Below are 507,405 nucleotides of genomic sequence, written 5' to 3'. Positions count from 1 at the left end.
GACATTTATCAGCTATCTACTTTGTGAATGGAATGTTTGTAAATGATGAAGCTGACATTGAGACTGACGCTTGAGTGTGGGGTAGTGGTGACAGCTGGCTAAATTAGGATCCGATTTGTACTTCCCCAGCCCTGGCCAATATAGAATTTAATGTACCATATTTTTCGCTCTATAAGACGCACCAGACCACAAGACGCACCTAGTTTTTGGAGGAGGAAAACAAGAAAAAAAATATTCTGAATCCCAGAAGCCAGAACAGCAAGAGGGATTGCTGCGCAGTGAAAGCAGCAATCCCTCTTGCTGTTCTGGCTTCTGGGATAGCTGCGCAGCCTGCATTCGCTCCATTAGATGCACACACATTTCCCCTTACTTTTTAGGAGGGAAAAAGTGAGTCTTATAGAGCAAAAAATACGGTAAATTGTGTGAACCTCCTTGGTGGTGATCTGCTGGTATTTGTCCACAGTGTGCAAAATTTCCATAATTGCCAGTTCTCCAAAACATAATTTTTAAAATGAATTGTGAGTCTCTTGATTCTAAGGAAACACAGCTTCATTCTTGACAGCAGGTACTTTCCAAACAGACACTTTATTTTGGAAATAATGACTATCATGGCATTAGTGTGAACAAAAGACAACAATTTAGCTATTTCTGCAGCTGTTATTCTGGAGGCCGTGTTGCACCTCTGTACTGGTTCACACAGAACAGAAGTATCTTCGCCACGAAGGAGGATCATGTTCAGTGAAGCCATGGATGCTTTAGCTGAGATTCCTGCATTGCAGGGGGGTTGGACTCGAGCAGGCATCCCCAAACTCAGCCCTCCAGATGTTTTGGGACCACAATTCCCATCATCCCTGACCACTGGTCCTGTTAGCTAGGGATGATGGGAGTTGTAGTCCCAAAACATCTGGAGGGCCAAGTTTGGGGATGCCTGGACTAGAGGACCCTCTGAGTCCCTTCCAGCTCGATGATTCTATATCCCAGAAAAGATCTGCTCTTCTGGCAAACAGAAATTGTTGGAAAGGCCTGAAGGGAGTTCGGTAACATTCTCATGAACAAGCAGTTCTGAAGTTAGGAAGGTATATGTTCTTCTTTTAATAAAAACCTGTATTTGTTTTCTCTCACTATTGTGTAGTTCATTCTAATTCCCTGTCCCAGTCTTCCCTAAGTTGCTGATCTTCTACTTTACAAGCTTCCAATAAACATTCCACATTTGGGAAGGCTGAAGCACTCAAAGCAGATGGGCCATCAAGAGATGACAACAGGTTGTAATTGAAAATACTGCCGTTCAGTACTCATTGGTAAATAGTATCCAGCCCACAATATGATCATACCTACAGTGACTGGCAGAGGAAGTGATAGTAACCTAAGGACAAGCATTGTTAGAAATCTGTTGTGTGTAGAATCAGTTGAGAATCAGTGCAGGTGCCAGAATGAAGGTGCTGTTCCCACTGACTTATCATCTTTAGGAATTGGATCATAATGTTTTACCCCGTAAGCCACTTAGCTACTCACCAGTAGCAGCACCAAATGCCAGTCAAACTCCTACTCAAGGTATGAGTGTTGTTCAACACTTACCTCTTTATTTTCTCCCTTTTCCAGGTGTCCCAGAAGGAATTAAAGACCTCCCTTCTGGAATAGCCCTCCCTTTGGAATCCAACTTGGCTTACATGAATGGCATCAGTTTTACCAAAGGCTGTTACATCGGCCAGGAGTTAACAGCTAGGACCCATCATATGGGTGTCATCCGTAAACGCCTTTTGCCCATACAGCTTTCCACTCCCATGTCTTCCGAGAGCATCCCTGAGGGAGCTGAAATTGTATTGGAATCAGGAAAGCCGGCCGGAAAGTACCGTGCCGGAGTAGATGAACTTGGAATGGCATTACTGCGGTTGGCTAACATAAACGAACCGCTGCATCTAAAAATATCAGGAGATTCGCACGTGAGAGTCACTGCCTCCATCCCAAAATGGTGGCCCAAGCCTGCCAATAAGTAGAGGAGCTTTGCGCTGTGGATCCTCTGCTTTGTGTCTTGAAGATGCCCAAAGAGCTTACTTACAGTTCATCCAGAATTATGGTGTTTCCTTTTCACGATGGATCAATTCATCTTACACCACATAATTCATTTCAGTGTGGCTTGTCAAGGAGTTCCAGGCCAGTTACACTCATTTTTTACATTGGTCAGCAGGGAAGACTAAAGTATGTTTGCATTGGCTTTGTTAGATTTCCTCTTAGGACTATATATTTTTTTTCTAAATTAGCCAAACAACCTTCACTTTTATCCATGCCTTCCTTCCAGAAAGGTTCAGTACAATACGTGAAAGTGGAACTGAGTTCTTAAAACCGCAGGCCACTTTTACAAAAAATAAAATAAAAAAGTTTCTATTAAGGTTTTTCATGTTACAAAGCAAACGGATAAACAGGGAACGTTGCTAAAACCTCGATTCACATGTTAGCCTCCTAAAGTAGGACCACATTTATAGAAGCTTCTGTCCACTTGTACTGGCTTCCTGTTGCAACAGTCAGCATACAGATTTGCACGTGGAGAGTGTATTTCAAAGCCGTGCCTTGCTCCAGCTTCAAGCAAGCTGAGTATCCCTGCCCTTGGTGGTGATTCACCCTCAGAACAGTCACAACTTCCTAGTCAAAAGAAAAAGAAATGATTGAAAAGCTCTTTGAGTTTCTCTCTCTTTCAGCAGCTGCTCTTGCTGCAGTTGGAAGAGGTATGAGATGGGGAAGTCGCTGATGGAGAAAAAACATGTGTGCAGTATGATTAATAGTGATTTATTATTTAATTAGAGTGATGAGAAGTGTGCTGTAGCTACGGAGAGATTTTTGTATGGTGCCGTTACTACTTTGGGCAACACTGGATTGTTTCCAATCATCAAACCTGGAGTAGACCTATTGAAGTGAATGGACATGATTCACTTGGGTCCATTAATCTCAGTGGGTATGCTATAAGCATAACTAATGTTGGATACAACCCAGTGTTTCTACAGAGCTGCACAGCTTTTGGGGTGTGATAAAAGTATTTACTATAATTTATCAATATAAAAAATGTAACAATGTACGACATAAGTTGGACGCGGGTGGCGCTATGGGTAAAACCTCAGCGCCTAGGACTTGCCGATCGCATGGTTGGCGGTTCGAATCCCCGCGGCGGGGTGCGCTCCCGTCGTTCGGTCCCAGCGCCTGCCAACCTAGCAGTTCGAAAGCACCCCCGGGTGCAAGTAGAGAAATAGGGACCGCTTACCAGCGGGAAGGTAAACGGCGTTCCGTGTGCTGCGCTGGCTCGTCAGATGCAGCTTGTCACGCTGGCCACGTGACCCGGAAGTGTCTGCGGACAGCGCTGGCTCCCGGCCTCTATGAGCGCACAACCCTAGAGTCTGGCAAGACTGGCCTGTACGGGCAGGGGTACCTTTACCTTTATGACATAAGGAATTATATTAATCTATGACATACGGAATAACTGTTGCCACCGTGAAAATCCTAACAGTGAAGCGCTGTGTAATTTTCTTCTACAAACATGTTTCTGTTTATCACTAGGGTTGCAAATACTTTTAAATTAGAATTTATTGACTGCTCGTTTATTCTCTGCAGCCCGTTGCTTCTGTTAATCAGAGGAAACAAAGGTCGCTTGAGGTTTAACTTTCCAGAACTCTAGTTGCAGCTCATAAAACCCTACCAAAATTGTGGATTTGCTTTTGAAAATAAGAAGTTCAAAGATGTTGAATCAGAATCCTATTGCATAATTTGCCTTTGTGGTTAGTTAGGAGGGGGAAAGGATTTAAACCACTTTAGAAAAAAAATCAATTTAAGATATAAAATTGCATAGAGACACTTCCACAACTTTTAATGCTTGTGCAATACCCTTCATGCACAAGTTAGGTGGTGGCGTGTTGTTCCATAGAGGCGCATGCAACCATGGAAACTTCAGGGGCGCTGGGAAAGAGTGTGTTCACCAGTTCTCACAAGAGCCAATGAATGTGACGTCACGTGCCAAGAAGCCTCCAGGTGACTGTAGCAGCTAGCATTTGATAGTTGCTGCAGCCTACGCTTATCTGGTAGCTTTTGGCTCTTGCTTGAAACAAGCATGATGGTATGTGAGTAGATGAGTTCAATAGGGCATAAATAGCCAAATACCTAGATTCTAATTTTAAGCCTCAGGCTGGCCTACAAGTTGTAGGTCACTTTTTCAAGGCATCTATTCATAATTCTCATTCAATAGATGGTGCTTGTTCTGCAATAAATAGGGCTGGTGCAACTTGCCTGCCAAGCCCCTGCCTTAGTCTCTGCCAATGAACCCTTCTTAGTTACATCTGTGACTATTTAGCCATCCTGTCTCCTTTCAGTATGCCATCTTAACAATGGTCATTGCATGTTCAATCCACATGTTATCATATTTGTTAACCTGAGAAAATAATGGCAGCTTCAATTGGAGAATCTGCTGGCATAGAATTTCCCCTTCACCACAAACTGATGGATGAGGCTGATCAGAGCATGGGAACTGGGTTACACTGTTCAATGAGCCAGCGCTTTTGGAAATATGACTCAGGTTTTTAAGCAGAATTATGCAATGTATGTCTGTAGGAATAAAGTTGCTCTTTAAAAGGGCCCAGTCTTAACAAATTGACAGGAACATCTGTGCAGAAAGCACTTCCATTCTGCTGTGAACTATTGCTATAAAATGTAAGTGGCAGTGAAAATAGTTGAGTCACATACTTGACTGTCAAGAGTCCCAAAATTCCTGTAGTAGGGGGTCATACTAGATATTATTTCCAACTTTACAATTCTTTGATTAAATGCTCTACATGTCAATTAATGCTGTCTGGTCTTTTGTAATTCAGCTTTTATGTTTAGCCTGCACTTCAGCTATGTAGACCGGTGGCTTTCAATCACTACACTGCCAGCTTTGTGTTTATTTACTGTATCTCTGCCAACCTACTCAGAGCAGTTAAAATAACAGCACTCGGTCCATATTGTACTTGAAACAGCTTCATCAAATAGTAGGTGTAGAAGCGGCAGTTTGCTTCACTTGCAACAGTCCCGGAAGTCAGAAAATCTGCCCTCTCAGGAACACTATAAGGGCAGCTCATACGGTGTAGCAAAAAAAATCTTGCACTTTTAAGAAACATGTTTATTGTGGCATGAGCTTTTTGTGAGCAAGAGGCCATGAAAGTTTGTGCCACTGTTGTAAGCCAAAAAGGACTTAGCTCCTGAGTTTATGCCAACCCAGAAGCTTGAGGAGTTGAGTCCAACGTTTATTGCAAAGCAATAGGTTACAGTTGAATCATTCCGCAAAACTGCAACCACGCCCAATGGTTTTTATAAAGTTTCAAACAAAGGATTCCAATTTTCACCAGTCATGTACATCATTACTTAATTTTATGTTTAATACACATGCGCAATAACCACTGGCAATTTTGCTGATTTGGTGTGGCTTCTCACCGTGATCTGTTACATTGTGTTAGTATGCATGTTGGGGACCTATGTTACGTGTAGCCATTTGCACCATGTAGCAATTTATGTTCCTGCTCTGAGCTGGATCTTTGTGATTCACATATTAGCTGTAAAATGGAACCCCGGGTTACAAACTCCTGGCGTTACAGACACTTCAGGTTACAGACTCCCCTGTAACCTGACACACGTGTGGTGGGTCCATGGAGCAAGCCTTTCTATTTGACTGAGGTGAGAGCAGAATGACAAATGGTCCTCTTCACCTTGGCCGAAGAGAATTAATGCAACTGGGGAAAGAACTTCTGGAATGGCAGCTGCAAATCAACACTCTGCAGGAGATTGCCACTCACTCGCTGGTCAAATCAGGCGGAGGAGATTATGTTGAAGCTAACGAGAAGGTCCATGTTATTGGGAAGGAACTGAAGCAGCTTCTGGAAAGAGTCTCAAGTGATTTAAAGGTCTCACATGGAATAATAATAATAATAATAATAATAATAAAATAATAATAGTAATTTATTATTTAAACCCCGCCCATCTGGCTGAGTTTCCCCAGCCACACTAGACGGCTCCCAATTGATTGTTAAAAACAATACAGCATTAAATATTAAAAACTTCCCTAAACAGGGCTGCCTTCAGATGTCTTTTAAAGAGAAGATAGCTGCTTATTTCCTTCACATCTGATGGGAGGGCATTCCCCAGGGTGGGTGCCACTACCGAGAAGGCCCTCTGTCTGGTTCCCTGCAACCTCATTTCTCGCAATGAGGGAACCGCCAGAAGGCCCTCGGCGCTGGATCTCAGTGTCTGGAAAGCCAGACACAAGTGAATTTCTGCAGGATGTGGACAAACTGGACACAGGAGGCTGTCCTCAGCGACCGGAGAAACCTTGCACATCTAAAAACAAGGCTGGTGGAAGGAACACCTTGGAGACAAAGTGGCATTGATATTAGAGGGCAAGACAGGAGTGGTGCCAGCCTAGCTGCTCCCAAGACCCGTGGCTTCCTGTCCCATGTACTGCGAATGGCGTTCCCTCTTCAGTTGCTCTTGCTTCTCTTCCTGCTTTTGGCCACCCTGCCTCCTTTTTTTGGAGGAAGATTACAGCTGTGCATACTGCAACAACTTTGCCCGGTCTTTCCACCCGGTGCTGCAATTTGTCAATGGGCCTCCTCTATACAAGAATGTTTTTAGCAGGTTCTGAAAAAAGCACAGTGAAGGCAACCGGCTTGATCTCAATAGGCAGGGAGTTTCAAAGTGTCGGCGCTGCCACACTAAACAACTTGAGTTATTACAAATGCTAGAAAGTTTAACTTTTTTTTAAAAAAAAGAAAAGGAATCTGGGGATTATGGTTCGTGAGGGAGTCTGCAAGCTCTGTGAACACCAATGATTATATTGTTTATATGTGTACAAATGTCTTACAAGTTGAATTCTTTAATTTTTCATTAATATCTCTGCTCTGCCCCACCCCACCCCCCAAAAATCCTTCAATGAGTGTTTTGACTTAAAAGTATCACATGCAAACAAGACTCGTGATACTTCAGTTTCCACCTAATTGCTACTTTTGGAAGTTTTCTTCCTCGCCATCCCTTTCTCCATCTTAACATCCCACAAAATGACAACAACCCTGGTAGTTTCCCTATTTCTTCTGTTTATTTCTTTTTCATTTTGATTTGGTTTCAATTTGAAATAGAAAGGGCAGGTATAAAATAAAAGAATTATAAAATAATAAGAGAATTATTATTATTTATTTATACCTCGCTCCCTCATCCCTGGGCATATATATATCCCTCATCAAGAGGGCATATATATATATAAATAAGAACCGCTAAAACTTTTTTTTTTTAAATTAAAAAACCCATCATTCAAAACAATTGAGCATTGATAGAAATAAGGCTATATACATATATAAAATCTATTAAAACCATTTGGATAGCTACAATAAAAAGACACTAGGGCACCAGCCCCCTCATTAAAAGCAGTTCCCGAAAAGCTTGTGGGAACGAAAAAAACGGAAAGGAAGGACTGTTACTGATGCGTATAAACTTATAAAATGATCTCTCTTCCCCCTCTACATTCCCGTTTCCCTCCCCCCCCCCACCGCGACCGAAATGGTTTCTCCCAACCCGCTCAGCTTTAGCCTAACGGCCGTTAACGACTTTTCAATCGCGTGCCGCGGGCGGGGGCAGCGGCGCGCGCGCGCAAGCCATTCGAAAAAGGCGCTTCGAACGTTCGCATTTCGCGGGGCGGAGCGCGCGCGCACAAATACCAGCCGCCTGGCCTGTTCCCGGAGGGGTGTCAAAGTGGGCGGAGTTGCTAGAGACGCACGCACGCACGCGGCCCCGCCCCCTCACCATTTATTTGCGTGAGCCGGCGGCTGCGGCGAAAGAGAAGAATTTGGCGGCAGGCCCCGCCCACTTCCTCCGTCCAACCAACCAGCGCCCGCCCCTGTTGCTGAGGCGGGAAGGAAAAGGAGGAGGAGGAGGAGATGGTGGCGGACGGCGCCCGTGCTCTGGCTGTTCCCCTCTCAGGAGGGATCCAGCGGCCAGAGGTGAGGCCCTGCGGGAGGCGCGGCGGGGAAGGGGAAGAGCGGCGACCCTATTTGCGCCCGTGACAGGGTCTAGGGGGGGACGAGGGGCGGGGAAGTCAGGGCCGGCCCACCCGTGAGGCGAGCGCCTCAGGCGGCATAATCCACAGGGGCAGCGGGTCCTAGGGTCGCTCTTCACTCCCTCCGCCTTCCCTGGCGGGTGGATGGGGGTGTCGTTTTGGTGCAGGCATAGGAAACCTTCAGCCCTGCAGGCAGTGATTCTCAGCCTGTGGGTCCCCAGATGTTGTTGGACTACAACTCCCATCATCCCTAGCCAGCATGACCAGTGGTCAGGGATGATGGGAGTTGTAGTCCAACAACATCTGGGGACCCGCAGGTTGAGAACTGCAGTCTCCAGATGTTTTGGCCTTCAGCTCACATGATCCCTAGCTAACAGGACCAACGGTCAGGGATGATGGGAATTGTAGTCTAAAACATCTGGAGGGCCGAAGGTTGCCTATGCCTGTTTTGGTGGTTCGACTCAGGGGCCAGCCCTGTTAATCACATATCCTTTTCTACTCCCCTCATCTATCTATCTATCTATTTGCTTGCTTCTATTTTTATACCACCTCTCCAAGGAGCTCCAGGGTGGTGTATGTGGCCCGCTCCCAATCTCATTTAACTCTGTCTACTAGCGATGCATGGGACGCGGGTGGCGCTGTGGGTTAAACCACAGAGCCTAGGGCTTGCCGATCGGAAGGTTGGCGGTTCAAATCCCCGCGACGACGTGAGCTCCCATTACTCGGTCCCTGCTGCTGCCAACCTAGCAGTTCGAAAGCACGTCAAAGTGCAAGTAGGTACCGCTCCGGCAGGAAGGTAAACAGCATTTCCATGAGCTGCTCTGGTTCGCCAGAAGCGGCTTAGTCATGCTGGCCACATGACCCAGAAGCTGTCTGCGGACAAACGCCGGCTCCCTCGGCCAGTAAAGCGAGATGAGCGCCTCAACCCCAGAGTCGGCCACTACTGGACCTAATGGTCAGGGGTCCCTTTACCTTTACCTCTACCTTACTAGCGATGCACAGCAAAGCATCTGGCCGCCAGCCTGATAAAAATATAAATCTGGCACAGTGAATAAATTGGCCTGTGTTTCAAACTACAGTCTTTGAGCAGGTGGTTTTGCGTTTAAATGAGCCATGGCCTTCCAATGACTTGTGGATTGCTAATCTCTCACACGGCGTACCTGTCATTCCAAAGGGTGGCTTTGTATTACTGCCTTCTCTCCTCCGAGAAAAGAAAGGAAAAGTAGGGGAGTGTCTTCATTGGGGCTGTATGAAGAAAGCAAAAGCAAGCGAGCTTTGTGTTCGTTAAAACTCTTTGTTTGAGTTATGAATGAGACGTTAAAAAGGAATAAAAGCTGTTGTTTGCCAGATGGGGAAAAAAATCCCAGAATGTAGTTTAGTAATAAGATGGAATGAGGGAACTGCTAATGCAGATTTAGCTGGGCTGGAGAACGCTTGGTGTATAAGATTATAGGACAGAAGCATAGCTGCTCTCCCTTTGAAAATGTGACAGTCAACAGTTAACTGGATTGTGTCTCTAGTTCTAGCTGGGCCACTCAGGTAACCCATGAGGCAGAAAACACAAAGTGAAATAAAGAACTGGTTTAGTACCCTCTAGCCACTAGATGACACTACCCAAATTCAGCTTCTGTTGATTTTTTATCTAATTCTACCACCTAAAATTAATCTCCTTCGGTAATACAGTGCATCAGCAACCACATTTGTTGTTCATTTTAACCTCTGCATTACATGGGACCTGTGGGCTAGAGAGAAATTTAAAAACCTACTTGTTTTATTATCTCAATAAAGGTATTATACAACTGTTACTTTTGATTTTGTTTTTTTATGGGACTAGCATGGGTGCAGCAATTTGAGTCTACTTCTAATAGGACAGACATGGTACTTCAGTTCCAAAGTAATTTTGACTTTTGGGCCAGCTGCCACAAGTCACTTTCAAGTCTTTCAGATTCCTAAGAATGTAGGAAACTGCCTTACACCATCATACCACTGGTTCCTCTAGGTACTAGCTCAGTATTGTACTGTACTGTATTGTTTCTTATGAATGTTAAAAGGATAGAAAACAGAAAAGAGCTCTTTTCACATAGAAACTACATTCTAGCCAGACATAGAGAACAGAATAGTTAATTTATGTCCCTTCCAAGTTCATTCTGTATGTACAATAGCTCGTGCAGGTTTCTAGGGAGTTACTGCAGTAATAGAGCCTTGTACTTTATAGCTATTTCACAATAGTCTGAAAACTACAATTCCCATAATACTTTCACATACTGGTATTCCAGTGACATCAGTCACAGCTGAGGCTGGCTGTAAAGGAAGAAGGCCAAAAACGTAAGCTCGGAGTTTCTCTTGTTTTTGCAAAGGCAGACAGAGCCTTTGGTATTTTGAAATCTTTGTGGGGAGGCATATCACTTCAGATCTGTCCAAATAGGAATTTATGTTTGGAAAATGCATTGTGGCTTTTTAGTGCCATCAGGCTTCCTGTGGGTTGGTTGTGTGCAGATTAAATGTGGTTCTTAGAGCATATGAGTACAGTACTTGACAATGCTGTTAGTTTTTCTTCTGAATCTGTGTCAGTGTTTAGACCCAGCCCTGCATTCTCCTTGCTTTGTTTATCCTGCTTCTCCAGTGGGTGGAGAAGAAACACAATAGCCTGGCAACAGTTTCTGTATCTGAGTAGTAACGGAGTTGTCATGTCTAAGCGTCACATAGCAGCACTAAGGGCAGTTGGACAAGGTGCGATGTAACACAGTATAGCTGTTAGATTGTATATTGCACCAGAGCTGAATGTATGTAAAGCCTGTGCCTGACTTTCTCTCTTGGGTTTGTGTTCATGAAAAGGGGTATATGCAAGAAGCAACTACTGTAATATAAACCCTGTGCAGGTTTGTTTGGACATTTAAGTGGGGTGGGGAATTTAATTTCTATCCCTTCCTACACTTTGAATTTGGGGAGGGAAGGTGTAAAATGTAAAAAGTAACTTCTGCAAAGTTGCATTTAAATAAGCTGAATTTGCTGTATGGTTAGAAAGATGGTGGTGTTGTCTCTAAACAGGGAGTTTTTGAGTTTCTTTACTCAAAATGCTGAAGAGATGAGAGATTAAATGTCAAGGGGTATGTTAACCAGATACTTGAAACCACTTTTGAGTGGGGAAGTGATGTGGATTTTCTGGAAAACTTTTAATGTGAAAAGTTTGCAATGCCCTAAATAGATTCGACTCTAAATTAGCATGTTTGACTATTTTTTATAAAATTAAAAATATACACTATGTCAGTTTTATATGTCTTATAATTTCTATTTTTTTCCCAAGTAGCTGCAAGTATTTGAACTGAAATTTTGATTTTGCTCCCTGCTCAAATAAACTGCACTTATGGCACAATCCTAGACATGTCTACTCAGAAGTAAGAACTGTTGAGTTCAATGGACCTTATTCTCAGGTATGTGTGTATAGGATTGCACCGTGAATGTTGCTTCATCTTCCCAAAATACTCAAATGAATTCAAAGCTTTTTTTGAAATTATTTTTAAAGGAATGCTTGTAGATATTTTAAGGCCATGATAACAACATATGTTCTAAGAAATTCCAAGAGAGAGAATTAAAACTGAAAACTGTTAACATACTAATTTTAACATGCCCAAATAATTTTGCATTTATATTTATTATATAGGCACCCATGGTTCCTGCATAATTTCAAAAGTGCCCAATTTGACTACCATTATATCCATCCATAAATCTTGTATTTGGAATCAGAAATTTTTCTGTCTGCCTCAGTGGAGTCTGAAGAGAAAGGTTGCAGTTTGCTAATACAGGAAAGTAATATAAGTTTTAAAACCTGGCCTGTGCATCCCCAATCTGTCTCTCTTACTCAGCAGCAGATACAGGCCCTTTTAGGCCATGTCAAGAGGCTTCCTGGTCAAAGAGATGGTGCTCCTATATAGATAATAGCAATATCTAGTTACCACCTAAGTATGGCCCTTAGAATAACAAAGTAATAATAATAATAATTTATCATTTCTACCCCGCCCATCTGGCTGGGTTTCCCCAGCCACTCTGGGCGGCTTCTAACAAAAGATTAAAAATACATTAACAAAGTTTTGTGTCAGAGGGTCCCCTTTTTTCACCTGGAGGGTAGAAGGACAAGAGCCAGAGTTGAGTGTGTGAGAACTGGGCTAGAAGCAGGCTACTGGCAGAAGCCAGAAAATGAGAGTCGTGTTTGATGTCTGCTTGATTCCAAGACTGTGACTATGGGAGAAGCAAGGTCTCCTGGGATGTTAATGCTGTGAGCCCCTGCATCGTAGACTCAGGTTGCAAGCCATACAGCCTAAAGACACCACAGTCTGCTGTTCCTCATTCCAGGTAAACCAAACCTTGGGTAGAAGCCTGGAAGCCCTGGAATCGCTTGGAGATTGGGGTGGTGCGGAACAATATATTCCGAGATTTGCATAAGGATGTTGTCACACTGCAGTTCGCTTAGCCATAGACAGCTGACATTGGGAACTGCAGCTCAATGATAGCTCACTCCCTCAAAAAAAAGAAAGAATAAAAGAAACCTTCAGCAGCAGAGGGTGAAGAGGAAAGAAGTGGCAAGTCAGGCAAGCTACTTCAGTGTAAATAGAGGGAATGGTGGTTTGGTGAGCTGTGATAGGAGGGGGCAGGGGGTGAGATGTAAGGGGAACAGGACTTGGTGAAGTTTAAGAGGTCGGTGGGTGGGTAGGTAGGTGTCAGTGAACAATGCAAGTAGAGGCATTGCCACTAGGAAAATATATAAATATGAAGCTAACAATATAATAAAAGAAGAGAGTTTAATTGAAGTAGATAAGTGATATAAATTTGAAGAAAGGAAGAAATTTGAAGAATTTCAAATTTGAAGAAAGGAGGGTAACCAAAATGGTCAAAGGCCTGGAAACGATGCCTTATGAGGAACGGCTAAGGGAGCTGGGCATGTTTAACCTGGAGAAGAGGAGGTTAAGGGGTGATAGGATAGCCATGCTCAAATATATAAAAGGATGTCACATAGAGGAGGGGAAAAGGTTGTTTTCTGCTGCTCCAGAGAAGCGGACACGGAGCAATGGATCCAAACTACAAGAAAGAAGATTCCACCTCAACATTAGGAAGAACTTCCTGACAGTATGAGCTGTTCGACAGTGGAATTTGCTGCCAAGGAGTGTGGTGGAGTCTCCTTCTTTGGAGGTCTTTAAGCAGAGGCTTGACAACCATATGTCAGGAGTGCTCTGATGGTGTTTCCTGCTTGGCAGGGGGTTGGACTCGATGACCCTTGTGGTCTCTTCCAACTCTATGATTCTGTGACTCTATTCTAAGAAGAAATAGATGGCTTACCATTGGCAAGGTACAAAGTTATGATGCAGAACTTTTCAGCACCACTTCAGCTGCATTGTGCTGCTGTACTGTATTGGGAAAATGAAGGTAGCCATATTGATTCTCTTGTGGGGCAAAAGGGAAATGGAGGGATTCGGTTTTAGTCCCCAAAAGACCACAAAGGGAAAGGGGTATAAGACATGTTGGCTCTGCACTTTGATTTGTAGCCTATGGAACTGCATTGTGTGTGTGTAAAAAGTACAAAGCCTGGGACAAGCTCCACACAGCCACGCATCGCTCATAATTTAGTTTTTAATCTGCTAGTCTGCAGACTTTAGTACAGCATTTCACAGATTGTTTTGGAATTCAAGGTGCACATTTAGCAGCAAGTATTTGTACCTGTCAAGGAATGTTTCTTACTGGGTTGGAAAGCAACTGAGCCTTAGAAAGGAGGACAATAGTATATTGAATGTTTTCTCATTTTTTTTTTGTTCAACTTTTGCAGATTTTTTCATCAAAATATTGGGGAGAATGCCACTTCACTTTTAATAATGTTTAGCTTTATTAAATGTTTTGCAAGCTACTATCAACTGTAATGCTGGATTATTTTTGAACAGGTGAGACCTGTGGTTAAGACTTCAAACCTCTGTCTGTTTGGAAATGCTACTCATTTTAGAAACAAGAATCTGCACACTGAAAATGAGGATATGGTTAAGCAAAGCACCACATTCAGTCATTATGAGCCACAGGTGAGTCCACAGCAAATAGAATTTTATTAGGAATCATTCGCCCTCCTGACAAATGCAGGGTGTGTTGTGTGTATGTGTGTAGCAGTTTGGAAATGAAGCAGGACTATCCCGGAAGAGTGTGGTAGTATAGACATGCTCAGATGACTTGCTAGGTATAAACGTATATAGGCTTGCAAATCAGCCTTGTGCTTATTTAGTTGCCTGGTCATTGTCGGCCACCAGGAATTCATGCAGGCAAGTAAACAGGTTGGTGGAAGAGGCACAGGCCATTATGTCCCTCTTCCTCCACCAGTCTGCTTTGTTTCCATGTCAGATCCCGAAGGAGCCAGCAGTGAAATGCAGTAGGCTGACTAAAGAGGAAATGATCATTCCCTCTGTCCTATGCCACTCACTGGGTGTGTTGGCCACTGAGGAAGTCAAATCATTCATGCCTAACATGGAAGCCAAGCAAGGAAACTCCTCAAGTATAGTGCTGGCAGCTAAACCTGAGCCCCCTAAAATTACTTAGTGTAGCAGAGGAAATGCCTTGCCCCTCCAGCACCCTCAGACCTAACTACAAGGCTACTGTTCTTGAACATCTGGAATTCTGAAGAGGAACATACTTCTTTAGGAGAATGAGGTAGGCTGCAACCTTTAGTTGCAGGCCCTATTTGTTAATTCTTAGGGTATATTTTTATTTTCACTCTAACTCAGGGGTGTGGGGTTGGATCCAGCTGGGGGGCCAGGTCTGGAACTGGCTCACTCTGCATTCCAGCTTGACAAGTGAGCAGGACCACTCACCTGTTATTCACTTGGTGTCATAGGATGGGTGTCTTATGACTTGGTTTCACTCACAGCAACTGAAAATGATGAATCAGGAATGCACCAAGTGCTTTCCTATTTATTTCCTTCAGCTTGAATCCATTGGTTTTTTGAGTTTGCCACCTTTTTCTGTCTTGGAGGCGGGGGCAGCAGAAAAAGGAAGACTTGGGAGTGAACTTAAAGTGTGCTCCTAATTCTATTGCAGTTTAGTGCCACAGGTTCACCAGTCTAGTGCCTGATGTCAGGTAATCAACAGGTGAGAGTGGGTTTTTTAAAAACCACGTTGGGGAAGCCTAATTAGGCCTGCAGCCTGGAGGTTCCCTTCTCGTGCCCAAATGCATTTTGAAGGCTCTCCCTGAACAGTAAGAAGTCATTCTTGGCAAAAATCAAGTAAATTTTACTTTGCTTCATTTTATGCAATTCAACATCTTGACTCTCCTGGATATTTTACATGAAGCATAAATGCAGTCCTGTTTACCAACTGGTTATTTATTGTAGTTTGCACAGAGTACTCTGTATTCTCTGACAATAGGGTAAGACAGGGTGGGGACAGCATTACATGTTCCCCCTTTTTAAGCATTTAAGTCACACTCTCTTGAACAATGGTAGCTTTGTAGAGAATGCAGTACTAATCTTAAATTTTGTCTTGGGAGGGAGGGCTGTGTTGACCTGACACCCTCCCTGTGCCCACTGGTGAATATAGTCTTCCTCTGGGTCTCATTTGTGCTCTATTACTTTCTTTCTGCTGTTGCTCAGAAGACTCCCATACGTGCAGTTAATAGCTCTGTAGGAACATACATGCTTTACCAAAATGTGGTGTGAGTGTTGATCAGTGAGTACACTTCTAAAGCAAGGCATTGCATGTCATAACTGCTAGTACTTGTACCTTTTCACTATGCTTCATTATTGTAAAACAGTAATGTGGAGGAGCCAGTGTGGTGTAGTGGTTAAGAGCAGTAGTTTCGTGATCTGGTGAACCGGGTTCGCGTCTCCACTCCTCCACATGCGGCTGCTGGGTGACCTTGGACTAGTCGCACTTCTTTGATGTATCTCAGCCCCACTCACCTCACAGAGTGTTTATTGTGGGGGAGGAAGGGAAAGGAGAATGTTAGCCGCTTTGAGACTCCTTCGGGTAGTGATAAAGCGGGATATCAAATCCAAACTCTTCTAATGACAAGAATAACTTTCTTTTGTTTCATTTTCTAATATCAAAAGGGAAGGCAAGAAAGCGAGCTTGTCTGGTTATTTGGCCTGTAAAAAGCTATTTCCCCTTAAAATGTCTCCCTCTCGAATCTCAACTCAGGTAAACCGCACTAAGCAAGAAATGGACACACAGCTCTTCTCTCCTTTGTTTGGAGGAATAACTAACACACCGTCCACTGTGGAGTCTCCCCAGTTTTACAGTAGCTGGTCAACATGTGCGGATGATGCCAATGCTATTGCCCCATTACATGGCTGCACCAAAAAAAGGTAGGAAGTGATTGCCACCTTGTGGTTCTTTCTAGAAATCTACAAATGGATTGATAGAGGCCTGATAGAGGCACTTGTCCTGTGCTTGTCCTGTGCCTAGAAAGCATTGATCTGAGCAGTTTCCCCTTGCCCTGCTCCTTTCCCAGGAAAATCTCAAATTGCTGTTTGCTCCAACTGAGCTTCTAAAAGTGGTTTTCCCCGAGGGAAAGGAGTGGGACAAGAAGTATGGATGAGCCCCGGGTACACCTTTACACTTCCCCTGCCTTCCTACGCTACTGGGTACACCTTTCAGCAAAGTTTTATATAGTACTCTTCCTTAACATTGCTTAATTGTTAGCGGTGAAGATATTGTTACAGAATAAAACATCTTTCTCCTGTAATGTATGGCCAACTTTGTTGCAGTTGTAATTCGGACAGTGCATGACAATACAGCTTAATGCAGTAAACAGAGTGACTTAGGAAACATCCTCTCCATTTTCAGAACTAATCCCTTATATTCAGACTTCTCCCCTTTTTGCAGTAGTTGCATGTCTCACAAGTTTGCTGTGAGCAATATTTTGATATAAGTGATACAGTGAAGTTACCTATTTCCATGTGCTGTTCTGATGAATCAAGGCTCCTTGCTTGATGTTTGTATCCCAGTTTTAATATTGCTTGGTGACATTGTTAAGATGTCATATTAAAGCAATTAGCAGGAGCTATATTGGCTTTTTGCCTAATGAAGTAATAAATTGGAGAGAAGCCAGGTTAAGAAGAGAGTTCATTTTAATTTTACTAGGTTGTGAGACTTCATAGTACACTGTGCACAATGCTCACTGTTGCTTCCTTTTCTGTCTTTTTTACTTACTGATCTGCTATCAAACTGGTGCTGAATTTACTTCACAATGTCTGACTTCGGCTTGTTTGCTTATGAAATGATTGCAAGCTCTCATTTGTTGATTTTGGTCTGGCTTTCTTTCGCTTCTTTCCATTTCTATGCATTTTCTAAAATCAAGATTACTCTATGGCTTGTTTGGCTTAAAATTTCTGCACATACCCTTTCTTCGTTCATGTCATTTGGGAGTGTGATTATGCTGGGATTAATATGTATAAGATTAAAAACAGAACAAGATTCTTTATTTGGTCATGTTGTTCTTTCCTGCTTTAAAAGTGGTGGGAAGATACAATGGAAGACAGTTAACTTGTCCTGTTTTAGTTGTCCTATTACCTCACTGCTACGCACAGTGTTTCTTATTTCCCATGCATTAGTGGCTCTCTAATCTTCCTGATAAGGCCAAGCGGGGTAATACTTGAGCTTTTTCATATTTGAGGTGCTTATTAATTTCAGTAAATATTGCTTCGCAGTTTCCCAAATGCTTTTATTAATTATTTATTCTGCTTACCTTATTTATTTTATGTTGCCTCCACCAAGGTTGAGGTGGCTTACGTAACTGTTCAGTAACATGAAAATATTGCTCTGAAAAAACCTCTAAAGGTACTTCATTTAGAAGGCTCATTCTTCTTAGATTCTTGGTACAGATGATACTCAAATATCTCTCTTTTCAGAACACAGGTAAATTTATCCTATTCTGGCAATGGCCCTGATATGTTTGGCTTAGTGACAAGCATCCTAGAGGAGCCAAACAAGCAAGAACCTGTTACAGGCTGGTAAGCTGATGACTATTTATTTTAAGGTCGCCTATAAGCTTCACAAAAACTGTTCTCTCCTTACCTTTGTTAACTCTTGATCCTAAGCACATTTAAGTCTTTAGCAGAAGGAATCCAAGGGCATATCAAAACTTTAGAGGCTTGTCCACACTTCTCCTTGTTCCGTGGATCCAAGAGGTTTTCCATTTGCCCTGTGCTTTCAGAGCATTTTTTCATTTGCCCTGACACTTCCCCTGGGAAAACCTGCAGTTTACCAATGAATCAGAACAAACACCAAGCTAAAGGAAAAACGATGGAAGTACATTTTGTTTCAACGATCAGCAACGGGTTTTCCTAGGGGAAAGTGGCTGGACAAGCAGAAGTGTGAACAAGCCCTAAGTTTGCACAATCAAAATGAATTTAAGGCTCTGTTGACGTAGCACAACCAATCCACTTTAAAAAGGCCAGACTTTTGCTGTTTATAAGGTGATGGGAAACTGGTTTGAAAAGTAGATTAATAGATGGTTAATGGGAAGACATGTAAACACCTTGCAAGCAAATCAGGATGAATACTCTTTGTCACATAGCCTCACAGACAAATCAGAACAAATGCTCAATGAAGCCCAGATGTAGTCTAAATTCTCTGTAAGTTGGGTGCGAGCAGATCAGGAGGCTGGCATCCATCTGTCTGAAGAGACCTCCCCTGGGCACAAGTCTGGGCACTGTGTATGGAGGTCCTGGGCTGCCCATATGATAAGACCCGTCCCCCTCTTGGCCTTGCTAAACAGGTTGTCTAGAGGAGTCCTTCAGAATATCAGATTGAATTCAGTAGCACTCAAGGATGCAAGTCAGAGCCTTATTCAGTCTAGACAATTGTAGGAAAAGAAGCAGGTTGGACTTGTTTAAATGGTTCTTTCTTTTGCTGTAGCAGTCTAAACTGGTAAATAAATACCTATCTCCACCAGCAGATGGCACTTAAAATGCCAACCACTTCAGAACTAGGAGTGAGATTCCTTCAGAGCTGAAAAAAAGAAAAAAAAGAATAATTTCACTGATCACATAGGGCAGCACTCTATGGCCTGCAATTAATACCCTGTAGAATAACTAATAACATTCCTCTAAAATCAGCCTATTTGGTCTGCTTCTAAGGGTCAGAGTTAGTTGTTAGCAACTACACACAACAGGGTTTAAAAAATGTAATATAAGGCACAGAGGGTAATTTTAATCAAACTAGCTTGTTGGGAGCGGAGATTTAACCCTTCCCTGTCCAGCCATGATTACAAAAATAATAATAATCTCCCCCTGGTTCTGCAGTTGGCCTTAGCTGGCAGGAAAGGTCTCCTAGGTAATCTAAGCATATATGCTCTGGAGGGTGGGACTCAAACCAAAGGCTTCAAGTTACAAGAAAGCAGATTCCGACTAAACATCAGCAAGAACTTTCTGACAGTAAGAGCTGTTTGACAGTGGAATGGTCTCCCTATGGAGGTTGTGGACACTCCTTCCTTGGAGGTTTTAAGCAGAGGTTGGGTGGCTATCTGTCATGGATGCTTTAGTTGGGATTCCTGCATTGCAGGGGGTTGGACTAGATGACCCTTTGGGTCTCTTCCAACTCTACAATTCTATATCAGGCTAAGATTGCTTCACCTCATCCTCCAGATCTTCTATATAGGTCAAGCTGTTCTGCTCTTTCACCATAATAAAACTCATAAGATGACATTCAGCTCAGCAAAAGAGTATATTAATCCTCACATTTTAAGGTTTTCAGCATAAATGGCATATTTTTCTGACTTTATGAAAACAAAGATTGTTAGAGGAGGCAAATGGGGTTCAGTCTCTGACACAGTGGCGTAGCGTGGGTTGTCAGCACCCGGGGCAAGGCAGGTAATTTGCGCCCCCTAACCCGTGGATTTGCGCCCCCTAACCTGTGGATTTGCGCCCCCTAACCCTAACCCCCAGATGTTGCGCCCGGTGCAGCCGGCCCCCCCTGCACCCCCCACGCTACGCCACTGCTCTGACATTTCCAGTTGAAAAGGGATCTCAACCAGTGGGCTGGAAAATACCTCTTGCCAGTTAAATGTAGATAATACAGTGGCAGGGTGGTTCATTGATTTGAATGTATAAAGCAGCTTCATCTGTTATGTTGTAGAAACAAAATGTCTTTAGCACTAAATTGTTGGTTTGTTACAGGAATTCTCTATCAAGATTATTTCCACCCGTGTGGTCATCAGACTTTGAAAAAACTGAAAACTTCTCAGGGCTTTTTCCTACAAAATGCTTGGAAAATGAAGATCCTACAAACTTTGTTGGTACTCAAAATATTTATGAAGAAAACTTGCAAAAGACATCATCTGTAGAATTACTAAAGAAAGAACTTGAAGATCTCCATGTTATAGGATCCTGGCTTGTGACTTCTGATCCTTGTAGTTGGTCACCTGATGAGATTTTGAAGAATGCAGATTCAGAAAACAAGGCTTTTAAGAGTAATGGAATCAATCACCAAGGTGGACTTGCCTATCAGAATGTACCCAATTATAACAAAAATCAGTTAAACAGTGGCAATGGGAAGAGCCATTCTGATTTTAGCACTTTCTCATCTCATACTAGAATAAAAGATAATACGAATACTCCTAAAGAACTCCAGAAAGCTGACCATGCAAGAGGCATGCTTGGGAAAAATGACACAGAAGGATCAAGCAAATATTTCACTCAATTGTCTAATTCTCCCGCTGATGGAATATGGGATCCAGTGATCCAGCAGAATATAAGATATACAGGTTTCCCAGCTGCTTATGACTCTCAACAGTTTAGTTGCTCATCTCCATACCTTCTCAGTCCACTTAATAAAGAGAATAGCTTTCCAGAAGGAAGGAATGCAAAATTGCAGGAAAACCACCCACAAAATAATCACAGTTGCATCACTACAGAGGGGAACTTTGGCAATACTGAATGTAAGATGTCCTTACATCATCAGAAAGCATCCTGTAATCACTTGCCTCCTAAGCCAGCACTACAGAATATGAATTCATCTTACAATGGATATACATGGCTGGATAGTAAGATACTAAATCCGGTGGCTACATCGTTTGCAACTTATGGGAAGCAAAAGCAAATGAGTTCTCAGTTGTCTTCAAGATGTTTAACTCAGTCTGGTGGATCTTCCACCAGTCAATCTATAGCCCAGCCTTCTTATTCACAGGTGGCCCCAATGTTGAACTCAAGAAAAGATGGGAAACATATATCTGCTAACATTCCTAACAGCTCAGGGTTTTCAAACTGCAATGAAAATAGGAAGCAACCGAACCCTATTGGACACACCCAGAAGGATTCCTTAGCTACTAGAGAGGGATACTGTGGTGAAATACCCACGAATGCTTCCTCCAGGTGGCTGTCACAAAAGCATTCTGTAAATGAGTCTGCGAAACACTATAGTTTTCATAAAAAGCAAAGCCAGTTCAGTACTGATGAGAGAACTAGGCAGAATGAGAGAAGACATAAAAATAATTGGATTCCACACCCAGGCTATGCAAGCCCAAATCAAACGCAGCCTGATATATTGAGAAGAGCAGAAGAACAGAACGGCAGCAATTTGTCTGATTTCATCAATCCTTCTTTCCTTCCTCTCTTCCCATTAATACCTGGTTATAAACATATGCCTAATTTTCCTCCATTTAATCCTCCCACATTTTCATCACCAGCTAATGTTTCGTTTTCCCCATTGCCATTTCCGTTGTCTGAACTTGCTGAGCTCCTTCACTATGAGGACCTACCCTATTTGAGTCCTTTCTTTAACGAACTCTTCTGTGGAGATTTGCCTGCACAATACTTTGCCTTTCCACCACCTCTTAACCACTATAGACCTCCAAAGCATCGCAGTGGAGCTGCAAATGAGCTTCATAGTCATCTAGAAGATTGTTATGAACAGTGGAGAGCACTAGAGAGGGAACGGAAAAAGGTAATGTAATCTCTAGCAAGGTGAAACCTAGGGGAAGTTAATAGTGACATTAGCTTTTATCTTAATAGCATTACTGGTAACATTGTGGAGAGGTAGGAAAACTTAAGACTGGGGACTATATCTAGCCTGACAAATCTTTCTCCAAGTTTGGATAACATAATCTGCATGGCTTCTTCGTTATCCTCAGTTTCCAGGAGGACTGGGCAAGACTGAAATTGCCAAGAATGATTCAGTTGCATAGTGCCTGTTGTTCGCTGCCTGAGTGTTTTTTGTCTGTAGGCTTTTGTGGGTTGACGGCAGGAAACTGGGGAGCATTTTTACTTTTTCTCTTGCCAGCTACAAACGGGTGGAGAGGATGGGAAAGACCAATAGAGAGGAACATATTCCATTAATTCTATTGCTTTCTCTTCAGGCAGAGGCAGATCTGGCCAGAAACTTCCCAGGGAAGCAGGTATCCAGCTCAAATAACGCTCCCTTCTCCCGGCTTCCTGACAAGCCTTCCCGAGTGGATCGTCTGATTGTGGACCAATTCCGAGAGCAGGCGAGAGTAAGCACATTCACCCAAGATCTGGTTGATGCTTTGCTTTGTCACGTTTTTGAGAAATTATGTTAGCCCAGTCTGAGGTGGGCAGCAGCCTTCCAGAGGAAGAAAAACTGTGATGGCCTTTAGAAGGGGTTGGAAAGACTCATCTTAAAAAGGAGTTTGGGGACTGTTGGGGTTCTGGTTAAAAGTGGCTGTTTTGTGTCTTGTGTCTTCCTTCAAGCTTAGGCAAGGTAGGATAGAAATATAAATGAATGTACAATACAAATGAGGATGGCTGGATGCTTGAACCCTGACGGGCCACTTCACTGTTTTCCTTGCTTCCTCTGCTTCCCCTGCCTGCCTTTCAGTAAATTCATAACATAGTTTTATGTTTCTCATGCTGCAATGAGGAGTGCCGCTTCTATTCATGGCTGAATTTCTTTTAACTGCTTCTCCTCCAAAATATTTTCAACTAAATTTAGATTAGCTGTGTTCTCACATTCAGCGTGAAGTGCCTAGCCGTTGTCACGTGATTTTGGCTATCTGATTGTTTTTAAGTATTAAAAACCCTAATGAAGTCTTTTTCTTTTTTAGGTACACACTTTAGTTGGGAAAATGGAACGGCTTTGTGGGAATCCTGTCCATGGTAACATATCTGCCACTTTGAGATGTCATTTGGAAGCCATCTGTGCTACCCGAGCAAAACGCAAGGATGAGATGGTTAACGCTGCTAATCATCAGAGGCAAGGAGTATCTCGTTACAACAATGAAAAAGGCAAGTAATTGCTTTGTGGCACCTGCAGAACGGACTTTTGTATTAATGTTACCATTCGGAGAGCAAAATCTTAATGCAGGTTTAGGTTAAATCTGCATTCTGAAGTGAAAAGCCTACTCTGTTTTATGTAATGATCACATTGTTACAGCAGGCATTAGGGGGCAGAGTCATAGTTCACTGGTGGAGCAGCTGTTTTGCATGCGGAAGATCCCAAGAGCAGTCCTCAGCATCTCCAGGTATGACTGGAAATGTCATCTGTCTGAAACCCTTGAGAGCTGCTGCCTGTCAGAGTAGACAGTACTAAGCTGCAACAGTGGCCTGGCTCTGTATAAGACTTTCTATGTACCTGTTATGTTAGGGTGGACATTTCCCCACCCATTCCACTGCCTCCTACAAGAGGCCTCAAAGCCCTGTGCCAGGTGGTTAGATCTAGGACAGGGGCCAGCAAACTTTTCCAGCAGGGGGCTGGTCCACTGTCCCTCAGACCTTGTGGTGGGGCCAGGCTATATTTTGGAAAAAACACACAAACGAATTCCTTTGCCCCACAAATAACCCAGAGATGCATTTTAAATAAAAGGACACATTCTACTCATGTAAAAACACGCTGATTCCCGGACCGTCCGCGGGCCAGATTTAGAAGGCAATTGGGCCAGATCCGGCCCCCGGGCCTTAGGTTGCCTACCCATGATCTAGGACAATTCCTTTTTAGGGTTAGTGGTAGGATCATAGAATTGTAGAGTTGGAAGGGACCCCAAGGGTCATCTAAGTCCAACTCGCTGCAAGCAGGAATACATTTTGTTGCAGTTCCTTCTTTTCTAATATAATTTGTTTCGTCTGATAATGTTGCAACTTCTTGCTTGTGGTGGTTGGCCAAAGAGAAAACATGTAACATCATGATAGAGTACAAGGAAAGTTGCTGAAGTGGCAACATTCCGCTTTGAGAGGCTGCTGCATGTTTACTGTTTAGTTGGTTGGGTGCAAAGTGTCTGGATTTATATTTTGTATTTGTAATGTATTTTAGTACAGCACTCATATCTGGACTTTCATCAGAGTCAACAAAAATCCTGAAGAAGGTCCTTCTAGAACTGAGACACAGATTACCACATAGCTCTTTGCTTTATGACATGTAAATGCCAATATTGTGATTAGACATGCCATATTTATTATCCCATAGTTCTTTGCTCTTCTTAAAATTATCAGGATGCATGAGAAAAGTAGGTTGCTCCAGAGAGGCATTTTGTTTTTGTTTACAAGAGATCCTGAGTAAAAACTTTTGACAGGTGTGTTCAAATAGCAAGTAGAAAACGGGTGGTTCATTCTGTTATAGAATTGTAAAACTTCAGTGTTATTTTATGTCCAAGCATTAAATATTCAAGGAAGACTCAGTAACTGAGGTCTCAATCCTGCTGATGTAAGTGTTGATGCTGGATGCAAAAGTAAAGCAGAGGGGAACTTCCGGCCCAAAGGCCTAATTAAACCTAAAAGGGGGTCTAATCCGGCCTGCAACTGTTTTTCCCAAAGCCCCGCTCAGGTATGAGGCAGCTAAAGGCAAGGCTGCAACCCCTGATTATTCATTGGCAAGTGGGGCTTGTAATTCACTGCTTTTTAAATTTGATGCCAAATTCAAACCTCACTGAGGTTGTTTCCATGCAGGAGCTTCCAATTGAAGCCAATCCCTGCTTGGATTGGCCAGGATTATTTTTTTGCAGCATAGTTTAGATTCAGCTGCCAGGATGAAAGGTTTCCTCAGCCCTGCAGCAGAATCTTGAAATGTTCATTTGTAGTGTTGCTTACAACACAGTCTCCTGCAGAAACCTGCGCCTTAAGTCCTATGCCCTAAATGCATGAAAATATCACTAACTGACTGTTTGTGCATCTATTTAATGATGTGATATGGATTTGGAAAGTCCTTAATGCATACTTTTGGCAGTGAAATACTTCACCGCACTCTTGTCGGCTAAATACATTCTTATTTAGACAAGCCTACCCGGGTGCTTAGGAAATTGAAGTAATTTTAATCTGTTTTAGCAGTACTGTTGCAATTCTTTCTTGATTTTCTTGTTTTATCTTTTTGTAAACCACTTTGAGGTTTGTTTGTTTGTTTTTTTACCATCAAGCAATATAAATTTTATGAAATCAAAATAAATTAAATATTCACATCCGAAGGCTGGTTCTTTGAAAACGTTAGCAAACTCTATATTACAGTATTGGGGAGAAAAATCCCTCTTGAAATTGTAAATGATGCTATGCTGGTTTTGTTACAGATGTCCTTGCTCTGGCGGTTGCCATTAAAGATTTGGCTTTCTTCACACGGAAAACACGTACAGCTTTATGGTGTGCTCTTCAGATGACCCTGTCGAAAACTTCAATGAACACACCAGCAAAAAAAGAAGAAGTGGAAAGGGCCTTGGAAGAGCTTTGTCCTGTCATTGGCAGCTTGCAAGTGAAGGACATCGTGGAGCATGAAGACAAAGAAAACAAGAGAAAACCACAAACTGCCTCCACAGGTCATACAGTGAATGCATCCAAGTGATTGCAGCAGTGTAGAAAATACGCCTGGCTGCCAGCAATTCTAGTGGATCTGCGCTGCGTTTCCACTGCTGAGATTCAAGCCTAGACAACATGCATTTCTGTAGTAGTGTTGCAGCAGTCTTAATATTGGTGGTATATGTCTAGGGCGTAAAATAGAAAGGGTCACCTTAAGTGGAGACAAGCAATAGTAGTTCATATTCTTGGCCACCAATCCAAAGCTGTAACTCAAGCCATTGGCTAGGAAACTAGCAAGTGGCAAAGCTAATTGTGATACCAATCAAACACACAGTGCCACTTCATTCCTCGGTTTTGTAATGCTAATATTTTAAGTGCCAAAGTCATCACTGAATACTGTTTGTTTCACACTGATAATTAATAATGCACATTTATTGTGGTATTGTCAGGAGCTGAGGAAGAAATTGCCAATGGTCTGGCTCACAGTAGTTACATTAAATCAGCAGCTCATGTTAGTTGCGTTAAATCTGGAAGGAGTGTTGGAAGGTGTATTAGCAACAAAGGTGTCAAGTTGCTCTAATCGAAACTTCAGCTTCTATAAGTGTGGTAGAACAACAGAATCTGTTGATTCTGAAAGAAAATCAAAAGGAGTTATAAATGTGTAGCATTAAGTATTGCATTATAGTGAGCATTAGCCAGTGAGATTAAATTGTTTAGATTTAGAAATGGAATATATCGATGCCTTAGTGGCTTAAAACTACTATTTAACTTGTTATGCACTTAATGAACATATGGCTATTAATGATTTGAGTATTTATTTTAATGGTTAATATATTATTTTTATTTTATTTTAATATATGTTTTGATCTATTGCAAGACCTAATAATCAGGCTTATGTTTGCTCAGGGTCTGTATGTGTGTGTGTATATATATAACCTATAAATATACACATTATATAATGTTTGTAGAGATGGGATGTTTGTAGGAATAGCTATATAAAACTAATCTGTACTAGGTTACCAAAGCTGGCTGGTTTATTTTTAGCATGAGGAAATTTTGTATGTTTAATCACCATCATTATTAGGCTTCATACTGTGTCTTGGACAATCAAATATATTATATGGCCATTGTGAATGTATAAGGCAAGAACTGGAACAGATGAGGCACCAGTCCAAAGGTTTCACTGTAATGTTGGGGACAGCTTCATACAAATAATGGGTTAAATTGGTCCCTGACAAATTGGGCGAGAGGAGACCCTAGTCCATATAGGAAGTGGTGTGTATGTTCCTGAGCTTCAGTGTGTGACAGGAATCTCTGGATTGGGCCGTTAATGTTTGGGTTCTTATCACTTAGGAGTATTAATGTTTTAACAATCTTGTAAAACGTGAGAATACCTCTTGTGTACTGATAAACAAGTAATGTGTGTGTGTGTTTTATACGTCCGTGGCAAATTCTGGAGAACAGTTGTCTCAGTTCAAAGAACCATTTTGGAAATGTGAGGGATGCTGGTAGAAGAAACCAAGTTTGAATGCTTGGAACGGATTTTACTTGCTTACTAAGTTGTTAAATTGGATACTGCTCCCGGAAGCATGACTAATGGATTTGTCATAAATGTACTTAATCTCTCTCCCCATAACCCAGGCCCAGCTTTGAGGCCTATTGTGTACAGGTAATGAAGAAGTTCTACCTCTGGCCTGTCTAGGTCAAACTCTGCCCCCTCCCAGCCATTTCCTGATTAGCTGAGAAGGGAGCAGAGACAGGCAGCACTAGGCAGCCACCTATAGCTGTGGTGACAATGTGTAGCACGACCTTCACCCAGTCTCCCTCCCACCAAATGCTGGCACAAAAGGAGCAGTAAAGTAGATAGGAATGTTTAGAGTAAATGTAATAATGAGTAAAAGGACTGTAAGGTGTGTGCAGCAGGAACTTGCAGATACCTCATTCTCTCCCTCTTCATTTTAAAAAAACAAAGGAATCATTGAAAGGCATAATAACCAGAGTGCCATTTTCTTCATTTGGTATTTTCAGCCTTTGTATTGGTTAATGCTGAGAAATTATGCTTTGTGCATTTTGCACTAAATGTCATGAGGTCATATATGCTTTGTGGATTAGAATTAGTCTACAGTGTGAGGAGTTGATCATATTTAACTCTTACCAATCGTACTGTGTTTAGAAACAGTGGTTTGGCAGTCTTTCCTTTTTTTCTGTTGACCAACTCATGGTACTTCTCCAGGACTGCTTTGTAGTAATGGGTGTATTAGGCACTCCGAGTTATTAATTTGTGAAAACTGTTTAAAACTGTGGTTATAATTGGTGGTTATAAGTAATGTGCCTTTCAAAGTCTTAAAAGATAAAATATAACTGTGTGCTCACTTTTTGTTGCAACCAAGCAATATATTTAAAGGGATTATAATAAGCTGCATTTGATAGCTGTAGTTTACAGTATGAATGTTTCATAATCAGTTCCCAGCATTGGTTTCCCTAGCTTTAGAATATATAAAACCTGCCTGTTTTAGTTATATTGCCTATGAAGGCATCCATTCTCATTTAATTTTCTTTTGTGCTGGCTTTTTTTTTTTAGTAGAAAACGGCTAAACATATGCCCACCAAAAGATAAAATTAAATGTAATGCATGTGAAGTGAATTTCAGTTTTCTGCTTTGGAACTGGGGGGGGGGGGGGAGTTCTATTGCACTTGCGTTGATTTGTGCAGGATGTTTTTCTAGCAGTATTAAGTTCAGCTGGCTGACGGTCACATGGTACTAATGCCACATAGGGCATGCACTTACATGAGTTGTAGAATCAAGACATGGGCTCTTCACATGGAGATACAGAACAGTTGCATTGCTTTTAATCCTGAACTTCGCCTATATACGTTAAGCTGGAAGATAAGGCATGCTCAGAACCAATGCAGTTCTTTCCCCCTCTGACTCACGTCAGTATGTGCCAATGCTCCAAACAAAGCACACTGTGGTGTCCCAGCTAACAGCTCCTGCTGAACTTGCCCTGTGAGCACTCTGATATCAGGTGTGTTAAATTATTATGCAGCTTAGATATGCAAAATTTAGAGGTTCCTAATCTAAAATGCGTCTAAGAGATTTGTCTGAAAGTGTGTGCATGTGTGTGTGTGTTGCAAACTTTTTGTGAAGATGAGTTCTATTGTTTTCGTATGCTGGGGTGTTGGAAACTGAGAAGAGTAGCAAAGACTGGAGGAACCTTATAGTAACCAGATGGCCATAAATCTAAATCTGAATCTAGTTTGCTTTATTATTTGGCATTTTGTTTATGTAGGGCTTGTTTATTTGTAGACAAAATGCTACTAGAATGTTGCAACATTTAGCCTTAGGATGAGATACAAAGTGAGTAGTGCATTAATGGCTTGGCTCCAGAGGAGCCCTTCTGCAAATTGAAGTTCGAGAGCAGGAAGGTGATTTCCTTCCATCCCCTCTGCTCCCACCCTAGCTGCTCCAAAGGATCGCCCAACTCTGCAGATCCTTTATAGCAGGAAAGTGTTTAATTCTGTAAACAGAAGACCACCAACCAATATCTAGATCCATTTCCCCCTTTTTTAAAAAAGCACCCTGATCTTCTGTTACCTAAAGCTACAGAATTCACCAGGCAAAGGTTGCTTTGCATGTACCCAGAAGCACTTGTGCTTTTCGTTCCTCCTTTTTGGAGCAACACTCTCAACGCCTTGTTGTGAACTAGTTTAAAAATTCACAGTCTCCCACGGGGCTGTCACGTGGCTGCTGCTTTGAACAAAGCTCTACCGAACATACTACTTTGCATTTTTCTCTGAACTTTGGCTATAATAATATCTACAGTGGACAAAACTTGCGGCCTATTAGACAACATTATTTTGGTTTTAATGGTTCTTATTGACCATTGTTTTAGTTACCTATTTTTATGTTTGATGGTGTTTGGTTTTCCTTTAATGTTTTGCACCAATAAATGCTAGAAACAGGATTATCTATAAAAAACAACAACAATGCACCTTTAGAATGAGGAAAACAGACTGCTTTCATTTAAGCCTAAATATTCTACTGTAGACACCTAGTCAGCCTGCAAATTTACAAGTTTTTGAGAATTGTGTGTGTGTGTGTGTGTGTGTGTGTGTGTTTTTACTCGCCTGTCTGGAAACCCAGCTTGAAATTGTACCCTGCATGGTTTTATGGGTCTTAATCACCAGCACATTTAAACTTTTGGTAAACATTTATATAAAATTACGAAAATGAATAGTTGTACTTGTAAGTGCTTTTACAACAGAATTTCGTAGCATCTTGTAAGTAATTTTAAAAGTCAATTTTTTTGTTCTAGGTTTCATTTTTTTAAAGAAAAATGTGGGTGTTTTTTTTTGTTTTGTTAAACTTAATAGCAATACTACAGTTTTGAGTGGAAAAAAGGTGTTAAGTTACTTATTCAGCTTATGGGTAGGTTTAGCTGGTTGGTGAGAAACGTTTAACAAAACTGCAACAATTAGTAATATATCTTGCCTGCTTTGCCAAATAAACTATAAATTATTGTACTTGTTGGCAAAATTGATAAGAAAAAGAGATGACTGTATACTGGGCAGGAGGTCATCTCAAAACAAGTGAGTACAGAATGTCTGTGGTTTGCAGAAACATGAGCCTTTTCTTTCAGATGAGACCATTTCCAGTGCATTTTGGAAGAGAAGCTTAAATTTGTTTTTATTATAATGTGAAGGCATACTATTTTACTATGCTGTTTAATACCTTGTGCATCTTCAGCCGATCTTGTTGAATGGTAAAAATGTGTACACATTGCTTACATAATTGAAAAAAAACTATTGTGATTTGATCGATTGGCTAGTTTGAACTGAAACATGTTGACAGAGAGGTCAGTTGCTGTAAGATATTTTACCGCTGGTCAGTTCAGGTGCTGATTCGTTGTATCTGGAAACAATTGTGGGTCTGAAACCTGCAAAAATCTCACTTCTACCTCTCTTGTAACTTTCTGGATGATGGTGACGATGGTGATGATGATGATTGTTCTACACTGACCTGTGGTATTACTTTAAGTGAAATGGGATGCCATGTAGCTATGGCTAAATCATCACTTGTGTGAAGTCACTTAACATGTGTTCACTTGTCCATTATATTAAGAAAATGGTATGCTTGTAGAAAGGCACAAAAAGTTGTGATGTCTTGAAAAAGGTTTGTTAAGAGTTTTGGTGAATCCTATCAAAATCATGGTGAGTGACCTGTTCTAGCATTGTTTTTATATATAATGTTAACTTGGTATGAGCTTGATTGCTACAAGTATTCAGTTCTATCTATGTTTCATTTTCTGCTGCTGGTTCCCATATAAGATATACTATTTTCTTTTTTTGTAATTTTCACTCAGTGCTTATTATGTGTGCTGGCTAACACTTAAACAATTAAAGTATTTAATATTTAAATGACTCTGGTTGTGTGATTTCAAGAAATCAGTGAAGAGAAATGACCCATGAGGAAGAAATAAGGGAAATCAAAGTGGGAAGAAGCCCTTAATATCCTACGTATGTGTGCTTAGAAGCAAGCCCTACTCTTCAGCGAGATAGGTTTAATGTTAAGTGTCTTTTGGACTGCAGCTGTATAGTTGCATCTAACTTCTTTGCTGATGGTAAGCCTTTTGCCGGCAGAAGAGGGAGGGAAGAGATTTTTGAGCATTCCCACTCTTCCATGTATCACCTCTAAATCTGCCACAGTCTTCTGGAAAAGATTTAGGGGGCTTTGAGGATTGCAAAGAAGAGAAATTACCAAAAGTTGCTTCCTTCTCCATTTGGCCAATTGAAGCCGAGTAACAGCGTTGGAGAGAACAGAGCCTGCATAGTAATTCTAATCATACCCTTGATTTTTGCCATAGAAGTAGCTGTTCAGTTTGTTAGGTAATGTTCCTTCTGAAGAAGCAGTGTGAAACCATCTACTGGAAAGTGGGAGACCTAGTCACAAACCCTAGACAACTATCTAAGGAGTCCCCTCCAGTTGTGATGGGAGAACAAGGGCTTCCTACCTTAATTCTCAATAGAGGTTTACCCAGATTAAGAGAATCTACAACCTGTTCTATTTCCCACTACTTGTAATATTCAACTGGTGCCTTATGCAAACACATGGACTTTTGATCCAGTAGGAGGCATCCAATCTTCAATAAGGAGACAATATTTTGCTTATCCCTCCCCATCTCACAGTGTCCCCTAAAAATCTCTTTGAGGGATTCTTGACCCCCCCATCTCTATTTGAGGGAGGAAATCAGTGGATATGTGGGTGTGATGGCCTGGGACTCGAGCTCGGACTCAGAGCCAGAGGAGTCTCAGTCTGCACCGGATCCTCTGCCTCAGGCGGCATCTGAACCATGTCTGGGGCCTGACTCTGAAGAGCCCCAGTCTGCACAGGTTCCCCTGCAACAAACCCCAGCTGGGCTGAGTCAGGGGCCTGAGCCTGCCCTGGCTCCAGATGCGGGGATGACCTGGTTGTCTTCAGCTGGGCCATGACTTACAGCTGCTCCACTACCGGTTGGGTCAAGGGAGGCTGAGGCGGCCCCTGGGTCTAGTAACCCACCGACATCTCCCGAGCTGCAGAGACAAAGGTCTGAGAGAAGGAGAGACCTGAGTACTCGCAGGAGGAGTGCTCACCGGGCGAGACAGGGAGGTGAGTCACCGGGGGAACAGGACCGGCCGCTACCCCGACAAAGATAAAAGGCTGTCAGACCCCGCCCAGGTGCAGGAGCAACATTGCTGTTTGCTGGAACCTGCCTGAGACCCTGTGCCTGACCTAGCCTGGTTTCCTGCCTTGGCCCTGTCGGACAGACTCTTTACGGAATCCTTGGATTTGGGACCGGACCTGGACAGTGTGGCTCGGGTTAACCCCCGGGCCCAGCACAGTGGGGTTCATCTGACCCCCACCTTCACAGCCTGAAAATTGTTTAATATTTCCCAATCTGGTTTTGTGAATGGTTTTAACTGCTGCTCTATCATAACGTTTACAAGAGAATTTTACCCCACAGGGTGCAATGATGGCCACCAACTTGGGTGGGCATTAGAAGAGGATTGGACAAATTCATAGAATCATAGAGTTGGAAGAGACCACAAGGGCCATTGAGTCCAACCCCCTGCCAAGCAGGAAACACCATCAGAGCACTCCTGACATATGGTTGTCAAGCCTCTGCTTAAAGACCTCCAAAGAAGGAGACTCCACCACACTCCTTGGCAGCAAATTCCATTGTCGAACAGCTCTTACTGTCAGGAAGTTCTTCCTAATGTTTAGGTGGAATCTTCTTTCTTGTAGTTTGGATCCATTGCTCCGTGTCCGCGTCTCTGGAGCAGCAGAAAACAACCTTTCTCCCTCCTCTATGTGACATCCTTTGATATATTTGATCATGGCTATCATATCACCCCTTCACCTCCTCTTCTCCAGGCTAAACATGCCCAGCTCCCTTAGCCGTTCCTCATAAGGCATCGTTTCCAGGCCTTTGACCATTTTGGTTGCCCTCCTCTGGACACGTTCCAGTTTGTCAGTGTCCTTCTTGAACTGTGGTGCCCAGAACTGGACATAGTACTCCAGGTGAGGTCTGACCAGAGCAGAATACAGTGGCACTATTACTTCCCTTGATGTAATAGAAGGGAAGTAATAGTGCCACTGTATTCACCTTCATGGAAGGTGAGGCTACCAATGGCTGCTAGTCATTGATACTTTTGCGGAAATTCCTGCCTTGCAGGGGGTTGGACTAGAGGACTCTATGAATCTATAATGGCTATGTTCTAGCTACTTGTGTCAGAGACAATATTCCTGGGATTCATAAGTGCATCCCAGCAGGGCTTTGCTTACGTTCTTAAGTGAGACCTGCAAAAGTACTCTTGCATTAGAGTTTGGGAGAGTGTCCACAATGCTTCATGTGGGGTTTTATGGAGCTCAGGCTGAGACCCTACCTGCCCATGGACTGTCTCGCCAGAGTGGTGAATGCTCTGGTTATCTCTCGCTTGGACTACTGCAACACACTCTACGTGGGGCTACCTTTGAAGGTGACCTGGAAACTACAACTAATCCAGAATGTGGCAGCTAGACTGGGGACTGGGAGCGGCTGCCAATACCATATAACACCAGTCCTAAAAGATAGTCACTGGCTCCCAGGACATGTCCGAGCACAATTCAAAGTGTTGGTGCTGACCTTTAGAGCCCTAAATGGCCTTGGCCCAGTGTACCTGAAGGAGTGTCTCCACCCTCATCCTTCAGCCCGGACCCTGAGGTCCAGCGCCAAGGGCCTTCTGGCGGTTCTCTCATTGTGAGAAGCCAAGTTACAGGGAACCAGGCAGAGGGCCTTCTTGGTAATGGCGCCCACCCTGTGGAATGCCTTCCCATCAGATGTCAAAGAAATAAACAACTATCTGACTTTTTAGAAGGCAGCCCTGTTTAGGGATGTTTTAATATTGGATGAATTATTGTATTTTAATCTTTTGTTGGAAGACGTCCAGAGTGGCTGGGAAAACCCAGCCAGCTGGGTGGGGTATAAATTTATTATTATTATTATTATTATTATTATTATTATTATTATTATTATTATTTATTATCATCATCTCTGTGGCTTCCAATATGACTTGCTTACCTGCCTTTAGAGGCAGCACAAGTTCCCATGCCCACTCAGTGGAATAAAGCAGAACTTTGTGTTGCCAGCTTTTGGAAACATGACCTCTGTGTTCTATACCGCTGGAGGCAGCAAGTCTGGAAGGCAGCAGCGTTTAAATGTTTGGCTTCCAGCTATGCATTCATCCTGGGCTAAGCAGCAGAAACCTGGCATATTGCCTTGGCCTTTATGAAGTCATTGCAGGTGTTTGACAAGGCTAGTCCTTTATAGCAGGAACATTTGCGTACCGGACCCATAATTATCAATCAATCAATCAATCAATCAATCAATCAATCAATCAATCGATTTTGCATACTGCCCTTCATCCCAGTTCGGTTCACAACAGAAACATAAAAAAATGAGAATATAGTATACAGCAAAAACAACCCTCTTCCCACAAACACATTTTTAAATCCGTAGAATGTTCATCAGCCAAATGCCTGGTCGAAGAGAACTCTTTGCTCCTTGTGCCTAAAGATATGTAATGAAGGCGCCAGGCGAGCCTCCACAGAGAGAACGTTCCACAAATGGGGAGCCACTGCAAAAAAGGCCTGTCATCATGTTTCTTGCAGAAGGGCACACAAGGAAGGGCCTCAGTTTATGACTGCAGGGTCCAGGTTTGTTCATATGGGGGGAAGTGTCCCTTGAAGTATTGTGGTCCTGAGCCATTTAGGGCTTTATAGGTCAAAACTAGCGTTTTGTATTGGTCCCAGAAACTAATTGACAGTGCAGTTGGACTAGGATCAATGTAATATGCTCAAACCGTCTTGCCGGCTGCTGAATTCTACACCAGCTGGTGTTTCCAAACCATCTGCAGAGGCAGTCCTACATATACCATGTTGCAGTAATCTAACATGGAGGTTACAGGTCATAGACGAAAGAATTCTTCTCCTTTCCTGCTGCTCCACTTGGCGCTGGAAGCCTCCGGGGGTACACAAGCTGTACAAACTCAATGAGGGATGGGGGAAGGCAAACACTGAAAGAAAATCTAATGTATTCTCTTCCGGTCTTCTGTTGTTGTTGTTGTTTAGTCGTTTAGTTGTGTCCAACTCTTCGTGACCCCATGGACCAGAGCACGCCAGGCACTCCTGTTTTCCACTGCCTCCCGCAGTTTGGTCAAACTCATGCTGGTAGCTTTGAGAACACTGTCCAGCCATCTCATCCTCTGTCATCCCCTTCTCCTTGTGCCCTCTATCTTTCCCAACATCAGGGTCTTTTCCAGGGAGTCTTCTCTTCTCATGAGGTGGCCAGAGTCTTGGAGCCTCAGCTTCAGGATCTGTCCTTCCAGTGAGCACTCAGGGCTGATTTCCTTCAGAATGGATGCGTTTGATCTTCTTGCAGTCCATGGGACTCTCAAGAGTCTCCATGTCTTCTCCAAGAGTCTCCAATTCTGTAGAGGTGGTAAAAGCTGGTTGCATCTTCTCTGCCTGAATGTTAATCCTTGTGCCATTTGTGTGACATGTTGTTGTTTAGTCATTTAGTCGTGTCCGACTCTTCGTGACCCCATGGACCAGAGCACGCCAGGCACTTCTGTCCTCCACTGCCTCCCACAGTTTGATCAAACTCATGCTGGTAGCTTCAAGAACACCATCCAACCATCTCATCCTCTGTCGTCCCCTTCTCCTTGTGCCCTCCATCTTTCCCAGCATCAGGGTCTTTTCCAGGGAGTCTTCTCTTCTCATGAGGTGGCCAAAGTATTGGAGCCTCAGCTTCAGGATCTGTCCTTCCAGTGAGTACTCAGGGCTTATTTCCTTCAGAATGGATAGGTGTGATCTTCTTGCAGTCCATGGGACTCTCAAGAGTCTCCTCCAGCACCATAATTCAAAAGCATCAATTCTTTGGCGATCAGCCTTCTTTATGGTCCAGCTCTCACTTCCATACATCACTACTGGGAAAACCATAGCCTTTACTATACGGACCTTTGTCTGCAAGGTGATGTCTCTACTTTTTAAGATGCTGTCTAGGTTTGTCATGCAAAGGGTGTGTGACATGCAAAGGGGCAATTCAGCTGACCTTGACAGGTTCAAGGGCGTTGTACTCCTGGAACTGCAGACATGAAGCTGAAAGTTGGAAGATGCAGGAGGCATAAAAGGTAGTGCATTCCTGTTGCTGGTGAGATGTCCTGTACACTGACAGACGAAGGGGACAAGGGAAGCGATCTGCCCCGGGTGCCATGCTTGGGTGTGTGTGTGTGACAAAATTCCCCATGGCGGATCGGCGTGGTGGCGCTCACCCCCAGCAAGCGGATTTTCATTATCGTAGTTAAAATCCGCCCGCTGATCGTTGTGCAGCGCTGGCCACTGGGGATGCCCCCCCCCAGCGGGCAGTGTTCACACCCCCTGGCAGGCAGCGCTCGCATCCCTGGCGCGCTGATCCTCCTGGAGGTGCCACTGCTGCCCACCGATCATGCAAATACGCCCAGGGCATGGCGCTGGCCGACGGGGATGCACCCTGCAGCAAGTGGTGTTTGCAAACCCCCCCCCCTGCAGTGGGTGGTGCTTGCATCCCTGGTGGCCAGCTCCATGCCCTGGGCGTATTGGCACGATTGGCAAGCGGTGCTGGCACCCAGTGGCGTAGCGTGGGGGGTGCAGGGGGGGCTGGCCGCACCGGGTGCAACATCTGGGGGGGGGGCGCTCGCACTCGCAGCTCTCTGCCCCTACCTGGCTCACTCACTCTCTCTCACTGCAGTGCTGGCTGTGCGAATCCGATCCGAGCCGCCGGGTCGCCGCCCACTGTGGAGGGGAGGGTGCCAGGCGTGCGGTGTGGTGCGGAGAGAGAGCAAGGGACTATCTGGGGGAGGGACAGTGCAGCGGGGGGGTGAGCAAATTACTTGCCTTGCCCCGGGTTAGGGGGCGCAAATTACTTGCCTTGCCCCGGGTGCTGACAACCCACGCTACGCCACTGCTGGCACCCCAGGAGGATTGGCGTGCCGCCGATTTCACCCCAGGAGAATCGCCCCTGGGTGCACATCATATCTGCCTTTCCGGGTGCCCCAGCAGTTTCCTCCACCACTGATCCCGTGGGCAAGGGCTTTTCTCCTCCATGCCCTTCTGCGAACATCCCAGAAACTTCTATCTGGCAGCAAACTGTTGGAAACAAGAAATGCAGAAAGATGGACCTTTTTCTGATCCAGCAGAGCCGAGCCCTAATCCAGTAACAGTGTGTGTCCCAGTATCTTCTAAGAGCGTGGACCACTGGCACTTTGAGCAACAACACAGGTTGTGTTGCTCCTGGATTTCCTTCCCTTTGTTTCAGCAAGTGATTTTTTTATTTTTTTTTGAAAACGTGGAAGCAGTATGCTTAAGCTACTGCGTTTCATTAGTGCAATAATGCATCTCGGTTGTTTGGCATATCTCTTTCTCCCTTGCAATAGAGAAGAGTGTCAGGAGGCCTAGCTGGAAAGCGAAGGTCAAAGTATCCAAAAAACCCCCGACTTGCTTCTACTAAAGCTTTTGGGCTCCCTATATCTGCGTGTGAAGAAGACAGGTGGTTGCTCCAGTGATTGACAGTATGGAAGGAGAAGGAAGTTTCTGATGGAGTCAAGAGCTATGTTCTGCCTGCCGTTCATGTAATGGAAGTGGTTCTGTGCAGGAAAATCCCATAAGAGAACAGCAAAACAATAGCTTTATTAGGACCATGAGAAGCATCACAAAGTAGCATGAAAGTTTCTCCCAGCTGGATTCCTAGGCCTTCACAGCAACAGTGCACAGCAGGTATGACATAAAACATCCGATTATATTTGCACAAGCAATTCCCCTTCTTTAGTTCCGCTTTTTGCTGAATGCTTGCCTTTTGTTGGGCTTTGCTAAGCAGGGAGCATCATGACGTCATGGATGAAAGACAAAGAGATCAAGGAAGGAAGCAGGCAGAGGCAACACCCTACTTCCAGGGCCAACTTTAAAGGTAAAGGGCCATTAGGTCCAGTCATGACCGACTCTGGGGTTGCGGCGCTCATCTCGCTTTATTGGCCAAGGGAGCCGGCGTACAGCTTCCAGGTCATGTAGCCAGCAGGATTAAGCCGCTTCTGGTGAACCAGAGCAGCACATGGAAATGCCATTTACCTTCCCGCTGGAGTGGTACCTATTTATCTACTTGCACTTTGTGCTTTCGAACTGTTACATTGGCAGGAGCTGGGACCGAACAACGGGAGCTCACCCTGTTTCAGGGATTCGAACTGCCAACCTTCCGATCAGCAAGTCCTAGGCTCTGTGGTTTAACCCACAGTGCCACCCGCGTCCCTTAGGGCCAACTTTACATATAATTTATTCGTTTTAGTATCCTAAAGAAAAACCTGTAAGCTGTAGGCAGTATGTCAAGGCAATGAATAAATAAATATTTGTGGTCTTTCCTAGTAAGGGGGGGGGGTTCCTGAAAGATTAATCTAAGGCTCCTGAGTGTACATTTCTAAATAAGTGCAGCGTGCCCATTGGATTGCCAGCACATTGGCCAAAATGAGAGGGATGTTTACTCACAGAAACCCTGTCCCCTGATGCTGGAAACCCTTTGATATCCTTACTGTGCTTTAAGGGATTTTTTATTTTATTTTAGTCATTGTGGTCATACATGTAATTATTTCATTTTTATCCATACGTCCTTGAAAGAGGTCAGATCAGAACACCTGCCCCCCCATTGTCTTCATTTTGGTAGAATGCACCCAGATGTTGCTGGAACACCAGCTGCCACAATTTTGTTTTTAAAATCTTTCCCATGTTTTTAACCTCTCCATGTCCATTTCTTGAAAGGTAAAAGGGCTTCACGAATCCTAGCTCAGGATGTCATCAGAGTTCCAGGAAAGGAGAGCACCCAGGAAGGCTGCAGAGTGCAGGCTGCCAGAGGGATGATTTATGAGCCAAAAACAGTGGCATCGTTCCGGAGACACTGTCCTTTTGAGGCTTTTGAGACATCTTCCACTGAAACGTTTGAAAAACTATTGAGAAATGTTACTTTTGGGACGTCTTCTGTTGATACTTTTGAAAGACTATTGTGAGACTGTCCTTAGACATCTGTTTTGAACACATGGCTTGACAGTCCTCGCTACCACTCTGTTATATTGTATATCATAGAATCATAGAGTTGGAAGAGACCACAAGGGCCATCGAGTCCAACCCCCTGCCAAGCAGGAAACACCATCAGAGCACTCCTGACATATGGTTGTCAAGCCTCTGCTTAAAGACCTCCAAAGAAGGAGACTCCACCACACTCCTTGGCAGCAAATTCCACTGTCAAACAGCTCTTACTGTCAGGAAGTTCTTCCTAATGTTTAGGTGGAATCTATATAAGAACTTTGATTGGCTTACTCCTATAATTTGAATGATAGCATTATTCTATTATATATTTTCTACTAACTATTAGCCTACGTGTTGTGTTTGTATTGTTGTGATTAAAAGTAAAGGCACCCCTGACCATTAGGTCCAGTCGCGGACGACTCTGGGGTTGCGCGTTCATCTCGCTCTATAGGCCGAGGGAGCCGGCGTTTGTCTGCAGACAGCTTCTGGGTCATGTGGCCAGCATGACTAAGCCACTACTGGCAAACCAGAACAGCACATGGAAATGCCGTTTACCTTCCCACCAAAGCGGTACCTATTTATCTACTTGCACTTTGACGTGCTTTCGAACTGCTGGTTGGCAGGAGCAGGGACCGAGCAACGGGAGCTCACCCCGTCACAGGGATTCAAACCACCGACCTTCTGATCTGCAAGTCCTAGGCTCTGTGGTTTAACCCACAGCACCACCCGCGTCCCTTACAGCCTATAGGAGTCCAAAAATAAGGTTCAGTCAATAATATTTAAATCCAGGAGCAGAAATGCCCCTTGGAACGACACCCCCAGCCTCCCTCTTTCTTCCCCTTCTGAAGTTGACGTAGGCAAGAAGCCTGATCAACTTTTGCCAACAGGCTTGTAACACTCCCTCGTCATATCCCAGTTTGACACCTGTCACTTGGCTCCGGGGAAAGCACTTGAGAAACAGCACTAGGTCCAGCCCCATGGACAGGGTTCATCTGCACGCAAGCTCTCTGGAGATGGGCTTTTCGGTCTGCCCCCGGTGGGTTTCCTAAAGCGATGCCCTTTCGTCTCTCCACCGCATGAAATTTAATCTCCCTGGTAAATGACACCCAAGGCTATTTTGGAAATCGGAGGCAGGGCAGGGAGAGGAGCAGGAACGTCAGCAATCCAACTTGACTGGAGGACGGCAGCCCAAGGGAGGGGCTGCTCACAGGCTAAACTCTAAGCGCTGTAGCTTCTGCTGTGGGACTAGGGGATCACCTTTAGCACGTCCCCAACCTCACTGGGGTTTCTGTTTTATTCTCACGCTGGGTGGGTGGGGGGGAACGACCCAAATTCTGTTGGTCTCCCCATGCCCGCTTGCACCTGCTTCACCCGCTTTGGGCAAACTCAGTAAAGATCTGCTCTCCCGATGAAAGTGGCTTACTGCTTCCAGGTTTAACAGGACTTCCAGGTAAGGACCTGAATTTCTGTTTGAATCTGGGTGGCCAGAAAAGCTGGCCAGGAACCACCTCTCTTTCTGTGTGCGTCTTGCGCCTATGTTATTTGTGGTTTTCTGTAGCACTGGGGCTAGCAGTACAGATGAAGGTCAAGACGTTAGAGGTATCCTCTAGGCTTAGTATGACTTGTGGCTGTGGTCTTCTGTGGTTTCGCCGGAACAGGAAAAAGATGGGTAGGAGGATTGAAGGAACAGGATATTTAATTTTTGATTTTGATTTTTTAAACCTGTGTGGGTTGCCAGTGTCTGCCCAAGAGAGGGAGATAATTCTTTTGGAGTGGACGTGCTTGAAGGAGTGATGTTGAAGGTTACCTCCCACCACCATTCTTGTTTTCATCCTAAGTACTAAGACTCACAAAAAAGTTTTGTGTTCGGTTAATTGTCTGACCTCTCCACTCTTCTTCTGCTAGTATTTAGCCTTGCCAGAGCCTCCTCCCATGCTCTCAGCTTGCATTTCTACAGATGGGCTTCTGAAAAAAGACGGGGAATGACAGCTGAGTCTATTTTAAGAGCAGTAGCTCAGTGACATGGAGTGTCTGTGATGGCAAACGATGCCTACTTTTTTTGCATTTATGCAGATCCATATAGAAGGTATGAGCTTTTTTCAATGGGACACACAGGAGGTATAGTGAATGTGACTTTTGCTAAAGCTGCACTCCTATGCCCACTTTCTGGGAAATAAGGCTGTTCGCACAACTATACATTTAAAGCACCCCCTCCAAAGAACCTTGGGAATATTACCCTTCTCAGGGCTGCAGTCCGGAGCACCCTTAACAAACTATAAGTCTCAGGTTTATTGGGTTGGGGGGGGGGGGAATTGAGCTTTAAATGAATGGTGTGTGCACAGTGTAAATGCCATATGATTGCACTGAAATCAAGATTTATTTATTGTCTTACTTTTGTTGGGAGACACACTGGGAGAGATAGATAGATAGATAGAGAAAGAGAGAGAGAGAGAGAGAGAGATAATTGCCTAATAGAGCGGTTGATAAAAAACCTTTTTTTAAAAAATGCCTGCTCTACAGGTCTTATATTACTACACTAGCGATTATATAGCTATATCTGAAATTTCATGCATATCAGTTAATATCTTGACCCTGCTCCACTGAATTGAAATTTCAGCCTTCAAGACAGGAAAAGCAAACAGCTATTTTCGTGGAGGAGGGTCAAGATATTAACTGATATGCATGGAATTTCAGATATAGCTATATAATCCCTAGTGTAGTAAAAGATAAGACCTTTGGAGCAGGCATTTTTTTTAAAAAAAGTTTTTTATGAACCGCCCTGCCGAACACCCTATGCTTTTCAGTGGACCAGGGTCAAGTTATTAACTGATATGCATTACACTTGGTCCCTAATCTCTGATGTGTGTGAATTGGCTGTAAGGTAGCAATGGCAAGAGACAGCTCCATTTTGCACATGCTCCAAGACGCTCTCATGTTCTCAGCCTGGCAGTTCTGATTGTGAAATAATCCCAGGTAACAAGTTAAATATGAAAGATTGATTCTAGAGGTGAATTGGCCAGTCTTTTGAATAGATAGACTGCTACAACCCTATTCCTCTGAAATACAGAATATGGTGTCTTGAAGGGGGCTGCTTTTAGCAACAGTATGAAATCGCCCCTTTCTTTAGCATATGAAACTATTTTGCACAGTTTCTGTGGATGAATCTTGGTGTTGCAAATATGTTCCTTGGCTTAGCTCTTGTAAATGCCAGGTGCTTGAATAAAATGATGTGTGTAGCTCTGCATACTTGGGAAGACTGTCTAGAGAAATAGAAGCTGAACAGCGAGGTTGCTTTGTAGCTAAGGAGTTACTTGCAGAGTATTTTTTTAAAAAAATGTATTTATTAAAAGTTTGATAGTTACAGAAGAGAAAAAAGAAAAAGAAAAAAGAACAATAAAAAATTTAACAAACAATACATAAAAAAACCAACATTACATCAAAACAACAAGAAAAACAAAAACATTTAAAAACACATCCAATATTTCCATATCTTTATCATTCATCGACCTCCTCACACCTCCCTTTTTTGTATTCTAGTTCAATTAGCTATTTCAGCAAATCCTTTCCATCTTTCTCAATTTTTGTTCTGGAGTTACTTGCAGAGTAGACCCACCACAGTGCATGTGTGTTTGAGGTTTGCAGGCAGAAAGAAGTAAGTGACAGAGAGAGGCCGGTAGCGTGTTTCTGAAGGGTAGGGCGTTGTAACATCAGAGGAGTAGCGCCGTTTGCTCAAGAGAGGAGAAGAGCTGACAGTGTTTTATATAAGGATTAGAGGAAGTCGAAAACTGATCAGGCGGTAGCATCTGTGCTTGCTGATGAGCAATCTGGGGCAGAAATGGCTGACTCAACTCAACTCTAGGCTTTTGGTATGAGGTCTGGCATGGGTGGCATGAGCATGCGGCCTAACTTTGGGGCACAAGGTCAACACTTGCCAGAATCGGGTGTCCCCATATTGATTAAGGGTGGTGTGGAACTCTATGTGCTGACAGCAAATATGTCTTCTGGTTAACAGTAATAAAGAGGTGGAGAGGGAAAATCATTATAAAGGACAGGCAGTGGCACGGAGCCCTTATGTTGGCCAAACTTGCCCCTCCAGCTGTTTTTTTAAAAAATGTATTTATTAAAAGTTTGATAGTTACAGAAGAGAAAAAAGAAAAAGAAAGAAAAAAGAACAATAAAAAATTTAACAAACAATACATAAAAAATAAAAACAGAAAAATTACATCAAAACAACAAGAAAAACAAAAACATTTAAAAACACATCCAATATTTCCATATCTTTATCATTCATTTACTTGTTTCATCGACCTCCTCACACCTCCCTTTTTTGTATTCTAGTTCAATTAGCTATTTCAGCAAATCCTTTCCATCTTTCTCAATTTTTGTTCTATACTTTATCTTAACACAATCTAACTTTATATTTTCCTCTTTAGCCCATTAACAATCAGTTTTTGCTTAATTCTTTATAACATTTCTGCTAAAACCATATAACTTCATTCCAGCATTCTTCTAACATTCATTAATTTTGCAGTATTTCTGTAAATATACTTTAATTTTTTTCCAATCTTCTTCCACCGACTCTTCTCCCTGGTCTCGGATTCTGCCAGTCATTTCCGCCAATTCCATGTAGTCCATCATCCAGCTGTTTTTGGACTACAACTCCCATCATCCCTAGCTAACAGGACCAGTGGTCAGGGATGATGGGAATTGTAGTCCCAAAACAGCTGGAGGGCCAGGTTTGGCCACCAGTGCCTTAACCCTTCCTTCCAGGCCTTCCCCCTGCACTTGACTTTTCTTCCTGGTGGGTGACACAGTCAGGAGGTCCCTGAAATGGAAAATTAATAAATTAATAGGTTCGTGCACTTGGTTGGAGTTTCTGCTTAAAACACACTCCTAAAGAAGGATAATTCCAAAATGCGTCGGGCCTCTATTTTAAGCCACCTGGAGTTTTCCTTCTCTTTTGCCCCATTAGTGGCACATTCCAGGTTTTCCTTGGGTTAAGCACATGGGTGGGTGTCTACAGGGTGCCACCCCCGTCTGAAGAATGAACCATAAATTCCAGATTTCCCAGCTTTCATTTTAAAAAGGGAATAGGTTTCTAACATCTGGAGAACGTGAAATAGAAGGGGAAATGAACAGATGCTATTCTCAATGAAACGAAACCAGGAGCTTTCCAATTCCACATACCCACAACCTACTTCACACATAATGTTAAACCATAGTTAAAAGCAAACTAGGGTTTAACGTGAGTGTGCAGTGTGCTAATCGTCTCCCCAACCCTCCCATTCTGGCTGGGAAATAAGCCAGAGTCCAGTTTACTGTAATACCTGAACCTTGACTCATGGTTTGCATCTTCCAAACAATCCATGAGCTGTAAGCCAAGAACAAACCATGGTTACTGTTTGTGGTTTTGGTCAACAAAATTGACTTGTTTCCCAGCAACATGGCGGCATCAGGAACTAGGGAGGAGTAGAGCAAGACGTTTTCAGCTGTGTACACAGAGGGATGTAGAAAATGGGAGTCCCCCAAAGATTAGAATTGGGACCCAGTTTTTCCTACTTCTGTGTCAATGCTCTATTCCTAGGGGTGAGCAGTGAGGTAGCCAAGTTTGCTGATTAAAAAATTGTTCAGGGTAGTTAAAGCAACTAGGAATTCCAAGGAGCGTCAAAAAATATCTCTCCAGATTGGGTGAATGGGCAGTAAAATGGCGAATGCCATTCAGTGCAAGCAAGTGTAAAATGATTCACACTGGGGCATTTTAAAAAAATAAATCTCACATATACACTTATGTGGGGAGGGTCTGAACTGTTGGTGAATGACCAGGAATGAGACTTTCTGGTTGTAATGAATAGTTTTATGAAGATGTTGGTCTAGTATGCAGCAGCTATGAAAAGTGCAAATTCCATGGGAGAGATAATTACGAAACACAAAACTGCCAATATCGCTATGTCATACAAATCATACAAATTCCACGCTTGGAATACTGTGTACAGTCCTGCCCACCTCACCCTCAGAAAAGGACATTATAGAGCTGGAAAGGGTTCAGAAAACAGCAAACCCAAATCATCAAGAGGTTGGAGTGACTCTGTTATTTTTTTTTAGTTTAGAGAAAAGGCAAATAACGGGGTGACATGATAGAAGTGGATAAAATGGTGTTTTTTGTGGAAATGTAGATAATATTGTAACAAAAAAGGACTTCTTCATGCAGAAGACAGTTTTTTTAAAAAATAATAATCTTTTTTACCAACCACCAAAACACAAACAGTGAAACACCCCCAGGCGGCTGATACATTGGGTATACAATATTCCAATATTCATTAATACACATATTCAATAATAACATATTCACATCAACCATATGTACACTTCTATATACTTTAACACTCCTCCTTCCACAAGGTTTATTTAACTTTTAACATTTTAATTGCCCCAAATTGTTCAAACCTACTCAAATAGTTCAATATCTTCTCAAAGCAATCCTCCTCTTTCTCACTGACCTTAAACCCTTTCATTCTGTGTATCTTCACAGTTAGGTGTTCTAAAATTATAATATTATTCAGTTTTTTCCTCCATTGGTTCACCCCTAGCTCTTCTGCATTTTCCCAATTACTCGCTATAACCTATCTGGCTGCAATTACCATCAGTTTTACCCATTTGCATTCCTCTTTTGTTTTTAACTCGGTACTACTCAGGGTAATAAGAACCATTAATTTAGTTGTTTCCACTGCAGAAGACAGTTAATCTGTGGTATTCGCTCTTACAAGATGGCTAGCAACTTAGATGATTTTTTGAAAAGGAGGATAAGGCTACTTGCTTCTCGACATGATTATTGCTTCTAGACACAATAGTTATGTTCTATCTCCACTGTTGGAGTCGGTACGCTTCCGTATACAAGTTGTGCAAAATCACAAGTGTGGAAAGTGCTGTTGCTCCCAGGACCTGCTTGAAGGCTTCTCATGGGCATCTTATTGGCCACTGTGAAAACAGGGTGCGGGCCTATTTCATAAAATTATTCTCCGCTTCATTGCAAAAAACCTCAGAGCGCTTTATAAATTAATAAAACAAAATCTATTGATGCACATAATAATAATAATAATAATAATAATAATAATAATAATAACAACAACAATAACAACAACTTTTATTTATATCCCGCCCTCCCCAGCCGAAGCCGGGCTCAGGGCAGCTAACAACAATAAAACAGTACAAAAGTACAGCACAAGCAGCACTCTAAAATCATTCATTATAAAATTAATTAATTCAAGCCACTGGCAACCATTGGGCCAGAGCTCCGCGAAGATTGCCGAGGGAGGGAGTCAGGCTGTGCCCTGGCCAAAGGCCTGGTGGAACAGCTCTGTCTTGCAGGCCCTGCGGAAAGATGTCAAGTCCCGCAGGGCCCTAGTCACTTGTGACAGAGCGTTCCACCAGATCGGGGCCACGGCCGAAAAAGCCCTGGCTCTGGTTGAGGCCAGCCTAACTTCTCTGTGGCCTGGGACCTTCAAGATGTTTTTATTTGAAGACATGGGTGCCTCAAACATTGATTTTTGCAACACTGTATTCTTACGTTGACACTGTGGATTCACAATAAAGCATAGTTTGTTTTAACTGTGGTTTACTGTGCAAACTGGGCTGTAATCCAGCAACTCCGAATAACACCACATGACTCTCATTGTAGGGCCTGAATTTATGAGAGAATGATGCTGACTCAAATCTGGTTTTTGTGCCGGCAAAACTAAACCACTAAAGGCAGCGAGTGACCTGTACTGCGTATTTCCTCCATGTTTTATCTTTGTGTCAGAAGTGGAACTGCAGTCATACCTCGGGTTACAGCTTCAGGTTGCAAGTTTTTGGGTTGCGCACCACGCCGAACCCGGATGTACAGGTTACTTCCGGGTTTCGGCGCTATTGCATGAGCAGAAACGCTAAATCGCGCTCTGCACATGCACAGAAGCACTGAATCATGACCCATGCGTGCCCAGACGCGGCACTGTGGGTTGCAAATATATATATATATAGTAGGTGACTGTCAGCCTTCTGAGGGCAGGCATTTTGAACAACGTTTTCTGGAATCGCCCCTGACAACCTGGCCCTTTGAAAAGGCATTATCCAGTGCTTTCAGATGCTGAATGTGAAATTAGTTTATTGATCCCAAGTGCTAGATCAGTTTGTAGTTTTTGAAAACCAATTTCTGAGGTAACTTTCTCTCACCCAGCCCCCTCCCCCCCCACCATGGCAGAAGAAGGCAGCTGCCCTCTTCAACGGAAGCTTTTCTGGGCCTCAAATTTGTGTGGGGTGTGGTGGGGGGCCATGGTTAGAGAAGGGACACTGGTACCTTGGTTTGCATACGTCTTGGTTTGTATACGTTTTGGATTACAAACACGTCAAACCGCGAAGTGTGTTTCCCGGTTTGCAACCTTTTTTTGGATTACAACCCATTTTGGGGGGATTACGAACAAATTTTTTTTTGGAGGCCCCATTGGCGAAGGTGCGCCTTAGGTTACAACCTGTTTTGGTTTACAAACAGACCTCCAGAATGGATTATGGTTGTAAACCAAGGTACCACTGTACCTCAGGTTACAGACGCTTCAGGCTGCGTTTTTTTGGGTTACGGACCCGCCGAAACCCGGAAGTACCGGAATGGGTTACTTCTGAGTTTTGGGGGTCGCGTATGCACAGAAGTGCTAAGTTGCACTTTGCGCATGCGCAGAAGCGCCAAATCACAACCTGTGCGTGTGCACACGCGCCGCTGTGGGTTGCGAACGCTGTGGGTTGTGAACGTGCATCCCGCACGGATCATATTTACAACCCGAGTGTCCACTGTATAGCTTTTTGAATTACACGAGATACAAACAAGCTGTGTGACGTGATGGGGGAAATTTCCACACAGTTGCCTCATGCCAGTGTGAGGTCAGAGTTACTGCGTGGGGCTACGGCCTTGGGAGGCCATGGTTCGAATTCACCACTCAGCCATGAATGTCTCTTGGGCCTGCCACTGCCTCTCTGCCTAACCGGCCTCTCAGGGTGGTTGTGAGGATAAAAATGGGGAGGGGAAGAACCACGGACACAAAATGAGCTCCATGTGTGGAGGGGTGGGGGGAAGGGTGTTAAATAAAAAAAAATAATAATAAAAAAAAATAGATAAAAATAAAAATAGCACCAATATTGGGACAAGTTCTGGAAGGACCTTTTACATTAAAATTTATCTGGGGATTTTTAGGTGAGAAAAAGTGTGAGAAAGGGAATGGGATACAGGTTTATAATATCATGCAAGGTGTGGAGATAAGAATTTCTCCTTCTTGATACTAATGAAACTGACTTGCCAGGAATTTCAGGTGAGACAAAAGTGAAATCTTCAAGATGCACATAATTCGTTTATGAAATATGCTGCTACAACACACAGTGCTGACCGCTGACTCAGGCCACATCCAGACTTCCTTTTGTGCTGTGCTTTCAGAGTATGGGCTTTGGTAATACTTTGTAATACGGTGCCCTGTGTGAGGCCAAAATTAGCCACCCCAAAAGGGATCTTCTCAGTTATGGATCTTCTCAATTTTGCACCCCTTCGGCTCGACGACCTGTGCAAGGGAACTGCCTGGACGGTCCCAAATCAGGCAGTGGTTCTTTCCAGGCCCAGGAGTGCACTTTAAAGCTCTGTCTCCAAGGCGTTTGTTTGTTTGTTTTGCCCTACTGTGTTTTGCTGCTGAAAAGGAGCAAACAGCAGTCGGTGGAAAACCCAATCCAAGAAAAATCCAGCTTTTCCCTACTAAAGCACCAGGACAAAACAGACAAACAAACAGCTGCAATGACAAAACCAAGCTTGGACATGGTGTTTTAAGGTCCAGACCTGTTCCTAGAAACATGCCAACAAAAGGGTGAGCCCTTAGTTGGCTTTTCAAACCCAGGTACTCTCAGGGACTTCTAGTGGTGATTTACCTATTTTAAAATATTTTAAATTAAATAAATCATCACTAGGAGCTGCTGATAACCACCCAGGGATATGGGGGTGTCCTAGACCTGAGCTGTTAAGGAACATGCAAATTAATACAAGAATCTTGAACATGGCATGGTAACTAATATATGATGGCTATATTCAAACTCTAGCTTCAGGAAAAGTATGCCTCTGAGCACCAGTTGCTGGGGGATACCAGAAATAATAATAATAATAATAATAATAATAATAATAATAATAATAATATTTTTATTTATATTCCGCCCTCCTCAGCCGAAGCCGGGCTCAGAGCGGCTAGCAACAATAAAACTAACACAGCATTCTAAAATCAATTCATTCTAAAACCAATTCAAAATCAAATTAATGGCAACCATTGCGCTAGAGTTCTGTGAGGATTACCAAAGGAGGGGGTCAGGCTGTGCCTTGGCCAAAGGCCTGGTGGAACAGCTCTGTCTTGCAGGCCCTGCAGAAAGATGTCAAGTCCCGCAGGGCCCTGGTCTCTTGGGACAGAGCGTTCCACCAGATCGGGGCCACAGCCGAAAAAGCCCTGGCTCTGGTTGAGGCCAGCCTAACCTCTCTGTGGCCTGGGACCTCCAAGGTGTTTTGGTTTGAAGACCATAAGGTCCTCTGTGGGTCATACCAGGAGAGGCGGTCCTGTAGGTACGAGGGTCCTAGGACCCAGAAGAGAGGACCACGATTCTCATGTCTTGCTTGTGAGGTTTTGGCCACTGTGGGTAACACCATGCTGAACTAGATGGACTTATGGCCCGATCCATTAGGGCTCCTCTTACGTTTTCCAGTTGCTAAGAATTTAACCATCTTATGGAGATACAAAAAGCTAGTAGCTGGGTTTTGTATCTCCAGCACCAGATAGCCTAAATAAAGGCATCGTTTCGCATTGTGATTCATGAACTGATATAACTGGGTTGAAATAATGAATGGATTTTCAGTCACATCATCAGAGACACATATTTGGACCCAATGATATCAGTTTCCCACTGAGTTAATCAACTGGTGCAAACTCCTGATTTGGGAGGGTTAGTCAGACTTTTGGGGTATGTACTTGCTTTATAGTCTATTTTTGGTGGTATGACTTGTCTCGGTCTTCTTGAGAGATGTGCATACAAGTGGCGTTTCTGCTTGTGGTTTTTCAGTGTGGGGATGAGGCTTTACCCTGCAATTTTAGTGGACTTGGTTGGGAAAATACAAAGAGCTGAATATATAAAGCACTGTGGTGCCCACTGGATGTTTTGTACTATAACTCCCATCAGCCTCAGCTAGGGATGGGCAGATTTTGGCAGTTTCTCAGTTTCCAATTTTTCTATTCTTAAGTTCATCCCATTTCTTGGTAGGGCCTTTTTGGTAGTGGCGCCTGCCCTGTGGAACGCCCTCCCTTCAGATGTGAAGGATATAAGCAGCTATCTTCTTTTTAAAAGACATCTGAAGGCAGCCCTGTTTAGGGAAGTTTTTAATATTTAATGCTGTATTGTTTTTAACACTCGATTGGGAGCCACCCAGAGTGGCTGGGGAAACTCAGCCAGATGGGCGGGGTATAAATTATTATTATTATTATTATTATTATTATTATTATTATTATTTATTTCTGCATCAATTTGAATTTTTTTAGAATTCCTCATGAATATTCACCAACATTTTAGTTCAAATTTTGCCGAATATATACACATTTTTGTATGCAGTTTCCCCTAGTGTAATGCATTTCTGTATGTTATTTTCACAAACAGGCACACTCCCACATTGTTGTGCACATCATTTGGTTGGAGAAGTGCGCTACAAAATTCAGAGATGTGAATTCCAAAGAAGAGCTGCGTTTTGGTTCAAGAAGTTTCAAGAAGTATGAATTTGGGATGTTCATATTAGAAAGTGAACTGAACCAAAATTCTCTCCCATTTCTAGCCCCTGTCAGCATGGCCAGTGGTCAGGGATGAGTGATAGTCCACAGCACTTGGAATAATAGAATAATAATAATAATAATTTATTATTTGTACCCCGCCCATCTGGCTGGGTTTCCCCAGCCACTCTGGGCGGCTTCCACAAAGACCAAAAATACACTAATATGTCATACATTAAAAACTTCCCTGAACAGGGCTGCCTTAAGATGTCTTCTGAATGTCAGGTAGTTGTTTATCTCTCTGACATCTGATGGGAGGGTGTTCCACAGGGTGGGTGCCACTACTGAGAAGGCCCTCTGCCTGGTTCCCTGTAGCTTTGCATCTCGCAATGAGGGAACTGCCAGAAGGCCCTCAGTGCTGGACCTCAGTGTCCAGGCAGAACGATGGGGGTGGAGACGCTCCTTCAGGTATACTGGGCCGAGGCCGTTTAGGGCTTTAAAGGTCAACACCAACACTCTGAATTGTGCTTGGAAATGTACTGGGATCCAATGTAGGTCTTTCAAGACAGGTGTTATGTGGTCTTGGCGGCCGCCCCCAGTCACCAGTCTAGCTGTCGCATTCTGGATTAGTTGGAGGACACCCCATTGCCTACCCCACCTTAAGAGATCGCCAGCCGATGGTCTGTAGGCAACACCTGAGCCAATCTTGTCTGGGCAGCTTCTGGATTGGTCATAACAGGACTGGTCATCATAACACATGCTGGCCTTGCAATGTCTTATCCTGCAGTTTTCATTTCAGTGGTCAATTTCCAACTGTATTAACAAAAAGTTATTTAAAAAATGATTTACCCCAAAAGAAATCCAGAGCATGCCCCCACTTGCTTAATAATAATATTATTATAATTTATTGCTTATACCTTGCCCATCTGCCTGGGTTGCCCCAGCCACTCTGGGCAGCTTCCAACAGAATATAAAAAACATAATGAAACATCAGACATTAAAAACTTCCCGATAGAGCTTTCTTCAGATGTCTTTGGAAAGTCATATAATTGTTTATCTCTTTGACATCTGATGGGAAGGCATTCCCCACAGGGTGGGTGCTGAGGAGGCCCTCTGCCAAGTTCACTGTAACTTCACTTCTCGCAGTGAGGGAACCGCCAGAACGCCCTTGGAGCTGAACACTGGGGGTGGAAATGCTCCTTCAGGTATACCTTATATGAGATTGATGAATGTTACCTATTTCAAATTGTGGTGAAATGGTCACTAGAATGAAGAGGGTAAATGTTTTAGCATTCAAATGTATATGTATAGGTAAAGGTAAAGGTAAAGGGACCCCTGACCATTAGGTCCAGTTGTGACTGACTCTGGGGTTGCGGCCCTCATCTCGCTTTATTGGCCGAGGGAGCCGGCGTACAGCTTCTGGGTCATGTGGCCAGCATGACTAAGCTGCTTCTGGCGAACCAGAGCAGCACATGGAAACACCGTTTACCTTTCCGCCAGAGTGGTACCTATTTATCTACTTGCACTTTGACGTGCTTTCGAACTGCTAGGTTGGCAGGAGCTGGGACTGAGCAATGGGAGCTCACCCCGTCACGGGGATTCGAACCCCTGACCTTCTGATAGTTGTCCTAGGCTCTGTGGCTTAACCCACAGCTCCACCCACGTCCCAATGTACCGTATTTTTTGCTCTATAAGACTCACTTTTTCCCTCCTAAAAAGTAAGGGGAAATGTGTGTGCGTCTTATGGAGCGAATGCAGGCTGCACAGCTATCCCAGAAGCCAGAACAGCAAGAGGGATTGCTGCTTTCACTGCTGTTCCGGCTTCTGAGATTCAGAATATTTTTTTTTCTTGTTTTTCTCCTCCAAAAACTAGGTGCGTCTTGTGGTGTGGTGCGTCTTATAGTTTTGTAATTCCGCTCAGATTCTTGTCAGATAGGCTTTGAATGTGTTCAGGCTTAACTGCCTGAAGCAATCAGGTGAGGATTCTCTGTAATGAAAGACCAACCTGAAGGTCAGACGCTGTGCTCTTCAAAGCTGGAAACATTATGGTCCAGAAATTCAGGCTTTTTGTGGCTGCTGTCAGACACTTTAATGCTATGGTGGGTTAAAAAACAACAACCTGGCATTGCTCTTACAGTTGCTTTCCCCCTCTTTTTTTTCTTTCCAGGCCATCAAGATGGATTTCAGCTCTTACAGTGGAGTCCCCAGGTTCCTGACCAGGCCTAAGGCCTTTGTGGTATCCATGGGGAAAGATGCCACACTCAGTTGCCAGATCATTGGAAATCCCATCCCGCTGGTCAGCTGGGAGAAGGATAAACTTCCTATCCAGACAGGGGGAAGATTTAAAATGGTGGAAGACGGCGACCTATATCGTTTAACCATTTATGACTTGAGTCTGGACGACAGCGGTCAGTATATCTGCAGGGCCAAGAACTCGATTGGGGAAGCTTTTGCCGCAGTTAGCATCAAAGTTGGGGAGCAGACCACTGTGACCGAATCGGCACCTTATTTCATCCAGAAGCCCACTTCTATCCGAGTCATCATGGGAGAAGACGCCATGTTCAAATGCATTGTCCAGGGTAGCCCACCCCTTTCGGTGAACTGGGAGAAAGACGGGAGGCACCTGGGCGGGCGGTCAGAGTCCAACCGCATCCAGATTGAGACCCAGGGGGAGAAAAATGCCCTCAAGATCCAAAGCACTCGGTTGGTGGACAGCGGGACGTACACTTGCCGTGCAGAGAACCCTCTTGGGGCCACCAGCGCAGCAGCTGCGTTGGTGGTGGACACGCCAGATTCTTACAGCCCAGGTGGCACAAGGCACGCTATAGACGCAGACAGCAGCAAGACCTCCCCTTTGCTCTCACACTTGCAAAAAAGGCGAGAAGAAATCAGGAAGACAGACCTAACCACTGCCGACTCTCTGATCTCCTCGGCATACACCTCCATGGAAGGGCGGTCGAAACTCGGTCTGAGCCTCTCCCTTGACTACGAGAGGGCCGCCAGTTTGACAGCAAAGAGCTTCCGGGGCGATGGTGGTTCTTACTACGGGGTGACGACGCGTACTTTCACCGTCACAGAGGGGAAACATGCCAAGATGAGCTGCTACGTGACGGGAGAACCCAAGCCAGAGATTGTTTGGAAGAAGGACGGCGAGGTCATCCTCGAAGGGCGGAGGCACATCATTTACGAGGATGAGCAGGAGAATTTTGTGCTGAAGATCCTCTTCTGCAAACAGGTTGACAACGGCCTCTACACATGCACAGCTTCCAACCTGGCAGGGCAAACATACAGCTCTGTGCTGGTCACAGTCAAAGGTGAGTAGCTGTGTTTCACAATGGCTTGGGCTAATGGCATGTCCCAGTTCCATTTATTGTTGTTTTTTTATTTTTAATTCATTTTTATTAAGTTTCCCATTTTAACAATCCAATCAAATCACATTGAATGTTCCAAATTATACAAGTACATATCAAATAGTCCAAATATTCTGCCTAAATTATAATTTTTTTGTTGGGACTTCCCATGCTTCAGGTTCGGGGGGAACGGGACTCTGATCATCTCATATCTCTGCTGCCTTGAATAGTCTTTCCAACAGTTCCTTTAAATCTTCTTGTTGTTAACCTTCCTTCTTTCATGGCCTCTGAGTTGTTTCCACAAGCGAGTTGAAATAAGCAATGATGTGTTTCTGTGTGGATTTTCTGTGTATGACTCTCCGCTGTTGTTGCAGTACCTCCTCACACGCTGGTGTTTATGCCGAATCAATCCAAAAGTCATTTAGCTGCTGGCAGACGCCATCTTCTCTCGTCCCCATTCCATTTGGGGTAAATTGGGGTGAGCTCCCATCGCTCGGTCCCTGCTCCTGCCAACCTAGCAGTTCGAAAGCACATCAAAGTGCAAGTAGATAAATAGGAGTGTTTATTTAAAACCTGCCAAGGAGTCCAGTTCACTTTGTTGTCTCTTTAAGTACTTTGTAAAAGGTTCCCATTCATCTTTAAAGTCACAGTTATCCTTGTCCTGTAGTTTATATGTCAGTTTTGCCAATTCTGCGTAGTCCATCAGTTTCTCTCGCCATAGTTCTTTAGTCGGGATTTCCTCATTCTTCCATCCTTGTTCTATTAAGACTCTTGCCGCCGTTGTCGCGTACATGAAGATATTTTCCAGCTTCCTTGGCAGGTCTTAACTCCATTGCCTTCTAAAGCCACCTTAGAATTGAGAGCGGGCATGGCTTAATAAGGCCTTCAGACCCAGTACATCTATCAATGGGACATTCCAGCAGTGAAGTGGTTTTACTGCTCATCTGCAAAGATTAAAGCATTAGGGTGCTGAAGGATCAAGGCATACAGTCGCAGTGGGTTTGCTCCTCTGAGAGCTGGCAAGCAAATGTCCGATACTTAAATCCAGCCTGTCGATGTCCATCAGGTATTGGGCAGGCAGTGACAGAAGGGCTGCAATGGCCTGGCAGCTGTTTGGCACCCTGTGAGCCACGAGCCGCAGGGCCTCCCTCGCCTTCCATGGCAACAGGTGTCTCCAGGCACAAACACAGCCCCAAAGAGCAGCAGCACTTGAAGCCGCCCCCTCACTAAGTGCACTCAGGCTGAGCTGAAAAACAGCACAGGAGGCCTCAACTGTCTTATGCTTCACCTCAGAAAGCACATCTAGATCCTCCAGGGTCCTCTGACAAGGACAGTGTGTCCTGTGGTCACATCCAAAACATGCACCCAAAAGGATAATAGGAACTATAGTTTTTATCCCTCACAGAGTTATAATTCCCAGAACCCTTAAAAACCTACAGTTCCCAGGATTTTTTGGGAGGGTGGAAATCAGATGCTTCAACTGCATGGCTGTAGATTTTCAGCAGGAACTGCTTGAGGGACCCAGTCTGGATGTGCTGGTCCCGTGGGTTAACCAAGTGGCGAGGTCCGAGTCCAGTCCGAGGTCAAGGGTGCGGTATGGAGGCTGTCCGTCAAAGCTGAAGTGGGGTCCAAGCCAAGGAGCCGGATGTAGTCAGGAACTCTGGCAGAAGAGCAGGACAGGGTGCATGCAGGAACAGGCTACCAACAATGTTGCTCCCGCAACCTGGGACTGGGGCTGGCAGGCTTTTATCTGCCCCGAGGCATAGGGCAGCCCCGATCCTCTGGTGACTCGCCTCTCCTGGCCTGGAGCGAGCACTCCTTCTGCGGGAACTTAGTTCCCTCCGCCTCTCTGCCCTGAGCCTCTGCAGCTCAGGAGAGGCTGGAGGGTTACCAGACCCAGAGGCAACCTCAACTTCCCCTGACAGGGCTGGGAGAGGAGCACCTGCAGGCAATGGGTCCTCCATCACCTCAAGAGCCAGAACAGACTCAGCTGGTGCCTGCACCTGAGGATCCAGCACAGGTGAGGACCCTTCAGGCTCAAGCCCCAGCCCCGGCTCAGCTGGTTCTGGAGGCGGGGAATCCTGTGCAGGCTGGGATTCCTCAGGTTCAGCATCCGAGTCCAAATCCCAACCCATCACACTGGATTTGGAGCATGTTTCAGATCAGAGCCCCACAGCTTCTTTTTTTCTTAGAAGTAAAACTGTCCAGTTTAAGGACACACTTTTTTTTTCCTTTTCAATATTTTATTAAGGATTTTCTTGTTTTACAGAAATAAGTGTAATGCCTCGTATTTTTTTCTCCATGTAATATTTTTACAAATCCGTTTCATTTGTTGAGGCATTAGGGGGAGAAGAAAAGAAAGAAAAAAGAAAGGGGGGGTGGAGAGAGGGAAGATGGGTGGGGGTGGGGTCGGGTGGCGGTGTTTCTATTATGTTTAATGTATGTAGAGTTTGGTGTCAGCGTTGCTTGTGTTGTTCACTTGTGTTCCTTTGGTGGTGAGAGAGGTTGGGGTTGGCCTAGGGTGTGATTGTTTGTTTGCTTGTGATTGGCTGTGGTGATCTTTGTTTTCGTGTGTGAGTGAGGTGGGTGGGTGTTTTGGATCAGGTTAGCCATATTGATTTGTATGCTGTTGGTGGATTATTGTCCTTGTCCTGTTGGGCTGTGTATGTGATAAAGGGGAGCCATACCGGGGTGAAGGCGGCTTCCTCTGTTTGTCCCCGTGTCAGTTTCAGTTTATTAGTTAAAGTCTGTGCAATGCCATGTGTAGTTTGCTCCTAAGAGATCCAGAGAGCTGAGTTTTAGCAAGGATGCCTGTGTCAAATTAGCCCAGGGGCAGTGTGCATGCGTTGCAGCTTCTTGTCAAGCGCTTTCCATTTGCAGTTGAAGAGTCTTGGGTAGCCAGGATGAAGAAGACTGCTGACTTTGGAGGGGTGCTGCCAGTCAGAGGACTGAACTGCAGGGATCCTTTGTGTCATTCCACATATAGGAACGCCCGGGAAGATCAAAAGCTGTCTTCTATTGAGTCAGAGCACCAGCACATCTAGCTTAGTATTGTCTACACTGACTGGCAGCACCTCTCCAGGGTTTCAGACAGGGGAGATTCCCAGCTCAACAACAACAACTTTATTTATACCCCGCCCATCTGGCTGGGTTTCCCCAGCCGCGGCTCCCAACAAAAGATTAAAATACAATAGTCTATTAAACTTTAAAAGCTTCCCATAACAGGGCTGCCTTCAGATGTCTTCTAAAAGTCTGGTAGTTGTTCTCTATGACATCTGGTGGGAGGGCGTTCCACAGGGCGGGTGCCACCACCAAGAAGGCCCTCTGCCTGGTTCCCTGTAACTTGTCTTCTCGCAGTGAGGGAACTGCCAGAAGGCTCTCGGAGCTGGACCTCAGTGTCCGGGCAGAACGATGGGGGTGGAGACACTCCTTCAGGTCTGCTGGACCTATCTGCAGAGGAGTGAACCTGGGACCTTTGCATGCGATGCAGATACTTTGCCACGTAAGACTCATCAAGATTTCATGTAGCACTGCGATTTCCACGCGCAGGTTCTGGATTTAAAGCCCCATGTCCAAGCATGTGGGGTTTTTTTGGTCCCGGTGCTCTCTCTGGGAAAACCACATTTTACTGCTGAATTGGAGCAAATAATAATAATAATAATAATAATAATAATAATAATAATAATTTATTATTTATACCCCGCCCATCTGGCTGGGTTTCCCCAGCCACTCTGGGCGGCTTCCAAAAGAATATTAAAATACTGTGATACATCAAACATTAAAAGCTTCCCTAAACAGGGCTGCCTTCAGATGGCAATCTACAGAAAACTCAACTGCCATTTGCTGTGATTCAGCAATAAAATGCACGTTTTCTTGGGAAAAGGGCTGAGACAAAAACAAAGCAAACCACTCAGACACAGGACTTTAAATCCCAGACCTGTGCCTAGGCACGTGGCACAAAAGGAAGCCTGGATGTGCCCTGAGCTTCTGTATATCCTAGGAACCCCTTTAAAATATTGTAGTACCCCAAAAAGCATATTTTAATGAAAACCACTAACCCACAACACACAAGTATAGGTCTACAAGTAATTGCGGCATGTCCCTTCAGCACTGTCACCGACCTTAAATATTTCCCCACATCTGAAGGTAACTTTCAAAGGCCTCAGCAGAAATAGGGGTGTTAATGGCAGAAGTTGGCCGTAGGTTGGAAAGGTTGGGGTCTTTCCGCTGGCAATGAAGTTTCCCTTCGGGTGAGAGAGAAATAAAATATCCTGCCTTTCATTTAGGATAGATCTCAGCAGCTGTGAGAAAGTGCAGTAAAGGGCTGACAGGACTGGCGTAACGAGCGTGGTTATTTTAGCAAAGATGAGAATGTGAAGCTCAAGTCAAAAACAGTGGCCATGTAACCTGGCTTCGTATTGCACAGCTTAGAAACCTGGAAAAAGTGTGTGCATAGGTCATGGGTAGGCAAACTAAGGCCTGGGGGCCGGATCCGACCCAATTGCCTTCTAAATCCGGCCTGCGGACGGTCCGGGAATCAGCGTGTTTTTACATGAGTAGAATGTGCCCTTTTATTTAAAATGCATCTCTGGGTTATTTGTGGGGCATAGGAATTCGTTCATCTCCCCCCCCCCCCATATAGTCTGGCCCCCCACAAGGTCTGAGGTCTGAGTGGACCGGTCCCCTGCTGAAAAAGTTTGCTGACCCCTGGCACAGGTTGTGAGGCTATCACAAACTTGAAAAATGGGGGTGTGGGAGTGACTCCTGCCAGTTTCAAATGCTGAAAATGTGTTCCAATAGCTTACAGAAGTCAGAGTAGTTTTAAAACATGTAATGTTTTGATGCCATTCCTTCAAATCAAACGCTCAGGTACTTTGGAAATGGAGAAGGTAGTGAGCTGTGAAATCACAAGTGGACTGTAAGTTAAATGAATAAGAATTGAAGGAATAATTGATTTGATCAAATGGATTTGCTCAGATGTGGATAATCAAACGTCGTGGTTTGATCATCACTAGCAACGCCATTTTATCTGTATGCCGCCTTTCCATAATTAAAACTATCCTCATGCCACCCAAGTCTGCTGTTGGGGGAAACATGAGACGTTTCTCCTCCTCAATTGCACCAGTGCTTTGCGCAGTTTATAAAGCACCATAAACCTGGCAAGAACTCAGTTCTCTATTTGATCCACCAGAATTTCACAAATATGATGTGGTTTCTGGCAGCCTGGAAGATTTTCCCTATCGTTGATCATCCAAAACTTAGTTTATGACCCACCATCCGATTAAAGAGTGCAACAACACTCAATAGCATTCCCCACAGTGCTTCCAAGAGATAAATTCTGCATGGATCCCTCCTGATGGCTGCTGTACAAGACTGGACTTTTGCCTAGAGTGTTTCTGTCCTTGTGCCGAGATCATTGTCAACAAACAGCATTGCTTGCTTTTATAATCTTAACCACGCAGAACATAATGCCATCTACCTCCAGAAACAGTTTTGACGTCACAGTCAAAGAGATTTACAAAGGAGGAGCTGTCATCGTCATGTGCTAGTTGGATTACATATGGGAGGTTATCGGGCAACTTTCCAGCACCACCATCATTCTGCAAGCCAGTATCCTTGGGCCTTCTCTACCAATTACATTTATATCGTCTGACTCTGCCTGTCAGTAATACAGCTCTATGGTCCTAGTGCCTTCACATGCCAACTAGCAGGAATATGCATTGTTAGATGTTGTTCATTGTGTAAGAGAACCAGTTGACACAAACCAGGTATTAAAAATGTGAAGAATTCAGTAGGGAAACATTTCAGCCTCTCCAGTTCAACAAAAAAAGTTTTTAAAGGGTGCCTCCACCATGAAGCCACTGCTGGAATCCATTAGCAAATCGAATACTGTGGGTTCTGGGAGTGCTTAGCTCTCCACTGGAAGAAATTGCCCCTACTTTATTTACTTGCTTGCTTCTAAGTTTTTTTCATATACTGCTTTCTGTCAAAAATGAGTCCAAAGCTGTTAACATAAAGTAAGCAACAATAAAAACAGAATCCATAAAATATGAAATGAACATATAACAAGAACAACAATAATCAGTAACAACTTAAGTTCCAGTACGAAAAGAGAGGCAAGCAAAATCAGAGTTGACCTCCAAGGGCTCTAGAAGACAGATGGGTTTCCACTTTGCAGCAAAACTCCACCAATGTTGTGGTCACTTAGGCCTCCAAGTGGAAGAAGACCCACAACTGGGGTGCCATCCAATTCCAAACCATAATAATATATATATTTTAACTGCAAGCCTGTAGAAAGCAAGACTTCCATCGGCAAAAGTTGCAAACTAATTTTCTCCCAGATGCGTGAGCTAGTTCAGTTTTGTATGATAAATTGATATGGTTTTGTTGGTTCTTACGGTAAAGTGTTTCGCCTCGATGAAGAAGGGGAAGTATCGGGGGGGGGGGGGGGAATCAGGGAGTCACAGAGCAGGCAAAGTATATTTCTAGGTGTACAAGCTACAGTAGATCTCTGAAAGAAAAACAACAGTATACTTTAGTGACAGGAATCCAGTGATGTGGAAGGGAAGGGATTTTGGCACCACTAGTGCAGCTGAGCCATGTTTGCAGGGCATGTATCTTAGGAGAACATATTTTTCCACATGCAAGGGCATTTTCTGTAGGAAAGCATTCAGGGATGCGATTTGCCAAGTGGTCCTGTTCCAGGATGACGGTACCACATGATCTGCTGGGGATGTGTAGACCAAGCCTTGATTTAGAATGCAGGGCATTCATCTCTGAAGTAACCGACTGTTTGAATACTCAAAGTATTCCAAACAGAGGGAAGAACAAAGGAATGTCATTTGTCATGCTGGCAGTACTGTGTGCTGTTCCAAACAGGTGTTCTTGTCATGCAGTTGGCAATGATTTGTAACCTTAACGCCCACTACCAACTCTCTTGGAGGGCATCAGGAGTGGCACAACTCACTTCTGACCTTTAAACATTCAGGAGGAGGAAATCGGGGTGTGGGGGTGGGAGAGAGAATAAAACCCAAAGAAGTGGAACTGCAAGTTGACACTGAGGCTGCATACACACAATACGTTTTACAGCAAAGCTACACTTTCCAGAACGGTTTACCAGTCTATCTCGCTTCTCAGGGAACTGTGGGAATTGTAGTTCTGTGAGGGTAACAGGGGTCTCCTAACAACCCTCAGGACCTTTAACAAACTTCAGTTCTCAGGATTCTTGGGGGAAACCATGACTGTTTAAAGTGGTACCATAATGCTTTAAATGCATAGTGCAGATGCAGCCTCAGTTGATTATCCGTATGAGTTTGCACTCTGCCTGTTCATCCACCATGACAACGTAGTGTGTGCATGCTCAGAGGATGACCTCCAAACCATCCTAAATATCTTCGCAGAAGCTTACGAAAAGCTTGGCCTGTAGCTCAACATCCAAAAAACCAAAGTGCTGCACCAACAAGTACAAAACAACCCCTCTGCAGCGCCACAAATCCAACTCAATGGTGTAATGTTGAAAAAGGGTCAACATTGATGCCGAAATCCAGCATCGCCTGAGCTCTGCGAGTGCGGCTTTCTCCCTATTGAAGTGCAGAGTGTTTGAGGACCAGGACATTCGCAGGGAAACCAAAATGCTTGTTTACAAAGCTATTGTACTACCAACCTTACTATATGCTTGTGAAACATGGACCACTTATAAACGCCATCTCCAGCTCCTTGAAAACGGTGTCTCCAAAAACTCTTACACATCACTTGGGAAGGCAGGCAAACTAATATCAGTGTACTGGATGAAGCAAAGATCACCAGTGTCAAAGCAATAATTCTTCAACATCAAATTCCAACTTTGTTGGACTGGTCATGTTGTGCGGATGCCTGATAATCGCCTCCCAAAACAACTACTCTATTCCGAACTTAAAAATGGAAAGCATAATGCTGGTGGTTAACAAAAGAGGTTTAAAGACTGTCTCAAGGCAAATTTCCAAAAATGTATTATAAACACAGACAACTGGCAAACACTGGCCTGCGAGCGCTCCAGTTGGAGAATAGCCTTGATCAAAGGTGTCATGGCCTTTGAAGACACTCGAACTCAGGACGCAAGGGAGAAACGTGCTAAGAGGAAGGCACGCTTGTCAAACCCTCACCATGATCAACTCCTGCCCGGGAACCAATGTCCCCACTGTGGAAGGACATGTGGATCCAGAATTGGCCTCCACAGTCACTTACGGACTCAATCTTACTCGGCTACGAGGGATCGCCAAAGAAGAAGGTGGTGGTGAGGAGTGGAAGATGCCTTTGCCTTCTTGCTCATTGGCTCTCTGCCTGGCAAACAAGCAGGTGGTAGCAATGATACTACAAGAAAGAAGATTCCACCTAAACATTAGGAAGAACTTCCTGACAGTAAGAGCTGTTCGACAGTGGAATTTGCTGCCAAGGAGTGTGGTGGAGTCTCCTTCTTTGGAGGTCTTTAAGCAGAAGCTTGACAACCATATGTCAGGAGTGCTCTGATGGTGTTTCCTGCTTGGCAGGGGGTTGGACTCAATGGCCCTTGTGATCTCTTCCAACTCTATGATTCTATGATTCTATATGGAAAAAGAGGAGCAGGAGGAGCTGGTGATAACTGGGAGGCAGTGTAGCACAGTGGTAGTAGAGTGCTGGATTAGGATGTGGTCTAAATCTCCACTTGGCCATGACGCTCGCTGGGTGACCTTGGGCTACTCACCAATTCTCAGCTTAACAGACCTCATAAGGTGGTTGTGAGAATAACATGGGAAGGGAGGGAGGGAAGAACCATCAACGCCCCGCAGGAAAGGTGGGATATCTATGTAACAATAATGAAATGAAAATAGTGTTGGTGAGGAGGCTGCCTTAACCAAATGCCATGTTTGTTGTGGTCCAGCACTAGCTTGTTAGGGACGCGGGTGGCGCTGTGGTATAAACCACAGAGCCTAGGGCTTCCTGATCAGAAGGTCGGTGGTTCGAATCCCCGTGACGGGGTGAGCTCCCGTTGCTCGGTCCCTGCACCTGCCCACCTAGCAGTTCGGAAGCATGTCAAAGTGCAAGTAGATAAATAGGTACCACTCCGGCGGGAAGGTAAACGGCGTTTCTGTGCGCTGCTCTGGTTTCGCCAGAAACAGCTTAGTCATGCTGGCCACATAATCAGGAAAAACTGTCTGCAGACAAACGCTGGCTCCCTCGGCCTATAGAGTGAGATGAGCGTGCAACCCCAGAGTCGTCCGCAACTGGACCTAATGGTCAGGGGTACCTTTATCTTTACCTTTACTAGCTTGTTGTACATTGGCATAACAGTTCTATAAAGACGCTGCATCAATTTACAGAATCAGGCTGTACGTTATAAACCAGGGGTGACGTTTCAGCCTGAGGGCCACACTCTCATCTGGACAAGCTTCTACAGGGGCTGCATCTCCCTGGTGGGCGGGCCCAGAAGCAAAAACGAATGGCGAAAGAAATACAAATCTTCCCTTTCTGCAATAGGCTGATATCTGCACACAATCTCACCACTCCTTACTCCATCTCGGCAAGCAAAAAGCATTTTTTTAAAATAAATTTGTTTATTGGAAATTTCAACACAATGGTTTTATCAAAAACACATCATCCACATTATTATTATTTCCCCCCTCTATTTTCCCCTCCCCCCCAAACAAAAAAACCCAACCTCCCACCCAACCCCCGGACTTCCCTCAGCTCCTTTCTCTGGTTTCTCAACACATATTTCTATCTGCATGTTATAAAATTGTAAAGATCCTCAAGTTGTCTATCTATATATTACAACAAACAGTTTGTGAATGGTTATTCAAAACCTGCCAAAGAGTCCAGTTCATTTTGTTGCTTCTTCAAATATTTCATAAAAGGTTCCCATCCATCTTTGAAGTGACAGTTATCCTTATCACATAGTTTGTGTGTCAGTTTTGCCAATTCCGCATAATCCATCAGTTTTTCTTGCCACAGTTCTTTCGTCGGGATTTCCTCATTCTTCAATGCTTGTGCTATTAAGACTCTTGCCGCCGTTGTCGCATACATAAAGATATTTTTTAGTTTCTTTGGCAGGTCTTTCCCCACTATCCCTAGTAAGAAAGCTTCAGGCTTTTTCACAAATGTTAAATGGAACATTTTCTTTAGCTCATTGTATATCATTTCCCAAAACATTTTGATTTTACTGCAGTCCCACCACATATGGTAAAAAGTCCCAAGCAAAATGCATTTTCAGTGTTCAGGGACACAGTCCAGCCAGGCAAAAACACTCAAAGACGACACAAAGCAGGGCTTGAACGTGGCAGGAGAGAGCGTGTGGCCTTGGGCGCATCCTAAGGGCCACATAGAGAGGCTTGAAGGGCCACCTTCAGCACCTGGGCCCAAGGTCTCCCTCCCCTGTTGTTAACTATTTCATCGTAGTGTATTCAGAGCAATCCTTTTTTTTTTTAATAAAAAATTATTAGATATTTTATACTTATAAAAGAAAGACAGTAAAAGAAAAACAATACACAAATTCAACAAACAATACATCAACAACAACAAAAAAAGAAAAAGAAAAAAATACAATACAACATAAGAAAAAAAATTCAAAAACACAAATCCAAATTTTTGTATCCAGATCTTTCCTTAGCTTATTTCCTCGACTTCCTCGCACCTCCCTTTTTTTGTATTCTGGTTCAAATTATCTGGTTCAACAAATCCTTTCCCTCTTCTTCAATTTAGTCTGTAATTTATCATAACACAAATTTCCCAATTTAACACATTAACACTTAATGTTCATATAATTCTTAATAACCCTTCTATTCAGAGCAATCCTTACCTGGCTCTGTTATGCTCTTGTGTTCCCATACTTACTGCTTCTTTTCCTTGTTCCCAAGAGCCGAGAATACCTTTCAAGATGAAACTTAGAGACCTGGAAGTTCGGGAGAAGGAATCTGCTTCCTTCCAGTGTGAGGTGCCTGTTTCCAGCACAGAAACCACCTGGTTCAAAGAGGAGACAAAACTCCAGCAGAGCCAAAAGTACAACATTGAGGAAGAAGGCACGTATCGGAAGCTTACAGTCCAGAACGTTACCATGGATGACGATGCTGTCTATATATGCGAAATGAAAGAGGGAAGCAGAACCATTGCAGAATTAAGTGTCCAAGGTAAGTGAAAATGAAGCACATGAAATGCTTTTTCCCTTAGGGTGCTTCCAATGCAGGCATCCCCAACCTTCGGCCCTCCAGATGTTTTGCCCTACAACTCCCATGATCCCTAGCTAACAGGACCAGTGGTCAGGGATGATGGGAATTGTAGTCCAAAACATCTGGAGGGCCGAAGGTTGGGTATGCCTGTTCTAATGCAAGTTGTGAATCTGGCAGCATTCATTCATGATTTGTTTAAATTTATATCCTGTCCTTTTTTAGTCTTCAATTTATATTCCCCAATTTTAAGATAGCTCTAAGCACTCTTGCACTCTCTGAATGAGCATAATGCGTTCAGCTCAGATATTATTATTCTGTCTTATTTCAGTACGTCTAATTCCAGAATCTAAAGAATAACCCCCATGCTATTCCAAACTATTATCTTGTGGCATCCTGCCTTTCATATTTGCTTTGCTGCTGATAATTTATTCAAATTCGTTTCGCATGATTTATCTAACAGACCCTTTTAAGAGTGAATATTGGTTTCTGCTATCGTGCATTGCCTTAACTGGTCTAGTGTTTGCAATCACATTTGATATCCCCTACAACGTGGGTGGCGCTGTGGTCTAAACCACAGAGCCTAGGGCTTGCTGATCTGAAGGTCGCTCGTTTGAATCCCCACAACTGGGTGAGCTCCCGTTGCTCGGTCCCTGCTCCTGCCAACCTAGCAGTTCGAAAGCACGTCAAAGTGCAAGTAGATAAATAGGTTCCGCTCCTGCGGGAAGGTAAATGGCGTTTCCGTGCGCTGCTCGGGTTTTTCAGAAGTGGCTTAGTCATGCTGGCCACATGACCCAGAAAAACTGTCTGTGGACAAACGCCGGCTCCCTCGGCCTATGGAACGAGATGAGCGCACAACCCCAGAGTCGTCTGCGACTGGACCTAATGGTCAGGGGTCCCTTTCCCTTTCCCTTTACGATCCCCACAGACACAACACTTTACAGAGAAATCTATTCACACACACTCAGATAAGAGCTATCAAGTGATGAATGCCCATGTCTGAATGAGCTTTTAGATGGATACCTTACTGCTTCTTAGTGGTAGACTGGGTTTGACAAAAATGGAAAACTGTGGTGACAAGAAGCTAGTGGTGCACCAATAAAGCTGCTAGCTCATTTGCAAAGTTAAGCAGGCTCCAGTGTGGTTTCAAATTGGATGGGGAGCCATGTGTTGAAATTCCTGCATTGCAGGGGGTTGGACTAGATGACCCTCGGGATCCGTTCCAGCCCTCACATTTCTATGGTTCTGTGATATTACGAACCCACAGTGCTGCAGTGGCAAAACTAGCTGTGTGTTGCTCCACTATCTCTCCTTTCACACCCTCAAGAATCCATGTTGTCACATTAAGTGCTTGCCGTGCCTCCTCCTCCTCCTCCTCCTCCTCCTCCTCCTCTTTGAAATGTGAAAACTTCCACCATCCTACATGCTGGGAGTGACTAGCCAAATGTTTCCAGGCCTTGCACTTGGAGAGAGAATACGAAGTGGATGCTGTGTGGGCGTAGGAAGGGATTTATGGCTCTTCTATGTCACACTGTTGCATGAGCAGCTGAGCAGGACCAGTAAAAGCCAGTTCCTGAAGTACAAAGCTGGTCATTTGTGGAGCACTAGGAGGGACGCGGGTGGCACTGTGGGTTAAACCACAGAGCCTAGGACTTGCCGATCAGAAGGTCAGTGGTTTGAATCCCCACAACGGGGTGAGTTCTCGTTGCTCTGTCCCTGCTCCTGCCAACCTAGCAGTTCGAAAGCACATCAAAGTGCAAGTAGATAAATAGGTACCACTCCGGCGGGAAGGTAAACAGCATTTCCATTCGCTGTTCTGGTTCTCCAGAAGCGGCTTAGTCATGCTGGCCACATGACCCGGAAGCTGTACGCCAGCTCCCTCGGCCAATAAAGCGAGATGAGCGCTGCAACCCCAGAGTTGGTCACGACTGGACCTAATGCTCAGGGGTCCCTTTACCTTTACCTAGGAGGGCAGCAGTGGTTGGCCTGGTAGCTCTTGGTTTGGCTTCTGCAGACAATGGGTGGAGAGTGCTCCAGTATGGGAGCCAAATGCAGCTCTAAATGGCCCTTGAGACTCTTTTGTATTTGTGCCTGGATTTGACTAGTTTTTCTGCTGATATAATTAATTGCCAATACTTTGTTACACCATGCTTCTAACGATAGATATTTGGAGTTCTTCCAACATTTTACAACTGTTAACCCACTGCAAACAAACAAGCAAGCAAGCAAGCAAGCAAGCAAGCAAGCAAACAAACGGAATTTTGACATATTGGCCAGGTGGAAACACAAGCAGCTTCCACTTCCATGCCCCTTGAAATTCTCAGACGTCCCTAGCTATGACTGCAGGTGGAGACTAACAAACATCTGTGCGTTGTTGCTGTGCCTTTTCTCAAATGATCTTTAGAGCATGGCACAGGGAGTGTTGAAGGCTGATCGCCGAAGAATTGATGCTTTTGAATTATGGTGCTGGAGGAGACACTTGAGAGTCCCATGGACTGCAAGAAGATCAAACCTCTCCATTCTGAAGGAAATCAGCCCTGAGTGCTCACTGGAAGGACAGATCCTGAAGCTGAGGCTCCAATACTTTGGCCACCTCATGAGAAGAGAAGACTCACTGGAAAAGACCCTGATGTTGGGAAAGATGGAGGGCACAAGGAGAAGGGGACGACAGAGGACAAGATGGTTGGACAGTGTTCTTGAAGCTACAAACATGAGTCTGACCAAACTGCGGGTGGCAGTGGAAGACAGGAGTGCCTGGCGTGCTCTGGTCCATGGGGTCATGAAGAGTCGGACACGACTGAACGACTAAACAACAACAACAACAACAACAACAACAGGGAGTGTTGATGAGAGTGTATAAGGGAGTGGGGCCTAGTCTAGTTGCGAAGCCTCCCAGGATACCTGCTGCACCTTCTTAAAGCTGCATTTGGTACCTCCTGAATCTGTAGGATGGGGTGTTTAGTTTATGGCACTCCAGATGTTTTTGCTTTACAGCCCCCATCATCTCAGACCGTTGCCTGTTCCCATGGGGGCCAGTGGGAGCTGGAGTCCAGCAGCACCTAGAGGGCTACAGATTCCCCACCCGTGATCTTAGGAGGGGCACCCCCCTCTTTCATGAGATGTAGGCTCTTCTAAACAGAGACGTCCTTCCATTTTGTGCATACAAGTAGGGAATGCCACATCTTAGATCAGGGATGGAGAACCTGTCGCTTTCTAGATGTTGCTTGGTTGCAATTCCCACCATCTCTGACCGGGGCCAATGGAAGTTGTAGCCCAGCAACAACTAAAGGGCCACAAGTTGGCTACCCTGGGTGCAAGATGCAGCTGAGGAAATGGAGGGATGAAGGGAGGCAGGGGGATGTTGGACAGAAATGCACAATCTGTCCTGCAAGCCCCAAGTTAATGCCAGTGGCTTGTTTGCTCCAGCCAAAGGTCAGGCAGGGTCTTCTAAAGCAATTTTTTGTAATGCTAGCCTTGATATTGATTGCACTATTTGCTGAGTATATTAAGAGCAGAGGGGTAATCCAGTGTACAGTTGCCTGCATAGTTTCTGTATCGCACCCAGCGTGCCTTAGCAAGCAACTGATAGGATGGTCGTTGCATTTCTACCCCCAGAGACTTCTTCGCAAACAAGAACAACATGGCCACTTTCGCAAACAGCTGCTACCTCTCTCCGCTGTAACAGACGTGGAGTTGGCTGGCTGCTTCATGCACCGGCCTGTACGGCAAGAACGGAACAGCTCCTTCTTCCAGCTGTTGCTTACAGAGAGTTTGCTCGGTTCTGGAGTGAGAGACAACCGCAGTACACACCTTCGTTAATTTATTTCATTTTCATCTCTCCCTTCCTCTAAAGGAAGGTGGGGGAACTTTTCTGAATCAAGGGCTGCATTCTGATCTAGGCAGCCTTCCAGGGGCCACATACCAGTGGTGGGTGAGGCCAGAGGCAAATGGGTGCAGAGGGACACATGAAAATTTAACTCTTGTACAGTAGGTTATTTTCTACACACAGAGAGAGATGTCCCTCCATGTCCTGCACCCTGACAAGCAAGAGGCATTGTTGTTGTTGTTGTTTAGTCATTTAGTTGTGTCCAACTCTTCGTGACCCCATGGACCAGAGCACGCCAGGCACTCCTGTCTTCCACTGCCTCCCGCAGTTTGGTCAAACTCATGCTGGTAGCTTCGAGAACACTGTCCAACCATCTCGTCCTCTGTTGCCCCCATCTCCTTGTGCCCTCCATCTTTCCCAACATCAGGGTGTTTTCCAGGGAGTCTTCTCTTCTCATGAGGTGGCCAAAGTATTGGAGCCTCAGCTTCAGGATCTGTCCTTCCAGTGAGCACTCAGGGCTGATTTCCTTAAGAATGGATTGGTTTGATCTTCTTGCAGTCCGTGGGACTCTCAAGAGTCTCCTCCAGCACCATAATTCAAAAGCATCCATTCTTTGGCAATCAGCCTTCTTTATGGTCCATTTAACGCAGGCACGGCCGGGGATCTCCCTCTTTGCCGCTTCCAGCTGCTCCAGGACCAATGCCTAAGCCAATACTGCTCATCACTTGTAACCAATAAAGTTGTGGCCATATTTAGCCCACTAACCTTAAATATCTGTGTCATGTGTCTTTATTTCCACTGGAGGGAGGAGGGAACTTGCCACACAATGGGGCTAGCTTTACAAGTGGGTGATTCGAGCGCAAATCAAGCCTAAGCCAATCCTATAGCCACTTACCTGGTGAGTAAGCCCCATTGAAATCAGTAGGACTTGCTTCTGAGTAGATGTGTAGAAAGTTTAAGAACTTTTAAAGAAAGCTCAATCATCACGGAGGCAGGTGAATCTCACCCATTACTAGAAATAAGGCCAAGCTTTCCAAAGCACCTTTGAAGTAGTACCTGATACCGTGAACTTAGTTTGTGTTTGTGAAACCTGTGTGTATGTGTGCGCATCTATGTATGAAACAAAGACACAAATATGTGTATAGTATTGGCGTTCTTGACATAAACTACATAGGACACACAGTTAACATTTTCCATATATAGATGAAACTCGAAAAATTAGAATATCGTGGGAAAGTTCCTTTATTTCCATAATTCAACTTGAAAGGTGAAACTAATATATGAGATAGACTCATGACATGCAAAGCGAGATATGTCAAGCCTTGATGTGTTATCATTGCGTTGATCATGGCGTACAGCTTATGAAAACCCCAAATTAACAATCTCAGAAAATTAGAATATTCAAGAAAATCAGCAAAACAAGGATTGGGCCTCTGAGAAGTAGAAGCATATCTCACTTTGCATGTCATGAGTCGATCTCATATATTAGTTTCACCTTTTAAGTTGAATTACTGAAATAAAGGAACTTTTCCACGATATTCTAATTTTTCGAGTTTCACCTGTATTTTAAATTGCAAATCCTCATATCAATGTGGTCTTGGTTATTCACTACATTTCTCTGAATTCCCTATGTGCTAACAAAATCTCCATCTGTCACTTCACTAGTAATAATACAAATAGTTATGTAGGATTCACCTCTGTAATTTATGTGCACAGGGTTTTAAATCTCTACGAATTAGAAAAAGTGATTTAAGCAATGTTATATCTTTTAGGTCCTCGTATTTAAATGTTCCGCTAATTTTTTAATTATTATTATTAAAAATAATTTCTTTAAAAATCTCCACCCCACCAAAGGGAATATTATCAAGAAACTGCCAAGGAAGACTGCAGTCAGCATAAATGACACGGCGATATTCTGCGTGGAGCTGGAAAACAAGTGCCAGAAATTCCGGTGGCTAAAGAACAAGGAAGAACTGAAGCCCAACAGCAGAATTGCCATCACTTCATCCGGCAAAGAGTACAGCTTGATAATCCGAGACTGTAAAATGGAGGACTCGGCAGAGATTGTGTTTGTGGCTGATGAGTGCAGAACGTCCACCCAGTTTACTGTGTCCGGTGAGCTGTTTTCTCTTCCTCTATGTGAAACCCACAGGGTATGGTTGCTCTGCAGCTTATGGTATAGGCCAGCACTAGGATGAGGAAAGTGGTACGCGGGTGGCGCTGTGGGTTAAACCACAGAGCCTAGAACTTGCCGATCAGAAGGCCGGCGGTTCGAATCCCCGCGATGTGAGCTCCTGTTGCTCGGTCCCTGCTCCTGCCAACCTAGCAGTTTGAAAGCACGTCAAAGTGCAAGTAGATAAATAGGTACCACTCTGGCGGGAAGGTCAACGGCGTTTCCATGCACTGCTCTGGTTCACCAGAAGCGGCTTAGTCATGCTGGCCACATGACCCGGAAGCTGTACGCCGGCTCCCTCGGCCAATAAAGTGAGATGAGCATTGCAACCCCAGAGTCGGTCACGACTGGACCTAATGGCCAGGGGTCCCTTTACCTTTACCTTTAGCTTTAAGTCTTAGGTTCCAGGGCTTCTCAAGGGACAAAGCTGGCCCTCTTGTGGAGGACTGGAACACAAGCAGATCGCCTGAAGAATAAAAGTTTCAGCCACCTGTTTGATGCAGCAGGGCGGAGCACTTCTCCACCAGTCCATTTGTTTAATATATTTGTGGAAAGAATATATAAAAATGCACTATGGAAAATTGTTTTCAAAACATGCATATTAGTCAAAACTGCATCCAAATATTTCTTATGAGAAATTTGTTGCTGAATTTTAATGAGGATTCTGAAAAAATGCAAATTGCTGTGATTCCTAAGCAAACCCAGAAGCTGTTGACACCCTAGTGACACGACAGTTGCATGTTGCTTCCCTCTCATGCTGAACAAAACGATCTTGCACCTGAGAATGCTCTTTCAGAGGAGGTGGGGATCTGACTAAATGTTACTAAGCTTAATGAGTCAAGGGTCAGTACCTAATATCTGATTTCAGTATGTAGCCAACCTACCGAACCTGAGCTGGATGCTAAACAGGCCGGCACTTTGCAGCTTTGGCCTTCCCATTAAACTTCAGGGGGGGATGACAGTATATCGTGTGACACTGATATATATATTTATGTAGATAGCTAAGGAAGGAGGGTGTACCAGGCCAAGGTTCCCTATTTTTATTCTGTGTCTTATGAAGTCTAATGGCTCTATTAGAAAAGTGCCTTGTTTGCTTCATGGAAAATCCTGGTGGTTCCATTTTAACATGCTTGTCACATTTAGGCAGTGCCGGATTTATGTACAGTGGCAGCATTTGTAACCCACGTCTGTGCACGTGCGGTTTGCGATTCAGTGCTTCTGCGCATGTGCAAAGCGCAATTTAGCACTTCTGCGCATGCGCGACTGCCAAAACCCAGAAGTAACCCGTTCCGGTACTTCCAGGTTTCGGCAGTCCGCAACCCGAAAAAAACGCAACCTGAAGTGGACTCAACATGAGGTATGACTGTATAAGCTAAACAAGCTATAGTTTCGGGCCCCACTCTCTTGGGCCCCCCCAAAAAAAAATTAAAGGAAGAAACAACTGGATGTACATTTCCAAAATATAAGATAAAAAACAAATAAAATAAAATCTACATACAGCAACAGTGTTTTGTGTTGTGTAGGCTCCTATGATGTAAGTCAGGGGCCCCGCCTGCTAGCCTGCTCCCTAAAATATCACTGGTTTGCTCATTTCTATGAGAGCCAGTGTGGTGTAGTGGTTAAGAGCGGTAGTCTCGTAATCTGGGGAACCGGGTTCGCATCTCCGCTCTTCCACATGCAACTGCTGGGTGACCTTGGGCTAGTCACACTTCTTTGAAGTCTCTCAGTCCCACTCACCTCACAGAATGTTTGTTGTGGGGGAGGAAGGGAAAGGAGAATGTTAGCCGCTTTGAGACTCCTTCAGGTAGTGATAAAGCGGGATATCAAATCCAAACTCTTCTTCTTCTTCTTCTTCTATTTAGGGTGCCTACATTCTGCATGCGCAAATGGCTTTAGATACCTATTAGGTCCATAAATTACCACCTATTCAACACAAAAAACAGTAACAATTTGTTGTTGGCAAAGGACACCTGGACATATAAAGGGGCCCATTACCTTCAGTAGCTTAGGACCTCATCAAACCTAAATCCGGCCCTGCATTTAGGTTTTAGCCATTTTTGGAGCCACTGCCCCACTCACCAGCCATGGCTCTGGCATTTGGTTGCGGATCCCATGTGCTAACATGGCTGTGTCAATCACAGTGGAACACAATGAGCTTAGTGTAATTTGGCTTTTTGTCAGCATCTGCAAGAAGGACCTTCCTTGTCGAAAGGCCAACTGTGCCGAAGTCTGCAATCACCGTATTAAACAACAGGGATGGCAGCAGAGAGAGGCTTGTGACAGGCGTACCCTCCAATGTGTTGACTCGGGAAACCAGTACACGTGTCTTCCCAGGCCTGTTCCTCATGACCTGTGCGATCTCGCAGAGCCCAGAAGTGATTGCTGCGATCTTGCACATTTTGGGCACCCTGCTGAGAGCAGGGAGCCCAAAACTGATTCAGCAGTAAAGATCAGGTTTCCTGGGGGGGAAAGCGGCTGGAAAAGTGGAAGTCTGGATTAGCTCTTAGGCTAAAAGGAAGCAAACTTAAAGCTGGGTGTATTAAAATAGCTGCAATGTATTGTAGGGTTTGTCCTCCCTGAAGCAAGGGTGAAGAAGGCTGTGGAATTTTGTGGTAGCTGGAGACAAGGACTGATGTCTGGCACAGCATGACGTTTAGCGCGTTGCCTCTGGCATTGATATGTCTGTATCCCTAAATGATCTGGTCTTGAATGATCTGCATTGGCTCCCAGTACGTTTCCGAGCCAGTGGCGTAGCGTGGGGGGTGCAGGGGGGGCCGGCCGCACCGGGCGCAGCATCTGGGGGTTAGGGTTAGGGTGCGCAAATCCACGGGTTAGGGGGCGCAAATTACTTGCCTTGCCCCGGGTGCTGACAACCCACGCTACACCACTGTTCCGAGCACAATTCAAAGTGTTGGTGTTGACCTTTAAAGCCCTAAATGGCCTCGGCCCAGGTATACCTGAAGGAGCGTCTCCACCCCCATCGTTCTGCCCAGACACTGAGGTCCAGAGCCGAGGGCCTTCTGGTGGTTCCCTCACTGCAAGAAGTGAGGTTACAGGGAACCAGGCAGAGGGCCTTCTCGGCAGTGCCGCCCGCCCTGTGGAACGCCCTCCCATCAGATGTCAAAGAGATAAACAACTACCTGACATTTAGAAGACATCTGAAGGCAGCACTGTTCAGGGAAGTTTTTAATGTGTGACATTTTAATGTATTTTTAATCTTTGTTGGAAGCCACCCAGAGTGGCTGGGGAAACCCAGCCAGATGGGCGGGGTACAAATAAATAATAATAATAATAATAATCCTGGCTTTTCAAACAGATCAACTTGTTTTTTCCTCTTTTTTCATACTACCCAGCTCCAAAGAAGCCTCCATCGCATCCACCAGTTGACCCAGTGGTGAAAAATAAAACAGAAACCTCAGTGATGCTATCCTGGTCCCCGCCTAAGATGGACCGCCCCATCACTATCGATGGATATGTAGTGGAGCGTAAGAAACTGACTGGATTCACTTGGCTGAGATGCCATGAATCCCCCGTTCCTGAAACCGAGTTCACTGTGAGCAACCTTGCTGAAGAGGCTGACTACCAATTCCGAGTGTCTGCGGTCAACAACTATGGCCAGAGCGGCTACCTTGACTTCCCAGGAACCCTGCACCTTGGTGAGTATGAAAAGAGGAGGTGCTTGCAGTCCTTGAGGTTGGGTGCATAGACCTGCTACATCTCATGAAATGAAGAAGCCATTGGAAGGTAGTGAGCTGGATGTGAGCTTTAGGGCATCAAAAGTGATTGTTGTAGTGGGTTGACTATGTGGGAATGTTCAGGGATGCAGGAGAGGATATATTGTTTGGTTATAGCCTTTCCAACTTTTGTAAACAAGTTCACAATTTAGCAGAGTAACATTCCCCTTTTTAAACTCACAGCGGATGCGTTTGCTCAGGCTCGCCAAAGCCTCTATAATAACTGTTCTGGTATTTCCCCCTAATTCCCTCATAAAAGATAAGACACGACAGTCTTCTATAAAAGTATAAAAAGAGTTTACTCACACATCATTCTGTTCACAATCGGATCCCAGAAGGCAGACTTAGCTTAGAAAAGTAACATACACCTGGAAACTATCCCATAAGGAGACAGTCCCATTGTGGTCTCTTGGCTGGAGGCCAAGAGAGCATCTTTGGCTAAGCAGATGTTGCTTCTTCAATGCATGTAGTCAGAGAGAGAGAGATGGCTGCCCTGCCCTGTGTTTTTGTCATTACCTGCACAGGTGAGGCCACACCCACCTCTAGTCATATGCAGAGGAAGTCTGTCCCAGCCCAGAAGGAAGCAGGAAGTTTACCTGCTGGCTGGACAAACATTCCACCCATGTGTAAACATGTTCACTCTAGGATGTTGTACTTGACTGCCCTTGTGTTTCACATCCCACAGACTATTCAGAGGTGAACCTAATATTCAGCAGTAACTTATTCAAGGTTTTTGGTATGATTTAGTAAGGTCCTGATATGAGTTAGGATTAACCTCCTCAGGCTGGTCTCGCAGGATCTCTGAGAAGTTGGTTAGGCTAAGAGCCACTGAGGAAGAACAAGTTAGATTGAGAGTATTGTGGAGGGTAGGAATGATGGAGGAATTTAATTTTTGTGAATCCTGCTTCTCACCTCCTGGGCTAATAGGTGGATTGAAATGTAATTATTCTTTAGAGTTTGCATTTCTCCTATTTTTGCAAGACAGTTCTCATCTCAAAAAATGTGAGCCAATAATAATTTCTCTGGTCATCCAGTGGCCCTGAAGCCCGTGAAGGGGGAATACCTTACCCGGTAGAGTTAAGGGAGAGAACCCCAGCAGAGATTTAAAACCAAAAATATGCAGCAAAGCACGGAAACACAGACTGGCAGATCTTTAAAATATGCCCTTCTAAGTTCCTCCCAAAGTTCCCCTCTTCCCCAGCATAGAAAAAGACCACACATTTGGTAAGTTAAAAAAATGGTTTACTTACAAACTCTTCAAAGGTCTGGTTCATGTGCTTTTTCATACATCAGTCAGAAAACACAGGCAGTAATACTTGGCTTAGTTACAGTGGTGAAAGTTCCTAAATTATTTTTGCAGGAACTCTAGATGAGCTTCTCATGTAGACTGATGTACAACAATAGAATTGATTACCTTCCTTCCAAGGTGAGGGGGAGTGACCTAGCTAAGCCTGGCAGGACACCTTACTCTATGGAATTAACCTCTTCATGCCTACTTAAGCATGTTGATTATATGAGACTGGTTATCTCACAAATGTACCGTATTGTTCGTTCTATAAGACGCACTAGACCACAATACACACCTAGTTTTGGGAGGAGGAAAACAAGAAAAAAAACCATTCTGAATCTCAGAGGCCAGAACAGCAAGTGGGATCGCTGCGCAGTGAAGGCAGCAATCCCTCTTGCGCAGCCTGCATTCGCTCCATAAGACGCACACACATTTCCCCTTACTTTTTAGGAGGGAAAAAGTGAGTCTTATAGAGCAAAAAATACCTGTTTTCTGAGTTGCATTACCTTTATTTTTTGCCTAGTAGTTGGTCATTTCAACTGCATTTTCTTCTTCTGTTCCACAGAACCAGTACTGGCTGTGAAAAGCCCTCTGAGAAATGTAGAAGTAGCGCCAGGCAGGGATGCAATCTTCACTGTTGACCTCACTAATACCTGTTCCGGCTCGTGGTATGTTAATGGCAACATCGTGCAGAACAGCGATAAGTACATCATTACAAGAACCAAAACGTCGCACAGCCTCACTGTCAAAAGGGTCACAAGTGTTTTCAAAGAAGCAGAGGTGAAATTTGTCGCCAATAATCTTGAAAGCACTGCCAAGATAAGTTTGAAAGGTATTTTTATATGCATATTTCTTAGGATTTTTTTTTATTTGCTGGGGAGAAGCAAAGAGCTGTGTTTCAAAGCTTGCAAGCTCTGCCTTAACCACCCAGATGTATGAGAAAGTGGAGACTCAGTTGTTCTCGCTAGTACATCTGGAAGAATAAAGGGGTCATCACTTGGGACCAAAAAGATCTTAATGTAGGCACCAGGCAAGCCTGACTGGGGAGGCCATTCCATTCCATTCCTTTGTGGCTTAGGACCCTCGTATCTACGGAACCACCTCTCCTGGTCTGCCCCGCAGAGGACCTTAAGGTCCATGAATAATCATAGTTTAGAGGTCCCGGGCCCTAAGGAAGTCAGATTATCCTCCACCAGGGCCAGGGCCTTCTCAGTGATGGCTCCGACCTGGTGGAATGCTCTGTCCCATGAGACCAGGGCACTGCAGGATTTAACTTCCTTCCACAGGGCCTGTAAGACAGAGCTATTCCACCTGGCTTTCACTTTGAACTTAGTCTGATCTTTTATTCCCCTTCCTTCCCTCACTCCCCTTTTTATGAAGATTACCCACTCTGGGATCCCACAGCTAATTCTCCCCTGGTCTCCTCGCTGGCTCAAATAGGACTAATTTAGCCAGCTAGCCCTAGTGATCATATAGCGTTTATTGGATGGCTTTCCAATAATGTTTATTGGATGGCAGGGGAGGGTTATTGTTTTTGTTTGTTACTATGGTATGCATTTTTGTGTTTTTATATTGTAAATCACTTTGTGATGCTTGGATGAAGAGAAGTATAATAATAATAATAATAATAATAATAATAAAATGGGATGTTTAAATATTATAGAATAACAGCAAAATATTTAAACAAGCCAATGTTTGTATATATAGAACTCATCAGTGAAGACTTGGAAGCCGCCCAGAGTGGCTGGGGGAACCCAGCCAGATGGGCGGGGTATAAATAATAAATTATTATTATTATTACTTGTTCTCTTAGCCCTTTTCAAACCATTGAATAATAAGATTATGTATTTGCCTGACTGGTCAACTTCTATGCATGGAATGGGGGGGGACACCATCTTGACTTTTGCCTCAGGCGTTAAAATGTCTTCAGCAGCAAAATGTCTCCTTGCAAGTCTCTTTCTGCCCTTTACATTGCTGCTGCTGTGGAATTTCTTTGAGTTCATTCCACATGTTCTCCCCGCACCCCATGAAAGCTCTAATGCCTTTATTACAATGTCAGCATTGTTTAAATCTTCAGATTTTGAATTTGTCTAGAATGCAAATTTCAAAGTCCAACCTTTCCCCCCTTTTTAAAAAAATGAAATTAAACCTCACTCTGCTTCAGATTTGGGGAAAAAAATCACCTGATTTTCCAGTTCATGCAAAATGTTGTTTCAGTTGTATACTCAATCCATTTGCGCCCTTTGCTGCCAACTCTGTTTTGCACCTCAACTTACTTTTCTAGACGAAGTGGCAAAGTTTGTCAATGAATCAACCCCCGGGATCAAGGTCAAGCTCTCAGAGAAGTTTGAGCTGGTGTGCGAGGTCTCATCAGAGAACGAGCCCGTCATATGGAAGAAGGGTAAAAAACCTATCAGGCTGGACCAGAGAGTGACATTTACCTCTCAAGGAGTTAACAGAAAGCTCATTGTCCACAATGCACTGAAAGAAGACGAAGGGATTTACACCTGTGAAACAAAGGATGACAAGTTAACATTCCACGTTGAGGTCGAAGGTGAGTAGGGGAATCTGATTGCTTCCTTTTCGCCATGACATAGCAATGTAGTCATCCTTCCTTCACAAAAATCTCGCTGCCAATATATTTCTGGTAGTTGAACAGCCACTTTTGTTATTCTAGTGTAACTGGTCACATGCGGAGGAAGTCCGTCCCCAGGAAGTTTACCTGCTTGCTGGACAGACATCCCTCCCCATGTTCTAACATGTACACTCTAGGAATGTTGTCATTGACTGCTCCTGTGTTTACATCCCACAAACCCCTTCTCAGGCAATACAACATTATACAAAACATAAACAACTTTATTCAACCACCCAGAGTCCCAGCTTGACACGTAGATTCTGGAAACTCTCTCTTGGTAGGGGTTTCGTCAGGATGTCAGCAGTCATCTCTTGGGTGCTGTAGTAGGATAGTTCCACAAGTCCATCCTGGATCATCTGGCGTATGTAGTGGTATTTAACCCCAATGTGTTTTGTTCTGGCCAGGAACTTCTCACTCTGCGTCAGCTTCAGGCAACTTTGATTGTCCTCCAGCAAGCTGACAACCAGTAAGGTGGCTGGTTGTTCAGGACTGAAAGCAGATGAATATGTTCAGGTATAGGGAATCCGACGGCAGAAGATCTAGGAGTGGCATGTCAATAGCTATGTTTTCAAGGGAGCTGGGTTGTGTAATAAACAAAAATCTGCCCTTCTTCCCTTATGGGGGACACAAGAGCCCTTATAAAGTCCTTTGTAGGTTATCCATCGGTCAGAGAAAATAACAGAGGCCAACCAGAGAATATTGAGAAGCAAAGCAGCTTGTAAGTTTGATCTTTATTGAGCTGTTGCAACAGGGTGCTCCCCTCACACGCAGGAGAAGGAGGAGGACCCAGAACAAAGGTGTTCCCGCCCTTATACAGTGATACCTCAGGTTACATACGCTTCAGGTTACATACGTTTCATGTTACAGACTCCGCTAACCCAGAAATAGTACCTCGGGTTAAGAACTTTGCTTCAGGATGAGAACAGAAATCGTGTTCCGGTGGCGTGGCAGCAGCGGGAGGCCCCATTAGCTAAAGTGGTGCTTCAGGTCAAGAACAGTTTCAGGTTAAGAACGGACCTCCGGAACGAATTAAATACTTAGGTACCACTGACATTTTAAATTGCCTGCCCTGGAGTCCAAGACCACCACTAGAAACATCATACATACATCACAGGAAGGGGTGTAGCTCAAGACCACCCCCCAGATACATCATACCTACATCACAGGAAAGGTCGGTCTACAACAGAAATCTGAGTGCGTTGTTTATCTCCTGTCTGGCAGGTTACCTGTTAATGATCACTTGATTGGATTACCTGGGGAGCCTAGCCAGTCTTTTGTAATGATAAATAATTAGTTCCTGAGCCACGTCACAGGCTCACCCTATTCATACACAGACATATGCTTAAGACAGGATTTGTGAACAAAAAGACAACGGGGAGGCTTTTCCATTTTCCTTCGACCTTGCAGAGAAATATTTGAGGGCAATTTGGGAGGGACAAAATGGTTTCAGGACTTTTTCTGTGGGGTTTCAGACATGTGGTTTATATATGCAGTTATGAACATTTATTATATACAGTGGTGCCCCGCAAGATGAATGCCTCGCAAGACAGAAAACCCACTAGATGAAAGGGTTTTCCGTTTTGGAGGTGCTTCGCAAAACGAATTTCCTATGGGCTTGCTTCGCAAGACGAAAATGTCTTGCGAGTTCCTGCGATTTTTTTCCGCTCCCCACCCCCTTTTTCTAAGGCACTAAGCTGCTAATAGCCTTTTAGCAGCTAATCCGCTAATCCCTTAAGCCTTTAATAGCCGTTAAACTGCTAATAGTGCTAATCCGCTAATCCGCTAATAGGGTTGCTTCGCAAGACGAAAAAACCGCTACACGAAGAGACTCGCGGAATGGATTCTTTTCGTCTTGCGAGGCACCACTGTATATATATAAGACCTTAATTTTTTTTATTTCAGTTGCATCGAAGCAGCTAGGCCATATTTCACCTTCACTTTATAGTCTACTTTGTAAATATAGGACTGATAGCAAGGAAACTTGTTGCAAGAGATATTCCACCCCCTCCCTCTGGAATACAATGTGTTATGTACTGAAGTTCTCACCCTGGGCCAGCAGGGGGATACTGTAGATAGTTTCCACTCAGGTCCACATATGCAAATAAGGGATTGAAAGTGACGTTCAGTGACTGGATAGTTACAGAAAGTTGTTTCAGTTGCGTTGTAGTGGAGCCCTATATAAGCAGGCTGGCTGAACCCTTCAGTTCAGTTCTGTTCTGGCCTGTGAATAAACAAGAGCTGTTTGAAGAATTGCTGTGTCGTCTGATATGTTCACCCACAACTTAACACAATGCACACGCACCTGGCTGGCCATAGCAGGAAACAGGATATAAGGCAACCTTTCCAGGGGCTGCATGTCAGTGGTGGACAGGGCCAAAGCAAAGCACGTTGCTCTGTAATTTGCTTCCTTGTCACTGCCGTCTTGGGCAGAGGGACTATTGGCCGTACATTCCTGAGGTCTGCTCCATGACCACCAAGAGCAGGGCGTCTAGCACTGCTGCTCCAATTCTTGAAATTCCCTCTCTTTGTATTTTAGGCAAGCACCCCTACAGTATTATCTTTTAGCTGGTTGCCTTTTTCTGTAGTGTGTTTCCCAGCCATGTGTTTGTGCAGCTGAAGTTGGTTCACTGTTTAATTTTTGTACTTTATTCTGTGTAGGTTATATTGAGTTTTAAGTTCTTAAGTTTTGTGTGTGTGTATGTGTTAGAAATCAGTAATTAATAAGCATGGACCAATGGTACCAAATAGTATGGGAAACAGCCCTACTAGAAAAATTAACCAATAAACTGAAACTGACACGGGGACAAACAGAAGAAGACGCCTTCACCCCGGTATGGCTCCCCTTTATCACATACACAGCCCAACAAGACAATGACAATAATCCACCAACAGCATACAAATCAATATGGCTAACCTGATCCAAAACACACACACACCTCACTCACACACGAAAACAAAGATCACCACAGCCAACCACATCCTAGGCCAACCCCAACCTCTCTCACTACCAAAGAAACACAAATGAACAGCAGGGAACCTGCACGAGCAACACTGACACCAAACCCTACATACATTAAGCAAAATAGAAACATCGCCCCCCATCTCCCCCCCTCCAATCTCTCAACAAATGAAACTGATTTGTAAAAATGTTACATGGAAAAAATACGAGAAACATTACACATACTTCAAAAAAAAAAAGAAAGAAATCAGTAATTAACTGCTGTGCTTTGGCATGTGTTTTATTTTCCCCACTGCAGAGCCTGTGCCTGTGTTTGCCAACAAGGAGAAGGTACAGAAAGAGATCAAGGTTACCTTTTTAGAGAATGCATCTCTTCTCTGCGAGGTATCCCAGGAAAACACAGAAGTGAGGTGGCTCAAGAATGGGAAGCAGATAATCTCCAGCAAGAAGTTCAAGATAGAAGCTGAAGGAAAGACCCGGCGGCTGATCGTGCAGCAGGTAGAAAAAGAGGATGTCGGTGATTACACCTGTGAGGCAGCTGGCCAAAAACTCACCTTCAAAGTTGTTGCAGAAGCTGCAAAAGGTTTGGATGTTTTCGTTTATATGGTACTAACTATATTTAGGACTGCCTTTTCTGCTCACCAAAGTCCACACCCCCCAACACACACTCTTATCTCCTGGGCTACCAACCATGAAAATTTGCACATCCCACATTCCTTGATGGTCTGCTGCTAATTTGAATGGAAATGGAGAGCAGGTAATGTTGAGGTATAATGTAGCAGCCACTGGAATGTCAGCCCAACTGACTGCCCTATTGGGCATCATTTTAGAAGGTTTTTTTTATATATCAATCAATCAATCAATCAATCAATCAATCAATCCAGAGACCCAACAAATCATTACAAAGCAATGCACAGTTCATACAGCCTACCTCCAGGTTAAACAAGCATTTTGTTCAGACTTAAAGATAGGGATCATTGGTTCTTGCAACCACCGATAAAAACTTCGACACTGCTAAGGTTCTAGCATTTGTCCGGTCTTCCAATAGGAACCTGACATAGTGAGCCTCTGATTTCCCCGGGGAAGGTACCAGAAAGGGTAATATCAGTTCAGCCCTGGCTTGCTCATATTTTGCACAGTGCAGCAAAATATGTTTTATGGATTTGATGTCTTGAGCACACGAGCAAGGTCTGTCCTGGTAGGGAACTTTTATATATATATAGTGAACAAGTCCTTAACACTGTATCCATGATTTGAAAAGGGGACTGTTGCCTACAAACAGAGTTTATAGATCCGACTGCTGTGTTGTGCTGCAACCTGAATTTTGTGTGTTAATACACAGGAGACTAGTGTTAGAGGAGAACTTGCCTTTTATGGGGTATATTAAAAGGGATTATAGGTTAATGGGGAAACCTTGATGTGCTGTAAATTGGGAGTTTAGAGTTACAGTCCTTGTCCTCTTTTCTCCCTCCCCTCGCCACAGTTGCAGAAGTTGAGGACGCATTTGTCAACAAGGAGAAGGTCCAGAAGGAGATCAAGGCTGCTGTTTCAGAGAACGCCTCCATCAGCTGTGAGGTAGCCCAAGCCAAGACAGAAGTGAAGTGGTTCAAGGATGGGAAGCAGATAACCTCCAGCAAGAAATTCAAGGTAGAAGCTGAAGGGAAGACCCGGAGGCTGATTGTGCAACAGGTGGAAAAAGAGGATGCTGGTGAATACACTTGTGAGGCTGCTGGTCAAAAGCTCACCTTCAAAGTCATTGCGACAGCTGCAAAAGGTTTGCCTTCTCTCCTTTTATACCTTACTGCTTTACATTTGGGGCTGCCTTTTCCACTGACCAAAGGCCAACCCCCCACCCATGACTTTCTCCTTTTACCTTGGCTGCCTATGTTGAAAAAAATTTGCATATCCTGCACTCCAAATTCTGCTAAATGAAATGGAATAGGAGAGAATCTCATGTTGGGCATTAGGTGGTAGTTCTTGGTACTCATCCTCTCTCTCTTGCTTGGGCATCACTTACCGTACTTGTCCAAAGGTGACTTACAAATTATTTTGGGAGGGTGTGGATATTGCTGCAGGCACAGAGTGGCTGAAACGGCAGATGGGTCTTCTGTGTGATATCCCTGCTGTTAGTGTTTTACTGAGTTCCCATACAAAATGAAAGAATTCCTATACAGTGGTACCTCGGGTTAAGTACTTAATTTGTTCCGGAGGTCCGTTCTTAACCTGAAACTGTTCTTAACCTGAAGCACCACTTTAGCTAATGGGGCCTCCTGCTGCCGGCACGCCGCCGGAGCACGATTTCTGTTCTCATCCTGAAGCAAAGTTCTTAAGCTGAAGCACTATTTCTGGGTTAGTGGAGTCTGTAACCTGAAGCGTCTGTAACCCCGGGGTACCACTGTATAGGAAAGAATTCCTAAGCTATAAAACGGAGCTTAGAGTTATTGATCTTTGCTTATTTTCTTCCACCTTGCCACAGTTGCAGAAGTTGAGGATGCATTTGTCAACAAGGAGAAAGTCCAGAAGGAGATCAAGGCTGTTGTTTCAGAGAACGCCTCCATCACCTGTGATGTGGCCCAGGCCAAGACAGAAGTGAGGTGGTTCAAGGATGGGAAGCTGATCACCTCCAGCAAGAAATTCAAGGTAGAAGCGGAAGGGAAGACCCGGAAGCTGATTGTGCAACAGGTAGAAAAAGAGGATGCTGGTGAATACACCTGTGAGGCTGCTGGCCAAAAGCTCACCTTCAAAGTCATTGCGACAGCTGCAAAAGGTTTGCAAGTTCCCCTTTATACCCCACTATATTACATTCCCATTCATAACTTTTTCCTTTCCCCTTTGCTGCTGCTGATGGAAAAAATTCACACCCTACACTCCATGTTCTATTTAATGAAATCATAGAATCAGAGTTGGAAGGGACCACAAGAATGATTTAGTTCAACCTCCAGCAATGCAAGAATCTTTCTCCCAATGTGGGTTTTGAACCTATGGCCCTGAGATTAACAGTCTCATGTTCTACCAACTGAGCTACCCCTCAGTGTTAAGGAATAGGAGAGTAATTCTTGGTATTCAGCCCCTCTGCCTTACCTGGGTATGACTTATTTGTTCCAAAGATGTATCATGCATAATTTTTGCAAGGTGTGAATACTACTGCAGGCCATCTTTTAATCAACAAATGAGCTGAAAAAGGAGATGGACCTTACATTTCGCAGTTTCGCTGCTGGTGTTTTGCTTCACACCTGTACAAAATGTGAGTATTCCTTGCACTTTAGGCAGGCGACCTGAACAGGCTGATTTCCTCTTTAACACAGATGGATTGTTCTGTGAGCGATGGATTTCTAATGTTAATGGGGAACCTTCAAGTGCCATAAAACGTAAGCTTAGAGTTACTGATCTTTGCTTGTGCTTTCCTCACCCTCAGTTGCAGAAGTTGAGGATGTGTTTATCAACAAAGAGAAGGTCCAGAAGGAGATCAAGGCTGCTGCTTCAGAGAACGCCTCCATCACCTGCGAGGTGGCCCAGGCCAAGACAGAAGTGAGGTGGTTCAAGGATGGGAAGCAGATTACCTCCAGCAAGAAATTCAAGGTTGAAGCTGAAGGCAAGACCCGGAGGCTGATTGTGCAGCAGGTGGAAAAAGAGGATGCTGGCGAGTACACCTGTGAGGCCGGAAACCAGAAACTGACATTCCGTATCACTGTGACAACTGCAAAAGGTTCGCATGTTTTCCTGTATACCCTGCTGATTTACGGTTGGGGCTGCCTTTTCCTATGACCAAAGGCTATCAAATCCCATCCACACAATTCCTTTCTCCCCAGCGGCCAATGCTCAAAGATTGCGTGTCCCAAAGTCCTAGATACTTGTGCCACTAAAGGGCAAATAGCTACAACATCTGTCCCAGAGTTTTCACATCTACACTTTCTTTTTTAAAAAAAGTGAGCATTGGTGTGTGTGTGAGAGAGAGAGGGAGAGGGAGAGGGGGAGAGAGACAGAGAGAGAGAAAGAGAGAGAGAATTGGCCCCTGCTGCTGCTGCTGTCCCTTATTGGAGTGGGACACCACTGACCTGCTTTCGGTTCCAAGAGCAAACATACATGGAACAGCTGGTATTGAGGAATTGGCAGTTTCACCCCATCACTTATTTGGGCATCACTTATTTGCTCTGAAGGTGGTATAACAATAACAATAACAATAACAATAAATACAGTGGACTTGGGTTGCGAACGTGATCTGTGCGGGAAGCACGTTTGCAACCCGCTGCATCCGCAACCTGCAGCGCCACGTCTGCGCACCTCCGGGTTGCAATTTGACGCTTCTGCGCATGCGCAAAGCGTGATTTAGCACTTTTGCACATGCGCAAGCGCCGAGACCCGAGAGTAACCCGTTCCGGTACTTCCGGGTCTGGCGCGGTGCGCGACCCGAAATCACGCAACCCAAAGCATCTGTAACCCGCGGTATGGCTGTAATAATAATAATAATAATAATAATAATAATAATAATAATTTTCATGTTCTAGGCTGAGGGTTTGAAAAATCCCAAATGCCTTAGATTTGATAGCCCCACTATTTAGAGCCTTCAAAGCAGCTGCCATACAAGTTCTATTATTTCTTCTGGCAGCAACCCAGGCCTCAAGAAACAGCCTGAGATCTTATGATGAAGGGCGGTATATAGATGGAATAAAAATGGGGATTTGTTCGCTATGAACACAGAAAGCTGGCTGCCCTACTGCTTGCTACAGCAGCCTGTGTTCTAATATGAATGTTGTGGATTAAGCTTCAAGAGTTTGACGCTGGAAGATCCATCTTCATGGATTAAATGATATGTGCATCTATTACCCTGAACAGATGTCACTGGAAGACCTTAAAGTGCCATAAAAAAGGAGTTTGAAGTTACCTATCTTTGCTTGTCCTCTTTTCTCTCCTTCAGCTGCAGAAACTGAGGACATGTTTGTCAACAAGGAGAAGGTCCAGAAGGAGATCAAGGCTGTTGTTTCGGAGAACGCCTCCATCACCTGCGAGGTGGCCCAAGCCAAGACAGAAGTGAAATGGTTCAAGGATGGGAAGCAGATCACCTCCAGCAAGAAATTCAAGGTAGAAGCTGAAGGCAAGACCCGGCGGCTGATTGTGCAGCATGTGGAGAAGAAGGATGCTGGCGAGTACACCTGTGAGGCCGGAAACCAGAAACTGGCCTTCAAAGTCACTGCAGCAGGTACTTCAATATAATATATTATACCCTACCATACTTGGGGCTGAAAGTGGCAACAGAGGATCTGTATTTTATGCCTGCTGTGTATACATTAAGGTAAGGGTACCCCTGACCATTAGGTCCAGTCGTGACCAACTTTGGGGTTGCGGCGCTCATCTCGCTCTATGGGCCAAGGGAGCCGGTGTTTGTCTGCAGACAGCTTCCGGGTCATGTGGCCAGCATGGCAAAGCCACTTCTGGCGAACCAGAGCAGCGCACGGAAACACTGTTTACCTTCCCACCGGAGCGGTACCTGTTTATCTACTTGCCCTTTGACGTGCTTTCGAACTGCCAGGTTGGCAGGAGCAGGGACCGAGCAACGGGAGCTCACCCCGTTGTGCGGATTCGAACCGCCGACCTTCTGATCAGCAAGTCCTAGGCTCTGTGGTTTAACCCACAGCGCAACCCGCATCCCGGGTATACATTAGTTCTCAGCTTAACTGATGATTTAAAATAGTGTTAAAGGAAAGTTTTGTTACTTACCCTGCATGCATCTGAAGTGACTCAAATCGATCAATTGGCATTTATTTGTTTACTTAACTAAGACTATTTATATACTGCTACATAGTAGTAAAATGTCTGAGCAGTTTACATGAAATCTTAAAAACATAAATAAAAAGTTTAAAATGATTAAAAGCATTGAAAAATAACTAAAATGAACCGTAAAAGAGATTAAAATGCATCAGCATCTACGTGTCCAGATAGTCTTGCTTATAATAAAATGTTTTAAGCATGCACTGCAAATGGCACAGCAAAGGCACCTGCCTGATGTCAGTGGGCGGGGAATTGCAGGGCGGGGAATTGCTTGTAAGCATAGGTCTTGGAGGGAAAGGCGCAAAATTCATTACATAGCTATGAAACATAACTCCCAATTCTCACATGAAGCATCTGGTTGCAGATGAGCTACAATCCCTACATATTACAAGGTTCAGCTGGTGGAAAAATACAGCTATTTCTGGATCAGGAAGCCTGAGAATTGTAATTCATGCACATTGGGACGCGGGTGGCACTGTGGGTTAAACCACAGAGCCTAGGACTTGCTGATCAGAAGGTCGTGGTTTGAATCCCCGCAATGGGGTGAGCTCCCCTTGCTCGGTCCCTGCTCCTGCCAACCTAGCAGTTCGAAAGCACGTCAAAGTGCAAGTAGATAAATAGGTACCGCTCCAGCGGGAAGGTCAACAGTGTTTCCATGCGCTGCTCTGGTTCGCCAGAAGCGGCTTAGTCAGGCTGGCCACATGACCCGGAAGCTTTCTGCGGACAAACGCTGGCTCCCTCGGCCTATAAAGCGAGATGAGCGTCACAACCCTAGAGTTGGCCACAACTGGACCTAATGGTCAGGGGTCCCTTTACCCTTTAACCTACACATTGGATTACTGCAACGTGCTCTATGTGGGGCTGCCCCTGAGGCTGCCCAGGAACCTTCAGGTAGTACAAAATTCAGTGGTTCAACTGCTCTCTGGGGCAGAATATTCACATTATATTTTGCCGCTGCTGAAATAATTTCCTTGTCTACTAATTAGCTACTGGACTGAGTTCAAGGTGCTGCTTCTGGTGTACAAAGCCCTATACAGCATGGGGCCAGGATATGGAGCATTTGCTGTATGGTTCCGTGGTACTCATTCTTCTATGAGCCAGATGTTAACCAGAAGTAATAAAGTCCCTTAAGAGGGGAAGTAGAGTTCTGAATCTTTGCTTGCCTTCTTTTTCTACCCTACCTCCAGATGCAAAAGCGGAGGATGTGTTTGTCAACAAGGAGAAGGTCCAGAAAGAGATCAAGGCTGTTGTTTCAGAGAACGCCTCCATCACCTGCGAGGTGGACCAGGCCAAGACAGAAGTGAAGTGGTTCAAAGACGGGAAGCAGATCACCTCCAGCAAGAAATTCAAGGTTGAAGCTGAAGGGAAGACCCGGAAGCTGATTGTGCAACAGGTGGAGAAGAAGGATGCTGGCGAGTACACCTGTGAGGCCGCTGGCCAAAAACTCACCTTCAAAGTCATTGCAGCAGGTACAGCGAGACCTGTTCCTGCCACATGGGTTCAAAAGGTTCAGCCTCCTCTTTCCCTTCTCACCCTTCACCTGTGTCCCCTCAGGCATATTAGCATTCAGCAAACTGTTGAACTCCAATCTTCCTTGGGTTGCTGTCTGTAGTGAGATCCTCGTGTCCTAAGCTTGGCACCCAGTCTGGCAGAACTGTGCGCTCTGCCCTAAATCTGCCTCTGTTCCAATGGCCAGCTCCAAACCTGATCCTCCCTCTAAAACTCTTAGCTCTGTATTGTCTAAGCTCCTTTCCCAAGTGCCACTATCTACCCTCCAGTGGCGTAGCGTGGGTTGTCAGCACCCGGGGCAAGGCAAGTAATTTGCGCCCCCTAACTCGGGGCAAGGCAAGTAATTTGCGCCCCCCCGCTGCACTGTCCCTCCCCCAGATAGTCCCTCGCTCTCTCTCCGCACCGCACCGCACGCCTGGCACCCCCCCTCCACAGTGGGCGGCGACCTGGCGGCTCGGATCGGATTCGCACAGCCAGCACTGCAGTGAGAGAGAGAGTGAGTGAGCCAGGTAGGGGTAGAGAGCTGCGAGTGCGAGCGCGCCCCCCCAGATGTTGCGCCCGGTGCGGCCGGCCCCCCTGCACCCCCCACGCTACGCCACTGCTACCTTCCAAAGGTGGATTCCCCCCTCTGGCGTTATCATGCCTCTTTTCCAGTGGAGGATGGTCCAATTAGGGCAAATGGGATGGTAGCCCACCAACGAACCCACCCAGCCTGCCTCCTTACAACCAGTCTAAGAGGTGACACTGCTTGTCATCTTCATTCTCACTCTAAGCACTGCCCTTATGGAACTCAGAAGGGAAGAGGATGGAGAAAAAAAACAACAGAATTATTTGGCTCCTCTGCTGATTTTGTTCTCTTTGTTAGTAGGAGGCCAGTCTAGGAAGACCCTGCTCCATTTTCTGTCATGTGTTTTTCTCTTTCTGACTCATCTATGAGCCAGATGTTAGTGGAGAGCCTTGGAGAGCCTTGAAAGGGGAGGTGGAGTTACTGTATGTTTCTTGCTCTCTTCTCCTCCCTCCCAGATGCAAAAGTGGAAGATGTGTTCGTCAACAAGGAGAAGGTCCAGAAAGAGATCAAGGCTGCTGTTTCGGAGAACGCCTCCATCACCTGCGAGGTGGACCAGGCCAAGACAGAAGTGAAGTGGTTCAAAGACGGGAAGCAGATCACCTCCAGCAAGAAATTCAAGGTAGAAGCTGAAGGCAAGACCCGGAGGCTGATTGTGCAGCAGGTGGAGAAGAAGGATGCTGGCGAGTACACCTGTGAGGCCTCTGGCCAAAAACTCACCTTCAAAGTCATTGCAACGGATGCAAAAGGTTTGCATGCTTCTCTTTATGCCCTATTACTTTATATTTGGGGCTGCCTATCCTGCTGACCAAAGGCGATTATTGTCCATTATTTTATTTTCTCTCTGGCCACCAATGCTGAAAAATCACAAGTCTCACACACCTTTATAATAATACTGCAAGTTCAAATGGAACATCCTGCATTAATCATGTATATCAGGGTTTGCCAATCTAGCACACCTTGTGTGTTATTTATTTTTTGTTTGTTTGTTTGTTTTGGAAATGTTAGACATTTCCTTCACTTGTGGAAAGGCTTTTCTTAATGTGGGTGGGTGATCAAGGATTCTCTCTCTCTCTCTCTCTCTCTCTCTCTCTCTCTCTCTCTCTCTCTTCAAAGTCATTGCAGCAGGTACAGTGATACTTTTTCCTGCCACGTGGGTTCAGAAGGTTCAGTCTCCTCTTTCCCTTCTCAGCCTTCACCTGTGTCTCCTCAGGCATATTAGCATTCAGCAAACTGTTGAACTCCAATCTTCCTTGGGTTGCTGTCTGTAGTGAGATCCTTGTGCCCTAGGCTTGGCACCCAGTGTTGCAGAGCCAGTGTGGTGTAGTGGTTAAGAGCAGTGGACTCGTAATCTGGTGAACCGGGTTTGATTCCCTGCTCCTCCACATGCAGCTGCTGGGTGACCTTGGGCCAGTCACACTTCTCTGAAGTCTCTCAGCCCCACTCACCTCACAAACTCTCTTCTCTGCCCTAAATCTGCCTCTGTTCCAATGGCCAGCTCCAAACCTGATCCTCCCTCTAATACTCTTAGCTCTGTATTACCTAAGCCCCTTTCTCAAGTGCCACTATCTACCCTCCAAAGGTGGATTCCCCCCTCTGGCAATATCATGTCTCTTTTCCAGTGGAAGATGATCCAATTAGGGCAAATGGGAGACATGCACTTTAGCAGAGAGAAGAGGAGAGATATACGTGTATGTGTAAGAAAGAGAGAGAGAGGTGTGTGTGCTCTGTTTGTATGTGATGTGTGAGTGTAAGAGAAAACAACCAAGACACACAGGGAGAGCAGGGGTTGTGTGTGGTTTGCTTATATGCAGTGCTTTTTTTCCGGGGGTACGCATACCCCTAAACATTTTGTGAATCTTTGTACAGTGGATCCAGTGTGGTGTAGTGGTTAAGAGCGGTGGACTCGTAATCTGGTGAACTGGGTTCGATTCCCTGTTCCTCCACATGCAGCTGCTGGGTGACCTTGGGCTAGTCACACTTCTCTGAAGTCTCTCAGCCCCACTCACCTCACAGAGTGTTTGTTGTGGGGGAGGAAGGGAAAGGAGAATGTTAGCCACATTGAGACTCCTTAAGGGGAGTGAAAGGGGGGGTATCAAGTCCAAACTCTTATTTTCTTCTTCTTCTCGGGTTGCGAACGTGATCCATGCGGGATGCACGTTCACAACCTGCAGCGTTCGCAAGCCGCGTCTGCGCACACGCTGGTTGCGATTTGGTGCTTCTGCGCATGTGCAAAGTGCAATTTAGTGTTTCTGCACATGTGCTACTGCCGAAACCCAGAACTAACCCGTTCTGGTACTTCCGGGTTTTGGCGGTCCGCAACCCGAAAAAATCGCAACCTGAAGCATCTGTAACCCGAGGTATGACTGTACTTTTGTCCATTTACTGTATTTATTTTTCCCAATTTGAACTATAAAATTGTGATTTTCTTGAGTCAAAATGAAAATACCCATATACATTTTTAATAGAAAAAAAGCAGTACTTTTATGTATGATCTCTGTGAGAGAGGGTGAGATGCACTTGGGCAGAGAGGGAGAAATAGATTGCGGCTGTGTATATGTGAAGTATATGAGTGTGTATATGACACAGTGAGAGTGAATGTGTGTGGCTACATTATACATTTCTCCTCATACTTGGAAATGCTCCTTCTTAGAGCTGTGTTTGTGTGTATCTATATTGTGTGATCTCCACCATAAGGACCAGCCAGGACATAGCCAACTTTCCACGGCAACCATTTTGTGACCGGTGCCAGCAGCACTTTCTCAAATTTCAAAATGTGCCAAGTAGTCCAAAAAGATTGGTGACCCCTGGATTCTATGACATGCGAATCTGTGGTCCTGATGAGATGTTAATGGAAAGCCTTAAAGTGCCATAAAAGGGGAGCTTGAAGTTATCTGTCTTTCCTTGTCCTCTTTTCTCCCTGCCCTCGCCACAGTTGCAGAAGTTGAGGATGCATTTGTCAACTCCAAATTCTGCTAACTGAAATGGAATAGGAGAGAAGCTCATGTTGGGCATGAAGTGGTAGCTCTTGATAGTGGTACCTTGGGTTACATACGCTTCAGGTTACATATGCTTCAGGTTACAGACTCTGCTAACCCAGAAATAGTGCTTCAGGTTAAGAACTTTGCTTCAAGATAAGAACAGAAATCATGCTCCGCCGGTGTGGCGGCAGCAGGAGGCCCCATTAGCTAAAGTGGTGCTTCAGGTTAAGAACAGTTTCAGGTTAAGAACGGACCTCCGGAACGAATTAAGTACTTAACCCGAGGTACCGCTGTACTCATCCTCTCTCTCTTGCTTGGGCATCACTTACCGTATTTTTTGCACCATAACACTCACTTTTTTCCTCCTAGAAAGTAAGGGGAAATGTCTGTGCGTGTTATGGAGCGAATGCCTACGGATGGCGGGGGGGATCTGCTGCAGTCGTGAGCAGAGGATCCATGGTTCCCCTTCCTTCCCTCCTCCGTGGTTCGCTTTGAAACAGCAAAGCGGGAGAAGAGCCGCTGAGTGGGGAGGAGAGAGTGACAGAGAGCCTGCTTGCTTTAAAGGAGCAAAGCGGGAGAGGAGAGGAGCCGCTTACACGGGTCACCCCAAATTCACCATCAGATCACATAGCATGTCCACGGCTACAGCCTGCACCAAAAAAATCACACACCCACTGTTGCCTGGGACCGCAGTGGTGCAAAAACGTGGTCACAAAGCATGGATCCACATGGATCCTCAGGATTTTTGCATTGGGCTACCCCAAATTCACCGTCAGATCACATGTCTGTGGCCACAGCATGAACCACAAAAATCATACATCCACTGTTTCGTTTAGAATATTTTTTTTCTTGTTTTCCTCCTCTAAAAACTATGTGCGTGTTATGGTCGGGTGCGTGTTATAGAGCGAAAAATACGGTACTTGTCCAAAGGTGACTTACAAATTATTTTGGGAGGGTGTGAATATTGCTGCAGGCACAGAGTGGCTGAAACGGCAGGTGGGTCTTCTGTGTGATATCTCTGCTGTTAGTGTTTTACTGAGTTCCCATACAAAATGAAAAAGAATTTCCAAGCTATAAAATGGAGCTTAGAGTTATTGATCTTTGCTTATCCTATTTCCCCCCACCCTCCACCTTGCCACAGTTGCAGAAGTTGAGGATGCATTTGTCAACAAGGAGAAAGTCCAGAAGGAGATCAAGGCTGTTGTTTCGGAGAACGCCTCCATCACCTGCGAGGTGGCCCAGGCCAAGACAGAAGTGAAGTGGTTCAAGAATGGGAAGCAGATCACCTCCAGCAAGAAATTCAAGGTAGAAGCTGAAGGCAAGACCCGGAAGCTGATTGTGCAACAGGTGGAGAAAGAGGATGCTGGCGAGTACACCTGTGAGGCCGGAAACCAGAAACTGGCCTTCAAACTTAATGTTCCAGGTGAGAATGAGAGATGGTCTTCCCAAGACAAGGACCCCTATTGGTGTATTGAGGGTGTATTCTACAACATGTCATTAATGCAATAATAGAACATTACTGGTAGATAACTATTGAAGCATCCACATACTATATAATTCGGTATTATTATTTCAGTTTATTAGCTGCTCTTCAAAATTAGATCTCAGGGCAGGTTACAGCAATTTAAAATTTGATATTAAAAATTGTTAAAACAAATGACAGCCATAGTAAAGGTAAAGGGACCCCTGACCATTAGGTCCTGTCGTGACCCACTCTGGGGTTGCGGTGCTCATCTCGCTTTATTGGCCGAGGGAGCCGTCGTACAGCTTCCAGGTCATGTGGCCAGCATGACTAAGCCGCTTCTGGCGAACCAGAGCAGCGCATAGAAACGCCGTTTACCTTGCCGCCAGAGCGGTACCCATTTATCTACTTGCACTTTGACGTGCTTTCGAACTGCTAGGTTGGCGACAGTCATAGTAATTAATGTTAACTTACCAGTTTGTCTGTGATGGTTCATCAGTGTTATTGCATTGATGCCTTCTGTAGGGGCACTCTTGCACTCTACTGCAACGAAAGAGGGACAAAAAATAAACCAGAAATAACATAAGTATTGGAGGTTTCATGAAGGGACTGGCAAATGAACTTTTAATGCCACCTCAAACTACAATTCCCAGAATTCTTTGTGGGAAGGCGACACTGTGATTTCTGCTACAGGCCTGCACAACCTATATTTACCTGTCTAACTGAAAACAGCCATTTGCAATGGCCTCTCAGAGCTCACAAAGTAGTTTGAAGTGGTAATGTTGGGCACCTCTAGACAACATGTTTATTGAGCATTGATCCTGGTTTGTTTTCAGGGAGGTTAGATGATACTGGCTTTTTAATGAGCATTCATTCTGATTTATCTGTGTGGAGGTTAGATGTCATTGCATCAAAGCAAGTGTTAATCCCACACTTTCCAGCTCATTTTATCATCATCATCATCATCATCATTTATTATTTATACCCCGCCCATCTGGCTGAGTATTCCCAGCCACTCTGGGCGGCTCCCAATCAAGCGTTAAAAACAATACAGCATTAAATATTAAAAACTTCCCTAAACAGGGCTGCCTTCAGATGTCTTTTAAAGATAGGGTAGCTGCTTATTTCCTTCACATCTGAAGGGAGGGTGTTCCACAGGGCGGGCGCCACTACCGAGAAGGCCCTCTGCCTGGTTCCCTGTAACCTCACTTCTCGCAATGAGGGAACCGCCAGAAGGCCCTTGGAGCTGGATCTCAGTGTCCGGGCAGAACGATGGGGGTGGAGATGCTCCTTCAGGTCTACTGGGCCAAGGCCGTTTAGGGCTTCAAAGGTCAGCACCAACACTTTGAATTGTGCTCGGAAACAAACTGGGAGCTAATGCAGATCTCTCAGGACCGGTGTTATGTGGTCCCGGCGAGAAATGTGGTCATTTCTCTTAGCACAAAAAGTTCAGTCTTTAATTGTAGTCCCTGAATTTGTTGGTATGTGATTGAATCCCACCCAAAACAGCAACAATCTGGCAGCTCCTGTTGACACTTATTCCTCGCCGACAGAAGCTCAGTTATTTTTCCTCTATGTTCCAGAGGTTGCAGATATATTTGTCAAAAAGGAGAAGGTGCAGAAGGAGATCAAGGCTACCCTGAAGGAGAGTGCTGCTTTGGTCTGTGAGGTGGCCACTTCCGATACCCAAGTGAAGTGGTACAAAGATGGGAAGCCCCTCAGTACTAGCAAAAAAATCAAGGTGGTCTCTGATGGCACCTCCCGGAAGCTGGTATTGGAGCAGGTGGAGAAGAATGATGCAGGGAACTACACATGTGAAGCTTCTGGCCAGAAACTGATTTTCAAGGTTGAAGCAGTAGGTAAGCTCCCTTTCCCTCTGCAGGAGGAAAAAACCAATAACAGGATGCAATCCTAAAGTGATACGATTGTTGGAATGGGGGAGAAATTTGGCTCAGTTCATCTCTAAAGGTGAACCTACCTAATTTATATTTCATTTGAGGTTCTCTAGAGCAGGGGTCAGCAAACTTTTTCAGCAGGGGGCCGGTCCACTGCCCTCAGACCTTGTGGGGGGCCAGACTATATTTTGAGGGGGGGGGGAATGAACAAATTCCTATGCCCCACAAATAACCCAGAGGTGCATTTTAAATAAAAGGACACATTCTACTCATGTAAAAACACACTGATTCCCGGACCATCTACGGGCTGGATTTAGAAGGTGATTAGGCAGGATGTGGCCCCCAGGCCTTAGTTTGCCTACCCATGTTCTAGAGCAGGGGTCAGCAAACTTTTTCAGCAGGGGGCCGGTCCACTGTCCCTCAGACCTTGTGGGGGGCCGGACTATATTTGGAGGGGGGGAGAATGAATTCTTATGCCCCACAAATAACCCAGAGATGCATTTTAAATAAAAGGACACATTCTATTTATGTAAAAACACCAGGTAGGCCCCATAAATAACCCAGAGATGCATTTTAAATAAAAGGACACATTCTACTCATGTAAAAACACGCTGATTCCCAGACCATCTGCGGGCTGGATTTAGAAGGCGATTAGGCTGGATCCGGCCCCCGGGCCTTAGTTTGCCTACCCATGCTTTAGAGTTTCAGAGAACCTGGAAGTTCTTATGCATGGCATTTACTGATTGCAGAGCCTGAGGCAAAATTCGAAAGGAAAGTTCCCCAAGAGAAGCCGATCGTTGTTCAGGAGGAAAAGAGCATCACCCTGTCAACTTCAGTGGTGCCTGAAGATGCCGAGGTCAAATGGCTCAAAGACGGAATTGAGATAAAAGCCAGCAAGAAGTATGAGATGAAAAAAGAGGGGGCCTCTAGGACCCTGACTGTGAAGGTGGCCGATGTCAAAGATACTGGTGTGTACACGTGTGAGACCAAGGGTGATAAGCAGCAGTTCCAGGTACAGGTCCAAGGTGAGGAACACACCTCAGTATTAGCCAGAAAAGATTTTGCCTTCCAGGGACCCAGTGCGTAGCGTGGGGGGTGCAGGGGGGGGCGGCCGCACCGTGCGCAACATCTGGGGGGCGCGCGCGCTCGCACTCGCAGCTCTCTGCCCCTACCTGGCTCACTCACTCTCTCTCACTGCAGTGCTGGCTGTGCGAATCCGATCTGAGCCGCCGGGTCGCCGCCCACTGTGGAGGGGAGGTGCCAGGCGTGCGGTGCGGTGCGGAGAGAGAGCGAGGGACTATCTGGGGGAGGGACAGTGCAGCGGGGTGTGTGTGTGTGTGTGTGTGTGTACAAATTACTTGCCTTGCCCCAGGTTAGGGGGCGCAAATTACTTGCCTTGCCCCGGGTGCTGACAACCCACGCTACGCCACTGCCAGGACCTAAATGCTATGCCTTACAAGCCGAACCCAACCTATTTAAATGTTCTGCAGTTTGCAAGCCCAGCTCAAGCTAAACTTGACGGCAATGAAAGCCAGGCTTGTTGTTCAGTCGTTTAGTCGTGTCCGACTCTTCGTGACCCCCTGGACCAGAGCACGCCAGGCACTCCTGTCTTCCACTGCCTTCTGCAGTTTGGTCAAACGCATGCTGGTAGCTTTGAGAACACTGTATTTTTCTTTACAGCACCGGACTTTCCTTTTGCTTCCAGGCATATCCGCAACTGAGTGACCTTTCGGCTTTGGCCCAGCTGCTTCATCAGCTCTGAGTCTACCCCAACCCAAAACCCACATCTCTTGCCCAATGAATCATGGCTGCTTTCACCATTTCATCCTCAGTTTCCCATTCCAGAATTAGTTTATGCATCTTAGAAATCAACTCCTTATTATCTTCTGAAGACTCCCTTTAAAAATCAGAGCTTTGCTCATTAAAAAACCCCCACTTCCTATATCTTTCTTAAATAGTTCACAGACTTGGTACCCAACCCCTCCTATTGCTTAGTGTGGACTTGCTGAGCTGTGGAACCTGATACTTTGAGAACTGCTTGTTAAGCATAACACGCAAGGGAAGATGCCAAAACTGAAGGAGTTGTTCCTAACTGATATATTAAATTCAATTTGTGTTGTTGTTGTTTACTCGTTCAGTCATGTCCGATTCTTCGTGACCCCCTGGACTAGAGCACGCCAGGCACTCCTGTCTTCCACTGCCTCCCGCAGTTTGGTCAAACTCATGCTGGTAGCTTTGAGAACACTGTCCAACCATCTCATCCTCTGTCGTCCCCTTCTCCTTGTGCCCTCCATCTTTCTCAACATCAGGGTCTTTTCCAGGGAGTCTTGGTGTTATGTACTGAGTTGAATAGGATCCAAACTGCAGCAGTCTGATTGGTCCTAGAACAATAGGATCCAAAAGGCAGCAGTCTGATTGGTCCTAGAACAATAGGATTCAGAATGCAGCAGTCTGATTGGTCCTAGAACAATGCAGCAGTATGATTGGTTGGCAGGAACCACCCAATCATGCTCCAGATAGAAGTGAATCCACAACCTGATTGGCTTACAGTAGAATTCTGGAATTAGCCAATCATGTGCAGCCCATTGTGTAAATAATGTATATAAAGCAGATACTTTGAGGGGACATTCATTCATTCCTCCTCACCACTATGAGCTGAATAAAGAGCATGAAATCACTTTGCGACTCTGAGTATATTTCACTTCTCTTCTCATGAGGTGGCCAAAGTCTTGGAGTCTCAGCTTCATGATCTGTCCTTCCAGTGAGCACTCAGGGCTGATTTCCTTCAGAATGGATAGGTTTGATCTTCTTGCAGTCCGTGGGACTCTCAAGAGTCTCCTCCAGCACCATAATTCAAAAGCATCAGCCTTCTTTATGGTCCAGCTCTCACTTCCATACATCACTACTGGGAAAACCATAGCTTGAACTATACGGACCTTTGTTGGCAAGGTGATGTCTCTGCTTACAAGGTGTTAAATACCATTGACATTAGGTTTTAAAATTGTTATCCTTTAGGCCTGCTGAAATTATATCAGAGTGGAAGTTGTTCCAAATCCAGTTCCATTGTTTCCTGGTTATTCCTTGACCCAAACCTCGCACCCATTTTCTCATACATGTATGTGTGCTGATGTACTTTCTGTTCCACTCAATTTAACTGCAGAAGTCCCAGTGAAGTTTGCAAAGAAGCTGGAACCCGTTAAAGCTGAGATCGGAGGGAACCTGACTCTGAGTTGTGAACTAAGCCAAGCTGGGGGCAAAGTTGTCTGGCGCAAGGATGGAGTGGAGCTCAAAGCAAGCAAGCGCTACCAGATGCGTGAGACAGGCGAAAAGCGTATGCTGGTCATAACTGGCCTCCGGGCAGAAGACAAGGGGGATTATTGCTGTGAAACCAAGGATGACAAGTGCAGCATTCATGTCAGCCCCACAGGTATAATAATAATAATAATAATAATAATAATAATAATAATAATAATAATATAATATATTATTTATACCCCACCCATCTGGCTGGGTTTCTCCAGCCACTCTGGGTGGCTTCCAACAGAATATTAAAATACAATAACCTATTAAACATTAAAAGCTTCCCTAAGCTGCCTTCAGATGTCTTCTAAAAGTCTGGTAGTAGTTCTTCTCTTTGACATCTGGTGGGAGGGCGTTCCACAGGGCGGGTGCCACTACCGAGAAGGCGCTCTTCCTGGTTCCCTGTAACATGGCTTCTCGCAGCGAGGGAACCGCCAGAAGGCCCTCAGGGCTGGATCTCAGTGTCCGGGCTGAACGATGGGGGTGGAGATGCTCCTTCAGGTATACTGGACCGAGGCTGTTTAGGGCTTTAAAGGTCAGCACCAATACTTTGAATTGTGCTCGGAAATGTATGGCTCTGGATTCAGGTCTTTGTGGTAGGAACATACATTCCAAGGTCCTGATCCAGAGATGGGCACCCAAAGGTCCATTGTCAGGGATGGGGGTCTGCTTAGCGTAGGGCTACCCAATGTGGTGGCCTCTAGAAGTTTTGGACTACAACTCCCATCAACCCTGGTTATTTGCTATGCTAGCTGAGGTTGATGGGGGTTGTAGTCCTAAACCATATGGAGGGCATTATGTTGGCTACCCCTTCGCTTGGGGGATGTTCTGAAAGCAAAGCTGTGTCTCTCACAGGGTTCTAGATCTGCACAGATCACCTACAAAGGAGCATGGCATTTCAATGTTGAAGAAGAAGCCTAGTAGGCAATGGTGCAAGAAGCATGTTATGGTCCTGCATGAGGACCATGTGTATGTTCAAGTATGGGAAGGCGTGGTCCAGAGCTACATGCCAGCTGAGCAAACACATGTTTTCCACCTCAAGTTGGCCAAGATAACATTAATAAGGGGTGCCTATTTAGGGGAACAGATGGGGAAAAGAGGTGAATGTTCAATGATGAAGGGCTGTAGCTCAGTGGTAGGGTGTTTGCTGTGCATGCAGAAGATCCCAGGTTCATTCCTTCTGTAGGCAGGATTAGGAAAGTCATGAGTCTGAAACCCTGAAGTCCTGCTGCTGTTCAGGATGCACAATGCCTAGCTAGATGGACCAGTGCACTGACCCCAGGATAAGGGGACGTCCAATGTGCCTTTATTATATATGCATAGCTGAATGCGCTGCATTATTATGACAATTAATCACCATCTCCTCTCCCAGTTCCTAGACTGGTGAAGTTTGTCAAAGGCCTCCACAACATAGTAGCTGAAGAAGGCAAAGAGGCAGTTTTCAAATGCGTTGTCTCCCCCAGCGACGCCGCTGTCACGTGGAGTCGGAATGGAACCAAAATCGAAGCCAGTAAAAAATATGTCATATCCCAGGAGGATTCAAACCATAGCCTCACCATCACTGACTTGACTCTGAAAGACTCCGCTGCAATCTCAGCAGAAGCGGAAGGAGTAGAGAGCAAAGCAACCCTCAAAGTGGAAGGTGAGAGGTGGAAAGTAGCAAAGAATGTCCACCACTGGGTGGATTTTGCAAGGCTGCAGCTAAGCATGCAGAAGATGGAGATAGAATGGACTTCTACTTTCTGTTTCTGGATGTAAAAGCGAACTGGGGGTGGGTGGGGAAGAGGGAAAACACTATTTGCAAGTGGAAATCGAGTACACCAGGAAAAGAAGTTCTAGCAAGCCCTTCCCCTGTGGTGCCAGTTTCCTAGTTGTAGGGAGGTTTTATGCAGGAGAAAAATTAAAAATAGCATTCCAGACCTGCAGTCTGAAATGCTACCGTCCATTCTGTCCCCTTTGATGATCTCCTTCTACCGGTCAACAATAGAAGGTGTCCTTTCATACTGCATCACGGTGCTGGTTTGACATCATCTGAAGTGCCTACAGAGGGTGGTGAATACAGCAGAAGATATTATGGGCTGTTCCGTGAATCCGCTGGATGAAATAGCGGAATAACGTTGCCTCAGGAGAGTGAGGAAAATTCTCAGGGATGATTCACACCCTGGCCGGCACTTTCTTGATCTCCTGCCCTCGGGCAGAAGATATAGAAGCAGGATTAGTCGCACCAACAGGGTAAAGAACAGCTTCTATCCATGGACTGTTAGGCTGCTGAATGAAAAGATAACAACAGGGCAACTGACTTTTGGGTTTGCTGGGTGTGTGTCAGTAGAATGTTGCATTTTTCATTTCCCTAGATAAACGTAACATTGAGTTGCTATATTTCAAACAGTGAAAATCAGGAAACAAACGTTGTTGAGTTTATTGGGGGCAGGGAGCAGCAACTCTTACATTATTTAGTAGGTAATATACAAAGGGGTTCATGTCAAAAGTTCCCCCGCCTTCTGCATAACTGTGCCTAAAAGGTAAAGGGACCCCTGACCGTTAGGTCCAGTCGCGGACGACTCTGGGGTTGTGGCGCTCATCTCGCTTTATTGGCCGAGGGAGCCGGTGTACAGCTTCTGGGACATGTGGCCAGCATGACTAAGCCGCTTCTGGCAAAGCAGAGCAGTGCACAGAAACACCGTTTACCTTCCCACCGGAGCAGTACCTATTTATCTACTTGCACTTTGACATGCTTTCGAACGGGTAGGTTGGCAGGAGCTGGGACTGAACAACGGGTGCTCACCCCGTCGCGGGGATTCGAACCGCTGACCTTCCGATTGGCAAGCCCTAGGCTCTGTGGTTTAGACCACAGCGCCACCCGCGTCCCACCATAACCGTGCCTAATTGTAGTCATTTCCAAAGCTCTCTCAACAATGTTGCATTTGTGTCTTTGTTGCCTGTAGAGACGCCAGTATCATTTGTGAAGAAACTGGAAGCCAAAATTGTTGAGGAGAAGGAGATGGTGACGCTGGAAGTAGAGCTATCAAAGCCAACCACAGAGGTGAAATGGATGAAGAACGGCAGCTTGCTCCATCCAGGTGACAACATGGAGATCAAGGCCGAAGGGACAAAGCACAGCCTGGTGATTAAGAGTGCCGCCTGTGGGGACCGTGGCTATTACTCCTGCGAGACTCTCCACGACAAGACCCAGGCAAAAATAGCTGTGGAAAGTGAGTCAAGGATGGTTGGATGTCTTCACTTGTGGGTGTATGCTTTTTTGCAAATACAGCGCTTACCTCCTCAAATGCAATGAGCACTGGAACAAAAAAACCAAGGAAGATTTTAAAATGAGACAGAAAAGCACCCAAGGCAGAGACACAAAAGATAACCTAGCCATGAGTCTGCCTGGGATTTGGTGGAAAAAAACCACAAAATCTGCAGCTCCACAGGCTCCTTCAGTATAAGGTGGTTCCTTAATTCATGGTAAAAGTAATCACATGACTAGGGATGGGAGAGAAATTCGATTCAGTTCACATTTAAAGGTAAACCTACCTACTTTTCTGAAACCAGGCCCAAACCGAAACACAGCTGTCGTTTGGGAAATTCACGCTTCTCTGGCTTTTACAGGATAACATGTGCATAAAAATGCATATATTGGTGAAAATATTTCAAAATCCGTTATATTAGGGGAAATTGCTTTGTAAAATGTGTACATTAGGGGAAATTGCACACAGACATGTGCCCACTGGGAGAAATTTGCATGACCTTAAAAAAAAAAAATCAATAAAATTGCAAACCAATGTAGAGAACTGAACTTAAGATTGGAAAAATGAGGAAAGGAAAGAGGCTGAAATTGACAGATTTGCAGATCCTTCCACATCACTGCATGGTCCACACCCTCCATATTTTCATTATGTGAGTTTGGTCATGTTAACTGTCCCACCAATCTCAGTGCGTGAGACTGGTTTCCTTAACAAAAAGCATTTTTTGCCTCTGTTTCCTTGCTGTACTGCAGGGCAAGCATTCACTTGGGCAGTGCTTGCGTGTGGAGTTGGTGCTTTTGCTAATCGCTTCCCCAGCAGCTCTTCCTCAAAATAACCTTAGTATGCCTACAAGCACATTCCCCAGTCCTGAGTGATGGAATATCCACTGACCCAGTCCAAAGGTCATCCCTATAACTGGTATGATGGAATTTTTGGGGCAGGGCGGGGGGAGTTGTCCTGCAAACTCTGAAGCTTAAAGGAGTAGAATATCAGAAAAGGGACCTTGAAGTAACAGGTGTACATTTGGTCAAAAGATTTCTAGACCTCTTCCACACATCACATGACATCATACCTGGTTCCCCAGTGAGTATACCTGTGTGATGCACATATTTTTTGCATTTACACGCTTGTGTTTTTTGGCCTAGTTGTAGCATCTTAGGTGTACATCTAACACATGTAAGTGTGTGAATCAGCCATTAAGCATTTGCAAGAGCTCTTACCTGGGTGTTGACTGTGTTTATTTGTGAGGATGACTTCCATCTGTGCCGTTTGTTATGTACCGTATTTTTCACTCTATAAGACGCACCAGACCACAAGACGCACCTAGTTTTTGGAGGAGGAAAACAAGAAAAAAAATATTCTGAATCTCAGAAGCCAGAAGAGCAAGAGGGATTGCTGCGCAGTGAAAGCAGCAATCCCTCTTGCTGTTCTGGCTTCTGGGATAGCTGTGCAGCCTGAATTCGCTCCATAAGATGCACACACATTTCCCCTTACCTTTTAGGAGGGGAAAAAGTGAGTCTTATAGAGCAAAAAATACGGTATATAATTGAATGCCTCAATACATGCTGCTCATCACTAATAATGTACCACCAGAAAGCCGCAACACCTGTGTCTACAGAAGTCCTATTGTAGTGCCCAATGAGAGTCAACAGCCTATGGGTGTAAGTCATGCTCACTTTTATAGAAGAGGGGGACACAGATTAGAAGTATTAGGTGTGGACAAGAATCTGGTTGATGTACCTTGAGCAAAAATGTGCATATTATTTTGGGTTGTTTTGAAAGCATTCATCGTACACATTTCGGAAGTTCAGAATTATGAAATGCCCCATTCCAATAGGTTTCCAGAATGTTAGGGATCCAAATATCAAATACCATAGGTAAAGGTAAAGGGACCCCTGACCATTAGATCCAGTCGTGACCGACTCTGGGGTTGCGGTGCTCATCTCGCTTTATTGGCCGAGGGAGCCGGCGTACAGCTTCCGGGTCATGTGGCCAGCATGACTAAGCCGCTTCTGACGAACCAGAGCAGTGCACGGAAACGCCGTTTACCCTCCCGCTGGAAGGGTGGCTATTTATCTACTTGCACTTTGACGTACTTTCGAACTGCTAGGTTGGCAGGAGCAGGGACCGAGCAATGGGAGCTCACCCTGTTGTGGGGATTCGAACCGCCAACCTTCTGATCGGCAAGTTCTAGGCTCTGTGGTTTAATCCACAGTGCCACCCACGTCCCTTATCAAATACCATAGACCCTAGATAAAAGACTTCTGAATACTTGGAAACAGAGACATAAGAAATTATGAAGTCTAGACTGTGAGAGGTTTCAAAATAAAAACCAACACTATACTATACTTTCTTTGCTTGCAGAGAAGCAAGGTGGGAATCTCCCATGGGAGGCCTGCTCAGTGATGTATTTAGCTTAATTATTAATCCAGGGTATTTTCCTAGAATGGTTAATCATGTATGCTTAGGTAAAAGACAGAATAATCTTTATTTTGTGCCGACAGTAAGAACATAAGCACACAAGAAAACTGGTGTGCTTAATGTTCTCCTGCCTACCCAGTCCAGCATTCTAGCAGTCAAATGCCTCTGGAAATTTTGAATCGGGGCCTGAAGGAGATCACTACCCCTTGTCTATTTCTTGCTAGTTGAATCCTTGGTGCAGTTTCCAGATGGGCACGCCACTTAAATGGGAAGAATGATAAGCCTGGGAATCTTCCTTTGGCCCAGACACATCTAATTCTTTGTGATGTTGCTTTGTTCCCAAGCGAGACCCATCAAACTGGTGAAAGGCCTTCAGCCAGTTGATACCCATGAAGGGCAGTCTGCTACATTCGAGGTGGAGCTGTCACACGAGAACGTGGAAGTTACCTGGATGAAGGACGGTGTGAGGCTGAAAGCCAAGGACAACTGCTGCATTAGTGTCCAGGGGAAGAAGCATTCGCTGACTCTTTCATCCCTTGAAATTGAGGACTCGGGTCTTGTTGCCTTCAAGGCTGAAAGTCTTCACACAACCGGCAGACTTAATGTGAAAGGTAGGCATTCAGATCTTGGATGTCTTTGTTGCGCAACTCTGTTCGTTGGGTGCATGAGACACATGTCCAAAGCACAAGGTCTACTGGCTCTATTGAGCATCAGTTCCATTCAAACGTTTTGCTGACCACAACGTGAACCGCCAAGAGAAGCACGCCGTAGGGGGTGCCTAGCAACCACAGGAGTCTCATCCCCAAGTCAGCCCAGAGGCTGCTGGCAAACCCTTTGTTACGTACTGAGCTTGGATCCTAGAACAATAGGCAGGTAGGATCCTAGAAAGCAGCAACCTGATTGATCAGCAGGAGCTGCCCAATCCGGCTCCAGGAGGAAGTGAATCAGCAACCTGATTGGCCTGCTGGAACAGCCCAATCAGGCTCCAGGAAGAAGTGAATCAGCAACCTGATTGGTCTGCAGGAGCAGCCCAATCAGGCTCCAGGAGGGGAATTGAATCAGCCAATCACACGGGACCCTTTGTGTAAATAATGTATATATAGCCAGAGGTTTTGGGGGGAAGCACTTACTCACAGTTTACCATGAGCTGAAATAAAGAGCATGAAATCAACACTCAGCTCTGAGTATATTTCACCCTTCCTCGTGATAGCTAGGTAACTGCAATACTGCAATACCTCAGGGACTGCCTCTTCCCATATGAATGGACCCGGAATCTGCAATCATAATCTGAGACCCTTCTTTGTGTGCCTCCTCCTCAAGAGTCCCAGAGGGTATCAACATGAGAACAGGCCTTTTCTGTGGTGGCTCCCCATTTGTGGAATGCTCTCTCCAGGGAGACTGGCCTAGTGCCTTCCTTACATATCTTTAGGTGCCAGATAAAAACATTTCTCTTCAACCAAGCATTTGGCTGATTAACATTCTTTTTTTTTAAAAAAAATAATATTTATTACTTTTTGAACAATTTAAACACTACAAAACAAAACAAAAAAAAAAAACAAAAAAAAGAGCAATACAATACAACACAAAACATTCTATTGGGTTTTAAAATGTGCTGGCAGGGGTTATTGGTTTGTGTTTGTTTCGCTATATATTTTCTATTTTTCTGTTGTGAACCACCCCGAGATTTTTGGATGAAGAGCGGTATACAAATTTTAATTAATTAATTAATTAATAAATAATAATAATAATAATAATAATAATAATCTGCCCTGGGATCCTTGGATGAAGGGCATTTTATTATTATTATTATTATTATTATTATTATTATTATTATTATTATTATTAATATGCCTGATTGTGGGGTGGAATGGTTCTCTTTCACAGGCATTATTATTATTATTATTATTATTATTATTATTATTATTATTATTATTTGCTACTACTACCATTGTTGTTTTTATTTTTGGCAGAACGTCCCGTGAAAATAATTAAACCTTTGCAAGACATTAATGCTCAGAACAAGGATGACGTAACCTTCGAATGTGAACTTTCCAGGCCTAATGCAGATGTCAAGTGGCGTAAGGTACTGAATTGACTGGCCATGTGACTTTTCCTACCTTAAGGAAATGGGGTCTGATGTGTCACATGGACTCTTCAGGGTGTTGTGTAGTATTTGTGTATACTTACAAATATGTAGCTTGAACATAGGTGCTTAGCACCCCAACAGATATCCAAAAATATTGCAAAGCTCCAACTCAGCTTTCTGACCCTCAGTCTTTCTCAGTTTGAGCTGCCTGGTTAAGCGTTTTTACACAGACAGCTTGATGACTTCAGACCCAGCCAAGGGATGGAGAAAAACACACTCACTTCTAAAACAGCTGCTAGCTTTGGGATTCAAGGACCCGCCACCTGCTTGGGGATAAGAAGACACATGGACACAGTATATTAGGTTAATGGGCTAAAAAAGGCCACAACTTTATTGATTACAGCATGTGAGAGGTATTGGCTTAGGCGCTGGATAAAACAACAGAGCATGACTCCACCCCCTCTGGAAGGGGTGAGTCTAACAAGGGTTAACCACCAGTGGGAGGAGCCTATTGATGCAAATACAACTGAAAGCTCCCCCTGATGTCACCGGGGGTTGTGCCATGGTCCTAGCCACCAGCAAGGGCATCGAATAGGATCCACGACCGCCAGATTCCTTTACCGGAATACCCATAAAGTGGAGGGGTAGGCGATGGCCACACCCTGCCCTCCAATACACAAACATATTTCAATGTCTAACCACCAATAACTAAAAGTTGTGACGATTTGCTGCGAGGTAGGTGAAAAACCAAGTGACCGGTGCCAATTTGCCAGTTGGATAAAAATTCCTACCAGGCCCCTTGGACAACCAAGGTGACCAACCACAGATCCATAGCAATGTCAAGAACCAAGCAGGGAACTAAAGGGAGGGTGTGTGTGTGATCTGACGAAAATCAGCAGCGGAATGAAAAGGAAGTGCTGCCACGGCCACATTTGAGTGGCAAAACCCTGCCCCAAGCCTCCACCTGATTGGTTGGCTACCTGGGGGCGTGGCGCGGCAGCCAGGCCAGCTCGGCAGGGACTGGAACGCCCCCTGCCAACGCGGGAAGCGGCTCCTGCTCACAACTCCTCCCCTCTGTAAGGAGGAGAGGCTTTGTCAAAGGCAGCCAATCTTCATGACATAGGGAGCAACTTAGCCAGAACAAATTACAAGTCCACGCATACCTGGTATGCTTCAAGCAACATACATAGATGGAAAACCCATCTGCAAAAAATGCAGAGCTGGGAATCACTGATTCATTAAGAGACCCCCAAAAGTCTTTCAGCTCAAGCTCACCATCCCATAACAGTAATAATCAGAGCAAGACTGGACATTCAGAAGCACTGAAACATTGCACTAAATTATATTACAAGAACCTCATTCCTCTTGGAAATGTATGACACAGTCTCTCCTCTTGCGTGTCGAGGTCCCCAAGACACCCCCAATAAAACACAGTTGACACAAGATTTTAGTTTTAAGGTTTTTGGCATAATTTTGGCCATAACTTTATTAAAATTACAAGCGATGTGAGTGGTTGCTTAGGCATTGGTTGCGACTATCTGACCCCGCACGGGGACAGACTGACATTCGCCCGCTTGCAAAGTCAGTAAAGGGAAAACATTTTGGGGGGAGAGACGGGACTAGGAACCATGCCTCACCTCTCCCCAAATGCTTCCAGGGGCTCTTGCCTGGCCCTAGCCCCTTGACAGGGGTTCGGACAAAAGTATGGCGAGCCCCTGGGTTCCTTTAATGGAAAACCCTTGCAGCAGCAGCATTTTGGAGGGGCAGGCACAGCCAATCCATGCCCCTCCACCACCCAACTCCTAAACCAATGCCTAACCGCAACCTTACAAGTTGTGACGATTTGCTACGCAGTAGGCGAAAACCAAACGGCACCAGCCAATCAGCCAAATGGACAAAATTCCTACCAGGCCCCTGCCCCAAAAGCAGAAAACCCCATGGCAGGCATAGCAAGGTCAATGCAACATCCCTAAAATTAGGGATGGTGGGATGGGTGATCCGATGTGCACAGTGAAAAGAGGAAGCTCAACGCTGCATGCAGGGTATTTAAAGGCTATGGCTGTCAATCACGAAATGGCAACATATAAATCTCCCCAGCAACAGCAAATTCAATGAAATGGTGGCTCATTCTCAAATCTGACATTGACTTTCTAGAGTCAGTGGCATCTTTCTTAGGAACACAATGGCAGTTATTAAATTCTGGCAAATCTCCAATGGGGCCTCAGGTGTGAATTATATCTTGTCCAAACAGAGTTTTGTGGATCTTGAATGAAAGTATTATAGTACCTTCAAACAGTGGAATACTTTCTTGTTCCATATTGATTTTGGTGAGACAAGAACACTGCAATTAAGAAGCTTGGTGAGTCTGTTAAAACCTGATTTGGACTTCTTCCTTTTAGGATGGAATCGAGCTTCGGCCAAATAAAAAAATTGCAGTCTTTGCACGAGGGACCACGAGAAGCCTCACAATTCACAAATGCGAATTTGAAGACAAAGGGAAATATATGTGCGATGCTGTTGATGACAAGAGCTCAGCTAACTTGGTGGTCCATGGTATGTTTCAGTGGGAAGAACAAAAATATTTGCCTAAAACGCTGCCCAGTCATCAGGCTGATTCACAGGTGTATTTATTAAGATTCCATCACTGCTGCATCAGGTGGTGCCTTGCATGTGAGAAGGAGGAGGGATAAATGTCACAGGTAGAATGTCTGTGTTGCTCAGTGGCCTGGCTTGCACTTCACAGTAAGCCAAACTGTGGCTTTGCTCATCCCCTGTTCCCTGTGTGGTGCAGCAACTAGTGGTGGTGTAGTGGTTAAGAGCAGTAGTCTCGTAATTTGGTGAACTGGGTTCGATTCCCTGCTCCTCCACATGCAGCTGCTGGGTGACCTTGGGTTAGTCACACTTCTTTGAAGTCTCTCAGCCTCATTCACCTCACAGAGTGTTTGTTGTGGGGGAGGAAGGGAAGGGAGAATGTTAGCCGCTTTGAGACTCCTTAGGGTAGTGATAAAGCGGGATATCACATCCAAACTCTTTTTCTTCTTCTTCTACGCCAAGATCTGGTTTAGTATGTAACTTAACCCCAGGATCATGGTTAAGGTCTCTCCTCCTTAAAGGTAAAGGTACCCCTGCCCGTACGGGCCAGTCTTGACAGACTCTAGAGTTGTGCGCCCATCTCACTCAAAGAGGCCGGGGGCCAGCGCTGTCCGAAGACACGTCCGGGTCATGTGGCCAGCGTGACAAGCTGCATCTGGCGAGCCAGAGCCGCACATGGAAACGCCGTTTACCTTCCCGCTAGTAAGCAGTCCCTATTTATCTACTTGCACCCGGGAGTGCTTTCGAACTGCTAGGTTGGCAGGCGCTGGGACCGAACAATGGGAGCGCACCCCGCCGCAGGGATTCGAACCGCCGACCTTTCGATCGGCAAGCCCTAGGTGCTGAGGCTTTAACCCACAGCGCCACCCGCGTCCCTCTCACCTCCTTAGGTCTGTCCTATTGTTGCTCATCAGTGGTACCACCACTGTGCTTGTAAGTACAGGATGTAGATGAAAGGCAAGGGAGCATCTTGGGGAAGGAGGAAAAAAACATCTCGCCAAAGGTCCATCTAGCCCCACATCTTGTTCTCACAGTAGCCACCTGGGTGCTTACAGAAAGTCCACCAGCAGGAGAGCCTGAAAACATGGTGCATTCTGTTCTATTAGTACCGATAGCTTCTGGGGTGTGTATATAATTAAAAGGCATGCTAAACAAGATTCTCAATTGAACTAATGCACACTATCATCAAGGGGGAGTAGAATGTGTATTGAAAGTGCTGATATCTACAGTTAGGCTGTGTAATTGCTCTGCAATTGCTCCATTAAGTATCGTTGGTATGTGATGAAACTTTCTGTACTTTTTTACTACCACTAAATGATAAACGGGACGCGGGTGGAGCTGTGGGTTAAACCACAGAGCCTAGGACTTGTCGATCAGAAGGTCGGCGGTTCAAATCCCTGCGATGGGGTGAGCTCCCATTGCTCGGTCCCTAGCAGTTTGAAAGCACGTCAAAGTGCAAGTAGATAAATAGGTACTGCTCCGGTGGGAAGGTAAACGGCGTTTCCGTGCCCTGCTCTGGTTCACCAGAAGCAGCTTAGTCATGCTGGCCACATGACTTGGAAGCCAGCTCCCTCAGCCAATAAAGCGAGATGAGTGCCGCAACCCCAGAGTCGGCCACGACTGGGCCTAATGGTCAGGAGTCCCTTTACCTTTACCTTTACTAAATGATAAACAAGCAAACAAATAAAATAAATGACATTTTAGCTCAGTTGGGGTGAACTGATTAGCCAGTCTAGAGGTCAAAGGGCCTCAAACCTTCCCTTTCACATCACCTTCCTACTCACAGCTAAAAGTCCACTTACCCCCTTTTAGGGGTGCAGGGGCATTGCACCCCTAAATACAGATAAGTTAGTTTCCATTAGAAATAATGAACGGGTGCGAGACTGACGGAAGCCCAAAGAACGAAAGAACAAAAAACACGAAAAAATGAAATATTTAAGAAATGTCAGTTTATTAGGAAAATGGATGACATGGAAGAGGTAATTTTTAAAAACATTTGTGTTTGATCTGTGAAGTATTAGTTTAATAATGAATGACTTAATGTCGTTTTATTTATGATTTTCTTTTTTCTTTATTAAGACTTAACTGTATCGGTGTATGATATTTATCTTTCTGTTTTTCATTTTTCTTTTCTTTTTCTCTTTTCTTTTTTTTGGTAACCTTTCTTAATTTCTTTTTTCTTTTTCAAGTTTGTAAGTTTTGATTTGTACACATTTGCAATAAAATTTAAAAAAGAAAGAAAGAAAGAGGAAGGACAGAGGAGCAGGCCAAAAGGAACATGTTTCAGTAGGAGCAAATATCTCCAGTAAAATACCTCTTTGTAACCCTTTAGCCCGAGATATCAAGATAGTGAAGCCACTGGAAGATGTGGAGGTGAGCGAGAAAGAGAGTGCTTCCTTCACCTGCGAGATTTCCCACGATGAGGTTGAAACCCAGTGGTTCAGCAACGAAAACAAGATCCGGGCCGGAGAGAACATCAGGTTGCGCCAGGACGGTAGGAAAGGGGACGGCTGATGAGTAGAAACATTGGATTTGTTTTCTTGTTGGAATGGCACGTGGGGGGAAGACCACTGGAAAGCGTGTCTGAACTGTTTAGGTCTCTTGCATAACTAAAGCTTGATGGCAGACCTTCAGATCACATGCATATCAGTTATACAGTGGACGTTCATGTTATGTACTGAAGTTCTCACCCTGGGCCAGCAGGGGGATACTGTAGATATTTTTCACTCAGGTCCACATATGCAAATAAGGGATTGAAAGTGACGTTCAGTGATTGGATAGTTACAGAAAGTGGTTACTGTTGCGTTCTAGTGGAGCTCTATGTAAGCAGGCTGGCTGAACCCTTCAGTTCTGTTCCGTTCTGGCCTGTGAATAAACGAGAGATGTTTATGTCGTCTGATATGTTCACCCACAACATAACAGTTCAGGTTGCAAATGTGATCCATGCAGGATGCATGTTCGCAACCCACAGTGGCGTGTCTGCACACGTGCGGGTTGCAATTCGGCGCTTCTGCACATGCATGACCCCTAAAACCCGTTCCGGTACTTCCGGGTTTCAGTGGGTCCGTAACCAGAAAAAATGGAACCTGAAGCGTCTGTAACCCGAGGTATGACTCTATACCAGTTTGAGTGTTGTGGCTTTCCCCAAATAATTATGGGAAGTGTTGTTTGACAAAGGTGCTAAGAATTCTCAGATGGATATATCTAGTCTACTTATATAGCTATAAACCCCATGATTCTCTGGGCTAAGGAAATGGATATTAGACCATGTCCTCTAGGGGTAAGGGGATTCTTGTGTTGTGGGATTTACTACTAAAAATGTGCTTTCTGTGTCTTCTTGGGTAGTACGAGAGGCTACAATGAGATTAAGGAGCAGGTGCCTAAGGTGTGGTACACTCAGCAGATCTCAAAACTGATGGCCCGTAACTGTGAGTTTGTGTCTCTGTTCACAGGGAAAAGCTACGCGCTAGTCTACAGAAGCGTGGAGATGGAGGATTCAGCAGAAATCAAATTTGTTGCTGAAAAAGCAGAATCCCGGGCAAAACTTAAAGTAAAAGGTAATTATGATGGCATTGTATTGCAGTGTGGCTTATTTGTTGTTCTTACTGTTTAGTCGTGTCCGACTCTTCATGACCCCATGGACCAGAGCAAGCCAGGCACTCCTGTCTTCCACTGCCTCCCGCAGTTTGGTCAAACTCATGCTGGTAGCTTCGAGAACACTGTCCCACCATCTCGTCCTCCATCGTCCCCTTTTCCTTGGGCCCTCCATCTTTCCCAACATCAGGGTCTTTTGCAGAGAGTCTTCTCTTCTCATGAGGTGGCCAAAGTATTGGAGCCTCAGCTTCAGGATCTGCCGTTCCAGTGAGCACTCAAGGCTGATTTCCTTAAGAATCGATAGGTTTGATCTTCTTGCAGTCCACGAGACTCTCAAGCATCTCCTCCAGCACCATAATTCAAAAGCATCAATTCTTTGGCAATCAGCCTTCTTTGTGGTCCAGCTCTCACTTCCATACAGCACTACTGGGAAAACCATAGCTTTAACTATACAAACCTTTGTTGGCAAGGTGATGTCTCTGCTTTTTAAGATGCTGTCTAGGTTTGTCATTGCTTTTCTCCCAAGAAGCAGGCATCTTTTGATTTCATGACTGCCGTCACCATCTGCAGTGATCATGGAGCCCAAGAAAGTAAAATCTCTCACTGCCTCCATTTCTTCCCCTTCTATTTGCCAGGAGGTGATGGGGCCACCTTAGTCTTTCTCAAAAACGCACCTTCAGTTTGGTTAATTTCCTAAAGAGCTCAGGACCACAATACCTAATGACCGCCTCTCCCCATATAAACCGACCCAGACCCTGTGATCATAATCTGAGGCCCTTCTTTGTGTGCCTCCTCCATGAGAGTTCGGGAAGGTGGCAACACGAGAACGGGGCCTTTTCTGCAGTGGCTCCCTGTTTGTAAAATGCTCTCCCCAGGGAGGCTTGTCTAGCACCTTCATTATACGTTTTTAGGCGCCAGGTGAAAGTGAATATCAAATGTTTTGAACTTCCTAAAGCACTATATCAATTCAAAGCAGTAGAACTAGTAATGATGTTTCTTTGTCGTCCTTTAGAACTGCCTGTAAGGTTTGTGAAACCTCTCCGCGTAAAGATTGCAATTGAGAAGCATCGGGGCTTTCTGGAGTGCCAAGTGTCTCGCCGGAATGCTGAGGTCAAGTGGTACAAGGATAACAAACTGATCCAACCTGGCCAGAAGTATGAGATTGTCAGCGATGGGCTCTACAGGAAGCTCATAATCAACGAGACAGAGTTTGCTGATGAAGGCATTTACACCTGCGATGCCATCGATGACAAAAGCAGTGCTCAGTTTTATGTGGAAGGTACTAACTTGTTCTCAGCTGGAATATGTGGAGGGAAGCCATGAAACTGAGTAGTCGTGCCATTTATCTAAATATCGCAAGATGGGTGGGTGGAATTCCCAAAGCCAAGAAGAGCATCATTTAGATTTCAGACTTGTTCCCGCCACCCCTACCCTTCTTTCCAGGCAAGGTGTTGTGGAAATGCAGGCAAAATATTTGCCCAGTTCTTTTTTTTTTAATTAATTAATTTTATTTTATTAACATATAAAACACATACATTTACATTTACACAATACACATACACACTACCTTATTTTCATAACATAAAACACACCTACATTACTCTATATAATACCTACCTATACTGTACATATCAACATACCTACACACCTACCCCACACGGACACCTGCCAAGTGATTTGACTTCCAGCCGTTCTTGTTATGCTATTTTGTTTTTCCAACCAGCTTAAATGCATTTCATTATTTCTTTAATCTCTTCTTCTGTCTTGACTTTACTCTCCTTTCACTCTAATCATTTTCTGGATTCATTCAATATCTGTCAGAAATTCTACCTTTTTCCACATAAATTTTGAGGTATTCCTTAAAGATAGCCTACTCCTTATTTACCTTTTGTACCATATCTCCTCTTATCCTCCCTGTCAGTTCGGCAATATGGAAGTATTCCATCATTTTAGATAGCCAGTCTGTTTTAGTTGGGACGCTGCTGCTTTTCCAATTTTTGGCAGTCAATAACCTTCCTGCCATAGTTGCATACATAAATATTGGTCTGCAGTTTTGGGTTCTACCTGCAGGCTACCAAATAGTCATTACAGAACTAGAGCCAGGTTCATCGCATTGCTGGTTCTGAACGGAGGTTGAAGCAGATTTGATGGTAAAAATGCTACTATCGCTGAACCTTACCCCAGAACATTAGGATAGCTTTACATGGCAGTTTCTCCTGCTGTTGATCCAGAATGTTAGTCACACAACTTGAAATCTAGGAACTGACATTACTTAAAAGGACTCCCCCATGCGGTAAGAGGCTTTGTACTTCTCTCTGCCACATACATGAATTGTGTTTTGGGTTCTACGCCCTTTTTTATGGAAGGAACTGAGCAGATTGAGTAAAGGAATCAGTCATAGAATAGAATAGAATCATAGAGTTGGAAGAGACCACAAGGGCCATCGAGTCCAACCCCCTGCCAAGCAGGAAACACCATCAGAGCACTCCTGACATATGGTTGTCAAGCCTCTGCTTAAAGACCTCCAAAGAAGGAGACTCCACCACACTCCTTGGCAGCAAATTCCACTGCCGAACAGCTCTTACTGTCAGGAAGTTCTTCCTAATGTTTAGGTGGAATCTTCTTTCTTGTAGTTTGGATCCATTGCTCCGTGTCCGCTTCTCTGGAGCAGCAGAAAACAACCTTTCTCCCTCCTCTATGTGACATCCTTTTATATATTTGAACATGGCTATCATATCACCCCTTAACCTCCTCTTCTCCAGGCTAAACATGCCCAGCTCCCTTAGCCCTTCCTCATAAGGCATCGTTTCCAGGCCTTTGACCATTTTGGTTGCCCTCCTCTGGACACGTTCCAGTTTGTCAGTGTCCTTCTTGAACTGTGGTGCCCAGAACTGGACACAGTACTCCAGGTGAGGTCTGACCAGAGCAGAATACAGTGGCACTATTACTTCCCTTGATCTAGCTTTTTTAGCTGCTGCGTCACACTGTTGGCTCATGTCAAGTTTGTGGTCAACCAAGACTCCTAGATCCTTTTCACATGTACTGCTCTCAAGCCAGGTGTCACCCATCTTGTATTTGTGCCTCTCATTTTTTTTGCCCAAGTGCAATACTTTACATTTCTCCCTGTTAAAGTTCATCTTGTTTGTTTTGGCCCAGTTCTCCAACCTGTCAAGGTTGTCCTGAAGTGTGATCCTGTCCTCTGGGGCGTTAGCCACCCCTCCCAGTTTGGTGTCATCTGCAAATTTGATCAGGAGGCCCTTGAGTCCATCATCCAAGTCGTTGATAAAGATATTGAATAAGTCCATCGGAGATCTGCATAATATCCTGTGGGAAAGTGCCCTTTCAACAAAATTCAAATCATCAGACATCTTGATTGCCCAACTTCCTAGCTACAGCAAAAAGCGTACCAATAAAGTGTCAGTATAACCCAAAAGATTCCAGAAGAACATAATCATAGTATATAAGAATTGTCCTTACAATCTAAGCCTGTGCACTTTTAATGGCAAAAGATGTGTTTAGAATTGCAACCCCACAAGAGAGCTGGGCTTGATGATTGGCACGGGGTTGCCACTGAAAATCACAGCTTTGGGTCAACTCCCCCCCCCCCACCTGCCCCAATATTTGCATGTATCATTGTGTTGCATAATTTGCTGCCACGGTCAGAGGTGGGGAAATAAAGTGAACCAACAAATAAAGTCTGCCCGCAATATGGATAAAGAACTTGTGGACTTCCAGCTGTTTCTGGACTACAGCTTCCATCAGCCCAGCCAGTATGGCCAATGGTCAGGGGTGATGGGATTTGTAGTCCAGCAACATTGACGTGGAGGCCACAGGCCTACAACACTCTGGGCCTACAACAATAGCAGGAAGAGGAGTCAGAACTTGGCTAGTTTTGCTCTTAGTGGATAAGCTGAAGGGTTTAAAAATATGCTACTGCATATTAATATTTATTTCCTGCTCCTCTTGTCCTAAGCTGGACCAAGGAGCCCAGCAATGTTCAAATCTCAACATTATGATGATTTTAAATAGCTGTTAATAAGCCACCACTACATGGTCTGCGTGGAGGCAGCAGGGCGGACATTTGACCTTTTTCTCTTTGGCTCCTCCTTGTCCTCAGAGCAATCCATCAATATTGTGAAGGAGCTGAGGGATGTGGAGGTCAGTGAGCCAGCGGAAGCCAGGTTTGAGTGCGAAATCTCCATTGAGTCTGTCAAGCCCCCTAAATGGTCTCTCCGTGGAGAACTCCTGCAGGCCAGCAAGGATGTTGTGATAGAACAGGAGAGGAGGCTCCACCGCCTGATCCTGAGGAAGACTGACGTAGAGATGACAGGCACCATTCAGTTTGCCATTGGCAAAGCAAAGTCCACAGCGAACTTGGTGGTGAAAGGTAAGTCGCTTCTTCCTCAGAACTTGAAACGGCAGCAGCAGCAGAAGGTCTGTTCAGGGTGGTTCTTGAGGAGAAGGCAGGGGGGCTTTTAGATGAGCAACATTCAGCGGTGCAAGGATGGCAAAGAGATTCAGAGGAGCCTCCTCTGCGAGGAAGGGACCCGCTCCATATTGATCATCCACGATACCTCAGTCAAGGATAGTATTGTGATGGCCTGGGACTCGGGTTCAAACTCAGAACCAGAGGAGTCTCGATCCGCACCGGATCCTCTGCCTCAGGAGGCATCTGAACTGAGTCTGGGGCCTGATTCTGAAGAGCCCCAGTCTGCACAGGTTCCCCTGCAACAAGCACCAGCTGGGCCAAGTCAAGGGCCTGAGCCTGCCCTTGCTCCAGATGCGGGGATGACCTCGTTGCCTCCAGCTGGGCCATCACTTACAGCTGCTCCACTACTGGTTGGGTTAGGGGAGGCTGAGGCAGCCTCTGGGTCTAGTAACCCACTGACGTCTCCCGAGCTGCAGAGACTCAGGTCTGAGAGAAGGAGAGACCTGAGTACTCGCAGGAGGAATGCTCGCCTTCGGGCAAGACAGGGAGGTGAGTTACTGGGGGATCAGGACCGGCCGTTACCCCGACAGAGATAAAAGGCTGTCGGACCCCGCCCCAGGTTGCAGGAGCAACATTACTCTTTGCCAGAACCTGCCTGTGATCCTGTGCCTGACCTTGCCTGGTTTCCTGCCTTGGCCCTGTTGGACTGACTCCTCATGGAATCCTTGGATTTGGGACCGGACCTGGACTGCGTTGTTTGGTTTAGCCCCCGGGCCCAGCACAAGTATGAGTCAACCTAGCAATACAATTCTATGGTTCTTTACCCCTTCATGCATTGATAAAGGTAAAGGAACCCTGGACGGTTAAGTCCAGTCAAAGGTGACTATGGGGTGCGGCGCTCATCTCACTTTCAGGCTGAGGGAGCCAGTGGTTGTCCTCAGACAGCTTTCTGGGTCATGTGGCCAGCAGAACTAAACCGCTTCTGGCTCAACGGGTGACCATGACGGAAACCAGAGCGCACAGAAACACCGTTTACCTTCCTGCCACAGCAGTACCTATCTACTTACACTGGCGTGCTTTCAAACTGCTAGGTTGGGACAGAGCAACGGAAGCTCACTCTGTTGCAGGGATTCGAACTGTTGACCTTCCAACTGGCAAGCCCAAGAGGCTCAGTGGTTTAGACCACAGCGCCACCAGTGTCCCTCCTTCATGCATTAACTAGCAGTTGTGCATAGTTCCCCTAGTTCTAATTCAATGCCACTCCCATAGTTTCTCCTAGATCTAATTCATTGCAACTTCTTCTTTGTCCATCATGACCCTCCTCGCTGCTTCTCTTTGTAGATCTTCAAGTGACTATTACCAGGCACCTAGAAGACAAGGTTGTCCAGGAAACCCACTCGGTTGTCCTTTCTTGTGAGTTCAAGCCTTCTCCAAAGGTTGTAGAATGGTACAAAGACCACACCCTCATCGAGCCCTCAGAGAGGTTTAAGCTCAAGAGGGATAAGAACACAGCAGAGCTAAAAATCCTGAAGTTGTCTGTTGGAGATTCTGGTGTTTACAAATGCAAAGCTGGGACTTCAGAGACCAAGGCCTCACTGACCATTCTGGGTACGTAGGTGAAACAATGAAGGGAAGGTGAGGGGAGTCCAGCCTTGCTTTATGTGCAGGGAAAGAAATTAGCAATTTTCTCATGTGTATACTTACTATTAGAAATTGGGTGAAATCCGATAAGTGAATAATTTTTATTGACATGTCTATATGCCGCATTAAGGCAGCAATAATGCATAGAAAAGGCACCATCCTCTGGTACCTTTGAAAGATGTCAATAAATGCCTCCCCAAATGCAAGGGAGACTGTTGCCTCTTTTTGCCCAGTTCCTGTTTGCCTTGACTCAGTGTGATGGCCTGGGACTTGGGCTCGGACTCGGAACCTCTGCCTCAGGCGGCATCTGAACCAAGTCTGGGGCCTGATTCTGAAGAGTCCCAGTCTGCACAGGTTCCCCTGCAACAAGCACCAGCTGGGCCCTGGCTCCAGATGCGGGGATTACCTCGTTGCCCTCAGCTGGGCCATCACTTACAGCTGCTCCTCTACTGGTTGGGTCAGGAGAGGCTGAGGTGGCCTCTGAGTCTAGTAACCCACCAACATCTCCCAAGCTGCAAAGGCTTAGGTCTGAGAGACGGAGAGACCTGAGTACTCGCAGGAGGAATGCTCGCCTTCGGGCGAGACAGGGAAGTGAGTCAGCGGGGGATCAGGACCAGCCATTACCCCGACAGAGATAAAAGGCTGTCGGACCCCGCCCCAGGTTGCGGGAGCAACATTGCTGTTTGCTGGAACCTGCCTGTGACCCTGTGCCTGACCTAGCCTGGTTTCCTGCCTTGACCCTGTCGGACTGACTCTTTGTGGAACCCTTGGATTTGGGACCGGACCTGGACCGCATTGCTCAGGTTAACCCCCGGGCCCAGCACACTCAGCCTCTCCTAAGTTGAAGCCACTCTGACACACCTCCATGTCAGCCCATCTGTCATATACCACAACCCCACAACAGCCATTTTGCTACTGGCACACATGGAATGTTCTCAAAAATCCAAGTGTGCCCACTGGCCCAAGAAGGTTGCTGCTACCTGCTCAGGTTGCAGGTTAGAAAGGGAATTTACAATGCAGAGTGTGTTGTGGCAACCTGTAATGTATTGGAGAATGGTGCATTCCTCAGGAGAATGGAATGAGCTTGCTTATTTGGAGTGTGGGGAGGAAGAAGCCATAAGACAGGGGAGGACATTTCTTAGGCAGCAGATGGAGAATCTGAGATGTTCAGAAAAATATTTTATTTGCTATCGTGGCCCTTTGGATTCTCTGAAAATGCTATGTGGGAAACTGCCTTTGCATATAGAATGGAGGCCGCAAGAAGTTTGCAACATGCTGTTTGCAGAGCTGGAGATGGTTCTGGTAAGTTAGCATCTTGTACTGTGGAACCTCATTGTGTGCCTAATCCTCAAACAGAACGCAAAGTGGAGATAACGAAGCATCTGGAAGATGTGGAAATTGAGGAGGAGAACTGTGCCTTCTTCTCCTGTGAGCTGTCTGAAGACATTGACGACGTGGAATGGTTCCTCAATGACACACACCTCTTCCCCAACAACTTCAACGAGATCAAGAAGGTGGGCACCTCTCACAGCCTGATGCTCAAACACGTCATGCCAGAAGATGCTGGCTCAGTGACTATCAAGGTTCAGAAGAAAGTCACCGAGAGTGCTCGGCTGAAGGTGAAAGGTGAGTTTCCTTTTTTCACCTAAGGGCCTTGGTCCTCGCTTGCCTTACAATCAAGCTGCTGTATGAATGCTGTATGAATGCTGCCTGGCCAGAGTGGTGCCTGCTCTGGTTACCTCCCGCTTGGACTACTGCAATGCGCTGTACGTGGGGCTACCTTTGAAGGTGACCTGGAAACTACAACTAATCCAGAATAGACCAGCTAGACTAGTTACTGGGAGCGGCCGCCGAGACCATATAACACCCGTCTTGAAAGACCTACATTGGCTCCCAGTACGTTTCCGAGCACAATTCAAAGTGTTGGTGCTGACCTTTCAAGCCCTAAATGGCCTCGGTCCAGTATATCTGAAGGAGCGTCTCCACCCCCATTGTTCTGCCCGGACACTGAGGTCCAGCGCTGAGGGCCTTCTGGCGGTTCCCTCATTGCGAGAAGCCAAGTTACAGGGAACCAGGCAGAGGGCCTTCTCAGTAGTGGCGCCCTCCCTGTGGAACGCCCTCCCACCAGATGTCAAAGAGAACAACAACTACCAGATTTTAGAAGACATCTGAAGGCAGCCCTGTTTAGGGAAGCTTTTAATGTTTGATGTATTACAGTATTTTAATATTCTTTTTGGAAGCTGCCCAGAGTGGCTGGGGAAGCCCAGCCAGATGGGCGGGGTATAAATAATAAATTATTATTATTATTATTATTATTATTATTATTATTATTATTATTTATTAATTTATTTTGTGAAATAAGTAACACCCAGAAAGTTGGATCTAAACTTTGCCGTTTCCTTTCCTTGTTGCACCGTTCTTCAGAGAAGCCTGCCGTCTTCATGAAGTCCCTGGATGATGTTGCTGCAGAGGAGCGCAGCACAGTCAGCCTGGAGTGCGAGGTCTCCAAGGCAAAAGTCAAGCCCATCTGGAAGAAGGAGGGTGTGGAACTCACCCCGAGCGACAAGTACGAGATGCTTCAGGCTGGGAAGACGCTGGGTCTCATTATCCATGACCTCGACAAGGCTGATGCCGGCTTGTATACATGCGACCTTGGTACAGAGGTGGCCAAGTCTAGAGTCAGCGTCCAAGGTAGGGGCTGCTGCATTATGAAGTCCGGAACTGTAGAGTTGCAAGGTGTAAACATGCACCCCACAAGCCAGACCACAAGCGGAGGGCCAAAACAAATGTGCGCCAGCTTTGTGTATCTTTTGCCATCTTTTCTTGTCCTTCCTAGGGTTCTAACATACCAGAATGTTACGGAAGACAATACAATGGTGCCTCAGGTTACATACGCTTCAGGTTACAGACTCCGCTAACCCAGAAATAGTGCTTCAGGTTAAGAACTTTGCTTCAGGATGAGAACAGAAATTGTGCTCCAGTGGCACGGCGGCAGCAGGAGGCCCCATTAGCTAAAGTGGTGTGTGGCGATCACACAGGGCCCCCGGACGTTTGACGGTCTATTGACCCTGTGCCACCACTGTGATTGCTTTCTTCGCTGTCACCAACCCGTTTCTCATGGGTAATCACGGAGTCCAGACAGTTGTTACCATTAACAAATAATCACGTTTATTTATAGGCACGAACAAGCTTATGGTTTCAGTTAATTTTCCTTGGCAGTTTCTTAATCTTAGCTCCTTTACTGTCCTGTGCATTCCTAACAACTTCAAACTGATTATTTCAACTACCTATCTGATGGTGTTTCCTGCTTGGCAGGGAGTTGGACTCGATGGCCCTTGTGGTCTCTTCCAACTCTATGATTCTATGATTTTATGATTCTATGACTCCACCTAACAATTCCTCTCACTCACCACACAACTCCACCAGCCCACACTTATCCTCCCTCTTCCTTCTTCAACTCCCACCTCTCAACTGACTTCCACACAGCCCCGACTCTCACTCTAACTCCTCCTTATCAGTTTCTCTCTGGCCAATCACATCACACTCATTTAACCCTTTCCTTATGACCCACCTAGGAGGCAAACGCCACATGGTGCTTCAGGTTAAGAACAGTTTCAGGTTAAGAACGGACCTCCGGAATGAATTAAGTATTTAACCCGAGGTACCACTGTACTCATGAACATGACATTTATTACAGTCAGAGACTAGCTTGAGAAACACAAATGGAGCTACAATCCCAATAGCAAAACAAACATTTAAAACAATATACAACAATGGATTTTAAGTTTAAAAGTGTGATAGGCATATAAACACATAAAAACTTTTAAAAAAGACCACCTTAGAGAAATGACCCAAAGACAATACTCTTTTTAAATAACAAATGCATTCAAATGCATCCAAACGAGCTTTTTTCTGTTCATACTTCCTCTGTGGAAATGCCCTGGGGATTCCTTAGTCATGTTCTCTGTTTGCACAGGGGTTCCCCTGATCTCACTCTGCATTGCACTTGCCTTGTGCAGGGAGCCAAAGCCTCTCTGATAACCCTTTTATCTCTGTTCTTAGAACTGAACATCGGTGTCACCAAACGCCTCAAAAACACGGAAGTCCTGGAAGGGGAGAGTTGTAGCTTTGAATGTGTTCTCTCCCACGAAAGCACTGAAGATTGCCGCTGGCTCATCAACGGAACCGAAGTGGGCCGCGAGGGACGGGTTAGAGCATTCAACAAAGGGAGGAAATACACTCTCAATATTAAAAAAGCAATGGCCACTGATGCTGGAGAGGTTGTTTTCTCGCTTGGTGACTTAAGCTCCAAAGCCACTCTAGTCGTGAAAGGTGCGTAGAGGAAATTTGGGTGTGCATCTTAAGCAGGAACATCTGTTTGGTACATGGACAGTCTCAACAGATTATAAAATGGCACTATTTAGTTTATTTATTTATGAAAATATATCCCCGCGACGGGGTGAGCTCCCGTTGCTTGGTCACTGCTCCTGCCAACCTAGCAGTTCAAAAGCACCTCAAAGTGCAAGTAGATAAATAGGTACCGCTCTGGCGGGAAGGTAAACGGTGTTTCTGTGCGCTACTCTGGTTTGCCAGAAGCGGCTTAGTCATGCTGGCCACATGACCCAGAAGATGTACGCCGGCTCCCTCGGCCAATAAAGCAAGATGAGCGCCGCAACCCCAGAGTCGGCCATGACCGGATCTAATGGTCAGGGGTCCCTTTACCTTTTATACCACTATTTGTTTTTGAAAAATCAGAGCGGTTTGCAACAACTATTCATAAAATCATACAACCATATAAGCATGTTAAAATCAGAAATCAGCTACCTGCTTTGGAAAGATTTATTCCTAATTGCATAAGCATGATGGGACAGAAACATTTTCAGCACATGTTTATAAGATGAAACAGAAGGTGCTGCTGGATCTCAGTTCTTTGTCTTGTTGCTCCTTTACTACAGAGTCCCTCCCCCCCAAAAAAAATTCTCCAACATAGTAAAAAAGATGATAAACCTGAGGGGTTATTTTTCTTCTTAATAGAAAGATTCTTTTGCTTCCTTTCCCTTTAGAAAAGCCAGCAGAATTTGTTCGTGAGCTGGAGGACAAGACCGCGCTGGTGGGGCAGGAGACTAGCTTGAGTTGTGACTTGTCCAAGTGGGACGGCAACATTAAGTGGCGCAAGGATGGCAAAGAGATTCGGAGGAGCCAAAAGTATGACCTACGCGAGGAGGGGACCCGTGTCATACTGATCATCCACGATGCCTCAGTCAAGGACAGTGGAGAATACACATGCGAGACCGAAATCTCTAAAACAAAAGCAACGCTTACTGTGGAAGGTGAGTCGTGGTGCCTTGCAAAGAGTAGATCCAATCAGCAATCGGAAAGGAAATTTTCTGAAATGCAGTTTGGTTCCACAACGGTTGGAGAGAAACTAGATTTAAATTTGCATTTAAAGGCAAACCCACCACTGTGGGTTAAACCACAGAGCCTAGGACTTGCCGATCAGAAAGTCTGCCGTTTGAATCCCCACGACGGGGTGAGCTCCCGTTGCTCAGTCCCTGCTCCTACCAACCTAGTAGTTTGAAAGCACATCAAAGTGCAAGTAGATAAATAGGTACCGCTCTGGCGGGAAGATAAATGGCGTTTCCGTGCACTGCTCTGGTTCGCCAGAAGCGGCTTAGTCATGCTGGCCACATGACCCGGAAGCTGTATGCCGGCTCCCTCGGCCAGTAAAGCGAGATGAGCACTGCAACCCCAGAATCGGCCACGACTGGGACTAATGGTCAGGGGTCCCTTTACCTTTCACCAAATCTGCAGTTTCTGAAACAATGTGCAATTCAAAGCACAACCACCAACAGTTTGCCAAATACGGGGGGGGGGGGGTATTCCATATTACAGAAATAAATAATCTAGACTTGAATATAAAAGCAGCAAGCAAAAAGGAAGTATAAAATAAGGCAGAAATGGTCCAGTTGCTGGCAATGACCTCACTGCGCTCCATCAGCCTGTTTTAAATACAATTCAGAAGAGAGGGGTCTCTAACCAGGCTAGATGATTAGGATTTTGCTCTCTTCTCTCTTTCATCATAATCTGGCTGAGTTTCCCCAGCCACTCTGGGTGGCTTCCAACAAAGATTAAAAACACGTTAAAATGTCACACATTAAAAACTTCCCTGAACAGGGCTGCCTTCAGATGTCTTCTAAAAGTCTGGTAGGTGTTCGTTTTGACATCTGATGGGAGGGTGTTCCACAGGGCGGGTGCCACCACTGAGAAGGCCCTCTGCCTGGTTCCCTGTAGCTTTGCTTCTCGCAGTGAGGGAACCGCCAGAAGGCCCTCGGCGCTGGACCTCAGTGTCCGGGCAGAATGATGTGAGTGGAGACGCACCTTCAGGTATACTGGGCTGAGGCCATTTAGGGCTTTAAAGGCCAACATCAACACTTTGAATTGTGCTCAGAAACGTACTGGGAGCCAATGTAGGTCTTTCAAGACCGGTGTTATGTGGTCTCGGTGGCCGCCCCCAGTCACCAGTCTAGCTGCCGCATTCTGGATTAGTTGTAGCTTCCAGGTCAGCTTCAAAGGTAGCCCCACATAGAGAACATTGCAGTAGTCCAAGCGAGAGATAACTAGAGCATGCACCACTCTGGCGAGACAGTCCGTGGGCAGGTTGGGTCTCAGCCTGTGTACCAGATGGAGCTGGTAGACATCTGCCCTGGACACAGAATTAACCTGCGCCTCCATGGACAGCTGTGAGTCCAAAATGACTCCCAGGCTGCGCACCTGGTCTTTCAGGGGCACAGTTACCCCATCCAGGACCAGGGAGTCTTCCACACCAGCCCACCCCCTGTCCCCCAAGAACAGTACTTCTGTCTTGTCAGGATTCAACCTCATTCCATTTATATCCTGCAAGTGTCAAGTGGTGGTGAACATTCTTCCCTGTCTATTGCGAGCCTTGTAAATTGCTCCAAGGTGGTGCTGTGTGTTTGGGTTGTGGCGTGTGAAACTTCATATAGCCACCATCCTTGAGCCATTGTTTCATTTATCTCTGTCGCTGTGTTTGATGTGAGTGCTCACTTAGGTATCCCTTTATTGCATTTCCTTTCAGAAGCAGGAAACTGCTTCATCAAAGACCTTACGGACCTGAAGCTGGAGGAAAATAAAAAAGCAGTTCTTACTTGCGAAACGAAGAAGCCGGCTTCTGCTGTGACCTGGAGGAAAGGGATTACGGACCTCAAGGCGAGCAAGAAATACGAGATCAGCCAGAAGGGGACAGTCCTGCAACTCACAGTGAACGACTTACAGGAGGACGACAGTGACATTTATACCTGTGACATTGGCGAGACCCAGTCGAGCGCAAAGGTGGTAGTGCAAGGTATGAACGTTGTGTGGTTTGTCTCATTAGTTATTGCCATGGGGGGGGGGGAATTCAGCCTGTAGTCCCAGCATTTAGATTTTGTCAAATAAATGGAAAAGGCCATAGTTGGGTGGTAGAGCACATGATGTGCATGCAAAAGATCCAAGGCCTAAACCTTGGTGTCTCCAGTGCAGCTGAGAAAGTCTCCTGCCTGAAACCCTGGGATAGCTCAGTCAGTAGAACATGAGACCCTTAATCTCAGGGTTGTGGGTTCAAGACCCATGTTGGGGGGCTGGACTAGATGACCCTCACAGTCCCTTCCGACTCTACAGTTCAGTGTTGCAAGTTACTGTCAGAAATTCTCGACAGATGAATGAATTCACTTGATATAAAGCAGCTTCCTGTGTTTTCTCCAGAGCGTGTAAGGAAACCAGAATACTGGAGCAGTTCTTACATTAATGTAATTTTGCCTAAGATGGTACAACAAATAGCCCAAGCCACTGTAGATCAGCCATTCCCAACCTCATGCCTTTCTGATGATGCTGGACTTCAACTCCCATCAGCCTCAGCGAGCATAGCCAGTGATCAGGGATGAGGGGAGTTGTAGTCCAACAACAAGAATTTATAATTTGTACAACATTTGTAGGGCACTATGTTGGAGGAAGGCTGTTGTAGATTGTAACCATGACTTGTCTAATTAAACTAGTCTCCTGCACGATGAAATCTGTATTGGCATATACTGTATTTACTACAACATGTAACTTTTTCATATTCTTTCCTTTATCAGCAATCATGGACGTGTATCTAAGTCTCTTTATATTACAGGCTTGTGATAAGTGAGAGGCACTTCTCTTTGAACTATGCCTTACAATGGAAACTTCTTGATGTTTTATTTTGTGCTCGTGTTCCTTTTTCCAGGCCAATAACCAAAGGCCTGGAACATGCATGTTTGATTTAAAGGTGTCTGCTATATGCAAGTGGTTGATCCCTACAACATAATATACGATGCACAATAGGTTTGGAATAAAGCTGAATCAGGTGACAATGGGTTGTATCGGGGGATGCTACTTTCAGATGCAGTTGTCACTCAAAGGATCTGCTGCTTTGAGGCATTTAATGAGGAAGCCACTCATGAAAAATGACCCAGGCATGACGACTGCAATAGAGGGTAAACTAGATGAAGGCAAGCACTAGATTCTTCTAATTTGTATGATGGTGGAAGCAAAAGGGTGAGGAAGTTTGCAGTTCAAAGCTCACCCCATTGGAGGTGAGATGCTTTTCACTTGGTGCTACAGCTCATTTCTGTCTGGATTTGATGTTGGATTCTGACCTGGAGACCAGCAGCTTGGACCACTCAAGCAAGCAAACTCAATTCTGCTCTGTGTCATACTAGCTACCCAAAAACTTCTTGGCTTCCCTGTATGGTCTCAACAGACCAATTTTAGGCTTTAGATTGGAGCAACGTCTGCATTACCTTGGAGCTTTCCAAGGTCCTGAAAAGAACATAAGAAGAGCCCTGCTGGGTCAGGCCAAAGGCCCATTTAGTCCAACATTCTGTTTCCCACAGTTGCCAACCAATTGCCTGTGCCTAACCCACAAGCAGGACATGAGCGCAACATCACTCTCTCCACCTGTGATTCCCAGCAGCTGCCATTCAGAAGCATACAGCCTCCATTCCAGCAATTGTTGTACTGGCCCAGAAAGTGCCTTTGGATGTTACTGTTACTTGCAAATATAAAGAAGGATCAGTGGTGGTGAGTGCCCATTGGAACTCATGGGCTGGAGCCAATGACAAGCAGAGCCAGGTAGTTTTAGTTTTTTCCCTATCCTTCTACCTCTTGAGTTCTACACAGTCAAAACAGAGACCAAGGGTGAAGAAACTGACGGGCAGTGCCTCCCTGAACTGGATGCAAGTAAGAAGGCAGACAGGCAAGAGCTGACTGAGAGCAGACTGGGATTGGTGGGGCAGTGTGCCATTCACCCTAGTGGACCAGCCTCTCCTCTTCAGGTGCATACTGTCTCCAACAGTGGAGGTAAAACATGACCATTGTGGGTAGTAGTTGTTATCCTCCAAGTTTATTATTGACCTGCCTCTGCAAATAATCTGTAAATTCTAAACCATTTTGGGAGGTGCATCTTTAACTTCCGGAATACCCTGTCAAGATTTGAAGACCCCTTCTCATGTATAAAACGGAAAGTGAGATATAGAAGGTGATACAAAGAAACGGGAGTCTCCCAGTGGTGCAGCAATAAAACTGCTAGCACATTTGCAAAGCTAAGAAGGGTCTGCTATGGTTTCAAATTGGATGGGGGACCACCTGTTGAGATTTCTGCATTGCAGGGAATTGGACTAGATGACCCTTAGGTACCTTCCAGGTCTACAATTCTATGATTCACTGTCAAGCCAAGAGAGCAAATATTCTCATTACAATGGAAATAAATGTTAGTTGTGTTGTATTAAGCACTCTGATTATCAATGCTAAGTTTGCAACTGGGTTGAAAATGATCTCAGACCAACAGACCAATTTTAGGCTTTAGATTGGAGCAACGTCTGCATTACCTTGGAGCTTTCCAAGGTCCTGAAAAGAACATAAGAAAAGAACATATAGTCTATTCTATGTGACTTCATCAGTGGACTTCATAGTTGAATATGAAATCAACTGAAGTGTTTCGCTTTGGACCAGAGAGCACTCCAGGTGTCAACAGGATCCAGAGTATTCTACTTGAAAGAAATTATTCTCCTTGAGTACGTAGAATGGATGCACTTTATCAGCTTATACAGATCTCTGCAGAATATAATCGGTAGCTCCATATGCCTGGAAAGAATTCACATGGTACAAAAGAAGGATTGTTGCTAATGTTGGTATACTTTTTTTAAAAAAGTTTTATTCAAGTTTGGGATTTTTACATACTATTATCTCCTTCCAATTTTAAATTTCCCATACAACCCCCCCCCCCCCCATATCCATATGCCAGGGGCATAGCAAATTTAGTTTACACCAAATGTCCTTTGTTCCAGTAGTTTTTTATCCACTTTATCCACTTATCGTGGTGGACTTGACCTTCCACGTTGTTTCCTGTGACATGACTGTGACAATGTCCGACTGAATAGGTTCAAACAAATAACTATTCCATGCCTCTACTGTCCATTTTCCTCTATCTTTCCAACCTAAAGCTGTCCTGTTGATATACTATGGATATCTGATCAACGTTAATTTCCACCTGTTCTGTTGTTTAAAGATCTTTTTCTGTTGTTCTGGGGCAAACTGAAAATTTGCTGAGAGACAGCAGCTTCTCCCACCCACACTCCCACCCACTACATATCCAGTTCTATTTGCTTGGAAACAGTTTTCCTCTAAACGAAGCTACAGAAGGATGTCAAGTTTCTAGAAATGGAAGATGGTAAACCGTGCTAGAATCATGATGAAATCATGTTGAGAAGGGTTCTCATAGAATTAATTCTCATAGAATTATAGAATAGAATTGCAGAGTTGGAAGGGACCATTAGGGTCATCTACTCCAACCCCCTGCAGTGCAGATTTTGCCCAACACGGGACTCAAACTCACAATCCAAGATTAAGAGCCTCTACCAACTGAGCTATTGCGGCAATCATCAATATTTCCTGTACTGGCAGCTATGGATGACTACATCTAAGAACTTGGACTAATAAAACCATAGAGGATGAAGAGGCCCATCTGTGTTCGTGTGACCTTTCTACAGGAAGTGTGGACTAGCAGGAAGGGAGAAAAATAGTCCTTTGGCTTGGATGCAAGTGTCTGCTTCAGAAGAGATGTCCCTCCTCAATAATCTTATGCTAGAAGGGAGTTTGAAATGTGATGTGAAATTACCAAATGGCAAATCCTACCTTTTTTTTTTTTTAAAAGAAAGATACATAACTCATAAGCTTCTTCCCAGTCCTTTGACTACAGATGTACTGCAACTCCACCTCACTGTCTACCAACAGAAACTATTTTTGAACTATCAGAGCATCTACATATTTGCTGTTGTCTATTACGCCAAAATCCACCTGTCTTTATTTTGCCAAAGTCCACATAGATACCTAGATGTGTATCTTATGTTATGTGCTATGTGTTAATTAGATATTACCTGCTTTGATCTTTACCATATGTTTAAATCAATGGGTGGGGAATGTAAACCTTACAGTTCAGGTGAACCTAATTGTATTATTCCCCCCCCTTTTTTAAAGCATTAAGTTATCAAGTTGGTAACTGTAATATTCTTAAGCTTTCCCCCTATGTGGAGCATAGGTGGTTAGAACAGTAGTTAAATGACATTTCCATCAGTTGAATTTTATTATTATTATTATTTGCTTCAAATTCCTTCTTGCAAAAGCTGTTGGGGAAGCAAAGAACCCACAACTTTTCTTAAGCCTCTCCTTCTGGCCCATGTTCACCATGTTCACACTGGAGCCAGTGTGGTGTAGTGGTTAAGAGCGGTAGTTTTGCAATCTGGTGAACCGGGTTCGATTCCCCGCTCCTCTGCATGCAGTTGCTGTGTGACGTTGGGCCACTCACACTTCTTTGAAGTCTCTCAGCCCCACTCACCTCACAGAGTGTTTGCTGTGGGGGAGGAAGCGAAAGGAGAATGTTAGCCGCTTTGAGACTCCTTCGGGTAGTGATAAAGCGGGATATCAAATCCAAACTCTTCTTCTTCTTCAATTCTGCATTTTAGCCCTTCCAGTTCTTTTCCAGCAAGAACTGCAGAACAGGGAAGCTGAGGAAGGAAGCAAGGTGCGGCTTACCTGTGAGCTTAACAAGGCAGACCTGCCGGTGCAGTGGATGAAGGGAAACCAAGTCCTGCAGGCCGGCGACAAGTATGAGCTGAAGCAGCGTGGCGCTGTGGCAGAGCTAGTGATCCGGGATGTAAAGAGTTCTGATGCTGGGGATTATACCTGCAGCGCTGGCGAGCTAAAGACCTCGGCTCGAGTGCAAGTGACGGGTAGGAAGAGCCACTAGTATCGCGGTGCTCAGTTATCTATGCCATAATTTAATAGGGGGCCTTCACAGAAATGCCATGCATGTGAAATTTGCTCACTGCAGTAGGTAAAGGGACCCCTGACCATTAGGTCCAGTCGTGGCCGACTCTGGGGTCATCTCGCTTTATTGGCACAGCTTCCGGGTCATGTGGCCAGCATGACTAAGCCGCTTCTGGAGAACCAGAGCAGCGCACGGAAACACCTTTTACCTTCCCACCACAGTGGTACCTATTTATCTACTAGCACTTTGACGTGCTTTCGAACTGCTAGGTTGGCAGGAGCAGGGACCGAGCAACAGGAGCTCACCCTGTCACGGGGATTCGAACCGCCAACCTTCTGATCGGCAAGTCCTAGGTTCTGTGGTTTAACCCACAGCGCCACCATGCAACCCGACCTCTCTGAGTGTGAGTTGTATGTTTTAGGCGACGTGCGTCTAACCATACCATTCTGCTTCCATCTGTCAGATGGTGGTGGTGGTTGCTCGTGAGTAACCAGGCAGGACTCTGACCTGGCTTTTAAAGGTTTTATTGTGCCAACTATTTACAGTGCAGATCTACAAAGTTCATGTCCATCTCAGTCACTTGCAGAATCCGGGAGTGGCCTCTTCCGGCTTCTCCCCCAACATAAGAACTTTGGCACCTCAAGCCTCCTCCTCCCCTCCTTGCGTTTCACCCCTCTGCGCAAGGTGGGCGACAGAAGTGGATTGTGTCCCTCCTGGCCAGCCTGGCTAGGTGAGGCGCTGGGACTCACAGCAGCATCCTCAAGCCCTTTCCTCACTTGGCTGGCCTCTTCCCTCTCTTCTCCACTGGAGTTGTGGCTTTTCCCAACGCTGGAAGAGGAACTGCTCCTCAGGAGTTTCGGAGGCTCTCTGTATCCCAGCGCCCCCCCCCCCGGCCTCCCTCCCCGTTCAATGGCAGCCCCCTGACATCATCACTCATGGTTGAATCTTTGGCCTATATTGTAGGGCTAAGCCTGTGTAAAGAAGTTCCATGTTTGTAAGATCCAAATTAACCATCTCTGCAGCGGACATATGGCAGTTGAAAGATGTGGTTGGGAATGCTTTCCAGATCGAGGGCCACATTTCCTCCTGGGCAGCCTTCCAGGGGCCACATGCCCATGGCGGGCAGGGCCAGAGGTGAAAGGGAGCAGAGCAACTGGTGCGAATTTTACCTCTGCACAGTAGGCGAGTTTCTACACCCACTTGCACACCTCTCTTCATCCTCCATCCAGAGAAACTGGAAGCATTCTCAGAGTCCAAGGACACATTCCAGCCAGGCAGAAACACCCAAAGAGGGTGCAAAATGGGCTTCTGAGGGGCATAACTAGGGAAAGGGTTTGTGGCTTGTGGAGAGTCCCAAGGGCCACATAGAGAGGCTTTGAGGGCCACATGTGGCCTCTTGGTCTGAGGTTCTCCACCACTGATCCAAAGTGATGGCTCTGATGATGAGGTATTTTTTTTGCCAGACTCCCAAGCAAGCCATTTCCTTTCTGAGCTGCTCCATGCTGTACCACTGCAGTTGGGTTAGGGGGCTCACAGGACAGAAAATGGCAAGTGGCGGGGAGATGGGTTGTAGCTAGACCTTCTCCCTGAAATGCTAGTTTTCTGTTGGCAGGGAGAACTAGGATTTAGACCAGGGGTAGTCAACCTGTTTATACCTACCGCCTACTATTTTTTTTAAATAAATATTTTATTAAGTTTTACATAAGAAATGAAATCACAAAAAATAAACAACAACAAAAACCAAGAAACATACAAGATTACACAACACAAAACAGCAAAAAGTATCAAAAAGAAGAAAAAAGAACAAAAATAAAAACAATTTTATCTTCATTATATTCCTTGCATTAACTTATTTCTCCGACTTCCCTAGACCTCCCTTCTCTGTATTCCAAATCATATATTCAGACAACAAATCCCTTCCCCCTGTCTTAATTATTTTTAATCTTAATTTTAGTATCTTAATATAACTTGATTTTCTTGTATCTTAAAATATTAGATCCTTTAATTTTTAAACTTTTTACTAATAACCTTTTACGTTTAATCTGATGTCTTCTAACATTCTATACCTACCGCCTACTAATGCATCTTTCTTGATGGTAAAATTTCCTTACCACCCACCAGTGCTCGATAGAAGGAGGATTCAGCTTGTGCCGTAGAACCTACTACCGCCCACCTAGAATCCTGAAACTCCCACTAGTGGGCAGTAGGGACCAGGTTGACAACCCCCGATTTAGACACTACCTCCCTGAAGCCAAAACCATTGACAAAATTTGAGTTTTCCATCTGTTCCTGCGTATTGGGGTGGGAGTGGGGTGGGAGTGGTCCTTGCTGCGTGTGGCTGTTACATGCAGTTCCGCCGCAGTGCTTAACTTTTGCCATTTCCCCTTCACCCTGGTTGTACATTTTAGCCTTGCCAGTTCTTTTTAAGCAAGAGCTTAAAGATGTGGAAAAGGAAGAAGGAGACACCGTAGCTTTGCGCTGCGTGCTCAACAAGCCGGACATATCTGTGGCCTGGAAGAAAGGAGCGACGGTCCTTCGGGCTAGTGACAAATATAAGATGAAGCTGGAGGGGTGTGTGGCTGAGCTGTTCATCCACAATTCAGAGCCAGAGGATGGTGGCAGATATACCTGTGATGCCGGAGATAAGCAGAGCACAGCTCAGGTCAAAATCCATGGTAGGGTAATGGGGATGCATCCATCTCATTATTGCATTTATTCCCATTTTATATGTATCTACTCTGAGTTTTAGCTTGCTTAGCAAATACGTGGTATACAATCCTACCAGCTTGATATTTTTAGGAAGTTCATTGGGGTTTTCCGTGCTGTGTTTATTACAGAGGGCGCCTCCAAATTGGGGAGTTTTTCTCCTAGGGTTTTTTTTGGTGCATGGGTCTATTCCGCAACATGTCCGTTGATGCAATAATAGTGATGGATTTATACTGGACTGTCCACTCTGGACTGTTCTGCAATGCATCTGCAGCGTTCCTGCATTATTGCTGCCTGCAGGGGGACTCTTGCACTACAAGATTGGGACAAAAAGCAAAATGCATGTCATTTGGGGGGTATGAAACGTTATAGGATTTCAGGAGGAAGTTGCAGGCAGCATGCCAGCCACAAAACGTTTGCAGGCGCAAAAAACATTGAAAATGGGATTGTGTATAACTTCCCCGATACCATCATGAGCACAATTCACCATGAATGCACAATAAAAAGCACATCTGGAGGAGCCTTTGCATGTTTGGAAGATTAGTATCCTGGCTTTTCTGTTGAGTGCGTGCTCTCAGGTAGGCTCCGCCCCTTTTAACTACGCAAAGTGCTCCGCCCCCCCCGCCACAGATAGGTTCATCAGAACTGAGGTTTGTCAGGAACCTCAAAGGGGTGTGATGTGGGGAGGCGGACCAGGAATTTCTGTCGTTGTCTCAGGGATCGGGGTGCCCTCTGGTTGATGGGAGAGTGGTCATTATTGAGCATTCATCCTGATTTGTTTGTGCGGAGATTAGATGACACCAGCTATTTAATGAGCAACCATTCCGAGTTGTTAGACAATGTTGCGTGAAAGGTGTTATCCCATACTTCCCCATAACTTTCCTTATGGTAAGAAAGTCCAGTCTTTGAGGGAGGTGATTTCTGTGTGTGTGCGAGACTGCCTAGTTAACTACAGCTGAACAACCTCGATTTGCCGGTATGTGGTGAATTCCACCTGGCAATAGCAATAGTCTGGAAGTGCCCTAAATCCTTATCATAATGAGCTAGGCAATTTTGTGATGACAGCCATAATAAGCTGAACTGCTTGGGAGTTTCAGTGGTTCATGGAGAGCCTGTGGGCCTAGGGAAAGAGGCGTAGACTAGACAAGGCCCAAGGGGAGCAGGGTTGGGACATGGAAGAGTTCAAAAGAATGATAGGAAGAAGAGTGTGCCAGAGTGGGGGATGAGTCTGAGAGGGGAATGAAAACAGGGGAAAGAAAGGTCAGAGAAGAGAGGCATAAATTCCCAGGGGCTGCAGAAAAGTTTAGATGTTTGATTTGAAACGACCATGTGAAATCTTGGGTTGGAGGCAGTGTCATGTATAACTGAATCAGATGCTAAAGCTGGCAAGTCACCCTCATGTGTGTGTGTATATACATTTGAAATCCCTTCATCCTCCAGCCATACCTACCCGCTTCAAAGAACCGCTAAAGAACACGGAAGCCACACAAGGTGGGATAGTTACTCTGCACTGTGAGCTGAACAAGTCTGCTCCAGTGGAGTGGATGAAGGGGGAGAAAGGTCTGAGGCCCAGCAGCAAATACAGAATGAAGAAAGAAGGAACTGTGGCTGAATTGACGATCCACGATCTGGACCTCAAGGATGCTGGGGATTACACATGTTCTGCTGCAGACCAAAAGACAACAGCTGTCTTAACAGTGAATGGTAAAAACACAACAAAGCTACCAGCCTTTTGGAGTGATTCTGCCATCTCCCCCAACCTGCTTAATTTATGTTTGTTACAAAGCTCTGTCTTCGGCTCTACTTTTCCTCCGTCTTGTCCTTCGCTGTCATGCCGGCATGCAGCCTCCCTGCTTTGCTCTTCTCCAGTTTCGCAGGTGTCGTAAGGTGTCGCTGTTGCATGCTTACGTGATTTGCAAAGTTCCTCTCGCAAATGACATGGCATGACGTGCACAAGGTATGAGATATACTGTGTGGTTCTGTCATCATTAAGAAAAGGTTGGCCGTTTCATATCTGAGTTATTATTTCAATTCTCTGGCCAGCCTCCTCTTAATGGGGCACCCCTTCATTCCTAAGGATAATCCCATTCGGAAGTTCTTTTCTGCCCCCCAAGTTGGAAATTGGCAGGATTTGCTGGAAGCATGTCCAGGATCGTTCCCCATAACTGGGGGGTGAATTGCACAATTCAGCAGCATGCCAGAGAGTGAGAGAGGCTCCCCATAACTTGTGGTTGTTGACACAGTATCTGTTCATTCTGCGTCCTTCAGCCTTGGCAGCACAGTTCAAAATGGGACTAAAGAATGAGGAAGCAACAGAGAGCGGAACAGCCACTCTGCATTGTGAGTTGACCAAGGCCGTTGACTCCGTTGAGTGGCTGAAGGATCAAAAGGTGCTGAAACCGAGTGAAAAATACAGAATGAGGCTAGAAGGTCGCTTTGCTGAGCTGACCATCCAAGATCTGGAACTGACGGATGCTGGAAGCTACACCTGCGTGTGTGGAGATCAGAAGACTACTGCAGCCGTGAAAGTGAATGGTAATGGACCTTATGCCCACAGTTAAAGCCTGCTAACAAACATGCTTAATCCAGCCGCTCTTGCAACATGTCTTTGTGGATCTCTTGCTGTTGGTCTTGCCAATGAGCTGAGGCGACAAAAGAGGGAGGTCCCTGGCCGCGTCAGTGTGATATCGTGCAAGCCACGCCCCCTAGGCCAACCGATTGGCTGGCCAGGGGATGACGCTGCCAGGGATCCCCTTAATCGCGCGGAGGCTGAGAGCCAGCCCCCGCATACGTGGAGAGGGCATGAAGCCAGCAACTCCACCTCCTCTCGAGTTTGGAAGTGGTTTTGTGGATCTCTTGCTGCTGGTCTCCCGGGGCTTCTTTTTCTTCCCTGTCCTCCCCCCCCCCCATATTTTGATACATAAAATAATGCAGTTATACCTCTCCCCGCAAAATGCCCCCGTGTTGCTGCTACATAGGGGTCTGGTGATGGTTGCGGCACAGCTAAACCTTTGTGTTGGTTGGTCTTGACGCCAGTTGCTTCCTAGCAACACGGACCTTCCCAGTGTGCTAAAGCATCAAAACCTCAGAGGTCCTCCAGTGATCTGACCCTTTCTCTCTACCCATATTGCATTCTTTAGCACTGCCTGTATTTTTCCAAGAAGAACTAAAAAGCAAGGAGGTTACAGAGGGCGAGACAACCACATTGCTCTGCACGCTGAGCAAGGCTGCCCCCGTGGAATGGCGGAAGGGGCAAAGGGCACTCAAACCAGGTGGCAAGTACGAAATTAAGCAGGAAGGTCCTTGTGCTGAGCTGGTGATCCATGACTTGGATGTAGCAGATTCTGGAGACTACACTTGCAAGTGCGGAGGACAGAAGACTACAGCTAGCTTGACAGTGAATGGTAAAGAAAAGAAATGTAGAGATATAACCTGTACCTTATATATAGTCAGACTTCTCTTGCGGTTTTTCTTCTGAAATTAAACCCAACAGTGCTCTTCCTAATCCACACATGTTACTTTCCTCCTCTTCCTCCTTAAAACACCCCTTTGGTGTGGATTCTGGAATTTCTTCCTCACAGCAGATGCATAGACCCTCTCAAGTGAATGTAACATTTACAGTTACAAATTTACACGCTCAGAAATGTTGAAAAGCTTCACTGGGTCTTCATCACACTTGGTTTACCTAAGAAAACAAGTCATGATGTTTTCACTCAGTCTTCATTCAGTGAGATCCAGAGAATTTCTGCATTGGTTGGAGCTGCGGGAGGAGGGCCTTTTGTTAAGACTTGTCACGAAGAATTGCTAGGGGGTATTAAATTCGTTCCCATCTCCAAATATGTTAATTGTTAAAGGCACAGTCAGACCTTAACTGGGAGTGGTGCCATTTTCAGTGTAGGATTAAGTGGAAGCTACTGGGATAGAATGGTGCAAGCAAAACCAAGGAGGCACTTTAGGTCAAGGCCACAAAAGGTTGAAGTTTATAATTCAATTCTGAAAGAATAGGCACCTCCAGGATGAGCGTAATTTAATGTGATGAAAAGACAAGCCCCAAGTAAATCACTACATTGACACCGGTAGCACACTTAAAATCGTTTGCTAAGAGGAGGGTAGTTCGCAGTCTCCAGGGTCTCAGTTTTGATGGACTCCTGTCCTGTTGTTACCTCCACCTTGCAGTCCTGCCGACACTTTTCACGAAAGCCTTGAAGGACGAAGAAGCTACGGAAGGCAAAGCCGCCACTCTGCGGTGCGAGCTGAACAAGGCCTCTGCCACCGTGGAGTGGAAGAAAGGACACAAGACCCTTAAGCAAGGCAGCAAGTACAAAATGAGGCAGGATGGCACCATTGCTGAGCTTATCATCCAAGGCCTGGAGCTAACAGATTCTGGGACTTACAGCTGTGTGTGTGGAGAGCAGCAGACTGTGGCATCTTTGGAAGTCAAGGGTAAAGAAAACAAGCTCGCAACCCACTCACCAACCTAGTTTCTACCTTTTCTACCCATTCTATTGTCAAAGGTGTTACCGTTATCCTTCTTGGCTTATTTTTGGAGTCTAGATCCACTCTTACGGGGCAGGACATTACATGACTGATAGAACTCAATATTTTCATAGGTGTGTGTGTGGGAGGGAGTCTTCTTAGATAGGTTGGAATCCAGATGTTTTGGGTGCTTCTTCTAAGGCCACAGCCCTTTTTAATTCCACATATACCTATCCATTCCTCTACTTCCTGTCTTTCTGAGGAAATGGATTTTCTAGGGAGGTTGAGACAGCCAATATTTCCCTGAATGGGTGATGCCTTTCGCTGCCTCTGAGTGGTGGGACTTCAGTGGTTGCATGCAGGGGTAAGGATCAATTTCTTTTTCTCCCTCCGCCGCTTACTTTTGCCCTCTGTTACCACCTTCTCAGCCCTCCCTGTGCTTTTCAAAGAAGGACTGAAGAACAGGGAAGCCGTGGAAGGCACCACCGCCACTCTGCGTTGTGCCATGACCAAAGCTGGTGTTGAGGTGAAGTGGAGAAAGGGGGCTGAGTCTCTCAAGCCAAGTGACAAGTACAGAATGAGGCAGGAAGGTGCTGCGGCTGAACTCTTGATTCGAGACCTGCAGGTGGAGGATACAGGAGATTATACCTGTGTTTGTGGAGACCAAAAGACAACGGCTGTCTTGACTGTTCACGGTAACCAAATGTTCCATGCTGCAACGGTGATGTCTCGGAATCTGCCTTCTCTCTGTAGATTTACTGACTTTGTGTTGCCTTTGTTTGTTGTTTCCTTCCTTTGTTCCTCTCAATCTGTCTGTTTCTCTGTCCGTTGCTTGTATTGTCTCCAGCATGAGTGTGGGCTCGTCCACACTTCTGCTTGTCCTCTGCCTAGAAAGCTCAGATCCCAGCGGTTTTCTGCTTGTCCCACTCCTTTACCAGGGAAAGCTTGCTCTTTAGTTCTCAATCGGAACAAACAGCAATCTGATGAAAACTTGAATGGCTGCCTGCTCTGATTGTGCACTGAAGAGTGGTTTTCCTGGGGGGAAGCATTGGGACGAGTGGAAGTGTGGATAAGCCCTGTGTCATAAATAGATCCTTAATGTTGCAGCCAGTGGTTTGCACTGAAATCCCAGTTGTAAAAATGTGTGTCTTCATTATCTGTCGGCAGCACTGGAGGTAGAATCTCTGCAGTTCTGGAGAACAGTGGGGTCTGTGTCAATAGAGCACTTTGAATGCTTCCTCCTACACACTTCTTGTTTACTGTGCGTCTGTCATTTATGTGTTGTTGTAAATTACCCTACAATAAGAAGCTATGATATAAGTACTGGAAATCGGGAGCCGTGCTGTTCTTCCACATCAACAAGTTCATTTTCTACGGCCTGAAACCATCTCTGGAAGATTTTTAACAGGACACTTCTTGAAAACTCAGTTACAACTGATTTTATAATATTATTTCATGCCACGCCAATCTCTATGTGGTATGAGATTCTAGGTGTTGCAAGCATACTTACCGGAGTCTGTGTTCCCTTTTGGGACAATGATATGTGGGTTTTTTAAATACATATATACAACGTGTGTCTGGATGGAGAGAGCGCAAAGCGTTCACATCCCAAGAGGGTCCTGTTCCTCCCATTGCTGCAGCCTCCGATTCCAAGAGACCCCAAACATCATGTATGACCTTCCCGCTCCCAACTCTGGGATTGTCTTTTGCGAATTACCCAGAGCTCAGGGTGGGGTCTCCCCCCTATATTTCTGGAAGAGAGTCTTCTGCCTCGTTGATGGATTTCTTGATGGGTTAATGACTCTGCCTTTGTTTCATAATGGCCCATCTCCAGGCATTTCCCTGGTCAAGAGAACAAGACCAGTCTGTATTTTTACACTGCTAAATCCATTGATTAAACATCAACAGTTATGAAAGCCAGGAATTATGAGGTTTGGTTAAATTCCAGCCCCCTTACTGAATCCAGATATTTTAGGGGAGTCTTGCCTCCCCACAAATTTCTAACAATATTCTATTTTGCTCATGGATGAGAAGCTAAAAGACGTGGTCCGTGGCAGTTGGACTATATTGCAAAAGGAATGCGACCTTTTCGATTGACTTGTAGGCAAGTAGTTGGAAATATATGGGGGGCGGGGAGAGAGAGAGAAAGTACTTTACCAAGTCACACAGAAGTGCACTATCCAAGTCCCCAAGCCAATGGCATTAATTTTAGCAGATATCGCTTCCAAGTGTTCTCACCACTGCAGCTGAAGAATCACAGTTTTGGTGTCCCGTCCCTCACACCAACTTCTGTTCATTCGTCTTTAAAACTCACTGTTTAGGCTTTTTGCTTCTATTTCTTATTTTCAATTCTGCTTATTGCATTCCTTTTTCATCCTTCCTTGCAAATTTTTTCCCATGGAAAATTCTAATGAGTTCATATTTTCCCCCATTTTAAGGGGCAGGTGAAATGTCTTTGATGTCTGGCAGTGTTTACTGTTTTTACCGTCCTTTTTGTTTGTTTGTTTGTTTGCTTGTTTTGTTTGCACAGTGTTCATATTTACATTTCATTTGTGTGTGTGTGTGTGTGTGTGTACATTTATGTCTCATTTGTGGGGATGGTGAATGCTACCCACAAACAAATTATTTGTGGTGCTTATCATCTGTCTGTAAGAGTTTGTGTTCTGAAGTTGGGTGAAATGAAATCATTACTTGTGATCTCATTTCAACAAATGATCAGTTCCACATTTCCATTTAGTTTCATGTCCAAAATGCTGTTGAAAAACCTGAAAGCTAGAAATGGCTGACATTTAAAATTCCCAGAACCTTTTCATTTTTATTTTTGCATATAATGAAACGGCATTGCTCTTTCAAAAGAGTTTTAAATGCTTTATACATGGTTCTGTTGTTGGTGGAAAGAAGCCATAATCTGCCATCAACAAAGCACTGCTCTATCAAAAGACCCTTCTAACGGAGGCAGGTGAACAGCTCAAGTGGTTCTTGGAATATCTGGGTCACATGACACACTCTCTATCAATATTACTCCCCTCAGCTGTGCCTGCACGTTTCCAAGAAGAACTTAAAAGCCAGGAAGCCACGGAAAGTGGGACGGCCACTCTGCGCTGTGAGCTGAGCAAGCCTGCCCTAGTGGAGTGGAGGAAGGGTGAGCGGCTGCTCAAACCGAGTGATAAACACAAAATCAAACAGAAGGATAATATTGCTGAGCTGATCATCCAAGACGTCACGGAGCAAGATGCTGGAGATTACTCTTGTGTGTGCGGAGATCAAAAAACATCTGCCTCTCTAACTGTGCATGGTAAATATTATACACATGTGGAATTGACAACATTCTACAAGATGTGTTTTATACCTAGATTCTCCTCAGACCATGTGAAATATAGTCCACCATTCTACACTGGGTTTCTGTTGATAGTGGTAATTATCCTGTTTCTTTTTCCCAAGTCACATTTTGTTGTTTCTCTAAGTGTACCAAAATTGATGCAAAAGCTCTAGCTATAATTTACTCTTAACGTTTGGGAGCAACTTAGTCACTGTTGAGGTTCCCATGGCCCAGACATCAGCAGCAACAAGATAAGGCAGGATATTTAACCATGCTCTGTGTATATATGGATAATAACATTTATTTAAGGAACTTGAATCGTTCCAACCATAGTCTCCTCCTATAGCTCACCGAGCTGTAGCATGGGGTGGTACGTAATCCATTTTTGGACGCAAGTCTCTGGTACACACTTTGTATGCTGGGAATGGTGGAGGGTGGGCGGCTGGAGAGGAGGTTTTCCTCAAAGCAGCTGCAGGTTCTCAATACCGCCCACTAGATCCTCAGCCCAGATGCTCTGTGGCCGGGTTTACGGGACGAGGTAAGTCAAACTTTGGTTACAGCTTGTGGTTACTGATGAGAAAGTTGGACCACAAGTCCCAGTTTGGATCACATGCTAAGCCTAGAACAGCGGTTCTCAACCTGTGGGTCCCCAGATGTTGTTGAACTACAACTCCCATCACTCCTAGCTAGCAAGGCCAGAGCTCAGGGATGATGGGAGTTGTAGTCCAACACCATCTGGGGACCCAGCAGTTGAGAACCGCTGGCCTAGAAAAAGGAGCAGAGAGGCTGCGGTCTCCTCTCTGGGTGCTCACGCATTTGTGTAGTCTTGCCTACCCAAGGTTTGGTTTAGTGCGCTGGGTGAATGCTGCCAACAGATGTGTGCATGGATGTTTGGTGGAGGTGGGAGTGGAGGAACTGGCTTCCTTCTGGCCTGTTTTGCTGTTACTGTGTAGATGTCGTACACAAAACTGGTAGAACGTTGCCTCAGGAGAGTGAGGAAAATTCTCAGGGATGATTCACACCCTTAGGCTGTTGGCTGCTGAATGAAAAGATAACAACAGGGCAACTGACTTTCGGATTTGGTGGGTGTGCGTCAGTAAACGAGGGGAATTAAGACTAAGAGAGCTGAGTGGGGGGTGCTCATGTAATCTCACTGTACAGTGGTGCCTCACAAGACGAAATTAATTCGTTCTGTGAGTTTTTTAGTTCTACGAGTTTTTTCGTCTTGCGAAGCACCGCTGTGTATTGACGGTTTCCCGTAGGAATGCATTGGCAGTTTTTTTAAAAAGGCGCAAGACGTTTCGTCTTGCAAAGCAAGCCCATAGGGAAATCCGTCTTGCGAAGCAACTCAGAAAACGAAAAACTCTTTCGTCTTGTGAGTTTTTCGTCTTCCGAGGCATTCGTCTTGCGAGGTACCACTGTATACAAGTTGTACAAGTGACAATAAAGTATTTAAATGTGAAGCTGGGACAGAGGTGGCTGCATTAGGAGCATTTAATTCCACATGGTTACCAAGCTAGCCAGAGCTTTCCAAGGAGGAGCATAAGGGGGCATATAGTATTGCGTGTGCTTTTCTCTGGGGCTTGGGGGGAAGAGGAATATAGAGGAAAGGAAAGGAGCCTACAGGCTAGATGATATGGAGCGACAGGCATTTTGCAGGGCTAGTGGGGGAGGCATAAAAGTGGCCCTCGTTGCTAAAAAACGTGAAGCAGCCCTGAGCCTGTTTTAGAAGATTGCACCGTGTTTTACAAATAATCATAGCAGACACAAGATAGCATAGACATTCATTTCCTTAACCTAATATTGACTTGTTAGTATGTTTAGGACCTGACTGTCCTCTATGCAGTTTCTGTCAGTTATCATTTGCAATACTGTTTCTTCTGACTGTCTTGGACAGTCTTCCCAAATTCTCGGAACTCCTTCTACTTACAGAAGCAGTTCACCTGGGTTGGTGAATTATGCCATGGAGACCATGCAAAACACAGAGGTGTACAGTGCAAGTCAACCCTGAGCCACAAGGCAGGGAACCCTCATGTTGCAGCTCATTGGTCAATTCTAGCAATATGAGCATGAGAAGTCCAAGGAGCGAGCAACTATCTGTCTTCAAGAACCATGGCCAAAAACTGGGGACAATTATAGGTTCTTCTTTCTTCTCAGTGGCATGGTGTACTTAAGGTTCCATGTACAAGTGTATCATTTGCCCTCCCTCATGCTGATACCTTCTTGGAAATCAGAAAAGCCATACTGTAAATACTAGGGTAAGTGGTGGATAAGAGGAATCTCCTGGAATCTCCCAACTGCTGTGAATTTTAATGTGCTCTTTGTGATCTCCAGCCCTGCCTCCACGCTTCAAAACAGAGCTGAGCAACCTGGAGGTTGTAGAATGCGGAACAGCTACTTTGCGGTGTGAGCTGACCAAGGCAGCGGCTCCAGTGGAGTGGAGGAAGGGCAATGAGGTGCTCAAGCCGAATGACAAATACGAAATGAAGCTAGAAGGTGCTGTGGCTCAGCTTGTCATCCACAGTTTGGAACTGGGAGATGCTGGAGATTACAGCTGCACCTTTGGTGACCAGAAGACCTTGGCTTCCTTGAGAGTGAATGGTACTATTAATGGTTCTATTTCCTGTTTGTGAAATGCAACATGAGTAACTGCAGGAAAAACAGGCATCCTTATCGGTCTGTCCTCCTGGACTCTCCGATGTAGCTAAAAGATCTAAAGAGGTTTACAACACTGATAGGCTGAGTATTATTGCTTGTATTTTGAGAGCCAGGGCAACAACCAAAACATGCAGAAACTGTCAGGAGTTCAGCCTACGCTCAAGTAGGACCCTGGCAGAGACACATGCCCAACTGGCATGTTCCCTCCCTCCTGGTCGATCGTTCGGGAGCTTCAAAAGCTTTCTTCTGCCCAAACATCACAGCCACTGATGCCAACAGACATCTGCACACTTAGGGATCCGCAGAGTTTGCACAGTTGCACAACAGACCTCAGCAATTCAGCATTTTGGCTAATCTAATTTTATTTACATTTAAACACACACGGAGCACAGCAACATGGCTCCCTCTCTCTCTAGCATCACACAGCAAAGAGAAAAAGAACAAAGGACAATAGTCCCACTTCACAGAACACAGTAACGCAAACATCCTGTCTCCGTCACTTCCCATTCTGTGGAGTCAAAACATATACTGTCATGTGAAAGACAACAATCCCATGACTGTAATCGTGGAACAGGAATTCTAACAGAAACCAGGGAAACAAGAGTGCTGTATTCTCAAGGATGTAGGTAATATAGAAGTACATAAAAGAGGCACACAGTAGGTTTGGGCTGAATGGACATCCAGCATAATGAAGGTTCTGCTGCATTGTCGCTTCTGCTATCCTCCATAGTTAATGTAACCAGGTGGCCATGGAGTAATCTTGGTAATATACAACTGATACTGATTTTACTGGTATGTTGATTCAATTGCTGGGAATTGCAGAGAATTGTGGAGGAGTGTCTTTAAACCTCCCAGACTCTCAATGTTATGTAAGAAACGTTTTTCAGATGTTGACATTCACTCAATATATTCATTCTAAACTTCTTAGCCCTCCCTGCCCTTTTCAAGAAAGGCTTGGAGGATCAAGAGGCCTTGGAAGATGGGACGGTTGCTTTCCAGTGTGAGCTGACGAAAGCATCACCAGTGGAGTGGAAGAGGAAGCATAAGTCACTCAAACCGAGTGACAAGTACAAAATGAGGCAGGAAGGTGCTGTCTCAGAGCTTGTGATAGTCAGCCTAGAACTTAAGGATGCTGGAGAGTATTCCTGTGTGTGCGGCAACCAGACAACAACTGCGGCTCTGACAGTGCACGGTAAATCAGCGTGTCCTAAATGTCCGGGAAGTCTGGAAAACCCTGGTCGTTCTTCCCTTCCGGTCCTCTGTGTGTGTTGACGTCGCATTCTCCTCTGTGATGTGTTTTGTCATATCTTCCTAACTCACTGGATATCCCAGTGCATGTTCCTGCACTGGTCACCCCCTTGGTCTATCTACTGTTTCCCCTCTATTCTAGAGTGGTGATTTTCAGACTCTGTTCTGGGGGGGACCTAGAACTCTTCAGAAGGCTGTTGAGGGTTCCTCAGTTAGAAGATCTGCAAAGGAAGATGAGCTTCCCTGATAGACAGCCTGCCCCACCACCAGCTGCAGGATAATTTTTACTCTTGGGTCTTTTCAGGTCTGTGTGTTCCTCTAGAACATTCCCCGTAACCTCTGCAATGAATAAGGATTCACTAGCAAACCAACAAGTAGACAAATAGATATAGAAAAGGTTCCCCAAAGTTAAAAAGTTTGAAAACCATAATTCTAGAGCATCCTTGCATTATTGCTCTCCTCGAAAGACCTCATGAATTCCCATTGCTTTGTTTTGACATGGAGTGTTCCGTCGTCTGGCTAATGCACATTAACGATATCTCTGTGGCATGTCCACTTCTGTGGTGTGTTGTGGTCTCACTTCAGCTGGAAAGGATACTGGCATGAACCTGCGTTAAACAGTAGCAGCTGTGGAGATCTGTTCATTTCACCCACACTGAGAGAACACAAGGTGGCTGAGAGTATTTGCTCCTTCCTTGTTCCTTAGCCTTGCCCATAGTTTTCAAAGAAGAACTAAAGTGTACGGAAGCTGTGGAAGGCGAGGTGGTCACCCTGCGCTGCAAGCTCAGCAAGCCTGCTTCCGTCGAATGGAAGAAGGGCAGCCAGTCACTGAAGCACGGTGAAAAATACACAATGAGGCAGAAGGATGTCATAGTGGAACTGCTGATTCATCACCTAGAAGAGGAAGATTCTGGCGATTATACCTGTGTGTGTGGAAACCAGCAAACCACAGCTGCCTTAGCAGTACATGGTAATGCCATATATTTTTAAAGAACCATAATGTTTTCCACCATCCCTTCACCCAATTTTTTTGGTATGTTGCTTGTCTTTGAAGAACACCCATTTTGGACTTCTCATGTCCATCGCAGTGGGCATCTGGGTAAGTGTGCTTTAACAGGCTCTACGTGTTGTATCCCTCAGTTCCACCAGCCCTCTTCAAAGAGCCCCTAAGGAATGTGAAAGTTACAGAAGAAGGAACAGCCACTCTGTGCTGTGAACTAACTAAGGCTGCTCCGGTGGAGTGGATGAAGGGGCAGCATTTACTCAAGGAAGGTGATAAGTACAAAATGAGACAGGAAGGCTCTGTTGTTAAGCTGCTGATTCAAGATCTGGAACTGACAGATGCTGCCGAATATACCTGCGTCTGTGGAGACCAGAAGACAGCAGCTTCCTTGACCGTGCATGGTAAAGAAGTTAAATGGGTGGTTACCTACCATCCCACTAACTGTACATTATCTGGAGTTGGATTTAACTTCCACATGTTTGTGTGCGCCATCCGTATCTATGTCATTTCTGTGACGTCGTCTCTGATTGTTGGGCATGGCCTGTCAACGTTTGTCTAGGAGCAATCGTCGTTGAAATAAGTTACATGTTCCCAATTCATTTTGATGGTGTTTCCTCAAGATAACATTCTCTGTCTTGTTAAATTTACCACTGGCTTCCCATAAATGGTGAAGACAGGAAGCTGTGTTTGCAATCACAACAAGTTGTTATCAGCTTCCTGCCTTTAAAGCCTTCCTATGTGTTTTGATTGTCGTTCGCTCATGTTGTGTGGTCCACAGTTCTCCTCCCAAGTGGTCACTTGTTGTTTTAAGTGCAATGATTTTGTTCTGTGACCCTCAGCCTTGCCTGCAAGGTTCAAACGCAACCTAAAGAACGTGGAAGCAGCGGAAGGTGGCGTGGCCACACTGCAGTGTCAGCTGACCAAGGTCGCACCCGTGGAATGGAAGAAGGATGGCCAAGTACTCCAAGCTAGTGAAAAGTGGATCATGAGACAAGACAGTGGCGCTGTAGAGCTGGAGATCCATCTGCTAGATCTTCAGGATATGGGAAACTATAGCTGTGTGTGTGGAGACCAACAAACTACAGCGTCTTTGACAGTCAATGGTAAACTATGGGTTGCGAATTAACTTCTCAGAAAATTTGCTAATTTCACCCTGAATAGCTGTGTCTGCCTTCCCTAACCTAGTGCCCTCCAGATGTTTCAGACTACAGCTCCCATCAGCGCTGGCTGGGGATGGTGGGAATTGTAGTCCGAAATATCTGAAAGACACAAGGCGTAAGACAGTGCCCACTCTAGTCTGCAGCATAGTGAGCATGCCCTTACAAGTGCCATGGACTTCCAAAACTTGATTCATAATGCATTTAGCACAGCTCACCACTGGTCCAAACTTTTGGAGATGTTCACGCGCTCTGCTTCTTTTGTGTCCCGTAGCTCTCCCTGCGTTTTTCAAGGAAGAGTTAAAGAGTGAGCAGGTTGCAGAAGAAGGCTCAGTAACACTGCGCTGCAGGTTGAGCAAAGATGCCCCAGTGGCGTGGAAGAAAGGGCACACCCTGCTGAATGCAGGTGGCAAGTACATCATGACGCAGCAAGGGGCTACTGCAGAGCTGACTATTGATCATGCAGAACTGCAGGATGCCGGAGATTATACCTGTGTATGCGGAGACCAGCAGACGACAGCTGCTTTAACTGTCCATGGTAAAAGCAAAAGGCCAACCTTGATTAGATGACTTCCTAGCATCACTTCTAAAACTTAAGTTTTGTGCAATACCTATCTCAACTCTCTAATATCCTTTTATAATTTTATTTTTATATTTTTAAATTATTTTGTCTTCCCCCTTCTCCCGCCACCAAGTAGGAATGGGACAAGACAAGATTTTCTCCTAGTTGTTCTGTACTTATAAAGTCCCTCTTACTTTGATCAGACCATTCTAAAACCAATAGACTGGGCAGGGAGTGGGGTGGATTCGTAGGAGTTTGAAACACCAATGTCTGTAGCAAGCCTGAATCCTGAATTAAAATTGCTCCTTGTTGCTGTCATTGTTGGTTTCTTTAATAGGGATTCTACTCTGAATTAAAATAAAAGTGTAAAATAATAATGGGAAGTTACTGTTGCATGTCTAATTTGCCTGGTTTTCCGTTTTCTTCTTCATTTGGTTCTCTTCTTCTCCTGTGGCCCGGAGTAGCCACCTGTATAAACGCCTAACAGTCCCGCTATCTGTTGCATCCTCAGCCTTACCTGCCTATTTCAAAGGTGAACTAAGGAACCAGGAAACCACCGAAGGCGAATCTGCTGTTCTTCGGTGTCAGCTGAGCAAAGCGGCACCAGTTGAGTGGAGGAAGGGGCAGCTGGTCCTCAGACAAAGTGAGAAATACACACTAAAGCAGGAAGGCGCCATTTCAGAGCTGCTGATCCACAGCCCTGATGAACAGGATGCAGGAGAATATACCTGTGTTTGTGGAGACCACCAGACCTCTGCGACCCTAAGAGTCAATGGTAAACAATGCTACTTGACAAACAACGGGCTTTTCACGCTGCCTTGTAATATCGCAATTTGGGAAGCAAACTCCACCCTCTCCTTCATCTCACTACTGTCCCTTTCCACATCTTTTCCCTTTGGAATACCATCCTCTGTCTCTGTTGAACTGGTGGTTGTGTATCTGCAAGAAGACCCCTTCATCATTACCATTTCCGCTTTTGATGTCCTTGCGTCAACTACTTTTGTGTTGCTGTCTTCCAATGGCTTCCATCCCTGTTTAAACTATGTGCATGTGTGTGTGTGTGTTCCACTGGTAATGCATAGAGCAGTTCTGGTTGTCTGTGTTCAGCTATTGTGCACCTTATGTGTATCACATGTCTCTGTTTGTTTATGTCTTATTGTTGAGCACCATAGAAGATTGATCACACATATGCCAAGCAAGCATTGTCTTCTGCAACCACCAAGCGAATGGGAATCAGGTGGAATTATGTTGCCCAAAGGAATCCATCATATGATGGGAAACCATTGTTGTCAAATCAAGGGCTGCTGCATAGATATACAGTGGTACCTTGGTTTAAGAACAGCTTAGTTTATGAACAACTTGGATTAAGAACGCTGCAAACCCAGAAGACGGCATTTTGGTTTGTGAACTTTGCCTTGGAAACAGAACATGTTCCGCTTCCTGTTGAGTGTGTTCCATTTGTAAATCAAGTCCCCCGCTGCTATGGGAAAGCACACCTTGGTTAAAGAACACTTTGGTTTAAGAACGGACTTCTGGAACGGATTACGTTCGTAAACCAAGGTACCACTGTAGTAGTAATTACAGATTGAATTTTGAATGTTATGAAGAAAAGCCTTTTTTCACACAAGAGCTGCACAGTCAGGAAGTCACAGAAGGCGGAAGACTCACTCTGGTACTTGAGTTGACAAAGGCTGATGGTTTGGTGGAGGAAAGAAAGGAGCATAGAGGTCTCAGACCCAGCAACAAGTGCTTCATTAAGCAGGGAGACCCATTTGTTTCTGATGTAGATTCCAAGAGTGTTGAAGAATATACTTGCAACCATGGAGACCAGAAGATGACAGTCTCCTTGACAGTCAACAGTAAAATTGCATTGTGCAAGTACTGTGGGATGAGTATTTTATTGCCCATTGATCTCTGAACTTGAACTTCATCATTCCATTGCAAGTTGTTCCTGAAATACATTGTGCATCCTTCTGTGTTCCTGTTCCTGGTCGTTCTGTTCTCTTGTCTCTGTGTTCCATTGCGTTTCGGTAGCATACATCCATGTCAGTGTCTCGTTTGTCGAAAAGGAGGGTGTAGAGATGACCTCCCACCATCCCAAAGTGCTGTCTCCCTTTCAAGGCCGTGTGCCAATGCCTGATGAAGCCATTTCCATTGAAAATCAACAGGCATTGGACCTGGACTTTGCATAGATTCCCCATTCCACTTTATATTACCTACAACCTTCCCTCCTCTCATATCACCCAGCTACTAGTGTTGGGTCATCATACATTTATAAATCTGTGTTCTGCAGCCCTCCCAGCACAGTTCAAAATGGAACTGAAGGATGTAAAAGCCACTGAAAATGAAACGGCCACACTGCGCTGTGAGCTCACCAAGGCCGCTCTGGTGGAGTGGATGAAGGAAGAAAAGAAACTAGCAGAAAGCAACAAGTACCGAATCAGGCAGGAAGAAACTGTCACGGAGCTGGCGATCCACGATTTAGACATGAAGGATGCTGGGCGCTACACTTGCACATGCGGAGACCAGAAGACCACTGCCGTCTTAACAGTTAACGGTAAAGTGTGTGAAATTGATCCAGCCAATGAATGTATCGATAGTCAAATTCTAGGATTATAAAGAAGTTTGGGATTATGGTAGGGCTGCAAAGTAAATATTTCAGTCTCATTCTGTGGGATGGTTTGCTCATGTATAAAGGTACAGTATTAAGTCCAGTTGCGGATGGCTCTGGGGTTGCGGCACTCATCTCGCTTTACTGGCCGAGGGAGCCGGCGTTTGTCCGCAGACAGCTTCTGGGTCATGTGGCCAGCATGACTAGGCCACTTCTGGCGAGCCAGAGCAGCGCACGGAAATGCCGTTTACCTTCCCGCCGGAGTGGTACCTATTTATCTACTTGCACTTTGACGTGCTTTTGAATTGCTAGGTGGGCAGGAGCTGGGACCGAACAATGGATGCTCACCCCGTCGCGGGGATTCAAACCACCGACCTTCAGATCGGCAAGCCCTAGGCTCTGTGGTTTAGACCACAGCGCCTCCCGCGTCCCTACTTGCTCATGTACACACATGACTTAACTGCTTTGCACTTGATTGATTTACAAGTGATAACTGGCAGCTGAATGTTTCAACTAGTGGTCAGCATTGTGCAGGAGAGGACACTGGGTGACTTGAAAGTTCAGCCTGCAAGGTTTCATCTGGGATGAGTTATTTGCCCATAAAAGTTGTTACTTAGATGTTGCAGTCATCAAGTAATGAACATTTGTGTACCTGCAGTGAACTAGGCCTATAGTAGTAGTGGAGTTGGTGGTAATAGTCTCAATAACTTATTAACACCATAAGACCAGTTTCTGGCAATTTATACTTTCTTTTTGGTACTTCCACAGAATTTTTAAACCATAAAGATTTAAGATGCCTTGTGTTGACATTCTGAAATTTGGAGTCTTGTACATTGTTAAGAATGGCATATTCTACTTATGTAAAAACACACTGATTCCTGGACCGTTCGCAGGCCGGAGTTAGAAGGCGATTGGGCTCATGGAACTTTGAAGTGTCAGGCATAGCTCTAATAGCTTTAGCCCAAACGTAGCAGAGTTTTCCTGCACAGCAAAGAAGCTAGTTGAGGTGGAAATGACTAGTCAGCTAGACTCAGAATAACTATTTACAGGATTTATTAAAAGGGAAAAGAAACCAGCAGAGTTTCTGCATACAAAACAAAGCAAAATAAATCCTTTCTTTCTCTCTCTCTCTTAACCATATACAGCACTCCTACTCCTAACACACCTAACCCAAACTGAGCTAGCATTCCTAGATAACAGAGTTGAGTGCTGGTCGTTAACCAATCAGAGTAAGTAGTTTCTAGGTCAAGCAGACCTTGGCTTTCTGCCAAGAGAAAATTGACACTGCCTTGAGTTAATTGTGTGAAGCCAGAATCTGTAAGTTTTCATGAGAATCAATTAACAGAAACTGAACATGGGCTGTATCCGGCCCCCATGCCTTAGGTTGCCTACCCATGTTCTAAAGCCTTCCCACCTCCTTCTCAAAGCTTGGGAAAGCACTAACTTGGCTTTGGGAAAGAAGCAGGAGGACTCTAGCACCCCACCAGAGCCTTCATGCCTTTATTCCAAAGTCCAGCGCCTCAGTTACTAGGCTTTGGGGAGGTTTGCGGGGGCATGTGACAAATGTTGCCAATAACCACCCAAAAACATGTTGTCCCATTCTGCCCTATAGTAAAACACCGCTAGGTGGAGGTGGGAGCTATTCACAGCCATGCAGTAAATATAGCTTATTGTTTTGGTCACCAGAGTCATTTGCATTCCGTTGCAGTGAATGCCACGTGTTTACTGTCTGAAACACTTATTATTATTGCTAGATAAAAGTCCTGATTGACTACTGTTCTTCCCACTGTCCCACCAGGCAAGTGGATACAAACGAAGTATAACACCTTAAAGCCATCCTAGCAAAGGCACACTTACTAGGGAAAAACCAGGTATTCACCATGGACATTGAAGACGCCCTTACATATGGTTAACGGTAACAGTTCCCCACATTGCAGCAAAATCTCTAGTGTTGTAAATGATGCTCTTCTCCATTGTTTCCACCAATTGTTTCTATCCTCCAAACAGCTTTTTCTTTTTTGGACAAAGAAGGAGCCTCCTCCAGGGTTTCGCCTTCCCAGAACGGTTCCCCGTCTTGCACCTATGAGCATTATGGCCCATGTTTTGTCTTCATCTTTTGTTGTTGGCTCCACAGCCCTCAAGCCTGAATTCAAGCAGCGGCTGAAGAATGAGAAAGGGGAAGAAGGTGGAACAGCCAGGCTGCGCTGCGAGGTGACGGTGGTTAAGGCGCCGGTGGAGTGGAGGAAAGACGGCGTGGTGCTTCATCCCGGTCCCAAATACGAAATGAAACAGGAAGGTGCCAAGCACGAGCTAGTTGTTCGCGATTTGGAAACCAAGGACAGTGGAGAGTATGCCTGCATCACTGGGGATCAAACCACATCGGCAAAGCTGGAAGTTAAAGGTAGGAGGCAGCATTCCTGGCAATTGTTGCCATTACAATTCAGCAGTCGAATCCTTTGAGACTGGGTAAGCTCCCGCTGCTCTGTCCCAGCTCCTGCCAACCTAATAATAATAATACAATTTTATTTATATCCCACCCTCCCCAGCCGAAGCTGGGCTCAGATCAGCTAACAACAATAAAAGTTATACAGTTTACATAAAACCACAAATTAATGGCATCCATTGGGCTAGCAGTTCGAAAGCATGCCAGTGCAAGTAGATAAATAGGTACTGCTCCAGCGGGAAGGTAAACAGTGTTTCTGTGTGCTCTGGCTTCCATCATGGTGCTCCGTTGTGCCAGAAGCAGTTTAGTCATGCTGGCTACATGACCCAGAAAGCTGTCTGTGGACAAACACTAGCTGCCTCTATGTGCAGTGCATGATTAAACTATGGAACTCACTCCCACTGGAAGCAGTGATGGGCACCAACCTAGATGCCTTTAAAAGAAGACTGGTCAAATTTGTGGGGTAGAGGACTATTGATAGCTAGGGACGTGGGTGGCGCTGTGGTCTAAACAACTGAGCCTCTTGGGCTTGCTGATTGGAAGGTTGGCTGTTCAAATCCCCATGACGGGGTAAGCTCCCGTTGCTTTGTCACAGCTCCTGCCAACCTAATAATAATAATAATAATAATAATAATAATAATAATAATAATAATACAATTTTATTTATATCCCACCCTCCCCAGCCGAAGCTGGGCTCAGATCGGCTAACAACAATAAAAGTTATACAGTTTACATAAAACCACAATCAATTCATTGAAATGCATTCTAAAATCAATTCATTCTAAAATCAAATTAATGGCATCCATTGGGCTAGCAGTTCGAAAGCACGCCAGTGCAAGTAGATAAATAGGTACAGTTGTGGCAGGAAGGTAAATGGTGTTTCTGTGTGCTCTGGTTTCTGTGCCAGAAGCAGTTTAGTCCTGCTGGCCACAGGACCCAGAAAGCTGTCTGCGGACAAACGCCGGCTCCCTCAACCTGAAAGCGAGATGAGCACCGCAACGCCATAGTCGCCTTTGACTGGACTTAACCGTCCAGGGGTCCTTTACCTTTACCTCCCTTATTTATGGATGCCGTATTTCAAGAGGTATAAATCCAGACACAAAAAGTTGTTTCGCTTCTTTAAGGGCAATTGTCTGATAGTCCCTCCGCCAGAGCCCAGGTCACCTGCACCAGAACCTGAACCAGAGTCCCCCCCCCAAACAAAAAAGATAAAAAAATAAAAACCCAAAATCCAGGACATTTTAAATTCCCCTTGGATGGACATATAGGACCCCCAAAAGAGGACATGTCTGGGAATTCACAGTGTGACGCGGCAGCTAAAAAAGCCAATGCAATTCTGGGCTGCATCAATAGGAGTATAGCATCTAGATCAAGGGAAGTAATAGTGCCACTGTATTCTGCTCTGGTCAGACCTCACCTGGAGTACTGTGCCCAGTTCTGGGCACCACAGTTCAAGAAGGACACTGACAAACTGGAACGTGTCCAGAGGAGGGCAACCAAAATGGTCAAAGGCCTGGAAACGATGCCTTAGGAGGAACGGCTAAGGGAGCTGGCCATGTTTAGCCTGGAGAAGAGGAGGTTAAGGGGTGATATGATAGCCATGTTCAAATATATAAAAGGATGTCACCTAGAGGAGGGAGAAAGGTTGTTTTCTGCTGCTCCAGAGAAGCGGACACGGAGCAATGGATCCAAACTACAAGAAAGAAGATTCCACCTAAACATTAGGAAGAACTTCCTGACAGTAAGAGCTGTTTGACAGTGGAATTTGCTGCCAAGGAGTGTGGTGGAGTCTCCTTCTTTGGAGGTCTTTAAGCAGAGGCTTGACAACCATATGTCAGGAGTGCTCTGATGTTGTTTCCTGCTTGGCAGGGGGTTGGACTCGATGGCCCTTGTGGTCTCTTCCAACTCTATGATTCTATGAATTCCTAGACATATGGTAACCCTATCTTTTTGTATGCCAAGAATGTATAACTCAACATGCACGGCCATTGCATTAGACACTGGATCCAGGGTAGGCTTTAGCTAGATCATGGTACGTTCCAATTTAATTTTCAAAAAACAGATGCAATGCAGGCAATTTAAAAAGTAAGAGAAATGGAAGCTTTATATTCTCCAGATGCTGTTTTCTGTGGCATAGTAGTAAATTCTGTGTTCCTTCTTGAATGGTAGAATATTCACAATTACCCCATGGGTTCTCACTCAACTGCTTAGATCTGTGGAAGTGGCACTGTTGCAGATGCCACCTGATACTTGTTCTGCCCTTCCGGAAAACCAGCTCTTTTAGTGTGGCAGCAGAAACCACACTTTGGAATTCCCTGCCTATTGACATTAGGCAACCACCTTTGATGTACTAACTTTGGCACCTGCTTACAACATTTTTTATTAAACAAGTTTTTATCTGTAAGATGCCTTGAGTCCCGTCAGGGTTATAAATAAAAAAAAAAAAAAAAATAATATCCAGACATGTACCGTATTTTTCGCCCCATAGGACGCACCGGCCCATATGACGCACCAAGGTTTTTTTTTGGGGGGGGGGGAATAAAGAAAAAAAATCCCCCCAGGCGCTTGTGGGGCTGGCAGCGGGGAGAAGTGCTCTTCTCCCCACCGCCCGCCTTCAGACCACATCGGGAGACAGCGGGATGGCGGTGTTCCGCCTCCCCGCTGTTCCCCGACCTTGTGGGGCTGGCGCTGGGGCGCTCCTGAAGCCTGGAGAGCGAGAGGGGTCGGTACGCACTGACCCCTCTCGCTCTCCAGGCTTCAGCGAAAGCCTGCATTCGCCCGATAGGATGCACACACATTTCCCCTTCATTTTTGGAGGGAAAAAAGTGCATCCTATAGGGCGAAAAATACGGTAGATTTTGACGCATTATAATCTTTTTTTTACTGCTAATTATTTTAAAGCATTTTAAATTGTTTTCAACTGCTTTTTCAATTGTTAATTTAAACATTTCTTGGAAAGCACTTAGAGGTTTTCCTACACTCAATCAATATCCTGTATCGATACAGTGGTACCTCGGGTTACAAACACCTCAGGTTACAAACACTTCGGGTTGCAGATTCCGCTAACCTGGAAGTAGTACCTCGAGTTAAGAACTTTACCTCAGGATGAGAACAGAAATCATATGGCGGTGGTGTGGCGGCAACGGGAGGCCCCATTAGCTAAAGTGGTACCTCAGGTTAAGAACGGTTTCAGGTTAAGGACGGACCTCCGGAACTAATTAAGTTTGTAACCAGAGGTACCACTGCATTGTTTAATAAAAGAAATATGCATGCCTGGCTTGTAGGATAGTTACAGAGAACAAAGCACTGGCTGGATCAAATTGTGATGGTCTAACCTATAAGAACTTTGTTCCCTCACTTTCCACCATTGCTGACACTTGCAGGACTTGACATCACCATCATTAGGGGGCTGAAGAACACGGAGGTCTTTGAGGATGAAGATGTGACCTTTGAGTGTAAGGTCTCCCACGACAATGCGAAGGATGTGGAGTGGAAGCTTCAGGACGCCTCTCTCCAGAGCAATGAGATGAACAAGATCTCCGTCGAAAAAGGCAGGGTCCACATATTGCAGCTGAAGAAGGTGACCCAGCAAGATTCAGGCACTGTCACCTTCCGGGTTGGACCATATACCTCCACAGCACAGCTCAAAGTGAAAGGTAATCCTACGAGGGGCATTGTGACAAAACTACTAGGCAAGCCAACTATGTTATATCTTGAGCCTGTCTTTGTGATTGGCAGAAGGGAGAAAATATATCTATATTTTTTAGCACAATCGGCTTCCGGTTACTGCTGTAAAATATTATGAGACAGGAAGTCATAATTCCACAAGACAGGCTGCATAAGACTAAGGAAAAAGAAACAGATCAGTACATGTGAAAGAAGTGCAAGAAAAATAATTTGTATTGTAATGAGCATTGCGATCACGCAAGGCTGAATGTATTTGTTGTGCAATAAGTTTAAATAAAAGGGATGCGGGTGGCGCAGTGGGTTAAACCACAGAGCCTAGGACTTGCTGATCAGAAGGTCGGCGGTTCGAATCCCCACCACAGGGTGAGCTCCCGTTGCTCGGTCCCTGCTCCTGCCAACCTAGCAGTTCGACAGCATGTCAAAGTGCAAGTAGATAAATAGGTACCGCTCTGGCGGGAAGGTAAACGGTGTTTCCGTGCACTGCTCTGGTTCGCCAGAAGCGGCTTAGTCCTGCTGGCCACATGACCCAGAAGCTGTACGCTGGCTCCCTCGGCCAATAAAGCGAGATGAGCGCCACAACCCCAGAATCGGCCACGACTGAACCTAATGGTCAGGGGTCCCTTTACCTTTACCTTAAGTTTAAATAAAACAGACTAAGAACAACATGAGGGACGCGGGTGGCGCTGTGGGTAAAAGCCTCAGCGCCTAGGGCTTGCCGATCGAAAGGTTGGCAGTTCGAATCCCTGCGGTGGGGTGCGCTCCCGTCGTTCGGTCCCAGCGCCTGCCAACCTAGCAGTTCGAAAGCACTCCCGGGTGCAAGTAGATAAATAGGGACCGCTTACTAGCGGGAAGGTAAACGGCGTTTCCGTGTGCGGCTCTGGCTCGCCAGAGCAGCGATGTCACGCTGGCCACGTGACCCGGAAGTGTCTGCGGACAGCGCTGGCCCCCGGCCTCTTGAGTGAGATGGGCGCACAACCCTAGAGTCTGTCAAGACTGGCCCGTACAGGCAGGGGTACCTTTACCTTTACCTTTAAGAAGAACATGAGATGATTTCTGAATCTGCAAAATTCATCACACGAGCCTGGAACCTGCTTTAAGGCACTAGGAGGCAACTGGGTCATATTTTCTGCTAGCCCCTCTATCAGTTTTCTAAAATACTATTCATATTTTGTTGTTTTAGCACCACTCCCCACATTTAAAGAGGAGCTGGCCAACAAAGAGTTGCAAGAGGACAGTACGGCCATCTTGAAATGCGAAGTCTCCCAGCCTGGCGTATCGGCGACATGGAAGAAGGGAGCCCAAGTGATTTCTCCAAGTTCCAAGTATGAAATTCAGCAAGAAGGAACAGTACTCACCTTAAAGATACACAATTTAAAACCAGAGGACTCTGGCAAATACACCTGTGACATTGGGAACCAGAAAACCACAGCAACCATCTCCGTTGAAGGTAGGGGTTTTATTAAGTCAACAGGTCCTAGGATCTGTACTGCAAATTATTCGTTCCTGATTGTCTTTCATTCTAGATTAAAGGCCTTAACTGGCCTTGGATGCTAGCTATTCTTCTTAACCGTTACCATTCAGGTTATCAGAGCCCTGCGCTGATGAGAACCTGTCAGCTATAAGCTTTATAAAGGTAAAGGTAAAGAGACCCCTGACCATTAGGTCCAGTCATGGCTGACTCTGGGGTTGTGGCGCTCATCTTGCTTTACTGGCTGAGGTAGCCGCATACAGCTTCCGGGTCATGGGGCCAGCATGACTAAGCCGCTTCTGGCGAACCAGAGCAGAGCACAGAAACGCTGTTTACCTTCCCGCCAGAGTGGTACCTATTTATCTACTTGCACTTTGACATGCTTTTGAACTGCTAGGTTGGCAGGAGCTGGGACCGCGCAATGGGAGCTCACCCCATCGTGGGGATTCGAACCGCCGACCTTCTGATCGGCAAGTCCTAGGCTCTGTGGTTTAACCCACAGCGCCCCCCGCATCCCTATAAGCTTTATAGTGTATGAATAACTATAAAAGGCTAGTCAATGTAGACACATCTACAAATACTAAACTACTAGTACATAGTTTCTGAGAAGCCTCCTCTTACCATTGCATCCTGCCCTTGTCATTTAGATCTATGGATGTAGCATAGCTTACCCTGAAGCAACATTGCACTGTGATTTAGGAGCCAGTGTGGTGTATTGGTTAGAGTGTTGGACTACGAACTGGGAGACTAGGGTTCAAATTCCCACCCAGCCATGAAGCTCACTGGGTGACCTTGGGCCAGTCACCATTTCTTAGCCTAACCTACATCACAGGGTTGCTGTGAGGATGAAATGGGGAGGTGGAGAAACAGGCATCCATCCTCTTGAGCTCACTGGAAGATAAGGATGGTTTTTGAAAAATGCTCTGAGTCGAGTGTGGATTTCATGCTCTTTATTCAGCTCATAGTAGTGAGGAATGGAAGATTTCCCGAACTGTCTGCTTTATATACATTATTTACACAATGGGCCGCACGTGATTGGCTCATTCCGGGATTCTCCTGTAGGCCAATCACGTCGCTGATTCACTTCCACCTGGAGTTGGATTGGGTGGCTCCTGCAGACCAATCAGACTGCTGCATTCTGAATCCTATTGTTCTAGGACCAATCAGACTGCTGCAATTTAGATCCTATTCAACTCAGAACATAACAGTCTTTATATTGCAATTTTATGTTGTGAACCACCCTGAGATCTGTGAATGATGGGTGTTATACAAATGCAAGAAATAATAATAATATTTCTATAGATGTAATAAAATAAACGAATGCGAGCATGTGCTTTGAGCAGCACCAAGTTCTATAGAATTCACTTCCTCTACAAGTGAAGGAAGGCCTATTCTTAGTTTTTGGGCATTTGCTGAAAACTTTTATCAAGAACATTATGCTCAAGAGCAATTGCCAGTCTGTCTCTCCTGATGATGGTCTGCATTACAAATGCCCAAATGACCATTTGCCTTCAACTCACAATCATCTCGTTCCTTCCATATGGCCCTCAGCTCTCCCAGCCCTTTTTGAAGCCCAGCTTGAGAGCCAGGAGGTCGAGGAAGGCTCAGTGGTCACCCTCCTTGCCAAGCTCTCCAAACCTGACGTGCCCGTGAAGTGGAGCAGAGGCTCAGTCCGACTGCGAGCCAGTGACAAGTACGAGATGAGGCAAAAAGGCTCCACTGTTGAGCTTCTTATTCACAATGCGCAGCCAGAGGACTCTGGGAACTACACCTGTGACTCTGGGGACCAGCAGACCACAGCATCAGTGCTTATCAAAGGTGAGGAGGAGTACATTTCCTTAAATTTTGCTGCTGCTGGGACTGGTCTGATTTCTTTCTGCAGGGCCTGTAAGACAGAGTTTTTCCGCCTGGCCTTTGGCTTGGAATCAACTTGATCCCCTTCCCCTCTTCCCTTTTTCCCTTCTCCTTCTGTGATGGAACTCCTATTTGGGGACTTTCCTGGCTTTTTTCAGGCCCACATAGGACCAGTCTGGATAGCTGGCCTTGATGAAGATTTGACGTTTTCATCCCCAAAAAGTTTTTGATTTGAGTTTCTACTGAAATGAGGCTGCATTTTAATGCTGTATTTTAATCTTGTTTTTAAGTTGTATTTTAATTGATTGTTTTATACAATTGGCTGGGGAGGGCAGGGTATAAATAAAAATTATTATTATTATTGGAATATCAATGAGCAGACCCTGGAGAGCATGTTATGCCCAAGTTAGCTTGACTGCATTGGCTCCTGGGCTCAGCACGAGGTGATGGTTATTTTCTTTCAAATCCTGAATAGCTTGGGCCACATGTGTACCCTGTCCACCAAAGGAGGAGGGAACGGGGTTGGCCGTTGTTGAGGGCAGCCAGTCCCTCTGCTATGGAATTCCCCACCCAGTGGGACTTGTTAGGCTATGCCTTTGCTTAGTGAACACTGGCAAGCTGTTTTAATAACCAAATAGGTAAAGGTACAGGGACCCCTGACCATTAGGTCCAGTCGCGGACGACTCTGGGGTTGCGGTGCTCATCTCGCTTTACTGGCTGAGGGAGCCGGCATACAGCTTCCGGGTCATGTGGCAAGCACGACTAAGCCGCTTCTGCTGAACCAGAGCAGTGCATAGAAACACCATTTACCTTCCCACCAGAGCGGTACCTATTTATCTACTTGCACTTTGACGTGCTTTCGAACAGCTAGGTTGGCAGGATCTGGGACTGAACAACGGGAGCTCACCCCATCACGGGGATTCGAACCGCTCACCTTTTGATCGGCAAGTCCTAGTCTCTGTTGCTTAACCCACAGCGCCACCCGCATCCCTAATAACCAGATACTTCCTCATAAAAGTGCAGGGTCTCCATCTGCTGGATACAACCCAACCAAACTCTTAAGCCATCTCTGTCCCACTGGCCCCAAGTGGGAGAGTTAAGTGCGGTGATATCATTGGAATTTAAGTTTAGCTTGGGCTGGTTAATTGCACCCCCATGTCCTTCTAGTTTTAAATATTTGGGTCTCTCTTTAAAATATTCTATACGTTTCTATGCATTTTTTCAATAAATGAAGAAGCAACTGATACATTAAAATATATTAGAGGTCTGCAGCCAATATTTTGGCTACTACATTCCAACACACACAGCCTGTGTCTCTACTGTCTCTTGTAACTCTGTCACTATTCCCCAACATTAATTAATGTTCAACGAACAAACTATGGGCTGGTGAATTCAGAAGCACCACTTCCACACATAAGGCAAAAAATTACCAAAGTGTTACGCAATCTACTCCCCTTGGCCTGGAACATTAAATATCCACATTGAAATCCCACCCCATTAATTTTCTCAAGATTATAATTTTTTGTGCAAAAACAATTTCATCTATATGTATAAAACAAAACAAAAAATGACACAGGTAACAAAGTTCAGCTGCCATAAATGTGTTACTTTTGAGGCACCTTTGGTTAATGTTATGAACCACCCTGCATCATTTTCTCTCCCTTTCCCATTTCTGTCCTTTTATAGCTTTGCCAGTACTTTTCGTTCACCTGCTTGAGAATCAGGAGGCGGTAGAGGGCGGCACAGTCACCTTGCGCTGCGAGATCTCGAAAGGTGGTGCACCTGTGAAGTGGAAAAAGGATAGGTCCCTCCTGAGGTCCACTGGCAAGCACACCATGAAGCAAGTAGGCACCGTGGTGGAGCTGATTGTTTCTGAGCTGACTGCCGATGATGCAGGAGTATACAGCTGTGACACGGGAGACCAGGAGACCACTGCTTCTCTGCTGGTGAACGGTAAGGCCTCAGACGTTCTTTTGGAGAATCATAGAATCGCTGGAAGGGATCTCAAGGGTCATCTAGTCCCAACCCTCTGCAATGCAGGAATCTCAGCTGAAGCGACCATGACAGGTGGCCATCCAACCCCTGCTTCAAAACCTCCAAGGAAGGAGAGTCCACCACCTTCTGAAGGAGTCCGTTCCACTCTCAAACAGTTCTTACTGTTAGAATTTCCTCCCTGATGTTTAATAACTTTCTTGTAACTTGAATCCATTGGTTTGAGTCCTACCCCTCCAGAGCAGGAGATAACAAGCTTGCTCCATCTTCCATGAGACAGCCCTTGAGACAGTTGAAGATGGCTCTCATATCTCCTCTTAGTCTCCTGAGAGATGATGACTTATTTGTCACTTGCTGACTTATTGGTTACTTGCTATGCAAAAAAAGCCTCTTAGCAGCTTAAAGGTAAAGTAAAGGGGCCCCTGACCATTAGGTCCAGTCGTGGCTGACTCTGGGGTTGCTCCGCTCATCTTGCTTTACTGGCCGAGGGAGCCGGCGTACAGCTTCTGGGTCATGTGGCCAGCATGACTAAGCCACTTTTGGCGAACCAGAGCAGCGCACGGAAACGCCGTTTACCTTCCCGCCAGAGCGGTACCTATTTATCTACTTGCACTTTGACGTGCTTTCGAACTGCTAGGTTGGCAGAGCAATGGGAGCTCACCCCGTTGTTGGGATTCAAAACGCCGGCCTTCTGATCGGCAAGTCCTAGGCTCTGTGGTTTAACCCACAAAGACACAGAGCGTAAGTAACATAAAATTGAAAAGGGAAAAGACGAACAAGGCACTATAACAAAATAGAGGTTGGGGAGAAGCTCAATTCATACACACACACACACACACACACTTTTATTGGGTTTTTTAACATATCATTTCCAATGATCATTTAACATAACTTCTTATCTTATACAATATTTTAGACTTCCGTCAACTACTTCTGAAGATTTTCCATTCTTTATCACTTGTTCTGCATTTCTTAATTTCTCTATTACTTTTAATTATCTTAACGAATAATTCTCATCACAATCTTTCTTGCAATATTTCAAATAGTCCTCCTTACAGAACTTCATGCAGTCCTACTAGCGTAATCTGTTTATTACAATTGCTTTTCAAATAGTTCAAATATTTACTCCAGTCTTCTAAGAATCTCTGTTCCCGCAGATTTTGAATCCTGCCTGTTAATTTATCTAATTCAGCATAATCCAGGGGAGAAGCTCAATTCAGTTCACATTTAAAGGCAGACTTAACTAATTCTCAATTTCCGAAACAATATGCGAACTGGAACACTTCATTCTTTAAAATGCATACTCTTAATTTGGCAATGCCGTTCCCCAGCCATGTAATTTGTTCAAAAATACATCTACTAGGGTCAAGCATGCTGAAAATAACATGCAAAATTTGATTACATTTGTGAAATGGCTTTGATACATGTAAAGCAGGCAAAATTGCATACAAAATGTATCTATTAGGAGAAATTCACATTAAAATGCTGCTTTATTTTCACAAGAACCTTTAAAAAAAGCACAAACTAATGAGGGGAACTGAACTTAAGATGGGTAATATTATGTATTCAGTGGTCAGTGCCTGGGTTTGAGTCTGGACTAAGGATTCTGAGCTTCTGAGCTTCTGTGTTCTGATTTGATACATGATGTCCAGTCACAGAATATTTCAGGATTTGGGCCTCTGCCATTGGCCCTTGAACTCTGAGTCGTGATTCGCAGCTTGGAAGTTTAGATAGCCAATCATGTTGGGAGTGGGAGTGGCCCAGGCTTTCAGGAATATATATAAGCAGTTGTTTCCCCCCTGTTTCCCAGTTATGTAGTTTAATAAATGTGCTTGCTGTGTCTTGCCTCACGGGAACCCACCTACTTTTCAGGAAAAATAAGAAAATGATAATGAAATAGACAGATTCACCCATTCCTATTGTTTCCATGGGTTCTTTTTTCAGTTTTAATGGCAAAGGGGTGCACTAAGCAGCCAAGTCGTGGTTACTGATCTGTTGCCTGCAGCTGATGAATATCAGAGACCACATTTAACAGGTGCTTGTGAATAGTGTAGCAAGAGATATGGAAAGAAAAAAGGAACTGGGGGAAAAAATATATCTTCCTGCTTTAATTTTAGAAGCGCCAGCCACCATAGTGGAGGCACTGAAAGATATCACCTTGTACGAAAACGAAGATGCCGTGTTCCAGTGCAAGGTCTCTCGGGAGAAGGCAAAGGACGTGGAATGGAGTCTGAGCGGGGTGCCTCTTCAGTCCAACGAAATGAACGAGATTGAGGTTCAAGGGAAAGTTCACACGCTCACCCTCCGGAAGGTGACGCTCGAAGACTCCGGCTCCGTCACTTTCAAAGTGGGACAGAATTCTTCTGAGGCCCAGCTCACCGTGCAACGTAAGTGAGCGAACTCTTTATAGGGGGATCTATGTTATTGACCCTCAAACTGGTCCACCATTTTTTTGCAAATGAGACCCAGCTCATTGAGCAGCACAAGTAAGCCAGTCCTTTAGAGGGAGAGCTCTCCCTTCTGTCAAAATAATCTGGATCCTACAATACCCAGTTGTGTCTGTCAGAAGAAACTTAGACCTGTTGATCGAAAAATGTGCTTGTCTACTCAAATCAGAGATCTCTGTATTCTAAGTGCAAACCCTGGGGTTCCTTTGAGGTGAATATTGGGGGTGAGAAGCAGCGATGCAAGGTCCCAGGACTACTGTGCTTAAGTGAGGCTACTATAATGATTTTATCTAATGAAACCTCTGTGGGTAGTGATGTTTTTTAAGAATTATTTTAATGATTATTATTTGTGTGTGTGTGTGTGTGTGTGTGTGTGTATTTGGTTGCATTGTTTTGTACATACCGTATTTTTCTGTGTATAAGACGATGCTTTTTGCTAAAAAAAAAGAAGGCAAAAATTGGGCTTTGTCTTATACATGGATAGTGAATGCAGAGGGGGGACGTGTGATTAATGGCAGCAGCAAGCAGGTGATTGGCAGTTGCGATTGGGCAGGTGATTGGTGGCTGCGGCAAGGCCTGCTGGCGATTGGCTGTGGCAATTGGGCAGGCGATTGGCGGCTATAACGAGGCAGGCAGGCAATTGGCGGCTGCAGGAAGTGGGCAGGTGGGCTCTTGGTGGCAGCGAGCGGGCAGACAATTGGCGGCTGCGGTGAGGTGTGCCATCGGCAGTGGCTGTGGCAAGCGATCAACAGTGGCAGGCAGGCGGGTGAGCGATTGGCGGAAGTGACCTCCCTCACCCCCCCCAAAAAAAGCTAAACAACTTATTTTCTTAATTTTGGGTTCAAAAAAATAGGGGTTATCTTATACATGGGGTGTGTTATACCCGGAAAAATGTTATTTTACAAATAGAGAGATTTGGGAAATAAAAATATTTATTTCCCACATCTCTCTATCTTAAAAATATGTACAAAACAATGCAACCAAGCAAAATAATCATTACAGTACTCACAGAGGATTTGTTAGATAAAAGGTTTTACAGCCAGGGAAGATGTCCTAATTAGATGTTGGACAGTTTGAGCCCTCTATTATTATTTTTTCCAGAAAAAAATATTTTTCTCCCCTGGGAATAGTGCAAAAGTAATTAATTTTTTATGCTTGCTGAACAATTAAGCAGCCCATCGGGGGATGAAGCTCTTCTCACTGTGTCACAGTTCTCTGAAATAATGGTATGTGATAACCCCTGGCGGGACATTCTCAGTAGTGGTACCCATACTTTAGAATGACCACCCTTATCAGGCACCATTGGTATCTATGGTAATGGAGTTTTGACACCAGGTAAAAGCATGATTATTCATCCAAGCATTTAACTAAAGTGGTACCTCTCGTTTCGCTGAAGTGGTTATATTAGTATCTTACAGGCTTAAGTTGCATTTAAACGAATATTGTTTTATTGTATTTGAATGCTGTTCCTCACTCTGAGGCTGCATTAACAATGAAACATGGGTTCAAATTGTGTTTGTTTGTGTGTACACACACACACACCTATGCATATACATACCATTCCAGCCAAGGCTTTGTTTTTCCCTATGTACAGCTGCTCCAGTAATCTTCATAAAGCAGCTGGAGAATATGGAAGTAGATGAGAACGCCACAGCTATCTTCCGCTGCGACCTTTCCAAACCCAATGTCCATGTGGAATGGAAGAAGGGTTCGTCCACAGTCCAGCCCAGCCAGAAGATTGAAATTAAAGTAGAAGGAACTGCCCACAGTTTGATCATCCGGACCGCGGTCCCTGAAGATTCAGGAGAATACAGCTGCAGCACAGCAGACAAGAAGACCACAGCTAGGTTAAAGGTTAAAGGTAAGAACCGCTCTTTGGAGTTTATGACTAACAGGCGTGGGGAACCTTTTTTTGCTCCATGGAGCAGTTCTTTATTAGGATTGCGCCAGATTTAACAGGTGGGTGGGACTGTCCACCTGTCAATCATCTGAGGACAAAATGGCATCTGGTGATTTAGTGCTCTGGAGTCCTGAAGCATCTCATTTCTGAAGCAGCTCACAGCAGTGTGGGGAAGAAGCCTTGATTTTTAAAGGGGGTTCAGTGAAAATCCTTTTGCCACCAGGAAGGGCCCTGAACTCCCTGAAAAAGCTAAGTTTTGTTACAGCAGTGACTACGGTAGAAAACCTTTCCTGATACCGGCATGGAGTGGCAAGTGAAGATGGTTGAATATGCGGAGTTGGCGAAAATGACTAATAAGATTAGACATCAAAAAGTAACAAAGTTTGAAGAGGAGTGGAATAAATTTGTTGTGTATATACGGAATAATTGTAGAAGTTTAAAAACTGTAGCAGGATTAACTTAAATCTTGTGATGTGGGTGGAGGGTAAATCAGAATCTGTAGGAGTAGCTGCTAATTTGTGAAAGCCAGAGCTGGGAAGGAAGGAAGTCTGAGCGCGACAAAGCGCAGTGTAAATAAGAAAACATTAAGATGCTGGATGTAAGAGTTTATGTTTAATTGGACTTTGTTTTTGGAAATTTGACTTATGTTCTTATTTGATTTTGCTTTTGAAAACTTAATAAAAGGTATTTTTAAACAGTACAAAAACAAAATAAAAACAAAACCTTTCCTGATCAGGGATAAGCCTGTATTGAATCTTGCCAGACTGAGCTGATGATGGCGACCTGAATTCCTCTGCATTGACTGTGTGTGCCAGTTCCCTATGGAGAACTGTTGCATGCAGCCAGCACAGGATTGAACCCCATATCCTGCCCATCAGCTGAGAATCTGGCCTCATGAACCAAACTGGAACCCCTGGCAGGCAGAAATTAACCCACGGGCGAGAGTTTGCCCACCTCTGCTTTAGTCTAACAGCATTAAAGTGTGAAGTTGTCCTCAGGTTGCTGGGAGAAATGAAAAAAATAATTGTGAAGTATATTGCACACAGGAAAGCACTACTGAAAATGATTGCAGTAACTTTTATGCCTGGACTCTGGGCTCACCAAACCCTTTATGATTTCCCTTGAAGTTCCTCAGATGTCTTGCCTGCAGACAAACCGCAAAATTCATAGCAAATTCTGCCTTGATCGCAATCTGGCTGCAACTGAGGAATGTTCAGGTCTCTCCCCGGAATTTTATTCTAATCTTACAACAATGATTTAGGCTTCTTCTGAAAGCCTGCAGGTGCTTGCCTGGGAAAGAGCTTCCAGACCGGCATAAAATTTCAGCTTAGACAATTTTTTGGGTGGCATCACTACTTTTGGAGGTTGCTCCAGACAGCTTTTCCCTTTAAGCTAGTACTTTACAGAGATGAGAGGAAAGAGGTCAACCGTTATGTTTTGTATTTTTGTGTACTAGGGCTTTAGGGAAGCTTTTAATGTTTAATAGGTTATTGTATTTTAATATTCTGTTGGAAGCCACCCAGAGTGGCTGGGGAAACCCAGCCAGATGGGCGGGGTATAAATAATAAATTGTTGTTGTTGTTGTTGTTGGGTGTTGAGAGCATTTGGCCCAAAGGTTCTTGACTCAGCACGCACCCCTTTTGTATCTCAAAATGCTAGTGAAATCGGGGCATTTATTTATCCATATACTGCATTTATATAGCTTGCCACGTGAGAGATGTTTTCTAGGCAGCCCCAAAAGCCATCACTTATATAAACTAAGAACAGCTATGGCAAATGCTATTAAAAACAGAAGGTAAAGGTAAAGGGACCCCTGACCATTAGGTCCAGTCGTGACCGACTCTGGGGTTGCGGCGCTCATCTCACTTTATTGGCTGAGGGAGCCGGCGTACAGCTTCCGGGTCATGTGGCCAGCATGACTAACCCGCTTCTGGCGAACCAGAGCAGCGCATGGAAACGCTGTTTACCGTCCTGCCGGAGCGGTACCTATTTATCTACTTGCACTTTGATGTGCTTTCGAACTGCTAGGTGGGCAGGAGCAGGGACCGAGCAACGGGAGCTCACCCCATTGCAGGATTCGAACCGCCAACCTTCTGATTGGCAAGTCCTAGGCTCTGTGGTTTAACCCACAGCGCCACCCGCGTCCCATTAAAAACAGAAACACATCAACAAATCATTTTTTTAAAAAATGAAATGCGACTGCTATTCCTATTCTGAGCCAGAAGGAGGCATGATTAAGAAAGATCATAATGACTCTCTCAGATAAGAGTTCTCTTGCCTTCCAGCTCTCCCTGTCCTTTTCAAACGTGGTCTCCAAAACAAAGAGGTTGAGACAGGGAACACAGTGTCCTTGCGCTGTGAGCTGTCCAAGCCTTTGGCCCCGGTGGCCTGGAAGAAAGGGAAAGTGGTGCTACAGTCCAGCGACAAGTATGAGCTCAGGCAGGAAGGGAACTTTGCAGAGCTCCTCATCTATGATGTGGAAGCTCAGGATGCTGGGGAATATACCTGCGATTCAGGAGACCAACAGACAACAGCCAGCGTGAAAGTCAAAGGTAGGAGAAGCTTGGGCTTGTTCCCAGTCCTTCTGCATGCTTGCCTTTGTGGCCTGGAGGGGTGTGCATTTTTTTATCAATAGTTCCACTCCAGAGATGTAACAAGTGTTTGTCTTGCATCACTACCATCATTGGTAGGATTGGTAGGAAAGCTACAGTGGGAGCGTATCCTGCAGGGAGCAGGCTACTGACTCACAGAAAAATGGTCAGAATAGTGCCTGTACATGTTGCCTCATATCCCAGGTTCTACAAATGCTAGAGAGAGAGAGGGAAAGAGAGAGAGAGAGAGGGACTGTGAGAAAAAGAACATACAAAATCTACAATGTAATATCAGGAAAAAACAAGCAGGAAAACTCTTGTAAAGGTAAAGGTAAAGGGACCCCTGACCATTAGGTCCAGTCATAACCGACTCTGGGATTGCAGCGCTCATCTCACTTTATTGGCCTAGAGAGCCAGTGTACAGCTGTACAGTGTACAGCTTCCGGGTCATGTGGCTTCTGGTGAACCAGAGCAGCACACGGAAATGCCGTTTACCTTCCCGCCAGAGTGGTACCTATTTATCTACTTGAACTTTGACGTGCTTTCGAACTGCTAGGTTGGCAGGAGCTGGGACTGAGCAACGGGAGCACACCCCATCGCGGGGATTTGAACCGCTGACCTTCTGATCAGCAAGTCCTAGGCTCTGTGGTTTAACCCACAGCGCCACCCGTGTAGTACTTATAAAGGTACTAACAACCAAAAGTGGGACAGCAGAAAGAAGAAAAAAAGTGAAAACTGGGACTCTGTGGGTTATGATTCATTGGGAGGGGGCTGGCAACTGTCCCCTTGCCCCCTCCTGGTGCCCCCTTCCGCTGCCGCCTACAGACCAATTCTGCCATGTCTGTGGCTAACGGTTGGTGTAACAATTTCATTTTCCATATGAATGAAACTCTGGAGAAACCTTTTAGTATACTCTGATTAAACCTCAGAACAACTGCCAGAAGCTAGATAATGGTTTGGCCACATGTACCTCATTCCTTACTTTCTTCTCCCAGTCTTAACAACCTGTGGGATCTTAGTATGGATTTTGAAATCAGTGGTAGCTGGGCAGTGCTCATAATCCTGTGGGCGCAACCAGAACTGGCCATGCCACACCCTGTTTTTAAATATATATCCATATACCTTTACCTATCTCATCTCTGACAGTGTTGCCATAGATGGCATCACTGCAAAAGCCCACAGAAGCTGGCGTGGGCATCTTGCCAGAGTTTCTTATGCTACATTAATTAAAACCATAATCTACACCCACAGATCTTTCCCAGTCCACTTGTGCGTCCAAGCCCTCCGTTTTGATAGACCACTGCCCTGATTCTCTCTTCCCTGCAGTTCTGCCAGTGCTCTTCAAAGAAGAATTGCAGAACGTGGAATCAGAAGCAGGTGGAAAGGCCGTCCTGCGCTGCGAGATCTCAAAACCTGACGCTCCTGTGGAGTGGAGGAAAGGAGCCATCGTCCTTCAGCCTAGTGCCAAGTATGAGATGCGGCAGAGAGGCACAAGCATTGAGCTGATCATTCACAATCTGGAGCCCGAAGATTGTGGCCCCTACACTTGTAGCACAGGAGACGAGCTGTCGACAGGCTCCGTTTATGTACAAGGTGCGTTCACCATAATACGGCTGGATTTTGTAACCCAAAACTTGCACGTACCATATGGCAGAGCAAAACCACACTGCTTCCAGAGCAGCACATTCACCCAACACCACAACATGTGGGCTGAGACACAGTATTGTAATTCTGTGCGTAAAGTGGTTTGGTGGTGCTTTGCTTAAATCTCTGAGTCTAGAATTTATTATTTATTATTTATTATTTATTATTTATTATTTATTATTTATTATTTATTATTTATTATTTATTATTTATTATTTATTATTTATTATTTATTATTTATTATTTATACCCCGCCCATCTGGCTGGGCTTCCCCTGCCACTCTGGGCAGCTTCCAACAGAGCATTAAAATACAGTGGTCTGTTAAACATTAAAAACTTCCCTAAAGAGGGCTGCCTTCAGATGTCTTCTAAAAAAGTCTGGTAGTTTTTCCTTCTCTTTGACATCTGGTGGGAGGGCATTCCACAGGGAGGGGGCCACTACCGAGCAGGCCCTCTGCCTGGTTCCCTGTAACTTGGCTTCTCGCAGGGAGGGAACTGCCAGAAGGCCCTCGGAGCTGGACCTCAGTGTCCGGGCTGAAAAATGGGGGTGGAGACACTCCTTCAGGTATACTGGGTCGAGGCCATTTAGGGCTTTAAAGGTCAGCACCAACCCTTTGAATTGTACTTGGAAACGTACTAGGAGCCAATGTAGGTCTTTCAGGACCGGTGTTATGTGGTCTCGGCGGCTGCTCCCAGTCACCAGTCTAGCTGCTGCATTCTGGACTAGTTGTAGTTTCCGGGTCACCTCCAAAGGTAGCCCCACGGAGAGCGTATTGCAGTAGTCCAAGCGAGAGATAACTAGAGCATGCACCACTCTGGCAAGACAGTCTGCAGGCAGGTAGGGTCTCAGCCTGCGTATCAGATGGAGCTGGTAGACAGCTGCCCAGGACACAGAATTGACCTGCGCCTCCATGGACAGCTGTGAGTCCAGAATGACTCCCAGGCTGTGCACCTGGTCCTTCAGGGGCACAGTTACCCCATTCAGGACCAGGGAGTCCTCCACACCTGCCCGCCTCCTGTACACCCAAATCAGTACTTCTGTCTTGTCAAGATTCAACCTAAATCTGTTAGCCGCCATCCATCCTCCAACTGACTCCAGACACTCACACAGGACCTTCACTGACTTCACTGGTTCTTATTTGAAAAAGAGGTAGAGCTGGTTCACACATGTATTCACATCACTTTTATCTCTTACTACCTGGCTGCTCAGCACTTGATGCCGTGTCCTAGCTTCCTTGACATGCATTAATGTGAGGTGCTATGAAAGTTCTCTCTACGGCACTCAATGTGTGAGATCTCATTCACACATGTAAGTTTCCATCACAATGCTTCGCTCGTTGAGTAACAAACCTGTATGTGTGAACGACACATGCATAGTCCCAGGTATATGAAAGCAGTAGTCACTGCCACTCTGTACTGGCAGAACATTTCAAGCATATATAAGCCAAATAAAAAGCCAGAGCTCTCCTTTTAGTTTACTACTAGGCATCATTTTATGCTTCATGATACAGGTGTGAATGGTCTCCTGGCAACTGGAGGTTGTGATTAGGAGGTTTTTGGGGGGGAGGGGAAAGGAGAAGGAACTATATAGCCTATTTGCTTCCTGCCATTTCCCCATTCAAAATCAACCCACCCCTGGTTGCTTTCTCACCTGAAGGAGAGAAGCTACAAGGTCACTGTGCCTTTTCCCCTGCAGGGAGAAAAGCTGCAGAGAAGTGTGATTTTGAGTGGGTAACAGTGGAAGGAGAAAGGGTTAAGTATTTCATGCACAGCATGAAATTAACAACTTCCCACAGCTACTTTTCAACTTGCTTCAAGAAACTGTTTATGCATCTCCCACAATTACCATCTGGTTTGGTTCCAAGGAACCGTCAAAAGGTTTTTTTTTACAAATGTACATTGGGATGAATAGTTGAACACTTATTCTCTTATCATTTGAAGAAGGTTTGTTGTGTATCTAAGACGTGCCTATCAAAGGCGACATCCAAGAGAGTTGGCACATCTGCCTAGTTTGCATAAAAAAGGTAAAGGTACCCCTGCCCGTAAGGGCCAGTCCTGTTGTGCTCCCATCTCACTTAAGAGGCCGGGGGCCAGCGCTGTCCGCAGACACTTCCGGGTCACGTGGCCAGCGTGACGAAGCTGCTCTGGCGAGCCAGCACCAGCGCAGCACACGGAAACGGCGTGTACCTTCCCGCTAGTAAGCGGTCCCTATTTATCTATTTGCACCCAGGGGTGCTTTCGAACTGCTAGGTTGGCAGGCGCTGGGACCGAGCAACGGGAGCGCACCCTGCTGCAGGGATTCGAACCGCCAACCTGACAATCGGCAAGTCCTAGGCGCTGAGGTTTTACCCACAGCGCCACCCGCGTCCCTCTGTCTAGTTTGCATATCAGGGTGCAATATTATGACAAAAAGTATCAATTGCTTGACTGTGTGAAAGCAAAATCCCATCTGTCTTGTTTAAGCTTGTTTAAGTTTGGGGCAGATTAGCTTCCTTATACCGTCATAGAATCAAAGAATTGTAGTATTGGAAGGGACCCCAAAGCTCATCTTGTCCACCCCCTGCAATGCAGGAATCTCAACTAAAGCTTCACTGACAGATGGACATCCAACCTCTGCTTAAAAACCTCCAAGGAAGAGTGTTAGAAAGTTAGTCAATGTGACAAGAGAACGATTCTATATTAAGAATCTGTGTTAACTGATCCCTACAATCTCATAGATGCCATAGTCCTATGAATGCATGCTCTGTATGGTGGATTCCCATATCTGTTTTGTCCTAACATGATGGAGCATCCAGCAAGTTGAATTTTCTTGAAGTTCTGGCGCAGGCTCATGGTATTTTGATGCCAACATTAGACCAAATTACAGCTCACCAACGTCTTGGTTGTAACTAGTTTCCAATCACAGCAGGTCGTTCTCAAAGACCACTATCCCATGGCAGCATCACAAGTGGGCATGGCAGGAGTTGCCATTTCGCCAGGATAAATGAGTTTCGATCATTGGCCTTGAGTGTGTCTCTGTGTAATTGTGAAATGTTCTTCGGTATCAATCTTGATTGCTAGGTTTGTAAGTCCCCCAATGATGTTTGTCTCTTAAGTGGTGGGTGTTGTCAGTTTCGTAAAAGCCGGTATGTTTACACATGTGTTCTCCCTTGGTATGCATTTTCTTACTTTGTTACGCAGAAGAGGAAGTGCAGATAGTTTCTGGTTTAAAGAACACGGACGTCTTTGCGGGCGAATCTGCCACTTTCACTTGCGAGCTCTCGCGCCCGGGCATGCAAAACGTACAGTGGTGGCTGGACGGATCTCCCCTCCAAAGCAGCCCCGTGAACGAAATCTCTGTGCAAGATGGGAAAGTGTATACTTTGACCCTAAAGGACCTGGGGCCCAATGATTCAGGAATTGTGACCTTCAGAGCGGGCCCCCTCCTATCCTCCGCTAAATTATTAATCAAAGGTATTTTGGCTTTGGATGCAGTTGCCCAGCGGGCCACCCCCACAAAACACGCTTCTTACGCTTCTGGCTTCAGGTGGCCCTTAACAACTTTCTGCAAAATGGCTACTGGAAGGCATGCATTAACCAGTAAGCACCATCTTACTAGCTTATCCGCCAGCCTCTTACAAGATGTTCCACTGCAGGTGTTCTTTCCAGTACTAGTTCATCATAAGGTCTAGCGTATATGCACATTCAGAGACACCAGAGGTTGCTCCAAAAGCCTTCCATGGGCCAGGAGAAAAGTATGAACTTCCTTTTAAGCTCCAAGTTGTTTGCAGACTCTCATAAGCATAGCGTAGACAGCTAGGCAGGAGGATACTGCTTGAAAAGGCAATTCAAATGTGAGATTTTCAGAGGTGATTGAATGCTGGCAGCGTACATATTGAATTAGAAATTTCCTTGCAAAAGACACATCCATATAACCAAAACAGGTGCAACATTGCTAACTGGGGCAAATGATCCTTAATAAGAATATACGAAACCCGCCCTATTGCTCTTACCAGCCCCAGTCTTGGAAACATGGGGAAATTCTTATTTTTGTGCCACTCTTCATATTAATATCCCAGGGTGGTTTACAATATATTCCACAGTGTGTCTCAGATGCCCCTGCTTTTAGGAACCGCTACTGGAAGTTACATGCACTTCTGAATTATAACTGTCAATGCTTCCCCTTTTTTAAGGGGAATTCCCTTATTCCGAATAGGATTCCTCACAAGAAAAGGGAAAAGTTGATAGCTGTGTTCTGAATGTGCATCCAGGTGCAGCTGCTGCTGCTGCCCTCCAGTTTATTTGGGGTGGAAATTTGGGGGGCTTGTTATAAGCGTTTGCATACATTTCCCCCTCTTGCTGAAATTGGAACTGGACAAAGGGTTATGGTTTCTAGTTCTAAATATTTCACTCCCATCAGTGGCATAGCGTGGGGGGTGCAGGGGGGGCCGGCCGCACCGGGCGCAACATCTGGGGGGGGGCGCGCTCGCACTCGCAGCTCTCTGCCCCTACCTGGCTCGCTCACTCTCTCTCACTGCAGTGCTGGCTGTGCGAATCCTATCCGAGCCGCCGGGTCGCCGCCCACTGTGGAGGGGAGGGTGCCAGGCGTGCGGTGCGGTGCAGAGAGAGAGCAAGGGACTATCTGGGGGAGGGACAGTGCAGCGGGGGGGGGGCAAATTACTTGCCTTGCCCCGGGTGCTGACAACCCACGCTATGCCACTGACTCCCATTGAGGTTTATGGCTGTAAACACTAGAAAAGTTGACACCTCTCTCTTGCACACGAATCACGTTGGTCCTTAAGGGTATGGCTGTCACCTGTAGGAAACATGCCATAGGTTGCAGAACTTGAGCAGTTGTGTGTCTCAGTTCAATAATCCCACTGGAATTCGTTCATAGTCAGAAATCACAAAGTGTTCCTGTGAAATCATAGGCAGCTTCCCAAGATATTTTCAGAGAATAATCAGCATGAACAAGTAGTAAAGTAATTCCCTTTATTATATCAACTTGTGTTGATGTAAGAGAACCCAGGCTTTCAAGTTACACTGCACTTCATTCATCAAGCAAAATGGGTAGAAAGGGATAGATCCAGGACAATACATGAAGAATCCAAGGGCGGCACCATGCTTCATTCACCAGGAAAATAAAGTACTAGTGAAATTCTAACCATGCTTACATTAATGCCCTTAACAGACACTTTCTTTATGTTTCAGCTGGTAGTGCTATCTCTGTGCCTTTTGCCTTTTCTCTTTATATCAGCCTGTCTTTTCTGTCCAGGCCAGATCTTCTCAGAAGATGTCAGGAGGATATTCCTTCCTTCTCATGCACTGTTTCCCAACAATAAGCAGGCTTGCATGTGCACAAAGGATGCTTATTTGGTGATGCACTGGTCCCTCTGTGGAACTCACAACATTACAATTCTAGTTTGGTTTTTGTGCATTGATGTAAGCTGTTGGATCTTAGTCCAAATCCCTGCACAATTCCAAGTCTAGCTCTAAGCGTGCAAGGAAATGGACAAGTCTTAAAATTAAAAACAAGGTCCAATCAATTAGTGCAGCCTGTGTCACCTCACCTCTTCCCTGAGGACCCCTGACTGTTTTTCACTCCAGCGTCACTTCTGAAACATTCTCACCCAGGACACAACTTGCCTCACTCTGGACTCAGTTTTTAGCCAATATTATGCCCCACAAAATTGTCTTGTAAGACATCATCAAAGGAGGTCTAATCTGACCAATGTGGCTGTTGCCACTTCAGGTCAATGCTGCTTCATTATTGCCAATCCCACACTATGTCAGCCCTTGACTACAGCAGACCCAATGATTGGGTGGGTGGGATTAAAGGTCTTGGTTTGGGCAGGTCTATAGATCAGAAAATGGGATGCGGGTGGCGCTGTGGTCCAAACCACAGAGCTTAGGGCTTGCTTATCAGAGGGTTGGCAGTTTGAATCACCAAGAGAGGGTGAGCTCCCGTTGTTCAGTCCCAGCTCCTGCCCACCTAGCAGTCTGAAAGCACATCAAGTGCAAGTAGATAAATAGGTACCACTCCAGCGGGAAGGTAAACGGCGTTTCCGTGCGCTGCTCTGGTTCGCCAGAAGTGGCTTAGTCATGCTGGCCACATGACCCAGAAGCTGTATGCCGGCTCCCTCGGCCTATAGAGTGAGATGAGCGCCGCAACCCCAGAGTCGTCTGCGACTGGACCTAATGGTCAGGGGTTCCTTTATAGATCAGAATGTGAGCCCACTTTCTAGTGACACACCCACAGAGATATAACTGTAATGTCCCAGGGACACGCAACACAACAGCTTCCCTAACAGCTAATCCACCTGCTTCTATACTGCTCGTTGCTGATGTCACCAGCAAACACAAAACTCATCAAACTAAGTGGTGCTTCTCATCCGCTTTCATGCATCTCACTCACACCGAGAGCACTGTGCTTAAACAAAATGAGCGCCCGTAAACGTTCCCCGAAGGATGCACTAATACATGTCCCTCCTGACGTGTCGGTTGACAGATCCAACCATTGAAGTGGTCAGTCCCATGCAGGACATTGCCGTGGACGAAGATGGCACAGCAGAATTCATCTGCCAGTATTCCAGGCCTGTGCAGGCCATTTGGATGAAGAACGAGCAGGCGGTTCATGCAGACGGCCAGCGAATTGTCATTGAGCAAGACTGGAATGTGGCCAAGCTGAAGATCAAGCCTGCTCTCCCGGGGGACACCGGCATCTATTCTTGTGAAGCTGGAGGCACTAAAGTGGTGGCTCTGCTTGATGTTCAAGGTGAGGTCTTCCACGATGGAAAGAAGACTATCGAGGGAGTGCAGGGAGCGTTCACAGCAGCAACTGACCATGAGCAGCGCTCCTTCTTTTGCCATGGCCTAGCGCTGTTTTCCAGCTGCAGCCTGGGGTGTCTGAACAGAGGCTGGATGACAACCTCTCAGGGGGTCTGTAGCTGTGATTCCTGCTTTGCTGGGGTTGAGCTGGGATCCCTTCCAACTCTACAGTTCTGTGATTCTGTGAGGAGCTGTTGACTCTTCCAGATTATAGAGCATGGGGGAAAGGACCCACTCCTTAAAAGAAATGGGGGGTGGGTGGGTGGGGTAGCTATAGGGCTGAACAAACCTTCCAGTTTTGGTTTCTCTCATTTTCACATTTTTCCAGTCCTTGAGTTCTCCAAAGTTTCGCATCAGCTTGCAATTTTTCATTATTAAACAAATCAGGCTTGATAGTGGAAATTTATCCCAACACACACATTTTTAATACAGTTTTCTGCAATGTGCACATTTTTGCAAGCAGTTTACCTTAATATAAGTTAGCTGAGTATATTTTTTTCACTATATACATTATAATGCTTATCCCCTCCCCCATAATGTACAGATTTTGACACACAATATTTGGCGGGAGAACTGCATCGCAAAATTTGGAGAAGCGCAAAATTTAAAGGATAGCTATATTTTGGTTCATGTGTTTTCCCCCAGGAAGCACATATTAGGTAGGTTTGCATGAAAACGGAAACCAAGCCAAATTTCCCTTCCATCCCTAGTTAGCAATTTTATGTGGCCTCTGGGACTGAGTCTTACCTGCTGCTGGGATGATGTGAAACATGGTCTTTGCAAAAGCTTTGAAACAATACCCCAGGGCACCTCTTTCCAACACTTTCCCAACATGCCTTTTTTCATTTCCACATACTGCCTTTAATTTAGGACTGCCTGTTCATGCAAAATCTAATGAAAGTCGTTTTGGATAATTAAAGGTCTGTTGTAATGTTATGGCTCTGGGTGTAAGCTGAGAGCTGAGGAGCCACCCTGCTATTTTAATTCTCACATCAGTTATGAACTTTGCTAGGGTGGGCTTAGGTACGTCCCTGCCTGAACTTAAACCTCCCCAACTGCAAAAGGGGGAAAGTAATACTTGCCTACCTTACAGGGTTGTTGTAAGGATAACTGAAAATAAAATAAATGTGAAATGCTTTGAGTACCCTAAAGTGTTTCATAAGTGCTAAATATAAATACTGCCTTTGATTATATTAGTCTACATTTACCCAGGGCTCAGACTTCTGATACTGTTGCTTAATACACTTATATTGCTCTTTGCTTAATCTTATTTGGTTGCTATTAGCAATGTGGTGGTATTATTATTATTATTATTCCAATTTTGTTTTTACAGTTGTTTAACTATGTTATTTCTATCGGGTGCCTGTTGATTGCTCTGAGCCTGTGAGAAAGTGGGCCATAACATTTTAAAAGTAAAATCAGTAAAAGTGAGGTGTCCATAATGACAAGAGAGGGGAAAATATATTTTGTGCTATTCTGTGCATTAACAGCTACTTGGAATTATGCAATCCACAATGGCGCAGTTCACATTACCCATGTATATTGCTTTTGCACATAATAGGATCAATTTGGGAAATCTCCGTATTGGGAGAAGGATTTTTATTGTCAGCTGCCACAGGTCAATGCATAAACTTTGGTGAGGGTTAGGAGGAGATATGGAATTGTTTCACATGTCTCATATTGCAAAAGGAAAACAAACAAACAGTACAGTGGTGCCTCGCAAGACGAAATTAATTCGTTCTGTGAGTTTTTTCGTCTTCTGAATTTTTCGTCTTGCGAAGCACGGTTTCCCACAGGAAATGCATTGACGGTTTCCCATAGGAATGCATTGACGGTTTTAAGAAAAAGGCGCAAGATGTTTTCGTCTTGCAAAGCAAGCCCATAGGGAAATTCGTCTTGCGAAGGAACTCAAAAAACAAAAAACTCTTTCGTCTTGCGAGTTTTTCGTCTTGCGAGGCATTCGTCTTGCGAGGTACCACTGTGTCTCGTTTATTTTGATGTTGTCATTTCGTCTTTCAATAGTCCTGCACTGAGATGGTTCACGAGCCGTTCACCATTGCCACCTATAGCAATGGCAGTGTGCAATCCTGACAGTTTCTGTCCCCTTTGAATTTCTGAACCCAAGTTTGCCCTGGACTGAATTAAGGAGGAGGCACCAGGAAGTCTGCAATCTTGCCAGCATAATGGAGAGATATTTTGACTGATTTTATGCAGTTTTGCAGGTTGCATGTACCACCAGTGCACCATTTTAAAAGTGTTTTCACGAGTTTTTATTGAACCACTACTGTTATATTTTCCCTTTTTTGTGATGGCTCTGTACTCTGACTTCTTGTTGTTGATGATGATATTATGGCTTATTGCTGACATTTTTAGTTTCTCTTGACTTTGCAGCTAATTCGCTTGTAACTTAAAATCAATAAAGCACATTTTTTAAAAAGCAGGAGGCACCATGAGCCTGGCAGCTGTGAAGCCACAGGCTCGGATGGCTTTGAAGAAGGATTAGATAAATTCCCAGAGGAGAAGGCTTTCAATGTCTATGAGTCATGATGGCTATATTCTGCTTGCCCAGAGATGGCGCATCCTGTTTAGCTGCTTCTGGCAAAACTGGACTCCATCCCTTCCTCCCTTGCTGCTGTGAGATCTTGCAAGATTCCAGTGACATCTCACAGGAAACCGCTGCCAATGCCATTTCTCTGCTGGTGGGCTGGGCTGTGGAGATGAGGCAGGTGGCATCTCTTGGGCTTCCTCTGTTTGAGGTGGGCGCCTCACCCTGCCTCATCAAAGCAGTATGCCTCTGTTATACCAGTTCCTGGAAGTGGAGAGTGCTGTTGCTGCGCTCAGGTCCTGCTTGTTGGCTTGCCATGGCCACCTGCTTGGCCACTGTGAGTACAGAATGCTTGACATAAGAAGAAGAAGAAGAGTTTGGATTTGATATCCCGCTTTATCACTACCCGAAGGAGTTTCAAAGCAGCTAACATACTCCTTTCCCATCCTCCCCCACAACAAACACTCTGTGAGGTGAGTGGGGCTGAGAGCTTCAGAGAAGTGTGACTAGCCCAAGGTCACCCAGCAGCTGCATGTGGAGGAGCAGGGACACGAACCCAGTTCACCAGATTATGAGTCCACTGCTCTTAACCACTACACCACACTGGCTCTAGAGACTGCTAGATGAGGCTAATGGCCCATCTAGTCCAGCATCCTGTTCTCACAGTGACCAACCAGATGCCTGTGGGGAAATCCTCAAGCAGCACATGAACATAACAGCAACTCTTCCTTCCTGTAGTCTCCAGCGACCGGCATTCAGAACCATTACTGCCTTCAGCTGTGTTAGCAGAGCAGAGCCACCATGAGTAGTAGCCATTGAGAGCCTTGTCATTCATGAATTTGTCTAATCTTCCTTTAAAGCCATCCAGGTTGATGGCTTCACAGCTGCCAGGCTCATGGTGTCTCTTCCTGGACTAGATGGTTCTTTGGCCTGATGCAGCTTCTTATGCTTTTCCTGAGTTGCACTGCCCTTATGTTGACATTACAGATCAGTTGATTATGTAACTCTTTGCTGGGTCATCAAACAGAACATTCCATCGTTTTAGAGCTCTTCAGCCACTGCACAATGACTGCTGTGTTTTAAATGAAGATTGTATTGAAAGTCTAAGTTAATGGCTCTCAAATTTCACCCACCATCGATTGACCAAATTGCTTGGGGGGGGGGCCCTCAGTGGACGAGTTTGTAAAGTTTTGTTGTTTGACAAATCAAAGCATATACATAACTCACATTTTAACATTTTTCCTTCGGTGCTAACATCTTTGCTGTTTATGAAAATCACAGGCTCGAGGTCAAAGCTTTGTTAGCTTCTTCAGTAATGGGAGAGATATAGATCACCTGTATAGAACTAGTAGACCACCTGTGGTCTGAAGACCACTGTTTAAGAACCTCTGACCTAAGGAATTGTATTCAACCAATATCTGATCTCCTATTTCGATTTTCTATGCAATGTTCAGATGTGTAAACTCAGTGATTAATTGTGAATTTATTTTTTTAAAAAACACCTTTCCAACAGCCAAGAACACCATCGTCCAGGGCTTAGAGAACGTTGATGCGATGGAAGGGGGTGAAGCTCTGTTTGAGTGCTACCTTTCAAAACCTGAGTGCTACAACTATAACTGGCTGATTGACGATGAGCCAGCCAAAACCTCTGAAAACATTGAGATGGTTTATTTTGAAAATGGTCTCCGGCACCTCCTTCTCCTGAAGAACCTCACGCCCCATGACAGCTGCCAAGTGACTTTCCAGACCGGTGACGTAGCTTCGTCTGCATTCCTAACTGTAAAAGGTAGTATCATACTATTGCACCATAACCACAAGCCTACTGACCCAGATAACATATCGTTGTTCCTTCCATTCTCTGTCATCCTCTGTCCTTTTTCTGAAAGTTACTAGACTCAGAGTAATGAACAAATGAGATGTATGCAACTGGACCCCATCTGGTAGTACCTTTTCAGTATGGGAGCTCCTATAGGACCACTCTTCCCTGTGCTCTGCAAGTAACGTTGGAGCCCTGGGTAGGGATGTACGAAGGCATCTTTTCACATCCTTCCCTGTATTTGTCCCATGCGGCTCCGCCTTAGTTCTGCTGCAGTTCACCTTCTGCCAAAAACTTGCTGTCTGCTGTGATGAAATGACATACATTATATCGTCATTATGTTATTCCATCCTGTTCTTTTGTTTTTCTTTCTAAATTTGTTTTTATTGAAAGATTTCCATGGTGCGTATAACATAGGTCTCTGTTTTCAATTAATAGAGTGCTTTCTACAGGTCAATTGCATTCGGTGTGAGACACTGCTGTCATAGGGATTGTGAGGTTGTGGGGAGAGAGAAGGGAGGTAATGATATTTCATACTTCTGCATAGTGTACATGCAGAGTTTTGTGTGAGTGTCAGGCAGATAGGTTGTTTGTTTGTTTGTTTCTGTTGGTGGTACAAGAGGTTGGAGAGCCCAGAGCACAGTTGGTTGCAGTGAGTTTTGGTTGTGCGTTTAAGGAGGAGGGGGTTGTTGGGTCAAGTTATCCCATGTTTTCTATGTTGTTGGGGGTGGGTGGGTTCATTTCAATGTAAAGAAGACACAATTCAAATGGGGCATAATCTATTGTGCATCATGTTGTTGTTTAGTCGTTTAGTCGTGCCCGAATCTTTGTGACCCCATGGACCAGAACACGCCAGGCACTCCTGTCCTCCACTGCCTCCCGCAGTTTGGTCAAACTCATGCTGGTAGCTTCGAGAACACTGTCCAACCATCTCATCCTCTGTTGTCCCCTTCTCCTTGTGCCCTCCATCTTTCCCAACATCAGGGTCTTTTCTAGGGAGTCTTCTCTTCTCACGAGGTAGCCAAAGTATTGGAGCCTCAGCTTCAGGATCTGTCCTTCCAGGGAGCACTCAGGGCTGATTTCCTTCAGAATGGATAGGTTTGATCTTCTTGCAGACCATGGGACTCTCAAGAGTCTCCTCCAGCACCAGAATTCAAATAATTGTGTATCATACACACACTGAAAGCACTAGCACCAGCAGTGAGTACCGATTGCATTCTCTGGATTGATTCCCCGCTTCCCATTTTCTTTGGAATGTAGAAGCATCTTGCAGAAGGAATCCCAGTTCTTCACACTGATGTCACTCATCCTAGAAACTGGTGTGAGAAGAAGCAATGTTATGGGCTCCAGCCACATAACCCTGTTTCCTTGAGCTAGAGTCTGGGAGCAGGAGCTGAGACAAAGTGTGCTGAGCCCAAGAGCTGAGCAAGTGATCTGGACACTAAGAAACTCAAAAGGGCAGGTCTTGGAAATCCCTGGACCTGCAGGATGTTGCTGGACAACAAACCCCATCATCCCTGATGACAATCACCCTGATGGTTGGGCTGCTGGGAATTGGAGTCACCAACATCTGAAGGTCACAGCTTTCCTACCCCTGCTGTGCACTTAACTCGCAACTTTCCCTTCCTTGCTTTGAAGGCATCGCTCATGCATTTCGTCATAATTTCAGGATGGCGTCTGGAATTCTTGGAGCCAATCACTGACACCACAGTTACTGCTGGGGACCAGGCAACCTTCACCTGTGTTTTAAGTGAAGCCGTTCCAGTCAACGAAGTTGCTTGGTATATTAATGATGTGGATATCCAAGCAGATGAAAACTGGAGGATCCAGGCAGAAGGAAACAGCTACAAACTCATACTGAAGAAAGCTCAACTGCATCACTCTGGAGAGGTGACCTTTGCTGCAAGGGATGCCATTGCGACAGCTAAGTTATCTGTCATAGGTAGGTTGGGAGAATCCAAGTTCCTGATGATTCTAGCTCTGATTTAGCATCATTAAGCTTTATTGTGGGGCCTCACAATAGTGCCACTCTTTCTATGCTTGGTGGAACGTCACATCAATGAGATTTTTAATCTTGTTGTCCTGAGTGTAACTTTCTGCATGATAAGTACTGCTGTAAATTCAGAACGTTCGCTGTTCTGATCATCCACCAAAGCACCACAGTGGCTCACGCGTTATATCGCTTTTCAAAAGATTTGTTCCGATTCCAACAAATCAGATTGAAAATTCGATTGTGCCTTGGTTTGCTGACATCCTAACAAAGCCAGAATTATATTTAGTAGAATAATGATGTTGATTTGTTTTTTAAAAAAACCACTTCTGGTGGTATTTTCTCTGGAGCATCATTAGACTTAACATGATGCTGCTGTTTGATTTGAAAAGTTCTCAAGCACTTGTGGCTGTTGAGGACTTGGTTTGCTGCCCCATGTTTGTGGTAAGATGCAGAGCATTTCTGAGATTCCCTGCTGAGCTGCAACCCCTGTAGAATGATGTTCTTCTGACTTAAGCCATGTTTTGGCATTGATCACCCAGCAGCATTCTGTAAAGGAGGTCTGGGCTAGCTTTTGTAGGGCTGGAGCATCTTGGATGTAGCTGTGACAATGTACCTATCATAAGCAGGCCTGGTGTTAACAATTGGCCAGGTCTAGGGCTCTAGGGACGCGGGTGGCGCTGTGGGTTAAACCACAGAGCCTAGGATTTGCCGATCAGAAGGTCAGCGGTTCGAATCCCTGCTCCTGCCAACCTAGCAGTTCGAAAGCACGTCAAAGTGCAAGTAGATAAATAGGGACCGCTCTGGCAGGAAGATAAACGGCGTTTCCGTTCGCTGCTCTGGTTCACCAGAAGCGGCTTAGCCATGCTGGCCACATGACCCAGAAGCTGTCTGCAGACAAACGCCGGCTCTCTTGGCCTATAGAGCGAGATGAGCGCGCAACCCCAGAGTCGGTCATGACTGGACCTAATGGTCAGGGGTCCCTTTAACTTTACCTTAGGGCTCTCATTGGTCTGACCTGCCTCCCACTCAGCACTGGGCAGGGGTACCAACTCGAAAAAAAATATATGTGGGGAGGCAGGTAAATCCCGCCTTGCATAATCGATCATGAGACATGGTGCGTGCGCACCATTTGAATGGCAATGCGCATCAACTTGGGCGGCGGGTGGTCCCATCAAATATTTTATTGGGTGTGTGCGAAGGGACCTCAGCCCCTAGCAGCTAGCTCTTACGGCCCCGGGACTGTCTTGAATGTGTTGCCATACTTCTAAGATGCAGCACTACTTTTATACATGCCTGGAACTCTGTTGTGCCTTCAGCCCTCCCTGACCCTCCTGAGGAACCGGAGATCATAAGTAAGACCAGCCACTCGGTCACCTTGTCCTGGTTCAAGCCGCTCAACAACGGGGGTGCTGACCTCATAGGCTACCGTGTCGAAATGAAAAGCCCAGGCAGTGACTGGCAGCCATGCGGCACCGGAGTTATCCCAAGCACAGAGTTTGTAGTGGACAATCTCACAGCAGGCAAGACGTACAGATTCCGCATTTCAGCTGTCAGCAAAGCGGGGGCTGGGAAGCCAGTGCATTTGCCTCAAAGCGTGCAGCTAGGTGAGAATTAGAGGACCCCTCTGCTGTCCCCAGAGTAGCTCTACAGCTCAGCATCTTGCATGGCATGTGAGCTTTGCCCGAAGGATCTTTTTACTTTTCAGCAATTTGTAGGCAAGCTCCACACTCAGGTTCTGCATTATGTAAATGTCGTGGGCAAGCCAGGCATTGAATTGAATTGGATTTGAAGGACGAGCCCTCTGCTCCCCACTCTACCATATTCTGGCTATAGCTTGTTACAGTCAAACCTCAGTTGTCAAACGTAATCCATTTCGGAAGCCCATTCAGCTTCCAAAACTTCTGACAACCAAGGCGCGGCATCTGATTGGTTGCAGGAGCTTCCTGCACTCAAGCAGAAGCTGCGTCAGATGTTCGGCTTCCAAAAAATGTTCGAAAACCAGAGCATTTACTTCTGGGTTTTCAGCGTTCAGGAGCTGAATCGTTCAAAAACTGAGCTGTTCGAGAGCGGAGGTTTGACTGTACTCCTGAAAATTCATGGTGGGGGGAAATACACACACACACACACACACACACACACACACACACACAATGTCTCACGTTCTAAGTTCATGCCCAATTTGAACTCATTTCTGTATTGTGGTCTCTATTGCCTCCCCATGCTTATGACTGTCCCATCTCCACAAGGCTGCATGTGTATTTTCCCTAACAAGAGCTACATGCAACATTTTGGCAGCAGTGTGCTAAAAGACTAACACACCACTGTGAAGTAAAAGCATGATCCTTCACAACTTAGTGGGGCTGTGACACTGTCTTCATATAACCAATTTCTGCAACATCTATTTATCTCTTCTAATGAAGACTTCAAAGATAAAATTGGTGATATGTTTTCATGGCTTTCTTGGCTACTTCTTCTTTTTATGGGGTTTTATAAACAAGGATCATAAGGATGATGAATGATACAAATAAATAGACCAAGTCTTCTCATGTCCTGTCAAGGAGATAAGCATGTAACTATACAACCTTTAGAAGACATCTGAAAGCAGCCCTGTATAGGGAAGGTTTTTTTAATGTTTAATGTTTTATGATGCTTTTATATATGTTGGGGGCTGCCCAGAGGTGGCTGGGGCAACCCTGTCAAATGGGCAGGGTACAAATAATAAAGGGACGCGGGTGGCGCTGTGGGTTAAACCACAGAGCCTACGACTTGCCAATCAGAAGGTCAGCGGTTCGGATCCCCGCAACAGGGTGAGCTCCTGTTGCTAGGTCCCTGCTCCTGCCAACCTAGCAGTTCGAAAGCACGTCAAAGTGCAAGTAGATAAATAGGTACCACTCTGGTGGGAAGGTAAACGGCATTTTCGTGCGCTGCTCTGGTTTGCCAGAAGTGGCTTAGTCATGCTGGCCACATGACCCGGAAGCTGTACACCGGCTCCCTTGGCCAATAAAGCGAGATGAGCGCTGCAACCCCAGAGTCAGCCACGACTGGACCTAATGGTCAGGCGTCCCTTTACCTTTACAAAGAATAAAATTATTAGTAGTAGTAGTACTAGTAGAAGTATATCATAAAAATAGAACAATAAATTTGCAGTATTATCTGCAACATATGGTTCATTGTTTGTGGTCATTGTACAAGTTCTTGAATGGGTTTAAACAAAAACAATAACAAAGGGGAGTTAGATTGGAGCAGATTTAATAGATAACATTCAACATTGCATAGCCAAACGCCTAATCAGAAACCCTTGTGGTGTGCTCAGATTAAGTATAAGTAATAGCCATTTCCCCCCTTATGTTACCAATGAAGCAATATAAGATGTTGGTATGTTGGTGAATATGGGATGTTGAAGTCCAAGGCTGCTTCTAAAACCCTACGGAAGTCAAGATTTCTGTAGGTTCCATATGGCGCACTTGTGAAACCGCTGCCATCATCACAGCTACTGCACCTTCTGCAAAGCAACGTTTGCATTTTAGTCCCTCTTTGATATACACTTCTGTGGGGTCAGAGATGAAGGATGCAGACCAGAGAGATTATTACAAACTGAAACATTCTGTTATATTTCCAGTCCCATGCTAAGACGCTGCACTGGTGGTCCATGTAAAACCTAGTCCTGGAAACAAGGGAACACTCAGACATTTGTCTCACTTTTTTGTGTGTGCTGGTTATCCCTTCTTCTTTGTCGCTTTGCTTGTTGAAGCACAAAAGGAGAATTGTATGACGTAAGCCCATTGGTCTTGATGTCTCCCATTCCAGAGCCGGCTGCAGTGACTGCAATCACTCGACCTTTGGCCGATAAGTCTGCCGTGGAAGGGGAGAAGACACGTTTAGAGTGCGAATTGTCCAAAGAAACCAAAGAGGTTGTTTGGCTCAAAGAAGGAAAACCAATCCAACCAGGCGGGAAGTACGAACTCATGTCAGAAGGCAAAAAACAGACCCTCATCATTCATGGCTTTAAAGCTGAAGATCAAGGATCGTATACCTGCATGGCCTCTCCTGACGTCAAAACATCTGCCAAACTTTCTGTCGAAGGTACATTTGCACCATCATTTTCACTGCTTTAGTAACCACCCCCGTCTAAAAGTGGTCTTGGAATTTATTCTGAAAACCATTTCAGTGTTCAGGGTTTTTTGTTGTTGTTGTTGTTGTTGTTGTTTAGTTGTTTAGTCGTGTCCGACTCTTCGTGACCCCATGGACCAGAGCACGCCAGGCACTCCTGTCTTCCACTGCCTCCCGCAGTTGGGTCAGACTCATGTTTGTAGCTTCGAGAACACTGTCCAACCATCTCGTCCTCTGTCGTCCCCTTCTCCTTCTGCCCTCCATCTTTCCCAACATCAGGGTCTTTTCCAGGGAGTCTTCTCTTCTCATGAGGTGGCCAAAGTATTGGAGCCTCAGCTTCAGGATCTGTCCTTCCAGTGAGCACTCAGGGCTGATTTCCTTCAGAATGGATAGGTTTGATCTTCTTGCAGTTCATGGGACTCTCAAGAGTCTCCTCCAGCACCATAGTTCAAAAGCATCCATTCTTCCGCGATCAGCCTTCTTTATGGTCCAGCTCTCACTTCCATGCATCACTACTGGGAAAACCATGTTTGTTTAAGGTAAAGGTAAAGGTACCCCTGCCCGTACGGGCCAGTCGTGTCTGACTCTGGGGTTGTGCGCCCATCTCACTTAAGAGGCCGGGGGCCAGCGCTGTCCGGAGACACTTCCGGGTCACGTGGCCAGCATGACAAGCTGCATCTGGCGAGCCAGCGCAGCACACGGAAACGCCGTTTACCTTCCCACTGGTATGTGTTCCCTATTTATCTACTTGCACCTGGGGGTGCTTTCGAACTCCTAGGTTGGCAGGTGCTGGGACCGAACGACAGGAGCGCACCCTGCCGCGGGGATCCGAACCGCCAACCTGACGATCGGCAAGTCCTAGGCGCTGAGGTTTTACCCACAGCGCCACCCACGTTCCATGTTATTGTTTCTCTTTGCTGACTTGGTTTCATCCAGGTGTTACGGACAATTCCTCCCATCTCCCAACACAGCTTCCTACTGTGCTGCATGATGTCAGATGTACTCCAAAATATTTGGAGGGCACCAGATTTGCAAAGACTGCTCTATCATAATGCTGTGTTAGCCTCTCGGATGTTACTTTGTGAATACAGTGGTACCTCGGGTTACATACGCTTCAGGTTACAGACTCCACTAACCCCGAAATAGTACCTCGGGTTAAGAACTTTGCTTCAGGATGAGAACAGAAATCGTGCTCCGGCGGCGCGGCAGCAGCAGAAGGCCCCATTATTTAAAGTGGTGCTTCAGGTTAAGAACAGTTTCAGGTTAAGAATGGACCTCTGGAATGAATTAAGTACTTAACCCGAGGTACCACTGTATGTCACTGAACACAAGGGAGGGCAATGTAGAGCAAAGGCAGCATAAACTTATTGGGTGAAGATTTTCTCAAAGAGTGCTGAAAAATAACTGTAAAAGGGGGTGTCAGGGAACTGCCATCGGAGCCAGAAGGAGAGGGAGGGCTCCAGAGGGATTCCGGAGAGCGTCCCGGGAGGGAGAGAAGCAGCACATCTTCTGGGGAAGGAAATCAGCGTAGCACCAGTGGAGAAGGGGGGCAGATGGGGGAATCGGCAAGGTGGCTCCAAGACTCCTCGCCGGGGACCAGCGGGGAGAGCATGGGTCCTCCGATGTCCACACCCTCCCTGCGCAGAAGGCTTCCGCGCAGGGAGAGTAGGCGGAGACTAGGCATCAAAGAACTTTTATGCTGGAAGAAGTTCAAGAAACGCCCACTAACGGATTCTGCCAGCAATTGAGACAGCCACGGGCGAGTGGCTGTCCAGACAGAAAGGGTTCACTCAGGCAACCCACCCAGGTGTGGAGCCGATTTACGCACGAGCAACCCCTAGAACCATTAAAGGGGGCATGTTTTGACACTATAGAAAATGTTCACAAATACTGAGTAGTTTCAGCTCAGCATAAAACCCCACCCCTTAATAAAGTTGTGTCAATGTGCATAGCTGTGGCGGAAAGTGAGGATGCACTTGCCTAAGCCGTTGCCGGGTTCTCTGCAACACCCCAGTGCCAACTCTGCTTTTGAAATTTATTTTATATTACTTATTGAAAGTGTTTCTAAACCAGACATCATCTAACACCAGAGCACTTATATCTATGTATAAATATATGGACATAATAAAATGTGCCCAAAGCATACTAAGGTGTGTGTCTGGCACATAATTGCATTATCCATGCTAGGGATGGAAGGATCTGCCGAAACAGAAAATTTCTTAATTTCTCATTTTTCAAGTCACAGCTCTCCATATTTTACAGTCATTTGCATTTTTTCCAGAGGAAAAAAATCCTCTTGGAAATTCATCAGCCTTTTAGTGTGAATTTCTCCTAATAAAGACATTTTTATATGCAGTTTTGACTAATGTACACACCTTTTGTAAGCAATTTCTCCTAATATATGCATTTTGGTAAACATTGTTTGGTTGGCAAACTGCATAGGGAAAGTGCAAATTTCTAAGGGTAGCCATGGCTGAGTCCACATATCGTTTCAGAAAGTGTGAATGCGATTCTGCTTCAAATGAGGCCTGAATCAAATTTCTTCCCCCATTCATGGTAATTTGATTCTTTCCTTTTTTTTATTCATTTGCAGTAAGCGATAGCAATAGAAAGAAAAATTGGTTTTGCTGAACTTATGGGTATGCATTGTCTCCCAAAATGTAATTTTTTGGAACTACTCCATCAACCTTCTAAGATGTTTACATGCTATATAATATGACATTATATAGCTCTCAAAGACGCAGGATTGTATCTTGATGTTAATCTGGTCGTCCTGGTGCTCCTTGGTGCAACCATGAAACTGTACTCTTCTGTTTCTCTTAGTGTCAACTGTGTCCATGTTAAAAGAGGCCACTGAGAAAACCCTCAAGCCTGAGGAGCTTGGCGAGATAGCAGACGACCAGATGCAACCCAGTTTACCACCTGAAGCTGCTCAGGAGGGTGACCTCCACCTCCTATGGGAGGCTCTTGCCAAAAAGCGCAGGATGAGTCGGGAGCCAACTCTGGATTCCATCAGCGAATTGCCAGAAGAGGATGACAAACGTCAGAAACAGAGGAAGGAAGAAGCTGAGATCATTCAGTACTACTCGGAGGAATACTCTACTTGTGATGAGTCGGCTAAAGCAGGAGAAGCAGACTTCTCTGTCACCAGTTCAGATGACGAGTCAAGGGCCGGGACTCCTTCCCTTATTAACTACCTCAAAAAGGCGAGCACGACCAGCGTTAGTGCTAAAGTCCAGACTGTCTCTGCAGTGAAAGTCTCTAAGCAGTGGGAGAAAGCAGGTCCTGAGCCAGCTGCTGTTGCTAAGCCTGTTGAACCAGAAGCTGTAGAAGGAGATCTGGACGACCCTTCGTTATCTCATGCAGCTGTGAAGATCCAGGCTGCTTTCAAAGGGTACAAAGTGCGGAAAGAGATCAAGCAGCAAGAATGCCCAGTGTTTGCCGAGACCTTCAAGGACTTCTTTGGAGAACCAGGAAGCACCCTCCACCTTGAGTGTGTGGCTCAAAGCAAAACCGACATGAAGGTCCGCTGGCTGAAAGACGGCGTCGAAGTTTTGGACGGGCGCCATTGCCACATAGACAATTACAGCGACGGGACTTGCTCCTTGATCGTCACTGGCCTCGAAATGAATGACGTCGGCAAGTATACCTGCGAGGTATCCAATAAGTTTGGCAAGGCCTCCCACAGCGCCAAGGTGACGGTGGGCGTCCCACCTCAAGCCCCCGTACGGAAACACAAGGCTGCCAAAAAGATCCCCGAGAGCGAGGAGAGCTCTTCTGGCAGCGAGTTGGACGATGCCTTCCGTAAAGCAGGAAGGAGGCTTCACAAGCTGTTCAAGTCAAAAATATCCACAGAGATTTCGGACGTGGACGAGGAACTCTTTGTTAGTGCTGACGAGGGAGAGATAGAGGTGGTTGACCACCAGACCTACCGTGAAGATGAGAGGTACATCTACATCAAGTTTGAAGTGATGGCTGAGGCGAAGACGGCTGCTAGCCGGTTTAGAGAAATGTTTGCTGCTATGGGTATTGCTGTTGAGATTGACATCCTAGATCAAGGCTCCAAGAAGATAGAGCTGCGTATTGGGAAAGCCACACCTCCTGCCCCAGGGCAACTGAGAACCCTGGTGAAAAGACCACCACCTCCTTTGCTTACATCTGACACTGGTAAGTGACGCATGCAGGTCAGGTCAGGTGGAGCCCAATTGACCAGCCTTTTTTCATCCACACCTGAAATCTCAGGGTGGTAGTCAACAAAGTTATACTCAAAGTAGACCCACTGAAATTATGTTAGGCCGATTAATTCCAATAGACCTACTCTGAGTAATGCTTAGTCAAATACCACCCATAGTATCAAAGATCTGTAAATCCTGACATAATCAGGCACCACCTGAAATGGTGATTTGAAGATGAATGAGATCAGAATTGTTTAATTCATTAACAGCTTGTTAATGTTTGCATTCTGCTATTCCTCAAAGGAGCTCAGAGCAATGTGCATTAAGTTCTCATTTGATTTCCCAAACTTGCTTAGCTACAGGGCTTGGAAATACATAAACCCACAGGCTCTGCTTTGCTTTTATTAAAATTTATAATATTAAACCTCTCTCCCAAGTATTGAACCCAAAGGATACTTCTGAAAATGCACTATATGCTCCACGTCTTGGAGAACCTGAGTGCAACAGTGGTGTCTCCCCCCCTGTGATTCCCATCGTCTGCTATGCAGTGGTATGCTGCCTCCAATAGTCTCTATGGATCCTCCATGATTTTCCCCCTAATCTTCTTTTACAGCCACCCAAGTTGGTGGCTATCATCATATCACCTTTTTGAAGTAGGTTAAGGTTAGAAGTTGCCCGTCTTTAACCCCAGAACCTTCCCCCAAAAGTAGAAGTCTAGTTACAGCAGAAGTGCTTATCTTGTCACACTTGTACCTGGGATTACAAGAAGACTGCAGTTTGAAATTAGCATGGCACCAAAGCCAAAAACCAAAAAAGGCACCATGCATAGAGCGAGGGGTGGAGGGAGCTACAGATACTTTAAAGGTAAAGGTAAAGGGATCCCTGACCATAAGGTCCAGTCGTGGCCGACTCTGGGGTTACGGCGCTCATCTCGCTTTATTGGCCGAGGGAGCCGGCGTACAGCTTCCGGGTCATGTGGCCAGCATGACTAAGCCGCTTCTGACGAACCAGAGCAGCGCACGGAAATGCCGTTTACCTTCCCGCCGGAGTGGTAGCTATTTATCTACTTGCACTTTGACATGCTTTCGAACTGCTAGGTTGGCAGGAGCAGGGACTGAGCAACGGGAGCTCACCCCGTTGTGGGGATTCGAACCACTGACTTTTTGATCAACAAGTCCTAGGCTCTGTGGTTTAACCCACAGCGCCACCCACGTCCCTACAGATACTTTATTGCCACATAAATATGTAGATTTCTGTTTTTGTAATTATCCTCAAAACAATTCCAGCTCCCATCTTCATAACTGAACTTCAAAACCAAGAAGTACAGGATGGATATCCAGTCAGTTTTGACTGTGTTGTTATCGGCAAGCCAACCCCCACCATCCGGTGGTTCAAGGATGGGAGGGTTATTGAAGAGGACGATCACTACATGATCAACGAGGACCAGGAAGGCTGCCACCAGCTGATCATTACTGCTGTGGTCCCTCTTGACATGGGTGTCTACCGCTGTCTGGCTGAAAACAGCATGGGCGTTTCTTCAACTAAAGCCGAGCTGAGAGTGGACTGTGAGTATTACCCTGAGACACAGAAATATTCAAGTTCAATAATGATGACCTGGAATAATAATAATAATTAATAATAATAATAATAATTTTATTTGTATCCCGCCCTCCCCGGCCAAAGCTGGGCTCAGAGCAGCTAACAACAGGTAAGAATAGCACAGTGTACATAAAATCACACAGTCAATTAATTAAAATACATTCTAAAATCAATTCAGAATCAAATTAATGGCAACCATTGGGTTAGAGTTCTATGCGGATTACAGAAGGAGAGAGGGGGTCAGACTGTGCCTTGGCCAAAGGTCTTGCAGGCCCTGCGGAAAGATGTCAAGTCCCTCAGGGCCCTAGTCTCTTGGGACAGAGCGTTCCACCATATTGGGGCCACGGCCGAAAAAGCCCTGGCAATGGTCAAGGCCAGCCTAACCTCCCTGTGGCCCAGGATCTCCAAGATGTTTTTATTTGAAGACCGTAAGGTCCTCCATGGGACATACCACGAGAGGCGGTCCCGTAGGTATGAGGGTCTTGGGCTGTATAGGGCTTTAAAGGTCAAAACCAGCACCTTAAACCTGACCCTGTACTCCACCGGGAGCCAGTGCATCTGGTATAGCGCAGGGTGAATGAGATCCCGCGGCGAGGACCCCTTAAGGAGTCTCGCTGCGGCATTCTGCACCCGCTGGAGTTTCTGGGTCAGTATCAAGGTCAGCTCCACGTAGGAAGTGTGAAATGCATCACAACCAGTGTGGCCTATCATACATGAGTAAGTGAATAGGGGGCTGTCAAATTCAAAGAGGATGGTGAGATCATTGTCATTTTAGAAATAGGCAAATGCTCATTGTGGGTGAATCCTAGTTTGCTAGGCATTCAGGGCACTCCACACACCACAAAATTTCTGTGTGAGAGGCATGAACAAGCTCCTGGTATGCAGATCATAGTAAACAACAAGTACTGGGAAGCCGCAGTCAATCACTGTTTTCCAGCTTAAATATAATCAGCAACCCCTCCCCACATAAAATTTTATGACAGAAACATAAAATCATAGAATTGTAAAGTTGGAAGGGGCCATAGAAGCAGAATTGTAGAGTTGGAAGGGACCCCAGTGTCCAACTTATGGCTACATACACACCCTGATTCCTACATGCAACTGCCTTCCAGTGGAGGATTTTAAAAACTTGTGGACAGCAAACATTTTCTCCCTGTGCTCTTGTGAGCCTCCCTAGAAGTTGGATCCTTACCCCTGTCTGCAATGTGTTGGAACAGTCCAAAAGGTCTTTTGAATAACACCTTCTGGGGCTCTCAGTAACTCCACTTGCACTTCTTCCGCTTTGCTGCGTAAGCAGCAGGGAGTACATTTTGAGAGTAAACCACTGATGCTGCCAGAGGACTGGTCCAAGATCCCAGCACAACCTCCTCTCTGCACAACTGCCTGACATGAAGCAACCCACAATGTTTCAATTTTTCCCTTTTTCATTTCTTAGTGACCAGTACAGACTATGATACAGCAGCAGATGCAACAGAAACTTCATCCTACTACAGTGCCAAAGGGTATCTCTCCAGGTAAGCGCCACCTGCACACTGGAAAACGTTACACTGTCATCACAATGTTGTTGTTGTTTAGTCGTGTCCGACTCTGCATGACCCCATGGACCAGAGCACGCCAGGCACTCCAGTCTTCCACTGCCTCCCGTAGTTTGGTCAAACTCATGCTGGTAGCTTCCAGAACACTGTCCAACCATCTTGTCCTCTGTCGTCCCCTTCTCCTTGTGCCTTCCATCTTTCCCAACATCAAGGTCTTTTCCAGGGAGTCTTCTCTTCTCATGAGGTGGCCAAAGTAGTGGATCTGTCCTTCCAGTTGAGAACTCAGGGCTGATTTCCTTAAGAATGGATAGGTTTGATCTTCTTGCAGTCCACGGGACTCTCCAGAGTCTCCTCCAGCACCAGAATTCAAAAGCATCCATTCTTTGGCGATCAGCCTTCTTTATGGTCCAGCTCTCACTTCCATACATCACTACTGGAAAAACCATAGCTTAAAGTATACGGACCTTTGTTGGCAAGGTGATGTCTCTGCTTTTTAAGATGCTGTCTAGGTTTGTCATTGCTTTTCTCCCAAGAAGCAGGCGTTTTTTAATTTTGTGGCTGCTGTCACCATCTGCAGTGATCATGGAGCCCAAGAAAGTAAAATCTCTCACTGCCTCCATTTCTTCCCCTTCTATTTGCCAGGAGGTGGTGGGCCCAGTGGCCATGACGTCTTCACAATATTAGTGTAAAAAGCCAATATTGGTATATAAAAGAGTTGGAAGGGGCCACGAGGGTTATTTAGCCCAACCCCCTGCAATGCAGGAATCTTTTGCCTGATGTGGGGCTTGAACCCACAACCCTGAAATTAAGAATTTAATGGTCTACTTACTGAGCTATCCAGCAGCTCATTGTAGTCACAGGAACCTTCTGTGTTGGCCACAGCTCATGGGAAGCTGTTTTTTCACCAGAGCTTTGGGTTGTATGTCAAATGTTTCATTTATTCCTCCCCGCCTGAACCAGCCGTGAACAAGAAGGGGTGGAATCTATGACTGAAGAGGAGCAGCTGCCACAGATTCTAGATGAACTTCACGACATCCATGTAGCTCCTGGAGCAGCTTTGGCCAAATTCCACCTGAAGGTGAAAGGTAACCAAAACGCCCCACCTCTGCTGTGTGTCAACTTTTGGCAGAACCCACTTACTTTTTCATAACACGTATCTACAATTTATGATGATTATTATTATATTTATTACCCACCCTTCACCAGCAGGTTGCAGTACATTTCTTCAGTACGTTCATATTCTAATTAATGACCCAGTGGGTGTCAGCTAGCTAAATAGATACTCTAGTACAAGGATTTCTGCTTGCACAACAAAATTTCTCCTTTCCATGCCTCCTGTGACCTTCACAATCTGCTCTGGAGAGTTGGGGGGGGGGGGCTCAGATCAGAAGGTGATTGGGGAGGCCTGACAAAAGAACAGTGGCAAAAGAAATTGATGGACTATGTGGAATTGGCAAAAGTAAAGGTAAAGGGACCCCTGACCATTAGGTCCAGTCGTGACCGACTCTGGGGTTGTGGCGCTCATCTCGCTTTATTGGCCGAGGGAGCCGGCGTACAGCTTCCGGGTCATGTGGCCGGCATGACTAAGCCGTTTCTGACGAACCAGAGCAGTGCATGGAAACGCCGTTTATCTTCCTGCCAGAGTGGTACCTATTTATCTACTTGCACTTTGACGTGCTTTCGAACTGCTAGGTTGGTAGGAGCAGGGACCGAGCAATGGGAGCTCACCCTGTCGCACGGGGATTTTGACGCACAAACTACATGACAAGGACAACTGTGACTTTAAAGAGGAATGGGAAGCATGAAGTGCTTAAAAAAGCAACAAAATAAGTTGGACTCCTTGGCAGGTTTTGAATAAACATGCACAATTTATTCGTTAACACAATAGATGGAAAAAATAGAAATTTTTACATTTTTATAACATGTAGAGAACAATATATGTAAATAAATCAGAAAGAGGAACTGAGGGAAGTTGTGTGGGGGAGGGGTATGTGGGAGGGGGGAGGGAAAAATGGTGGGGGAATACAATTGTTGAAATAATTTGTTATGTGAAAATAACCAATAAAAACTTTTTTAAAAAGAAGGTGCTGGGGGGGGGGAAGCTATTTTGCTTAACTTTCCGTTAGCAAATCTGTTTAGCTGAATAGCGCCTATTGTTACTACTCTTTCCTTGGAGGGGTACATGTGTGTTATAATAATAATAATGAATTTAATTTATATCCCGCCCTCAACAGCCGAAGCCGGGCTCAGGTTGGCTAACAACAATAAAATAGTGCAACATTCTAAAAACATTATAAAAATTAATTAAAATCAAATTGATGGCAACCATAAGCTAAAGTTCTGTAAAGATTGTTCAAAAGACCTAAGCATGGGGGCTAGGAAATTTAACCAATCTCTTCTCACTTTTCTTTTTGATATGCCTTATCTATTCCTACCTGTCTTTATTCTGCATAGGTTACCCACAGCCTCGCCTCTACTGGTTCAAAGATGGTCAGCCTCTGCATGCATCGGACCGACTCTTGAAGACAGACAAGAGGGAGTTTCACACCCTTGAAATTCTCAACGTTACAAAGCAGGACGCTGGTCAATATTCTGTATTTATTAGGAACTCGGCTGGTTCAGCGTATTCAGCGGCCAGGTTGCTTGTCAAAGGTTAGCCGTGTGATGCTGAAATGGTGGCTTATGTTGTGCCCAGAAGTGTGTGTGAGGCCTACCGCTCTCAACAAGAATAACAAAAGCATGGTATATTGCTTTTCCAGTACCAAGTGGCCTGCAAAACAAAATTTGAAATTAAAACAAGGGATAGCTAACTGGCAGAACAATTTCTCTGGCTCCTGGGCACCTTAATAAAAGTTATCAGGAGGTGCACCAAATATCTAGTTTTATTTTTGAGCTAGAAATTAGCAAAATGGTAGGATAGCATTTGTCTCCCATACCCCACTCACATTATTTTTTGATAATATTCTCCTTCTTAAATGCCATGGTTTCACTTTGTAGCCACATCTTCTTCCTACATACAGGTGAAACTCGAAAAATTAGAATATCGTGGAAAAGTTCATTTATTTCAGCAATTCAACTTGAAAGGTGAAACTAATATATGAGATAGACTCATGACATGAAAAGATAGATATGTCAAGCCTTTATTTGTTATAATTGTGATGATTATGGCATACAGCTGATGAAAACCCCAAATTAACAATCTTAGAAAATTAGCATATTAAATGAAATCAGCAAAACAAGGATTGCAAATAGAGCAATATTGGACCTCTGAGAAGCAGAAGCATGCTGATGTACTCAGTACTTGGTTTGGGCCCCTTTTGCATCAGTTACTGCCTCAGTGTGGCATGACATGGATGCTATCAGCCTGTGGCACTGCTGAGGTGTTATGGAAGACCAGGAAGCTTCAATAGCAGCCTTCAGCTCTTCTGCATTGCTCGGTCTCATGTCTCTCATATTTCTCTTGGCAATGCCCCATAGATTCTCTATGGGGTTCAGGTCAGGAGAGTTTGCTGGCCAATCAAGCACAATATTATAATTTTTCGAGTTTCACCTGTAATTTGGCTGTGTGTTGATGTCACGAAGATGAATGTAGACCCTAGCAGGCAAAGGCAATGAAAGTAGATTATGTAGACATTTTCTCAAGGCACACATTTAAAAAATCAGTGTGAAAAGGAAGTCTTTTTGATATGAAATGGCCACCCTCCCAAAAAATGTGAATAGCTTCAACACTACTCTAATTTTAATTGTTGTTTGGTAAAAAGCAGATCCACAATGTAATGGTTCTAGGGGTTGCTCGTGCGTAAGTTGCCGCCACTCCTGGCTAGGTTACCTGGTTGAACCCTGTCTGGACAGCCTCAAGTTTCGTGGCTGCCTCAGTCGCTGGCAGAATCCATCAGTGGGCGTTTCTTGAACCTTTTCCAGCATAAAAGCTGTTTGACGCCCAGTCTTCTCCTACTCTCCCTGCGCGGAAGTCTTCTGCGCAGGGAGGGTGTGGGCAGCGGAGTACCCGTACTCTCTCTGCTGGAGCCACCTCTCCGATTCCCCCATCTGCCCCCCTTCTCCACTGGTGTTACGCTGATTTCCTTCCCCAGCGGATGGGCTGCCTCTCTCCCTACTGGGACCCTCTCCGGCATCCCTCTGGAGCCTTCTCTCCGCCTCCAGCTCCGATGGCAGTTTCCTGACACACAATTTTCCTACAAGGGGATTCCCCCCACCCCAAAGAAGCTAAAATTTCCACATTTTATTGGACACCCTCTCTTTGGGTTTTGTAGGTAATGCAAATCTTTGTGTCCTGTTGTTTTGAACCCTTATTGGTAACTGGGACCATTTAAAGAATCTGACCACCTATGAAGTGCTTTGAATTTGTAGCAAAATGGACTCACGGATCTCTTTCTAAAGAAGAGAACAGCCTTACCACCCAAGAATTCAAAAGTTGGCCATGCCAACTTTAGAGCAGATGGACACGACCCATCAAATCGTTGGTGGGTTTGCTGGATGTCTAATGCGATGCCAAAAAAAGAAATGGGGATCTTTGTTAGACACGTTGATCACTTCCAGGCTAGGGCTGCCCTATTTCAAAAGGGAGATTAAACAATGTTGGTTATTTAACAAGCATTCATCCTGATTTGGTTGTGAAGAGGTTAGGTGATGTTGTGTCCAAACAAGTGTTGACCCCACACTTTCCAGTGCATTTTCCGGCCACTCCCCTGATCACAAAAAGGCCAATATTTTGCAGAAGCAGGCTTCTTGCACAGGACCTCTCAGCCAGCTACAAATGTGCAGTCTGGATTTGCTGGTATGTGATCGAATCCCACTCAAAATTAGCAACAGTATGAAAGCCCCTTTGGTGGAAATGGAGGCCTAGCACTTGCTATACCATTTTGGACGGCAGGTGTGGGCTCACGTGATCTGTCACCTGACGGTGCTGCTGTTCTTTCAATTTTGCAGGGCCTGGTGAGGAAGAAGAGAAACCCAGAAGAGGTGAGAAAAGAAACAAGAGGAGTTGGTGGGGACAAAGGTCTTGGCTGCCCTTTCAAAGCTGTGAACTCGAGAGCAGCCCCAGCTCTGTGGAGCTTAGTCCTACCTGACTATTGCCATGTCACATTTTTATGTTTTTCTCTGAACAACTTAATTTTCAGATGTTCATGAGCAGCTGGTGCCGCCAAGGTTCCTGGAACGATATACCAACAAAAAAGTGAGGGAAGGTGCCAGCATTACCCTTTCAGTGAAAGTTGAAGGTAAATGAACTTAGAGGCATTCTCGCTACTCCAACTGCCCCCCTCCATTATTGAATTTGCCTATCCTAAACGGCCTTGGTCCAGTATACCTGAAGGAGCGTCTCCACCCCCATTGTTCTGCCCGGACACTGAGGTCCAGCTCCGAGGGCCTTCTGGCGGTTCCCTCACTGCGAGAGGCCAAGTTACAGGGAACCAGGCAGAGGGCCTTCTCGGTAGTGGCGCCCGCCCTGTGGAACGCCCTCCCATCAGATGTCAAAGCGATAAACAACTACCTGACATTCAGAAGACATCTGAAGGCAGCCTTGTTCTGGGAAGTTTTTAATATGTGACATTTTAGTGTATTTTTCATCTTTGTTGGAAGCCGCCCAGAGTGGCTGGGGAAACCCAGTCAGATGGGCAGGGTACAAATAATAAATAAATAAATAAATAAATAAATAAATAAATTATTATTATTATTATTATTACTACTACTACTATCCAGGGGAGACAAAAGGCATGGTGGAGTCAATGCATGCTTTGCTTTCCATCATTCACAAAGAGAGGTCTTTGCCCCAAGGATCTTGCCTCTAAAGTTTGACACTGGGAAGAGGAAGGGAGGGAAAGGGGCAATGTTTTAGCAAGGAATTAATATGAGTAGTGCAAGAGCTGGACCATAAACAAGGCTGATCGCCGAAGAATCGATGCTTTTGAATTATGGGTGCTGGAGGAGACTCTTGAGAGTCCAATGGACGGCAAGAAGATCAAACCTATCCATTCTGAAGGAAATCAGCCCTGAGTGCTCACTGGAAGGACAGATCCTGAAGCTGAGGCTCCAAGACTTTGGCCACCTCATGAGAAGAGAAGACTCCCTGGAAAAGACCCTGATGTTGGGAAAGATGGAGGGCACAAGGAGAAGGGGACGACAGAGGATGAGATGGTTGGACAGTGTTCTCGAAGGTACCTGCATGAGTTTGACCAAACTGCGGGAGGCAGTGGAAGACAGGAGTGCCTGGCGTGCTCTGGTCCATGGGGTCACGAAAAGTCGGACACGACTGAACGACTAAACAACAACAACAAGACTACAAATTTAATAAATAATAATAATAATAATTTGTTGAGATGTTTATAGACCACCCTTTCATAAGAATACAGCACATAAAATTACAATAAGATAAAGAAAGAAAAATCAATAACAGCATCAGCCAAAACAGGAATAGAAACTGGCTGGTAAAAAGGATTTCATATTGCAAAGGTTTGTTTGAATAACACCGTTTTTAGGATATGTCTAAAAACACAGACTGTATGGGGGTGGCATAGCTCATTAGCATGCCAGAGTCTTGTTCATTGTCGGAATTAACAAGACTAATCACTTTACCAACTAAGAACAGCCATGCAACATGACCCACAGGGTTGAGATAGAACTGTCAATCTGACCATCTTTTCTCTGTTCTGGCCAGGTGAGGTTTCCAGAGTTGTGGATGAAGACTGGGGTGCTAAGCAAAGACTTTACGCAAATGGCGGGAAGGGAGGTTATCTGGGAGACCAGAATAAATGATACGCTAACAGCACCCTCATTTCCCCCCCTTTGTAGGATGTCCACCACCCTCAGTGACTTGGCTAAAGGAAGAGTACCACGGAGAAGACATCCTTTGGATCAAGCCGGACACCCCAGGCTATAAACTTGCCAGCTCCAACATGCATCATAGTCTCATCTTGCTGGATGTGAAGAAGGAGTTCAGTGGAAACTACACCTGTATTGCGTCCAATCAGGCTGGGCAGTCTATCTGTAGCTCCTCCTTAGAAGTTCTGGATGGTAAGCGCTTCACCAACTTCTCCTCTATTTCCACATTTATATGTGCTGGCTGTTTTATTAAAATTGGCTTCATGCTAGTTCATAGAATCATAGAATCATAGAGTTGGAAGAGACCACAAGGGCCATCGAGTCCAACCCCCTGCCAAGCAGGAAACACCATCAGAGCACTCCTGACATATGGTTGTCAAGCCTCTGCTTAAAGACCTCCAAAGAAGGAGACTCCACCACACTCCTTGGCAGCAAATTCCACTGTCGAACAGCTCTTACTGTCAGGAAGTTCTTCCTAATGTTTAGGTGGAATCTTCTTTCTTGTAGTTTGGATCCATTGCTCCGTGTCCGCTTCTCTGGAGCAGCAGAAAACAACCTTTCTCCCTCCTCAATGTGACATCCTTTTATATATTTGAACATGGCTATCATATCACCCCTTAACCTCCTCTTCTCCAGGCTAAACATGCCCAGCTCCCTTAGCCGTTCCTCATAAGGCATCGTTTCCAGGCCTTTGACCATTTTGGTTGCCCTCCTGTAGCTCCTCATAATCTCTGGGTTTCTGTGTGGTCACCAGTGGCCATGGAAATCCATCTTACATGTACAGAGCCTGTACACTCCACATCACCCCACAAATAAAAACAATACTGCTTTCCCCAACTTGTGAAAAAGTCACAGGATCTTGGAAGAAGGATAAAATCTGATGCAAATGAGCTTCTACTGAGGTTTCGAGTTCTCCCTTGCCACAAGCTGAACTGCTTTGATATCACAGCAGCCCAGAGTCCAGAGCTCTGCACCCAGTTTATCTGCAAATTTCTATGCATGTTAATGAGAAGGAAAGGTTAAGGAGTAAGGCCTACGCACATCTGGAGTGGAATCCCTAAGACGGTTGGCTGGCGCTTTGTACGCCTCCTTCCAGCAATTCCCACAGCCAAGCAGGTGCAGAATGTATTGCTCTGCTTTCCTTTGGACCACATCAGCCAGGCTGAATCTTGTCATCTGGGCGGCCCAGGACCTCCAGACACACTGGCCAGACTTGAGCACCAGGGAAGTCACTGCAGTGCTGCTAATGCAGTGTGTTGACTTCACCCCTGGAGGCTCTCTCCATTGTCTCTTGAGACAGATGCCACCAACAAGAAGTCAGGTCTGGTCCTGCTAGAGACACTGAACACAAAAGGCCTGGAAATAGGGGAGAACTACAGGCCACCCCAATGGAACGCAGGTGGCACTGTGGTCTAAACCACAGAGCCTAGGGCTGGCTGATCAGAAGGTTGGCAGTTCGAATCCCTGCAACGGGGTGAGCTCCTGTTGCACGGTCCCAGCTCCTGCCAACCTAGCAGTTCTAAAGCACATCAAGTGCAAGTAGATGAATAGGTATCACTCTGGAGGGAAGGTAAATGGCATTTCTGTGCGCTGCTCTGGTTCGCCAGAAGTGGCTTAGTCATGCTGGCCACATGACCCAGAAGCTGTCTGGACAAATGCTGGCTCCCTCTGCCTATAGATTGAGATGAGCACCGCAACCCCAGAGTCATCCGCAACTGGACCTAACAAACAGTCAGGGGTACCTTTTGTTGGGATACTGCCAGGGAGACAAAGTCCATGTTGACCTCCATGTCGTCTCCGGACGTCCATTGATCTCCCGTAGACACGCAGTATCAGCAATTAGCGACACAAGCTCTAGAAATAGCTTCCCACATTCTAGAGCTCTTGCACACTCTATCAGCAGAGTTCACACAGCAAAAGATGCACCCAGGAGAGCATTATTTAGAGGTTTATTCAGCGTTGATCAGAACAAAGAAAAACCATGACTGCCTGCTTGAGAGAGTTCCGGCAGTGAGTGAGAAACGAAAAGCAAAGACACAACAGAAACATCCTGTGAAAACAGGAAATACGCAGACTCTGTGACTCAAAGCCTGCTCCCTTTTAAGGTGGAACGGAAATATCCTAACACCTTTACCTTTACCTTACAGGCCACCCCGTCATTATAAGGCAAAATTGCTTTCAATTAAAATGGTGACATCTAACTTGAGCCAAGGCAGGGTAGTTGAATTCCAACATCTCCCTCACCCATATCCCCAACAAAGCTTGGGAAGGATGAAAAATATTCCCCAGCCTGAGACACGCCTACTGATAGGTTTGCTGTCCTTCTTTCCCTTGCAGTGAAAGAGGCCGAGGTTCTGACCCAGGAGCGTGTGATGGTGACAGAGGCCATCATGACATCACTTGGGTAAGTGGGAGGCTGTGTGCCTGGAGGTTTGGATGCTGCACGGGGAGACTAGAAAAAAACTGAACGCGTCTTAAAATTTTCAGACTGGAAACTCACCGGAGATCCTGTTCTCCTCACCTCATTCTTCCCTTTTTGTTTTTGTTGAGAGCCAGTGTGGTGTAGTGGTTAAGAGCGGTGGACTCGTAATCTGGGGAACCGGGTTCGATTCCCTGCTCCTCCACATGCAGCTGCTGGGTGACCTTGGGCCAGTCACACTTTTCTGAAGTCTCTCAGCCCCACTCACCTCACAGAGTGTTTGTTGTGAGGGAGGAGGGGAAAGGAGAATGTTAGCCGCTTTGAGACTCCTTAAAGGGAGTGAAAGGCAGGATATCAAATCCAAACTCTTCTTCTTGTTGCAGGTATGAAGAAAAAGAAAAGAAAGAACATGGGTAATGTCTGAAAGTTCTTGTTAACACGTAATGATATTGGTGATGTTTTGAACTTTATGTTATTCAGTTACTGAATTCCAATTTTGGTATCCTTTAAAATGCATTTCCCCCTGTAAAGATGGCCACACTCTGCATCTCCCTGCCTATTGAACTCACTGCACTCTTTTTGGCCCCTGCTAAAAACATTTTTTCTCCAGGGAAACCTTCCCAGAAATGTAAAGTATTGGTTTGCATTTTAATCTGTTTTCAGTTGATCACTGATTTTATAATTTTCTTGAATGTTTTAAGCAGATTTTTAAAAACCGTTTTCACTGATAATTTTATTGGTTTCTTTGTTTTGCAAACCATTCTGAGGGATTTTGTTTGGCGTGGGGGAGGGCAATCATGCGGTATATAAGTTTTATGAATTTTTAAATTTTATCACAGCTTGAGACCAGTGTACCTGAGATTGCCTGGCCTCTGTATGCTTCCTCGACCACTTCAATCTACGGAATTTGCAGTCTTAAAAGTATTATATGACATTTGCTCCATTTCTGTGAGGTGTTGAACTTTTAGTGTGGCTGCACTTATATTAATATTAGGCAGGCACCCTCATTCTAATGTTTCAAGCAACCGCTAAACAAGCCTGTCGGGAATTATAATCCATCTGTGCACAGTTACTTTAAAATTTGCTCATTTTATCTGTGTATCATTGATAATCATTCTAAATAGTTTTGATGTATGCTGCTTAGGGATTTTTTCCCCCAATTATTAAGCGCTTTATAAATTCTCATATATTTATGCCTTCCCTTTTCTCTTCCTTAGAGTCGGGGTTTCTGAAGGCAGAAAAGGTATGAAAAGTTTCGCCTGTGCTTTAACTTCAAAATGTTACTCATATAGATCAAAGTTTGTCTGTTCTGTATAACGTTCTCTAATATGAATTACATAGTTTAAAGCCGTAGTCTTTGATTTCTTGATCAAATAAATGTTGCCAGGTTCATGCAGTTCATGTTCAAATTAAATTCATTGCTTTATATCAGGGGTCAGCAAACTTTTTCAGCAGGGGGCCGGTCCACTGTCCCTCAGACCTTGTGCTGGGCCGGACTATATTTTGGAAAAAAATAATAATGAACAAATTCCTATGCCCCGCAAATAACCCAGAGATGCATTTTAAATAAAAGCACACATTCTACTCATGAAAAAACACACTGATTCCTGGACTATCTGCGGGCCGGATTTAGAAGGCGATTGGGCTGGATCCGGCCCCTGGGCTTTAGTTTGCCTACCCATGCTTTAAATCTGCAACTAGCTACCTTCCCATTCAACCAGGAATTGTATCTGTCAGGCAAGGCATCATGTCAGTTGTACTGGTGACACTTAGGGTAACAGATACTAAACTACTAAATGTGTATGCATCATGTCAACTATGGGAGGGTGTTCCTGCCTTTCAAATAGGGATTCTCATTTCAAAATAGCGCCCTGCTTGCAAGTACAGTGGTGCCCCGCAAGACGAATGCCTCGCAAGACGGAAAACCCGCTAGACGAAAGGGTTTTCCGTTTTGGAGGTGCTTCGCAAAACAAATTTGCTATGGGCTTGCTTCGCAAGACGAAAATGTATTGCGATTCCTGGGGTTTTTTTCCCCTCCCCCCTTTTTCCCAAGCCCCTAAGCCGCTGAACAGCTGTTCGCCAAGCCACTTAACAGCTGATCTAAGCCGCTTATCAGCTGATCTAAGCCGCTAATAGCCTTTTAGCAGCTAATCCGCTAATCCCTTAAGACTTTAATAGCCGCTAATAGCCTTTTAGCAGCTAATCCGCTAATCCCTTAAACCTTTAATAGCCGCTAATAGCCGCTAAACCGCTAATAGCGCTAATAGCGCTAATCCACTAATGGGCTTGCTTTGCAAGACGGAAAAAACCGCAAGACGAAGAGACTCGCGGAACGGATTCTTTTCGTCTTGCGAGGCACCACTGTATTTTGAAATGATTGCTTTGATTTATGCAATTTATGCACCTGTGCACCATTCATACCTTTTGCAAGGCTTTGTACATCTTGTATCCTGGCATCTATACTGAAGTACAGATGTCTCAGGAGAAATACGCCATGAAAGGTGGGAAGGGTGGTAAAAATGTTTTCATGCTGGGAGCGGCCGCCGAGACCATAGAACACTGGTCTTGAAAGACCTACACTGGCTCCCAGTACGTTTCCGAGCACAATTTAAAGTGTTGGTGCTGACCTTGAAAGCCCTAAAGGTCCAGTATACCTGAAGGAGCGTCTCCACCTCCATCGTTCTGCTGAGGTCCAGCTCCGAGGGCCTTGTGGTGGTTCCCTCACTGCGAGAAGCCAAGTTACAGGGAACCAGGCAGAGGGCCTTCTTGGCAGTGGCTCCTGCCCTGTGGAATGCCCTCCCATCAGATGTCAAAGAGAACAACAACTACCAGACTTTTAGAAGACATCTGAAGCAGCCCTGTTTAGGGAAGCTTTTAATGTTGAATAGGTTATTGTATTTTAGTGTTTTGTTGGAAGCTACCCAGAGTGGCTGGGAAAAGCCAGCCAGAGGGTGGGGTATAAATAGTAAATTATTATTATTATATTATTATTTATTTATTTTGTGTGTCTTTCCCCCGTATGTGTAATCCAGTGCTGGCCTTCTCACTTGTAATATGTTTATTGGCTGCTCATCTCTGTAGCAAGAGCTTGGGCTATTTTTCTCATGGTTTTGCATTAATAATAATAATAATTTATTTGTATGCCACCCATCTGACTGGGTTGCCCAAGCCACTCTGGACAGCTTCTGACAGAATATAAAAGCACAGTAAGACATTAAAAGCTTCCATAAACAGGGCTGCCTTCAGATGTCTTCTAAAAGTCAGATAGTTGTTTATTTCCTTGACATCTGATGGAAGGGCGTTCCACAGGGCGGGTGCCACTACCAAGAAGGCCCTCTGCCTGGTTCCCTGTAGCTTCACATCTCACAGTGAGAGAACCCCAGAAGGCCCTCAGAGCTGGTCCTTATTGTCCGGCCTGAACAATGCAGGTGGAGACACTTCTTCAGGTATACAGGGCTGAGGCTGTTTAGAGCTTTAAAGGTCAACACCAATGCTTTGAATTGTGCTCAAAAAAGTAGTGGGAACCAAAGTATATCCTTTATGACTGGTCCCAACAGCCATTCCCAGTCACCAGTCTAGCTGCCACATTCTGGATTAGTTGTACTTTCCGAGTCACCTTCAAAGGTAGCCCCACGTAGAGCGCATTGCAGTAGTCCAAGCGGGAGATAACCAGAGCATGCACCAGTCTGGCAACACCAGTGCACAGGCTGGTAGGATTTCAGCTGGTGTCCCAGATGTTGCTGGTAGACAGCTGCCCTGGACACAAAATTATGTCTATCATGAATTGTGTCTGTGTTTGCTTCGTTCCTTTATAGACTCTCTGGCATTCATTGCTAGGGTTCCCAGAAGTGAAAATCCGGAAAAAGTTATTGAACTTTTTTGGGGGGTGGGGGGTGGGGTGTGTGTTAAAGTTGTTGAGCCCTAGTCATAGCAGACACTACTGATCGAGATGGGTATAAACAGCTTCCTATGACTTCATGGCTTAACAGATTGAGGTTGAATCCTGACAAGACAGAAGTGCTGTTTTGGGGGACAGGGGGAGGGTGGGTGTGGGGGATTCCCTGGTCTTGAATGGGGTAACTGTGCCCCTGAAGGACCGGGTGCACAGCTTGGGAGTCATTTTGGACTCACAGCTGTCCATGGCGGCTCTACGTGGGGCTACCTTTGAAGGTGACTCAGAAACTGCAATTCATCCAGAATGCGGCAGCTAGACTGGTGACTGGGAGCGGCAGCCGGGACCACATAACACCGGTCCTGAGAGATCTGCATTGGCTCCCAGTACATTTCCGAGCACAATTCAAAGTGTTGGTGCTGACCTTTAAAGCCCTAAACGGCCTCAGTTCAGTATACCTGAAGGAGCATCTCCACCCCCATCGTTCAGCCCGGACACTGAGATCCAGCGACAAGGGCCTTCTGGCGGTTCCCTCATTGCGAGAAGTGAGGTTACAGGGAACCAGACAGAGGGCCTTCTCGGTAGTGGTGCCCACCCTGTGTTACGCCCTCCCATCAGATGTGAAGGAAATAAGCAGCTATCCTATCTTTAAAAGACATCTGAAGGCAGCCCTGTTCAGGGAAGTTTTTAATATCTAATGCTGTACTGTTTTTAACATTTGATTGGGAGCCGCCCAGAGTGGCTGGGGAAACTCAGCCAGATGGGTGGGGTATAAATAATAAATTATTATTATTATTATTATTATTATTATTATTATTATTATTATTAAGCACCTCACTCTTCTTTGACAGGGGAACATATTTCACTTGCTGAGGTTGGGACTGAGGAATTCCTCCAGAAACTGACATCGCAGATCACAGAAATGGTATCTGCAAAGATTAGTCAAGGTAACAGCTTGTCTGAGCATGTTGACAGTCCGTTTTCAGTCTAAGACAGAAGCATACATGCCAGACTAGCTCATGTTTATTGGTCACTATCAAAGGCGTCTCATTGGACCTTTTTCAGACAGTTCCCTACGCAAATTTCAAAATGCTAGTGTGGAAATCTCAGAGTTGGCGTTTAGGAAAGAGGAGGTTGTGACTAGTCACAACAATAATTAACAGTCACATCCAACATCAGCCAAATATTCAGACTGGAAGGTTTAGACTAGTCTTTATGTTGCTGTTTCTGGATTTGATTTCACTGTGGCTCGTTTGGGGTTTTTAATTGATTTAAAGGCATCTGATTGCTTTATAGTGCAAGTTCACTTAAGGACTTGGTTCTAAGTTAAGAAGTAGGGTATAAACTAAATGAATGAACAGAAGCATGCTATTTCACAAAACAAAGCAATTATTTGCTAGGAGTGTATTTTAATTGTTTATGTTTCCACTTCAGCCACACTTCAAGTACCTGGAGCCGACAGTGATGATGAATCAAAAACGCCGTCTGCATCCCCACGACACGGCAGGTCCAGGCCTTCCTCAACTGCTCAGGAGTCTTCCTCTGAATCAGATGAGGGGGATGCAAGGGGAGAGGTATAATATTTTGTTGTTGTTGTTTAGTCGTTTAGTCGTGTCCGACTCTTTGTGACCCCATGGACCAGAGCACGCCAGGCACTCCTGTCTTCCACTGCCTCCCGCAGTTGGGTCAGACTCATGCTTGTAGCTTCGAGAACACTGTCCAACCATCTCATCCTCTGCCGTCCCCTTCTCCTTGTGCCCTCCATCTTTCCCAACACCAGGGTCTTTTCCAGGGAGTCTTCTCTTCTCATGAGGTGGCCAAAGTCTTGGAGCCTCAGCTTCAGGATCTGTCCTTCCAGGGAGCACTCAGGGCTGATGCATGCCCAAGGAAGAGTGATTCAGCACAGAACATTCCATGAGTTCCCCAGAATATAAAAAGGCAACTACAGCATTGTATCTCAAACTAGCATAGCAATTGGTGTTGGGCCCAGAGAGTTGAGACCTTTTGACTGCTCCACAGGAATAATATAATGGCCCAACCCAATGCCTCCCCTCCCCACCCGTCCCAAATGAAGCCAGTTTGCCTTACAGGTGTAGATTCCTAGTACAGACTTTCTACCACCAGTTCATAAAGGTGTGTTCTTCATTCCTTGAGGTAATTTGGAAGACTGCTTTTGGGCTTGAGAAACTGGTTGGATGGAGCACGTTTGAGGTGAAAATTGATTCACAATAGAAAGAGCTCCTGATCACGAGATAGTAACTCTAGTATAAAATTTTAGGTGGTGTTGATCTGTGGCTGGAAGATAGATACCGTTTTGACTAGAAGTAAGCAGTCTATGGGCATTTGGACCACTATTGCTTTTGGTAACCCTCTCACACTGCCATGTATTTCATTCCAGTGTGGTGTAGTGGTTAAGAGCGGTAGACTCGTAATCTGGTGAACCGGGTTCGCGTCTCTGCTCCTCCACATGCAGCTGCTGGGTGACCTTGGGCCAGTCACGCTTCTCTGAAGTCTCTCAGCCCCACTCACCTCACAGAGTGTTTGTTGTGGGGGAGGAAGGGAAAGGAGAATGTTAGCCGCTTTGAGACTCCTGAAGGGGAGTGAAAGGCGGGATATCAAATCCAAACTCCTCTTCTTCTTCTAAAAGCAAATTTGGGATTAGCCAAATTACCATCTAGTGGAAGGGTTTGTATGAAATGTTCCTACTTATTTTTTACAGCATCCAGCGCTGCACATTGCTACAACAAGCAGAAACATTGATAAGTGGTCCACAAAGACCATCAGAAATTTTCAGTTGAGGGAAAAGGTTGGGAACCACTGATCTAGCCAGTGCTTGGCTGGGTGGGATTTAATCAAGGGCTGAGTCCAGTAGACCAAACTAATGCTCTCTGTAATTCTAGATGCAGCTAGAAGCAACTGGTTGTGGCAGTCAGTCTCTCTAATGTCACACCAGCACTGCACATTGATAGCACATGGCTTCTCCCCCAAAATCCTCGCACCTGTAGTTTGTAAAAGGTGCTGGGAACGGTAGCCCTGTGGAGGGCAAACTATAGTTCCCAGGACTCTTTGGCGGGGGGGGGGGAGCCATGTAGTATGGTGTGGATGTGATATGAATATCAAGTATGCTTTCTGCAAATTGGTGTCCTTTTCCTATAAAAATATATATACTGAAAACACCATCTTCCTACAGATTTTTGACATCTACATGGTTACAGCAGACTACCTGCCCATGGGTGCTGATCGTGAAACCATCAGCCTGAAGGAAGGACAATACGTGGAAGTCCTGGATTCGGCTCATCCTCTGAAATGGCTGGTGAGGACCAAGCCCACCAAGTCGAACCCATCCAGGCAAGGTTGGGTTTCTCCCGCCTATCTGGACAAGAGGTTAAAGGTGAGAATCCTCCATGTTTGGGTTCTCCAACATCAGATACCTTTTGTTTGAGATTTCCTCAGGGACACGCAGACAAGCCAAAGTTGTGTAAACAATTTATCTGACTGTATTGTACATTGCCCCAACCTCTTTGAGGAGGAAGGGTGATATGGTGTTGGACTATCGGAGGAAGAGAGGAGACCTAGCCCCGCTGTACATCGGGGAGGGCTGTGTGGAGAGAGTCTCTTCCTTTAAATTCCTAGTTTATCTCAGTGAAGACCTTACTTGGAAAATAAATAACAACCCAGGTGGTTAAGAAAGCCCAACAGAGACTCCATCTCCTCAGAGTATTGCGGAAGAACGATGTCAATCAACATTTGATGATCTCCTTCTACCGGTCAACAATAGAAAGTGTCCTTTCATACTGCGTCACGGTGTGGTACGCTGGTTTGACATCAAATGATAGGAAGTGCCTACAGAGGGTGGTGAATACAGCACAAGATATTATGGGCTGTCCTGTGAATCTGCTGGATGAAATAGCAGAAGAACGTTGCCTCAGGAGAATGAGGAAAATTCTCAGGGATGATTCACACCCTGGCCGGCACTTTCTTGATCTCCTGCCCTCGGGCAGAAGATATAGAAGCAGGTTTAGTCGCACCAACAGGGTAAAGAACAGCTTCTATCCATGGGCTGTTAGGCTGCTGAATGAAAAGATAACAACAGGGCAACTGACTTTCGGGTTTGGTGGGTGTGCGTCAGTAAACGAGGGGAATTAAGACTAAGAGAGCTGAGTGGGGGGTTCTCGTGTAATCTCACTGTGTACAAGTGACAATAAAGTATTTCAATTTCAATATATAAATATAATAAATAAAAGCAGTTCTAGCTTCTCCTTCATTCGAGATATCGGAGAAGCACATGGCCTGAAGTAACTCCACAAACGTGCTCCCAGTAGATGCAGAAATTACCAGATCTTAACTTTTATTCCCTTTATTATTTTTAGCTGTCTGCTGAGTGGGGCATTCCAGAAGTTCCAGAGTTCCATGGAGAATCAGTTTCAGAGGATGAATATAAAAAGAAGTTGAGGTGGGCACTTCATGAAGGTCCCTCCTGTAAGAGAGGTCCAATTTCGTTTTTCACTACGGGTGGGGTTATGTTATCTATGAACTCTCCACTTTTATTCTGAATTAAAAACCAGTTTTGGAGCCATTCCAGAGGGCTGAGTCCAACTAAGTTCTAACACCCATTGAAATGAATGGACCTCAACCAGTCGTGCCCATTAATTTCAGTGGGTTTACTCTGCCTAGTGCTGGCTACAACCCAGATTGTGCTCTCAATCCAGACTGGGGCACTACACCAGTTTCCTGCCAACTCCCCTTCCCAGATGTATTCCCAGATGCCCCCTTCCTGGGCTGCATCAATAGGAGTAGAGCATCTAGATCAAGGGAAGTAATAGTGCCACTGTATTCTGCTCTGGTCAGACCTCACCTGGAGTACTGTGTCCAGTTCTGGGCACCACAGTTCAAGAAGGACACTGACAAACTGGAACGTGTCCAGAGGAGGGCAACCAAAATGGTCAAAGGCCTGGAAACGATGCCTTATGAGGAACGGCTAAGGGAGCTGGGCATGTTTAGCCTGGAGAAGAGGAGGTTAAGGGGTGATATGATAGCCATGTTCAAATATATAAAAGGATGTCACCTAGAGGAGGGAGAAAGGTTGTTTTCTGCTGCTCCAGAGAAGCGGACATGGAGCAATGGATCCAAACTACAAGAAAGAAGATTCCACCTAAACATTAGGAAGAACTTCCTGACAGTAAGAGCTGTCCGACAGTGGAATTTGCTGCCAAGGAGTGTGGTGGAGTCTCCTTCTTTGGAGATCTTTAAGCAGAGGCTTGACAACCATATGTCAGGAGTGCTCTGATGGTGTTTCCTGCTTGGCAGGGGGTTGGACTCGATGGCCCTTGTGGTCTCTTCCAACTCTATGATTCTATGTTAGTTATAGTGGAAGGAACCATTTTATGGGCTGGACCTGGAACTACTTCTCTAATGTATTCACCTGTTTTCTCTTTCCACCAGCCTCATCATTCAGGACTTGCTGAACACTGAGGAGGAATTTGTCAAGGACCTAGAGTTCCTCCAGACACACCACATTCAGTTCACTGAGACCTGCCCTGTCGTCCCTGTGGCTCTTTCCAGTCAGAAGCTCATCATCTTCAGGAACATCACCGACATTACCCACTTCCATTCAATGTATGTATAACTGGGGGGACTGCATGGTCAGTGAGATAGAGGCCCAGCTACCAGCGAATGTCTGAACTGATAGGCCTTTTTCTAGAGGACCAGCCACTTTGGGAGGAGGCAATTTGGAGACTCAGGGAAATGCTACATACGATTCAAAAAACAAATCAATACAGTGATGGGACTCTTTCCTGCGAAACCCTCCAGCTTCCTTCTCTGTTTTTATTGCTCTGTGAAGACTTGGCTTTTTAAGGCAGGCTTCTGGTGGAGGCTGACTAGACTATGGATTGTTGCACACTTCTGCTTGTCCAGCTGTCTCCTCCTAGGAAAACTCGCTTTTTACTGCTGAATTGGAGCAAACGTCAATTGGGTTTTCTATGGATTGATGTTTGCTCTGATTCAGAGGTGAAGAGTGTTAAAGAGTGTGTTTTCTCTGGGGCAAGCAGCTGGACAAACAGAAAACCACTCGGGGTCCATGCTTTCCAGCCAAGCAAAGTGTTTTATCCATCGCTATGTTGGAGGGGAGGGACGTGGGTGGCGCTGTGGGTTAAACCACAGAGCCTAGGACTTGCCGATCAGAAGGTCGGCGGTTCGAATCCCCGCGACGGGGTGAGCTCCCGTTGCTCGGTCCCTGCTTCTGCCCACCTAGCAGTTCGAAAGCACGTCAAAGTGCAAGTAGATAAATAGGTACCACTCCGGCGGGAAGGTAAACGGTGTTTCTGTGCGCTGCTCTGGTTCGACAGAAGCGGCTTAGTCATGCTGACCCAGAAGCTGTACGCCGGCTCCCTCGGCCAATAAAGTGAGATGAGCGCCGCAACGCCAGAGTCGGTCACGACTGGACCTAATGGTCAGGGGTCCCTTTACCTTTACCTTATGTTGGAGGGAAGTGAAGGAAACTTTTGTGGCTCAGTGGAGTTGTGCTCAAGCGGGTTGCCAACTTGTATAAAATATGGGGGGGGGCAAGTAAGCCCCACCCTGTATAATTGATCACATGACACGGTGCACACACACGATTTAATGGCAATGACCATCAACCTTTTGGGTGGCCCCGGCCCCCTCACATATTTTATTGGGGGAGGGGGCAAAGGCCCCTCTGCCCATAGCAGTTGGCTCCTATGTGCTCAGGTCCTACTTGTAGGCATATGGTTGGCCACTGTGGGAACAGGATTCTGGACCACATGGACCTTTTGCCTGATCCACCAGCCATGTTTTTCTTACATTCTTGTGTACTGTTAGTTTAAGACTGGATTTTTATGAATATTTTAACTGTTGTTTCCATTTGCGGTTAGCTGCTTTGAGTTTGGAAATAAAAGCAGAATAATATTTTGTTAGGGAATAGATTCGCAGCTGTATTGTGCTTATGTCAGCACTGCTGTAAAAAAAACCAAACAAACTGTGTATTCTGTCGGTTGGGATGATTCCAACCAGAGTTTGGTTGTTATGGCCTTGGTCTTCTGCCTCTCATTACCCTTTCCCCCACAGGACATTCTTCCCAGAGCTCCAGAAATGTGACACTGATGATGACGTAGCTATGTGCTTCATCAAGAATGAGGGGGAATTTGACAGGTACATCCAGTACCTGGTGGGCCGTATACAGGCTGAATCTGTCGTTGTCAGCAAAACTGTTCAGGAGTTCTATAAGGTAAGTATTGCTGGCTACTATAATGCATGCCATTCCCACTGGGAAACACATTTGAGTATTTGATTGTATCGTCTTTTGAATATATAGGGATTAACTTCTGGGTGATGTTCTTGAGTAGTTCAGTAGACCTATTCAGTCCCACTCAGCTTCATGGCTGGGATAGCTGTCCCATGTCCAGTACCAATAAGTCCATTCACTGCACAACTCTATTATAACAGTATCGGTGGATTAATTTACCGTATTTTCCGCCCTATAGGATGCACCGGCCCATAGGACACACCTAGATTTTTTGGGGGGGGGGAATAAAGGGGAAAAATTTATTCCCCCCCACCAGCCTTCTAACCAAGTCGGGGGACAGCGGGATGGCTGTGTTCTGCCTCCCCGCTGTCCCCTGAGCTTGTGGGGCTGGCGGTGGGTCTCTCCAGGCTTCAGCGAAAGCCTGCATTCGCACCATAGGACGCACACACATTTTCCCATCATTTTTGGAGGGGGGAAAGTGTGTCCTATAGGGTGAAAAATATGCTAATTGTCAGGCAAGAGATTCTTCAAACCAGATTTAGGTTTGAGTACCTATCCATTCTGAAGGAAATCAGCCCTGAATGCTCACTGGAAGGACAGAATCTGAAGCTGAGGCTCCAATACTTTGGCCACCTCATGAGAAGAGAAGACTCCCTGGAAAAGACCCTGATGTTGAGAAAGATGGAGGGCACAAGGAGAAGGGGACGACAGAGGACAAGATGGTGGGACAGTGTTCTCGAAGCTACCAGGATGAGTTTGACCAAACTGCGGGAGGCAGTGGAAGACAGGAGTGCCTAGCGTGCTCTGGTCCATGGGGTCACGAAGAGTCGGACACGACTAAACAAACAAACAACACCACCACCACCACCACCACAACAACAACTAACCTTTGCATTGAAACCTGCCTGGATTCTTCACTTATGTCAAGCATGTCCAAAGTCCATTTTGGGGGCCTAATTTACCCCGCCGGTTGGTATAATCCGACTCCAGTTCATTTCCTGGGGTAAAATCCTAAAAAAAAACCTCAACAACTTTATTCGGCCCTTTAGTCGGCCCTCACGGCCCTTCACTTCATCAAATCTGGCCCTCTTTGAAAAAAGTTTGGACACCACTGACCCATGTGCACGCTCATTTTCACTCGCACATTATTGCAAAGGAGAGTGTTCTGCTTCCTAAAAACAAGCCCCTAAACTTGTTGTGTTTCTTTGTTCACACCAAAGGCCCTGTCAGATACATATTGCAATTGATCAGCACATTGGTACAGAAGCTTAACATTTCAAATCTTTCAGAATAGCAAAAAAAAAAAAAATACAGGGAGATGAAAGAACAAACTTGAATTCAAATTAGATATCTGTTTCTCTGCTGAAGCTTATACCTATTTAATCTTATTCATTTTCTCTCTCGCTCTCTGCCTGCCAGATATTTGCAAAGCAGCCAAAACTTTTAAATGGCGATATGAGTTCTGACAGCCTGAAAAATCTTGACCGTTGTTTTTTTCCTTGCGCAGCGATATATAGAGGGAACATATTCTGCGGACTCATCTCAGCCCCCAGTGCTTCCTCTGCAGCACTATCTAGAGAGACCGATAAACAGGATCCAGAAGTATCAAACTGTAATTAAGGTCAGGAGCATTTCCTTTTAATACTTGGTGTCATTGTTTCGGGTGGGTGTGGGTAGGCAAATATTTCTCTCTCTTAGCTTGACTTGACACCTGTTTATTATTTTGGTTTCACCGAGATTATTCATAATTTAGTCCTCGCCAGCTTGTTTCTGGTTCAGCATTGATCACAATCTAAGTCAGCTTACCAAATTCCTGAGGCCTGAACAACTCCCAGGGGCAAACCAGTAAGATTAATGAAACCTTACAAATTAGTCAGTGTCAGGTGTGCTTGCAGGAGCCAGGCCCTGTGACCAATAATGTTATGTACTGAAGTTCTCACCCTGGGCTAGCAGGGGGATACTGTAGATAGTTCAGGTCCACATATGCAAATAAGGGATCGAAAGTGACGTTCAGTGATTGGATAGTTACAGAAAGTTGTTACAGTTACATTGTACTGGAGCTCTATATAAGCAGGCTGGCTGAACCCTTCAGTTCAGTTCTGTCCTGGCCTGTGAATAAACAAGAGCTGTTTGAAGAATCGCTGCGTCGTCTGATATGTTCACCTACAACTTAACAAATAGGACTCTGCAGGACTGGGGCTTTCCTAAGTTTGTTCTGGAGAGGCAAGGCTCGGCCACACAGGTGAGGCCGATTGGTAACTCACAGCACCTGGTGGCAAGAGCTGGGAAGGGATATAAGGTCAGCATTCTCCCTTCGGCTCTTTGCCACAGCAACACGTTCCCTGCCTTGCTGCGTTTGACTCTTGATCCTTGGACCCTTGACTTTGTGACTCCTTGTTTCCTGACCCTCGGACCCTTGGCTTCTTGACTCCTGGCTGTCTGACCCTCGGACTCTTGGCTTTCTGGCTCCTGGCTTCTGGACTCCCGTTCCTGCTCCCACCCCGCCATCTTGCCCATGGTCCCAACGTCCCCAGCGGGGACTTTGATCGCCCATGAACCGGACCGTGACAGTTTGCTATGGCTGTGCCTTGCCTCTTCAGAACAAACCTAGGAAGGCCCCAGTCCTGCAGAATCCTATTGGTCACAGAGCCCACACACCTGACAGACAGATTAATGGAGGAAAAGGATATTGATGACTACTAGCCATGATGACTATGCTTTGCCTCCACAGTTGGAGACAGTAGTGGTTCTAAATACCAGTTGCTGGAAACCACAAGAGGGCAAAGTTTGTTCATGCTCAGAATCTGTTTCTGGGCTTCCCATAGGTTTCAGGTTGGTCACTGTGCAATCAGGATGCTGAATTATATGGACCATTGGCCTGATTAAGCAGGCTTGTCTTGCATTTTTATATATTTTTTTAAAAATAATATTTATTAGAGGTTTAATAGTTACAGAAAAAAGAAGAAAGAAACAATAAAAAGTTTAACAGAACAAAACAATACCTTACAATACATCAAAAATTAAAAAAAAACTAAAACAAAAAACAAAAAACAATACAGCAAAACAAGAAAAACAAAAACATTTAAAAACACGTCCAATATTTCCATATCTTTACCTTTCATTTACTTGTTTCATTGACCTCCTCACACCTCCCTTTTTTGTATTCTAGTTCAATTAGCTATTTCAGCAAATCCTTTCCATCTTTCTCAATTTTTTGTTCTATAATTTATTTTAACACAATCTAACCTTAAATTTTCCACTTTGGCCCATTAACAATCAGTTTTTGCTTAATTCTTTATTGCCTTACATTCTTATAGCATCACAAAGTGGCAAGCTTTCTCTTTGCCACAGGGAAAGCCAGCAAACAAATCTGCACCAGTCAGTTCATAAAATCATAGATTTGTAGAGTTGGAAAAGACCCTGAGGCTCACCTAGTCCAACTCGCTGCAATGGAGGAATTTGCAACTGTCCCATCTGGGGATTGAACCTGAAACCTTGGCATTATCAACACCACACTCTGACCTAGCAATTCCCAAACGTTTTGAGTCACAGAGCACTTTTCAGGAGAAAAATTTGCACGGAGCACTATTGTCAGCCATATGCCAAAGGCACAAGGTGGGAGGGAACACGGCATTTAATAAGCAATAGAAACTTTCCAGGTAATTCTGGAAAAGTGTCAAAGCTAACAATCAGATCAGAAAGAGTGGCAAACTTCTTACAGAGGAGACCAGGTTAGCGTGGTGCTGGTGAGTCTCTCTGTCTGTGTGCTTCAGTGATGTTCTTGATGTTTTGCGGGGTTCTGAGAAGGTGCTGGTGGGCAAAGATGAGGTGATGCATGACTTTGGTCTATAATACAGTGGTAAAGGTAAAGGTAAAGGGACCCCTGACACTTAGGTCCAGTCGTGGCCGACTCTGGAGTTGCGGCGCTCATCTCGCTTTATTGGCCGAGGGAGCTGGCATACAGCTTCTGGGTCATGTGGCCAGCAGGACTAAGCCGCTTCTGGCGAATCAGAAAAGCGCACGAAAACGCTGTTTACCTTCCCGCCGGAGTGGTACCTATTTATCTACTTGCACTTTGACACGCTTTTGAACTGCTAGGTTGGCAGGAGCAAGGACCGAGCAACGGGAGCTCACCCCATCGCAGGGATTCGAACCACCAACCTTCTGATTGGCAGGTCCTAGGCTCTGTGGTTTAACCCACAATGCCACCCACACCCTAATACAGTGGTACCCCGGGTTAAAAACTTAATTCGTTCTGGAGGTACATTCTTAACCTGAAACAGTTCTTAACCTGAGGTACCACTTTAGCTAATGGGGCCTCCCACTGCCACCGCTGCACAATTTCTGTTCTCATCCTGAAGCAAAGTTCTTAACCCAAGGTACTATTTCTGGGTTAGCGGAGTCTGTAACCTGAAGCGTCTGTAACCTGAGGCATCTGTAACCCAAGTTACCACTGTACTTGCTATCTACACTGCTGCACAGCATACTGCTGGAGATAAGTAATTTCTACCCAATATTTACCTATACACAATTCAAGGCCACACAAATTCACAATTTTGTATTTCCAAGTGTTCCACAGAGCACAGTTTGGGAACCAATTGCTCTGAACAATTGAGTTATCCCAGCAAACATCCATCAGAGAGGAGAGAAGCATGGGGCGTGCTCTTGAAAAAGTGCAAGTTATTTTTTCACATTCATTGGGATTTCCTAGAATTCTTTTTTCCAGTTAAATAAATAAGAACAGTGATTTGTTAGAAGATGTCTTTGTTGAAAGTATTCATAAATTGGTAAGACACAAATCATGCCAGCGGTGCAATTTTATGTATTTGCAGAAGCTAATTGCAGGAGCAATTTTATGTATTTGCAGGAGCTAATTCGAAACAAAGCAAGGAACAGTCAAAACTGTGCTCTGCTGGAGCAGGCGTATGCCATTGTGTCTGCCCTCAACAGACGAGCAGAAAACAACCTTCACGTGTCGCTCATTGAGAACTATCCAGGCACCCTAGAAATCCTAGGGGAGCCCATCCGACAGGTACTGATCTTGTCTAATAGATATCAGAGAGTTGTGTTTATTGTATATTTTGGCTCCTCACACTGAGATGCTGGATTTATATTAATTATTGCTCTAAGCACTTTGATTTGACAAGCCCATTGCTTTGTGAATCAACCCTGTTTCAAGCAATTATTTTTCAGTTATTTCCTAGATTATGTGAAAGTTCACATTTTTTTTCAATCCTGCTTGCTACTATTGCTTCCTCTATCAGCTGCTGCTTGGCACCATTCACCCTCCTCTTCTTATTGCTTCTGGTTTGATTAGTACAGAGGTTTTCAACCTTTTTGAGCCCACGGCTCCCTTGACCAACTACATTCTTTCTGTGGCACCCCTGGGGGCTCAGGAGCCCAGTTATGTCACCCCTTGCCTGCAGAGCTGGCAGCTTCTCACCCTTTTTCTAACACCCTCGTTGTGCTGGGCCTGGGGGTAACCCGTGAAACGCAGTCCAGGACTGGACTAGAATCCGAAGGTTCTGCTAGGAGTCAGTCCGACAGGGCCAAGGCAGGAAACCAGGCAAGGACAGGTACAGGATCTCAGGCAGGATCTAGCATACAGCAATGTTGTTCCCGCAACCTGGGGCGGGATCCGACAGCCTTTTATCTTTGTCAGGGTAACGGCCGGTCCTGATCCCCCGGCGACTCACCTCCCTGTTTCGCCCGAAGGCGAGCACTCCTCCTGCGAGTACTCAGGTCTCTCCTTCTCTCAGACCTGAGTCTCGGCAGCTCGGGAGATGTCAGTGGGTTACTAGACCCAGGGGCTGCCTCAGCCTCCCCTGACCCAACCGGTAGTGGAGCAGCTGTAAGTGATGGCCCAGCTGGAGGCAACGAGGTCATCCCCGCATCTGGAGCCAAGGCAGACTCAGGCCCCTGACTTGGACCCAGCTGATGCTTGTTGCAGAGGGACCTGTGCAGACTGGGACTCTTCAGGATCAGGCCCAGGACTTGGTTCAGATGATGCCTGAGGCAAAGGATCTGGTGCAGACTGAGTCTCCTCTGGTTCCGAGTCCCATGCCATCACACTTGTTGAGTGTTCTCTCAGCCTCCTCTCCTTTACTCTTTCCTTGGGAGTCCTTTGGGCATCCACTGCTACCACCCTTGGTCTTTGAGCCACCCAACCCCACCCCAGAGAGAGGTGCCTCCTCACACTGCCCGACAGGGGCCTGGGACTTGTCTGTCCATTCCCAACAGCAAGGGCTGGCTGGGGCTTCCTTGCCTGCTTGCTTGTTTACTTCGAGACTGTCTCATCTCCTAGCAACCAGCACCCCCTGACCAGCCCCAGAGGCACCATACATCTGTAGAGCTTGTAGCCAGGGCTGCTGCAATAAACAGCTGTGCAAGTCTTTGGGAGGCAGAGGTGCAAGAGGGCATCAGAAGAGAGAGGGAAGGACAGAGGCCAGTCTTACCCGTGGCACCCCTGACCACCATTCAAGGCACTCCAGCACACTGGTTGAAAAGCACTGGATTCATCTTATGGGCAATTCCAGCCAATCAGGGATCATATAGTGACCGCCATGACATCACAAATCTACATAGCCAATCAGTTCTGGTGATAGGAGGTAGTCACTGCGGGTAGGCAAAATCACCTGAAATTGAGGGCTTCTTGAAAATGTGACTTATGAAGTAATCACTCGAAAATTGCTGAAAGAAAACAATACTTTTGTAACAAAAAAAAATCCCCCCTCCTTTTTGGCTGAGCTCTGTTTTTTTTATAACATACACTTCATTATTTACCTAGTGCATTATATTTTTGAAATTAGCACAATTGATGGTGTGCTTCTAACACATGCATGCGCGTCAGTATGTATGTATTATTGTATCTATTTGTCACTACATTTTTTGGTCTCAAATTGACTTAAAATTAAATGTTCAAGTGTTATTCAGACACCTAATGATATAGACAGTGCATATATTTTCTGTCTATGCTCACACAGGAAAAATGTCTTGTGGAAGGTAATTCTGAGTATATAAGGGGAACCTCACATGTTCCTGATTGAATTTAAGACATAGAGCTTTTCATCTTTTTCAGACTGAGTTGGTTGCTACTTGTCTTGTGGCTTCTGCAAAAGGTGTGAGATCTAAATCCATACAATGAATAGAATAGTATCAAGGATGACAATGGGCTTTGCCTCTGCTGCAGAATGTAGGGGTAGGGTGGAGTTTTGGAGAACAAAACCGAAGCGCCAAAACAAAACATTATATGGAACACTAGAATTGCCCAGAGAAGGAGGGTTCTGGTCTGCAAAAGACCAACTTGGCTAAATTTTGCTTTTCGTTCCAGGGCCAGTTCATTGTCTGGGAAGGCGCTCCTGGAGCCAGAATGGCTTGGAAGGGTCACAAGAGACATGTCTTCCTCTTCAAGAATTATATCTTGGTTTGCAAGCCCAAACGAGACACCAAGACAGATACTTACAGCTACATCTTCAAGAATATGATGAAGGTTTGACCATTAGGTTCTTTATTTGACAACAAGATTTCCTCTTTCTTTCCCTTTACCTGCCCAGGTCCAGCTGTCTGCCAGGAAAAGATTGCATTGCTCTTTACAGTAGCATTGAATTTCAAATATCATAGTAGCAAGAAAGAAAAAAGCAAGAAGGAAAAAATGTAATAATAAGTTAAATTGTGCATTAAAATGCATATGTCAGTGAAAACAGCATACCAAAATGCCTTATTTGAGGAGAAATTGCTTTGCAAAGAAATGTATTTAGGCAAAATTGCAAACAAACATGTATACAGTGGTACCTCTGGTTACGAACTTAATTCGTTCCGGAGGTCCATTCTTAACCTGAAACCGTTCTTAACCTGAGGTACCACTTTAGCTAATGGGGCCTCCCACTGCCGCCACACGATTTCTGTTCTCATCCTGAGGTAAAGTTCTTACTTAACCCGAGGTCCTACTTCGGAGTTAGCGAAGTCTGTAACCTGAAGTGTTTGTAACTCGAGGTGTTTGTAACTCAAGGTACCACTGTATTAGGAGGAATTTGCAGTAAAATACTAATGGCTTTTTTGTGAAAATATCCCTCCCTTTCCCTCTCCTGATACAATCCTTCATAAAGAAAAAAGAAAAAAATCCCTCTACAGCAATAGTAAAAATTACAATAGTAAAAGAAAAAAAGATCTAATTCATGCAAACAGGGTTGTTTTTTTGCTCATTTGTTTTTACTATCATTTTACTATCATAAGGAGAGGGCCACTGCAAAAGAAGGAAGGGTCAAAACTCCACTTCTACATGCTGTGGTCTCAATCCTGATCACTTCCCTGACTTGATTTAATTTTAAAAACAAAACAAAACACAGTGACATTTCTTCAAACAATACTTTTAAACTAATGCACCTGTAGGTCCTTAGTGCATAGATTGAGCTTGAGGCCTCATAGATGATACTGTATTTTTCACTCTATAGGATGCACTTTTTCCGTTCCAAAAATTAAGGGGAAATGTGTGTGCAACCTTTGGAGCAAATGCATGCTCCTTGGCTTCAGCGATAGCAACGCAAAGCCTCCAAAGCGCAGAGGGAACACTCCCTCTGTGCTCCTTGGCTTGGTGTTGCTTTCGCTGAAGCCTGGAAAGCGAGAAGGGTCGGTGCGCACTGACCCCTCTCGCTCTCCAGACTTCAGGGATAGCCGCCTGAAGCCTTCGGAGCGCAGTGAGAGTTCCCGCTGCGTTCCGGAGGCTTCAGGTTCCTTTTGCTGAAGCCAGGAGAGTCTTGCTCTCCCGACTTCAACAAAAGGAACCCGAAGCCTGCAGAGCGCAGCGGGAACTCTCACTGCGCTCCGAAGGCTTCAGGGATCTTTGAGGCTGGTGGTGGGGAAAAGCAGCACTTCCCCCCACCGCCAGCCCCTCAAGCTCGGGGAGCGCTGAGCAGAGAGGGGGAGATTTTTTTTCCCTTGTTCTCCCCCTCTAAAGCAAGGTGCATCCTATGGTCAGCTGCGCCCTATAGAGCGGAAAATACGGTATATCTCTTTACGTTCTACAATAAATGAGAAGATATTTCACATAGCTTTTAACATCGCCCTCTGACTACCCAGCTACCAAACATAGACGTGAATGATCTTGTGGAAGGAGATGACCGGGCCTTTGAGATTTGGCATGAGCGGGAAGACTCAGTCCGCAAGTATCTGTTTCAAGCCAGGACCGTCATCATCAAGAACTCTTGGGTGAAGGAAATCTGTGGCATTCAGCAACGCATTAGCCTCCCTGTTTGGGGTAAGTACAGCTGACTGTGTCCCACATCTGCACTGGCTGATGTTCCCTGTGGTGATCACACCAGGGCCCCTGGACGTTTGACAGTCTATTGACCCTGTGCCGCCACTGCGATTGCTTTTTCTGCTGCCACCACCCCGTATCTCACAGGGACACCCGGAGTCCAGTCAGTTGTTAACAGAAACAAATACAGTGGTACCTCGCAAGACGAATGCCTCGCAAGACGAAAAACTCGCAAGACGAAAGAGTTTTTTGTTTTTTGAGTTGCTTCGCGAGACGGATTTCCCTATGGGCTTGCTTCGCAAGACGAAAACGTCTTGTGCCTTTTTCTTAAAACCATCAATGCATTCCTATGGGAAACCGTGCTTCGCAAGACGAAAAATTCACAAGACGAAAAAACTCGCAGAACAAATTAATTTCGTCTTGCGAGGCACCACTGTAATCAAGTTTATTTTTAAGTGCATGAACAAGCTTATGGTTTCAGTTAATTGTTCTTTTGTCAGTTTCTTAATCTTAGTTCCTAACAACTCCAAACTGATTATTCCAACTGTCTATATGACTCCACCTAACAATTCCTCTCACTCTCTCTCACAATACAACTCTACCAACCCACACCTAATCCTCCCTCTTCCTTCTTCAACTCCCAAACCTCAACTGACTTTCAAAACCTCCCACTCTAACTTTTATTCCCCCCTTGCATTCTCACTGGCCAATCACATCACACCCATTTTAACCCTTTCCTTATGACCCATCCTAGGAGGCAAACGCCACATTCCCCTTCTTCAGCTTTTCCTTATCCAGCTTTCCAGTGAGTAGCACTTATTTTAATTCTGTTCACTTTCAGATCCGCCAGAGTTTGAGGAAGAACTGGCTGACTGTACCGCTGAACTTGGTGAAACTGTCAAATTAGCCTGCAGAGTAACAGGCACACCCAAGCCAGGTGTCAGCTGGTATAAAGGTATAAGCAGTCTTAGCTTCCTGTAATGTAGGTCAAAATCGATCTCCAAATTTTATTTGGTTTAACCGTTCAGCAACAATGTTAAAGTGGTCAATGAATCAGTTTCCTAGCCTGGCTGAGACCCTACCTGCCTGCGGACTGTCTCGCCAGAGTGGTGCATGCTCTAGTTATCTCCCGCTTCGACTACTGCAATGCGCTCTACATGGGGCTACCTTTGAAGGTGACCGGAAACTACAACTTGTCCAGAATGCGGCAGCTAGACTGGTGACTCGGAGTGGCCGCCGGGACCACATAACACCAGTCCTGAGAGATCTGCATTGGCTCCCAGTACGTTTCCAAGCACAATTCAAAGTTGTAGTGCTGACCTTTAAAGCCCTAAATGGCCTCGGTCCTGTATACCTGAAGGAGCGTCTCCACCCCCCATTGTTCAGCCTGGACACTGAAATCCAGCGCAGAGGGCCTTCTGGCAGTTCTCTCATTGCGAGAAGTGAGGTTACAGAGAACCAGGCAGAGGGTCTTCTCGGTAGTGGCACCCGCCCTGTGGAACGCCCTCCCTTCAGATGTGAAGGAAATAAGCAGATATCTTCTCTTTAAAAGACATCTGAAGGCAGCCCTGTTTAGGGAAGTTTTTAATACTTGATGCTGTATTGTTTTTTATCATTTGATTGGAAGCAGCCCAGAGTGGCTGGGGAAACTCAGCCAGGTATAAATATTATTATTATTATTATTAATCCTAAATGCAGCAACTACGATTGCTGAAGGCCATTTTCTTTGCTTAATTTTGAAGATGGCAAACCTGTGGAGGTGGATCCCCATCACATCATCATCGAAGATCCTGACGGCTCCTGCACATTGATCCTTGACAACCTGACGGGTGTTGACTCGGGGCAATACATGTGCTTTGCTGCAAGCCCAGCTGGAAACGCCAGCACCCTGGGAAAGATCCTTGTCCAAGGTAAAAGTTCTTTCAGTGTCAAATAGGACTAAACGCCTGCTTGCTGAGCACCATGCACTGAACCACAGAGCAGCAGAGAGATGTTGTTGTGCTTACTTATTACCTTTACCTATGGATCTCCCATTGGTTTTGCTCTTTGGCCTGGTTTCCATGGCACATGAAAGCAAACCTTAGTCTTCGCAGGAAGGTGTGGGTTCCCAGAGTGGAGCTTACAGTTGCTTTGCTCCTGGCTGGTTCTTTTTTGCTCTTGTATCACTCTGTGCTAAGCCAAGTTTCATCTTAGCATGTTGTCCGAACCAGGGTGTGTGGTCTTTCCTCAGTAACCAGGGTTGTACCATGGATGAGCTGAGCTATGGACCAGAGCTTTTCATAGATAGATAGATAGATAGATAGACAGACAGACAGACAATGTCTTTTTTAAAATAATCTTTATTAATTTAAATTACACACATATACAAAGAATTTACAATCTCATACTACAAAAAGAAAATTAAGAAAAAAGAAAAGAAGAAAATGCAGAAAAAAGAAAAAGCAGATTTACATGCATAAAAAAAATAATCTTCCAAATTAATATTTAAATAAATACTTAAATAAAAAAAGACTTCTGACAAAACGAGTCTTCCAATCATTCTCAACACAGACAGTGTTCTTAACTGCAGTGTTCTTAACTACCGTATTTTTTTCTCTATAAGACTCACTTTTTCCCTCCCAAAAAGTAAGGGGAAATGTGTGTGCGTCTTATGGAGCGAATGCAGGCTGCGCAGCTATCCCAGAAGCCAGAACAGCAAGAGGGATTGCTGCTTTCACTGCGCAGCGATCCCTCTTGCTTTTCTGGCTTCTGAGATTCAGAATATTTTTTTTCTTGTTTTCCTCCTCCAAAAACTTGGTGCGTCTTGTGGTCTGGTGCGTCTTATAGAGCGAAAAATACGGTAATTTAAACCCACCTGTTCCTATCTCAGTATGTGCCTTTGGGATCAGATTTTCTGAGAAGCTGCCTTTTCCCTTATATCCTATCTTTCCTTTTTTTAAAAAAAACAACAACAACAACACACACCCTGTAATAAAAGGAACTGTTACTCAAGCCCATGTTTTTAGCATCATGGCACCAGTCTGCTAACATTATCTTCCCCTGGCAGGGAAGTTTTTGACATTTGAAAACCACGTTCTCCTGAATTTGGCAGCGGTGCTAACCCCGTTTACATGGGAGCAAGCCCTGCTGAGTTCATGGAGTTTACTTCTGAGTAGACATATTGCACTTTTAGTCTAAACCCGTGTAGCCATGGCTGCCTGTGATTGGCTAGGCTTCATGATGCAATTCGGGACATGCCTTCCATCATGTGGTTTCAGATTTCATCAGGTTTCTTTTTTCTTTCTAGTGCCTCCTCGGTTTGTAAACAAGGTTAAGCACGCATACTACGCTGATGGCGAAGATGCACAGTTTACATGCACCATTGAAGGAGCACCTTATCCACAGATAAGGTAAGGAAGGAAACCACATTCACTTCCTTCTCTGCAAGTGATGGTGTGATTTCCATTTCTGGCCTCTAATGAGCATGTGAGTTTTAGGAATTTTGGCTCCTACTTCCAATGGATTTCTCTGACACCTCTACTTCTGGTTGAGAGCTGTCATCCAATGTCTTATTATGGTCTACTAGCTCTCAATCTTTCTTTCCCCAACAGGTGGTATAAAGATGGAGATCTGTTGACAGACCCAAATAAACACCAAAGCTTTAGTGAACCCCGGAGTGGCGTAATAGTTCTTGTAATAAAAAATGCCTGTAAGGATGACGTGGGCTTTTATGAATGTGAGGTGAGCAGCTCATAGCTTTCTGAATTTGTTTGCATTGTTGTTGCGATGCAGGAATTTAATTTAGATGGCACGGGTAAAAATGATCTTCTGTAGACTTATTTGGGAGCGAGCCACATTGAAGTCAGTGGGATTTAGGGCCAAAATTAAAGATGCATTGGGAGTTGCATAATCTGATTTCTTTCATTTTTAAAAAAGTTAAGTCACCTGGGGGGGGGGGGGTTGGACGAGATTGCAGCACTACAGGATTTTGTTTGTTTGTTTTGTCCTCGCCACCCCCCATTCTATTATTCCCAATTAAAACGTGTGCTCTGTTGAGGAAAACATACAAGTCCCATACATCAAAATATAGGACAGAGAAAAGGAGTTTAAACCTCTTCTTCCAATTCCATGGTCCTAATCTATCCACCTCCAGGGACGGATTTTGGTAATATGGCGCCCTGACACACAGGAGTTAGTTTATCTTCTTTATCCAGAAATTCTCACGCATTCTAACTGATCTTGCACATTTTCCTTTAGCTGGTAAACAGATTAGGGACAGCAAAGAGCGGTGCTCAGCTTTACCACCAGAGTGCAGCAGCACTGGCTCAGGAGAGGAGGCCGGATCAAGCCATTACAATTGAAGGTATGGTTGGGTTTGTTTGCTTTTCAGCTCTGTGATAATGCCATTAAGTCCCTGTTGCCATGAAGTCATGCTCGGAAGTACTGAATGAATGTACTGTCTTGCCTCAGAAGTGGATATGTTCATATTACTCGCCCGAGTGCACAGATTTTCTTGATAGCATAACTGTTCTGTGTGAAGCATTTCACCTTCTTGTTGCTCTGCGCATTGAGCACAGAGGGCTGTTTGAGGTGGGAAGAGGGGAAAGTGACAGATTTAGATTAACATGGAAGAGCTCGGAATCTATGGTGTGTCAGCTGTGAAGGTAGATTGCTGTGTAAGAACCATTGAGGAAAGTCAACAGAGGTTAGAACAGGGTGGCCAAAGTAGCAGCCTCCAGAAGTTGCTGAACTACAGCTCCTATCAGCCTTAGCTAGCTTGACCAATGGTCAGAGATTATCGAAGCTGGAAGTCCACCAACATCTGGAGGAAATAGCTTTGGCTACGTCAAGATGAAATCATGTTACCTTGGCCCAGTACGTTGTCACTGACATCATTCTTATTAGCTACGTATGGTACATCCTAGAGAATCTTGCTCAATTTCTGTCGTACATGATTGAGACTTGTGACTCTCAACTCTGAGACTCCCCTGGATGTGCTGTTGTTGCTGCTGCTGCCTTTGACATATTCCTAAGGTGACGTACAACATACAATGCAAACAGCGAAAAGCCTGTTTAAAACCGGTGCGAAAAAATAACAGAAGGTGAAATTAAAAAGCAGTGCAAAGTGGCAGAGACCTGTTCATCCAGCTGGTAAAGCAGTAACGAAAACTCTTGCTCCACCAAACTCCTACACTCCAGAATACAAACTTGTCCTCAAGTGCAGTCAACATGCGCCAACTTATCAAATAAGGAATGACTGTAAAATCCATCCGTTAATGTGCCATGTTCCTTGTGAGAGGTTTGCCTCAGTTGCGTGTCGAGGTCCCCAGGTCCACCCCAAATAACTCACACATCACACAGAAATTTTTGTTTAAGATTTTTGGCATAATTTTGGCCACAACTTTATTAGAATACAAATTCTAATATTCTAATATTCTAAATTCTGGTTGCGTAGGCATTGGTTGCGATTATCTGCCCCCACCATGGGGGACAGAGTGACATTCCGCACGATGCGAAAGTCAGAATGGGGGAATACACTTGTGGGTTACGCGGAGCAGGGAACCTGCCGTCACCCGAAATGCAACCAGGAGCTCATTGCTATGGCCCGAGCCCCCTTGACAGAGTGGACAAGCAATAGTTAGCTCCCAATTCCTTTAACGGAATCCCTTGCAGCAGCAGCATTAGAGGGGCAGGCACAGCCAATCCATGCCCCTCAACCAACCAAACCATAAACCAATGCCTAACCGCAACCTTACAAGTTGTGATGATTTGCTACGCAGTAGGCAAAAACCAAATGGCCCCAGCCAATCAGCCAGATGGACAAAATTCCTACCAGGCCCCAGCTCCAAAGCAGACGACCCCATGACAGGCATAGCAAGGTCAAAGCGAACAACCCTATTCTAGGAAGGGAGGGGCGGGCAATCCGATGCATGGGCGAAAAGAGGAAGCCCTAGCCTCGTGCAAGGAGTTTTAGTATTTCTGGCTGTCAATCAATAAAAGGCAACATTAACTTCTTCCCAACAACAAGGGAAGCCCCAATCGCATCAGTGGCCAACGATCAATTAGCCCGCCCTCCAACTTTGGAGTGTCCTGGAGGCCCCCACCGCAACACGTGCTCTCCATGAAGGAGAACACGCTTTCTCATATCTCAAGTGAATTTCCAAAAGCCCACCCTGATTCATCTTCTGAGGCAAAATGGGAATTCCTGCCCTGCCCACTGTGCTTCACTTCTGCTGCTGCCACAATCTCATTCTTGCAGAATTCAGCAGGAGCCGGGATGCTCCTGCAAGTGTTGCCCCTTGCTTGGCTTCTGCACCCGAGTGTGGGGAAGATGAGTGGCAACACTGCGCACCAGAACACCTCTCGGTGGTGGAGGCAGTGGTCCACCCCATAAGACACCTCTGTAAAAAGGTAAAGGGACCCCTGACCATTAGGTCCAGTTGTGGCTGACTCTGGGGTTGCGGCGCTCATCTCGCTTTATTGGCCAAGGGAGCCGGCGTACAGCTTCCTGCTCATGTGGCCAGCATGACTACACCGCTTCTGGCGAACCAGGGCAGCGCACGGAAACGCCGTTTACCTTCCTGCTGGAGCGGTACCTGCTTATCTACTTGCACTTTGACGTGCTTTCAAACTGCTAGGTTGGCAGGAGCAGGGACAGAGCAACAGGAGCTCACTTGGTCGCGGGGATTCGAATTGCCGACCTTCTGATCGGCAAGTCCTAGGCTCTGTGGTTTAACCCACAGCACCACCCGCGTCCAAGATACCTCTGTATTATCCCCATATTACTGATTAGGCTCTCTCTGGAGGAGAATAGCTTGCCTAGGACCATCTCATGGCTGCAATAACATTTTACACTGGGGGCTAGGGCTCCATATCTGCAAGCTTAGTGGGCCTATGTAGTGAGAGCCACTGCTGAAGACCTGCAAGAACCTGCAAGTGAGGTTGAGAGCAGCATATGACCTCCGCTGACCTTCCAAAGAAGCCTCTTCTTCCTCTTGGGCCGCCACCACTATTACTAGCCGACTGGAGTGCTCAGAAACTCCTCTATACTCTCGGTGTGATTTCTCTCCAGCTTTCTCTGCCTCTTTCTCTTTCTCTGACTTCAGAATTCTCAACAGTTCTTTGCTCATTTGCCTGATTGGGCTGGCTTTCCACAGCAAATATTACAGGGCAGGGAATTAGTTGCAATGTCCCAATCCAGAACACGTTCCTGACCGGTCTCAGGACCCCACAGCACTTTTCTGAAAGCCAGCCGTCTGTATGGCTCCTATGGTGCCCCTGAATGTGCTATTTTACAGGAACACATTCTAGACCAGAGCTTCATGGCTGCCTTTTCTCCAAAATGTAGAATTTGTAGCCTGTTAAAAAGTACCTATGAACAGCAGATCTCCCCCCTTTCCATAGAAGAATGCCTTGCCATTTTGTGATTATTTTGTTTTTTAATCTTATTTTTAGTTGTATGATGTGTGCTTGCCAGCTCGCATCTGTCCTGATTTCAAAAACAGCAGCATGCAAGTCCCTCTGCAGCAAAGCTGCACCCACCCTCTGCATGCAATCTGTATATTGCATGATAACCTTTGGATCAGAACTTACAGGTCTACCCTGCAAAGGCTAAAGTACAGTCGCAACATGCTTTGACTGGTTGTCCGAATAAACTCTAGAAACATACTGTGGTTTTCACTTGGCAAGGAAACGTGCCTACTACGTTATTACAATGGAAAGCTTTGTTTTTGTCTCATCTCACTAGCTCTGTGGTTCTTCTTAGTACTGGTTATTCTTTAATTGGTTCTTCATAAGCGTATTGGCAGACGATGATCGTTAGATATATTTTGGCGGCTCTTTAAAGGAAGTTTGGTTAAGGGGATCACACTTTGTCTTGCCACACAGTTAATTTTGAACGCATTTTCCTGTGGTCTATCCAGAATTGCAGATACTGTTATAACATATGTGTCAGTCATTTATCTAGATGCAAGGATTGGAGCTTTTGGTTGCAATTCCTGATGGTTAATTTGTTGTTTTAGTGACCATGGTAGTGGTTGTTTTCAAAATACAAATGCATGAGGATCTGTTTAGATTTTCTGTTTAAAATAACAGGCTTTTGGAGTTTGACTATTTTAACAGTGCCGGTCTTCAAAGTTGTTGATTCATTGTAAATGGATAAATTAATTGAAAGATTGTTTCCTGGACAATCTTATCTTATCTTACTTTTTCAGCTATGACTATCCTTTAAAATATAAATTATTGTAAATTTCATATTATGCATATTGGAAAATGTTTTCTATCCCTCGGCTAATACCCAACAGTTGAATTAATTTGGAAGTTTATGCCTAAAAGTATATTATTTGTCACCTATTCAAAACAGAAATCACAATTCTTTTAGTTCTCTTGGCGGAACAAACTGGTGGAATGTACAATGGAGCTGTCATTTTGTTTCTCTAGGTCATCCAGAGGATATATAATAAAGTCTGTTTGAAAACAAACTTCTGTGCAGCTCAAAGAATTCTGAGAGTTTTATTTTTCTTCATACACATCCATTGTATTGCCCTACATTGTGTGAATTAGCTGGCTTAACATTTTAACAAGTAAAGCCTGTAATATAGATTCCGGGGGCTAGCCTTCACACCTAACAGCTCTTAATGCGCTTATCAGGATCTTCTGCTTTGCAAAGCTAAATGTTGCTGCAATATCACAACCAAACATTTGAAGGTAGTTCGGAAAACCCTAGAAGAGAATGTTGGCTTCTTGGTGTTAATTTCCTGTTTTTCTTTCTGAAAATAGGATTGGGTCAGTCATATTGAATGTCCAGGAGTAATGCTGGTACCATTTAATCACATTAAATGCAGATCAAGCTAGAGAGGGCCTGAATAATCCATTGTTGATTACATTGGTGGCCAAGATCATAGTTAAAGTTGCCACATGGGCTTTGTACCCAGTCATGCTCACCAACAGTTTCCCATCTTGCGGTATGTCTGCTGAATTCACAAACATGAAACACCAACGTGCTTAAATTTCACTTAATTCTGGTTGCTCATTTCTAACATCTGGAAGTTTGCCGAAAACTCTGTGCATAGCTGTTTATTGTCTTATGCTTTAAAAGCATACAACAAATTCCACCCCAAATCCCTGTCTTTGCAAAGACACGTACAAATGTCTTGAATTTGCCTCTTTGGCACACAGATCTGCCTGCACTCAGCAGTTCAGTGTTGTAAATGCCTATTATGGCAAGGTATGTACATGTGCTTTGCAAATACAGGAATGGGGTAACATGATAAATACCCTGAGTGGGTTATTTAAAACAAATTAAGAAACTTAATAACCCTACAGAGCTTACTAACTCATTAAATCCTTTGATGTGGTGTTTCTGCTTTGCTTAATTCCTGCTTCAAAGACATTGTACACATTTGTTTCTTAATAAAAAGCCAATATATAGACATAAGTAAGTTAAAAATTCACCTTTTTTAAAAAGAGAGAGAATGACATACCTCCATTTAGTTATGCATTTAAAACATATTCCCCTTTCTACCTTTTAGCTAAAATAAAAAGTGCTTTTGGTTTTGACAGACATTTTTAAAGTTCTGCTAGAGCAGTAAATTTTATTTTGGCCTGCATAGAGAGGATTTTGTGTGTGGAGGAAAGCCACCCTACCAATGAATACATTTTACCTGCAGAGAAAGAGATTCGTTTTGAGTTTCTGCTTAAAAAACCAACCTGCCCCCCCAGACCCCCCCCCATTGTCTTGGCCTTATTTTCTTATGCATTCCTCCTTTTCATTGAAAGACTTCTGCTTGTGATCTGTAACTCCCCCTGTGGGAATTCTGTGGTCTTAAAGGACCACTGACCATTAGGTCCAGTCGTGGCTGACTCTGGGGTTGTGGCACTCATCTCGCTTTATTGGCCGAGGGAGCCGGCGTACAGCTTCCCGGTCATGTGGCAAGCATGACTAAGCCACTTCTGACAAACCAGAGCGGCGCATGAAAACGCTGTTTACCTTCCCGCTGGAGCAGTACCTGTTTATCTACTTGCACTTTGACGTGCTTTTGAACTGCTAGGTGGGCAGGAGCAGGGACCGAGCAACAGGAGCTCACCCCGTCGTGGGGATTCAAACCGCCGACCTTCTGATCGGCAAGTCCTAGGCTCTGTGGTTTAACCCACAGCGCCACCCGCGTCCAATGTGAATGATTTGAGGAGCTCATCCTTCAGTAATAAAATTGCCCTCATCCTTTAAGCCAAGCAATAAGTTCCCTTTCTCTTATTCAAAATGAGAAGTTGTGTAAGGGTTTTAATCTTATTTCCTTGCCCCAATTCAAAATACAAAAAAAGAGAAGAAGACTCAGAACAATATGGGGAAAGATTCAAATTAAAATTACTTGTGCATGTTCTGAAGGCACATGATGCAGCAACCATGATGCAATTAAGGAGGTCTAGGTCTGGTCAGTGCCTGAATGGGGGCGCTTATGAGCCATGCCTATGCCACCTTGAGTTCCAGTGTGGAAGAAACATGGGTTATAAATGTGCTAAATAAACAAACCATCATACATTCACTGCCAACCAAAACTGTTGACTGGTTAAGGAGTTTTAGGTTGTGATCCACAAATCAGTTAAATCGCTGCACTTGCATATACATTGAATAAGGGCTTATGCACACTATACTTTTGTCCCGTTCTTCCCAGGAACAGGTCTGTCCTTTAAGCTCTGTGTCCCAAGTGCCATTTTTTTAATTTCCCAGAGCTTTCCCCAGAAAAACCTGCTCTTTAAATCAGAAGAGTAACAAATGGCAGTTCGGGTTTTCTGCGGATTGGTGTTTGCTCCAATTCAGTTTATAGAGCAGCTTTTCGAGGGGAAAGCTCTGGGGCAAAAAAAGAAAGAAAGAAAAGCACTCGGACATTGAATCGTAAAGTTGGAAGGGCCCACAAAGGGCATTTAGTCCAACCCCCTGCGATGCTGGAATCTTTCGCCCTATGTGGGGCTCTAACCCATGATTAAGAATCTCATGTGCTACTGACTGAGCTTTAAAGCACAGACTATGCCTGGAAAGCACGGAGGAAAGCTAAGTGTGGATAAGCCAAATTTAACCTGTAGCATTGTTCATCCTCCAATCTAAGACCAACCGCCTTGTCTCCTTGTGTTTCTTCCCATCCCCACCCCCACCCCATGCTTTGTCCACAGAAGGACCGACATTAGAAACAAGAAAACCACCAGCATGGGTTGTAGGAGTGGAGTGGGGTGGGGAATAGGAACTAGCAACTATATTTTGCATACCACGTTAGTTCACCTGATTGGAGTCTGGCTTACGCGTAGTGTATTGGGCTCCATAAATTGGCATGGCACACAAACAATGCACAGGATGTTGGCCCCACCGGTTTCCAATGAGTTAAGCCAGTTTTTCAAGTGTAAAGTGCGTTGCCAATTTAAGTGATTTGTGGATCTGGCTCTCAGAACCAGTAATGATTAGGGATACTAGAAATAACACTTGAAATAACCACAGAAATCAGTGATGGGATGGTGTATGTTGTTTTTGGTTTTTTCTTTTTACCTAAATTATTATTCTTTCCAATCAAGTTTTTTTCTCTCCTTGATTCACTTAACAAAGTTAATGTAATCTTTTCAGCTTTTTGCCTTTCTTTAACCCCATGCTGTTCATACTGTTTTCTTTGTAGTCACTGAGCAAGAGACTAAAGTACCCAAGAAAACCATCATCATGTAAGTGCTGATATTTTTTAACATTCATGTTGTGATGTGCTGCCTCTGCATGTCCCAATAACAAGCCTGTGTTTATTGGCCATGCAAGTGTGACTCCTTCCCATCCCATCAGATCTTGTGGTATTTTTGTGTTATGAGAAAAGGAAGCAATAGGTTTTATGGGTGAGCAAAACAAACCTGCAGCCCACCCCACATTGCAAGAGCCAACAGCAGTAGCGCAAAGGCATAGCTTTTGTCTAACTCTTCCTGCGATACGTTCCGTTTGCAAGTCAACTGGAGTTCCAGCAAGCCATTAGGAACATCAGGAATCCATCTTTGAACACTACGACTTCAAACAATGTGCTAAAGCGTACTAACATGCCATTTAACTTGCAATATTTCTTCCTCGTTCGCACCCTCCACTATTAAATCTACCAAAATAATTTTTGGGTTAGTTTGGGTTTTTCAAATGAAGGATTTAGTAAAATTTGGCATTGTAACCTGGTTTTCGTTCTTGGCACACAACTGCTTCATGTTGGTACAGTGGTGCCTCGCAAGACGAAATTAATTCGTTCTGCGGGTTTTTTCATCTTGTGAATTTTTCGTCTTGCGAAGCACGGTTTCCCATAGGAAATGCATTGATGGTTTCCCATAGGAATGCATTGACGGTTTTAAGAAAAAGGCACAAGACGTTTTCGTCATGCAAAGCAAGCCCATAGGGAAATTCGTCTTGCGAAGCAACTCAAAAAACAAAAAACTCTTTCGTCTTGCGAGTTTTTCATCTTGTGAGGCATTCGTCTTGCGAGGTACCACTGTACTGTACCAGAACTGGGCGACAGTGGAGATTCAGCACGATAGAAGGACTCGGGGGGACTTAACGTGTTTCCTAAATTCACCCTTCCGGTTACCTTTTCCACACCTGCCTATGCTAGCGGCTACATCAACATCATTTATAAATCTTGCTGCTGGTCGTGTGAAGGCCACACAGCCAGCACAGTGACATCCCCTAGCCATGTAGCCACTCAAGATTACCTACTTGGGAATGCCACAGAGGTCACTGTGAATTGCGATGAACGGGAGAAGGAGTGTGTTAGTCCATTGCTGAGGCCAGCGCTCTGCCTTGCTGCACTCTTGGAAGCTTCATTCCCTGCTAGCACACTATGGCAAAATGGGTAGCGCTGGCTCAGTTGCTTCATTACAAGCTTATATACCGTATTTTTCGCTCTATAAGATGCACCAGACCACAAGACGCACCTAGTTTTTGGAGGAGGAAAACAAGAAAAAAAATATTCTGAATCCCAGAAGCCAGAACAGCAAGAGGGATCGCTGTGCAGCGAAAGCAGCAATCCCTCTTGCTGTTCTGGTTTCTGGGATAGCTGAGCAGCCTGCATTCGCTCCATAAGATGCACGCACATTTCCCCTCACTTTGTAGGAGGGAAAAAGTGAGTCTTATAGAGCAAAAAGTACGGTATTCCCCTTAGAATTGTAGAATTGGAAGGCGCCCTGAGGATTGCCTAGTGCAACCCCCTGCGATGCAGAATATGCAGCTGTCCCATACAGAGATCAAACCTGCATCCTTGGTGTTATCAGCACCACACTCTAGCCAAGTGTGGAAAGAGCTTGGTGCCCCTTCATGCCCCGCATTGGTGAAAACAAAGGAATGTGCAGAAACTGAGTACAACAGACCCCTGATTGAGCAAAGCTTTGCTTCATGTTCTCTCTGGTACACAAAGATCCCATGAAGGAAAAGGGATCTCTTCTCTTTATCCCAACAGTTTCTGCTGATCAGACTGTGCTCTCAAATAATTCTAATCCAAGGTCTGAACATGCTAGTTGGAAAGGGTTGTTGAAACTCTTCCTTGTATTTAAATGCCATATAAAATACATCTTGCATATGCTTCAGTCTCCTGGACACAACACCCATCTCTTTTGTAATCCTTGGCTTTACTTTAATTTCTTGATGTTGTATTCTAACTGATTGATATTGTACAGTCTTGCTTGCTTGCCTGCACATACAAATGCAACCTTCTTAAGTAACATCAAAAACAATTAACTAAAAGGACACAGCGTTATTATAATACCTTGGAGTAATTTAAACCTCATGTTTGCTTTTGGAAGTAATACTATATGAGCAAAGATAATTATAAATGAAGCAACATTGCTATCAGCTGTTTATATTACATTCAGAGTACTTAACACTGTTTATTCTAGTGGGCCACTAGTACCTTAGGGTCACAATAAGTTAATTAAATATTTTTTCCCCCATTTTAAAACATGGGAGGAGTGAGGGGGTTGGAATAGCAACATTTTCAATATATCTGAGGAATGACAGTGTTTGAAATCCACTGTTTCTGTATAGTCAACTAAAACCTGATATGGATTGGGACATTTGTGTACCTTCAAGAAAAGTACAAAACCAGATTGACACTGGATAATGTTCTGGTTGACTAGAGATTCTGTTTCTGAATATGAGGTGGAATTGCAGGGTGTGCATGGCCACTTTCAAACAGTAGAACCCACACACCGCTGAAAAGCTCGCAAAACTAACACTGCTGTGCTTCCCTCACCTCTTCGGTGTTCGCATGCAACAAAGTGTGCCTCCTAAAAGGGTGGGATGCGGGCAGGGAGCATGTCGCTGCACACACAAACACAGTTTTCAAACTTTTCATCATCAGAGAGGAAACTATAACAACAGTGGTGAAGACCCCAAGGGTAAAGCGAAGACTATCTCCTGCCCGCCCATCCTCAGGGTATTCTCCTCGCTCTCCAAGATCGGAGTACTCGACCCCCGAGCCCATTTTTGTGACCAAGATTAGGCAGCCTGTCCACAGGCAAGACCCAGAGGTAATGCAAAGACCAGCCATTCCTACACTCTTTGTGACAGAGCCAGACGAGAGGCAAGGAGCAGCAGTCAGAGGTATCATTGTAGAAACCACTGTGGAGGAACAGAAGCCCAAATGGGTTGAAGTAGAGGAAATAATTGAGTTCAATGTGAAGAAGCCCAGCCAAACCACAAGGAAAAGGGGGGCATCTCCTGCAAGATCAGATAAAGATGACTCAGTGTCAGGCTATAGTCTGTCTGGCCCAAGACCCAGGCGTTCACCTGAAGATGACCCAAACACAAATAACTCAAACAACAAACTAGTGGAGCAGAACAAGCCTTCCCTGCCCCAAGATGCTGAAATGTCTGGAGATGATTGCAAAGAAGCAATAATCAGTGATGAAAATGAAACTTCTCGTGATAGGTTGGAAGGAAAGAGTTGCCCTCAAGAATCTGTTAGTAAGGCTGACTCATTGGCTACCCCATCTGTGATTACTTTTGTGGATGAACCACTTGAGGCAAGTGGAGTAGACAAGGATTATTGTCTGCATTCACACAGAGATCTAGAGTTTAAAGAGCATGCTACCAAGGATGAAACCTCAGGTCCCATGCAAGATGAAGGTCTTCCAGAGGAAAACGTTATAATTGATGAACCGGAAGCGGAGGAGGTGGATGACCTTAAAAAGCGAGATCTTAAAATCCTGACTCGTAATGGGAAAGCATTAACTTTGGAGGACCTTGAAGACTATGTTCCTCAGGAAGGGGAGACATACAGGTCCAGGAATCCTAACTCTGCAGAAGACAAACCTTGTGAAATAGCTGTGCTCCAGGCCGAAATCAACAAACCAACCATTGGGAAACCTGTCCTACTGAACGTAGGCAGGCCAGTGGCTTCGAAGCCAAGGCAGACCTATTTTAGCCAGTTTGAAGGGCATCACCCAGGAGAGGTCTTCATGTCAGCATCCAGAGTGGCCGGAATGCAGTCCAGGGGCCCATCGAATATTTCATTCCATGTCAGCGAGTCCTGCACAGCAGCAATGGCAACGCCACAACCACACGCCTCTGCCACGGGGGCCCCATTCAAGCCCACACCATCTTTCTGTACCGAAGTCCAGCTGTCCGCAGACAACGGACAATCCAGCTTCAAAACTGAGGTTTCCACAAGAACCCGCATCTATGGCGCAGTCGGAGAAACCGTTACACTGTGCATCAAGAAGGAAGACCCCTCCCAAAGTTGAGCGGAAGTGAACTCTATTTCTCTAGCTGTTATAAACCTCACTGTAAGCAACAGCCACAAGCAACACCAAGAACCTTAGCGAGAAAACTGTGATGGGAATAATAAAGAAGAAGCTAGAAGAAAACTGTTTCAAGTGAAATACCGCGCATTGCAATTAAATGTGGAGATTTTCTAGTCTTAAAGGGAACACTTCTGTCAGTTCAGTATATATAATGCAACCTTTGATTTGTGGTGTTTGTTTTTTTTAAAGCACACCATTCCATTGTGAAGCAATAAGGAGCAGGTAGTGTAGACCTAGGGCATAATTAGTGACAAGATCTAATTAAGTTTGCGTTTATGTTTTCAAATGTTAACACAGGGCTGCCAAACTCATACAGAAGGAAGTTTACACAATTGCTCTTTGGCAGCAACTAAAGGAAAGCTTTTCATCTAAGCGCGTTATAGGTTGCTGTTTGTATATGCCAGGCTCTCATGAAATAGCTGAGCTGACACTTTTAGTAAACAACGTAATGACCACAAACTGCTTCTGCACATTTAAGTGTGCTTTAAAAAATGATTTACATTCACTTTGTGTGTATGGACGACACAGATGCCACGCATGCCTTTCAGAATGTACAATTTATGTTCTTTTCTTCGTGGTGGAGTTTAATAGGTACAATTGACAAGACTGTCCAGCCTTGATTCTATAGAAATTCAGTGCTGTTTTTGACATTGAATTCAGAGGAAACAAGATTATATGTGATCAAAAAAACTAATTAAAGCGGCATTTGTTGTTAATCCAGTTTTATCTCAGTGACTAATGTGGTACTCACGGTCCTAATTTCGATTAAGCGCAAATCATAAGCCAATTTGAGCTGCTTGTGGCTTGTACCTTAATCTTCAACATTTCTACTGCCAGCATAAGTCCTCTGCAGTGCCAATATAGCATCATAAGTTTTTGGCAGAGCCGTGTACCCTCTCCAAAACTCCTGTATTGGATTGATAACTGTCATGAATGCATATATACTTTTCTTTTAACCTGTTACTACAGTAGATGCCTAAGATCTCAGGCTGTGCAATCTGCATTATTTAAGAAATAAATATATGCTGATGCATTGTAAGGAATCTTACTTTTGCAGCATTGCACCCACAATACTATTCAGTGAAAGGAATGGGCAGCTTGTTAACACAGGTAGTGCTAAACTAAACTTAAACATGTCAAATACTCTAAATGAATTTTCTCATGTGTGAATTCTGCATAAAGAATTCAATTTGCATCTAGAGATCATCCTTAATAATCAACATTGTTGTGGTTGCATTTACATTATTTTCATTTGCTCCTAATCAGAAGCCCAAAACTTTGTATTTGCAGTATTACAACGACTGCTATTCTAGTTGTACTAAATTCTCTTCATGTGGTAACCATAGCAAAAGCTTGAATGTGGTGGACCGCATCCCTTGTATTCCATATTTTGGGCTCGTTCAAATGAAGCTTTTCATCCACAAGAGCCATCCTTACTAACCTCAAACACACTCAACTGGACAAACGAAATGGGCACTCACAGATATTTTCAGTAGCAACTCCCTTGGACAAAGCAGCTGGGGAAAAATTGCTGGCTGCTGGCTAATTCTTGGGGGTACAGCACATCAAGAATGGTCTGAAATGACTTCTCAGTCCAACCATTTGTTCCATTTGTAACGGGGAACCCCAATGAATTTTTCTGTAAGGGTTGCTCATGAGTCATTACCTCACTCCCTTCCATTCCCATATCCTGCACCCCCAAATAGCCAAGAAGGAGCAAAGTTTGCAAACATTTTTAAAAAACCTTCGCATACAGGTGTGGTGCTATAGGGGATAGCAATATCCAACCTGCCTAGTTAGTGTGAACCAAGCTTGAGGATGAAACTAGTACGTTGGCTGTTGCTCTGAAACAGCCTTCCTCTTACCTGGTGGCCGCCAGATGTTTGGGTCTACAACTCCACCAGGGAAGCAACGGCTGCTTGAAAACATATTTGCAGAAGCCAAGCCTGTTGTATGAATATTAAGAAATAACAATACAGTTACAGATAAACTAAGACAGTTCAGCACATCTTAAAGATGTTGGGTTGACTTGTAGCCAACCAAGTTATCCTCAGAGTAGACCACAGAAATGGTCGTTATCTTCAATGGATCTACTTTGAGGAGGGCTAACAGTAGTTACTGCCCTTTTATTATTACTTTATACTGGAGAAATAATTTGGCCCATCACTTTGCTGCTTGAGATTCCCAAAACGGACACCCTACCAAATATTGCCAAGACAATCTCTGAACACAGCTTTAAAAAATAATCCACATAAATGTTCATCTCAAGAATGGCACTTGAACATTGCGGCTTCATTTAGTAGTTATAACTCCAGTTTTAATTTTTGTAAGCTGCATACAGTACCTGTGTACTACTGTAGAAGGTTAGACATTTCTCAGCGGTTTTCTTCGGTGAACCTCGTTCATGTTGTAACTTTCAGTTTTCACAACACCTCATTGGTTTATGCTGTATATAATTAAGGTACATGAATATGTCAGTGTCTATTGCACTATGCATTTTATGTTGGAAAGTTATAGACACTGCTAAAGATGAAAATACCTCTCTGCGCAAGATTATTTTATTATTAGGGCCAGGTTTTTGTTTTAGATACTACTTGTGGAAATCTAGAGAATTGTCATTAAGAAACAAGAGAAGTGTGCCTTTTGTAATCTTACATGCAGAAATTCTAGGAGTGTTATTTCTATAAAACGTGCAGAAATGCTAATCTTGCAGTTTTATTTTGCTGAGTAATGGTTTGCTAACTGAACAGTAGTTTTCTCCAGGGAATAACTGCATTTATTTTGACCCAACCCACTCCATCAGTTTACATTTTCTGTAAAAAAAAAAAAACCAAAAAGTAACTTGGCAGAATGATGCATCCTATCCACTATTTTAAAACATTTTTAAGATGATGGAGAGTCCTATATTTGTATTTTCAAGTATTTCCCTAGAAATTAAAAGAGCATTTGCTTGTACATGATTAACAGTTTTTTGGGGTTGACTGCATATTCCCATGGAAGGAAGGATATAAAGTAGAAACCAGTTTGAGAGATGAGACAAACCTCAGACATAATTAAAGTCATATTGTGCTGTTAGAGCCTCAGATCATTCATATCAATAAATGTCTAATATTAGCTGACATTCTGTTCACTCTCTTGTGTATTGCTTTCGTGTAGTTCCATCACACAATAGCTTTTCGGCGTTTCAGTTTTCTGGATTTTGCCTCCGACGGCAGGTGTGTTCTTACAGCTTGAATGGGGTACCTCTCTAAAACTCTTCTGCAAATAACTTGGTAAGGGTGGTAAGGAGAGAGAAGGGGCAGTAACAAGAGACAGGCTCTTGCAGGCTTGACGTCTAATGGGACTCAGTTATACAGCTGCAAATAAAATGTTTTCAATGTGTTGTAAAGTGCAATACACAAATGTGACACTAGATGGCACCAGGGAGCTATGCCAAATTCAATGTGTTTTTTCAAAACACTTTTTTAAAAAAGCATTTTATATGTGTCCACCATGGTCTCAACTCGAGACAGGTAATTTGGCTTGTGCTTAGATTAACTTGTTTACATTTAGGCCTGTAGAATCAGATCCAGGGGAGCTCCCTGCTGCTAGACAACCCTATTCCCCAAATTTATCCCTGCAATAGAGACCTCACGGTAGCAGACAGTGCCTGTAAAGAGGGTGATGGCTGCAAGCAGACAGAAGTGACAAGGTTCTCCCGTCTGATTGCTCTCTCTGAAGGGTGACCACAGTGCACAGCACCTGAGAATGATTGGAAGCTCCCAGAACAGGGAGACAAAATCTTCCAATATGGAATTTTTCAGCCTTGTGAGATTTGCGAGACATAATCTTGGAGATGCTGACACCAGGCATCGTCCAACATAGCTTGTCTTCAGTTTGACTCAGCAGTTAGCAGAAGAAGAGGCCACCCATCCTCTATGCCAGCCAGGATTACAGTGGTACCTCGGGTTACATACGCTTCAGGTTACATACGCTTCAGGTTACAGACTCTGCTTACCCAGAAATAGTACCTCGGGTTAAGAACTTTGCTTCAGGATGAGAACAGAAATTGTGCAGCAGCGGCGTGGCGGCAGCAGTAGGCCCCATTAGCTAAAGTGGTAATGGTAAATGTAAAAGGACCCCTGACTATTAGGTCCAGTCGTGGCCGATTCTGGGGTTGCGGCGCTCATCTCGCTTTATTGGCCGAGGGAGCCAGCGTACAGCTTCCGGGTCATGTGGCCAGCAGGACTAAGCCGCTTCTGGCGAACCAGAGCAGCGCACGAAACGCCGTTTACCTTCCCGCCGGAGCAGTACCTATTTATCTACTTGCACTTTGACGTGCTTTCAAACTGCTACCTCAGGTTAAAAACAGTTTCAGGTTAAGAATGGACCTCCGGAACGAATTAAGTACTTAACCCGAGGTACGACTATATAATGAACTGAGAGCAGGAAGGAATTTCCCATGCTGTTCCGATTGGCTGAGGGTGGGCATGTTTTTCACCTTCCTTAGGGAACGCGTGAACAATTCATAACTGGGGTACCTAATTGTAACATGGTGGATCATTACACTAAAAAGGTGTCGGTGGGAAGTAAGTGCACCATACGGTTATGCGCCACACTCAACACTCTTGGTTCTGGGACAGAGGTCTTCCCAGGCTTAGGAAGGTGCCTGCAATAGAAGGTGGAGTCTCCTTCTTTGGAGGTCTTTAAGCAGAGGCTTGACAACCATATGTCAGGAGTGCTCTGATGGTGTTTCCTGCTTGGCAGGGGGTTGGACTTGATGGCCCCTGTGGTCTCTTCCAACTCTATGATTCTATTCTATGATTCTATGATATTGGTGCAGCAGGTGGAGTAGAGAACGCCCAGCAGTTTTGGGGACCCTCCTGGAGATGCTGTTAGCTGAACTGTATTCTAAATCACAGGGTTTCACCATAGGTAGAAAGCACAATAACTGTGACCACAGCGGCATCGACAGCAAGGCAGATAAAAGTTGAGAGGGAATTCCCTTCCTCCCCACGCTCATATCTGACTGATTTCTTTTCTTTCTTTTGAAATTGTTTTTTCTTTGATTTTACAGAGATAAATTTCAAAAGGGATTCATTATTACCTGTACCCCTATCTTGGCAGTTGCAACTCTCTCTCCCATGCTTCTCAGTGTCAATGGACGTTTTATAAGTAGAGTGCAGCCTCAACATCCCACCTCCATAAGGACGACCTTGTGAAAGGTGCACTTGGTGGCAGTGAATTAAGCTCACTACAAAGTGGGTCCAAATTTTAGAAGGGTCTGTGTCTATTAGTTCACTGTTATGAGTGACTGGCACATCTCTGGGTATCATCTTGTGATCTGAATGACGTGAAGTGGGTTGACTTTGATGCTAACCCTTTTCTTTTCACACTGAAGAGAGAAAAGCTATAGGGGATGGCTTTGCTCTGATCAGAGCTGGAGGATTCTGTCGAGGCCTCACTCGAACATGCAGATAAGGAGGTCAAGGTGGCTCTGCAGAAAACCATGGACTCTGTGTCACCAGCAGCATTGCTTCCTCCAGTCACAAGAGGGAAAGCCAGCAAGTGGCCTTGGTTTGATGCCTTCAAGGCTACCCACTAGGCCTGCTCATGGTAGCTCACAAAGCCAACAATCAGTTCAAAGCTCTGCTAGCCACGTCGGGTCCCCCAGTCCTGAGCTGGGGTTGGAAGAAAACCAGAAGACCCCAAAGACCACCAAGCATGCTGCAGGCATTTCTGTGGTTAGAATGAAAAACGAAAGCAGAGATCAAATCATGAAAGGTTTTGTGCCTGGAATTGTGGTTAACTTGGTTCCACCTTTGATTTTGAATTAGTGAATCTGTACGGACACCAGCTCAAATGTGTCCACGTTATGTTTCATTAGTTCTGCCTGACAATACCTATTTTCAAGCCAGCTAGAGGCACTGTTGGTTGCAGAATACTAGGGACATCTCCCACCAATCCCAGCCAGCATGGACAATAGTCAAGGCTGAGGGAGTTGTAGTCCAACAATGTCTGAAGACATTCCCCACTCCTGCATCAAATCATTCATTCCTGAGAGAGACAGTGCTGCATCAGAGGCCGCTGTTTTGGGGGCCACATTTGGATTTTTTAGTGAGTGCCATCGGCACATACACCAATCACTTCTCTTCCCCTGGATCATCAACCACTCCCCAAGAGAGGCAGAAAGAGAAGCATGTACACACACACACACACACACACACACACTTTCCCAAGGGAACTGGGTAGAAGTTGGAATTAATCTGAGGCTTGATAAGCACAAAGAAGAAAGCGGAAGTGGAAAAGAGTGTCCACTCTTTCAACTTCCTCTTGCCACTCTATCATGACCAAGGCTACAGTGGAGGTCCTAAGGTTTTTCCGGGGTGTGATGGCAGTAACCCTTGCACTCGATTGTCTGTGGGTTCTATCTAGCAAAGTTGTAATACTGCTCATGGTCCAAATAAATCTTTCATAGATATACAGTGGTACCTCGGGTTACAGACGCTTCAGGTTACAGGCTCCGCTAACCCAGAAATAGTACCTCTGATTAAGAACTTTGCTTCAGGATGAGAACAGAAATCGTGCAGCGGCAGCAGGAGGCCCCATTAGCTAAAGTGGTACCTCAGGTTAAGAACAGTTTCAGGTTAAGAACGGACCTCCAGAATGAATTAAGTTCTTAACCTGAGATACCACTGTAATGAAATAGGATTTTGATTCTACAGCACTTTCTGAACTCAGCTTTCCACTGCAGTTCTTTGGATCTGTGATTTTGTTAAGATTTCACTTGCACTTAATAGGCGACTTTAAATAGTGCTCTGCCAATTTTTTGGAGGACAAAGGGATTACTTTTCATAAAACCACACTGAGGTGTGCTTTCCAAAGAAAACAATTTATGAATGAAGCATGAAGAGGTTAACGTACAATGCGTTCCTTTCATTCTTTAGCCTGTTAATAGCAGTTGCATCTAGCCTCTGTCATCATCTCCTAATTTTCTTAGTTCAAAGGGATGTTATAGGGACATTAGCAAGTTGCTCTCCGTTTCCTAAGCTAGGCACGAAGGCTGTGCACACACTACCAGTGTAAAACACAGCTATATTGTCCTTTTCCTCAATTTGGACTGACACTGGTTTGTGGAAAAACACACCAATACTCATTATTTCTCAAGAAGCAACAGGATGTACAGTGGTGCCCCGCAAGACGAAATTAATTCGTTCTGCGAGTTTTTTCGTTCTACGAGTTTTTCCGTCTTGCGAAGCACCAATGTGTATTGACGGTTTCCTATAGGAATGCATTGGTGGTTAAAAAAAAAAAGGTGCAAGACATTCCGTCTTGCGAAGCAAGCCCATAGGGAAATCCGTCTTGCAAAGCAACTCAGAAAACGGAAAACTCTTTCGTCTTGCGAGTTTTTCGTCTTCCGAGGCATCCGTCTTGCAGGGCACCACTGTACATGGATTGTGGCTAACGCCATGTGTGCACCGCTACCCAAACCAGCAGTGAAGGTTCTCTGGACGCAGAGTAAATGGGAGTGCATAGGCAGCAATAGACAGCATAGCTGCGCAAGAGAACCTTGTCAAGGGGCCAGTTCACACACAAGGGGAAATGTACTTGGTGTGTGTGCAGGGTGTTAGCAGGACTCGGCACTATAAAATACAAATAAAGCATGCATGTCTCAAAGGTAGTTGAGAACATGTGTTAAATGTGCCAAGAAGGTATGGGCTACAACCTAGCGCATTGCTCCAAGTTTTGGAGATGTGGATCCCCTTTTCACACTTCGTGGTATTTAGCTGCCAATGTTATAGAACTGTAGAGTTGGGAGTGTTGGGATGCACCCAAAGGAACGGGGGCAATTGGCAGGCCCCCAGCTGGCTCCAGCCCACCGGCCGGCAGCCGGGCGATCTCCGGTCCTTGGACCAGCATGTAAACTGCGACTTGAGCCTCAGAAACCTTCTGAGTCTGAGCACGCAAGCCAGCAGAGAAAACAGCTCTTCACAACAGAAGGGCAGAGAGAGGCTGTGTAAAGCATATTTACAGGCATTTTATTCAGCATCAGGACAGAGGGGGAAACATGTCTTCTCCCCTTCATGTCCAAGCAAGAAGGAGCATAAGCAAAAGCTCCAGCAAGCTGTACTGGAGAGTAAACAGACAACAATCCACACATCTGTTTTACGGTGGAACAGAACATCAATATCTCCAAATGTCATCTAGTTCAATCCCCTGCCATGCAGGAATTGCAGTTAAAGAATTCCTGAGAGATGGCCACCCAACCTCCATTTTAAAACCTCTGTTGGGAGAGCCCGTCACCCTCTGAGGGTATGACATATGGTATAGCAGCTAAACTGAATTCAGTGTATCTTGGTTAATCCAGTCATGCATGCTGTTCCTTACGAAAGGCATTGGAAACATTTTAAAAAGGCACTCACTCTCTGCCCCTAACCCATATCTATATAGCATTTGGAAGACATGGGCAGTAGACTGCTGGTGTGCAAATGCCAGGGCCAGCCCATTCATTAGGCAAGGTGAGACGACCACCTCAGGTGGCAGGAATGTGTCGCCTGCTGCCGACGCTGCAACTATGGCACACTCCTTGAATGCTGGATTTGCAGTTTCCTCAGTGCCCCCCCCCCCCATTCTTCCCTGGTTGGCGTCATTTTGTGGTTTGCCTCAGGTTCCAAAATGTATTGGGCAGCCCTGGCAAATGCTGAAATCATATAGGCTTGTGTGAATGTGCTTTTTTTCTTTCTTTCTTTTTGCAACACATCAGTGCTTGAAAATGGCCTAATGGTATTCTTGTCCAAACTTGCAACAGATAATTGCTTAATATACATAACGAAAAACAGGAGTAATACTTAATTTATTTATTGACAACTCCCAGGAGATGGCATTAAGATGCAGCTCCAATGATCATTACTCTGGATGTGTTGATTTAGTTGAGCATGAAGACCCCCTTTTATTTTTCTTTGAGGAAGTATCCAACATCCTTTTATCTCAGTTTTTGGAGAAATTGCATGGTCTCACTCTTCCCTTGCTCACATCCCTATAAACTCTCAAATACATTTCCATTATTATTTTTTAGACCTGCCCAGTTTCACAGCTCTGAAGCCCCTACCAAGCTACTGATCTGGCTGCTGGGCTCACTTTCAAGCTTCTATTCCCAGATATATCCCTCTGGGGTTAGAATTATTAGGGCAGTCAAAATCCATAAGCAACACGGGCAATTTGAAGTTGTGAACAACTGGAGAGGTGTGCTTTAAGACCCTTTGGAAAGTCACAGAGGATACTCAGATTTCAGCTTGAATAATTCACATTTGACCATGACCTGAGAGCTATGCTCCAGTCAACACACCTTGTGGAGATGGAATGGGGAACATTTCTCAGACTGTATCAGTTTGGGTGGCAAAATGTTCTGCTGATACTAAGAAGCGCTAGATCCCAGGCTGGGTGCTATATGATGCACTTGAGAGCCTGGTAAAATGTAATAGGTAGCAGTCTGGGTATCTTTCATATAAATTTTGCTACTGCTTTTTGGAAGAAGCCAATTTTTGCGTGTTCAGACCCAGAAACCTCCCCCCTAAATAAATTCACACTTGACTCAAATTTTGTTTTTGGTTTTTGGCAGAATTTAGGCCACAACTTTATTGATTACAGAAAGTGACTGGTTGCATAGGCTCTGGTTCGACTAGCTCCCTGCACCGTTGCAGAGCCAGTGTGGTGTAGTGGTTAGGAGCGGTAGTCACGTAATCTGGGTAACCGGGTTCGCGTCTCCGCTCCTCCACATGCAGCTGCTGGGTGACCTTGGGCCAGTCACAGTCTCTCAGCCCCACTCACCTCACAGAGTGTTTGTTGTGGGGGAGGAAGGGAAAGGAGATTGTTAGCCGCTTTGAGACTCCTTAAAGGGAGTGAAAGGCGGGATATCAAATCCAAACTCTTCTTCTTCTTCAGGTAGCGCTGACCCAGGGTTCCAGCATAGGTCAGCCAAGGGTGAACACCTGGATAAGCGGAAAGTCAGGAACAGGCTCTCTCCACCACCCAAATCTCCCCCTGGACTCAGGCACGGGCACAACCCCCTCTCTGGGGTTGACCAAACCATTGAGTCCCTGGATTCCTGTAATGGAATACCCTTCACATAGGAATGGCGAGAGCGTTCTCCTATCCCTATCACCTGAACCAGAGCCTATCCACAACCTTACAAGTTGTGACGATTTGCTATGCGGCAGGCAAAACCCAAATGGCAGCAGCCTATCAGCCAAGTGGGGGAAATTCCTGCCGTGCCCCTGTCCCAACGACAGACGACACACGGCGGCATAGCAAGGTCAATCGCAAAATTCCCTAAAATTAGGGAGAGGTGGGCGGGTGTTCCAAATGCATGCGCCGAAAGAGGAAGCTCTGGGTCACGTGCATGGGCATAAATAGGTCCCTCGAACCGTCTGGACTGTGTCCCATTGGCCACAGCTATGACCCAGCTACGAGGGACCTACCAATCAGGTGTTGTGGCTGACCAATCGTACCCACCCACAACACAGGGTGTTGGTTACCAGGTCTCACCGCAATACGTGCCCTCTTTAAGGGAGGACCCGATTTAACGTTTGTTTAACGAGAGCCAGTGTGGTGTAGTGGTTGAGAGCGGTAGTCTTGTAATCTGGGGAACCAGGTTCGCGTCTCCGCTCCTCCACATGCAGCTGCTGGGTGACCTTGGGCCAGTCACACTCCTCTGAAGTCTCTCAGCTTCACTCACCTCACAGAGTGTTTGTTGTGGGGGAGGAAGGGAAAGGAGAATGTTAGCCGCTTTGAGACTCCTTAAAGGGAGTGAAAGGCGGGATATCAAGTCCAAACTCTTCTTCTTCTTCTTCTTTAAAATAAATTTATTTAAAACATTTCTAGCCTATCTATTCATGGCTCGAGGGGGTAGACAGTACTGCTGCTGGTGGTCTCTTGTTTTTCCTCTGTCTCATCCCTGTATGCACAACCTAACCACCTACATTTTCACTGCTAGCCGAACAGCAGGAAGCTATTGGTAAAATTCCAGAGGAAAAGCCAAGCACCACTCAAAAGGACACAATTCTTCAAGGTGATGGGATTCAAGAACGGGCTGTTCCTATTACAAGGTAACTTCCTTGACCAATTCAGATACTGTACCACTGAAAGCCATGCAGGTAAAGTATCCTGCATTTCAGTTCCTCTTTTATATCTAGATGCTATACACATGAAAAATTATTGTGTTACTAATTTTCCTTCATCACTATTTCAAAATGCAGGCGGTACATCATATAGTTTAATTCACACCAGCATTAAAATTCCCTACCTGTGGAAAACCAGGTTTTCTGGGAGAACAGCTGTAGTCTAGTTTTCTTCCTAATATCCTAGTTGTCTATATATTGGGAGGGTTTTTTTTGGTGTGGGTATTGGTGTGAAGAGGAAATGGGTTACGTTAGCTTTTATATGTTCAGTCCCAAACCTGCATTCTGATGGGATTCAGTTCTTCGGAAGTCAATCCTACATGAGACTTAAAGGTTAAGTCCAGTTGTGGACGACTCTGGGGTTGCGGCACTCATCTCGCTTTATTGGCCAAGGGAGCCGGCGTACAGCTTCCAGATCATTCCAGATAGATTTCAGGAAACTTAATTGTGAGTGGAGAAATAGATCAGTCTAGAAACTGATGGAATTTCCAAGCCTTAATTTACAAGATTGCTTTCATTTCATTGGTGCTGGGCAAGTGGAGAATATACCAATAGTATGCGGAATAAACAGCAACATTGCGGCCTGCTTACGGTTTGTCGACTGTGTCTCAAAAACTCTTGTGTCCATTGTGACTTTCCTTCCTGCTTTAATGCTTCAGAACCCCTCAAATCATGGCTGGAGCAGAGTGGTCCAAGAGCGACGGGGCAGATGTCATCTTGGATGTACACAGGGAAGTTTATATTGAGACCACGGAGAGAACCTGCGTCTATAAAACAGCGGAGAAGAGCGCAGCAAGTAAGCCAACCTATTGCATGATCTTGCCTGGAGTCAAGACAAATCAGTTTTGTCAAAACTTTAGTGGGGCTTCAATTTTTAGATGGCATTTTGTCTTCGGAATCTGAAACGTTATTATGCCAAGTTTCTTCCTCCCAAACACAGCATTTGGGAGTTTTTGACTTTGGCCATCAAATCCTTAGGTCAATGGAGTGCTTTAACTCCCATTGTGTGTATGGAACGAAACAAGCTACGTTCAGAAAACAAAGAGCTTGAGACACTCTGGGTAAAGTTTGGGGCAAGCGCCCCCCCCCCCCCAGATTTGGCCAAGTCTCAATGGCCTTCCAGTGTCAACCTTGGATACAATTACCGTATTTTTCGCTCTATAAGATGCACCAGACCACAAGACGCACCTAGTTTTTGGAGGAGGAAAACAAGTAAAAAATATTCTGAATCTCAGAAGCCAGAACAGCAAGAGGGATCGCTGCGCAGCGAAAGCAGCAATCCCTCTTGCTGTTCTGGCTTCTGGGATAGCTGCGCAGCCTGCATTCGCTCCATAAGACGCACACACATTTCCCCTTACTTTTTAGGAGGGAAAAAGTGAGTCTTATAGAGCGAAAAATACGGTATCTCTCATTACTTTGATCACTGCCTGTGACTGTTCTGGCCAGCCTGTGAGCTCATGTGTGAGCCAGACATCAGTTCTAGGCTTTCCAGCTCCAAAATGATTGCTGCATCTTTTGACTCTTACACTTGAGAGGTACAAATCCCTTGTGAAATTGAGCATGTATACACTGGTACAGTGTGGGGGGAAATGGTGGGATGTGCAAGATTTGAAGAAGAATTAGAATCCTGAGGCAGTTGGAGCCTTCCTTCCACAATCCCTCAAGACACATAGTTTGAATACTTTCTATTGGAGAGTCCTTGTTAGATTTGTATTCCCTATTCCCCCTATTAAAGGTAAAGGGACCCCTGAGCATCAGGTCCATTCGTGGCCGACTCTAGGGTTGCGGTGCTCATCTCGCTTTACTGGCCGAGGGAGCCGGCGTACAGCTTCCAGGTCATGTGGCCAGCATGACTAAGCCGCTTCTGGCGAACCAGAGCAGTGCACGGAAATGCCGTTTACCTTCCCGCCGGAGTGGTACCTATTTATATACTTGCACTTTGACGTGCTTTCAAACTGCTAGGTTGGCAGGAGCAGGGACTGAGCAAAGGGAGCTCACCCTGCCGCGGGGATTCGAACCGCCGACCTTCTGATCGGCAAGTCCTAGGCTCTGTGGTTTAACCCACAGCACCACCCATGTCCCTTAACTAAAACTCATTAACTAAAACTTATTTAGGAACTGCTTATTTGATCTCATGGCGCCTGTGATTAAACAGTGCTTGGTTGCAATAAGGGTTTGGACAGGGGCTAGTAAGCTGAAACTTAAACCAGGTAATACTGAGATGCTATCGGTGGGAGGCTCCTCTCTCCAGCTGAGTGGTATGCAGTCGGCTGTAGATGGGGACCACACCTCCTCTGAAGGAGCTTGAGGCACAGGCAGTGTTGGTACTGTGGCGTGCCTTCCACCAACTTCGGCTGGTGGCCCAACTACAACCCTATCTGGACAGGGATCGCTTGGCTACAGTCATCTAAGCTCTGGTAACTTTTAGACTGGACTACTGCAATGTGCTTTATGTGGGGCCGCCATTGAAAATGGCACAGAAGCTTCAGTTAGTATAATGTGGCTGCCCGACTGTCGACTGTGCTTGAGGCAAACAGATCATACAACACCAATTCTCTTCCAGTTGCACAATCTACCAGTATGCTCTAGAAGGCATTGTAGAAGCTAAATGCACCTCTGCAGCCACCCAGAAGAGAGAAATGGCAATAGCTAGCAAGTGTAAGAAGAAGAGGTTTAGGGAGTGTAATGGTTCTAGGGGTTGCTCGTGCGTAAACTTGTCCCACCCTCTGGCTGGGTTACCATAGAGAACCTTTCCTGTCTGGGCAGCCATTCGCCCGTGACTGTCTCAATTGCTGGCAGAATCCGTCAGTGGGCGTTTCTTAAACTTCTTCCAGCAAAGAAGCTCTTTGACGCCACGTCTCCGCCTACTCTCCCTGCGCGGAAGCCTTCTGCGCAAGGAGGGCGTAGGCAGCGGAGGACCCTTCCTCTCCCCGCTGGTCCCCGGCAAGGAATCATGGGACCGCCTCGCCGATTCCCCCATCTGCCCCCCTTCTCCACTGGAGCTACGTTGATTCTCTTCCCCAGAAGACGGGCTGCCTCTCCCACTCCCGGGACGCTCTCTGGGATCCCTTTGGAGCTTGCTCTCTCCCTCGGACACTGATGGCAGTTCCCTGACAGGGAGTTATCTCTATGATCTATGAGCACGAATGTCCTGGAAGTCATCTTCCAAGAACTGTGCAAAATTTGGTCACAACTGCGATTTGTTTCTCATCCACTCTTGTTTCCAATATTATTCTTTTTTTAAGCAGCTGAAACCTAACACTTTTGTTTCATCAGGCCCACCGTACATGCAGGTGACAATTGAAGATGTGCAGGTTCGGTGTGGGGAGATGGCAAAGTTTCATGCTATTATTGAAGGAGACCCACAGCCAACCATTGCATGGTTTAAGGTAGGCAGCAGACGTTCCCAGACAGAGGTGTGAATAAAGGGAAAGGAGATTGAATAAATCTACAGAGTAGTAAAATGGGCATGGGATAAGAGATGAGTTCATATACAGTTTCCACTTTTGCATTTGTGGACAGAAAAATTATACTCCATGGATGTACTGAAAGCTTGAAGATACATTTCAGTGATGCATTGGGAATCACTAAGTAGCAGTTTCCCACTCTGCCAGAACCCTCACTGGATTCTGAAGTTCCATTTCGCCAGATGGATTTTCCAGAGTGGAGCTCAAAATGTTGAAATTCGTGATTCTTCTGGAGGTGTATTTTTAGAAATCAATCCTCAAAAAAAAAAAAAAAAAAAGAATTAAAAACATTTTTGAATAGGGTTGTCCAGGAGATCATCCTGGATGTAATGGATCGTGTACAATATTTTATATACCTAGGTAAAGGTAAAGGGACACCTGACCATTCAGTTCAGTCGTGACCAACTCTGGGGTTGCAGCGCTCATCTCGCTTTACTGGCCGAGGGAGCTGGCATACAGCTTCCAGGTCATGTGGCTAGCATGACTAAGTCACTTCTGGAGAACCAGAGCAGTGCACGGAAACACCGTTTACCTTCCCGCTGGAGCGGTACCTATTTATCTACTTGCACTTTGACATGCTTTCGAACTGCTAGGTTGGCAGGAGCAGGGACCGAGCAACGGGAGCTCACCCCGTCATGGGGATTCGAACCGCCGACCTTCTGATCAGCAAGTCCTAGGCTCTGTGGTTTAACTCACAGTGCCACCCATATCCCTATATACCTGGGTAGTCTTGGTTTAGTTTTATCTGCCTTCCTCAGTGGTCTTCATGTGCTATATTTCTCTCATCCTTCCAGGGTATTTCATTGTTGACAGACAGTGAAAGAGTCCATCAGCTCAGTGAAGGCACAAGATACTCTTTGATTCTGTACAACGCTAGAACTGAAGATGGTGGTGTCTACACTTGCATTGCTAAAAATACAGGAGGGGAGGTCTTATGCAAAGCTGAACTCGTGGTCCAAGAAGGTAACTATAGAAGTATGACGTGGTCCTTGCACTACTTACATTTGCCTTTCTCATTAGTTCTTACCTACTAATTATTGGCATGCAGTGTCTCAACAGACTTTGACCTAGCTCGCACTCAATTCTTCTGCCTCAAATTGCCTCCTCCAAAATGTCTTGCGACCATCTGAAATTTGGAGATAATCATGTTGTCCTATCTTATGGGATTATTTTTGCTTGTAGGGTTATTAAAAAAGATCTGATTGTTTAAGTGTTTTTGTTGTTTACAATCGACATAACTCCAAAGAAAGGTGGCCCTTTGTGATGACATCATAATCACTTTCCCACATATAAAATGCAATGCTTTGGATACCACCCCACATGAAAGTGATGGAATGTATGATGTGTGGAATGTGTTCAAAAAAGGAGAAGCATATTGACACATGATGCAAGAGTGTGATCGTGCGGAGGCCTGTTACTTTACATGCTCTTGTTGTTTGAATTGCTACAGATAAGAAAAGCCAAGAGGCAAAGAAACAGAGCAATAGAAGAAAGCTTCATTCTTTCTATGAGGTTAAGCAAGAAATAGGAAGGTAAAAACTATTTTTCACTTAATATTCCACTCGGGTCATAATTACAGTGGTGCCTCGCAAGACGAAATTAATTCGTTCCGCGAGTTTTTCGTTGAGCGAGTTTTTTCGTCTTGCGAAGCACCACTGCATTTAAACACTAACAACGGCGGGGAGGGGGGGAGAAGCAGGACAGCTGCCGCAGCCGGTACCTCAGACTCACCCGCGCGTTGTGGCCACCGCGCGACACGGCTGCTGGAGGGCGGCAGGGCTCAGGAGCGCGACTCGGCGGAACCGCCACCAGGGAGAGAGAGGCGCTGGCGGCAACGGCTCTCTGAGGGGAGCGCGCGAGGGGGTGGGCAGCGGCACGAGGCACTAACCGTCAGCCGGAAGGTGGGAGGGAGCTGGAGGAGCCGTCAGCAGGAAGGTGGGAGGGAGCCGGAGGAGTGGGGAAGTGAGTGTGCGTGCGTGCAGTGACCGTCGCCATGACAGGAGAGGCAGGGCCGTTTCGTCTAGCGAAGCAAGCCCTTAGGGAAATCCGTCTTTCGAAGCACCTCAGAAAACGAAAAACTCTTTCGTCTTGCGAGTTTTTCGTCTTCCGAGGCGTTCGTCTTGCGGGGTACCACTGTATGGTTTTGTGTGGGTGTCTGAGGCATGGGAAAGAACTCAATAGGAAAGTTGCTTCTGCCAGAGATTGGAGATTTGAATCAGCCTGTCTTGTTTTTTAAAAAATTTTCACAGGGGTTCCTTTGGATTGATTAAAAGAGTGGTTCACAAAGGCAATCGAGTGTCATGCGCAGCCAAATTTATCGCCCTGAGAAGCAAAACAAGGGATCAAGCCTACCAGGAGAGGGATATTCTAGCCACAGTGTCCCATGACAGGATCACCCAGCTGCTAGATCAGTTTGAAACACGGAAAACCTTGATTCTGATTTTGGAGCTGTATCCTTTTTTCCTTCCTTTCTGAATCCTGGAGGGGGAATGCATGTTAACTCTGCTTGCGGTTGTATAAGATGATGAAGGGAGCTGGTGTTCAGCACTGGTGCAGGCTTTGAGGACAGTGTAATGAACCTGAAAGTCAAACCAGGAATCAAAACAAAAAATGCACAGAATATTTGTGCCATTGCCAAATATGCTTTGGCATTGTTTACTTATTTTTTTGGCATTGTTAATTAATTACAGTAATTATTTTTAAGCAAGGCGCCTTAAAAACTAACACATTTATTATGGAAGAATCCTTTGCATCACATGTATGGTACTATAAGCACATGTGTTGGTGGCCACTGTGGTGTAGTGGTTAAGAGCGGTAGTCTTGTAATCTGGTGAACCAGGTTCGCGTCTCCGCTCCTCCACACGCAGCTGCTGGGTGACCTTGGGCCAGTCACACTTCTTTGAAGTCTCTCAGCCCCACTCACCTCACAGAGTGTTTGTTGTGGGGGAGGAAGGGAAAGGAGAATGTTAGCCGCTTTAAGACTCCTTCGGGTAGTGATAAAGTGGGATATCAAATCCAAACTCTTCTTCTTCTTCTTCTTCTTCTTCAAAAGGAAATGAAATGCAGGAAGAAGAGACAGTGGCGGTTATGTTATTTGCAGTGAACATTCACAAATAATGTGTAGCAGATAATGCAAACTTCCAGCATTGATATGTATTGTGGGTTTTTTTTTTTTAAAAAAACCCCACAACTATTCCAGTTCAAGCTAGAGATGACAGAACAGAACTCTGTGCTAAGTTGTGATTTTGAGGCTTCACATTACATTTCATACTCCCTCTGAAGAAAAAGAAGAAGAGTTTGGATTTGATATCCCGCTTTATCATTACCTGAAGGAGTCTCAAAGCGGCTAACATTCTCCTTTCCCTCCCTCCCCCACGATAAACACTCTGTGAGGTGAGTGGGGCTGAGAGACTTCAAAGAAGTGTGACTGGCCCAAGGTCACCCAGCAGCTGCAGGTGGAGGAGCGGAGACGCGAACCCGGTTCACCAGATTACGAGTCTACCGCTCTTAACCACTACACCACGCTGGCTCTGAGGTGTCTTTATTTGGGTAGGTGGCATTGTGGCCAGGCACCATCCTCCGTCACAATCCTGCAGTGGCTGGGTTGGGAGGCCTGGTCAGCACATACACGGTGCCACAGAAGAAAGCTGGGAGTCATATAATATTTCATATAACATACAACTTATGGAAGAACGAAAAAACACATCAGCCTCATAAACAGTAAAACAACCTTAGCAATACTCTAACAATAAACAATTTGGCTCCCAGTACATTTCCAAGCACAATTCAACGTGTTGGTGTTGACCTTTAAAGTCCTCAATGGCTTCGGCCTTCTATACCTGAAGGAGCGTCTCCACCCCCATCGTTCACCCCTGAGGTCCAGCTCCGAAGGCCTTCTGGTGGTTCCCTCACTGCAAGAAGTGAAACTACAGGGAACCAGGCAGAGGGCCTTCTCGGTAGTGGCGCCCGCCCTGTGGAATGCGCTCCCGTCAGATGTCAAAGAGATAAATAATTATATGACACCTTCCATAGACATCTGGAAGCAGTTCTGTACGCTTTTAATATATCACGTTCTGTTCTGTTGTTTTTGTTGCCGTGTTGCCGTTTATTCTGTTGGAAGCTGCTCAGCGTGGCTGGGGCACAAAAAATAAATAATTATGATTATAATTATGATTAATTCCCACCCACTAATTATTTCTAGAATTGTTCTGTTATCAGCTACACATTATTTGTAGGTTAATAACATAATAATTCCATTGACACCCCTCTCTCTCTCTCTCGCACACACACACACACACACACACACACAATTAAGTAAGTATATTTGTACTAGAAACTCAAGAGATGTTTGGGGCCAGAGAATAATTGATCAGTTGCTTTTTATTGCTCCATAACAAAAAGGATGTTGTGTTCCTTAGTGTGTTAGATGCTCCAATGAAGAACTTCTGGACCGGTTGTTCAGGAAGAATGTGGTGACTGAAGCAGAGGTGAAGCTCCTTCTTTGTGTTTCTTTTGGGAGGGATGTAGGGTTTTTAGTCAAGATACGATTGTCATATCCCACAACAGTTCTGAAATCAGAGATATACTTGTGGCATCTAGATAAACCCACTGATAACCTTATATTTTCTCCTCTCCCCCACTTACAGGTCAAGTTCTACTTCAGACAACTTTTAGAAGGGATTGAATATCTCCATAAGAACAAAGTGCTTCATTTGGATATTAAGGTAACGTTTAAAAAGAGCTGCATGTTCGGTTCGCTGCGTCATTTATGAATTGCTTAGGAGAATCTGGGAAGTTTTCTATGAAGCCAAGTTTGGTTATTGGTTTTTTTTACCTGTGTGGGGATTCTCTGCTCTGAGTATAGAGGTGAAACATGCTTCTACTTCTCAGAGGTCCAATATTGCTCTATTTGCAGTCCTTGTTTTGCTGATTTCATTTAATATTCTAATTTTCCGAGATTGTTAATTTGGGGTTTTCATCAGCTGTACGCTATAATATCACAATTATAACAAATAAAGGCTTGACATATCTCGCTTTGCATGTCATGAGTCTATCTCATATGTTAGTTTCACCTTTTAAGTTGAATTACTGAAATAAATGAACTTTTCCATGATATTCTAATTTTCCGAGTTTCACCTGTAGATTCCCACTGAAAAACAAGCACATTATAACATTTGGGTTTGATATTTTCCCAGAAGCTGCAAAGGCAGGATAAAGTCCCTGGGTTCTGCCAAGGGCCTGAAGGGTGGGCAGGGAGGAGAAGGGCTGTAGCTCAGTGAGAGGGCACCTGCTTTTCATGCAAAAGGTCTCAGATTCAAACCCTGGCATCTCCAGGGAGGGCTGCAGAAGAATGAAACTCTGGAGAGCGGCTGCCAATCCATGCAGCTGATTATCTGCTAGATGGACCAACGACCTGAGCATCAGTATAAGGCATACAGTGGATGCTTGGGTTGCAAATGTGATCCGTGCAGGATGCACATTCACAACCCGCAGCGGCACGTCTGCGCACGCACAGGTTGCAATTGGTTGAGAGCCAGTGTGGTGTAGTGGTTAAGAGCGGTAGTCTCGTAATCTGGTGAACCGGGTTCGCGTCTCCGCTCCTCCACATGCAGCTGCTGGGTGACCTTGGGCCAGTCACACTTCTCTGAAGTCTCTCAGCCCCACTCACCTCACAGAGTGTTTGTTGTGGGGGAGGAAGGGAAAGGAGAATGTTAGCCACTTTGAGACTCCTGAAGGGGAGTGAAAGGCAGGATATCAAATCCAAACTCTTCTTCTTCTTCTAATTCGGCACTTATATGCATGTGTGACCCCCAAAACCCAGAAGTAACCCGTTCCGGTACTTCCGGGTTTCGGTGGGTCCGTAACCTGAAAAAACGCAACCTGAAGCGTCTGTAACCCAAGGTATGACTGTATTCCCATGTTCCTATGAGTGAGAACCCAGGGGTTCAGGGCCTCTCCACCCCTTTCTTCCTTACATTCCTGAGGTTCAGCCAAGAGTTTCAGATTCCCTGGACTACACATCTCTAAGGCTCCCAATGAAACACACACAGAGCCTCACCCCATGCTAACTGAGATACCACTCATATGGCATATTTGGGGGGCTTATTCCTGGAGGCCTGCTGACACCTCAGAGTTCCTGGAGCTGGGCAGGGCCATTGGCTTATCTTAAGCAGGGTGGGACCCCACTCAGCTGAAGACTAGGGTCTGAACAGGAAGTCATTTGGGGTGCTCTTTCAAGTACGGGTTGATATTACAAGAGAGAGGATCCTTGCTTGTTTGACAGGCAGTGGCGTAGCGTGGGGGGTGCAGGGGGGCCGGCCGCAACATCTGGGGGGGGGCGCGCTCGCACTCGCAGCTCTCTGCCCCTACCTGGCTCACTCTCTCTCACTGCAGTGCTGGCTGTGCGAATCCGATCCGAGCCGCCGGGTCGCCGCCCACTGTGGAGGGGAGGGTGCCAGGCGTGCGGTGCGGTGCGGAGAGAGAGCGAGGGACTATCTGGGGGAGGGACAGTGCAGCAGGGGGGGGACGCAAATTACTTGCCTTGCCCCGGGTGCTGACAACCCACGCAACGCCACTGTTGACAGGTGGTATCTCCTAGACTCCTCTGCATAAAATACTCTTCTCTCTGCTTCAACAGCCTGCAAACATCTTGATGGTTTATGACGACAGAGATGACATTAAGATCTGTGACTTTGGATTCGCTCAAAAGATAAACCCAGCTGAGCCTCAGTACAGTAAATATGGGTCTCCGGAATTTGTCTCACCTGAAATTCTCTCCCAGTCACCCGTATCGACAGCATCCGACATCTGGTAAAATATATTTTCCCCTTGGGCTGTTTGTTTGCTTGCTTGCTTTTAAATGGAAATGTATGTAGGGCTCTAAGACAGTTGAAGAACAAACTGGAGGTAGTAGAATGACTAGCAGCCATTTAGCATTTTTATAGTGCTGTCAAATGTTCAGATTGCTGCACTTGCATTATCTAGTTGCATCTAGTTATCCCCCCTTCCCCAAAGAGGCTTGTGTGGATGAGGAGAACTGAACTTTCTCCCACCTCACACTCAAGCACCTCAGGCACTTTTTCTTCTAGCCTGGCTCCGGTACCAGGAGGGTGACTGAATGCACAGATTAAGGCCAAGGAACAGAGAGAGCGCAGCCCTCCTCACCTGTATATGCTCCTTTGATGTAAAAAAATTAGGTCCTGTCTCTTGCCTCATGGGGCAACTAAATGGCTGTTCTAGTTTATTGCTGGAATAAATATCAACAACCTCAGATATGCAGATGACATAACCTTGATGGCAGAAAGTGAGGAGGAATTAAAGAACCTTTTAATTAGTGTGAAAGAGGAGAGCGCAAAATATGGTCTGAAGCTCAACATCAAAAAAAGAAGATCATGGCACTGGTCCCATCACCTCCTGGCAAATAGAAGGGAAAGAAATGGAGGCAGTGAGAGATTTTACTTTCTTGGGCTCCATGATCACTGCAGATGGTGACAGCAGTCACAAAATTAAAAGACGCCTGCTTCTTGGGAGAAAAGCAATGACAAACCTTGACAGCATCTTAAAAAGCAGAGACATCACCTTGCCAACAAAGGCCTGTATAGTTTGAGCTATGGTTTTCCCAGTAGTGATGTATGGAAGTGAGAGCTGGACCATAAAGGCTGATCGCTGAAGAACGGATGCTTTTGAATTCTGGTGCTGGAGGAGACTCTTGAGAGTCCCATGGACTGCAAGAAGATCAAACCTCTCCATTCTGAAGGGAATCAGCCCTGAGTGCTCACTGGAAGGACAGATCCTGAAGCTGAGGCTCCAAGACTTTGGCCACCTCATGAGAAGAGAAGACTCCCTGGAAAAGACCCTGATGTTGGGAAAGATGGAGGGCACAAGGAGAAGGGGACGACCGAGGACGAGATAGTTAGACAGTGTTCTTGAAGCTACCAGCATGAGCTTGACCAAACTGCGGGAGGCAGTGGAAAACAGAAGTGCCTGGCGTGCTATGGTCCATGGGGTCACGAAGAGTCAGACACGACTAAACGACTAGACATGTCTGATTTGTAGCAACCAGGCTGATTGATTTGCCTGAATCTCCCAGTGCTTGGCTGTGCTGGTGGCAGGCAAGGAGGGTGGAGCTGTCTAAGGACCCTGGCTGTTATTGGGCAGATTGTAGGAGCGGGGCTCATTCTGCTTCTATATTTTGTTTCTGCTGGGTGAGGATGGTTTGTTAGAATAAGGCAACTTGGACAAGAGACAACACAGGAGGTAGGGCACAAGGGACGGACAAACTTTGAATCCCAAAGGGAAAGCGGCTGTCTGGCTTAGGTCAAGGGCATGGATTCTTCTGTATGACGGAGCAGGTTGCAGTTGGCCCCTGAAGAAGAAGAAGAGTTTGGATTTGATATCCCACTTTATCACTACCCTAAGGAGTCTCAAAGCGGCTAACATTCTCCTTTCCCTTCCTCCCCCACAACAAGCACTCTGTGAGGTGAGTGAGGTTGAGAAACTTCAGAGAAGTGTGACTGGCCCAAGGTCACCCAGCAGCTGCAAGTGGAGGAGCAGGGAATCGAACCCGGTTCACCAGATTACGAGTCCACCGCTCTTAACCACTACACCACACTGGCTCTCTTGGCTCTCTCTCCTGGCTACTAGGACTAGCACAGGGTGCTGTCAGTCTGTGAAGACTCCTTAGGGCTCCACTGAATGACAACCAGTCTCAGTGAAAGTTGTGCCTTGAGGGAGTCCAGAGTATTCCCTGAAAAAATCCTATGCCAGAAAGCATCCAACATTTGCCATGACTGTTGAAGTCGTTTCCTGAATCTGTTGCTATTTCAGTGACGTTTAAGTCTCCTTGCTTAAGTGTTCCATCACCTTCAGTACATGTTCCTAGCCAGCCAAGTATGGGGACTGAGGAGATGTGATGGGGCTTTGTAGACTGGGCCACATGCTGATGTCACTGAGGGCAAACAAAGCTAATCTAGATGGAGGACAAAGTTTCCTGTACAGTGGTACCTCAGGTTACAGACGCTTCAGGTTACAGATGCTTCAGTGTGATGTAGTGGTTAAGAGCAGTAGTCTCGTAATCTGGGGAACCGTGTTCGCGTCTCTGCTGCTCCACATGCAGCTGCTGGGTGACCTTGGGCTAGTCACACTTCTCTGAAGTCTCTCAGCCCCACTCACCTCACAGAGTGTTTGTTGTGGGGGAGGAAGGGAAAGGAGAATGTTAGCCGCTTTGAGACTCCTTCGGGTAGTGATAAAGAGGGATATCAGATCCAAACTACTCCTCCTCCTCCTCCTCTTCTTCTTCTTCTTCTTCTTCTTCTTCAGGTTACAGGTGCTTCAGGTTGCAGATTTCACTAACCCATAAATAGTACCTTAGGTTAAGAACTTTACCTCAGGATGAGAACAGAAATCATGCGGCGGCGGAGGGAGGCCCCATTAGCTAAAGTGGTACCTCAGGTTAAGAACAGTTTCAGGTTATGAATGGACCTCAAGAACGAATTAAGTTCTTAACCCGAGGTACCACTGTACTGGTCACCATGGTGATCCTGGCCAGTTAGGAAGTGAAGGGCAAGCAAAGCCTGTTCAGGGCAGTGTGTCGTAAGGTGCAGCCAGACTTGGAATATTGTGCCCATGTCTGGTTTCTGCATCCAGGAAACACGTGCAGAAGTGGGAAAATTGAAGAAAGAGGCAATCAGAGTGACTAGGGGGCTGGAGTCCACCCACCCTCCAAAATAAGAAAATAAGCAAAATAAGGTTTTCGCTGTGAAACCAGCCACCCATGTCAAGCAACACCGTTCTTAATATGCCAGCCTCATCTCAATAATATGATATTTGAATTCCTTAAAGGGCTTCTGTAGGGCTTGCCAAGCTGTTTCTGGATCTACATTACATTCATGGTTGTGTCCCAAATAATTGGCTCAACCCATGATTTGTTATCAAGAAAGTTCTAAGATCGTGACATAGCTGTTGTCAGGTCAACCATTAATGTGATTGCTGCAGGTTCAACCCAGATGGTCATTTAGATGATCACCACATTAACATAATGAAATTGTTGACACATATTTTATGCAAATGAAAATCTTTTGCTGATACACACCTTTCTCCCCCTTTCAGGCCTGTTGGTGTTATTTGCTATTTAAGGTAAGCACTTTAAATTAAAATAGCATTATATGCGGATACATCTTTGTCACTTTATGGTATAGAAAAACATGGTCTTATATCAGAATATAAAATAAATTGGCCAAAGTCAGAGCTTGTTACCATTAAATGATCTTCTTTATTAAAGGAATATAGAATTGAATTTTAGTATAAATTCATCTAGTAACCTAGTCAGGTGTCTTGGAATAAAACTGATGTCTGGACACAAGCAATATTGCAAAAATTAATTACTTCAAAACTAAACATACAATCTGGTATTGGAAGGTGGGTGAAAATTAAGTCATGATTAGTTGGAACTTAAAGCAGTGAAAATGACACTTTTGTTTCTATTTATTTTCTTTATTTATAAATAAGTAGTTGGGAATTGAAAAGCTAGCTAAAAATTCTGGATACTTTTATGCTGAAAATAAGTGACCCAGAACTGAATCCTATACTATGTGAGCAACATCATACTTGAATGGTTTATTGGTACCTAACCTGTGGTTATGTGGGTCATTCCATGTCAGTTCAACGCGGTCGTGTCACCCACCATCTTGGATTTTGATGAAACTTGGTGTACACCTTTCCCTTATGGTAGAAAGAAACCCCTACAGGTGTAGCCTCAATATCACCTGTAAGTTTTTCATTTTTTCTTCCATCAACGCCATACACTCGTTGGGAAAGAAGTATCTCCTGCCAGTTATTGTCTGTGGAAGTTGTACAATACCAAGCATATGAGGAAATGGTATTGCACAAGAATCATCACGGCTAGGCCAGCAGAAATCCTCGTCGTGTTATTGAGCTCTGTGTAAAATTTCCAAGAGATCTGATCATTGGTTATGGAGGGGAAAAAATGTACATAAGGCTGAGGATCTCAAGAGGGACAGAAACACAGATTTCATGAAGCTTTGAAGTGCTATAAAATTAAAACCGTTTGAGATAGAGGGGGGAAATTTAAGGAGTTTCTTTCAACCATAAGGGAAGGGTGTACACCAAGTTTCATCAAAATCCAAGATGGTGGGTGACAAAATCATTGTTTTTTTGTGTTGATTTGATGTGGAATGACCTGTGTCCTATCTGGCCACTGTGAACATAAATGAATTCTAAGGTCAATGAAGGTCCCAGAGCATTTCTAGTTCATCAAGGCAGTTTGATTTTTTAACCGCAAAGGGGATTAAATACAAGGGTGATACATACATACGTGTACAGATCTCTGGGTCAGGGCTGTACTGTTTCCCCTCCATTGTTATTACCCGTAAGGTGGGGATCTATGTTTAAAACGTCTACATTTCATTTCAAACAATTAGCTTGACATGCAAGTCTCCATTTGCTGGGGAAAATGACAGAGCAACCCTCCTAAATATTCAGAATGGAACAGTTTCGTGGGATATTCCTGATTTTGTGCATCTGAGCAAAGAAGCACAGGATTTTATCAGAGCGATACTGCAACCATCTCCAGAGTGAGTATTCTTTTTATTTTTAATTTTAATTCAAGGGTGTGTGTGTCAGTTCTCCAGCTCTTAGAATCATAGCCATTCAGGCACAACAAGTAGCTGCAGAGTAGCACAGTTTGGCTCACCAGCTGCCACAGTAGAACAATTCATCTAAGCAAACCAGGATTCTTGGCTGTTAATCATCATCATCATCATCATCATCATCATCATTTATTATTTATGCCCCACCCATCTGGCTGGGTTTCCCCAGCCACTCTGGGTTGCTTCCAACAAAACACTAAAATACAATAACCTATTAAACATTAAAAGCTTCCCTAAACAGGGCTGCCTTCAGATGTCTTCTAAAAGTTTGGTAGTTATTTTTTCTCTTCGACATCTGGTGGGAGGGCATTCCACAGGGCGGGGGCCACCACCGAGAAGGCCCTCTGCCTGGTTCCCTGTAACTTGGCTTCTCACAGTGAGGGAACCGCCAGAAGGCCCTCGGCGCTGGACCTCAGTGTCTGGGCTGAACGATGGAGGTGGAGACGCTCCTTCAGTTATACTGGACTGAGACTGTTTAGGGCTTTAAAGGTCAGCACCAACACTTTGAATTGTGCTTGGAAACCTATTGGGAGCCAATGTAGGTCTTTCAAGACCGGTGCTATGTGGTCTCGGCGGCTGCTCCCAGTCACCAGTCTAGCTGCCGCATTCTGGATTAGTTGTAGTTTCTGGCTCACCTTCACTATTGTTGGTAGACAGGACCATACCATGACACACAAGCTGAAACCTGTTTTTCTCTCTTCCCAGGGCAAGGCCTAGTGCTATGGCGTGTCTCTCCCACACATGGTTTATGGTAAGCCCTCATAAGTTCCCCATTCAATAGATGCACCCTTAACCATCAGTGCTAGTGTTTTCTGGCAAATGAAAGTCACTTTTCTGAAACACGTGATGCCAGATTCTTTGTAAATTGACATTTTAATGTTTATATTTATGTTAATTCATTCCTTCCCTCCCCTTTACAGCATAACCTCCCACTTGAAGAAGCTCACTTCATAGATACAAAGCAGCTCAAATTTTTTGTGTCCCGAAGCAAATGGCAGGTTAGTAGGCTCCAGCCCAGACACTGGACTGTGCTTCAACATGTTTTTGTTCCTTATTCAGTTTCTAGAGAATTGCAGAACCTGCAGTTCAGGAGATCTGTTTTTCTCTCTAACATACCGTAGATTTCGGCATATAAGACGACTTTTTAACCCCAAAAAAGAGGTTTAAAAGTTGGGGGGTCGTCTTATACGCCAGGTATGGCTGCATTGAGCAGCGGGCTCCGCTCCACTCCGCACCAGGAGGAAGCCGCCCAGCGAAGCCGGCTTAGCATCGCCAGGCAGCTTCGCCCTGGCGTGGAGCCCTCTGCCCACTGCTGCTGCCCAGCGAAGCTGCCGAAGTGTATAAGATGAACCCCCAAATTGGCACTTGCCAATTTGGGGGGGGGGGGTCGTCTTATACTCCCAGTTGCCTAATACGCCAGAATCTGTGGTATGTGTTTTCAACTGCCCATTTGTCATATTTACACATTACAGCTTTAGCAGTACATGTTAAAAAATGTTAGCTGCACACCTAAAAACACATTATTATTATTTTATATTCGTATTCCGCTCTTCATCCAGAGATCACAGGGTGGTTCACAACATAAAAAATATAAAATGAGAATACAAAATATGTAATAAAAACAAAACAAAAGCCCTCCTCCCACAAACACATTTAAAAGGACATAGAATGTTAATCAGTCAAAGGCTAGGTTAAAGAGAAACGTTTTCTCCTAGCGCCTAAATATATCTAATGAAGTTACCAGGTGAGCGTTCTAGGGGGAGAGCATTCCACAAACGGGGAGCCATCACAGAATATTATACGCAAAAGGAGCTCAACATGAGATTGCAAATAACAGACTTTCATTGCCATTGGGTTCACTATATAGTTTCCTTCTTTGCAAAAAAACAAACAAACACCAAACCCATTAAAACTGCTGCAGGCTAATGTGCACTGATCAGAAATTCTGTTTCCCAAGAAGCTCATCTGATCATCCATTAGAGCCTCTTGTTGTGCCTTAACTGGTTTTCTCCTCTCCGTTGCTTTAACCCCTTTGCCTTGTGTTTTATTCCACTGCTCAGCGTTCTCTTATGAGCTATAAATCTGTGCTGGTGATGAGACCCATCCCAGAAATCCTGGAGAAAACTCATAAGACCACCTCTCTTGGCATCTCCCGACACCTGTTGGATGAGAGCAGCTCATCAAGCACCAGTGGATCATCTTCTGACAATGAGATTTCGGCCTCCACAGGAAGAAGGCACTTCGGCCCTACGCCAGGACTTCACCTATCTGTGCTTGAGGGATCGGATTACCCAGAATACCAGGAGTCCATAGCAGAGGCTAAGAATTCTGAATCCTCGCTGCCACCGCTGCTTACAAGACCTAAACAGGCTTCAGCGAAGAGGCAGCAGGGTGATCAGACACGCCAAGAAAGTGAAGAATTAATGCCTCGGGGACCAACGTTTGACACAGCTTCTTCACAAGATAAAGCTGGTTTACTGGTACCCGGAGAAGGGGAAATTGAAAGCACCGAAGCAGGACGATCTCCTGGGTGCGTCCCAAGACATAGTGTCATAAAAAGTACTTTCTACAGCCAGCCTTCTGAGAGTCTTGCCGATGTGCCTTCATCACCAGGCAAAGAGCACAGGAAGCATTTAGAAAGAGCAAAAAGAACCTATAGGAAAGCCGGTTATTCAAAATCAGCTTTAAGTGGCCTCCGTGAACCCCTTCTAGAACAGTTTGAATTGGGAGAGGGAGGATTGTCTGGGGATGAAGAAACCGAGTGGGGCAGAGAAGGCGGAGCTGGCCCTCTGATGACCAAATCGGCCTCTTTTGACACTGCGCAGAAATCGCCGCGAGTTACTTTTCAAGTTTCCAGCAGAAGCCGGTCACTGGATGACTACAAGATGAGAGCCACAAGCTTTGCTGAGGAGCAATACATTGAGGAAGAAGAGAGCGACTTAATTCCCGAGGGCAGTGCTTTTGAGGCTTGCAGCGAAAAGGCCTCAGAAAAGACTTCTGCGAAGGAAGGCTCAAAGAAAATTGTGAAGGGCGAAGTGCCATTTGCACAACTTGGTGAGAGGCACAGCTTGTCTTTGTCTGCTCAGCAGCAAGAGAAGGCGTTGATTTCAACACCTGAAAAAGGAGAGGGTCTGCTTCGGAAACCAGAGCTACCTCTTGCGACAAAGTCGGGAACGTCTACCCTAGGAAGAGAAGACTTGGCTCTAACTGCTCAGCAGTCAGATTTAGCCCAAACAGGTGAAAGTGAGGAACGGCGATTACCTCAGACATTCAAAGCTCCTCTTTGCAAGGACACGGTTCCTCTTCTTCCAAAGGGAGAGAGCTCAGATTTGAGAGTCACTCTGCCAGAAACAGCCCCACTGATCTCCCAAGACAGCGGGAAGGGGAAAGGCCTCCCTGATAATACAATGCTGTCTTCTGTCCAGGGCAAAGAAGGACCTGCCGTTCTTCAGGGGGCATTTAAAAGTGGAGACCAGTTGCCTCAAGTTCCTTCTCTTCAGGGTCAGCAAATTCAACAAGTTGTTAAGACAAAGGGCAAAAGCCCAGGGGTCTTGCAGACTACGCCAGTGGTGGAAGGCTCTTTGGCTTTACATCAGAAGCCTTCAGAAGTTCTCCTGGAGAGTAAAAGCTCAAGTCTTCTGGGCCCACAGGCAGCTGTATCCGTCCCTGGAGGGAAAGAGCAGCAGATTTTGCCACAGAAACCATCAGCACCCAGCCAGGCGAAATCGGCTGCATTAAAGGGCAAAGGCACAGCTAGTTTAACTATTTCTCAAGCGAAAGCTGCCCCAGTTTCAAACGCTGAGCCGAAGCATTCATACCAAACACCTCCCATGCACAGTGAGATGAAAGTTCCTGTTCGAGAAGGTGATGTTCCTGCTGGCTTAGAGACTTTGCCTACTTCTATATCAGTCTCTCATGGAGAAAGCCAAAAGCCTCCTAAGTCCTTCATTCACAGCAAAGCAGTGCCTGCTATTGGTGAGATGAGAGAGCCTTCTCAACAAGCAGATACTGTCCAAGCATTGATCCATGAGGGGGAACACCACAAACATCTACAGCAGAGACATTTTGCCCCAGGAAAGAGAAAGCTTGATGCCTTTCCTGGAGAGAGGCAAATCTTAATGGCTTCACAAGGCAAAGCTATTCCAATTTCTCTCTCTGAACCGGAAAAACGAGAACTCGTTTATCGTACACAACTTGCTTCCAGCGAGGACGAGTCTGTTTTCCAGAAAGACCAAGGGCCATCTGTTTCTGGTTTCTCCCAAGCAAGAGCTGTGCCGTTTTCAGCCTCTGGGGGAGAAATCCCAGTTACTCAAAAGGAAACCCCATATTCCATTGGACAAGGAAGAACCAGAGGACATGTTCATCAGAAACCTGCTATTTATAGTGACACAGAGGCTGAAGTCCTGGAGTACTTAGTTGATGAGATGGTTTGCCTGTCAAAAGAGATGACTGCTTTAGCAGAGTCTGTTTCTGATCCAGAGGGATCCAGGAGACACATTTCTCCATCCAGGGAGGTGTTCTACCCAGGCTCACCTGGGCAAGCAGTAAGACCGGCCACCAGATACCTTGTTCGGAGAGGAAAAAGAGAAGGGGGCATTGGCTTAGCAGATCCCTCAGAAGCAGATATTATATATCCTGGAGAAGAAGAGTACTTCAGCGTGCTACCTTCCATGGGCAAGAAAGCCAGGATGTCTCCCCCTTTCGAAGGCATGGGTTATGTAGGCGCAGAAATGCCCATGGTATCTCATTTTGGTAGTTCTGGGTTTGGGGACAGATTCTCCTATTACTGTGACAGCCAAAGAAGTGACCAAATGTGCGAGATCCGCTTAGTACAGATTCAGGACCTCTCAGAGGACATGCCTCGTCCTGATAGCAAGACAGCAAAATTTGACATCTCTGAGGTAGAGCCTGCCTTTCTCAACCTGTATGAACTCTATGACATTGTGTACTTCCCATTTGAGTTCCTTAGCTTCAGAAAAGCCCCTGAGAATCTACCCAGCAAAAGACGTTTGCCTATGGGCGAAAAAGCAAAGTTGCTACCAGGATTGAAATCTCATGCACATCAGGATAAAAAAATATGTGCCAGGGATGATAACTTGAAAGGTGAGGCTGTACAGGAAGCTCCCAGAGATGAAGAGAAAACTCCACCTGAGTTGGACGTAGAGCCAAAAGAAGCCAAAGCACCCCGGCTAGGAAATAGGTCTGATTCAGAAGGCAACATACCATCTGGGTCTCAGCAAATCTATGGTCTCCTGGAAGACCCAGCCAAACAGCGGAGGAGCTCTTTACAAGACAAAGTGGGGCTCTTCAAGCCCTTTGTCAGATCTCAGTCCGTGGAGTTGGTGGAGCAAAGTCTAAAGAAGAAGGTAAAAGCATCCGTCACCCATCTCTCAAGAATGTTGACGAGAAAGTCATCTTCTGATCAGGAAAGCAGGGAAGGTAATAATTTTATATGTGTACTTGTTTCCTTTCTTAGGCTCAGGGTAAAGGAGGTCTGAAGACCCGGCTCAGTGGTAGGTGCCCATAAGAAGTTACCAGGTATCTGAGAACCTGCTATGGCAACCCTAAAATGTTGCTCTGAAGACCACCTTCACTAGACACTTAACTATATCCTACAAAGACCCAAACACACCTTGTGATTAAGCACAGTAACTGAAAGGCAGAGGCTGGACTAGGACAATTCCTTCTTCATCTTCACTCAAGCATGCAATTATGTACACCATTTTACATGGCTTTCCCAAAGGCTTAAGTGGCCCTATTGGGTTCATGGCATATGCCAATGATGTAGAATCACACAATAATAGAACTGTAGAGCTGAAAGGGATTCTCATCAAAGTCCGAGCACCTGCAATGCAGCTGAGCCATACAGGAATCAAACCTGCAACCTTGGTGTTATCAGACCATGTTCTAACCAACTGAGCTATCCAGGCTGCCCTAAAAATGTATATACAGTCATAATTCGGGTTACAGACGCTTCAGGTTGCGTTTTTTCAGGTTATGGACCGCTGAAACCCGGAAGTACTGGAACGGGTTACTTCCGGGTTATGGCGGTCATGCATGCACAGAAGCTCTGAATCGCAACCCGCGCATGCTCAGACGCGCCACTGCAGGTTGCGAACGCTGCAGGTTGCAAACGTGCATCCCGCACGGATCACGTTCTCAACCGGAGCGTCCACTGTATATATAAATATCTAGTTAAATCACTAATGCCTAAAGCGCCCATCACTTGATTGTCTTTACAGTGGTTCATTTCATTTTCAACAGGCTCAGAGGAGCGGAAGGGTGAGCTACAAGAAAGAACATCTTTGACAGAAGCTTCTGGAGGATTGAAAAAGAAAACAGGGTTCCCTTCATTCACTCTTCCAAGCCTCAAAACAAAGGAGAAAGGTACTATCACAGTGTTTGATTGTTTGTTTGTTGCATTAAAACTAGAACCTGGGGAAGCACAGCATGAAAACTGTAGAAACGTTGTACGATTGAAGCTTCTTTATTAAACTAAAAAGGTAAAAGGTAAAGGACCCCTGACAGTTAAGTCCAGTCACGGATGATTCTGGGGTTGTGGCGCTCATCTTGCTTTACTGGCTGAGGGAGCCGGCATTCATCTTCCGGGTCATGTGGCCAGCACGACTAAGCTGCTTCTGGCGCCACCAGAGCAGCGCACGGAAACGCCGTTTACCTTCCCACCGAAGTGGTACCTATTTATCTACTTGCACTTTGACATACTTTCGAACTGCTTAGGTTGGCAGGAGCTGGGATCGAGCCACGGGAGCTCACCCTGTCGCAAGCCCTAGGCTCAGTGGTTTAGACCACAGTGCCGCCCACGTCCCCTTTTATTAAATTAGTCATAGTACAAATTGCACCAACACAAAGGACCAGCTAGGATTGCAACCTGGAGATCTGGAAATGGGAGAGAATGCAGCTTACTCCTCTGGTTCTCTCTGTTGATTTAGAAATGTGTGCTAGAGAAGGTAAAACCCAACGCATTTCAGGTATCTGCTTCCTGTCTCACTGCTCTGTGTTCTCTAAAGCTCTCTTCCTTTTCAGCACCTTCTTTTGCGGAAGAGCTCACTGACCAGACCATTGCCTTGGGGCAATCTCTGACACTGTCCTGCCGGACATCTGCCCATTCATCACCCAACGTCGAATGGTTCAAAGGTGATGTAACCTCCACACCTGTCCACCTGCGATGAATCTGTAACAGGGATGGTTTGGGGGTAAAGCAAGGAGGGAACGGCAGGACCATTTCTCTATTTATTAGACCCTTTTCTTCAACAAATCCCTGCCCACACTTTAACATGTGCATTACATGTGCATGATCAGGGATGCTATGGTGGGGGAAAGAGAGTAGTGAATGAATGAGGTGGGAGGGGAAGCCAGAATTTCCCTACCTGAAATATGCACAATTAGGCAGGTGTTGGGTTGAAATAAACGACAGACGAGTGACAAGTGTCATACGGGAGGCATCTCTCGAGCATGTCTCAGAGAGTCCCTTTTATTGAATATTACAGCATTGCCACGTATGTGCTTGTTGCTAATTGGTTAACACAAATCATACGCAAGGGTTGCATATAAGCATTAATCATCAATAGATTAAAGGTTGGGAAAGGAACACAGAGTTGGACAGGTATGAACTAGTGATTGATATAGCAAACCTTAAAACGGCATAACTAATGTATTCATAGATGTGGTCAACCACGCATTAAGAACAGGAACAGGTCAGGATACATTCCAAGGTGGGTGAGCACAGAATGCTTCAGCTCAGAACGATTTGTCAAACTCATATGCAGAAGCAAAACTTCCCATCAGGCAGGCACCTTTGCTATATTGTTTTAGATACCTCCCGAACCTTTTGTTTTGGCACACCTACCCAGGCTTATAATATAATTACCTATATGTCTTTTAAAAATTTGCTAGTTTCTCTTTTTTTTTCATTCTTCTTCTCGATTTATTTTTATTAGTTTTTAATTTTAGTTTTATGCATATATTTGTTTTCGCTTAGTCTGAATCTTAGCCGTTATTAGCCTTCCAGTTTTGTACACCACTTGGAGAACTGCTTGATTGAGTAGCTTATAAATTTCCTATTTAAATAAATCTAGAGCCTATAAAAGGAAAGGCTGCTCAAAAGGATAGCTGTTTTGTTATCAAGTGGTTACAGGCACTGTCATCCATCCCAGCCAGGGGAAAGAAATCATCCTTTATTCTGAACCCAGGAACCAAGAGGGAATAGGAAGGATTCCCATTTCTTTTCAAACCTCATGGCTCCCAGGCCTACTCTAGAGGAGAGCCGCTCCCACCCTCCGCACCCTACATTCTAGGGCTGACGTAATGCCTCTACTCAAGATTCTTCACGTACATCTCTCTGTGATTTCATAAGAGGTTCATCTAACCTTGACCCATTCCTTTATATTTTTGTATTTCATTTCAACCTTCCAGATGGAGCAGCCATTCGTAGTACGGACAGGATCCTGATCTCCTCTACGCTCAAACACTTCCAGCTTTTAACAATATTAGCAGCCACATCCAATGATTTTGGCACTTATACATGTGTAGCCACCAACGCCCAGGGCACAGTTTCCACCTCCTGTGTAATAAGGAAAGCAGGTAAAGGAACAAATTATTTCCCCTTTGATCCTTTGAACTTGTAGCATAGCATTTCCCAATTATCTTTGGCAGGAAAGTCCTAGCACGGCTTTCTCTCTGACATGCCAACTTTCCATGTGCAGCAATATTTTTTGTGTAGGACAGCATTCAGAAATACAGTGGTACCTCAGATTAAGTACTTAATTCGTTCCGGAGGTCTGTTCTTAACCTGAAACTGTTCTAAACCTGAAGCACCACTTTAGCTAATGGGGCCTCCCGCTGCCGCCGCACCACCGGAGCACAATTTCTGTTCTTATCCTGAAGCAAAATTCTTAACCCCGAGGTACTATTTCTGGGTTAGCAGAGTGTGTAACCTGAAGCATATGTAACCTGAGGTACCACTGTAGAGCCTTTCTGCTTTCTCTGAATCAACACAGTCTATCAGGAATCATTCACAAAAGTCTTGTCCCATCTTGGAATGCAAGCTGGCATGACACCTCTAAAGCTCCGCTGTTCTCACTGGCCCCAGCCTCCCAGTAGTTCCAGTAAAACGAAATGGGAGGCTGAGCTACAAGCTATGACTGGAAGTCCATGTCTATACCTCCATAAACACCCTGAGAACTTTCAGGCAATTAGTATGACTCTTGCAGCAAGGAGAAAGAGGCAGCACATCAGATGGGCTTGAGCAATGTGTTTGTCAAGTCCTGGGGTGTTTGGGATTGTTACCTCCTAAATAGCTGACAAACAACAAGCACTGGCGTAAGATAGCCAAATTGGATTTACCACTAATTGGCATGCAATCAGCGCATCTAGATTCTGCAATAAAATTAGGAGCTGTGATCTGTGGATGAGGCAATCCAAGCATTATCAGCACCATATGATAGAAAATGGGGTTAGCTCTAATGAAAATTGCCCCCTCACTGAAAGCAGTAGTGGCACAGTAGGGTAGCTTCTGCTGTTGGGAGAAATTTCTTTCGGCAAATAGTAGTTGTAAGGGGTTTGTGGCATGGGGCATCAAACTCAGTTCCCTTCCTCTTGGCAGCTATTTATGCTTTAAACATCTATGATGTTGATGTTTGTGTATTAAATTGATATACTACCTGTCAGGGAACTGCCATCAGTGTCTGAGGGAGAGAGCAAGCTCCAAAGGGATCCCAGAGAGCGTCCTGGGAGTGGGAGAGGCAGCCCATCTTCTGGGGGAGAAAATCAGCGTAGCTCCAGTGGAGAAGGGGGGGAGATGGGGGAATCGGCGAGGCGATCCCATGACTCCTTGCCGGGGACCAGCGGGGAGAGAAGGGGTCCTCCGCTGCCCACGCCCTCCTTGCGCAGAAGGCTTCCGCGCAGGGAGAGTAGGAGGAGACTAGGCGTCAAAGAGCTTCTTTGCTGGAAGAAGTTTAAGAAACGCCCACTGACGGATTCTGCCAGCGATTGAGACGGTCACGGGTGAGTGGCTGCCTGGAGAGGAAAGGTTCACTCAGGCAACCCAGCCAGACGTTGGGACAAGCTTACGCACAAGCAACCCCTAGAACCATTACACTACCCTTCATCCGAATATCACAGGGTGCTTTACAGCATCAATCACAAGAGCTAAAGTATGGTCCAAAGTTTACACTGTGGATGGCTTCATTCTACCAGTCACAGACTTACATTTTGTCTTCCACTTTGACAGAGACACCTTCCAACCCACCGTCTCCTGATATTGTTGAGGTTCTTGAAGATGGAGTGGAGTTGGCCTGGAAGCCAGTGGAACTGAACACTCCCGTTACTTACTCCGTACTCTGCAAAAAAGATGGTAAATAAATGAGAACTCATTGTACAAACTGACCCTTCCAGCTATGATTCTAGGATTCAGCCTGGGGTTTCTGTAGGAAGGTATTTCCTGCATTGTCAGGGTGGCGATGTGGTCTAAACCACTGAGCCTAGGACTTGCCAATCATAAGGTTGGCGGTTCGAATCCCCGCGACGGGGTGAGCTCCCATTGTTTGGTCCCAGCTCCTGCCCACCTAGCAGTTCGAAAGCACGTCAAAGTGCAAGTAGATAAATAGGTACCGCTCCAGTGGGAAGGTAAACGGCGTTTCCGTGCTATACTCTGGTTTGCCAGAAGCGGCTTAGCCATGCTGGCCACATGACCCGGAAGCTGTCTGCGGACAAACACCGGCTCCCTTGGCCTATAGAGAGAGATGAGCGCTGCAACCGCAGAGTCGTCCGCAACTGGACCTAACGGTCAGGGGTACCTTTACCTTTACCATTACTAGAAACATTGCTGAGGCATCTCCCAGGCCCCACCGCAACTACAGAATCATAAAACAACCTGGAGCAGTCTAATCCACTGCCACAACACAGGTATCATAAGGTCAAGCCATAAAATAATACAATCTTAGAGTTGGCAGGGACCCAAGGGTCATCTAGTCCAACCCCCTGCAATGCAGGAATCTCAGCTAAAGCATCCATGACAGGTAGCCATCCAACCTCTGCCTTAAAATTCCAATGAAGAAACTATATGGAACTTGCCGAACTGACTGGGAGACTCCGGGACCAGAGAGAAGAGACAGTGGAAGAAGATTGGGAAAAGTTTAAAGAATATTTGAAAAAAAATATGTTAATATTTAAATCTTAGAATAGCTTTGGAAGTGGATATAGGCTGTAGGGTTAGAAGTAGAAGATAGTGTATTTTAAAATAGTATTGTATGTGAGGGATAAAATGTGAAGATTTTTATGGTAAAAGTAAGTGTGATAAAAAATTAAAAATTGTGATATATGTAAACTGCTAAAGATGAGGTAAAATGAAAATCAGATGGGGGGGACTTGGGGAAGTTCACCTAACAATGTTTAGAAAAAACAAGGATAAGACAAGAATTTGTTTGTATTCTCTGTTTGTGTTGTTTATTTGTCTTATAAAATGAATTAAAAATTTTGGGGGGAAAATAAAAATAAAATTCCAATGAAGGAGAGTCCATAACCGCCCAAGGGAGACGGTTCCACTGTTGAACAGCTCTTACCATCAGCTATATTTAGTCAGAATCTCCTTTCTTGTAACTTGAAGCCACTGGTTTGAGTCCTACCTTCCAGAGCTGGAGAAAACAAGCTTGCTCCATCTTCTCTTTAGATAAAAGCGAAACATGATAGAGCCAGCCTTGCCAATAGCTCCCCCACCCCCGTTCTACTAACAAATAGTAATTGAGGGTGAGGTGCTTGTTGCTTCAAATCCTATAAAATACTTTGCACAAGAGACTACAACAGGACAATCGAAAGTGAATGTGGTGCAATCATATTGCTCTGGATTCTCTGCAACGCTTCCCATAATGAAAGCTCTGCACTCCTGAGAAATCTGGATTTTACAGTTCTCTTCGGCAGAGAGGGGCTTTTAAAAACAATCCGGTTCCTTTCCCAATCTTGAGAAAGTATGAGGCTGCTTTCAAGGAAACAGCTTGAACTAACATAAAATTCATTTAAAAAAAATGAAATCCTATAGAGAGGGGAGAAGGATGCAGGACTGAATATTGTGCTTTTGAGAGTTCGCACACATCTCTTTAATAGTGCACCTGTCTAAAGTGATAGAAGACAGACTATTCATTTCTGCAATAGCTGGAAATATCCGTCCCTGTGCATCCTAATCCAAGCCCATCTGGTCAAAATATGACACTGTTACATGCAGCCCGCTGTATTTAAATACTAAACTTTATTCTTCTCTTTTGTTGGCCCAGACGGTGAATGGAAGACTCTGGCCAGTGACATCTCGGAGTGCTGCTACACTGCTGAGCATCTCCCTCGGGGTTTGGTGTTATCCTTCCGGTTTGCCTGCGTCAGCAAAAGTGGTGTAGGGCCGTATAGCAACCCAACTGCCAAAGTGAGAATTGGTGACACGGATCCAGCAGGTAACACTGAACAGAGTTCCTGTACTTTTCCTCTTCAGCAACATAAGCCTGGAAATGCCATTTATAGCCACATGAGCAGACAGGGTTCCTTAGTTTCCTCCGTCCTTCTCATTCAAGCTGGAATCCTTATCTTTGCATTTCTGCCTTTGCTCCTCCATGGAAAGAACTCTCCAAAACACCACGGGGGGGGGGGGTGAACAGGTCTCATGACTTATGCCATTTCACTGTAATCCAGGAGACTTAGCCATGCCTACAAACCCAACTGCATGTGCTAGGCCCAGGCCTTCTCTTCATGTTGTTGTTGTTGCTGCTGTCCCAGTTGCAGCTCCTTGTTCTCCATTGGAGGTCATAGAATCATAGAATCATAGAGTTGGAAGAGACCACAAGGGCCATCGAGTCCAACCCCCTGCCAAGCAGGAAACACCATCAGAGCACTCCTGACATATGGTTGTCAAGCCTCTGCTTAAAGACCTCCAAAGAAGGAGACTCCACCACACTCCTTGGCAGCAAATTCCACTGTCGAACAGCTCTTACTGTCAGGAAGTTCTTCTGAATGTATAGGTGGAATCTTCTTTCTTGTAGTTTGGATCCATTGCTCCGTGTCCGCTGCTCTGGAGCAGCAGAAAACAACCTTTCTCCCTCCTCTATGTGACATCCTTTTATATATTTGAACATGGCTATCATATCACCCCTTAACCTCCTCTTCTCCAGGCTAAACATGCCCAGCTCCCTTAGCCGTTCCTCATAAGGCATCGTTTCCAGGCCTTTGACCATTTTGGTTGCCCTCCTCTGGACACGTCTCAGCATCATCTTGTTTTCAGGAGCAGCTTCCTATGGGGCAGGCCGGACTAGGGAGAAAGTCCATTCACAATATGCAAAGGGGAACCCAGCTGTGCTTTGACGCACTTCTCTGAATTTTGCAAGTAATGTGTAGAAAAAGGCATTTAATAGGATTGAGTGGACATATAAATGCATAAATTAATGAAAATAACATGCAGAAATGCATTATTTTTTGAGGGGGGAATGCTTTGCAAAACAATGTATATCATGCAATTATATGCAAGAATGTATTAGAAGAATGTGTATTGGGAGAAATTTCCACTAAAATACTAGTGAATTTTCATCAGGACCTTTTATCTTGTTTAAAATCACAACCTATGTGGCAAAGTGAACCTAAAACTGGAAAAATGAGAAAATGAGAGAAAATGAAATGAACAGATTTGCCTATCCCTAGGAACACTTCCACAGGAACAGGCAACTTGCAATTTCTAAAGCATATTCAGGAACTCTTCCGGCAGTGCCTGAGAGCTCACTATTTTAAACATCATGCAGTGAGCTCTCGACCTTCATTCCCCATAGACCTTCTCAGGTGCTAAGATAGACAGAGGGGGCCTCTTGATAGTTCCACCTCCCTCAGAAGTTGGAGTGGTATGCCTTCTCCTATGTGGCAGCCCCTAAGTTGTGGGATTCCCTCCACACAGAGATGTGTGTGAGATCTTTGCTACACAGTTTTCGGAGAATGCTGAAGACGCTTCTCTTTACCCTGATCTTTTACACCTAAGATGCGTGTTTTCAGAGCCCACCCTATTCCCACCATTTGTTTTAACTGTTCTGGATTTTGAATAGGTGTAACCCACCCTGGGACCTGCTGGTGGTGGGTGCACAATAAATTCAATAAGAGTAATAGTGATGATTACAATTATATTATAATAGCAGCATAGGCCTCAGATCTGCCATTTGGCATGGCAGTTGCTGCTTTGGTGGGGGGGGGCACTTCTGCTGTTATTATTAGCATTATTAGATTTCTTACTCACCCTTTACCATAAGGTCCTAGGGTGGCTTAGATCAATAATATAAACATAGCATTGTTAGCCCAGGACGCATGGAAGCCTTTATAATTTCTTTAAAATAACTGCACATGAATGCTGTGCCAAGCTCCATCCCACAGTTTCACAGAACTCCTCCTTACCTCCTAGCCCCTCAAAAGAGGTCGTCATTTTTCTAAAACTTTTTGGTGACATTTTCAGGGGTGGTTTATGAGCGTTTGGAAGTTCACTTTAATAATCAGTGGTCATGGGGCGTTCTTCCTTTTTCACTTTGAAAAACAACAACCTTGCATTGCTTTCTGGCATCTCTGCAAGACACCTCTCCAGCTGGCAGCCTTCCTGGAATGCCCTGGGATGTCAGAACGTCCTTCCATGGTCATGAGATATTTGGGGAACAAACAACACCCTTGATTGTCTAGGTCTTAATTAACCGAAAGCAGCCTTGGAAACTTGCATTGCAGCAAATGCAATTTACCTCTTTCAACACCGATTGCGTGCTTTGGCGTTTTCCTACTTCTGTCTCTGCTTCCCCCATCCCACTCCCCACCCCCACCCCGCAGCATTCCAGTCTGTGGACCCAGAGGACAGCCAGATGACAGCTCCCGCTCAGCCAACCCACCAGACGTATGCCTTCCAGACGGAAATTAAAAGGTACAGATTTCCATTGGCTCACTGCTCCTTAGTAACCACTTACCGTATTTTTCGCTCCATTGGACGCACCGGACCATAGGAGGGGGAGAACGGGGGGGGGGGATTTCTTGTTCTCCCCCTCTAAAACAAGGTGCGTTCAAGGTACATTCACCAGAGCTTGTGGGGCTGGCGCTTCCCCCCACCGCCAGCCTCAAAGATCCCTGAAGCCTTTGGAGTGCAGCGTCCCGCTGCCCTGCAGAGGCTTTGCGCACAGCCATCCCCAAACCAGAACAGCGAGACGGAGCCCTCCGTCTCGCTGTTCTGGCTTGGGAACAGCCTTGCTAGCTTCTGCAGGCAGCGGGGTGAAGGCACCCCGCTGCCCTGGAGAGGCTGTGCGCACAGCCATCCCCAAGCTAGAGCAGCGAGACGGTGCTCCGTCTTCCTGTTCTGGCTTTGGGCTTAGCGGCGCAGCCTGCATTCGCTCTATAGGACGCACACACATTTCCCCTTAATTTTTGGAGGGGAAAATGTGTGTCCTATAGAATGAAAAATACGGTAGTCGAATTCCTCCAAGTTCTATATGTGGAGAAATTTAGCCTGCTAAGCAAGCTTTTTAAGAAAGAAAAATGGCGCTCTTGCCAGGCATGGCCCCCTCAGTGCGCATAGGTGTCAGTGAGGAATAATGTGGCCTTAAGAACTGCCCCTCTTTGCTCTCTAAAAGACCCCCCCCCCGCAGCAGCACCAAATCGCACTCCAGTTGTGGTTAAGGGCCTGAGGGACGCGGGTGGCACTGTGGGTTAAACCACAGAGCCTAGGACTTGCCAACCAGAAGGTCGGCGGTTCGAATCCCCGCGATGGGGTGAGCTCCCGTTGCTCGGTCCCTGCTCCTGCCAACCTAGCAGTTCGAAAGCATGTCAAGTGCAAGTAGATAAGAAGGTATCACTCTGGTGGGAAGGTAAACGGCATTTCTGCACGCTGCTTTGGTTCGCCAGACACAGCTTAGTCATGCTGGCCACATGACCCGGAAGCTGTATGCCGGCTCCCTCGGCCAATAAAGCGAGATGAGTGCTGTAACCCCAGAGTCGGTCACGACTGGACCTAATGGTCAGGGGTCCCTTTACCTTTACCTTTATAGTCAAGAAAGGCTGGTAACAAATTAAGCAAATAAGGGGATTTGCATTTCCCCCTATGTACAATGGTAATAGCTTGCCTGGATATGCAATGCTGCATATGTATCTGGACTGCTGATAGAGGGGAATGCAGACTGAGGAGGCATCAGAGCTGGAGAGGGGAGGAAATAGCCATACAACTTTCAACACCTCTTCTTCTTTTTTTAAGGGGGAGGGTAGAAGATAAGTCTGAGCTTGTGGTGTCAGACATTCCTAGGGTGTATTTGCCTGGCTTACAAATTAACAGCTGTGCCTGGTTTTTATCAGTAGGAAAGTGTGGTTGACACAACTCATTGACGACAACAGAAATTAGGCAACGAAATCAAGGATTCAACTTAGAAGCAGTGTGGGTTAGAGGGTAGAGTTTTTGTTGCTTGCAATTTCCTTCAAGGAAGGCCAGGTGAGTGACAGAGGGAAAGAATGCAGAGTCCCTTGCAGGGGGCTCTGTATCACATGATAATCAGCATCACATGACACCGCAAACAATATCTCCCGAGAAGGCTGCTGGGTCAGTTGCTCATGTGCTGACGTCTCACTTGCAGGCAACAGTTTGTGTCGACTATTGTGAGTCCTTTTTAGTGGCCCTGCAGCAGCAGCAGCTCTTCCCATTAGCCACTCCTAAGCATGGTTCGGTGCCATCCAGTAGGACAGTCTTCTCAAAGCATGGCAGAACGTGGGTGGGTGGGGTATCACCAGGTAAGGAATAACGTTCAGCTCAAACTTCTGTTCCGTTTCTTCCCCTTCTTTGCTGCTCCACCTCGGGACAGAGGCCGCTTCAGCATCATCAAACAGTGCAGAGAAAAGCTCAGTGGAAATGCTTTGGCTGCCAAGATCATTCCCTATAGGCAAGAGGACAAGGAAGATGTCCTCCAGGAGTATCAGATCCTGAGGAAGCTTCACCACACCAACATTGGGCAGCTGCAGGGGGCCTACGTCAGCCCACGCCACCTGGTGCTGATCACAGAACTTTGTGTTGGCCCTGAGCTTCTCAATGCTTTAGCTGGAAGGTAAGCCTGCTTGTCCAACAAACTAAATATGCATCAGCCACAAAAGCTGTGGAGGCCTCTTTTCTTCTTCTCCTCAGAATACAGTTTTCAGAGGTTCCATTGTAAAATTTCCATAGTCAACCCAGTGTGACTGTTCCAGATGAAGAAGACCAGTGTAGACCAGTAGTCTTTGACATTTTCTAAAGCAGGACCCACCTTTAAAACAAGAGGAAGTGGTAGTCACAGAAGAGGAGTTCTGTGCAATAACCCCTGGCTTTGGCTGGAAAACTACTTCCTTATTTTACATTACTTAAGTATAGTGTAGTTGTTTTTTACAAGATTGGTTACCAAAACCTGAAACCTGAAAATCCCCAGAAATCTGGCAGATCATATACATCTCTCTGTGTGTGTGTGTGTGTGTGTGTCTACACTACATGTGCATATTTATGCATTATACACACAGAGACACACACAGTAAGAAAGGTCTTAGAGATGTGGTTTTTAAAATAATCTCTGCTTTTTCTTTAGTGGTATGCTCACACTAACACCCATCCAACACTATCTAGAAAAAATGCCCTTTGAGTTTGCTTTCAGCAAGTATTTATGTGCATTCCTTGCTTAGCACCAACTGATTATAGTCTTATGGAGAATGAAGAACGTGTTGTTGTGTAACCAGGTTCTGTTTTGTAGGTCATCCTATTCAGAGGTGGAAGTCAGAGACTATCTGTGGCAGATTCTTAGTGCTGTTGAATACCTCCATGCTCAGAATATCCTGCACTTGGATCTGAGGTCTGAAAATATGATCATCACTGAACCAAACCTGCTCAAACTCCTGGATTTCGGCAACGCACAGTTCTATGAACCCGACAGAATCATTACCCTCGATGGGTGCACGGACTATGTAGAAACTATGGGTGAGTAATCAGTGATTTGTTATGTGCCTTTTCTTGGATCAAGGGTCTGAAAGGCCTGGTGATCATGGAGACAAATGAAAATGTCTTGTCTTGAGTTGGACAGTTGAGCCATGTAACCCAGTCTACTCTACTGTGGCACTCTAAAGCTTCAGATGGGCTTTCTTCAAAGTCCTGCTACCTAAGATTCTTTGACTAGAAAAGCAAGGGTTTTTGAGATGGGTCTTTCCACTTGCAGAGTTCGTGTTCCACCTATCGCTCCATTTTCCCCAAACTCAGAGCAAGATTACAGAGCCACTTATCGAAACTATTGTGTTGTCGGTTGTAGCCCCACATCGCAAATAGCTTAACTTCAGTATTGCACTTAGCTCAATGGCCCTAGCTCCAGTTCAGCCAGTTAGTCAGTTATTATAGATGGAATTTTCTCTCCTCACATTCTCTGTGGCAAAAGCCAGGGTTGTGGAGCCAGAAAGTCAAGAGCAACAAAGAACTGCTGCCCTAAAGAGGCAGGAGACACTTGCAGTAAGTGACAGCAATTCCACTCCTTGGAGCAGGGCGAAGAGCAGAGAGAAGGGAGAAGGAAAGACCATATGTTTCTATACAGTGCACAATGGCTGTTTATAGTTTTGGAGGAGGGAGCGTGTGCAATACATCAGCTTTTGTTTTGGTTTGCATATTGCTTCAGGTAGTGTGAATTGAGTAACTTTGCCTCCCCTTCCCACAACTGCATCACTAACCCCCTACTTCCTTATCCTCCTTTGCCCTGAAATTCTTGTCCTATATTTTATTTTCCCCTCCCCCTTTGGTCATCCACATTCCCCCTCTCCTCCCCTTGCTCATTTTATTGCCTCCCTTCTTTTGTTCACAAGTTAGATCTATTAATATAAATCTATGTTGCTTAAAAAGAACGAAGGAGATAGGTGCTTAATAGCTGAGTACTTCCAATTTATAGGGCTTTTTATTAAAAAAATAAATTAACTACAATAGGGATTAAAAAGACATACTTCCATCCATTCCAAATCCCAGTTTGTTAATTATCTTTATGGTTTTCTTTGCATAAGGTACACTGGATATTATTTTAGTGCAAATAAATTAACCGTAGCAAGGGTTAACCTTTGCTTGCTCTGTTTATTGGCTCCACCTAGATTCAGGATAAGTGGAGCAACTGTTTATAACCACTTGTTTTTTCTGCAAGAGCTGCCTTGTGCTTTTGTGTCACAGAGCTCCTAGAGATGGCTTTCTGGGTGATGGTCCTATGCACCATCCTGGCATGCATATTGGGGGGCCTCTATCTGGTGGGGGCGTTCCGCCAGAGGAGAGCCCAAGAGCCCCCTTTAGATAAAGGCCTCATTCCGTGGCTTGGACATGGATTGCACTTCCAGAAGGACGGCGTTGCCTTCTTGCAAAGGATGCAGAAGAAGCATGGGGATATCTTCACGCTACTGCTTGGGGGATACTATTTCACCTTTGTGATGGACCCCCTCTCCTATGGAGCTATTCTGAAGGAACCAGGAACCAAGCTGGATTTCTCTTTATATGTAACCCAAATTGTGGAGCAAGTGTTTGGGTTTCAGCATTCAGAAATGACTCATAAGGTACTAGATGCAGTCAACTCAAAGCACCTCAGGGGCGATGGGCTTATGGTGATGACCCAGGCCATGATGGACAGCTTGCATAGAGTGATGGGCCATAGCCTGAGTTCAGCTGGAGGGGAGAAGTCCTGGAAACAGGATGGATTGTTCCACTTCAGCTACAACATGATCTTTAAGGCCGGATATCTTGCTGTGTTTGGAAATACAACCAGCAAAGGTGAAAAGAACAAAGAAGATGCTGAGAGGAGTGACTTAGCTGACTCTGAAGATTTATTCGCAGAGTTTTGCAAATTTGATAATTTTTTCCCGGGGTTAGCATCTTCCACGCTGTCTCCCAGAGATAAAATGGAAGCAGAGTCTCTGAAGAGACACTTCTGGAACATCACATCTGTAAAGGAAGTATATAAGAAGGAAAATGTCAGTGGCTGGATAACTGACCTGCAAAAACACCTGGATGAGGCTGGGATGCCTGAATACATGCAGGGGCGGCTTTTTTTCACGTTGCTCTGGGCACTTCAAGCTAATTCTGGACCAGCTTCCTTCTGGCTTCTTGCCTACCTGATGAAAAATCCCAAGGCGATGGATGAGGTGAGGAAAGAGGTGGACAGAGTGGTGGGAGAATCTGGCCAGGAAGTGAGGGCAGGGGGTCCGGTGCTTAATATCACCAAGGAGATGTTAGACAAGACCCCCATATTGGACAGTGCTGTGGAAGAGACTCTGAGACTGGCAACAGCCCCAATGCTGATCAGGGCTGTGTTAGTGGATCTAGAACTCAAGATGAACGATGGGAGAAAATACCTTCTGCGCAAAGGAGACAGAGTTGCCCTTTTCCCCTTTGTGGCAGCACACATGGATCCAGAAATCCACCCAGATCCCCATGTTTTCAAATATGACCGGTTCCTCAGCCTAGACGGCACAAAAAAGAAATTCTATAAGAATGGGGAAAAGGTGAAATATTTCTCCATGCCTTGGGGTGCAGGGGCCATGTGCCCTGGGCGTTTCTTTGCTACCAATGAGCTAAAACTCCTTGCCTTCCTGATGCTGACATACTTTGATATGCAGCTGGTTAACGTAGAGGAGGAAATCCCTCCCGTAATCAAGAACCGCTGTGGGTTTGGTGTGATGCAGCCCACACACGATGTTCAGTTCAGGTACCGACTTCGCCACTGAAGGTAGAGGCAGAGGAAGGAACCTGCTATCACGTGCCTGCGAATCTTCAGGCTAAATTAAGTTTCTTAAAAAATCAATCGTATGTTTCTATTTGTGGGTCAAAACTTGTAGAAGAATGTGCTCTTTGCCCAATAAGTTTGGTAGATGCAAGTATCACTCAGTGGTGCATTTTATCTATCCATCTGTCCTGAATGCTTTAGTTGAGATTCCTGCATTGCTGTGGGTTGGACTAGATGACCTCGGGCTCCCTTCTGACTCTACCATTCTATGATTCTGTTATCTCACCCCTTTTTTAAACATTGTTAAGAAATAAAGTGGAGACAGATGGCCTTTCAACTTTTGGGGGCTCTTTTGTGGAATATTTGATGTGCATTAGATTGGAGTATTTGTCCTCTCTTTCCTGTGTGATGGTTGCCACAAACTCTCTCCCTGTCTTACGTGTTATAAATGTTGTTTCTCTAAGGCATAAAACTCATGCTTGCTACTAGGGACGGGGTTCACTGCCCTGCTCCTGGTCACATTTTCATCACATACCCTTGCCTATATCTGGTCTGTTGTTATCTACATTCTGTACAAAGAATGTCATGACCAGTCCAGTTTGTGAACATTTCATAATCATTTCCAATTCTCCTGGCTTTCTTGCGAAAGATGTTTATTCAATACATTTTGGTATTTTCAGTTTTGTTACTGTTGATCAATGCCCATCAACAAGTATCCATGTTCATGTCTCCAGGGATATTGCCATTTGTCTGTCTTGTGGCATCTTGAAAATAAGAAACCCAAATAATTGGTGGTAGATTGGGGAGAAAGAGAGTTAGTACTTTGCTTTACTTTTTGGCTCTTATTAAAGTTTACTCATTAATTGATCCTCAGTTGTGTTGTGGGTCCTGACTGGTTTTTGTTTATTGCTTTTGGTGATGCTGACTCTTTGTAGTAGTTGCTCAAAGGGTTTGTAAAGCTTGCTTTCTTAACTTATCCTTTGAAGGAAAATTCACTTTGACTGTAACTGCATGGATTAATACTATACTAGGAGAAGCCAACCTGAATATTATTGCAAAACATGTAAGAGCAGAATGAAAACAATTAATCATTTACTTACAGTAAGCATTTCTGTAACCAACATATTTGATGCACTCACATTTTTCCAAGAAAACACATTTCCTTTAAGAAAGTTGTTTTATTTCTTTAAAAATGCAATTTGTGCAATATAAACAAGAAGCCAGCATAGGCAGAACACCTTCCTCAAGCAGCCTCAGGGTAGTAACAACAAGGGAGGCAGGAGGCTGTCCCAGCAACAGCCCTGACTCAGACCAGCTTCTGATGTGGGGGAGGCTGCAAGCACTTCCTCAGTTACTGGGAAGTCATGACCAGGAGCATTACAGGATAGAGTTTGAGCAGCTCTCCCAACCACCACCATTTCATTTCCTCTGCTCACTCCAAGAAATCACAGAAACATCTCCTGATGTTTCAGGAGATTCAACATATCAGGGTAATAGAGCCTGTGCCAGAATCTTAAGGAAGAATCTGGCTGCTACGCTACTCTCATTATGGTTCCAAAGAAGTTGGGGAAATGGAGGATCTCATCCTGGATCTCAGGAGGGTCAATTGATAGCTGAACCAAAAGAAATTCAGAATGTAGACCTTGAAGAGCAACCTAGAAGGCCTCATGCCTGGGGAGTGCATTGCTTCCCTGGACCTGATCAATGCCTACCTCCACATACCAGTTTACCCATCTCATTGCAGATTTCTGCATTTTGCATACCAGGGCAGGAATCTCCAGTACAAATGCCTCACCTTGGATTGGTCCTCAGCCCCAGGACGTTCTTGAAGTTGCTGGTAGCTGTGGTGGACCATCTAAGGAAAAACATCTTGATCAGCTCAGACTCTCACCAACAGGCTGAGAGACCCTAGACAACACTGCTACCAAAGCATATAGATGGAAAGAAGGTGGAACCCAGTGGCAGGTCCTCGTGCAGAAGGCCACCAATCTCCTGTCTAGGGCAGAACGGTATCCAGAATCTCTATCAGTAGAGCATGTATCAGGCGCCTCCAATGTCTGAAAAGACATGTTCAGCCGCCAACAGGTCGCCCAAGCTAGTGTGGAGCTTTTTTCCACAGGTGTTCCAACAAATAGTGGGTCGCTGTGGTCTTCCAAGAGTAGACCTGTTCATCATCATCATCATCATCATCATTTATTAAAAACAATACAGCATTAAATATTAAAAATTTGCCTAAACAGGGCTGCCTTCAGATGTCTTTTAAAGATAGGATAGCTGCTTATTGCGTGGCAATACCCGCCCCCTCCCACAGTAGGAGTAAATAAAGACACCGGACAACAGAGTTTAAGTTAATGGGCGAAAATGGCCACAACTTTATTGATTACAGGTAAGAGAGGTATTGGCTTTAGGCATTGGCCCTAACAGTCTATCCGGTCTAACCGGGAAGGGTTAAGCACCAACAGGGGGAGCCCCCCAAGATGCACATCCCTAGGGCGCTCCCCAAGGGGTTACCGCTCGGGAGCGCGCTTTAGGCCCTAGCCTCTGTAGGTTTCGGACGAGGCAACGCCCCTCAGAGTCCTTTAACGAACTACGCTTCAAGATTTAGGGGAGGTGATGGCGCTCCTCCCCTCCAACTTCATTTGCATAACAATACCCCCTGCCAATGCCTACCGCCAAAACCGAGGAGTTGTGACGTTTTGCTACGAGGTAGGCGAAAAAACCAAGTGGCTTTTAAAATACAGCCAATTAGCCAAATGGAAAAACTCCTACCAGGCCCCTTGCGGTGACCAGCCAAAGCCCATAGCAAAGTCCGAGTGAGAACCCAGAGGGCGGGTGGGAGGGAAAAAACCGCAGCAGCTGTAAGGGAAGAAAGGGGCGAGCCAGGGCTGCCCTGACCTTAAATGCCCCCCGTTAACCCTGCCCACAAAGCCAGCCGATTGGCTGGCCCAGTGCCTAGTGAATAATAACCAGATTGGGGAATCCCGGAGTCCCGCGGGGCTGGAGCCAGCCCCGCAAGAATGTAGGCGGAGACGTGAGCCCGCAACCCCCCCCCTCCTGAAGTCAGGAGTGGCTTTTCCTTCACATCTGAAGGGAGGGCGTTCCACAGGGCAGGCGCCACTACCACCACTATTATTTATACCCCACCCATCTGGTTGGGTTTCCTCAGCCACTCTGGGCAGCTTCCAACACAATATTAAAATACAGTAATGCCTCAAACATTAAAAGCTTCTCTAAACAGGGCTGCCTTCAGATGTCATCTAAAAGTCTGGTAGTTGTTGTTCTCTTTGACATCTGGTGGGAGGGTGTTCCACAGGGTGGGTGCCACTACCGAGAAGGCCCTGCCTGGTTCCCTGTAACTTGGCTTCTTGCAGTGAGGGAACCACCAGAAGGCTCTCGGCACTGGACCTCAGTGTCCGGGTAGAACGATGGGGTGGAATCGCTCCTTCAGATATACTGGGCCGAAGCCGTTTAGGGCTTTAAAGGTCAGCACCAACATTTTGAATTGTGCTTGGAAACGTACTGGGAGCCAATGTAGGTCTTTCAAGACCGGTGTTATGTGGTCTCGGTGGCCACTCCCAGTCACCAGTCTAGCTGCCGCATTCTGGATTAGTTGTAGTCACCTTGAAAGTTGCCCGACAAAGAGCGCATTGCAGTAGTCCAAGCAGGAGATAACCAGAGCATGCACCACTCTGACGAGGCAGTCTGTGGGCAGATAGGGTCTCAGCCTGCGTAACAAATAGAGCTGGTAAACAGCTGCCCAGGACACAGAGCAGTTCACAAATTCAGAAGACCAAAAGGTGGAGCTCTTCTCCTGATTCAGGACTCAGGGAGTGCTGGACATGGATTCCCTGACCTCTGCCTGGCTGGGTACGGGGCTTCTATACACCTTTCCTCCCACTGCTCTAATTGAGACTTCTCAATAATCTCATCTGGTGCAAGTCTAACATCTCAGGGATTGTAGTGACTCCTTTCTTGCCGGGGGCAGGGGCTGGCTCACAAAACTCATGGCCTTATCAGTGGCAGACCCTTTGCGCCTACCCTCCAGGATAGACCCTGGTGTCACAGCGATTAGTCCACCACCCAGAGTCAGTTTGGCTACAACTCTATACCTGTTGTAGGGAGGGAGGGCCTAAGAGAATTAGGATGGTAATCTCTACCATCCTAGCTTCCTACAGACACTCCACTGGCACGCTGTATAAAAGCTGGTATTACCAGATGATAGCAGAGGGGAAGCCTCTTTGGAAAGCAGAGTCTATTCCACCAGAAGCACTGTTTGGGACCCAATCCCCTCTGGGTGGCATATGCATGGTAACCACCTGGTCCTCACCTTCCGGCTTTGAGAGGCATTCCAAGCTAGACACACCTCAGCCAAGGTCTCCTTTGGAAGCCGAGTGCTTCGACAGGTGGTGAACACCACTTAGGTAAGAGCCCGCATAGACACATCCTACACAGCAGTGGCGTAGCGTGGGGGGTGCAGGGGGGGCCGGCTGCACCTGGTGCAACATCTGGGGGTTAGGGTTAGGGGGCGCAAATCCAGGGGTTAGGGGGCGCAAATTACTTGCCTTGCCCCGGGTGCTGACAACCCACGCTACGCCACTGCTACACAGGATTCCCTTCCTCCACTACAGGAGATGCAAATGTTGGAACTTACTGTGATATGTTCCTTCTCTATAGGGAGGAAGGGCACCAGGCCCTCCCAAGTGACCGCAGTGCCGGGGAGGCCATCAGACTCAGACAGTTGAGCTTTCCCTGGGAGCATAAAGCACTCACACCAACAATGGCCAGGGATCTCCTGTCTCCCCTCCCCCATGTTTCCCTTTCCTCTTCTCTTACTCTTCAGCCCATACCAGGGTTTTCTTCTCTTCTTCACCTGTGCTACATTACATGGGTCATTACAGCTTTCATAGAATCATAGAGTTGGAAGAGACCACAAGGGCCATCGAGTCCAACCCCCTGCCAAGCAGGAAACACCATCAGAGCACTCCTGACATATGGTTGTCAAGCCTCTGCTTAAAGACCTCCAAAGAAGGAGACTCCACCACACTCCTTGGCAGCAAATTCCACTGTCGAACAGCTCTTACTGTCAGGAAGTTCTTCCTAATGTTTAGGTGGAATCTTCTTTCTTGTAGTTTGGATCCATTGCTCCGTGTCCGCTTCTCTGGAGCAGCAGAAAACAACCTTTCTCCCTCCTCTATGTGACATCGTTTTTGGGACTGAGGCCCAGGGACTGGCTGACCTAGAATGTTATGTTCTCACTGTGGGACCACTGATGTGCTGGGCCCGTGGGTAACCCGAGCAACACGGTCCAAGTCCGGTCCCAAATCCAAGGGTTCCGCAAGGAGTCAGTCCGACAGGGCCAAGGCAGGACATGAGGCAGGAAACCAGGCTAGGTCAGGCACAGGATCACAGGCAGGTTCTGGCAAACAGCAATGTTGCTCCCGCAACCTGGGGCGGGGTCCGACAGCCTTTTATCTCTGTCGGGGTAGCAGCCAGTCCTGATCCCCCAGCGACTTACCTCCCTGTCTCACCCAAAGGCAAGCACTCATCCTGCGAGTACTCAGGTCTCTCCTTCTCTCAGACCTTTGTCTCTGCAGCTCGGGAGACATCGGTGGGTTACTAGACCCAGAGGCTGCCTCAGCCTCTCCTGACCCAACTGGTAGTGGAGCAGCTGTAAGTGATGGCCCAGCTGAAGGCAACGAGGTAATCCCCACATCTGGAGACAGGGCAGGCTTAGGCCCCTAACTCGACCAAGCTGGTGTTTGTTGCAGGGGAGCCCGAGTCCCAGGCCATCACACTGAGTTCTTTTCCCTTAACAGGTTGTGCTCTTTTCTTTCCTTTTTCTGATAAGTTGTTTATTTTTTGGCTATTGGTTTACTAGCTAGTGAGGGGATCACTCTGTCCACTGGGTGTACCCTCTCAAAAGTTTGACTTCCTGCCAGTGGAGAGGTGGATGGCAACAGCCCACACAGGATCCTCTTCCTACAGAGGAGGAGCTTATCATGGTAAGTACCAGCGTTTGCATTTCTAAGGAAGCTTCCCTAATATGTACAAATGTGTCTTCTTAGCTTCAGAACTCCTGGCAGACAAAGGAGCTGTTCCACAGACAGACATCTGGGCTGTTGGAGTAACAGCTTTCATCATGTAAGTCTTTTCAAGTTTCGTTTTCTTGGGTGCGTGGCTGTTTGGGAAAGGGATGATTAACTTAAAAATCCACCAAAGCACAGCGGATCTGGAGAAAACATGCAAAGGAGGCTTGGAGCAGAAATTCACCAGGATACTGTTACTTCACACAATAATAGGTAAAGGTAAAGGGACCCCTGAGGGACGCGGGTGGCGCTGTGGGTAAAACCTCAGCACCTAGGACTTGCTGATCGCATAGTCAGCGGTTCGAATCCCCGCGGCGGGGTGAGCTCCCGTCGTTCGGTCCCAGCTCCTGCCCACCTAGCAGTTCGAAAGCACCCTTAAGTGCAAGTAGATAAATAGGTACCACTTTATAGCGGGAAGGTAAACAGCGTTTCCGTGTGCTGCCCTGGTGCCGGTTTGCCGGAGCAGTGATGTCACGCTGGCCACATGACCCGGAAGTGTCTGCGGACAGCGCTGGCTCCCGGCCTCTAGAGTGAGATGAGCGCACAACCCTAGAGTCTGTCAAGACTGGCCCGTATGGGCAGGGGTACCTTTACCTTTTTTTTTAAAGGGCCCCCTGACCATTAGGTCCAGTCGTGACCGACCCTGGGGTTGTGGCGCCGAAAAAGCCCTGGCTCTGGTTGAGGCCAGCCTAACCTCTCTGTGGCCCGGGACCTCCAAGATGTTTTTGTTTGAAGACCGTAAGCTCCTCTGTGGGACATACCAGGAGAGGTGGTCCCGTAGGTACGAGGGTCCTAGGCCGTATAGGGCTTTAAAGGTTAAAATGAGCACCTTAAACCTGATCCTGGACTCCACCAGGAGCCAGTGCAGTTGACAGCTATGTGCCTCTGCCTCTCATCTCCTGGCTGCTACAGCTTTCCCCAGCTCATGTATCCCTTCTTCCAAGTCAGTCTCCAAGTCCCCTTCTCTCTGTGCCCAGTCATCAGAATCCAATCACCACTCCTCAGTGTCTCCTGTATTGAGAATTGGCTCAGACTTCCTTTCTCATGCTGAGAGACATCACCTGATGTCAACAACCTTGCTGCTCTTGCTACTTCCTGGCAGCTGGTGGGAACTGAAATCCCAACATCCTGCCAGTCCCTGACAATACCTGAGGTGGGGCAGACGTGCTTATCTAAACCCAATTAGCCATAAGTTCTTCTGGTGCCTTAGAAATCTTGCTCTTCATAGCTCCCTACAGAGACTGGAGAGCCTCTTCTGTGAAATGGGAGTGAGAATCAGATGCTTGTAAAAAGTTGGGTGGAGATGAATAAAGATGGAAAAGTGCTTAACATGATAACAGAGCTTGGGGTGGTGGCTCCTTTCCTCACCTGCCCTAGAAGCATCATCTAGAGTAGCTGTAGGCAACTGCAAGTTTGTGGGCCAAACTGAAGATCATCAAACAACCAAAAAAATTGGCTGGGGTGGAGGCAAGCTGCCTGGTGGGCAGCTGCCAGGCAGTCAGGAGCCGGCCAAAGAAGAGAGAAATGGAGAGATAAAGAACAGAAATGGGTAGAAGAGGTACAGAAGTAAGTGAAAGGACCCCAGTGGATGGCAGGAGACAAAGGAGCAGTGGGATAGAGGAGGGAGAGGTGAAAGGAGCCCATAAGGCAAGTCAGAAGGAGGCATGAGCTGGACGGGAAGCAGAGAAAGGGCATGGATATTTAAGGCTGCATTGAGACAGAAGGAAAAAAGGGAAGAGAGGGAAAGAGACAGACTGGAGAAAGAGAGAGAACGCTGCCACTCCTTGGAATAGGAGGCAGGCTAGTCAAGCCCTGGTTGAGACTGGAGCTAGAAGAGAAGGCAAGTTACCGTCCGTTAAGAGTTTGGGTGTAATCTTCGACACCTCCCTTTCCATGGAGGCGCAGATTGCAGCTACAACAAAGGCGACATTTCTCCATCTCCGCCAAGCTAAGCAGTTGGCTCCTTACCTCTCTCACCCTGACCTAACCACTGTGATCCACGCGACGGTCACCTCCAGACTAGATTATTGTAACTCGCTCTACGTGGGGCTGCCCTTGAGACTGACCCAGAAACTCCAGCGGGTGCAGAATGCTGCAGCGAGACTCCTTACGGGGTCTTCGCTGCGAGATCACATTCACCCGGTGCTATACCAGCTGCACTGGCTCCCGGTGGAGTACAGGAACAGGTTTAAGGTGCTGGTTTTAACCTTTAAAGCCCTATACGGCCTAGGACCCTCGTACCTACGGGACTGCTTCTCCTGGTATGCCCCACAGAGGACCTTACGGTCTTCAAATAAAAACATCTTGAAGGTCCCAGGCCACAGAGAAGTTAGGCTGGCCTCAACTAGAGCCAGGGCTTTTTCGGCCGTGGCTCCGATCTGGTGGAACACTCTGTCACAAGAGACCAGGGCCCTGCGGGACTTGACACCTTTCCGCAGGGCCTGCAAGACAGAACTGTTCCACCAGGCCTTTGGCCAGGGCGCAGCCTGACTCTCTCCCTCGGCAATCTTCGCGGAGCTCTGGCCCAATGGTTGCCAGTGGCTTGAATTAATTAATTTATAATGAATGATTTTAGAGTGTTGTTTGTGCTGTACTTTTGTACTGTTTTATTGTTGTTAGCCGCCCTGAGCCCAGCTTCGGCTGGGGAGGGCGGGATATAAATAAAATTTATTATTATTATTATTATTATTATTATTATTATTATTATTATTATGTGAGGGGAGGCTGTGGCTTGGCCATGAGAGCATGATGGGGTCTGGGATGGCTATGATCCAAGCCCAGGCAGAGTGACAACTCCACTTCCTGGTGGTGGTGATGATGGGAGAGGACCAATAGAGGAGAAGGAATGGGAAGCCTTGGAGAAGCCCTTAGAGACTAAGAGGTGAGTGGGCTTGTGGGTGCTTCCACTTTTCCAAGCACCCTCCATGGAATTAGACCAAGGAGGAGATCTCTCCCAGAAGAACTTACTGTATTTTTTGCTCTATAAGACTCACTTTTCCCCTCCTAAAAAGTAAGGGGAAATGTGTGTACGTATTATGGAGCGAATGCAGGCTGCGCAGCTATCCCAGAAGCCAGAACAGCAAGAGGGATTGCTGCTTTCACTGCGCAGCGATCCCTCTTGCTGTTCTGGCTTCTGAGATTCAGAATATTTTTTTTCTTGTTTTCCTCCTCCAAAAACTAGGTGCGTCTTGTGGTCTGGTGCGTCTTATAGAGCGAAAAATACGGTACTTGATGGCAGGGGTCATCTGGACTGAGCACAAGTCTAGTTAATAAAGCATCTACGAAAGATATTTAAATCAGTATCTGTGTGCTTCCCTGGATCAATGTTGGAGACTGTGAGGTTTTTTTTATGTGCTGCTTTGCTTCTGCCCAAGGGCAAAAAGAACCATTTCTAATACTCTTCTCCTCTGTCCTCAGGCTGAGCGCTGAATACCCAATCAGCTCCGAGGCCGCCTGTGACTTTGGGAGGCTTGTGAAGAAAGAGAAAATCAAGTTCAACAAATGCTATGCGGGCCTTTCAGGAGGAGCCGTTTCGTTCCTACAAAGCACACTGTCCTCTAATCCGTGGTGCGAATGTCGCTCTTTATCTAAGGCAGACTTTCTCAAGAATTAGTTAATTATTATAGAGTGTGTGTGTGTCCCTCCACTGTATCTCACACAAAAAGAGAGCCTCGTTCAAGTGATCTCAGTTTAACTAATGAACCCCCAAAAACAGCTGTGCTAGGAGATCAGTAATAAAGAGGCAAGGGACAGGTTATGGGGTAAACTAGGTCTAGTTTATTAACCAATAGCTTAAGCACTTGAGAACACTGGAGTTTGAATCATCTAGTCCAACTTCCTGCAATGCAAGAATTCTGCCCACCGCCATCCCTGGGGGAGCTCGAACCATCAACCTTCTGGTTAACAGCCTGAAACACTGATCCACTGTGCCACAGGAGCCGCTTAAAGGTAAAGGTAAAGGTACCCCTGCCCGTACGGGCCAGTCTTGCCAGACTCTAGGGTTGTGCGCCCATCTCACTCAAGAGGCTGAGGGCCAGCGCTGTCCAGAGACACTTCCGGGTCACGTGGCCAGCGTGACAAAGCTGCATCTGGCGAGCCAGCGCAGCACACGGAAACGCCGTTTACCTTCCCACCAGTAAGCGGTCCCTATTTATCTACTTGCACCTGGGGGTGCTTTCGAACTGCTAGGTTGGCAGGCGCTGGGACCGAGCAACGGGAGCGCACCCCGCCGCGGGGATTTGAACCGCCGACCTTTCGATCGGCAAGCCCTAGGCGCTGAGGCTTTAACCCACAGCGCCACCCGCGTCCCAGGAGCCGCTTAGTAATTTATAAAACTTCCAAACTGTGTAATGGAAATTAGACAGTGTGTGAGTCTACCCTGTGGGAAGTCAAGCTAGCCTTGTGTGGTTGGAGTACAGTGGTACCTCGCACCGCCGGAGCACAATTTCTATTCTCATCCTGAAACAGAGTTCTTAACCCAAGGTACTATTTCTGGGTTAGTGGAGTCTGTAACCTGAAGCATCTGTAACCTGAAGCATCCATAACCCAAGGTACCACTGTATTGTGAGACAAGGCTACAACGCCCCACTCATTCATCCCCTATTTTGGGCAAGCAAAAACCTAGCGTCCCAAAAGAACGGTGGTAGGCACTGTCCTGTTCTCCAGCTACTTGGCTCTGATGAATTCTGTAGGTAGGTAAGAGCAGTTGTCACTTGTTTGTAGCACATCACTAGTTGGGTGCACTCACAGGCCAGCACACTTCCAATACATCACAACATCCTTCTGTCCATCCCACTCAACTGGCAGTACTTCTCTAATGCCTCAGGCAAGAGTCCACCCCCCCCCCAAGATCTACCTGAAATCCTTTTAAACGGAGAAGTGAGAGATTTGATTTCTCTTTCCCCACCCCCTTCTAATTGTGTTCTTCTGCTGAGCTGAGGCTGCTCCCCAGGCATGATGAAATAATCACTCTAATACTAAGCAGCGAAGGGATGCGGGTGGCGCTGTGGGTTAAACCACAGAGCCTAGGACTTGCCGATCAGAAGGCCGGCGGTTCGAATCCCCATGACAGGGTGAGTTCCTGTTGCTCGGTCCCTGCTCATGCCAACCTAGCAGTTCAAAAGCACGTCAAAGTACAAGTAGATAAATAGGTACCACTCCGGCGGGAAGGTAAACGGCGTTTCCATGCGCTGCTCTGGTTCGCCAGAAGTCCTTAGTCATGCTGGCCACATGACCCTGAAGCTGTACGCCGGCTCCCTCGGCCAATAAAGCGAGATGAGCGCCGCAACCCCAGAGTCGTCTGCGACGGGACCTAATGGTCAGGGGTCCCTTTACCTTTAATCAGTGGCGTAGCGTGGGTTGTCAGCACCCAGGGCAAGCAAGTAATTTGCCCCCCCCCCTGCTGCACTGTCCCTCCCCCAGATAGTCCCTCGCTCTCTCTCCACAACGCACCGCATGCCTGGCACCCTCCCCTCCACAGTGGGCGGCGACCCGGCGGCTCGGATCGGATTCGCACAGCCAGCACTGCAGTGAGAGAGAGTGAGTGAGCCAGGTAGGGGCAGAGAGCTGTGAGTGCGAGCACCCCCCCCCCCAGATGTTGCGCCCGGTGCGGCCAGCTCCCCCTGCACCCCCACGCTACGCCACTGCCTTTAATACTAAGCAGGGGTAAAGTATAGAGTCTATCCCATGACTGTGAGCAGGTGAGAAACGAGCAGAATTAGTTCCCTCCACTTGGAGATAGCAAAACAACTGATCCCAGGACCTGTTATTCTTTTTCTCTACTTAGGAGGCGGCCAACAGCATCTGAATGCCTTCAGTCTCCATGGCTGCAAGAAACAGGTTTGGATGAGAGGCATCAAGCAACAGTTACTTTCTCCACCACTAAACTGAGGAACTTTCTAGCTGAGCGGGAAAGAAAAAGGGCTCTACTCTGTTCCAAGTATGGCGTGATGACTGTGTAGTGAAACACTTTCAGAGAGAATCACTCTCAGACTTCCATCTTCCACATGATCCTACTCACACCTAGGAATGTTTTATTGTAATTTCTGGCTTCTGGACTGAAAAGGAATGGTCACAAGTAGGTGTGAAGTCAAAGGATTGCTGCTCACCTGCATATTTATGTATCCACAGTAATCATAATCTGTATTTTCATGAATGGATACCAAGTCGCGGGCCATGCATATCTCTCATTTATCCTGCAATATTGTTTATCTGAAGATGTCATTATGGAGTGGAACAATTGTGGTGGGAGGCAATAATAGTGGGTTAGATGAAACATTATGGGGAATTTCCTGTCTCTCCAGAACAGTTCAGTGTTGGAATCTATGACTAACTTCTGGAATCTCCTTCTTTGGTGATTGTGTACTTGTCAGTTTTGGATGCTCCCATCTGAAAATGTAAGAAAGGCCTTGAAAAATGTTTTCCAAGGTAACTCATGGGTTCCTCAGAACACAATTTTATAAACTCTCTGAGCTAAGCAGAACACTGGTGCTCAGCAGCTAAAGAAGAAGAAGAGAATGTCGCAAAACATACAATTGATTTGTCAACAGGAGTCTATAAATACGAGCAATCTGTGATCCTTCGATGCAACCAAGAACGTCCTTTGGGGCTTGGAGTAATGTTGGCCAGAATGACTGTCTAGCTAAGAAACTTGTTTTGACAGTTCAGGAAATGGATTTCTTGTTGAATATTATTATAATCTAAGCTGTAATCAAATCCCCCTCCCATTTTGCTGTGGAAGCTTGACTTCATACTGTGCTGCTTCAAACGTCATTCAAAACCTGTTGTTTTCAACTGATTGGGTTGTCAGTATTTATGGCCTTTCTAGTACTTTGTATAGCTCTCTAGGTGGCGCTGTGGGTTAAACCACAGAAGCCTAGGGCTTGCCAATCAGAAGGTCAGCAGTTCGAAGCCCCATGACGGGGTGAGATCCCATTGCTCGGTCCCTGCTCCTGCCAACCTAGCAGTTCGAAAGCACATCAAAAGTGCAAGTAGATAAATAGGTACCACTCCGGCGGGAAGGTAAACGGCGTTTCCGTGTGCTGCTCTGGTTCGCCAGAAGCGGCTTAGTCCTGCTGGCCACATGACCCGGAAGCTGTACGCCGGCTCCCTCGGCCAATAAAGCGAGATGAGCGCCGCAACCCCAGAGTTGGCCACGACTGGACCTAATGGTCAGAGGTCCCTTTACCTTTACCAAAACTCTCTGTTACAAGCTATCTGTGCTCTATTTCAGAGAAACACTATTTCAGTAAAGCAGAGCTTTCCAAACATTTCATGTTGTTGACACTTTTCAGACAAGCATCATTTCACGACACAGTTTTACTAGCAAACTGGAGGTTAAACTAACCCCTTTCCACCCCCTAGGAGGAGCGCTGGAAGTCTTCATGCGACACACCTGCAGCTGACACACTAACATGTTGCAACACACAGTTTGGAAAGCTCTGCAGTAATGGAACCATTAGCTTGTTCTCTGTGGTTAATTAACTTCAGATTTGGTGAGGGTGTAGCTAGTCCCTGAATGAACAAATATGCTGATCGTGACCAGATATGTGAGAGAAATGTGCTAGCCTGCAGGAATAATGGAACCTATCACTGAAACACAGGTGTTTATCTGCTGTGGGTACAATATAAAAAGATATGTTAATGCAGATCACCTTGTACTTTTCTAGGGATGCCCAGCAGGTCCGCAGAAGTAATTCTAGCACCCTATCAGCTATGAATCATTGCTTGATGATCCCATTAATTATAAGCAGCTGGAGAGTCAAAGATGTCACATAAGTGCATCATTTTCTCACGCAAAGAGTTTTGTCCATATATGAGAATATTTCATAGTCTTATCTGAGAGTGTATTTGAGGTCTTTTACCGTAGCACAAGTAGTGGGCTGCATGCAGTCTAGCAGTCCAGGATGACTTCCAAGCAAAGACATAAGTTTCTGTTATCTGGCTAAGTTGTTCCTTGTTTGGCACAACTGTAATCTCAGTTGCCATCCATATATTCCCTCTTTTGCTGTGCTAGCTAGACTTGATGTGGTATTTCTTCTGGAACAACCAAATTTATGCACTGCCTTGGAAACCTGTTGTTTCCAGCCCGTTTGACTGGCAATCTATATGCCTTATATTGTTGAAATTTTTGAATATGCCACTGGAACAAAGAAGCTGAATTATTTCTGACCTTTTGATTCCACACGCACATTCAAGAGGCCAAACCTAACTGTCCACGGGGTCCTTTACCTTTACCAAGGCTGTAAAAATGTGACTGGTTGTGAGCCAGACTGATTTTTAAACAGTTGTGAGCTGTTAGGTACTAGCAGAAATCCATGGACTCGGGTGAAAGAACTAGGCCTTAAGATAACAAACTAATAACTTTTCTTGAGCAAGTCACTTTGCCTTAATTTATTTAGAGGAACTTGAATCAAGCCAGCAAGAACAGACCACTGAGCTTTAAATTCTGAAGTGTTTAGCGCCAGTGGCGTAGCGTGGGTTGTCAGCACCCGGGGCAAGGCAAGTAATTTGCGCCCCCTAACACGTGGATTTGCGCCCCCTAACCCTTACCCCCAGATGTTGCACCTGGTGTGGCCGGCCCCCCCTGCACCCCCCACGCTATGCCACTGGTTAGTGCAGAGAGTCTGAATGTTGAGAATTCACGAAGAAAATTATTTCTGCTGTCAGAAGTTTTCTTCTGTAAAATAACCTACATGCAAGGTGAGCTGACTTAAGAGTTCACAGGGGGGAAAGGTCTTGGCTTGCGATCTGGATCCTTTTTTGAAGTTGTCATGGCTTTAATCGGTTTGAAGTTTTAGTTGATCTGTGGAGGTAAACATCATTTGAGGAGGAAGGTATTTTAATGTAGAGTTTGTATTTTAACTCTACTCGCAACATCTGGACTAACAGCATATTTTCTTATGTATATGATGTGAATGAAGTGACTTACCTTTTTTTTCCTATTTGCATGTATTTTGAGCACAACTAAAGATATTTATGAATATTGAGCTGCTTTGTTAAATAAATTATTTTAATAAAGATTTTATGCCAGAGTTGTTGGTGCTGACTATGTTATGATAGACTGAAAGGGTTTCTTAGGATCAAAATTAATGCACACAGTTGAACTAACCAGTTAGCAAATCACTTTGCATGACACAGCTCCTTTTATTACATGTCTAAGCAACCTGCCCAACACAGTTGCTTTAACTTTATCTTTATTGTTTCCTCATATTCCATTCATTTCCTGTAAGTATTTCTTTTCAATTTTAAAGGTTTCACATTCATGTAGAGACAAAGGTACAGACAAACAAAATAATAACAATCAAAATTACACAACATAGGAGCAGCACAGAGGTGGTATTTCCCATACAAGTTGAGAGCAGATGATGTGGGAAAAATAAAAGCAGTTAAAAGCATGCATTCTTAATTACGCTTAAGCATTTACACCTAAGAGTACTCATGACAATAGATATTCAAGATACTCAAGATATTGGAGCCAGAATCAAAGCTTGCCCCAAGGACATTGTCTTGCACAACAATAAATAAAAGAGATAAAGTTGATTGCAGATGCAAAGATGAATGTTGACACATACCTGGAACTCTTGCACCTTGCAAATAACGAGGCAAAGTCCTGTACGTGTTATGAAAGGTACATAGTGTACAAAATAGCTTGTGCCCTTATTTGGTGCAGGCCCATTCCGCTTGCTAATGTCAACTGCAGAGTGAAGCTACTGGGAAATGAGTTGCTTGGGATGACAGCAGTTTCCTCTATATTCCTATTTTAGGTCTCATCCAGACTTCCTTTTGTGCCGTGTTTCTGGGCTCAGTTCTGCACTCTAAAGCACCGTGTCTGAGCATTTCTCTCTCTCTCCCCCCCCCCCATGCTTTCCCCACAAAAACCTGCTCTTTGCTGCTGAACTGGAGCAAATGGCAATTCAATTCATTTCAAGCCTTTCTGAGGGAAAAGGCTGACATTGCATAGTACCATTAGATGGGAATAAGAAGAAGAATAGTTTAGGACCTAAATTGTGTGGTGGGAGGGAGCAGTAAAAGTTTTTTGCTTGTATGCTTTGTCTTTTGGATGAAATCTCCTGTAGCTGTGTGCTTACTAGGCAGGATGTGTGCTGTGTGCTGGGTAAGAAAAAGTGTCCGGGTGAAGCTTTTGAATTCTAAAGTTAGGACATTCCATGGGGTTCATAGTGCACAGAGCAAGGGAGGAATACAGTGCCTAGTTCTACACACACAAACACACACACCTCTCACTTCAGATCGGGGTTAGAGACAGAGGGCTTATCCACACTTTGTCTTGTCCTGCTGCTTTCCCTGGGGAAAGCCACTCTTTAGTGCTCAGTTGGAGCAAACGGCAATTGGGTTTTCTGCAGATTGACGTTTGTTCTGATTTACAGCCAAGGAGTGGGTTTTCCCTGGGAAATAAGTGGGATAATGGGGAAACAATTCAGACCCATGCTTTCTAGGCATGGGACAAATGGAATTGTGTACAAGCCCAAAGACAATGAGATACACCTGGCTTGCCAAAGGCCACCTAGTGAGTTCATAGCTGAGATGAGATTCTAACTGGGGTCCTCAACTTTCAGCGCTAAGGATTAAAAGTCCTTAACCAGAAGAAGGAGTTGCAGGTGAAAGTATCTTAGTGTGAGAATGATCAAGCACCCCACCGCCACCCGATACTACTTTTCTGCTAACCTTTAACTCCACTGCTTTGAAAGCAGCAGGCCTGAGCTTGGTGCCTTAGATAGATAAATGTGAGCACAGAATATTATCTTACATGCTATCAATTCTACCACACTTTAAAAAGTTATAAGGCTCCACTTCACTCCATAACAATGGGAAAATAAAGCTGTAGGATAAAATGACTTGTTAAATGATAATGGCTTCTACCAAACATTCTATGCAAGCGCTACATTCTCCCACGAGCTTTTACCCACATCCAGAAACATACATTTGATCTCTTTTTAAACTTATTTTGGCCTGAAGATTCACAGGCATGTGATAGCAGGTTGCTTCCTCTGCCTCCTACCTTCAGTGGCGAAGTCGATACCTGAACTGAACATCGTGTGTGGGCTGCATCACACCAAACCCATAGCGGTTCTTGATTACGGGAGGCATTTCTTCCTCCACGTTAACCAGCTGCATATCAAAGTATGTCAGCATCAGGAAAGCAAAGAGTTTCACCTCATTGGTAGCAAAGTATCGCCCAGGGCACATGGAAGTCCCTGCACCCCAAGGCATGATGAAATATTTCACCTTTTCCCCATTCTTATAGAATTCTTTTTTTCTGCCGTCTGGGCTGAGGAACCGGTCATATTTGAAAACATGGGGATCTGGGTGGATTTCTGGATCCATGTGTGCTGCCACAAAGGGGAAAAGGGCAACTCTGTCTCCTTTGCGCAGAAGGTATTTTCTCCCATCGTTCATCTTGAGTTCTAGATCCACTAACACAGCCCTGATCAGCATAGGGGCTGTTGCCAGTCTCAGAGTCTCTTCCACAGCACTGTCCAATATGGGGGTCTTGTCTAACATCTCCTTGGTGATATTAAGCACCGGACCCCCTGCCCTCACTTCCTGGCCAGATTCTCCCACCACTCTGTCCACCTCTTTCCTCACCTCATCCATCGCCTTGGGATTTTTCATCAGGTAGGCAAGAAGCCAGAAGGAAGCTGGGCCGGTATTACCTTGAGCTGCCCACAGGAGCATAAACAGAAATCTATCCCTCATGTATTCAGGCACCCCAGCCTCAGCCAGTTGCTCTTGCTGGTCAGTTACCCAACCACTGATGTTACTCCTCTCATATACATCCTTCACAGACATGAGTTTCCAGAATAGTCTCTTCAGAGACTCAGCCTCTTTTCTCTCTCCATGAGACAGCGTGGAAGAAGCAAAACCTGGGAAGAGTTTGTCATACTTGCGAAACTCTACAAACACATCTTCAGAGTGAGTTACGTCGTACCTCTCAGCATCTTCTTTGTTCTTTTCACCTTTGCTGGTTGTATTTCCAAACAGGGCTAGGTATCCAGCCCTAAAGACCATGTTGTAGCTGAAGTGGAACAACCCATCCTGTTTCCAGGACTTCTCCCCTCCAGCTGAACTCAGGCTATGGCCCATCACTCTGTGCAAGCTGTCCATCATGGCCTGGGTCATCACCACAAGCCCATTGCCCTTGAGGTGCTTCACGCTGGCGGTCTCTATTATCTTATGAGTGCTCATTTCTGGTTGAAAACCAAACACTTGCTCCACAAGTTGTGTTGCATATGCGTTGAAATCCAGCTTGCTTCTTGCTTCTTTCACAATAGCTCCATAGGAGAGGGGGTCCATCACAAAGGTGAAATAGTATCCTCCAAGCAGTACCGTGAAGATATCCCCATGCTTCTTCTGCATCCTTTGCAAGAAGGCAATGCCGTCCTTTCGGTAGCACAGTGCATGTCCAAGCCACGGAATGAGGCCTTTATCTAAAGGGGGCTCTTGGGCTCTCCTCTGGCGGAACGCCCCCACCAGATAGAGCCCCCCCAATATGCATGCCAGGGCGGCACATAGGACCATCACCCAGAAAGCCATCTCTCGGAGCTCTGTGACACAAAAGCACAAGCACAAGCTCTTGCAGAGAAAGCAAGTGGTTATAAAAAGTTGCTTCCCATATCATTAATCTAGGTGGAGCCAGTAAGCAGAGCAAGCAAAGGTTAACCCTTGCTAAGGTTAATTTATTTGCACTAAAATAATATCTGAACTAGAGCTTGTAAGTGTTTTTAATTCCAGTTGTGGTTTGTGTTTTTTGAATGTAGAGTGGAAGTACAGAGCTTTTAAATATTTCTTTGTTTTTAATCAATAGAAATGCAGATTTAACTCTGTAATAGATGGATCTGACTTTGGAACAAAAGGGGAAGCAACAAGGGGAGGAGGGGGAAATGTGGATGACTTTGCAGGATGGAATCAAACATAAGGTAAGAAGTTCACGGCAAAGGGAGATCTGGAAGTGACTGGTGGTGCTGTAAATAAAGGAGGGGGAAGCTAAGTTACCGTATTTTTCGCTCTATAAGACACACTTTTCCCCTCCTGAAAAGAAAGGGGAAATGTGTGTACATCTTATGGCGTGAATGAAGGTGGGAGGCTGCTCAGCTCTCCCTTTAAAGAGCCGCACACATGCTCTGCGCGCTCTTTAAAGGGAGCGTGCCTCTTGAGGGAGCCTTCATCCCACTGCCTGGGAGCGGCTGCACTCGGCTATCCCATAAGCCAGAACAGCAAGAGGCTTTCCCAGAAGCCGGAACAGCAAGAGGCTTTCCCAGAAGCCAGAACAGCAAGAGGCTTTCCCAGAAGCCAGATCCCTCTTGCTGTTCTGGCTTCTGGGGTTCGTCTTATGGTCTGGTGCATCTTATAGAGCGAAAACACGGTACTTAATTTGAAGGTCCTGAAGCTATATGTACACAGAAACAGCCATCCTTGGGAACTGGCATTTTTCCAAAGTTTCCAATGCAGGTTTTCTGGCAGCTAATGTGTAGGAAAAATGTGTACACTGGGGTAAGGTAAAGGTAAAGGTACCCCTGCCCGTACGGGCCAGTCTTGACAGACTCTAGGGTTGTGCGCCCATCTCACTCAAAGAGGCCAAGGGCCAGCGCTGTCCGAAGACACTTTCGGGTCACGTGGCCAGCGTGACATCGCTGCTCTGGCGAGCCAGAGCAGCACACGGAAACGCCGTTTACCTTCCCGCTGGTAAGCAGTCCCTATTTATCTACTTGCACCCGAGAGTGCTTTCGAACTGCTAGGTTGGCAGGCGCTGGGACCGAGCAACGGGAGCGCACCCCGCCGTGGGGATTCGAACCGCCGACCTTTCGATCGGCATATATTCGACCTTTCGATCGGCATATATTCACAAAAGTAACATACAAAAATGTGGTATGGTAGGGTGTCAGACTAGGATCTGCGAAACCAAGGTTCTCGTCTCCATTCAACAATGTGACATGGAGGAGAGATAACTACATATGTATGCCACTATGAGCTCCTGGGAGGAGAGGTGGCATCTAAATGTAAGAATGAGGGAGGGAGGGAGGGAGGGAGGGAGGGAGGGAGGGAGTGATACCAGGAGGAAAGTACTAGGGCAGGGGTAGGCCACCTAAGGCCCAGGGGCCGGATGTGGCCCAATAGTCTTCTCAATCCGGCCTGCGGAGGGTCCAGGAATCAGCGTGTTTTCACATGAGTAGAATGTGTCCTTTTATTTAAAATGCATTTCTGGGTTATTTGTTGGGCCTGCCTGGTGTTTTTACATGAGCAGAATGTGAGCTTTTATTTAAAATGCATCTCTGGGTTATTTTTGGGGCATAGGAATTTGTTCATTCCCCCCCCCCCCAAAAAAAAATAGTCCGGCCCACCACATGGTCTGAGGGACAGTGGACTGGCCCATGGCTGAAAAAGGTTGCTGACCCCTGTACTAGGGGGGATTTCTGCCACCAAATCCACCATGAATAAAATGGTTGTGCGCTGGTGCGCTGGTTCAGGGAAATGTAACAGGTAGCAACAGAAGGGTTGAAGCACTAATAGTTACCTGTTTGGTGTGGGGGTGGGAACAGGGACACATGAGTTAAGTAAGCACAATACCTCTAAACCAAGGGACGAGGGTGGCGCTGTGGATTAAACCACAGAGCCTAGGACTTGCCGATCAGAAGGTCAGCGGTTCAAATCCCCGCGACAGGGTGAGCTTCCGTTGCTCGGTCCCTGCTCCTGCCAACCTAGCTGTTCGAAAGCACGTCAAAGTGCAAGTAGATAAATAGGTACCGCTCTGGCGGGAAGGTAAACGGCGTTTCCGTACACTGCTCTGGTTCGCCAGAAGCAGCTTAGTCATGCTGGCCACATGACCCAGAAGCTGTACGCTGGCTCCCTTGGCCAATAAAGCGAGATGAGCACCGCAACCCCAGAGTCGGCCACGACTGGACCTAATGGTCAGGGGTCCCTTTACCTTTACCTTACTGCTGGTTAGCAAGCTTTTGAAGAAAAGCAAAAACTTGTACAATCAGTGGAGATGATTGCAGAACACAAAGCATGAGCAGCGCTCGTTCTATCATGTCTCTTTGAAATAAATATTTGGCTGTCTCTATACCTTGCCTCAAACAGGGGCAGAACGAGCCACAAAACTAGTTTCAATTGCAACAGCTCCCAGTGCCTTTTGGTTTTACTTTAATGGTACTGAGTGTGCCATTTTCCCCTCCTGAAAAGAAAGGGGAAATGTGTGTACATCTTATGGAGCGAATGAAGGTGGGAGGCTGCTCAGCTCTCCCTTTAAAGAGCCGCACACATGCTCTGCGCGCTCTTTTAAAGGGAGCGTGGCTCTTGAGGGAGCCTTCATCCCACTGCCTGGGAGCGGCTGCACTCGGCTATCCCATAAGCCAGAACAGCAAGAGGCTTTCCCAGAAGCCAGAACAGCAAGAGGCTTTCCCAGAAGCCAGATCCCTCTTGCTGTTCTGGCTTCTGGGGTTCAGAATATTTTTTTCCTCCTCCAAAAACTAGGTTCGTCTTATGGTCTGGTGCATCTTATACAGCGAAAAAACGGTACTTAATTTGAAGGTCCTGAAGCTATATGTACACAGAAACAGCCATCCTTGGGAACTGGCATTTTTCCAAAGTTTGCAATGCAGGTTTTCTGGCAGCTAATGTGTAGAAAAAATGGGTACACTGGGGTAGTGCGCATAAAAGTGCATATATTCACAAAAGTAACATACAAAAATGTGGTATGGTAGGGTGTCAGACTAGGATCTGGGAAACCAAGGTTCTAGTCTCCATTCAACAATGTGACATGGAGGAGAGATAACCACATATGTATGCCACTATGAGCTCCTGGGAGGAGAGGTGGCATCTAAATGTAAGAATGAGGGAGGGAGGGAGGGAGGGAGGGAGCGATACCAGGAGGAAAGTACTAGGGCAGGGGTAGGCAACCTAAGGCCCAGGGGCAGGATGTGGCCCAATAGTCTTCTCAATCCGGCCTGCGGAGGGTCCAGGAATCAGCGTGTTTTCACATGAGTAGAATGTGTCCTTTTATTTAAAATGCATTTCTGGGTTATTTGTTGGGCCCGCCTGGTGTTTTTACATGAGCAGAATGTGAGCTTTTATTTAAAATGCATCTCTGGGTTATTTTTGGGGCATAGGAATTTGTTCATCCCCCCCCCCCCAAAAAAAAAAATAGTCCGGCCCACCACATGGTCTGAGGGACAGTGAACTGGCCCACGGCTGAAAAAGGTTGCTGACCCCTGTACTAGGGGGAATTTCTGCCATCAATTCCACCATGAATAAAATGGTTGTGCGCTGGTGCGCTGGTTCAGGGAAATGTAATAGGTAGCAACAGAAGGGTTGAAGCACTAATAGTTACCTGTTTGGTGTGGGGGTGGGAACAGGGACACATGAGCTTAAGTAAGCACTATACCTCTAAAGCAAGGGATGTGGGTGGCGCTGTGGGTTAAATCACAGAGCCTAGGACTTGCCGATCAGAAGGTCAGTGGTTCAAACCCCCGCGATGGGGTGAGCTCCCGTTGCTCGGTCCCTGCTCCTGCCAACCTAGCAGTTCGAAAGCACGTCAAAGTGCAAGTAGATAAATAGGTACCGCTCTGGCGGGAAGGTAAACGGCGTTTCCGTGCACTGCTCTGGTTCGCCAGAAGCAGCTTAGTCATGCTGGCCACATGACCCAGAAGCTGTACGCTGGCTCCCTCTGCCAATAAAGCGAGATGAGCGCAGCAACCCCAGATTCATCCATGACTGGAAACATGGAGCATGGAAACAGCGTTTACCTTTCCTCTGGAGCGGTACCTATTTATCTACTTGCACAGGGACCGAGCAACGGGAGCTCACCCCGTCACGGGGATTCAAACCGCCGACCTTCTGATCAGCAAGTCCTAGGCTGGTTTAACCCACAGTGCTACCCGCATCCCTTATACCTTCCTGCAGTTAACTTCAGTAAGTCATGCCCTGCTAATAAAAACTATTCCTTGCAACAGGAGTATTAAGCAATCTGAGGAAAGCCGTTTGGGGAATAATTGAAAAACAATTTCAGATTACGAAAGTTTGCAGTCACTTCAGAAACTAAATCAATCAAACCTATTCCAATTAAACTGCACACTCAGTACCATTAAAGTAAAACCAAAAGGCACTGGGAGCTGTTCCAATTGAAAATAGTTTCGTGGCTCGTTCTGCCCCTGAGGGAGGCAAGGGATAGAGACAGCCAAATATTTATTTCAAAGAGACATGATAGAACGAGCGCTGCTCATGCTTTGTGTTCTGCAATCATCTCCACTGATTGTACAAGTTTTTGCTTTTCTTCAAAAGCTTGCTAACCAGCAGTAAGGTAAAGGTAAAGGGACCCCTGACCATTAGGTCCAGTCGTGGCCGACTCTGGGGTTGCGGCGCTCATCTCACTTTATTGGCCAAGGGTGCCGGTGTACAGCTTCCGGGTCATGTTGCCAGCATGACTAAGCTGCCTCTGGCGAACCAGAGCAGCACATAGAAACGCCATTTACCTTTCCGCCGGAGTGGTACCTATTTACCTACTTGCACTTTGACGTGCTTTTGAACTGCTAGGTTGGCAGGAGCAGGGACCGAGCAACGGGAGCTTAACCCTAGGGCCATAGGGTAGGGCAAGGCAGGTGGGAAAAGCCATTGCCTGGTGGCCAGCACAAAGGGTCCAGAGCTGGTTTCATTAGAAGCAATCACACCACTGCCTCTTTCAATGCAGCAGGGACCCTTTGCCAATGATGCATTAACAGCCTTCCTCTGCTAAATTTAACAAGCCAGGATGCACAGGGGTCGAGGTCAGGCAGCACCTTATCCACATCACGTGATTGCATACTGATCCCACAAAACATCCTCAGGAGGTCCTTCCCCAACAATGGGAGTCAGAAACCTCCGGACTGTTTGAGATAACTCCACCATCCAGCTTCTAGAGTGCCTTTTAGGGCTCCAGAGGTCCTTCGCCAACAATGGGCATCAGTAACCTCCGGGCTGAGATAACTCCGCCATCCAGCTTCTGGAGTGTCAAGGACTCGCAGGATGCTGATGGGTATGGACCAGGGGGAGGGGAGCTGGAGTCCGACTTGGGAGAGATGAGCAGTGGTTTGTGAGGACCTGTACTAGCCAGGAGGCAAGAATCAGAGGCAGGTGAAGATTCAGAGCTGGAGGAAGAGGCAGGCCAGGCAAGTGAAGGGCCGGGTGCTTCCCCACCCATTCCTGTACCACTGTCTACAAGAACCAGGAGACAACTGAAGCAGGAAGAGCAGGGGCAGCTTCCATGATAGCGTAGCCTCTGGCTACATGCATGCAGCCCATTGGGAGAAGGTGAAGAAACTGGAGGAAGGGGAAGGGTCCCATGTTGCAGACCTGGGAATAGGTGTCTGGATGCCTGATTGGTGGGCATGGGTCATCAGAGCTGCAGAAGTGACAATAAGGACTTAATTCTCAGCTGTGTGCATTCCTTGACTAGGAACAGCCCTTGTAAAATGAGTCTTTTCTGCTGCCCACACTGATCAGCACATTCCTACCAGCTTTCGGTTGGCTTCAGAGCAAGACTTGCGCCACCTACTCTCCAGCTTTCATCCAGTTTGTTTCATAGTTTGGAGCTCTTCAGAGAACAAAGAAGTTGCTCGGACTCAATGGCCTGTTTCATCTCACTGTTCTACAGGGAGATCAAGGTCATCAGCTGTCTCCACTGGAAAGTCCCCCAGAGCATTCAAGAACACCAGAGGAGGGCAACCAAAATGGTCAAAGGCCTGGAAACGATGCCTTATGAGGAACGGCTAAGGGAGCTGGGCATGTTTAGCCTGCAGAAGAGGAGGTTAAGGGGTGATATGATAGCCATGTTCAAATATATAAAAGGATGTCACATAGAGGAGGGAGAAAGGTTGTTTTCTGCTGCTCCAGAGAAGCGGACACGGAGCAATGGATCCAAACTACAAGAAAGAAGATTCCACCTAAACATTAGGAAGAACTTCCTGACAGTAAGAGCTGTTTGACAGTGGAATTTGCTGCCAAGGAGTGTGGTGGAGTCTCCTTCTTTGGAGGTCTTTAAGCAGAGGCTTGACAACCATATGTCAGGAGTGCTCTGATGGTGTTTCCTGCTTGGCAGGGGGTTGGACTCGATGGCCCTTGTGGTCTCTTCCAACTCTATGATTCTATGATTCTATGATTCTAACACATCAGGTTTCATCAGTTTCTGAGCACAGGTCATGTGATTTGGCCCATCACCTTTACTGGAAGAAACTGTATGCTATTCTATAGGATACCAAACAAGTGTCAACCAGTCTCTTGTTTATGTGGGTGCATCATGAGAACTTCAAAGCACGACAAGACGAAAGAACTGTGGGAAGCTAATGTCAATGATGCAATAAAAGGATTAAGAAGAAGAAAAACACTGATCTGAGAGAAGATCTTACTCAAGAAAATATAATCTCAGGAAGAAATTAATATTAGCTAGGGTGTGCAACTAACCTAGGAAAACGCTGAAACTGAGGGTAGTGGAGCAATTTAGGTTGGTACAGTGGTTCCTCTACAGTGGTACCTCAGGTTAAGTACTTAATTCGTTCCGGAGGTCCGTATTTAACCTGAAACTGTTCTTAACCTAAGGTACCACTTTAGCTAATGGGGCCTCCTGCTGCTGCCATGCCGCAGGAGCACAATTTCTGTTCTCATCCTGAAGCAAAGTTCTTAACCTGAAGCACTATTTCTGGGTTAGCGGAGTCTGTTTCCTGAAGCGTATGTAATCCAAAGCGTATGTAACCTGAGGTACCACTGTACTTAGGTTCACCTCCAGTTACGTATTCTTTGGGATACGTACGCGGCAAACCCAGAAGTATTTTTCCGGGTTTTGCCCCACATGCATGTGCAGAAGCACTCTACATACCGTGCACATGCACAGAAGAGCTAAACCATGCGAATGTGCAGAAGCAGCACCTCCAGTTGCGAATCCCTTGGGATCCGACCGGAGCTCCAGAACGGATCCCGTTCGCAAGTGGAGGTACCACTGTAATTTGTACTGCAAACTGAAATGTGGTTATCCTTCAAGATTCTATGAATTTTGGACTGCACTTCCCCAACTTAACAAGTTGTAAAAAAAAAAATGCTAATTACGGGGGGGCGGGGCAGGCAAATTTCATGGATAACAAGCAGCAGATATCATTATCACAATTACTATCATCATTACTACAGCAATGACTAAAGCAACTAGAGGTTGATTTTAACTATCTTGTTTATGTGTGTGAGTGCTGAAAATTTCAAGGCGCGACTAATGCAAAAGCAACAACAGTCAGACTAATATCAGAGCTGCAATATGAGTTAATGATAACCGTGAGATGTTTTGAGGCATCACCAGCTTCAAGAGGATCCGAAGTCTCTTGCAACACAAAATAACAACCCTTAGAAACACATTATTGTGGATTTCTGATTACGGGTTTCTAAGCTAATGAAATTCCAAAAGGAGAACTAGTTTTGCAGTTTCTACTCCCTCCCCAAAGGTGGATAAGGGAGGGAAACACCCGTTTGCCTCCTATTGTGCCCTCTTCTTGATCATTTGTGCAAAATCAATGCTCCCTGCAATAAATTGTTAAAATTGTTGAAATAGCTGCATTTAAAAGAGGCAGGTTTAACTAAAAGCATCCATGTATAGTGATGGGTGCGACGCAGGTGGCGCTGTGGGTTAAAGCCTCAGTGCCTAGGGCTTGCCGATCGAAAGGTCGGCGGTTCGAATCCCCGCGGCGGGGTGCGCTCCCGCTGTTCGGTCCCAGCGCCTGCCAACCTAGCAGTTCGAAAGCACCCCCAGGTGCAAGTAGATAAATAGGGACCGCTTACTGGCGGGAAGGTAAACGGCGTTTCCGTGTGCGGCTCTGGCTTACCAGAGCAGCGATGTCACGCTGGCCACGTGACCCGGAAGTGTCTTCGGACAGCGCTGGCCCTTGGCCTCTTTGAGTGAGATGGGCGCACAACCCTAGAGTCTGTCAAGACTGGCCCGTACGGGCAGGGGTACCTTTACCTTTATAGTGATGGGACCACATGGCACTTTTAAAAGCACTTTGAAATGGATGGTGTGATTATTAAAACACAGCACGGTTTTCTAAAAAACTAGTCGTGCCAGGTGAATCTCATTTCTTTTTTCTTTATTTTAGCTCTTCTTGTGATTCCTGTGGAAATTGTTCAGTTAGGTTGTGTATTTTTTAATGTTTTATTTAGTCTTTATGACTACCTTTGCTATGTTGCAGTTACATACAGTGGTGCCCCGCAAGACGAATGCCTCGCAAGATGGAAAACCCGCTAGACGAATGGGTTTTCTGTTTTGGAGGTTCTTCGCAGGACGAATTTCTCTATGGGCTTGCTTCGCAAGACGAAAATGCCTTGCGATTCCTGGGGTTTTTTTTTCGCTCCCCACCCCCTTTTTCTAAGGCACTAAACTACTAATAGCCTTTTAGCAGCTAATCCGCTAATCCCTTAAGCCTTTAATAGCCGCTAAACCGCTAATAGCGCTAATCCGCTAATGGGCTTGCTTCGCAAGACGACAAAACCGCTAGACGAAGAGACTCACGGAACGGATTCTTTTCGTCTTGCGAGGCACCACTGTATTTTCTATGTTATAAGACGCTTTCAGCATGGTTTGAACTGTGGAAAGGCGGCATACAAATAAAATTATGGAAGTATGTATGTATATGGGAGGATGCAGTCATGTGGGGATAGAATAAAGCTGCATAAATAATTCCTCATCAGTAAAGGTAAAGGGACCCCAGACCATTAGGTCCAGTTGTGGCCGAATCTGGGGTTGTGGCACTCATCTCGCTTTATTGGCTGAGGGAGCTGGCATACATGTGGCCAGCATGACTAAGCTGCTTCTGGAGAACCAGAGCAGCACACGGAAACGCCGTTTACCTTCCCACCGGAGTGGTGCCTATTTATCTACTTGCACTTTGATGTGCTTTCGAACTGCTAGATTGGCAGGAGCAGGGACCGAGCAATGGGAGCTCACCCCATGGCGGGGATTCGAACTGCCAACCTTTCGATCGGCAAGTCCTAGGCTCTGTGGTTTAACCCACAGCGCCACCCACGTTTACCTCATCAGTAAATGCAGCCAAAACCCATGGGATATGCTGCAATTATCTGAATGTTAGGACCCTACATTCCTGCCACCAGGGGCAAAAGAAGGTGTCGTGACACCTGGGACGGGCATCGCTATGTAGGGTGCATGTGCGGTATTGCTTTGTATGACGCATGCACCATACGTAGCGATGCTGCACATGCGCTGTATAGCGGTTTGCCATGCCACTGGCGCCGCTCCAGTGCCGTACGGACGGTGCCGCAATCCTCTTCTTGTGGCTGCAGCCGTGACTAGAGGACCCTCTACATGCGGCTGTGGCAGCGCGATGGCTGCTCACGTCGCCACGAGCCCCCACAGGGTGACTTCTTGTCACCTCCGCAGACATGGAACCTGGGGCACACCGTTCCCTTTCATTGCGACGCCACTGTCTGCCACAAGATGGGGTAGAAGGCTCAATCCATGTACAATGTGTGGCACAATTCTTCTCGGCCCTAACCTGTCCCTATTGCCAAGGGTACCTGCCAGCCAGGTTGAGCACGGGCCAAAGGTGCAGGAATTCAAAGGGCCCCCATCACCCTGGGTTTGACACTACTGCACAGCTGCACTCCCTTGCCTGGTGCCTTCACTATCTATCTTTAGACGCCAGACAAAAACAGGCCTCTATAGCCAGTCCTTTGGCCGATTGAACAATCTATACCCTTTAAAATGTTTTTGTGGGAGGGGTTGGGGGGGGTTCCATTGTTTTTGTTCTTATGATATGCATTTTGTGTTTCCATTTTGTTTTTTTATGCCATAAACTGCCCTGTGATCTTTGGATAAAGAGCAGTAGATAAATTTAATAAAAAAGGATGATGATGATATCTTGTAAGGTAAAAGTAAAGGGAGCCCTGACCATTAGGTCCAGTTGTGGCTGACTCTGGGGTTGCGGCGCTCATCTTGCTTTATTGGCCGAGGGAGCTGGCATACAGCTTCCGGGTCATGTGGCCAGCATGACTAAGACGCTTCTGGTGAACTAAAGCAGCACACAGAAATGCTGTTTACCTTCCTGCCGGAGTGGTACCTATTTACCTACTTGCACTTTGATGTGCTTTCGAACTGCTAGGTTGGCAGGAGCAGGGACTGAGCAACAGGAGCTCACCCCGTTGCGGGGATTCGAACCGCCGACCTTCTGATTGGCAAGTCCTAGGCTCTGTGGTTTAACCCACAGCGCCACCCGTGTCCCTGATGATATCTTGAGGGGTGGCTAAACCTATGCCCAGAAAATATGAAGTCACATCCAAGTGTCATTTTGGTCCACCACCTTGATTCAAAAGGGCCAAACATAAACAGAAACTGGTGCCCACATTGAGAACCCTCATGCCATTTGGCAACCATCTCACAAGAAGCATCTGAACACATCGAGAAGAAATGGACAAACCGCTTCCCAATATACTGTGTTTTTCGCTCTATAAGACACACTTTTTCCCTCCTAAAAAGTAAGGGGAAATGTGTGTGCGTCTTATGGAGCGAATGCAGGCTGCACAGCTATCCCAGAAGCCAGAACAGCAAGAGGGGTCACTGCGCAGCGATCCCTCTTGCTGTTCTGGCTTCTGGGATTCAGAATATTTTTTTTCTTGTATTCCTCCTCCAAAAACTAGGTGCGTCTTATGGTCTGGTGCATCTTATAGGGCAAGAAATACGATATATCTATATCTATCTATCTATATCTATCTATCATCTATCTATCTATCTATCTATCTATCTATCTATCTATCTATCATCTATCTATCTATCTATCTATCAATCTATCATCTATCTATCTATCTATCTATCTAATGTAGTAGATTTATTTATATCCCACTTTTGCTCAAGGTGGCATAGTTCTCCTCTTTCCTGTCACATCATCACAACAGTGCTGGGAGGTGGGTTAGACTGAGACACAGTGACTGGTCCAAGGCTACCCTGTGAACTTCTAGGCTATGTGGGCATTTGAGCCCTTGCCTCCCAAGTCCTAATCCACTTCATACCCTTCTACCTTAGTCCACACTCTTGAAAAAGAAGATGTAGAAGTGAACAAGCTGGGAGGTGGGCTGGAAGCTTATTAGGTACTTTGTTCAGAGACCTGCATAGCACCTTTAAGACTAATTTAGGCTTGCCAAAGTCAGGGAGTAAGCCGCATGGAATTCAGTGTGGCTTAATTCTAAGCAACATGTACGGTAGGTGTGCACAATTACTGCAGACAACCCACTTCTATCCATGTAAAATTAAGTCACAATGAGCATGTTTGTGTGTTGTCACTGATAGTGTAGCCTCAGGAGCCAAGAGTGCAGTCCTTAAAATGATGAAATATATCCTAGTAGAATTCAATCCTATACATGTCTACTCAGCATAGAATTGCAGATTATCCTACATGTATAGGACTGCAGAGGATTGTGGGTGGCCACAGAGCCTAGGGCATCCAGTGAAAACTATATAATGAAGATGTCAAGCATACTTCGTTGTACACCAAAGAAAATCGTCTGTGTTGCAAAGCAGAACACTCTGAACAACAACAAGCAACACGTCGGCTATTAATATACTGACCATATTTTTATAATACAGTCATACCTCTTGTTACGTTTGCTTCATGATACGTTTTTTCAGGTTGCGTCCTGCGACAACCCAGAAAGAGCTACTTTTGGGTTTTGCCGCTCGTGCATGCACAGATGCGCAAAATGATGTCACGCACATGCGCAGAAGCAACCTGCGTGTGCACAGACACACTGCTGCAGGTTGCGTTCTATTCATGTTGTGAACGGGCCTCCGGAACGGATCCCGTTCACAACCAGAGGTATCGCTGTACTATACTGTTTCAAAGTTCATACACAGAAAGCATATAATATGTGCATGGAGTCACAAATTAAGAATCAAATAAATGTTACATAAACAGGAATGGTAGGAGCAATAAATCACTATCCAAGATCACTACAATGGAGGCAAAATGCCTTCCCACAGTCAATATCCTGAGATGATGGGTGCTCCCAACAATGCAAAAGGGTGCTCTCAGTCCAGCAGCAAACAGAACAGTTCTTCCACGATAATGAACTGTTTCAATGATAATTATTCATCAGCAAATTAACTGTCCTCACAGGTACATCAAATAGCCATGGATCAGCGATCATTACTTTTAAGTTCTGTTTGGAAAAGCATACCTGTTTGGGCAGGGAACTCTGTAGCGTATGAGCTGCCACCCTCCCTCCACAAATATTCAAGGAAGGTGGAAGCAACCACAGAGCCTAGGGCTTGCCGATCGAAAGGTCAGCGGTTCGAATCCCCGTGACGGGGTGACCTCTCGTTGCTCGGTCCCTGCTCCTGCCCACCTAGCAGTTTGAAAGCACGTCAAAGTGCAAGTAGATAAATAGGTACCACTCTGGTGGGAAGGTAAACGGCGTTTCCGTGCGCTGCTCTGGTTCACCAGAAGTGGCTTAGTCATGCTGACCACATGACCCAGAAGCTGAACGCAATTTCTGTTCTCATCCTGAAGCAAAGTTCTTAACCTGAGGTACTATTTCTGGGTTAGCGGAGTCTGTAACCTGAAGCATCTGTAACCAGAGGTACCACTGTATTTCACTTTACAACCGCAGCCGATATCTGAACGCGATATCATGAGAAGGATGTGTAGCTCCAAACCCACAGCGGCTTCCATCTACTGGTGGGATTTCCTCTTCTGCATTGACCAGTTCCATGTCAAAGCAGGTGAGCATCAGGATCACAAACATCTTCAATTCACTAACAGCAAAGAATCGCCCAGGGCAAATAGACGGCCCTCCGCCAAAAGGCATAGTGTATTGTTTGAGCTTTTTCCCGTTCTTATAGAACTCTCTTTTGGTGCCATCTGGGTTCAAGAACCTGTCGTATTTGAATGTGTGAGGATCAGGGTGGATTTCTGGGTCCATATGCAGTCCAAGGAAAGGGAAAAGAAGAAGTTGGTCTCCTTTACGAAAAATATATTCCCTCCCATCAGACATTTTAAGATCTGTATCCTGCATCACACTTCTGAATAGGAATGGACTCACTTTCAAGCGCAGAGTTTCTTCTATTGTACTGTCCAGAAGAGGAGTCTTTATTGTTTCCAGGGACACATCGACGATGGGGCTCCCTGGATTCACTTCCTGGCCAGTCTCTCTCAGTACTCGGTCCACTTCTTCCCTCACTGCCTTCATTGCCTCTGGATACTTCAGGAGATGCAGAAGAACCCAGAAGGCAGCTGGACCAGTGTTGGCTTGAGATGCCCAGAGGAGGAGAAACATAAATTGTGTCCTCATCTTTTCGGTCATCCCAATCTCAGCCATTTGCTGATCTTGCACTGCTATCCACTTGCTGATATTATCCTTCTTGCATATCTTTTCTACTGACAGGTTGTCCCAGAAGAAGTTCCTCAGCCTTTCCGTGAGCTTTTTGCCCTGAGGGTCCAGGATCCCGAGGGCCATTTGGGGAAATAAGTGATCAAATTTCTGAAAATTCGCAAAGAACTCTCCACATTGTGTTAATGTGTTCTCCTTAGCGTTTTCCTTGTCTGGGTCAGTTCCAAACAAAGCCAGAAAAGCAGCCTGGAATATTGTTTTGTAACTAAAGTACAGGAGCTCATCCTGCCGCCATTGTCTCTTAGGCTCACCTGACTCCTGGCTGCGGAACATCACAGTCTTCAATTTCTCCATCATCACCTGATTTAGGACAGCCAGACCCTTACCTCTTAGATATTCCTTGCTTATTTTTTTCAAAATATGGTGGTGAGAATCAGTTGGTTGAAAAGCAAAAACATTTAAAACGATCATCGATCCAAACTTATCAAAATCCAATTTGTCAGGTGATTCTTTCAGGATTGGTTCATAGGAATCAGCATCCGCCAGAAAATGTATATAATTGCCGCCAACCAGCAGTGTGAAGATATCCCCATGTTTCTTCCGCATCACTTCCAATAATTCAGCAGGGTTTTTCTTGAATTTAATCGCATGTCCTAGCCATGGAATGAAGCCTTTGTCCAGCGGAGGTTCGTTGGGTCTCCTCTTGCGAAATGCTCCTACTGTGTAGAGCCAACCAAGTAGGATTGCCAAGAGGGATGATAACAAAGCACAAAGCGCACTCTCCCAGAAATTCATCCCTGGTGCTCTGGAAGAAACACTGTCAAGTTAAATGGAACAAGAGGCGTACTTATAAAGCAGTCAAGCAGATGCCAAATCAGGTTGTGCAACTAATTCCATTTCTGGGCTGTCAAAGGGAGTTGTCCTTTTCCTCCTACTTCAGCCAGTAATGACATTCCAGTATTCATGTTTCCCTCCTTCCTTATGTCCACTGCTCCCACTGTTTGAAAAACAAAAACCCTGAGCCACATTAGATATCACTGTGGAAAACTATACAGTGGTACCTCTGGTTGCGAACGGGATCCATTACGGAGGCCCGTTCGCAACCTGAAAAGAACACAACCCGCGTCTGCACACACACGGGTCACAATTTGCCGCTTCTGCGCATGCGTGTGATGTCATTTTCCGCATCTGCGCAAGCGCAAGCGGCAAAACGCGGAAGTAACCCTTTCCGGTACTTCCAGTTCACCGCGGGACGCAACCTGAAAATGCGCAACCTGAAGCAAACCTAACATGAGGTATGACTGTATGTTATTACATATTCTTGCCCAAATAGAGTAGTCTTGAATGTGGAGCAAATTCAATGGATGCTCATGGCAATGGTTCCAAGTTGCACACCACGCCTGGTGTAATGCCGCAAGAATTCTCCTCCTGAAAAAAGAGGGGGTGTTGGCAATGTTGTTGTTGATCCCTGGAATGTGACATGTTGAAAAAGTGATTCTAGCTTCCAAGCATTCCAAGCCAAAGTGCCTAACCCGGCACATCACTCATTCCAAGTGGAAAGATTACCTCTCAGCCTTCTTATTAATGCAGGGGCCCATTAACCAAGCCACAGTTTATCATTAAGGAGGTCCCAGCAAGCCTTGCAGTTGTTGGGTGCCCAGTAGTGGATGGCCTTTCATAAATAATGGCTGTACCATCACCTGGCCTGTAATACTACCCCTGGTAGTTTGGGCACTATTGTTAATAGTGAATATCTGTGGCTCTCCAGAATTTCAGATGGAATGTCTTCCCAGATCTCCCTTTCACAGGGGCGAAACTAGGCTTTATTTCACCCAAGTCAAAGACCCACTTTGGCAAAAACAAAAAAACCATGCGCATTTGCATACTTATACACATACAAGCTGGGAGCCTCAATAGCGCCCCCTGGAGGCTTCACCGGGGGGGACGACTGAGTCATAGGATGTCCCCATTCCAAAATTCTTAGATTACAATTACTGACCCCCACCTCAGCATCATAGCTGTCAACTGTCCCTTATTTGACAGGAAAGTCCCTTATCCCAGCGCCATGTCCCACTGCTGTCCCTTATTGATGGATGTCCCTTAAATGTCCCTTAAATTTCAAAGGAAGCAGCTCCTCTCCCTCCCTCCCTGCTGGCCCGGGAGGAGAGAGGCTCCAACTGTGTTGCTTGGCTGCGTTGCTCACCCAATAAGGAGTCTAAGAACGACTGGGGGGTGGAGCTTGCATGCCTTTTGCTGATCAAATCAGCTGCATTCCCTGGGGACTCACCTTTGCTCAGCGCTTCCCAGCGGACAGGTGACGGTGGTTTTCCTTGCTGCATCCCCTTTGCCGGGTTGCTGCACTGTGGGAACCACCGCTTGAGGCTTCGTTTGGCTGCTAGCTGGGCTTCCTGCCTTTGGCTTGGAGGGGCTCAGAAGTTGAACATACCTGTGTTCAGAAAATCCCTTATTTTGGCTGCTGATCCCTTATTTTCAAGGCTGCTGGTCCCTTATTTTCAAATCTGTAAGTTGACAGCTATGCTCAGCATTCCCTAACCATTTTAGGTCTCTTGTGATGCCAACATCATCCAACAAAATATTTATAGAGCTAAAATGCCTTTCCTGCTGAACCTGTAATTAACAATTGGGGCCAAGGTATAGACTAATGATACCTATTTCCTTTCTAGCATTTGACAGTTCAAATTCACATCCTCACCTTTGCTATTCAGTGATAGAGTACGCGCTTACTATTTTAAAGGTCCTTCCATTCTTGGCATCTCCTAGCACTCCAGGTAGGGTAGAGAAAATATCAGAAACTGAGCTCACTCACATCCCTACACATCCTTCACGCGTCTTGCTTCTTACTTTACATCTTGCTTGGCTTCAGCAGAAGAAAGCCCATTCCAATTTACCATATTTTTCGCTCCATAAGACGCACCTAGTTTTTAGAGGAGGAAAACAAGAAAAAAAATAATTCTGAACGAAACAGTGGATGTATGATTTTTGTGGTTCATGCTGTGGCCACAGACATGTGATTTGACGGTGAGTTTGGGGTAGCCCAATGCAAAAATCCAGAGGATCCATGTGGATCTGTGCTTTGTAACCATGTTTTTACACCATTGCGGCCCTAGGCAACAGTGGGTGGGTGATTTTTTGGGGTGCAGGCTGTAGCCATGGACATGCTATGTGATCTGATGGTGAATTTGAGGTGACGCAATGCAAAAAACCTGAGGATCCCTGTGGATCCGTGCTTTGTAACCACGTTTTTGCGCCATTGTCTCGCTCCCAATCACTTGCCGATCAGCGGCTTCGTTTCAACACCCACTTCCCTCTTTCAAAAAAAAAAAAAGCATGATCTGCTTTTTGCCCCTGGGCAATTTGGCTCCAGGGACCACCCATTAGCTCCATAAGATGCACAGACATTTCCCCTTACTTTTTAGGAAGAAAAAAGTGTGTCTTATGGAGCAAAAAATATGGCAGTCATTGAAAATGTGCACATATCTCTTTTGTGAGAGCCAGTGTGGTGTAGTGGTTAAGAGCGGTGGACTCGTAATCTGGTGAACCGGGTTCGATTCCCCGCTCCTCCACATGCAGCTGCTGGGTGACCTTGGGCTAGTCACACTTCTCTGAAGTCTCTCAGCCCCACTCACCTCACAGTGTGTTTGTTGTGGGGGAGGAAGGGAAAGGAGAATGTTAGCCGCTTTGAGACTCCTTGGGGTAGTGATAAAGCGGGATATCAAATCCAAACCTTCTCTCTCTCTCTCTCTCTCTTTCTCTCTTTGTGGCTTACCACTTACTCTGCCCCGTAACTCCAGGGAAACAAACACTTAATTTTCAAGCACTTTTTGTGTATATATAGTTTAAGAGAGTGGGTCATAGAAAAAAAAGATCTCCAGTTTCCCTGTTTCATTGTGGCTAATAACACTGAGCCAAGCAGAACAAAGCCTTTTGGTGCTTTGTGGCTCCCCCAGTCAATCACATTGTACTATGACTGGCTGACATGTTGATGAAGGCAAGTTCCTACTGGAAAGTCCCTGACTCTACAACACAAGAGAGAGCAAGCAGAGATCAAAGCCCAACAGAGAACAGACACCATCAGTGGCTAACCTTAGACACTAAGGTTAAGGCAGTCTGATCTTAGTGGAAGAAAAGCCACAAAACAAAGTTCCACTTGAGAAGACACACCACCTTCCCCAATTACTGGTGGTGGGCCAGAGCAACAGCTCTAGGCCAGGCAAAACTTGTCTCATGAGAGAATGATGGAAGGATAGCTTATTGGTTCCAGCTTGGGAAAGGGCTGAAAGGTCTATTTCTTCTTTGGCGACCCCTCGTAGCCGAGTAAGATTGCCTTCCATAAACATGGTTTTAACAATGAGTCCATAAGTGACTCTAGAGGCCAATTCTGGAACCACACGTCCTTCCACAGTGGGGATGTGTGTTTCCAGGCAGAAGTTGATCATGGTGTGGATTTGCCAAGCGTGCCTTCCTCTTAGCATGTTTCTCCATTGCGTCCTGAGTTTGAGTGTCTTCAAAGCCAATGACACCTTTGGTAAAGGCTGTTCTCCGGTTGGGGCAGGCAAGTGTACACATGGAGCTGTCACATATTGCCTCCACTGGACTTTTTAGAGATTCCAATGCCCTTTTCTCTAGGGAAGTAGGAGGAAAATTCATTGGGACATTGCTTAATCCTGTGGTGATTTGGTGGCAAATTTGGTGTGCCTAAAAACAGTACAAGACCAGGTTGCAAGTCAGAATACAGGAATACTAATTCTCCCAAGAAGGTCCATATAGTTAAAGCTATGGATTTCCCAGTAGTGATGTATGGAAGTGAGAGCTGGACCATAAAGAAGGCTGATCGCCGAAGATTGGATGCTTTTGAATTATGGTGCTGGAGGAGACTCTTGGGAGTCCCATGGACTGCAAGAAGATCAAACCTATCCATTCTGAAGGAAATCAGCCCTGAGTGCTCACTGGAAGGACAGATCCTGAAGCTGAGGCTCCAATACTTTGGCCACCTTATGAGAAGAGAAGACTCCCTGGAAAAGACCCTGATGTAGGAAATATGGAGGGCACAAGGAGAAGGGGAGGCTGAGATGGTTGGACAGTGTTCTCGAAGCTACCAGCATGAGTTTGACCAAACTGCGGGAGGCAGTGGAAGACAGGAGTACCTTGCATGCTCTGGTCCATGGGGTCACGAAGAGTCGGACACGACTAAACAACAACAGTTCTCCCAAGTAGATCTGCCACTTATTCTCTTTCAAAGCTATTGCCAGCTCAGTAGGTTGTGGACTTCAACTTTATTTGCCACCAAAATTGAAGTTCTGACAAAGTTAAGTCAGTACTTTTCCCCAGGGTGCTTCAGTGAAATTTTGCATCCTCAATCAGAGGAAGGAGTTTTGTTGATTCACACTCAGAGCTGATTTAACCACTAGGTGAGCTAGTTGGCTGCCTAGGGTGGCAAAGATTTAGAGTAATAAAATTCACAGGCACATGCCAAGTCTATTGCCTATTGTCACTCCATGATGCAGCACAATATATCATTATTTTTTTTAATGAGTTTCTTATGGGCGAGGAGTGTTAGGAGTGCGCACACACCCAACTGGTTCACACTGGTATTTGCTAACCCCAACATTTTGACAACAGATATTGTAGGAGGTTGTTCCAATTATTTTTAAGAGACTCTGAATAGGAACAGATGGTAATCTACAGAAAGCCCTGTTGCTCCAACTGAGTGCTAAAGAGAGGTTTTCTTCAAAGGAAAGCAGCGGGACAAGAAGTGGATAAGCCCAGAATTTCTAGCTCTCTCTTGCAGCTTATCCACACTTAACTTTACCTTATCCCTTTCCAGTTGGCACTTTAAAACTCCATGTTTGAGGGCCTGGTGACTTTCACCTGGCCTAATCTCTGAGGTAGCCATTCTGTTGACTTTAAAACAAAAACAGAGGTATTATAGCTGCGGCCATGCCCCCTGCATCTCTATTTTTGCAATAATGGCTCATGTCAAGCTTCCAAACCGAGGGGGGCAGGTAGAGTACCCCCTTCACCTTGCCAGCTTGTCGTCTTTTCAAGAATGTGGTGTAAGACGGAAGCCTATTCAGTGGGCTCCAGAACCTGTGTGAACCGGGGTTCAAGTCCTCACAAGGCCATGAAGCTCGCTGGGCGACCTTGGGCCAGTCCACTGTCTCTCAGCCCAGCCTACCTCACAGGGTTGCTGAGAGGATAAACTGGGGAGGGAGGAGAGACTTCGAGCTCAAAAGTCAAAAGCTAATAAGTAGAAATGTAGCCAGTGAATCGTTCCCATCTCCCTGGAAGAATGAGGCTGCAATCCTAGATACGTGACCTGAGAGTAAACCTCACTGCAGACATTGCAGATTATTGATAAAACGGACTGTTTCAAGAAGTGGCAGAAAGACATACCTAGATTTGTCTGGCAGGGCAAAAAGCCAAGAATAAAATTTAAAATATTAACAGATGTAAAGGAAAGAGGGGGCTTTGCCCTGCCGGATTTAAAACTCTATTATGAAGCAGCAGCTTTTTGCTGGCTGAAAGAATGGCTACTTCTTGAAAACACAGATATACTGGATTTAGAAGGATTTAACAATGCGTTTGGTTGGCATGCATACTTATGGTACGACAAGGTTAAAGTGCATAGAATGTTCAAAATTCATATTGTCAGGAAAGCATTGTTTAATGTGTGGATTAGATATAAGGATCTTTTGGAAAACAAAACTCCAAGGTGGTTGTCTCCAATGGAAGCGAAAGCTTTAAAAAAACTCAATATGGAGGCCAACTGGCCAAAGTATTGGGAGATTTTAGAACAAGATGGAGATAAATTGAAACTACAGAGTTTTGATAAATTAAAAAGCAATGTCCGAGATTGGCTCCATTACTATCAAATAATGGAGGCATTTAAAATGGATAGAAAAATTGGCTTCCAGGTGGAAAAATCAAAATTGGAAACAGAACTGTTAGAACCCAAAACAAAAATATTGTCAAGAATGTATAACTTGCTGCTGAAATGGAATACACAGGATGAGGAAGTGAAATCAGCAATGATTAAGTGGGCACAAGATGTTGGTCATAATATAATGTTTGCTGACTGGGAACGGTTATGGACCACTGGAATAAAGTTTACGGCAAGCAATGCCCTAAGAGGGAATATAATGAAAATGATTTACAGATGGTACATGACACCAGTCAAGCTAGCAAAAATTTATCATATGCCTGATAATAAATGTTGGAAATGTAAAGAATCTGAAGGCACTTTCTTTCACCTTTGGTGGACGTGCCCAAGGATTAAGTCCTTCTGGGAGATGATTTATAATGAATTGAAAAAAGTGTTTAAATACACATTTCGAAAGAACCCAGAAGCCTTCCTCCTGGGCATGGTTAACCAACAGGTTCAGGTGAAGGACAGGACATTTTTTATGTACGCCACAACAGCAGCAAGAATACTTATCGCACAGTATTGGAAGACGCAAGAACTACCCACGCTGGAAGAATGGCAAATGAAGGTTATTGACTATATGGAACTAGCAGAAATGACCGGCAGAATCAGAGACCAGGGAGAAGAGACGGTGAAGGAAGACTGGAGGAAGTTTAAAGACTATTTACAGAAGCATTATTAAGATAAAGAATGTTTGAGGACATCAGACTGAATTTAAATGAATATTAGCATAAAATTTAATGAGTAAGAAAGACTTTTTAAGACAAATGGAAATGTAATTATGTTAAGAGATTAAGATCAAGTTGAACTAAAGATATGCCAGAGGGAAAGAATTTACTGTCAGAATATAAGATCTAGAATACAGAGTGGGAAGGTCTGGGGAAGTCGCAGACCCAGGTTAATGTTAAATAATGCAAAGACACAATGATTGTTTTTTAATTTTTTTTAATTTTTTATTTTTATGTAAACTGTATTTTATATTGTTTGTATGTGCTGTTTTTATTTTCTGTTTTGTACTTGTTTGTTTGTATTGTTTGTTTATTGTTTATTGATTGTTAAAATAAAAATAAATTATATATATAAAAAAAAGAGAGTAAACCTCACTGAATTTAGTGGGGCTTACTTCTGAGTAAACGTGGGCAGGGGAAGAAAAGCTGTTTCAGACGAAACAGCTAAATAGAAGTCTAGTAGTCTTTCTGTCAGCTGCAGTTTAGGAAGATTTGGAACATGACATTGCTAAAATAATTAACAGATATTATTAGGCAGGGTGCAGAATGAAGGTATGAATTTCAGGATGAACTCTTAAATGTGTTTTTGTTTCTGAATGCCTTGTGCCACCTTAAGGAGCAAGAAAGGGTATGATAGCATAAGCAGTGGTGTTAATACCAGCTGGTCACAACAAGCATGGTCTCAAGTGACTGTGATTAATACTTAAGGCAGAGGTCAGCAATCTAAGGCCCAGGGGCTAGTTCCGGCCCATGAGCTTCCTGGAACCGGCCCAAGGCTGTTCTGTGGATCAGCGTGAAGATTCCTTGCTTTTTTTCCGCGGCGCCATTTCCCCCCCTTGCCATAGGGACCAATATCCGGGTCGGGAAAGTGCCAGAAATAGCATGGGCGCACACTATTTCCGGCGCTACACCGAGAAGTCTGCCAGGGAGTGGACCGGACCAGCCTCAAAAATTGTTGCTGACCTCTGACTTAAGGTAAAGGTAAAGGGACCCCTGACCATTAGGTCCAGTTGCGGCGCTCATCTCACTTTATTGGCCGAGGAAGCCGGCGTACAGCTTCTGGGTCATGTAGCCAGCATGACTAAGCTGCTTCTGGCGGACCAGAGCGGCGCATGGAAACAGCGTTTACCTTCCCGCTGGAGCGGTACCTATTTATCTACTTGCACTTTGACATGCTTTTGGACTGCTAGGTTGGCAGTAGCAGGGACCAAGCAACGGGAGCTCACCCCATCACGGGGATTCAAACCTCCGACCTTCTGATCGGCAAGCCCTAGGCTCTGTGGTTTAGACCACAGTGCCACCCGCGTAAACACGGTGGTACCTCGGTTTACAAACTCAATCCATTACGGAAGTCCGTTCTTAAACCAAGACCATTCTTAAACCGAGGTGCGCTTTCCCTAATGAGGCTTCCCGCCGCCAGTGCCCTCCCACCATTTGGATTCCGTTCTTAGACCAAGGTAAAGTTCACAAACCGGGACACTACTTTGGTTTTGCGGAGTTCGTAAACCGAATAGTTCTTAAACAGGGCTGTTCTTAAACCGAGGTACCACTGTAGTACTTAATGTGTTGCACTTAATGGCATCGCATTACTGGGGCTGCCCCTAGGTTTTAGGGTTGGGCCCTGAAACCTCGAGGTCTGAGATGCTCCTGCCTTGACAGCCCTAGTCAGTGGCAGTAGGTGGCAGTGTGTGTGTGAAATAGCAAATGCAAAATGTGAAGACTTTGCAAAGAGACTTAGGCATGTCTTTTGCCGTGCAGTAGCTAAAGACCAGGCACTCACTGAGAATTCACTGTATACAGTAGTTAATTTGCAGTACAGGCATCCCCCCCACTTATGCAAGGGTTGATTTCACAAGTAAAATTGTCTGAAGTGGGGAGCACCCTCTAAACACCCTTTAAACGCCCTCTCTGGGGCGCTCTCAAAAATATCAGAAAATATCCACAACTAGAATTGAAGCTCTGAGGCTGGCTGGAGACTGGAGGACCCTCAAGAAAGCGGTGGCAGCTGCACTACCCCGCACATCAGCTGCTAGCCGGGGAAGCTGAGCAGCGTAAACAAAGCCCTGCTGTGCCTCTGGTCCTCCACCCTTACCGATGTCCTTTTCAACGAGGGTTTCCTCGTGAGCCACGAGAGCTCTCTAGCTGTCTACCCCCATTTCCGGGTATGAATTGAATTATTTCCCATGCGTATATGTGTTCACACACAAGTCGATTGTGCATAAGTGGGGGGACACCTGTACAATTCTCTGCTTCAGAAGTAAGTCTCTTTAAGCTTAAAGGGGTTTACTCCAGGAGAGCTGGACCATAAAGAAGGCTGATCACCGAAGAATGGATGCTTTTGAATTCTGGTGCTGGAGGAGACTCTTGAGAGTCCCATGGACTGCAAGAAGATCAAACCTCTCCGTTCTGAAGGAAATCAGCCCTGAGTGCTCACTGGAAGGACAGATCCTGAAGTTGAGGCTCCAATACTTTGGCCACCTCATGAGAAGAGAAGACTCCCTGGAAAAGACCCTGATGTTAGGAAAGATGGAGGGCACAAGGAGAAGGGGAGGCTGAGATGGTTGGATAGTGTTCTCGAAGCTACCATCATGAGTTTGACCAAACTGTGGGAGGCAGTGGAAGACAGGAGTGCCTGGCGTGCTCTGGTCCATGGGGTCACGAAGAGTCGGACCCGACTAAACAACAACAAGTAGTGTCAGGAGAGAGGCTGCCCAGAGCACCGGGGAAAAACAGGAGAAGCATTGGGTTGCTGTTAGGCTAACACTAGCAGGAAGGGAGCCTTCCTGCATAGTGGGGTTTACGTTCAAAACTTTCTTCCAAACTCACGTTATTTCACCCTCTCTCCAAGTGTGCTGCTTTTACAGGATGAGGCACAACTGGCTAACTTTGGCATATTTTATATTTGGTATATTCTGCTTGGAAGGAAAGATACTTTAACTAAATAAGGCTTCCCTCCTACTAATAAAAAAATGGTGAGCTTTCAATAGCACCCACTCCATTTTCCATGTGTCCACACAGCCACTACTGGTCTGTTTGCCATCACCAGGCTGTTATTTATTAATACACACAGTGACCATGAGTAAACATACAAAAATGAATTGGCTAATATAAGCATAAAATAATCAAAAATATTACAGCTGCAGCAAGAAATACCTATAGACAGTGGCGTAGCGTGGGTTGTCAGCACCAGGGGCAAGGCAAGTAATTTGCGCCCCCTAACCCGTGGATTTTAGTAGGGGCAGAGAGCTGCGAGTGCGAGCGCCTCCCCCCCCCGATGTTGCGCCCGGTGCGGCCAGCCCCCCCTGCACCCCCCACGCTACGCCACTGCCTATAGACAGTGCTTTTAACACAAGAATGCTTTATCGTGTGTGTGAAACTCCACCTGTTTTTTAATTGCTTGTATATTTTCCTCACAGGAGTTCAAGGCTGTGTATATTGTTCCCCCCTCCCCTCTTTTTAGATAGATAGATAATTTATAACGGTCAGAGACCAGCTTATAAAACACACTTGGGGGTACAGTCGGAGAAGAAAAAGAAACAATTAAAACAATGTACAACAATAAATTTAAAAACAACTCTTTTTATCTTCACGACAGCCCTGTGAGGTTGTGAGCTAGGCTGATGGGAGTTCAGACACCAAAGTTGTGAAACTGCACACACGTGAGAGAACTTTTGCTTGCTTTTATTTATCAGAGTTGGCAGAGTTGTTTCGTTGAAAATATCAGGACTATTAAATGTAGCTAAAGCAAGGAGGGCTGCTTTTCTGGCTTGTGTGTGTGTGTGTTTCTTTTTCTTTGCAGAAGCCTGTAGTGCAATGGGTCTGGCTGTTAACTAGACGGTTGAGGGTGGTTCAAGCCCCCTCAGGGACAGCTGTGGGCAGGATTCTGCATTGCAGGGCATTGGCCTAGATCACCCTCAGGGTCCCTTACAGCTCTACAATTCTGTGATTCCATGAATGCCATCATATATTTGCATTTTGCTTTTCCACCCAATTGCTCAAGGTTGTGTACGGTGCCCTCTGCTGTCCCTTTTTATCTTTGCAGCACACCTATGGCTTAGGTAAAGTAAAGGTAAAGGGACCCCTGACTATTAGGTCCAGTCGTGGCCGACTCTGGGGTTGCGGCGCTCATCTCGCTTTATTGGCCGAGGGAACCGGCATACAGCTTCCGGGTCATGTGGCCAGCATGACTAAGCCGCTTCTGGTGAACCAGAGCAGCGCACGGAAACACCATTTACCTCCCCGCTGGAGCGGTACCTATTTATCTACTTCCGCTTTGACGTGCTTTTGAATTGATAGGTGGGCAGGAGCAGGGACCGAGCAAAGGGAGCTCACCCTGTCACAGGGATTTGAACCGCCGACCTTCTGATCACCAAGTCCTAGGCTCTGTGGTTTAACCCACAACGCCACCCGCATCCCTCTATGGATTAGGTAGGTTAAGTTAATTTATATACAGTGGTACCTCAGGTTACAGATGCTTCAGGTTACAGACTCTGCTAACCCAGAAATATTGCCTCGGGTTAAGAACTTTGCTTCAGGATGAGAACAGAAATCGTGCACCGGCGGTCCAGTGGCAGCAGCGGGAGGCCCCATTAGCTAAAGAGGTGCTTCAGGTTAAGAACAGTTTCAGGTTAAGAACAGACCTCCAGAACGAATTAAGTACTTAACCCGAGGTACCACTGTAAAGGAAAGAGTGACCATTAGGCAATCGAGGCCCCATTAGCTAAAGAGGTGCTTCAGGTTAAGAACAGTTTCAGGTTAAGAACAGACCTCCAGAACGAATTAAGTACTTAACCCGAGGTACCACTGTAAAGGAAAGAGTGACCATTAGCCAACCGAGGCCCCATTAGCTAAAGTGGTGCTTCAGGTTAAGAACAGTTTCAGGTTAAGAACGGACCTCCGGAATGAATTAAGTACTTAATCCGAGGTACCACTGTACATAAAGAGCAGTTGTTATTGCTAATTCATAGCAAGGTGAGGGGCCCAATTCACATACCAAGTTCAAAGGCTCTACACATGCAGCGTTGTTTTTTTTAAATATTTTTATTAGGAATTTCAACAAAACATTTTATCAAAAAACATATCCTTAATTCCCCCTTTTTTTCCTCCTCCCCCCGTCCCATAAAATACCCCCCCCCCAGACTTCCCTTAGCTCCTCTCCCTGGTTTATCAATAAATGTTATTCTCTGCATGTTACAAAATTGTATAGATCCTTAGTTTATCTGACTGGCTATTATCAATAGAAAGTTTGTGAGTCTTTATTCAAAACCTGCCAAGGAGTCCAGTTCATTTTGTTGTTTACACCTGCAGAGTTAATCAGCATGAATAGCAGGGCATCCACAGTAAATGATGATTCGATTTGCCTTTCTGCCAGTGGAGAGGCTCATAGAATCATAGAGTTGGAAGAGACCACAAGGGCCATCGAGTCCAACCCCCTGCCAAGCAGGAAACACCATCAGAGCACTCCTGACATATGGTTGTCAAGCCTCTGCTTAAAGACCTCCAAAGAAGGAGACTCCACCACACTCCTTGGCAGCAAATTCCACTGTCAAACAGCTCTTACTGTCAGGAAGTTCTTCCTAATGTTTAGGTGGAATCTTCTTTCTTGTAGTTTGGATCCATTGCTCCGTGTCCGCTTCTCTGGAGCAGCAGAAAACAACCTTTCTCCCTCCTCTATGTGACATCCTTTTATATATTTGAACATGGCTATCATATCACCCCTTAACCTCCTCTTCTCCAGGAGCTAAACAAGCTCCTTCGCTTGTTCCTGAGCTCCTCCAGCCAGTGGAGCTGGTGGTTAGGATTGCCACTGCCCCAGTTTCAGCTCTACTATCTGCAATATTTTAAAAGCCATACTATTTCCTTGTGCTTTTAATTAGAATTAATTCCTCAGCGTGCTCAGCTGCGGCTGGTATTGGCTACAGTCATCCTCACTGCAGCTTTAGCTAATTGACCAGGTGTCCTATTTTAGCACACTGAGGTAAGTTTAATCATACAAGTAATTGACTGTGCTATAACTGAACACAGGTCATGCGTAGGTTTTGCTCATCTTTGCATTGAAGCTGTGTCAGAAGATACTTACGGCATGATTCAACTATTATGGATGGTGGCATTTATTTTTATGGTGTTTAAAATAGCTATATGTACCAGAGTTATGTAGCCTAACTATTTTTAACTCAGTCAGTCAGTCAGTTTTATTGCAGATAGCCAAAGGCTGCCGCAATGTACACAGAATCATTCAACAATTAAAAGGAAATATACTGGATTGGTACAAAAAACTTAAAATGTTTACGTTATCAAGACATTACCTACTCTAAACAGAGCTATAAAAGTACCTTAATATACAAATTAAGACATTAAACAATAAAATTTATAAGCTAAAATTATCACATGGCCTCTAATATATTTTTTAAAAATGTTAATTAATACAGTGTGCAATTATATTCGGAGTTTGGTGATAAAGATAGAATATAGCTTGATGTAGATAGGGTCAAATAAATTCATCTCCTTTAGATGGTGGCTATCTTGGCTATATAATTTGCTCTAATTTTCCTATTTTTAACTAATTCCTCAGCATTTAAGTAAAGTTAAAGGTAAAGGACCCCTGGATGGTTATGTCCAATCAAAGGCGACTATGGGGTACGGCGCTCATCTCACTTTTCAGGCCAAGGTAGCCAGCATTGGTCCACAGATAGCTTTCCAGGTCATGTGGCCAGCATGACTAAACCGCTTCTGGCACAACGGGACACCTTGACAGAAACCAGAGCGCACAGAAATGCCATTTACCTCCCTGCTGCAGCAGTACCTCTTTATCTACTTGCAGTAGCGTGCTTTTGAACTGCTGGGTTGGCAGAAGCTGGGACAGAGCAATGGAAGCTCACCACCGTTGCATGGATTTGAACCGCCAACCTTTTGATCAGCAAGCCCGAAAGGCTCATTGGTTTAGACTACAGCGCCCCCTGCGTCCTCAGCAGTTATAACACTGAATCTCTTTCTGGGTTTGGCTACCTAAGTATACACAGATACACAGTGGCTACAACAGTTTAGCTGAAAGTGGGAAAAGAGGACCATGTACCCCCGGATAAGTTATTCAGCTGCTGATTAAATAGCACAATGCAAAATAGATTAAACATCACAACATATGAAGCAAGCTTGCCTTTTGAACTATATAAATTCATAACACAGTATTAAAAGCATGTAACTAAAAGATAAGGGAGGAAACTCTTGTTGAAGAAAGGAAAATAACCCAGTACCCAGAGTGGTGAAGAGACTAAAAGAAAGACAGCAAAACTAGAAAAATTGCACAGCAATTTTTTATATACATATAAAAAAGTTGGATTTTCGGAGCTTTAAAAATAGCAAACAGAAACTGAACAGGGCAATCACAATTCATGTAAGGAATGCTATATTCACAGTGTTTTGCCAATGTCTCATAAGAAAGTGTGTCAAAAAAGCACAGCCATTCCAAAGTAAACACCCAGTTCTATCGATGCTTCTGTTTGGCTCCAGTAAATCACACAAGATCTAAACACTCCATAAATGCAGGAAAATAAGTTTGCACAAATATCCTTAAGCATGTTCTTCTACAATTTAGTTAAGCTTCTCTCCTCATAGTAACGGGCTTATAGAAGCCCAGATCCTGGCTTTGTCAGCTCTCTCACCTATTCTTCCAGTGTACGCTGTGCTAATCAAACACAAGATGTCACAAACTCTTGTGCTCTCCCATAGCAGTTAGGAATATGCACAAGACAGGTGCTTTATACCTAAGCACGACTTCCCAAGGCAGCAGACAGTCGTGATCACTAATAAGGCGAGAGCATTGCAGGGCAAAATATGTTGCCTTAGAGCAGTGATGGCCAAACTTGGCCCTCCAGCTGTTTGGGGACTACAGTTCCCATCATCCCTGACCACTGGTCCTGTTAGATAGGGATGATGGCCGTTGTAGTACCAAAACAGCTGGAGGGCCAGGTTTGGCCATCACTGCCTTAGAGGCTTAGCAATCACAGGTGTGCATTGTAAAGCAGCGGTAAAGAATCTGGATCCCACTTGATGTTGTAGGACTCCAACTCCCATCATCCCTAACCGCTCACCATGCTAGCTGGGGCTCATGGGAGGGGCAGTCCAACAAGATCTGTAGTACCACAGGCCAGCTGCCCATGTTGCAAGGCAAAAACATGTACCGTATTTTTCGCGCCATAAGGCGCACCTGACCATAAGGCGCACCTACTTTTTTTTTGGGGGGGGGGGATTCAAGAAAAAAAATATGCGGCTCTTGGGGGCTTTTGAGGGAGGTGGGGGGAGTGAGGGAGCCTCACTCTGTCCCTTCCCCCACCTCCCGCAAAAGCCAGGGATAGCTGCGCGAAGCCTCCCCAGGGCAGTGGGATGAATACTCCCCACTGCCCTGCGGAGGCTTCAAAGGCTACCCCAGAGCTGCTCAGGAGCTTGTCGGGGCTGGTGGGGGAAGCCTGGGTTCCCCCCCCCCCAGCCCCAGGGACCACGCATTCGCTCCATAAGATGCACATACATTTCCCCTTAGATTTTAAGAGGAAAAAAGTATGTCTTATGAAGCGAAAAATACGGTAGTTTAGTTGTCTTAAAACAGTGAATATTAGAGTTTGAAACTTTTAAAGTGCTGGTATCAGGTACTGTGCTCGAGCTGTTGTGGACTACAACTTCCATTAGCCCTAGCCGGCATGGTCAATGGTAGGAGGTCAAGGTGTGTTGCAGTCTGGAGTTGGTCTACATTGGCTATCCCTGAGGGAGAGACTAAGAAATTAAACTAGAAATCAGGAAGTCACCTTTCCCCAGCTTTAAATCATGCCTCTGCCATGAATCTATAAATTGGCCTTAGACCACTACTTTCACAGCAGACAGCAGGCCCATGCAAAGCTTGTCTGTGGCCCAGGGCAGAAGTCTTGTTAGAATAAAGTTAAAAATTCAAACAAAAAAAGCCGATTCCTGGGCAAGTGTACCCGGCGGCCTACCACCCTCCATGGGCCTGGCTGACGGACTCCCAGGAATTCATGAATTGGTCAGGGATAGTTGACTGTGAGCCAACAAGAACCGCATTATTCTTTCTCTCCCTATTCTAGAAGCTGCACGTCACCCAACTTCACTTTATCTGATGAAAGAGGTTGTAACCTGTGGAAACCTATCCTACTTACCGGTAATTAGCTAGAGATGCCAATGTACATTTTCTCCTTTGCCAATACTAAATAACACAGACAGTCTCTATAATTATACTACTCCCTAGCGAAAGGACTTTTGGAAGATTAACCAGTTTAGTTTTCAGTTTGGGGTATACAATTGTTGCAAGCCAATGTATAAAAGTCAGGTTTAAGTTTAGGAGCGCAATCGATACCTAAACTGAATATCTTGAGACGGATGCACAATTCCAAACCCACAGCGGCTTCCATCTACTGGTGGGATGTCCTCTTCTGCATTGACCAGTTCCATGTCAAAGCAGGTGAGCATCAGGATCACAAACATCTTCAATTCACTAACAGCAAAGAATCGCCCGGGGCAAATAGACGGCCCTCCGCCAAAAGGCATAGTGTATTGTTTGAGCTTTTTCCCATTCTTATAGAACTCTCTTTTGGTGCCATCTGGGTTCAAGAACCTGTCGTATTTGAATGTGTGAGGATCAGGGTGGATTTCTGGGTCCATATGCAGTCCAAGGAAAGGGAAAAGAAGTAGATGGTCTCCTTTACGAAGGGTGTATTCTCTCCCATCAGACATTTTAAGATCTGTATCCTGCATCACACTTCTGAACAGGAAGGGATTCGCTTTCAAGCGCAGTGTTTCTTCTATTGTACTGTCCAGAAGAGGAGTCTTGATTGTTTCCAGGGACACATCGATGATGGGGCTCCCTGGATTCACTTCCTGGCCAGTCTCTCTCAGCACTCGGTCCACTTCTTCCCACACTGCCTTCATTGCTTCTGGATACTTCAGGAGATGCAGAAGAACCCAGAAGGCAGCTGGACCAGTGTTGGCTTGAGATGCCCAGAGGAGGAGAAACATAAATTGTGTCCTCATCTTTTCGGTCATCCCAATCTCAGCCATTTGCTGATCTTGCTCAGCTATCCAATTGCTGATGTTATCCTTCTGATAGATCTTTTCTACCGACAGTATGTCCCATAAGAATTTCCTCAATCTTTCTGTCTCCATTTTGCCCTGAGGGTCCAGAATACCAAAAACCATTTGGGGAAACAAGTGGTCAAATTTCTGAAAACTCCCAAAAAAATCTCCGCGTTGTGTTAGTTTATTCTCCTTAGCGTTTCTTTCGCTCTCAACATCTTTGTCTGGGTCAGTTCCAAACAAAGCCAAAAAGGCAGCCTGAAATATTGTGTTGTAGCTAAAGTGCAAAACCCCATCCTGCTTCCATTCTCTCTTATTCTCACCTGAATCCCAGGTATGAAGCATCACGGTCTTCAACTTCTCCATCATCACCTGGTTCAGGGCAGCTAGACTTTTGCCTCTCAGATACTTCTTGCTATTTTGCTGCACAATTTTGTGATGAGATTCGGATGCGTGGAACCTAAAAGCGTTAAAAACTATTTTCAGTCCAAACGTATCAAAATCCAGCTTGTCTTTCGACTTCTTTATTATATCCCGGTAAGTGCAAGGGTCCAGCACAAAATGTAAGTAATTGCCCCCAACCAGAACCGTGAAAATATCCCCGTGTTTCTTCTGCATGCATTCCAAAAATTCTACAGGTTTCTTCTTGAAATGCATCCCATGTCCTAGCCATGGAATGAAGCCTTTGTCCAGAGGAGGTTCCTTGGGTCTCCTCTTGCGAAATGCTCCTACTGCATAGAGCCCACCAAATAGAGTTGCTAGGAAGGAAGCGAAGAAGACACAAAGCGCAGTCTCCCAGGAATCCATAACTGGTGTTCAGAAGCCAAGCCGCTCAGCCAACCCAAAAAACCAATCCTCAGCTCTACTTATAATGCACCTGCTTGGCTGTCCTGCGTAAAACTGCCTCAGCTCATTTGAGTTGGCAAGCTCTCCTCACCATTATTACATCATTACAGCATTGCACTATTCACTCAGATTTATGTTCTGCTTGTTCACAAGCTGAAAAACCACTGAAGCACGTGAAGTGGAAATTATTACTGGAAGTATGTTACGACAGCTTGCTAGCTAGGGGAGTGAGATTCTGTTAACCGAATTATATGGTTACCAGCTCCCTGGGTCAGCAGCTGTGGTACAGAACCACTCAGCCTGTGATTCACTTTCAGTATTAGCCCAGTAGCATTGCAATTATGTTCCGTAGTACATTGTTCTAGGTTCTCCTAAATTCCTCAGTGCCAGATCCTCCTCGTATTTCTTAGGTTTAGCAAAGGTTAGAATTAATTGAGCTTTGACTAAACTATGCCAAACACAGAAAGCCCTTGATTCAGCTTTTGCTGATGAGTCAGGTCAGCTTGACTCATCAGCAAAAGATGAGAGCTGGACCATAAAGAAGGCTGATTGCCGAAGAATTGGTGCTTTTGAATTAGGGTGCTGGATGAGGCTCTTGAGAGTCCCATGGACTGCAAGAAGATCAAACCTCTCCATTCTGAAGGAAATCAGCCCTGAGTGCTCACTTGAAGGGCAGATCATGAAGCTGAGGCTCCAAGACTTTGGCCACCTCCTGAGAAGAGAAGACTCCCTGGAAAAGACCCTGATGCTGGGAAATATGGAGGGCACAAGGGGAAGGGGACGACAGAGGACGAGATGGTTAGACAGTGTTCTCGAAGCTACAAACATGAGTCTGACCAAACTGCGGGAGGCAGTGGAGGACAGAGGTGCCTGACGTGCTCTGGTCCATGGGGTCACGAAGAGTCAGACACGACTAAACGACTAAACAACAAGAACAACAACAGGTCAGCTTGGCAGAAGTAGCTGAGGTCATTGGAGGAACAGAAGGCCGATGATGGCTAGCCATTATTAGCCCATCAAGGAAGCCATTAAGAGGTACCAGCTATGGAGAGGGGCCAGACAAGAAGGGTTTAGGAATTCAGGTTGGAGATAGTTTTGCTGGGTTACTAGCAAGCCTGCTGCAACTATGGAAAGAGCTAGAGACCCTCTACTGTGTGTAATGCTGGTATTCTCCCACCCGACCCCCAATCCAAGCTCAGGTTGTATTAATGTGTAAATAAACCATATATCATAAAGACACCACTGACTCCACTGTGCCTTATTGTCCGACAGGAAGCACAGACCCCATGATCCTTGCACTTCTGTGGCTGGCGTGTAACAATGTAAATCAAGCCAGTGTGATTGAGATTTTACTTGTTCCTACTTGAAGAGATGTTAATTGCTTTCCTATCACATGTTCCTTCATGTTCTTATGAAGCAGCCACTTTACCCAACTACACTGGCTGCCAACAAAGCCTATTAAAAAAACCATCTAAAAAGCAGCACAGAGTAGCTGGGGAAACCCAGCCAGATGGGCGGGGTATAAGTTATAAATTATTTATTATTATTATTAGTTTCCAGGCCTGATTCAAAGGGTTGGTTTTGACTTAAAAGGTAAAGGTAAAGGACCCCTTGGAGGGACCCAGGTGGCGCTGTGGGTAAAAGCCTCAGCGCCTAGGGCTTGCCGATCGAAAGGTCGGCGGTTCAAATCCCCGCGGCGGGGTGCGCTCCCGTTGCTCGGTCCCAGCGCCTGCCAACCTAGCAGTTCGAAAGCACCCCTGGGTGCAAGTAGATAAATAGGGACCGCTTACTGGCAGGAAGGTAAACGGCGTTTCCGTGTGCTGCGCTGGCTCGCCAGATGCAGCTTTGTCACGCTGACCACGTGACCCGGAAGTGTCTCCGGACAACGCTGGCCCTTGGCCTCTTAAGTGAGATGGGCGCACAACCCTAGAGTCTGTCAAGACTGGCCCGTACGGGCAGGGGTACCTTTACCTTTTATAAAGGACCCCTGACAGTTAAGTCCAGTCGCGAACAACTCTGGGGTTGCGGCGCTCATCTCGCTTTACTGGCCGAGGGAGCCGACGTTTCTCCGCAGACAGTTTTTCTGGGTCATGTGGCCAGCATGGCTAAGCAGCTTTTGGCGAAACCAGAGCAGCACACGGAAATGCCGTTTACCTTCCCGCCAGAGCGGTACCTATTTATCTACTTGCACTTTGACGTGCTTTCAAACTACTAGGTTGGCAGGAGCTGGGACCGAACAATGGGAGCTCACCCCATTGCGGGGATTCCAACCGCCGCCCTTCCGATCGGCAAGCCCTAGGCTCTGTGGTTTAGACCACAGTGCCACCCGCGTCCCTGGTTTTGACTTACAAAGCCTTAAACAGCTCAGGATCATAGTACCTCAAGGACTGCCCCTCCCCACATGAACACCAGAGGCTTTTCATGATAGGTCTGGAGGGTAGCAACATGAGAATGTGTCTTTTCAGGAGAGAGTACAGTATTTAAAGGGGATTTTGCACCTTGAATTTAATCCAGATAGGTTTTGTTATGCTGCCTGTTGAACTTTTGACTTTAGTGTCCAGGTTTCGTTCAGGTCTTGATAATTTAACTACTTTATTAATGGGGTTCTGTCGCAGGGTTTATCAAAAGGGCTTTCCCTAGCATGGCTCGTATAACATGCATGCAGCAGTCTTTCTCATAGGCCAAGGAGAGAGGGAAACAGTGGAGGCTTTGTGCTTAAACATTATGCACCATTTTTTCCTCTGTGCCCTCACACTACACATCCCCCTTGCAAAAACAAAAATACATAGTGTGTTGTGATGTGTCTGTTCATGTTTGCATCAAAGCATACTACGATACAATACGATATCTTTATTGTCATTGTCCCATACAGAACAACGAAATTGAAAAATCTACATAAGACATTCAAACACCCCTAAAAACTCTGAAACCCCATTTTAAAATACAGTATTCTCCTATAGAGACTCCTTATACTGTGTTTAAAACCAGAATTGCATTTGGGTAGAAACTGTTTCTCAGACAGCTACTCCTAGTCTTTATAACCATATACCTTCTTCCAGAAGGCAGAAGCTCATCCACTCTTTGGGCTTGAAAAACTTCATGATTGAGGTTGAATCCTGACAAGACAGAAGTACTGTTTTTGGGGGACAGGGGGCGGGCTGGGGTGGGGAGTCCCTGGTCCTGAATGGGGTAACTGTGCCCCTGAAGGACCACGTGTGCAGCCTGGGAGTCATTTTGGACTCACAGCTGTCCATGGAGGTGCAGGTTAATTCTGTGTCCAGGGCGGCTGTCTACCAGCTTCACCTGGTATGCAGGCTGAGACCCTACCTGCCCGCAGACTGTCTCGCCAAAGTAGTGCATGCTCTAGTTATCTCCCGCTTGGACTACTGCAATGCGCTCTACGTGGGGCTACCTTTGAAGGTGACCCGGAAACTGCAATTAATCCAGAATGTAGCAGCTAGACTGGTTACTAGGAGTGGCCGCCGGGACCACATAACACCGGTCTTGAGAGCTCTGCATTGGCTTCCAGTACGTTTCCGAGCACAATTCATAGTGTTGGTGCTGACCTTGAAAGCCCTAAACGGCCTCAGCCCAGTAGACCTGAAGGAGCGTCTCCACCCCCATCGTTCTGCCCAGACACTGAGGTCCAGCTCTGAGGGCCTTCTGTTGGTTCCCTCTTTGCGAGAAGTGAGGCTACAGGGAACCAGGCAGAGGGCCTTCTCGGTAGTGCCGTCCGCCCTGTGGAACACCCTCCCACCAGATGTGAAGGAAATAAGCAGCTATCTTCTCTTTAAAAGACATCTGAAGGCAGCCCTATTTAGGGAAGTTTTTAATATTTAATGCTGTATGGTTTTTAACACTTGATTGGGAGCCACCCAGAGTGGCTGGGGAAACCAAGCCAGATGAGTGGGGTATAAATAAATTATTATTATTATTATTATTATTATTATTATTATTATTATTATTATTATTATTTTCAGAACGATTAGTGCTTTGGTCCATGAAATATACTCAGAGTCGCAAAGTGATTTCATGCTCTTTATTCAGCTCATAGTGGTGAGGAGGAATGAATGAAAGTCCCCTCAAAGTATCTGCTTTATATACATTATTTACACAGTGGGCTGCACATGATTGGCTAATTCTGGAATTCTACTGTAAGCCAATCCGGTTGTGGATTCACCTATATCTGGAGCATGATTGGGTGGTTCCTGCCAACCAATCATACTGCTGCATAGTTCTAGGACCAATCAGACTGCTGCATTCTGAATCCTATTGTTCTAGGACCAATCAGACTGCTGCAGTTTGGATCCTATTCAACTCAGTACATAACAGTCCATATCTGCATTGCTGTCAGGCACAGGTCCGAACTGTGCTCTGCTGCAGCCTCTTCCTGTTCATTAAATCCTGTCACCTTTTCCACTTCTGATAGCTTCTCCTTCCCTCCAGTCTGCTCCTTCTCCCTCTGACCACTCATCACCATCCCACACCCCAATCCCCTGGCTCTGAGCCTTCTTCTCCCTAGGGGTTTCCCCAGCTGATGCCATTCCTCTGCATCCAGCCAGTCCTTGACAGTTACCTAATGGAGACATTTGTGCTTGTTGAGCAGATATGTTTGGGCTGTGTGGCAGAGCCACTTCCGCCTTCAGGGGAGGTGGGGTTGCGGGCTTCACGCCCCCACCACACGCACGGTGGCTGGCTCTCAGCCTCCACGCGATTGAGGGAATCCCCGGGCAAGTCATCCCCTGGCAGCCAATCGGCTGGCTCTGGGGGGGTGGCCTGCCCTATTTAATGAAGGGAAGGCCGGGGATCTCCCTCTTTTGCCGCCTCCAGCTGCTCCGGTTTCCCACCCTCCCACCCTATAAGGTTTTCGTTCCTTGACCTTGCTATGGACCTCGGTTGGTCGCCATTAAGGGGCCTGGTAGGCCTTGGCAAATTGGCACCAGCCACTTGGTTTTTCACCTACCTCATGGCAAATCATCACAACTTCCTTGGTATTGGTGGTTAGGCATTGGAAAAGTTCTGTAGATGGAAGAGGGGAGATAGCGCCATCACCTGCCCCACATATTGAAGGGTAGTCTGATAAAGGATTCCGGGGGGGGGGGGTGGCCCTGTCTGAAGTCAGTGGAGGTGAGGGCCTAAGGCACGCCCCCGAGCGGTGGCCCCGGGGGAGTTCCTAGTTGATGTGCATCAGCAGGACTCCCCCTACTGGTGGTTAACCCTTCCCGGACTTCAAGCGGATGGGCTGGAGTCGGATATACAGTGGTGCCCTGCAAGACAAATGCCTCGCAAGACGGAAAACCCGCTAGACGAAAGGGTTTTCCGTTTTTCGATGCGCTTCGCAGGACGAATTTCCCTATGGGCTTGCTTCGCAAGACGAAAATGTCTTGCGAGTCTTGAGATTTTTTTTCTCTCCCCACCCCCTTTTTCTAAGCCGCTAAACCGCTAATAGCCTTTTAGCAGCTAATCCGCTAATCCCTTAACCCTTTAATAGCCGCTAATAGCCGCTAATAGCCGCTAAACCACTAATAGCGCTAATCCGCTAAGCCGCTAATAGGGTTGCTTCGGAAGACAAAAAAAACGCTAGACGAAGAGACTCGCGGAACGAATTAATTTCATCTTGCGAGGCACCACTGTAGTCAGTTAGGACCAATGCCTAAGCCAATACCGCTCATCACCTGTAACCAATGAAGTTGTGGCCAGATTTAGCCCATTAACCTTAAATAATTGGGTCACATGTCTTTATTTCCACCGGGGGAGGGGACTCGCCACCCAACTGGTTGTCACTGCAGCCCTTAAATGGATGCTCCTGCTGGACTCCTCTCCCTGCCACCCACCTAGCCTCAAATGTGGAGGGGGGTTAGCTAGCACACCCAACCCCGCTTTTTGCATTCCCAGGCTGACTTGGGCTGACGATAGTTGTACTGCAACATAACACCAACACCTTGTTGAAGGCTGGTCTGTGCTGTCGTCATTGAGCATCCCCATTATAACTGCACGAAGAACCTGCTGCTCCAACAGGCTGAAGGAACATTGTCACACCATCATAACTTTCCTGCAGTTGGGTCTGTTGCTCTGCTTTGCGTTTTCTGTTCTGAGCCCCAGACAGATTTTCCAAAGATGTTTTTGTAAATACAGTGGTGCCTCAGTTTACATACACTTCAGGTTACATATGCTTCAGGTTACAGACTCCGCTAATCCTTGGGTTTAGAACTTTGCTTCAGGATGAGAACAGAAATTGTGCAGCGGCTGCGCAGTGGCAGCAGGAGGCCCCATTAGCTAAAGTGGTGCTTCAGGTTAAGAACAGTTTCAGGTTAAGAACATACCTCCAGAACGAATTAAGTACTTAACCCAAGGTGCCACTGTACACCTGTCTTAAATCTTGCATAGTGTTATAACTTTGGGCAGTGGGGATAAGCCTGAACTCCCTTCTAATTCCTGGAGCTAGCACAGATTCAATTCCAGGAACAGCCAGGCTAGCTTCCTGGTTGGCCCTCTAAGTATAGGCCATTAAGGTAGCAAAGGAAGTCGCTCTGTGCCAGATACCAAATGGGAGGGGGCACCTCTCTCAAACTCACTCATAGTTAGAAGGACAAAGGCCAGAGTTGAGAATCACGCTGTGCGACCTAGAAGCCAGGCTGCAGGCTGAGCAGCTGGGAGAGACAGAACCATGCCTGATTCCTGTTGGGAATGGAAGAAGCAAGTCCTTCTTGGGATGTTAATGATGCAAGCCCCTCCCTCATAGACTCAGGAGACAGGGTTGGCCTGCAACCATACACTGCTGCAATAGGTGGTGTTGGCCTTACCTGTACTATCGTATTGGTTGTCGTGAATGCCAGTTACAAGGCTTTGTCAGATGCTTGCTGCACCTCTGGTCCAGTATACCTGAAGGAGCATCTCCACCCCCATCGTTCTGCCTGGACACTGAGGTCCAGCGCCGAGGGCCTTCTGGCGGTTCCCTCCCTGCGAGAAGCCAAGTTACAGGGAAATAGGCAGAGGGCCTTCTTGGTAGTGACACCCGCCCTGTGGAACGCCCTCCCACCAGATGTCAAAGACAACTACCAGACATTTAGAAGAGATCTGAAGGCAGCCCTCTTTAGGGAAGCTTTTAATGTTTAACAGACCACTGTATTTTAATACTCTGTTGGAAGCCGCCCAGAGTGGCTGGGGAAACCCAGCCAGATGGACGGGGTATAAATAATAAATTCTATTCTATTCTATTCTCTGCTGTTTCAAGGTAAGGGAGATTTTCAGAGTGGGCGTTTAATGAAACCTCCAGGAAATCAAATAGGCACATCAGATGTAACCAAAACAGCTGGGAAAGATAAAACAGAGACTGAGTACAAGGAAAGAGAAGGCGGTGGACCCCTGGGGTGAAGATACCATGAGAAAAAAGATAATGAGAGGGCATGATCCTGAGAAAGGAAAACCCACAGAATCCATTCCCACACTGTGAGGAACCTTCAAAGCCTTTTCTTGCTGTGCTTTCTTAACCTAATTGGGATTTAGCACTTGGCCTACAGCCAAAAAACTCTGCTTACCTAGAACACAGGGTTTTATTCTAAAAGAGCTGAGTCAGCGAAGGGAGGGGGCAGAGATGGAGGCAAATAACTGGAGGCAGGGAAGAAGCTAGAAGGACAAGCTACAGCGTGTCAGAAAGTGTGGGGGTTCAGGAGATCACTGAAAGCAAATTACCGAGATCAATAGGGCCTGTTATACTGCCAAGGTTTGCAGCCCTACCTGAGCCATGCAATTTAGCAACACTGCAAAATGAACTTGAAGTGGGGAGCAGCCATAGCTGTCAACTTTTCCCCCTTTTTAAGGGAAATTCCCTTATTCCCAATAGGATTCCTCGCAAGATAAGGGAAAAGATGACAGCTGTGGGAGCAGCTCCAAGGGAACTGTTGCCTAAGCACAATTTATCCTACTGCCAGACCCGGGGGAGCAATCTGCCTTGGAGTGTAGGTGAGCAATCCTAAGCAGACTCTGTATATGGTTTAGACAGAAGTCCGTTGCATGAGACTGAATGAAAATGCTCCTTGTTAAGTCATTCCAGGAGTGCCTGGCGTGCTCTGGTCCATGGAGTCACGAAGAGTCGGACACGACTAAACCACAACAAAGTTATTCCAGAGCAGCGAGAGCGTTTCCATTATCTGTCAGAGGTGGGTTCCAGGTGTTTGCTTTCTGATAATTGCATCTGAACACCTACCTGTCCGTTGTGCCCATCCTACATATGGCTTGGGCTGTTGCAGTGGCGTAGCGTGGGTTGTCAGCACCCGGGGCAAGGAAAGTAATTTGCGCCCCCCCCCGCTGCACTGTCCCTCCCCCAGATAGTCCCTCGCTCTCTCTCCACACCACACCGCATGCCTGGCACCCTCCCCTCCACAGTGGGCGGCGACCCGGCAGCTCGGATCGGATTTGCACAGCCAGCACTGCAGTGAGAGAGAGTGAGTGAGCCAGGTAGGGGCAGAGAGCTGCGAGTGCGAGCGCCCCCCCCCCCCAGATGTTGTGCCCGGTGCGGCCGGCCCCCCCTGCACCCCCCATGCTACGCCACTGGGCTGTTGGGCAGCCTCTTTTAACACTCAATTTTCATTTGCTTTGTCCCATCACTTTTGAACTTCTTTCAGCGTACCATCTACATTACGCAAGCTTTTGGAATTCTGCTTGGTATTATAATAATTATTACTTTCTATTCACAACGACAAACAATAATAATAATAAAATTTTATTTATATCCCTCCCCAGCCGAAGCTGGGCTCAGAGCAGCTAACAACAGTAAAATAATACAGCATTCTAAAGTCAATTCATTATAAAATCAGTTCAAATCAAATTAATGGCAACCATGGGCTAGAGTTCTGTGAGGATTACCAAAGGAGGGGGTCAGGCTGTGCCTTGGCCTGATGGAACAGCTCTGTCTTGCAGGCCCTGCGGAAAGATGTCAAGTCCCATGGGGTCCTAGTCTCTTGGGACAGAGCGTTCCACCAGATTGGGGCCACGGCTGAAAAAGCCCTGGCTCTGGTTGAGGCTAGCCTAACCTCCCTGTGGCCCGGGACCTCCAAGATGTTTTTGTTTGAAGACTGTAAGGTCCTCCGTGGGACATAACAGGAGAGGCGGTCCCGTAGGTACTAGAGTCCTACGCCATATAGGGCTTTAAAGGTCAAAACCAGCACCTTAAACCTGATCCTGTACTCCACAGGGAGCCAGTGCAGCTGATATAGCACTGGGTGAATGTGATCCTGCAGCGAGGACCCCGTAAGGAGTCTCGCCACAGTATTCTGCACCCGCTGGAGTTTCTGGGTCAGTCTCAAGGGCAGCCCCACATAGAGTGAGTTACAATAATCCAGTCTGGAGGTGATGGTCGTGTGGATCACAGTGGCTAGGTAACATTTGTAGATCCCCTAAATGACTGTGCCCTAGGACTGTAGGACCAGAGGGGCAGCAACCCTAGACCTCATCTTAAGTGGCACCCACTGCTGGGTGCAAGACGTGTTGTTGAACCCATTGGCAACTGTGTCCATAGCATTGCCAAGTGCGAAACATATGTAAGTGGGTAGTTGCCAAGAAAACCCAACATGATAACAGAATCACAGAATTGTAGAGTTGGAAGGTCTCCCAGCCCCCTGCAAGGCAGAAATCTCAATGGAAGCATCCTCAGGCTTCGCTTCAGTTTCAGAACGGATTAAAGGGATAGAGCAACTGTCCTGTGAGGAAAGGTTGCAACATCTGAGGATTTCGGTTTAGAGGAAAGATGTGCTAGGGCTTGTCCACTTGTCCTGTGTCATGGGTCCAAGCAGTTTTCCACATGACCAGCACTTCCAGAATGCGGCAGCTAGACTGGTGACTGGGAGCGGCAGCCGAGACCACATAACACGGGTCTTGAAAGATCTACATTAGCTCCCAGTACGTTTCCGAGCACAATTCAAAGTGTTGGTGCTGACCTTTAACACCCTAAATGACCTCGGTCCTGTATACTTGAAGGAGCGTCTCCACCCCCATCGTTCTGCCCGGACACTGAGGTCCAGCTCCAAGGGCCTTCTGGCAGTTCCCTCACTGAGAGAAGCCAAGTTACAGGGAACCAGGCAAAGGGCCTTCTCGGTAGTGGCACCCACCCTGTGGAACACCCTCCCACCAGATGTCAAAGAGAAGAACAACTACCAGACTTTTAGAAGACATCTGAAGGCAGCCCTGTTTAGGGAAGCTTTTGATGTTTAACAGACCACTGTATTTTAATACTTTGTTGAAAGCCGCCCAGGGTGGCTGGGGAGACCCAGCCAGATGGGCGGGGTATAAATAATAAATTAGCATTATTATTCCCAGGCACGTGTCCAAGTGGCTTACTCCCTTACCCCACTCCTTTCCCCCAGGAAAACCCACTCTTTAGCTCTAAATGGGAACCAATGGGAAACGTGGCTGCCCTTTGCTCCAGCTGAGTGCTAAACAGCCCTTTTCCCTGGGGGAAAGCAGTGGAACAACAGGAAGTGTGGAGAAGCCCTAAGAAGCGGTATGATACCCGAAGAAACCAGAGGCCTTTCTCCTGGGCATGGTTGGCCAATTGGTGTTAAAGAAGGATAGAACTTTCTTTATGTACGCCACAACAGCAGCAAGAATACTTATTGCGAAGTATTGGAAGACACAAGAATTACCCACTTTGGAAGAATGGCAGATGAAGGTGATGGACTATATGGAATTGGCGGAAATGACCGGCAGAATCCGAAACCAGGGAGAAGAGTTGGTGGAGGAAGATTGGAAGAAATTTAAAGACTATTTACAGAAATATTATAAAATCAATGAATGTTAGAATGATGTTGGATTGAGGTTAAGGGATTTTTAGTAACAACGGTATGAAGGAATATGTAAAAACGGAATGTTAACAGGTGAAAATTCAAAGGTATAATATATTAAGATCAAGATAAGGATAAAGTAAAGAGGGAAAGGATTTGCTGAATAAATAAACTGAATTGGAATACAAAGAGGGTAGGTGTGGGGAGGTCCGGGAACCAAGCAAATGCAAGATGTGTTATGAAAATTTGAATTGTTTTTAATTGTTTTTCGTTATTATTTTTGTATTTTTCTTTTTCTCCTTTGTGAAAATCTTAATAAAATATTATTTTTTTAAAAAAAGAAGCGGTATGATAGATTATATATGGTGCGGACAGAGAAATAGCTTTCCTAACATTGGAACTTGTGGACACCCAGTTTGTACATGTCAAATAATGCTTGCCTAAAGCGTTCTTCAGTATGGCAATAAAAGCACTCAGATATGGTCGGTGTTCCACAACAAGCTGATCCATGCCAGCGTTCATCTTAGTTTTATTACTTTCCAGGAATTAATTACAGTTGATAATGCAATGCTAGCCTTACTCATCTTGCACAACCTGGATAACCCGGATTGCACAAACTGGATGGGGTCACTGACCTGTCTAGCGCAATGTCTTGTTCTTACAGTGGTAAACCAGATCCCTATGGGAAGCTTTAGAAGCAGGATCTGAGCGCAGCAACTCTCTGCCCTCCTGCGTCGTCCAACAACTGGTATTCAGAAGCATCGCTGCCCCCGACAGTGGAAGCAGAACATAATCTTGCCTTTTATGATTTTGTCTAATGCTCCTCTCAGTGGCGTAGGAATGGGAGTGCAGTGGGTGCAGGCCGCCCCAGGTGTCATCACTGAGGGGGGTGACAAAATGGCAGAAATATGTGGTTTTAAAATAAATAAAGGGCTCATAACACAGCTCTGAAAAAGCTGCTTTCTGTGTTGGGAGGCTAAGAAGCTGCAGCTCCTGCAAACCCGGACAGGAGTGAGTGACTTAGTGCAAAGGAAACAAAATGGAAGGGATGGAATTCTTTAATCAGGAAGAAAGACCACAGCAAAACAGGGAATGGGATTGGAAGATATGGGGCTGGGTGTGAATTAATGCATGCACAATAAACAAACAACTATGGAATATTGTTTTAACATATGACCACAGAAGACAGACTCTTGTGTGAACAAAGAAAAACAATACAGTGGTACCTCGCAAGGCGAATGCCTCGCAAGACGAAAAACTCGCAAGACGAAAGAGTTTTTTGTTTTTTGAGTTGCTTTGCAAGACGAATTTCCCTATGGGCTTGCTTCGCAAGACGAAAACGTCTTGCGCCTTTTTCTTAAAACCATCAATGCATTCCTATGGGAAACCGTCAATGCATTTCCTATGGGAAACCGTGCTTCGCAAGACGAAAAATTCACAAGACGAAAAAACTCGCAGAACGAATAAATTTCGTCTTGCGAGGCACCACTGTATTATGGTTTAATATGGAGAAATAGTTGTTGAAGTTACTGGGGGTAAAGCTGTTAGGTTTGATTGGAGAGAAATTATTGTTGACATTCACTAATAATAAGAACCAGAGAAGCCCGTATGAACTTTTGGTAGAACAGAAAATGAATGGATTTGAGTTCATGCATTGGCTACTTCAAGACTTGATTGCTGCAATGGTTCCCTTGCATTTGGTCCAGAAGCTGCAGTTAGTGCAGAATGCTGCAGCACGATTGCTGACAGGAGTGAGCATTGTCAGAAACACAGCACACACAAAAATCGGGATGGGCCTGAATATAAGCCTCACTTTTCCCCCAAATTCCCGCCGTGAAAAGTTAAAGTGCGGCTGATATTCGTGACCTTATGGTATGCAGCCAGGAGCGCAGGGCAAACGGCACCAGGATGGGGAAAGTTTAAATTAAGGGTCCCCAAACTAAGGCCTGTGGGCCGGGTAAGGCCCAAGCGACTCGTTTATGCGGCCCGTGGCGACCCCCACCGCCCGCTGCCGCTGCCCACTCTTACCCACACTGCGCTACACGGCTGCCCACGTCCGGGTTGGAGGCGCACTGGAAATAGCTTGTGCGCATGGGCAAGCATTATTTGCGCATGCGCAAACGTTATTTCCGGTGCACATCCGGGTCGGAGGAGGCCTGTGCACATGCGCAGAAGCTATTTCCGGTGCTCCTCCGACCTGGAAATAGCATGTGCGCACGCCTATGGGCATGCGCTCCCCTGCCCTCTGGCCCGCCACGCAATCGGCACAAGAGACACCGGCCCGAGGCTTGGTAAGTTTGCTGACCCCTGGTTTAAATAGAAAGGGCCCATCCTGACTTCCTTTTGTGCTGTGCTGTAAAGCTCCGAGCTCCTTTTTCCACCCTGCTGCTTACTCCATGAAAGTCTGCTGTTTATTACCAAATCCAGAGCAAACTGCAATTTACAAAAAAAAACCCAACTGGCATTTGTTCCAGTTCAGCATTAAATAGCACGTTTTCCTTGTGAAAGCAATTGGGGGTGGGGAGAAAATGCTCAGACACAGTGGCGTAGCGTGGGTTGTCAGCACCCGGGGCAAGTCAAGTAATTTGCGCCCCCTAACCCGGGGCAAAGCAAGTAATTTGCGCCCCCCCCCCGCTGCACTGTCCCTCCCCCAGATAGTCTGCACCGCATCGCACACCTGGCACCCTCCCCTCCACAGTGGGCGGCGACCTGGCGGCTCGGATCGGATTCGCACAGCCAGCACTGCAGTGAGAGAGAGAGAGTGAGCCAGGTAGGGGCAGAGAGCTGCGAGTGCGAGCGCGCCCCCCCCAGATGTTGCGCCCGGTGTGGCCGGCCCCCCTGCACCCCCCACACTACGCCACTGCTCAGACATGAAGCATTAGAACATGGACCCGAGTCTAGAAAGGACAGGGCAAAAAGCGAGCGTGGATGAGCCCCAAATCTTAGCAAATGTCTTACCAAACCCAAGGCAATCCAGGGATGTTGACAGCCCTTGTTTGCATTCTTTAAAAGAGAGGAACAGAGTTCCTTTTTGCACAAAAGGGGCTTAAAGGCAAAAGACAAAGCAGGTGAGCTCTTGGACAATGACCGCTCCCCACATTAAATGGGGGGACGCCCTTTGCGTGGTCATGCACAGCCCCCTGGACCCTATGCGGCCCCTTTACCACAGGCTTGGCTTCGCCTTCCCCAGGTGGGATACCTGGAGGTCTCCGCCTACCTCAGCCAGTTGCCCAATCCTGTCTGGGGAGGTGTTGCCAGGGTGATCAGGCCAGGTAGGGGGAGGGACCACCTGCTCACACAATAGGGGGAGGATCTTACCTGGGAATCGTCAGTTGGCTCCAGAGCTTCTCCCACCCTACCCACCCTCAGTTAAGACTTCTTTTGCAGGTTAACCTCTTCTCCACAGGTACATGGGCGCTGCTACATCAAGGTCGCTGTTGAAGGGCCGGAAAGGAATTCCCCTGCATTAGCAGGTTTTGCCTTTCCCGTAGCAAAACGTCACAACTTTGGCGGTTTCAGGCCTTGGGTGGAATCCTTTAGTCTAGCTTCCCTGAATGGGGAGGGCATGCAGCGGTGACCCACGACCCCTTCCTCTTTGCGGCGGCGATACCAGGGTTCCCTGTTAAAGGGGTTCTTTGAGGGGAGGGTCTGGCCATACGCCTAGGGGTCGTCATTGCTCTCCCCTGTGACGGTGGCATAACGAGGGTGGGCTCTCTGCTTGAACATATGTTCTCCAGAAACACTCTCTGGATAACCCTGATGTTCCCCAGATCCCCAGCGGGGGACTGGGAGGGATAAACGCCCAATGCCTGAGCCAAGGTCTACCCACATCTGAAACATAAGAAAGTTGTGGCCAATTTTAATCCCATAGCACGTTGTCTTGAGTCGTCATTCCACACGGGGGCTGCCCAGGGTTTGGGGGACTTCGCCTGGCCACGCAAATGCCGACCTCAGTCCTTTTCCAAAGGGCAAAACACCACAATTCAGCACTTTGCTCAAATGCCCCCACCATTTCACATAGGATTCTCTCCAGGGCACTTCCACCCTATTGGGATTTTTCCGTTGGGATTCAGTAATATCCTGGCAATTTCAAGTTGTGCAATTGAAGTTAGTTTGGAGCTTTTGAGCAACAAAGCCGCTCCCCGTATGAGACAACTTAGCAACAAGAAAAGTAACAGGGAAATGTGGAATAACATGCTTGACGCAATTGTTGTATAAACTGCTCACAAACAAGTTGGAATGAATGGCTGTTTCTTGAACAAGGTTGCCTAATTTCCTCCCACAGTTTCTGCAAACAAATCCAGATAAATGCTCAATAAACAATAAAGACAGATCAAAAGCAATGCCTTACGCAATGCTTTTGTCATGCGTGAATTCTCACGATGATGAGAATGCTCTCCCCGGTGAGGTGCTTCTGTCTCCATTATTACTGACTTTCAGGGGGAAATAGAAATATATATTAAAAATGTCCAGTAGCACCTTAAGGTAAAGGTAAAGGGACCCCTGACCATTAGGTCCAGTCGTGACCAACTCTGGGGTTGTGGCGCTCATCTTGCTTTATTGGCTGAGGGAGCCGGAGTACAGCTTCCGGGTCATGTGGCCAGCATGACTAAGCCGCTTCTGGCAAACCAGACAGCGCACAGAAATGCTGTTTACCTTCCCACCAGAGTGGTACCTATTTATATACTTGCACTTTTGATGTGCTTTTGAACTGCTAGGTTGGCAGGAGCAGGGACCGAGCAACGGGAGCTCACCCCGTCACGGGGATTCGAACTGCTGATCTTCTGATCGGCAAGTCCTAGGCTCTGTGGTCTAACCCACAGTGCCACCCACATCCACCTTAGAGACCAACTAAGTTTGTTCTTGGTATAAGCTTTCGTCTGCACTGAAACAGAAGTCACCAGACCTTTATATATAGTGAGAGGGTGGGAAGGGGTATTACTTATAAGGGGGGTGGGAATGGGTGGTTGACCTGTTGACAACTGTTAACGAAGGGGGAAATAGGAAACATTCTTTTTTTACGAAGGCATTTGGTAGCTGAAGGATACAACCAGGGCCGTCTTAAGCATATCCAGTGCCGTGGTGCAAATATCTTTCTGACACCCCACCCCCCATTTCCCAGAGTTGTCGACCTTTTTTAAGGGGGGCTTCGATCCGGGGGGCTTACATCACGCGGTCCGGTGCTGCACATGAGTAAGAGGTGCCCGCATTGCAGGCCAGGTGGCCTCCCGCGAAGCCTCCCTCTAAGCACCCTGTGCCGCTTACCTGCCCTCTGTCCGGGTGGGCCACAGGTGGGCCAGCAAGCAGATCAGGTGGCTTGCCAGCTGTGCCATCCTCGCTTGGCACCGGGATTGCACAGGGCACTTCCCTGCTCTACTCGCTTCCAGAGGGGGGTGCCCCATGCCCGCCCCCGATCACACCCATCAGGCACCCAGGGAGCCTCGGCTGGAGGGGCTCCGATGGGTGACTGAGAGGAGAGGAGCGGGCTGCCCCAGAGCGGGAAAGGGAGCGCGCCCTGACTCTCCTTCCCGGACACTCAACCTGTGGTGCCCTCCAAAGTCTGGCAAACTGGCGTCCTGTGCCACTAACGTCTATGGGTAAGACGCCCCAGATATGACATAAGAAGAGCCTGCTGAATCAGGCCAATGGCCCATTTAGTCCAGCATCCTTGTCTCACAGAGGCTGACTAGGTCATCATCATCATCCTCATCATCATTTATTATTTATACCCCACCCATCTGGCTGAGTTTCCCCAGCCTCTCTGGGCATCTCCCAATCAGGTTTTAAAAACAGTACAGCATTAAATATTAAAAACTTCCCTGAACAGGGCTGCCTTCAGATGTCTTTTAAAAATAAGATAGCTGTTTATTTCCTTTACATCTGAAGGGAGGGTGTTCCACAGGGTGGGCACCACTTCCGAGAAGGCCCTCTGTCTGGTTCCCTGTAACCTCACTTCTCGCATTGAGGGAGCCACCAGAAGGCCCTCGGTGCTGGATCTCAGTGTCCGGGCTGAACGATGGGGGTGGAGATGCTCCTTCAGGTCTACTGGGCTGAGGCCGTTTAGGGCTTTCAAGGTCAGCAGCAACACTTTGAATTGTGCTCGGGAACGTACTGGGAGCCAATGCAGATCTCTCAGGACTGGTGTTAAGTGGTCCCGGCGGCCGCTCCCAGTCACCAGTCTAGCTGCTGCATTCTGGATTAATTGTCGTTTCCAGGACACCTTCAAAGGTAGCCCCACGTAGAGCGTGTTGCAGTAGTCCAAGCGGGAGATAACCAGAGCATGCACCACTCTGGTGAGACAGTCTGCGGGCAGGTAGGGTCTTAGCCTGCGTACCAGGTGGAGCTAGTAGACAGCCGCCTTGGACACAGAATTAATCTGTGCCTCCATGGACAGCTGTGAGTCCAAAATGAGTCCCAGGCTGTCAACTTTTCCATTTTCTTGCAAGGAAATAAGGAAATAAGGGAATTACCCTTAAAAAAAGGAAAACATTGACAGCAATGGACTAGTTGCCTATGGGAAACCAGGGAGCAGGATTTCAACACAAGAGCTCCTCTCTTGTGGATTACGGTAATTGATATAGCAAACATTAAGAAAGCATTGTCTATGATGCTTTCATAAATCTAATTTATGGTGTTGAGCAAGATCTTATCTATATGAACTCAAAAGGTAACTCCCGGTTACTTCAGGTCGGCTCTGCTTGCTAGCTAATTCAAACGATAATAGGAGAAGCAGAGAGAGGTAAGATATTGTGGTTGAATAATTATGGTTTTCCGCTAGATGTGAGTCAATTCAGTTCAGTCCTAGATCAGAGCTAGGCTTTGGCTCAGCAAATATGTTTTGTTCAGAGTGCTGGTTTCTGGGGGTTGGAGTCAGGACAATTCTGCCTGGTTTCAGCTGCTCCCACCCTGGTAGAAAAATGATTTGTGTACCCTGCCACCATAATTGTTCATAACCTTATAGGGAGTAGCCATAAGGGATTTTTTATCTTCCTTTCAAGTAAGTGTTTACCCGACATAGCAATCACTCTTTGTCATCTTTCGGTGAAGCACAGGTCATTGCCTAGTAGACAAACAGAGAGAGTAGGGCCTTTCATGGCTGGTGATGGGGTGGATGAGGCCTGGCAGTGATATTTGGGGTGATATAAGTGTAATGTACTGAAGTTCTCACCCTGGGCCAGCAGGGGGATACTGTAGATAGTTCAGGTCCACATATGCAAATAAGGGATTGAAAGTGACGTTCAGTGATTGGATAGTTACAGAAAATGGTTACTGTTGCGTTCTAGTGGAGCTCTATAAGCAGGCTGGCTGAACACATCAGTTCAGTTCTGTTCTGGCCCGTGAATAAACAAGAGCTGTTTGAAGAATCACTGTGTCGTCTGATATGTTCACCCACAACTTAACAATAAGCATACCCAGGGATGCGGGGGGTGCTGTGGTCTAAACCACAGAGCCTAGGACTTGCTGATCAGAAGGTCGGCGGTTCGAATCCCCGTGACGGGGTGAGCGCCCGTTGCTCAGTCCCTGCTCCTGCCAGCCTAGCAGTTCGAAAACACGTCAAAGTGCAAGTAGATAAACAGGTACCACTCTGGTGGGAAGGTAAACGGCGTTTCTGTGCACTGCTCTGGTTCGCCAGAAGCGGCTTAGTCATGCTGGCCACATGACCCGGAAGCTGTATGCCGCCTCCCTCGGCCAATAAAGTGAGATGAGCGCCACAACCCCAGAGTCGGCCACGACTGGACTTAATGGTCAGGGGTCCCTTTACCCTTTACCTTTTTATGGCCTTTGAACTGGGTTGTGGTGATAGTGGTATTGCTTTTGATTTTAATTAAGATCAGTGGTTTCTGATTCTTTGGGGAGGAAGTTAGATGACATCTCAAGCAAGCCTACATACACATATAAAGTGTATTTATAATGCATCCTGCTTGCACCCACCCCCACAAAATAGGATCCTGGGATGCTTGTTAAGGGAAGCTTTGTGAGGGGTAAATTTCCGTTCCCAGGATTCTGTGGGGAGTAGAATTTGCTCACATATGAGGGACATGGGTGGCGCTGTGGGTTAAACCACAGAGCCTAGCACTTGCCGATCAGAAGGTCAGCGGTTCGAATCCCCACGACAGGGTGAGCTCCCGTTGCTCGGTCCCTGCTCCTGTCAACCTAGCAAGTAGATAAATAGGTACCACTCTGGCGGGAAGGTAAAAGGCATTTCCGTGTGTGCTGCTCTGGTTCGCCAGAAGCGGCTTTGTCATGCTGGCCACATGACCCGGAAGCTGTACGCCAGCTCCCTCGGCCAATAAAGAGAGATGAACGCCGCAACCCCAGAGTCGGCCACCACTGGACCTAATGGTCAGGGGTCCCTTTACGTTATGGTGTGTACACAGGCTAAGTGTAGTCCTTCATTTTCCAGCATATTTCCCAGCGCTTTTCTTTTTTTGAAAAAGTCTGATTTGAGAGGGAGGAAGCAGGTTTGTTACACAAGACCTCTTGCTCAAAAATATTTGTGCAACCTTTGTGCAAATTTGCCCGTGTGTGACCTGAGAACAATGGTCTGGAACCACTTTTTCTTTGTGAAAGGTCCTTATTTTGAATGTACAGTGCACATTGCGTTGCATGAATCATTTGAATAGTACAGAGCCTGCTCTGTCACAAAGAGCAAGGTCACGACGGAGCTGGCACATGACATTCCACAAACCAAAGTTCATGGGAAAATAGTTGTAAACACCTTGAGGACAGAGGCAGCACCCAGCCTCCAGAACCATCACAGCAATTGGTTGGAATTCTCCAGTTGGAATCCTTTTCTACCAGCAACGAGGCTTTCTGCTGCCAGGGCAGAATATATTGTTAAGTAAGGTTACCAGACGTCCCCGTTTCCCGGGGACAGTCCCTGGATTTACACATCAGTTCCCTGACAAAATACATCTATTTAGTAGGAAGTTGAAAAGTGTCCCCGGATTCATTGGGGGAGGAAATACGGTAACCTTATTGTTAAGTGCAACCCCAATCTCAGAGCAGTGTGAGATACCAGTGCTTTCTCTGGGTTCTGTTTCCTTGGAAGGAAGGTGTTTTGACTTTAGGAAATATGGTTTTGCTTACATATATATTGTTACAATAGGGAGCGGGTGGCGCTGTGAGTAAAACCTTAGCGCCTAGGACTTGCCGATCGTATGGTCGGCGGTTCGAATCCCCGCGGCGGGGTGCGCTCCCGTTGTTCTGTCCCAGCGCCTGCCAACCTAGCAGTTCGAAAGCACCCCCGGGTGCAGGTAGATAAATAGGGACCACTTACCAGTGGGAAGGTAAACGGCGTTCCGTGTGCTGCGCTGGCTCGCCAGATGCAGCTTGTCACGCTGGCCACGTGACCCGGAAGTGTCTGTGAACAGTGCTAGCTCCCGGCCTATAGAGTGAGATGAGTGCACAACCCTAGAGTCTGGCAAGACTGGCCCGTACGGGCAGGGGTACCTTTACCTTTATATTGTTACAAAAGTTGGGTGCCTGCACCTCCGGTGGCAAGAGCCCATGGGGTCCTGGAGACCCCCACAAGGTCTGTGTTCCTTTGGAGAACGGAAGAGGCTTTAAGAAATATAGTTTAGTGACCTATTTACACCTTCAGTCTGCATGGAGGGAGTCCAGATCTTACAGCACGTTCATTTCAAGAGGGGCTTGCATCCCTCAGCAGTGCAGGCAGCCTTCAGCCAACCTGCCCAAGATGGATCCCAGCTCTACTTCCTGCTCCTTCTTCCCTGTAACCCTTGCTCCCAGACTCCTTTTCTCTGCCACATCAAACATAACCCCCCATCACCTTGGTAACATTGATTCTCCAGCCCAAATAATTCCTCCCTGATGGCCCATCAACACCTTTTGTCATCTTAACAGGTTTGCTCTTTACTAAACCAGCCGGGTTGGATTGCATAAACCAGCCCAGGAATTTTCTGTCTGGCATAGCTCTGCAGCTTTTACTTTAATCCATATCACAATTCATCAAAGTCCTAGCATTTATTACCAGTAATTTCTAGGGTTTAGAGAGGGTCCCCCCTTAAATCTATAACACCATACAACCTCAGCATAGGATGGAAAGACTCACAGCATTAACACCACAAAAAGTCCTGCTTCTCCATTAGTCACAGTCAGGGGCAGTGAAACAGGAGCATGCTGCCCACCATCTCTGTGGCCTCACCACTGGTGCCACGCCTCTCTAATTTGCATTTGGTGGTGGCGCCCAGAGAGCACTGGCTTCCAGTGAGATCTGGTGCTCTCTCACTGAAATCTCGTAAGATCTCATGTGCTCTGGGATGTCTTGAGAGATTTTGGAGAGATCTCACCGGAAACTGGTGCTCCGCCAGTGCTGCGGACAGCAGAGATGAGACGGGTGCTGCATCCTTTGCTTCTGCCACTTGAGGCAGCCGCTTCAGCTTGCCTTATCAGTGGGCCGGCCCTGGTCGTAGCTGTGGATCCAGCACAGAGCAAGCTTGTCTCTGTGTCTCCACCTTCCAGTCTGCTTCCAGCTCAGCTCATGCCCACTACTTTGGCTATTGTTCTACCCAGCAGCTAAGTGAGGGAGGTGGAGGAATCAGCTCTGAATCTACTTGTACTTGTCCTCCGCTCTTCCCCAGTAGCATGTTGGACGCCTTCCGACCTGAGGGGCTCATCTTCCAGCGTCATAATTTTTATATGCCTGTTGTCTTTGTCCATGGAGTTTTCTTGGCAGGGATACTGGAGTGGCTTGCTGGTTCCTGCTCCAGGTGGATCATGTTTGGCCAAAACTCTCCACTATGACCTGTCCATCTTGGGTGGCCCTGCACGACATAGCTCATAGCTATGCATGACATAACTCATAGCCTGATGACCTGTCCATCTTGGGTGGCCCTGCATAACTCATAGCCTTGCCCCTTCGCCACGGCAAGGCATTGATCCATGAAGGGGACTCATACAATGCAATGTAACTAATAAAGAACTTCATTTTGGGGGGTGTTAAAAGAAAAGCAGTGGATATAGTTAATGAAACTTTATCTGAAGTCTCAGATACATCAAGCCACGTGCACCATTTTATATGCATTTCTGCTACAATGAATATTCTATGTTGAAATAGAAACCATTCCCTGGAAATGTAACCTTCTTACGCAAAAGTATGATTCCCACGTGCCCAATTCCAAATTACCCAATCCTGCTAGCATGGTAAAATTCAGAACTGTATTGTGCAATATTCACCTCTGGTAATCCCTTTTCTCTGGGAAAGGATTAATCCCTTTTCTCTGGGAAAGGATTAATCCCTTTTCTCTGGGAAAAGGATTAAGTGATATGTTAGCTTGATCACCTTGATTGTGCTCACCTTTGATATACCCAGAGGGTGCAATCTCTCACACCCACGTAATGCCAACATCCATCTGCAAAGCCCCAGGCAATTCATGACTTACCTTCCTTACGTGTAGGTCCAACACCAAGGCGAGGGGAGCAAGGGAAACCTAACACTTTCACCAAAGGGGTAGATAAGATACAGCATGTCCTTTGTTCAGGGTTCTCTTACCTGTCGGCTTCAGACACCAGGGGAACCCTGTTGTAACTGCATTTCCTAATAAATAAAATACGGCTTCTGATATTTTGGTCTCGGACTCTTTCATCCATACTCACAAGGGGCCCTTGGAAGATCTACACAGGTTCTTTGAGCGTGGGAGAGAGCTTAACGGGACACTTTCTTTCTTTCTTTCTCTCTCTCTCTCTCTCTCTCTCTGGGTTTTCCGTATATCACTGACGAAAACGGGGGCAGAGATTGCTGGTGTTTGTTTATTTGTCCAGAATGGAAACCAACCCAGCAATTGAAATCAGTACTGTATTTGCTGCTGCTGCTATTGTTTTCAGTCCACAAATGGTACATAATTGATTTCTTCTTTGCACTGTGTTTGCTTTGCATGGAATAACGTTACATGAAATTTTGCCATAGTGGCAGCGGGATGGATAATGTAGTTTCTGTCAGAAGAGCTGAATTGCAGTGGAACAGAAACGATGTTGCATGTGACAAATACAGGGGTGGAGCAGAAATTGGTGGCTTTTTTACGTCCCTAGTTGGAGCATGCGTAGATTGAACCTCGCCAACTAAATTAGTGGTTCAGAGTGGATCCATACCAGTGGGACTGGATCCCTTACCCTCATCGCTGGCCTTGTATTTGATTCTGAAACTATAGTGGGATATATTATTATTATTATTATTATTATTATTATTATTATTATTACTACTACTACTACTACTGCAGTTTGTGCAGACTTGTTTATCACAATCAGATGTGGCTTTTCCTAGTTGTGTTTTCTTAAGTTTTAAAAATGCTAAAAGAGGGAGAAATGAAGGGGTAGGAAAGAATCATATGGAACTTCAATAAGGGGAAGAACTGAACTGTGAGAAGCTGTTGATGTGGGCTTCCTTTAAAGGTGTTAAATTCGAGGGGTGGCCAACACCCCAGAGGACAGGATCACACTTCAAAATGACCTTGACAGATTAGAGAACTGGGCCAAAACAAACAAGATGAATTTTAACAGGGAGAAATGTAAAGTATTGCACTTGGGCAAAAAAAATGAGAGGCACAAATACAAGATGGGTGACACCTGGCTTGAGAGCAGTACATGTGAAAAGGATCTAGGAGTCTTGGTTGACCACAAACTTGACATGAGCCAACAGTGTGACGCGGCAGCTAAAAAAGCCAATGCAATTCTGGGCTGCATCAATAGGAGTATAGCATCTAGATCAAGGGAAGTTATAGTGCCACTGTATTCTGCTCTGGTCAGACCTCACCTGGAGTACTGTGTCCAGTTCTGGGCACCACAGTTCAAGAAGGACACTGACAAACTGGAACGTGTCCAGAGGAGGACAACCAAAATGGTCAAAGGCCTGGAAACGATGCCTTATGAGGAACGGCTAAGGGAGCTGGGCATGTTTAGCCTGGAGAAGAGGAGGTTAAGGGGTGATATGATAGCCATGTTCAAAGATATAAAAGGATGTCACATAGAGGAGGGAGAAAGGTTGTTTTCTGCTGCTCCAGAGAAGCGGACACGGAGCAATGGATCCAAACTACAAGAAAGAAGATTCCACCTAAACATTAGGAAGAACTTCCTGACAGTAAGAGCTGTTCGACAGTGGAATTTGCTGCCAAGGAGTGTGGTGGAGTCTCCTTCTTTGGAGGTCTTTAAGCAGAGGCTTGACAACCATATGTCAGGAGTGCTCTGATGGTGTTTCCTGCTTGGCAGGGGGTTGGACTCGATGGCCCTTGTGGTCTCTTCCAACTCTATGATTCTATGATTCTATGAAGCCCCGTCATATCACAACACTTTAAACAGCCATCACTTCCGCCCAAGAATCCTGGGAACTGTGATAAGGGTTATTAGGAGACCCCTATTCCCCTTACAGGGCTATAATCCCTAGGAAAAGGAATGGATTCTTAAATCACTATGGGAATTGTAGAATAGGGGTCTCCGAACAACTCTCAGCACCCTGAACAAACCACAGTTCCCAGGAAGTGGCTCTGTGCCAGAGGGCAAATGGGTGCCCAGGACAAAAGGTTGAGTTGAGGTATGTGAATGCTGGGCTGGAAGCAGGCTGCAGGCAGATGTCCAAGAGGGAGAGACATGCTTGATTTCTGCTGGAATCCAAGGCTGGGAGGAAACAAGAGCTTCTTGGGGTGTTCATGCTGTGAGCGTCTCAGGCTCAAGTTGTATAGATGTTTAAGTAAACCATATATCATAAAGACACCACAGTCTCTGCTGACCCTCATTCCAAGGAAAACGAACCCTTGCAAAGCGCCAGGAACCCCTGGAATCATGCACCGCTCAGAGATTGGGGTGGCTTGCAACATTACGTTCTTTGCTCCCTGTCATTGTGCCAGTCAAACTTGCAGCTTCCCAGAAACTGGATTCAGTTTAAAAAAGAAAAGGAAAGCAACTGCAAATAACATATTGTCTGAACCTTGCAACATTTCACAAGAGCACAGAGCGAACTGCCGCAGCTTTGAACTCTGTCCTTTCATCTTTAATCTCTTGCTATCTGTAAGCACTGCAGAAAGTTACAACCTGTAAAGCAGGGAGCGCCTTTGGGGTGAAATGATAATTGCACTGCAGAGATAAGCTATCACAAATACCTAGAAGTAAATTTATGATGACACTCCGCGGCACGCTAGTTCTGCTCAGGGCCAGATTTAGGTTTACGGAGGCCCTAAGCTACTGAAGGTAATGGGGCCCTTTAGATGCCCAGCTGTCCTTTGTCAACAACAAATTGTCGCTGGTTTTTTTGTGTTGAATATATGCTATATGGTAATTTATGGACCTAATAGGAGACTGCACAACACAAGACACTGTTGCTGTATGTAGGTTTTATTTTATTTGTCTTTTATCTTATATTTTGGAAATGTACATCCAGGTTTTTTTCCTTTAAATTTTTTGGGGGCCCTCAAGGGAGTGGGGCCCTAAGCTATAGCTTGTTTAGCTTATACATAAGGGACGTGGGTGGCGCTGTGGGTTAAACCACAAAGCCTAGGACTTGCCGATCAGAAGGTTGGCGGTTCGAATCCCCACGACGGGGTGAGCTCCTGTTGCACGGTCCCTGCTCCTGCCAACCTAGCAGTTCAAAAGCACGTCAAAGATAAATAGGTACCGCTCCGGCGGGAAGGTAAATGGTGTTTCCGTGCACTGCTCTGGTTCGCCAGAAGTGGCTTAGTCATGATGGCCACATCACCCGGAAGCTGTACGCCGACTCCCTCGGCCAGTAAAGCGAGATGACCCCCAGAGTCGGTCATGACTGGACCTAATGGTCAGGGGTCCCTTTACCTTTATCTAAATCCAGAACTGGCTCTGCTCTGGGTAGACTCATTGAAATGAATGGGCATGGCTAACGTAGGCCTGTTAATTTCACAGAATCATAGAATCAATGGGTCCCAATGATCATTTAGTCCAACCCCCTGAAATGCAGGAATCTTGAACCCACGACCTTGAGATTAAGATGCTCTACTGACTGAGCTATCCTCTGAGATAAATGGGTCTACTCTGAGAAGGGCTATTCTGGGATACAACCCATGGATGGATTCCAAGTTTAATACTTGTCTATTTCTCATCACTTGTTGCAGCAATATTTTATCACTTTTTGGGGGGGGGGGTTAGCCCAGTGAACATTAATTGCATTTCTACTTTATTGCAGAATCACCTCATGCAGTGAATTGTTCTCTTTTCCCCTTGCCCCATTTCCCCCCGCAGCATTGCAGTACAGTGGTACCTCGGGTTAAGTACTTAATTCGTTCCAGAGGTCCGTTCTTAACCTGAAACTGTTCTTAACCTGAGGCACCACTTTAGCTAATGGGGCCCCCCGCTGCCACGGCGCCGGCGGAGCACGATTTCTGTTCTCATCCTGAAGCAAAGTTCTTAACCCAAAGCACTATTTCTGGGTTAGTGGAGTCTGTAACCTGAAGTGTATGTAACCTGAAGCATATGTAACCCAAGGTACGACTGTACTCATTTACCTTGTTCTCCCAACACACACAGCACAGGACTCGAATATTTTGTTGTTTGGTGCTAAAAATAAACTTTCAGGCTTTCTCCTGCTCCTCCCCCCTCTTCCCCCAAAAAATCATCTGGGAAAGGCTTTCAGTCACCTCTGGCCTACAGAATTTCTTTTGCAAAACTTTTTGCCGGTGTCCGAATGGACATAACCTTTGGGGGCAAGGAAAAGGTAGGAGTTCAGTCACCTAGGTGAGGTGAAGCAAACACAGACAGCCTTTTGCAGCCTCCTTTGTTTCCCCAGTTGTGTAACAGTTTGCTGAAGAACAAGCATCAGATGGGGTGGGGAATCAATTTGGGGGAGGCTGATGGTTCGGCCTCTTTGCTTAAATGGGTGGCTACTAAAGTAAACACTGATTTCCAATTAGAAGGCGATTCCGGAGGAGGGAAGATCAGAGAGCATTTGGCTGCGTCCTCCAGACACTGTGCACTGCCACGAACCAGATTTGGGATTGGGATGGAAAACTCTTAGATCAGTGGTTCCCAATTAAGGGTCTGGGGACCCCTGAGGGTCTGAGAAATGCACCTACGGGCATCCACAGCTGCATCCCTTGCCTCCCCCCAACTGCCTCCCCCCAACTAAATTTCTGTCATTTTTGCATGGTAAGACCGCACATTTGATGGTCTGTTTTATCGCTGTGTGATTTTTTTTCAATATAGCGGCCAAAATCGGTTCTAAAATCCAGTGGCGTAGCGTGGGTTGTCAGCACCCGGGGCAAGGCAAGTAATTTGCGCCCCCTAACCCAGGGCAAGGCAAGTAATTTGCCCCCCCCCCCCGCTGCACTGTCCATCCCCCAGATAGTCCCTCGCTCTCTCTCCGCACCGCACGCCTGGCACCCTCCCCTCCACAGTGGGCAGCGACCCGGTGGCTCGGATCGGATTCGCACAGCCAGCACTGCAGTGAGAGAGAGAGAGTGAGCCAGGTAGGGGCAGAGAGCTGCGAGTGCGAGCGCCCCCCCCCAGATGTTGTGCCCGGTGCGGCCGGCCCCCCCTGCACCCCCCACGCTACGCCACTGCTAAAATCACACCGTGATACAGTGGACGCTCAGGTTGCGAATGTGATCCATGCGCATAACTGTCAACTTTTCCCTTTTCTTGCGAGGAATCCTATATCGCACAATGATAACACTGCTTATCTGAGCTGCGAGGTGCTGCCTTCCCCGAATGCTCTCACTTCAAGGCACCGTGGCGCCACCTTCCCCTGACACTGAGGCTTAGCAGCTTTTCTCAGTCAGCAGTAAAGCAGCAGGTGATTCTGTGTCTCCATGACTGCTTCTTCCCTCATCCCCATGCTTATATTTATAAAATTTCCGGCTCTCAAATCCATCTTTTATTGACAATTTTAATGTTTACTTCTTCTTCTTCTTTTGCAAACTGTTTTGAATCATAGAATTGTAGACTCCAAGGATCATTGAGAGCCAGTGTGGTGTAGTGGTTAAGCACGGTAGTCTCGTAATCTGGGGAACCGGGTTCGAGTCTCCGCTCCTCCACATGCAGCTGCTGGGTGACCTTGGGCCAGTCACATATCTTTGAAGTCTCTCAGCCTCACTCACCTCACAGAGTGTTTGTTGTGGGGGAGGAAGGGAAAGGAGAATGTTAGCCGCTTTGAGACTCCTGAAGGGGAGTGAAAGGCGGGATATCAAATCCAAACTCTTCTTCCTCTTCTTCATCCAGTCCAGGCATCCCCAAACTCGGCCCTCCAGATGTTTTGGGACTACAGTTCCCATCATCCCTGACCAGTGGTCCTGTTAGCTAGGGATGATGGGAGTTGTAGTCTCAAAACAGCTGGAGGGCCGAGTTTGGGGATGCCTGATCCAGTCCAACCCCCTGCCCTGCAGGAATTATCAGCTAAAGCATAATTAGAATTAAACATTCTTTCCCCACAATCCTTTGTTAATTGTTTCTCACTGGTTGTTGTTGGGGTTTTTTGCCACAAATCTGGTGTGTTTATGTAAGGCACCCTGGAGGTTCTTTTACTTAAAGTTAATTAACTTTAGAACTAAATAAATAAATAGAATTGTAGAGATGGAATGAACCCTGGAGGTCATCTAATTCAACCCTTTACAATGCAGGAATTATCAGCTAAAGCAGTGGTTTTCTTCCAGTGTGCCGTGGCACCCTGGGGTGCCTTGAATGATAGGGATGCCGTGGGCAACACTGGCCTCTGTCCCGCTGGGACAGGGGGTGGCAGCTTAGAGATCAGGGGCGGCAGCTGCGGCTGCACTCTCCGAAGGAGAGTGGAGAGGAGGCTAAAGGGACACTCCACAATGGAGGGTGTTAAAAAAAAAAAAAGGTGTGAGGCCGCCAGCTCTGCAGGCAAGGGGTCATATAACTGGGCTCCCACATGGGTGCCACCGAAAGAATGTAGGAGCCGTGGATTCAAAAAGGTTGAAGACTCTTGAGAGTCCCATGGAGGAGAAGGGGACAAGGAGAAGGGGACGACAGAGGGCGAGATGGTTGGACAGTGTTCTTGAAGCTACCAGCATGAGTTTGACCAAACTGTGGGAGGCAGTGGAAGACAGGAGTGCCTGGCGTGCTCTGGTCCATGGGGTCACGAAGAGTCGGACATGACTAAACCATGGCTGTCAACCTTCCCCTTTTTTTGCGGGGAAATTCCCTTATCCCAGCGCCATTTCCTGCTGCTTCCTGCTGCTATCCCGGATTGTTAGATATCCCGTAGACTGTCCCCGGGACAGGTGAGGCTGCTGATCCCTTATTTTCAAATCTGAAAGTTGACAGCTATGGACTAAACAACAACAAAAGCATCCATGGCAGATGGAACATCCACCCTGTGCTTAAAAACCTACAAGGGAGGCAGATCTTACTGCCAGAAAGTTATTCCTGGTGTTTAGTTGGAATCTCATTTCTTGTAACTTGAACGTGGCTCTGCTGCATCACAAAGCACATTTATTTCCTACCTGTCCTACAAGAAACTCAAGGAAACATATGTGGTTCTCTCCCGCCCACCCTCACCTCTCACACACAACAACCTTGCGAGGTAGGTTAGACCAGAGACAGAGAGACAGAGAGACAGAGAGACTGGCCTAAGATCACCCTATTTGGTTCAATGACTGGGGATGCTTGTCTTTTTAAAAAAAAAATTATTAAAAATTTTCTTGTTTTACAGAAGTAAGTGTAATGTCTCTCATATTTTTTCCATGTAACATTTTTACAAATCCGTTTCATTTGTTGAGACATTAGGGGGAGGGGAAAAAAGGGGGGGTGGAGTCGGGTGGTGATGTTTCTGTTATGCTTAAAGTATGTGGGGTTTGGTGTCAGCGTTGCTTGTGATGTTCACTTGTGTTCCTTTGGTGGTGAGGGAAGTTGGGGTTGGCCTAGGGTGTGGTTGTTTGTTTGTGATTGGCTGTGGTGATCTTTGTTTCCGTGCGAGTGGGGTGGGTGGGTGTTTTGGATCAGGTACACCACAAAGAACTCATAACCCACCTACTTTCAGCAGCCAGAAACACCATAGCCAGACACTGGAGAGACCTGTCAGGTGTAAGCATGGACCAATGGTACCAAATAGTCTGGGAAACAGCCCTACTAGAAAAATTCACCAATAAACTGAAACTGACACGGGGACAAACAGAAGAAGTTATCACATACACAGCCCAACAAGACAACGACAATAATCCACCAACAGCATACAAACTGGGGATGGATTTTGAACCCTGGCCATCAAGGTCTTGCACGGCACTAGCTCATGCTACACGTGCAGAGCAGGCCTCCTATTCTCACCTAAGGCTTGAACTTTCTTAATAAATATTTCACCTCCAATAAAACAGCAGAGCTGGCCTTCCTTAAACCCAGCAGAGGAAGAGGGTAAAATCCATACTCCAGCGGGTATGCCCTGCTGGCATTCCAGGCAGGGCAGGGAAAGACTCGCTGCCTAAAACCGCCTGGAGAGATGCTGCCAGTCCGTGTAGGCAACACTGGGCTAGATAGACCAACGATTTCATTCAGAAAAAAAGGCAGCTGCCTGGGTTCCTTCCCTATAATTGGCCAGGATACAGTGATCGACATTTGAAAAGCGCAGCGGGGGAGGGAGGAAAACCCCGTCCGGCCCACCAATAGGGGGAAGCTCTCTAGCAGCGCAATGCTTTCTGGGAGTTGTAGTTTCCACAAGTGGCAATAAAGTATTTAATTTCATTTCTGCAGCCTCTGCAACGTTCAGGGTGGGAAGGGCAGGAGCAGCCTTTCTCAACCCGTGGATCCCCAGATGTTTTTGGACTACAACTCCCATCACCCCTAGCGAGCAAGACCAGAGCTCGGGGCTGATGGGAGTTGTAGTCCAACAACATCTGGGGACCCACAGGTTGAGAACCGCTGCGCGCAGTAGCTCCGGGGGCTCCGTCGTCCGAGCAGTGGGAACGGCTGCTGGGGTGAGACTCGGATGCAAAAGGGGAAATTAAACCCCAAGGAGAAGTGAGTGGGGTTTTTTTTTGGGGGGGGGAATACCTTTTAAGCAGGTTTTAAAGAGAACGGGCAGGTGCTTTTTAAACAGGGCTTATCTGACTGGGGGAAACTCCGTTAATTGCATTCCTATTTTACGCTTATGCCCTACTTTGCTCAAGGCTGCGTGCATGTGGATCTGCACCTTAATCCTCGGAAAACCGCCCTGCAAGGTAGGCGAGGTGTTGCTGGTCGCCCAGGGAGCGTCATGGCCATTGCACCGATTTGAACCCGTGTCCGGCCCTCCAGCCGCTTGTCAGCTGCGCTTGATGGCGCAATCGAAGGGTTTCTCTTTGAGTCGCTGCTGTTGTAAGAAAGGCAGAGTCCAGCCTTCATTTCTCCTTATGCCACCCTCTGGCCCAAGAAAGTATTGTTATTATTAAACGATCCTTTCGTTAGATCATTCTGCGATGCGACGGCTTGGCTCCGTTCCTCTTGGGAAATGTTTTATATTATGTGAAATGCATAGGAAGGGAAGCCGTCTATAGCAGAACAGTGCAATGGCGCATTTATATCCTCAGGCAAACTGTTTTGAGGAAGGGGAGAGTTTGTTGAAAAAATAAAGTCCTAAAGCGTTCAATGGAGTTGTACTCCCAGCCACTTATCAATAAAGAAATAAGATTTATTGTGCAAGGTGTATATTGTAAACTGCCAGGGGATCTTTATTTAGGATTTTACCCCTATACTGCCACGGGGGCCGGATTAAATCGACCGTCAGGCCGGATTAGGTCCCCAAAGCAGACTTGGACATGTCTGACCCAGGAGGTCACTAAGAGAAAAGTGAGGCAGTGGAGGTATAAATGTCTATCTGGCTTCGAACAGACAGTACCACTGAATCAAGTTCCCAAATTTTGCTGAATTGATTAAACTAAGTACACAATTCCAACTGGGTTTTGAATAAATCTGCAATTAATTGCTACTGCCTTGAATTTTATTGGGTTATTATCTTCCTTAGCGGGTTGTGTAGGATGCTGTTGTGGATAAAAAAATTTTTTTTTAGTAGGGTAGGGGGATGAGTTTGGGAACCCTTGCTCTTTGATGTTCCACATTCGCCTTGACTCGTCTGCTGCCGTGACCTCACCCCAAAATATCCTCTGTTTCTTTTCGTGCTGCTTCCCTGAGCACTGAGGTGACCAGGGGACCAGCAACAATCTGGTTTTCCTTGCAGCCCAGCAATCTTTCGCAATATGGCGCCCAAAATTGGACACCCCCACATGGATCTTCTCAATTACTGGTGTTCTCAATTTTGTGCCTCCTCGACTCAGCACCCTCTGCTGGGGAACCACCCTAAATCTGGTGCTGCCTGCTTCATTCATCCTACCCAATAGCTAGTACTGTATTCAAATTAACTCTGCCCAATTTCCGCTTATGAATTAAATACTGTGGGCGCCATATTGCCCCTCCCCATTCGTACAAACGTTTGCGTTCCATTTTCAAGTGCTCTGTGGGGCTACACAAGCTTTCTCCATGTGAGAGGATAGGCTGAGATGAAGGGGCCTGGTATGCAATAAGGCATCCCTATAAAATAGTCACAGATTTGGTATCTTCTATGGTAACCCATAGACGCGGGTGGCGCTGTGGGTTAAACCACAGAGCCTAGGGCTTGCCGATCAGAAGGTCGGCGGTTCAAATCCCGCAATGGGGTGAGCTCCCGTTGCTCGGTCCCTGCTCCTGCCAACCCAGCAGTTCGAAAGCACGTCCAAGTGCAAGTAGATAAATAGGTACCGCTCTGGCGGGAAGGTAAATGGCGTTTCCGTGTGCTGCTCTGGTTCGCCAGAAGCAGCTTAGTCATGCTGGCCACATGACCCGGAAGCTGTACACCGGCTCCCTCAGCCAATAAAGTGAGATGAGCGCCACAACCCCAGAGTCGGCCACAACTGGACCTAATGGTCAGGGGTCCCTTTACCTTTACCTTTTATGATAACCATGGTCTTGCAAATCCCTGGAAGAATTAGGCAAGCAGATCTATGGATCAGGTGTTGTATGATTAGATTGAGGGACATGTTTGGTTCTGCAAACAACTTTCTTCCTCCAAACTTTTCCCCACAGTCCATGTAACTTCTCTGTAACACGAATATAATTCACCTAGTGTATTGGGAGCGGTTATAATAATGCTCCTTCTATAGTGGAGCTGAGGAACCTCAGGCCTGGCGGCCCCCAACACCTCTCCATTCGGCCCTTGGAACTCCCTAGGCAACACTTCCTCACTGCTCTCCTTTAATGCTTTTGTCTTGTTAGACTGTATCTTTGACCTGTGATATTATTTCCTGGGTTGCTGGTATCAATATTTGTATTATTGTTCTGTCTGTCTAGGTTTGAAATACCATGTGAAGTGTTCATGCATTTGTGTAGTTTATTACAACAAAATTAGAAAGTAAACGTAGCTGGGATAGCTCAGTCAGCAGAGCGTGAGACTCTTAATCTGAAGGTCACGGGTTCGAGCCCCACATGGGGCAAAAGTTTTCTGCATTGCAGGGGGTTGGACTAGATGACCCTAGTGACCCTTCTATGATACCTTCTTCAGGGAAAATCTGGAATTTTTTTCAGGTAGGTTAGGAATGAGTATCTTTCATCTTTTCTCACTTCCTTCCTTGCAGTTAGCATGGCGTCCGGTTCAGAAAATCCTCTCCCTAGCTATGAGACAGACGACAGCCAAACCTCAAAGCTGATCAGAAAGTCCCGGGAATCTCCGTTTGTCCCAATTGGTAAGTTGCTCTGACACGGAAACATTTCGCCATTGCCCTCCTTTTGTGATCTATGGAAGAAACACAATTTCCCTCTTAGGCAATGGGTATAAACAAAATCTTGGACAGTCAGGAAATTCCCTTGACAGTCAGGAAATTCCCTTGAGATGTTGCTTCCTTGTTGTACCCAGTACAGTAGAACTGAATGAAGTACTGTATTGTCACTTGTACAACTTGTATACAGTGAGATTACACGAGCACCCCCCCACTCAGCTCTCTTAGTCTTAATTCCCCTCGTTTACTGACGCACACCCACCAAACTTGAAAGTCAGTTGCTCTGTGGTTATCTTTTCATTCAGCAGCCTAACAGCCCACGGATAGAAGCTATTCTTTACCCTGTTGGTGCGACTAATCCTGCTTCTATATCTTCTGCCTGAGGGCAGGAGATCAAGAAAGTGCCGGCCTGGGTGTGAATCATCCCTGAGAATTTTCCTCGCTCTCCTGAGACAACGTTCTTCCACTATTTCATCCAGCGGATTCATGGGACAGCCCATAATATCTTGTGCTGTATTCACCACCCTCTGTAGGCACTTCCTATCTTCCATGGCTGGCAAACAAGGAATTCAAAAACCTACAGTGCACTTCTCACCCTCTGTTCCCCTATTCCAGGCATTTCGGGTTTTGCAGCCGTGGTGGCCTATGGGCTGTACAAGCTGAAGCACAGAGGGGACACCAAAATGTCCGTCCACCTGATTCATATGCGCGTCGCAGCGCAGGGCTTCGTTGTGGGGGCCATGACCTGCGGTACGTACTGAAACGTGAGACTCCTGTGCCTTGATCTGATAAGCAGCAAATAGCCTTTCCCTGAAAACCTTTGTTTCAGCTTCCCAAGGTACCTGAGAGGGTGGATTGATTTGGGCTGCTCTTGTGCTGTACAGACTGTTTCCTGTGATCTAAGTGGCAAGAGCCTTCTATCAGGTGGAGGATCACCGTTCAAAGTTGGAGTTAATTCTCCGTTAGCAAAAACGTGATATTAACAGACTTGGCTGTCAGGTCTAATGAGCACAGAAGCTCACCCTCGGTAGGTCTGACCCCATGAATCAGCTGCTGAGACTGAAAGTCTCTGCCTCTGAAAGTCCCCTCCCCTCCAGGGCTTTCCCCAAGCAATCGGAGACTATGCCTCTGTGCAGCCAAGCTCTCCTCCACCCTTTTCATGCCGCTTCTGGTTCTGGGAGTCAGAGGGGAGGGGAGCTTGTTGCAGCAGGAGGTGGAAACACCCATGATTCTTCACAAGCCTGATTTATCTCTGCCTCTTGGCCTTCCTCCTCTCCTGCTTCTGCCTCCGGTTCTGGACTTCTCTCTACCACAAATTCCCCCTGCTCACTAAGCCCCATTACCTCTTCAGCTTTCAACACCTCCTCCTCCAGTCCCAGTCTTCTCCCTCTGCTCCCTCTGACCACTCAACACTGCCCCACCATCACTCCCCGAGCTCTGAGCCTTCTTCCCATGATGGTTCCCAAGCTGGTTCCTCTGCACCCATTACACAGAAATAGAAACAGGCAAACTGATCCCTGGCAAAGTGTTCTGGACCTCCTCCAGCCACCCTAATTTTACGTTACAAGATGTGCATCCCACATAGTAAGAATACGCAACGTATCACACTGTTAAATCTGACTTCCTTGGTCCCACTGTTTGGGATAGGTCTTCCAGCAAGGATGTAGTTTTTGTTGCCATCTCTTTCCCCAGTCAAAGAAAGATTGCTTTGAACTCAAACCCTCCTATCTAACACACATTTTTCTCTCTCTCTTCCAGGTGTCATTTATTCCATGTATCAAGAATACTGGGTGAAGCCCAAGCCCTAGGAAGCGGTCAATTGAAGCCTGTCCGGAGTTCTTATGTACCCTAGAGAAAGAGCTCACTCGGAAATGGCGCTGCAATAATAAGAACTTTGCACAATCTCATGCGCAGTGTTAAACTCTATGCTGCCAGTGTGGCTGTGCATTAGGTTGTTGGCAGCAAAAGTGGTTCCTCTCTCTCTCTTGAGTGAGACCATCAACTGATAAATTTTCACAACATGCAACCCATTTTCACTAAGCCTACTCAACACGTAAGGTACCCTGTGAAAGAAGATTGGAAGAAGTTTAAAGACTACTTACAGAAATATTGCAAAATTAATGAATGTTAGAATGATGTTGGATTGAGGTTAAGTGGTTTTTAGTAATAATGTTATGAAGGAATATGTAAAAACGGACTGTTAACAGGAGAAAATTCAAAGTTACAATATATTAAGATCAAAGATAAGGATAAAAGTAAAGAGGGAAAGGATTTGCTGAATAAATAAATTGAACTGGAATACAAAAAAGGGAGGTGAGAGGAGGTCCGGGAAACAAGCAAATGCAAGATAAGTTATGAATGATTGAATTGTTTTTAATTGTCTTTTATTTTTGTATTTTTCTTTTTTTTCTTTTTTTCTCTTTGTAATGTTCTGAAAATCTTAATAAATATTTTATTTTTTATTTTTTAAAAAGGTACTCTGGCTTAGAAGTCCAGCGTTTCCTCTTCAGAGTTTCCTCTGGGTTGTGAACAAGCAAAGCAACAAAGTGAGGGATATTCCTGTGTTGGTTCCTTGCCTGTTTAAGAGATAGGTGGTCAGCCTCTCTTAGCTCTGAATTAGAAACAATTGTGGTGGAAGATTAACCCTTATGATGTGAGCCTTAAATAGCAGATTGTAAATGGTTTAATCTTTATTTAGTTTTTAATGTTTGATGCTTTGCTATGTTTTTGTATATGCTTTAAGCTGCCCAGAGCGGCTGGGGAAACCCAGCCAGATGAGCGGGGTATAAATAATAAAATTACGATGATTATAATGAAAATGATGATGATGATTTATTAAAGGTAAAGGTACCTCTGACCGTTAAGTCCAGCTGCGTACTACTCTGGGGTTGCGGCGCTCATCTTGTTTTACTGGCCAAGGGAGCCAGCATTTGTCCACAGACAGTTTTTCCAGGTCATGTGGCCAGCAGGACCGAGCAACTTCTGGCAAACCAGAGCAGCACACAGAAACGCCGTTTACCTTCCTGCCGGAGCGGTACCTATTTATCTACTTGCACTTTTTGGTGTGCTTCCAAACTGCTAGGTTGGCAGGAGCAGGGACCGAACAACGGGAGCTCACCCAATCACGGGGATTCGAACCACCAACCTTCCAATCGGCAAGCCCTAGGCTCTGTGGTTTAACCCACAGCGCCACCCACATCCCATTGATGATTTATTACCCAACATTAAATTCTAAAACTTCCACTTCTTTTTACTCTGGAGGACATTACAGCTTCTTGAACTCTCTCTCTCTCTTTTGCAATTGCCAAAGCAAAACACACTTTCCTTTGATAGTTTGGATGGAAAACACAGAATAAAAAGGTAAAGGACCCCTGGATGGTTAAATCTAGTCAAAGGCGACTATGGGATTGCAGCGCTCATCTCGCTTTCAGGCCGAGGGAGCCGGCGTTTGTCCACAGACATCTTTCTGGGTCCTGTGGCCAGCATGACTAAACCGCTTCTGACGCAACGGGACACCGTGATGGAAACCAGAGCACATGGAAACGCCATTTACCTTCAAACTGCAGTGGTACCTATTTATCTCCTTGCACTGCTGTGCTTTTGAACTGCTAGGTTGGCAGGAGCTGGGACAGAGTGACGGGAGGTCACTCTGTTGCTGGGATTCGAACCACCGACCTTCCGATCGGCAAGCCCAAGAGGCTCAGTGGTTTAGACCACAGCGCCACCCACGTTCACAGAACGCTGAACCCTTAGCAGTGCAGCAAGGTCCTCCATACCTTCAGATTCCCCCTGGTAGCGAGCCAAAATTTGCCACCAATTCTGAGCCTCCCCTGAGTGGGGCAGTTCTTGATTGTGACACCATATCTGAAAGGAAGCCCCTGGCTTCCTGTCTGGCTCAAAGCTTGAAGAGGAGGAGAGGTTGTGGGGAGTCCTCACCAATGACAAGATGGTCTCACCACTTCCTGAACCTCATCATGAAGTTGGGAGTTCACTTGCCTCCCTCCAGGAGGAAAATGCATCTGTTAGTGGCCAGGGGATGCTGGTTATATCCTGTTCTACGCTTGTAAGTCACCAGCCAATAATGAGCAGCAATTAAATCTCTGGTTGGGCAACAGTCGTTTTCTTATAGCTTTTCAGGCCTGCTCCCTCTTTTCCTAAGCCAGGAAACAGTCTAGTTTGAATTGTTGTTTGTTGGCAGGCCATGATGTGAAGCAGTGTTAAAACATCAATAAGTTAAAAAGAAGTCCTTAGAATGGAATTAAAAACCCAAAAGACAAAATGTTTTAAAAAGGCAGCAGATCTGTAGCTGCTGTTTTTGCAGCAACCTACCCATATGTGTCAATAAATGTTCCTATCCTGTTGTTCGCAACTAATAGATGTAACCTTATAGACCAAACTGGAATTTCAAATCTGTAAAATTCTTGCATTCCTTGGCTTTATCATGGTGTTCTGAGTGATACTGATCAACACAGTATAAATCTAACCCAATGATTCTGCTTTTATTAAACATATAACCAACATCGTCTTTTTATTATGTTTTGATGGTAGCAAGCATCTCTTGATTAAACTGCAAGTATTATATATACTGAAGCTCCAATACTTTGGCCACCTCATGAGAAGAGAAGACTCCCTGGAAAAGACCCTGATGTTGGGAAAGATGGAGGGCACAAGGAGAAGGGGACGACAGAGGATGAGATGGTTGGACAGTGTTCTCGAAGCTACCAGCATGAGTTTGACCAAACTGCGGGGGGCAGTGGAAGACAGGAGTGCCTGGCGTGCTCTGGTCCAGGGGGTCACGAAGAGTCGGACACAACTAAACGACTAAACAGCAACAACAACAACATTACATATATGATTGGTTTTATATACAAACACTGTGAGAAAGTCTCAGTCCACTGCATTTGGGGTTTTTAACCTTCATTTTCACATTCTTTCCCCCCTATTAATGGCTATTAATCCTGTCTGCCAGTTCTCTGCCCCAAATTAGTGTTATGGAGCTGAGAACCCTGTGCTTGCATCATTACATGTATTTCTGACCCAAAATCCAGCTGCATTTTCAGTTCCCTTTTGCCTCTTCCTCTCCCAGTCAAAATCCAAAATGGCGTACTGGGCCTGCCTTTTGCCAATTTCAGTCTGTTGGGTACCAAGTATGTGGGTGCTATTACTACATAGTAAATAGCTATGATCTTTTTAAAAAGTATTAGATGAGCTAGCGAAAGTGGCCATGTGCCTCAAGTCTAAAGGCCCTGGTTCAAAACTCGCCTCGGCCACGAATCCACAAGATTATAATCAAATAATTCAGAGAAACAGATAATTATGAGGAAGCTCTTCTGTTTGCGTTGGTCAGAAGGTGCATTCCACCAGAGGGCAGCAACTGTGTTGTTTTAAAACCTCAACCACCAACCAGAGAGGGGCAATTCAGATTATGTTTCCAGACTGGTGTAGTGGTTAAGAGCGATGTTAATATTTAAATCTTGGAATAGCTTTGGAAGTGGATATAGGCTGTAGGGTTAGAAGTAGAAGACAGTGTATTTTAAAAATAATATTATTTGTAAGCGATAAAATGTGAAGTTATTTTAAGTGTGATTTTTAAAAAAAGATGGTTAGAAACTATGATATATGTAAAGACAAAGTAAAATGAAAATCAGATCGGTGGGACTTAGGAAAGCCCACTTAACAATGTTTACAAAAATAAGGATATGAGAAGAATTTGTTTGTTTTGCTGTTTGTGTTCTTTATTTGTGTTATAAAATGAATAAAAAAAATTGAAGGGAAAAATAAATAAATAAGGAAAACATGAATTGAAATCATTCTGCCGGGCCTCTCTGTGCCATGATTTGCTTGTAATGTGTAGCCCGCCCTGATGAGACCTAGCTCCTTGGTCCATGAGGCAGGTGACGTCTGCTGCAAACCAATTGGCCCTTGCCATTCAGGCCGTGGCTCCAGGCAGGGCAGGAAGCCAACACCTAACTCAGTGAAGCCAAGAGGCGCTGAATCTCCACGGAGAATGCCAAGAGACCCCTTTGTCTAGCTCAACTGTTTCCTCCAACCACCTCAGCAGATTTGGACGTTTGTCAAGCGCTGTGTGCAACAGAAAGAGAGAGCGTGGGGAGGAATCGAATGCTGGAAGTTGTTTTAGAGCAACTCGAGAAATGCACCGTATTTTTCAGAGTGTAAGACGAGGTGTTTTTTTACGGGAGAATTATGTATAACAATTCCCCCCCCCCCCCATTTTTTTTATTTATTTAAAACACAAATAAACAACACAAACAGAAAAAACAAACAAATTCTTGTCTTATCCTTATTTTTTCTAAACATTGTTAGGTGGGCTTCCCCAAGTTCCCCCCATCTGAGTTTCATTTTACCTCATCTTTAGCAGTTTACATATATCATAATTTTTAACCATTTTTTAAAAATCACACTTACTTTTACCATAAAAATCTTCACATATTGTCCCTTACAAATAATACTATTTTAAAATACACTATCTTCTACTTCTAACCCTACAGCCTATATCCACTTCCAAAACTATTCTAAGATTTAAATATTAACACATTTTTTCAAATATTCTTTAAACTTCTTCCAATCTTCTTCCACCTTCTCTCTCGTCCCGGAGTCTCCCAGTCAGTTCGACAAGTTCCATATAGTCCAAATTATGTATAAAATTTGGGGTCATAACAATACTTCTTTTTTTCATTCTTTCTTCCTGGGGCAAAGGCAGGGCGGCCACTGGGTGGCAGCGCCGAAGAGTCGATGAGAGACACAGCTAACTCATTCTGGTTTTGCCTCTCTACTCTTCCCTGTGGAGTCCGACAGAAGCAACACTGAAGTATTGAGGGGAAACCTAATCAAGATGTTTTATAGATGGTATTTAACACCTACCAAAACAGCTAAAATGTACAAGACAAAAACAAATCTGTGCTGGAGGTGTGGTAAAACAGAGGGGACACTTACACATGTTTGGCAGACCTGTGAAAAAATAAAAAGCTTCTGGAACACAGTATATGACGAGCTTAAAAAAATGTTTTCAGTATAACTTTATGAAAAATACAGAAGCTTTTCTACTAGGGATAACGGACACAGGTATAGCAAGAGAAGATCAGAAAATATTCCTCTATGCCACAGGAGCGGCAAGGATCCTAAATGCTAAAAAGTGGAAAAAAGAAGTTGTGCCAACAAAAATGGAATGGCAAGACAAACTGTTAGAGTATATTGAACTGGCTAGATTAACAGAGGCAATTAGAGATCACACTAGACAAGCATTTCACAAAGCATGGGGGAAATGCAGAGAATACTTCACAAAACAGTGCCCTAAAATACATACCTGGTCTTGTTCCAATTAATGTCTGCAAGAGATTTTGTGGATATTTAAGTTATAATTAGAAAAATATTAATAATTATTCATAAAGGAAACCGTTTATAAAAAGTAAATAAGATACAGGATAAAGGAAGTATTTTATTTGGTTGTTTGTATTGTTGTATGTTATGCTTATTGTATGTTATGTTCACGTTTAATGCGGGTGGATTTGTGTATTGGGGGTGTGGTGGGGTTGTGTTTTGTTGTAAATAAAATTCCAATTTAAAAAAAAAAAACCACAGAGGCAACACTGACGCCGAGGAAGATGGCAAGCAGTGCCCCCGCCCAGACTGGGTGCAAGTAAGAAGCAAGCAGGCAAATGGTGGATTCGAGATTGCAAGGAAAGAGATTCCGGCTAGTCATTAGGAAATGCTTTCTGGCAGTAAGAGTTATTGGACAGTAGAATGGAAACGATCTGTCCCATCACCTCCTGGCAAATAGAAGGGGAGGAAATGGAGGCAGTGAGAGATTTTACTTACTTGGGCTCCATGATCACTGCAGATGGTGACAGCAGCCACGAAATTAAAAGACGCCTGCTTCTTGGGAGAAAAGCAATGACAAACCTAGACAGCATCTTAATAAGCAGAGACATCACCTTGCCGACAAAGGTCCGTATAGTAAAAGCTATGGTTTTCCCAGTAGTGATGTATGGAAGTGAGAGCTGGACCATAAAGAAGGCTGATCGCTGAAGAATGGATGCTTTTGAGTTCTGGTGCTGGAGGAGACTCTTGAGAGTCCCATGGACTGCAAGAAGATCAAACCTCTCCATTCTTAAGGAAATCAGCCCTGAGTGCTCACTGGAAGGACAGATCCTGAAGCTGAGGCTCCAATACTTTGGCCACCTCATGAGAAGAGAAGACTCCCTGGAAAAGACCCTGGTGTTGGGAAAGATGGAGGGCGCAAGGAGAAGGGGACGACAGAGGACGAGATGGTTGGACAGTGTTCTCGAAGCTACAAACATGAATCTGACCAAACTGCGGGAGGCAGTGGAAGACAGGAGTGCCTGGCGTGCTCTGGTCCATGGGGTCATGAAGAGGCGGACACGACTAAACAACTAAACAACAACAACAAGAATGGAAGGCGGTGGACTCTCCTTCCTTGGAGGTTTTTAAGCAGTGGTTGGGTGGCCATCTGCCATGGATGCTTTAGCTGTGATTGCTTCATTGCAGGGTGCTGGACCTTGGGGTCCCTTCCAACTCTACAGTTCTATGGGTCTAAAGGTAAAGGACCCTTGGACGGTTAAGTCCAGTCAAAGGCGACTATGGGGTTGCGGTGCTCATCTCACTTTCAGGCCGAGGGAGCCGGCGTTGTCCACAGATAGCTTTCCGGGTCATGTGGCCAGCAGGACTAAACCATTTGTGGCGCAACAGGACACTGTGACAGAAACCAGAGCGCACAGAAACACCATTTACCTTCCCGCCGAAACGGTACCTATTTATCTACTTGCACTGGCTTGCTTTCGAACTGCTAGGTTGGCAGGAGCTGGGACAGAGCAACGGGAGCTCACTCTGTTGTGGGGATTCGAACCGGCGACCTTCTGATCAGCAAGCCCAAGAGGCTCAGTGGTTTAGACCACAGCACCACCCACATCCCATGTGCACAGCTACAAACATCTGTGCTGGTTTTTAGCAGCAAGATTCTGGCGGCACTTTCTGCCCCCCTCCACCCAGTGCTGCTACGATAGCAGCTCCTTTTGGGGAAAGCCAACTGGAAGAGTGCAGCGACTTCTGCTGGAGCTCTAAATTAAGCCATGGCCAGGCCAAGAGGCGTATCATATTTCTCTCCCCTCTGCCTTTTGCCGTGACAGCCTTTTTTTTTACCTCCCAGGGGACACCTTCGCCCAGCTCCGTTTAGCGCTGCCTGGATCCGACATCCCTCCCCAGGGGATATGGAAGGGTGACAACCACTCTGACTTTCTGCTTATGGGAGCAAATGACCCTCTATGTTGACATTGCAGCAAAGTTTCTAGTGTTGGCGAGACCTCAAAGTGCGGGCCATTAAAGAGATGGCATACCTCTCTCTCTCTGCAAGTTATCAGAGGCCACGATTTGGGTATGCGGTTTGGGTATGGCAAAAGCACAACGGAAGACTTTCCCTCCATCCATCCTATTTACCGTATTTTTTGCTCTATAAGACTCACTTTTTCCCTCCTAAAAAGTAAGTGGAAATGTGTGTGCGTCTTATGGAGCGAATGCAGGCTGCGCAGCTATCCCAGAAGCCAGAACAGCAAGAGGGATTGCTGCTTTCACTGCACAGTGATCCCTCTTGCTGTTGTGGCTTCTGAGATTCAGAATATTTTTTTTCTTGTTTTCCTCCTCCAAAAACTAGGTGCGTCTTGTGGTCTGGCGTGTCTTATAGAGCCAAAAATACGGTATGTGCAAGCTGCTTTGATGTGGGCACATCTCAGACTGTTCCTCGTTTCGTAGGTGTGCTGGTCCTGGGGGAGGGGGTTACCGTTCAGCGTGGTCTGAGTCCGGTCCTGGGTCCTGGGTCTGGAGGCTGTCCGTTGAGGGCGAAGCGGGGTCCAAGGCAAGGGGCCGGGCATGGTCAGGAACTCAGGGAGAGCAGGTCAGGGTGCTGGCAGGAACAGGTTTCCAATGATGTTGCTCCCACAACCTGGGACTGGGCTGACTGGCCTTTATCTCCTCTGAGGCATAGGGCGGTCCCAGTCCACAGGTGACTCGCCTCCCCTGACCTGGAGGCCTGCACTCCTCCTGCAAGAACTTAGTTCCCTCCGCCTCTCTGCCCTGAGCCTCTGCAGCTCAGGAGAGGCTGGAGGGTTACTGGACCCAGAGGCAACCTCACCTTCCCCTGACAGGGCTGAGAGAGGAGCATCTGCAGGCAATGGGTCCTCCATCACCTCAGGAGCCAGAGTGGATTCAGCTGGTGTCTGCTCCTGAGGATCCAGCACAGGTGAGGGCCCTTCAGGTTCAAGCCCCAGCCCTGGCTCAGCTGGTCCTGGAGGCGGGGACTCCTGTGCAGGCTGGGAATCCTCAGGTTCAGCCTCTGAATCCGATTCCCAGCCCATCACAGTAGGTGAAAGCAAGGGCCATCCCTGTGTAACTTTGAACACCCCAAATTTTGTGCAAACCATCAGCCAAGTGGGGAAAATCCCTGCCGTGCATCTGTCCCAACGACAGACGACACACAACGGCATAGCAAGGTCAAGTGCAAAGCCCTAAAAGCAGGGAGAGGTGGGTGGGTGTTCTGAATGCAAGCTCCGAAAGAGGAAGCTCTGGGTCACGTGCATAGGTCCCTTGATCCAGTGGCGTAGCGTGGGTTGTCAGCACCCGGGGCAAGGCAAGTAATTTGCGCACCCTAACCCGGGGCAACGCAAGTAATTTGCGCCCCCCCCCCGCGCGCTGCACTGTCCCTCCCCCAGATAGTCCCTCGCTCTCTCTCCGCACCGCACCGCACGCCTGGCACCCTCCCCTCCACAGTGGGCGGCGACCCGGCGGCTCGGATCGGATTCGCACAGCCAGCACTGCAGTGAGAGAGAGTGAGTGAGCCAGGTAGGGGCAGAGAGCTGCGAGTGCGAGCGCGCGCCCCCAGATGTTGCACCCGGTGCGGCCGGCCCCCCCTGCACCCCCCACGCTACGCCACTGCCTTGATACGTTTAGCCTGCATCCCATTGGCCTGATTAAACCCTGCATCAAGGGACCTACCAATCGGGTGTTGTGGCTGAACAATCTTACTCACCCACAACGCAGGGTTTGGTTGCCAGGTCTCACTGCAACATGTGCCCTCTTTAAGGGAGGACCCGATAATTCAAGTTAACAAACTTTTTATAAAACAACAGAAATGGTTTATTGAATATTTACAGATAAATTGTAAACAAATAAGAAAATTGGCAGGATTATTGTAATTATACCTGCTGTATTATAAGAGCATATACAGCGGTACCTTGGGTTACAAATGCTTCAGGTTACAGACGCTTCAGGTTACAGACTCCGCTAACCCAGAAATAGTACCTCGGGTTAAGAACTTTGCTTCAGGATGAGAACAGAAATCGCGCGGTGGCAGCAGGAGGCCCCATTAGCTAAAGTGGTGCTTCAGGTTAAGAACAGTTTCAGGTTAAGAACGGACCTCCGGAACGAATTAAGTACTTAACCCGAGGTACCACTGTATTTAAAGTGGATGAATAAATAATCAAATTAAGTTGATTTGGATATGCAAGAGACATTAAAAATAAATTTAAGGAACAGCAGGAAGAGGGGGAAGGAAGTCAAGTTTTGAAATGTTAAGATGATTGTAAAATTGGTGAAATATATAAATTTGAAAGTAAAGATAATTAAAAAACAAAACCCAAGACAAGTATCTGGTGCAGGCTGTCTGAAACACAAGTGTGATATGTTAGATGTGTGAAAACTGAGCCCCGCAACCACATTGCCATCATGGAAATGCCTGCAGGCGCAGCATTGGGCGAGGGCTGCAGAGAGCAGGCAAAGTCCCTGAACGCTGAGCATTGCTGGAAACGTGCGCAGGCTGTCTGCCTCCGAGCAGCACCCTCTTAAGCCTTTGAAACCGGAGCCCAGCGCAGCCTGTGCCTTTTCGAAGGAAGGAATGCCGTCCTTGCAAACAAGGGATTGAGAGAGCAGCTGTGGTCGCAATCCTGTGCCCAGCGGGTGATCTGCCTGGACACCTATTTATACCTCCTCATTTTCACAAGAATGGCACAGGGCAAATGCAAGCAAAGGGTGGAGCCGAGGGAATATGTGGAGGAGCAGATTCCAAAGCTGCCATTTCCCTTCAACTTTCAGGCACCGCCGCTGTCCTGTGGCAGGAAAACTCAGCGCAGAAAGAGCTTTCTAAGCCTTGCTTACTGGGCTCTGGGAAGATCTCATGAGATCTCAGGTGGCCCCTCCTGACTGTTTTCCCCCAGTTCGCCATTACTCTGGGGAACTTTTTTTTTTCATTTTCTGTTGCATGAGATTTTTCAACTGTTCTTACATGTTCTTTCAATGCTGATTTCAAGTCCGAAATCGATTTTCGTGTACATGCTATAGTTATCTTTCAATTTCCGACTTTTGCCGATATGTCATATTTACACTGGGGATAAGTGGACACTGGGGATGCGGGTGGGTCTGTGGTCTAAACCACTGAGCCTAGGGCTTGCCGATCAGAAGGTTGGTGGTTCGAATCCCCACGACGGGGTGAGCTCCCGTTGCTCGGTCCCTGCTCCTGCCAACCTAGCAGTTCAAAAGCACATCAAAGTGCAAGTAGATAAATAGGTACCGCTCCAGTGGGAAGGTAAACGACGTTTCCGAGCGCTGCTCTGGTTCACCAGAAGTGGCTTAGTCATGCTAGTTACATGACCCGGAAGCTGTCTGCGGACAAACACCGGCTCCCTCAGCCTATAGAGCGAGATGAGCGCACAACCCCAGAGTTGTCTGCGACTGGACCTAATGGTCAGGGGTACATTTACCTCTTAAGTGGACACTGACACGTTGATCTACCCTAACCACATGGTAATTATTGTTTTGCAAACTTAATTTTTCTTTATTTTTATAGTTTCGTAACCTAGATATTTGTATTTTTCAGATCGGACTATAAAAAACATGAATTGCAAAAAAACCTAGAGCTTACAGAACAAAACCAACTTCAGATATGAAATCAGTATGTTGAAATTGGGCTAGAACAACTGCAGGTGCCAATGCAACAAAAAAATTGTTTCCCAGTGTTATCTATTTATTTTCCTGCCACCCACACAAAGCTGAAATCACGTAAGCAAATCACACATGAGTTACAGGTCCACTGCAATTAAATCAATAAATCAATAAATCAACTGCTGTGGCCTAGTGATGTTGCTGAACTTTTCCCCTCCTGTCTGTTGTCAATGTCAAGAAAAAGGACCAAGTTCTAGGCCTGAGTTCTAACACAGGAAGGATGGGGGAGAGGACAGGATGTAAGTTGAATTCCCTGTTGTACTTTGGAGCAATGGATCCAAACTACAAGAAAGAAGATTCCACCTAAACATTAGGAAGAACTTCCTGACAGTAAGAGCTGTTCGACAGTGGAATTTGCTGCCAAGGAGTGTGGTGGAGTCTCCTTCTTTGGAGGTCTTTAAGCAGAGGCTTGACAACCATATGTCACAAGTGCTCTGATGGTGTTTCCTGCTTGGCAGGGGGTTGGACTCGATGGCCCTTGTGGTCTCTTCCAACTCTATGATTCTATGATTCAATGAAGCAGTGAACTCCAGAAGTTCGGCAGGACCATGATCCCCACTTTTGCAGCCACAATAAGGGTCCTTTCTTTCGCGACAAAAGGTCTGATTTGCCATTGATTTCCAAGGCAGTTTCTTGGCTGCTCCGCTCCCACTCTGGCTGTTCCTCGCATTTGTATCATCTTCCAGATGTCCCCGTCTTCACAATGCACCCAATTGTGCCTTTTGGCTGCAGATGAACCAGCTCGGTTGGGTTACAACAACACTGTTCATCCTGTTTTCCTCCAGCTCCCCCAGGCCCTGCTTAAATTCACCTGCTATTCCACAAGCGGCCTTGCTATGTAACGTACCTGTGAAGGCAATTTTGTCCCGAACATTTAGCAGGAGGGGGAAATGGGCTGACCTGCTCCAGACCCACAGAGACCCCACCTGTGGCATCCTTGCCAAAATAGGTTGTGGATGGGCCGGAAGCTAAAAGGCAGGTTGAAACCAGAGTCGAGACGGGAGGTTCACCTGAGCTCAGTTAGTCACCAGACAGATCTCTGGTCCTTTAGCTCTGGAAGCAAAGCAAGACTTGGGAGGCAACAGAGGCAACAAGAGAAGGAGGAAGAGGGATTGGGTCAAACCAAGAGGGAAGACCGATTTGGAGATTTCAAGGTAGGTTTGAGAGCACTTTGAGCAGACCCACCAAGTATTGTGTCTCGCCAGACATTTATGGAAACAAGTTCTGCTGGATGGAACCAAAGGCCCATCTAGTCTAGCAATGCTAAACCAGGAGAGACTGAATAGGAGTCCATTCTGAAACAGGAGTTATGAACAGATATGTAGGGATATAGTCACATCTTTGTTTGTTTGCTTGTGTTTACGTCTTGAGAGTCCTGCCAATTGCAAGCCCCGGTGAGTTTTCAAAAGCTTTTCAGAAGCTTCCCACTATTGCCAGTATTAGTGTACGAAGCCTGTGATTTCTCCTCTTAGACCTCTTGTGAATTGGCACTGCCTAAATGGAGAGTTCAACCCCTTTGCATTCAGCTTCTGAAAAATTCTGAAAAATTAACATTATTTGACAAAACTAGAAAACCGTTCCACAGTTCACAAAATTCCCTTTATTTTGTGGTTTCTTCTCTGCAATGGTGACAAGTTATTCTTCTCAGTGGCTATCTCCGTTTCCACACTGTGATGGAATTCCTTTGTTGAGTTTCAGTGTGTGAACATTCATCTAATAGTTCTTTACTCTGGTTCCCCATTTTGACCACAGTGCTTCCCACTATTGCTTGTATTATCTGACATACTATTTTTTAACAGTATCTCCCCTCCCCCTCCCCTATTTTCATTTGTCTCAGGGATTGCGTTTGAAATCTGAGTTCCATTTTCTTGACTAATGTGTCTGGGGTAAGGATTGGGGAGAAATTTGATCCAGTTTCATTTAAAGGCAAGCTCAACAATTCACACTTTTAAAAAACCAGTGTGCGAACTGAAAAACAGCTATTTTTCAAAATTCGCGCCTCTCTGAATTTTGCAATGTAGTTCTCCAGCCAAGTAATGTGTACAAACATCCATGTGCTGAGGTAAAGTGTGCGTGGAAATGCACCTATTGGAGAAAGTGACATAAAAGGTATTATTTTAGGGGGATGTTTTCGCAAACATGTTCATCATAGGCAAAATTGCATACATGCATATGAATACTGAGAGAAATTCACTGTTGAATTTTCATGAGAACTCATTTTTTAATGCAAATTGATGTGGAAATGTGGAGAATTTAAGCTTGGAACATTAAGAAGCTGAGGAAAAATTAAAAATGAGATATTCATCCATCCTTATTTCTGGGGGGACATCAGCCAGAATCTCAATCTGGTATCCACGAATGGTTAATTTCTCACCTGCCCAGCACCTGAAACTTGCTGCTTCCTTCACTCTCAATCTTATACATTTGACTAATACATTCCAAAGGGTAGTTCAGGCTTTTTTCTGCTTGGATCCTGCTGCCTGAGACAGCCGCCACATCTTGCCTCATGGGTGGGCCCTGAATATCACAATAAAGTGAGAATCAATATCTAAATCAATATCATTGCAAACAATACAGGCAGGTTACACGTGGATTACGTTCCAAGGCACCTGGAGTACTGTGTCCAGTTCTGGGCACCACAGTTCAAGAAGGACACTGACAAACTGGAACGTGTCCAGAGGAGGGCAACCAAAATGGTCAAAGGCCTGGAAACGATGCCTTATGAGGAACGGCTAAGGGAGCTGGGCATGTTTAGCCTGGAGAAGGGGAGGTTAAGGGGGGATATGATAGCCATGTTCAAATATATAAAAGGATGTCCCATAGAGAAGGGAGAAAGGTTGTTTTCTGCTGCTCCAGAGAAGTGGACACGGAGCAATGGATCCAAACTACAAGAAAGAAGATTCCGCCTAAACATGAGGAAGAACTTCCTGACAGTAAGAGCTGTTTGACAGTGGAATTTGCTGCCAAGGAGTGTGGTGGAGTCTCCTTCTTTGGAGGTCTTTAAGCAGAGGCTTGACAACCATATGTCAGGAGTGCTCTGATGGTGTTTCCTGCTTGGCAGGGGGTTGGACTCGATGGCCCTTGTGGTCTCTTCCAACTCTATGATTCTATGACCACATACATCGGACTCACTTACAAATTTCAAACAAAAACAGTGGTATCTTAGTTTACAAAGTTAATCCGTTCTGGAAGTCCATTCTTAAACCAAAGTGTTCTTAAACTAAGGTGTGCTTTCCCATAGCAGTGGGGGACTTGATTTACAAATAGAACACACTCAACAGGAAGCGGAACATGTTCTGTTTCCAAGGCAAAGTTCACAAACCAAAACACCAACTTCCGGGTTTGCAGAGTTCTTAATCCAAGCTGTTCATAAACTAAGCTGTTCCTAAACCAAGGTACCACTGTATAACATTTTCCAATTAATAGTCAATTATCATTGGACTTCCCCTCCACCCCATGGTTTCCTCAAATTTTCGAATATTGCTGCATATTATAGTTAATCCCACCACAATTTTCTCAGATACGATTTTACTGTTCTCATTCAAAGCCCACGCGTTTTAACATGTTTACAACAGTTATTTTTTAACCAGTCTACAAACTTTTCCCACTTCTCCCTAACGTCAGCCTCATCCTACTCTCTAATTTTGCCTGTTAAACTTGCCAATGCAGCATGTTCCATCAGTTTCAGCTGCCGATCCTCTTTAATAGGTACCACCGCATCTTGCCATTTTCGCGCATCTTAATATTCTCCCTGTGGTTGTGGCATATAAAAATGAATTCATCTGCAGAGCAAAGCGTATGCAACAACTTTTTAACCCATCAACTTGTTAAGGTATCCACCAAAATAAGCCACAGCTTGCTGACATTTAGCATTTCACCGAATACCAATCGCAGAGTATTGCTCATGTTCAAAAATATTCCGATACGATAATCCCTAGCTGTAGATTTTAAATGAAGAGGCTCATTCTGAGTCAATTTACACTATAGCCTTGGTGAAGACTTGACGTTTTTATCCCCCAAAAAGTTTTTGATCTGAGTTTCCACTGAAAGGAGGCTGCATTTTAATGTTTTACTGTTGTATTTTAATCTTGTTTTTTAAGTTGTATTTTGATCAATTGTTTTATATCAGGTGTTAGCCGCCCTGAGCCCGGTCTGGGCTGGGGAGGGCGGAGTATAAATAAAATTATTATTATTATTATTATTATTGCTTCATTTGTTGTAGTTACTGTATTTTTCCATGTATAAGATGCCCCCATGTATAAGACACCCCCTACTTTTGGGGACCCTGTGTATAAGACGCCTCCAGATTTTTAACCTATTTTAAAGCAAAAAACCAAAACAAAACCTAGTCTTATACACAGAAAGGTACAGTATAATATGCCACTTTATGAGAAAAGCAGGCTATAATTTTTCTAAGCCACCATCCCCCAACCTGGTAAAGGTAAAGGGACTCCTGACCATTAGGACCAGTCACGGACGACTCTGGGGTTGCGGCGCTCATCTCGCTTTATTGGCCAAGGGAGCCGGTGTACAGCTTCCAAGTCATGTGGCCAGCATGACTAAGCCGCTTCTGGCAAACCAGAGCAGCGCACGGAAATGCCGTTTACCTTCCCGCCGGAGTGATACCTATTTATCTACTTGGACTTTGACGTGCTTTCGAACTGCTAGGTTGGCAGGAGCAGGGACTGAGCAACGGGAGCTCACCTCGTCGCAGGGATTCGAACTGCCGACCTTCTGATTGGCAAGTCCTAGGCTCTGTGGTTTAACCCACAGCACCACCCACGTCCCCCCCGCCAACCTGGTGCCCTCCTCCAAATGTTTGGGGATCCTGGCTGGGATTTGATGGGGGGGCACCGGGTTGGCAAAGGCTGTTCTGAACAATCACAAACAAACCACACGCTTTCCCTTTAAGCCTTTAGAGTCTTTTGGGTTCACTCAGGCTCTGCACCGGCTCCTACCTCAGCCTTAGGCTGGCAGGAAGACAGAGGGAGCAAGCCAAGAGTTTTCTGCTGCTCATTTTGCTCACGTCCCTGCATGGGTTCATCGCCACCCCCCAGGCCTCTCTTTGCTGCACTGCAGAGCCAAGGACCAGATCTCGCTTCCATTTAAAGAAGGAGAAATGACTTTTCCTTCTCCCTGCCTGGGGGAGCTTTAACAAGAGCAGGAACTTGAGGGTAAGTGCTCACCGTTTCCCCATTCCAAAGCACATTGTTTAAATTTTACGCCTTTGCACCTTTCTTCCACCCAGATCCCAAACTGGCTTAGATACAATAGGTTAGTGGCTTCCTGTGTCTAAAAGCCATAGCTCAGAATTAAATCCAAGGCTGGAGAGGCTTTTGCAGCCTGAGGGGCACATTCAGGGGAGGCCCTGCCACCCTCGAGGGCATGCTAGGTGGGGACGCAGGAGAGGGCCTTCTCGGTGGTGGCTCCCAGACTTTGGAACTCCCTCCCTGGAGAAGCTGGTGACTGGTTCTCTCCTTGCTGTTCTTCTGCTGGCAAGAGAAGACCTTCTTGTGCCAACAGACTTTTGGGAACCGACTGCTTTTAATGAGGGGGCTAGCGCCATGCTGTTTTTGTTGTGTTTTTAGTAGATCTAGTAGATTTTATATATCATATGTCAACCTCCACCGGATGACCTCTTGATTCAGCATTCATCCACAAAGCTGAACTTTGCGAAGCTTCATTTTCTCCCACAAAGCTTTTAGACTATGAGCACATTCACCCCATGCATTTAAAGCGCTGTAAAGGTAAAGGGACCCCTGAGCATTAGGTCCAGTCGTGTCCGACTCTGGGGTTTTGGCGCTCATCTCGCTTTATTGGCCGAGGGAGCCGGCATACAGCTTCTGGGTCATGTGGCCAGCATGACTAAGCCACTTCTGGCAAACCAGAGCAGCACACGGAAATGCCGTTTACCTTCCCACTGGAGTGGTACCTATTTATCTACTTGCACTTTGACATGCTTTCGAACTGCTAGGTTGGCAGGAGCAGGGACCGCGCAACAAGAGCTCACCCCATCGCAGGGATTCGAACCACCGACCTTCTGATCAGCAAGCCCAAGAGGCTCAGTGGTTTAACCCACAGCGCCCTTTAAAGCACTGAAATACCACTTTAAACACCCATGGCTTCTCCTAAAGAATCATGGGAAGTGTAGTTTATAAAGGGTGCTGAGAGTTGTTAGGAGACTATCTGAAAGTTCCTATTTTCTCATACAAACCTGCCCAGACTCTAAGATCTCTGGGGGAGGCCTTTCTTTCAGTTCCACCACTCTCACAGCCACGCTTGGTGGGGATGCAAGACAGGACCTTCTCGGTGGTGGCTGCTCTCAGACTTTGGAACTCCCTTCTAGAGAAGCTAGGCTGGCTCCCTCCTTTCTGTCCTTCTGCCAGCAGGTGAAGACCTTTCTTTGCCAACAGGCCTTTGGAAACTGATGTTTTCCTTTTCCTTTTTTAGGAAAGAGCTGATGCTATGATATCATTATTCTTATTGTCTGCGTTTCGAATGGATCTTTTTATACTATTTCAATTCTATCAGTGTTTAATGACATTTTAATGATGGTCTTCTCTATGCTTCTCAGCTTGTTTCACTAGCTTGTTTCATGTGCGGCCTAGGACCCACATACCAACAGGACTGCCTCTCCTGGTATGCCCCACAGAGGACCTTAAGGTCCACAAATGACAACATTTGGGAGGTCCCAGGTCGCAAGGTGGTTAGATTGGTCTCAACTAGGGCCAGGGCCTTTTCAGTACTGGCCCCGACTTGGTGGAACACTCTGGCACAAGAGACTAGGCCCTGCGGGACTTGACATCTTTCCATAGGGCCTGCAAGGCAGAGCTGTTCCGCCTGGCCTTTGGTTTGGACTCAGTCTGACCCTTATGTTTCCCTCCCCTTCTGGTTTTGATCTATGGGCTACTTTTAAAATGAGGCTGCATTTTAACCTGTATTTTAAATTGCCCCCCCCCCTCCCCATTATGTTTTTACTGTAATTTTACTGGTGTTAGCTGCCCTGAGCCCAGCTCTGGCCAGGGAGGGTGCGGTATAAATTATTATTATTATTATTATTATTATTATTATTAATTATTAATCTACTTAAGCTGCCTTGAGTCCCAGACAAGGGGGGAAGAGGAGGTAGGATATTAATGAATAAAATAACATAAATTATTCTGGTTACTTGATGGGGAGACACTGAACCATTCACCCTGCAGTGCATCCTGCTTCGGTGCATTTGTGAACCACAAAAAGCCCTTAGGTTTATTGTAAAGTGGATTCGTTGCGCTAGCACAGCAAAGCCCTTTCATCCAATTCAGCTGCACATGGCTAAGGTTCTGGCATATGCGCCTGAGCCCCTCCTGCAAAATAATGACAGTCGCGCTGGAGACAAGCTCCCTCCTGCATTTCCCTAGCTGCATATTCAAGGATGGTGTCGAGTGGCCCTGATTTACTGCCTCCGACACTTACGGGCAGCAGCAAAGCGCACCCCAGGGAAGCAACTCAATCCTGCTGGCCCGGGACTTGCAGCAGCAGCAGCAGCAGCCAGGTAGCAGCGCTGTGAGTGAGCCGGTATCTGTGCCACCTTGGGGCTGCTGGCTTCGCCTTGCTCCTCTGTCCTCCTCTCTCACATTGTCCTGAATTAACTTTGGCTGCTCCCGCTCCTGCTCCTGCTGCTGTTTTGGGCTGTCTTCAGCAGTCCTTTTGACAGGCAGCTCCTGGGCCAGCCCCTCTCTCTGCAGTGGTCCTCCAAAATAAAAATATCTGCAGCCGGCCACCTTCCACTCTTTGCTAAACTGACACCAGGGACCTGCCAAGGAGGGGGGGAATACCCACCGGCCGATCACTCCTTTAAAAGAAACACACAAACAAAAACCACTGGACCTTTTTACAGAAGGACTTTTTCTCTCTCTCCTTCATTCATGTCTATCTAAACTTGGGACTTTCAAACAGAGGTTACCCCGGCCTCATCCTCTGCCTCCTCTTATCCTAGACCTCCCCTTTATTCTCCAGGCCGGTGGTGGTGCTGAACTCAGCCAGCTTGTTTCTCAAGGTCAGTGAGAGGGGAATCTGCATGCTGCCAAGGGGGTTTGGGTAGGGCAAAACCTGGCGCGTGGTTTAAGTCGCCAGCCGGTTGTCCCCTGCAGCCGCCGCCGCTGCCGCTTCTGTGTGGGATTCGCTAGTGGCACAGCTGCCGGCTAGCGAAGGGTTAAACGGCATGTGCGCTCAGCTGGAAGGAGAGAGGTGTGCGGAGGGCAAGTCGGAGGGAACTGCTTCTGGCCATGGCATTCGTCCACGGTGCGGCAGCTTCGATATCGATATACTGGCATTGCAACGGTGAGAGGTCCTTGGGACGCCACATGCAGGTGTGTGCACTGGAGCAACAACAACAACAACAACAAAAGAGTCAGGCAAAGAAAGCTTGTTCGAAAGGGCCGTGAAACTTCCACGCTCGGTGCATCTCCAAGCGCCTGTCAGAGGCTGCCCCGGGAAAACGATCGCCTCTGCTATCACATTGCGCCGCCGGCTGCAGATAGAGCAATTACTAAGCTAAAATTGGACAGGACGGCTGCTTTGCAGATGATTTCCCTCTCCGCCCCGCCTCACCCCAGCTACAGTGCCATTGCCTGCTATTTAAGACCCAGGCTCCATTAACTGTCTCCCTCCCTCACCACCGTGATCAATAATGCAGCTTCCCTTTAAAAAAACATTCGGTGTGATCTATGCAGGATAGAGCCAGTAGAATTAACACACCTGAGCGTTTCTTCCAGGACCAGAGAACAGTGGGTTGGGGTTTTTTAACTGATGCAAAGGCAGGGGTGCAATTAGGTCATTCTGACCTCTGGCCTTACTGGGGCCGTATATGTGTCTGTGCAGGAGTGGGGGGTTTAGCCCTCTTTAGACAGAATTATTTTACTTTAAAATTGTGGCAAGCCAGCTCTGCTGCATTGAGGGCACTTTCTAACTTGTTCCACACCCTCCAGTTTTCCTTTGATGAAATTAGGTACCTCATTTTCAATACAGTCATACCTTAGGTTACAGACGCTTCAGGTTGCGTTTTTTTGGGGTTGCGGACCGCCAAAACCCGGAAGTACCAGAATGGGTTACTTCCGGGTTTCGGTGGTCGCGCATGCGCAGAAGTGCTAAATTGCGCTTTGCACATGCGCAGAAGTGCTGAATCGCAACCCGCGCGTGCGCAGGCGCGGGTTGCAAACACTGCGGGTTGCGAATGTGCATCCCGCACGGATCACGTTCACAACCCAAGCTTCCACTGTATTATTATTATTATTATTATTATTATTATTACTACTACTACTACTACTACTGCAACTGGACCTAATGGTCAGAGGTCCCTTTACCTTTACTACTACTACTGTTACTCCACATATCTGATAGGGTTGCCCCAGCCACTCTGGGCGGCTTCCAACATATATAAAAACATAATAAAGCATTAAACATTACAAAACCTTAACCCTATACAGGGCTGCCTTCAGATGTCTTCTAAAGGTTGTATAGTTACTTATCTCTTCGGGTCAGGGGCCATATAACTCCATACACTCCAAAATTTCTCCGGCGAAAATAGGGACGTCCTAAGGAAAAGCAGGACATTCCGGGATCAAATCAGAAACCGGGATGGCTTCTGTAAATCCCAGACTGCCCCTGGAAAATAGGGACACTTGGAGGGTCTGTCGTTCTGCTAAACAGGGACCTTCTCTGCTTCAAAGATATTCCCTGATGGTAACCCCTATGCAGAAGCAGAAATTAACCATAAAGACTAGGAGCTGCAACAACCCGTAGCTCTAACCATTGTGAGCTTCCTGTTAACAGATTGAGGTTGAATCCTGACAAGACAGAAGTACTGTTTTGGGGGGACAGGGGGTGGGCGGGGGTGGGGGACTCCCTGGTCCTGAATGAGGTAACTGCCCTTGACCAGGTGCACAACCTGGGAGTCATTCTGGACTCACAGCTGTCCATGGAGGCACAGGTCAGTTCTGTGTCCAGGGCGGCTGTTTATCAGCTCCATGTGGTACACAGGCTGAGACCCTACCTGCCCACAGACTGTCTTGCCAGAGTGGTGCGTGCTCTGGTTATCTCCCGCTTGGACTACTGCAATGCGCTCTATGTGGGGCTACCATTGAAGGCGACCCGGAAACTGCAATTAATCCAGAATGCTGCAGCTAGACTGGTGACTGGGAGCGGCTGCCGAGACCACATAACACCAATCCTGAGAGATCTGCATTGGCTCCCAGTACGTTTCCCAGCACAATTCAAAGTGTTGGTGTTGACCTTTAAAGCCCTAAACAGCCCTGGCCCGTATACCTGAAGGAGCATCTCCACCCCATCATTCTGCCCGGAGACTGAGGTCCAGCGCCGAGGGCCTTCTGGCGGTTCCCTCATTGTGAAAAGTGAGGTTACCAGACAGAGGGCCTTCTTGCTAGTGGCGCCCGCCCTGCGGAACACCCTCCCTTCAGATGTGAAGGAAATAAGCAGCTATCCTATCTTTAAAAGACATCTGAAGGCAGCCCTGTTTAGGGAAGCTTTTAATATTTAATGCTGTATAGTTTTTAACACTCGATTGGGAGCTGCCCAGAGTGGCTGGGGAAACTCAGCCAGATGGGTGGGGTATAAATAAATTAATATTATTATTATTATTATTATTATTATTATTATTATTATTCGAGCTGCATCCTCTGCACACTACAATATACCATATCTGTGAAGGCATGACAAAAGGTTGTGTACGTGGCTGCATGGGCCTGCTGAAAAAAATATATGGCCACGATCCAGCCAGAAGCTAAAGCACCCTTAAGTAGCAGCATTGCGTTCAGTCAAAGAGCAGAGTGCATGGCTGGCTGTGTCCCAGGGATGGAGGACTTGTGGGGCTCATGGTGTTACCAAACTTTAACTCCCATCATTCCAAAGTCAAACCACTGGTCCTGCCGGCTGGGGCTGATGCAAATTGAAGTTCAGGAACATCTGAAGGGCTGTGGATTCCCCATCCCTTGTTGTATCCCACTGAAATCAATAGCATGTAGATTTCAGAGTGCCAGGCTGGTGTTAAAAACTATAGGATCTGGGTTATTATTATTATTACTATTAGGACTAGGTTTAGGTTTGATGACGCCCTAAGCTACTGAAGGTAATGGGGCCCTTTATATGTCCAGCTGTCCTTTGTCAACAACAAATTGGCACTGTTTTGTGTGTTGAATATATGCTATGTGGTAATTTATGGACCTAAGGTAAAGGTAAAGGTACCCCTGCCCGTACGGGCCAGTCTTGACAGACTCTAGGGTTGTGCGCCCATCTCACTCAAGAGGCCGGGGGCCAGCGCTGTCCGGAGACACTTCCGGGTCACGTGGCCAGCGTGACATCACTGCTCTGGCGAGCCAGAGCCGCACACGGAAACGCCGTTTACCTTCCCGCTAGTAAGCGGTCCCTATTTATCTACTTGCACCCGGGAGTGCTTTCAAACTGCTAGGTTGGCAGGTGCTGGGACCGAACAACGGGAGCGCACCCCGCCGCAGGGATTCGAACCGCCGACCTTTCGATCGGCAAGCCCTAGGCACTGAGGCTTTTACCCACAGCGCCACCCGCGTCCCATTTATGGACCTAATAGGTATCTAAATCAGTGATAATTTAGGAAGCAGGCTAGCAGGCGGGGCCCATGACTTCCATCATAGGAGCCAACACAACACAAAACACAGTTGCTGAATGTAGGTTTTATTTTATTTGTTTTTTATCTTATATTTTGGAAATGTACATCCAGTGTTTTTTCCTTTAATTTTTTTTTGGTAGGGGGCCCAAGAGAGTGGGGCCCTAAGCTTTAGCTTTGTTTAGCTTATACGTAAATCCAGCACTGATTATTATGGGATTCTCTCCTCCCCTACCCCAGGGCTAGCCTGAGACATTTTGCTGCCCGAGGCAAAAGACAGATTGACACATTTCCCCATGGACAGATAGTACAAGTGAATCTTACATGGGTGGTTTGGATCCAAGGGTTCTGTGTGTGCGTGAAAATTGCGGATTCCCGATCCCTTGGAACTGTCCTTGCAGGTGATGTGTGGAAGGGAGAAAACCTCACCCCCTGTTCCTAGAGGCAAGCTCACCTTGTCCAGCAAGCAAGTTGGAGAGCTTAAAACCTCTTCCTTGCTCCAGCTACCCGGCGCATAGAGAGCAGGTTCTGGGGGGGGGGGGGCTCACATGAGAGGCGGCACACTGAGCAGGACCCCAGCAAGGTGGAGAACTTAACAGCTCTTTACGTGCTGAGTAACCTCAAATGAGCCTGGCACATGAAGAACATTTAAGATCTCTGCTTTCTTTGCATTTCACACACACACAATTTAAACCAGTCTGCCTTCAGCCGCGTATGGTTAAAATCATTCAAGTTACCGTAAACGCACATAAGATGCAATCGTACAGTACAAAGAGCTGCCCTGGCTGGCAGGAGAGCTTGTCCCCACACTCAAGTAGGACCCTGGCAGAGACACATACCCTACTGGTATGTTCTCTCCCTCCTGGTCATTCGTTCGGGAGCTTCAAAAGCTTTCTTCTGCCCGAACATCACAGCGACCGATGCCAACCGACACCAGCACACTTAGGGATCCACAGAGTCTTCTCAGTTTGCGTGACAGACCTCAGCAACTCAGCATTTTGGCTAATCTACTTTATTGACATATAAACACACAGAGAGCACTGCAACATGGCTCCCTCTCTCTCTAGCATCAGACAGCAAAGAGAGAAAGAACAAAGGACAATAGTCCCACTTCACGGAACACAGTGACACAAACATCCTGTCTCCGTCACTTCCCACTCTGTGGAGTCAAAACATACACCGTCATGTGAAAGACAGCAATCCCATGACTGCAGTCATGGAGCAGGAATTCTAACAGATGCCACTGTACTGGAAGGCAGCTGCCTAGTGCAAATACCACTACCTACTACTACTATATAATATATTTATACCCCGCCCATCTGGCTGGGTTGCCCCAGACACTCTGGGCGATTTCCAATACATATAAAAACATCATAAAAATCAAACATTAATAGTAACAATCTGATACAATATACAGTGGTACCTCGGTTTACGAACTTAATCCGTTCCGGAAGTCCGTTCTTAAACCAAAGCTGTTCTTAAACTAAGGTGTGCTTTCCCTAATGAGGCTTCCCGCCGCCAGTGCCCTTCCCCCATTCGGATTCCGTTTGCAGACCGAGGTAAATTTCGCTAACCGGAACACTACTTCCGGTTTTTCAGAGTTCGTATACCGAGTAGTTCGTAAACAGGGCTGTTCTTAAACCGATGTACCACTGTATATATATAAAAAAAATCACAATAACTTTAAAATAAACAACATATCAAATAAAGCAACATTCAATAATCCATTAGAGTCTAATAGTAAACAGCAAAATTAAAGGATGGCAAATAATAATTAAACAGTTTACACTTATCAATTGAAATAAAGAATTGCCAACCTATAATCAATAAAAAAAAACAGCAAATCACCATGCACAAAATTCCACAAAACATACAAAACCATGTAAAAGGATCAAATTGAGAAACATGGTACACACGACTTATAATTTATTTATTTTTAAATATCCTAAAAAATAACTAAGGGCTCAGGAAGGCAGTGATTCCCATTCTGAGCTGCATTCATAGCAGGGGTGGCCCATCCCATTTTGCCATTTCCCCCCCTGCTGTCCCACACCTCCTGAAACCTCAGTTACTACGCTCAGCCCTGGAGAAGTGGTGGTGAGATCTCATGATAGCGCTGCAAAATCTGCCGGGAAGCCATTGCTGCTTCTCCTTGCTTTTCCAATGGTCTCTCCTTGAGATTTTGCCACCTGAGGCAGCTGCCTCAGTCTGTCTCATGGGCGGGCCGGCCCTGATCACCAATATCGTTGCTTTTTGCAGTCCAGGGCCAGTTCTGCTCTGGAGTCACTCCCATGTTATTCCTTTCTATTCCTTTCTGTGCTGACTGTAGTGTTCAATCCAAAGAACGAGCAGAACCCAACAGGGCTGGCTCCCTTGGGTGCATGAAGCTTGTAGGACACCTCAAGAACAACATCTGCTTGGTCATACTTTGGGAGGTTGCCTGTCTGCTTGGGGGCTTGGGCTGGGTGTGGGCTTCCATTAAGTTATTAACTCTGTGGGAATATAAAACATGGGAAGATAATAGCAGCCGGGGCTACTGTGGGCAGCTGATAGCAGCGAGTTCGAGGCCTGATACAGTTGTGGGTAGGATGATATCTTAGCTGGGAGTGTATAGGTGGCAGTACACAGTGCATTGTGGGTAGAATGCAACCTATCTACCAACATATATACATGCACAAAAATAAGTTGGAGTGGAATATCCCCCACTACTTATCTTTCTGCTGGAAAAAGCTTCACTTCTTGAATTTTTGCATGTCAGCCTAACAACAACAACATTTTATTTATATTCCGCTCTCCCCAGCTGAAGCCGGGCTCAGAGCAGCTAACAACAGTAAAAGTAACACAGTTTACATAAAATCACAATCAATTAATTGAAACGCATTCTAAAATCAATTCATTCTAAAATCAATTCAGAGTCAAATTAATGGCAACCCTCGGGCTAGAGTTCTATGAGGATTACAGAAAGAGGGCGTCAGACTGTGCCTTGGCCAAAGGCCTGGTGGAACAGCTCTGCCTTGCAGGCCCTGCGGAAAGATGTCAAGTCCCGCAGGGCCCTAGTCTCTTGTGACAGAGAGTTCCACCAGATCGGGGCCAAGGCTGAAAAAGCTTCTGTTAAGGGTGCAGGAACTGGCCAAGGGGTGGCTGGGTGGGTGTAGTAAAGTAAAGGTAAAGGGACCCCTGACCATTAGGTCCAGTTGCGGACAACTCTGGGGTTGCGGCACTCATCTCGCTTTATTGACCGAGGGAGCCGGCGTACAGCTTCCAGGTCATGTGGCCAGCATGACTAAGCAGCTTCTGGCAAACCAGAGCAGCGAACGGGAACACCGTTTGCCTTCCCACTGGAGTGGTACCTAGTTATCTACTTGCACTTTGACGTGCTTTCGAACTGCTAGGTTGGCAGGAGCAGGGACCGAGCTCACCCCGTCGCAGGGATTCGAACCGCCGTCCTTCTGATCGGCAAGCCCTAGGCTCTGTGGTTTAATCCACAGCGCCACCAATACCCATTAGACTAGGGACAGCTGAATATTGTGCTGGGAATATTCACCCTGCACATGTATGAATGAAGACAGCTCTGCGGGCAGAATAACTCCCGCGATGCCTTGGAGCCCACAACCAACTCCATGAAATGTGAAGGTATCTCCCCCTGCTTCCTTCCCTCTGCAGATCTGGATCTCCTTGGAGTTGGCTTCTGTGGCAGCAGCGACCCTCCAACATGGGCATTAAAGCGCAGTTGCCCACTTACGAGCTGGGGCTCTACGCTCTGGTCGTGGCAGGTGCCATCGTTTACAGCGGACAGGAGATTTTCGAAAGCTCCAGAGGTAACTCTTTCCGTCCAGCCAAGGCCAAGAGAATGGGACTTTGAGTCAGTTGGGCCAGAGGAGAGGACACCTCCATTTTTCCACTTGTCCTATAAAACAAGGGCAGAGAGCCTTTTCTTCTCCTGCAGCTGAGGGCCACATTCTCTCCTGGGCAAGCTTCTTGGGGCCACATGCCAGGGTGGGCGGAGCCATAAGCCAAAGTGGGTGGAGCAACAAATGCTAATTTGCTTCCACCTCCCTCTCTGTTGTCCATCCAGGCAGGCTTGAAGCTCTATCAGAGGACAAGGGTGCATTATAGCTAGGCAGAAACAGCCAACGAGGGTGCAAGGCAGGGTGTGGGTGTGGCCTGAGAAGGGGTGTGGCCTGGATAGACTCCTGGGAACCAGGCAGAGAGATGATTTTATAAATAAACATATAAACAAAACATATTGATTGTAGCGCAGGGGGACCCTCAGGCCCACCCCCATCAGTCTGGAGAAGCCTTAAGCCTGCCCACAGCAGGGGAAAATATAGCCCCTTGCTTTTTAACAACAAGAAAATAATAAGAAATAATCATAATAAAATTTTATTTATATCCCGCCCTCCCCAGCCAAAGCCGGGCTCAGAGTGGCTAACAACAGTAAAATAAAACAACATTCTAAAATCATTTCATCATTTCAATGAAAACCAATAGTTTTCATTGTATAATTAGTTTCACTGTGCTATTAGCACCCTGTGCTCCTTAAAGCGCTACATGAGCCTTGGGATTTAACACAGACAGTGGTGCAATGATACAGGGAGGCTGGGAAGGCAGCACTGTCATGCCAACTTAAAGTTTGGCTGCATTTGGGAAGGGGGATTAAGAGGGGAAAACGGAAGGATAGGGCCTGTTGAGCACAAGCCAAGCATTTGGCCAGAAGTTTTGAAGTTGCTCCATAACGCTTGGAGTAAAGGTCAGCATTCTGGCACCTGCCTAGGCTCCCTGGAGTGGCCCGGCATGCGCAGTAGGATGGCGGGTTCCTAAGCTCAGCCCCAGTGCGCCATTGCACAGATGTTGCACACAAGGGTGCAGGCTTCTGTGTGTGGCTCATTCCCTGCCACATCATCGCCTCTGTTGTGCTAAGTTGAGTTGGAGTTGAATGTGTGTTGCTGTAGCAACATGGCGATGTGCCACTTTCGCACATGTGCAGCTCACCCCCTGACTTACCCCCTGGTTCCATCCTTTGTCTGTGCCAGGTACCAGAAGCTACCCAGAGCATGCAGTTGTGTACCACAAAATGACCGTAACAGATTGTGGACATGGCTTTTCCCCCAAGTGACCAAATAAGGGCAGCGGACATTGTGGCGAGTCACCGAGTCACCGAGTCACCGCAGTATACCATCTGGCTGAGTTGCTGCAGCATACCAACATGGGGAAAGGGAAGGGTGCAGTGCAGAGACGGGCATGGTGCACACACGCCGGTGGAGCCAATCTAGTGGTTCTGCCAAGGTGTTTGCACCAACCTTGCCACTGCCTTGCCTTTCCCCTCCCCTCCATCCTGGGATGGTGCAATAACTCTGGTCAGGAGGATGCCAGGTGATTGACGCAGTGGGAGTTTGAAATATACTCGGAGTCGAGTGTGAATTTCATGCTCTTTATTCAGCTCGTAGTAGAATCATAGAATCATAGAGTTGGAAGAGACCACAAGGGCCATCGAGTCCAACCCCCTGCCAAGCAGGAAACACCATCAGAGCACTCCTGACATATGGTTGTCAAGCCTCTGCTTAAAGACCTCCAAAGAAGGAGACTCCACCACACTCCTTGGCAGCAAATTCCACTGTCGAACAGCTCTTACTGTCAGGAAGTTCTTCCTAATGTTTAGGTGGAATCTACAGTAGTAGCAATGAATGAAACTTCCCCCAAAACGTCTGGCTATACTGTATATACATTATTTACACAATGGGTCCCGCGTGATTGGCTAATTCCGGACTGCTCCTGCAGGCCAATCAGGTTGCTGATTCACTTCCACCTGGAGTTGGATTGGGTGGCTCCTGCGGACCAATCAGACTGCTGCATTCTGGATCCTATTTTTCTAGGATTCAGCTCAGTACATGAAATATACTCAGAGTCGAGTGTGGATTTCATGCTTTTCATTCAGCTCATAGTAGTGAGGAATGCAAGTTTCCCCGAAATGTCTGCTTTATATACATTATTTACACAATGGGAGGCACGTAATTGGCTAAATCTGGGATTCTCCTGTAGGCCAATCAGGCTGCGGCTTCACTTCCACCTGGAGTTGGATTGGGTGGCTCCTGTGGACCAATCAGACTACTGCATTCTGGATCCTATTGTTCTAGGACCAATCAGACTGCGGCATTCTGAATCCTATTGTTCTAGGACCAATCAGATTGCTGTAATTTGATCCTATTCAACTCAGTACATAACAGAGTTGTGGTTCAGAATGCCTGGAGGGCACTAGATTGGCCGGGCCAGGGTGTTTCCTCGATGCGACCCAGTGCTTCCCCCAACAAGTAACACATTTTCTCTTTCAGAAAGCATGAACCGAAAAGCTTTCCGGGAGAACATTAAACCAGGATGGCATTACTTTGGCAGGAAAATGGTGAGCGGTACAATTTTCTGGGCAATCTTTGGCCAGTCGCTGCTTAGAAGGGGGCTGGGTGGGCCGGTCCAGGCTGCAATGAATATTCACACCTGTTTAAAATTTGCCAAAAATTCCCGTTGCCTCCAGAGCTGTCGGAGGGGCTGTTTAGTGGATTTGCATGAAGGAGGGATGTGGGTGGAGCATGTGTGAATTGTGTAGGGAGAGATGAAGACTGGGAGACCAACGGGTAAGTGCATCTGGGTGGGTGTACAAAATATGACTGGGTTCAGGAACCTGCCTCATGAATCTAGCTCTATAGTCCTGCCATGACTACAGATCTATGAAATTATAGATCTATGGGCCAGGGCATCTATGAAGTCAATAACTTCCCGTGATCTATGGGGCCACAGCTACTATGGATGTTCGCTCTTGTTCAAAAGCAGCATCGCCGCCTGTCACTGAAAAACATCCAAAAACCCAGCATGGAGGGCAGTGAAAACTGGCCAGGCTTGCTGGCTTGGACCCAGGTCAGTGGGTGCCCAGGACAGTGGCGTAGCATGGGGGGTGCAGGGGGGCCCGGCCGCACCGGGCGCAACATCTGGGGGGGGCTCGCTCGCACTCGCAGCTCTCTGCCCCTACCTGGCTCACTCACTCTCTCTCACTGCAGTGCTGGCTGTGCGAATCCGATCCGAGCCGCCGGGTTGCCGCCCACTGTGGAGGGGAGGGTGCCAGGTGTGCGGTGCGGTGCGGAGAGAGAGAGAGGGACTATCAGGTGGAGGGACAGTGCAGCGGGGGGGCGCAAATTACTTGCCTTGCCCCCGGTTAGGGGGCGCAAATTACTTGCCTTGCCCCGGGTGCTGACAACCAACGCTACGCCACTGGCCCAGGATGGTATGCATGCATGCGTCTGATGTCAGCATGCCTGCCCTGGCCAGGGCGCATTTTTGAGAGGGAGTTTGACTGGGCGCCCCCACAGGGGCTCGCTCATTGGAGTCTGGTTCCAGCACACAACTGGAGTTCTACTCTCGGGTCAAATCTGATCCGGGGGTGGACAGAGCGGAGGAGAGGCACTGGGCTGCCCCCACGACGGAGCAACCAGCTCCTTCATCCCAGCCTCAGCTCCACTCCTATGTCAGGTCTGACCCGGGAGGTGGAGAGAGGAAAGAAAGTCATTGCCGCTCATCTCCTCAGTTGGGCAGTGTGCCCGGCCGGGCTGGGCACAGCGGGCTCCCTCAGGGGCACGCTTGGTGGAAGGATATTCTCTGCCATTGGGTGTGCTGACATCAGGCGCACTTGCCCCTGTGGCGTGCGTGGCCCCTTCATGGGGAATGTTGCGGGGGCTGGAGCGCACACAGCCCCACACGCTTGGCATCTATGATACTGATATTGATAAATATGCAGGTAAAAGGTAAAGGGACCCCTGACCAGAGTCGCGGATGACTCTGGGGTTGCGGCACTCATCTCGCTTTACTGGCCGAGGGAGCCGGCGTACAGCTTCTGGGTCATGTGGCCAGCATGACTAAGCCGCTTCTGGCAAACCAGAGCAGCGCAGGGAAACGCCGTTTTCCTTCCTGCTGGAGTGGTACCTATTTATCTACTTGCACTTTGATGTGCTTTTGAACTGCTAGGTTGGCAGGAGCAGGGACCGAGCAATGGGAGCTCACCCCGTCATGGGGATTTGAACCGCCGACCTTCTGATCGGCAAGCCCTATCATGTACTGGTGGGAGGTTTTTCCACACACCTGGGGCCCTTATCGAAGAAGAAGAAGAAGAAGAAGAAGAAGAAGAAGAAGAAGAAGAAGAAGAAGAAGAAGAAGTTGTTATTTATACCCCACCCACCTGGCTGGTTTTCCCCAGCCACTCTGGGTGGCTCCCAACAGAATATTAAAAACACAAGTGGTGGTTCACTGCTGCCGCCAGACCTGCCTGAGGCAGCGACCCCACTCTGCCTAATGACTGGGCTGGCCCTATTAAGCCTATGCAATGCACTTAGTTTTGCCTGCCATTGGAACCCTTGCTTGCAATATTTCCATGCAACTGCACAGCAACCGGGGACATGGTTGCTTCTTCTAGACAGGGGAAGGGTAAATCAAGAGAAAATGGACAGGACGGGTGGGTTAGAGGATCAAATTTTGATGCTTGTGATGCCGTGTGAATGCCCAGAAAAACTTGTGTGAATAACCTGCACCGATCCCAAAATAAACACCTATCTGGAATCATCCAGAAAGTTGGGTCAACTTCTTCTCCGGCAAACAGGACCGGCTGCCGTATTGATTGTTTGTGAGGCAGGGCTTGTGAAAGCAGAAAATCTGAGCTTCTGTGATCTTACTGCTTCAGTTCTCTGTCCTTGCAGGATGCAGCTGACTTCGAATGGGCCATGTGGTTCACTTCCTTCAGAAACTTCATCATCTTTGCCCTCTCCGGGCATGTTCTCTTCGCCAAGATCTGCTCCATGACGACTCCTCAAGTAAGCAAGTACAGTACTCTGGCCCTTTAACGTTAAGTCAGGCTTACAGCACCACCTGCTGGCAGGTTTCTGTTACAAGCAATTGGATCAATTGCTTACGTCTGAAAAGTGTTTCATCTGTGGCTGGATCGTGACCAAGGTCAACAAAAATTATATGAAGACACACCAGTGGAAATTAAAAAGAAAGCTGGAAATGATGGGGATGGAAATAAGAACTGGGGGGAAAGGCATGGGTTAGAATCAATGGTGGATTCTGTAGAAACAACATATAAATATATCCATGTAATTATAATGTTGACTCAAGCCTGTCTAAATGTGTTGAACATATTGATCAAAACTGGTCAGCTTAAACTCTCCTATGATAGTTAAATAGGCACACAGACACCAGAGCTATCTAGTGAATTAATTCCGAGCAGCCAAAATAAATTTACTTTAGCAGCAATTATACAAGCAATGTAATCACTCGCAGAAATGGACTTGAGGATCATTGCACTGAATACACCTAGAAACTAGTCATATAGTGAGCAATTTGAGGTGGGTGGGGAATAGGAAGCCTTGAGGGAGTCAAGAACCCAGGGGATAAGGCTGCAGTCCTAACTCAACTTACCAGGGAGAAAGCCCCTGTGAATTCATTGGGGTTTATTTCTGAGTAGAGTTGGTTGAGATTGCACTGGAAGCCCTGACTTTAACATAATGCATCATTGTTGTGTACAGATTCTCCTGTATTACTTCAAGGCATGCAAAATGTAGCCATTCTGTTCCATGCAAAAACCTATAAACCACAAATGTTCATGGCTGGGCAGTGGAGGCACCTAAACAGTACGATACGATAATCTTTCTTGGCATTGTCCCATACAGAACAACGAAATTGAAAATCTACATCAGACAGTCAGAAACCAACAAGCATGCTATCCCAGCTATCCCAGCCTGGTTAGCCCCCTAAAAACTCTGATACCCCATAATTAAATACAATATACTCCCATAGAGTTTACCTTACACTGTGTTTAAAACCAAAATCACTTTTGGATAGAAACTGTTTCTCAGGCGGCTAGTCCCAGTGGCGTAGCGTGGGTTGTCAGCACCGGGGCAAGGCAAGTAATTTGCGCCCCCTAACCCGTGGATTTGCGCCCCCTAACCCTAACCCCCAGATGTTGCGCCCGGTGCGGCCGGCCCCCCCAGCACCCCGCATGCTACGCCACTGGCTAGTCCTAGTCTTTATAACCCTGTACCTTCTCCCAGAAGGCAGAAGCTAAAAGAGATCATTTCCGGGGTGCGCACTATCCTGCGCTATCTCTGCAGCTTTCTTATGACACCTGGAAGCACAGATTTGATCCAAGGTGGGAAGAGTGCACCCAGTTATTCTCTCCGCAGTCTTTACAATCCTGAACAACATTGTTTTTCCCCTGACCGTGCAGCTCCCAAACCACACACAGAGACCATAAGTTAATACACCAATGTCCTCAAAGTGTGGCAGACTTCCCAAGTTCTCCAGAACTCTCCACAAGAAAAGATGTTACAGAAATCAGAGCAGGTGTGCAGAACCTCTGGCTTCCTAGATGTTGCTCCCAGCATCCCCATGTTGGCTGGGGCAGATGGGAGCTGCAGCCGAGCAGGATCTGGGAGGAGGCAAAGTTTCCAGACCCCTGAAGCAGAGGTTGAGGGGAACCAGGACAAATGAAAAAGCCATGCTTCTTTATCCCAGAATCCTAGGTGTGCAACCTGGTATCTGGAGTACTTGGAATGATAACAATTTATTATTTCTACCCCACCCATCTGGCTGGGTTTCCCCAGCCACTCTGGGCGGCCCCCAACAGAATATTAAAAACATGATAAAACATCAAACGCTAAAAACTTCCCTAAACAGGCCTGCCTTCAGATGTCTTCTAAAAGTCAGATAGTTGTTTATTTCCTTGACATCTGACGGGAGGGTATTCCACAGGGCAGGTGCCACCACCGAGAAGGCCCTCTGTCTGGTTCCCTGTAACCTCACTTCTCGCAGGGAGGGAACCGCCAGAAGGCCCTCGGAGCTGGACCTCAGTGTCTGGGCCGATCGATGGGGGTGGAGATGCTCCTTCAGGTATACTGGAAGTGTGTGTGTGTGTGTGTGTGTTGCACACTATTTTCACTAATATGTACACTTAATTTTGTGTACATTTTTGATTGGAGAACTTGAAGAAGTGCAACTTTTGAAGGACAGTTGTTTTGGGTGAATGAAAACAAGGTCGGACTGCATTCCAGTGCAGACCAAGCCAATTTCTCCTCCATCTCCAGAAATGTGTGGTTTCCCCCCCTTGGAAATCTGTTTTTGGGTTTTCCCCATGGGAAGGGAAGCTTCTGCACAGCCAGGAACGTGAGATGAGATCTGAAGGTGCTGCTTAGATGGACGTCTGTGGTGGAAGGTATTCTAGCACCACGGACCATGAACAGAAGAGAACGGACCACAAAGGCCTGCGACAAAAGTAGACAAAAGGTTATTTTGTTCTCTCACAGCACAGGTCTGTGGTTTACATGGCGTATGGGCTGCTGGCCGTGCTGGGAACAATGGGCAGCACTTACCTGATGATCGTCCTGTCCCACTGCTTGGTCATCTACACCGTCTCGCTCGTTAAGCAGAAGTGGCTGTGTTTCATCGCGGGCCTTTGCAGTTTGGCTTCCTTCAAGGTGGAGCCGTTCAGCAGCTGGCAGGTATGTCGGTGTGCAGCTACCTCACCTGCCAAAGAGGGACTTGGCTGGCCGAGTCCTCAGGACCAGACCAGAGATGGTCAATGTGGTGGCCTCCAAATGTTCTTGGGCTCCCATCTTCCCTGACCATTGGTCGTGCTGGCTGGGGCCAAGGGGAGTTGGAACCCAACAGTCTCTGGAAGGAAGCACATTGGCTATCTCTGGGTTAGGGGGCTCAAGAGGGCCCAGATCCAAGGCAGGGTCGAAATCCCTCACTCAGCCATGGAACTCACTGGTGGAGGCTAAGCAAGTTATTTTTATCTTTCAGCCTAGCCTACCCCCATGGGCTGGCATTTAGGGGCAATTTTGTTGTTGTTGTTGTTGTTTATTGAATTTATATACAGTGGTACCTCACATTACATACGCTTCAGGTTACATACGCTTCAGGTTACAGACTCCACTAACCCAGAAATAGTGCTTCAGGTTAAGAACTTTGCTTCAGGATAAGAACAGAAATCTTGCTCCGGCAGCATGGTGGCAGCAGGAGGCCCCATTAGCTAAAGTGGTGCTTCAGGTTAAGAACAGTTTCAGGACCTCTGGAACGGACCTCCGGAACTTAACCCGAGGTACCACTGTATTGCCTTCGAGATAAGGACAACTGTGGCTTTAAAGAAGAATGGGAACTTTTTACAAATTACTTAAAAAACAACAACAACGAATTGGACTCCTTGGCAGGTTTTGAATAAAAACACACAAATTTATTGATTGTTAACATAATAGACGATTTAAGGATCTCGACAATTTGATAATATGCAGAGAATAATATCTGTTGAAAAATCAGAGAGAGGAGCTGAGGGAAGTTTCCGGGTCATGTGGCCAGCATGACTAAGCCACTTCTGGCGAACCGGAGCACCGCACGGAAACGCCGTTTACCTTCCCGCCGGAGTGGTACCTATTTATCTACTTGCACTTTGACGTGCTTTTGAACTGCTAGGTTGACAGGAGCAGGGACCGAGCAACGGGAGCTCACCCCGTCGTGGGGATTCGAACCGCCGACCTTCTGATCGGCAAGCCCTAGGTTCTGTGGTTTAACCCACAGCACCACCCGCGTCCCACATTATAATATAGCTTGTTCAAAAATATGTTCGGATCAGGGCTGCCTGAAAGATCTAGTGCACAGGGCGAACTGAGAGGTTTCTATGCACCAGACGAGACTCTGAAGCAACCTCGTTTCCTTGGTATATGTGGTAACTATTCTCTTTTGTCCAGAATGGGTTTGTAACAGGAAATTTTGATCTTCAAGATGTTCTCTTTTACGGAGGAACCGGCTTCAGCATCATGCGTGCCATGAGTTTTGCGCTGGAGAACTGTGAGAGGAAGGAAGGAAATTACTCCATCTTCGCCCTCCTGAAATACAATTTCTACCTCCCCTTCTTTTTCTTCGGACCTATCATGACCTTTGACCGGTTCTATGACCAGGTGGGCTGGATTCACTGCTCCTTTCTTGGATGGGGGGGCTGTTGGGCAACCCTCTTCTCCCCAATACAATCACTCATGCTCTGTGATGTTCTCTCTGTGTCCATGAACAAAGCACATGTTCTTCCATCTTCCCCTTTTCCCCTGACCACAGGTGCACGTCAGCGAGATGCGGCGCAAAGACTATGAGATGTGGCACATCTGCGTCCATGCTTTCGTCCACCTTGTGGCCATCATGGCAGTGGATGTCTTTTTCCACTTCTTCTATATCCTGACCCTTCCTTCGGACATGAAGTTTGTCAACCACCTCTCAGATTGGGCGTTGGGTGAGTGAACCTCAGTTCTGTGCTCGGGAAGTAATTTTCTTTCCACATAGATCATTCCCACGTGCTCTTAAGATTACTTTCACAGGGGACATTCCAGTAGAATCCAGGGAAAATGGAGAAAGAAGTTGGAAGTGGTTTGCGTTTGAATGAGACACCAATTCCCACTTCTCAAACCAATCAGCAAAGCAAAGCAAAATTCTCCTTTGAAATTTGCACTTCTCCAAATTTTGCAATGCAGTCCTCGCACCAGATAACATGTGCAAAAATGCATACATTAGCATGCAAATAAAGGTATGTATATTAGTCAAAATTGCATACATTAGGAGAAGTTTGCATTAAAATGAAATTAAAATGCATTTGCAGGACGATTTTTTAAAAACAACAACAAAATATCTTACATTTCTGAGCAGATGTGGAAGATTGGATTTAACATTGGGAAAACATGGAACACGGACGACAGAAATGGATCGTTTTGTCCATCCATAGGTACATGGAAAGTTGCCTTATACTGAGTCAGGACATTGATCCATATAGCTCAGTCCTGTCTACACTGATGGGCAGATTTCATATAGGGAGTCTTCCTCTGTCTTACCTGGAGATGCTGAGGACCGAACCTGGGACCTTCTGCATCCAAACCAGTTCCCAAAAATGCTGCACGTAGTCTTGTGCCCTTGCTTCCTTGTACATCAACCTGCCGCCCCTCTCCTTCCTCTTCTGTTCCGCAGCTGGCCTGGCTTACTCCAACCTGGTCTACGACTGGGTGAAAGCCGCAGTGATGTTTGGGGTCATCAACACCATCGCCAGGCTAGATCACCTGGACCCCCCTCAGCCGCCCAAATGCATCACCATGCTCTATGTCTTTGCAGAAACGTGAGTATACCCACCGATATCTTCACCGTCTCTGATTGCTTGGGAGATTGCCCTAGAGAGGACTTAGGCAGATGTGGAAAGGCGGGGGGAGACTTTCAGCCTTAGGAACTGCTTTGTGGGAGCTAGACCTGCCAGAGATGAGCGGCTGTGCTCATTAGGCCTGACCACTCCTGCGCAGATCCTGTTTTTGCTAATAAAGAGTTAACTATGTCCCACATGAATGGACGCGGGTGGCGCTGTGGGTTTAACCACAGAGCCTAGGACTTGCCGATCAGAAGGTTGGCAGTTCGAATCCCCACAACGGGGTGAGCTCCCGTTGCTCGGTCCCTGCTCCTGCCAACCTAGCAGTTCAAAAGCACATCAGTGCAAGTAGATAAATAGGTACCACTCTGGCGGGAAGGTAAACGGCATTTCCGTGCGCTGCTATGGTTCACCAGAAGCGGCTTAGTCATGCTGGCCACTTGACCCGGAAGCTGTACGCTGGCTCCCTCGGCCAATAAAGCGAGATGAGCGCCGCAGCCCCAGAGTCGGCCATGACTGGACCTAATGGTCAGGGGTCCCTTTACCTTTATGTCCCACCCAGAACAGGAACAGACCAAATGTTGGAAAGATGGCACCCAACGCCTCTTGACCCAATATCAATTACAAGATCTTCAGGTGATCATGAAGATGGATAAGAGGCACTTAAGAGATTGTCTCTTCTGGTCTGGTGCAGAAAGGGATTTAACCACGATTGCCTCTACCAAAAGTTCACCATAGAATCATAGAATCATAGAGTTGGAATAGACCACAAGGGCCATCGAGTCCAACCCCCTGCCAAGCAGGAAACACCATCAGAGCACTCCTGACATATGGTTATCAAGCCTCTGCTTAAAGACCTCCAAAGAAGGAGACTCCACCACACTCCTTGGCAGCAAATTCCACTGTCGAACAGCTCTTACTGTCAGGAAGTTCTTCCTAATGTTTAGGTGGAATCTTCTTTCTTGTAGTTTGGATCCATTGCTCCATGTCCGCTTCTCTGGAGCAGCAGAAAACAACCTTTCTCCCTCCTCCCTCCATGGTTCCCACTTATCAAAACGGAGCACATCCGAGCTAGTTATCTGATAAAGCTCCCACTTGCCGTACTAAGAATCGCTTATACAGAATTACGATTCCAATCAATGCCCTCGGCGGTGGTGGGTGGACGGTACGGCAAAGAACAGTACAAGGAGATACTTTGTCTGTGTGGGCAACCTTGCGTAGAGGACCTGTACTATTATGTATTGCAATGCCCGCTAAGTGTTCAGTTCAACCTCTTGTACAGAATCATAGAAGTGTAGATTATACCTTGAGGTAATCTAATAATAATAATAATAATAATAATAATAATAATAATAATAATAATAATAATTTTATTTATACCCCTCCCTTCAGAAAACCGGGCTCAGGGCGGCTAACAACAAATTTAAAACACTTAATTGTAATACAACATAGAAGCCGCATAAAATACAGTATAAAAGCATGAATAACAATAAAAGTTCAAAAATCAATTTGGGGGAAATCCATCCAATAAGCATTAGATAATCCCCAGGGCCAGCTGGCTGAATTGGTCCTACTTGGGCCAGCGAGGAGGCCAGGGGAGAATTAGCTGTGGGGTCTCAGAGCGGGTGATCTTCATAAAAGGCAGGGGGAGGCAAGAGAAGGGAAATAAAATAAAAGGCTGAATTCAAATTAAAGGCCAGGCAGAATAGCTCTGTCTTAAAGGCCCGACAGAAGGAGGTTAAATCCTGAAGGGCCCTAGTCTCCTGGGACAGAGCATTCCACCAGGTCGGAGCCATCACTGAGAAGGCCCTGGCCCTGGTGGAGGATAGTCTGACTTCCTTACGGAACCTCTAAACTATGGTTATTCATGGACCTTAAGAATAACCCCGAGAATAAGAATCTCATTCTCTACCGACTGAGCTGTCGTTAGGAAGAACTTCCTGACAGTAAGAGCTGTTCGACAGTGGAATTTGCTGCCAAGGAGTGTGGTGGAGTCTCCTTCTTTGGAGGTCTTTAAGCAGAGGCTTGACAACCATATGTCAGGAGTGCTCTGATGGTGTTTCCTGCTTGGCAGGGGGTTGGACTCGATGGCCCTTGTGGTCTCTTCCAACTCTATGATTCTATGAGCTTGTGCTCTTCGCTTTCAAGCGGAATTCAAACACTATGGAAAATGTAAAACTATTTCCAGCCCCCCCCCCCCCAAAAAAAAATTAGTCAGTGAAAATGCTGCAGCAACAGTCAATAAAACAAAGCCATTGAACAGCCATCGGAAAAATAAATAGACTTTCGAACCCCTTGCATGAACACACACACAAACCTTGTTTCTAAGAGGGACAGTTCAAAGCTTGCCTCTTGAAAATAAAAATCTCATTTCCCCGATAATTATAAATCCACTGTTTGCTTCTATGGTATTGCTGGGCTTTTCATTGCCTTTGGTATTTTTATATTCTTCTGACTGGCTGAAAGGCACCTTGAACTGTGGAGGAGGCAGCGTTTAAAGGCACACTTGAGAACCGTGAAAGATTCCTTGCCATATATATTGTTTAGACAGGCCTTTGAAACACGAAGTTTCTCTTTCTTAACCAATCAGTATTTATTGAGGTTTTCAACAATGTTTTTACAGAGGCCTTTTGCAGATATTATTCTTGCATGCTGTGTGGCGCCTGGATTTTTTTTAAATGAAAGCTTGAATGATAAATTGGTAAATAAAATAAAATCTGGTGTTACTTGACCCATGGGCTTAGAGCACTTTGCAGTAGCCATGTGCCTTGGAGGGAATAGATGTGGAATCAGGGGCAACAAATAAAGCAAAAGCTTCTGTTTTTTAATCTAACTTATGCATTTGTCTCGCAGGCACTTTGACAGAGGGATTAATGACTGGCTATGCAAGTAAGTAAGTGCGATGGCACTTAATGTTTCTTGGGGTCCCTGGGAGATTTCCTGCTCTCATAACAAACTATTCACAGTTGGTGGTGGAGAAATAAGGGAATATTCATCTAGTGCCTGCCATTTCTACCTAATAATAATAATAATAATAATTTATTATTTATACCCCGCCCATCTGGCTGGGTTTCCCCAACCACTCTGGGCGGCTTCCAACAGAACACTAAAATACAATAACCTATTAAACATTAAAAGCTTCCCTAAACAGGGCTGCCTTCAGATGTCTTCTAAAAGTCTGGTAGTAGTTCTTCTCTTTGACATCTGGTGGGAGGGCATTCCACAGGGCGGGTGCCACTACTGAGAAGGCCCTCTGCCTGGTTCCCTGTAACTTGGCTTCTCGCAGTGAGGGAACCGCTAGAAGGCCCTCGGCACTGGACCTCAGTGTCCGGGCTGAACAATGGGGGTTCCTTCAGGTATACTGGACCGAGGCCATTTAGGGCTTTAAAGGTCAGCACCAACACTTTGAATTGTGCTCGGAGACGTACTGGGAGCCAGTGTAGGTCTTTCAAGACCAGTGTTATATGGTCTCGGTGGCTGCTCCCAGTCACCAGTCTAGCTGCCACATTCTGGATTAGTTATAGTTTCCGGGTCACCTTCAAAGGTAGCCCCATGTAGAGCGCATTGCAGTAGTCCAAGCGAGAGATAACCAGAGCGAGACAGTCAGTGGGCAGGTAGGGTCTCAGCCTGCATACCAGATGGAGCTAATAAACAGCTGCCCTGGACACAGAATTGACCTGCGCCTCCATGGACAGCTGTGAGTCCAGAATGACTCCCAGGCTGCACACCTGGTCCTTCAGGTCCTTATCAAATCATAGAATTGTCAAGTTCAGATTCTACCCTCTGGAGCAGCAGAAAAGAAGTTTGTTCCATCTTTGGGACATGAAAACTCGGGCCAACCTTCTCACTGTGTTTCTTTGATTCCTAGGTACGTCTACGATTATATCGGGGGCAATCACGACAACATCTTGAAGGAGCTGGTGGCCACCATCGCCACCTTTCTTGTGACCACCCTCTGGCTTGGTCCTTGCGAAATAGTTTACATCTGGTCCATCTGCAACTGCTTTGGCCTCAATTTCGAGCTGTGGGTGCAGCAGTTCTTTCAGCTGAAGCCGTTTGCCGCCATAGAGGTATAAGCGCTGGTCCTTAATGCATTGCTAGACTCTTAAGGCTGGGCTGAGGGTGGGGATCTCTCCAGATGTTATTGTGTTACATGTGTGCAACCAGCACTAGCATATGTTCGTAGACACATTGCAGAGAGGTTATGGATCTTTTACTGGAGTTATGGCACGCACTTGTCATCTTTTTCTTTAGCGATCACTCATAGCTGAGTAAGATTGTAAACACAGTTTTAATAGTGAGTCCATATGTGACTATGGAGGCCAATTCTGGATCCACATGTCCTTCCACAGTGAGGACATAGGTTTCTGGGTGGGAGTTGATCACGGTGAGGGTTTGCCAAGGGTGCCTTCCTCTTAGCACATTTCTCCCTTTCGTCCTGAGTTCGAGCATCTTCAAAGCCCACAACACCTTTGGTAAAGGCTGTTCTCCAATAGAGCGCTCGCAGGCCAGTGTTTCCCAGTTGTTGGTGTTTATACTACATTTTTAAAGATTTGCCTTGACAAAGTCTTTAAACCTTTTCTGTTGACCACCAGCGTTACGCTTTCCATTTTTCAGTTCGGAGTAGGGTAGTTGTTTTGGAAGACGATAATCAGGCATCCGAACAACATGACCAGTCCAATGAAGTTGATGTTGAAGAATCATTGCTTCAACACTGGTGATCTTCACTTCTTCCAGTACACTGGTATTAGTTCACTTGCCTTCCCTAGTGATGTGTAACATTCTTTGGAGACACGGTTGATGGAATCTTTCGAGGAGTTGGAGGTGGCGTTTATAAGTGGATATACTTGTTATGGATGTGTGTTAACCCTTAAACTTATGCCCACGAGAATCACACAAATCTCTTCTCCCGGGCAGGCCAGAATGTCGGAGGCAATGTCTCGGCGAATCAGGAGCTTCTTTGGGGCAGCCAACTTCTGGGCTATCGTCCTGTACAACATCCTTGCCCTCAATAGCCTCGAATTCGCCATTCTCGTTGCGACGAGAATTCTCCAAACAGGTAACGTTCCTCTGGCAGAGTGGGCCCAACCCCTTTCGATGGGCTGAAAACCATATTTACCATGGCTGTACCCATTAGCCAGCTTACATGATGTAATGGTTCTAGGGGTTGCTCATGCGTAAGCTTGTCCCAACATCTGGCTGGGTTGCCTGAGTGAACCTTTCCTGTCCGGGCAGCCACTCGCCCGTGACCGTCTCAATCGCTGGCAGAATCCGTCAGTGGGCGTTTCTTAAACTTCTTCCAGCAAAGAAGTTCTTTGATGCCCAGTCTTCACCTACTCTCCCTGCACGGAAGCCTTCTGCGCAAGGAGGGCGTGGGCAGCGGAGGACCCCTTCTCTCCCCGCTGGTCCCCAGCAAGGAGTCATGGGACCGCCTCGCCGATTCCCCCATCTGCCCCCCTTCTCCACTGGAGCTATGCTGATTCTCTCCCCCAGAAGATGGGCTGCCTCTCCCACTCCCGGGACGCTCTCTGGGATCCCTTCGGAGCTTGCTCTCTCCCTCGGACACTGATGGCCGTTCCCTGACACATGACAAACCCACTAGAGACTCGGATTGATATTTGGAATTGAACACCTGCTGTTTCTGAGGCTCCTCAGCTTCTTGCCCGCCTTACTCCTCTCCAGTAGCACATATTACTTCTTCTGTTCCTTGGTCCCTGTGTGGGGCGTCCTAGGCCCTTCCATCCTCCCCATAAAACTCTGCCTCAGAACTGGATTAAAAGTATGAGGGACCTCAGGCTAACACAGCCTTCCTCAACCTTGGGCCCCCAGATGTTGTTGGACTACAACTCCCATCATCCCTGACCACTGGTCCTGGTAGCAAGGGATGATGGGATTTGTAGTCTAACAACATCTGGGGGCCCAAGTGTGAGAAAGGTGGGGCTAATAGAAGGGGAGAGGTGGGGAACCTCAGGCTCAGGGTCCAAATGTGCCCCCTCAAAAACCTCTCTGTCTGTCCCTCAGGACTTCCCCCCAGCCACACATCTCATTGTTTTTGCCTATCTGGAATTTGTCCTTGAACTCTGAGCATGTCTTTTGGGCCAAGGGTAGAGGGTGGACGTGAGGATGTACAGAGAGGGAATGACTGCTAAACCAGTCTAAAACTGTGGCCCAGATATGCTCATTCTCATAACATTCCCGTTCCTCAGCAGATGCTATCTGGCCAGCTATGAAATATCTGCCCTGTGGCCGTGTTGATCTCTTCTCCTTCGCTCTCCTCCTCAGGTTTCCCCCTCAGCACATTATCCATCTGGTTCATCACTTACTGCGGTGTGCAGCTGATAAAGGAGAGAGAACGTTTCCTGGCTCTCCAGGAGGAGAAAGGAGACAAGGACAAGACAGAGTAAAGGAGAGGGAGAAAGACCAGCCCACAAAATGGCCGCTGTGGCTTTTTGACACGCTAGGCCAAAGTGCCTGACCCCTCAGCCCTGAGGGCCTGTATGCTGCCACGAAGATCTCCTGTAGCCACGTACCAGCTCACCTGTGTAATGAACTCCTTTCCCCATTTAAATTAAAAAAGATATTTTCGACTTCCGGGTTGGCGCCATCGCCGAATGGCGGACTCCCTCCGAGCTCCGGAGGGAGTCTGCTCGGCAGGGGCTGGGTCCTACCGCACCGGCGATGCGGGGACCCTTAGAAACCACGGCCACGGAGGCCGTGGACATGGAGACTCGGCTTGCACCGTTAGCGCCCTCCCGACTCGTGAAGGAGCCTTTTTAAAGGCTACGGATCGGGTGCCGGGGAGAAGCGTGGTGCCTTGAGTCCTCTGCTTCCCCTGCTGAGCGCAGCCGCATGCCATCCGGCGGAGAGCGCTGACTTCTTCCATTGAAAATTCGGACTTTTCAACAATAACCCGTGAGTAAATCTGGAAATCGGGTTCAAAAGGAGGAAAAAAGAAATTTTTTTTTCGAATTGGATACGAGCGGGGGGGATTCAAAAAGGAAGTCAGTCCCCTCCCTATTGTAAATTGTCTAAAACAAAGACGGGGAAACCAAGACCCAAAAAGGCTTGCATTGCTGATAAAAATTACAATTCCACGATGGGGAACTACAAGAACTGTGCTGGAGGAGGAACTGGAGAAGGGAAACACAACCCCCCCCCCTGGGAACCGGGGCGATTGAAGAGAGAGCCTGGTGAAAGGAGTCGGAGAGTTCGACAGTTTTCAAAATAGCTGTCAAAGTCGGAAAGTGGAGTGGATTTTATTATGAGAACTTGGCTGGTTAAATTTGCTTCAATTTGCTACAATTTGTTAAAATCTGGATACAAAATGGCGAATATGGATAACAACTTGACTTTTGGACTAGAGGAAACAAAGTTATAACAATCCCCCTCGAGGAGCTTCGGGACATTACAAGGACTGGGAAAGTGGAAAAACACCAATGGAATTTTACAGAACTGGTTACCTTCTGGGAAAGCTGCAAAACGGAAACAACATCTCGTCTGCAGGGTGTTTTCTTTTTTTTTTTTTTTTTTTTTTTTTTTTTTTTTTTTTTTTTTTTTTTTTTTTTTTTTTAAAGGAGACAATAGACTTTTCTATTGAAGAAAGGAAGGGACTGAACGTAAGGTTTTGCCCCTGAACAACAACCATCCCTGCAGACTTACCAAACTTGCGAATTACAACGTTTAAGCAGCGGAACAAAAGGAAATTAGACTACAAACCGGAAAGAACAACGGAGGGAGTTTTACTACAGTTTTCTTAAAGACTGAAGTTAAAGCTTTGGAGAATAATAATAATAATAATAATTTTGATTATCAAAAAATTTATTTCTAATTTTAAAAAAAAAGGGAAAGCCAGCTGGAGTTGGGGAAAAGTTGTGATTTATGGCCTTAAGAATTCCAGGCAGATACTAGGGGTTGATGGTCAGGGGGAAATTAAACCGGGGACAGGGGGGGGAGAACTAAAACTCCAAAGGCTTGCCAACTTTGTTCTTTTTTGTTGAATTGGTCTCTCTCTTTTATTATTCATTATATCTCTTATTTTTTACCTTTTCTATTGTTATTATCTGGGGTGCTTTTTTTATCAAAAATGGAAATTGTGGAATGAAAGGGGGTGGGTCCTGGGGAAAGAACATTGGGTTGTTTATTATTATTAAGGGTAAAACAAATTAAGCTTTAATTTGAAAGGGGAATTTGTGCGGCCAACAATGTGAAATGGGAATATGGTGGGGGTGGGGGAAGGGGGGAGTCCCATAAGTGATTATGCATTTTTTGAAAAATTTTAATAAATATTATTTAAAAAAAAAAAAAAAATAAATTAAAAAAGATATTTTCTATAAGACTCAAACACAAGGGCTGCCAAGTTATTTCTGTTAAGAGCCGCTGTGTTGTGAGCGTGCCGTGATTCAGACCTCGCCGTTCTTTGGTGTCGCTTCGGGTGTCGCTGTGGGTTAAACCACAAAGCCTAGGACTTGACGATCAGGAGGTCGGCGGTTCGAATCCCCCCGACGGGGTGAGCTCCCGTTGCTCGGTCCCAGCTCCCTAGCAGTTCGAAAGCACCTCCGAGTGCAAGTAGATAAATAGGTACCGCTCCAGAGGGAAGGTAAACGGCGTTTCCGTGTGCTGCTCTGGTTCGCCAGAAGCGGCTTAGTCATGCTGGCCGCATGACCCGGAAGCTGTACGCCGGCTCCCTCGACCAATAAAGCAAGATAAGTGCCACAACCCCAGAGCCGGTCACAACTAGACCTAAAGGTCAGGGGTCCCTTTACCTTTACCTAATATAGAGGAAAGAGTGACCTGTTGTGTTCAGGTTCAGCTTGTGGGGTTCCCAGGGGTGTAAGCCATAGCCATAGCCCCAGGAACATGATTTTGAGGTGGTGTGAACTAAGCACGGATCCCCGTCCCATCTTGTCTCCTGCCGTAGCCCTCTGGCCCCGAAGCCCGGCCTGGCCTTGCTACCATACTCCAGCTCCCCTTGCTGAATGGCCTCTTGGCCAGCAGGCCCTCCAAGTGCCACTATATTCCAGGGGCATCCCTGATTTAGAGAGGCCGTCCCAGTTTCTGATTTGATCCCGAAATGTCCTGCTTTTCCTTAGGCCGTCTCTATTTCCATCGGAGAAATGTTGGAGGGTTACCGTATTTTTTGCTCTATAAGACTCACTTTTTCCCTCCTAAAAAGTAAGGGGGAATGTGTGTGCGTCTTATGGGGCGAATGCAGGCTGCGCAGCTATCCCAGAAGCCAGAACAGCAAGAGGGATTGCAGCTTTCACTGCACAGCGATCCCTCTTGCTGTTCTGGCTTCTGAGATTCAGAATAATTTTTTTCCTTGTTTTCCTCCTCCAAAAACTAGGTGCGTCTTGTGGTCTGGTGCGTCTTATAGAGCGAAAAATACGGTATCCAATCCCTGAGCTGCCTGAAGGCAATCCTGTATAAGGAAGTTTACTGTTTTGTTATGTTTTTATATGTGTTGGAAGCCTCCCAGAGTGGCTGGGGCCGGCAACCCAGTAAGATGTGTCGGGTACAAATAGTAAACTTATCATTATGGAATGGGATGTCCCTGTTTTCATCGGAGAAATGTTGGAGGGTATGGGCCAGTGTTGGGGGGATGTATCAAGGGCTGCGTTGGCCGACTGGGCTCCCCACTGCGTGGGCAGGCAGCCATAAACCCTCTCTGCCCTGTGCCTGCCTGGTAGCATAAGCAGCAAGGGCTGGGCTGGTGCGATGGGTTTTGTTCATCCTCTGTGCCCTGCCCCGGGCACCAGCAAAGGATGCAATGCCACTGGGGCTTCCCATAGAAGCATTGGGTTAACTACTGTGAGATGAGGACGCTGAACTAGATGGGCCTCCGGTTTGATCCAGCAGGCTATTTTTATGTTCTTATCGAACGAAGATTCAGAGCTTTTTTTCAGCCAGAACTCAGTTCCAGCAGTGCTCAGGTGGGAGTCATTGCCATTATAATAATAATAATTTATTATTTCTACCCCGCCCATCTGGCTGGGTTTCCCCAGCCACTCTGGGCGGCTTCCAACAAAATATTAAAATACAATAGTCTGTTAAACATTAAAAGCTTCCCTAAAGAGGGCTGCCTTCAGATGTCTTCTACAAGTCTGGTAGTTGTTCTTCTCTTTGACATCTGGTGGGAGGGCGTTCCGCAGGGCTGGCGCCACCACCGAGAAGGTCCTCTGCCTTGTTCCCTGTAACTTGGCTTCTCGCAGCGAGGGAACCACCAGAAGGCCCTCAGAGCTGGACCTCAGTGTCTGGGAATGATAGGGGTGGAGACGCTCCTTCAGGTATACTGGACCGAGTACAGGGGGGTGCTCCTCTTTTTCTAGAAAAATAACACTGCAATGAAGTATTGTTTGGGGGGGTTGTATGAAGAAAGCTCTCATGCACATCAGCTCATCTGTCAAACTTGACCCATGAGGGGTGGCAGAGATAATTTGCCGCTGTCTGTCCTTGGCTCTGATGCTGGTCTCCTTGCCTTCCACCCACCACTAATTATGAAGAACACTTCCAAGTTCGTGTTCTCCTCTTCTTTGAAAAAACCTCCTAAATCGCTGCCTTCACCATGAAGATGATGACGCTGAAGGCTGTTGCTGCCCCTTCTCCCAAACCTTCAGAGTAGAATGGTCATTTTCCCCGTCAGGGAAACGGGGTCATCCATTCCCTGGTGTTGAAGTCATGGGACCACTTGGTGGCCTCTGCCATGACGCATCAATAAAAGCCCGACGATGACAAATGGATTCCACGCCCCGTTCCAGAAGAACTAGCCGTCCCTCCACAATGTGGCTAAATTTAAACCGGGAGCTGAGCTTTCTGGAATGCTACAGAAGGATCTAAAGTTAGATACCATCAAAAGGAAGTGCAACTGGCTGAACAGGCAGAATGAACGATTGGGTGGCAAGTCTTCCATCTCACATGGGTGCAGCCTCTTCCAGGCAACAGAGATTAAAGGTCTTCGTTGGGATTATCCCAGCTAATTAGGAACTAATTGTGCTTTATCGAAACACTCCAACTTCAAACCACGAGATGTCAAACTGGTTTGTTTCTGCTAGCCATGGGTTTAGGGTTCAACTATAGCACGCGGGCGGCGCTGTGGGTAAAAGCCCCAGCGCCTAGGGCTTGCCGATCGAAAGGTTGGCGGTTCGAATCCCCGCGGCGGGGTGCGCTCCCGTTGCTCGGTCCCAGCGCCTGCCAACCTAGCAGTTCGAAAGCACTCCCGGGTGCAAGTAGATAAATAGGGACCGCTTACTAGTGGGAAGGTAAACGGCGTTTCCGTGTGTGGCTCTGGCTCGCCAGAGCAGCTTCGTCACGCTGGCCACGTGACCCGGAAGTGTCTTCGGACAGCGCTGGCCCTTGGCCTCTTTGAGTGAGATGGGCGCACAACCCTAGAGTCTGTCAAGACTGGCCCGTACGGGCAGGGGTACCTTTACCTTTACCTTTATAGCACTACAGTCATACCTCATGTTACGTTTGCTTCAGGTTGAGCGTTTTCAGGTTGCATCCCACGGCGACCCGTAAGTACCGGAAAGGGTTACTTCTGGGTTTCGCCACTCGCGCATGCGCAGACGCGCAAAATGACATCACATGCATGCGCAGAAGCGGCGAATTGCGACCCACGCACGCGCAGACGCGGGCTGCATTGTGCTCATGTTGATTTATTGATTTATTTCCTGCCCTTTTTCCCTGACAGGGACTCAAGGAAGCTTTCAGATCAGCTAAAAACAGCTAAAAACATAGGGGCAGGGGAACCAATGATTAAAAAACACACACAATTAAACATTAATATAATTAAAACGATATAATAATACTTTATTACAGTGCTACCTTCGGTTAAGTACTTAATTCATTCCGGAGGTCCATTCTTAACCTGAAACTGTTCTTCATTCTGAAGCACCACTTGAGCTAATGGGGCCTCCTGCGGCTGCTGCTGCTGCCGCGCCGCCGGAGCACGATTTCTGTTCTCATCCTGAAGCAAAGTTCTTAACCTGAAGCACTATTTCTGGGTTAGCGGAGTCTGTAACCGGAAGCGTATGTAACCTGAGGTACCACTGTATTTATACCCCACCCATCTGGCTGGGTTTCCCCAGCCACTCTGGGCGGCATCCAACAAAATATTGAAACACAATAAAAGATCAAACATTAAAAGCTTCCCTAAACATTTCCCAAAATGGTGCTGGAGGAGACTCTTGAGAGTCCCATGGACTGCAAGAAGATCAAGCCTCTCAATTCTTAAGGAAATCAGCCCTGAGTGCTCACTGGAAGGACAGATCCTGAAGCTGAGGCTCCAATACTTTGGCCACCTCATGAGAAGAGAAGACTCCCTGGAAAAGACCCTGATGTTGGGAAAGATTGAGGGCACAAGGAGAAAGGGACAACAGAGGATGAGATGGTTGGACAGTGTTCTCGAAGCTACCAGCATGAGTTTGACCAAACTGCGGGAGGCAATGGAAGACAGGAGTGCCTGGCATGCTCTGGTCCATGGGGTCACGAAGGGTCGGACACGACTAAACAACAAACAGGGCTGCTTTCAGATGTCTTCAAAAAGTCAGATAGTTGATTATTTCCTTGACATCTGGTGGGCTGGCGTTCCACAGGGCGGGGGCCACCATCGAGAAGGCCCTCTGCCTGGTTCCCTGTCACTTCACTTCTCACAGTGAAGGAATTGCCAGAAGGCCCTCTGAGGAGGATCTCAGTGTCCGGGCTGAACGATGGGGGTGGAGACGCTCCTTCAGGTATACTGGGCTGAGGCTGTTTAGGGCTTTAAAGGACACCATCAACACATTGAATTGTGCTTGGAAATGTACTGGGAGCCAATGTAGGTCTTTCAGAAGCGGTGTTACGTGGTCTCGGCAGCCACTCCCAGTCACCAGTCTAGCTGCCGCATTCTGGATTAGTTGTAGTTTCTGGGTCACCTTCAAAGGTAGCCCCATGCAGAGCACAAATATGAAAGATCTCTTAGAATCATTGAATGCAGTTGCTTCCCAAAAGCCTGTTGAAAGAAGTTCTTCACCATTTGGCAAAAAGACAGCAAGGAGGGAGCCAGTCTGGTTTCTCTAGGCAGAGAGTTCCAAAGTCTAGGAGAAGCCACCACCAAGAAGGCCCTAAATGGCGCTGAACTGTGGTTAATCGACAAAGAGGAATGAAAGAGTCCCATCGCACCCTCGTGGCTGTGCAGTGTGGATCTGACACATTAATTTGCCATCCTTTGCAGCTGATGGGGTGACAGGGACATTTGAAAGATTAAAGAGCTCATCAGATGTTAAGTCCCCTTGCAAAGGGGCAAATTAATGCAGATGGGAAAATATAATCCACAGAGAGGATTAAGAACATGGCTTGGAGCCGAGACAATGTGCTGCTCTGGAAAGACCTGCTAACCCTTTGTTTGCCAAAAAATAAAAAAGGCAAGGGGAGGACAGGGTGGATTATGAATTCCAGCTGTTGCCCCAGACTACACTTGGCTAATCAGGGCATCTGTTTACTGAGAGCCAATGTGGTGCGGTGGTTAAAGTGTTGGACTAGGACCTGGGAGAACAGGGTTCAAGTCCCCACTTGGCCACAAAGTTCGCTGGGCGACATTGGGGACCAGTCACTGCCTCTCAGCCTTAATCTACTTTGCAGGACTGTTGTGGGGGTTGAATGGGGAGGGGGAGAACCCTTTTGAAGAAAAAATGTGATATATAAATGCAATAAAATAAATAATACTGAAATAATGTCCCCAAGTCTGAGGGAGGTGTGTACATATATTTAATTTCCTTGCAAAACATCTTTTGAGATCCAGCTTTAAAAACAAAAAATACCATATCTGTAGCATTTTAAAAAGTAGAGACATCACCTTGCCAACAAAGGTCCGTATAGTAAAAGCTATGGTTTTCCCGGTAGTGATGTATGGAAGTGAGAGCTGGACCATAAAGAAGGCTGATCGCCAAAGAATGGATGCTTTTGAATTATGGTGCTGGAGGAGACTCTTGAGAGTCCCATGGTCTGCAAGAAGATCAAACCTCTCCATTCTGAAGGAAATCAGCCCTGAGTGCTCCCTGGAAGGACAGATCCTGAAGCTGAGGTTCCAATACTTTGGCCACCTCAAGAGAAGAGAAGACTCCCTGGGAAAGACCCTGATGTTGGGAAAGATGGAGGGCACAAGGAGAAGGGGACGACAGAGGACGAGATGGTTAGACAGTGTTCTCGAAGCTACAAACATGAATCTGACCAAACTGCGGGTGGCAGTGGAAGACAGGAGTGCCTGGCGTGCTCTGGCCCATGGGGTCACGAAGAGTCGGACACGATTGAACGACTAAACAACAACAACAATTCTTGGCCTTTACATCTTGCCTTTGTTCTACAGAGCTCAAGGCAGCGCTGAGAGTTATCCTCTCCATGATCTTCACAACGGCCTTGTGAGGTAGGTTTGGGTGAAGGAGGATGGGGGCCCAGGACCTAAGCGAGCACCATGACTGAGTGGATATTGAATAAGCTATAGTATATAGTAAAGGTGAAGGGATCCCTGACCAGTAGGTCCAGTCGTGGCCGACTCTGGGGTTGCAGCACTCATCTCGTTTTATTGGCCGAGGGAGCCAGCGTACAACTTCCGAGTCATGTGGCCAGCAGGACTAAGCCGCTTCTGGCAAACCAGAGCAGCGCACGGAAATGCCGTTTACCTTCCGGCTGGAGTGGTACCTATTTATCTACTTGCACTTTGACGTGCTTTCTAACTGCTAGTTTGGCAGGAGCAGGGACCGAGCAACGGGAGCTCACCCCATGGTGGGGATTCGAACCGCCGACCTACTGATTGGCAAGTCCTAGGCTCTGTGGTTTAACCCACAGTGCCACCCGTGTCATAAGCTATAGTATATAGGCTGCTGTGAATGCTTGGGACAAAGCAATATAAATATTATAGTCCCAGCGGGACTTTCTTCCTTTAGTTTCAACTTAGCCCCTAACTATCATTCCACATATTTCTGACACCCAGACAGAGGGCGCTGCCAGCGCTTATGTATCCGAAATTGTACCACCAACAAGCAATAGGGATACACCTGCAGCTTTGCAGGTACCCTCAAAGTCTGCTGAAGTACATAAAGGGAATACTGACTGGCTATTTTGGGGGCAGGGTGTGTAAAAGCACGAGTAATCTGAAGGAGCGTCTCCACCCCCATCGTTCTACCTGGACACTGAGGTCTAGCACCAAGGGCCTTCTGGTGGTTCCCTCACTGTGAGAAGCCAAGGTTACAGCGAACCAGGCAGAGGGCCTTCTCGGTAGTGGCGCCCACCCTGTGGAACGCTTTCCCACCAGATGTCAAAGAGAACAACAACTACCAGACTTTTAGAAGACATCTGAAGGCAGCCCTGTTTAGGGAAGCTTTTAATGTTTGATGCATTACTGTATTTTAATATTTTGTTGGAAGCTGCCCAGAGTGGCTGAGGAAGCCCAGCCAGATGGGCTGGGTATAAATAATAAATTATTATTATTATTATTATTATTATTATTATTATTATTGAGTGGAGTATCCTGAGGCAGGGCGTGGCTGGCTGACTGGAATACTAAGCAGAAGCGCTTCATACTGCAACATTTTGTTGCTGTTCCCAGCAACAAAATGAGCAGTCAAGTCCTGCTAATATGGTGGAAATGCCAGAAATAAGGCTTATGATCTCAGTGTTCTGTGGGGGGGGGGGGCAATATGAAGCCAGGAGCAGGATGGGGAATGAAATCTGAACAAAATGAAACTCAGCCGCTGTTCGAAGCTGTCTGGAATAGGCTGCTAAAAGGTTTCTGGCTTGGCGTGATGGGTAGAGCCAGTGTGGTATAGTGGTTAAGAGTGGTAGACTCGTAATCTGGTGAACTGGGTTCGCGTCTCCGCTCCTCCACATGCAGCTGCTGGGTGACCTTGGGCTAGTCACACTTCTCTGAAGTCTCTCAGCCCCACTCACCTCACAGAGTGTTTGTTGTGGGGGAGGAAGGGAAAGGAGAATGTTAGCCGCTTTGAGACTCCTTCGGGTAGTGATAAAGCGGGATATCAAATCCAAACTCTTCTTCTCACCTTAGGGACTAGCAGCTTGCCTGTTTCCCCATCTGTTCACTTGTAAACAAAAAGTTTATTTTCAAGGGCCCCATAACACAACCGCGCTTGCTCCTGACGAGGAAACAAATCCTGTATACGGCTGCCCATGGAACAGCCGGTCACTTGAGGGAACACGGCGGAAACAACGACGTACATGTGAATAAATCAATAAATCAAATCAGATAAACCATCCCTGGGGCATTTGTGACTTGGACGGATTGCCTTCTTTCGCACCAAACGTCAGATGCATTTATTCGCTGTTTACTCAACTCTGACTTTGCAGTATATTTTTAGCGCATTAATCTTTGCTCCGGATTTAGCAAAGGAGACCAGGGATATGGGTGTGGGTGTGTGCAGTCAAGACTATCCCCACAGCTCCTGAGCTTAATTTTAGGGACTTTGAGTCACTCTGAGGCAGAATCTGTTTCTCTCTCACACACACAGTTCCTAAGGCAGCCGGTCCCCACCTTTTCTGCCGAAAGTCCTTCAGGAAAAGGCTTCCCCGATAGTGAATCACGTAAGCGTCTGCCATGGATCTAGGATTACACTTACAGCTGTTACTCAGCCCCCCTCGTGCCACCCCACCCACAGCCACCCCTCCCCGGCAGGCCAGTTTGTCATATTAAAAGGTGATCGGCTTACATATGCTGCCGAATGGATTCCCTAAGCTCCGTAATGCTGTAGCTATATATAAAAAGCCCCTCTTGCTGTGGAAACTGAGCCACACAGTCAGCTGCCTTGGCAGCAAGTATCTCATATTCTCTGGGAGCAAAAAAAGGGGGGACTTCGGACGCTCACGGGTTCAAAGGAGTGGGAAGAGAAGACCGAGTGGGAGGAAGCGACCGGAGTCATGGCCTTGCCAATGGAACAAGCCGAGGAGTTGCGTCTCTACCAGCAAACCCTCCTCCAGGATGGTCTGAAAGACATGCTAGACCACAACAAGTTCCTCGACTGCGTCTTGAAGGTCAAAGGGAGAGAATTCCCGTGCCACCGCCTGGTCCTCGCAGCCTGCAGCCCCTACTTCAGGGCTATGTTTCTCTCGGACATGGAGGAAAGCAAGAAAAAGGAGATCGACTTGGAGGACGTCGACCCAGAAGTCATGGGGAAGATTCTGCACTACATCTACACTTCGGAGCTGGACATCACCGAGCAGAACGTCCAGGACATCTTCACGGTGGCCAATATGTTCCAGATACCTTCCATCTTCACCGTCTGTGTCTCCTTCCTTCAAAAGAGGCTTTGCCTTAGCAACTGCCTGGCCATCTTCAGACTGGGCTTGATGCTGGACTGCGCACGCCTAGCCATAGCGGCAAGGGACTTCATAAGTGACCGCTTCACCCTCATCTCCCGGGACGAGGAGTTCAACCAGCTCTCTCCCGACGAGCTCATCGCCATCATCTCCACCGACTCGCTCAACGTAGAGAAGGAGGAGACCGTCTTTGAGGTGGTGATGAAATGGGCCACAGCGAGGGACCGCGAGGCCCGGGCGAAAGCTCTGCCGGTGGTCTTTGAGAGCATCCGCTTCCGACTCATGGACAAAGGTTACTTCAAGGACCATGTGGAGAAGCACGCCTTGGTCAAGTCCAGCCCAGAGCTCCTCAAGAAGGTCCAGATGGTCAAGGATGCCCATGATGGGAAGCTCACGGTGGTGAGGAAGACGAAGAAAAAGGGGGAGAAGAAAGCTGGTGACAATGTCATCAACGGAGAGGTAGAGCAAGAAGCAGGAGAGAAGGAGGAGGAGGAAGAGGCTCTCCCAGGGATCTTGAATGACACAATGCGCTTCGGGATGTTTCTACAAGACCTTATTTTCATGGTCAGTGACTCAGGGGCAGTGGCCTACGATCCGGGAGCCAACGAGTGCTATTTCGCCTCCGTCTCCGCTCAGATCCCAAAGAATCACGTCAGCCTGGTCACCCGTGAGAACCAGATCTTCATAGCAGGTGGAATTTACTACAACGAGGACAATAAAGAAGACCCCATGAACTCCTATTTTTTGCAGGTACCACTTGTTGTTTTCTTCCTCCTGGCTTGTGAATGGTGTACACAGCTTGCTGCTCCTGGGCCAAGAGTCATGCAGTGCTAGATTCCCCTTGGCGTGCAGAGCCAACTCCAGGGTGGTTTAGGTCCAGTTTCAGATGTGGCCTGGTTCAAACTGGCCTGACGTTCTGTTTCGCGTGTGTGGCTCAGCAGGGATGGTGGCAAGTTCAGAACAATGGCATTGCATTACCTAGATAGTTATTGCTTTGTTCATAATCTCACAGTTGTCTGGCTAGATGAGGCAGGAGATCCACATAGCCAGGGGTACCGCTTCCCCTTTATCCGAACACAAGTGGGCCCTGCAACAGAAAGTTGCAGTATGAAGTGCTTCTGCTCAGTTAAACCACAGAGCCTAGGACTTGCCGATCAGAAGGTCGGCGGTTCAAATCCCTGCAACGGGGTGAGCTCCCGTTGCTCGGTCCCTGCTCCTGCCAACCTAGCAGCTCAAAAGCATGTCAAAAGTGCAAATAGATAAATAGGTACCGCTCTGGCGGGAAGATAAACGGCGTTTCCATGCGCTGCTCTGGTTCACCAGAAGCGGCTTAGTCATGCTGTCCACATGACCCGGAAGCTGTATGCCGGCTCCCTCGGCCAATAAAGCGAGATGAGCGCTGCAACCCTAGAGTCGGCCACGACTGGACCTAATGGTCAGGGGTCCCTTTACCTTTTTTTATGACTGTTTAAAATAGTATAGTGCTTTGAGAGCAGGGTGTAAACATGGCCTAGTTCTCCATTGTTCCAGAGGGCAGGACTAGAACCACTCGGTGGAAATGGCAAATGCGGTTGGACTGTTTCCCATCAGCCCCAAACACCAAGGACACTAGTCCGGAGTGATGGGAGCTAGAGTCCAGACACATCTGGAAGGCCACAAGTTTCTCGCCCCTGCATTCAGAGGAACATCCAAATGATAAGATTTGTTGAACCGTGGAAGGGGAATGCCCCAGGCTCTCCTTGTTCCCCGGAGGTATAGAAGCAGAGGCTGGATGGTTCTCTATTGGGGAGGCTGTAGCTGCATCCTGCATTGTAGATCCAGTGGGAATGGGCCAGATAACCTCTGGGGGACCTGTCAACTCCATCGTTCTATGTTCTGCTGCCCAACCACAACCAGAGCTATATCTCAGTCCTAAAAACCCCAGCAGCAGGGTTGGTGTAAACCCTGTTAAATGGAGTGTGATGTATTTCTGAGTAAATCTATACAGCATCCCCTCCAACATCCCACTGATCAAAATTGGGATGCTCGTTTTTTTGGCCCGAACTCTTGTGGGAGTTGGGTGGTGCTGTGGGTTAAACCACAGAGCCTAGGACTTCCCGATCAGAAGGTCGGTGGTTCAAATCCTCAACGGGGTGAGCTCCCATTGCTCAGTCCCTGCTCCTGCCAACCTAGCAGTTCGAAAGCACGTCAAAAGTCCAAGTAGATAAATAGGTACCACTCCGGCGGGAAGGTAAACGGCGTTTCCATGCGCTGCTCTGGTTCGCCAGAAGCGGCTTAGTCACGCTGGCCACATGACCCGGAAGCTGTACACCGGCTCCCTCGGCCAATAAAGCGAGATGAGCGCCGCAACCCCAGAGTCAGCCACAACTGGACCTAATGGTCAGGGGTCCCTTTACCTTGTGGGAGTCAGTTGACTTGGGTGAGAGCGAGAGGCCAAAAAATGGGACATTCTAGGATCCAATCAGAAGCAAAGGTTGGCTTCTGTAATTCCAAGATGTCCTGCTCAAATCTTGATGGCTGAGGGGTATGATATAGGTCCACACTCTTTGGAGTCTTCTTCTTCCTGTATAACAGGAGTGGGAGACTTCAGGCCCAGGGTCAAAATGTGACCTTCCAGGCCTTTCTATCAGACATTTTGGACTTACCCCAGGCCTCACCCTGCTTGAGTGCTTTGGCCTGGCTGGAAAATGTCCTCAATATCTGATGGAACCTCTTGGCTTCATGGATGGAGGATAAAGAGGTGTGCAAAAAGAAGCTGTTTTTGCCTCTGGCCCTGCGGCCCTCAGAAAGATGTGCAGGTGGGACTGTGGTCCTCAGCTTTGCCATGATGCTTCTCTGCCTTATCTGCTTCTCTGCAGTATGACCACTTGGACTCAGACTGGCTCGGGATGCCTCCCCTGCCGTCTCCGCGCTGCCTGTTTGGCCTCGGCGAGGCCGAAAACTCCATCTTTGTGGTTGGCGGGAAAGAGCTGAAGGAAGGAGAAGAGACCTTAGACTCGGTCCTGTGCTACGATCGGCTGTGAGTGCGAAGCAAAGTCATAGATTTCAGGCGTGGGGCCTAAAACCTGAGCCAGCCAATACAGGCTCCTAAGCAGATTTTGGCGAGGGACAGTCCACGTTATGACCCTGAGACCATTGTTCAAATTTTGACAGGCAAAACTGTGGGTTGGAGGATGCTGACAAGCTGCAAGGTGTGGAGAGGAGGACAAGGGCCTTATGAGGAACGGTTGAGAGGGTTGGGAATGTTTAGCCTAGAAAAGAGGAGACTGAGAGGAGATATGAAAGCCATTTTCAAATATCTCAAGGGCTTTCAAATGGAGCTTGTTTTCTCCTGCTCTGGAGGCTAGGACCCGAACCAATGGATTCAAGTTACGAGAAAGAAGATTCCGTCTAAACATTAGGAAGAACGTTTTGGTAGTGAGAGCTGTTCAACAGTGGAACAGTCTACCTAGGGAGTTGGTGCATCTTCGACCTTTTTAAGGAGAGTTTGGATGGCCATCTGCCAAAGATGCTTTAGTTGAGATTCTGCGTCGCAAGGGGTTGAACTATGACCCTCAGAGTCAATTCCTACTCTACAATTCTATGATTATATGAAAATGGAGATCAAATTGGCCTCAGTTGTGCCTGTCAAAATCAACAAGGGCCTCAGGGTAATAATTTGTCACCCCTGGGATTAGTGTCTTTATTTATTTAAAACATTTCCATAACACACAAACATTAAAAACAAAACAACGTCTGGGTAGTTTGCAGCAGCAGATAACAACCCATAACTTACTTTATAATTATGCTTTAATTGTGTCGCCGCTTTTATTGTTCTATACTATGTCTGCATTTAATTTCTTCCTTGGGAGCCACCCAGAGAATTTGGATTGCGCAGAAAATAGATACAGAAGCCATCCGTTAAAATAGTTAATCACATTAAAAGTCAGCAGTAGAAATGATTGCAATAGATTTTTTGATTTTTATTAAGCACGTCTGAGGTTAAAAGCCTGGGAAAACAGGGAGATATTTGCTTGGTGCCTAAAAGACATTCATGGAAGCGGGAAGAAATTTTAGTATGCTGTGAAAGGGGCAAAGAAATGCAGAAAAGAGGGGGGAGGGGAGTCTGAGGCTGCAATCCTGGAGCCATTTTCCTGGGAGGACAAAGAAGCAAATATGTCAGAATTCCCCCAGTGTCTCCTTTTCTTCAGTTCTCGATGTTAGTTTGCAAATCTTTTTTAAAGAAAATTCATCATCGTGTTCTCCTAACGGGCACATTTATATGCAGTTTTTTGGTGTAATATACACAATTTTTGCCCAGCTCATTTCTGGATGTTATTTTCATACGGCCAGGGAAGAAAGCTGAAGGCTGCCTGAAAGTATGTCATTCTTCTGTCCACCAGGTCCTTTAAATGGGGAGAAGCGGACTCCCTTCCTTACCCAGTCTATGGCCACAGCGTGGTATCCCAGAATGACCTCATCTACGCCATCGGAGGCAAAGGAAATAACAAGTAAGTGAGAGCACTGCTAGAAACAGAGATATGAAAGCTAGGAGCTAAATGGCACCTTAAACCGAGGTTATGGGCACAACAACGGAATGTCTAGGCACAATTAAAAAAAATAACAATAATACAAAGCTGAAACTGAATGAACGGCAGCTAAAATATTATGTTCATTTTTCGCATGCTCTAGTAGTCCTCCCCCCGCCCCCCTAATATTCTTAAGAGGGTCTCTTCTCCAGTCTTCAGAGAGTAGCTGGAAGCAGTGAGGCAGAAAAAGGTCCTCCTTTCCTACCACTCTGCAGTTTTAATCTGAAATCTTAGGCGCGTTTGTTATGTACTCAGCTGAATCCTAGACCAATAGGATCCAGAATGCAGCAGTCTGATTGGTCCGCAGGAGCCACCCAATTCAGCTCCAGGTGGAAGTGAATCAGTGACCTGATTGGCTTGCAGGAGCAGCCAATCAGGCTTCTGGAGGAAGTGAATCAGCAACCTGATTGGCCTGCAGGAGCAGCCAATCAGGCTTCTGGAAGAGATGAATCCACAACCTGATTAGCGTACAGGAACAGCCCGGAATTAGCCAATCACGCAGGGCCCATTGTATAAATAATGCATATATAGCTAGACGTTTTGGGGGAAGTTTCATTCATTGCTACTACGGGCTAAACAAAGAGCATGAAATTCACACTCAACTCTGAGTATATTTCAGTGTTCATGGTGAGTTCAGGCACCTCTTTTTCTAGAAAAATGGCACGAATTTGACACAAGAGGAGCTGTTTACATCTGGTTGGCTGGCATCCATCTGTCTCGGGAGACAATGGAGGAGTGAGCCTTTGAGGATGCAGTCAAATTATTGGGAGAGCCACAGCGCCTGCTGTGGCTATAGAGACCGATATGGGAGAGACCTGTTTTGTTGCAGCTGGGGCAGATGAAGGGGTCTGGTTGTGCTGCACCTTGTCTCGGTCCATTCACTATCAGAAGCACAGCCGGTGGTGACTGGAGAGAGAGCCTTTTCTGTGCTGCTCCCATATAGTGGAATTTACTCCCCAGAGAATTTAAGACTGGCTCCCTCTTGTCCTCCTTCTGCCGGCAGACTAGGTAAAGGTAAAGGGACCCCTGACTATTAGGTCCAGTCGCTGATGACTCTGGGGTTGCGGCGCTCATCTCGCTTTATTGCCCGAGATGTGGCCAGCATGACTAAGCCGCTTCTGGAGAACCAGAGCAGCGCACGGAAACGCCGTTTACCTTCCCGCCGGAGCGGTACCTATTTATCTACTTGCACTTTGACGTGCTTTTGAACTGCTAGGTTGGCAGGAGCAGGGACTGAGCAACAGGAGCTCTGCCTGTTGTGGCGATTCGAACCGCCGACCTTCTGATCGGCAAGCCCTAGTCTAAGACCTCCCTGTTCAGACAGGCCTTTGGAAACTCAGCTGAAAAATGGTTCTGACCACTGGGCTGCTCTCAGGGAAGACTGCATTTTAATCACTGGTTCCAGATGTGTTTTGGTGCATTTTAACTATTGCTTTTAAACAGTTTGTTTTTACTGCTCTGTATTTTATAATGTCATAAACCGCCTTGAACCTTAGCTTGGGAGAGAGGTGGGATTATAAAAACATTAAATGAACTAAATGAATCTCACCCCTGCCCCCTTCTATGCCAGGAAGTGCCTGAACACACTCCTTGTCTACAACCCAAAGAAGTTTGAGTGGAAGGAATTGGCTCCCATGAAAACAGCGCGATCCCTGTTTGGGGCAACGTTACACAACGGGAAAATCTACGTGGTGGCTGGAGTGACCGATTCCGGCTTGACCAGCTCGGTGGAAGTGTATGACATTGCAGCCAATAAGTAAGTGCCTTGCCTGGCAGCACATAGAATTGTAGAGTTGAAAGGGACCCCCAACGGTCATCTAGACCACCCCCCTGCAAATGCAGGAATCACAGAATCCCATCCAATCTCTGTTTATACACCTCCAATGAAGGAGAGTCCCCAGCCTTCCGAGTTAAGTTTGTTCCACCCTCGTTCTTACCCTCAGGAAGTGTTTCCTAATGTTTAGCTGGAATCTCCTTTCTCGTAATTTAAATCTTTTGGTTCGAATCCTCCCCTCCTGACCAGGATTTCCCAGAACTATTGAACCCCAAAGCACGTTTCTCACCACCACCATCGCTAAAATTCCTGTGCTGCGGAAGCTTCTTTGCAAAGTGTGCCAGAATCAGAATTATCATACAGCGGAGGTTCCCCGTTGCACTCTGTGTGAGTCACTGATCTGTGTGATGCTTACAGATAGAAAGAGGCCTGTTCTGCACAACTACTCACACAGAGATGCAGCAGGTATACAAACCTTTGGCCAGGTACCTCTGCATTAGGACTAGACAGGGTAGTTCAATCCCACCCAGAATTCCCTGTCCGGAGGAGAGTCATAGAATCATAGAATCATAGAGTTGGAAGAGACCACAAGGGCCATCAAGTCCAACCCCCTGCCAAGCAGGAAACACCATCAGAGCACTCCTGACATATGGTTGTCAAGCCTCTGCTTAAAGACCTCCAAAGAAGGAGACTCCACCACACTCCTTGGCAGCAAATTCCACTGTCGAACAGCTCTTACTGTCAGGAAGTTCTTCCTAATGTTTAGGTGGAATCTTCTTTCTCGTAGTTTGGATCCTTTGCTCCGTGTCCGCTTCTCTGGAGCAGCAGAAAACAACCTTTCTCCCTCCTCTATGTGACATCCTTTTATATATTTGAACATGGCTATCATATCACCCCTCGATGGAGTCTCGATGGAAGGAATCTGGACCAGAGGGGTAGTAGGAGTTTGGTGCCCATTGCTATGTCCTTGTGTCCCATTTCATGCCCCATATCTAGTGCTCTTATGTGCATAGGGATGTCAGCCAGGGAACATGCAGGCAGAGAGGTCTGCATCCTCACGCTCATCTGGTTTTCTGTGCCATGTCAGGTGGGAAACCTTCCCGGAATTCCCCCAGGAGCGTAGCTCGGTCAGCCTGGTCAGCTTGGCAGGTACTCTCTACCTGATTGGAGGCTTTGCCACCGTGGAGACAGAGTCGGGGGAACTGGTGCCAACAGAGCTCAACGACGTTTGGAGGTAAGACATGCCGACATGGTTCAGCCTCGCTGGCATTCAAGGGAAGGAAGCAAATGCAAATGGGAGATTTCTCATTTATTAGAAGTGTTTTGTTGTGATTGTGGGTTTTCATGCAAGTGCCTATTATACCAGGAGATGACTTTTAGCTGTGCTACATAGACCCATAGAATTGTGGAGTCGGAAGGGACCCTGAGGATCATCTAGCCCAACCCACTCCAAGGCAGGAATATTCGGCTGTCCCATAGGGGATCGAACCTGCAACTTTGGCGCTATTAGCACCACGTTCTAACCAACTGAGCTATCCCTACTAGCTCTGAACAGTAGGTGATGCCACAGAGCCACGATGATGAGTTGCCATTGATAGAAACACACACACCCTTCTTCATGGAAGCGCTCAATCCCCTTTTAGGATTGGCCATCTTGTGGCAAGGAGTTCCACAGATTAATCTTGTGTACCTTTATGTGGGAGGCCTTGGTTTTGCCCCAACGTGGATCATTGATTTTTATAGTGCGGCACTCCTTTGCCGCTGCATCAACCATCTCCCCATTTGGAGAGCTCTTTTTGGAGCCGTCAAGTCTGACACTGTTTTCTCGGCTCGCTAGAATTTGGGGTTGCCTGAAAACTCAGCTACTTCATGGCAGATTGGGGCTGTCAGAGTATTCCAAGTTACAGGGATGTAGCCATGTTGGTCTGTCATAGTCAAAACAAAATAAAAAAAACTCCTTCCAGTAGCACCTTAGAGACCAACTAAATTAGTTATTCGTATAATAATAATAATAATAATAATAATAATAATAATAATAATTTATTTATACCCCGCCCTTCCCAGTTCAGGAAACTGGGCTCAGGGCAGCTAACAACAAATTTAAAACACTTAAATTGATGCTACAAAAAACCCAGCATAAAATACGGTATAAAGCGTAAATAACAATAAAATCAAAAATCAATTTAGGTATGAGCTTTTCATGTGCATGCACACTTCCTTCAGATACCTGAAGAATCCGGTATCTGAAGAAGTGTGCATCCACACAAAAGCTCATACCAATAACTAAGTTAGTTGGTCTCTGAGGTGCTACTGGAAGGAATTTTTTTATTTAGAGTATCAGGCTGCAAATGATACATAACTAATTGCGTCCCCTTCACCCACCTGCGCTGTGTTTCCTTTGCAAATAGGGTGGAAGAATCTAAATGGCAACGTAATTTATGCAATTATGCAAATCGCATAGTTCCGCCACAGAGAACAATAATGCAGTTTTGAGTGGCAGGCGAGCAGCAGCGTGATGGAATCAGTGCTGCATGGAGTAAATGCCGGGCAGAACAGAGAACCACACGGTCTTACATCCTTTCTCCAGATCAGTGATGCACAAATTAAAAAGCACCAATCCCAATACATTTCAAAAAACAAAATCTATCTAAAACATGGAGGGAGGGAATTAAAAGAACATTTTGATGTAATAGAACTTTAGCGTGGAACTTGAGAACTCCCTGCCGTGTGATATCAAGCAGGCTCTGTCACTGCACTTTTTATTTTTGTGCCTGCTAAAACCATTCCTGTTTAGATAAGCCTACCCAGGCAGTGGAAGACAGGAGTGCCTGGCGTGCTCTGGTCCATGGGGTCACGAAGAGTCGAACATGACTAAATGACAACAACAACAACCCAGGTGCTTAAAAGGGACGCGGGTGGCGCTGTGGGTTAAACCACAGAGCCTAGGACTTGCACGACGGGTGAGCTCCCGTTGCTCGGTCCCTGCTCCTGCCCACCTAGCAGCTCAAAAGCACGCCAAAGTGCAAGCAGATAAATAGGTACCACTCTGGCGGGAAGGTAAACAGCGTTTCCATGTGCTGTTCTGGTTCGCCAGAAGCGGCTTAGTCATGCTGGCCACATGACCCGGAAGCTGTACGCCGGCTCCCTCGGCCAATAAAGCGAGATGAGCGCCGCAACCCCAGAGTCGGCCACGACTGGACCTAATGGTCAGGGGTCCCTTTACCTTTACCTTACCCAGGTGCTTAGAAACCCGAGGCAAGTTTAGTTCCAGTGTTTTAACTTTTGAATGTCTTCAAGTAAGGTTGTGGATTTTTCTGGATTTTATTGTTTTATCTTTTTTGTAAAGAACTTTGAGCGTCCATCTCCCCCTTTTTCGTTTACAATTAAGGAATCACATGCATAAGAGTTTATGAAAATCAGTAAACAAACGTCCTGGCGCCTGTGCATTTTACGCCAGTCGATATAAGAACTGTAGGTCCTTTCCCCCCATCTTGGTCTCATCCAGTTCTGTTCCTGACTTTTCCAGGTACGACGAAGAAGGGAAGAAATGGGAAGGTGTTCTCAGAGAGATCCAATACGCCTCAGGCGCGACCTTTCTGCCCGTGCGGCTCAACGTTCTGCGATTAACAAAGATGTGATTGTACCCCAACATCACTTTTAACTTCCTGCTACCAAGATCTCTTTTTCTCCCTGCCTCCCCAAATTCTCTTTCTTTTGTAAGTCAGTTTTGATGGGTGTCACTTTTTTTGGTTAGGTAAAACATTTTGAAAAACTGCTACATTTGCTGCTTCCTGTCTTATTTACTTGGTTTCGCTAACGAGTACTGGAATAAGGCCGTAATAGACAGGCTGGCATTTGTGCAAGAAATTTGTGGAAGGAAATTTGTGCAAGCAGGCATCCAATCAAGTTGGGCTGGAGTTGGTGGGCACTTCCCTAAATCTTAGCACAACAACTTCACCCTCTTTTATCTACTGACTTGGGAGGGAGCAGCAGCTACAGAGAAGAAGAAGAGGAGTTTGGATTTGATATCCCGCTTTATCACTACCCGAAGGAGTCTCAAAGCGGCTAACATTCTCCTTTCCCTTCCTCCCCCACAACAAACACTCTGTGAGGTGAGTGGGGCTGAGAGACTTCAGAGAAGTGTGACTAGCTCAAGGTCACCCAGAAGCTGCATGTGGAGGAGCAGGGAAGCGAACCCGGTTCACCAGATTACAAGTCTATCGCTCTTAACCACTACACCAGGCAAGTCGCTCAGGGAAGGCAAACAAGACCTTGCAATCTTGCCGAAACCCAAAGCTACATAGCCCAGCTGTTCTCTGTACCCTGAAGACATAGTCACCAATTTCCTATTACTGAGGAACTCCCTGGAGTCTTTTCTGCTTCTACCCAGACAGATGGACAGGGGCAAAAAAACCTTAGGTATATCTAGGTACAGTGGTACCTCGGGTTAAGAACTTAATTCGTTCTGGAGGTCTGTTCTCAACCTGAAGCGCCACTTTAGCTAATGGGGCCTCCTGCTGCCGCTGTGCCGCCGGAGCACGATTTCTGTTCTCATCCTGAAGCAAAGTTCTTAACCTGAGGTACCATTTCTGGGTTACTGGAGTCTGTAACCTGAAGCGTATGTAACCTGAAGCATATGTAACCCGAGGTACCACGGTATTTGATGTTGATGCCTAGGAATCTGAAATTTGTAGTTGACTTACCTGGCTCAGTGGCTGGGCGTGACAGTATCTGACGCTTGCGCCTGATGCTTGCTTAAGTGCCCACTGTGTCTTTGCAAGAGAGGAAGAAGGGAACAAGTTTTCTGTGTCCCCATTGATTCTTTGGTTCTGCCTCCTACTAGCTGCCCTGCCCATCACCCCGCCAGCTCCAGGGTCCCCTCAGAGCCCCCTCCAGCTCTGCAGCTCTTTGTCTGGTAGCCCAGGGAAGATGGAACCATCTGAAGATGTTCTGGAAATGGGAAGGCACCAGCCCTCTTGACCAGGGGTCAGCAAACTTTTTAAGCAGGGGGCCGGTCCACTGTCCCTCAGACCTTGTGGGGGGCTGGACTATATATTGAAAAAAAATATGAATGAATTCCTATGCCCCACAAATAACCCATTGGGACACGGGTGGTGCTGTGGGTTAAACCATAGAGCCTAGGACTTGCCGATCAGAAGGTCGGTGGTTCGAATCCCCGCAACGGGGTGAGTTCCCGTTGCTCGGTCCCTGCTCCTGCCAACCTAGCAGTTCGAAAGCACGTCAAAGTGCAAGTAGATAAATAGGTACCGCTCCAGCGGGAAGGCAAACGGCGTTTCCGTGTGCTGCTCTGGTTCGCCAGAAGCGGCTTAGTCATGCTGGCCACATGACCCGGAAGCTGTACGCCGGCTCCCTCGGCCAGTAAAGTGAGATGAGCGCCGCAACCCCAGAGTTGGCCACGACTGGACCTAATGGTCAGGGGTCCCTTTAGCTTTACCTATAACCCGGAGATGCATTTTAAATAAAAGGACACATTCTACTTATGTAAAAACACCAGGCAGGCCCCACAAATAACCTAGAGATGCGTTTTAAATGAAAGGACACATTCTACTCATGTAAAAACATGCTGATTCCCGGACCGCCCGCAGGCCCGATTTAGAAGGCGATTGGGCCAGATCCGGCCCTCAGTCCTTAGTTTGCCTACCCCTGCTCTTGACTCTGTCCCTTCTCCCACAGATTCCCCTCTCTTTCTCCTGGGGTAGCTAAACCCTTAGGTCAAACCGTGTGTTCCAGTAACCTCAGACTCAAATCGTTTGTTCCGTCTTATATTCCCAACTTTCCCCTGAACATCTCGATGCTGAGGCTGACAAACAACTAGGCACCCAAGAGATTTTCCTCCTGGAAAAAGAACGGCACACGTACTCAGATCAAGAAAGTTCCGTTTTATTTAGGTGTAAGATTTGGAAACAGCTCTCCAATTCCTCCCCACCCCCCTCAAAAAATGTTCCTCAACAAAACAGAACATTTTGGTGACGATTAAGCAAGGTCCCGCTGTCCATTGAGTGTTCGATATTAATTGGAAGAAGCAGGGCCTAAATAATACATTTATATATACTTTTTAATTAAAAAAAAAAGCATTAGGAATGTTTTATGGTTCAAATGACAGATCAGAGACCCTCAACGCTCATTTCCAATTCCCTAAAGAAGAAGACGACATTGTTAACAAGGAGTCTGTCGTAATAAAGGAGCTGTTACCAAGGAGCTTTTCATAGTGAAACCTTAAGAAAGTTAGCAGGCTGGTACGATATGCCAAGGGGGAAAAACCCAGGCTCGATTTTGTAGTCAGCCCAAGTTCTGAAGGATATTCTGCACTCACTCTCACCTGTCTTTTCCTACCTGTTGCAGGAGAGGCGGGGCCAGCCTGGTCTCCCCAAACCCCTGTAGAAATGGCTTAGCTTCTATCTAGCAAGCTGCTCTACGAAGCCTCAAATAATCTATTCATAGGAAGCCTGGGCATTTCCTTCTGATCTTTCCTTCAAACTTTTCTTGACTGGTGTAATCGAAAAGCAGTCAAACCCCCGAGTTGTGAACTGGCTTCACGTTTCACAATCAGCTTTATTAGACGCAGGCAGTGGCGTAGCGTGGGTTGTCAGCACCCGGGGCAAGGCAAGTAATTTGCGCCCCCCCCCCCCGCTGCACTGTCCCTCCCCCAGATAGTCCCTCTCTCTCTCTCTGCACCGCACGCCTGGCACCCTCCCCTCCACAGTGGGCGGCGACCCGGCAGCTCGGATCGGATTCGCACAGCCAGCACTGCAGTGAGAGAGAGAGAGAGAGAGTGAGCCAGGTAGGGGCAGAGAGCTGCGAGTGCGAGTGTGCCCCCCCCCCCAGATGTTGTGCCCGGTGCGGTCGGCCCCCCCCCCCTGCACCCCCCACGCTACGCCACTGGACACAGGGTAGCCAAGCCACTCTTTCTCACTCACAGCCTCCTCAAGTCTCCATTTTTAAATTGGCCTACGTCACAGGGCTGTTGTCGGAACGCAGACAGAGGGCGTGGAGAGGGTCATGCAAGAGAACCTCCTTTCGCATCTCCCGGGGCAGGAATTCCTAGCATGCTCTCTTCCTAACGCTGCGGTCAGGATTCAGGAGAGACAAAGTGCTTCTTCACCCTACACAGAGGTTATTAGACTAGGACAGGCATGTCCAACAGGTAGACCGTGACCTATTGGAAGATCAGTAGATCACTGGACGGGGATCCGTGCTTGGTTTGCACCACCCCAAAATCATGTTCCTGGGGCTATGGCTGCACCCCTGGGAAGTCCACGAGCTGAATGTGAACAGGTCACTCCTTCCTCTACGGTGGTACCTTGGGTTAAGAACTTAATTCGTTCTGGAGGTCCATTCTTAACCTGAAACTGTTCTTAACCTGAAGCTCCACTTTAGCTAATAGGGCCTCCTGCTGCTGCCGGAGCACGATTTCTGTTCTCATCCTGAAGCAAAGTTCTTAACCCGAGGTACTATTTTTGGGTTAGCGGAGTCTGTAACCTGAAGCATCTGTAACCTGAAGCGTCTGTAAGCCGAGGTACCACTGTAGATCGCAGTCTCTTGGGAGTTGGCCACCCCTGGACTAGGGGCTTCACTCCCACAAGCAGCAATAATGGCCTTAGATGGCTTTGAAGGAGGATTGGGCAAACTGATGGAGGAAAGGGCTACTGAGAGCTACTAGGCACGGCAGCTATGCTCTGCCAACACTGCCAGAGGTCTCTGAATGGACGCTGTTGGAAATCACAATGCGCGAGAGAGGTGTTGTGATCGGGTCCTGCTTGGAAGCTTTGGGCAAGCGTCTTGTTGTCCACTGTGGGAACAGGGCACTGGACTAGACTAGGTGGGCCTTTGACCTGATCCAACAGGGCTCTTCATAGAGTTGGGAGGGGCCCAACCCCCTAAAAATGCAGGAATCTCAACTAGAGCATCCATAACAGAAGGCCACCTAACCTCTGCTTGAAAACCTCCGAGGAAGGAGAGTCCACCCCCTCTCGCGGGAGTCCGCTGTCAAACAGCTCTCACTGCCAGAAAGGTAGGTCTGAAGTTTAGCTGGAATCTCCTTTCTCGTCAAAGCCCTTGGTTTGAGTCCTACCCTCCGGAGCAGGAGAAAACAAGCTCGTTCTCTCTTCCATAGCCCTTGATATATTTGAAGATGGCTATCTCATCTCCTAGGGACGCGGGTGGCGCTGTGGGTTAAACCACAGAGCCTAGGACTTGCCGATCAGAAGGTCGGTGGTTCGAATCCCCGCCACAGGGTGATCTCCCATTGCTCGGTCCCTGCTCCTGCCCACCTAGCAGTTCAAAAGCACCTCAAAGTGCAAGTAGATAAATAGGCACTGCTCCGGTGGGAAGGTAAACGGCGTTTCTGTGTGCTGCTCTGGTTTGCCAGAAGCGGCTTAGTCATGCTGGCCACATGACCCGGAAGCTATACGCCGGCTCCCTCGGCCAGTAAAGCAAGATGAGCGCCGCAACCCCAGAGTCGGTCACGACTGGACCTAATGGTCAGGGGTCCCTTTACCTTTATCTCATTCTCCTCTTTTCCAGGCTAAACATGCCTGACTCCCTGAACTGTTCTTCCAGCGTTCTTTGTGATAACACACGTCCTTTTGGCATGCCAGGGATAAAAAGAGTGTTGCAAGCAGCATTGCCCAAGTGTCCAGCCTCCCTAAATCAGGAGGAGAAAAGGGCATACCAGCATCTGTACACAATCGTCCATTCATTCACAGGAGCCTAGAAAGGGTGCAAAAACTCTCCTTCCCCAATAGTTAGGCAGGCACCTGAACTGGAATGAGGGGCGGGGAATGGGGGACTGCATGTTGAGATTTCTGTATTGCAGGGGGTTGGACTGGATGACCCTTGGGGTCCCTTCCCACTCGACAATTCTATGATTCTCTGAAACGCAAGCATCACCCAGGCACACTCAGTAGGGATCTTGCCTCGCCACCATAAAGGTCCTATTCAGTCATATCCCCCGGTTTTGGAGGCTTCCAGTAGATGCCACCTGCACTCTTGCAAGAATAACCACACAGGGGATGTGGAGACTCTGGAGAGGGATCATAGCTCAGTGACAGAACATCTGCTTGGGCTTCAGAAAATCCTGGGTTCAACCCCCAACGGCACACCAAGCTTGAAGGACCACTAGTTAGCAGAAGACCTACCTGAGACCCTGCAAAAGCTGCTCCCAGTCAAGGCAGAGTAGGGTTGAGGAATCAGTGGCCCTTCCAGGTTCGGCTGGACTCCAGCTCCCATCATCCCCAGCCAGCATGGCCTGTGGCAAGAGATGATGGGAGTTGCAGTCCTACTGCACCTGGAGGAAGAAGCAGGCATCTCACACCCCTGGCCTAAGCAATTCTGGGCTCTGGGCAGGTAACCCAAGCGGGTTCTCCGTGTGCCTGGCTTGTTTTTGGAGCAGCGCGTTTGAAAAGCTAAGGATCTCGTGGATACTCCTGCAGAACCACAGCTTAAGACGTCCAGGCATTGGACCTTGGAGAGCCCAACCTCTGATATGCCACTTTTCCCAGCAATGTGTTTGCCTTATATAGAACAGGCCGGCTCTTTATTTCCCCAAGCCACCGTGGGCCAACTTTCGACAGGTGGGTGGGAACACCTGAATTTGGGTCAGAAGATGCTGCAGTGATTGGCTGGTCCCGCAGACCTGCCCAACGGTCTGCAGGAATGTGGGGAGATAGCACCCAAGCAGGAATGAACTCGCTGCTCAGCCGCTGATGAGATATTCTGCAGGGAGCGACTGCAGAGGGCAGTTCCCTGAGGGGGGCAGGCAAACCTAGGATTGAGCCCCTGCTTACGAATCAGCTGAAATCTGTCCTCTGCAGGGGCCGACAGCACCCGTCGAACCCACCCGCCATCTGACGTCAACTGCCCACTGAGGTAACGTCATCTGATGGCCAAATTGATATGGTTTCATGCGGACGACCTCACGGACCCAACTGAAACCCTGGCTGGCCAAGGCTGGCCTGCAGGCTGGAAGCACCACACAAGTGATAAATGTGGGGTGAACTATATTGATGGAAACAAACCCACCAACCAACCAAGGAAAGGTTCGAAGTGTCTCCCCAGTGATGTGGGATGGCAGCTCTGAAACGCGGTCCGAAACGCCCTAGCTTGCAAACCTTTCAACAACCCTGCAAGTTCAGTATGATTATTGAGAGGGGAGGGAATGAGAGGGCTGAAGCCGAGAAGGAATGGCTTGCATACGGGCAACGGGAGTCATTTTTACGGCAATGGTGAGATCCGAAACTTTAGGTGGGTGGGGGTCTCCTGGTTTATTTGGAGAAGGACTCGCTTCTGGATAATTTGGGGTGGGGTGGGAAGCAGCCTGGCATACCAGGAATGGTCCCTGGCACTTCCAGGGGTCCTCCACTCTGGGGATTACAGCCGCAAATTCAACACAACTCTCTGGAAGCTTCTGGAACAATGCTCCATGTTACCTCAGAGAACACCCTTGTGGGTTGACGGTGCTGCACGTGCAGGTGGTTTGATTTTAAGGGGAGAAAATTGGGGACGCTCCCCCTACCTATTCTCCCCCTCCCCTGGGGAACGATTAAGCTTCCCCCTAACACACACAGATCCTTCGCAGCCAATAGCACGTTCCCTACATGCACAGACTAGCATTACGTGGCCAAAAGAGGTATGTGTGGGGAGAATGGCCCTGCCTCCTCCTTTTTAGGCTCAGTTTTGCCCTCATACAACTCAGCAGGGTGGGAGAAAATGGCGCCCTAGTGAGAATTTGCTCTACCTGCTGCTGGCTCTGGCGCCACCTACTGGTGGGCTCCCCACCTTCCGCCCTGCCAGACCCAACGGGAACTAAACGCCACTGGCCAACGGTGCCAAAACTTCTCTGTCATCTGTCCCCCCCCCCCCCAGCGCCCTTCAATTTGAGGAGGAACAGGAGAAACGAACGAAGTGGCTGCAATCATTGACCCCGGAGTGCTGCTTCCCTTGCGAGTTAGAAAGTAAAAGCATATGCAGGTTATTCACACGACTGTTAAAACGAAAAGTTTGCAATATATTTTGCAGAACGTTTCTGACGCCGCTTCTTTTCTTTTTTTAAACCAATGTTCTCAGAACTCAGATCATCCTCCTCCCCACCCCCCAACCCCACCCCACCCAGATCTATATAGAATAAAGTGCTTCATTGTAAATATTTTTTTTGTTTGTAACGCTAAAAGAGAGAGTCCACGATACGCGCGTCTTTTTTAGTTTCTCTTCGTTCTTGGCATATTCGGGCAACGGGTTTCAAACGCTGTGAAAAGCAACGCGTTCAGAATATTACCTTTGAGGCATGTGGAGTCATGGTACGTTGCCTTTTTCTCTTTCTCCAAAGTAATACGAGGTCGTTGGGGTTATTTTGAGGGGTGCAGGAAAGACAGCCCCACTCCCCCGACGCTAGCCATCACTCTGTAAAGTCTCTGGAAGAGGTTGCCACCGACAGTCAAACCGGGAAGCCTCTCTTACGAAGAGGCCCGCGACGTCTTCTTCCCAAAGGCTTCGACGCCGCGGCATTTCGTCCCGACACACCTACCAATTATTGCACCGTCTCGACCTTTTCCCCCACCCGCCCAAGCCACAACTTTCTCGCCGCATCTTTTCCTGTCCGTTTGTTATGGCTGTTGTTCCAGGGACCAGCCCTGCTTCAGTTCACACTAAAGACACACACATACACACATAGAGAGAAAAAAACCCAAATACGTAGAGAGGCAAAGTGGTCTGGGCGTCTTAGCTGAAGAGGAGCTGCGAAGTTTCAGGCAAAGGAGGAGAAATTGCCGAATTGAATACCCAACGAGACTCGCAAGTCGCCCATCGCACACGGACCTGTCCGTGCGCATGTGGGGTTGTGTTGTTGTTTTTTTTGCATGCCGATGGGGCAAATCCGCCTATGCGCTGCAGCTGCTCAAGTTCTGCCTGTTTTCCGTGGGGCTTGAATGAGGCGTCTTGTATTTGAAATGAACAGAACCGGCTTAGCGGTGGCAGGTGAGCGAACTGGCCTGCTGATTTCATTAGCCTGCAACAGAGTCTCCGGAATACCTTACCAGCACCCAAATGAGGAAGAGTTACTATGATGGATTAATAAAGTGCAAAAAGGTTAAAATAATAAATTCTTTATGTTACAAAAAAAGAGGCCAGAGATCCTTGCCCAGGCCAGCTCAGAAGCATTTGGCAGAGGAGATAGTAGGCAGGTACGCCCCTAACGGAGTTTGCTTAGTGCATTAGCCCACTGACAAATTACTGGAACTAACAGAAGGCTGTAGATCAAGTGCCTATGCCCTTATTTCAATTTCTTGGGTACACAAAGACTCTTCCGTAGAGCCTGCTTGTCTTAAAGCCATGCAAACCATCAAGGGTGAGAGGGGATCTGCACACCAAGACGAAAATCAAGAGAAGGACTCTTCTCCTCTGGTGCAATTTCACGGACCACCAACGAGGTTCAGCCTCGTCTTCCCCATTGTGCAGGGAGGAACGGGTCCCTTGAGCGACAGAGAATGAGAAGTCACAAGTCGTGCTGATAACGAAAGATGGAGGAAGGGGAGGAAGGGCTGTAGGCTCAATGGTTAGAGTGTTTCCTTTGCAACCAGAAGGTCCCAGGTCAACCCCCCAAGTCATCTTCTGGTGGGGCTGGGAGAAACCCCCCTCCTGAAATTCTAGGGAGCTGCTACCATTCAGTGTAGACAATATTGAACTAGATGGACACAGGTCTTGTTTTGGTATGAAGGCAGCTTCCTGGGCTCTTAAGGAATGGAAAGCTGGCCTCTGGGAGACACAACATCCAGCCACTTCCACAAATCATGGCATCAACCACACCCTGGGCTTGCTGTATCCCTGCAGCTCAACTGCGAGAGAAGCTTTCGCTTTTCCCCATTCCTTTAGAGCAGCCTTTCTCAACCTGTAGGTCCCCAGATGTTGTTGAACTACAACTCCCATCTCTTTCTTTTTTTCACCTCCCAAGGTGAAAGACTTCTGGGAAAAGATTTATAATGAATTAAGGAAAAATGTTGAAAAATACATTTATTAAGAAACCAGAAGCCTTTCTACTTGGAATGACAGGACCAGAATTGCCCAAGAAGGATGTTAAGACTCTTTTTGTATGCCACTACAGCAGGAAAACTTTCATTAGCCAAAAATTGGAAACTGCAAGAAATTCCGACAATAGAAGAATGGCAGATGAAGATGGTGGACTTATCGGAGCTGGATGACCTGACTGGAAGAATCCGCGACCAGAAAGAGGAGGAAACACAAGAAGACTGGAAGAAATTTAAAGAATATTTAGTGAGATATTGTAATATAAGATAATTAAGAAATCCCTAGAAGTAACAGGTTAAGTTAAATGATAGAAAAAGTTTAATAATAAAGATTATTATGGATTACAATTGGAAGTAAGGTTAAGAAGTATGTACTGAAAGAAGATATTGATGTTATAAATATGAAATTGGGAACTGCCAAATATGTGATATGATGAAATCCAGATTGGAGGGTGTCAAGGAAGTCTTTTAGCAATGTAAACACACCAGGGTATAAGAAGGAAAATTTCTTCTTTTATTTTGTGTGTTTTTATTGTTGTTAAGTTTTTATGTTGTGTCAAATGTAATGTTTTTCTTTTGTGTTTTTGTCTCTGTGTTATAAGAGAAAACTAATAAATATTTTTGAGGGGGGGAGAACTACAACTCCCATCACCCCTAGCTAGCAAGGCCAGAGCTCAGGGATGATGGGAATTGTAGTCCAACAACATCTGGGGACCAACAGGTTGAGAACCGCTGCTTTAGAGAGAGAAACGAGAAGCCGCAATGGATCTCTTCCAAGCTCGTTGGCTTGCACGAAAGTTTCTCAGTTCCAACCAAGCTCCAAGGTGGAGGACAAGGAACCTTCTGGCCCTCCAAGTGCTGATGGCCCATAGTGGGTCAGGAGAGAAGGAAGGTGGTTGCCCAGCAACACCCAGAAGGCCACAGGTTCAAGGGAAACATAAACACTTCCAGGGAGGGACGCCATATGCCTCTGCAAAGTGGTTGCTGGGAATGGCAAATATAATAATAATAATAATAATTTGTTATTTATACCCCGCCCATCTGACTGGGTTTCCCCAGCCACTCTGGGTGGCTCCCAATCGAGTGTTAAAAACAATACAGCACTAAATATTAAAAACTTCCCTAAACAGGGCTGCCTTCAGATGTCTTTTAAAAATAAGATAGCTGCTTATTTCCTTCACATCTGAAGGGAGGGCGTTCCACAGGGCGGGTGCCACTACCGAGAAGGCCCTCTGTCTGGTTCCCTGTAACCTCACTTCTCGCAATGAGGGAACCACCAGAAGGCCCTCAGCGCTGGATCTCAGTGTCCGGGCTGAACGATGGGGGTGGAGACGCTCCTTCAGGTATACAGGACCAAGGCCCTTTAGGGCTTTAAAAGGTCAGCACCAACACTTTGAATTGTGCTTGGAAACGTACTGGGAGCCAATGCAGATCTCTCAGGACTGGTGTTAATGGGGAGAGAGTGCTACTCAGGGGCTTCACCTTAGGTTGGCCACTGTGAGAACATGGTGCTAGACTAGATAGACTGATCCAAAAGGACTCTTGTTATGTGCTCAACCTCTCCTCTCCACCAGATGTGGCAGGATAAGCTAAAGAAAATGCTCTCATCCGAGCCAATAAAACCGACAAGGTCTGTCGAACAGCCTTTAGCACACCCCAAGATCTTCCGAGCCCCCCAAAATGGACGGCAGCGGCATTTGGTCTACAGCCTTCCACGCGTGAAGAAAGCATAACGTGACCTTCAAATTCTATGCAACTCAAGCAGCAAAGATGGCTTGGTCCTCCTGCTCGGAGTTGAGAACCTCAACCTCTTCAAGCTGGAGGCAAAAGACCAGGCCCTGTTGAAGAAGAAAAACCCAAACCAACGGCTGCCCACGACATTCGTGACTGACACCTGCTGGGCACTTACTGAATTACAGGCCGGTTCTGCACCCGCACGCTCAACAGCTGGGCGAGGGCCTAGTTGTTCAAGTTCACTCTGCTGCCCGGGAAGAGAGGCGGTGGCGGCGGCAAGAGCGGCGGAGGAGGGATGCTCTGTGCGTGCACATGCATGAGGGGCAACGGGAGCGCATGGGAATGTGGTGTGCCATGCAGCGGGACGCCCGTGGTCAGTTGAGGCGAGCCGGCGGCCTGGGGAGCGGAGAGGCCGATGGCGCTGTTGCCGTTGGGGTCCGAGGCCCCGGGGTTGCTCACCCGGAAGCACTTCTCCTTGTGGGCCTTCAGCATGTTGGAGAAGCGGAAGCGCTGGCCGCAGACGTCGCAAGGGTAGGGCTTCTCGCCCGTGTGCGTCCGGCGGTGGCGCTTCATGTTGGGCCGGCTGGTGAAGCTCTTCCCACAGATCTCGCAGATATATGGCTTTTCGCCTGAGGAGAAGGGAGAAGAAAGTGTTGAATTGATTCTTTAAATGTAAAGGTTCATGATTGTTTCACCCGATGTGTACAGTGGTGCCCCGCAAGACGAATGCCTCGCAAGACGGAAAACCTGCTAGACGAAAGGGTTTTCCATTTTGGAGGTGCTTCGCAAAACGAATTTGCTATGGGCTTGCTTCGCAAGACGAAAATGTCTTGTGATTCCTGGGGTGTTTTTTCCCCTCCCCCCCCTTTCCCCCAAGCCCCTAAGCCGCTTAACAGCTGATCGCTAAGCCGCTTAACAGCTGATCTAAGCCGCTAATAGCCTTTTAGCAGCTAATCCGCTAATCCCTTAAACCTTTAATAGCCGCTAATAGCCTTTTAGCAGCTAATCCGCTAATCCTTTAAGCCTTTAATAGCCGCTAATAGCCTTTTAGCAGCTAATCCGCTAATCCCTTAAGCCTTTAATAGCCACTAATAGCCACTAAACCGCTAATAGCGCTAATCCGCTAATGGGCTTGCTTCGCAAGACGGAAAAAACCTCAAGACGAAGAGACTCGCGGAACGGATTCTTTTCGTCTTGCGAGGCACCACTGTATATCTTTAAGGGGCCAGAGCAAGGGCCAGAGCAAAATAACGAGATCCAGCTTTACAGCTGTGAAACATAGCAGGTGCTGCTGAGTTGCATGGATTAAGCTGTGTCAGGAATTGGGTATAATATATAAGGAGCAGCACCTAGCTCTGCCATTACCCTGGGGGATGGGTTGGTGGTTGGGTCGTGTTTGTTAGTTAATGTATTTAGTGTAAAAGGAGTTTTTGTTTTTGTAATTAAAGCCTTGTTTAAGTTATTTTTGAGTCCCTTTTTAATGCATGGTCTCCCCAGCAATCTCTCTGCAGCGCTACCATACTGCAAAAAGCCAACAGAAAGATGGCAGGAGACGTCGTGTCATTGACATCCTACTCCATATTATTATTAATAATAATAATAACAATAATAAATAATTTTATTTATATCCCACCCTCCCCAGCCGAAGCCAGGCTCAGGGTGGCTAACAACAGCACAACAGTACAACACAACACTCTAAAATCATTCATTATAAAATTAATTCAAATCAAACCGATGGCAACCATTGGGCCAGAGCTCCGCAAATATTGCCAAAGGAGGGAGTCAGGCTGTGCCCTGGCCAAAGGCCTGGTGGAACAGCTCTGTCTTGCAGGCCCTGCGGAAAAATGTCAAGTCCCGCAGGGCCCTAGTCTCTTGTGACAGAGCGTTCCACCAGATCGGAGCCACAGCCAAAAAAGCCCTAGCTCTAGTTGAGGCCAGCCTAATCTCTCTGTGGCCTGGGACCTTCAAGATGTTTTTATTTGAAGACCGTAACTTTCTCTGTGGGACATACCAGGAGAGGCGGTCCCGTAGGTACGAGGGTCCTAGGCTTTATAGGGCTTTAAAGGTTAAAACCAGCACCTTAAACCTGATCCTATACTCCACCGGGAGCCAGTGCAGCTGGTATAGCACCGGGTGAATGTGATCTCACAGCGAAGACCCTATAAGGAGTCTCGCCGCGGCATTCTGCACCCGCTGGAGTTTCTGGGTCAGTCTCAAGGGCAGCCCCACGTAGAGCGAGTTGCAATAATCCAGTCTGGAGGTGACCGTCGCGTGGATTACAGTGGCTAGGTCAGGGCGAGAGAGGTAAGGAGCCAACTGCTTAGCTTGGCAGAGATGAAAAAATGCCACCTTTGCTATAACTGCAATCTGCGCCTCCATGGAAAGGGAGGAGCAGAAAGCTACTTCCGACCTAAGGAGGAGGTGGCGTTGCGGGCTTCCCGCCCCCAACACTCCCAGCCCTGCGCGACCAGGGGAATCCTCTGATGCGTCATTCCCTGGCCAGCCAATTGGCTGGCTCAGGGGGTGTGGCTTGCCCCATTTAAGGGCAAGCGAGGCAGAGGAGCGTCCTCTTTTGCCACCGATCACTGGGGAATTTCCCACCCACCCACCCTTCAAGGTTCCTCCTTTGACCTTACTATGGACTTTGGTTGGTCGCCGTTAAGGGGCCTGGTAGGAATTTTTCCACTTGGCAAATTGGCACCAGCCACTTGGTTTTCTCGCCTACCTCGTAGCAAATCGTCACAACTTCTACGGTTTGGCAGTTAGGCATTGGTCGGCATATTGTTATGCAGATGAATGGGGGGAGGAGTGGCATCACCTCCCCCGGTTACTGAAGGGTAGTCTGGTAAAGGACTCCGGGGGCGTGGGCCCCGTCCGAAGCCTATGGAGGCCAGGGCCCAAGGCACGCCCCCGAGCGGTGACCCCAGGGGAGTCCCTAGTTGATGTGCATCAGCAGGGCTTCCCCTGCTGGTGTTAACCCTTCCCGGCCTCTCAGACAGACAGACTGAAGCCGGATACAGTGGTGCCTCGCAAGACGAAATTAATTCGTTCTGCGAGTTTTTTTGTCTTGTGAATTTTTCGTCCCCACAACAAGCATGGTTTCCCATAGGAAATGCATTGACGGTTTCCCATAGGAATGCATTGACGGTTTTAAGAAAAAGGCGCAAGACGTTTTCGTCTTGCGAAGCAAGCCCATAGGGAAATTCATCTTGCGAAGCAACTCAAAAAACGAAAAACTCTTTCGTCTTCCAAGTTTTTCGTCTTGCGAGGTACCACTGTAGTTGATTAGGACCAATGCCTAAGCCAATACCACTCATCACCTGTAACCAATAAAGTTGTGGCCAATTTTAGCCCATTAACCTAAATAATGTTGTCCCGTGTCTTTATTTCTACTGGTGGGGGGGGGGGACTCACCGCGCAACTCCAACGTATAGTTAGCAGAGTAACAACTTAAACACATTGCAGGATTCCCCAAAAATAGGCCAGAGGCAATTGTATTTCATCCAGCAGAGCTTTGCTGCTACTGAAAGAAAATGCCAAGAAAAAAGCACACCAAGAACTCTGGCCAATATAAATTTCAGTAGTGGGAATGGTCCCTACTCGCAAATCAGTAGTCAATTGTAACAAAAACTAATCCATTCAAAAGTATGTATTCTGACAAGGATCACAAACTCAAATAGAGATTATAAACTCAAACAGAGATTACAAACTCAAACTCATAAGGATGTGTATAACACAATAATTCGTTACAGAATTAGAGATAAGAGTTTATGAGTAGGGATAAGTTCATGTTAGTCCATAGTCAGATATACAGTGGTGCCTCGCAAGACGAAATTAATCCGTTCCGCGAGTCTCTTCGTCTTGCGGTTTTTTCGTCTTGCGAAGCATGGCTATTAATGGCTTAGCGGCTTAGCGGCTATTAACAGCTTAGCGGCTTTAAGAAAAAGGAAACAAACTCGCAAGAACTTGCAAGACATTTCGTCTTGCGAAGCAAGCCCATAAGGAAATTCGTCTTGCGGAACGACTAAAAAAACGGAAAACTCTTTCGTCTAGAGAGTTTTTCGTCTTGCGAGGCATTCGTCTTGCGGGGCACCACTGTATTGCTATGTTTAATAACAAGAACTCCAACTTATTTAACTGAAGGCAAATGAGCAAAATGGTCGCAAATCCAATACATTCAGGATTGGCCCTGTCCTTAAGAAAGCCAGTTGCAGCAGACTTAACTTAAACTTACAATAACTTATAATAACTCTAAACCTTAATATACTAAGCATACTATGTGCAGCAGTGGTGTCCAAACTCTTTTCAAAGAGGGCCAGATTTGATGAAGTGAAGGGCCATGAGGGCCAGCCAAAGAGCCAACCAAACTTGTTAACCTTTGTTTAGGATTGAAGTTGTTGAGGTTTTTACCGCAGGAAATAAACTGCCGCAGGAGCCAGATTAAAACGACCGGAAACAGACTTTGGGCATGCCTGATGTACAGAACACCACACCAGAAGGGAAAGAGATAGAAAGAGAAGGGGAAAACAAGATTCCTTCTGGCCCTGCTTTTATAGTCAGCGTGACCTTGACTGAAAGAGATAAGAGAAGCAGTTAAAGCCAGCTGCGCTCAGCTCCTCTGAAGGGATAAGCCAAACATCAGGAACCTTCTGCTTGCTTCTTTCACACAGAGAAGCTTGCAGAAGAGTTAAGTAGAATAGGAAAGATCTCTACATATCAGATGTACTCTCTGTACAGTGGTGCCTCGCAAGACGAAATTAATTGGTTCTGCGAGTTTTTTCGTCTTGTGAATTTCTCGTCTTGCGAAGCACGGTTTCCCATAGGAATGCACTGACGAATGCGCAAGACGTTTTCGTCTTGCGAAGCAAGCCCATAGGGAAATTCGTCTTGCGAAGCAACTCAAAAAACAAAAAACTCTTTCGTCTTGCGAGTTTTTCGTCTTGCGAGGCATTCGTCTTGCGAGGTACCACTATACTAAGAAATGCAAACTGACACTCTGGGATTAAAAAGAATGGGGGGGGGGGAGTGATGATGCCAATGGGGTCTTTGGGAAAGCTGAGGCCTAGAAATTTGTTCAAAGTTAGCTAATTTAATATAATTATATATATTCGATGACTGATAGAGCCAGTTTAGCAAGCGGTTAGAGTGCAGGACTATCATTGTTATTCTGATTATTGATTAAAGTTGTGTACTACTGCCCTTCCTCCAAAGATCACAGGGTAGTTCGCAACAGAAAAATGCAAAACGAATAGGAATAGTAGGAAATGAAATAAATAGAATGGACTGTAAACTTTTCCAATATGCAGTAACAGCAGCGAGAATATTATTGGCCCAAAAATGGAAACAGGAACAACTGCCGACGCTCGAAGAATGGAGAATGAAACTAATGGAGTATGCTGAACTGGACAAACTAACAGGAAAGATCAGATATATACGAGATCAAAAGTTCATTGAAGACTGGGGAAAATTTTCAGACTATCGGAAATGTGTATGTGATGAGCAAATAACGCTAGTGGGATTTCAAGAAGTTCTGTAAATGATAGAGGACTATTGTATTGATGAAAAATAAGTGTGTGAAGGTTTATAAAATGCAATATAAAATTAGGAAATGCGTATTTAAAAATTTGAATAATGGATGATTGTCAGAGAGGTTGAAGGAAGTCTAAAAGAGAAAATATGTGATAAATTTAGATTGGATACTATAAATGTATGTTGGAAAATTTAATTTAAAAATAAAATAAAAGAAAAAGAAAAATGCAAAATGAGCTGAGAGACCAGGGTTCGAATCCCCACATGCCCTTGACACTTACTGGGTGATTTTGGGCCATTCACCGCTTCTCAGAATAATCTGCCTCACAGGTTTGTTGTGGGGATGATTCTGAGAGACAGGACCCACCTACCCACAAGGCCTCCAGCTTTCTAGAATTCAGTCGTGGTTTATTGTTGAGGTTTTGTTATGGTTGCTGTTTTGAAATTATAATGGTTGCTTATGTATTGTTCTCACTGTTGCAAGCTTCTTTGAGCCTATTTCTTTCTTTGAGGCAGCGTACAAATAGTGATAATGACGATATATCTATTTACCTACCACATTTTCCCGACAGGAGACTTAAGGCATCTTAGAAATAAAAATAAGAACTGCCAAACATGGATAGAATTAAAACTACAGTGGTACCTCAGGTTAAGTACTTAATTCGTTCTGGAGGTCCGTACTTAACCTGAAACTGTTCTTAACCTGAAGCACCACTTTAGCTAATGGGGCCTCCCGCTGCCGCCGTGTCGCCAGAGCCTGATTTCTGTTCTTATCCTGAAGCAAAGTTCTTAACCTGAAGCACTATTTCTGGTTTAGCAGAGTGTGTAACCTGAAGCGTATGTAACCCGAGGTACCACTGTACATGCGTATATAAAATCTGTTGAAAATAATTGTAATAAAAGCAGCACAGCAACAGCCCTTTAATTAAAAGCAGCCGATTTCCCCCAAACCTGTTGGAACAAGAAAGGATTCAGAATTTTAAAGAGAAGTTTTGTGAAACCGCTTTGGAATATGGGACAGGACAGAAGAGGTAGGTTCGTGACGTTACAGGCACTGGTCAGTCAGTACTGTGTGCAGCAGTGGAAATGGGGCTGGAAGGCAAGAAACAGAAACTTGGCTGGTTTGTCCACCCCGAGTCATGGATCCCTTACCTGTGTGTGTTTTCATGTGCTCGTCAAAGTACTGCTTCATGTTGAAGTCCTTCCCGCACCACTGGCACATGAATTGCTTGTGACCGATGTGGATGCTCATGTGAGAACGGAGTTGGTACTTATACTGGAATCTCTCATTGCAATTCTGGACAAGGGAGAGAATGGAGGTATGGAATAAGGAAAAGCAGGAAGTTTGCATGAAGGAAAGATCTCTGTTGTATTAAACCAAAAGGTCCATTTCATTCAGCAGTTTTATTTATATCCTGCCTTTCCTCCCAGGGGCTCAAATTCCCACGGCATTTTACCCACAAAACAACCCTGCGAGGTAGGGTTCCTCAACCTGCCATAGAATCATAGAATCATAGAGTTGGAAGAGACCACAAGGGCCATCGAGTCCAACCCCCTGACAAGCAGGAAACACCATCAGAGCACTCCTGACATATGGTTGTCAGGTAAAGGTAAAGGGACCCCTGACCATTAGGTCCAGTCGTGGCCGGCTCTGGGGTTGCGGTGCTCATCTCGCTTTACTGGCCGAGGGAGCCGGCGTACAGCTTCCGGGTCATGTGGCCAGCATGACTAAGCCGCTTCTGGCGAACCAGAGCAGCACACGGAAATGTCGTTTACCTTCCCGCCAGAGTGGTACCTATTTATCTACTTGCACTTTGACGTGCTTTTGAAGTGCTAGGTTGCGGGGATTTGAACCGCTGACCTTCTGATCGGCAAGTCCTATGCTCTGTGGTTTAACCCACAGCGCCACCTGCGTCCCATATGGTTGTCAAGCCTCTGCTTAAAGACCTCCAAAGAAGGAGACTCCACCACACTCCTTGGCAGCAAATTCCACTGTCGAACAGCTCTTACTGTCAGGAAGTTCTTCCTCATGTTTAGGTGGAATCTTCTTTCTTGTAGTTTGGATCCATTGCTCCGTGTCCGCTTCTCTGGAGCAGCAGAAAACAACCTTTCTCCCTCCTCTATGTGACATCCTTTTATATATTTGAACATGGCTATCATATCACCCCTTAACCTCCTCTTCTCCAGGCTAAACATGCCCAGCTCCCTTAATGTAAATATATACTTTAAAAGTAACACTGTGCATAACAGTATGTTTTTTTAACTGTGTTTAGAAAGTCCACTTCAAATAATGAGCTATGTTGCAATAAAACTGCAATTACCAGGAAGTGAAAACATCCTGCACTTTTATAAACCAAAACAGAACAAGTGTTACTCCAGGCTTCCCCAATAACAATAATATATAATTATAATAATTTATTATTTATACCCTGGCCATCTGGCTGGGCTTCCCCAGCCACTCTGGGTGGCTTCCAGCAAAATATTAAAATACAGTAGTGCGTCAAACATTAAAAGCTTCCTTAAACAGGGCTGCCTTCAGATGTCTTCTAAAAGTCTGGTAGTTGTTGTTCTCTTTGACATCTGGTGGGAGGGTGTTCCACAGGGCGGGTGCCACCACCGAGAAGGTCCTCTGCCTGGTTCCCTGTAACTTGGCTTCTCGCAGTGAGGGAACCGCCAGAAAACCCTCGGTGCTGGACTTCAGTGGGAATTCCTCAGATGGGAATTGTAGTCTCGAAGCATCTGGAGCAGGCTTCCTCAACTGCAACCCCCCAGATGTTTTGAGACTACAATTCCCATCATCCCTGACCACTGTTCCTGCTAGCTAGGGATCATGGGAGTTGTAGGCCAAAAACATCGGGAGGGCCAAGGTTGAGGAAGCCTGGACTAAGAAAATGCAGCCAGCCCAGATTCACGCATGGAGTTTCAAACACTCAACCTTTCTGCGTGGAAGCAGGATGGCTATGGGCTGCAGAAGAAGAGGACTTGAATACAGAACCATCAGACCAAGTTCACGCTGCAGACTGGAAAGCAGAAGACGAGAAGACAGGCTGAACCTGGTTCTCACCTCACATTTGAAAGGCTTCTCCCCCGAGTGCTGCAGAGAGTGGACCTTCAAAGACATACTTCGCTTGAACGACTTCCCACACGTTTCACAGGTGAACGGCATGTCCTTGGTGTGGGCTGCAAAGCAAGGGAGAATCGTGGTTACCAGGGAAATCTGTACGGTTAGGAATGAGCCAAAACACACGGACAGCAAAATCGTACGGCTTCAGCTCCTGCCGGAACGAAGAGCTGGCAGTGTCCGGTCGTGCAAGCTGCTGAGCAGCCGCAAAATCGGAACGGCCTCCAAAACCTGCACTTAGAAAATTAGCAGATCAGGGAGGAGAATGTACAATGTTTCCCAAACTTTTTGGACTACAGTTCCCATCAGCCTTGACCACTGGCTCTGCTAGATAGGGATGATGGGAGTTGTAGTCCAAAAGCAGTTGGAGACCCAAGTTCGGGAAACCCCGTGTTAGAAATGTTTAGATATTTTTCTTTGGTGAAGCAAAATTATAATGCGTAGTCCCAGATCTTATTAGACACTTGGAACTAGAAATGTTCTTCCTGACTCTTAAAGAAAATGTGTTTGGGTTTTTTTAAAAAAAAAATGGTTTTAACAATGTCACAAGCAATACAGGATCCATGACTGAAAATACAGCAAGGACTGCAAAGGAAAACAATACTGGCCATAATACAGTAAAAAAATTAGGCTAGAAGTAGCTTTCTATCTGTAGGGGAAACCGTATTTACTAGAGTCTAATACACCATCGAATCTAACGTACACCTCCATTTTCAGAACCTGGAAACCAAAAAAAGTATTCACCGGTGAATGTAATTGTCCCACTGAATCTAATATGCGCCTAAATTTTCGCAACGTAATTTGGCCAAAAATGGTGAGTATTAGATTCGAGTAAATATGGTGGCTAGACAAGTAAAGTGTGGCCTCTCTCTCGCCTTTCTGCAATCTGGAGTGGTACAGCTCAGCAAGAGTGGCATGGTGCAATTCCGACTGTGCAACTCACAAAAGACCCCTAAAGTGTTTCGCCAAAGGTAATCCAAACCAGTTTTTCCCAACCTTTGGTTTCCATCTGTTTTCAGACTACAACTCCCATCATCCCTGACCACTGGTCTCGCTAGCTAGGGATGATGGGAGTTGCAGTCCAAAAACATCTGTAGGCCACCGGTGTGTGTATCTGGACCAGCCTTCCTCAACCTGTGGGTCCCCAGATGTTGTTGGACTACAACTCCCATCCCTCCTAGCTAGCAAGGCCAGAGCTCAGGGATGATGGGAGTTGTAGTCCAACAACATCTGGGGCCCCACAGGTTGAGAACCGCTGGTCTGGACTGAACCGTTCTTTTAAAGGCACTGATAAAAGCAAACACTTGAAAAGGGGTTACGTGAAATAGTTAGAATGTAAGATGAAGCCAGGCTTGCAAGGTTTCGTGGGGCAAAGCCTAGCACCCTGATTTGCGCCCAGGGAGGTGAGCCATCTTGCACAGCGCTGAAACGCTGCCTGGTGCTGGATGCTCCTCAGGGGGTGGCAAACCTACTGCTGCGCACGGGGCCCCCTCCCCGGCCCCACTCACCGACCATGTGCTTCCGGACATGCGCCATCGTGTAGAACTTCTTCTCGCAAATCTCGCATGAGAACTTCTTCTCCGCGTAGCCGTGGACGATCTTGTTGTGCTCATGGAGAGACCACAGCTTCTTGAAGGCTTTCCCACAAGTGATGCACTGCAAATGATAATATTATAATAATAATTTATTATTTATACCCTGCCCATCTGGCTGGGCTTCCCCAGCCACTCTGGGCGGCTTCCAACAAAGTATTAAAATACAGTGGTCTGTTAAACATTAAAAGCTTCCCTAAACAGGGCTGCCTTCAGATGTCTTCTAAAAGTCTGGTAGTTGTTCTTCTCTTTGACATCTGGAGGGAGGGCATTCCACAGGGCGCGTGCCACTACCGAGAAGGCCCTCTGCCTGGTTCCCTGTAACTTGGCTTCTCGCAGTGAGGGAACCGCCAGAAGGCCCTCGGCGCTGGACCTCAGTGTCCATGCAGAACGATGGAGGTGGAGACTTTCCTTCAGGTATACTGGGCTGAGGCCATTTAGGGCTTTAAAGGTCAGCACCAACACTTTGAATTGTGCTCGGAAACGTACTGGGAGCCAATGTAGGTCTTTCAAGACCGGTGTTATGTGGTCTCGGTGGCCGCTCCCAGTCATCAGTCTAGCTGCCGCATTCGTTGTAGTTTCTGGGTCACCTTCAAAGGTAGCCCCACATAGAGCGCATTGCAGTAATCCAAGCGAGAGATAACTAGAGCATGCACCACTCTGGCGAGACAGTCTGTGGACAGGGAGGGTCTCAGCCACGTACCAGATGGAGCTGGTAAACAGCTGCCCTGGACACAGAATTGACCTGCGTCTCCATGGACAGCTGTGAGTCTAGACTGACTCCCAGGCTGTGCACCTGGTCCTTCAGGGGAACAGTTACCCCATTCAGGACAAGGGAGTCCTCCACACCTGTCCGCCTCTTGTCCCCCCAAAACAGTCCTTCTGTCTTGTCAGGATTCAGCCTCAATCTGTTAGCCACCATCCATCCTCCAACCGCCTCCAGGCACTCACACAGGACCTTCACTGCCTTCACTGGTTCTGATTTGAAAGAGAGGTAGAGCAAAGGGGATGGGGAGAGTCCGGAGGACCTGAGCCTAGCGAAAAAACTGTGCAATTCGTAGAGTTTGAAGGGACCATGAGGAACACCTACAAGGCAGGATTTAGGTTTGATGAGGCCCTAAGCTACTGAAGGTAATGGGACCCTTTATATGTCCAGCTGTCCTTTGTCAACAACAAACTGTTTGATTTGAACTTTATTACGGTCAGAGAACAGCTTGAGAAACACAAATGGAGCTACAATCCCAATAGCAAAACAAACATTTAAAACAATATACAATAATGGATTTTAAGTTTAAAAGTGCGATAGGCATAGGTAAAGGTAAAGGGACCCCTGATCATTAGGTCCAGTCGCAGACGACTTTGGGGCTGCGGCGCTCATCTCGCTTTACTGGCCGAGGGAGCTGGCGTACAGCTTCCGGGTCATGTGGCCAGCATGACGAAGCCGCTTCTGGCGAACCAGAGCAGTGCACGGAAACGCCGTTTACCTTCCCGCCGGAGCGGTACCTATTTATCTACTTGCACTTTGACCTGCTTTCAAACTGCTAGGCTGGCAGGAGCAGGGACCGAGCAACAGGAGCTCACCCCGTCGTGCGGATTTGAACCGCCGACCTTCTGATCGGCAAGTCCTAGGCTCTGTGGTTTAACCTACAGCGCCACCCGTGGTAATTCTTTAACTGTTTAAAGCCGTTTATGTAAACTGCTTAATTATCATTTGCTGACGATTTTACTGTTTACTATTAGATTTTAATGGATTATTGAATATTACTTCATTTGATATAACTTGTTCGTTTTAAAGTTATTGTGATTTATTGTAATATATTGGATCAGATTGTTACTATTGATGCTTGATGTCTTAGTATGTTTTTATAGGCATTGGAAGCTGCCCGGAGTGGCTGGGGCGACTCAGTCAGGTGGGCGGGGTATGTATGTATGTATGTATAAATAATTATTATTATTATTATTATTATTATTATTAGTCTCTCCAGGGATGGGAGATTCCCCTGCCTGAAACCCAGGATGGCTGAGGCCAGTCAGTGGGTCTGTCTCAGCATAAGGCAGCATCCTACGTCACGACTCCTGTCCGTTCTAGTTTCACAGAGGGCGCCCCATGCGCCAAAGCGCCAAAGGGCGGCGTGGCTGCAATGTAGCAGCTCGAGGGGCAGTGGGCTCCCTCCTCACCTGGATGTTCTTCTCGCAGTCCGTCTGGTGGTGCAACAGCAGCTCGCTCTCCAGCAGGAACCGCTTGCCACACTTGTCGCAGATCTGCATGCGGCTGTGGGTGACGTTCATGTGCTTCTCCAGGTACCAGCGGTTGTTGAAAACCCGGGGGCACTTCTTGCAGGGGTAGTGCTGCTTCTCCTCCAGCTTCACCTTCTGGCCCACCCCGTCCGGCTCCTTCTTCCTCTTCCTGCCTCTCTGGTCCTCCCCTTCCTCCTCCGCTTCCTCCACCTCCTCGTCTTCCATCGCCACGGCAACCGCCTCCTGGGACCTGGTGGACACAGCGGCCTGGGCGGCCTTGGAGGGCCTGCTGGCCTTGTGGGGCAGCCCAGACCTCTCCCTCTTGATGTCCGCCACCTCCTCGCCGTCTTCCTCCTCCTCATCATCCTCCTCCTCAGTGGTCTCCTCCAGCTCTTCCTCCTCGCTGTGCTCCTCCTCTTCCTCCTCCTCCCCCACCTCGCCGTCATCCTCTTCCTCCTCTCCTTCCCCGTTCTCTTCCTCCTCGCCATCCTCGTCCACGCCATGCCCTTCCCCTTCGGGCCGCCCAATCACCGCCGCGATGCCGGCCGTCTGGTCGGCGGCCGGAGACTTCCCCTCCGTCCCTTTCGAGACGTTGAGGGTTTGATTGTTGAGGTTGACCTCCACGATGATCTGCTCTCCCCGGTTGTAAGAGCTTTGGCTGCCCAGGGCCACGTCGGGCTCTTCGCCCTCCACCTTGCAGATGGGCGGGCCGCCATCTTTCTCCTCCTTGTAATACTTCTTGCCAGCCACGGCGGGGAGGTTCTGGTTGCCCCCGCACGCCGCGCCGTCCTCAACCCGCACCGAGTAGGGGTCGTTCCCTTCCCGGGCGTAGATCTTGGGGTGCGGCGCCGGGTCCATCTCCTGCTTGATGTTGCAGTAGTACTGGGACGGGACGCCTTTGCCACAGCTGTCTGGAGGCAGTGCCATGTTGCTGGCCATCGCTAGGCCGAGAGACCTGGTGCTGATCAGCTCCTGGCAGGAGGACGCAATGTCGCTCATCTGCAGGACGGCGGCCGCGTTCAGAACGTCCTGCACGTTGCAGGCATTGACCAGGAGCTTCGAGGTGTAGATGAAGTTGAGGATCTGCTGGAGGCCCTGGGAGGTCAAGGCCTCCAAGGAGAGCTCCACCCTCTGCAACTGCTTGTTCTGGGTGAAGAGGGAGTGGAAGAAGTGGCTGTAGGCGGCGAGGACTCCCTTGTGGGCCGGGAAGACGTTCCTCTGCTGCAGCAGGACGATGTCCACGTCGCACAGGTCCGGTTGAAAGAGGCGCTGCTCATTCAGTCTGTCCATCAAACACGTGAAGTGGAGGGCTACATCCTCCACCAAAGAGTATTCGGCGGCCGGGTAGTCAGTTGTCTTTTCGACTATCAGCTGTGGGAAGAAATGAGAGGAAGGTTAAGAAGAGCCAAGTGGTGGTGGGACTCCACCTTCTCCTTCCCCTTGGAACAGATGGAGCCCAAGATAGCTCAGGTGGCTCCCATCCTTACGTCCCCACCAAGATATCTGAAATACAACCAGGAATGGAGCAGGCTTGCTTATTAGGGCAAACGGACATTTCCTCTCTCTCTCTCTCTCTCTCTCTCTCTCTAATTTTTATTAAATTTTCTCTTTTACAATTTAGAATATTCATTCAGACAACCTTAAAATATCAATGACTTCCCTTCTTCTCTTTCCATGGTTCATTTTGCATAGCATAAATCCCTGCACACTAAACCATTCAGTATTCCATTGTTACTTCCATCAAAACTTATTTACACTGTCGAATTTATCTTAATGTTGCCAGCAAGTGTACACAATTATTCCCCATATATTCAATAAACATTTCCCAATCTTCTTCAAACCTATGTTCTTCTTGTTCTCTTATTCTATAAGTTAGATCTGCAAGCTGCACATATTCCACCTCGCTCGTTTTCCATTTTTGGGCTAACGAAACACGGGCTGCCGTAGTGGCATACATAAATAACCTTTTTTGACACCTGGGAATTCCCATCTGATTATCTCCAACAAAAAGGACGTTGGGTATTTGTTTGTTTTTTGGAAAGGTGCTTTAAAACATTTTTTTCAATTCATTATAAATTATTTCCCAATACTCTTTTAGGTCCACCACATATGAAAAAACGTACCCTCAGTCTCATTACATCTCCAGCACTTATCTGATTCCGTCTTATACATCTTAGCAACTCTGCTCGGAGTTAAATACCATCTATAAATCATTATCTTTTTTTTTTTTTTTTTAAATTCTTTTTATTGAGTTTCTCTTAAGAAAGAAAAAAAAAAGAAAAAGATCAAAAAGAAAAAGAAAAAACAAAACTAATCAACAGATTAATAAACAATATCCATACATAACGCAGGAATGACATTCATTACCATTTTTGTCCTTTTCCTTAAAGCATTATATTTTTAAATATTTAAACCTTTTCCCTACACCTCCCTTGACCTCCTACCCTCCCGTTTTCGGGTTTCTTAATAAGAAGTTCTTTCTTTTCTGCAGCTATTAATTATTACTGGTTTGCGCGTCGTAGGACTTATATCAAACCTGCTATGGTTTTTAAGTCTCTGTAGTTACCTTCAATGTATACCATAAATTTTTTCCAATCGTTAACAAACTTTGTATTTTTTTGGTTTCTAATTTTTTGTGTCATTTTTGCTGACTCAACATACTCATATAATTTTGCTTGCCAATCTCTGATCGTTGGGATGTTTGGGCTCTTCCAATTTTGTGCAATTAATATTCTAGCAGCAGCCGTAGCATATTGGAAAAACGTCTTATCTTCTTTTTTTATTTCGTCCCCAATTATTCCTAGTAAGAAGGCCTCTGGCTTTTTAGGAAAGGTGTATCTAAGTATTTTCTTTAACTCATTATATATAAGTTCCCAAAATTTCTTCATTGTTTCACAGGTCCACCACATATGGTAGAAATTACCTTCTTTAATTTTACACTTCCAGCAAGCCTTGTTTCCTGTTTTGTATATTTTCCCTAGTTTTGCCGGTGTGATGTACCACCTATACATCATCTTTTCCAAATTTTCTCTAAGTAAAACACATGCCGTGAATTTCATTCCACTAATCCATAAATTCGACCACTTTTCATATTCTATATTATGTCCGAGGTCCATTGCCCATTTTGTCATGACCTCCTTAATTTCTTCATCTTTAGTTTCCCAATCTAATAATATGTTATACATTTTAGATAATAACTTGGATTTGCCTTCAATTATTTCTTTCTGAAATTTAGATTTTTTCTCATTTATCCCTACTTTTTTATCTTCCTTCCAAACCGCATTTATTTGATGGAATTGCAGCCAGCCTGTTAACTTGTCTTTTAACTCCTCATATGTCCTCAATTTCCATCCACTCTCTGATCTTATCAGTAGGTCTTCATATGTCAGTCTTTCTCCTTCCATGTTTACTTTTTTGATTGTTAGAATATCAATTGGGGATAACCACCAGGGTGTTTTCCATTCCAGAAGTTTTTTATTTCTCTCCCAGACTTCATATAGTGGCCCTCTAATAATATGGTTTGAAAAACCTTTATGTACCTTTTCTTTATCTAGCCATAAATAGGCATGCCAACCGAACCTGTTGTTGAAGCCTTCCAAGTCTAGCAGGTCCGTATCTTCCAATCTTATCCAATCTCTGATCCAACAGAGACAGGAGGCCTCAAAATATAACTTCAGGTTAGGAACCGAGAATCCCCCTCTTTCTTTCCGATCTGTTAGTAATTTGAATTTAATTCTCGGTCTCTTCCCATTCCATATAAATTTCGAAAGAGTTCTTTGCCAATCTTTAAACATTGAGGAGCCTCTAATCACAGGGATGTTTTGGAACAAAAATATCATTCTTGGGAGTATGTTCATTTTTATGGCCGCCATCCTTCCCATCCATGAAAGTTTTACTCTGTTCCACATATCTAGATCTTTTTTGATCTCTTTCCATGTTGTGAGATAATTATCTTGAATTAGATTTATATTTTTTGTTGTTAGCCAAATTCCTAAATATTTTATTTTTTTAGCCACCTTAATTCCGTTCTGTGTCTCCAGTTTTTCTCTTTCGTCTTTTTCCAAATTTTTAGTCAACATTTTTGTCTTTAATTTATTTAACTTGAAACCGGACAACTTGCCATATTCTTCTAATAGCTCCAAGGCCTTACTAACACTCTTCTGTGGTTCTTCCAGAGATAGTACCATATCATCTGCATATGCTTTTAGTTTGTATTCTTTCATTCCTATTTTGATCCCTCTAATCTCTGATGTTGCTCTAATCTTATTCGTTATTACCTCCAATCCCATAATGAATAAAAGCGGGGATAGAGGGCATCCCTGTCTTGTTCCTTTTTCAATTTTAAATGAATTTGTTAAATTGTTATTTATAATCAGTTTGGCCGATTGGTTTGAATAAATCGATTTTATCCCTTCCATAAATTCGCCCTCTATCCCTGCTTTCTCCATGCTTTTTAACAAGAACAACCATGAGACATTATCGAACGCCTTCTCTGCGTCTATGAAAATCAGCGCCGCAGGTACCTCATTCTTACACTCCAAATATTCTATGATGTTTATGATATGCCTCACATTATCTTTGAGAAACCTGTTTGGGAGGAATCCTGCTTGGTCTTTATGTATTAGATTTACTAAGCACTTTTTCAGTCTATTTGCCATCACTTCTGCAAAAATTTTATAGTCGTTATTTAATAATGATATAGGCCTATAGTTTTTGATATTTAATTTGTCCGTGTCCGGTTTAGGGATCATCGTAATATGGGCCTCTTTCCACGTTTCTGGTATCTTACCTCCTCTTAGTATGTTATTCATAAGATCACATAACACTGGCGTTAGTTGATTTTCTAATATTTTATAATATTTGGCTGGCAGTCCGTCTGGTCCTGGGGCTTTCCCTAATTTCATCTTCCTTATCGTATCCTGGATCTCTTCTGCATTTATAGGTTTATTTAGTTGAGATCTTTCTTCCTCTGTTATGGTCTTCCCACTGTAGTTTTCAAAATATTCTTCTATCCGGGTTGTCTCTTCGTCTTCCTTTTTGTACAAGTTCTCATAAAATTTAAGAAAATTTTCCTTTATTTCTTTTGGGTCTTCTATCAGTTGTTCCTCTATTCTTATCCTATTTATTACATTTTGTTTTTGCCTTTTTCGCAGTTGCCAAGCTAATAATTTACCCGTTTTATTAGCCGATTCAAAATATTTTTGTTTCATCAGCTTAATTTTCCATTCAATTTCTTGACTTGTTAAAATTGAATATTGTGTTTGTAACATTTTTATTGTTTGTATATTTAGTTCGTCTTTCGGGTTTGTTACTAATTTTTTCTCACATTCTCTTAGCTGGCTAAGGACTTCCTCTTTCTTTTGTTCTCTTACTTTCTTCTTATAGCTATTTTGCTGGATAAAAAAACCTCTTAACACTGCCTTGCTGGCGTCCCAGACTACATCTATACTTGATTCTTTATTGAGATTCAGACTAAAGTAGTCTTTTAGAGTGGCTTTGGTCTTTGCAATAACGTCTTCACTCTCTAGTAAATGTTCATTCATTCTCCATCTAAACCCGTCTTGAGATATACCTTTTATTTCGAAGACTATTGAGTTATGATCGGATAGAGTTCTAGGTTGGATTTCACACTTAGGTGTTCTTAATGTGAGTTCTCTTGAGATCCAGATTTGATCAATTCTGCCCCAGCTCTTATGTGGCTCTGAGAAGAAGGTGAATTGCTTCTCAATTGGATGTTTATATCTCCAAATGTCTACTAGATCTAAATTTTCCTCTAAGTTGTTGAAGGATCTTGGCAGCTTCCCTTGATTACCTTTTTTCTTTTCTGATTGTCTATCTATTTCTGGTGCCGGTACTCCATTAAAATCACCCAGTAATATCGTCTTGTTACACTCTAACTCCAATAGTATTTCTTCCAGTTTCTTAAAGAACTCCAATTTATTCAGGTTCGGGGCATATATGTTTATCACGTTGAGTTTTTCACCTTGAAGGTTAATTTGAACCCCCAAAATCCTTCCTTCATCATCTTTGCAAATTAACTTGGGTTCCCATTTTTCTTTGACATATGTCACTACCCCTCTTTTTTTTTCGGCAATGGAGTTTACAAACTCAACGCCTAATTTTTTATTTATGAGGATATGTTTATGCTTTTTAGTCATGTGTGTCTCCTGTATACATATCAGATCAAGGTTCTTTCTTTTCAAAACATTCACGATTTTATTCCTTTTGGTTTTTTCATTCAGTCCATTCACATTCCAAGACAAAATTTTCAGATTCATTATTATATTTACTTTTCAAACTACAAATAACCAATAATTTAAATTCGAGTGGCTTTGTTTTCTGGTTCCTCTTCCTCTTCTTCTTCTTCCGCTACTCCCTCTTCTTCCGCCTCTTCCTCTTCTTCTTCCTCCCTTCTTTTGTCTTCCTGTTCTTTTCCTTTTTCCTTTTTCCTTCTTCTCTCCTCTGGGTCTTCGTTTCTTCCTCCATATCTCACCTCCGCTTTCCCAAGCTCTTTCTCGTATCTACGCAGAAACTTCCTTACTTCTTGGGTCTCAGTAATTCTAAATCTTTTTTCTTTATAGAAAAAGGAGATCCCCTCAGGGAACTCCCATCTGTGTTGTATACCATTGTTTTTTAACACACTTACTAGCTGTTTGTATCCTTCTCTTTTGCCATCTATAAATCATTATCAAGTAGTTCTATGGCAGGCATGGCCAAACTTTGCCTTTCAGATGTTTGGGGACTACAACTCCCATGATCCCTAGCTAACAGGACCAGCGGTCAGGGATGATGGTAATTGTAGTCCCAAAACATCTGGAGGGCAAAGTTTGGCCGTACCTGTTCTATGGACATTTCCTCACTAACCCCACCAATCTAAGGTCTAGGCAGCTATTCCCAGGTCTGGAGAAATTGCAGCAGCAGGGGATCACTCCACCAGTTCATGTACCTTCCACCAACAGGCTGCATACTTGCAGCCGGAGACTACGCCTGCATGGAAACATCCTCTGCTCACCCCTCTTCAATCCCCTCCTGGTTCTGGGGGACAGTGGTACAGGGGAGGGAGGGGGAGCCCCTGGCCATTCACTTGCCTGGCCGGCCTCTTCCTCCAGCTCTGAAGCTTCCCCTTCCTCCGTTTTCTTGCCTCCTGACAGGTACAGGTCCCCACAAACCACTCAGCTCAAAGTGGTGAACACCCTTCTACCCTGTCCACTCCATTTCATCTTCACAACGACCCTGCGAGGTGGGTGAGGCTGAGATATCGTGACTGGTCAAAGGTCACCCAGGGTGCTTTGTGGGGGTTTGAACCCTGGTCTCCCGGGTCCCAGCCTGACACTGTAGTCCACTATACCACGCTATCAATGGGTACTAGCCACAATGACCACAGCTGTGAACACACCATATATTTGGTGACTGGGAGAGGCCGCTAAGACCACATAACACTTGTCTTGAAAGACCTACATTGGCTCCCAGTACGTTTCCAGGCACAATTCAATGTGTTGATGCTGACCTTTAAAACCCTAAACGGCCTCGACCCAGTATAATAATAATAATAATAATAATAATAATAATTTATTATTTATACCCCGCCCATCTGGCTGGGTTTCCCCAGCCACTCTGGGCGGCTTCCAAAAGAATATTAAAATACTGTGATACATCAAACATTAAAAGCTTCCCTAAACAGGGCTGCCTTCAGATGTCTTCTAAAAGTCTGGTAGTTGTTGTTCTCTTTGACATCTGGTGGGAGGGCGTTCCACAGGGAGGGCGCCACTACCGAGAAGGCCCTCTGCCTGGTTCCCTGTAACTTGGCTTCTCGCAGTGAGGGAACCGCCAGAAGGCCCTCGGTGCTGGACCTCAGTGTCCGGGTAGAGCGATGGGGGTGGAGACGCTCCTTCAGGTATACTGGACCGAGGCCGTTTAGGGCTTTAAAGGTCAGCACCAACACTTTGAATTGTGCTCGGAAACGTACTGGGAGCCAATGTAGGTCTTTCAAGACCGGTGTTATATGGTCTCGGCAGCTGCTCCCAGTCACCAGTCTGGCCGCTGCATTCTGGATTAGTTGTAGTTTCCGGGTCACCTTCAAAGGTAGCCCAACGTAGAGCGCATTGCAGTAGTCCAAGCGGGAGATAACCAGAGCATGCACCACTCTGGCAAGGCAGTCCGTGGGCAGATAGGGTCTCAGCCTACGTACCAGATGGAGCTGGTACACAGCTGCCCTGGGCACGGATTTAACCTGTGCCTCCATGGACAGCTGTGAGTCCAAAATGACTCCCAGGCTGCGCACCTGGTCCTTCAGGGGCACAGTTACCCCATTCAGGACCAGGGAATCCTCCACACCTGCCCGCCTCCTGTCCCCCAGAAACAGTACTTCTGTCTTGTCAGGATTCAATCTCAATCTGTTTGCCGCCATCCATCCTCCAACCGCCTCCAGACACTCACACAGGACCGTCACCGCCTTCACTGGTTCTGATTTGAAAGAGAGGTAGAGCTGGGTATCATCCGCATACTGATGAGCACCCAGCCCAAACCTCCTGATGATCTCTCCCAGCGGCTGCATATAGATGTTAAAAAGCATGGGGGAGAGGACAGAACCCTGAGGCACCCCACAAGTGAGAGCCCAGGGGTCTGAGCACTCATCCCCCACCACAACTTTCTGAACACGGCCCAGGAGGAAGGAGCGGAACCACTGTATGACAGTACCCCCAGCTCCCAGCCCCTCAAGACGGTCCAGAAGGATGTTATGGTCGATGGTATCAAACGCCGCTGAGAGATCCAGCAGAACTAGGAAACAGCTCTCACCTTTGTCCCTAGCCCGCCGGAGATCATCAACCAGTGCGACCAAGGCAGTTTCAGTCCCGTGATGAGGCCTGAATCCCGACTGGAAGGGATCCAAATGGTCCGCTTCTTCCAGGCGTGCCTGGAGTTGTTCAGCCACCACTCGCTCAATCACCTTGCCCAAGAATGGAAGATTTGAGACTGGGCGATAGTTGGCCATCGTGGCCGCATCTAAAGATGGTTTTTTAAGAAGCGGTTTAATAACCGCCTCTTTCAGCGGGTCTGGGAAGACTCCCTCACGGAGGGAAGCATTCACCACCCCACGAAGCCCATCGCCCAGCCCTTCCCAGCTAGCTTTTATAAGCCAGGATGGGCAAGGATCAAGGAGACAGGTGGTTGGTTTCACTCGTCCAAGCAGCCTGTCCACATCCTCGGAGGTAACAGATTGGAATTGATCCCACGCAATTTGACTAGACAGGACTCTGACTCTGACTAGTATACCTGAAGGAGCGTCTCCACACCCATCGTTCAGCCCGGACACTGAGATCCAGCTCTGAGGGCCTTCTGGCAGTTCCCTCCCTTCGAGAAGTGAAGTTACAGGGAACCAGGCAGAGGGCCTTCTCAGTGGTGGCCCCCACCCTATACAATGCCCTCCCATCAGATGTCAAAGAAATAAACAACTATCTGACTTTGAGAATACATCTGAAGGCAGCCCTGTTTAGGGAAGCTTTTAATATTTGATGAATTACTGTATTTTAATATTTTGCTGGAAGCCGCCCAGGGTGGCTGAGGAAACCCAGCCAGATGGGTGGGGTATAAATAAATTATTATTATTATTATTAGCTTAAACCACATCACCTCTTGCAGAGAGTCTTGGAAACTGTAGAGAAATGCAGTAAATAAATAAATTGGGGGGTAAGCCAAATTAGGTCTGCTGTTTGCAAGGTCCCCACCCTTATCTTGAATGGACCCAGATTTCCCAGGGGGGAGGCAAGGGGAGCGAGAATCACACCTGAAGTTAGCAAAAAGCAACAACACACACACAGCCACACCACTGACCGTCACACAGGGGGATCCTGTCAGCTATCACTCAGAAGATCCTTGCACACCTTCTCCAAGGTAATTACAGCCCATTAAAAACAGCAACTCGTTTGCTTCATTAAGAGACCTCATTAGGATGAGTTAAGGCACACACTCCAGTGGGCTTTAAAAATAATAATAAATTATTGCCAGGGGCGAAGCATCACCTCCAAAACTTTAAAGTCACATTGAAGAAGCTCTTGGTTGCAACTGGTAGAGAGCAGCCGTTCCGGGATGAAAAAGTTCTTTGATGCAGAGCCGTAAATCTGCTCAAAAGAAAAACGCACTCTAGGGTTTCGATTGCAGACAGGTAGGGGGAGGCAGCTGGAGAAAGAGGCCGAGGCGTCATTGGTCGCCTGCAGACTGACAGTATTTTGCACGAGGGATTCAGTCCCCGTCCCCCCCACATATTTGGGATTGCACAGTTAGGGTAGATTAAAGCGTTCCAGTGCAAAACAACAACTCGCTGACCAACAATAGAAAAGGGGGTTTGCAGTTAGGCAATTAAAGGGGCGCGGGTGTCGCGGGTGAGGCTGAGGGACGTGGGTGGCACTGTGGGTTAAACCACAGAGCCTAGGACTTGCCAATCAGAATGGTCGGCGGTTCGAATCCCTGCGACGGGGTGAGCTCCCGTTGCTCGGTCCCTGCTCCTGCCAACCTAGCAGTTCGAAAGCACGTCAAAGTGCAAGTAGATAAATAGGTACCACTCCGGCGGGAAGGTAAACGGCGTTTCCGTGCACTGCTCTGGTTCGCCAGAAGCGGCTTAGTCATGCTGGCCACATGACCCGGAAGCTGTACGCCGGCTCCCTCGGCCAATAAAGCGAGATGAGCGCCACAACCCCAGAGTTGGCCATGACTGGACCTAATGGGCAGGGGTCCCTTTACCTTTAAGTAAAGGAGAAATGCGATGAACGTGAACAAATGATCAGTGGGAGGCTGTAACACTGGCAAAAGGATATCAGGCCGAATGTTCTTCGTTGCATAACAAGGGAAGGGAAGCTTGGGAGCTTGAGGGCCGAATTCCTTTTGAGGCAGTCTTCTGGGGGCCATGGGCGACAGGCAAAAGCGGACAGAGCGACGAATGCAAGTGTTACCTTTGTATAGTATTCTAGTTTCTAAACACACTCAAACACACACACAGACACACAGCCTCTCTATCCAGGAAGGCAAGAGGCGAGATCAGGCTTCAAGGACGCATTTCAGTCTGCCAAACAGAATCAAGGAAGGTGCAAAGCAAGGCTGGTGTGATCTGTGGCCTGGGAGGAGAGGGTCAGGCAGAGAAGCCCCCCCTCTGGGTGGCTGCCTCCAGAGAACAAGAAAGATAAATAAACGGCTGAAACTTCATTACAGAATAAGCCCCGAGCTGCCTTCTGAGCTTCTTCGGAACGACAGCAAAATAATCGGCCAAAGCCGAGCGAGTGGATTTTTGGCATCTCCTCCTTGGCAGCTGCCTTCCTCAAAAATAAAAAAAAACCATTGCATAATCCGACCCTGATCTGAGCACACACACATTCTCCCTCTACTGCCTCCTTTGGAGTTTATTCCTCCCTCCTTTCCCCTCCCTCAGTCTGACTTGATTCTGCAGTTGACAGTTTTGCAGCTGAGCTGCGTTGGCACGCGACTAGGGGACGCTTTATCATCTTCTCCTCTTTTTTAATTGCACAATCCGCTTGCTTTTTCAATGCTTCGGGGAGAAAGATCCTGAGCTGATCATGACCAGATAGCGTAGAGAGGGAGAAAGAGAGTTATTAAACCCATCTGGGGGGAACTCGGGTGCCCCTTGCCAGCACACTATTATGAACATGAGCCAGATTAAATGGCAGAGAGGGTCGCGGTGACCCGCCGGTGTGCAATAGGAGCCTGCGGCCAGGCTGAAACGAAAGACCTTGCTCCTCAGGAGCAAATTCTGGGTGGGCAGGTGAATCTGCTGGTCCGGACTGAGTGGGCAAATCCACACTCTATTGGCTGCAATAGCTCACAGAATTGTAGAGTAGGAAGAGACCCTAAGGTGCCATCTAGACCAACCCTTTGCAATGCAGGAATATGCCGTTATTCCTTACAGGGATTGAACCTGCAACCTTGGCATTATCAGCACCACGCTCTAACCAAACGAGTTATTCTGGCACTGGTTAGGTGCAGCTTTCTCAGACAAAGGCACTTCGTGGCTTTAAGCAACAGGGGAAAGGCAATTCTTACGGCTTCGTTTACATTTCTTCTGTCTCTGCAGCACCCCTCAGAAAACCAGCAAGGGGGGAATATATCAGAACGAGATTGTAAAAGAAACTAACCTATCCATTGAATGCCACACAGCTAAGGAACGTGTGGGCCTCCAGATGCTGCTGGACTCCAGCTCTCATCAGCCCCAGCCAGCATAAACAATGGTCAGAGATATTGGGAGTTGTGGCCCCTCAATATCTATAAGGCCATACACTCCCCAGCCCTGATCAATGCACACACATTGAGCTGACCTTTAAAGCCCTAAACGGCCTCGGTCCAGTATATCTGAAGGAGCGTCTCCACCTCCATTGTTCTGCCCGGACACAGAGGTCCAGCTCCAAGGGCCTTCTGGCGGCTCCCTCACTGCGAGAAGTAAAGCTACAGGGAACCAGGCAGAGGGCCTTCTTGGTAGTGGCGCCCGCCCTGTGGAACCCAGGTAGTGGCCCCACCACATGTCAAAGAGAACAACTACTACCATACTTTTAGAAGACATCAGAAGGCAGCCCTGTTTAGGGAAGCTTTTAATGTTTAATAGGTTATTGTATTTTAGTGTTTTGTTGGAAGCCACCCAGAGTGGCTGGGGGGACCCAGCCAGATGGGCAGGGTATAAATAATTATTATTATTATTATTATTATTATTATTATTATTATTATTACTACTACTACTACTGCTGTTGTTGCTGGCATCCATCTGTCTCAAGAATCAATGGAGTGTGCCTCCGAGGGTGAGGTCAAACCTCTGTGTTAGGAGCACTGAAGTGACCTCCCCGGGGCGCAAACCTGGGAGGTGTGTGTGGAGGTCCTGGGCTGCCCAGGCAACAAGACTCGCCTCTCGGCCTCGCTGATGTGGTCCAAAGGAACGCAGGGCAAGTTGTTGGGCACCAGCTTGGCTGCAGGAGTTGCCAGAAGGAGGCATACAAGGTGTCATGCAGTGTGGTGTAGTGGTTAAGAGCAGCGGACTTGTAATCTGGGGAACCGGGTTTGCTTCCCCGCTCCTCCACATGCAGCTGCTGGGTGACCTTGGGCTAGTCACACTTCTCTGAAGTCTCTCAGCCTCACTCACCTCACAGGGTGTTTGTTGTAGGGGAGAAAGGGAAAGGAGATTGTTATCCGCTTTGAGACTCCTTAAAGGTAAAGGGACCCCTGACCATTAGGTCCAGTCGCGGACGACTCTGGGGTTGCAGCGCTCATCTCGCTTTATTGGCCGAGGGAGCCGGCGTACAGCTTCCGGGTCATGTGACCAGCATGACTAAGCCGGTTCTGGTGAACCAAAGCAGCACACGGAAACGCCGTTTACCTTCCCGCCGGAGTGGTACCTATTTATCTACTTGCACTTTGATGTGCTTTGAACAGCTAGGTTGGCAGGATTGAGACTCCTTAGGGTAGTGATAAAGCGGGATATCAAATCCAAACTCCTCTTCTTCATCATCATCCAACTGTCTTGGGGATCCACTTTGCATTTGTGTAGGGTTTCCTCCTTGGGCTTTTCTTCTCCAAAGATATCCCCACAAGCCAGTGGAGGTTTAGGATGAGTTTTCCTAGATGGGCTCCCTTCCCAGGGGGACGAGCCCCGTCTGCCCCACACTTCCCTCTATAGCACATGCAAAAACCGCCTTCTTGACCATTCCACCCACCACTGGTCTTGCTACTCAATCCACCAATCACCTTTAAAAGGTTTCTTTCCCAAGGCTCTCCCCAGCTTTTATTATTTTTAATTGCTGCTTGCGTTATTTTCTGCATTTATTTTTCAGTCATTTCTGCTCTTGTTAAGCTGCTTAGGGTACTTCCTTAATCAGAGGAGGGGAAATGGGCTACTAAAGGGTCCAAACAAATAAGAATTAAGAACCCATGTTGCTAGGGTGCGCAGTAGGGACATAGAAGAAGAAGAAGAGTTTGGATTTGATATTCCACTACCCGAAGGAGTCTCAAAGCGGCTAACAATCTCCCTTTCCCTTCCTCCCCCACAACAAACACACAGTGAGGTGAGTGGGGCTGAGAGTCTTCAGAGAAGTGTGACTAGCCCAAGATCACCCAGCAGCTGCAGGTGGAGGAGCGGGGAAGCGAACCCAGTTCACCAGATTACGATTCCACCGCTCTTAACCACTACACCGCACTGGCCTTGCCACTAGCTCCATGTTGTCCACACTGGCTGGCAGCATCTCTCCAGCATTTCAGGCAGGATTCAATTCAGGGCCTGGGACCTTCTGGCAGTGAAGCAGACCCTCCACCACTAAGCGACGTCCCCGTAAGATCCCCACTGTCCCGTGCAAATGAGTCCTTGCAATATCGTGATCCTCGTTTTTGCACCACCCCTGAAGAAACACACAGCCTCATGGCATTTTGCTCATGCAAGAGATTCTGCTGCTTTGAGGCACGCCATGTATGGCTCCGAGCCTGACGAGGCGAGACGGAAGACCCCATTCCAGGTCTTCGCCTGCGCTGTCTTAGCAAACGCTTCCCCCGAGGGAGTCGAATTAATCATAGCTGATCCAAGCGCTTCCCGGCAGCGCTCTGGGGCACGAGAGGGGCCCATGATGGAGCTTGTCACAGAAGGAGGAGGAAGCCCCGCTCGGGTGCAAAAATCCTGTTGGTGCCGCCTTGCACCGCTCCCAAGAGGCATTCAAGGTCACTCTGATCCCAGAGACTTTCCTCCCTCCCTCTCTCATTCCCAGAGAAGGCCATTGTCACAGCTGAACAGCTGCCCAGAGTGACAGAAGCACAAACTTGTAAGCTCCCTGCCTGCATATTCACAGCCAGCCATTGCAAGGAGGAAGAGGAAAGTAGGTTCTTTACTCAAAGGGGTTTGCATTACAGAAAGTTCAAAGTACAGGCATACCTCGGGTTACAGACGTTTCAGGTTGCACGTTTTCAGGTTGCGCACCGCAGCGAACCCAGAAGCACCGGAACGGGTTACTTCCGGGTTTCGGCTCTCGTGCATGCGCAGAACCGCTAAATTGCGCTTTGAGCAGGCGCAGAAGCGCAGAATCGCAACCCGTGGGTGTGCAGATGAGGTGCTGCGGGTTGCGAACGTGCCTCCTGCACGGATCATGTTTGAAACCCGAGCACCCACTGTACATCCTGGCATCTCCTTTGCAAAGAGGTGCAAAAGCAAGCAGGAGTCAAGCAGGCGATTATTTCAGGGAGGAATCTAGCAAGTGGTACCCAGTATGTTTCCGAGCATGATTCAAAGTGTTGGTGCTGACCTTTGAAGCCCTAAATGGCTTCAGCCCAGTATACCTGAAGGATCGTCTCCACCCTCATCGTTCTGCCCAGGTCCAGCTCTGAGGGCCTTCTGGCAGTTCCCTCATTGTGAGAAGCGAGGTTACAGGGAACCAGGTAGAGGGCCTTCTCGGTGGTTCCACGGCACGGACCTGGTGACGCTAAATGCTTACTTTTAGTGGAAGACAATAGGGCTTCTGTAACATGGGGAACAACTAACAGTGCTTCTTTGGATGTTATCAGTGACTGAGCTTGGTCCTTAAGGTACCCTGGACTCAAGTTGTTCATGGCTTTGTACATATATTCAAGGCTTACAGCAGCTTGTTCGTGTCACGGCAAACGGGTCCATTTCTTGCAAATTAAAAAGATGCAATGGAAAAGCAAAAATAAAAATGGAGAGGTAATTTTATGGGGTGCCTAGGGGGGAGCAGTGAAAACGCCCACCATTCCCCAAAATCAACAACACAGACCTAGCTACAGTGGTACCTCGGGTTAAGAACTTAATTCATTCCAGAGGTCCATTCTTAACCTGAAACTGTTCTTAACCTGAAGCACCACTTTAGCTAATGGGGCCTCCTGCTGCAGCCTCTCCGCAATTTCTGTTCTCATCCTAAAGCAAAGTTCTTAACCCGAGATATTATTTCTGGGTTAGCGGAGTATGTAACCTGAAGCATCTGTAACCCAAGGTACCACTGTATTACATATCACCTCTTATTCATAAAGGCAGTATGGGCTATTCCAGACCATCCACCGTTATACAGTTAACAAGAAAGAAGTCATAGCAACCTGTTGTTGTTGTTGTTTTGGGGGAGAGCTTATCTATGGTAACTGTTCAGGAATTTGTTGCTTCATTTTGCTCGAATAAATTAAGAACATGGGTATTTGAACCATTGCCAGCAAGCAGGCTTTGATCCTTGCTCACGCTGAGCAAACCAGTTATTTGGGGAGATTACCTCTGTAGAGGACACGGGTGGCGCTGTGGGTTAAACCACAGAGCCTAGGATTTGCCAATCAGAAGGTCGGTGGTTCGAATCCCTGCAACAGGGTGAGCTCCCCTTGCTCAGTCCCTGCTCTTGCCAACCTAGCAGTTTGAAAGCACACCCAAAAGTGCAAGTAGATAAATAGGTACTGCTCCGGCGGGAAGGTAAACGGTGTTTCCGTGCGCTGCTCTGGTTCGCCAGAAGCGGCTTAGTCATGCTGGCCACATGACCCGGAAGCTGTATGCCGGCTCCCTCGGCCAGTAAAGCAAGATGAGCGCCGCAACCCCAGAGTTGTCCATGACTGGACCTAATGGTCAGGGGTCCCTTTACCTTTACTTCTGTAGGAGAAGATAGTTTTAATTTAAGGTGGGGGGGGAGCTGATGTGCAGTCTGTATACATGATGCAAATTAAGCAGGTCTGCTTGAAAAGTACCCGGTACAGGTAGGTAGCTATGTTGGTCTGCCATAGTCGAAAGAAAATAAAAAAATTCCTTCCAGTAGCACCTTAGAGACCAACTAAGTTTGTTATTGGTAGGAGCTTTCGCCTGCATGCACACTTCTTCAGATACATGTACCGATTACACATTCTTTTGCCAGGTTCAGAAAATGACAGAGAACTTTGGAGGGCAGTGAAATCTCTCCCTCCCCTCCCCCACAACCCGATTCTTGGAAATCTAGTAATCACACATACACATAAACTTCTGAGATTCCTCCAGTCAGTACTGCTGGCAGGCATTCTGGCCAAGAGAACCAGACTCATTTTAAAAAGGCACAAGCTGAGATTCTCACGAAGCAGATTTCCATGCTGGATGCCAGTGAGATCTCAGAAGACAGAGCTCCAAATAATGCAACTTATGGGTACGAACGCATAAGGGGACCTCCTTTAAAAGGGGACCTAATGCGGGTGGCACCGTGGGTTAAACAACAGAGCCTAGGTCTTGCCATCAGAAGGTCGCGACGGGGTGAGCTCCCGTTGCTCAGTCCCAGCTCCTGCCAACCTAGCAGTAGATAAATAGGTACCACTCCAGCGGGAAGGTAAACGGCGTTTCTGTGCGCTGCTCTGGTTCGCCAGAAGCAGCTTAGTCATGCTGGCCACATGACCTGGAAACTGTATGCTCCCTCGGCCAATAAAGCGAGATGAGCGCCGCAACACCAGAGTCGGCCACAACTGGTCAGGGGTCTCTTTACCTTTACGACTGTAAATGGGTCATTATACCAAATGGCATACCGGCGTGTGTCTGCTAGGAGAATTCCGCAGTAAAAGGCTGGCGGCTTTTCGTGAGCCGTTAGATATGCAAATGTGGAGAACTGAACTTTGGACTGCAAAAATAAGGAGCGGAAACAGACACGTTGGGCTGCCCACCCACCCAACAGCGCCACGCCTTACTCCCAACGTATTGCCGGAACAGATCCAGCAAAGGCAGAAGGCTCTTCTTTAAAAGGGAACGTAAAAAATGCCTGCTTCTTGGGAGAAAAGCAATGACAAACCTAGAGAGCATCTTAAAAAGCAGAGACATCACCTTGCCGACAAAGGTTCATATAGTTAAAGCTATTGTTTTCCCAGTAGTGATGTATGGAAGTGAGAGCTGGACCATAAAGAAGGCTGATCGCCAAAGAATGGATGCTTGTGAATTATGGTGCTGGAGGAGATTCTTGAGAGTCCCATGGACTGCAAGAAGATCAAACCTATCCATTCTGAAGGAAATCAGCCCTGAGTGCTCACTGGAAGGACAGATCCTGAAGCTGAGGCTCCAATACTTTGGCCACCTCAGGAGAAGAGAAGACTCCCTGGAAAAGACCCTGATGTTGGGAAAGATGGAGGGCACAAGGAGAAGGGGGCGGCAGAGGACGAGATGGTGGGACAGTGTTCTCAAAGCTACCAGCATGAGTTTGACCAAACTGCGGGAGGCAGTGGAAGACAGGAGTGCCTGGCGTGCTCTGGTCCATGGGGTCACGAAGAGTCGGACACGACTAAACGACTAAACAACAACAATAAGGGGCCGCAACCTTTCCGAGGGCACCTCGCTTTTATGCACTCTGCAAAACTCTCCCTTTCAGCGGCCCACCAGCTTCGAAGGAAGACACCGGAGCCCTGCAGCTCTCCTCTTGGCGTCCCCCCAAAACCCAGAGGCCTTGGAGGGGCCTGCGAGGGAGAGCAGCCAGCCTTGCTTATCCAGGGTCGGCTGCGGTCCAGGCTCTCCAGCGAGGCCGAGTGAAGGTCAGCGCGAAGAGATTTTTGAGGCAGGCTGGCCGGCCTCATCCCATCTCCGTCAACAGAGTTTTACGAGGGGGAGATTCATGAGGGGTTACAGCGAGTTCATTATGTGCAAAGTGCTTGGGGGGCTTTTTTTCTTTTTCTTTTTAAAGGGGGGGGCATGGCAGGAGCGAAAAAGGAAGGGGGGGAAACCAGATGGAGGACAGAACCAGACAGGATGGAGAAAATAATAATAATAATAATAATAATAATAATAATAATAATAATAATAATTTTTATTTATACCCCACCCTCCTCCCCAGCCGGAGTCAGGCTCAGGGCGGCTAACACCAATAAAATCACAGTTAAAACATAATAAGAGAAAAAGAGAGGGGGGGGAACAAAATTTAAAATACAGGTTAAAAGACAATTTAAAATGCAGCCTCATTTTAAAAGTAGCCCATAGATCAAAGCCATAAGGGGAGAGAAACATAAGGGTCAGACCGAGTCCAAACCAAAGGCCAGGTGGAACAGCTCTGTCTTGCAGGCCCTGCGGAAAGATGTCAAGTCCCGCAGGACCCTAGTCTCTTGTGACAGAGTGCTCCACCACGTCGGGGCCAGTGCTGAAAAGGCCCTGGCCCTAGTTGAGACCAATCTAACCTCCTTGAGGCTCAGGACCTCCCAAAAAGGAGGTAGCCGACAAAAAAAAAGCCTCAGATTGCAACCGCCTTCTCCACGTAATAGGTAGCTGCGAACCAGAGATGGGGAGACTCAGGGTCTGGGGCCAAATGTGGTCCTCAGGACCCTCTGCCCGGCCCTCATAACCCTCCTCAGGCCACACCCCTTGCTGACAAGAGGCGTCGCCAGAGTTCAAGGACACATTCCCAGGAGGCGGAAACGAGACACAATTGCAAACCATGGTTTAGTGTTACATGAACCAGCCCCAAGGAGTCTGTCTGTTCCCCTTCCTCTAGGTCAGCGGTTCTCAACCTGTGGGTCCCCAGATGTTGTTGGACTACAACTCCCATCATCTCTGAGCCCTGGCCTTGCTAGCTAGTGGTGATGGGAGTTGTAGTTCAACAACATCTGGGGACCCGCAGGTTGAGAAAGGCTGCTCTAGGTGCTTCCGCTATTTTGGAGTAGGATGCAACCACGTACCGCAAAACTGTAGGCGAGGGCAAAGCGTTCTTTGCCCATTCGGACATACCCGGAAACCAGGTTGCCACAAACAAAAGTCAGAAGCCCAGAATTGTGGTTCCTGAGCTGAAGGAGTAGGCAGTATATATACAGTGGAACCTCGGGTTAAGTACTTAATTCGTTCCGGAGGTCCGTTCTTAACCTGAAACTGTTCTTCACCTGAGGTACCACTTTAGCTAATGGGGCCTCCAGCTGCCAATGCGCTGCCGGAGCACCATTTCTGTTCTTATCCTGAAGCAAAGTTCTTGACCTGAAGCACTATTTCTGGGTTAGCGGAGTCTGTAACCTGAAGCGTATGTAACCTGAAGCATATGTAACCCGAGGTACCACTGTACAAGGCTGAAGCTCCTCACGGCCTGTTTGTGAAACATCAAACCAGGCAGGCATAACATCTGTACAGACCCAGCATCAGTAACCTGAGGCAGCTCTGGACCAACTGAGAATTCGAACTCGGCTCTTCCCGGCTCAAGCCCAACACTTTTGTCACCGCAAAATACTACCTCAAGTTTTTAAGTCTAGTTTCCCTTTACTGGGTGACTTGTACTTGTAAATGTGGTCTAGATTAGAAAAGAGAGGTGCCAACTAACAGGGGAAAGAACTGAAAAACAAAAAAACCCGACAACATTTTCTTTTTCCATGCAGACAAGCAAACGTAGAAGTGACAGAGCCTTCATCCTTCAGAGCTGTGGGGGAAATCGCAGCGAAGCATTCAATGAAAAACATTTGAAGAACGCCTAATGTTTTGACACATTGAGTTCACAGGGAAAGAGGGTTTGCCGTGTATCCTGTTGCCGCAGATGTACGGCATGACAAGCCGGGATCGTTCAAACAAAACCTTATCAGCTCAGTCGCAGCACAGCCCAAACTCCTGTTTTTCTCATCGGAGAAGTCAGCTGGGCAACCAAGAAGCTGCAAATAAGAGTTGCCGCCTTTCGGTTTCAAAAGTTCCCTCACCATGGGGCCAGAGTTCCTTAGTGGCTTAGCTCAATTTTTTTAATGAAGCCATGCCTCTGAGCTTGCACAGAGTACATTTGCCTTGAGAGTCGGTGTGATATAGCGAGTGGAGCAAAGGACTGGACAGGGGACATTGGGTTTCAAATTCCCACTAGGCCTTGAAAGATCACAAGGTGACCCCAGTATTATTATTACAGTGGTGCCTCGCAAGACGAAATTAATTCATCCTGGAGTTTTTTCGCCTTGTGAATTTTCCGTCTTGCGAAGCACGGTTTCCCATAGGAAATGCATTGACGGTTTCCCATAGGAATGCATTGACGGTTTTAAGAAAAAGGCGCAAGACATTTTCGTCTTGCGAAGCAAGCCCTTAGGGAAATTTGTCTTGCGAAGCAACTCAAAAAACAAAAAACTCTTTCGTCTTGCGAGTTTTTCATCATGCGAGGCACCACTGTATTATTATTTTTAACATTTGTATATACCATCCTATACCCATAGATTTCAGGGTGGTTCACAAAATAAAATTGCAATATAACAAAACACAAAATACATAACAAAAACAGAAACGACCCAATAGCCCCCTCCTTCCGCAATACATTTTAAAAGGGCATGGGACGTCAATCAGCCCAAGGCCTGGTTGGAAAGGAACATTTTGCCTGGCGTCTAAAGGTGTATAATGAAGGCGTCAGATGAACTTTTCCGGGGAGAGTATTCCACTGCATCCCCCCTTCCCCCCCCCTTTTCTTCCTTCTCCTTCTCCTTTCCTTTTTTCTTTCCTATAATGGCTTATGTTCTACGCCATGTACTTTGATATTTTTTGTAGTTTTTTTTAGCCTTTTCCATTATTATTAAGGATTTTTCTTTTGTAATTTTGGTTGTTCGTATTTATCTGTATTTGTTTAAAGCAAAATAAAAATTGCTAAAAAAAGAGGAAGGAAGGAAAGAAGGAAGGGAGAAAGAAAGCCTTTTCTTGCGTTGCTGCCCCGGTCCGGACCTCGCATGGAGGAGGGACATGAGAAAGGACCTCAGAAGATGATCTCAGGGTCCAGGTAGATTTATGGAAAGAGGGGTTCTTGAGGCATTGCGGTCCTGAGTCGTTTAAGGCTTTATAGGTCAGAACCAGGAGTTTGAATTGGGCCGAGAAACTACTGTAATTGGTAGCCAATGCAGTCGGACCAGGATCGGCGTTATATGCTCTGAGCCGTCTTCAGAGGCAGCCCTACATACAACACATTGCAGCGATCTAACCTGGAGTTTACCAGAGCATAGACAACAGGGATGCGGGTGGCGCTGTGGGTTAAACCACAGAACCTAGGGCTTGCAGATCAGAAGGTTGGCGGTTCGAATCCCCACGACGGGGTGAGCTCCCGTTGCTCGGTCCCTGCTCCTGCCAACCTGGCAGTTCGAAAGCACGTCAAGTACAAGTAGATAAATAGGTACCGCTCCGGCGGGAAGGTAAACAGCGTTTCCGTGCACTGCTCTGGTTTGCCAGAAGCGGCTTAGTCATGCTGGCCACATGACCCGGAAGCTGTCTGCGGACAAACGCCGGCTCCCTCGGCCTACAGAGCGAGATGAGCGCGCAACGCCAGAGTCGTCCGCGACTCGACCTAACGGTCAGAGGTACCTTTACCTTTACCTTAGACAACAGTAGTTAGGCTGTCCCTGTCAAGGTAAGGATGATGAAGAAGAAGAGTTTGGATTTGATATCCCGTTTTATCACTACTCTAGGGAGTCTCAAAGCTGCTAACAATCTCCTTTCCCTTCCTCCCCCACAACAAGCACTCTGTGAGGTGAGTGGGGCTGAGAGACTTCAGAGAAGTGCCCAAGGTCACCCAGCAGCTGAATGTGGAGGAGCAGGGAAGCGAAACCGGTTCACCAGATTACGAGTCCACCGCCCTTAACCACTACGCCACACTGGCTCTCAGGATGCAGCTGGGCAACCAGGCGAAGCTGATGGAAGGCACTCTGCGCCACCTGAGCATCCCAGAATTCAGAGGGAGGCTGGGAACGGGTTTTTAATGTACGGTGTGTATGCAGCCAAAGTTAAGAGTCCAAAACTTATAAGGGTCCAGCCAAAAGGAACCAGAGTAGTTTAGGTCTCCCTTCCTGCTTGCCTTTTGATCTCTCCAGGAAGAAGCCACTACTCCAGCAAATCGATTTTTTGGGGGGCAGCCCCCTTTCTGCACGATGCCTTGAACCAAGGGCTCCCTAGCCACGTTCCTTTGCAGGGCGACTCTGCTTTGGGCTCTCCTTAGCCCATCCCTGACAGCGGCAATCTCTCGCGCTCCCGAGCTCAGCGCCGTGCTAATTCGAGCAAAATGATGATTGCCCTCCCCTCCTTCAAAAGCCTGGCACTTGACTGCCATTTCCAGAAAAGTGCTCAAATTACTAGCTGCGTTATTAAGGGCACAATGCCACGTCTCTCGCAATTGCATAATGGCACACTTTTATTAAAAGAGCAGAGGATCAGGGGAGAGAGAGAGAGAGAAGCAGAGAGCGAGGAGAGCTTTCCACCATCATCGTGAGATCGGTGGATCTGGGTTCCGCCATCCGGAACAGCTTTCCTAGAGAGCCCAGATTACTTTAAAAAAAATTATAATAAATAAATAAATTCCCTTTTTACATAACAGGGCTTTTGCTCGTCGCCACGCACACACAGGCAGAACCGCTTGCATTCTCCAAGTGCCGTTAATCCCACGGTTCGCCCTGAAAAGCATGTTAGCCTCACGGGGCCCGGCCTTGAACGCCAAAGGCTCCCACCGGCTGGATGTGAGTGCCAAGGTTATGCTTGGAATGCGAGGCCTGCGCTGGAGGCTGGAAGGAACAGTTGCAAAAGACATCGGAGTGCAGAGGCACTGCAAACCATTTCCCCCCCTTTTTCTTTAGCCTGAAAAGAGGTCTCCAGTGTGACTGCTACTCTGGAAGAAGGGTGCAATTTCTACTACTCCACCAGCAGCAGCTGGGACCTCAATAGAGATGTGTGTGACTGTGTGTGCACTCAGCTTCCAAGATACGACCACGAAGGCCTGCTTCTCCCAAACAGCGGGTGAAGTAGCAGACCTGGTTAGATAGTTCACACGGCCAAATGCAAAAAAATAATAATTCCTGAGCATAGAAAAGAAGCGTATCTGTTGGAAATAACTTGCAGATAACTAATTGGCTTATGATTTTATATAAGCTAAGTGACGAATCAATTTGTATAATTTCAAAATGAAAAGATTTAAAGGTGTTAACGCTTAAGTTAAATTTTATAAGATTTGGAAAACCGTTAAATGGATATACATGGAAATTCAACCAAGGGGAAGCGAGGAAGTCACTTAACAAGGTGAATAAGTATAATTTTTAATAAGATTATGATTTGTGTTTGTTTGTTTGTTTTGTTTGTTTATAATTTTGTGAAAATTAATTTTAAAAAATTGGGGGGGGGGAGAGAAGTGTCTCTGGAAGAAGGGGCTAGCCCAGTCTTTTCCCTGACATACTGGTTTTCTGCACACGGGGACCTCCTTCCCATATGGAATTGCTCAACAGCACTTGGAACTTGGGAATGGTACAGTCCAGAAACACACCTACGATATTATCTGAAGGAGCGTCTCCACCCCCATCATTCAGCCCGGACACTGAGATCCAGCGCCGAGGGCGTTAGGTTAGGACAATACTAACCTAACAGGGCAGGTGCAAAGATTACTAGATCACGTCTGGGCTCTGCTTTGAGCACTACGTGATTGCGAAGCAAGACAATCACATTTTCTCTATCTTCCAAGTAAAAGGGAGAGGGCAGCCATAGCTTAATGCCTCGTTCCACAGAGTACAGAACTCCTTTATTGCTAAAATTAAATGTGAGATTCAGCATAAATGCTCTGTTGGTTATAGCTGGCGCCCACAATGAAGCAAGTAATTGTTTGATGTTCACCAAATGCTTTTTGTTGGCATTTTTTAGTAGGTTGCATTAGTGTTCACTCATTTGGAGCCCTGTGAGATTTTGGTGGGGGGCGGAGAGACATTGAAGAAATGCTCCCCCAAATCCATCATTCGCTGCCTGCTCTTTCTCTGACTGGCCAGGGGTCCGGAAGCTTTTAAAAAGTGGGGTGGGCTTCCTCCTCGGGACAGTGCTCCTAGCCAATCAGGGATCACTTAGTGGACAGGATGACATCATGATATAGGGCAGCCAATCAGATCTGACCTGGAAAGGATGGGGGATATGAAACAGCCAGCCCAGTGGACAGACATGTTCCCTGTAATGCTTGACTCTCGCTCTGAATGGACAAGCACATTTGGCACCTTTTGACATCGACATACCGAAAGGAAAAAGGAAAAACCCAAAGAGGGAAGACTTTTGCCAGGGCCAAAAACAGCCCTCTATTTCCTAGCCAAGAAGCAACTGCACCCCATGAAAAAAACAACAACAACAAAGCCAGGAAATAAAATGCCACATTACTCTAAGTAAAGGTAAAGGCATCCCTGACCATTAGGTCCAGTCTTGACCGACTCTGGGGTTGCGGCGCTCATCTCGCTTTATTGGCCGAGGGAGCCAGCGTACAGCTTCCGGGTCATGTGGCCAGCAGGACTAAACCACTTCTGGCGAACCAGAGCAGTGCATGGAAATGCCGTTTACCTTCCCACCAGAGCGGTACCTATTTATCTACTTGCACTTTGACGTGCTTTCAAACTGCTAGGTTGGCAGGAGCAGGGACTGAACAACGGGAGCTCACCCCGTCACGGGGATTCAAACTGCCGACCTTCTGATTGGCAAGTCCTAGGCTCTGTGGTTTAACCTACAGCGCCACCCACGTCCCACCACATTACTCTACATCAGGCCTAATGAAGAAGCAAGTCAGTATTGGTGAAGTCTTGCTTTTTGAGCGACGGACGCTCAATGAAACAGGGATGAGTAAACTAGAAGAAGCCTCCTTATCAATAAAACCTAAACATTGCCAATCTTTTCTTCTCCTTCTATGGACACTCAAAACCAACTGTTGCAGTGACCCAAAAGAGCATGGGATGATGAGAAATCTTCCACAGCCATAGTTTTGAAGACAGGTCCTTGTTCTATACACTCAAATTCCCGCACAGCCCAATAAACATGTGCCAATTTTGACCACAAACAGGGCTTGGGGATTCAGTCAAATCAAACTCTCCGAATGAGACCTAAATGGGTGCGTCACATAACCTGGATTCGCCATTAGGTGTGCATTCAACGGGGAACGGCAGCCAATCTTGGCTCTCTAATGAGCAGGCCTCTACAACACAACTGCTTGCTTGCTGGATTCAGGGGTGGGGAATCTACCTCGAGGGCCTCATCCTTTTACAGGCAAACTTCCAAGGGCCACGTGTCCACAGTAGGCCCAAGTAGAGACGAAAGTGGGCACAGCAATGCATGGAACTCTAACCTTTGCTTAGTAGGCTACTTTTCTAGCCACATACATTGGTGGTTCCTACACAGCTCTCTATCTCAGCAAGGAAGAGCCATGATCACAGTTGAAGGACTCATCCTAGCCAGACCAAAGCACTCAAGGAGGGCGAACAACATGGTGTGTGGACATGTCCAGAGACCAGAGAAACCCAGAGGACCAGATTCAGCCCCATATGCTATACTTTTACATGCATATATACACACTTGCCATGAGCTACTAGGCTTTGTGGACAACTACCCTACATGACAAACCACTGAATGACAAGAGATAGCTTCTTGGGATCTTCAGGTCCTGGGCTGATTCCACCCACCCAGGCTGGCCATTGGATCTTCCAAGACAGGAAGTAGGATAAAAGGGCTTCCTGTATGAACCGAGTCTTGCTTGAGCCAAAAAGGTCTTCCTGAACTCTGATGTGGTTCTATATCCATGCTCCTGACTAGGGACTTGTTCAATGGGTCTTCGTTCCTGGCTCACCTCAGACTGCTGCTCATGGCCCAGATCTGAAAATCAGTGATGCAGTTAAGTAATTTACACTCAGGACTTAAGTGGTCTTTCCAAGGTGGGGGTTCTTTTTAGAACCTAGACATGGTCCTCCAAGATGACGTTGGACTCTCATTGTCCCTGGACATCCTGGCTGGAGTCCAACTGCATCGGAGACTCCCCTGAGACATCTTGGTCCCAGGCCATTTAGAATCTTCAATCTTATTTCTTTAGGCTGGTTTTGCCTCACAACTGTTGCACCTCCTATACAGAGGATCCATTTTACAATGGAAAGTAAACTTGATGGAAAGAGCACATTAAAAATAAATATCTGCAAATAGCATCAGATTGGGAGGGGGCTCCTGATAATTATTGGGACCCCAGAAGTTAGAAGGGGGAGTTAAAAGCAATTCCTTCCCCTGCTGCAGTGCTAAAGAAAATCCCTCATCCAAACTTATTTACATGGGAGGAAGTTTTCCATTCGTGTCCATGGGGGTTACACCTCAATACGAATAGTCCTCATCTCTTCCAAGTCAAGGCCCATAAAGGATCCCCATCAGGTGTCTGTCCAATAGCGGCTTGAAGAGAAGGAGATGCCCTAGTCTTCCTAAAAACCTAGCTAAACAGAGGCAGAGCAAAGTTAAGCACTGGAGAAGGAGAAATGCCCAAGTCTTGTTTATATCTGCTGCTTTTCCTATCCTAAGCAAATGTGATTGATAAGCTTTAACGCCAGCCCAATCTTCTTCTTCTTCCCTGATCTTTCAGAAGAAGAAGAAGAAGAAGAAGAGGAGGAGGAGGAGGAGTTTGGATTTGATATCCTGCCTTTCACTCCCTTTAAGGAGTCTCAAAGCGGCTAACATTCTCCTTTCCCTTCCTCCCTCACAACAAACACTCTGTGAGCTGAGTGGGGCTGAGAGACTTCAGAGAAATGTGACTAGCCCAAGGTCACCCAGCAGCTGCATGTGGAGGAGCGGAGACGCGAACCCGGTTCCCCAGATTACGAGACTACCGCTCTTAACCACCACACCACACTGGCTAGACCTTCCTTACAGGTTTTGTCTTCTAGGCCAGAAATAAAACATCAAACATTAAAAACTTCCACGTACAGGGCTGCCTTAAGATGTCTTCTAAAAGTTGTATAATTATTCATCCCCTTGACAGCTGATAGGAGGGCATTCCACAGAATGGGTGCTACTACCAAGAAGGCCCTCTGCCTGGTTCCCTGTAATTTCACTTCTTGCAGTGAGGGAACCGCCCAAAGGTTCTTGGAGCTGGACCTCAGTGTCCGGGCTGAACGATGGGGGTGGAGACGCACCTTCAGGTATTTGGGGCCAAGGCTGTTTAGGGTTCTAAAAGTCAGCACCCACACAATATGACCTACCACGGCTTCCATCAGTTTTCCCCTGAAAAACCATAGCTGAGTCGCGCTAAGACTGTTATCCACTGTAACCACTATGTTTTCCTAAATCTTAATGCTGCATAGACAATCCTTGTTTTCTGTGTTACTGAAACCAGGTGGGGTTGCCACCTGTTTTCCTGACGTAATTCCTGTTAACCACGGTGTGTCAGGCAGGGCCCTAACAGGTGGTGATCTTCCCCATCACTAACTCTCCAAGCCCAGAAAGGCTTCACCTGTTGGATTCAATCCCACAGCAAGTCAAAGGCCTGGAAACGATGCCTTATGAGGAACGGCTAAGGGAGCTGGGCATGTTTAGCCTGGAGAAGAGGAGGTTAAGGGGTGATATGATAGCCATGTTCAAATATATAAAAGGATGTCACATAGAGGAGGGAGAAAGGTTGTTTTCTGCTGCTCCAGAGAAGCGGACACGGAGCAATGGATCCAAACTACAAGAAAGAAGATTCCACCTAAACATTAGGAAGAACTTCCTGACAGTAAGAGCTGTTCGACAGTGGAATTTGCTGCCAAGGAGTGTGGTGGAGTCTCCTTCTTTGGAGGTCTTTAAGCAGAGGCTTGACAACCATATGTCAGGAGTGCTCTGATGGTGTTTCCTGCTTGGCAGGGGGTTGGACTTGATGGCCCTTGTGGTCTCTTCCAACTCTATGATTCTATTCTATGATTCTAAGTACAGGCACAGGGGCCCTGGCCACCACCCAGTTTTTTGGATGCCAGTGTTGAAGCAAGTCAGGAAGTCAAGAACATTTCCCTGTTGTTTGGCCTCCAGCACCTCCATATATTCAAAAATATACTATCTCTGAAGAGAGAGGTTCCATCTCATAGCCAAGGAAAGTTCAATCATGTATAGACACTCAGATACTTCCCGGATCCATGATTCTACAGCATGTGTGGGGATCCTGTTTCAACCAGAGGCCCACATTCCTTCCCAGGCAATGTTTCAAGGGCCACATGGCAGTGGTGGGCAGGGCCAGAGGCAGAAATGGGCGGGGCAGCAAATGTAAAACTTACCTTTTTCACAGTAAGCTAGTTATTTCACCTAGACAGCATCTTAAAAAGCAGAGACATCACCTTGCCGACAAAGGTCCGTATAGTTAAAGCTATGGTTTTCCCAGTAGTGATGTATGGAAGTGAGAGCTGGACCATAAAGAAGGCTGATCGCCAAAGAATGGATGCTTTTGAATTGTGCTGCTGGAGGAGACTCTTGAGAGTCCCATGGACTGCAAGAAGATCAAACCCATCCATTCTTAAGGAAATCAGCCCTGAGTGCTCACTGGAAGGACAGATCCTGAAGCTGAGGCTCCAATACTTTGGCCACCTCATGAGAAGAGAAGACTCCCTGGAAACGACCCTGATGCTGGGAAAGATGGAGGGGGCAAGGAGAAGGGGACGACAGATGACGAGATGGTGGGACAGTGTTCTCGAAGCTACCAGCATGAGTTTGACCAAACCCTGGGAGGCAGTGGAAGACAGGAGTGCCTGGCGTGCTCTGGTCCAGGGGGTCACAAAGAGTTGGACCCGACTAAACAAGAAGTTATTTCACACCTCTTTTTCACCTCCCGTCCAAACAAGCAAGAGGCATTATCCGACTTCAAGGACACAGCTTGGGAGACGAACTGCTCTACAGGGTGATTCACAAGCACATATAATAATGATGATGGTGATGATGACGATGAGAAATGCAATGTCACATTATGCTGCTGTTTCCATCTAGACAAAACAATCCCTCATCTCCTCCCAGTGTTAGAAACTCAGATAAATAAGCTAGGGGACAAAGGTGGCTCTGCGGTCTAAACCACTGAGCCTCTTGGGCTTGCTGATTGGAAGGTCGGTGGTTCGAATCCCCACAACAGAGTGAGCTCCCATTGAAGAAGAAGAAGAGTTTGGATTTGACATCCCGCTTTATCACTACCTGAAGGAGTCTCAAAGTGGCTAACATTCTCCTTTCCCTTCCTCCCTCACAACAAACACTCTGTGAGGTGAGTGGGGCTGAGAGACTTCAGAGAAGTGTGACTAGCCCAAGGTCACCCAGCAGCTGCATGTGGAGGAGCAGGGAATCAAACCCGGTTCACCAGATTACAAGTCCACTGCTCTTAACCACTACAACACACTGGCTTTATGTCCCAGCTCCTGCCAACCTAGCAGTTCGAAAGCATGCCAATGCAAGTAGATAAATAGGTACCACTGCAGCGGGAAGGTAAACAGCGTTTCCGTGCGCTCTGGTTTCTGTTGCGGTGTTCCGCTGTACTAGAAGCATTTAGTCATGCTGGCCACATGACCCAGAAGCTGTCTGTGGACAAACGCCGGCTCCCTTGGCCTGAAAGCAAGATAAGCGCCGCAACCCCATAGTCGCCTTTGATTGGACTTAACCGTCCAGGCGTCCTTTACCTTTTTGCCTTAAACCAACGTTACAGTTGCCAACATGGAATGCCTAGTTGCCATTTTGGGGAAAGGCGGCTCTAAAGTCTTATTTTTCAAGTGATGGACTTATTGATTCTCAGTTAAACATCTGGCTAGTTCAGAGGACAACCCTGAACCAGGTGAAGAACTTTGAGAACTTAAAAGAAGAAAATTCACTTTTACCCAGGAACTGTCCACATATATATATTGGCCTATTCCTACCTCTTTTTTCTTAACGGTGACACAGACCATTCATAACAGTGAGTGGGGTGAAGACAAGCCACAGCAATTAACTATAACATCGTTCACCGCTCCTGCTCAGGCTGCACGGAAAAAGCGTTTTGGTTCCTGAAATTCATTCCTGATGGTGCAGATAAAATAGAACAGATGGAATTCTACAGGATGGGGTATTCGTGTGTGGGGAAAAGCCAAGATCCAGGGTTCCCCAGGCATGCACCTCCAGAGCGTGGAGACATCAGGTGTCATCCTGTCTCCCAGGTACCTTCACTTGGTCGCAAGTGGCCAATAAAGGTAAAGGTAAAGGGACCCCTGAGCATTAGGTCCAGTTGTGACTCTGGGGTTGCGGCGCTCATCTCGCTTTATTGGCCAAGGGAGCCGGCGTCCAGCCTCCGGATCATGTGGCCAGCATGACTAAGCCGCTTCTGGCGAACCAGAGCAGCGCACGGAAACGCCGTTTACCTTCCCACCGGAGAGGTACCTATTTATCTACTTGCACTTTGACGTGCTTTCGAACTGCTAGGTTGGCAGGAGCAGGGACTGAGCAACGGGAGCTCACCCTGTCGCGGGGAATCAAACCGCCGACCTTCTGATCGGCAAGTCCTAGGCTCTGTGGTTTAACCCACAGCGCCACCCGTGCCTGGTGCAAAATGCACCTAGCGAATCTGAACCACTGTCCTCCCTCCATATGCTGTTTTGGAGGATTCTACCCCCACAAGTCAATTTCAGGGGCGCATAGCAGAGGAGGAGAAGCCCTGCTCACACAGATGCTTTTCTGTGAGTTTCTGCTGACAGGACTAGTTAGCCGAATCCCACCCATTATTCCTATTCCCATTATTCCTTCACCAGCGGATCCCAGGGCGGGTTGGAACAGTTTGAAACCCTGCATTAGAACCAGCTAAAACAAAGGCCTGGAAACGATGCCTTATGAGGAATGGCTAAGGGAGCTGGGCATGTTTAGCCTGGAGAAGAGGAGGTTAAGGGGTGATAGGATAGCCATGTTCAAATATATAAAAGGATGTCACATAGAGGAGGGAGAAAGGTTGTTTTCTGCTGCTCCAGAGAAGCGGACACGGAGCAAGGGATCCAAACTACAAGAAAGAAGATTCCACCTAAACATTAGGAAGAACTTCCTGACAGTAAGAGCTGTTCGACAGTGGAATTTGCTGCCAAGGAGTGTGGTGGAGTCTCCTTCTTTGGAGGTCTTTAAGCAGAGGCTTGACAACCATATGTCAGGAGTGCTCTGATGGTGTTTCCTGCTTGGCAGGGGGTTGGACTCGATGGCCCTTGTGGTCTCTTCCAACTCTATGATTCTATGATTCTATGAAATCACAGTTGTGGGAACAGGTCCTAAAACACACACACCTCAAGTGTCACAAGGCAAGGGCAGAAAAAGGTGTGTCTTTAGCACCTTAGAAAGCTGAATTCAGGAGGTTAAACCACTGAGGCTATTTCGAGCGACACCAGATGACCCAAGAATTCTGTCTGCTCTGCGATGGTCCATTCACACATGCCTGCCAGCCTGACAGTGCTGCGATTGTGGAGCGAAGAAGCGTTTGCGTGAGGAGCAAGCTCTACGACGCAGGCCAAACTATGCAAAGACTGAAGATCGGGAGTTTTGGATTACAGCTTTTCCACACCAAAAAAACCCCCACAACACCACCCCTATTTGCAAACCAGATGTAGAACTTACACACACACACAACCGAAACCCAGAAATCCATATACAACTTTTGGGTTCCGGATCCTACCCATCTGCACTGCTGAAGAACTGTAGGCCTTCCTTGCAATCCAGGGCTTCTCGTGGCCAAATAACCCTTTCAGCGCCCCTCATCCCAAGCATCCACATAGTGTCACTTCCAATAAAATGTATTTTCCTGATCTTGTCCCTGCCCTTGAGCCGTGTGTGTGTGTGTGTGTGTGTGTGTGTGTGTTGTAAGGCTCCAGCCCCCCCTCTTTTAAGCTGACACCTTCTCGCAATTGCAAACGCAAGGTCTCCCACCTTTCCAGCGCAGAAACACACCTTCATTTCTGCAAAAGGAGAAAAGGGGGAAGTGTCGCATGGGGGAGGGGGCGGAATCCCGCCCCCCCCCCCCTCGAAACCAATGCAAACTTGAGCAGACTTGCTAGATAAACGGGGGCTGGAGAGTAAACTGTCACAAATCCCATAGCGACCCTCTTGCAATTCAATACCTCCAAGCAGATGGGGGGGGGGTTTCTCTCTCTCTTCCTAAACCGACACCACCCCATCGGAAGCCACACTTTGCCTGAAAGCTCCTAGACAATGCACCTAAACACGAACGTCACTCCGAGTTCACCAGAAAGGGGAAAACAAGCCGGCGAGGCTTCCGACGGCTATATACGACTGCAAGCAGACCCGTCAACTTGTAACGATTGCAATTTGGGGGGTGAGCTAATCCATCGCCACAGCGTCGGCCCAGCTATGAAGGAATTTTAACTCTTCGCAGGCAACAAGACAGCTATTGTACGTTCTTCCAGCATCTCTCTGCACATCTCGGCTGCCCCCCACTTGCAAAAAACAAGAAAAAAGAGGAGAGAGCCTATAGATGCAGGGGAGATATTAGATGTATAATTATGCATGCAAATAAAATAAAATAAGAGCCCTACCCCCTTCTGATCCACCTTGGCTTGCACGCACGCACATCTGCGCTTTGCAATGTGGACACACAGAAGTGAGAAAAATGCTAACGGGGGGTGGGCAGATGGGGAGAGAGAGAGACAGAATAATCGCAGCGATCGAGGGGCAAGTTTGCAAGGGGAGCAACTGTGCCGACCCCAAATAAATAATGAAATAAGGCAGAAAAAGAGAGAGAAATGAAGTATCGGATCCTGTACCATTTTGATGCGAGGGTCTCCGGTCAATTGAGCCCCGGTGCTCCTCTGCTTGCTGGGGGGTTGTGATCTCCATGAAAATGTTGGAATGTGACAGATTAGATCTTTCTTTTTCTTTTCTTTTTAAAGGTTTTCTCCTCCTCCCTTTTTTTCTTTCTCCTTCCCCCTTTTCCTCTGCAGTGGTTCCTTCTGCTCGGCTGCAGCGGGGGGGGCCCTCCTGCGCTCTCGTCTCCCCTCCGCCGCCGCGGCTGCCTCTGGCTTGCTGCCGCTCCTCCTCCCCTCCCGCCGCCCGCCCCTTTGGCGGCTGCTTCACTCCGGCCCCCCCATCGCCCTGTCAGCCCCGGAGGAAGAGGCAGGCGAGCCTGGCAGCGCGCTGCCAATGCCAGAAGCCGGGCCCAGCTGATTGGAGGCGCCGCCTCCCGTGCGCCTGCGCGCGGACCTTTCCTCTCTCTCGCTCGCTCCAATTTAAAGGGACTTTTGCAAGGCGCGCTGCCACCCAACCAAATAGCCGGCCTGCACAGGGGTGGCCGCCCCTTCCAGAGCCGGATTTATGTATAAGCTAAACAAGCTATAGCTTAGGGGGCCCACTCTCTTGGGGGCCACCAAAAAACTTAAAGGGGAAAAAACATACTGGATGTACATTTCCAAAATGCCGTGACGCGGCAGCTAAAAAAGCCAATGCAATTCTGGGCTGCATCAATAGGAGTATAGCATTTAGATCAAGGGAAGTAATAGTGCCACTGTATTCTGCTCTGGTCAGACCTCACCTGGAGTACTGTGTCCAGTTCTGGGCACCACAGTTCAAGAAGGACACTGACAAACTGGAACGTGTCCAGAGGAGGGCAACCAAAATGGTCAAAGGCCTGGAAACGATGCCTTATGAGGAACGGCTAAGGGAGCTGGGCATGTTTAGCCTGGAGAAGAGGAGGTTAAGGGGTGATATGATGGCCATGTTCAAATATATAAAAGGATGTCACATAGAGGAGGGAGAAAGGTTGTTTTCTGCTGCTCCAGAGAAGCGGACACGGAGCAATGGATCCAAACTATAAGAAAGAAGATTCCACCTAAACATTAGGAAGAACTTCCTGACAGTAAGAGCTGTTCGACAGTGGAATTTGCTGCCAAGGAGTGTGGTGGAGTCTCCTTCTTTGGAGGTCTTTAAGCATAGGCTTGACAACCATATGTCAGGAGTGCTCTGATGGTGTTTCCTGCTTGGCAGGGGGTTGGACTCGATGGCCCTTGTGGTCTCTTCCAACTCTATGATTCTATGAAAATATAAGCTAAAAAACAAATAAAATAAAACCTACATACAGTAACAGTGTTTTGTGTTGTGTAGGCTCCTATGATTGTAAGTAATGGGCCCCCCATTTTAAGTTAGAACTTAATAATTATTTCACTATTAATATACTTCTGGATTGTATATAATAATAATTGTTGTTGTTTAGTCATTTAGTCGTGTCCGACTCTTCATGACCCCATGGACCAGAGCACACCAGGCACTGCTGTCTTCCACTGCCTCCCAGGGTTTGGTCAAACTCATCCTGGTAGCTTCAAGAACACTGTCCAACCACCTCGTCCTCTGTCGTCCCCTTCTCCTTGTGCCCTCCATCTTTCCCAACATCAGGGTCTTTTCCAGGGAGTCTTCTCTTCTCATGAGGGGACCAAAGTCTTGGAGCCTCAGCTTCAGGATCTGTCCTTCCAGTGAGCACTCAGGGCTGATTTCCTTCAGAATGGATAGGCTTGATCTTCTTGCAGTCCATGGGACTCTCAAGAGTCTCCTCCAGCAAATAAATAAATAAATAAATAAATAAATAAATAAATAAAACCCCACCCATCTGGCTGGGCTTTCCCAGCCACTCTGGGCAGTTTCCCAAAAAAATATTAAAATACAGTAATGCATCAAACATTAAAAGCTTCCCTAAACAGGGCTATATTTCACTATTGATACAGTGGTACTTGGGGTTACGTACACTTCAGGTTACAGACGCTTCAGGTTACAGACTGTGCTAACCCAGAAATATTACCCTGGGTTAAGAACTTTGCTTCAGGATGAGAACAGATATCGTGCGGCAGCAGCGGGAGGCCCCGTTAGCTAAAGTGGTGCTTCAGGTTAAGAACAGTTTCAGGTTAAGAACGGACCTCCGGAACGAATTAAGTACTTAACCCGAGGTGCCACTGTATGCTGCTTCTTAATGGTATTTCTGTTCAACAATTACTTTGATAAAATGCATATTTTGTTATGTGCAAATGGCTTGAGATACCTATTAGGTCCATAAATTACCATATAGCATATATTCAACACACAAAAAACCAGCGACAATTTGTTGTTGACAAAGGACAGCTGGGCATATAAAGGGCCCCATTACCTTCAGTAGCTTAGGGCCTCATCAAACCTAAATCTGGCCCTGGCTCGCTCCTTTTATTTCGTGCCTGGATCGGAAAACTCAGCCCCTCTTAAGGCTGCAAGAGCATGCCTTGCACATTTAACCTAAGAGGAGCCCAGGGGTGTGCAGGGCTTGCGACCGAATCAGCATGGAAGGAGTCGGGTTGCACATGAGAAGCCTGTTCAGGTCCGCATTTATTTACAGTGGTACCTCTGGTTGCGAACAGGATCCGTTCCAGAGGCCCGTTCACAACAGGAGCAGAACGCAACCCGTGTCTGCATGTCTGCAAGTGCACATGTCATGATTCGCTGCTGCTGTGCATGCGCGTGATGTCATTTTGTGCATCTGCGCATGTGTGAGCAGCGAAACCCAGAAGTAACCCTTTCCGGTACTTTCGGGTCGCTGCAGGACACAACCTGAAAATGCGCAACCTGAAGCAAACGTAACATGAGGTATGACTGTCTGTTTTTTTGCAGAGGCAGACACGGATGTCTGGCGCTTGCTCCCACTGAATTTGGCTTGCCGATGGAGGGCTGATTGCTTTTTCTTGTTGGGTGGGAGACCCCCCCCCCCTTGTGTGATAGGTGAACTGGAGGACATTTTGGCTGTCTTCTAACCAGGGCTGCACTGTGCCCCCCACCCCAACCCCCATAAAAGCCTGTTTGTTGAATGGGAGTTTAATATGGACGGCAGAAATCTATCTGGAGCTAGGGTGGCTGGGGTCCTTTGTGGGTGGGTGGGTGGGGGAACACAGGTAATCTGACTGGGGGCAGCACAGTGAGCACACACTAGGATACGATAATCTTTATTGTCATTGTCCCATACAGAACGAAATTGAAAAAATCTACATCAGACATTCAAAACTTACAAGCCTGCTATCCCAGCTATCCCAGCCTGTTTAGGTAAAGGTAAAGGGACCCCTGACCATTAGGTCCAGTCGTGGCCGACTCTGGGTTGCGGCGCTCATCTCGCTTTACTGACCGAGGGAGCCGGCGTACAGCTTCCGGGTCATGTGGCCAGCATGACTAAGCCGCTTCTGGCGAACCAGAGCAGCGCAAGGAAACACCGTTTACCTTCCTGCTGGAGCGGTACCTATTTATCTACTTGCACTTTGACGTGCTTTTGAACTGCTAGGTTGGCAGGAGCAGGGACCGAGCAACGGGAGCTCACCCCATCAGGGATTCGAACCGCCAACCTTCTGATCGGCAAGTCCTAGGCTCTGTGGTTTAGACCACAGCGCCACCCACGTCCCAGCCTGTTTAGCCCCCTACAAACTCTGATACCCCATAATTAAATACGATATACTCCCATAGAGACTACCTTACACTGCGTTTAAAAGGTTTAAAAGGGTTGCTATATTTGAAAAAGGAAAAACCAGGACAAACTGAAAGTAGCTGAGCATTTTATAGGGAACCCCCCCCCAAAACTGTTGAGCTTTTCCCCCGTGAAAAAATCCCAAAGTTATTGAGGAATTTTGGGGTTTTGGAGCTTTTTAAAAGGCATTTTGTTTGGCACTATTTAACCTCTGTTGCTGGTTTTCCAGGACATTTGCCCGATTTCTGAATCATAATGTATGTGGCTGGACTTTTGGGGGGAGACAACAGTGTGTGTGTGTGTGTGTGTGAGAGAGAGAGAGAGAGAGAGAGACAGAGACAGAGACAGAGACAGAGAGAGACAGAGAGAGTTTTCAACATATGATACAATGGAAACCCAGCTAGTCTAATGATAATAAACAATACTTAAAAATAAAAGCCAGGCAGGCCCAGGACAAGGTGGCTGGAAGAATGATGACATTCTAGCCAGAGTCTGTCTTTGCATGCAATTGCCGGACTACAACTCCTGTCATCCCTGATGAGAGATGAGAGCCCAACATCTGCTCATAGCTGTCAACCGTCCCTTATCTGGCGGGAAACTCCCTTATCCCAGCTCCGTGTCCCGCTGCTGTCCCTTACTGATGATGTCCCTTATATTTCCCGGGTTTCAAAGGAAGCAGCTCCTCTCCCTGTCTCCCTGCCGGCCAGGGAGGCTCCAACTGTGTTGCTTGGCTGTGTTGCTCACCCAATAAGGAGTCTAGTGTGGCTAGAGAGCAAGTGTGGTGTAGTGGTTAAGAGCGGTAGACTCCTAATCTGGGGAACCGGGTTCGTGTCTCCGCTCCTCCACATGCTGCTGCTGGGTGACCTTGGGCCAGTCACACTTCTTTGAAGTCTCTCAGCCCCACTCACCTCACAGAGTGTTTGTTGTGGGGGAGGAAGGGAAAGGAGAATGTTAGCCCCTTTGAGACTCCTTAAAGGGAGTGAAAGGCGGGATATCAAATCCAAACTCTTCTTCTTCTTCTAAGAAAGACTGGGGGGGTGGAGTTTGCATGCCTTGTGCCAATCAAATCAGCTGCATTGCCTGGGGACTCACCTTTGCTCAGCACTTCCCAGCGGAGAGGTGACTGTGGTTTTCCTTGCTGCATCCCCTTTGCCGGGTTGCTGCGCTGTGGGAACCACTGCTTGAGGCTTTGTTTGGCTGCTGGCTGGGCTTTCTGCCTTTGGCTTGGAGGGGCTCAGAGGTTGAACATACCTGTGCTTGGAAAATCCCTTATTTTGGCTGCTGATCCCTTATTTTTGAGGCTGCTGGTCCCTTATTTTCAAATCTGTAAGTTGACAGCTATGCATCTGCTAGAGGGCTGGAGGTCCACTGCCTCTCCTGGAGAGTCTCCTTTTTCAGAACCTGCTCACACAGCCATTTGCAGGATGAGTATCTGTGTGCATGAGGATGACTCTGTTGTTTCAGAGGCTGCCGGTCTTAAACAACTGGGTCAGCTGTTTCTCATGTCTGCCATCTTTATAGGTCAGGGTGCCTCGACTGCTAGATGACAGCTTCCTCCAAACTGGTGGGGTTTTTTTGGGGGGGGGGTGGGAGTAGCTGTATGGTTTTTGCAGTAGACCTCGTAAACCACTTTCCCCAGCCCCTTCCCACCAGATAGGTCTTAATTCACCCTCTGCACAGCCCCGTCAGAGGTCAGTATTGAGCACTTTGGAATCACTGCCCATCCATAAACAGGACTGCTTGACATCTGGTCCTCATTTCCATTCAGCTTCAGCTGCCTTGTGCAGTAACCCGTTCCAGATGTTTGCTGCCCTCTGCAAAGGCATTTGACACAAGCCTGCCTCCCGTTTCCACCTCCCCACGCTTAAAATTCTATCCTTGTTGTCTTTCCTCGGGGGCTGAAAAGCTCCACCAGCTTTTCAGATGCCTGTCTAAATTTTTAAAAAGGAGCAAAGAAACAAACAATAGTTCTTCTAAATACTTGGCAGGGAAGCCAGCCAGCCTCATGACCTGCTGCTGTCAAAACTTCCGTGGGCATTGGAAACAAAAATTCAGAGAGTGCTTATGGCACAGTATGCAAATAAGGTATTGTTGTGGATCTGGAGATTCTGTTCTGATGACTAGGGATGGGCCAACCTGTCAAATTCAGTTTCTCGTTTTCCTAATCCTAAATTCAGCTCCTCATTTTCCACATCGGTTTGCAATCATCATCATCATCACTCATTTTGTGCAAGTTTCTCCAGATAAGACATATTTTTTTGTATGCAGCTTTGCCTGACGCAATCGTGTTCGCAAAGCAATTTCCCCAACGTGACACGTTTTTTGTGCACTAGTAAAAATAACACCCAAAATGTGTTCTGTTGGGCAAATAGCTTTGCAAAAATGTCTAACACTGCGCAAAATTTAGTAAACATTTCTACACATGCTTCACTTTAGTATATATGCATTTTTTAAAACCAATTACTTGACTGGAGAACTGTATTGCAAAATTCAGGGAAGTCTGCGCTTTGAAAAACGGCTGTGTTTCACTTCATGTGAAACCCTCCCTGAGCCAAGGAGATATACAACTTTCAGAACAGGCATAGGCAAACTCCCATCTTCCCTAGCTAACAGGCCCAGTGGTCAGGGATGATGGGAATTGTAGTCCCAAAATATCTGGAGGGCGGAGTTTGCCTATGCCTGCTTTAGAAGACATCTGAAGGCAGCTCTGTATAGGGAAGCTATACAGAGTTGCTCAGCGTGGCTGGGGCATTAATAATAATAATAATAATAATAATAATGGAACAGGAAATCCCTATTTTCATCAGAGAAATCTTGGAGGGTATGTAATTCCACAATACCCTCTGCGTACCTTGGTAGGCCTGCCCAGGGGTCTCCAGGTTCTGTCACATGCTGATGATGTCATCAGTGTGCGCTGCTTTTAGATGTCTCTGAGCAAGAAAGGCCATGGGCTCTTTCCTCTTTCCAATTCCTCCCATAGAATCATCCAGAGGAACCAGTTTTGTCTGAACAGGCCATAGCCTGCCCTAAATATTTACGGGAACATGCCACGCATTCGTTGGGCATCATCGTTCTCTATTGCATTGCACTCGTGGCGGTTAGGCATTTGACACACATCGGCTGAACCGGTGGTGTGGCATATCATGCTTGCCAATGCTCCAGCTGGCAGCTACTCAAGGAACGAAACCAGAATGTCCACAAGGCACCCGCACACGGAGCAAGGGGAAATTGCCAGGGACCACACAGGTCCCACGCTTGAGGTGAAAGGAAATCGTAGGTTGACAGGTTGGCTGGAAAGGGATGGTGTAGCCCAGGGGTCAGCAAACATTTTCAGCAGGGGGCTGGTCCATTGTCCCTCAGAACTTGCGGGGGGCCGGATTGTATTTTGGAAAAAAATAATGAATGAATTCCCATGCCCCACAAATAACCCAGAGATGCATTTTAAATAAAAGCACACATTCTACTTATGTAAAAACACCAGGCAGGCCCCACAAATAACCCAGAGATGCATTTTAAAGAAAAGGACACATTCTACTCATGTGAAAACATGCTGATTCCCGGACCGTCCGCGGGCCGGATTTAGAAGGCGATTGGGCCGGATCCGACCCCCGGGCCATAGTTTGCCTACCCGTGGTGTGGTATTTGGATGTTGTTGGACTGTGACTTTCACCATCCACTAACTCCACCTGGGGACCAGGGTTCAATTCTCCACTAGGCCATGAAGCTCACTGGGTAGCCCTGGGCTGACCTACCTCACAGGGTTGTTGTGGGGATTAAATGAGGAGCGGGGGAGAACTATGTGCTCTATCTTGAGCTCCTTGTTGAAAACGGTGGGGTAGAAATGCAACAAAACAAATAAGAATAAATACTGGCTAGATGAAAAAGAAGGTACTTTCTATCATATGTGGTGGGAGTGTAAAAGGGTGAAAGGCTTCTGGGAAATGATATACAATGAATTGAAAAAGATGTTAAAATATACGTTTGTGAAAAAAAAGAGGCCTTCCTATTAGGAATGGTAGGAAACGAAATTAATAAGAGAGACTGTAAACTGTCTCAATACGCAGTGACTGCTGCAAGGATACTTCTGGCCCAAAGATGGAAGCAGGAAGAAATTCCAACAGTGGAAGAATGGAGAAGGAAATTGACTGAATATGCAGAATTGGATAAATTGACTGGGAAGATTCGGTATCAGAAAGACCAAAAGTTTATCGAGGACTGGGGGAGATTTACAGAATATCTGAAAAACATATGTGATGTACAGACAACGCTTGTTGGTTTTGAAGAGACTCTGTGAAATAGTAAGAAATAGCGCAAAAAAGAGAGTAAGAGGAAAAGGAGTTCTAAAAGGCAATAGTATGTTTAGAAATGAGTTAATAAATAGAAATTTTACAAAAGATTGACAGAGAAACTGAGGGAAGTCAAAAACTGAAGAATGAGTGTTAAATAATGTGTTGACTGTATAAAATTGTTTGGAAAATGAATAAAAATTATTTTAAAAAAAGAATAAATACTGGCTAGAAATGGAGTTCAAGAACATTTGGGAGGCTGCATGTTCCACATCTTTGGTGCGTGAAAAGCCCTGAGAAGCACCGACTGGAGGCAGGCAAATGGAGGGAACAAATTAAGTCAGGGATGGAAGAACCTGTATCCCTCCAGGTGTATTTGGATTCCAACTCCCATCAGTCCCAGTCAGCAGGGCCAATGGTCAATGGGATGATGAAAAATACTGGGAGGGTACCATGACAAACCTAGACAGCATCTTAAAAAGCAGAGACTTCACCTTGCCAACAAAGGTCCGTATAGTTCAAGCTATGGTTTTCCCAGTAGTGATGTATGGAAGTGAGAGCTGGACCATAAAGAAGGCTGATCGCCAAAGAATTGATGCTTTTGAATTATGGTGCTGGAGGAGACTCTTGAGAGTCCCATGGACTGCAAGAAGACCCAACCTATCCATTCTGAAGGAAATCAGCCCTGAGTGCTCACTGGAAGGACAGATCCTGAAGCTGAGGCTCCAATCCTTTGGCCACCTCATGAGAAGAGAAGACTCCCTGGAAAAGACCCTGATGTTGGGGAAGATGGACGGCACAAGGAGAAGGGGACGACAGAGGATGAGATGGTTGGACAGTGTTCTCGAAGCTACCAGCATGAGTTTGACCAAACTGTGGGAGGCAGTGGAAGACAGGAGTGCCTGGCGTGCTCGGGTCCATGGGGTACGAAGAGTCAGACACGACTAAACAACAACAACAACACCATGTTAGCCTTGGTGAAGACTTGTTTTCATCCCCCAAAAAGTTTTTGAGTTTCCATTGAAATGAGTCTGTATTTTAATGCTTTATTGTTTTAACGTTGTATTCTAATCTTGTTTTTAAGTTGTATTTCAATCCATTTGTTTTTATATCGGGTGTTAGCCGCCCTTGGCTGGGGAGGGTGGGGTATAAATAAAAATTATTTTATTATATTTTTATTTATATTCTCCAGGGCTGACCTGCGCCAGGCAACTTTTAAAGAAAGGTGGCCACTCTACTACCCAGAGCCTGTGGAGGAGAGAGATTGGATTTGATTTGGTTTGTTCCTCCAGCCACTTCTTTTTTCTACAGTTTCCTAATCGAGAAGAATATTGGAGGTGAAACGGGGAGGACTATGCCTTTTCTAAGCAACACACATGCTACTGGTGCACTCCTAGCACAATAAATAAGCTGGACCATAAAGATCGCCAAAGAATTGATGCTTTTGAATTCTGGTGCTGGAGGAGACTCTTGAGAGTCCCATGGACTGCAAGAAGATCAAACCTCTCCATTCTGAAGGAAATCAGCCCTGAGTGCTCACTGGAAGGACAGATCCTGAAGCTGAGGCTCCAATCCTTTGGCCACCTCATGAGAAGAGAAGACTCCCTGGAAAAGACCCTGATGTTGGGAAAGATGGAGAGCACAAGGAGAAGGGGACGACTGAGGATGAGATGGTTGGACAGTGTTCTCGAAGCTACCAGCATGAGTTTGACCAAGCTGCGGGAGACAGTGGAAACAGGAGTGCCTGGCATGCTCTGGTCCAGGGGGTCACAAAGAGTCGGACATGACTAAATGACTAAACAACAACAAAGCACAATAAAGCAATTGCTTGCACGAGAGCCACCTTTTGCTCACAACAGATAAAACGATCATGCAAGGAGTTTCCTTTCGTTTCCCACATTCAGGACAAACAACAGCCTGCGTCCTAGTTGCTGTACACATTACTTTGGGCTGCTACGGAGATGTACCAACCAGTTGCTGGAAACAGCAGGCTCCAGGTATGCAGCCAAGACATTGTCCTAGAAGCGAACACAAGTTCCAGAGCTGCCTCCCTTGCCTAATTTATATTCCTAAATCCTTATTATCTATGCTTGCAAAACTGCCAATATCCAAGACACACAGACCCAGCACAATTACAGCAGCTGATGGGAAAGCAGAAGACGAGAGCAGCACCTTTGCCTGTGGGCAAGGGAGGTACTTTGATCTTGCAGGAAATTTTATTTACTTCTTACCACGCACTCCCAGTTCTTTTGAGGCTCACTAAAGGTGCACAGAGAAGGGACTGTTCCACTTTCTGGTCAGTTTGTTGTTGATTACATACATGCTTCATGCAAGCATATTGTGCGTGGTTTTTTTAAAAAATATTTTTTCAGACAAGCAACGTGGTCTGCCGTGACCTCCTCTGCCTGCAACCCCTCCCCACGGTCTATGGAACTGATTCAGGCAGCTTCACAAATACTGAAAGATGAGAGTTGTTGGCATCCATCAAACCATTGGAGTTAGAGCTCCTGCTGTGGTTTTAAAGGTCTATATGGGAGAGACATGTTTTGTGCATGAAATGCACCATGGTGTTTCTTCTCTGCGCTCCGCCCAGAGGTAATTCGTTCTCTGGTCACTGTCAGGAGCTTGTCCAACTCTCGAGTAGGACCCTGGCAGAGACACATGCCCGACTGACATGTTCCCTCCCTCCTGGTCAATCGTTCTGGAGCTTCAAAAGCTTTCTTCTGCCCAAACATCACAGCGACCGATACCAACAGACACCAGCACACTTAGGGATCCGCAGCTTGCGTGACAG

At 46.3% G+C, this 507,405-nt stretch overlaps 10 protein-coding genes and 4 long non-coding RNA genes across 28 annotated transcripts; 8 read left to right on the top strand and 6 right to left on the bottom strand.

The window, feature by feature from the left end:
* The first annotated feature begins 7,818 nt into the window (after positions 1–7,818).
* Positions 7,819–31,164, top strand: LOC310660842 (meiosis-specific coiled-coil domain-containing protein MEIOC-like). Of its 5 annotated transcripts, XM_083406190.1 has the most exons (10): positions 9,045–9,317; positions 10,330–10,378; positions 11,361–11,484; positions 13,981–14,112; positions 16,217–16,383; positions 17,929–18,030; positions 20,197–21,961; positions 22,374–22,508; positions 23,079–23,259; positions 25,524–31,164. In XM_083406190.1, the coding sequence occupies exons 4-10, from the start codon at positions 14,071–14,073 to the stop codon at positions 25,790–25,792; spliced, it is 2,661 nt and encodes an 886-aa protein (XP_083262316.1). In that variant the 5' UTR covers positions 9,045–9,317; positions 10,330–10,378; positions 11,361–11,484; positions 13,981–14,070; the 3' UTR covers positions 25,793–31,164. The 5 variants fall into 5 exon arrangements, with proteins under 5 accessions (XP_083262314.1, XP_083262315.1, XP_083262316.1 ...); XM_083406188.1 differs by lacking the exons at positions 9,045–9,317; positions 10,330–10,378; positions 11,361–11,484 and adding an exon at positions 7,819–7,997; XM_083406189.1 differs by having other exon boundaries at positions 7,900–11,484.
* Positions 31,165–40,533: 9,369 nt separating this feature from the next.
* On the top strand, positions 40,534–304,066 carry OBSCN (obscurin, cytoskeletal calmodulin and titin-interacting RhoGEF). Its single transcript, XM_083405850.1, has 116 exons — positions 40,534–40,817; positions 53,333–54,479; positions 65,384–65,653; positions 71,370–71,630; positions 75,042–75,344; positions 77,276–77,542; positions 78,995–79,264; positions 82,603–82,887; positions 83,788–84,078; positions 84,781–85,071; positions 85,720–86,010; positions 87,220–87,501; positions 89,258–89,539; positions 90,603–90,893; positions 94,267–94,548; positions 96,171–96,446; positions 97,232–97,507; positions 99,643–99,909; positions 101,155–101,424; positions 102,728–102,994; positions 105,793–106,059; positions 107,419–107,531; positions 109,934–110,087; positions 112,459–112,620; positions 113,579–113,683; positions 114,733–114,999; positions 117,838–118,107; positions 119,491–119,757; positions 121,147–121,416; positions 122,215–122,481; positions 123,853–124,122; positions 124,854–125,120; positions 126,887–127,153; positions 131,829–132,095; positions 134,542–134,808; positions 136,280–136,543; positions 137,108–137,374; positions 137,980–138,243; positions 139,016–139,282; positions 139,744–140,010; positions 142,347–142,610; positions 144,969–145,235; positions 146,221–146,484; positions 147,247–147,510; positions 147,681–147,944; positions 148,383–148,646; positions 148,975–149,238; positions 149,774–150,037; positions 151,556–151,819; positions 154,008–154,274; positions 157,700–157,972; positions 159,184–159,450; positions 161,023–161,289; positions 163,012–163,278; positions 165,435–165,704; positions 167,359–167,625; positions 169,950–170,216; positions 171,582–171,848; positions 175,080–175,352; positions 178,387–178,653; positions 182,765–183,037; positions 184,737–185,009; positions 186,377–186,664; positions 188,868–189,143; positions 191,994–193,337; positions 194,632–194,910; positions 196,380–196,458; positions 197,440–197,564; positions 198,934–199,131; positions 201,427–201,459; positions 201,618–201,716; positions 203,287–203,508; positions 205,654–205,720; positions 206,119–206,148; positions 206,953–206,996; positions 210,479–210,574; positions 211,062–211,201; positions 212,818–213,018; positions 213,998–214,080; positions 215,070–215,243; positions 216,714–216,873; positions 218,399–218,512; positions 221,759–221,923; positions 224,222–224,380; positions 225,967–226,144; positions 226,986–227,099; positions 227,887–228,054; positions 229,431–229,533; positions 229,735–229,864; positions 230,381–230,486; positions 252,894–253,005; positions 253,737–253,873; positions 256,354–256,466; positions 257,339–257,507; positions 257,995–258,076; positions 258,794–258,994; positions 260,971–261,031; positions 261,191–261,268; positions 263,182–263,354; positions 266,652–266,678; positions 267,983–268,135; positions 268,916–268,961; positions 269,131–269,208; positions 270,271–273,649; positions 274,475–274,597; positions 275,255–275,365; positions 276,644–276,811; positions 278,460–278,582; positions 280,495–280,665; positions 283,052–283,142; positions 285,058–285,297; positions 285,967–286,190; positions 295,014–295,089; positions 298,452–298,601; positions 300,820–303,498; positions 303,649–304,066. The coding sequence occupies exons 2-115, from the start codon at positions 53,342–53,344 to the stop codon at positions 300,992–300,994; spliced, it is 28,482 nt and encodes a 9,493-aa protein (XP_083261976.1). The 5' UTR covers positions 40,534–40,817; positions 53,333–53,341; the 3' UTR covers positions 300,995–303,498; positions 303,649–304,066.
* On the top strand, positions 287,116–289,815 carry LOC310660965 (5-beta-cholestane-3-alpha,7-alpha-diol 12-alpha-hydroxylase-like). The gene has a single exon (XM_083406604.1). The coding sequence runs from the start codon at positions 287,420–287,422 to the stop codon at positions 288,947–288,949; it is 1,530 nt and encodes a 509-aa protein (XP_083262730.1). The 5' UTR covers positions 287,116–287,419; the 3' UTR covers positions 288,950–289,815.
* On the bottom strand, positions 290,028–294,647 carry LOC310661102. Of its 3 annotated transcripts, none has more exons than XR_014503707.1 (2): positions 294,185–294,647; positions 290,028–290,803 (listed from the first exon to the last, which is right to left on the bottom strand). It is a non-coding gene; the product is annotated as an uncharacterized lncRNA (long non-coding RNA). The 3 variants fall into 3 exon arrangements; XR_014503708.1 differs by lacking the exon at positions 294,185–294,647 and adding an exon at positions 293,796–293,850; XR_014503709.1 differs by lacking the exon at positions 294,185–294,647 and adding an exon at positions 293,276–293,394.
* Positions 298,789–322,318, bottom strand: LOC310660967 (7-alpha-hydroxycholest-4-en-3-one 12-alpha-hydroxylase-like). The gene is made up of 3 exons (XM_083406608.1): positions 320,622–322,318; positions 299,335–299,563; positions 298,789–298,958 (listed from the first exon to the last, which is right to left on the bottom strand). Exon 1 carries the CDS (start codon positions 322,185–322,187, stop codon positions 320,661–320,663), a length of 1,527 nt encoding a protein of 508 aa, XP_083262734.1. The 5' UTR covers positions 322,188–322,318; the 3' UTR covers positions 298,789–298,958; positions 299,335–299,563; positions 320,622–320,660.
* On the bottom strand, positions 304,159–307,643 carry LOC310660964 (5-beta-cholestane-3-alpha,7-alpha-diol 12-alpha-hydroxylase-like). The gene has a single exon (XM_083406603.1). The coding sequence runs from the start codon at positions 307,584–307,586 to the stop codon at positions 306,054–306,056; it is 1,533 nt and encodes a 510-aa protein (XP_083262729.1). The 5' UTR covers positions 307,587–307,643; the 3' UTR covers positions 304,159–306,053.
* Positions 322,319–334,199: 11,881 nt separating the features above from the next.
* LOC310661100 lies at positions 334,200–335,467 on the top strand. The gene is made up of 2 exons (XR_014503705.1): positions 334,200–334,433; positions 334,804–335,467. It is a non-coding gene; the product is annotated as an uncharacterized lncRNA (long non-coding RNA).
* Positions 335,468–337,710: 2,243 nt separating this feature from the next.
* LOC310660961 (5-beta-cholestane-3-alpha,7-alpha-diol 12-alpha-hydroxylase-like) lies at positions 337,711–340,090 on the bottom strand. Its single transcript, XM_083406589.1, has one exon. It carries the CDS (start codon positions 339,942–339,944, stop codon positions 338,403–338,405), a length of 1,542 nt encoding a protein of 513 aa, XP_083262715.1. The 5' UTR covers positions 339,945–340,090; the 3' UTR covers positions 337,711–338,402.
* Positions 340,091–370,573: 30,483 nt separating this feature from the next.
* Positions 370,574–376,289, top strand: LOC310661074 (HIG1 domain family member 1A, mitochondrial-like). 5 transcript variants are annotated; one of them, XM_083406844.1, is made up of 6 exons: positions 370,574–370,662; positions 370,855–370,905; positions 373,330–373,437; positions 374,086–374,220; positions 375,229–375,528; positions 375,945–376,289. In XM_083406844.1, the coding sequence occupies exons 3-5, from the start codon at positions 373,335–373,337 to the stop codon at positions 375,276–375,278; spliced, it is 288 nt and encodes a 95-aa protein (XP_083262970.1). In that variant the 5' UTR covers positions 370,574–370,662; positions 370,855–370,905; positions 373,330–373,334; the 3' UTR covers positions 375,279–375,528; positions 375,945–376,289. The 5 variants fall into 5 exon arrangements, with proteins under 5 accessions (XP_083262970.1, XP_083262969.1, XP_083262971.1 ...); XM_083406843.1 differs by having other exon boundaries at positions 370,582–370,705; XM_083406845.1 differs by lacking the exons at positions 370,574–370,662; positions 370,855–370,905 and adding an exon at positions 370,686–370,705.
* Positions 376,290–391,567: 15,278 nt separating this feature from the next.
* HHATL (hedgehog acyltransferase like) lies at positions 391,568–418,916 on the top strand. Of its 2 annotated transcripts, none has more exons than XM_083406612.1 (12): positions 391,568–391,667; positions 401,795–401,949; positions 404,461–404,528; positions 406,864–406,977; positions 409,468–409,662; positions 410,908–411,117; positions 411,269–411,440; positions 412,166–412,310; positions 415,185–415,220; positions 416,200–416,401; positions 417,249–417,390; positions 418,614–418,916. In XM_083406612.1, the coding sequence occupies exons 2-12, from the start codon at positions 401,844–401,846 to the stop codon at positions 418,733–418,735; spliced, it is 1,512 nt and encodes a 503-aa protein (XP_083262738.1). In that variant the 5' UTR covers positions 391,568–391,667; positions 401,795–401,843; the 3' UTR covers positions 418,736–418,916. The 2 variants fall into 2 exon arrangements, with proteins under 2 accessions (XP_083262738.1, XP_083262737.1); XM_083406611.1 differs by lacking the exon at positions 391,568–391,667 and adding an exon at positions 393,984–394,531.
* A 10,088-nt stretch (positions 418,917–429,004) lies between these two features.
* KLHL40 (kelch like family member 40) lies at positions 429,005–439,749 on the top strand. Of its 2 annotated transcripts, none has more exons than XM_083406435.1 (6): positions 429,005–430,379; positions 432,488–432,648; positions 434,012–434,119; positions 435,768–435,953; positions 437,059–437,205; positions 439,498–439,749. In XM_083406435.1, exons 1-6 carry the CDS (start codon positions 429,231–429,233, stop codon positions 439,607–439,609), a joined length of 1,863 nt encoding a protein of 620 aa, XP_083262561.1. In that variant the 5' UTR covers positions 429,005–429,230; the 3' UTR covers positions 439,610–439,749. The 2 variants fall into 2 exon arrangements, 1 of the variants encoding a protein (XP_083262561.1); XR_014503668.1 differs by having other exon boundaries at positions 429,038–430,379; positions 435,768–436,521; positions 436,878–437,205.
* Positions 439,750–441,420: 1,671 nt separating this feature from the next.
* LOC310661092 lies at positions 441,421–450,682 on the top strand. Its single transcript, XR_014503695.1, has 2 exons — positions 441,421–442,557; positions 442,882–450,682. It is a non-coding gene; the product is annotated as an uncharacterized lncRNA (long non-coding RNA).
* ZBTB47 (zinc finger and BTB domain containing 47) lies at positions 448,075–497,044 on the bottom strand. 3 transcript variants are annotated; one of them, XR_014503661.1, is made up of 7 exons: positions 496,631–497,044; positions 463,163–464,593; positions 460,901–461,048; positions 459,336–459,451; positions 457,424–457,568; positions 449,714–451,371; positions 448,075–449,650 (listed from the first exon to the last, which is right to left on the bottom strand). XR_014503661.1 is itself a non-coding variant. In XM_083406323.1 (6 exons), the coding sequence occupies exons 1-6, from the start codon at positions 496,631–496,633 to the stop codon at positions 450,968–450,970; spliced, it is 2,247 nt and encodes a 748-aa protein (XP_083262449.1). In that variant the 5' UTR covers positions 496,634–497,044; the 3' UTR covers positions 448,075–450,967. The 3 variants fall into 3 exon arrangements, 1 of the variants encoding a protein (XP_083262449.1); XM_083406323.1 differs by having other exon boundaries at positions 448,075–451,371; XR_014503662.1 differs by lacking the exons at positions 448,075–449,650; positions 449,714–451,371 and adding an exon at positions 456,605–456,938 and having other exon boundaries at positions 457,135–457,568; positions 496,631–496,982.
* On the bottom strand, positions 454,552–454,847 carry LOC310661145. Its single transcript, XR_014503777.1, has 2 exons — positions 454,667–454,847; positions 454,552–454,632 (listed from the first exon to the last, which is right to left on the bottom strand). It is a non-coding gene; the product is annotated as an uncharacterized lncRNA (long non-coding RNA).
* Positions 497,045–507,405: the final 10,361 nt, after the last annotated feature.

Source organism: Podarcis tiliguerta (assembly GCF_965153285.1).
Source record: "Podarcis tiliguerta genome assembly, chromosome: 12".
NCBI classification, from domain to species: domain Eukaryota; kingdom Metazoa; phylum Chordata; class Lepidosauria; order Squamata; family Lacertidae; genus Podarcis; species Podarcis tiliguerta.
This window is presented reverse-complemented; position numbering and strand designations above follow the sequence as displayed.

Bases quoted from the DNA above. Each gene is read 5' to 3' on its own strand.
- LOC310660842 (XM_083406188.1), top strand. From the start codon at position 7,935: ATGGTGGCGGACGGCGCCCGTGCTCTGGCTGTTCCCCTCTCAGGAGGG. The intron at 21,962-22,373 runs GTAATGTAATCT...CTTTCTCTTCAG, and splicing joins TAGAGAGGGAACGGAAAAAG to GCAGAGGCAGATCTGGCCAG. The intron at 22,509-23,078 runs GTAAGCACATTC...TTTCTTTTTTAG, and splicing joins AATTCCGAGAGCAGGCGAGA to GTACACACTTTAGTTGGGAA.
- OBSCN (XM_083405850.1), top strand. From the start codon at position 53,342: ATGGATTTCAGCTCTTACAGTGGAGTCCCCAGGTTCCTGACCAGGCCT. The intron at 94,549-96,170 runs GTGAGAATGAGA...TCTATGTTCCAG, and splicing joins CTTCAAACTTAATGTTCCAG to AGGTTGCAGATATATTTGTC. The intron at 183,038-184,736 runs GTAGTATCATAC...TCATAATTTCAG, and splicing joins TGCATTCCTAACTGTAAAAG to GATGGCGTCTGGAATTCTTG.
- LOC310660965 (XM_083406604.1), top strand. From the start codon at position 287,420: ATGGCTTTCTGGGTGATGGTCCTATGCACCATCCTGGCATGCATATTG.
- LOC310660964 (XM_083406603.1), bottom strand. From the start codon at position 307,586: ATGGCTTTCTGGGTGATGGTCCTATGTGCCGCCCTGGCATGCATATTG.
- LOC310660967 (XM_083406608.1), bottom strand. From the start codon at position 322,187: ATGAATTTCTGGGAGAGTGCGCTTTGTGCTTTGTTATCATCCCTCTTG.
- LOC310660961 (XM_083406589.1), bottom strand. From the start codon at position 339,944: ATGGATTCCTGGGAGACTGCGCTTTGTGTCTTCTTCGCTTCCTTCCTA.
- LOC310661074 (XM_083406841.1), top strand. From the start codon at position 370,836: ATGCCCTACTTTGCTCAAGGCTGCGTGCATGTGGATCTGCACCTTAAT. The intron at 370,906-373,329 runs GTAGGCGAGGTG...CCTTCCTTGCAG, and splicing joins TCGGAAAACCGCCCTGCAAG to TTAGCATGGCGTCCGGTTCA. The intron at 373,438-374,085 runs GTAAGTTGCTCT...CCCCTATTCCAG, and splicing joins ATCTCCGTTTGTCCCAATTG to GCATTTCGGGTTTTGCAGCC.
- HHATL (XM_083406612.1), top strand. From the start codon at position 401,844: ATGGGCATTAAAGCGCAGTTGCCCACTTACGAGCTGGGGCTCTACGCT. The intron at 404,529-406,863 runs GTGAGCGGTACA...CTGTCCTTGCAG, and splicing joins ATTACTTTGGCAGGAAAATG to GATGCAGCTGACTTCGAATG. The intron at 406,978-409,467 runs GTAAGCAAGTAC...GTTCTCTCACAG, and splicing joins GCTCCATGACGACTCCTCAA to CACAGGTCTGTGGTTTACAT.
- KLHL40 (XM_083406435.1), top strand. From the start codon at position 429,231: ATGGCCTTGCCAATGGAACAAGCCGAGGAGTTGCGTCTCTACCAGCAA. The intron at 430,380-432,487 runs GTACCACTTGTT...GCTTCTCTGCAG, and splicing joins TGAACTCCTATTTTTTGCAG to TATGACCACTTGGACTCAGA. The intron at 435,954-437,058 runs GTAAGTGCCTTG...GTGCCATGTCAG, and splicing joins TATGACATTGCAGCCAATAA to GTGGGAAACCTTCCCGGAAT.
- ZBTB47 (XM_083406323.1), bottom strand. The intron at 461,049-463,162 runs GTGAGGAGGGAG...TATCATTTGCAG, and splicing joins ACTGCGAGAAGAACATCCAG to TGCATCACTTGTGGGAAAGC. The intron at 451,372-457,423 runs GTAAGGGATCCA...CCTTCTCCTCAG, and splicing joins GCACATGAAAACACACACAG to GCGAAAAGCCATATATCTGC.